This window comes from Rousettus aegyptiacus, unplaced genomic scaffold, assembly GCF_014176215.1.
Source record: "Rousettus aegyptiacus isolate mRouAeg1 unplaced genomic scaffold, mRouAeg1.p scaffold_m13_p_12, whole genome shotgun sequence".
NCBI classification, from domain to species: Eukaryota; Metazoa; Chordata; class Mammalia; order Chiroptera; family Pteropodidae; genus Rousettus; species Rousettus aegyptiacus.
Window position 1 is genome coordinate 19,509,784 of NW_023416287.1, and position 442,186 is coordinate 19,951,969.

Sequence of the window (442,186 nt, forward strand, 5' to 3'; positions counted from 1 at the left end):
TTCACTGGAAACTTACAATGCTGACCAGAGTCCCTAGTTGACCATGAGGCCTTAACCAATACTCATGATCTCCCTTCTCATTGCCCTAATCCTCAGCCCTTCTGCTGGTCTAGGTGGCTGCTTGGTTACCCGAGTGGATGGTACTATGTCAGGAACTCAGTGTTCGTCCTTGTTGTTGACAAGTCATACATTCGTCGCTAGTTACTAGGTCAGCCTTGCAGTCCCCAGTCCTTCAATCTTAACTTCTTCTAGGTCCCCAACTAAACTATTAAGCCATTTGCCTCAGCCTGTGAGGCTAAATATTTGGCCATTTTCCTCTTTTCTCAAAGTGCACGACCAAGTGTGCAGCCTGAAGTCTTACTTGTTGGGAGGGTTTCCTCACACTCCTGTCTTTCAGAGTCACTCCAGGTGGGGCGATAGTGAAATTTCACCGTCTAATTTCAGCTTATGCCAACACATGGAGCTGATACATTAATGAACCAACCTCAGGTTTTGTTCCTTCTTCATCAGCTCATTGTGGGGACTATCTCGTGTGACCCTAGGTTTGAACTGAGGGGAAAGTGTCAGTGTAACACTAAGAGATGACATAGATGATATGGGGGGTGGGGGGTCTGGGTCACCTATTCATGCAGCTTACTTATATCCTCTGGCCCTTCTTGAGCCTAAACTAGATGTACCACTTCTACCTGCTGAGGGATTGCTGTTGGTCTGGCCTGGCCTTATGACTTGGTAGATAACGGTGCCTAGTGCTTGATGGAAAGTTCTGGCCTCATAGTTACTTGATGGACTATGGCCAGGCGCCTCTTCTCTACCAGAGCCCAGTAACATGTCAGGAGCTGTTTTTATAACAGCATATGCTTCTCCGCTGAAGATGGCATGGCCTTGCTCCAGAACTCTAGCGGTCTTCGCTGAGACTCCCTTACTGGGGTTTGTCAGAAACTGCACATGTCATCTTGGTCTATCACAGATATTTCTAGTGCCATGAAGTCCACATGATCACATGGCTCAAGCAACAGTGCTGCTTGAACTGCAGCCTGGAGCTGCTGTACAGTCTTTTATTGCTCTGGTCTTCACTCAAAACTAGTGCAGAAAGGGTGCTCAATAAATATCCCTTTGTGAGTACAAGGTAGCAGTAATAAATGCAAATGCCTGTAGGGGAAGTTTGCCAGAAAAAAAATACAGGAAGCCAATTTAAATTAGAATTTTAAATAAAAGATGAATAATCATTTAGTTTAAGGATGTGCAATGCAATATTTGAAACATACTTACACTAAAATTGTTTGTTGTTTATATGAAAATCAAACTTAACCAGGTGTCTTGTATTTTTATTGGTAAAACTGGCAACCCTACTTTAGGGGCCAAGCATTTAATAGCATAAGACAAGTTAGTGTGATGGGGGTTAGGGAAAATGGTAAATACATTTGTAATCAGCACACATTTGGAGAATAATCAATATTTAAAATGATTTCAAGTAAAAATGAAAATCTTCCAGGTTTGGCAGGAGGCTCATGAATATGCAACCCTTGGCAAAGAGTTTGACTTTCAGGATTCGAATCCTGAATCCACTGCTCATAACTTGTATAACCTGGAGCCTTAGTGTCCTCATCTCTCTGAGGATTAAATCAAATCCTGCATTTAAAGGGTTTAGCAAGGCGCTGGGCCCACTATCCGTGCTAAATAAATGTTAATCTTGAAGATGATTGCTGAGTTGCTATGCAACAGCTCCCTCTAGTGGTCACAAGTCATATGCGCGAGCACTGGTGCAGCCTGGGATCCTGGAGGTCTTCTTGGCTCAGGGTATCTGTCCAGTAACAAGGCTGGCCAGGCATTGGAGGACAGGTCCTCAAGCTCCTTAGATTCTAGTCATTCACATGTCACTTCCATAATTTTTGCTGCATATCAGCCACCATTACCTTTATTTATTAATGATTCTCCTTTAAACTGTACCTCATCTTTAAATAAATTTATTATCATGGGAAATGTTACAATTTTCAGCTAAAAGCCCCAGTATCAACTTTCAGAAATAGAAGATAACCACAAGTAGATACAAGTGAAACTGAAACGTGTTAAGTTTTCCTGGATAATGTGGTGAGAAGAAGATTTGAACACTCCCCCTCCCCCCAGCTGTCTTTCCGATGATGAAATGAAGCTCGAATAATTTGTTTGAAATGCTATTCTGGAAAATAGTTGGCATGAATGATAATAGCTATGTTTCTTGAGCCCTGACTATGTGCCAAACACTGTAATAGGCACAGTATTACTTGCATCAGCTGAGTTAATCCCCACAAAGGCCCTCTGAGGTGAAGGACTGGAGTTCAGAATGTCTGGACAATGGAATGTGAAGGAAGTGATGCATGTCATGTTCCACTTGGGTCTTAATGACATCCTACCTATCTGTCAATCGTCATTGCTCTGTCTTAATGACCATGGAGGTCGTGAGTTCCAGATGGTATATCTCCAAAATGGAACATGGAACGAATGTATGAGTGAAAAATCAATATTTATTGTGTCAGGCCACTGAGGTTTCAGGGCTCCTCTCTTACTGCAGCACAGCCTTATTCTGTTCTAATACCGTGGAAATTTAGATTCCAATATTTTTTTAAAATGAGCAAATTCTGAGATGTTACTATTGATGATAATTAGTAGAAGAAGAAAATAGGGAGTTGGGAATAGGAAAGAGAATGAAAGCAGGTGGCAGAGAAACTGCTGAGGTTTTCTGACGAAGACTTGGGAGAGAGGGAGTCTGAGAGACAGCAGACTCAGGCCCTTGTGAGTAAGGTAGCAGTGGAGGGGGAAGGTGAGAGAGATAAAGCAAGCGAAGTGGCTAAAGTTTGAAATTAACAGAGACGTGAAGCATGTTGTAAGGGCAAGAACTCAGACACATTTCCTCCCTCACATGGGACATTTAAGGCAGGGATGGTTCTGAATGGCTGGTCATTGTGAATGACCTGTCTTCCTCCATTCCTCCTGAGGACACCTGCTAGCTCTGTAAAAACCTAGGCTCTATAGGGCCAGTGCCTGCCCCCTAGTGGTCCAGAGCATTCATGATTATGGGGAGACCTGCAGTCTTTGCTCCCCCTGATGGATAAACCACAGTTCTCTGAAAATCTTTGACACTTGATATGTGTTTTAGATGGAGTCTTTAGTGGCCTCAGAGCATCAAGGGAAAAGCCACCGAACATGACAGGTTCACAGAACCCAGGCTGATTTATTTATTGAATAAATAACCCCAAGATTGCTGCAAGTATTTGATTAATTTTAAGAGTTCTGAAAAAGTTGGTTCTGACAAATATATTTTTGCTATTTTTCTCATTGCTTTTATGTAGGAGAGAATTTTTAAAGGCCTTTAATCTGAGGGGAAAGTGTCAGTATAACACTAAGCAGGTAGATGTCACTAACATCCCTCTAAAGAGTTTTTAAAATGTGAAAAATTTGTCACTGTTTAAAAGTAGTAAATGTGTTCTGATTAAGCTGGACACCTCTCAGGCTGTTTTGTGTATCTAGGGGAGTCTTAGACTAGTTAGGAATTAAAATTGTTAGGGAAGGAGAAAGTCCTATCTGTAGGCTACAGGAAGAAGTCCAGGGGAGCTGGGGGAAAATAGTATCCAGAGATGAGATGGGCAGTGGATGTGTGTCTAGCCAGGAATACTCTTTGGTGCCACGGTCAGGGGGCAGCGGGACAGATGATGATGGTCCCAGGTGTGTGTATGCCTGTTCTTATCCACCTCAATTCCTAGGGGCACTCTTTGAGTTTGACCTAATATCTGCCCAAAAGAACATGAAGGTAACTAATGCTTGGATATTCCCCAAGCCCAATCAGGTCTTGATTGCTGGCTCCCAGTCTGGAAGGTCCTTCTGTACTTCAGGTCACTGAATGGGCAGACATTCACAATGATCATGCAACTGTTTATAGAATTTAACTACTCGTCCTGAGCTCAAAGATCTCCTACATCTGTGAGTGTGGAAGATGCTTCTTCATTTAAATCCTCACCAGAAGATACATGCTGATTTCCTTCAACAAACTTTCTCGCAGTTCTGAACTCTGGGACTGTCTTGCCACCATGCCACGTTGGTTGGTGGCAACAGTGATGGGTCTGGACATGAAAGGTATCTAGCAGAGGATGAGAAACACCACCATGAATCAGCTCATTTTCACAAGTCAGTGGGATCTCCCAAAGAGCAAGGTTTTCTGTGAAGCGTGAGATGTTTCAGTTCATGATTTGCCTTTTTGTCACTCTGTGACCTGTGCAAGTCATTCACAAAAACCTCAAGGCCTCAGAACTCTCATGTGTGAAGTGAAAGGGTTGGATTAGTCCTCTAGATTTCAAACAATGATAGCATATTTATTTTTTATTCGAGGGGACAACCTTTCCCAGCCTGGGTGGCCCTGTTCTTCCTTATTGCATTCAATTTTTCATAAATCTTATCTGAGTTCACAATCTCAACTTCCTTGTATCCTCTTCTCATCTTGGTTCCTTAAAATCAGTCTTCTTCCTTCAAACATTATGACTCTTACCCAGGGCATCAATAATCTTCTCGTATGCAACTCCAGCGACCCTTCTCTATGCCTATCTTTTTCAAGCCTCCCAGCAATGAATACTTTGGGTTAGTGTCCTTTCTCCTACACATCTGCTTTGTCATCATTATTATCCTCTTGCTGTGAAAACAGAAAAGAGACCAATACGACTAGATACAAATAAGCAGAGGAGTGGTACGTGATTTGTGTATTTGTCAGCTTCCTGGACTCTCTTTTGGGGTCTCCCAGGCACTTCCAGGCAGCAAGGCCATATCTAAAGGCATAATATTCCTGCTGGAATCAACTCATCCTCCCACATTTCCAGTTACCTTTGGGCTTCCCAACCTGAGACATGGATAGGAGCCTCACCTGCTTCCTTACCTACACCCTCCTAGGTCCACTCCCTGGACATCTCTCAAATCTATTAATTTTACTTCTTGTGTAGTAACCTGTGAGTCGTCATCTCTGCCTGGTATGTTAAATCTACTCTCAACCTCCTGTCCACCCATCCTAAGGACACTCTGAATCCACACTCATCTGAATATCTGGTTTTGCTAAAGACCATTAAGATCTATATAAGATCTAAACACTGTTCTATGGCTCCAATCACCCATCCAGGGCTCTTTCTAACCTATGAGCCCTCAAGTGGTGGTGAAGAATGACAAGGCCCCTGTGCAGAGAAGGAGTAATTTTATTTGGTGAATGTAACATATGCCTAGTGGGAAAGCAGGGAGAGTGGTTTCCTCAGTGAGAAGGCTGCTCTGGTTCCCAAACAGTGACCATGATGTTATCCAGAATGTGAGCAGCCTTCTGTGAGTCCTCCGGCGCTGGGCAAGAAATGGGCTGAGCAGCAAGAAATGGTTCTGTTGGGAGAAGACTACAATCAGAATGGACACTTCTTGGTATTAGACCACCATCAAAACCACCTTTCAGAGGGAGGGGAGGAGGCTGAAACCCTGGGGCTAGGGGTCTTGTCTCAGCCACTGGGGGAGCCTAGACCTAGGGTCAGGGGGCTCATTGTGTGTACATTCGAGTGTGTGTCTGTGTATCCATAGTCAATTGTATGAGTTTGCAAACGTGTGAGCATGTGTGAGTGTGCTGGTGTGCGAGTGTGTACCTCTGTATGTACTGGACATTTGCGTGTGTATGTGTGTGTTCATGACCATGCGTTTCTATCTGGGACTATGTTGCGGTGCCACCTGTGTATCCCCATGTCTGTCAGCATTTTTGTGGACATCTCTGTGCACATCTGTGTTTGTCTATGTCGCTGTTTGTCTCTGTCTTTGGATAGCACTGTCCCAAGTCCCCTGCTGTCCCCAGGAGAGGAGTCCTGTGGAGTGGGGAGCAGCACTTACCAACTCAGCAGAGGATGGGTCCCTTCCTGGAAGGCTTAGATCTTGATTACGAAATGCGTTCCCTGGATAAGTTGGTCTGGAAAGTGAAAAAAAAAATAACCATTACAGACTTGTGTGATGGTTTCAGTGTGAAAGAGTCTGGGGATACCCCACGTTCCCCTCCGGGCCACGAGATCTGACCAAACTCAGGCAGGGAGGACTTGGTGGGGGCAGCGCCTCTTTCTAAAACCAGCCCAGCTGTTCTTTGTGTCAGGGTGATGCAGGGGTAGGGGTAGAGACAGGGTCTATACCTCAATTTTATCTGGATAATTTAAAGCAAAAAGAAACTCAAAATGGGGAGAGGTAAGGCTAGAGGGTCAGCATGCAGAGACAAAGGTCTTTGGGGGCAATCACTGCTCCTGCAGGGTGGGAGAGAGGTTTTGGAAGCAGGTACTTACTGATAATTTCATCCACCAAGGTGATATCCAACTGGCTGAGAAGTGCATTGACTAGAGGGCACACCTGATGCAGGGGCAGAGAGGGGAGTTAGGCCAAGCAACGTCTGTAAGAAGATCCTGGGAGCAGCCTCATCCCAGGATGGATTCACTTTTCTGTGTCTGAGAGTGTTTGATTCTAAGAAATTCTACAGGTGAATGCTCACACATCCACAATGAGCAGAAGGAGAAGCTAAAGGCATGTGTGTGAAGTGCCCAATTACGCAGCAAGCCAGTATTCATTCTGTGACATGACACCTGCTTCTAAATAGAGTGGACTGCTTTGGGAGGGGTGAATTTCTGGTTAAAGGAGGCACCCAAACATAGGCTGGAAGAATGCTTGTCTGTAGCCATAGTGGGGGTGGACTGGAAGCTTCTCTGAGTAGGGCCATTTCAGCTGGAGTATGGATATACTCAAGGCCTGGTCCAGAGCAGGAAACAATCAATACATTTTGAAGGATGGATAGAAACATGGACAGATGGATCAATGGACAAATCGATATGGATGGAATTTACTTATCAAAGTGAGGGCTCAGAAAAGCTCATCCCGGTGTCCTCTTTCAGCCTACAAAGCTCTAAGACCCAAGGTCCAGGAGCCCCTATTATACCCACTTACCTGCTTCTGCACCAGCTCAGGAAGGATTTTATTGAAGATTATGGTGAGGTCATCAAGAAGTTTTTGAAGAATAAAGCCATGTCTGAAAGAGAAAAGCCATAGGTAAATACAGAGGTCTGGGGTTGGTATGGAGAAGACTTTAGAGGGGCCACTGGGCCCATCACAGTCTCAGCACTAAGTAGCTGAAGCTGGGCCTTGTCCGTCCACACTCACAAGCAGGCAAATACCAAGGGGCCTATCCAAAGGGAGTGACACCCTGCATAGCAGTGCATACAGTAGGTACATATAGAATAGACACACAGTTTATTCAATGAGACTTTGTAGACTCCATAAATGGATTAACATTTAGTGTGTAGTTGCCTTGAGGATTCAATGAAATGATACGTATGGAGCACAATTTATGTGTCCAGTAAATGTTAGCCATGATGGGGATAACTTCTGTATATTATGCCTGACTTCATCTCCCTTGGGACAGTTAACTCAAATAAGTAACCCAGGTAGGTTGCATAGCTATTTTATCCCTTACTGGGACAAAGCCAAACCACACCTATTATCTATGTGGATTCAATCAATAACCCCAATGTAAATCTGTGCTATAGTTATCTGAGTAAGCTGAGACTCAAGTTGGGGAAGTACTGTCCAAGTTCACACAGGAAGCTCTCGACCTCTCCCTATACCACTCTGGTAGATGGGACTTGAACTCAGATTTTTTGTTGCATAATCCAGCATAAAATTGGTCAGCCCAGCTTAAGAAGAGATAATTGACTATTTACTCATCCAGTTACCTATCCTTCCATCCATCCATCCATCCACCCATCCACCCACCCATTCACCCATCTGCCACCCACCCACCCACCAATCCATCTTCCCTCCCTCCTATCCATCTTCCCACCCTTTCATCTTTGCACCCTTCAATCTTCCAGCTTATCCATTCCCTGATTGTTTCATCTTCCCAACCTTCCATCCATCAGCCCATCCTATTCTCTCTGGTCAGGAGAAGCCACCCCTCTGGCCTCACCCATCGAGTAGAGTGATTTGCAGGTTGCCAGGGGAGTGAGTACAGTCACCAACGACCAGGTGGGTCTTCTGCTCATCATCTGTCACAGTAAAGACTTCTGCCGTGATGTTTAGCTTCACAGACACCTTTAACAGACTTCCAAGCAGGGGCCTGAAGAGGAGATAGTCTGCTGCATCTGGCCCCGCCACATTCCAAGGCAGAAGAGGCTTTCCTCCTTGCCAGAAATGCCAGCCTCACCTCATTCCACCTTGCCTACGGCTGTACTTACCTCATTTCCCAATAGGGGAAACCAGAGCTCAAAGAGGTCAAGTGAATTTCTCGAATGACCCCAGGTCACTCAGCATAGCAACAAATGAACTGAACTTGGAAGATCATGTCTGTTAGACTTCAATGCCCCCTTTTAGGCTACCTTTAGTCATCGAGGTCTGCTCTGGTGAGTCATCCGCCCATTTCCCCTTGGGTCCCACTCACGCTTTCAAGTTGAGGACAAAGCCCAGAGGGATGGTAACATAGAGATGATGGCCATCAGGGCTCTGTTCAAGACCAAGTTCCAGCAGCTCGGAATTAGTGATCTTCAGACTGCCCAGGGAGCAACATTGAAGGGAGAAACATTAGCTCTTTCAGCCCCAAACCTAGAAACCACATTTAAACCAACTGTACCCATCCCAGAAGTGGTGCTACCCATGAGGTGGGATGGGAGAGACAGGAAGGGAGTCTTACAGCAAAAATCACATGGGTTCTGAGTTATACATCAGTCTTTCCCAACCTCTGCACCTGGCCACATTCTGACGACACAACCATGGCCCTCTCTTCGACTCAATTCTATGAGGTATTCTGGGATAGAGATTGTGTCTGGATTATTATTTGGATTATGTTTGCATTCTGTCTGTGTTTGAATTCTGCATGCCAGCTCAGAGCCTTACAAAGAAAGGAGCTAGTCTATATTGGTTGACTTTGTGGATTAACGAGCAGATGAGATGAATATGTGAGTGGATACTTGGAAGAGTAAGTGTTTATATGGAAGGAAGGATGGACAAGTGAATAGATGGATTGGTAAGTGGAGGAGTAGATGATGTATGGACAAGTGGAGTAAGTTTTTTACAAATATTTATGGATAGGAATCACTCATCCTGCCATGACTTTCAATGGCAGGTCAATTAACAATGTTTATCATGGAGACTGAGGAGCAGGAAGTCAGGGAGAATGGAGAGAGGATGAAAGCAAGCCTCTTCTCTGAGTCAGCCACTGTGTCAGGTGATTATATCTTTTCCAGTCCTCTCGATGGTTTTTCTCTGTGGGTACCATAATCTTCATTTTAAAAATAGGGAACCTGAATGAGACTGAGAAACACAGAGGGGCTGATTGTCTAGTTCCAAGTCACCCAGCAAGAAGATTGTGCATTTGGAAATTAAATTTAGGTCTACCTGTCTGTTTTCAAGTTAGGGGCAAGCACCTGGGCAGATAGGAACCTTGGAAATACCTTTGATCCAGCCCTATCAAGGACCCAGGCTTTGACAGCTCACTGCATCAAGCTTTCCATTATCACTCCTTGCTTAGAGAGTTCTCACATGTCTCATGGGAAACAACGTATTAGATCATTCTATGGGCATCACATTGGTGATGTAATAGAGGAGAGTAGTTTATACTTTTTTGCTTACCTCAAAGGCCAACTGTGTTCTAAGGGATTCCACAGGTGAGAACAAAATTGCCACTGGGTAGTGGGAAAAACCTTGACTTTGCACTTAAGTAAATTAGAGTTATGTCCCTCCCTCTGCATCACTCTCGTTTTGTGACCACAGGTTCCTTTCTGTGCTTTAGTTTTTTCTTTCTGAAAATGGGCTTATTAAGTTGACTTAAGGGGGTTGTTGTGAGGATTATAGATAATGCTGGGGACTCAGGACATGCTTTAGGACTGGGGGCAATTGTTGATTTAAGAGGACTGACGTTACCTGCCAGACTGTGAGAAAGGTCTCAGACTGAGTCCTGGCCTCATTTTTAGACTACCCCTCTCCTTCCTTCATGGTCAATGCCTGGGGAAGTCAGATCTCCAATGGGAGTTCTCTGGTGGGGACCAAGGCCCTACTTTAGGGTTACTCACTCAACAAAGCTGTTTAGGATAGGAATTGATGAAGTCAGTTTCCCAAGCAGGCCAACCAGGCCAGCAGGATTGCCTTTTCCAGGCTTCAGGGCGTCCAAGAGTGGAAGGTTACTGAGATTGTCCAATAAACCGCCAGAGATCAGGCCATTGCTGAGAGCTGGAAATGGGTAATGAATTTCTCAGAGGTTGTATCTGACAATTCCAGATCTTCTAACCCTTTCCCCTACTCATCCCTGTCCCCCTCCGCCACTGGACGGTTGAACACAGACAGCTGAAGGAGGTTGTCACAGACTCTCACTTACCATTTGTCAAGTTTCCAGCAAGATCTGTGGGACTTGCAGACTTCAGAGCTGGGGGCAAGGACAGGGCTTGCAGCTGGGCCAGCAATCCACAGAAGACAATGAGGCCCCTGATTTGAAACATCTTTTCTCTTGGTGTCTATGGACAGGTGATAGGCCATAAGTAACATGGATATCAGAGAGGTATTCATCTACCACCTTCCCCTGGCCTCCAGAACACCAGAAAGTAAATAGTAATAGCTAACACTACTCAACATTTCCTCTGTGCCAGGAATCAGGCTGAGCACTCCACATTTGGTAACAGATTTCATCTTAACCACACCCTAAGATGTGGGCACTCATCAGCTACATTGCTCAGTTGAAGAAATGGGTGTTTAGTGATTTTAGGTAACTTCCTCTAAGGTCACAAGTACACATGGGAATAAGATTTAAAAGCCAGATCTGTCTGACCAAGAGGTCTCTGTTTAAATTAAGTGACCATTAGATTTATTCTAATTGGGCTTGCTCACGAAGGTTTGAATTATTGTTCCTAGTTCCTGCTCTTCAGACTAAGCAGATGAAAAGGCTCAAACACGCTAGTGGCTAAAGAATTGAACTGCTTTGCCACCATCTCTGTTAAGTCTTTTGGTCCAGGGGCCAGTCTGTGATGGTTTGTGGAAGCCCTTGCAAGTCACGGACTATCAGAGGCCATAGGCACCATCTCATCCAGACCATTGTTGGGAAAATCCTATGTTATTCAAAGTCTACATTGCACAAGGAGAATCGGGACTAGAGAAGGGTAGTGACTTTCTCAAGGTTACACAAAAATTGATGGCAAAGCTGTGGTTAGAGATAAGTCTCTGTCTGAATTTGCCCCTCACCGCCCCCACCCCACACTATCTTTTCTACACCTTTCTCTTCTCCCTCAAGCTGACCTGGATGAACTTCTGGAAGAACCTCTGATATCTGACTGCCTTTTACACCAGTCCCCTCTCAGAAACCACCAACCATAGGCCTATTTGGCAGCTGGAAAAGATGTACAAAGCTGGAGTTGGCACTTACACTTTGGAGACATCTTGCTATTTGGGGAAAAATTCTATCAACTGGCTGATTTGGCCAAAGCACCATCATGATTATGACTGATTGGAATCGAAAGGGCTCTTTGGTCCAAAGAGCCAGTTATGGCTTCCCTGGGGATCGGGCCCTCTGAATCTCTTTTGGAAAACAGACCTTTTATGAATCCAACGGCAGCTAAGAACGCTACTCCCAGAACAAGGCATCAAAATGTATGAAACTGGATGCATTTAGGTTTGGGGCTGATGATCTGAATGCACAGTGCAACCTCAAGTCAAAACTTGTGTCATAGAGATTTCGATTTAGGGTATGAAGAGCATGCCCACAAGAGAACCCCAGTGTGGGACTTCAGCAGTGTTAGACCTGCAGCCACATATGTCTCACCACTATCAAATTCCCTTTTCTGCACTGACACATTTCTATATCGATGTTGCCAGTCTCTTAGGCAAACAGAGTGAATGACCATCCCCACACCCCTGAAAATGGTCAGCCCTGTTTCTCTTGGAAGGCCCCCAATGAGTGATCCTAAGTGTTGTCGCTAGTGCCCACCCCACAACAAGGAGCCTGGCACCCCTGACACCCAGGACGCCAGAGTGGGAGTGGAACAGAAAGGTCTCACCTGGTCTTCTCAGAAGTCCTGGAGGCTGACCTGGTCTCCTCTTCCCTCTCCTGCTTGCTTCTGCCGAGGAGGCAGCCTCTTTTATACTGTGGGAATAAGGAAACGTGTGATCGGATGATGGATTGTGGAGAATTCAGAATTCTGCAATCTGGTGGTGTCTTTCAGGGCTCTCCAAAGTAAATAATTGCCAATCATATTAGTAGGTGGGACAGTTAAGCCATGTGATTGACAAGTTAAACAGAGAAGAACTTGAGATGGAGATGTTACTCAAGACTTCATGGTTTTATGAGTGGGCTCAGGGCACCTATGCTCCGAGGTGGCCTGGAAAATCAAATTTGGAACACTGGGAGAAGCAGCCAGTTGGAGCCCAAAAAGGGACCCCTTTTCCATTTCTGCTCCAAATCGTGTTCCTAAAATGTCAAAAAGAGCAAACTGCCTCTGATTTCCTTATATCTGGAGTCTCCTGTTTTCTGAGCCCCTGCTACACAACAGTCATGTGCTGGGGGCTATCCATTCTCACCAGAACCCTGGGAGGGAGGGAGGGATTACTTCTCTTCCTTTTCAAAGGAGGAAACTGAGGCCCAGCGGGACAAGTGCCCATAGGCACAGAGAGGATATGGCAGAGTTAGAGTTCAGTTCATTAGATAATACCAATAAAAACGGTGCCAACAGCTAATACTTGCTGAGCCCTTGCTGTATGCCAGGCCAGGCATTTTTTTTTTTAACATACAGCATCTCAGGAATCCTCACAGCCCTGTGTGAGGTGGGAATGAGTACCCTCATTTTACAAGGGGGAAACTAAGGCTTGAAGTGTGAGTTGACACATCTAGAGTTGCATGGTAGACATAGGCCCGAGGCAGGTACACTCCAGTCCTTTCTTTGAATCACTTTGTTGCTTTTCCACATCTGTAAATTTCATGATTTCATTTTTATATCCTGGAGAAGTCTTTCCAGGTTCCCAGGGCTAAGCAATGCTATGGCATCCTGGTCTCTACTTGAATTCTTTCTTCTTCTATTCCCCAAATGAAATACATAAGAAATTTTTTCTCACCACTTGGACCTTTACAGATGAAAAAAACTGAGGCATGGAGAGATCAAGGTCTTAGACTGGTGAGAGTAGCTTTTGCCTTGCAGAACCTGACACCTTATAAGCAAGAGAGAGAGAAAGCGGAAATGCACATTTATTGACTACCTATTACATGCCGAATACTCTCTGTATTTGAACTTAATATTGCTGTCCCTCAAACATCAGATCAGGACACCAAGGTTCAGAGAAGGTGACTACTTCCCAGGGACACACAGCTGATGAGGAGTGGAGTCAGAACTCGCCCCTGTGTCTTGTCACTGCTGTAATCAGTAAGCCACACTGCCTTTCCTCATGCCAGGCCTTCTCTGAAACTGCTTGCATATCCTGTGAGAGTCCAGCTGATGCCTCCAAGGATCCAAGGCCGTAGCTTCGAACTCTATCCATTCAAGCACTTTCTAGACTCTTTCCAGAGCTTGCATGTTGTCAGTAATCCTCGAAAGGGTCCCATTTTTTTGTTACCTTGATATAACTCTTACGGATTGGTTCAAGTTGCTACTATTTTGCAGAAAAACAGGTAGATAAATCAGGGGACTGATTCAAGTTCGTGTGGCCAGTTACTGGATGACTAGCAGCCTCTGGTTTGAAGCTGGGAGGCTGCATATGTATTATGACAGAAAGAGGCTAGATTTGGGCACAGATTGCCCTGGTTCAAATCCTGTGACCCTGAGCAAGTCGCTCCAACCCCCTGAACTTCAGTTTTTCTCACCTGTAAAATGGGTGGATAATATCTACCTTGCAGGGCTATGGGGGATCATGTCTGAGGAGCTCGTATAAATCTTAGTTCATAAACTCATGTTTTTATACATTTTTGTTTCCAATATATTTATAGTTTAGTTACCATTTCAAATGCCATTTGCTACATACTAGAAACTTTCCATTTTCCCCTGGAGTTTTATTTTATTCGTGCCATGGTATCTGGAGAAGGCTCTCCTGTCTCTGTTTTGGCTAGAAATACGGAGACATCCACATGCTGTCTGGTCCCAACTGCTGAGCCACTGTGTCTCCCTTCTGCACAAAAGGCTCCTTTGGATTTAACACTTACTTCTTACTCCCTTGTTAGACATCCCAAATTGTTCTGCTGTTTCTTGATTCCTTGGGCCTCAGGCAGGACCATGAAGGGCCACCCCAGCCCACCTACCTGGACCCACCTAGACCCTCTAATTAACCTTCTTTCCCTGGGGTCTTGTCATCTCTCTTGGTTCCGGAAGGGAACCTGGGCACAGATGCCCTCTGTTCTTGAATCCTGCACATCAATTTGGGGGTGTCTGTTCTTCTTCCCACACCAAGTTTTGCCTGGGGAGCAGCAAGGTCATGAGACACTTTTGAGAAACCACCATAACTATGTTGGATCTCATACTCCACCACCCCAACATGAGGACTTTTCTAGTCTTGGGGCAGAAAACCTTGTTTTAGTTCATTACATATATGCTATTCTTGATGTCTCCTATGTCCTGAGTTTCGAAATTGAAAAACCTAGGCTTTAAAAAAATTTTTTAAATTAACCCACCATAAAATTGGATTTTTATCTTTAGATGTGTAGTTCTATGAATTTTAATGCACGTATAATTTTATGTCACCGCAGTAATAATCAGGATATAGAACAGTTCCACCTCCCAAACACTGTCATGCTGCTCTTTTAGAGTCATACCCTCCCCCACCCACCAGCAAACACTGATTCATTCTTTGCCACTATCATTTTGTTAAAGACTCTGGTGTTTGAAACTCGAAAGCCTTCTTTCTGCTTCTGCTGAAGTTGCCCTTCCTTGAAGCCACAGGTTCTTTATGTTCTACTGCCCCAAACAGGGCAAGTGTTGTGGGGCATCAGGAAATGTGGAAGGACAATGTTAACATTTCAAGACAGGGTTTCCTATACTGGTGACATCAATGCCTTCCCAACGTGTTCCTCAGAAACTGTAGGTAGTGCACCTTTCTTCCTACATAATCTGATTGCGATTGTGGTTGAAAACCTTCGTTAGTGTTCTGTGAATCAAGAGATCGTTTTTAAAGGGTGAGTTAATTTTTTCAAGAGGCTCTGACCTCCAGAACCTGGGAGTGGGGCGTTGGCTCTGTTCCCTGAGAGTAAGATCAGGAGCGGGGCTGAGTTTGAGGGGGTCTTCAGATGGCCTTGGAAACCTCCGTGGTTTTGTTGAGGGACAGAGGGCAAAAAGATTCACAAAGAGCTAGGTGCCCCAACTTAGATGAGAAAATATTTGTAAGCAGAGTTTGCTTAAGGCAAGTTCCACTTACCTTGGAGATTAATCTTCTCACATATATTTATAGCTAATAATAGTAAAACATTTTAGTGAGACACTAGTGCTTTATATCATTTCTAACAATCCTGTGGGGACACTGAGGCTCAAGTAAGACAGTCACTTGGTCAAGGTTATCTCAACTAGGAAGAAGTGAAGGCCAGACTGTCATCTGGGGCTGCCTGGCTTCAGTGCTCTTAACTTCAAGATCAAGTTTGCATCACAGAGTCTTTAGTCTAGAAAGTGCCTACTCACGTATTCTACAGCCTTCCCATTCCTGAGAAATCAGACAGCTCTGAGTTCCAAACTCAGCTCAGCCAATGACTCTGGGCAAGATGATCCTGCTCTGCCAGACTCAGCTTTCTCACCTATCAAATGGAGCTGTTGGCACCTATCCCCCAGGGCTACAGAGAGTTTTAAATGGAGAAACAAATATAGCTTGCAGCCCATTACCTGGCACAGAGTCAGAGCTCTGTAACAGAAGGGCATGGAAGTTACAAGGTATAGACAGGCCATGCCTGGAGAAAGCTTCTGAGCATTTGGGGGTGAATTTCTGCTTAAATTACCCCCCGCCCCAGACCCCAGTATCATAATAGAGGTCTGTTGTGCAACAGGCTCCTCCAGAGGAAAACAGGATGAGTCCATGGGTCCAAGAACCTTAAAATGAAAAGAAAACAATAAGAGAAATCTGAGGAGACTCTTTGAGGAAGGAAGTCCCTGAGCCACCCACAGAGGGGTCAGGGGGAAGGCAGACAAAAAAAAAAAAAAAAAGCTGCCTTCACCAATGGACAAGGCAACCTCTCTGGAGTATGAGGCCTCTCGTGTTTGCTCTTTGAGCCATGAGCAGGAAACCCCATAACATCAAGGCTGTGAAGGGGAACCATCTCTGTGAACATGGGCGTTTAGGGTTGCAAATCCCCGGAGAAGCATTTCGGATTAGGGAGTCTGAATTGAAAGATGGGAGACATGAGCCTCTCTTGCCCTATTCTCATCTCTGAGCTGTTGACACATCCTTGTTTGAGCTTTCCAATCTAGCTGAACGCATATTTCATCACTGTCACCTCACTCTGTGTGTGTGTGTGTGTGTGTGTGTGTGTGTGTGTGTGTGTGAGAAGGGAGTGGGGAAAGACTGAAGGTAGAATTTGCAGAGGTCAAGAGCATGGGCTCTAGAGTCTGGCTGCCTGAGTGCAGTCGACTCAGTCATTTCCTCGCTGTGTGACCTTGGGCAAATGGTTTTCTCTCTCTGAGCCTCCATGTCCCCATGGATAAAATAGAATAGCAGTTCCATATGTCACTGAGCTGCTGTGAGAACCTGATAAGATGCTGAATGTGAGCTTCGAGCACCAAATTTGGCACATGCCAAAGGCTGAATATGCGTATGCTACTACTATTAATATGTGCATGTTATTTCCCCTTGATTTCTCAGTAGGCTTTCCCTATCCTTGGGTGGAGGAGGGCGTAAATTCATAGGTAAGAGCTGAATAGTCATTAATCAGATAATTAACAATGAATTAAATGACATTTAATAAGCATACTTCATGGACCTGGCATATGCTAGATATACTGCAAATGAATTTTTGTGTACTCCAACAAACATCCTGTACGGCACATACGTTTTATTTAAATTTTTTTGTTCAAGTATAACATACATAAGAAAAATGCACGTCAGCGAATAGCTCAATGAATTTTCACAAACCGAACAAACCCCATAACTAGCACCTAGATCCAGAAAACAGAACTTTGCCCCCATCAAACCCCTCCTAGTCACTAACCTTCTCCTGAGGGGTAACCAGTATCTAGACCTCTAACAGCATAGATTAGTTTTGAGCTTCATATAAATGGGATATGCAACACAAGCTCTTTTGTGTCGGGCTTTATTAGGTACGTGAGATTCATCTATGTGGTCATGTGCAGTTGTAGGTCATTTTCACTATTGTAGAGCATTCCACTGGTGATGGTCGCACAAGTTCTTCTATGTATCCATTATTTTGATGGGTGTTTAGGAAGTTTTCAGTTTGAAGCCATTATGACCACTGCTGCTCTGAGCAATCCTGTATACATCTTGTGGTGCCTGCATGCATGCATTTCTGTTGTGCATATACCTGGGAGCGGACTTGCTATGTCATAGGGCAGGCATATATTGCTGTGTTTTAGGAGACACTGTTACCTAGTTTTACAAAGTAGTGGCACAACTTCCCTCTCACCAGCAGTGTGAAGGCTCCTATTGCTCCGCATACTGTAAACTTTCTATTCTCACTTGGCAGCTGAGGAAGATCAAGAGGTAAAGTGCCTTCTTCCAGACACAGTTAGTGGGTCGTAAGACCAAGATTCGTCCACTCACTAAACCGTAGATATTGGCTGAGCTCGCACTCTGTGCCAGCCAGACCTACACTGTAGGCTGGGGGATCATTGGTCACCCTGACGCATATGGTCTATATCCTCATGGAACTTCTTGTTGGGCTGCATCACGTCTGAGCTCAGAAATGTTAGGCACCAATGTTTGTGCTTTTCCACTCTGTCACCCTTTCTCTATACTCCCTTGGAGTTCAGAAAAGTGCTGGGCACATAGTAAGTGCTCAATAAATACAGGTTAAATGAATGAAGGACTGGGGAATCTCAACGGGACCCCCCCCCCCCATCCTGGATTGATGAGCACATCTGTGGATGGGCTTCTGGCTACAAAATATAGGAAAAGAGTGTTTTCTCTGGTATTTCGGGGTTGATGAGCAAACCCAGGTATATTTAGTCTCAGGATGGGTCTTTATTAGGCCTGAATTCAGGAACCCAAACTCAGGGCCCAGGCAGAGGGACTTCTGCACCCTTCCGATCTAGAATTATTACAGGGTAGGACAGGACATCCATGGGGCCTATGGTCAAAGTTTTCAGGGCAGTGGAAGCCCCAGTCTGAGAGATACTTAAGGTCCTAAGATTTCTAAGATGTGGAATCTCCTTCTGATCATCAGTAGGCAGCGGGAGGATATTCATGCCTGGTATGGGGATTGCTGGCTGGACTCACAGTTGGTCGAGTTCATGAGCATCAGCCTGTTCTGTAAGGAGAAGAGGCAGCTTCAGTTACTGGTGTGGTCACCTCTTCAACTCCCAGATCCACAGTGCAGGGCCTCTCACCCATCCATGCTGACCAAGAGCCTGTGCTCAGAGCATTTGTGTTACAGCTCTTTTCAAATGATATCTAATTGTTTGTTTCTTGTCTTCCATTCACTAGACTGTGAGCTCCATGAGGGTGGGGACTGTATTTGTTTATCTGTAACTGGAATGAAGTGGTCTCAGGTTTGGGATAGAGCCAGTGCTCCCTAAAGGATTGAGTGGAGATCTTAAGAGAAGGTACAATCTTTGGTAATCTGTAGGTTTGGGTGATTTGGCAGAGCCCGGCCTGCTTGTAGGTATACTCTCTGCTGTCTCAGCTCTCTTGGGGGACAATAAATGGTCATTATAATGTGGTCACCTCTAAGTATTCTCAGACCATGTGCAGATACCCCTCAGCAGGGGGCACCTCTTCTAGCCATTTGCCTATCCTGAGTTCTCTTCCCTGGATAGATGTAGACACTCACCCATCAGGCTTTTCAACAGTTTCACATCCAGCTGCCTGAGAATTTCACTGATCAGAGGACATACCTGGGCCGCCATAACAGAGAGAAGAGTCAGATCAGGGACTGGTAAAAGAAAACTAGTACCTGGAAGCTTAGACTCTACTGGATTTCCACATAGAATCATGGCAACAGTGGCTAAGCTTCTTTGTATTGAGCACCAATTGCATGCTAGGTGCCATGCATAGCACTTCCATGTTATATTTCCCTGAATCTTCATGACATCTCCATGAAATAGGAACTGTAATGGTTCCCATGCTACAGAGGGAGTCTGAGTCACTTGCCTAAGGACACATATCTAGTAGATGTCAAAACTGAAAATTTTCATTGAGATCTTTCAGGTTCTAAAGCCCAAGGTTTTAAACTCTGCTAAACTGCCAGTGTATACACCCTGAACCTCAAACTGAAGAATGCTCAAACTTACCTGACTTTCTACCAGATGTGGGATAACTTTTCCCAGGTTATCTCTAAAATTGTAAAGAAAACGTTTCATCTTTGGTGGGATATCTCTAGAAAGAGAGGTAAATAAACAGAATAGAACAGATAAATACAGGCAATATGCTAGGTGCTATGTATTGAGTATAACTTATATGGTCACTTAATTCTCAGCAAGCCCTATACAAGAAGCATCATTGTCAGCAATAGTCAAAGGGACAATTCAAAGAGGTAATATGACTTGCCCAAGGTCACACAGCTACTAAGTGTTGATTAGATTAGAACTGGGTTAATAGAGCTCCAGGTTCCACAGTGTTTCCCTTGGATTGTCCTCTCCATGAATGTCTGATGTGATCTAGGCTCTCAGTGAACATCTAGTGAGTAAATGAATGGACATCCACTGAGGACTTAGTTGCTTTCAGCATTCTGGAATTACAGAGAGAAATCAGATAAATCTTGCCCCTGAGGAATTCAGTCTGTTGAAATTGACAGACTTGGTTAGCTAGGGTCTAGATCTTATTATTGTCTGTCTTGTTCACTACTGTACCCCTAGTGTGAAGCATGCCATGCCTAGCACATAGTAGGTTCTTAGTAAATATTTGTTGAATGGACAAGTAATGAAGAGGAGCTTTAAAGAAGGGAAGGGTGTGCCAGGCACAAGGATCTGCATTTGCAAAAGCATGGTGGTGTGAAAATGCATGGTGTGTTGATGGATGGGTGGGTCCTTCAGAGAGACTTATAGGGCAAAGGGCTGCAGAGTGGTGCAGGGGAGAGGGTAAGAAGGGCCTTGAGTAACATCTACGAGTTTGCTCTTCATTCAGAGGGCATTGGAGAACCATTGGAAGATTTGGAGCAGGGGCTGGGGGATTCCCATGCTGGAAAGTTACTCCTGCTGCAAGAGTGAAGGAGGTGAGGTCCAATCAGGGAAGCCAGATGAAGCTCCCACAATGGTCCAGGAAGTGAGCCAGGATGATGGCTGTGGGGATGCAGAGAAAGGAGCAAGCAAAGGTTTCCAGAAGTCACTGATGGGAGCCAGTGAAAACGGGCTGCAGGGAGTGAGAAGGAGGAAGTGTATGGTTTCTGGGAGGATGACAGGGCAATCACTGAGAGGGGATGCAGAAGGCGGAGCAGATCCTGGGGAAAGGATGAGATCTTTTGAGGGCTCATCTAGGAGGTGGTGGAAATGTGTGGCCACAGCTAGGGTGGGTCAGGAAGGGGCCCAGCCCCAGGGAGGACAGCTGGAACCTTACTCATTTAAGACTTTTGTGTGAATGCTGCTGCGCTCCGCATGGCAACTGCCTATCACCAGATCTCTCCGGCCGAACTGGTCTTTCTCCAGCCAGAACTCCACAGCGAGGTTCATACATGTATGTGTCTTTGAGATCTTGTTATCGAAGGAGCTCCTGGGGATGAGAGAGAGAGAGAGAGAGAGAGGAGGAGGAGGAGGGAAAAGGGCGGGAAACAGAGAAAGAAGAGAAGGTGGAAACAGCCAACACAAAGAGTGGCTCTTCGTGTGGACGGCAAAGTCCACACTCTGAGTCCCTTCAACGAACCATCCCAGTGGGACTCCAAGTTGCCTGCATGTTAAATCCTGCAGTCAGTGATTAAAGAGAAAACTATTAGCCAGAGTGGCTTCTGAAAATCCTTTAAATAGATCAGATTAGGGACCTTTGGAAATTCAAGTTGAGAGTTCATCATATTTTTAAATATTTTTACTGTTTAGCTGTGGCCTCCCTTTCCTTGGGGACAGGGGACATTAAAGGATAGTTTGACTGGAGAAAGGAAAGGTGATGAGAGTGTTTGTCTTTTTTAAATTAGTGTCGTGAACTCACATAGGTTTAAATGAACAAATGACCTGTCTCCACTAACCAATGATTGCCAACTACATTTCAGCTTAAGGAACCAAGGCTCAGAGATGTGATGTGACTTGCCCAAGGTCACACAGCAAGTGAATTAGAAAATGAAGATTTGAAATCAGGCTGGGGTCAGAACAATCTGGGTTCCTTGGGTTGCCAGATTCTGTCCCAGCTCCTAGTTTCCCACTGAGGAGGAAGAGGCCCTCTTAGACCCTGCTTCTGCATGACTCACAGTCTTATGTCAACATTGAATTCAAGTGAGATGTTTGCCGAGAACCATTCCTTATGGAAACACATCTGGATCCCGCTACAGACCAGCTGGATGTCGGAGACGTTGATGCTACACAGGGAAAGAACACAGGGATGAGAGACCTGAGATGTCAAGGCCTTGTGCTGACAAACAAGGCCAGGCCCTCTATAAAGAGGGCTTGGCAGTATATTGGAGTCAGAGGTTTCACAGATACTCTGAGGGCAAGAGTCACCTGCAGGAGCCCTAGGCTACACGCTGTCTCTGAGTGCCCCTAACAGTTCCACATACTTGATTTGTGTAACCTACAGCCAACAGCAGACCCTGGCCCTGGGCCTGTTCTCACACCAAGTCTCCGCCAGTCAGTAGATGGCCCCACCATCTGCTCAGGTGCCCAGGCCCAAACCCCAGGGCTGTCTTTGATTTCTCTCCATTTCTCATCTCCACATTCAAACCATTGTCACATCATGTTGTCTCTGCTTGCAAAATATACCCTGAGTCTGGCCACTTCCCACCACTTCTGTCACTTTCATCTGGTGCAGGTCACCGTCACTTCCTGCCTGGAGCTGCTCTAGTTTCTCTGGCCTCCCAGCCATGATCTTGGCCTCTCTTTAGACTTTTCTCCATGTGGAAGCCAGAGAGGTCTAACTACCTCTTTACTCAATGTTCTCCATGGTTTCTCACTGCTCTTGGAATAAAATCCTTTAGACATACAGAGTCTGGCTTCACCTGGCACCTTGCTCACCCAGCCACACAGGACTTTTTCTCTCCCTCAAACACAGCAATCTCTTTCCTACCTCAGGGCCTTTCCACTCACTGCCCCTCACACCACTTGCTTCTTCATTCATGTTTCTACTTAAGGATTACCTCTTTGGAAAGGTCCTCCGATCAGCCCCCTCTCTGTCACCCTTTATCTTGCTAAATTTGTCTTCCTGACATGTTTCCACCTGAAATGGGTTATTTACTTTCGTGGTGTATCTTACTAACTAGGATTAAGATCCGAAAAGACAGTGACCATATGTCTGGTTTATAGCTGTATTCCCAAGTCTCAGCCCAGGTCTCGGTACACAGTAGGTGCTTAGTGAATAATTGTAACGATTTCTTAAGGAATGAATGAAGGAAGGTGATTGTGGTTGCACCCATTAAGGGAAACCCTGTTGGTGAGTACTGGTGCTCATTAAAATGGAGAAAATGAGGGATTTGAGTCAGAGAGAAAGGCGCACCGGGGCACAGTAGGCTGGAATAATGGTGGTGTGGTTGAGCAGCTTTGAGATTGGGATGCTAAGGAGGCCTGCATCTGTCAAGAGGAAGGAGTAGAAATGGAGGTGAGCAGGACAGGCCCAGTTCTGCAAGATGCATCATAGCTACTGATGGCTGTGCATCACTACGTGTAGCAGAGAAAGTTCTCAACAACTGTGGGAGGCAGGGACAATTATTATGCCCATTTCACTGATGAGAACTCATGGCTGAAACTTAGAGAGCTCGAATGCTATGCCCAGAGTCACACAGCTATCAAGCAGTAGAGTGGGGCTCAAATGTTTGACTCTAGTCCTGGGTTCCTTCAGTGCCACATTTGTTTATCCAGGCTGTGCTCTGGGTACCCATGTTATAGATGAGGCCAGAGTGGTCTAGAAATTTTCCCACGGTTGGTGGCAGAACCAGGGTTTAAATGTAGAAATTTTTACTCTCAAGCTCTCACTTTTAATTACCCTGCTATGCCACCTCCCCAAATTACTCCTTGCCTTAGCTCCCCCATTCATCCTTGTATTGGGTCTTATATTTCCTCCTTCCAATCTGCCTTCCTTCTCTTTTCCCAGACCTTGTACCTCTATTCCTCAGCTCTGACTTTTGACCCAGAGCTCTATAAGGAATCTCAGGGCCAGGGGTGGATTTTAGGGTTTTACCTGCCTTCTTGTTGCTGCTGGAAGTTCCTGCTGCCGATTAGCCAGCCCACTATCCCTGGGGCCATCTGCCATGAGGCGTTTATACTGTCCAGGAGGCGGATGTTCTGAATTCGGCCTTCTGCATTGTGCTTCATGAGACCCTGGGCAATAACTGGAAATGGACAAGGGACCAGTGACTTTGTACAATGTCATGGAAAAGGTGGGGGTTTGGATTTAGGAAGCCTGTGTCGCAGCTGGTTCACATGCTTCGTGCTTCGTGCTGGGTGCATATCATTCCACTGCCCCCAACACTGAGATCCACATATTTTATGTGGTGAGGCAGTATCAACACCCATCTCATAGAAATCTTGTGAGGAATACTGAGAACATTCATTCAAAGAATATTTATTAAACACCTACTGGCTGTCAAGACAGAAACCAACTTTATGTTTAGTAGGAGAGACATACATTAACTAAATAGTTTCAAAGATAGAGTGAAACTATAAATATGCCCAGAATTCTTAGTAATTCTTGATAAATAATGGTAGTAGCACTTGAGAATTTGTGAGCAGCAGACTCTAGTATTCGACAGCCTGATATCCATCCATCCATCCATCCATCCATCCATCCATCCATCCATCCATCCACTTACCCATTTTACCCGCTCATCCATTCCTTCATTTACCCTCCCATTGATCTACTCATTCATTCATCCTCCCATCCTTCCTTTTATTCATCCATTCTCTCATTCCCATATGGACCTTTTTCTGATTTAGCCACTATCTCCAATTCCTGGTCCAGATGAAGCTGTTGATTATCTGACCCATCATTGCATGGTGACTCTTTCAGTTTCAAAGTTGGCACATAATTCGAGTTGGTCCCATCAGAGTCAAAAGAAGATCTTATGTTTTATGTTTGTGGAGAAGGTTTCTTTCTCTTTCCTTTACTGGAAATGAGCAAGACATCCTGTAGCTTCAATGGCCATTGGCTACTATTTTCTTATCATACTGGAACCAGCAGCCTGACGAGGAAACTATGATGATAGCAGAGCTAAAAAATGGACAAGATCTAGTTTTGGATGGCAACTTTGAGCTGCTAATTGAACCAAACCTGGAGCTTGCCCTATCTATGACTTTCAGTTATGTGGAATAGCTTGAGTTGGGTTTTCTGTTACTTGCAGCTAAGCACCCTAACTGATACACGAGATATGATTGTAGGGATAAACATATTCACAGTGGGAAAAGCTATTAGAAAAAAAGCAAAGTCCAGGTAAGGTCAACAAGGGGGTTTAAGACTTATCGAACACAAATCAGAAGATGAAATTTGGTGAGTTTGAAAATATTCCTGTTCCGTGAGGGACCTACCAACTATGTTGACAGATGACAGTTTGGGATCTATGTCAGCAATGTTTACACTTGACAAGGGACTAATGTCAAAAGTAAATGAACAGCTTCACAAATCAAAAAGGACCAAAAAAAAAAAAAAACCCAAAACCAAACCAAACCAAACAAAATCCAGGAAAACAAATAATAAAATGAACTAAACATAAAAGCAAGGAATTCAAAAAAGTCAAAATAGTTAACAAAATTGATAAGATACTCAAATTTCCCACTAATCAGATAAAGTCAAGCTAAAACGATTAGGTATCTTTCAACTACTTATCAGACTGGAAAAAATTAGAAAGATAATGTTATGTACTGAATTGTGTCCCCGCTTTCCCTGCAGTTAATACACTGAAGACGTAAACCTCCAATGTGATTGTATTTGGAGACAGGGCCTTGAAGAAGGCAATTAAAATTAAATGAGGTAATAAGGGGGGGCTAATCCAATAGGACTGGTGTCCTTATAAGAAGAGACACACAAGAATGCACTCTCTGTGTATACACAGAGGAAAGGCCATGTGAGATACAGCAGGAAAGTGCCCATCTGTAAGCCAGGAAGAGGATTCACCAGAAACCACCCTTATGGGCACCTTGATCTTAGATTTCCAGCCTCTGGAACTGTGAGAAAATGTCTATCTGTTGTTTAAGCCACCCAGTCTGTGGTGTCTTGCTATGGCAGAACAAGTAGACTGATACAGATGGATAGTCTTCAGTGTTGAGAAACATGGAGAGACAGGTATGCTCATTTATTACTGGAGTAAGCGTAGACTGGCACAGCAGTTCTGGAGAGCAATCTGGCAGTCTTTAAATTAAGTTTTTGAGCTTGAATTTGCCTTAGGGCCCAGTCATCCACCTTCTGGGTATATCCCAGAGAAATTCTTCCACAGGTCCTAATGGGGACACATGCAAGGATGTTCATGTTGGTGTAGTTTATAATGACGGGGGGCAGGCGGGGATTACAGAAAACTCAAGTCTCTATCTCTAGGAAAATGGATCCATCTCATGGAATCTCATGGATACATCTGTAAGTTTGGAGCCAGAGATGTCAATAGCATAGTGCCCAGTGAAACCAGTCAAAACAATGAGATCTATATGGCAATACCATTTATGTAAATCAAAACACCACATTTTGATTTACAAGGACAAGGGCATATGTAACCACATGTATTAAACACACTGCAGTGCCTGCCAAGGAAGAGGGGAATGACGGTGAGAATAAAAGAAAAATAACACAAAATCAAATAAAAGGTATTGCCATGATTCATGATGATGATGATGTGCTATGAATTGGTGTATGATCAACTCTACCTCAATTGTCTGTTTCTGAGGTCTAAGAAAAAAGGAAGAAAAGAGCATAAGTGATGGACCCAAGGTCACTCAGCAAGTCAGTGGTGAGGTTCACATGATGTCTTTCTCACCTTCCCTGTGACAGTGGGCAGAGCATGGGCTTAACTTACTTCTTGCCAGGGTGGACTTGCTGTCCATATGGGCCTTAGCCAGGCCAGGCCAGGGCTGCTTGTGCAGTGCCAAGAGCAAGAACAGCAAGCCGAGGAGGACTAGGAGTCTCCAGAGTGGAGGCATCTTGGGTTCTGGGTCGTGTGGGTGTCAAGAAGTTTCAGATGGTACCCAGGCACATGGCTGCAGGTGTGGACTCTGGGATGGATGGACTCATGGTTTTCTGTGGGAAGATGACACCAGAGTTGGCCCCCAGCATGCTGTGGGGAGGTGTTGTGATGAGCTCTGGCAGCTGCTCACATGGTAAAGGCAGTAGGCGGAACCCTGCGGGGAGTGCAGGGCTCCAGTAGGAGGCCTAGTTGCTTGGAGACGTCTGGTAGAACCCACTGTTGTGTCATCCAGCAGGAGTTTTCTCCACTGGGAGAGGCTGGATGTTTGTGACTCTTCAGTGAATAGATGAATGAATGAGTGAATGGGTGAGGACGGCTAATCCCAGGCTCTTTAATTGGACTAGAACCTTCTTAAGGAAAAGATCATCCTCAAAGCCTACCATGATGCTTGTTTTCTAGAAACTAAGTGCTAGTGAATGTTTGTTGGATGGCTAAATAACAATATATGAGTAAGTGAGGATCGCTTATCTCTGAATCCTCCACCAAATTATCAGTTTCTTGAGGGTAGCTGTGAGTCTGATTAATCCTCATGTGTCCAGTGCCTCCCATGTTTACCACATGGTAGTTACTAACAAATGCTTGTTAAATGAAATAAATGAATGAATAATTGGCTGGCTGGATGATGGTTGGTGAATAAGAGTTATAGATGGGGGTCAGAAAGTTTTGAAGCCAAAGAATTAAATTTATCTTGTTGTTTTGGGGTTAGGGGTCAGAGAGAATTCAGTTCGAACTTCCCTGTCCTTACTATCTCAAGAAATGGCACCATAATCCATCTAGCTGCTCCAGCCCCAGCCCTTGGATTCCCCTTGACTTCATTTTCCTCATCTCTCACAACCCATCTTTTAGGAAATCCTGCCAGCATGTCTAATAACTCCTCCTCGGCCACCATCTTGGCCTGAACTATTGTGGGGGTGCCTTATGTCATCTCCTGGCTTTAATTTCCTTGCCCACCTACAATCTCTTCCACACAGCAGCCTGAGCAATCATTTAAAGACATAAATCAGACCATGGCATTCTGCTTAAAACCCTCTGATGTTTCCCATTATACATACAGCAAAAGCCAAACCCTGAGATGCCTCCCTGGCCCTGCAAATTCCTCTGGCATTCTCTCTGACTTCACCTGCTAGCACTCTGTCCCTTGTCCATTGCCTTGCAGCCACACAGGCTCAAGGAGTCTGGGCCACACAATTCAGCTGCTGTGAACTCTGAGGCAAAGGTGCTTGTCACTCTCTGTGCTCTTACCCAGGCTGCAGAGGATGTGCAGAGTCCTTTGAAAATTTCACAGAAGCCCAGGGGCCATCCTTGAGTGCTTGGCTTCTGGTTTCATAAGAGATTCTACCAAAAGAATTAGTTTAGCATGATAGCTTTTCCAATTTGAGGTCCTCTCCCAGGGTTCATGCTTCCCTTAGGGATGTTTGTAGAATATCAATTACTTTGAAATGTACTTTTCTAGTCTTCCTGGTCTTGTGTAATCAATTGGAATTTTGTTGTTTTTGGTCAAGAAAATTAGAGAAGAGGGGGCACTGTTGGGAAAAACAAACCTGTTGTCCTTGGCTCTTTTGAGGTCTGAACTTGGGGGTGGGTTGGATTGCCAGTTTCATCCTCAACACAGGTTGTGACTCTCGGGGCCACTATGTCTAAAGAAATAACACCATGTGGACTTTTGGAGCCTGGTTTCAGGAAGAGACAGCTTGTGGGGAGGTGCCCTGGCTTTACAGCCAGCTTGATGCATGAACACTTAAACAGTGAAGAGTGTGGGCTTCTGAGTTGCACAGACCAGGATGGAATCCTGGATCTCTTTCGGCAGACTCAGTTTCTAGGTTTGTAGAAGGAGGGTGATAATAGTGCAGAGCTCAGGGCTGTAGTGAGGATTAAAAGGAATCACAGGCAGGGCAATGGTCAAAATCTGTGTTACTATAATTGCTATTGTCCTCATCCTCATCTCTCTGAGCTCCAGCTTCCTCACCTGTAAACCAGGGAAGCTGGCAGAGTGAATGCCACCAAGTACGAAGAACCCGAGGATGGTGCCTGGGACACCAGAGGTGCATAGCGAGTCAAGGAGTCACATTTGGAGCACATTCACAAGGGAAAGTATGGGCTGTTTTGGCAATTCCAGCAGGCGGGAGTTACAACCAGGGGTGGGCTGAATGGGTGGGGGTGCTGAATGGTAGCCATGGCCATGGTGGTCCCAAGCTTAGGGGGAGCTTGTAGATATCTGATCAAATGGTGGGCTTTGCCCTTATTCATTCAAGGCACAAAGTAGCTAAAGTCATTGAATGCTGACTAAGTGCCAGGTGCCATGGGCTCTCGGGGTCCAACGGAGAGTGGCCAGGCAGGTTCCTCATCCTCATGAAGCTCATATATTCATGGGGAGACTGATGGTCTTCAACTGTCATATGGTTATGAAGTGTGGCCTTGTGTGAAGAGGAGGTGGGAAGTGTTATACAAGGGCACATTGAAGGGAAACGAGGCCAATGGGGAGGGTGGTAATCAGAGAAAAGCCCTCCCTGAGATGGAGTTTGAGCTGACATTTCAGGGAAAGGCTACAAGTTTGTTGGGTGCCATCCCTGCCCAAAGAGGGCACTGGAGGAATGAGGAATGCCCCTCCATAAACAGTTACCTACAAAATTACCTCCAAGGATAGCAGCGCTGACATTTATTTGGTGGACTTCAGTCACTGGACTAAGTCTGTTTTGTGTGTGATTTCATTCCACCATCATGCCACCTATGAGGGGATGGGGACCCAGAGAAATCCAGTAGCCTGTGGAGCTCCCAGCCTGGATGAGGCCGAGCTGCCATCCCAGCAGGCTCTCTTGCCCTCCCCAGAGTGGTGAGATGCTGTTTCCTTGGGAAGATGGAGCTGCCAGACACCCTAAACCTCATCCATTACCAATCTTTTTTACTATTTCAAATAATTTTCCTTAGAAAAAGCTTCTTTACTTTTGGAGGGTGGAACATTTTGAAAATGTGATGAAAATTTTGGTTTGTTCAGAAAAAATATATACTTAATTAAAAAATGTTGCTCACTGTAGTAGGTCCTCCTAAGGCATGTGCATTGACACAGGTTAAAACCCCTGGTGCCCAGGGTAATTGGCTTTCAAGAAGTTTGCTTGGATAAAAATTTATATATTAACCACTTATTCAACCATCCTTTCCTGTGGGCCAGACATTGTGCTTGGCTCTAGGCAATGAGACACCTCGCTTCCCTAGCAGTTTATAATCTGGTGAGAATATCAGAGCAAGATGAAATAAACAATATGTGAAATAATTACAAATTGTATTAAGGGGAAAAGTGGGGTGAAATTGGGAATAGCAAGGAGGCCACTCTAGACAAGGGCTAAGGAAGGTCTCTCAAGAAGGCGATGTTTGAACTGAGTCCAGGAGGAGGAGATGGAGTTGGCTTTGGGTGTAGATAGAGGGAGGGTGTGCCTGGCAGAGGGAACCGCAAGGTCAAGGGTCTTGAGGTGGGAAAGGGTTCAGCAGGTTGGAGGAATGAAGGAAGATGGGTGTGGCTGGGTCTACTGGGTGAGAAGTCCTCGTGTGCTCCAGACACACCTTGGCTCACATCCACGGCTTCAGGGAAGGGCAGTCCAGTGCAAGGAGGCAAAAGCCTCTGCTGGCCAAACCGAAGGCTGTGCAGGTGTTTGCACACAAATACCTACCTCAGGTGGCTGGGTTACAGGGGTAGCCGCTTCACCCCACTCCCTGGGTTTTAAGGCAGCTCCAGGTCCCCAGCCAAAAGTGGAGGTACTCAAACTCCAGGGGACAGCAGAATGAGTGGAAGCATAAAATGTGGATTCCTGTGCCCCATTTTTGAATCTCAGAGTGGAGTGGGCTGGGTTAGTCCATTCTATGAGCATCACTCTTCTAAGAAATGGGATTCATTGTTTATTTAAGCATTCATTTATCCCATCCTTTGTAGAAATAGTCCTTTGTAAGACTAGAGACTGGAACTTTAACCCATAGACAAATTTCCATAAAAATGGGGGTGGGGTGGGAGGGGAATGGGGTCCCTTTCTGAATGAAATATCCGGTTTGACAAAAGGATGATGACAACACCTGTTCTGGGTCCTGGGGTGTCCTGGAGAGGTGGAAGAGGTATTTTGTGTTCTTGGAAAATAGGAGAAATTCAGCACCAGTATTTTATATCTCCCAAAGTTCTGTGTATTTTTCCACAGTGGTCCTTGATTCTAATAAATATCAACAGGCCAATTTGAGAGAGAATTGAAGGAAGACTTACAGTATATGCTATGGCAATATTGCATAATCCCTTCTTTCTCTTCAACCAAGGGATTGCTGATTCTGAACTGGCTTTTGACTGGAAATTAGGTGAGAGGCTCTGACTCTCCATTTTGGCAATCCAATCCAGGTTTTGGGATTCTAAACTTGGAGATATTCCTGATCAGTAAATATTTAGTAGGTAGACTATCTATTTCCTTTATAGGGAACCTGTGATCAATTAGTAATTGTCAGCCAAATATTTTGATTATTAATTCAACCTTGCTATGCATTACAATGAAATGCTATCTTGTTTCTCCCAGTTATACTCTGTCGCTGGCTCTTTGTTACTCTTATATCTCACCATCCTCACTGAAATCAGGGAGACCCTCTCAACAGCAGCATTTCCAAGCAACAGAAAACATCCCTCATAGAGCTTTTCAAGGTTGCTGATTCTCTCCTCACTAATACATTTCCCAATTTCTTAGCCAAGGGATTGTCCATTGGACTGTCTCAGGAGATGTAATGGTAGGGATGCATGTGTTTGCAAAAGATAAATCCACTCTAAAAGTCCCATTTCCCTAAGCCTTTTGATTTTCTTTTTACATTAAACCTGGAAAGTTCTGGGATCTCAGCCTCGCTAAATGAAGGCCATTGTTGAGTTCAATTTCTAGTAACCAACACAGTAAACCATTAAAGCCATTTTCAGCTCTGAGATCTAATATTAAATTCAGAATCTTTGGTAAATGTACCTAACAATTAATTAAGAATAACTCAATGTTATGTTCTATCTTCCTTGGTCTAACTTATTTAGAATCAATCACTACATGTTCCCATGTCTGCTGATAGTAAGGAACAAAAAATTGCAATTGTTTTGCGTATATAAGTTCTTTTATCTTTATTCTTGTTCCCCTGGAGCATGCTGAGATCTGAACCTAGTTATGGGTCTAGTGGCAACAAAGGATGGTTGGGATGAGTTTTGAGGAAGTTGGGCATCATCTTGCAAAGAAGTTGCCCCAGCTGAAGTTATTACAGAGTTATCAAGGAGTGGAAGGCTGGTGGCACTTTTGTTGGCACTGCACACTCAGGGTGACTCTGAGATTCAAGATTTTAAACTTTCTTTGAATTCACCTACATGTTCCAATTCTAAGTGCCAGAACCCCAATCCTTCTCAATTAAGGTGTTAGCTTTTACAGAAACAACTTATTGAGGCTATGGCTTCAACTTATACTATAATTACGTAACCCCATAACTAAATTTTATTTCTGATTATCTGTGAGATAAGCCTTGCAACTACAAGAAAAAAAAATAATTTTAGGATAACCATAGAAATGCTCTGCTTCTCTGGATGCCATGCAGATTTATCCTTTGCTTTCTGTAAATACTCCAGTTCACTCAGAAGCAGCCACATCATCCCACAGTCCTTGTGGACATCACGAATGCCATAATTGTTAAGTTCAGCAGCCACCAGCTTCCCTAAACCAATTGCTTCAGAAAAACATTTTATTGCAATTCCAGCAAAGGCACTAGTTTGATTACTTGTGATGCCGTGGCATGCCACACATCACTATCATCTCATTTTTCACTGGGAAAAAGGTCTGAGCACTGCATTCGAACCCAAGGATATGACTAAACTAATGCCACCTTTGAGGGTCTGGTTCTTGGAACTGCTCTTGGGACCAAGTACTGTATCAATCGAGGTCTGGTAATAAAAAAAAATAACAACCACCACATATTCATTTTAAGAAATAATTTAACATAAAGAAATAGTTAAATAGTATTAGAGGACTGAAAAGGTCAAAGAATAACACTGAGCTATTACATAGATAGCAGCTATACTGAGTAGCTATCAACTGCAGAGCTGGGGAGCAAAGGAGCTGTAAGAATCTACAAGATTTTAGGAAGGAACTGAGGAGATTGGATTCGGACTTCTGATGAGGAGACACTGCTTCGCTGGTTCTGGCTCCGTAGGATGTTGGAGTCCAGTGCAGTATTCTGAAGGGGCACGGTAAGACTTGTTTGGGGAGTATTAAAAAAAACTTATAAATTCAAACCAACTTTCCTTGAATGGGTGAAGAACAATGGCTGATTGATGCTTAGAGAAATAGCGAACAGGAAAGAAGAGCTTCTTTTCTCATTCTTTGGCCTTAAAATTTCCCTTTAATAACCCCTATTGGCAGACCCTAACAAGGAGCAAACCAGCAAAGATGTTGGGTGGTTTTCAGAGTCCCAGACCTAGCAGCACAAAGCAGAGAACAGAAAGATGAATTTGTAACCAAGAGAAAAAAGCTTGATAACCAACATAATTAATTTAAAAGAGTAAGTGATGTAGGTATGTAAAATGCAAAGAAGAGGGCCAGGAATGAATCAAGGTAGTGACAAGGAGGAAAAAGAGAAGGAGGAGCACGTGGGGAGTAGGCTGGAATAGTCATTCAAAGTGATAATTGCTTTGCTAATAACTTGAGGAATATGAATACTGAATAAGGGGGTTCGCTGGTATTGGCCATGAAGGAGGTCATAGATGACCTAGGGCAAGTTATTTTGAGAAGTTGGGGGAAGACGCCAGATTATCCAAAACCAAGTAGTAGATGATGGTGAGGATGTAGAGACAGTAAATAATATGTCTTTGGAGAATTTTGGTGATAAAGGGCAGAAAAATGGTGTTACCAGGGGCAGATAAGTTTTCTCTAATAAACCACAACTTTGTAGACTGTTCTTGCCTGGAAGCACTTAGATAATGAGATCAACCTCCCACTTAACAGTGAGGAGACTATGGCCCAGAGGGGGAAGCTACTCAAGATCACAGAAACGCTTCAGAAAACATCTCAGACAAGACAGGAAGCTTTATTCTTTAGCTTTTAGGAAACTCTAGGCCAAAAGTGTCCAGGTATTTTTAAAATAAAGGATAAATTAACCCAGGCATTTTCCCCTACCTTCCAAACTTTTATTATCCTGACCAGACTCACCACCATTTCGGACTATTGTTGCCTCTGCCCACGTGCCGCTATGGAAGTAGGCCAATTCACAGTTCTGAGATTCACAAATTCATTGTGGAAAGATTATGGGGAATCAACACATAGATACTGGTGATTTATAGCCTCCATACCCAGATAAATAAGGGATATTTGGGACCAGGGTCTGTAATGAAATTCTAGGCAGAAGCGAAATAATCAACATGAACATCTACATAGATGGTGGCCTCGAGTGTGGTTGGCGTTCTAGAGAAGAGAGCAGGAAGCAGGATCTGATTCTGTGTGAGATAGTTGAGATATTAGTCAACTTTGTACCCTTTTTAAGGAAGCCGCAAGCCAGAGCAGAACTCCTTTACTCTCCCCAATTCCCATCACACTGGTACTGCTGTCCACTATCCATGGTGCTGAATTATATTCCTTTCTATATAGCCGTCCACCACCCATCCCTAAATAACAATTTCTGGACTCCCTCTCATCAATTAAGAGGGATCTTCCTTCTCACCTTGGCCTACTTCATGACACAAGGATGCAAAACATTGCCGGATGCCCTGGTTGATCAAAAGATATATTTCTTGTTTCAATATTGGCAACTCATTTACATTTATAAAACAATTTCTGGGCTGAATCAAACATGTCGGTGGGTCTTCTATGATAGATGGCAGCCTAGATGTATTGGTGAGGATAAAATGAGATGCTCTAGGTCTTTCAAGGTTTTGTAACTAGTAGTAAATTAGCTTTGTTAGAGCTGCACTATTCAATATGGCAGCCACTCGCTACATGTGAATATTGAGCCCTTGAAATACAACTGGTCCAAATTAAAATGTACTGTAAATATAAAATGCACACTGGATATCAAAGACTTAGTACAAAAATATGATATAAAATATTTCACTAATAATTTTTATGTTGATTATATGTTGACATATTTTGGATATATTGGGTAAATAAAATCCTAAAATTAATATAATCTGCTTTTTTCCTTTTAAAAATGTTATTACTAGAAAATTCAAAATTACATGTTTCATGCTATATTTCTTTTGGATAGCATTGATTTAGAATATTACATAACTAAACTCATCAAACCAAGGGCATAGATTCAATTATGTTGTCAACCACTCAATTTTTATGTTGCTGGTGGCTCAATCCATCACATGCATACTTATCCTCAGCAAGCATGTGTACAGTTCACTACAAACTTATCCTTACCCCTCAGAGGAGGATTCCTCTACCCAACTCCTTGTGATACCTACGACCAGACACACAGAGCTTCTTCCCATTGTCCAGAGTACCAAGTTCTTTCCTACTCCTGTATATTTGCACATGCTGTATCCTCTGCTTTTAATGCATTTTCCAAACAAAGAAACTTTTAATCATCCTTTCAGATTCAGTTTAAATCCTGCCCCCTCTTTGAAGTTCTCCTCTTAGAAGTCCCTTGGCAGGGTTGCTTCAGCCAGAGTACCTTGATGCACATAAAGTGACCTATTTGTCTTATCCCTTATTCAGCTGAGGACTTTTGTGGCCAGGAGCCAGGCGTAATTCATCTTTATAATCCTGGCACCTGGGGTAAAACAGGGACTAAGATGAAGTCCTTGCCTTCACAAAGTCTGTATTCGAGTAGGAGGGACAGAAAAGAAACAAGCAGTAGGGATTTAGATGTAATGAAAGTTATAAAGAAAAATGAAGTAGGAAAGAGAGTGGCAGATGTGCCTTTATGGAAAGACCTGAGATGGTGACATTTGAGCAGAGTATTCAGCACAGAATAGCTACAAATGAATACATGATACATGAATAATGGCATCTCCTTTTACAGAATCCCCTCTCCACTTCTTCATCAAATATCATCCTTGTAACAATATCTCTTAAAACTGAGATCTTTCCACACTCCAGCCACATTACCTTCCTTTCCCACCTTAGTCACTGTCTCTCACTTCCTCTAACTTTGTTATCTTTATGGTACCCACCACCTTATGGAATTTAGTTGACTATGTGTTTAGTTCCTAGTTCATCGTTTGTATGCCCAGCTAGGATACAAGCTCTAGGAGAGCAGAGTCATTTTGTCGCTCACGGCTGTATCCCTAGAATCTAGCACATTGTAGATGTTTCACTGAAATTTTATAAATGAGTGAATGACACACTTATAATGACCCTAAAGGCCAAGAGCCATCACTAAGAAATGGAAATATGCTCTGGTCTCCCACGGGATTGGTATTAGTGTGGCTGCTTCACTTCGAGGCTATTTAGATGGTAAGTTGGTACGTGCCTGGCTGCAATATCAGTCTAGAATACAAAACAGATACCTTAGACCATGGGACTGAAGGGGGATCAGAAAGAGCAAAGGAGCTTTCCCTGCTCAAACTGGGGGCAGAATAGGGTCAGAAAATGAGCCAAAGGTTTGGAGACAGGAGGCCAGGATGGAGGCTTTGTCACCGGTTGCCTCTGATCACTTCGTTGACAGTTCTGGGCCTTGATTTTCCTAACTCATAAATTGGGAACAACTACTCCCTTCCAAGCTAATCACTTATGAGCTCTATACTGAAATTAGGCAGTAAAAGAAGTTGGCATTATAGCAGCCAGAATCCCCATTTGCCAGGCCACCCCTCCAAAGTTGTGTCCCAATATTGGCAGAGCAAGGATGTCAGTCAGGCTACCCAACCCACATTTACTTTGGGTAAGGCTTGGAACTGAGCTTTGGGAGCTTCAAGACTCATCCAGATGAACTGCCTCTAGCTTTCCACCTTACAAGTAGTGAGCTGCCTATCAATGGAGGTGTGTGCACAGAAAGATGCTTGCTGGGACAGTCATTTAAAGGAACTTTAGAAAGTCCAGCATCTAGCACTTGATAGGATAAGTGAAAACACAGTAAATGAAGAAAGAGTTTTTTCAACTAAGCAATTCTATTGGTTTTTAGATTCCTGCTGGGGGCCTGAGCTGCCAAGGTTCTGGCAGACATGGAAAATTTGGGTGCTTGGTGGTAGATTACTGGAGACAGTTTTTCTCAGGGCTGAAACCAGGCCAATTTTCTGCTCTTATTGCAACATTATACTATTTAGGAGGAGGGAGAAGGAGGTCTTGGGCAGCTTTTCTCCCCCAGAGAATCTTTCATTTATATCTCAACTTCCCTAAGCGTTGAGGACCAGAACAGAATTGAAACTGACATGTACTTAGCTAGTGGTGGAGCTTCAATGGCTAGTGCAAACAGAGTATTTTACTCTGGGCTTGGCGCACAGGACCCCTTCAGTAAATGGGAGCTGAGTTTATTAGAATAATTATTGTTAGGGACCATTCTTCCTTAGCAGGGAAGGAAGAAAATTTTGGTCTGGGAGAAGTGTCAGGGATGATGTAATGAAAGAGTGAAGAAGGAGTCTGAACTTTCTCCTGCAGTTCCTGTCCCTTTCCACCATCAGCTGTGGATTTAGGTTATAGAGCCATGAATTAATTAAGGGACACATCTGAAAGTCAAGGAAATATGCAAGAGTCAGGAGAAGGACTCTACCAATAAAGCCTGAGTGGAGTAATTAAGACAAGTTCACCTTCTAAGCCAATTTCTAGGGAACAACCAGGTAGAGGGGTTTTGGGGACAGACTACCCTGGTGTCATATGTCAGCTGAGATATTTGGCAGCTATGTGACTTGAATAAGTCACTGACCCTTTCTGAAACTTTATCTTAATCTGGAAAAAAAAGCAGTGGAAAATGGAGATACTATTGTTACTGAGGGTATGAGACTGGAGGATGATATAAGAAAATTTATGTAAGATACTTAGCACAGTGCCTGGGTGCTTAATGAAAGTTAGCTGTTAATTTTATGATTACTTATACTTATTTTACAGATAAGGAAACTGAGTTCTGGAGAGGCTTATTAACTCACCTCTGGTCTCACAGATGCTGTTTTTTGACTTGAAGAATTAAATAATGTCTGTGAAGCACTTTGTCAGTGCCTGGTTGCAAGTGGGAGCTTAATAAATGCTACTTCCTCACTTCCTAACTCTCTCTTTCTAGGAAGATTTCCTTCTAATTCAATTAAAAAGATCCATCCCACCAAGCTCTGACTCAAGACTAAAAAAATGAAGTAATCTGGGTTTGTGAAGTTACTTTAGCTCCCAAATTATTGATTATCATGATTTTCAAGTTTTTCTGTGTGTTTTTCCCAGTAAACTTTTCTGTATGTTTTTCCCAGTAAACTTTGGGATGACTCTAAATGAAGAATGAAAGAGGGTTATAGAGTAAATTAATTTCTCCCAGGTTCTCTTTTCTTCATATCACTTCTTTGCCCAATTGATCCCAAATTGCCAGCGTTTACCATTTGTTTACACAGCACTCCATGACCCAGCCTTGCCCTTCTGCTCTTACTTCTCATGGTTCCTTAAAATTAATCTTTCAGTCTAAATCACCGTGCCCTCGTCACTGTTCCCCCTCCCCACCCTCTCGGTGCCTATTTTGTTTCTCTCTCCTGGAATGACTTCTTCATCTTCTACCACCCTGTTAGGTCCAGCCAACTGGCTTCCTCCAGAGATCCCCTCCTGACTGCTCCAGCCAACTCTGCCTTCTCTTTCCTGCATACTTTCCTGTTTCTATGTTTATCTAATGCTCCAGTAGAACTTATCTCCTCAGTCAGATTGGTCATGCCTTCATTGAAAGAATAATATAATGTCACTCTTCAGTTGGGGGAATGAGAAAGAAGCAGGAAATAGCAGTGTAAAGGTACCTTTGTGTTTCTGACTCTGTCCCTAATCCTTACAGATGAGGGCAAATCTGTCTAATTTCTAGGCAATACCCACTACCTCTGGTTCAAGGGACAGTTAATTATAATATGGCAGCTTATCAAAACTGAGAAACTGTGACCTTTGAAAGTTCTTCTAGAGGCCTCAAACTCCACTGTCTTGAGGGCTAGGCTTGAAATGGACATGAATAAAGTGGATGGGGGGCTAGTTTCATGGAGAAAGGTGAAGGTAATGATGAACTTAAGAATGCTCACACTCTCTGAAAATACACTGTGCAGACCAAACATGTCTGTAGGCAATCTCTAGGCATCTCTGAGCAATGATGCCAAGGAGTACTGTGATCTAAGCAGATTCTGTGTCCTTGTCTTAAGTCGTATTCAATCAGAGCTGAGTTGGCTGATCAAGTCTAAATACATGAAGGTAGGGGCTCTCTGGATGAAGCAGGGAAAGAAAACCTACTTACTCCCCCCCCCACTCCGCCCCCGCTTTCTCTAGAGAGGCCCAGGTTGGAAGCATTCAGGTGTTATGTGGGCTCCTGATTCTACATGTAGGATAACCTGGGACTAAAGAGAGTGGGTACTTTGTTCCAGTCACACAATGAATCTTGCTGAAGTTGCGGTGGATGCCTTTTAGTTATGGCTGCTTCCCATACTCCTATAGACCTGTATAAAAGTGGATAGAGCTGTGCATAGAACTTGCAGCTGTTTCTTCATAAGCACAAAAATTTTTAATGGTGCATTTAACTCAGCCCCCTTGTTATTAGATAAGTTTTTGAAGAAGACCTGAAGGATTTGAAAGATTTTCACCTGGACCCTGTGTGAAGAAACACACAACAGCTGAAAGTTGTGGCTCCAACTACAGGTGGCCCCAGCTTTGTGCAAAAGCAGACCCCACGCAGAGCAGAAGCTGATCTTATGCAAAGATGGTTACTCACTCATTAATCATGTACTTTATCACACAGCTACTATGTGTTATAAGTCCTGGGAATACAGCTCTGAGCAAAAAGAAGCTCTTACTTTAGTGCATCTCAGAATAATCATGTCCAGTGAGAGAGGAAGGAGGAGCCAAGAACAACATCAAGATTTTTGGCTAGAGCAACTGGATAGGTAGAGTTGTTGTTCCTGAACTGGCCTGAGGAATAAGCAGATTGGGGTAAGGATGAGATAAAGAATTGCGTTTTGGATGAGTCTTTTACACTCTGGTAGTCAAATAGCAATCATTATTATAATTACCACATTATTATTGTTGAGGTTGTTGTTATTACTGCTGATTAGGAGCTTGCTGAGGACAGGGAGCTGTGCAAGCACTTACACATATTATTTCATTTAATATGCACAACAGTCTTGTGGAGGTGGATGCTATAATCCCCCATTTAACAGGGGCAGAAGTTGAGGCTCAGAAAGGGGAAGGGACTGGTGGTGCTCACATAGCTGGTGAATAGTCATCCTCTTCCCAGACAAAAGGTCTGAACCCCTGTCTTCAGTGCCTCCTCAGCTCTTGCCTCTACCCCCAGTGAATTTCTCCCAGCAAGTAGATCTCAGGCCATCTGAGCTGGAAGGACTCTTAGTTAAGGAAAGGGCCTCTGCAGAATCAGGAAATGTGGGGAGAGCTCTTACAAACCAACAAACCAGGACAGGTTGGACTTAGGGGTAGTGATCAGAGAGTACTCACATATTTGGCTGTCCTTGTTGGTGAGCTAGACATCAGACTTCAGTGGGCTTATTGATTTGCTGAAGAGTTTCTTTATTGAATGTTATCTGAAGAATGGGGAGAAAGCCCACATATTGGAGTACTTGGGTCAGAGTTGAAAAACATGGGTCCCAAAACCCAATTAAACATTTAAATACCAAAAATTTCCAGACACAACTTTGACCTCTGAGCATGTCCCACACATGGCTCTTGCTTTTCATTTATCTAGCCAAAAAGGCCTGCTTGGTGCTGGACCAAGTTCTAGATACAATCACTTAGCCAATATTTATAGAGGCCTACTATGTGCCAGAGCCATACCAGGGGATGGTGTTGTACTAGTGGGAACAGGCAGAACTCTGCCTTCATGGAGCTGGCATTATATTCTAGTGGGGCTGAGGGAAGAGAGATGATAAGGCAGTGAATCAGAAGATGCAGGATTTAGGTGCAAATAAATGCTGTGAAGGGGTTGATTTCAAAATCTTTAGTAGCCAGTTAAGCATGGGCACCGACCAATCAAAAAGGACATCAGCCATAGCTCTGTAGTCTGGTCCTAGAGCTCCCAGGCTATGCCAGGTGTTAACTCTTTAGATTTTGGTTAGTAAGGAGGCTGGAGTCCTGGGGGAGAAGCTGATGTTAGGATGATGAAGGGGAGCCACCTGGAGAGTCTCTGAGCAGAGGTTATTTCCCGAGGAGCATAGAAAGAAATTTTAATATTTTAACCACTGCGGACATATTGGTACATGCGATTTTGGAATGCCATTTCTGTTTGTGAGGGAAAAATAAAGGCAGAGTAAGGAATTGAGAGTACTAGGTGAGGGTGCTAATTTACACAGAGAGGTCAAGGAAGGTCTTTCTGCAAATGTGAATCTTAGCAGAGACCTGAAGGAAGGGAGGGAGACCTGTTGATAGTTGGGGGACGAGTGTTTTAGGCAGAGGGAAGAGCAAGTGCAAAGGTTCTATGGTGTGCTTAATGTGTTGAGGCTACTGTGGCAGGAGGGAAGTGAGTTAGAGTTGAGTGGTAGGAGAGCTGGGCAGGGGCCAGTCCAGGTAGAGCTGGGTTCTTTCATGATGGGTCTAGGAGGCAGGAAAAAGGAGAGTCTTATGAAATAAAGATTAAATATAGTAGTTGTGTGATGATCAGAACAGCTAATGATTAATGGTGTTAACTGTCCCTGGCACTATGCTAATTAGGACTTAATTGGCATTAGCTCTTGGCCCAGATTTCTAGGAAAGGTCTGTGGGTCTGACAAGGCTGGGTATGACCTCTGGCAGGACAGTCTCACCTTCGGCGATCTGGGGCAAGAGCAGTTGAACAGTGGATGAAGCAAACAGCTCACAGAGGACATTCAGCATCTTGGGTCAGGTACCTGTAGGAGAGCAGGGCAGAGAGGGTAGGTTGTGGGGTCATTCTCTGAGTAGGTTTCCCCAGAGCAAGGTGTGTGGTGGCCAAAAAACTCATGTGGAGCCATTTTATAGATGGAGCTATTGAGGCTCAGAGAGGAGACATAATTTTCATTATAATATAGAGCAAGAAATAGAGGGCCCAAGAGATGGAGTCACCTACCCAAGGCTACATAACCCATATTTATGCCCAAGAGAGCTATACATACAACTTTCCCTGCAGAGGTATAGCCTTCCCAAGTAGAGTTGCTCACTGCCCCTATGAGAGGCTGCATAATGTCTTAGTTACAAGAACAGTCTGAAGTCCTCCACCTCTTACCAGGTGAGGAATTGTGGGATTTAGAGCAAGTTGCCATGATATTGTGTGCAGGACATACTACCTTCAATTTACAGCGAGATATTAGTGGTGATGGCACTGGCTTCAGAGACAGACAGGCCTGGGATGGAATTCCAGCTCTGCCACTTACTTGCTTGGGCAACACAGATTCTTGGAACCTCAGTTTCCCATTTGGAAAATGTGGATGATACATACTCATACTTTCTTCTCAGCCCATTGGAAGCAATGAGCACAGCCCCTTGCACGGTGGAAGTGCTCCATAAATGGTTGTCATTATACTGATGAGTTTTATGACTATGATGATTCTCATCAGCTGATGAGAATCATCATAGTCATAAAAGGACTTATCTTCCTGAGTTGGTAGGAAAGAGTGGGCTCAGCCTCAGGGATATCTCCCTGAAGCCAAAGAGCAAGGGCTAGTCTAGCATATATGGAGACTGTGGTCCAGTTTGTAGTGCCTCTGGGTTTAAACTGTCTGCTTATATAGTGCCATTCCTAAGCTGGGATTGGTCCTTGGGATCTTGACACTCCCTAATGGGTCAAGGACATGCATGCACATGTTGGTGGGACTTCCTGGGCTTTAGCTAAATGACAATGCCCCTATTGGGACCTGAGACTAACAGTTAGATGCTGGTAGGATCCAATCCTCTCTTACAAGACCTGACAGATTCAAGGGGAACTGTAAACCCAGGTAGTACTCACCAATCTCATGTAAAATAAGCCTTTGGTTTAGTATTTTAATCATCAGTTGACCAGAGAGTTAGAGCTTTCAGTGCCCCCACCCTCACCTCTGGGGAGGGGAGAGGGCCTAAAGATTGGACTCAGTCACCAATGGCCAATGATTTAATCAATCATGCCTATGTAATGAAGCCTCTATAAAAACCCAAGGGGACAGGATTTAGAGAGCTTTCAGGCTGGTGGGCACATGGAGATTCAAGGAGAAAGGCTCATACAGAGAGAGCATGGGAGGTCACCATACACCTTGCTCTATGCATCTCTTCCATCTGGCTGTTCCTGAGTTATATCATTTTATAACAAACTGGTAATCTAGTAAAGTAATGTGTTTCTCTGAGTTCTGTGAGCTCCTATAGAAAATTAATTGAGCCTAGGAGGGGATTTTTGGAATCTCTGATTTATAGCCAGTCTGTCAGAAGCACAGGTAACAACCTGGACTTGCAATTAGCATCTGAAGTTGAGGGAAACCTTGTAGGGCAACCTGAGCCCTTAGCCTATCTGAGGCTATCTTCAGATAGATGGTGTCAGAACTGAGTTGAATTGTAGGACACCCAGCTGGTGTCAGAGAGCTGCTTGATGGTGTGGGAAAAAATCCATACGTATTGTAGTTGGTGTTAAAATCATTAGACTATAAGACATCCAGCAGAAAACAGCAGCTAAAAGTTAAATAGCTGAGCAGATATATCAGCTCCTATACTTTGAGATGCTGGGGAAAGACTGGTTGGAGTTCAAGCCCCATGGAGATGGAGTGGCCTTTAGTAGACCCTAGGCTTTCACTGAAGACCCAGAAGACTGTGCTATAGGAGAGAGGGCCATGCCCTATAAATAAAGGCTTCCTCCAAGGAGTAAGAGCAAAACCAAAACAGTTCCGCCCTAATAAAACATACATTTAAGCCTCAGCAGGATCAAAGCAATCCACTTATACTCTATCTTTCAGCTATCTTCCTTTCTCTTTGGAACAAGATAACATCATTCAGAGTCTCTACAATTTTTCAACACGATGACCAGAATAAAAAATTACAAGGAATGCTAAAATAAAAGGATGAATAGATTGAAATTCAAGAAATTAAAATATGCAATATAAAGACCCACAGGCGATTTAAATATTGAGTTGACAACAGGGCCAGCAGCTCACAGAGGATGAGGAGGAGGTCTGAGAACTTCAGCCTCTTGGAACAGTACCTGTGTGAATCCCAGGTAAATAGAGTCAGTTTCATGACCTCTCTGAGAGATTCTCTATGGAGCTGAAGGAGTTTGGGGCAGGGGAAAATTAAAGGACTCATCTGAACTTATTCTTACCCACCTTGATTCCATTTTACAGTTGAGAAACTGAGGCTCGGGGTAAAGTTTTGTTTTTCCTAAGGCCACCCATAGTTAGATGCTAAAACCCAGGTTTTTTGTACCTCAATAAAGTTACTATCAGGATTCAACAAGCGTTTTGAAAATTGCTTAGCCCAGTGCTACAAATGGAAGTTAATTTTGAACTTGAAAATTAATGTTTCTCTTTATCCCTCCATTGGCAGTGCCTTTGCAAGGTTCATAGACTAACAGAGCCTGAAGGAGAAGAGTGTGGCCAAGGGGCATCTTTTGATGCCCAAAGAGTGTTGGCAGTCTACACGAAATCCTTGCAATATCCCAGTCCTATGAGACAAATACTGATACACTTATTTTAAAGTGCAGGAAATAGAAGCTTGGAGAGCTGAGGGCACTTGCCCATTCTTCCTTCTTTCTTTACAGAACCATTTTATTTTTGAGAGCAGAAATGGGCCTAACAAAGAAGCTTCTTTTCTCAACCATATTTGTAACTAGAAATGATCAATGAGATATAAATGGAAGTTGTAGGCTGGGGCTTCTGAAAAAGTTCTTTAAAGTGTACTGACTTGGCTTTTGTTTTTTTTCTCCTGTTTTTTTTTTTTTTTCCTAATTGGATGTCAGACATGATGGTTAGAGCTCAACAGCTATTTTATTAGCATGAAGATGAAAGCCACAACCTAGGGGTAGTAGAGGGAAGAACCATTTGGATCTCCCATACCAGTGTAACAACCTACCTGCTGACTCTCATCATTGTTTAAGCCACTATTTTTCATATTCTGTACTAGAACCAATCCCAATTCGTAACTGGTAACATTTATGAAAAACTTTAGTTTGGCTTGGTATCTGATAAACAGACAGCTCAAAGAGGGTCATTGCATTGTGCCCACCTAGATTTCTCTAGTGTACTGTTGAGATGCCCCGGGTCGCCATCAATTCATTCCTGATGGGCTCTGTAGCGGGGCAGACTTCATCTATGGTGAGTGCTGGGGAAGACGTGGCACTGAGTGATGGACAGCTAGGAAACTGATGAGAAGCCTTTTGTCTTACCATATCCATCCAATAACTCTAAAGCAAACATTCCTGCATAGAAGGCCCCGGGGATTAAGGAGATAGGGACTCACTTAAGCCATGTGATGGACATGTCGATAATATATTTTATTTTATTTTATTTTAAGTTTATTGGGGTAACATTGGTTAATACAATTATGTAATTTTCAGGTGTATATTATAATTTGACATCTGTATATTCTATTGTGGGCTTACCACCTAGAGTACAGTTTCCTTCAGCTACCATATATTTGATCCCCTTTACACACTTTGCCCTCCCCCAACCCTCCTATATTTGACCCCCTTTACCCTGTCTAACTTTTCCCTCCTCCCCTACCCCCTATCCTCTGGTAACCACTAGTCCATTGTCCATGTCCTTGAGTCTCTGTTTGTCCTGTTCAATTGTTGCTTTTAGGTTTATATCCTCCATGTAATACCATGTGATTTTCATCTTTTTCAGTCTGGCTTATTTCACTTAGCATGATTATCTCGAGGTCCATCCAGGTTGTTGCAAATGGTAGTATTTCATCTCTTCTTTTGGCTGAGTAATATTCCATTGTATATATGTACCACAGCTTCTTTAGCTAATCACCTATTGTAGGACACTTCGGTTGCTTCCATGTCCTGGCCACTATGAATAATGCTGCTATGAACATCGATGTGCAAATATCTTTTCAGATATGGGTTTTCAAGTCTTTGTGGTAAGTATCCAGTAGAGTGATTCCTGGATCATATGGTAGATCAATTCTTAGTTTTTTGAGGAACCTCCGTACTGTTTTTCATAGAGATTCTACCAATTTGCAGTCATCCCTTGCTATTTGACACTGGACAGCTCCCATGCCCTTTCTGGGCCTCAGTTTCCCCATCTGTAAGAATAGTATCATCAGCCACCATCAACAGGCAATTTTCACAAATGCTTGTGGACTCCTCATAGCATCCTTATGATATAAAAAATATTATTAGTCCCATTTTACAGATGAGGAAACTAAGACTCAAGAGAGAACAAATTTTCATAAGGACTTAGAACTAGTCTATAGTAAAGTCAGGATCTGAATCTAGTTTTGCCTTATGTCCAAGCTTGTAACCTTGACAGCACATCACAAATTCTTCCTTTTAGAGCAGAGTTGAAGCCTCCTTGGTTTGTCAAAAGGAATAGTTTCCTATTGCACTGAAAAGACTTGTCCCTCCAGGCTCCAAAGACAGATAGTCTCCATCATTTGCAACAAAAGCTGGGACAGCCCCTTCCCCCTAGCCTTAGTTTCAAAAATGTATTAAAATATATATTTCAATATGTATTTAAAGTATGTATTAAAATATGTATTTAAATTACCCATATATATATGAAGGAATATTTTTAAAATACAAAATTGCATAAAGAAAATAATGTCTCTATTTAGAGATAACTTCTGTTAACACTTTGGTTCATTTCTCTCTAGTCTTTGTTCTGTGTGACTAGACGAAGATATAGATGTAGAGCTATGGCCAACCAACGACTCTGTTTGTAGCAAGTCCTCTTGGAGGGACAACTGAGTGATGCACTTCCCTGTCTGCCACATTAAGTCACTTAACAATTCTGGGCAAAAATAAGACATCCCACAGAATCCCAGCATGGGGACTTTGTCATGCTGATTCCCCACCATCCCTAAATGGAGCCTAAGTCCGCTGCTGTCTAATCCTTGATTCTCTGGAAAGTCCTGCCCCTTCCTGCCTCAGGACTTTGGCTCAAACTGTTCCTATGGCCTGCTTGGAAGACAGCAAATGCTCCACATATCTGTGTTAAAAGAATAAGTGAATGAACAAATGACTCATTCTTTGAAGTCTTGCTCTAATCTTACCATTACCAAGAAGCTGTTCCAGATATTTCTGGTAGAAATTGGTCTTTCTCTGACCCCAAAGATGGGCATTTGTCCCCCGGTTCAGTTCTGGGTATGAGGATATCAGCTTCTGCTTCTAATTTGTCAGCTCTTAGCGATCATATCTAAGTTTTTGTGTCTCCCTGGGATTTGTGCTACATGCTTTCCACACTTCATTTAATTATAACCTTTTCAAACCCTGTGAGGGGTTTGATACTCTGACACTCACATTAAAGGCAAATAGGCTGTGCTCAGAGAAGCCGAGCAAAGCCAAGATTCGGAATCCAGAGGCCAACCCCAGAGCCAAGGTCTTAACCACAATTCAGTTCCATCCTGTACCTTTTCTATCTATTGATACATGTTAGAGCCATAATGCCATTCCAAGCTGGGTCATTTGAGAGCAGAGGTTCCTAGCAGATGTTTCACACGACCACCCACTGAAACATCACTGCACGCCTTCGTCAGATGTGGGCAAGGATGCCCAAGAGAAGAGGCTGACTGGCCAGGAAGGGAGGAGGTTCTGGGGGAAAGACAATGCCAGGCTTTAAACCTCTACTCCGGAAGTTTTTTGTTTTTGTTTTGTGTTTGTTTGTTTTTAAATAGACTTTATTTCTTAGAGCAGTTTTAGGTTCACAACAAAATTGAGCAGGGTGTGCAGAGAGTTGTTGCATACCTCTTGCCCCACAAGATGCAAAGCCTCACACATTATCAACATCCCCCATTAGAGAAGGACATTTGTTATAATGATGAACCTATATCGACATGTCATTATCCCCCAAAGTCCATGGTGGACATTACAGTTCACTCTTGGTGTTGTACATTCTGTGGGTTTGGACAGAAGCATAATGGTGTGTATCTACCACCACAGTATCATGCAGAGTGATTTCACTGCCCTAAAAATCCTCCGTGTGCCACCTATTCATCTCTCCCCCCTTCACCCCTCATCCACTGATCTGTTCACTGCCTTATAGTTTTGCCGTTTCCAGACCGTCTCATAGTTGGAATCATATAGTACGAAGCATTCTCAAGTTGGCTTTTTTCACTTAGTAATGTGAATGTAAAGTTCCTCCTTATCTGTTTACGACTTGCTAGCTCATTTCTTTTTAGTGCTGAATAACATTCCATTGTCTGGATATACCACAGTTTTTTTTTTCTATCCACTTACCGAAGGGCATCTTGGTTGCTTCTAAGTTTTGGCAATTACGAATAAAGGTATCACAAATATCCGTGTGCAGGTTTTTGTGTAGAGATATAGTTTCATCATCTTTGGGCTAATACAAAGAAGCACAATTGCTGGATCGTATGGTAATATTCTCTGGAAGTTTCCCTCAGCATTGCGACAGCCAGATCCATAGATACTGTTGTCAGTGGCTCCCATTAGTAGCCACGTCTACAGGCAGAAGGTCAGCTGGATGAGCAAATGCTTGCAGTTCAAAAGGGATAAATGTTGACTTTGCCTGCCAGCCTTGCAGAGGAGCCAAAGAGGATCACTTTATTCCCTCTTCTGGAACCAAAGGAGAGGCCTGGCTCCTTCCTATATCACTCTCCCCCTACCAAGCTGAGGAGAGCAGGATGCAGGCCCCTGAGCCATTAGTCCTGGCCCCAGAGCAAAGGCTGAGGGGCTGAAGTTGGCAAAAGCTCAGCATGAAGGAGCCATGGGAGGCACTTCTCTGGCTGTCCCTCTCTTATGAGCCCCTCTTCCCGAGAAGCTACCCTGTCTTCTTATCTACAGTCCAGCTATCCACCCCAACAACTTCTGACCAGGGTCATCCCTGGTCATACCTTTGTCTCCTTTTAACCTACTCGACACATCACTTGCCAGAGGAAACTTCCAGAAACTGAGATTAGCTGAAATGGTCTCTCTCTTGTTCAGAAACTTTTCATAGTTTCCTACTACCTAGTCCAGTGGTTCTCAAAGTGTAGTCGGATGGGGTGGGGGCATGCTTTCTAGGGGATCTGCAAGATCCAAACAAATTCTGAATTAATATGAATCTATTATTTGCCTCTTCACTCTCATTCTCTCACAAGCGTAGAGCAGAATTTTCTAGACACTTCATGACATGTGATATTGCAACAGATCGAAGGCAGAGCAGATGTGAAAATACAGCTGTCCTCTATTAAGCCAGTCATAATAGAGATTTTTAAAACTGTAAAACAGAGTCACTTTTCTCACTAGTGATTTTTTAGTTATTTTTCATTTTGTTATAGTACAATGAGCTTATTTTTGTTATTTTGTAAGAAAAAAATAAATACATATTTAAAAAATTTTTCAGGGTTAGTTTCTTTTTGTAAAATTAATTAATTTTTTTAATGGTGACATCAGTTAATGAAATTCAATAAGTTTCATCTGTACACTTTGACAGTAAGGCATATATATATTTACACTGTGTGTTCACTTCTCATAGTTAGATTTCTTTCTGTCACCACATATTTAAACCCCTTTATACCATCTACCTCCCCCCTCCTCCCCTGCTCCCTACCCTCTGGTAATCTCTAGTCTATAGTCCATGTCCATGAGTCTGTTTGTCCTGTTTATTAGGGTTATTTTCTTTTATGGCAAATATCGAAGGGTGGAATCCGTATAGAAAAAAACTCTTCGAGATCATCGGTTTTTTGAGAGTGGGCTAAAAACAACAAAAAAATCTAACCCCTGGCTAAGAGAATCACATCTAAACCACCCCAGTGTGGCATTCAAAGCCCTTCCCTGCACTTGACCCTCACACATTTATGCTACAGCAGCATCCAGGGCTTGCAGGACCCTTAGTGACAGTAGGTTAATTCTTACCTTCCGGCCTTTGCTCATCTGGTCACTTTTGCTTGCAATCCCTCCCCTTCTCTCCCTGCCATCCTTTTAATTCCAGCTCCATTTGCACCTTTTCTGGGACACCTTCCTTGACTGCCCCTCACCTCCTGGCTGTGTCAGGACCTCTCCTCTGAATCTTTTTCTCAGCACTCTCTTCCCCCGAGAGTCTGTGTGCCTCCGTGATGGGAAAAAGCCCCTTTCTCAGCCCCTTCCACAGGCGTGGCACATCTCAAGAACACAATTCATGCCACACTGGGTTGGAGAGGTCATGCTTCAGTCACCCCTGAACTGCCCAGCACAGAGCCTGGCTTAGCTAGAGACTCAACCGCCTTCCTGTTCTCTCTTTCTTTCTTTCTTTCTTTCTTTCTTTCTTTCTTTCTTTCTTTCTTTCTTTCTTTCTTTCTTTCTTTCTTTCTTTCTTAATGCATTTTATTTCTTGCATAATAAACATTAACACAGAAACAATGTGTCAACTCCCACAAATAAATTTTTGTTAAATTTCAGCATCCCTTTTCAGTTTTATCCCATTTCAGTTCTTTGTATCGTTGTGATTCCAACTAAGAACAGTTCTAAGATTTGTGTTTTTGTTTAGGTGTAAAACAAGATATTTCCCAATTTAAAAAATGTTCAGAAATAGTCTATTGAGTTGATATAACAACTGGCTCCTCTAATTTGAGAACTTTAGATTTTCCAATGTGATGACATTTATTTTATCCCCATTTAAAGGGCAAATATTTAAAATAAGTCCATGTGCTGGCAAATATTTGGTGAAGTGTACACACATTCATATCATAGTGTAAATAGGAAGATCCGGCTTGGTAAATAATTTTGTGATGTGTTCCTGGGGTCATAAAATGTTCCAAGGCATAGATTTCATAATTCTGATCCTGAGATATTATCCCAAAGGATTGTGCAAACATTGGAAAGATTCAATACTTATTTAACTAGATTAAGCCTTCAAAAGAGCCTGCACTATAATTTGGCATTCAAGTTTCTGGATGACTCAGGATCTACTCAAGTCCTGCCTTCTTTCTTCCCATATATTCCCTTATGGAGGATGTCCCCTTACCCTCTCAAAGTGTCCTCCTCTTCCCTGAGAACACCACCACATCCAGGAAACCCTCACCTCTTTTTGAGGTCTAGGTCAAGTGAGTGAGGAGCTGCTTGGGCAGTGCCAGGCTCACAACAGGAGAATGCTCCCCCACTTCTCCACCTGTCCCCTTTCTCCCTTCCCCTCATCAGTCACCAGCGGGACCAAGTGGCCTTGGCTCTACCCTCTCTATGTCCTGGCTGCACTCACCTAGGAGCCATACATTTGATCCGTAACCCATCACTAATGTCCTTAAGTGCCAGGTATCTGGAGCTGGTTAACAGAGAATAGTGACAAGTCTATATCATGCCCCTCTACCCCCGTATCCCCAATCCTGAGTTGCTAGAATTTTCTTGTTCACCTATCCACTCAGCTGTCCTGGAGAAGGTTTCTGATGGTATACAGTCAAGAAGAGATTAATTAATTTATTCGCTCATTCATGCATTTATTCAACATGGGTTAATGCCTGTAATGTATCTGGTCCTTCTCTGGGCACTGGGGCTGCTGAGAAGAGGAGGGTATCTGACTTCAAGGATTTCACAACCTCCTGGGACAGAGAGGTGAATAAAAAAGGTGAAAACCATAATAATGAGAGCCAACACTTCCTGAGTGCTCTCTCTGTATTGGACAGTACAGCTTAGTTAACTTAGTTAGATCTACAAGTAGGGAAGCTCACTGTCTTTTTTTTTTGTGTGTGTGGAAACATTGAGAAGCAGCCCCCATTTAACTAGGAGGTGACTGATGAGCCAAGTTTTATAGCTGAGGAGGATTTAACCAGCTGGAGAGGGAGAAGGAAAGGTGTTTCAGGTAGATAGAACAGCATGGACAAAGGCTTGCCACTGACTCAAGTTGGTTACTGCCCAAGGAAGCCCTAAATTTTGAGAGCTTTGTTTGTATTTGTGTGTGTGTGTGTGTGTGTGTGTGGAAGGTGAGATTGTTACAAAATGTAGTCAGAAAAGAAAAATTTCACCACTTTTCCTTGGCTAGCAAGGGAAGCATCAGCTCTTAAGGAGGATGACTACAGATTAAATCCAGCTATACCTCTGCTCAGCTATGTGGCCTTGGGCAAGTCACTTCACCTCTGAGCCTCATTTGCCACATCTTCTCCCCAAATCATTCACTGCATCACTCAGTAAAAGAATTCAATGAGTTAATATGTATAAAGGTTTAATACATGCTTTTCAACACTTTCACATTTTGATCTGGATGGCTCTTTGTTGGGAGGAGTTGTCCTGTGTATTATAGGATGGTTAGCAGCACCCCCGGCCTCCCTCCACAAGATAGCAGTAGTATCCCTCACCCAATTTGTGACAACTAAGATATCTCCAGAAATTGCCAAATGTCCCCTGGAGGATAGAATCATTTTAGATTGAGAACCACCAGTAATACAGTGCCTGGAATGTAGTAGAACCTCAATAAATGTTTAGTCTCTCTTTCCCTTCTAAGTCTGGAGGGAGCGTTGACTTCTGTCCTATTGGAGCAGGAAGGGCCTTCAGGGATTAATGTGCAGACATGGAAGAAGTACTCAGAGAGGGTAAGTGAGCATCCTAATGTCACACAGCATGTCATTGGCAGAATGAGTTAGGTAGAAGAGAGACAAAGCAGCCTTAACAAGGAGATGCCAAAACACAATGGTTTAAATAGCCGGTCCATTCTTTTCTGCCAGAGAGCCTGGAGATGAGTGGTTAGGGGCTGCCGCAGCACTCCACTATTCTCAGTGCACAGCTTCCACCTCTGGGTCTCAGGCGATTGTTTCACTCGTTTGCATTTCTTATTGGAGAGAAAAGAGGAGGTTGGGAGGAAGTGGAGAGAACCCCCTTTTTTTTAAAGCACAAAGTGGAATTTGCAGCATCCCTTCTGCTTATATTCTATTGGCTAGACTTTAGTCGTATGGCCACATTTATTGCAAGGAAGGCTGGGAAATATAATCTCTGGCTGGGAGCCATGATGGCCCAGCTAAAACCGGAGGTGGGTAGAGAAGAATGACCACTCAGGGACAGTCTTACCATAAAGACAAGGTGAAGAGCCAAGATTTCCCAAGATCACAGGCCTCGCTCGCTACCATATCAGAGCTTTCACCAAACAGCAAACAAGAGGCAGGAGGTCGTAACAGTAATTTCAGCATGCGAAGGTGACGTTCATCTCGTGTTCACTAGGTGACAGGCTCTGGTTAAATGCTTTTCACTAGTTGGCTCCTTTAATCCTTACAACAGCCTGAAGAGGGAGGTTTTACTGTGAATTCCATTTGACAGGTGAGAAAACTGTGGTTCTGAGTGGTTAAGTAACTTGCCCAAGCTTTCAGGGCTGGAAAGTGGCAGGGGTTGACTCAAGCTCAAATGTGCCCAACTCCTTGGCCTCACTCTGTACCCAGCAGCTCCCCAACATAACCTGAACTGAGGTCCTCACCAGAGAGCTCAGGAGTTGGTCCAAGGCCCCTCCAGACCATCCCAAGGGCTCAAGGGCCCCCTGAAGTGACTTGACCCCCATGAGGCAGCCTTCTTCTTCAGCAGGGAGGTGCTTGGGTGAGTTGGCAGCTGGGTGTAGGCCACTGTGTGGCCTTGGCCTCTCTGAACTTGAGTTTCCTGTGGGGAGAGCTGTGCAAAGTAATGAGGTGGCTGCTTGGCAAAATGGGCAAAAAATTCTTGGGGCCTTTTGATGAGAAAGTCAGATACCCTCCTGGAAAGGAGAAGCTGCTGGGGTCCTGAGGCAAAGGCGTTCATCTGTGTGCAGCCCCGTATTGCATCTCTGCAGAGGCAAACGTGACTGTGGTGAAGGTGCCCTCTTCCCTGAAGGGAAATGGGGAAACTGAGGGCTGCATGTGGAAGAGGAAGAACAGCCTCAGAAGGACTCCATCTGGCCTGAGTAGAAGAAAGCAGGACCTGCTGGGATCTGGGCCAAAGCGCCTGGGAGCCAGGATGCTGCTTCTCTGAGCACAGGATCTCATAGCCCTGGGCTCTGCCACTTGCTCACTGTGGGAATCCGATGAGCCACTTTGCTTCTATGAGCCTGATCTGTCAAATGGGGACAAGAAAGTTGTCTCCTGGTATAGGAGTGTTGTAAGGGATTAATGTTGTATGCTGGCAAAAGCAACCCTTTCTGATGGTAGTGGTCTTAGTGTAAGAAGAGTGATGCTGTCTCAACCACGGCCTGGCACAGCCTGGGGTGAGCTAAGTTCTGGGAAGTGGGTGGAGGGGCCTTGGCCGGAGAGAGGAGCTAGTCTCGACATGGACAGCCGAACACCCTTGGCCTCACCAGGCAGGCAGGGTTTTCGTGCAGCCCGGCAGGTGGGCACGCAGGCACTTATGCTGGCGATGCTTTGGAGAGATGGGAGAGCCCTGGGGGCTGGAGACTATAGGTGTTCTCAGGTATTCTTTGAAGAGATCTTAGCTCGAGGGGAACCATAGCCTGAATTCAGAGGGCATGGAAGGCCAGGCTGGGATATGGTCCAGGCCTCTTACCTTATGTCACTCTGCCCTATACTCATGAATCCAGACAGATCAGGTGTCCCCTGATCCTCCGCAAGGCCTCTCAGAGTCCCTGGAGAATGAAGGAACACATCAGGTAGGGTTGTCCCCAGAATGTGAATTTCTTGTTCCCATTGCCTGCCTGGCCCAGAGCAGGTGCTCACTATATACCTGCTGAATGTGTGAAGGGACGAATCAAGGGTCCTGCCACTGCTGCAGACTGGCTATGTGACCTCAGGTCAGTTTCTTGCCATCTGTGCCACAGTGCCCCCATTTGTAAAACAAGAAGGTGAGCCAGATAGTCACAAATGTCCTTCCCAGCTCCAGATCCAGGTCCCTGCTGCCCTAGTTGCACCCCCCTCTCCAAATCCCAAGTGGAAGGAAAGCAACAGGTCACACGAGAGGATGCAGAAGTGGCTTTTATTGGTGGGGGTACAGGGTGACAAATGTTAAGACTACTGTCTCAACCATGAGGTCATTCTGGTTGGGCTCAGGCTTTCACTCCATGGATGCTGGCATCATCTTCCCAGAGGGAGATGCTACAAGGGAATGCCGTCAAGCCACTGGGAATTAATCTGGAATGAGACCACAGAGGGTTAGGTCATTGACAGCAAAGGGGCCTTTATGAGCATCTGCTCTTCAGCAGACACTGCAGTCCAAACTCTTTCCCACAACATCCTGCAGGTTCTAAGGCCTTGAAGAGGGGACTGGCACCTGTGGTTTGGGGTCTTTCTCTGGCACTTGGCACTGAACCATCCTTATCCCTTCACTCTCCCTCACCTTAGGAACAATAGAAGATATAAAAAGACTGATCAGAGGCCAAGACTGGAGCCAGGGTTCAGGGCTCAGAATGTGATCAGGATCATGGATCAGTCTGAGATCAGGGTCAGGGCCCAATTTGTGACTAATGTCAGGGCTCAGTCAATAACTGGGGTTGAAGCTCAGTCTGTGGCTTGGACCTAAGCTCAGAGCGGGTGTGTGATTAAGGCTCAAGGTTCAGAGTATGACCAGGATCAGGGCTTCATTTGGGTCTAAGGTCAGGCCTCAGTCTAAGACCAAGACCAAGACTTGGTCTGCCGCTAGAAAAACAAGAGAATGCAAGCTTTGCTTTGGCTTCAATGTAGGTCCCCAAAGAGGAGCCTCATCCTTCCTTAGCAGGGGGCACAGAGCCTGGCCCCTCACCAGCGGGGAGAATCTCAGGGGTCCTCCTCTTCTGCCCTCTTCAGATACTGATTTGCTGCTGGACTCCTTGCTGAAGATTGACTGGAGAAACAAAATCAATAGCAGGCTTCAGTCTCCATCAAATAAAAACCAGACCTCAATGGCTGCCACTCTCCTGTGGGTTAGTCTGACAGCCAGAGGACCTCAAGCATGTCACTCTACCTCTCTGAGCCTCAGTTTGTTCATTTGTAAGATGGGTACAATGACAGTATCAACCCCACAAGGTTGTTGTGAGGATCCAATGAGCTGGTGTATGCAGAGCACAGAGTTATTGCCCAAAGAACTGGTCCTGCAGCTATTTTCATAAAAGGGCCACCTCCAGGACCCTGACACATCCACTTACCCCATTTCTATTGCCTCAGCATCCCTAGAAACCCCAGCCATGCCTGGAGACCCAAGGGCCAAAGAAAACCCCCCAGTGGCTGGAGGAGAAGCCCTAGCTTCTTGTAAGAAGGGATAAAGAAGAGAAGGTGTTTATTGGCAATGCCCACTGGATATTTGAATCTTTATGCTTTTTCTTTTAATCCACTCAACAAACTCAAAATGTTTATAATCTTGTTATACCCAGGAGGAAACCAGGGGTCAGAAAGGCAGAGCCACTTGACTGAGGCCACACAGTTGCTAAGTAGCAGAGCTAGGATTTGAACTCAGATCTGGCCCATCTTCTTTCTTATATCATTCTGCCAGGCAGCTTCTGTGGGTTTACAAAAGGATGATAGTATAGAGAGCTCTCAGAGGCCTACAGAATCCCCTCCATTCTGCAGGGATCCTTCTAGACACACTCTCCCAACTTGCTCAGGGTGTTGGGTCCCCTGACCAGAACTGCCTGTGGGGTGGGCACAGAACTGCATGCTTGCCCTGAGAAGGCTGCACAGGGAATGTCTCTACTTTTCCAGGCTGTGACTTACTGATGATTTTCTGAACGAAATCCACATTCAGGTTGGAGGTGATGGCTTCGATCAGTGGGCACACCTAAGGGGGGAGAGAGAGTGGGAGAAGGGCCGGAAGAGGAAAAAGGACAGATCCATTATCAGCTGAGAGGCAGGTTCCAGCTAATGGCCTAATGAGAAGTTTGCATTTCAGAAGGAAAGGAGCCCAGAGCGTATAACCAGGCCTTCCATACTGCCCCCCACCAAGCTTGGCTGTGGGCCCCAAAGAGTGGACAACTCGCCTGCTGCTGCACCAGGGAGGACACAATCTTGCTTGTTGCGCTGAATTCAAGATTTACGAAATTGTTGACCAGTTCACTCCATCTGGAAAAGAGAAGGAACTAATAACACGTGGTCAAGTGTGCAGAGTAGCCAAGCGACAGGAGTGGGGTAAGGGAAGGAGACGGCAAAGCACCTTGAAGGCAGGTAAACAAACTCTAGGGACTCTGCAATGCCTTTTGAAGCACAGAGCCTCCATCCGGGAGAATCATTACTTAGAATCCCATGTCTGACCAGCAGCTCACCCCAATACCTCATGAGAATCTCATCACAACCCCATTCATTTATTAAACAATTACTTACAGAGCAGCAACTGTATTTCAGAGACCAAGCTAGACTGGGGATATGGGGATGAGCAAAACACAAACAGCTCCTAACTTGGTCCCTACACATTAAACAAGTCTTGCTAAGGCTGGCTCCTCCCCAACTTCAGTTCTCAGCATAACTTTCACTTCCTCAGGGCAGCCCGCCCTGACTGCTCACCTAAGGGAGGGCTTTGTATCATAGTTCTCAGTTAAGTGTGCTGCTCTGCCCATGGCTCATCACAATCTGTCATTCTCCTGTATGGAGGGACCGAATGCTTGCCTATCTGCCTTTCCCTCAGGACAAAAATATGCGCAAGAACTGGGTCCTTCTCTATTGGCACCAATAAGTTCTCCGGGGCTCAGAACACTTCCTGCCTGGCATATAGCAGATGCTCAATACATTTTCAGCTGAAAGAATGAACGAAGTAAATATACAATTAAATATATAATGACAACTCGTGGCAAGTACTCTGAAGAGTGTAAGTAGATACTTTTGAGAGAATCGGAGGAACCTTGTATTAGACCATGAAGGATGAAAAATATGTTGAGTTGGAGCGGGGGGTAGGGTGTTTTATATAGCCAGAACAGCCTGTGCACAGGTCTGGAGGTGGGAAGGAGCTAGTCTGAGGCACAGAGCAAAGGCCAGCATGTCTGGAGCAGGGTGAGCGAGGGAAGTGCACAGTGATGTGAGGATGGAGCCAGATCACACAGCCTCGATGGCAGTAAGTAGGGCTTAGGATTCCAACCAAAGTGGAAAGAAAAGCCCTGAGAGGATTTGGAGCAGCACAGTGGAATGCCATTTTACAGATATGGACACTGAGACCCAGAGGCAGTGTCTAGTAGGGCTCAGGCCTCTAAATTTGCATCCTAGCCTTTCCACCTATCCTCAGGCCCTGGGGGCAATTCTTTGGTTTTAGGTGGGGCCTTTAAGCAACCTCTGACCAGATCCCTTGTGGGGGTAGGGTGGATTGTCCTCTGCTCATGGCCCAGCCTTATTTCCTACCAAGGCAAACCTGCCCCTGTCCTCAGCTTCCAGAGCATTTCTCCTCTCCCAGCCACAGCTAGGGTGTCCCTTTCTCTCTCCACCTTCTTCTGGGGGCCAAAGTTACTCTTTTAATCACACAGTTTAAAATGTAGATTGTGTGGATTAATAGGGAACAATGATTTAAATGGAGAGAATTAAGTTTTCGAGATCTCATTTTAGGAATTTTCCAGTGGAGGACAATTTGGGGACCATCTGAAATTAGAGCCCATGGTGGTCATTTACTCCTCGTCCCCCTCCCAACTGGAGGCAGGAAGATAAATGCAATTGATAATGATGATGTTGATGATGATGATGATGATATGATGACTGAGAACATCACATAATGAGGAAAGGGTAATTCTTCAAGAAGCCATAGCAATCCTAAATATGCATGCACCTAACAACAGAGCTTCAAAAAGCAAGAAGCAAAATTCTGAAAGAGCTGAAAGATGAAATAAGCAAATTCACGATTACAGTTGGAGAGGTCAACACTCCTGTCTCAGTAATGGAAAGAACAAGGAGACAGAAAGTCAGTATGGGTATTTTTACTACTGAGAGCTTAGTATGTGCCAGGTTTCATGCTAAACACTTATATTTTTTGGTCAGCTCAGCAGACTATGAGTAGGTATTATTGTCATCTTAAGCTTACAGATGTGAAAACTGAGGCTGAGAGAGATTAAATTGATTACAAAGTTACAAGGTAGTGGCAGAGCTGGTATATGAACCTAGGTCTGTCTGAGGACAGAGCCTAAACTCTTTTCATCACATGTGCCACCTCCCAGATATAGGAATAGTGCTGAAATTAGGGGTCCTCAACTACTCTGAGAGCCCAGCTCTACTGAAATGGATGTGCCTTACCCGCCCAGCAAGGTGAGCTGGATACTGCCTGGGTCACCTTTGCATTCTCTCTGGACCACTGCGTGGTGGCCAGTCTTGACATTGGTTTCAATTCTGACGCCAGTCAGGAGATTCAAGGAAGCCTTCAGGTTGACTACCTGGCCAATGAAAGGCCTGCAGGAAATAAGATTCAGAGTGAAGAGGAGTCTAGAAGGACTTTCACATTGTCCACTCAGGTTCTTCTACCTACGTAGATGCTATCTAGGATATCTATGGATAATGTCAACATTGTCCATATTCTTTACAGGATTAACAAATTTACGTTAAGAACTTCTCCTAGCCACATGGGTTTGGTTTATATGAAATTCTTATATAGTGTCACACTAATAATGAAAATAATAATAGTTAGGATTTATTGAGCACAAATTATGTATTAGGCAGTTTTAAAAGATATTTTACCTGGATTAATCCATTTAATCATTAGCACGAGGGAAATGCCATGAGGGAAGGTACTATCATCTCTATTTTTAGAATGAAAGAAAGTTGATATAGAGAAATTAAGTAACTCTCCCAAAATCTCATAGCTAATGAATGATGAAATTATAAGGCATGTAACTTTTAATGATTATCCACAGGTGCTCATTTTTTAATCTTGCTCTTTTAAAGTAATTAATATACTTTAAAATTATATTTTTCACACATGTTCTTTATTATATAGTATATACTATGATATGGATTTATCCATAATGGTCACTGCTATTTAAGGAGAATCGTGAAAGACAAAATAATGCTGGGGAAAATTTTGCCAAAGAGTTATAAATGTTCATGTTTTCTCAATTTTTGCAAATTTTACAATTAGATAAATGCTATGATTCCAGAAATATATTTAACAGAGAAGTCTTTTGAAAGAGACTTGGTTATGGCCAAAGTTCATCAAATCTTTTTCAAGTTTAGGATTTCAGAGTGGGAAAGGTCTCCTCATTTACAGATTGGGAGACTGGGGTGACAGGCCACACAGCAGCGTGGAAAAGTGCCCGATTCCAATTCGGAGATCCGTTGGCTATGCCGCACCGCCTCCCCCCAATTCCAGATTCTAACGCATACTCACAAGGACTGGGTAACTTTAACAGTGATGGAGAACCTCAGGTTAAGGTTTTCGTGATCAGGAGCCAGTTCAGCTTTGACATCCAGGACGCGGGTATCACTGATTTTCACCCTGTGCAAAAGCGCGAATTCACCCGTGTCACTCCTCGTGACGGCCATTTGCTGAGCACTGCTTTCTGCCAGCACTGTGCTAAGCATTTGGTCTCATCGACCTTGCCTACTTTGGTCTTTACCATAGCCCTCTTCAGAGGTTTGATTGTCTCCATTTTATGGCATGGCATACTAAAAATTAGACAGATGAGGTTTCCCCCAAGATTCTAGGGGAAATAATTGCCTGAGCCAGAATTTGAACCCAGAACTGTTTCACTCCAAAACTCTATGTGTGGAGCCAGTGGATGTGAATTCCAGTTTCCTCTTTCGTAAGGGGATTCAGACTTTTATTCTCAGCTATATTTGAAGAAGAAAGTCTTATTCCTTGGAAAATGGAATTCAGGCAACAGCAAAAAGGTGGCAGTGAGAATGAAGAGAGCCTTCACCTTGACCTTGAAATTACGGAATGTGGAAGCTCAAACCCAAGCTATGTCCAGGTTGGCCTGTCTCTGATATACTCAAGCTATGGTGGACCTGGCCTCAGACCACCTTAGCTATGCGAGAAGAACAATGTTTGTCACCTTTCTGTCTTTAATCTTAAACTTATCCCCCACCCCACACCATGTATTCTCTTTTCTTGGAGCAAAGATCTCTACTATGAAGATCTCTACCAACTCACCCCAAATCCTGGACATTAATTGGAAGGATGCTAGAAAGGCCATTGTTCACCAAGTTTTTAATGTCCTGGAGCTCCTTCTGGGCCAGTTGCCAAACGTTGGAATCCTGAAGTGCAGCCACATTGTCCTTCTGTCTCCTAGGGACGGCTGACAAAAAAGATTGCTGCTTAGTGTTGTATACTACTTATGAAGCAGCTATTATGTGCCAAGTACTAGATAAGATTATTTGCCTATGTTATTTCATTTAATCTTCATAACTCAGTGGGGTAAGTATTGATATTATCCACATTTTACAGATGAAAAAGTAAAGGATGAAATTTTAAGAAATGTGCCTAAAGTTCCTCCATGCTGTTTCTCCATGCTGCCTTCATTCTAATATATTCTCATTATTTATCAACAACACAATCAATCGATTGATCCGGCAATTGACAATGACTGTACACCAGCTTCTAGTAGTGACTTAGGAATCTATTGCTTTAAATGAGATGTCCATGTGAATTTGAAAACTAAGTCAAACAAAATAGGAGATTAAACTAAAATATGGAAAATATAGAATTAAGAAAAAAGAATATTACTCCAATCCATAAACAAAGCAAATGAGAGTCCCAGGATGAGAGCTTTGTGGTAGGCCCAGGAGCAGAAGGACATAATGTCCTAATGGGAGGTCTCCAGAGAAAAGAGGGATTAGATGGAATAGATGACATGACAGGCGTAGAATGGCGCATATGAAAAGAGTTAAGAATATGTGCATAAAATAATTCAAGTGAGAAACAACAGGCAATTACTAACTCAAGGGAAAACAAAAGACCGTATAGGAAAAGATATATAATCATAGTACTGTAACTTGGCTCTGCCATGGATAGTATCTATTTAGTTACAGTGATGCAAACAGAGAATCCTAATTTAAATAAAACTGCGTCTGGTACTATAACTCACTAAGTGAACTTGGCCCAGACACTTCTGTTTCTGAGCTCAGTTTTCTCAGGAGTAAAATTTGAGAGTGGGTCCTTTCTGTATGTTTGAAGGTTGTCTAAACTCTTACAAGATCTGAAAGGCATTCATTTACAGAAGTGACTATGTCCTATAAATGTTTGTCAATGTGCTTTTAATGTTTCCAGAAAATGAAAAGAAAGTCAAAGTTCTTTTAAGAAATCAGAATAAAAAGGAGATATAATTAAATATAAAGGTAGATATACAGCTATCTAGGCCAGGTAGAATTAATTTCCAATGAGTTAATACAAATCTATAAGAAACCTAAACAACCCAACAGAAGAATATGCACAAAATAATTAATTTAAAATACGTAAAAAGCTAAAAAATATGTACAAATGAATGAGTGGTTTCTTTCATCATTAGAGAACCGTAAAGTGAAATGAACTACAATCTTTCATCTCTGAGGCTGACAAAATGTTTAAGCTGTCCATACCAGTGCTGTCAAGAGAGCAGAAAGAAAGGTACTCTTACAGAGTGTTGAAGAAAATATTTTTAGGGATTATTTTTCAACATACAGTGTAATTTAAAATGTACGTACCTTTTGAACTTTTGAAATCTCTTTTAGGAATTTATTCTATGCATATATTGGAAAAAATGTACCATGATTTAATATGTAAAAATGTATTCATTTAAGCATTGCTTATTAATAGAAAAATAATAAGCGAACGAACCAGGTACTGAGCGACCAATCTCTTTTCACAGTAAACCACCCACAAAAGGCAGCCTCTGGTGGCAGCTCCTGGCGGCAGCTCCTGGCGGCAGCTCCTGGTAATGCTGGCATAGTGTTTAGAAGGTGGGCTTCTGGTTGCCACCTGTTATCACTTCTGTTAACTCACCTTCAAGTGTATTGTCAAGGGCATTAAGTCCTCCATCAAGAGTAGGTGTCGCGCGGTTCGCAGAACCACCCAGGTCCTCGGGAACACTCTCGAGAGGAGATGCCGAGGTCCCAGTGAGCAGGCCGCACAAGAGAACAACTTTCCAAAGCTGAAACATCTTATCCTGACACCTGCCTGAACATTCATGGGAGGAATAAGAATGAGAATTAGCCAGAAGGAAAAGGAATCAATGAGTACCTACCACTCTTTAAAAAAGATTTTTTTTAATTGTTAACATTTTCTTTTATTACTTTTTCTCCCTTCCCCCCTTCCCTCTGCTTCCTTCCCCCTGGGAGTACCTACCACTCAACATTTCTTTAAGATAAATGAGCTTATCTCCTGTTTTACAGATGGGCAACCTAGGACAGAAAGCTGGAGCAACTTGCCCAGAGACACACAGCCAGTGAGTGGAGGAGCTGTGATTTGAAAAATTACACTTAACTATAAGTCCATGCTCTTTACACAAAGGTCCTTTCCACATGCTGGCTTCTTTGCCTGAAACATCTGTTGTCTTCTTCTTTTCTTTTTCTTCTTCTTCTTCTTCTTCTTCTTCTTCTTCTTCTTCTTCTTCTTCTTCTTCTTCTTCTTCTTCTTCTTCTTCTTCTTCTTTTTTTTACCAAAGTCACTTCCTGTTGACTCTCTGGCTTTAGTAAAACATCATGCCCTCTTTGAAATCCATTTTAAACTCCTCCCCAGAATCTAGGGGAAGGGCTCCACCCCATATTTTTTCTGCCTTCTTTCTCTGATCAGAGTCCTGGGTACCAATTGCCTGATGAGTGGTCAGCCTCTACCACCAGGCTGTGAACTCCTTAGAGAAGGAACTGTGCCTTATTTCACTGTCAAATCTCCAGCCCCCAAGCAAAGAGCCTGCACTCAGTTCAGTATGACAAGTAAACATTTGCAGAATAAAAGTATGAACAAATAAATGGGCGCCGTGTCATGACCTTGCATTGCTCATCAGTTCAAAACTTCTCTGAACATAATCTCTATCTATCTCTTAAATTTTTATATTCAAAATATTAGCTAATCCAGGCAGTCCCATCACTCTGCCTCCTGCCCTCAATACCTTCTGAAGACCACCTTTTGGGGTGTTGTCAAGGGGAAGCCCACCACTCACAGGTTTGGAGAAGGATGCTCACGAATGCTTGTTTCCCTGGCCGGTCTCCTGGAATTCTTCTGAGTGGTGATGGCCCTTATATTGGCAGATACAGGATGAGAAGCTGCCTGTGGAAGCAACCCCTGGTTCCGGGAGCATCCAAGGAGACTCCAAAGAAAATAACCCCTATCCAGGATGAGCAGAGAGACTTCCAACCCAAAGGTCACCCAGGATGCTTGAGTTGGAATGAATGTATATGGGGAGAACTTTCTGCCAAGACTAAGATTAGGTTCTCACGGAGTGTCCAGCTGCCAAGATGGTGGCCATTGTGGGTGGGGATTAAGGTGAAGAGTAAAAATAAACGAATTAGAGAATTGCTAGTGGGAAAACCTATAGTGATCCTCCATCCTAATTCTGTCATCATTTGGAAGCAAAGCTCAGAGAGGGAAAGCAACAACCCTGAGGTCAACTAGCAAGACATGGACAGAGATGGGGCTAGAACTGTGGCCCATAGAAAGTTAGAACAGCAACCAGGAAGGTCATTCTGCCCAATTCTCTCTGGTATCTGAGTGCTCTCTACAATGTCTCTCATGGTGGAGCCACCCTCAGTTTGAATGTTTGCAGTGATGGGGAGCTCACTGCCGCTTATGCCTACCTGTTCTCACCCTGAGAGTGAACAAAATCTGCCTCTGTATTATTATGTGTGAGTAGCGGTGAGGCCCAGAAAGGTTAAACACCTTGCCTGAGGCTGCACAGCCAGTGTCAAGAGACACACACCATAGCCTCATCCTTGGCATCCCTTGCACACTTGCCCCAACCATGCTACTCAGGCACAGTAGCCAGAGGTGTGTCACTCAGCTGAACCCCAAAGCCCTACCATGCCCTACAGGAGACTGTGTCATCTGCTCACTGCCTCTCCACACTTATCTCCTAACTCTTCTTTCCAGCCCCTACCTGTCTTCTTTCTATTCCAGAAGATTCTGACCTCTTTCTCGCTTTGGGCCTTTGCATAGGCCGTTCTCTCTGCCCATGACTCTTCTCCCCAGCTGCCCCCAGCTCTCGATGTCACCTCTTCAGAACCTCCCTGACTGCCCACATGAGGCGGCCCCTCCTCATTATCTCCAACCTCATCTCCTTGATGGCTTCTTTCACAGCAAATCACAATTTTATTTAAAAAAATTTTTTTCTCTGCCCTCAGCAAATTGTTGCCACTCTGTGCTCCAAAACTTTCCTCACTTGTGGATTTCAGAGACTCTGACCTATCTCTAGAATGTTCCAAGCCTCTCTCCAGGGCATCCTATAAAACCAGCCAGTACCTGTGAAGGTGGTGAGGTCCCCATTACCAGACATATTCAGAAATTGGATTCGATGACTGCTAAGCTCCTGTGGGACTTGAAGTGACTCTGAGCTGTGACTCTGAGCTGTGATTCTAAATTTCCTTGGTCTATTGTTCAAAGACCACTCTTTGATATTTCATGATCCTTCTTCTTGGGTCCCCTTTCTACCTGAGTCTAGCTGCCCTTACATGGATATTTTCCCCTCAGGCTTCGTGTCACTTAATTTTTCTCACCCTCCACCTCCTAAGACCTCACCTTTGCCCTGCCGTGGCCTCCTGGGGTCACAGTGGCTCAGCTGGGTGCTGTTTCTCAGCATGGACCACGCCCAGGACAAAGCCAGCATCTCCCACAGGCACTGGCTGCCTCACACAGCTGAGTTCTGAGGTGACCCTAACTAGAAGCTCTCATTCCCTAGGCATGGGTCTGGGGGAGTGGCACAAAGGCAGTAAGACGAGCAGAGGACCCTGTCCTCTCACATGCAGCTCAAAGGCCCCGCTCTCTGGGGAGCCTTATTCTCAGGCCAACCCAATGCTCTGCAGCTCCACTGGCCCCAGTTCACATGAAGACATGATTTTGCCACACCCTCAAGGGCCCCTATCTGCTAAAGCATTTGGGTGACTCCAAAGCCTGGTCTACACTAAGCTAAATCTCCCAAAGTCTTTCTTCTTCCTGGGTCTTCTGGGTCCTACTCCCATAAGTGTGTATGAAACTCTTACACAAGCATTTATACACTTACACATATGTATATGTACATGTCCACGCATACACATGTGTCCATGCATGCACATAAACAAGACAGCACAAGCTAGACTCATATGAAGACAATAGATACATCTCACTGCCTACAACGAGGAGAACCTTTTACAGAATCACAGAGACCACATTAACACTGTTCTGAATCTGTTTTTTTGTTTTTTTGTTTTTCTTAAAGACTTTAGATACAATTATCTGGCAAAGCCGAACGGAAAATGAAGCCAATACTAAGAAAATAAAAAAATATATCATTTGAGTGCCTGGATCTAGCTGTGCCTGAAGTCATATATTCCCTCGGACTTTTCAGTTCAAATACATGTCTCCCTCCCTTTCTCTGTGAATTGGATTTCTGCCACTGAAACCCACAGCAGTCCTGACTCATGCATTTTGAAGATTCATATCAACATCCTTGAGGGTCACACACTGCACTTGAAAAAAAGAAGAGCTTAGAGCGCATCAATTTAACCTCCTTGCTGGGAAGTTTGGGGAGCCTGTGGCCCAGACAAGGAGAAGGATTCATCCGAGGCCACATGAGTGACCTCGAACCCCACTTATTTTCCTCTTTTACTGCACATCTTTTAGTTTTGCTGGAATTTTCTAATCTGGGTAACAGCCTTAAAAACAAAAATTAAACAGAACTACCTAGGACGCTTATGTAAAATATGAGTGCTTGGAGCAGTGCGAAGAAGCGAAAACGACCCCCAGACTGACCAAAGCCCACGCCACTGCATCCCCGTGTCCAGGCTCTGCTAATAACCTGCTTTGTGACTCTGAGTAAGATGTTTGTTCTCGTACAGGGTTTCAGTTTCCTAACTATAAAACGAAGGGTGCACGCAGAGCAGAGGTTCCCTGCCAGATAAGTGACCCACTGGGGCTCTGAGCGGCAGTAAAGGGCATCTGAGGGATACTTGCTATGTTCTCACAAGCTGCAGCAACCCCATGCTTTTCCTCTGGGCAGGAATCCCACCAGCTCCTGGGGCATGACCCGTCTCTGAGGCCACGAGGGCTGGGGCCACATGGCATCATCCTCAGGGCCTGGTACACAGTACACATGCAATAAATATTTATTATGGCCTTTAGAAGCATTTTTTTTCCTTATTGCTAATTAATTTTAAATGGACACATTTTTAATCCATGCATTTTATAAGCCTGGTTTTGTAATCAGCCTTGGGTGCGTTTCCCGATCTTTTCCTTTGTGGGCTGTGTGACAGCAGGCAACTGCCCTAACCTCTCTGAGCTGTTTTTTGTTTGTTTGTTTGTTTGTTTGTTTGTTTACCATAAACTGAAAATTAGAATTGTCCGTACCTCAGAAGAGCTGCTGTGGGGACTAAAGGAGGACGTATCATATCAGTAGAGAGCCCAGACTAGCTCCTACTGGAGAAGGTGTTTCATGAATAATGGCTACCATTGTCATTACTACTGCAATTGATAGTAGAGAGTGGTGACCTAGCATAGGGTTTAGGAACCCAGGGAGATTGTAAGGATGGCAAGGTCAGTGTGTGCAGTACTCACAAGCACATCAGGCCTGGGTTCAAATCCTGGCTCTGCCACTTGCTAGCTCCATGACCTTTCCCTCTCGGAGACTTAGCTTACTCATTTGTAAAGTGGATACAGTAAGTATACTTGTCTCATAGGACCAGTTGGAAGAATACACAAGTTACCATGAATAAATCCTGGCAAGCACTCTCTAAAGATTTGTTATTCTCATTCTCTCAACAGCATCTCCTGCAGCATCCTCAATGCCATAACAACGTCTTGTTCAATAAAGGTTCCTTGAGTTGTGTTTATTATGATCACACGCTGACCAGGGACCGTGCCCACAGGTGACTTCCTTTGAGGGAGAACGCTGTTGCTCCGCTCCCGCGTCCATTTCTCATACATCTGCCTTTCCCCAGACATTTGGCACTTCTGGTACCTTGTGACCCACTTCTCCTTTCTCTCTCTGACCCCTCCTAGTTCCCAGTGACCCTAAGTCTGTGTAGTGGCTAAGAGCATGGGCTTGGCTGTCCAGGAGGGCTTCTCCCTTCCGCTGTGTGGCCTTGGGTATCCCTGGCCTCTCTTCGTTGTTTCTCTGCTCTGGGAGCTAATGTCAGGCCCAGCCCTTCTCCAGTTTGCTGTGACAGTGTGATGAGATGATGCCAGTCTGGGGCTGACATGAGGCTGGGCTGCCTCAGTGCCCCTTCCTGCCCAGACCCTCTCCAAATCGACCAGGACAAAGATGTGGGAGGCAGGGAGCTTGAAGGGTCCTTGGTGGTGTGTGGGCAGGCTGGTACATTCAGAGGCTCCCGGAGGTTCGGAGGTTCGGGCCAGCTCATCTGAGTCATCCTGGAAAGAGAAGCAGTGACAGCTCCTTCTGCGCATTTTCCCCCTTCCCGCTCTCCAGGGAACAGGCGATCTCTTTGCTCCGAAGGTATTTGCCTTTCAGGGACAAAGGCTCCAGCCATGAGGGTCATGGATGAATTTCTCATTAAAAATCTCCAGTGAGGCATTAAGGATTATCTGTCTCAGGACTGAGATATGCTAATCTCTGCGTGACACCTCAGCATGACTGCTAATCCCCAGTTCTGTCAGCTTCCTGGCCCCACTGATGCAGCTCTTAAGCTCTGAGCTGGTATCTTTTTCTAAACATGGGTCAGATCCTAGGAAGGTCACCCAGCCTCCTGAGATCAGAGGGGGCCAGCGTAGGGGTGGAGGTTGCACAGGGGTGAGGGCAGGGCTGGGCTGAGGCTGGTAGGACTCCCCTACCGCATCCCTTCCCCACACAGTGATAGACACATATATGAGCACCCACCTCCCATCCACCAAATAAAATTTTTTTATTTTATTGTAAAGAAGCTGAAAGAATCGTCACTTTGTTTTTGAAATCAGTCAGGTACAAATAATTCATCCAAATTATAATAGGCCTCAGTTTCTCACAATGGAACTGCCTACTTAGGAGTTCTTGGCAAATTAAAAAGATCAAAGTAACAAGTGTTTTCAAGTATACTGTCATTTTTATGACTGCTGAATATAACAATTAATAAAGTTTTCATAATGTTACAGTCCGAAGACTTTCAATTAGACTTCCAGTAATTTTAATTGCCGTTTTCTGATATTGAAGGTTAACACATTTTTTATTTTAAATTGCAAACATTTTCCTAAGCCCTGGGTTCTGTAGCTCCCCCAGGTCCCAGCCCCTAGAAAATGGGGAGCTAATTCCCATGGACTGACTGATGGACAGGGTGTCTTATCCCCCACACCCCTCCGAGGCTGTTTCATGAAATGTTCTCTGAGCGCTTGGCCCAAGTCTCCCAGAGAAAATTCGACACACAGTTGGAAGGATCTGGGTCCTTTCCTGAGTCCCTTGAAGTCTGGATACCTTATTATTTTCACTTTGGGTCCCCCAGAGCTGGCACAGAGCTGGCCTAGAGTAGGAATCAAATGATGTTTGTGGGAAGGAAGAAGGGAGAGCGGATAGAGAGAGGGAGGGAAGCAAGGAGGGAAAAACGAGAGAGAAGGAGAGAGGGAAGAAGGAAGCGAGGGAGCAGGAGAGAGAGGTCAGTTATTCCCACCAGACCCGAAGATCTCTAAGGGCAGAGACCACATATCTCTGAGGTCCCAGTGCCCAGTGCAGGACCTGGCTTCGCTAGCTGGCATTGACCAACCATCTGTCTGTCTGACTGCCTGACTGACCAAGCTGACTCACTGACTCACTAACTCACTGACTCGCTGACTGAATGGGCAAAGGAACGAAGTCAGCAGCCCCTCACCTTGAACAAGCTGAGTCCCTCCTGGTCTAGCTGAGCTCCTGGCATCGGACCTCTTATCTGTCTTTACCCTGTGCTGTCCCTCCTCCAAATCCCTCTTGCTAAACTCATCCAGACCTCTCATCTGTCCATCTGTCCCTTTGTTCATTCACTCATTCATTCATTTATTCATTTAACAAATATAAATTATTTTGGTTTGGGACTGCTTATCCATTCTATAATAATTTTATTGGGCACCTCCTGGGTCCCAAGCCCTGTGTTAGAGTCAAAGATGAATGGATTTTGGTCTATGTTCCAGATGTGGGCTACCATCCAGGGCAGTAGATGAGCCACTGTGATCAGGAAATCATGGTCTCATCGTTAACTGCTCCAAACAACCGAAGCAGGTACTCTTTTATCCCCATTTGAAAGAAACTGAGGCACAGAGAGGTAAAGTGAATCCCCTAGGGTTACACACCTATTAAGTGGCTGAGTTGGGATTTGAACCTAGGGTGCCTGGTCCCAGAGTCCATGCTCTGAGCCCCTCACATTACACTCATTTATATCCTAATTATTGACATCCCCCTTGCCTGTGTGAGCTCTTTAAGAATAGGAAGCACTCTGATTCATCTCTCCATTTTCCCAGCATCACCCAGCCTAAGGTCTGTGTCAGAGAAAGCACTCCATAATAGTGTGCTGTTTGAAGAAATGTGTGCTCGCCCTTTCTCCTTTGCTAGATTGGGGTTCCTTAAGGTTAAGGATCACGGCTCTGTCATCTTGTGTCTCTAAAGCCAGCCTGGGGCTTGGCTTGTGGTGGGTCCCAGTAAACACTATTTTGAATTAAAGTGAAAAGAGCCAGTTAATTGACAGGCTGACCAGCTGGCTGAATACATAAATGTAGGAGACGAGACACAGAATCCAGCAAGAGAAATCCAGGATCCCATTCATCTATCCTCCCTCCCTCCTTTCTTCCTTCTTGTTTCCCTTCCTTCCATCCATCCCTCAACCTCCCATCCTTCCATCCGTCTACTCATTCCATCATCCGTTCATTCATCATGTCTGTGTGGAGCTTCTGTCCTGGCCCTGTCCCACGCCAGGCTCTGGGCCCTGGAGAGCACTCATGTGTATGTCCACCCTCAACCCCACCAGCAGTAGGCGGAGGCAAAGACGCACAGCGACGATGACTTTCCATAAAGCAGGTTATGTCCTTGAAAATGCCCATATGTTGAAAACCCCATGCGAATGGTCAGAATTTTCTCTCGTGCTGCTTCAGTGTCTGTCCTTGGCACAGAGCCCGGGCCTGATGAAAACCCTTCCTAAACACTGAATGGTTTGAATTGAAGCACTTTGGGACTTGGAAGAGGAAATGATATGACATGATGATGTAGATGAAGGCAGAGAATACAAAAGACAAACATTGGCAGAATTCCCACACTTGGGGTAGCTCTGAGTGTATTTGGCTTGCAGGGGCTTCTGGTAATTCCAGATCTCAATTTGAGTCTCAACCCTGCTGCTTTCTGGCTGTAGGACCTGGGGCAAGTTACAGCACCTCTCTGAGCTGCCATTCCTCATTTGCAACATAGAGGTCATGATGGCCTATGTGCTAAAGTTGGTGTGAGGATTGGATGAGATTTAAGCCTGGAAAGCGGTTAGTCCCACTGCCTGGCATGTAGTAAGTGCTCAGTAAAGATAACTCAGCAGTGCCAGGCCCAGGGGAAGGAATAAGGGTGGTAAACAGTCTATCCTGAAGTGTGTTGGGTTGCTCGTAATGGAAAACACAACCCAAACTGGCTTAAATGTAGAAGGGAGTCCTGGAAGGTCAGGCGTGGCTAAATCCATGTTTCTAAAAAAAATCTTTGGGACTATGTCCCTCTCCAGGACTTGGCTCCGCTCTCTTTTTCAAACTGACTCTCCTAAAGGAGCAGCTGCAGGTACACACTCTCTCTTAAAGACCCTAGCAGGAACAGGGTATCTCATGGTTATATGAGATACATGTTGAGCTCTGAATTAATAACAGCGACTGGGTGAAGGAATACATCGAGTGGTCAATATGAAAACATTGCACCTGCAAAGAAGGCTGAGGTGTAATGGTCAGAAGGATAGAAGGGCAGGCAGGGGAGCATGGCCAAGGGAGGAACTGGGTTCAGAAAGGGAGAAGTGGTGTCTGTGCTGCTGTCAAGTAAGATGAGCTGGACAAAGTTCCCCTGGATTGCTGAGGACCTGGAGAGGGCTGGGTTGTGGGGTGATGGTTGGAACCCAGGTTTTGGAGGGCTGGACATGTCTAAAACAAGCGTGTTGCTCAAAGAGTGACCCGTGGGCCAGCAGCCTCTGCAGGGAGCTTGTTGGAAATGCAGAAACTTGGGCCCCTGGCCCAGACCAATTACACCAGAACGTGCATTTTAACAAGAGCTCCAGATGGTTCTTGTGCATATTCAAGGGTGAGAAGCACAGCTCTGGGGAACTTGGCCGTGAAGGGGAAGAGAGAGGGAAGGAGGGAGCGTGGCATCAACAGAGGGACCTAGGTACTTCCTAAGAAGGAAGAGACTGCAGGGTGTTTAGCTGTGCATTCCTAACAACGAAAAATATTAACTTTCTGCTCACAATGTGAAACTTCATTAATATTTTGCAGGGCTGTCTCCGATTTGCATAAAACAGATTCATATCAAATGTGACCTGAATGTGTTTGCTGCCTGAAGGAATGAACTTCTCGGTGGGGATGTTTCCTGAGAGCCTCTCCCTGAGGATCCTTCAGCAGCTGAGGCATCCCCAGGATCATGTGACACTGGACCAAGGACGCCAAGTGTCCTGGGCCGTGCAGAGACTTCCACGGGAATGCTGAATCTGCTCCACTTCCTTCTTTTTTCACTTCTTTGTCCCCATATCTGGCTCCATGTGACTCTCCTCCAGGTGCACAGGGACCCTCGAGTTTTTTGCAGACACGGTTCTAGCAAAAAAAGGTTGAGAAAGCCAATACTGTCATATGTGTCACCAGGGCTGAGCAGCCCTGTGAGCTGCCATGGTCAGTGTATCTTCCAGCCACAGGCCCACATAACGCGAAGGAGGCCTAGAGAGGACTGAGCTGTGGGGTCGCTTCGTGCAGGGTGTGGGGAGCCCCTGGGGGGCTTGGCGCCCTCCTCTCATTGCAGGTTCCCTGTGCCCCGGCCGTGGCACCTCCAGGATGTGGTCTCTTGTCTGTCACATTGTGAGTTTCCCCCAGGGCAGAGTCATAGAACCAGAAGGCGGCAAGCGTGTCTGGTCATGCACCCCAATTTCTTACAGTACTGGTGGCAGACGTGAAGCCAGAACAGCATGCGGGACTCAGCAGGGACATGGCAGGGCAGTTGCAGGCCAGGACAAGCACCTCTCTTTTCACCGAGGCCCTGGACAGCCCCGCCCCACCTCCTCCTGCTCTCTGCCAGAAGACTTGGGGTTGAATAGCGCCTTGCCTCATTCTAGCTGTGTGGGATGGGGCTAGGCAGCTAACGTCTCTGAGCCTCAGTTTCCTTATCTGCAAAACAGAGATATTAACAGCCACTCCTGGGGTGGTTGTGAAGATAACATGAAAAACTCCATGTAAGTGCTGGACATAGAACAAAAATAAGCAAATAGCGAAAGTCTGCTAACTATTGTAATATGATTGCTATAATTAACCACGTTTTTCAAATGGGGAGACTGAGGCATAGAGAAGTTAAAAATCCTAGTAAGTTGAAGAACTGGAATTTGAGCCGAAGAGTTCTGACTCCCCAGCCCCACACATTTAGTCATAATCACTTCTCTGAGCCTCAGTTTCACCATATTTAAAATAGATCTAATGAGAATTGGCTTTGAAAATTAAACTAGGTCCTAAAAGAGACATGAAAGCCTGCCATAAAAAAACATTGCTTTGTACAAATATGTTGATAGTCGGTGTAAGAAACACGGATTAGCAAGATCATGGCTCCACCTCGTGGTGTAGTCTGGGAACTGCGCCTCCATTACGGTTTCCCCCACCCCGACGCCGCCCGCCTCTTAGCCCTCCCTGCCTGTGAATTCTTGTCAGTCTTTCTAGGTAGGACTGGCGGGTGAGTGCAGTTTTATGCAAAGATGGGGTTAAGGGACTCAGTTTTGTGGGACCAGCATTCCTGCTCATTCCCACCCATCAGCATCGGGAAGGTCCTAGGGTCCCCAGAGTCTCTGAGGCCAGGATTCTGTCTGTAATTCTAAATGTGTATCAATGTTATCTTTTCCTGGCAGATGTTGAAGTGTACCTTACACACCAAAAAAAAAGTGGCTTTGGAGCAAGTTTCTTATACAGGAGAGGGAGACAGAATACAGAGGAGTGGAACCTGGGGATGCAGAGTTAGAGGGTTAGAGGCAATTTTGCTTGTAGCCTCTGAGTCCTGAGTGGTTCAGAGCCAGTCCTGCAGCTGGTTTCACTCATCTTAATGGAATACCATAACCCTATGGGATGGAACAAGTCCTTGGCTTCAGTGGTTCTCAATAATACTTACATCTTAAACTGTAAATCAGACCAACTGGCTGAAAGTGGAGGGATGGTCACTGCCTGCCATTTCCCCATTAGAGCACCAAATCTTTGGTTTGGTTCTTAGAGGCTTTTCTGTGTCAATCAGACCCATGCTGAAATACCTACCCTAGAGAGAGAGTCTATCTTATAAGTTTTGAGCGTGCCCAAACCCAAGCTCTAATGAAGGAACTATTTGTGGTTTGGCTTTGGGAGATTATTGGTGGGTAAATCAAGATGGAGTTGGAGAGTCCACAGTGACTCTCCTGGGTTTCAGCATCCTTGCTGTAATCCTGATAGGGGTCTCATACTGATGCTACAGATGAGAGGACCGCCGAGTCTCTGTAACTGACAGCAAAGAGACATTAGAAGATGCCACCATGAGAAAGACCTGTAGTGGCCGTGGTTTCTCCAGAGACTCCTCCAGTCTCTGGTCTTATCCCCCTCCCATTGCCTTAATACTCATCATTGAGGAAAAGACCTCTAGAGACTGTGCCTATTTTACAGATGGGAGACGAGAGGCCCAGAGAGAGGACAGGACTGGTATAAGGTCACCAGAGAGTTGGTAGCTGAGCTAGGATTTGAACCCATGTCTCAGGATGCCCAGGCTAGTGTTCTTTCTGGTCATCTTCTCTGGCTTTCACTATAATCACAGAGAACTCCCAGGGAAGCAGTAAGAGGGCTCACGAATGAGTCAGGCTCCCCTGGCTACCCAGGGAGACTGGTAGGCTGCCCTTCCTACTTGGCAAGGAGTCCCATCTCCTCTCTTGCCTTCTCCCTGGGACTCAGTCTTGGGAAGAAAGCTATAGGGAAGCAGAGGTGGCCCGAGGCCACCAGAAGTTTGGCTAGTACAGCTCTCCTTTGTCTGCCCCCCACCCACAGAAATACAGGGATTTAGGAAATGGAATGGGAGCACAGTGATTTTTTGAAAACTGCTTTGAGACTTTGAGCATATCCAGATCCACAGTTGCCGTTATTATCCTCATTAATTAGGGGTTGGCTTGGGAGTAAGAAGGGCCCAAAAGGCAGGGCTTCCAAACCTCACCCTCCTGCAGCCCAAGCAGCTCCACTTTCATCTGGTTTTCTCTGGGGCCGCCCAGAAACCCTCACTGATGAGATGGTTCAGTTGAACCCCTCTGGTATGACATGGACCACTGATTTCCAGCCTCCCTCCCACTTCTTCTGGTCACTCGGCAGAACCCCACGTTTAGCTAGGTTTAAATGTCACCCATAATTTCTGTTGTATAGATTAAAGGCATATGCTCTGAAGTCAGGACAGCCGGCTTTTGAATCTTAGCTCCAGGAGACCCCCATTCGCCTCTCTGAGTCTCAGTCTCCTCATTTATAAAGTGGAGTTAGTAACTACTGCTGCGAAGCACTGTCACGATGGCTGAATGAATCGTATGCCAGGAGCTCTTCGGGATGCCAGGCTCCATCCAAGTAATTTCAATCCACCATGGCCATTAAGATTAGTGCAAAGAGCCCTCAACCAAGAGCAGGAGGCCTGGGTTGTCATCAAACGCTGCCCTGTCCACACCAGGCAGTCTTGGCAAGTCACACCCTTCCCGTGCCTCAGTTCCCCCATTTGTGAAATGGGAATCTCACTTCCTGCTTTGCCTCATGATTCCCAGGTGAGAGTCAAATGAGATCACCACCACAACAGCATGCTTTGTGACCCTCAGGTTGGGGGAGGGGTTTGTCCAAGCCTGGGAAGGAGCCCTGGAGTTTGCACCCTGCTCCTAGGCGTGCCCTGGACAGAGGATGGGATCCCTGAGGTTAGATGCTGTGTGGGGGTCGAGGTTCCAGGACTCTCAGCCTTGACAAAGATTTCCAAGCTCGAACTTGGCCCTCCGAACAGCAGAGCTGCCTAAATTCAAAGAAGAGTAGGGAGGGGTGGCCATCTTACTCATCCTGTGTCTTTAAACATGGTAGTTAATAAATGATCATTGGATGAAGGTTGAGATGTGTGGCCCATGCAGGGCAGATCTGGATAGGGACAGGAGCTGGGAGACTTTTCTGGTCCAGAAGACTAGGGAACAAGGTCCTGAAGCAGAACAGTGGCAACGAAATGGTTCAAATGGCCCTAGCGACTTGGAGAAGGTGGCCGTGGCACGTTTGGGTATGAGGAATGAGAGTGGGGAGAGGGAGAACAGGTACAACCTGAGCGAAGGGGCAGGAGGATGTAAAATTCCCCAGGGGGCGGATGAAAGTGCAGGCCGACAGGTGAGATGTCAGCATTTGGGGGAGGGAGAGGGGAGGCAGGGCCTGGGATGGGCAGGGCTTAGAGCCACTCGAGACTGCCTGGGCCAGGCCAGTTTCTGCATTTTCCTTCTTTTGAGTCACCTCCTACTTGGAAAGTAAAGGGCTGGGAGTTGACAGCTAAGCTGACAGTCACAGTTGTCTTGTGCCTCAGTGCAGGGGGAGTGGAACAGAATCTTGGGGTTTGGGGGATCCCTTGGAATAGCCTACAAGTAAGGCAGGCCCCTCTGGGTTCAGGGCTGAGCACCAAATACCTGGGTCCTAAAACTAACTCTGTCTCCTGCTTGCTTAGGTGACCCTTGTTCTCTCCCAGCCTCAGTTTCCCTAACTGCACAACCAGAAGGGTAGATGAAAGCACTGTTCCTCAAAGTCTTTTCCCCCAATCCACCTGTGAAGCTTATTAAATAAACACAGATTCAAGTTCCCTGTCCTGAAGCTACTGAGTCAGACGCTCTCAGGAGCTGGGGCCGGGGTGCGGGTGTGCTGGGAACTGCATTTGACATGCTGTCCTGCGGAGTCTGTGTTCACAGACCCGGGGCACAGTGATGAAGCGGAAAGATCTTCGATGCGGGCTCAGAAGACGTAGTCCCGATGCTGCCATACTGTTCTGGCATGTGGCCCTGGGCTAGTCCCTTTGTCTCTCTGGGCCTCAGTTTCCCTGTCTCCAAATAGGACAAGCAATCCTTAGATCTGCAAGGGGGCAGGGGTCATGCTTCCTGAGCACCTGTTCGGAGCCCAGCACCCTACGCCAGGGTTTTTAGGCCGACTGTGTCCTTGAGTCACAGACACTGATTCTACTCCAGAATCATGTGCAAAGTGGACAATTTAATCCTTTGAGAGCAGGCACGGGTGGCACTGGTGGAGGGCCTGTGTCCAGCAAGTGCGCCTCAGGCTGTCTCAGAAAGAAGGCATAGCTGGGAGCTCGGGGTGGCCCTCTGTGCCTGAGCTCGGACCGCAGGGCATGGTGGTGGGGAACCTCGAGGTCCAGGCCTCCAACTGGGTGGGCACTCTCTCACACAGGGAGATGCCGGGAGGATGAAATAGCAGCGTCTGGCTGACCAGGCCTATCCCAGGGGTCTCCTCTCTTCCCTCAAGGCCTTGACGGAGGCTCCAGCCTTTCCTGCCTTGTCTACCTCAGCATACCTAACACCACAATCGGATCCCTCTCCTCCTCAAGAACCTTCCATAGCTCCCCACTGCCTCCAGGAGAAATTCCACACGCTTCGGCCAGCCTTCCAGACCCCCATCTCCTGTTGCTCAACTGCTCTAATCAGACTTGTCCTTGTTCTTTTCCCCAAACCCTCTCGGCTTTCCTACCTCTGTGCCTCTACTCACTGTGCTGAAGTGAAAGAGAGCAGGTTCTGAAGGAAAAAGTGGGCCGTGTTCCACTTACTTGCTGTGTGAACTTGGACAAGCAAGTCACTTAGCCTCTCCGAGCCTCACATTCTCATCTATGAAGCGAGAATAAAAGCATTTATCCTCCGGAATGGCTGCGAGAAATGCACAAGGTAACGGGTGAGAAATGCCTGCCGCTACCCTTGGGACTTGCTAGGTGTTTGCTTCATGGTGGCTGCTTTCCCATCCATCCTCCTCCCTCTGTCAAACCTGACCTGCATTAGCTGGTTTAAACTCGAAAGGTCACTTCTCCCCTTCATGCTTTGCCTGACCCAAAGATCAATCCAATTACACCAGAAGTCACAAGGTTATCTTTATCCGAGGAGCTCTGGAATGGGGCTGGGGGATCCTACGTGCTCCAAGATTCCCACATGGCTTTGAGGAGACCATGACCAGAAGCATTGGGATAAACAGAGCAGAAAAAGTTTTAGAACGTTTATACTCAAAGAAGAGGCCCTTTGGGGCTGGGATGGCTCTGGTGTGGGGGAGGGAGGGCCACGCAGAGCAGAGCTACTCCTGCAGCTGGAGCAGCGTAGAGTGTGGGAGCCATGCCGGGGAGTGGGGTCCCCTGTTTTCCAGATGACATCATCATCTGGAAACTGGAGACCCTCCCCATGGGTGTTCCACCAAATGGGCTAACGGAATACAGAGATGACCACCACCTCTAGGCTAAGCCAACATGCATGAGAACACACACACACACACACACACACACACACACACACACACACACACTATTCAGTCTTCCTCTTGCTCTGACAATGGCTTGTTACCCCCATAAGACCACCACCACCACCCCAGCCCTCCCCACCACCCCACGACGAGAATAGTACTTTTTCTAGTAGTCAGGCTACAACTGAGACTTTGGGTGTGGGGTTGAAGGTCAGGGTGGTGAAGCTAGGAAAGAGCGAAGTGAACTTCACAGGCGGTAGACACGAGGCTCCATGACATTGTGACAAGACTGTTGAAGTAGCCACTTTAATGAGCCTGGAAGGGCCTTTAAATAAATGAGGCTAACAGAAGTGACACTGTGCAACTTCCAAAATTAAATCATAAAAAGGCCATGTAGCTTCCATTTTGCTCCCTTGGACACTTACTTTTTGAATACAGCATGAAATCAGGCCACATGTAGGTAGGTGTTATGGTTGACAGCCGTTATCACCCACCACGCCATCAAGTCTCTCCCAGCCATGAAAAGCCCGTGGAAGGGCTTGAAGCAGGGAAGGGAGGTGTGTAGTTTAAAAACCCAACCTTCTAATGTGGTGGAAGTAGGAAGAGCGCAGCTGTGACCCCCTGACCTGGGACTTAAGTTCTGGGCTCTCTCGCCAGACGCTGTCCTCTAAGGTGGGACTTTCTCCTCACTAGCCCTTCTCAGGGCAGGCTGGACAGGAAGTCCCGCCCTACTCTTCTCTGAGCCCCCTGAAGGAACTAGGGTTAGGGTGTTACCAAGGAGAGGAGGAGAGACAGAGACCCTGGACTGGAGGTGAGGAAAGGTGAATAATGGTAAAAGCCCCCAGAGGGGACTATGATGCTGTGTTTCCTCCTCAGAAAGGTTTTCCCTGACCATCCAAAGTTCCTCCCCATCCCTGATACGTGTCCCTGTTTATTCCCTTTATCGTCATAGAGACAATCTCAAAATAGTCTCTTTGTTTACTTTTTTACTTATTATTTTCTCAGCCCTTATTATTTAAGATCTGTCTTGTGGACTAGAATTTAAACTTCACGACAGTAAAATTGGTAGGCACTCAATGAATGAATGAATGAATGAATGAATGATGCAGCCAGGAATCCAGTATTGATCCAGACAACACAATAATTTAGCTCCCTGACATTCAAGGGAAAGAAAAAAAACAAAATGTGGAAGGGAAAAAGTCTTTTTAAAATCACAGTGAGGGAAAAAATATTTTAATTGTGTAAAAGGGACTCAAGCAACCCCATTGCTAAGCCCCTTAGAAAGGACTAATTTAAATATCCTCAAACCCATCTTAGGGTGTAATAATAGTAATAAATTATATTTATTATTATATCACAATATGTTATATTAATATTATCCATTTTACAAATGGGGAAACTGAGAATCAGAAGGCTGAGGGCCTCATCAAGTCAACCAAGTGACAGGGAATTTGAGCCCCATCCTCCTAACTCCCAAATTCTTGCTTTTTAACGACTTCCTGTTGCCAAAGTTAAGTGATGTACAAGGCTGTCCTGCTGGCAGGGAACCTCTCTGTAGAATGCTGTCTGATTGTCATTATATGAAGAAACTGGCTATTTCCCTCACTGTCCAGTGGATAGGGTTTCCAGGAGCCTTGGGGTGGGGGTTAGGGGAACAATGTTCTGAGCTGACAACACATGGCCAAGGTCTAGGTTTCACGGAATATACAGTCGCTGGGCTTCTTTTCTAGAAATCAAGGACATGCTCATAAAGAACTGATCTGGGAGCCTCCTTGCTCATTTTCTAGGCTGCTGTAGCATCTGCGCCTCCCCAGCTTGGACCCAAAGGCATGAAGTGCCTGGTATTTCTGCAGAATCTCTATGGCAACAGGAGCCTAGTTCCCTCTTGGCCACATGTCCAGCCTCCAGCTACCCAGGAGGAACGGAAGAGCGTGGAGGATGTTACTTATGCTCACCAGCATGCCTGGCGTTCCTCCCTTTCCTGAGCATAAGATCACACTTCTCTACCCCTTGAGTGCGGGCAGGGTCATGCGACCTGCTTCGACCAACGAAATGTGGCTGGCAGTGATGTGCCTCTCTTCCTAGTAGAAACATTGAAGTGCTGGTGCGTGACTCTGTGCTTTCCTTACTCTGTGGACTGCACAACCTTGGGGCCAAATTCAGCCTTGGACTTCCTCCTGCAATGTGGTGTGGTGAGTGGTTAAGGCAGGGGCCCTGGAGCTAAATCATCAGATTCAAATCCCAGCTCCGTCACTTTGCAGCTGTGTGACCTTGGGTAAAGCACTGCATTTCTCAGTGCCTCAGCTTCCCTATGTGCAAACTAGGGACCATCCTGGTACCTACCTCATGGTGCTCTCATGAGGTTACATGAAATCAATTCCCAATTCTCAGTGCAGGGCTTAGTGAGTGCTCAATAAACATGAACTCTTAGGAGGATGGGGCAGAAAGTTACCCTTTTTTTGCCCCTTTCACCTCTCCCGTGGGACCTGGGATGTACCTGTCTATCCTTCCGGACCTGGGCGAGTCCCACACTGGGAACATAGAAAAGGAGGAGAAGGGCGGAGGGCAGTTGAAAGCTGAGAAAGGAGAGTAAACACTTATCATCATGGCACACGAGAGTCAGGCTATAAGAAATCCCTCTGGCAGTGTGAAGCCTGATGATTTGGAACTTGTAGCTTCTGAGTCTTGGTCCTCCCCATGTGGTTAGGAGTGGTGGGGGAAACTGAGGAAGGAGGGATCAGTCAAGTTGAGTGATGAATGCACAAAGGCAGTGCAAACGGAATTAAAGCCCCCTCCTGCCATCGAAGCGCCCTCAGGTGTCTGACATCTTTCAATCACAAACTGAACCATCCTCCATCCAGGGGTAGCTACAGCTGCCGGGTGCCCTGGTGCAGCCATGGAGGGAAGACACTCCCAGACCCTGAGCGAGGATCCTATGTGGAGACGCGCCCCAACTGCAGGGAAAGTGGAACCTTTTATTGAAAGCATAAAGTGCACAGCATGGAGTCCAGCATGGAGTTCGATAGGCCGCAGTATTCCAGGTGGCCTCCCTCCTCTGGGGGTGGGGGGGGTGGGGGTGGCGCTGACTGTAGGGTGTCTGTGATGGGATTGTTTGTCAATAGGAGCAATGGCTGAATCTTTTCTCAGGGTGAGAGCGGGTGGGCAGAGGGTCAGAAGGTTGGGGAGGGACCTGTCAAAGGAGACCGAAGGGACTTGGGGCCAGGGACCGTGTTGAGCCAAGCCTTTCCAGGGCTGGTTCTGTCTTCTTCTGGATGAAACTGTGTCTCTGCCTCTGTCATTCAGGTACTCAGCACCAGAAGGTCCTTGGAGGGTAGAACAAGAGAACCCAGTTAGCGGGTGGGGTGGCTTCTGGCTGCCTCAGCAGACAGTCACTAGCCTTGGGATCTGGCAAGTCACATTTCTGGGAAGAGGTAATTCTGGACAGCGGCAATGATTTGGATCGAAGGGGCCTGAAGATCGCCCAAGCTTGGCATAAGTGTGTGCAGTAGTATAAATGATGCCACTTTTGGAAAGGAAATGTCAGTTTGGGGAAGAAGCTTATTCGTTCCACTTCTGGAAGTACATTCCAAGGAACTAAATCCTGAATCCAGAAATAGTTTTGTGCACCAACATGTTCACTGCAGTATTTTTTTAAAAATTATAATGAAGATATTGATAGTCAGATGCTTCTAGAATGGTATGTACCAAGGGCTCTACAAGGCAATTTACGCATAGAATCTTATTTTTTCCTAAAAGCAGCCCTATGAGTAGGTACTATGGTTTGCCCCTCAGAAGCTTGCCCTGGAAACTGGAAGAGTCAGGATCTGAACCCAGGTCACGGGGCTCCAGTGCCTTCATTTAACCCCAATGCTCTACAGACTCCCTGATCAAAGCCACGAGTCAAAATAAAAGTCCAGAAAGATTGGAACAAAAAACAGGAAAACATTCTAAGTGGTAATTTCTGGGATGCATATATATCTAGGAGGATAAACAAATATTTGTTTAATCTTTTCTATATTTCTCAAATTTCAGGTACTGAACACATGTTTTTATAATAGAAACAAGACCTCCTGCATTTGAATTTCAAGGCACCTGCTATAATTATAATTAGCATTTACTTTAAGAATATTTATCTGAAGGCCTATCATCTCCCCACTGGCTGGAAGAGCTTTCCAAGGGCCAGGATTACACGTTTTGTTCACTGCTGTATCCCCAGACTCTTGCATGTTGTCTGGTACATGGTAGAGGCTCAATAAAGTTTTTTTCCAATGAACAACATCACACTTCCACTTAGGCAAACCCTTACTGCTCTGAGCCTTAGTATCCCCATCTGTAAGATGGGGCGATGACATCTGTCGTGGGGACTAGATGAGATCGTGGATGAGAAAGGCTTCCTTTAAGGCTTCTTAATAGCTTTGTTTCTTGTTCCCTTGGTCTCATTCTTTAAAGGAAGAGGCTCTTGTTTCCTCACCCTTCCCTTTTTTATTTTCCTCCTCCCAATTCTTCAAGTTAGAGGGGAAAGCAGACAGAACTTTATCTCCTCTTACCTCCAAGACGTCAATATCTGCATTGCTGAAGTCGATGTTAAGGATTTTGGGGAGAGGGACACCAGAGCCCAGCACAGCTGTGGAAAAAATAAAAATAGTCAGTCATAGTCAGCGTGGCCAAGAGGTGTCAGTCAGCCTATGCAAAGCCACCAGCATTTGCAAGAAGACTAGTCATTTCACTTATGCCTCTAGGTCTTTGTTCTTGCAGCTCCTCTCGCCCGGATTGCACTCCATCACCCTCACCTGTCGGCTGAATTCTGAGCCTTCCCCAAGACTGTTTGGATGTCACCTCCTCTATGAGGCTTCCTCCACCCCAGGCCAAGCAACTCTGGGCTCCTGCTGCAACTCCTGAACAACTCCATCACAGAAATCACAAAATATTAACTCTCCATTTCAGCGTCTGTCGCCTCTACTAGATTGCGAGTTTCTTGCAGGCAAGGATGGTGTCCCCAGCACCACCCAGCTCTGCGGCAGGCACAGGAGAGAGCACAGATGTTTGCTGAATGAAGGCATGGAGAGGCGCACATGGGGCTCCAACAAATGACCACCATGGGATGTACTGTTTGCTTTTAGACTGTCAGAGGCTAGGAGGACCTGCTGATTAATGTTCTAGAAAAAAGACAGTAAGACAGAAAGAAGAGAAGAAATGAGGAGAGAGGTAGGAAAGGGTAGGTGGGGGACCCTGGATTGAATGAAATTAAACAGATTTCTTGACCCCAGCAGGAATTTTCAGAGAGCTAAGGACCTTGTGAATGTACCTCAGGGGAACATATTCAGTATTTTCCAAACTTGTTTGTCCACAGAACCCTTTTCTCAGAGTATCTTGTGGAATTCTCCACAGAACCTACTTTGGGAAACATGGATCTAATCCGATCTCGCACTTTTGAGAATGGTAAATTGCATTATAGTGAGATCGAAGGACTTGCTGCCAGTTCACACCACCTGCTAGTGACCCAGCCAGGACGAGTGTCTCCATCTCTCACCTCCTTGGTCAGCCCGGCCCAGCCCAGCTCCTGACATCAACCTCTCCTTCCAGGGAACGGCATGGGCTTTATGACCAGCACTTTTCCTGTGACCCAGATGCCGTCCCCTCTGGTGACAGTTCCCAGGATAAGGGTCTGTTTGACATCAAGAGCTCTCCAAAAGAACCTGGGCTGGTACAGCTGATGCCACCCTCCCTCCTCCTCTTTTCCATGAAGCAAAGAGGTTGGGGCCGAGTAGCATGAGGACTTAGGGACAGAGGTTTTCAATTGAAATTGAGCTGCAGTTGAGGGAGCAGCTGTCCCAGCCTCCGGGTGGCCCCACAGTCCAGCAGGTAGTCTGAGAGAGGTAAAACCATGCTCCATCTACTCTTATAACGCTGGGCAAGAAAACCCTTTAACTGATAATATGGCTGCCTAGGAGGTGGATTCTCGGTTAGAGGATATTGACAAGAGCAACTTTAGCTTTATCTGTACTGATTGAACTTTTTACAATAATAAAGTATGCACATAATCCCTGTATAAGTAAAAATAAGTGCACAATTAAAAACAAGTCAAGAATTTAACAACGTGAACATACTGAACAATACTGAACCACACACCTAAAAATGGTTAAGAAGGTAAATTTTATGTGTATCTTACTACACCTAAAAATAAACACACAAAAGATAAATCAGGAAATATCTTGGACTGTATTGGGGAAAAAATGGAGAAAGGAGAGTTTAGTAGGAAATAGACCCAGGTGTTGAGATTAATTGTCTCGGGAGGTGAGATTTTGTTTTTTAAAATTTATACACATATAATTCTAATGTACTATCAGTATTTGACATAGAAAATCAGAAAAACAATCAGTGAAATAAGAGAAAGATAGAATAAAGGAAAAGTAGCAGGTAAGGAAGTTGTCGGACCCTTTGGGTAACATTTGCATTCAGAGGCTAAAATAAATAAGCTCAGAATGAAGTTCTCAGAAAGACTATTGAGATAGAATGTCTGTGCGTCAAATATGCCCAGCAAACCCGTAGCCACCAGGTTTCCAGGCCATGAACACCCGGAGGAGGCACGGGCACCCGCTCTCACCATTCATTGCAGGCATAAATGCCAAGTCGAAGATCTTCCCGACCAGCACCTCCATGAGGCCAACCTGCAGGGAAAGGACAAAAACTCAACCCCGGGCAGCAGTTTGCTCAGATCCAAAGGACTCTCTGAGGCCTCGCCTTGTGGACCAAGAGGAAGCCGCAGAGCTGCTCTGGGGGAATCTGGGGGCTGGCAGTCAGAGCTCCTGTGGTCCAGAACCACCAAGCCAGACAGCTTCAAGGTGCATCTAGTCCACCTGCTCTCTGTGCAGATGGGGAGCCTGAGGCCCAGGGTGGGGCCAGCGCTGGTCCAAGAGCTCATGGAGACGTAGGCACTAAGGGAGAGGGGAGCAGTTCTTCCCGGAGAGGCACGGAGTACAGGGTTTATGGTGGCACATTCATGGAAGGCCAACACCCAAAGTTCCCATCCTGGCTCAGCCTCCGTGGGCCTCTGAGAGAGAGCCCTCACCTCTCTAACCCTCGGTTTCCTTATCTGAAAAATGGGCCAGAATGCCCAGCTTGCAAGGATGCCTCAGGGATTAGGAGCAGATCATATATGATCCCTCTTGGCTTCTCTAAGTCTTGGCTTCCACATCGGAAAATGGGAGTGACTAATTCTTCCTTCATGGGGTGGTTGTCAAAAGCACAGTAAGTTCTGATATGCAGAAAACCTGCGGTGGCATGGCGGCATATGGCACTCCAGTGACAAGCGCATGAGGACTCACATTTCAGTGCCACCTCTTCCTAGCTTTGTGACCTTGGTCAAGTTCCTTAACTTCTCTGTGTTTGCCTCCCTTATTTGGAAAATGGGCTAATAATTGTACCCAAATCATGAGTTCGTTGTGGGGATTAAACAAAAAAAACTTGTTTTTGTTTGTTTTTTGTTTTTTTTAAAGGCATAAGTTAGTGCCTGGTGCCAATCGCTGTTGCTCCATAAATATTCACTAATTTCATATTAAGCGTTAGCGTCTTTTTCTACTTGGAGTCCAGAGATTCCAGTTCTTGCCCTGGCTCTGCCCCAACCAGCTGCGAGGCATGCCACTCACTGTCCTTCTCTGGGCACCAGTCTGTACAATGAAGGTGCTGATCCCAATTCCACGAGTTATAATTGTTTGGGTTAGAAAAACTCAAAAATGAGCAAGGCAACAGGTATTTGACTTTCTGCACATGTGAAAATCACTCAAGCTTGTCCTAGGAAGCAAGTGTCTATTTCATTGTCAATTTATAAAAGAAAAGAGGGCCATAATTGAAGCCTTAGGGCGGGGGATCCAAGAATAAATGGAGCTGAAACAAGACCAAACCCTAGAAAAACAGGGGTAGAGAAGCAGAATTGAATTAGAAAAGCAGAATTCCAGAAGACAGGGGTGAAAGGGAGTTTAGAAATAAATCCAGACCCGTTTGTTTTACAGATGAAGAAACCAAGGCTTGGAGTGGGTTGGTCTTGCCTAGGTCATAAGGGAGTCAGTGGCAAAGCAGAGAACCCATGATCCAAGAGGAAGGGGTCTCATAGGACATGGCTGCTCCCCCACCCCCCATCTCCCCACCCTGAAGTAAAGGGATTTGGGCCAAGTAACCTCCATGGAGGCAGTCAGTTAAAATGAGATAGAGCCGTAGGCAGAGTTGGAGCTGTGAGTCTGTACTCTGCCCCTCCCTGGCTTTGTCTCTCCGTCTGTGAAATGAGTCCTGCCAGTCTCTCCGCCTGTGAAATGAGTCCTGCCAGTACCAATGCCAATACTTTGGAATCCACAAAGCCCCTGGGCTCCTGCCAGCCTCACGGGGATGCCATTCCAAAATCCCATTCTGGGCCTGAGTTTGGTACTTACATCAAAATTGCCCACGTTTGAGGTTCTGAGGTTGAGACTGGTCCTGCAGATAAAGGAGACAGCCTGTCAGAAGTAGTGGTTGCCTGAGAGTAGCAAAGGGCTTGCAGGTCATTAAGCTATCAGAAGCCTCTCCACCAGCATCCATGTGAGGACCTCTCTTGATCTGCAGGGACTTAATAAGAACAATGCTGGTTCCCACATACAGAACACTGATTATGTAGCAGGTACAATGCCGAAGCTTTATATACCACACACCTAAGGGTCCAATCGTAGCTGCGCCACCAACTAGCCGTGTGTCCTTGGCCAAAGTACTTAACCTCTCTATGCCTCAGTTTCTTCCTCTGCAAAGTGGGTGGCTGCAAGGACTAAATGAAGTAATTCAAGTAAAGCCCTTAGAACCACATCTGGTACATGGTGTTCACGACCATCGTTGCCTTGCTTAATCCTTCCAGCATCTCTGTGGGGGAGCTACCTGAGGCTCCAGGGTAACTTGCCATGGCTACAGAGCTTGAGAGGAAAAGCTCAGGACTTGGACCCTGAGCCTGTGCTCTTGGCTGCTGTGCTATTCTGAGAAGAGAGGCTTAAGGCCTGGGTTCGAGGTTTTGCTCTGCACTGTGAGGGCCTCAGTCTCGCTGCACCCAAATCTCGTCTGCAAACTGACAGCCCTACCTGAGACCAGACTTCCAGTGGGGCCCAGTCACGGGAGCCCATCGGCATTCCGCAGGAGAGAAACAAATGTTTCATTCTTTCCTGACTTCTACACCCACCCCTCCTGCCCCCTGGGCCACTGTATCCACAACACCCAAGCTCTTTCCTGCCCCTCCAAGGTTGACCGCACTGGTCTTGCTGCTGGAAACTCCCAGCTCTTCACATAGCTGGCGCCTTCTCCTCATCCAGCACAGGTCGAACGTCACGCCCTCAGAAACTCCTGGGGCTCTGATTAGTATCATCATGAGTAACTCGCATTGTTTGGCTTGATAAATATTTGCGGTAGCAAGAAAAACTCACAATGAACTAGGCATGTTCTGAAAATTTTATATACAATTTCTCATTTATCTCGAGGTGTGAATAATAACAGTACTTACTGCCATAGGCTGATGTCAAGAACATCACAGTTAGGGCTTAACTTAATGCTTGGCTCATAGAAAGTATCCAATAAACAATATTATTATTATGAGTCCTATGAGATAGGGCCTATTATTCCCATTTTTGGATGAGAGAATTGAGTTTCAGAGAGGCAAGGTCACTTGGCCTACATCACACAATCGGTCAGGGATCACGATGGAATTTGAAACCATGCTGCTTGGCTCCACAGCCCATACCTGTAACCATTCAATACAGCTCTAGGGTTGACAGCCCTGGGTTGGCTCCTAGACCCTCTCTGTACTCACCATGAGGCCCTAAGTAAATAAATCCACCTCTCTGAGCCCTAGTTTTCTCCTCTTCGAGATGGGAGCATAATAGCCCTGCCTCCACAGGACTATCGTGAGACTAAACAAGACTAAACAAGAGGTACCCAGAGCAGAGCCTGGCACAGCATCATCTCCGGCATCGCCAGTATTATTGATGTTGTGACTGTCGGCAGTAGGTTCTTCCTGTTAAGCTCACGGGCTTCACCCATCTTGCCTGGCTCGTGCCAGTGGTCTTGCAGTCACAGCCCATTTTCACCTTTGCAGCCTCCCCGATTTAACCAGCGCTGACAGCCACACCTGGAAATCTCTAAGCCCTCCCTGGTGTCCCTCGGTGAGCCGGCTCCAGACACGGCAGCACCAAAGAGGCCTTTCTGAGGAACAAAAGCCCGAGGCCGCAAACCCCCTTACTTGTCCAGCTTGGTGTCGATCATGAGCTTATCGTTCTCCACGGAAAACATAGCCAAGAGTTCTGTGTCCTGGAGGAAATGATAGAACAGAATGTCACTGCCATTATATATTGGCTATTGCCTGCCAAGGGCTCACTGTCTGCCAGGTGCTGAGCATAATAGCAGGCTATTCCCTGAGGTCCTAGTTAAACTCTTTTACAAGCCAAGACCCCCAATAATGCTAGCAATATAATGGATTCCTTGCTCTGCCCCACCCCTACCACCCACCCCCACCCCAGGGAAGGCGTTAGGACTATTGTTCTCCAGTAAGTCACAGTAAGGGCTGAATTCTCGGAAAAACAACTGTCATAAGAAGCCAATGATTGGCATGGAGTATTTACAAGTTTCTCTGGGCTGTCTCAGAGAGGGTGAAGTGGCCTACACCTTAGGAAATCTGCTTCAAATGAGCCACTGCAGATGGGCTTGGACATCATCGCTGTCAATCATAAATCTGCTTCAAATGAGCCACTGCAGATGGGATTGGGTATCATCGCTGTCAATCATCGCTCCCATCCATGAGAGGGCAGACTCATCTACCTCTCACAAGCAGCAGCTTCATTGTAGGAAAATCCCTCTGCTTCCCTGCCTCCTCCCAAAATGAAATAAAATAAGTTGCTCTTATGAAAAAAAGGAAGCTCCCAACAAATTCAGGTAACATTATTAGTACTAACAATAACAGCAATCATTGGGATGGTGGAGAGGGGGGCTCTGGGAGCATACGGCAGGGACCTGTGTGGCATGGAGATTATTCCATCTATTCATGAGGAAATGGCATTTGAACTGAGGCTTGGAAGATATATATAGGATTTGGCCAGAAGAAGCGGATGTGAGAGTGGTTCAGGCAGTGGGAAGGGCCTGTGCAAAAGCTCTGGGAGCAGGAAAGAGGTTGGCATTAGAGGGAGAAAGAAAAGGCCAGAGAGCAAGTTGGTGAGAGGACCCCAGGAGGCTGCAGCAGGATGGAGCTGGACCAGGCAGGGGGCTGACTCAGCAGCATTCTAGGGGCACTGGGGAGTCATGGCAGGGTTCTGAGCTGGATCAAACAAATGTTTGAGCTATCGATGGAAACATCTCCACACAGTAGCACTAGTCAACAAGGGACTGGATCGGGGGCAGCGGCCTCCACTTGTTGGATGAAAATCAGCCTTTTTAATCTCTAATCTGATAAGAGCTGTCTCACCCCCCCCCCCCGCCCCCCAACACACACACACATTGGGGCATGGCATGCTTCTACCTCCTAGACTAGAGGTGGCTCATTTGGTCTTGAGCCCCAGGAAGAGAAACAGAACCCAAATGTCTGAGTCCAAAGCTCTAACCATGGAGGGAAAAATGGCACTTCATAAAACACATTCCTTTGACAAATATTTACTGAGCACCTAATATGTGCTGGACCCTTGGTTCTAGGGATTCGGCAGTGAAGAAGACAGTTCACTTCTCTCCCCAGCAATAAACCAACAAACGAATGCGTTTTATGTCAGGTTAAGGGTATGAACAAAGTCTAGCAAGGGAAGCAGAGAGAGAGGGAGATGGGAAGGGTAGGGATATTTTAGACGGGTGGTTGAGGATTACCTCTATGAGGAAGGGAGATCTGAGCAGAGACCTCAAGGAAATGAGAGAGTGAGCCATGCAGATATCCAAGGGAAAAGCATTCTAGGCAGAGGGAACAGTATGTGCAAAGACCCCAGTGTGGAACTGTGCCTAGAATGTTAGAGAAGAGATTGAGGAGCTAAAAGGTGACTGGGGGTGATCTGGAAAGACTTTGTGGGCCATTGTGAAGAGATTGGTTTATGATTCAGGATTGAAAGAGAGTCTTTTGAGAAGGAGGCAGGGTAACGTGATTTTAAGGAGATTCTTCTCTATGACATAGTTGTGGAAACTGTTGTATTTGTATTTGTCCCCTGTTAGGTACCAGAGACAAGAGAGTCAGTACCATCTGTGTAGTTTTTTCTTCTCCCAGCTTGTAGTAGAAAGCATGACACATAGTAGATATGCAATAAATATTGGTGATGCGTGACCAAGGCCTACTTTGCCACACACTATGGCATATAATCCATGAGAATAATAATAGCCAAAACTTTTGAAGCCGTTACATTGTGTCATGTACTGCTCTGACCATCTTATTAATGCCTTACACCATTCCAATGTGGTAGAGGAGAAAACGAAGCCCGGAGAGGGGGAATGCCTCGTTCAAGGTCACACAGCTAGAAGACTGGATTTAAATCTGATCACCTGGCCCCAGAGGTGAGCTATATTCACTAAGGTGAGGACTGAGGGGGATTTGAAGAAGTCTGTGGCCTCCAAGAGATCATGGGGTTGTCTGCACCCCCAGACACTCACCACATCGATGAGGCAGATAGTAGTCTCAACGTCATTTGGCTGTGATACCATGATCTCGGAGGTGGCAAACACCTTCACCAGTGCCTTGTCCTTCTGCAGTGTCACTGAAGGTGGATTTGGTACCTGGATCCTGATGGTGAGTGGGCGGGACTCAGGGTACTGCTGGAACACCTGTGAGTGGACACCAGGCTCGAATGAGTAGGGCCCTGGGTATTGGGGGAATCTCACACTGGCTACCTTCAGATCCAGTATCATCACTCGAGTCTTACCAACCACATGCAAATGCTCCAACCCACTGCTGGATTTGAGCAAAGGGCTGCCCTCTGCAAGCCTCTCACATAGGGTTATTGTGAGAATTAAATGTGATGATGTCAGTAAAGCATTGAGCTCAGCGCCTGATGCACGGAAATGCTCAAAACCTAGTACTGAGCGAGATGGGGTCACCTGGACATTCACAGTGTCACTGAATTATTACAACTCCACTGAGTATTTTTTTCTCCATGTTACAGATGAGAAAACTGAGGCTCAGAGGGAAATACCAAAATTGTCCAAGGCCAGCAGGAGAGTTGAGATTCCAGCCCAGGTCTGTGTCACTCAGAAGCTCGGGCCCTTTCTCCCCTCCCACTGCCTCTAGACACCCCACCTGGACTGAGAAAGTCCATGATTCAGGGGGTCTCTGGAGAACCACGGTGGGAGGGATCTGAGCCAGTTTGTTACAAAAGCTTATATGCTAAAGGGACAACTCAGCAAATGACTAGTTTCCCATAACTGCTAAATAACTGCCTTACTGAAAACTTTATTTTAAGGAACATTTTTCTTAAATATGTTAAATGAGCATACATATATGGGGGAAAATATGGAATTAATTTTTAAAAATTCATTTAAATGGAAACTTTTCCATATGTAATGCAACAGCTTGGGTCATGGTCCTAAGAAAACTCTATTTATTTACTTGAACACATCCAAGGTGCAAGTCTTTTGAACAGCTCTCAGTGTACTGGAAAATCTAGCGAATTTATCAAATTGGCTACTCAGTGAATTCACCCTTTAGCAAATTGGCTTTTAACACGTCAGTGATTTGGTGGATTGGCTTTTCACAGAGAGATTTTCAGGATTCTTCCCCAGAGGGCCCTGGTGTCCCAAACACCACTACCCCAATATAGAGTCTCCAAGAATTAACCTGCCTTTCCAGGGACACTGAGAAGTTACCTTGAATCCTCTTCCCACAGCAAGAGGAGATGCAGGTTGCCCGTCCAGCTCTGGTCAACCCTCTCCTAGTGACTCCACCCCAGGCTGGGTCTCCAGGTGACATTCCTCAGTGTCCAGCCTGAATTCCTCTGCTGCAAATCCAGCCCCATCTCGAGGCCTGAGTCTCTCTGCTGTAGCCCTGCTCTGCCACCACCACATTGTGTGGCTTCTCTGAGCCTGTTTCCCATCTGTAAAATGAGCTATCCCTTCTGGATGGGGGGAATGAGTAAAACCAAATGGAAGAGTAGATTCTTAAAATTTTTTCATAAAATGTAAAGCTCAGTGCTTATAAGAAGTGGCCCAATCAATAAAAGGTCCTGTTGGAGGGCTTCACCTGTCTCCTAGAGCTGCCACTGTTTAAGACATTAGATCATGGCGCTCTGCCATTCAGCTTTCAACCACATGAGGGCGATAGTGGCCATTTGTTGAGTTTGGTCGCCTTTCCTGTCTCCTCTGAATTCCACCCAGAAGACAGGACCGGTAGAAAACAGAAGAAAAATGTCTGAAAAGGCTGTAGATTACAGCAATCTTTCACACCTGTATAATGTTTACTACATTAAGAAACTCTTTGCTTCCAGGTGCCTGAGACCTGAGCTGGGACAAGAATTGGGACCAGAAAGGCCTTTATTCCAACTGTACACGGCCACTAATCTGACGAGAGCACATTTTAAAAAAGGAATTTGTTATTATTAACAAGAACGATAATAGTTAATATTGTTAAATGCCTATCCTGTGCCTGGATTCAAATCTCAGGTACACAGCCACCATGTGAGGTGAGCATTGTCACCCCCATTTTCCAGATGAGAAAACTGAGGCTCAGGGAGAAGTTTTTGCCTAAGGTAGTACGGTAGGGACATCAAAGTTGGAATTCGAATTCACGTTTGTCTCCTCCAAAGATCTCGCTCTTTCCCTCGAAGCCATTCTGTACCTGTATGTGCCCTTTGTCAGAATCTCCTTCATCTTTGCATATCTCCTTTATCACTTATACCCTCTTAAATGAACCTGTGGAATAGGAATTAGTTTCTTTTTTAACAGATGAGGAAGCTAAGGCTCAGAGATGTTAAGATGCTTGCCCAAAGACACACAGCAAGGAAGCGGTGAGGTCACAATTAGACCTGTGCAGGCCAGTCCACTGCTAAAACTCAGGAGCTTTCCACCTCAACCTCCTATATCCTTCTATCCCAAGGGTCTGGGCTCCAAGCTTTTGTCACTGCACCCAAAGTAGGAGTCAGAGCACCCCACCCTAGTGCTAGTCACCTTCCTTCCCAACCCAGCTCCTGGGAGGAGGGTGAGGCTGAAGACAAGGGCACACATCCGCCTTACATACCTTGGGAATCAGGGCTCCCAGTGTGGACGTGGTGAGTGGAGGAAGCTCTTCAAACTGCAGGATAAGAAGGTCATGTGAGTCCCTGAGAGGATGGGATCAGGCAGGAGCTGCTAACGCAGTGATGAACTCCTACACACTCTCAGACAACCGGTGGGGGCATTTTCTTCCCCTTAAAGACCCTTTCCAACGGCAGTCACCACATAGATCACAGTAACTGTTGTGTGGTTAAGTGGACAAGGCCAGCCACTTAAATTCCCCGCAGACCCGACTTAGAGGGCAGGAGGCAATACCTGACTCTTTACCCTATAAAAATGTAGTTCTGTATTGAAACAAGGTACGCATTGGCAAGTCCATGTGTGCAACTCAGCCCGTGTGCGCAACTCAGTGTCCACTAAATGAATGATTCTGCCATATCCCTGAACCACCTGTACTATTATTTACTTAACATTTTCTTTATTATTTTTGTTTTTCATATTTTAAAAAAAATTTTGTTTGAAGAAATGATTTAAATTTCCCCGTCTACCTCCCCCTAATATCTTCTTTAAATTGACTTACTTTTTTAAAACCTCAAATACTAAAAAGTGGAAATCCAGTATCACTTGACAGAGATGGCAACTGTAAAACTAAATGCAATGAAAACAGAGCAATGTCATTACATTCTACATGGATATCGTTGTCTGCGGAGGGCCGTGAGCATGAATCCTGTTCTGAGTTAAAAGAGGATACTTAAAAGTGCAAGAGAGGGTTAACTATATACCGGCACCAAATGGAAGCCTTTCTCTTAATGGAATCAAAGATTGACATAATTTGTACAGTGGCTTTTTGGAGAACATCTTGTTCTTCTAAGATACATAGTGAAGCTTATGGAGTGAAATGTCATATCTTCAAAAACTCAAATTGTTCAACAATGGATTGATAGATGATAGATACATACATACATACATACATACATACATACATACATACATAGACAGATTAGTAGATAAATTAACTGGATGGATGGATGGATGGATGGATGGATGGATGGATGGATAGGTGGGTGGGTGTGCAGATGGATGAATAGATAGATATGAAGCAAATAGGGCAAAACACTAACTGGTAAATCTAGGTGAAATATATTTGGACATTAAATGTATTATTTTGCAACTTTTTTGAAGGCTTAAAAATTTTTAAAAGGAAAAGTTTAGAAAGATGACTCTGGAATATAACTAAGAGTATTTTATTCTTATGTTATCTTTTATTTATTTATTATCAATGTTTATCGGGAGAAAAGATTCTAAACATTTATGAAGATACATATAAATGAATATATATTGCACTTTTAAAAGGGGACTGGGATACAATTAAATAGAATTGAATAGGGAGAGACTTTCTCACCACACAATTTGATATAGTTTATCACCATGTCTGTGAATGACCTAGAATCCTCCTAGGCACCATGCTTTGGTAAACACTGACATGATTGATACAAATCCATGAACTGGATAATGAGTCAGGGGTGGACTGTCAATAGTTCTCACTTTAAAGCAATTTCCCCAAGGCCATGGGGTCTGGAGGATCAGTAGGGAGTGTTTGCTGCCCGGCCTGCTCCACCCCCAGATGGGACCATGACTCACCATGCCATCAGTGATGTCAATATCCAGTGCCCCTTGCTTTTGCAGGAGAGCCAGCACCGAGCCCAGGAAGTTGGCAGAAATGGCCAGCTGGGAGTTAGTGTTGTCACCCATTGGAGGCAGTTCTGGCATCCTCTGCCGGGGAGACGTGGCTGGCCGCCCCAGTGGATAGTCAATGAGCTCTCCTCCAGCCTCCCCAACTAGAGTCTGGGGAAGCAGAGAGGAAAAGGGTCACAGGCGTGGGGGGTTAGGGGGAGCGCTGGGAGAGGATTGAAGGAGGTAGGCTGAAGGCTAGGGTGTAGCCCCGAATCTGCTTCCAGGCAGCCTTCCTTGATTAAATCTGCTGGGACTGAGTGACTCATGTATGGCCCCCGGCTCTTCTTCAACTTGCGATGGAATGAAACCTCTTGCAGTTCTCACTTTATGACCACTTAGAATTATAGCCATGGTGTATCACCATATATTTTAAATACATGTATGACATAGAGTCTTTCCTCCCTCAGCCCTGCTGTGAGTTAGCACGTTTGTGTACCTGCATAATACACAGTGGTGTATCTGCTCTCTAAAGACCAGACTCCTCTCCATGGCCTACAAGGCACCGTGTGTAGTCTGTCTCCGAGTTTTCTCCACCTCATCTTGAGCCACTCTGCCCCTCAACCACCCTCCACAGTGCAGCCACCAGGGCTTTGTTAGTCCCTGCCACCGTCTCAGCACTCCCATCATGGCACCTCCCACACACTGTTTCCTCCTCCACACTCTTCTTACTTCCTACTTATCTGGCAGGTCTCAGCTCGTGTTGCCTCCTTCAGGAAGCCCTCCAGGACCTCCTTGGGTACATCATGTCTCCCGCTTAAGGCTCTGATAGCCTGAGACCTTCCTTCATAGTTGTTCATGATTTATAATTGTACATCTGTTATTAATTCTTGGATGGCTTGTCCCATCCCAAGGACTGTGAGCTCTGTCAGGACAGAAATCTTGCCTGTGCACCACTGTACCTCCAGCCCCAGCCCAGAGCCTGGCACACAGCAGGTGACCAACAAATATCTCTTGAATGGTTATGCGTTTATGAGTATAGTGGGTGCGCATGTATATGAATGCACAGCTGTGCTGTGCACATGAGAGTATGGGTGTGCGCCTACAACTCTCTATCTGATGGAGCACGTGGGAAAGCAGCCTTGTTCGTGCAGCTGACGGGGAGCACACATACGTGTGTGTGCCTGTGCACAGTTAGGGGCCAGATTCAGTGGTGTGCTGGAGCCAGCTCACACCAGCTCACAAGACCCAACTCCACGCATCTCTTTCCAACTCTGTGTTCAGTGAGCCATGCTGGTATCTTGAAATTGGCCATGGTGGGAATATTTATACCACAGAAACCAGCAAATGTTACCAATCAGGACTTTTTCTTTTTAATTATGGAGAGCCGATTGTTAATGCTTACCAGCACACTATTGGCCAGATTCATGACTCCAGAGACCAAACCCATAGCAGCAGCTTTAGTAGCTGGAAGTCAGACTGCCTGGGTTCAGATCCCAGGTTTACTTTTGTTAGCTGTGTGTGATCTTAGCATTGGGGCAAGTGGCTTAACATTTATGTGCCTCAGTTTCCTCAATAAGAGTGCCTACTTCATACGACTGCTGTGAGGTCAGATGAGGAATGTGTCTGGTACACAGCGAGCACTTGTAAGTGCTGGCTGTGACTGCATTTCTAACACTGCTCCTAGAAAGTCTTCATCTACTCATAAAAGGTCTTGTTCAAATGCTGCTTCCCAGGCACTCAGCAGAAGCCTGGGGGGCTGTCACTCCTACCCCTCCCTGCCTGTAGGGTGAGGGCCACCTCCCCTTACTCCCAAGCCCAGGCACTCACGTTGAGGTCCAGCTCCAGGAATTCCCCAGTCACAAGTGGGAGGCTGGAGAAGGTGTACTGAACGCTTCCCAATATCCCCAGAGGAATCAGAGCTGCAGGCAAAGATGGGGGTCACAGGGAGATCCCCTCACACTCCAGAGACCTCCCTTCTTTGTATCCCAAAAGGGGTGGGGCAGCAAGGCTCCAGTTCCAGACACCATGGAAAAAGCAAGAGTTCGGGGTTCAGATCCCAGCTCTGCCTCTTCTTTGCTGTGTGATCTTGGGCAAGATGCTGTACCTCTCTGAAACTCAGTTTCCTCCTCTATAAAACAGGCTCTAACATAACTCTCACTTTCACAGAGACTCCAATGGACTACACTGGAGGTGGGAGCCAATGAGATCCTAGATATTGATAAGCTTTGTAAACTGTGAAGTGCTGTGCACCGGGGGAGAAGTTTTAAGGTTTTACAATGTGGTACTTCATTGAATCTGGCCATCTCCCTGACTGCTTATGATGAATAGCCCTACCATCTGGCCATAAATTGTACCTCTCTGGGAAAGTCATCCTCAAACTGCCTGGAGTCCCAGAGAAATGGGGGCACCATGGGAAGAGGGCTGCTCAGTATGGCTGTAGAGGCTGTGCACCGCACAATCCAGAAGCCGCCATTATGTTGTGGACTCTATGAAAGGAAGTCCCTGGGATCCTGCGGTGCAAGAGCTGCACATCCATGGGGTGGGCTAGCCTTCAGGGATGTTCACTGGATCGGGAGGTGGTGGCGGCATGTGGTTCTGAGGACCCGGACAGTCTCTGTGGTGTCTCCAGCTACTGATACTCCAATCCCTCTGTGGGTTGAAGCCGATCCCCTCATTTTAGAGATGAGGAAATGGGGAAGAGTCTCTCCAAGTCCACACACTGTCAGGGCAGAGCCAGAGCTCAAACTCAGCCTCTCGACTCCTAGTCCAGAGCTGTAGCTCCCTGGGTCCAGGTGGGAGCCTCCTCCCTCTGGGACTGGGGTGGGGAGATGTTGAAAGACAAGAGGAAAGGCCAGGTAGACTCTCTCTCAAATCACACAACACTCTAAGGTCTCAAGGGTGGGTCCACCAGCCCCACCATCTTGAGCTCTCCTCTCAAACATTGCTATGTCCCTGGCTTTCCAAAGGCTGGGCCCCAATCAGGTGCTAGTAGATGATGACCAAATGAAGCAAAGCAGAAAGGACTTACAGTCCACGAGACCCAGCTGGTCGTTGACAAGACCCAGCACCACATCCACAATGGGGCAGAGCTGTAGAGGAGAGAAGGCATGAAGTTCTGGTGACCGTGCAAGGGGTTGAGGAGGGGGTACACAACTAACAATGGCAACTAATGTCTACTGACTTGATCTGTGTTTGACACTGTCCTCCCACGGCCCCATGGGGAAGGCTTTGTCATAATCCCCATCTACAGATGGGAACTGAGACTCAGAGAGGTGATACAACTTGTCACATAGCTTGGAAGTGCCCAAGCTGGGACTCAAACTCAGAACTGTGTGATCCCCAAGCTCTACCTCCTTCTCCCTTCACTAATCTGTCCCTGCATGTTCCTCAGGGTCCTTCCCAGACCCTGAGAGCATGCCCCAACCCCTGGCTCCTTTCATCTCTCTGGGTCACCTGCATGCCCACAGGGGTGGGGGTTGGATTTTGGCCCCTCAGTCTTGGGAAAAGTTTATGCTTCTTGCTCCCTGTGGCAAGTAGGTTCTTACCAAGTCAGGGAGGACGTTGGCCAGGACTCGGTTCACTAAGTTGTCCACAAGGTTGGGAAGAAGCCTGAGGAGAGAAGAGCCGGATGATGAGGGCTCAACAGGCTTTTCCACACTTGGGGTTTTAGCTCAGACTCTGTCTGAACAGTGAGAACCCTCTGCTGCTGGTGTGCCTTCGCACTAGACCTGGCTGGACAAGCTACCTAGGCAAATGGCTTGGCTTTTCATTCATTCCTTCACGCATCCATCCATCCATCACTCATTTACTCATTTCACAAACAAATGCTTCTTGAGCTTTACAATGAGTCCGGCCCAGGCCGGGATGTTCCTGAAAACGTCATTCTCCCTGCTCATCTGCCCCTCTATCGGGCTGTTCGCTACAGCTTTGTATGATCTTCTTAAAGGGAAAATGAATGTATTACTTTATCCAAGCACCTAGCACAGTTTCTAGTGCATAGTAGGTGCTCAATAAATGTGGAAAGGAGTGAAGGAGAAACACTGACAATAATTTGCACTTATATGGTCCACAAGAGAAAACGAGGTGCTAAGAAGATCGGGAGATGTCATCCATTCCACAGACAAGAAAACTGAGGTCCAGAGAAATGACCCAGAGCAAGTTCTAAATGCATCACTCAGCTCTAAACTCACTTTCTTAACCAGTTAAGGGGGAAAGAGATTATTGATGCATAGACAAGACACATAGATGGACAGAGTTGTAATGTGAGTACTTGTTTCCTGAGACTCCGCAGTGATGAGAAAATGAGGGAAACATGGTTATCTCAACACAAAAATATCACTGATAGCTTGACCCCACAAGGGTTCCCCACCCAGGTTGTAGCTGACTATCCAATGCTGTGCCAGTTTGACAAAGTGAAGAATTTTTTGAGGTAAAATCCTAATTAGAATGTTTCCAAGCTTATTCTGCATTTTGGTCTCCTTTCTAAAGTGAATCTACACCTCCAGGGGCCTTGTCTTGGTTCTAGTTCTCCTTGGATGAAAATGCACGTGTGTGTGTATGTGTGTGTGTGTGTGTGTGCGCGCGCGCATACGCGTGCATATGTGTTTGTTGGGGGGATCATTTGAAGTTAATATATATATGTTCAAGGCACAGACTGATTTTTCCTTCTGGGAAATTATCCAACAGACTATGGGCCCACAGGTGAAATGTATGTAAAAGGCTATTCATTGTACCCTTATTTGTCAGAGCAGAAGATTAGATAAATTGCAATGTCCAGCGATAGGGGCTTGGGCCAATAAATGGTGGTTCATCCAGACAACGGAATATTATGCAGCTGTAAAAAGTTAAACAACAAGGAAGCTCTCAATGTTCAAATACAGAAAAATCTCCAAATAGAGGAAGTGAAAAAAGAAAAGTGCATAATGATGTTCATAGTATGTGCCCATTTGTGTTAAAAAGAGGGCGGGGAGTGAGAGTCTACGTTCATGTTTGCTTCTTTCGTACAAAGGAACTAGAAGGTAAACTCGGTGGGACGGGGGCAGATGGGAGGCAGGCTCCTCCCATCTGTACTTTTCTGTCTTTTTAGATTTTTAAACCTTGTATTACCAACAATAGTTTTTAGTGAAAATGTGAATTAAAAAACCTGTGCGGTTTCTGTGTGTTTCCCTTCCCTGCCCCTCCTCACTGGAACACCAGGGGCCAATTTTCTCTGCCTCCACCCACCCTGGAGCAGACACAAAGACTCAGAGAAGCTCCCATGAATCAGAAATTCCTGAATTTTTCTGCTCCCAAAGTCTAGATAAGATGAGGGCTGGGGTGCTTGAGCCGAGAGATTGATAAGACAGGGGTGCCCCCAAGGCACTCCTCTGCCCACTGGTACTCACCCTCGAAGCAGCTTGACTTTGATACCCCCCAAGAGGGTGTCACATCGCTCAATGACCAGCCGAGGGTAGCCCGTGCGGTCCATGGTCAGCCGGACCTTGGCTGTGATGTTCACCTCCACAGCAATGTCCAGGAAGCCAATGAGACTGGAGGAGACCATGAGGTCGAGGAGACAAAGTCAGCCGCAGCCTTGAGAGAGATCAGCCTCACTCGGGCCTGCCCGGCATCTCGCATCCCGGGCTTCGCCCTTGCTGTCCCTGCCTCTTGCTATTATGCATCTATTATGCGCCTTGCTCACCTCCGGGGGTCCCACACTGAAAGGTTCCCTGGTCCTTCAAGTTATCTGTGAACAAATCTATGTTCCCCCTCAGTCTATGAGAGCTTCAACGGCTGGGAAGAGGGGTCAATAAATGAACTCTTTGTATAAATTTTGGGTTCCAAGGTGACCACGCAATAACCTAACTTTACAGACATGACCTCAATCCATGGGGAGAAATCAATGCAAAAGTCTGCCTCTGAGGCACTCTGATAAGCACCTGCTAGGTGACAGGCATTATTCAGAGAGGCATCTGCTGGCCTTCCCTCACATGTGGCTGCAGCCGCCTGGAAAAGGAGGTGTCATTATGCCCATGGCAGGTAGACACTTAGGGTCAATGACATTAAGGGATTGGCCTGCGGTCACACAGACTAAAAGAGAGTCAGGATTTGAATCCAGGCCATCACCCGACTCCAGCCTCCCAGGCCTTAAGACCCATCACGCAGGCTGTCCTCACTCCTCATAGGGATTGCAAGATGACCTGAGCCCGAGGTATAAGCCGTGCACGTGCTGGTAAGACGGTAGACCTTACTAGTCCCTGCATTACAGACAAGGAGGCTGGGGTGTAGGGAGGAGAAACAACCTGCACAGGCTCTCCCAGCTAGGACATGGGGCACTGGGTCCCCTCCAGGGCCAAGGGCACGCACCTCTTCCCGTTGATGGCCACACGGGTGTACAAGCTCAGATAGACACCCACGCCAGGCAGGAGCCGCACAGACACCCGAGGAAGGGTCAGCTCCACAATGCGCAGCCTGCAGGGGACCAAGAGTGATGAGAGGGAGACCACCCCCGCTGCTGGCCACTCTCCTCACGGGGAGCCCTCTCTCACTCCATGCCGTCCTCCTGCCCCTAACGAGACCTGAGGCTTGTGGACAGAACTGGGAAAACACAGAGAAGTTAAAGGCAAAAAAATGCCACGAGCCCTACTTCCACTGCCCACTCTTCGGGGTTTGGTTTCCTTTCTTAAACGTTCTATTTGAAGATGCCGTTCCTTCAGCTTGTTCCTGCCCCTCTTTGCCTAGCTCCCTCCTACACATTCTCGGATTTCAGCTGGAGGTCCTCTTCCTCCAGGAAGCTTCCTCTGATCTCCCCTACCACACACATTCTCATTTCCCCACGAACTTTTTACCACTGTTGTAATTAAATGATGTCTCATCTTCCTTACCAATGCCCACATACCCTGCCAGCCTGCAAGCTCCATAAGGACAAGGGATAGGTCTTTTCTTGGCTAACCATGGGCCCTGACTCCAGTGCCAAGACAGTGCCCCAATTATAGTAGGAGTTCTAAATGTTCGTTGAATTAACTAGTGAATATGAGGAGGAGGCTAGGTATAGTTGAAATTATAATATACGTGTATGATTTTAGATCCTTGAGTCTTTCCCGCCTAAACTGTATTACTATGACCATTCTGCAGATGAGGAAATCAAGATTCAGATAGAGGAAAAGAATGGCCCAGAGTCACACATAAACATAAAAGGTTGAGCTGGGACTCAGATTCAGGGCTGTTTAATGACAAGACCCATAACCATACTACTTGGGATTCTCAAGATGCCCAGCCCTGAGGCCAAGCCCTGAAGGGTACAGGGCTCTGAAGACCATCTCTCCTCCAACTCCAGGCCTCTGGGGGTGATCACCTCTGTTTGGACGTTCATCACAAGGGACTTGATAGGGAAAGCCCAGCTCCTCCTTACCCTGTGATGCCCTGTACGGTGCTCAGGATGCCGCCCTCGCCGAGCACGCCCAGGACGCCCCCTCCTCCGAGAAGTCCTCCATCACCAAGGAGACCGCCTCCGCCGAGCAGGCCCCCTTGGCCCGCCAGGATGCCTTCAGATGCCAGCATGCCCCCAGTGCCCAGCAAACCACCTGGGCCCAGCGCCCCAGTGGCTACACCAGGCGGGATCTCTCCTGGCCGCAGCTCTCGCCGGTGAAGTCTGCCCACAGTTGCCCCACCTTCGGCCGACCTATACCGCCCATGGCCCCTGTGGCTGTCATGTACGTTGTCGGCGTTGCGGTAGTTGCCGTTTCGGAGATCCCTGATGCTTCCGTCTGAGTCCAGGATCTCACCATATCGGTATTTGCCCCCCAGCTGAGCAGTGTTCTCATTGGTCTTGATGAGACCATACTTGTAATTACCACCAAGCTGTTTGCCATTCGTATATTTCAAGGGGGGATCTCGGACGTGAAAATCGTTGTAGGGAACACCACCGACACCTCGGGGGAATTCAACGCTTCTGTAGTCATTGTAATGGTGTCTGCCACCACCCAGAAGACCACCACCACCACCCAGGAGACCACCACCACTGCCACCCAGCAAACCACCACCACTGCCACCCAACAGTCCCCCACCGCTGCTACCGCCGCCACCCAACAACCCACCACCACTGCCACCCAATAGTCCCCCACCGCTGCTACTGCCGCCACCCAACAACCCACCACCACTGCCACCCAACAGCCCCCCACCACTGCCACCACCACCCAGGAGCCCCCCACCACTGCTCCCACTGCCACCCAACAAACCTCCTCCAACTCCACCCAACAGGTCACTGCCACCCCCTCCACCTCCACCACCAAGAAGGCCTCCCAGAAGACCACCTCCCCCACCACCTCCACCTCCACTTCCACCAAGCAGACCCCCCAGGAGAGGCCCACCACCATCACCACCAGCTTTACCCATGGGCACCTCTCTCAGGGCTGAGTTGAGAGCATCGCTTTTCTCTAGGGTGCCGGAAATGGCTGCAGAGAAGCAAAGGTGTCGATCAGGGTTTCCTCTCTTTCTTCCATGTCCAGCCCCTAGACACCACCTCAGAGCACTGCTTGGCTCTTTGGGCCACACTTTCCCCATAGGTAAAATGCCCAGGTCCAATGGGAAGACTCCTCCAGAAAGTCCAGCTCTAACGCCCCGGTGAGCTCATTGGCTGCTGGCTTTGACCTTCTTGCACTTTAACTAGATTTTGATGACGTTCAGCCAAACCTGGATAGATTTTCTTCCTCACCCTCAATTCCAAGTGCTCTACACATTGCAGCTTAAAAAACCTACTTCCTCATGCATTATCCTTTCCAACCGATTCCTGGGAAATGGTCAAGGCCAGAATTATTGTCCCCATTTGATGGATAAAGAAATTGAGGCCTGCGACTCTCAGATAGCAAATGATCTCCTTTTCATTCTCATAATAGCCTTGGGTGAAAATTAGGACAGGGAGAGTGTCCTCATTTGCCAAAAGCGAGGTCCCAAGGATTAGAGAGGAATACTTACAGCTCCAACTTTTGAGGGCTATGTACCAGGAGTTGTGTTTATTTTTCAAAAGGTCAGCTCATTTAATTTTCATATCGGTCCTGAGATATGGTGACTGTGATTACACTCATTTTGCAGATGAAGAAACTGAGGCTCAGAGAACTTAAGTCATGGATGTCAGCTCACATAATCAGTATTTGAACCCTAGGAAGGCTGACTCCAGGACCCAAGCTCTTAATCGCTTCTTTCTCCTGCCTTATGCATAAAGTCCCCAGTGTGGTGTCTGGCACATAGTGCTTAGGAAATGGTAGCCAAAAGGAAAGAGGGGTAACTAAGGCCGGGAGAGAAGTCACCCGTTCACTCATTGTAGAATCTGTCAGTGAGGAAGAGGCGCCTTGGGAACTTCAGAGTTGGCTGGACTGCCCTGTCCCCCTCATGCTGCCCTCTAATCCCCCTGTAGGGCTGGACTCACCATTGCTCAGCACGTCTTTAGTAACCCTGAGGATGGTGTTTGTCTCTTGGCGGGTGCCACACACAGCCACCACGGATAGAGTAGCCACACACCAAGCCGTCCACATGCTGGCACTGTTTCCCTGCTAGGAAGACAGTGCATCAGATGGCCGTGGCGGCCATCACCACCCTGGCCAGCAGGTGGAGCTCGGCACGCCTCCCCTGCCTAGAGTCACATCAGGATCCTGAGGCCCAGAGGCTGGGGAACCCTGGTCACACAATGGGGCGGAGTCCAGAATTGCTGATACCACCTTCTGAGTTTTTCAAACTGAAAACTCCATTCATTTAGCCTTCCTTCCTTCCACCCATCCTTCCATCAGTGCATCCACCTGTCAACATATTCATCTAGTCACCCTTCCATACAGCCAGCCAGCAAACACCCTTTCTCACCTTTTTGCAAGAGACAACTAGTTCTACACCATTTGATTAAGGTTAAGGGCTCTGAATCAGAGCTTTCTGGGCAAAAGACTGCCTTTCTGAACCTCTGCTTCCAAATCATAACACATCGTATCGGGTATATAATAGACAAAAGACAGCATCTATTGTTATTGTTTTGGGACTATTATTTCAGGCCTCTAAGAAGTAGATCTTAAGTTACGAAGTAAGGGCCTGAAATTGGAGAGGTGAAGCTGCATTTTGGGATGAGCTGCTTGGTCAGCCTCTGGAAACTTGATTTTGCTGTCTCCATACTCTTGCCCACTTCTTTTTACTCCATCATCCCAGTTTACCCATTCGCCAGCCTCAGAGAATCAGCACCTCCCATCATCTGAGCCAAACTGTGAAACTGTTGACTTCAACTCTCTCCACTATACACCCTCTTCCTTCTTCCCTGCCCCTATTTTTCCTGAAATTCTCCAAGCCCCCATGTTTTTTTCCCTATTCCCAACTGCTCCCAGGAGAGTATCAGAGGTATTCATTTATATAGAATATGAAGGACTAATATGTGTAAGAATTATTTTTTTCTGTCTTTCTCACCTCATCTTAATCCCACTACCCAGAGTTCTGTGTTCAAAGAGGTATCTCCACCTTCAGTTAAAAAGGCGGGCACCGATGAAGGGATTTCTGGTATCGGCAAGCAGCAGGCCTCGGCCTCCCCCTGTCAGCCCCAAAGGGGGAGGGGCTCCTTCTTACCCCTGGGAGATCCCTGCAGCTCAGTCTTGAGAAGTTCCATTCACTGGGCCCTCTGCTTTGGGCTGAGTCGGGTCACAGTTCCCTTATATAGCAGCTGGAGTTCGAGTTTGCACCCAGAGAGGGAAACACCGTATAATTATGAGAGACCGGAATCGGTCATTGAGCCCCAAAACCACAAGTGTTTGTGGTTTGTGGCTAATTCCAAGAGCTGTGTCCAGCCCCAGATGGTGTCACATGAGCTGGGGTTTATCAGTCCCTGGTCTGGACACATTCCTGGAGACCCCAGGTAGGCCCCCAGATGGGTGAACTGAAAACACCCCAATCCATCTGATTTCCAGCTCTAAGGTAGGCACTGCCCACTCCAAGTGACCTGGACAGGCAGGATGTGCCCAGACTGGTCTCAGAATCAGCCTGACCTAGGTTCAAATCCTGCTCACCTCCAACTCACTGCATGACCTTGGGCCACCCACTTCCTTTCTCTGTGCCTCTTGTTATTTCCATCTGTTAGATGAGTATGATACCTGCCTCACGGAACTGAGTTGAGGATTCAGGGAGATGTATATAGATCTGATTCTTCAAATTTGGGGCTGGTGTGAAGAGAACAAACAGCTGGGCTTTCTTTGACCTGCAGGTTTTTCCCCAGTAATTATGAAATGTCCACACATAGCGAAGTTGAATTCATTGTATACTTGACACCTTACACTCGCAAGCTATTTCTACTATTAAAATGGTGTTATACTTGCTTTATCACATATCTGCCCATCAATCTGTCAATCCTTCTTTTAAATATATATCTTTCAAAATAAGTAGCAGGCAACAATACATTTTATTCTATACACTTCAACATGTAAGCTATTATGATTCTTCTCATAAGTTATGAGATAGGGGCTGAGATTGGAGGGAAAAAGCTGCATTTTTGTATACAGTGAATTTACATACAGTGAAATTCACAAATCTTAAGTTTTATTTGTTGAGTTTTGACAACTTTATACAGCCATGTAGCTCACACCTCTATATAAAAATAGAGCATCTCCATCACTCCAGAACATTTTCTTCTGCCCCTTCCTAGTCAATGCCTGCTACCACCCCTCAGAGGCAGCCACTGCCCCTTCCGAGATCCGCTGGAACACAGCCCAGACCTCTTCCTTGGCATTCAAGGTCGATCTGCCTTCCATACTCAGTCCTACTCCTGCCCCTGCCTCCTGCCTCTGGGCCTTTGCACATGCGATCCCTGCCATCTAGAATCCCCTTTTCCAGACTCCATTGGTCAAACTCATGCAGAAATGTCAGCTGCTCTGAGAAGCTTTCTGTGATGACTCCCAACCTTGACTCTTCCTTTGGACCACCAGGGGTTTCTGCAGCCCATACTGAGATGGTGTTGCTCTGGGCAAACCAAGCAAAGCGGGCCTGGACCCCACCCCCAGCCCAGCACAGGCACAGATGCTAGTGTAGCGAGTGAACGGACGCATGAATGCTCTTACTTCCGCTGGATAGAGCTCTCTGAGTCCTCCTTGTTTTTCATCCCCAACCCTAGCCTGGGTCCTACCTCCATGTTTAATTGATGCTACCTCCTCCCTGCCCCCACTAGGTCCACCTGAGAACTCCTTTAGGGTGAGGGGGCATTTCTGTCTCTCCAACAAGGCCTGCTCTCAACTCAGGCTGAGAATAACTGTGTTTTCCTGAACTCTGCAAGGAGATGCTTTCTCTTCCCTGGAGGCAGCGAGGGCTCTGAAGGCAGACACAGTTGACGTCAAATTTGCCACTGTCACCACTAGCTCCTGAACCAGCCCCTCTCAGGGACCCGTTTTCCCCATCTGCAGTGGGCACATTAATGGAACAGACTCTGGAGCTGGGTGCTAGGTTTAAATTATGCTGCCAGTTCTCTCTAATCCTGTTTCTCTGGGTTTGAGATGGTGACCAGAACAACTCAGGCTCAAAAGGATGTTATGACTTAATCATGCAGAGTACTGAGAACAGGGCCCACACACAGTAGGTGCTTCATAGATGGCATTTTTATCCTCATTGTCTTGGGTCTCTGTTGGCTCTTCGTGGCAGCAAGTCTATGAAAGCCATGAGGGGTCTGAAAGAGCCAGAGGGGCAGGGACTCAAAGAGTCATGCACACCTGTGTTCCCACTTCCCATCTGCCCTGTGTGCCCTGGATAATCCCTTCTCCTCCGGCACCTCAGTCTGGACGTCCGAGAGGTGGGCACAATCGCACTTCCCCAGCAGGGTTCCGAGGATTACGTAAGAACCATCAGGAATGTGCCTGGAGCCTCATGCGGACTCAGTAAACAGCAGCCCCCTTTTCGCTCCCCCATTGCTTGGTTCTTAGTGTGCTATAAGTGTTTGTTAAACGAACATATTACCGTTTTAAATTGAAATACAATGCAAAGAAGGCGACTGTGCCTTTTCCCACAGAGAAACAATGCACATTGTAAACTGTAGAGGGCAGTACATACACAAAGGTGGTTACTGTCAGTCACCCACGGCTCTGTGCCCATCCTCAGTCCTGAGACCAGCCAGGCCTTGGTGGCCACGAGGCCAGCCTACCCCCCTGGGCCCCAAGAGGATTAGTGTAACTTTGGCGCCAGGGAGATTGCCTGGGTTTAACATCCAAAAAGCACCTTTGTCTTCAACTGGAGATACCAGGCCCTGGGAGGTGAGTCAATCAAAGGTGAGTCAGCCATGCAGGGGGTCATGTGGGAGAACTCACACAGGGGGCTGCAGACACCAGGAAATAGAAGCAGACCCTCCTCTAATTCCTCCACTCCACCTTGTCTCTCTCGTGAACTGTCAGCCTCCAGGGCTGCAAGCTCAGCGGAGGGGCTCCCAACACATCTTACTTCAGCCTCCTCCCGCCCCCAACCCTAAGTGCGGCAGCTCAGAGCCTGGGCTCTGGAGCCTGGGTTTGAATCCTGACCTTGTCACTTCCTAGCTGTGTGACCTTGGAGAAGTCATTTAACCTCTCTGTTTCTTCAACCATAGAATGAGAGTAAAAACAGTTCCTAGAAAGCGGGGTTGATTCAAGGAGTCGATGACATGAAGTATCTAAAGCACTTTGAATAGTGTCCAGTACTTAGTAAGCATACAATAAATGAAACAAGAGTTACTTTATAGCATAGCAGTGAAAAGCCCAGGCTTTGGAATTAGGGTCAGAAGGATTTGATTCAAATCCGGGCTCTGCCACTTAGGAGCTGTCCAATTCCATTTCTCTGAGCCTCAGTTTTTTCATATGTAAACAGCGTGATAATACCTACTGATTACAGCTGCCGTAAAAATTAAGTGAGCTAAGGGAGTGTTAAACCTCTAATGCAGGGTTCAGTATACGATAAGTGCTCAGTGGAAGTTAGTTGTTCCTGTTATTCTGTGCAGCCACAGGACTCACTGCAGCGATGCAGATACTGTCCCTAACCTTGAAAAGCTCTTGGTCAGGTGGGAGAATAGGACTGAGGCAGTGACAATCCAATGTGGCAAATGTAATAATGGGCCCTGCCTAGGACTTCTGGAGGTTGGAGGCTGCGCGTGCCTTGCGTATTGAGGGATGATAGGAATTTGCCAGGCACACTTAGGGATAGGGAATGCACCGGGAAGAGGAAAGTGCTGTTCAAAGGTCTGATGACCCATCATGTACGTTTACACGTTTCGGGCACTTTTCTTAGTACTTTACAATGATTGTCTCATTGAATCCTCAAACGATCTATGAATGAGTCTGATAATGTTCCCAGGTCACAGATGAAGAGCCCGGGCACAGAGACGATTCTGCTCCTTTTCCATGATCCAGAAGGAGTCAGCTGAGGCCAGGTCATAGGCAGCCTTGAATGCTAACCTGGGACTTTGGGTAATCTCCTGTTGGCAGTGAGAATCCAGCCATTGAGGGACTATCAAAGGTGGTTAAGAGATGGTCAAATGAGGTCAAGGATGGGCTGGAGGAGGATGGGACAGAAAAGAGGAGGGTAGGAAGTCAGGGAGTGGCAGGCGTGATCTTCATGAGAAATAAGGAGGGTGTTCCCAGGTGTGGATGGAGAGGAGGGAACCGATGAAGGTTCCGTGAGAATAATGCAATAGTAACATGAGCTAACAGGTATTTAGGGCTTCTTATGGGTGAGTCACCATCCTGAGTGCTGGTTAACCCCACGAACCTTGTTACTCTCATCCCCACGTTACTGATGAAGAAATCGAGACTCAGATCAAATGACTTGCCAGAGGCCACATGGCTAGTCAGCATCTGGGATAGGATTTGAACAGACAGTTAACTCAAGCCACTCATTTAACCACTATACTGCCCTAAACAGGAGTCAGGAAACACTGGAAGTAAGAAAGGAGTCAGAGATAAACCCTAACATGCCACTCAGTACTGGGCTTGGCATTTAGTAGGTGCCAATATTTGTAAGGTGGAAGAATGGGACGGGGAGAAAGAAAGGGAGGGAGGGAAGGAGGGAAGGAAGAAGGAAAGATGAATAGAAGGGAGGATAAATGGGTGGGTGGATGGATGAATGAATGAGGGGTGGATGGATGGATGGATGGATGGATAGATGGATGGATGGATGGATAGATGGATGGGTGGAAGGAAAGATGGTCACAGAGCCATTCCTATTGGTAGACAAACCTTAAGATGGGCTCCAACTCTCCTGAACCCCCACAAATCCTCTGAGCCAGTTCCCAAAACTTTGTTGACACCTCTTCATTCAGATCCACTGTAAGTGTCATCTTAAAGTCATTCCCCAGAACAAAGGAGGTCCAACCTGGACAGTGGGAGAAGAATCCAGAACTGAAAGGCGAGGTCCCCAGTTTCCCATCACAATTCTACCGCTGTGTGGCCCCTCTCTGATGTCAATCTCCCTATCTGCACTATAAACATTTGGTGTAGCTTTATTCTGAGGTCTGTCCTAAGGTGTGTCCATGGCTAATACGCAGCCCAGTAGGGACCCTTCCAGGGCAAGACTGGGTCTCACTCATCCTTGCTTCCTGGAATACTGGCTCCTTTTCTCCTGAGAAAACTCCTATTCACCTTTCAAAATTCAGCTCAGACATCAGTTCTGAGAAGTATCCCAAAGTCAGAGAAACAGAGACAGACAGACAGAGTATGAGAGAGACAGAGTGAAAGATAGAAGTATTTAGAAAGAGAGAGCAGAGAGGAGAGGAGGGCAAGGGGACACACAGAGCTTGAGGTAGAAATAGAGGAAGGCAGGACAAGACACAGAGGTTGCCCAGGTCAACCAGGTAAGCTTGGACGCAAATCTACAATGACTAGGCTCCGAGTCCCCTTACCTCTTAGGAGCCCTTTCCTGGGGCTGGAGAGGGCACCAGAAGCAGAGGCCAAGGTGGCCAGGCCCCTGTATGACTAGGGAACAGACTGACTAACCAGGAGGTGCTGACATAGAGGAGTAGTTTATTGAAATCTCAGGACTGGCCACCAAGGCCCCGGAGCTCTTCCAAGCAATTCTTGTGGCTAGCCATGCAGTCCCCAGACTGGGGCAAAGCTGCAGGGCTAGGGCATCTGGGCAGGGCTAGATGGATAAAGCACACTTATGCTGTCACTGACACAAGCTAGAGAATGGGAAGGAAACTGAGGCAGAGTAGACAGGTGGACAGGACTCGCAGTCAGCAGGGAGGGGTGGCGGCCATTTCTCAGCCTCAGGATGCCACAGTCAGCACAACAGCATTCTGCGAGGAGCAACAGTTCTTGGTTAGGCTCTCCGAGTTCTTGTACCCAACACCTCTGCCACACCCCCATCCCTGCAGCCATCTCTGTGTCCCCGCTACCTACCAGCGCCCTCAGGTTAGCACTGTGCCTGAAACACAGCAGGTACTCACTAAATGAATGAATGAACACATGAATGAATGACGAACAAATGATATTCAGTGTGGGGGGACGTTACTGACTTTAGGATTTAAGTTAAGAAAACCAAGTTCAAGTGCCATTTCTCCTGTTAGTTTACTGGGTGATCTTGGGGAAGAAATTTGACCTCCTTTACCCTTGGTCCTCATTTGAAAAATGGGTCCAAACCCCCTGCTTTGCCCATGTCCCAGAGCTGTTCCAAGACTCGAAGTTGTGCTGGATTGAAAAGGATTGTGAGGCCATGTCCATATTCAGCAGGAAAAAGTGTCCTGATCTATTACCCATGCCTGCCACAGGCACAGGATGAAGAGGAACAGCGCATGTATTTGCTGCCCCTGGACCAGAGAAACTGTGATTCTGTGAGTGAATCTAAGATTCCAGTCTATAGGCCAGACGTGGTTCTGAATTCATCAGGGAAGAACTCTAGGACGGATTCACAATGTCTGCCACGAGCAAGGAAGGAAGGAGCATATCTCATCTATTTGCCATTTCCAAGTAATTTGTAATTCCCTGAGTGATTTAGAAAATGGCGCAGAGATAAACTAGACGATGAGGCAGAGCACTCCCCTCCTGAGTTTCAAGCAGGAGCCTCCAGAGATAAGCTTAAGGCCCATCTAGACAACACCTGCATGGGAAACTCACCTCTATGATCTCCAGGAGTGCGTTGGCAAAATTGACATTGAGAACCTTAGGCAGGGGAATTCCACCATCCAGGTCCACTGTGAAAAAGGAATGGTTGACAGCAAAGATGTGTGGAGGGCCAGGGTGGCACCTGCCGACCCTACTCCATCACTTTCCTTGAACCAGCCATTTCTCTTCTCGGAGACTCAGTTTCCCTTATTGGCAGACTCCTACTTATCGTATTAAACCCAAACAAAAGCACCCTTTTTCTGTATTGTCATCAGTGGCTCCCCTCAGCAAAGCCTCCTCGAGGTTCTCTGCACACTGCATCATAGCTATTCTAACCATTTCTTATATGGCTAGTTCCCTCTGGACTGTGAGTTTGAGGGTGGGACCCAGGTCAGATAGCTCTCGGGGCCCAGAGTCCAGAGCGATGTAAGTGTTAATCAAAGTTGTTCGAATGGTAACGTTGGTGCCTCGGTTTCTGCATCTTAGAAATGGGGATCAAGTCCTGTCCAGCTTCAGTGTTTCTTTCAGAACAATGGAGAGAGGCAACAGATTTAACAATTCCAGATTCAGACACTCCACGCGTTCAAGAAGACAGCGAAGGCCATGCCTACCATTGAGCTTTGGCACATATGCCGCCCGGACCACGTCACTGAGCCATTCTTCTAGACGAGATGCCTGCAACAGAGCATGGGGGAGGTGGGGGGTGTGGCTTTACAGGGAGCAATGCACCTCTTCCCAGGGAGGGAAACCCAGGAGTCCCGCTGCCCCAGCTTCCCCCATGCCTGAGGACACAACTGCTGGTGGGCTGTCCACCAATGACCCCAAAGGGGACTCTACGATTTAGGACGGCTTCACCCTGGATGCTATGAACTTGGAAGAGCTGCCTTCCTAGAGGAAGGGTCTGTGGGGTGGAGTGGGAAGCCATGCCTGAGAAAGAGGAAAGAAAATGCGCCCAGCTCTAGTATAACTCTGTGAGGTCTGATCTTAGATTCTTATCAGTTTAGGAACCCTTAGAATGTTCTAGAACCTCAGATCATCATGAGATTCTAGAGGCTCAGAACTCTGTGAGGAGTAGGAAACTAAAGGCTCCGTGAGGCTCCGAAATGTTAGAGCTTTCTGAGTAAGGGAACCTTATTAACTTATGTGAAGTTCAAGAATATTGAACCCTTGTGAGATTCTAGACGCTTACAATTTTGTGAGGTTTCAAGACCTTAAAAGATCATGAGATTCACTGTCCCAAGATGATGACTATTTTACACACACACACACACACACACACACACACACCCTTGTCCTGATGTCTGCCCACTCTGCCTTATTGGGGCAGAGTCCAGGCTGAGACCAGCTCGGTCATGTGACCCATGTCTCATCGTGCCTCCTCACCACCACCAAGCTGTTCACCCTCCCAGGAACTTACATCGAAGGAGTGGGAAAAGGAGGAAGCCAGCTTGACACTGAGCCTGGTGGAGAGAAGAGAGATGTTGGGGGCCTCAGCCTCCACCCCACCACCTGCTGAGTGGTGCTCTGTCCCACCCCCATCCCAGCCTGCCCACCCCTAGCTCTCCAGGATCGGGAAGCAGGGTTACAGGTCCGACTCTACCTCTATCCAGCCTTGACTTGGAGACTCGGTTTTTCTCACCTGTAAAGTGGACCTGGAGGGATCTAACCTCCATCTGAGATATCAGGACTACCACCTCCACTCAGCGGCCCTGGAATCTTGGTCTGACTCACAGTTGTTTGACCCTGAGCAAGTAGCTAAACCTCTCTAAGAGGCCTTCTAAGCACTGACCAGAGGGTGTCTCGCATCCAACGAGCTAACTAATGGCAGCTACCCACCAGTGAATCACGGCTGGCCCAAACACAGGTCCAAGGCCAGAGCCTGGACACTGATTTCCATCTCCTGAAGGGCTGAGGTTTGGACTGACACCAGGAAGGGGATATGAACCTGGGCAGTGGGTGAGGTTAGACACGAGGCAGTAATGGAGCCTTGCAGGGGGGCAATAGTAAGTAGCCTGAGGGGCCTGCCTGGGAAACTAAAATGGAGTCAGGTGAGCACTGGGTGCCTATGGATCGGAATGGGCAGATCCTAGAGATCCCTGGGAAAGTGCCCACATCCAGAGGAGAGACAGGTGGCCCACCACAGCGACAGCACTGGGCCTGGAGAATGGGGCCCCGACCACAGACTTGCTTCCAGGGACAACCCACTGTGCCAGCCTAGGCTTTGCAAACTGTAAAGTGCCATGCCTGTGTAAGGAAGGATTGTCATCAACATCATCATCTTGGTTATTATGATTATCAATATGATTATCAATATTAGGATTATCATATTGATAATCATATTGAGCACAAAACAAAGGAAGGGAAGCGGGACCTGGTAGCCCTGAGTAACTGAGCCTTAGTTCTCATGAGCGTAGAGAGATTAGAGAAATAACCAGTCTACATAAATAATAAAGCATTTTACAACATTCAAAGACAAGTATCCCTATGGCTAGCTTCTGGGGCTGATAACTCAGGAGTTTGGATTCCCTATCCTGGCAGCAGATTTATCTCCAGAACTAGGTTTTGAGCTTGTAGAGTGAAAAAAGCCTGCTCTGAATCCTGTTTCTCTGAGCTCCAGATGCCTCATCTGTAGAACGGGCTAACACCGTCCCTCCCCGGCAGCTCCTGGAGGCAAGGAAGATGCTAGTAAAACACCTGCGACTTAGTTGTTACTTAATAAATGGAAGGAGGTTCCTTTTGCTTCCCAATTCTTGTTCGAAACATCTCATTTGAACTATAGACAAAGCCCAGGATCCCATGTTACCGTTCCAGGGACAGAGATAGGTGCAGCTTGGTGGCGGAGGAAGCCAGCTGGGCATTTAAAGTCACAACCTGCAGGGGGAAGGCAGGCAGAGGTTAGACTCAAATTCGGCAGAAGGAGCTTAAGGACAGGTCTGCCTTGGCTGACACGTGAATTTCCACCATCCATTCTCTCTATTAACCCTTACTCAGGCCCTACTGTGTGTTATGGTCCATGTTGGGCTATGAGGAGGTAATCTGAAAGCTTTGATGTTCAAGAACCAGAGTATTAAAACTGAGGGTGATCAGTCTTGTACAAGAAGAAGCCGTGAAACTTCAGGGGCTTGGAGAGACCCTCTATCCAGCCTGCGGTTGGCCAAGAGAAGGGATCCTCAATGAGGTGGCACCAGAGCTGAATCTTGAAAGATGAGGCAGCCAAGGGAAGGCGGGGAGATGGCACTGCAGGTGGTGGAGCTGTGCAAACAGGGGCAGGGAAGCGGGACCTGGTAGCCCTGAGTGACTGAGCCTTAGGGCACAAAGACAGGAAAAGCAGAGCATGGGGCCGGGGGACAGTGCGTGGTGCTAGGCAATGGTGAGCTGGGGCAGAGAGTAAGCAGAGGAGGGACCTATCTCTGCTCAGATATATGTTTGGGAAAACTGGTAGAGGTGAGGTGGAGGAGAGCAGACTGGAGGTAGGGGGCAGGTCAGGAGAAAGCTGGAGGGCCATCCAATCTGAGCACAGAGAGGCTGGGGAGATGGGAAGTCATTCCTGAGATCCTGAGGAAGCTGAGTGAGTAAGACGGGCCTGGTCACATGTTCAATGAGGCAGGAATCTAAGCAGGCACTCGGGTCTCAGCTCAGACGATGGCAATGAAGCAGAGGGACTTCCTGTGCTGTGCCACCCTGAAATCAGGGGGAAGACAACCTCCCAGCAGCCTGGGGAGGGTCAGGCCCACTCGTAACCCGTCAGTGCTGGGCTCCCATCCCTCGGCCACTCACCCCGTTTAGCTCGAAGAGGGCTTCAGGGGTCCCCGTAGGGAGGTAGGACAGCACGTGGATATTAGCTGGGATGGAGACAGTGGCCTTCTTGTTCTGGAGCATGACCGTGGGTGCTTCCTTCACCCGCAGGGAGAGCAGGAGCTGCTGGTCTGGGGGCAGCTTCCCCAGGGCCTGGAGAGAGGTGAGCCAGAGCAGGGGTCATAAGGGCTGCTTAGATGCACCGCTAATAGAATAAATAGGTCAGTGAGTCAACAAACACTCACTGAGCACCGACTGGGCTCCAAGCACCATGCTGAGCACTGAGAACACAGCCTGAACCAGATAGGCCCGGTCTCAGCCCCCATGAGGCTGACAGTCAAGTGGGGAGACACCAATCCACAGAACAAGGGAATCAGACTCTTGTCTCACTCGGAGTCAAAATCCCCCTGAAGGCCACATGCCCTATGTGATCCCTCCTCTGCCCTCCTCTCCATCTCACCTCTATCCCTGGCCACCTCGTTCTCTCCTTTCCAAACTCACCAGCTGCTTCGTTATCCCTTTAACCTGCCAAGTACGTTCTCACCTCAGGGCCTCTGCACTAGTGGTTCCCTCTGCCGAGAAATGTTTTTCCCAAATACCTGCAGGGTTCCCTCCCTCACCTCCTTCATCCTTCTGCTCAAACGCCACCTCCTCAGTGAGGCTTTACAGAACACCCTATTTAAAGTATTACCCCTTGCGCTCCCAATCCGCCTTTGCTGCTCCATTCTCTTCCACCCTCTGACACTGCGCATCTTCTACTTATTTATTTGTTCAATGTCTGTCACCCCTACCAGAATGGCAGCAGCTTGAACACGGAGACTTTTATCTACTTTTCACCTTTTGCCCCTTCTGGATGCTCAGCACCCGGCACAGGGCCTGGTACATAGCAGATGCTTAATAAATATTAATTGACTGAATGAATGAATCACACAATCACGAAATTCTGAGCCTCGTAATCATGACATCAAGAAATTATAGAAATGCTAGAGTCACAGAAATTTGGAGTCACTTGATTGTTGCAATCTGGGGACCAACTCCTCAAGCCCAGACTCCCACAGTTGCAGGGATCACACGGAGTCCACCCTGCTTTGTCTATAGATTCTGAAGCCACAGAACCAGACTTAGAACTGAGGCTATGAGGCTCTGACGCTGCAAGACTAGCAATTAAAGAGCAAGGGCTTCAGCCTCCAGAGACAGGCCCAGGCTCTGAGCTGGAAGGACACGGCTCGGCTTGCTGCGTCCTTGGGTCCCTGCTCCTGCCACCTCTGCCTCCCCCAAGCCCCTATCCATCTTAGAACTCCTGCCCTCAGGAGGTGCTTCTGAATGTCTAGCCCCAGTCTCCTCCCTTGCTGAGATTCCTATGCCCTTTAGCCAAAGGCTCCAAGAAGCAGGGGCCCCAACCACACCCACTAAGGCTGGTTTAAATCGCCACCTTCGTGATTCACAGTTTTTCTGCAGCCCCAAACTCAGCTTCCATCTTCATCCTTTCTGGTAGAAACCCAGCTCTTCCTGGCCTCTTTCCAACCTCTGTCAGAATCCGTTGTTATATGAAGACCTTCTCATAGTCATTTCAATTTCAGTATGAATTCAGATTCTTAAGCTGGAAAGTATCTGGTCCAGCCCAGTTGAGCAGACAGGAAAGCTGAGGCCAAGCCCTTCAATCATGTACTAATGTGTCTACTAGTCAAATCTCCCTGAACCTTCTCCTTTCTTTTTTCTCCCCAATGCCAATACCCTGAGTCTTCTCTCTGGGGACAGAGAAGACCAAGACCAAGATAAAATAAGGCATCTGGAGAGAGGGGATTCAGCAACTTAGAAAAATTTTCTGTCCTTTCTTTGATAGAAAAGGAACGACTATAGGACAAATGCCCAATCTGGGACAGTTAAACCCTAGTCCTTTCTGCTCTGCTATCGGGAAAGGATATAATGTTAGCCATTCACATTTTAGTGTGAAATTAGATTCAACATTCAATTGCAGCTATTTGAAGAACTATATTGAGAACAATTCTACAATCCATTCAGGGTCATTGGAAAAGAGCTACAGAAATCATAGCTCATGAGAGGGTCACTCACCTCCGGGACCAAAGCTGCCAGGTCTTTAGTTGTCAATGGGACATTGCTGGGAACCTGCATCCAAAACCAAATGGGAGGAGGGGGGTGAACACAGAGGCAGGACAAGGACCCCTCAGCACACACAAAGTAGTTTTGTCCACACCTCACCCCACTCCCACCAATTACATACACATCTTTGCAAACACTCATGCTTCTTTCATTGGCTGGTGATTACTGCACACTTACTACATGCCAGGCACATGCTAAGGGCTTTGCATGTCTTTGCTCATTTCACATTTACAACAGCTCAAAGAGGTGAGTGCTATGATTACTCTCATTTTACAGATACGGAAGCTGAGTCTCCTGTCCAAGCTTGTAAGCTGGTAAGTGGTGGCACCTGGATTTGACCTGGGCTGGCAAATTCCAGAACCCACGGCTGATGTCCTTGTCCTGTCCGTATTCTAGTTGTGCTTTTCGATACCGCTCTGCCAGAGCTCACAATCTGAAGGCCAGAGATCTGACCCCTTTCACCCAAACAACATTTTTAAAAGCTATGAAATTGTGTCCAGTATTTAGAAATCAGAAAATTTCATTTAAATTTGCCATTTTTTGGGCTGAAAAATTAGAAAATATACTCACACTGGGCCTATACTCCCTTCCCCTTGGGGAAGCTGAGTGGCATCTGCCTAAGAAATGGGGCACAGGCTCCCCAGTCTACTACAGTCCACTAGACCTTCTTCCCTTATTTTGCTAATGGATAATGGCCCAGCCCCTTGGGGCTCTGCTGTTTGAGACCCCTGAACCACACACGTCCTCTTCTCAGAACAGACTTGTTCACACAGGATAAACATATAGACACACTCTCTCCTTCTCAGAGGATTCCCAGACTTTCACCCAATATAAGGCTGTCACCCGGTGGGGTGGACAGCACCTGACGACAGTAACTGGCCTCTGAGATCCCTCTATGGCCTCGTACTCGCATATGCACACACAAACACACACTCGCTGCTCAGACACACAGTCTCACATTCAGAGTTTCTGCCTAGCTATGACAGCCACCTCTTTCCAGCTAGAAGACACCTGCCTCCCAGCTCAGGAGTCTGTTCCAGGGCTCTCTGGGCCCTACATGCAGGAAGTAAATGATCAACCCCTGTTCCCTTGGGTCTGAGCTGCAGATTGGGGCAGGGGCAGGTGGCTTAGAGCTCACTGCCTTTAGAGAGGGCTAAGACCAAGAAAATGCTTCTGGTTGAGAATTCTGGGGGCTGGGCCTTCCAGACATCGGTGAGGTTTGAAAGTGTCTATAATGGAAGCAGAGAGGTCTCAGAGGCTTCAGAATGAATGTCAAAGTGATCTTTGGTATAGTCCAATCCTAGTTTTCTTTTCTTCAACTCAAGTCTGCTCTTGAGAGAGCAGTAGAAATGTTAGCCATTCACACATTAAGTGTAAAATCTGGCCGTGACTCTAGAAGGGCTCATCTGGTGCAAAGATAGAAAGCTGGCTATATTTCATATAGCAGTTCTGACTCACTGAAAGTAAGTTCCTGGAGTGATATGTTGAGAAGGATTGAAAGTCCCATCTAGATTTAGCCAATTTAGAGAGCCATTATCGATTAGCAATGTGTGCTACAAGGACAAGAGTGGGCATGTGCATGCTACAAACTTGTCCAACTCTGTCCAATTGTAGAGAAAAGGGCTTGTCAAGGCTGATCAGTGATTATGTGACTGGGTCATTGCCAGCATTTCCAGGACACAGCAGGGCGGGGTGCCATACTCACCAGCTCAGGGGTGATGTCTATGTCAAGGGCACCGTTGGTCTGCAGGAGCCCAAATACAGTGTTGAAGAGGTACAGAGGCACAACCACCTGGGATGTGTGGTCCTCTTTGGGAGGCACCTTGACAGGTTTGGGGGGCTTGGGGAAGTCAATGATGTCACCAGCTATGCTCTTCACGATGGGCTGCAGGGGCAGGAGACAGGGCATGGGAGTGTCTTGGGGCTGCTCACCCATGTTGACCCAGCACGTCCTACTTGACCTCTACCACTACCCCACCACAACCCCAATAGTAGGCAGGGACTTGGAAGACACTCACGTTGATGTCCAGCTCTATGTACTGGTTAGAGATGAGAGGCAGTGTGGCCAGAGTGAATTCCACAGACCCAAGAGCCCCAAGGGGAACCAGACCTGCATGGGGAGAAGAGAGGAAAGAAAGACCCCATGAGGCCAGCCTTCAATAATAATAGGTCCTTCTTCCATTTAGTGAGTGCCTAGCACTCTACTAAGTATTTGCTTGGGCTCTACTGTCATCCCCATTTTTCAGATAAAAAACAAAACAAAACTGAGGCTCAGACAGAGGAAGTCACCAGCCCAAGCCAAAGCCAAGATTCCCGTTTTCCAGAGCTGGTATCACTAGCCACATTGCTGCCCTACCTCTCTCATGTAATGTCACAGCATGTGACATATCTACCCCAAGTTTTCTGTCCTTATTCTCGTTATACTTTTTTAGACTTTTCAACGCCCTTCTGTGAACATAAAAGGCATTCATGTCTCCATAATGCTCAGAGAGACTGGCAGCCACTGTAGCTGCGGGCCTTGGGTTCCTTACTTAAGCTCTCTGGGCCTCAGTCACCTTGTCTGTCTAGATAATAATAATATACACATCATGTTTCTGACAGTGCTAGACATACCTCAGGTGCTCAATAAATGGCATGAAGCCCCCAGAAGATACAGACTGGATGGCTGTGAGCGCCCATGCTCTGCTGAGCGGGCCTCAGCCCAGACCTCCCCACTTAGGCCTCCTCAAAGTGGCAACCTCATCAGTCTGAGAAGTAAGTGAAAGGTCCCCCCTGGTGCCCCCCTCCCATTGGGGTAATGGAAGGAGCTTAAGGAGAAGGGGCAGAGAGGAAAGGGTTGGGCCCCAACTTACTCAGCACAGCCCCTAGGAGCTCATTCACCACGCCCAGCACAGAGTCCACCACAGGGCACAGCTGTGTCCAGAGAAGACAGGAGTTACAGGAAAATAAGAGTGGGCTCCAGTCTGGCACAGGGGACAATTGCATTTTCTACAAATGATTTGCTATGTAGTCTAGTGGACCAAGGCCAGGAAGACTGTGGAGACCGATAAGGGACACACACATGGGTGGGAGGCATGCGAGGGGCTGAAGCTTGACGTGTTGGAGGATGGAGTAGGTGGCACAGAGGGCTAGTTACATGAGTCCCCTCAGAAAACCTTGAAGGATGCTGGGAGGACGGGGGTGACACATTTCAGAGGCCAGGCGGGGCGTGTGGACAAGGCCTTCCCCAAACAAGACAAAGGCTCCTCCTGCCATCTTCCTGCATTGAGAGACTCAGCATCTGGACTCCAAAGAGGGGTATCTCCTCCCCTCCACCCAGAGAGTTAGGCTTGAACCCAGGTCATTCACTGCACACACCACCATGTGTTTACTGAAAACCCCTGTGCTGCATGAGCAGGGAGCAAGTGGTTCAGCTTCCTGAATTTTGAGTCTGGAAATCACGGAATCTCCGTCTCACAGCTCACCAGAGCAGGAAACTCAGAGGTGGCCTTGTCCGGGCCTTTCATAGGTACAGCCCCCTGCATTATGCAACTGGAGCCACTGCTGTTCTCAGAAGACAAGAGAAAACTGCCTTCTCGTTTAAACGTGGGGCCTGAAACTCAAGGGCCTCCTGGAGTCAGCATGTCACAGAAATGAGAGGGACTACGTGGGTGGGAGGAACAGCCCCCTCGGCACCGGTGTGTGACCTGCAGGAAGGAGGTACCTTGCGGCCAGGGTGGCTGATTGCATAAGAGAATCCAGAAATCAGATTCTCAAAAGAAACCTCCAATCTCTAAATGCTAGTAATTAACTCTTATTTTTAAAACCTCTTTGAGTCACATAAATCTTATCTTGTAGCCTATTGTCCCAGTGACCCCAGTTAGGGGTCACAATTCAAATGCACCAATCCAGTTGTTGAAATCCACCTGAGATGGGCCGGGTTGGGGTCCTTGCATCCGGGAGCTTCCCTCCTCTTGCTGAGCTTCTTTCCTATTGGCTCCTTCAAGTCCAGGGCAATTTTGCCAACCTCAGGCCCCCACACTCTTGCTACCTCCACAGGTGTCATTCATAAGGACTCACAAGAGAATTAACCTTGCCAGAACTGAGGGTCAGGAGGCCTGACTGCCTAGTGCTGGCTGTGTGATGGCCAGCAAGCCCCTCCCCACCTCCAGCCTCAATGAAATGGGCCTTTGGCCAGACCAGCTTTTCTCAAGTGTGCTCTGGTGGAAGTCAGGATGTCTGGGGCCAACCATGGATGGACAAACATCCTGGAACATAAGTTTAATCATAATGTGTTTCACTTATGAGGTATTAATACACGTGTATGTGATTTTCTGGACATGCATTCCAAGCACAGGGCTTAGCTGAAAATCACTGAGAGACCCAAAGTGAATTCAAAGCTAGTTTAAAGTATAAAGTCAATAATAATACAGGTCATAAAGACAGATCAGGGGGTCACAAAAGAACTTGGGTTTGGGAGCAGGAGACTCCGGTCATGTGAAGCTGTAAATTCAGGATTCAGAGGTCTGGAGAGGAACTGTGCCAGCCCCTCTACAGACTCTCAGGTGGCACCTGGGAGGCCGGCGGGTATGCCAGGATGGGATTACCTGGTGGCCGGTGGGTGTGGAAGGGAAGAACGGCCTAATCCTGCCTGGCGCCCAGATTTACTCAAAGCTGGAGGAGGACAGGCACAGCCCGGCACAGCCCGGGGGGAGGGCGCGCCTGGCCCAAGCTGCCCCACCCCCCACTCACCAGTCCCGGCAGCACCTTGAAGAGTGTCTGTTCCACGACCCCGAAGAGCGGAGCGGGCAGCAGCCTGGGCAGAGTAAGAAGGGTGAGGGTGTGGCCACCACCTAGGGACAGTGCCAACCTAGGTGATAGGCAGGGTGGGCACTGGAGGCTCTGGATATCCTCTGCCTCTGTTCTCTGTGGCGTTGGCTGGAGCTTTGCAGACTGGGTTGAAATCTTGGCTCTGCCTCCCCGTGGGGCCCAGGGAAGGATTTCAGTTTTCCGACCTGTACGGTGTCTGCCTTACAGAGTTATTGCTGCCGAGATTAAATGGGCGTGAATACGTGTTGGGTGGACAGTCTGTGCTTGACAAGTATCTGTTCCCTTCATCTCCTCCAGCATTTGTAGACAGGTGACATATGGGCCGAGAATAGCGCCTGGCTTTGAGTGAGAGTTCAATAAATATTTGTCGAATGAATGAATATTTGCTGCATGAATGAATGAACGAATGAATGAGAGGGTGGTCCGCGAAGAAGAAGTATATGCAGATGGGCTCAGGTCTGTTTGGAGACTTTGGGGGTCCAGAGGGAGGGGTGACAACCACAGACCCACAACCACAGGACACCATCTTGTTGGCCATCCACTCTCTCCAAGGCCCCCTCTAGCCCAGAGGAGCAGGATGGAGATGCTGGGATTTGAGATGTCCAAAGACCCTTCCTGGAATCCCCTTACCCCTTATTAAGGCCCTTCTAAAGACAGGAATGACTCTGGGCCACCCTACTCCTGGGGGCTAACACAAGGCTGCCTGGTTACTCATCACTGCTAAGGGCCACTCAGCAAAGAGAGGGTGGGGGGATTTAGCTAGCAATGTAGAAACTAATGGGGAGACACAAAGCTTGAGGCAGGGGAGGAGGTAGAAGCCCCTGAGGGTGGGTGCTGAGAACTGGGAAAAGCCCTGGATCTGGGTTCAGAAAACAGCCCTGCCTCAATCTGTTTGAACTTGGGCACGTCCCTTGCGCTCTTTGGGCTTCAGTTGTCCTCCTGGAGAGATGATTCAATACAAGTGTGAGCAAGGCCACTGTGTCCTAAATAGCTGGGGGAAGAGACAGATATGAAAGTGCCAGAGCCTTCCAGATCATCAAATATAAGTCCTCATTGTACAGATGGGATACTGAAGCCCAGACAAAAGGGGATTCTCCTGGGGTCACACAAAAATTTAGGAGCAGAGCTGGCTCTCTGACACACTGAGAGCAGGTACCACAGAAGATCCCTGTTCTACGTGGGAAAGAGGACAGCAGGATCTCAAGGGCCAGAGAAGGGAGACGCCCAGGAGTAGGTGGTGCAAGCTGTGGGCTGGACCAAAGTCCGGGTCCTGAGCGAGGTCTCAGTTTGCTGGTCTGTGCAGCACGTAGAACTGGCGGGATGGGCTGGAATTCAGGCTAGGGGAGAGCGAGAGTGGAGGGGAGAAAGGGAGGGAGCCCCAGTAGATGCCAGCGCACCCGCCAGAGGTGAGCCAAGCAGATCGCGATGTGGGAGGGACTCACCCCGAGAGCAGGCTGATGTGGCCCAGGAGCGTGCTGCAGCGCTTGAGGATGAGGATGGGTGTACCCCGCGAGCTCACGCCCAGCGCCACCCTCGATGACACGTTCACCTCAGCTGCCAGCTGCAGGAGACCCCCGAGGGGGCTGCGAGAGGCCATGCTGGGGGAGTAGCCAGGAAGCAGACCCCACCCACCAGGGCCTGCCTTAGTCGCCCTCACCTCGGGGCGGGGCGCGTGGGCCCTGATGAGGGACGAGTTGGGTGCCTTTGCAAGTGGCCTACTCCCCATGCCCTCCTCTCACTCCTTGCTTCCCTGCGGTTCCCCAATTTTGCACATCCCTGTGCCCTCCTCTCCCACCCCCTCTAGCAATGGGGTAGTGGTCTCCAAGGAGCATGAGATGGAAGTTCCTGAGGAGGGATAGTGGCATGGGATCCAGGAAGGGAACGGTGGGGTAGGAATTCCTTGTAGAAGAACTAGGGTGGGAGGAAATAAGGGGGCAATGGGGTAGGCGTGGGGGGACAAAAGGGTAGGGGTCCCCAAGGGGCAGTGGGGTGGGGAGCAGTAGGGTAGAAGTTCCCAGGGGCACACTCACCCAGAGCCGTGCAGGCCCACTTTGGTGTGCAGGCTCACCTGCACCCCAAACCCAGGCAGCAGCTTCAGCGTCACCTTGGGCAGCGTGAGTTCCTCTATCTTCAGCCTGGGATGGGAGTCCAGGGGAGGGCCGCTCACTTCCAGACACCCCCAGCTTCATTCCCCTGGTGCCTGGGCCACCCCAGACCATGCGGGGCCTAGAGCCATTCTTGGGTGTATCCCCCATCCTACCGCTAACCATAAAATCAACTCTGGGCCAGTTTCTTCCCTTCTCTGGGCCTCAGTTTCTGTAAAATGGGGCAATACTAGTACCTACCTCAAAGCAATGTCACAAAACAAATGAGATAATGTAAGTGCTGAAGCTGGTGCAGTGTGTTCTCAACAAACATAGTATCATCATTCCCACTGGAAGCTCAATGAATTCCTGTTGTCCCCACCTTCCCCCATGGCCTCAGTCCTCGTTCGGTCTCTGGCCTGGATCATTATCCCCCCACACCCACTCCCCAGGCTCGTACACACAGAACCCAAGTGGGTTCTCAAATGCAATCTCCACGGTTCATTATTTTCTCTGCCCCTGGACCTTTGCCCTGGTTGTTTCTTCTGTCTGGAATACCATTCCCCTGACTCTGCTTCCAACTTCAGCTAGCTGACATCTCTTGACTCTCCTGATTTCAGCTCGGGCATCCCCTCCTCCAGAAAGCCCTCGTTCCTGCTCCTCTGACTCAGGTAAATGCCCTTCTCTGAGCAGCTCCCATGTGCTGACTGAGCTGCCTCCATCACTGCCCTGAGCTTATAGGATCATCACTGTTGGGCTCTGCCCATACTGGGGGCTCTTTGGGGCAAAGGCAATGTCTGGTTCATGTCTGAGGCCATAGCCTCACTCAGCAGGCAGATTCTACAGCAACCAGTGGGAGGGGGACTGGTCTATTAATACTAGTAATAATAGTTCACATTTATTGAGCGTTTAGTGTGTGCCAGCCTTTATTTTAGCTACTTGACACAGATTAAGTCACTGTCCTAGCGACAACACCATGAGTAACTGCTCGTAGTACAGTCAGTAAAAGCCAAATGATTCAAGTCCTGGCTTCACTGCTAACAGACTGTGTGACCTTGGGCAAATCACATTGCTGCTCCATGCCTGTTTCCCCATCTGTAAAATACATAATATGGCCTGCAGGTGGCAACCAGCCTATGGCTGGAGGTGAATCAGAGGAGGGTCAAATGACAGGCTCCAGACTGAAGGTGGAGGCCAAGAACCAGGGTATGGGGAAAGGTCAATACACAGGAGGAAATGGAGTGCTGTGGGGAAACGGGAGAACAGATGCCCACCTTCCGAAACAGCAAACTGATGTCTAAAAAGGGAACTGGTAAGGGCTGACATTGACGTTGCTCAAGGATCACTATGTGTCACTCTGTGGTTGGTATTGTCAATATCTCTATTTTACAGATGAGGAAACAGGCATGGGGCAGCAATGTGATTTGCCCAAGGTCACACGATCTGTTAGTGGTGGAGCTAGGATTTGAATCATTTGGCTTTCATTGGCTGCACTGCAAGCTCTTTACTTGCGGGGCTGTTGCCAGGACAGTATGACCTGTGATTAAACACCTTGACCCCTACACCAACACCAGTCCCCAGCTGGGTGGGCTTGGGCAAGTCCCTTCACTGCCCAGGGCCTCCATCTCCTCATCTGTTAAATGCAGTTGATAATAATCCTACCTCTAGATTCCATGGGATAATTCATTTATAATCCTTAGCATCGTACCAGGCACACAGAAAACTATGGCTAGATGGTCATTAAATTATACATATTAACAAGTTTGTAATTTCATTCATTCACTCAAAACATTTTTTTTGAGCATCTATTATGTGTCAAGCACTATTTAGAATACTAGGGACATAGTAGTAAAATCGGAGTAGTAGTATAAACCTCTAGGTTTATAATCTAGCAGGAGGGACGAGAAACAAACCAGTAAAATAAATGAGGTACAGGGGAATGACAGTTTCCTAGAGAACTTGCAGGAGGGGAAGGGACAAGGAGGGGCTGGTCATGGCAGGGCTCTTTGGAGCAGACCACCTGAAGGAAAGGAGGGAAGGAGGCTGTGGATACCTGGATTGGTCCAGAGAGACTAGGCAACTTGCCCTGGTCACACAGTGAGAACTGGGATCAACCTTGGAGCTGGAATGCTCAACCACAGGGGCATGCTGCCATTCCTGTCTTGCCTGTCATGCAGGAGACTCATTTTCTGACTTGGGTCCTGAGACTCCCTACCCAGCGCTCCCCACATCACTCCCACTACCTGCCAACAAATTAAAGACAGACAATCTCTCTTCTATTCCCTGAACTAAAGAAAAGACCAGTCTTCTTGTAAGTCAGGGGTCCCCAACCCCTGGGCCTCAGACCAGTACCAATCTGTGGCCTGTTAGAAACAGCAGGAGGTGAGCAGTGGGCAAGTGAGTGAAGCTTCATCTGTATTTGCAACTGCTCCGCAGCGCTAACATCACCGCCTCAGCTCCACCTCAGATCATCAGGCATTAGATTCTCATAGGAGCACCGGTCCCTGGTGCCAAAAAGATTGGGGACTGCTGCTGTAGGGCGCACAGTAGGTAGGCAGTTGAAGGGCCACACTTCGGGGACTCACCCAGAGAGCTCCTCAACGACACCAAACACCCCGCCGTAGCTCAGCAGGCCACCTCCTCCAAGCAAACCCCCAGAGCCCAGGAGGCCCTGGTTCACTGCTGTGACCGTCCCCAGCACATTCTGCAGAATGGGCCCCCCGACCAGCGAATTCTGGATAGCTGCAGAGAGGGTGGGAGAAGATAGATTCATTTTACAGATGGGGAGGCAGAGACTTGCTCAAAGTCACACAGCAAATCAGATTAGGACTGAAAGGGAGGGCAGAAGCAAAGGTGGAAGCAAATGGAGGAGGTGACCTCTGCTCCTCCCGGGCACTCCGGCCTGATTCTGTGCAGACTGTGAGAAGGGCAAGATGGAAAGGGACTGCTTCGTGGAGATCAGAGGTAGAGGTGGCCTTCCTGAAGCATTTTCTATTCATGACCGATCTACTCTACCCATGAGACTGTCACCCTTGGGGCCTGGAGCATCAAATGCCAAGTGGAGTTCCCAAACCCCAGAAATGTGGAGCAGAGACACTGGCCAAGCCAGCACCCTCCCATCGACCTCCAGAACTTACCTGTCCCCATCCCGGAGGCAGACACAGCCCCTCACTACCCAAGCCCATATCACCCAATCTGCCTCTCAGAAGTGAACCAATTCTTTCATTGGAGCCTGCAAGCAAACCTTTAACCACCTGAACTCTCCAAACAGTTGAGATTCACAACCTGTTCTCTCAATGTGTTCCTGAAAGCAGATGCTCTAAGAATATCAACGGGGATGTTTACACTGCAGCAGGACCCCTCACAGACCGCCCACCACGGGCTCACCTTTGCCAAGTTCATCCTTGTCAATCCGAGCGAGAGTGCCCACTGTCTCCAGCAGCCCCTGGCATGGAGTTGCCAGACTCCAGAGGAGAAGCAGAGACCGCACACCCAGCATCGTCGGCGGGACACCTATCAGGGGCACAAGCAGGAAGTCTGAGGCACTCCTCGTGCCCAAGCCATTCCCTTCCTTGTGCTCCATCAGCAGCCCGCAGCTCTCCCTCCAGCCGGTTCAAGTCCAGCTTCATTGCTAGGAAGACCCTCTCCATCCAAATTCCAGCAGTGGCTAACACATGCACAGCATGGTACAATTTCCATGGCTCTCTATAGACTCCAGGGCACTTTCCAAGCCTCTCCCTCATTGGATTTTATTTCAGAGATGAGAAAACTAGGCCAAGAGAGGGGAGGGGACTTGACCAAGGTCACAGAGCTAATCAGTGACAGGGCCAGAATTTGAGCCCCAGTTCATCTGACTTGAAATATCTTGTTTCTTTCTTCCTCTTCCAACTCCATCCTGAATGAAGTTAAAGAAAGGAATGAGATGGGAGGTAAGAGCATGGCTAATTACCCATTTCATAGAGTAGGATTTTTCTTTATGAAGCTCCATAGCTGCCCACTCAATCACATACCCTTCTATCCTCTCATATCACCCCTGCTTAAACCCCAGTCCCCACTGCTCTGGGCATAGAGCCCAGGCTCCTTACCAATGCCCACTAGGACCTGGACTGCCTCTGTCTTAAACATGACAAGCCCTTTCCCACCTCAGGGCCTTTGCACAGGCTATGTCTTCTGTTAAGGAAGGTTCTTCCTCTGGTTCTTTGCCTGACCAACTCCTCATGTTTCAGGTTCTAAATAAATGTCATCTCTTTGGAAAGCCCTCTCTCCTTAACCTCGTCTAAAAGAGACCTTCTGTCGCTTAACAGCATCCAGAATATTTATGTGAAGATGCTTAGCACACTTTGCAGATAAGGAGCTTCACAATTTGCAATTAGGCGTTGTGTTTGTGTCTTTGTTTGCCTTGTAAGCTCCCAGAGGGCAGGGAGGGAGTGTGTTTGGAGCCTCTGGCATGGTTATGTACTGGAGGGTTGCCTGATGAGGGGGTGAGAGGGGATGAGAATCCAGCCCTACTTCACTGGCCCGCAGTTTGCCGTGGTGCTGGCTGTGTCTGCCCGGAGAGGGCACCTCTCCCTCATTTGCACAGAGGTGCGTGTGGGTGCCATGTGAGTCAGCAGCAGTCTCGGTTGTGTCCGTCTGCGTTCCCCAACACTCACTCTAGCGTGGCTCCAGGATCCCCAGGGTTTCTCACAGAAGGAAAGATTCCCATTTGGCTTATGGTAAAATGGATACCACTCTAGCCCTAGGACGATTCTGTCCTTAGCCTACCCACCCCTACTTTTGCCCCTCTCTGAGCCCCAGTTTTCCCATCTGTAAATTGGGCTTTTTCTCCTATTACCCTCCAGGTACCCCCTCAGTGCCCTCTTAGGGTGAACTCTATCTGTGCCCATTATTCAGAAAGGACAGCAGAAGGTCGCAGGGTCAATGGGTGAGGACCTGGATGAGGCCGGGACTGCCTTACCTGCTCCTGCAGCTCCACAAAGGTGGGTGGGGGTTCCTGGCCTCCCGTCAGCTCCTCCACCCTCTCAGGCCTAGGAGCAGCTCTTATATGTCCACGACAGCTCTGGGGACACAAAGGGGACATAGCCGCCAGAAACCCGTCAATGTGTCATGTCAGGAGCAAATTGCGGTTTTCCCTGCGGGCCTGGGCTAAGCCTTCCTTCTGAGGGGAGAAAGCGGGGGAAGTGGGAGGGGGCTGGAGCAGGTGCGCGGCAGCTTCCTCCCCCAAGAACTAGGGGTAGGGGTGGAGCATTCAGCCCACTATGAGGTCTCCCTCTAGGATTCCTTAAGGGCCACCCCACTGACACAGAATCCACCCTGCCTCCCCACCTATCCCAACTAAGGCCCAGGGAGGGAAGGAAGGAGCTTAATGCTGCTGGGTCTTCTAACCTTCTGCCAGCCCCGACCCAGGCTTGGCATGGAGATGGTTCTGGGGACTGGAGAAAGGAATTCTGGGCTGACTTGGGGGAGGGGCACCAACTCTACCTCGACCTCCCAAGTCTCTCTGGGCTCCAGAGCAGACTGTTCTGTCCCCTTCCTGTGGCTGGTGTAGATTATGGTGAAGAGAAATTCATTCATTCATCTATTTATTTATTCTTCAGCGAGCATTTATAGAGCACCTACTGTTTGCTAAGTGCTAAGAGTACAGCTATAAACAGAAGAGACAAATCCCCTGCCTTGAAGGAGATGACCAGTAAAAATATGATGCAATTAAAAATTTTTCTAATAGTTACATTCTTTAAAAGCAAAAAGAAACAAGTGAATTAATTTTAATAGTATAATTTATTTAAATCAATATATCCAAAATATTATTTAACAATTAACCAACATAAAATTATTAATGAAATACTCTATGTATCTTTTTTTCTCATGCTGAGTCTGAAATCCACTGAAAGGACAGCAAATTTGGACTCGCCACATTTCAAGCATTCAGTCTCCTCAATGGCTTTTGGCCATCGTATTAGACAGCACAGCTCTAGCAGAAACAGATAAACACATGATACAGTACATCAGAGGCTGATGACAGAAATAAATGAGTGTGCTGGGGGTGTGCAGTTTTTAACGTGGTGGTCAGGGGAGGCCTCATTGGAGCAGGAGGAGAGGGAGTGGACCAGGTGGACGTCTGGGGAAGAGTAAGGCCAGGCAGAGGGAAGTGCAAAGGCCCTGAGGTGATGTGTCCAGGAACCCTAGGGAGGCCTGTGTGGTGGAGGGCAGTGGGAGACCTGGGACAAGAAATCAATGAGCCTGCAGGTTACTGTACAGACTTACGGACTTTGGCTTTTATCTACAATTCTTCTGCAGGGACTGGCTCATGCATCCCCTCCTCTAAGAAGCCCTCCTGATCCCTAAGCTGGCTGTGATCTCACCACTCCCTTGGATTTCCTCTCCCAGAGTCTGTGACATGCCTGCCTATAACCATGTTTCTGCATCTTTGTGGGTCTGTCTCTTCCATGTGACCCTCAGCCCTTGCCCGATGAGATGGGAAGGAAGGATGGTATTTGCCTCACTTACCGCATAACCTCAGAACCCCCAACAATGCAACATCCATCCTGGCTTTAGAAACTGAGTCAAGTTCTTCAACCACATCATACTTTTTTTAAAAAAAATAAACTTTTTAATTGAAATGTAAAGCACATACAGAGAAGACCAGATCACAAATGTACAGCTCAATGTACTTTCACAAACCCAGTACTCTAGAAGGCCCCTGGTGTCCCCTCCAAGTCACTGCCCACCAAGGGTAGCCATAGTCCTGACCTCTCGCACAGTGGATGGGCCTGGTATGTTCTTGAGGGTCGTAGAAATGGAATGGCACATGTGTGGTGTTCTGTGTGCAGCTTCCCTCACACTCAGTGTCTATGAAATTCACTCACATGTGGGGGGCAATGATTTGTTCTTTGCTGTTTACCACTCTAGCACGTGAGCACACGACAGTTTGTTATCCGTGCTCCTGTCTAGAGGCACCTGGGCTTTCCGGTTGTTGGCTATGATGAATAAAGCTGCTACGAATATTCTTGCCGAGTCTTTCTGTGGACACACGTTTTTGTTTTCACTTCTCTGGGGTAACCAGCCAGAAGCAGGGGTGCTGGATCATAGTAGTGCATACACAGGCTCAACGTTCCCAGATCCTGCTGCGGCTCTTCGAAGCGGGTCTGCCGCTGGGACTCTGCCAGTGGCCTGGAAGGTCGCTGCTGCTCCACGTCCTTGCCAGCACTGGGTATCACCAATATGTTTAAGGTGTTTGTTTGAGGGAGGAGGAAGGAAAATTAGCACTTAGTATTTCTTGAGCACTTACTGCCTACAAGGCACTGGCACGTGTGAATCTGTATAGTCACCACAAAGGCCCATGAAGTTAGCACTGTCATTATCTTATGCTTGGGGAGCCACAACTCTGCAAGGGGAAGCCACTGGTCTAAGGTCGCACCGGGGTCCAGCCAGGCCATCTGACTCTAACACTCGTCATCTTAACCACTGCCCAGCCTAGCCTCTGGGAAGGGAGGAAGATGCTACTTAGTTTCTGACCTGCTTTATCTTCCCCAATTCCTCTAGACCCCACCCCAGAGGGGACTCTGACTCTCACTCTCCAGGCACCTGCAAGTCCCCTCAGACACTGAAGCTAAGTCAGGGATCGGGCCTGCCCATGGGAAAGGATTAATGAAAAAGTGCGTCTTTGCAACCCTGACTCAACAGGTCAAGGATAGAGGGCCTGGGAACTGCCCTAGTTAGCTGCTCTAGCCTCCAGGACAACTGAAGTGCAGCCCTTTTGAGATTCCTGGTGACAATTTTGGGGAGCCAAGGAAGGGATGAGAGCAGGGGAGGGACTTGATGAGGAGAACTATCCTGGACATTAGCTCTCAGAACAAAAACTATAGAGCTGGAATTCCCAGGTTTAAATCCCGACTCTGTTACTCACTATTGAGTGACTTGCCTCACAGAGCTGCAGTTTTCCCATCTGCAAAATGGACTGATCCTAAAGGTGCCTACCCTCACCTGACTGGTCTGGCGGTGAGGACAGGTATCCTGGAAATGGATTTGCAGGCATCAAAGGAGGGGTACCAAGAATACCAGAGAAATTCAGAGATCCCTGGGAGACCTTTCCAAAGCTACCTGAGCTGGGAAGGGAGAAGTAGGGTGGCTGGTGGCTGGTGTGGACACAGGTGCTGGGCACATTGTGTCATCTTCATCTTTCCAGGTGTGGGCTGCTTGGCAGGACCCTGAGGGTCGATAGCTGTGGGCCCAGGATCAAAGACTTGGCTCTGTTCCTTTTCCACTCTATGACCTTGAGCCAGTCACATACTTGTTTGGCCCTCGGTTTCTTTAAAGGAGGATGATGCACCCCACTGCTAAGGGTGGTGTGAAGGAACAAGGAGGAGACGTGGACTCAGTCAGACAGGGTTCAAGTCCTAGCTCTACACAGGTGTGTGTCCTTGGGCAGGTCACTTCATCTCTCAGGGCTACCACTTCTTCATTTAGGCTTGGGAGAATCTTGGAAGATGAGCAGGGCCCACAGGCACAGAACCACCATGATTGCCTCCCCAGGGGGAGGAGTCACAGAGCAGGGCTTCCCTTGCCAGCCCAGCCCCCATGTTCTGCCCAGGGTAAATCTGTGGTAATTGATTCTCATTTTTACAGATTGGAAAAGTGAAGTTCAGAGAGGAGCTATGTTTTGTCCAAGGTCACATAATGTGTCGCTGGTTGCATCAAGGTGAGAACCCCGGACTCCTGACTCTCACAGCTATGTGCCTTGGGCCTGGGGAGGGTGGCGAAGGGGCTTTAGGTGGCCATGAGCGTACTGTGTGAACACCCAAGGGCAGAACAGGGGGAGTGATGTGGGTGGTTCTGACCTGCCTGGGTTGGGCATCAGCCACCCATGGATTACCTAGGCGTCTGTATTTGCCAGGCTTCTCTCAAAGCTGCCATTGTCCCAGAGCCAGGGAAATGATGGGTGATGGAATTAGGCCCAATGGTGAGGGACAAGGGGACGATCCTGGCACCTGGGCCAAGGCAAGGGTGTCCTCCTTCCTCTGCAGGATGGGCTTGAGCCAGGCTATGATAGGACCGACCTGCCAGGGCACCGTGGGCTCTGGGAGCACTGGCCTCCTGACCAGGCCTCTGGCCACACCATACCACCCACAGACACTTTTATGTCCTCAGACACAGATCCCTAATATATATGGCTACCACTCCAGTAATTTCCAGGGCTAGAGTACCAACTGATCATAGAGGCCTCTGATGTACATTTCTTTTTCAAAGTTATGGGTTATTATTATTATTATTATTATTATTACATTTTAATAAATGATACTGATTTCAGGATTGTATAGAATACACTTACTTTAAAATGTATTTTTAACTATATTATGTATAAACATACATTTACTTGTAAAAGGAGTCGATTTAAAGAATAGGATCAGGATCAACTCCAGGAGAGGAGATAGGGCAGATGTGACAAATTTTGAGAGCTGATCCTTATAAGAATGTCGTCTGTGAGACATGGAAACATCCTCAGCTCAGATGACGTATGAGTGAACGGGGGAGCATACAGACACCGGAAACATGAATGGATACTAGAGATCTTTTCACGCACGAACCTCCACAATTGGACAGCATGTCTGCATAGACACCCAGGTTGCCCTGATTCACAGGCTGTTTATACACTGATAGCTGCTCGAAAGTGTACACGCTGGCACGTGATGTTGCACAGTTAACTTCCTACCCTCGATTCCAACGCGCACATGCCTGTGGCTAATATTTATTGAGCATTTACTGTGTGCTGGGCACTGTACCTCGTGACGACCCTGCGGAGTTTGGTACTGTTATCATTCCCGTTTTATGGGTGAGGAAACTGAGGCTCAGAGAGTGAAGTGACTCACCCAGGGCACACAGCAGTGAGGAGGCAGAGCTAGGATTGGGACCAAGGCAGACTGGCTCCAGAATTCCAAACCCATCTCTGCCTCCTGATGTACAAGGTGGTCTTGGGCCAGTTGTCCCACTTCTCTGAGCCTCAGTCTCTGCATCTGTGAATGGGGACAGTCCTCATCTCCCTCAACTGTTGTGAGGATTAAGGGAGGTGACACAGGAAAGGACCCCTGGGAGCACACTGGGCTTTCTACAATCTTCCTACGATAGGGCCATCCTTAAGTTACCAAGATTTGGGGGCAAGTGGCTAAGGTGGGGTGAGAAGAGTTTTGATAGTTGCTAAACTCCTTGGGCCAGGGAGTTGACCTTGTTGTGCCTTAATTTCCTCAGCTATAAAGTGGGAAGGCAAGGTTGCCCTCCCCACACAGGATTATTGTGTGTGTTAAATGAGCTGGTACAAGTAAAGCCCTGAGCATAGCATTTAGCAGGTACTCAATACAGGTTCAAGCTTGCCTCCAAGCTGTGACCAGCTTTTTTCTGACCCCCAAGCTGGTCTTACACCCCAAAACCCACCAAAAGGGAAACAAAAAGTCACACATTAATTTACTACAAATAACGAGGTCGAAACAGTAGTTGTTTGTGGAGGCCTTTTTTCCTTTTTATTGCCAAGACCCCAGCCCAGGCCTGCCCTGCTCACTCCTTGTCAAAGGAATCAGCCAGCGGTGGTAGGGGGCCCAGTCCACCCAGCTCCAGTCAGAGGCTCTTCCATGGGGTGCGGCCAGCTGGTGGCATGCAGGCAGCTGGCAGGCGAATTCTGCTCTGGTCAGCCTAACTTCAAGTCCAGCACCAGGGCATTCTGGCAGGAGGCAAAGGACCAGATGTAAGTGAGGGAGCCACTCAGGCACAGGATGGGATGAACCAGGGTGGTGGCCAGAAAAGGAAGGCAGCATAGTGTTTAAGAACAGGGAATGAACTAGACTCACCGGTGACCCTTCACCTCGCTGAGCCTCAATTTTCTCAACAATCAATTGGAAGCAAGCACCACCTCTACCTCCCAGAGTGGAGAGATTGAACGAGCGAAATGCACATTTAATGCTCTGGCACAAGCCTTGGCATGCGATGTAAGCTAATATTTACTGAGCACTAACTGAATGCATTTAAGTGAATTATCTCAAGAAATCATCACAACAGCTCTTTGAGGTCGATACCAATAGCATCATTCCCATTTTCAATGTAAAAAATAGAGGCATAGAGAAAGATGAAGTAATTTGTCCAAGGTGGCAGGGAAAAAAAGTAGCAGAATTCATGTTTCCCTCTGGGGAGCCCCTGGCCAAGAAGAAGAGGTGTGGGTTTTGAGGGGTGGGATATTGCTCAAGGGATTGGCAGGATTGTACTGATGGCTAGTGCCCTCCCCAACCCAACTCCCTTCAGGCTGAGAGAGGCAGGCTTTTGCTCATCACTCATTGGCCAAAAGTGTTGACTGACATGGCCTTCCCCAGCTCCTTTCCTCACCTCTACTATGTCCAGCTCTGCCAGGTTATAATTCATGTCCAGAAGGTCTGGAAGCGGGAACCCAACTTGGAGCACATCTGGGAAATACAGTAAGAGTCATTTTAGCCTGCCTGCTCTGCAATTGATTAAGGTGTGGCTGCCTGGAGCAGAACAGTGGGGAAAAGAGCAGTGATTGATTCATGATGTCTGCCAGCTGCCCAGGCATAGAGAGTATAGGCCAAATCACCATGTATATATATCCCAGGTCTGGGTCAAGATATGACTCATAGTGTGGGATCAATGGTCCCAAATTGTGGCAGGGGCCTTTATCCTCAGAGAGGTGACATTAAGACCACATTATTCTCAAGGATTCATCAATAACCATTTACTCCCTTTTCAGCTTCTCCCTCCTAAGGTTAGTGAAGGGGCTTTGAGACCACCCAAGTGGCATCCCTTCCTGTTTAGAGCACTTCTTGGCACCAGCAAAATCAAAGCCTGTTTGGCAACCTTACCATTGACAGCTGGGATGTAGGCTTCTTGGAGAAAATCAGTGATAAAGCCAGTCAGTTCCTTCTCCTGCAGGAAGAGAGAAAGAGAGAAAATACCCACATCCCATCATTCAATTCCATTCAATAGATTTTTTTAGCCTTCACTCTAACTGAATCTTGGGACCACAGGAATAAATATTAGAGATATCAAATCATTCAGCTAATATAAAAACTAGGCTTAACCCTGTCTGACTGTAGATTAATGCCCTTGACTTCTGCTTGGTCCCTGTTCGGGTGACATGTGGGTCTTGGGTCATGGCACAAGTATGGGGGAATTCAGGAGATACTGGGTGTTTTGTGGAACCTACTGCTGCTTCTACAGAAAACTCAATGGCTTTAATTCACTACCTCTCTGTACCTCAATTTCCCCATCTGTGAAAATGGAATATAACAGCAACTACTCACAGGGTTTCCATGAGGGTTCAATGAGTTTGAAAAAAGCAAATTACACATAGTAAATGCTCAGTAAGTTTGTTGCTGCTGTTGTTGTTGTTGTTGACACCTATTGTGTCAGGTTCTGTATTGGGCTCTGAGGCTACAGAGACTAATAAAAATGACAGCTGGGTCAACCAAGCCAGCTCAGGCTGCTGCTATACAAGACAATGTTTTAAAATCAATCCAAGGAGATGTCCAGATTCTATTCAGAAAAGGAAACAGGGACTCAAAGAAGCTAAGTTACTTTCCTAAGGTCACACGGCAAGTCAAGAGCCCCAAACCCCACAATGACCTGCACTATTTACTCTACCTCCATTTCAGGGTCCTTTCCAGCAGTCCCAAGAGAGAATAGGCCCAGTCTTACCAGACCACACAGAAGCACTTACATCAAAGGCACCAACTGATGAGGACTTCCGGGACAGGCTCAGTAAACTGTGAGAGGAGGAGACAACAAAAGGATGAGGGCTGTCAGAGCCACTGCTCCTGGCCCTGGAGAAAGAAGATCTCAAACACTCCAACCCCTTCTTGATGCTTTCTAACCAGGTGTGCATAAGTTTTTGCTTGCATGCTACCTTTGATGGGGCACTCGAAATCTTTCATTATAGCCCATTCTGTTCCCCATAGCTCAAATCACCGCCTCCTCTACTGGTCCAGACTCTTCCCTCTGGGACCCCCAGTCTATTGCTCCTTTCCAAGGCTGGGTATGCAGATATTAGTAGCCCAAAAAGTTAGTCCCAGATTCTTGCAGGACAGAGTTAGGATCCCTTACCCAGCTCAATTCCCTGCACAGTCTCCAGTAGGCACTAATCCATGTTGGCACCAGAACAGGCCATATGATGGTCATCTGGTGGCTTTATCTTCCCAACATCTATTCTTATTCCAGTAATGGACCCTCCATTTTCCACTCTTGTTCCAAGGCATTCAGATGAACCCAGAGCCCCCAGTGTGAGTATATGACCCAGGCCTGGCCAAATAGAGCATTCTATCTCTTAAGAGATTGTGAATAACTTACGGTTGGTCATGTGATCCATGGTAGACCAATGAGAAGCAGCCTTAGTAATTTTATTAGAACCATCAGACAAAAGGCCTCTCTTGTTGTTGGGGTCACTTTGCTACCACCTGGGAAGAGGCCGCTTGAGAATCTAGCCAACAAAGTGGACAGCAAGAGCCAACGCAGGATGAAGACAGATCCTTGAGGACTTTATTTGCACACCTAGATCTAGCCATGCCTGAAAGCAAGTCTGCCTCTAGAATTTTAATTATGAGCCGAAAGATTTCCTTTGGAGCTTAAGTCAGTTAACGTTGAAACTGTCTCTCGCAACTGAAATAATCCTGGCCTAATACAAATCAGATCAAAGATTAAGGCAAATGCAAAAACGAGTAACTGAAGGTAAAGCTAGGATGTTGAAGTGGGATAATGAATATAATGTAGGTAGCCAGTGCCTCACATATAGGCAGAGCTCTATAAATGTTAGCCGTTATTAGCATAAGGAAAGGCTTCCCTTCCCTTATGAAGGGGATATCATCCGAGCTGAGTGCTAACTGATAGGTGGCATTTGGACAGCATGGGCAAAAGCCTATTAAATAAAAAGAGGCTCATGAGCACACGATTAGACTCATTGTGCAGGACCCTAATGAAATAGTAGGAGCAGTGTGGGAGAATTTGAGAAAAGGCTTCAATGCCAGGCTAAGATTTGAGAATAGATCATGCGGACAATGGAGTCTGTTGAGGATTCTAGAGCAGGAATAGTAATCAGAGCAGCCTGGTATGTAGGTTATGTTGGATGGATCAGGGAGAAACCCTGGAGCAGGAGAACAAATGCTACTGATAATATCCATGCAGGGGTACAGGGATGCCAGTGTGGGCAGCAGACTCCTACCTGTCCAGAGAGGTAGTCATCTGCAGCCGGTTCTCATGCACTGAGTACTGAATTTTCAGGTTGAAGTGCTGGCATGAGGGAAGTAGGGAGAAGGCAATAGGCACCCCCAATCAGGGCTGGTAAAACCAGAGTCTTTACCATCTTCCCAGTACCTTCACTACTGCCAAGACAACATAGGTCTTCCTCTCTGCCCATCATACCTTCAGAAACTGAACCTAGCAATCTCCTCATGCCCCCAGTCCAGCCTCTTCATCCATCCCTGTACCTGGCCCAGGGCAGCACCCTCAAAAATACCTGGCAGGTCTGTAGATTCCTGCACGCACCATGTTATTGCTCCTGGCCTTTGCACACCCTATAACCTCTGCCTGGAGTACCCTCCATCACCAGTCTCCCCAACTTCAACCCCTTCCCTGGCAGAGGAGGCATCACATCCTCTGAGAAGTCCTCTTTGATTTCCTAAAACTGACTTTGGGTTCCCATAGTTCCCTAGTTAATCTCATTGCTGCCCTTATAGATGCTGATAAAGGTTGGAGGATGGGAGGGAGGGAGAGGAAGCAAAGGAGGGAGGTTAGGGAAAGGAAGGACTAAACTATTGACCCTCAGTTTGTTGATCTTCTAGCCATTCGAAGGTTCAATGTCACAGCCAAGGATCAGACATCAGGTGACAAGGTCTGGGAGGTTAGGACAATTGAGATTAACTAAGAACCCTTCAATCCATTAATTGACTACCAACTAAAATGCCACATTTCAAAAGGTTAGGCCTGAATGGGGAACAAATTCCACTCACAGTTTCCAAGAGAAAGAGGGACACAGGAGTCTTGCCCCGCCGCCGAACAGCAAACATCTCCAGTGTGCCGTGGAGGTGCAGTAGACTCTTGCCTGCCTTCATGGTCACCTTGGAGGGCTTGTTTATCCTGATCTGGGTCACCATGCGCTTCGACTTGGGATAGGCCTCAGCAACCTACAGAAACCAGGAAACTCCCTCAGACTGGTGGCTTCAGTTGAAACCAGAAGTTCATCATGAAATAGGTGATTCTACCTTGGGCACAAGAAGTACGACATGCAAAGGCTGGGATATGTCTATCAGGAAATAAAAGGAACAAAACAGGTAATCTGACTTTTTCTGTATTGGACATAAACATTACAATGCACAAATGCTGAGCTGTTTCTATGCTGGACCCAAAGGATACTCATGGAGAAGGTGGGATGATTCTACATTGGACAAAGGAGATGTGGCATTGAAAAGCTGCCTCCCAAGTCCCTTGTCCTTTGACTGGAAAACAGGGCAGAGCAGGACATAATGATCATGGGTAGTCAAGGCACTCACCTGAGGGATGAAGCCTGCCAATGTATTAGTGGTTTGTGGGGGCAGCTCACCAATCTACAAATGAAAGTCAAGGTTAGGATTACGGAAGCCTTCCCTGACCCCTCCTAACATCACCTTATAGAGATAAGGTGTGCCTTCTGAGGTTCTCTTCATCAAAACACTATCACTATGTAATTAAGTAAATAATAAACTTCTGGGTAGCCCAGAGTGTGGCTCACACATTCCAATGCCCATAGCTCCTAGTACAAGGTCAAATGCTGAGAAAATGTTTTTGGATAAAAAGTGGGGAGATAGATGGGAATGAATGGATGTAATGGGTGAGGTGGGTAAGTGGAATTCATGGATAGATAAATGGATGGGGGAATGGATAAACAGGTGAGTGGGCAAGTGACTGGGTGGCTGGGATGAGTGCGTATGAAGGAAAATGAATGATAGATCAGCAGGTGGATGGGTAGGTAGAATAATGAAAAGAATGATACATGAGATGATAGGTCAATGGGAAGAAGGTAGAATTGTATGATAAATGGGTGAAAGAATGGATGATGGATGGATTAATGGGTGTGATGATGGATGGGAAGGTACATGGATGGATAGTGGGTGCAGGGATGGGAGGATGAATGAATGGATCAATGTGGCTGGCTGGCTGGCTGGCTGGCTGGATGGATGGATGGATGGATGGATGGACGGACGGATGGATGGACGGATGGATGGTAGGATGGATGAGCAGAAGAGTAGAAAGATGGATAATTGAGAGTTAAGGCAGGTATATGAGTGTTTGGGTGATAAATGGAAGATGCATAGCTTCACTCATTCAGTAGTATCAAGTCATGATCTAGATGTCGTGTGGATATGAATGAATGGATGGATGCTAGCTAGAAGGATAGAGCTTAAGGCATGAATACATGGAAGTGAGGTAGAAGGATGGGTGTGTGATGACTGGATAAAAGGAAGGTAAATGGATGACCGATGCACGAGAGTTGTAGGTAGATGAATAAATAGCTGGTTGTATGGACAGGTGAATAGATGGTTGAGTTGGTGGTCACATGAACAGAGAGATGATAGATGATGAGGTAAACTAATAATAGAAACATATATCAATCTCAGCATCTCCCAGTTCTAGTGTTGCCCACAACCCCAGGATAATTCTCAGAATAGACACACCAGGCAGGGACTGTCATCAAAGGGGACAGAGGCAGATGAGGGCAGATGGCCCTGGACAGCTCACCATCTTATCCTGGACATTCAAATCAAGTGACTTCTGCAAAAGGGCAAGCTCTGCTGTGAGGAAGGAGGCTGAGAGCAGCAGCTGTGAGGAGCCTTCAGCATAGTCATCGAGGAACTCGGGGGCCTCCTCCGTCTCAGCAAGCTTGATGGTATTGCCCTTTGGCTGCTGCACCACAGGCTGTGGGACAGTAGAAGAGAGAAACTAGGCCTTGGCCATGAAGGACAGTGGCTGGGGAGTGAGTCTCAGTCTTCCGAACTAACAGCACTCAAACCAGCCCTAAGATAGCAAGTCATCAGATGTTAGAGCCAGAGCAGGCTACAGTGGCTCAATGCTCCCAAGGTGCAGATGGGTAGACTGAGGCCCAAGAAGATAAGGAAGTCAGTCACTAAAACACTGGTGGTTCCTCCTATGACTGCTTAAGTAACCTCAGTTAATCTGACTCTGGCTGGTTGAGCCCACATTTATACAGAATGTTTTCTCTTTCTCAGGTAAGTAGAATATAATATGGGGCCTGTAAGAACCATACCATAGGAAGACTTTGCATGGAGATAACTTTATGAGATTTTTCTTCCTGGAAGATGCATCTCACCTAGTCACCTGGGGCTCTGGAGACCTGCCACCAGCTCACAGTAGGACCCTAGCCAAGCCTTACCTCCTCCAGGCCTCAGAATTCCCATTTATACAATGGTAGAGTGTAACTGTGTGAGCCACTTATTGGGAGAAGCAAACAGCTTTGGGACTTCGCAATTCTAGAAATCAGCTCAGTTCAAGTTGGGAGCAGAAAGAAGGAGCGAGCCCCAATGTCAAGGAATACTCTCGATATGGTCCTATTCTGCAAGGGTTTGAGCCCCAACCCCCGCCCCACTCCCCCACCCAATCCACAACCCTAGACAGCCTCCATCACTCAGGCCAGAGACCCTGAGGCCTCAGGCCCCTGGTGACCACCCCTGGTGCTTACACTGAAATCCACTTGGATATAGTTGGCTGTGGTGGTCGGTATGGATGTCAGGACATACTTAACAGTGCCCATCTGGCCTATAGGCATGGCATCTGTGCAGAGAGAGGTTCCACTCAGAGAGGTGCCAAACCTGGGGCAACCTAGGAAGCTGGCACAAGCTAGCTGCTACCTGACCTTACCCTGGGTGCCAGGAACCCTGGTGCTCTGTTCAACCCAAGGCAAATTACTTAGCATCTCTGGGCTTCAGTAATTTCATCTGTAGAATGGAGGCAATGGTGCCTGACCTGGAAAATCATGCCTCCTCCCATCACTCTGCAGGCACAAAGCTGGAGAGTTCACCAAGGGTTGTCACAGCTCAGTTCTCACCATACACTGGCAGTGTCAGGATTATCAGTTCTGTTTTACTGATGAGCAAACTGGGGCTCGGAGGAGTAGAGTGACTTGTCCTAGACCACGCTGCTGGGCACATGAATCTATATTCTTCATTTCTAGCCATTGGGCTTTCCCCTCTCCCATACTCAGAAGCCCTGTGGACCCCGAGATGATGGAGGCTGTAGATACTCTTGGCAAAGGGAAGAGGTATCACCACCGTTAGGATTGCTATTCGGGGTGCAAGGTGTGGGGATGAGCCCACAATGGGGCTGTCCTTGGAGTCCGGGAGCATGATGAATAGAAAAATGGATGAAGGGGCTGAGAGGCAAGGACCCCAGAGCCCCTCAGGGCTTCGGGCTTCCCATCTGGACAGTGAGGGGATGGACCATGACCTCAAACCTCCTCTAGTCCCAAGGCTGGGATGGGAGCTGGCACTTGAATTGAGAGTAGGGTATCAAAGTCCACCCATCCTAATATCCCCACGTGTGAGCGAGGCATGGCTAGTACTACTCACCATTCATGTTGGCCCACTTCTTGTTCACATACACCAACACTGCATCAATGGCTGGGCACATCTGGAAGCAGAGAAGGCGCTGGGCTGAGGGGGCCCCAGCATGATGACCTCACTCCTCACAGCTGGATAGTACTCCACGGGGAGTCCCAAGAGCCCTGGAGGGACAGGGACTAGAGGGTCAACTGAGGCTATAGTCATATAGAAAGTCAATGGCAGAGCATGGACTAGAATTCAGATCTCTTGACCACAGCTCACAAAATCAGGGAGGACTTATTCCACAGTGACTGAAAATCTGGGCAGGGTTGGGAAGCTATGATGTGCAGGCTGCCATGTCCTCATCAGATACTATCAGTCAATCAGGGTCAGCACCTGAGATAAAATGCACCTGCCAGCCCTTGGTCTAAGCACTCACACAGACAAGGGGTAGAGGCTTGCTCTGGGCACTCACCAGGGCAGGGAGAACTTTGTGCAGGGTGCTGTCCAGGAACTTGTTGATAACATTAGGCAACATGCTGGATGCAGAGGATGGGGACAGAGGCACAGATGGCAGGAGGTTAGGCACAGGACAAACAGGGACATGGGCAAGGAAGTGCAATGGCTCAGGAGGTGGGACGCCGGGCCAGGGTGACAATGTGGACCCAGCCTTCCTCCCCAGCCAGAGGGCCACTCACTTGCTAGGAAGATTAGTCTTTACGCTGCCCAGGATGACCTCACAGCCCTCACTCTTGAACACGGGGAGGCCTGTCTCCTCATCCTGCAGAAGCCGGTTGGTGGCTGTGATGTTCAGGACCACAGTGATCTCCATGTTCTTACCTATGAAGCTAGAGGAGAGGGCAAGTGGGCATCATGGGCATCTCTGCCACTGTGGCCACTGACTTTGTCTCCTCTCTGCCCACATTCTCAGCAGCTCTGGGAGGGTAAAAGTGTGGGAGATCACCCCCATAAGACAGAAAAGGGGATGGGACCTGTCCAAAGTTACAAAACCAGTCTTTTCTCTCCCCTCTTGCTTTGGTGAACTCCTACACATCCTTCAAAACCCTGCTTGGCTGTCATTGTCTCTGATCCCCTTATACTGCCAAAGCTTCCTCTGTCCTAGGTTAATCATTCAGTCTGTGGTTGTCAGTGCTCATGTCTAGTTCCCACCAAAGGTAGGAACCCAGTTTGCCTCATCTCAGACCATAGCATCCAGGTGGTACGAAGTACTCAATAAATGTGTTTGGAAGGGTGAGACAAGGAAGCCGTTCTCCTTCCCTTCTCTCCTAACCTGCCATACTCACCTCTTGCCAGTAATGGTCATGCCGGTGGATACACACTGGAAGATGCCCACCCCAGGTATGAAGCTCAGTGTGATGACAGGAAGCTTCACATCCTTCACCTTCATACTGGGAGGGGACAGACATCCACAGCAATAAGAACCTGGCAGGTGAGACCTCACCAGGCCCTCAACCTGCTCTTCAATCACCTTGCTTGGGAGCCCTTGAGTAAATTCTCTATCCCACCAGGATAAGCTTGCCTTGTGAGACCATCGTGAAACACAAACAGAAGGCTGGACATGAACCATCATGTGTACAGAAAACTCTCATCATATGTAAGTTGGGACACTTGGCTGACTATGTGACCTTGGCCTGCACCCTACCTTGTGGGCTTCGGTTTCCGCATTAGCAAAGTGGGGAAAGTTGCTATGATCAGTGTTTCCCAACAGTGGAACTATTGACATTTTGAACAGGGGGGCTGTCCTAGTCGTCCTGTAGGATGTTCAGCAGCATCCCTGGCTTCTACTCTCTTAAAGGCACCAGATGCAAAGCATGACAACCAAAAATGTCTCCAGACATTGCCAAATGTCTCTTAGAGACAAAATCACCCCTGGTTGAGAACCAACAGTCTAAGATCCAGGATGACAGATCACCTGCTAACCCTGAGCTCTTGGCAGACATTGCTAATTGATCACAGTCCTATTTCCTGCTTGGTCCAGAGAGTGCCTCCCCAGTACATCATTCCAGACAGCCCCTATGAATTAATAACCCCTTAAACCACTTGCCATTGAACCAATTTGCCTCTGTTGTTAGATGATTGTTGATTCCTTTCTAGCTCTGGCTTTTAAGGATTTTTTCATTTAATTGCACGTATATTCAGTGGCTCCTGCTGCAAGCAGGAGTTGAAGTTTGACTTTTCAACCCCACTTCCTCCACCCAATATCCTTGCTCGCAACCAGGCAGGAGTTGCCCCCAGTGGTGACTGAAGCCCAGGGTCACAGAACAAGCCAGCAATAAGGCAGGGAAGAGGCCCCACACCCTGCGCTCCCACCTGACTTATCAGGTCCTGGCACAGCACTTCCCTCCACCCTCCATGATAACCATCACTCCCCTGAACCCCCTCCCCTGCTCACTCTGTGATGCCCTTAATAGGTTTCACTCCTGGTCGTTTCTTGCCCGCCTCAGCTGCCGTCTTCTCCAGGATATGACTCTCATTCATAGCACTCTGGACCTCTGGAAAGGAGCAGGGTCCAGAGAGACACTCAGCTAGGCTCCTCACTGCTTCCCCGCCCTGGGCCAATCTCTCATGCCCCTACTTGGCACCACTGCATGCCCCTGTGCCCCACCCCAAGCTGGGCAATCCAGGGACCTAGAGATGAGTCATGCCCAGCTTCTGCCCTCTTCCAGCCTTATGAGGGAGACAGTCAGGAACAATGACAGCGATGAGTGACAAGAGCCATAATAAGCTCAGGCAGCTGGAGGAACCACATGAAGGGTTTGAGCCAGGAAAAAAAGAGCTGGGGAAGGCTTCCAGGAGGAGGTGACATGTCAGTTGGTCTTTTACGGAGGAATAGGAATTTTCACCAGGAAGTAAAAGGATAAAGGGGGCTACTCTGGGCAGAGGGCACGACAAGTGCAAAGGTGGGGAAAGGGGGAAGAAAGTGGCATGGCGAGGGAAATGTGAGAAATACAGCGTGGCTTGAGTGGGGAGAAACATGAGAGAAAAATTGGAGCAGTTTGCAGGGGTCACGTCACGGAGGCCTTGAACTCCAAGTCACTAACACACCTGGATGATTAGGGAACTCATTGGGAATCTTGTTAAAATGCAGATTCTGTGCCTGAAACCAAGATATTCGGATTCCTCTGGCCTGGAGGCCCCAACCCTGAAGACACTGCCAGAAACGCCTCCATAATGGTCGCGGGTTAATTCCCAGAAAAGAGACAAATACTGAGCTGATAGAACTGTCATAAGCCATTTGCACCTGGATGTGACTTCATTTTTCTTGAACTCTTGAGCTCAAAAGTGAAAAATAAATTTTAAAATCAAGTCTCCCCAAGCAATTTTAATCTCGTATTTCATTTGCTCCTGCCAGGTAAAGACTAGTCACCCTATTTAGCATTTCTATACATTTTATATTTACAGGTGACCAAACAGCAACACAGAGAGGGTAAGTGCATTTCCTGAGGTCACACAGAAAATTATTGGCTGAGCTGGGATTTGGCTTCTGTCTGTCACCCCTACAGCCCACTTGTGGTCACCAACCCCTGCTTCTAGGGCCAAGGAGAGACTCCAATGAAGCAGGATTTCCAGTTGTGACTCCAATTTGTGGGGGGACATGGACAAGTCACCCCATTTTCTCAGGAATAATTATAACACATCGTATTATGAGAATCATGGGATGCAAGGCCGTGCAAACATAAGCAGTCGCTACGTATCTACCACCTACCCCTGTCTAGCTTCCCTGCCTCACACCCAGGCCAGCCAGCTCACCATGGTTCATGATGTCCATGCCCAACCGCAGCAGTGCCCCGGGGTCAGCTCGTGTGTGGGTCAGCAGGCCGCAGAGCACCAGACACAGGATCCGCAGCATGGCTCCACCTGTGCCATGGGGCCTGAGTTGGGTGCGGCCCACCAGGTCCTGTTACCCGTGGAGATCCCCCATGCAATAGAACAGACAGGGCCCCTTTGATGATCTGCGGGTTCCAAGAGCCTGTGAACTCCAGCCAATTCAGCAAACCTCATTACTGCCTTCCAGAGGGGTCAAAGAGTGTTAAGATTAAACACAGAGCCTCTGGAGTCACACCAGGCAGGTCACTTCTCTCTCTAAACCTCAGTTTTCTCATCTATGGGCATCATACATTCTAACCAGTCTGCACTATAGGGTTGGTGGAAGGTTCAGCTGTAGTTTTTCATGAGTTCAAGTGCAGCTCAGTGCCAGGCAATGCTAGAGCTGCAGAGGAAACTCCAACCTGGTCCTGACTCAGGGAACTCCCACTGCAGTATGGGAATGCAGACACCTCCTGGTCCCTCCACCCTGACTCTATAGCCAATGGCATCCCCCACTTCCTCCAGCTCAGTCTCATTTTCAGAAATCTCAACTCACAGTCCCTTAAGGCCCCTTGAGACATCGCCTCACTAATAGGGAAGCTGAGGCACACACCCACAGTCTCACAGCCAGTGAGCAGAGAACTGAGTAAGGACCTCACACCCCAAACTCTTCAAAGTCCCCAGGAAAGCCCCATCCCACCCCTGGACCCCCAGAAATCCCTTCCTTCTACTTACCAAGACTGAAATTCTCCCAACCAGAGGCCAAGTGCTTATTTCAGGTTTGAGCTGTGGCTGAAAGAATCAAGGAGGAGCCGCAGGGCCTGGCCTGTGACACCGGGAGAGAGGGAGTTCCAGCTAAACTCCTGCTGACAGCAGGCTCGGGCCACTAAGGGTTCCCCTGGTCCACAAACAGACATGGGCGCCTACTCTGAGCCCATGCGTGCACGCATGCATTCTTTCATTCATCTTGCATTTACTGAGTGTGCCAGGCAGACTAGGCTATAAGGTAGATATGGTAGAGATGTCCTGCTCCTCCTGAATCGTAAAAAGAAGCAATAATGGGATACTGTGCATGGGGGGTGGAGGAGTAGGAGGTGAGCAGGGAAGGACTCTCTGGAGAAGAAATATTTAGGCTGAGACACAAAGGATGAGAAGCAGCCAGTGTTTAAAAAGCCAGAAGAGACCATTCGAACCTACAATCAATATTTGCTAAATTAAAGTACATATTTCTCGCTTATCCCATTCAGTTTTTAAATATCTCTCTGAGCTTGAATATAATCATTCTTGGTGATTCCTCAAACTTTTAAACACATATGTGTGCTATGGGAATGTGCCGGGAACCTGCACACCCAATACCAAATCTCTTTGAAAATCATCCCCAGAGGGACTGTGAAGTTCAGGGTCAGAGTGACAGAACTGGAAGGGGCTTGGTGATGGTCGTCTCCAGACCCAGCTCCGTCTTCCAGTTGGGAAGCTGAGCCCTAAGACTGAACACCGCCCCTGTCCCCTCAATCCCAGGCCAGAACGGATGTCAGGTGTTAAGGCCACTCCGGGCAGAATTTTTTGCCATCTCAGTATACTAAGCGGCTTGGGGTAATGTGATCAGATGGGTGTTTCTGGGACAAACAGTCAGTGCCAGAGTTTTGTTTCTGATTGTGTTTGTGCTTTTGTCTAAGCCATCCTACCCTCTTAGAATGCCCTCCACCAGCCCATCTATAACCTGTTCATCCCTCAAGTCCTAATTTCAGCCTTTCCCTCCCCTCAACCCCCAACCGCCCCCAACCTTAAAGATCACAGTTTGAACCTGATTGTTTACCCAATCCATCCCACCCCAAGATGAGTGTTTACTGCTACTCCCACCTGCATTCTTTGCTCACACTTTTTCCCCACCTGGAGTCCCTTCCTCTCTTTCTCTAACTGGCAAATGCTCCTAGATGCACAACCTTCCCTCCATCTTCCCATCCCTGCCCCATTGCCCCAACTCAGCTCTGAGCTCCTGAAAATCAGGGCCTCTCTAGTCTCCCCTCAGCCTCAGTGGAGCCCAAGGAGGCCCTCAGATCTGCTGTCCCCTTGATCTTGCTTAAGTCCTACAGTATGAGAAGGTTGCAATGTCCTGTGGCTTCCTGTCATGTTGGGGGCACTGGGCAGTAGTCAGGCCATAGAACCAAGCCATGGCCCTGAGACCTGCTTGCTCTGTGGTCTCAGGCAAGTCCCTTCCCCTCTCTGGGCATCAGTGTTTTTATCTGTAAAATGACAGGGCTAGATACGACACTCTCTGGGGAGAGTTCCATAGGTGGGGCCTGTCCTTACCTTGCCAAGCCCGAGGATGTCCTGCAGATGACTGACCCTTACCTCTGGACCTAGGAACGAGGAAGCCCTTATATTCAGGAGCCTGATTAGCTACTTGGATAATTAAGGGTTTATTAAGGCCCAGATAATTATCTAAAGGACTGAAGAACAGGAGCCCCAAAGCTCACGTGACACTTCAGTCTGTTCCAATGTAAATAGCACAGAGGATGAAGGTGGCTGAGGAGCCCAGGTGGCTGCAGGAGGACACGCACTGGTGGGAGGAATGCAGTCACTGGAGCGGGCATCAGGGCTCACATTGCCCCCTTCCCTAGACCCAGAACCTCCCACAAGCAAACGGGCAGTTGGGATTCTTATCCTGAGAGGGGTCCTGGTACCTACAGGGAGAGACGGGCACTATGCAAGTCAACACCAAAAAGCCAGATCATTCTTGGGGAGAAAAGGGTAGTGGAAGCCACCAAACCAGGGGGATGGGCAGGGAGAGAATGTGGTTATCATCAGAGCAGAAGACCCCTGGAGCAGGGGATGTTGGAGCTGATACCTAAGGGTGAGCAGAGCCAGCTCTGCAAGGCAAGGCGAAGGTGTTTCAGGACGGGGCCAGCAAGTGCAAAGGCCTGCGAGACATTGGCTGGACCATTAGGCCTTGTGACCCCTCTGAGATTCACAAGGGGCATGAGGAGCCAATTGTCCAGTGGGGTAGCCTCAGATGGATGCTCCTAGAGGAGATGCCAGTAAATGCTGGGGGGTGGGAGGGTGGGGCTTTGAAAGGCAATGAAGGCAGGATGACCTCAGGGCCACACAGTAAGTTGGCCACAGAGGTAGGGCTAGAACCCAGGCCTTGGAGTGCCCAGCTTCTGCTCTGCTCTCCATGAGGCCCTTGGGATCACCTCAAGGCTGATGAACAGTCCTGGGAGGGCCGGTGAAGGACTGAGGTTTTCCTCATCCACCCCACAGGGAACCCACAGGTCTAAGGAAGCTATTCTTCCCATTGTGCATTTGGAGCCACTGTGGCAGGAGTATGGGGCAACGGCCTGCCTGATGGCAGTGGGCCAAAGCCAGGGTTAGGACAGGGGGAGAAAAGAACCCAGGTCAGCCCAGCCAGTCTCCATCCTGATCTTGACCTTGAGCTAGAGGAGCCAGTCTACAGATAGCATCACTTTATCCTGCAGATCCGCCCCCGACAGACAGAGGGACAGGCAGGCCTCACCTCCTCCTTCCACAAGCAAATCCACCTGGTATGATTCTGGTCACCGGTCGCCTGGCCCCCACTGCCTCCCTACAGGGCCATGCTGGGTATTGAGGGGGGAGGGGAGGCATCAAGGACATAGGGTTGGCTCACTGGACTGACCGCTTAATAGATGGACTCTATATGATCTTTTTCGAGGTCATTGCTTCCTTTATGGGCTGTGTCTATGTATTAAAATTTTCGTCTCCCATATTTTAAAATACTTAGCCTTGGGCTGAGCTGATATTAAGTCCCAATAAAAGTAGGATTAATGAATTAGTTAACTAAGCAACCAAATGAAATAAAGGCCATGATGTCCTGAGCAAAATCATCAGGTTGGATTTTACAGTCTGCCCCTTTCCACTCTCTCACCACCGCCCCATCTTCTTCCCACCACCAAGACTCTGGGCTGGTTCCAGGCCCCTCAGCCTGTCACACTGAGACTTTACAGATGAACCTGTAACCTATATAGCAGGAGAGGCTAGTGTTATACACTACCAAAGGGTTTGCTTACTGACAGTGCAAATTCAGGGACATTTTACTCCCCAGGAAAACGTAAACAGAATATGAATCTTGTGTATCTGGGCAGGAAGAAACACTATCTCTGGCTAAGAGATTAGCTTAAAATGAGGGGAGAAAAATCACATGGCTTTCTTTGCTAATGTTTGCATCCTCAATCTTCCCTAGGCCATCTTGTTGGGTATGACCCACTGGGTTTGAAGAGCTTTTGGAAGCAAAAGGAATTAGACATATTCAGTGAAGCCATAGTCCCAGGAGGCAGATTCTGCCTCCTTCCAACAGACAAAAAAAACTTGCTCATGACCTGAGTAAACCAAAGGTGGAGAAGCTGCTTGAGAAGTCAGGAAACTCCCTGTCCCTTGAGGCTCACGACCCAAGGACAACCCCCAGGTTGGGGTGCTGGAGATAGAAGAGGGAACTGGACACCTTACGTCTGGATTCTAGGAAGGTTGCAGTCCCAGGGATCTGCTGCCATCCAGCTCGGAGACTCGACACATTTGTCTCCTTGCTGGGCCTTCGTCTCCACATCTGTGAAAGGGGACTCCATACTCTGCATGCCTCACTCACAGGGCTCTTATGAGATTCTAGGAATAAGCAGGGATGTGACAATGTAGAGAGGAAAAGGCATGGGACATGCCTCCAGGTAAGGCACAGTGCCGAAAGTGCCACCATGGCATTTGTAACTTCTAGGTTGTCTATGTTGCTCTCCAGGATTCTCTCAAAATATGAGCTCCCCTGGGCAAGGGGGTGATGGGATCAGCAGATAAGACCACCAGAGATGTAGTCACATCTTCCTCTTCCAGGCAGCTCCAGTGGCTCTAGGGATAGACAGGAACCAGGGACAGCATGTAGGGAATGATTGACCTCAGGTATGCAAAGAGTTCACAGGGCCTGACTGGAAATTGCAGCTCAAGAGAAGGTGTTTAATGCAAGAAAGAACAGGTATGTACGCCTGGAGAAGCAATTTTCTCCCCTCAAGGGGGCAAATGGAGGAAGGGGCTGGGTGAGGGAAGAAGTAGGGAGAGAAGGGGAAAGGGATGGGGTAGGAGGAGGTGAGGCAGGGTAACGCAGGCATACAGTGAAGATTAAAGAGCCCAGTTGGGCCATCCAGCTTGCTAGAGATGATTAAGTGTGGCATTGCTTCAGTCTTCCAAGTGGCTTGAGACACAAGGGTCCTGGCCCTCATGCCAGGCAGCTTGCTGGCCCACTCAGCTCTCCCAGTGGCCCCACCTCAGTGCTCATAGAGAAGTTTGCTGGATACCACCACGTAGCCCTGAAAGGCAAAGAAAACCATGAAGCCACATGACGACCAGTAGGACCTTCAGCTGCCCCATCAGCCTGGCTCTGAGTTCATGCTGTGTCACTCTCGCTGTGTGTCTGAGAACAGTCCTTTGCCTCTCTGGGCTCAGTTTCTTACTCTGTCATAACAGCACCCACCTTGAAAGACTGCTATAAGGATGCAGTGAGACCATGCAGGTAGAGCGCTCAGCATGGGGCCGGCACTTGATGCGTGCTTCCTACATGCTCAGTACTGTCACCGTTTTATGCTTAGGAGTCCAGATCATTGAGTATCTTCTCCAAGTCCAAGTCTCCCTAGCAGAGTCAGGCACCCTTCCCGCCCCCACCACGTCCTCTGCTCTCTACATTGTACTGAAGAAACATCCTGGGGGCCTGCTGATCTTTCTTTCATTCATTCATTCATTCATTCATTCAGCAAATCTTCACCAAGCCTTTATTACGAGCCAAGCCCTGTCCCAGGTGCTAGCGATCCAGCAGAGAACAAGCCAGACCAAGTTCCTACCCAGGTGTAGCTCTTATGTGGTCCAATACGGTAGCCACGAGCTACATGTGGCTAATTACATTTCAATTAATTAAAATTAAATAAAATTTAAAATTCAGCTCCTCAGTTGTACAGGCCACATTTCAAGTGCCCGATAGCCACCCATGCCCAGTGGCCAATAGTGGCAACTGCGTTGGACAGTGCAGAGGTCCATCCTCACAGAAAGTTCTATTGGGCTGTGCTAGTCTAGCGACCTTTGACTTCAGATCCACTTGGCTGGATTTGTGTCAAGGTGGGTCAGCCGCTAACCGTGCTTGTATGGGGGCGTCTTAGGGAAATTCCCACTAATAACCTTGGCTCCTCCACGTGCCTATTATTCCTTCTTAAAGGGGTGGATTGCCCAAGTGCCTTGGGACCATGGTCCTTAAGCGACGAGGGCATCCTCCCCAGAAGGACACCAGTGGGTCCCACTTGGGGTGGGGGTGCAAATAACACACAGATGTTGAGCTCGAGGGACCTCGGCTAAGCTTTCTGTCCTGTGCATGTCTTGTTATGTGAAATAGGAAGAATATATCTTTTTATGTCCTGAATGAAACAGAAAGAAGTTATAGGATCTCACCTTTGGGCAGTGGTCATGATTGAATTTCACTGTGGGCCCACGATTTCTGATCAGGGAAAGTGATTCTAGAAGAGTCAGGGGGCCCCTCCCTCATCCAGCTGAACTTGGTTTGTGTACAAAGCTGGAAGGAACCCCTCTGTCACACTCGCCCAGAAACCAATGTGACCATGCCTGTTCCAGAGCACAGAAGTAAGGGACAACTGAAGGCCCCTGAGTGTGGCCTGTTGTGATATTTGATGAGGACTGAAGGGCGGTGAAACCCGCCCACCAGTGTCTCTTCATATCCTGACTTTTGAATCTCATTGCAATTAAGGATTCATGGAGTAGTCTTGGCAGGAGCAGGGGCTCCCCCAGGCCTGGCTGACCCTAAGACCACATTGTTTGCACTAGAAGGGACACAGGAGAGAAGTGGCTCCCATCTCCCTGATCCCAGCCTCTCTCCAAGGATGGAGGAGTCCCCTCTGGTCACACCCACAGACTCTCACCTCATGGACAAAGATCTCAGCGTTGAGATAGTAGAGGCTGACCACGTTGGGGAGGGCAATCCCCATGCCCAAGAGAGCTGCAGGAGGGAAAGGAGAAACCAAGTTCAGCTGGGAGGCACTGATGGAGCACTACTGGAACATGTCCTGTGCTGAAGTCCTCATGTGCATCGTGATACCAAGTCCCAGACACCCAGGAGGTGGGAGCCCTGGTTATTGCACTCACTTTACAGAAGGGAAAGCTGAGGATTAGGGAGGGGAAAAAACTTTGCTGCAATCATACAGTTGCTCAACAGGTGAGCTAAGGGGCTCACAGGTAGCTGGATTCCAAAGGCCACTCTCTTGACCTTTGAAGCCTGGAGTGGTGTGGGACAGGAGGGCGCAAGAGGGGCCACACTGGGGCTGAGGGCAGAGCTCACCATTGAGATGGTCCAGCAGAGGCTTCTCAAACACAGTGCCTATTTGTGCATGCACTTGATCTGTCTGCAGCCGTGGAACCAGGGAGAAGGGTGACCGTAGGCCCGTCCCAGCGAGGGGCCGAGAGAGATAGGCAGGCCACACAGACGGACACATGGATGGCAGAGGCACAGAGAAAGGAAGGAAGGCACATTATCCCTGACCCACCTTCAAGCAGAGACCATCTACCCCCGGGGCCAGGTCAGTATACTGAGCATTATGCATCCAGGATCCACTCACCTGAGGGGAGGCTGAGAGACTTGCACCTGACTGATACTCACTCACAGTATGACCACCAGGCGACTGGCAGACCACCTGATGTCAAGTGGCTAGCTGCCCTGTTGGCACTGACTGATAGACAGATGGACTGACCTTGGATAGACTGATGGGGCATATTGACTGACAGGCCAACCAACAATGGTGGCCCAGCCACGTGCATGACCAAAGGAGCAGCCAACACTGTTTAATGCTGGCTTGTCCAATTATCAGTGGTCTCAGAGATTTTGGGGGCTGACAAGTCACCAGCCACCAGACAGGCAAGCCGAGGTTGATTGACCATCTGGCCAATGGACAGACAGCCTGGGAAAGACAGATTGTCCAATGGATGGACCGCCGACTGACCACTGTCCCCAAGCACCCCAGGCAGAAGCCTGCTTAGGGTGGCACACATAGATACATGCATGCACAAGCAGGCATGCACACACATACCCCTTTCCCCGGTGCAAGGCCTTCCCCGCCCAGTGAGGGGACCTCTGGAGACCTCAGCCCCATACTCACATCAATGAATCCCACATTGGAAGAATTCACAGTGAGCTTGACATCCCTGAAATGGAAGCAGGAGGATTAGGGATGGGACCTAATGCCCACCACCACCCATACCATACTTGCACCCCAGGCTCCTCTGACAGTCAATGTGCCAGGTGACACCGTGATAGGTGGTGGCGAGCCAATTGCACAGAGAAACACTCTGAGGCTGCTGGGTCCAGGAGGCCTTGCTTACCCCAGCACAGATGTGATCCCCCGAAGCTTCACCTTGGACACGGAGAGCTGGAGGCTGAGGTTCACTGCCTGAGTGTGCGGGGAGAACAGGGTCAAAGGGCACAAAGCCATGTGGGAGCTTTCAGCTGGCCGCCAGTGACCCCAGCCTCCCACTCATCCCCCTACTCATTCAGGTGTTTGTGGAGCACAGGCCAGTAGGGGAGATGAACAATAACCAAGCAGAATTTTTTCAGAGAGTAGTAGGTACCACAAAGGTAGAGTGGAGGCATGGAGAGGGATGATGGGGACCATCTTTCTCAGGGTGGTCTTGGAAGGCTGCCCTGAAGAGGGATGCAACATTTAAGCTGAGACCTGAAAGATGAGGAGAAGCCAACCGCGCCAAGAGCCAGGGGAAGGGTGTCCTAGGCACAAGGTACGACACGTGCAAAAGTCCTGAGGCAGGAATATCCTGGCACACTGAAGGAACAGCTAGGCCGGTATGGATAGGACAGAGCAGGTGAGGAGAGTGCAGCAGAAAGTAAGGTCTCCTTGCAAGTCAGCCACCCTTCCAGAGCCAGCCCTTCCCAGCCCACCTCACTCACCACGTTGAGGGAGAAAAGGGACTGGAAAGCTGAGTTGGATGTCACAGCCAGGACCTCCACAAAGGGCTGCAGCTGCAGTGTGGCATTGTTGGTATGGAGAATGACCAAGGGCGTGGCACTCAGCCGCACCTTGAGCACCACAGGCCTGGGGTTGGGGAACTGGTGGGTCACCTAGGAAAGCAGAGGGGGAGAAAGAGAGGAGGGCACCTGGGGGCAAAGGCTGGGTGGGCTCTCCACTTGTCATTCTTCTGATGCTGATTAGGTCACTGTTTGTCCCTGACTGGTCCACAGAGGTGGGGCCACCCCAATCCCCTACCCATGGGGATGCCCAGTCTGGGGTAATAGGCATGAAGACAGGCACAGCCTGTGCTAGGAGAAAGGGATGCTCAGGGGCTGTGGAAGGTCAAGGAGCCTCCTGGACCAGACTAGGGGTTTGGTCCTCCCCTAGAGGTAATCTCCGAACTCGATCTTGAAGATGGATAAGAGAAAGGAAGCAGAAAGAACACCCCAAACAGAGGGCAGTGCTTGGGCATTTCTCCATAGTGAGGAGAAAATAACATGTCTGCGCAGGAGGGGCTCTCCTGAGATGGAAGGGTGCACATGTAAGAGTAGATGCTGAACCCCGCTTGGGACAGATATGGACCAGCAGAGATCCCACAGCCCAGAGATCCCCCCAACCCCAATCTCAGGTCTCAGCCCCTAGAATGACCAGAAACCTCACCAACCTCAGGAATGAGATGGCCCAGCATGGAGGTGTTCAGCAGGTTGTCATCTGACTTCTGAAATCAGCATCACATGCCATGATAGGTTTTAAGGCAATTGCTCCCCAAGCTAGACCACCCCTTACCTCCCTCAAACCTCTATTTAACCCTTTCAACAGCCACCCTGTGACCTCAAAACTCCAGCCACCCCACCCATTCACAATTTAGCCCCTATAGGGTTTCCCCAGGCCAGGGCCCAGGGTGTGCCTGCCCCGCAGATCCGGCCCTCACCAGCTGCCCTGTGATGTCCATGTTTAGGGTACCAGCCTTCTGCAGCAGCAGGAGGACAGAGTCGAACAGGTCCTGGGAGAGGCCCACAGTTGCCATGGCACTGTCAGTGCCTACGTGCTCTGGCAGCGTGAAACGTGTGGCATTCACAGGCAGGACGATGGGCTTGCCCAGCAGGAAGAGAACAGCCTGTAGGGGAGGGTTGGGAAGGAGACGAGCATGGGGGCCTCAGGAGGGAGGTGGCTCCATCACAGACCCTGGGTTTTGAAATGCTGCCCACCCCAAGATGTCACACATCCAACCTCACACCTGGAATGCCATTCCAGCACCTCTACCACCAACTCCCCTGCTCCTTTAGGAATTTTCCAGAACACCAAGGACTCCAGAGGCAACAAGCCTTCAGCTCTGGGCTGATGAGGAGGCACTTACATTGATATCCAAGGAAATGTAGTCATTAGTGATATTGGGTGCACTGATCATGAAGTAGCGAATCTGGGACTCAGGACCCACAGGGTTGAGGCCTAAATGAAACCAGAATGAAGAAGAAAAGATGTCACACTTAGCATCGTCTGCCAGTGCCTCATCTATGCAGAAAACTCAATTATCTGAGTACCTTGGTTCACCAAACTCAGGCCAACAAACAAACAAACAAACAAACAAACAGGAAAAAGCCCATGAGTAAGCAAACAAGTTGCAAAGCACGTACATCTAAAATCCAGCCACCCCTAATCTGACTCTTAGCTTAGACACAATCCTAACAGTTTTGGTTTCTGTTCCAAGATGATAGAGGACTAGAGACCCCAAATTAGAAAGAAAGAGAAAGGTCACACTAGGCACAAACACCCCCTGACAAAGGCAAGAAGGAACCACAGGAAAAGAAGGGAGTTCACGTTCACTGAGGTTCAGACGTTTGACTTACACTGTCACATTCAGTCCTCACCAGTCCTGTAGGGTTAAGAGCCCATTTTACACACACACACACACACACACACACACACACACACACACACACCACATCATTTGTTGAGTCTAGCTGTGCCCTGGATTGCATACCTGGTCCATCTGACTCCAAAGGTATACTCTCTCCACTTAATCAGCCTCCTACAGGAATTCAAAAGGCACGGGCCCCTGTGCCATTCAGTGCCAGAGCACATCAGTGCCTGCATCCCTAAATGTCTTCAGGGGGCCTTTCAGGGAGACACATCTGAGAGCTCGATACCTATAAGGCAAGTTCCCCCAAGGCTCAGAACATTCGGATTGAGAAGTTGCACAGTGTGACTCTCCAGTGGGAACCGTATCTCCAGACACAGCTAGGCTAGACAACATGCAGGTGAAGCCTCAACCCCACTGTCAGGAAAGCCAATAACTCCTTCCCAAAGGCTCTGCATAACACAGTTTTAGTGTCTCTGTCTGTGTATGTGTTCATTTAGATTTCTTTCTGATTTTCTACTGTCTCTTCTGCATTTAATTTCATTTTCCCTAATATTCGGGGGATTTCTTATGATTGTAAAAGCAATGTAGTATAATCAGTGGTTGTCGAAGACTGGGGAGGTTGGAGCGGGGCAGCTCGAAAGGATTCTAGGGGCTGGTGTAATGTTCTGTGTATCAAGTGTGGTGGTAATTACGTGACTTTATGCACTTTCAAAACTCACAGACAATACCATAGAGGGTGACTTACTCTGTTTTTAAAATGAATAAATAGTTCAAAACTTTAAATGATAGTACGTATTTATTGTGAACATATAGAACATTTTTTAAAGATGGAAGAAATATAATCCAGAATCTCAAATTTATTTCTTTTTCGGTATTTTCTTATACAGAAGTAAACTTCTCCCTCGCTCTCTCAGTAAAACTGGAGTGAAGCTATGTATCTATATATTTTTATGTCCTCTTTTTTATTTAAAGAGTGACATTATACATTGTTTAAGACCACAGGCTTTCAAGAAGACTGTCTTAGTTTCTTCATCTGTAAAAGGGAGCTAATAACACTACAGTAAATATTAGCTTTTATTATATTGTATTTTGACAGGCATATTGCTGGTTAATGCTTCCTTTAAACTATGCTTTTTAATGGCTCCTTTCACTCCATGCTCTATGTATACACGACTCATATAAACAGTCTCCTAGGGTTAGACACTTAGTTTTCCTTTACTCATTTTTTTTTTTAATTCCTCAAAGACATGGGCAAGGGCTGGTTTTTGGTATGAACCTAATTACAAGTCATCATGATGGAGAAAACCCTGCTAAGGAAGACAGGAGAGACTAATGTTTATTGAGTCTATTTTATGCCAGGCACTTAACCTGTGCTGTCTTATAGCAGTCCATGGGAGAAGTGAAATTTTGATTCCCATTTTTGGATTGGAATGGTTAGGCTCAGAGAGATGGGTGACTTCCTCAAGGTCACAAAGCAGATGAGCAACAGCGTCAGAATCACCCTCATGTCCCTTGATTCCAAGTCCAATTTCTTTGACCTCCCGGTGCCTTCTATTAAGGTAATATGGAGATTGAGGCAGTGATGGAAGTGGGTGAAATCAAAGAATGTTCCCCAGACAAGGTGACTGGGCTGTGAAATGTGGGCAGAGCAGTAGGTGGACATGTGAGAAGGAGAAAACCAGAATGAGCTGGTTCATGGGTCCCTCTAGCACCAGGCTGAGGATTTTAGACTCAGAGCCTCTGGTTTCTCATGTATAAACTGGGCATAAAAAATGCTACCTTATAGGACTGTTATAAGAAGTTTGCACAAGAAAACCAAACTTACCTTGATATGACAATATTCTCCGAGGAACCCACCACGGATAAGCGTGGACCCTGCCAGACATCCCTCCTGGCTTAACACCAGCATGCTGGTCCTAAATCCCATCCCTACATCCCCCACACACCTGTCCCAGGCTGGGCAAGAGTTAGATGCAGACCCTGACTCAAAGGTAAAGCCAATTGATCGCAAAGTGCAGCTGCCAACAGCCAACAGCTCTGGATTTTACAAAGTTGATGACTATAACGTGGGAGAAACACTAAAATCCTAGGCAAGACCATTTGACAGGAGAAGCTTCCAAATAGGCTCGTGAAAATAAAACAGAGGAAGCTCTGCGTTATGCTCAGGGCTCAGTGAGAACATATTATCCCCCAATTCAACACAGGATGCATTCTTTGATCAGTCTAGGGGTGGGTGGGTAATTGCCAGGTAGTTCTCAAATATTGATACATATTGAAACTGCCGAAAAGAAATGAAGCTGATCTACTTTCATAGCTTTTAATTTCAAGTTGTAAGACAAAGTTGTGATGGAGCCTTGTTTAGCACGCACTGTGGCCACTGTGCATAGTGGCCGCAAGCACCTGGGACTCCATCTGCCATAGTAGAGTAAGGTATATGGAGCGGTGGGGAGGTGAACAATGGCTGATGGGAGTTAGTGGATGTATAGCCCTGCTCCTGCCTCTTGAGGAGAAGGTTAGGCATGTTCTTTTCTATACCCAAGAGTTCTCCAATGGGAGGGAGCCCCATGAGCCACAGCAGTTACCTGCCCATTAACACATCTTCCTTTCCTTATCACCGCTCCCTCACCCCCCATTTGAGTCACTTATACTAAATTCCTCATCTCAGGGTCTTCTATTTCTGGGGGATTAGCCTATGACACTGACCTTCTGCTAATATACTCCTAGAACTCCCTGGATAATTAGGACTTCTGGATAAAGAGGTAGGACGAGCCTGACAGTGTTGAGGAGAGGGAGCCTTGACTCTGGGTGGTGGGTGGCTCCTGAGAAGGGAAACAGGATTAAGGGCCCTTGGGAGCAGAAGAGCTTGAGTTCTGTCAAGGACATGTTGAGTGGGAGGAGCATGGGGGACTTTCCAGAAGGAGGTGTCCAGGAAGAAATGAACTATAAGAGCCAGAGCCCTGAAGTGGGGAGTGGGGAGAGTCTGGCAAAGAATGTGAGAGATATGGGCGCAAAACCAGGGGAGGAGGGAGTCTCTGAATCTCCAGGTGGAGGAGGAGGCAATTGCAAACTTCATATACTCCTCCTTACACACACATACACACACACCGAACATGGTTCTAGAATATGGAGATTCCCAGATTCCATCAGTAATTTTTCAGTCATCCAACAGTTGATCAGGAGTTGGGTCTTGAAGAGTCTTGGGGGCCTGAGAGGGTCTCAGAGGTCCCTCCACAGCCCTGGGCTCCCAGGTCTTACCAATTAAAGTGCCCAGGTGGACGTTGAGGTCCTGCGCCAGGTTGGAGATGCTCAGGCACAGCTGCGGCAAGACAAAGGAGGTTGGGTCAGGGGCACTCGGGTCTGGAAGCCTCCCTCAGCCTGGACACCAAGGCCTGAGATCCCTCCCTTCCTCTACCACCCAGAGAGCATCTTTGGGCATCTCTTCTGAGCACTGGGGAGTCAGAGGGGGAGTTAATATCCATGGGCATTGAGGAAAGAACAGGGGCTGAGGGACACAGCAGAAGTGGCCACAGTTGGGCCTGGGTGACTAATGCATCGGGTCCCACAGGGCCAGCTGGTGGAATAGTGCTACTTGAGGAAGAGGCAGGCAGCAGTCAGCAAGCCAGGCCAGGGAGACTAGGGTTCTCCTGGGCAGAGTGGCGGCCAGAGAAGCATATTAAGCTGGGGTCACTGTGATGGAGGTGGCAGAGGAGAGACTGCAAGGCTGGGGATGGTCACTGCCCGGTCCAAGCAAGAGCTGGTGAGGCTGGGCCAGGTGAGGCCAGGTGGCAGAGGAGAGGGCCGGGTCAGGTTGTATTGCCTTCCACTCCGGAGCCTCAGAAAGATGAGAGGGCTAAGGCCTGCCTCCAGGGGGTGTGGGGTGGCATGCAGTGGGTTCATTTGGTCTCTACTGCTGCCCCTTAAAGGAGGTGGCAGTGAGGTGAGAAGGGGTAGAGATGAAGAACTAGCTCCATCTTGGCAGCAGGACCCTAACCACTGGACACCATCTCTCACCCAGTCAACCGCAGGCAGCTAATAACAAGAGCTAAAATATAAACAGTAATGGCAGCACCCGGCCCCAACTGTCCTAAACTCTTTGTGGATCTTAATGCGCTCAACCCTCAAGCCAGCCCACCAGGACATTTACTCTCTCTGCATTGCAGATGTAGAATTGGGGGCAGAGGTGAGGTTAGGTGGCCTGTCCAGTTCACAGCTGGAAAGAAGGGGAATCGGAACACAGACCGCATCTGGCTTCAGTGCCCATGTCTTTGTCCACTCTCATTTTGTCATCTCTTCACTAGCCACACAGCCTCTGAAAGCACAGCCACCCTCTAGCATGGAATTAGGGCTGCCCAAAAAGATGAGCCTCCTTCCCCTGTTACCCCCCAAACCTGCCCTTGTTTGGGCCTTCCTGTCAGTGGCCTGGAACAACTTCTTCCCTGCCCTCATGGGAAAATTGGAGGAGTTCTATGAAGGGCCTTCAATAAATAAATAAATAAATAATAGACGACAGAGAGAGAGAGAGAGAGAGAGAGAGAGAGAGAGAGAGAAAGAGAAAGAGAGAGAGATGGATGATAGACAGATAATAAGGCAGTAACCATTCCAATCTCCCCATGCCTGCAAACCCCCATTTATTCACCATGCCTGCTGAGGTAAGAGATGACCTGCTTTCTGAGAGATCTGGCAGGAGGCCCTTTACCTTGTTACGCAGGACAGCTTTGATGTGATGCTGTATCTGGACCAGCAAGGCCGTGCTAAGGAAAAGACATAAGAAGGCTCCTTAGCGCTGAGTCAGTGCATTTGGTCCTGTCTCTCTTGGCAAAGCCACCCATCTGGGTGAGAAGTCTTTTCTCAGGCAAGGGGTCAGTGATTCCCATTTCACACCCTGCCATCAGCTGAACACAATTGTCCCCACAGGTGAGGAAACCGAGCCTCAAACCATAAGTCACTGGCATCAAGGTTTGGAAGTAGCTAAGATGTGATAATGAGGCCAGTCTTGGGGGAGATAGAGTGGGCGTTGTAAAAGCCGGGCTCAGCCACGTCCTCAGCCAGTGGGCTTTGTGGGCCACTCTGATCGCCATGAGGAAGGGGTGCTTCCTGCTTGGACTCCAATTCTCTGTGACACCATTAGTAAAGTCCCTACCTCGCTCTGGGCATCAGTTTTTCCTCTGAACAGTGAGAGATTGGTCTAAGTTGGTGTGTCTCCACAGAGATGCCTATGTTTGCTAAAATGTTGATCCAAGCTATAGCCCAAACCCACGGACTTGCCTCTTGGGGGAGGTAGGAAGATGGCATCTGTGTTTTTAATGCCATCAACCTCGGGGCTTCCATTTCCATGAGCAGCGCCTGCCTGTGAGGGCCGCGAGGGGACGTGAGTTACACGTGATGATCATGGGACATGAGCAGGACTTATAAACAACTCTTCTCTGGAGAAAATACAGTCCAAAATGTTCAACCACCTCACGGTGAGCCCCTACCCATGTGTGGGAAAGAGTAGACAAAATGCAGAGGATTCACAAGCACTGGGTTAGTCAGGCCGTGAGAGTTTGAACCTTGCTCCAGCATTTGTCAGCTGTGTGACTTCAGGCAAATCACTTAACTGCTCTGTGCCTCCATTTTTTCTCCTATGAAATGGAAAAAATAGCTACACCCTCCTGGTAGGATTACTGTTAGACAATGCTCCGAAAGGGCCTAGAATGTAACCAGCTCTCAGCAGGTTCTCTGGAGGCAGGAGCTGCTGTAAGCTTTAGATAGGACATGAGAGGCCACTTCACACAATGAGAGCTTGGTGGGTCCCAGTCCCCTAGACCTCGGACTCCCTATCTCTGCAGGAAGGGACAGCCCTCTGAAGTCCCTAATTAAGGTATAAGCCCACAATCCCTTCCTGAATAGTATGTTAATGGCTAATGTGCATTGTTATATGGCTGGAGGGTGGGACAATAGAGAGGACTTGGGCTCTGGCTGCACACTCACTGTATGACCTCAGGCAAGTTCCTACACCTCTCTGATCCTTAGAGTGCTCAGCTGGATGTGATATTGGGGGTCTTTTAGGCTCATTGTGGCAAATGGATGAAGCCTTGAGCAGGAAGCTCAGAATATAGCACCACAGCCCAGGCACCCACCTGTGATTGCCATCAAGCACAATGGCATTATTGAAGAATGAGGAGCAGGTGGAGATGCTGACAACGGGAGTCCTGATGGAGTCCGGGGCCACATGAGCATCAGCCAGCAGTACCACAGGTAGAACCAGCTCCAGGGGCTCTGGGACTCTGCAGGGACACCAATCCTGAGACACAGCTGCGTCGCCCAGAAGAGCCCATGTCGACCGATTTGAGACCTTGAAAACCCCTGGAGCCCAAGCCTGCCCTCCACTTGACACAGGCAGAATCCCCACTCAGCATGATATGGTCCCACTTGAGCCCCCCAAACTCCACTCAGGGTCACAGACATTACAGTAGTTGGGTGTGAACTCTGGCTCCCCATGCCCTCTTACTGCGAGACCCAAGTCAGTCATTCCCCATACTGAGCCTCAGTTTCCTTTTGATAAAATGGACATAAGATTGATGATACTGATCTCACAGGGCTGTGCTGTTTTCTATGAGGCAGTCACGTGAAAACACCCTGCTTGGAGCCTTTCCCACAGTAAACACTTATAAACTAGGAGTGTCAGGACAGAGGAATTAAAATAAGAGACTTCTCTGAAGGTCCAGCTCATAATTTGAAAATTAAATGCATATAAAGTGACTGAGGCACAGAAATAATTCTAATAGCTATGTTTATTGATCACCTACTATGTGTGTAATTTTAATGAATTAATTTAATGAATCCATGCACTGCAACCCTCATAAACCTGTTGTGAAATTTCATCCCATTTTACAGCAGAGAAGACTGAGAGATGGAGAAGAAAAGTAACTCTGATCGTCCCTGAAAACCTTCTTAACCCCTCCCGACAAGGAGATTCACTCACCGAAAGACCTTGAAAGTAAAATTGGCTGCTGCCAACATGTGTATCCCAAAACCGGCAATGAAGTTCAGGTCCAGGTGGGACACCTGCACATTCAGAATCTGGACCCTGCAGGGTAGGAATGGAGGTGACGGGCTGGCCCCCATTAAACCATGGAATTAACTCTGGGGTGAGTGCCCTGAGCCATATACACACTGTTGATGTTATAAAGGACTTTCTGACAATTGGAGCCATGAGATGAGGAATAGGTAGTGAGTTCTTCATCACAGGGGGCATACAAGCCTTGTATGGACAACAAGCTGGTAGGCAAAAGATGCAGAGAGGATCCCAGCACTGGACTAGAATTGGGTGAGATGATTTCTCGGGTCTTGGAGGGATTTTAGTGTTTGAATGAGGTCTGGAAAGCTGGAAGGTGGGGAAAGAAAGGCTTTGGGACCCACAGAAGGCAGAAATCTCCTCTATAGAATTCTAGTCAACAGCTTTGGCTTGTAGCTCTCCAGCAATGGGAAACTTACTCCCTTAAAAGCTGCCTATTCTGATTGCTAAGCACTTCGCAACCATCATTCCTTTTTTTCTAAACGAAAGTCTTTTTTTTTTTTTTCTGCACAGCAGTGGTAGGGGCAGGAGGAAATTCAAAACACTACAAATAGTATAAATTTTAAAAATCACATCAAAACTCCACAAACACTCTCACTGTTGGCACTTGGGTGACATCCTTCCATAACTCTTCTTAGGACACAGGCTGACCTAGAACCTACTTTTTTTCACTTGACAACCATCCCAGATGTGTTCCCACATCTATAAACAAGGACCCTCGGTGCTGTAATCAAACAACCACGTGCAGTCCGTCGTGTGGCTGGATAACCAATCATTTAGGAACCCTCAGTTGTTAGGAATTGATGTTGTTCCCAGTTCTCCACCATTATCAACCACACTGTGAGCAACATTCCAGCCCTACCTAGGGGCCTCAAACTGGAGTGGGGAGGGCCTCCGAGTCAGCTGCTTTTTTACCCATCTGTATTAAATATTTGAAGTTAGTCTCCATCATTCAAAACTTTATAATGTGTGTGTGTGTGTGTGTGTGTGTGTGTGTGTGTTTTTCTTGTGAATCCAGAGATCTGGCAATAGTAAATCTGTGTCCACATAGATGGGGACAGCTGGCCAAGTCCCTGGAGGTATCTGAGCTTAATGGGGTAAGGGGGATTCTGTGGGGGTAAATTACACAGATTTGTGTCTAAATTCAGTGTCTAGCTTTTGGAGGCAGTAGCCAAGGGTCCTGCCAGCACTGGGAACCCAGGAGCCACAATCTTGGCCGCTGGAGACAGAAATCTACAAATTCAAAGGCACCAGGCCCCCATATCTCTTGGTCTCATCTCCTAAGTCCTCCTGTGACTGCTCATCTAGTGGGTGGGTGTATCTAACCGAGTGAGGGAAGCACTCATTTAGCTGGTGGGGAAACACTCACCTATAGACCAGAGTGTTCATTTAGTGGACTGGAGCATTCTTCCCAGGGGATGAGGGGACTCACCTGGCAAATGGGAACACTCACCTGGTGACAAGAGCACTTTATCTGGAGGGCAGGAGCACTCACCTGGAGGGCTGAAGCACCTCTCCACTCCAGTCCAGGAAATGCGGGACAGTGACCTGCAGGGCCCGCTGGAGAGGGGCTTTCCCGGTTTCAGACACTGTGAGGCCAGAGCAGGGCCAGGTCAGGCTGCCCTCGGGAGCCACCAAGGAAGACCACACCATCTGCCATCTGCTCCACATCCTGAGAGGGGAGGGCTCAGAAACTGGAAGGGGTAGGCTTGTCCATGGACACAGGGGGCCAGTCTGCTCCCCATAAGCCCTCCTTGGGTGCACGCCTCACACCAGAACCGCAAGGCATGCCATCCCTCTCTCACTCTGCCTCTTGAAATCCTACTGTCTACCCCACTCCTCAGAAACAATAACAAACTTGCTTTGCCCTTTTGCAAGATTCTGATAGGATTCCACCTCCTCTGGAGCCTCCCCAAGTCCCCAAGCAGAGCGCCCCACCAGTTGAATGGTGGTGGGGCCTTGGGGATGGAGGCTGAGGACTCTGGAGTCCCTATGATTCTGGGTGCAACCCCCAGCTCTGCTACTCTGCTACTCTGCTACTCACTATCTGTGTGACTGCTCTGTGCCTCAGTTTCCCTACCTATAAATTTGCAATGATTATAATGGTACCCATCACATAGGGTCCTTATAATGGCTCAGTACGCAATAAATGTCAGCTTTCCCTGTTGCTCTTCATTTTTGTGATAATAATGGCTAATATTTCTATAGTTTCTCTTTTGTTCTTCCAGGACTGTCTGAGTGATTTGCTTTTCATCACAACTCTATGACATAGGTACTATATTATGCCCAGTTTATAGATGGAAAAGAACACCTGGAAAGGGAATGTCAAGTCGGAGCTGAAGTCAGATCTTGGCTCCCAAGCCCCTGGACCTCCTCACACACCTGCGCTGCTGGACCAAGGGAGGTGCCGATTAAATGTGAATGGAATTAAAATGAAAAGTGATGGTCCGGAGGAGAGAACCTGAGGAGTCAAGAGGCCCGAACTCTGCTCAGACTCACTGTGGGATCTGAGGAAGTCCCTGTGTGCCTCTAGTCCTCAGTTTCCCCGGATGCAAGCATAAAGGCAGTGGTCTCTATGCTCTTAATGCCCCTCTCCAGCCTGAGCATCTGTGACTGAGCTGAGACCCACACCCAAGCCTCTGGGCTCCATCCACAGTGCACCCCCTACACAGGGCTTAAACTCTGGGGCTTGCAGACAGGAACTGGAAGGGCACTGTTAAGAAGCCACCCAGCCTGACCTTGGAAAGAGGTGCGTGAGGCTTGGGCTTCCTGTCGGATTTCCGCCAAGAGCAAACACAGGCGGGTGCACCCAGAGGGCTCTCGGGACAAAGGAGGTTCACATGGGACAGGCGGAGAGAGAGTGACTAGCGGAGGGCAGTGGCCTCACATCCCTGCCTACAGGCATCTGTGCATGGCACCATGTGCTAGTCACACTCTCACACGGATCACTGACCCCTTTCACTGCCTTTTCATCTGCCCGGATACAAAGTCCTGGAAGGCTGCGGGTGCACCGGGGGGACCCTGCTGCTTCCCTGAGTCACTGTCTCACTGCTTCGTGGCCTGGGCCACTGACAGAACCTTCTACTGTCTGACCTGAGTCCTTCACACTGTAACCTGAGTTTAGTCTTGTCTCAAGGGAGATTGCTTCTGACTTCTCACCACTGACCCAACTTAGGTGGAACCCCAAAAGCCTCTCCGGGGGCAGCCGTGGGGGGGGGCAGCCTTTGTCCCTCTTTGGGCCTAGGTTTCCTCATTGTCCCTTCCCTAGGGGTGGAGCAGACTCACAGGACAGAGGCCTCGCCCAAGATAGGCCCAATGAGAGGCTGGCTCTTTTCACCGTGAGTGCAGCAAGGATCTAATGCCATGCTCCTCCAGACCATGCTAGACACACCCTCTCCAGCATGCAAGTGCACACAGACCCCCCATGCACACACATGTACACCCAGGGTGTGCAGCCACACCTGCACACACACACACACACACACACACACACACACACACACACACACATCCAGGCGCCATGACACTTGCACATGATTGGACACCCACTTGACACTCAAGTACACACGCGGGCATATCTCCATGAACTTTCAAACCCATATAGATACACACAAGCAAAAGTAGCCACTCAAACTGATCCATGCCCACCCCACTTGGTCCCGTGAGCACAATCACGAGGGTACACTTGCATATGGGACAAAACGTATACTCCCATTCATGCATTCACTTAATATTTATTGAGCAGGCACTGTCTGAGATCCAGGGACACAGTGACAGACGAATAAGATCTGCTGGGTCCTTGGCGGGGGGACGGTTGAGTTCACAAATATACACGCACACTTAGGACTGCACACACACATACAGACATGGAATCACATGTATGCACTCATGCAGGACAGCACAGCGGTCACGTCCCTTACCGTAGCTCAGCATGGCTTTGTTTAGTCTGACCACAGTACCCGGCACGGAGGTGCCAACCATGGGCAGCAGGAGTGCCAGCAGCAGGCCCAGCTCACATGCCCGAGCCATGGCGGTCCTGGCCACTGCCACCAAGACCTGTGGGCTGGGGTGGGGACAAGCATCAGGGAACTTGTCCAGAATGCCTCCCCCCGCAGCCTGGAGGTCGCAAGCCCTGAGTAGTGATTCCAGCCCTGTGCCAGGCTCCACATATCACTTTGGGAAGAATCACCTTTTCCTGCCTGCTTCATCAGGAACCAGGGCTCTGGTCTGGAAATGGCTCACAAGGCCCAGAGAAGACATGGCCTTGCCTAAGGCCGTACGGCAAACTAGGGCCAGCGCAGGGGCCAAGCTATGCAGGAGGAAGATGGTGACACTCTCAGATAGGGAGACTAAAGGCAACTTCCTGTCCCAAGAAGAGAGCCCAGACCCACCACCCAAGGCCTGGAGCTGTGTCATCTGATGCTAGGAATCCAGCCCAGTCTGATAGTCCAGCCTGGGGTCCAGCCGTCCCAACCCAGCCAGAGGAGGACCCAGGGTGGCTCCTGTCCTCATCTCATCCTATGCCAGATAAGGAATGTTCCAAAAGTGGGCCTCTTCACTGCCCTCTGGCCCCTCCCAACCCAATCCATCCAAGTGGACAGATCTATGTCCGATTTGGGGAGAGGGAGCTAGGAAGGAATGAAGGGCCACTGCTCAGATGGGCTAACTGAGTCTTGGTGGGCAACACTTTCCCAGAGTCCCACAGCAAGACCAGGGATGGACCCTTCTGCAGAAGATTGTTGAAAGTACTGTGCACATTGAGCAGATGGAGAAGTGGAAGCTCCTCCTTAGAGGAGTGCCAGCCCATGCCCAGTCCTACCTCTGGTGGTTCCTGGAACAGGTAGACTCTCAGCACCAACCTAGCCCTCCACTGCCCCAGTCAGATGCGGAAGCTGCTTTATGAGGTTTCCCTGGTATGTAGGACCCACCTGGGAAGGGACATGGGGATGGACAGGTTTGCTTGTGGTTGCAACTGTTTTCCTTGCAAACATGGCTTATGCCAAAGTGTCTCATCTCCCACGGGGCTGCCACGTAGTAGCCAGGGCCAGCTGCCAACCACTGCAAGACCCTGGGGTTGTGCAGCTTTAGGGCCTGAAAGGCCAGGAGATCTCTGGAAGGAGGGCTGCTCTTAGGAGGGTCCCCTCATCACCCAGACTGTCCTGGCCAGACCCAGGAGGAAGAGGATACCCAAAGTCAGGGGGATGGCTGCAGTAACCTCTCGGGCCTGGCACCTCCAAGCTGGCCCAGAAACGTGACCCTTTTAGGAGGAGCAGGAGGCTATCTGAGCCCCAGTGACTGACTGAGCCCTGATCCTGGTCGCAGACTAAGCCCTGGCCCTTGCCATAGACTGTGTCCTTAACCTCATCAGACATTAAGTCCTAATTCAAAGGGCCACAGACAAGAGGGTGCCAGATGATCCGGTCTTTGCTACGTAACACCCCAGCCTCTCTCCAAATGCACATCCATCTCAAATGGATTTAGCCTGTTATATCTTTCCACACTACAAACTCCAGGGTCCATCTTGGCTATATGAGTTCCAAGAAGCTGTGTGCACATGAAAGAATTTGTATATATGTGTGTGTATGAGTGCATGTTTATGTGTGTATATGGTTGTGTGTGCATAGTCATGCATACATATGCGCATTAGGTCATAAGTACAGGCATCAGAGGAAAGTGTGCGCATGAGTCTGTACGTGAAACGAGCATGTTGACGTATTGGTTTATGGTGTTACATGCTTGTTTACATGACCCTACATGAGTGCAGGTGTGGGGAATTCTGTGTACAGTATGTGTATGTGGGCTCAGTATACTGAGTGCGTCTATGGGTCTGTGCGTGTATGTGTACGTGTGTATAGTGACTGTTTCTTAGTTTTGGGGAGGGGAATATGTATTTTTGTGTGTACACTTAGGCACAGGAAGTGATGGCACAACTGCAGGGAAGGCCCCTCTGTTTATCTTTTCTTATAATTAAATTTATTAGAGTGGCATTGGTTAATAAAATTTACAAGTTTTGAGTGTACAATTCTATAATATGTCATCTGTATATTGTATTGTGTGTTCACCACCCAAAGTTAAATTTCATTCTATCACCATATATTTGACCCCCTTTACCTTGTCGACCATCCCCTACCCCCCTTCCCTCTGGTCACCACTAAACTGTTGTCCAGATCCGTGAGTCTGTTTGTTTGTCTTGTTCTTTTGTTGCTGTCAGATTTATATCCCACATATGAACGAAATCACATGGGTCTCAAACCCTCCATTTCTCTGTGTGGCCCACCTGGGGTACAGACACAAGGGACCTCGGGTCCTTCCCCGACTGCAGAGCCCTCCATGTCTCCCACCAACTCCACATCAGCCCAAATACCAGGCCCAGAGCCCAAGCCCACGCTGTGCTGGGTCCCTGATAGAACCCACAGAGTCAACAGAGTCCATAGACACAACTGAGTTCTCCCTGAAGAGGCCAGAGCTCACATGGACCAGCCCTGCCTCCTAGCCAGTGCTCCCCGCCCTATTCTATAGACAAAAAGGAATGAGAAGAGCCAGCTGCATGCTCCTTAACACCCTACTCCTAGCCTTAACTTGCTTACTAATGCTTAAGACTAGCTTCCCTGGCCCTCGCCATGGTCACAAACAGCAGACTCAGTGTAAAGGGACACAAATATTGACCGAAGCCTCTCTTAGAGTTTGCTTTCTGCGTGAACACTTCCTCTTTTTTGGCATTTCCAGCACAGGGGACTTTGGGGGACAGCCAGTAGACACAAAAGAGTAAGATTCTCATCTGCCTCTCCTCCTTACAGTGATGGCAAGCACTGTTCAGTGGCAGCTGCTCCATGCGAGGTTTTCTGCCAGCCACTTTACCCTCATCCCCAGGGATGGGAGCTGGTTCCGCTCATCCCCGCAGCCAATGCCTGCAACATACCAGGTGCTTAATAAGTATTTGTTGAATGAATGAATTAATGCACAATTGAAAGACCCTTGTAACAATTACAGTGGTAGCATTTCAGGCTTCCCCTTCTCCAAATATTCTTGAGGGTACTGTATAGTCTCCTACTGTTGCTATGATGAATTACCACGAAGTTAGTGACTTAAAACATGAATTACTATCTTATAGTTCTGGAGGTCAAAAGTCTAAAGTGGGTCTCCCTGGGCTAAGATCAGGGTATTGGCAGAGCTTTGCTCCTTTCTAGAGGCTCTGGCAGAGGATCTGTTTCTTTGCCTCCATTCCTTGGCTCATGGCCCCTTCCTCCATCTTGAAAGCCAGCAAGTCCGGCTGAGTGCTCCTCGAGCTGCCGTCTCTCACCTCTTCTTGCTGTCCTCTTCCATTTATAAAGACCTTTGTCATTACACCGGGCCCATCTGGATTATCTAGCATAGTCTCCCATCTCAAGATCATCTGAGTAGCAACCTTAATCCTATCTGCAAGCTTTAATTCCCTTTTGTTATATAACCTAATGCAGGGGTTCCTCAATCCCCAGGCCATGGACTGGTACTGGTCCGCGGCCTGTTAGGAACTGGGCCACACAGCAGGAGGTGAGTGGTGAGCCAGGAAGTAAAGCTTCATCTGTATCTGCAGCCACTCCCCAGCACTAGCATCACCAACTCAGCTCTATCTCAGACCATGAGGCATTAGATTCTCACAGGACCATGGCATCGATTTCCTTCTCTAGAACAGGGTGCCAAAAAAGTTGAGGACCACTGACCTAACATATAGTCACACATTCAGGTTTTAGTACACAGACTTTTTTGGAGGACCATTATTTGGCTCACCACAGGTACTTAGCCTGCAATTTGAGCAACTGCACTAGGAGGCAAGAGTGAATTCATTTCAGCATCACACTCCAGATAGGCTCTCCACAGGCAGGGCTGACCGAAAAAAACATAGCCAGATATTTCCACTGTTATGCTTCTGTTTTTTTCCCCAGTAAAAAGTAGAACTTTATTAAAACAGTAGCATGCATACTTTTTGTGTGTGTGATGCAAAACATCCACCAGTGAGAAGCTCAGCATTATAAAATGCATTTACATACAACCAAGGAAGGTAGCAAGTCTGGGAAGCTTAGATGTTGGATATGGCATAAATATTGGAGCCTCAGCTCACACCCCTGCCCAATCCCTGAGACCCTGGCATGGCCCTTCTCATCTTGAGGCCTCAATTTCCCCAACTTAAAAGTTTGTCAGAATGGGTTCCTCCTAGAAGAAGTTTCAGGGCTGAGCTAGAGACTAGGCAGCCCCCCACACCCCATACCTGCTCTGTGAGGTCACAGTACCTACAACTCTGCTTGACCCGGGCAGATTCCACAGGGCCCCGTCCAGGGAACTCTAGGAGGCAGCAGCAGCAGCCACTTCTTCCTCGACAGCTCGCAGAGCCCCACCACCATTTCCCCATCCTAGAGAAGGAAATCGATGCCACGATCCTCAAGGAGCCCCAGGGACCTGTGTGACCCACCTGACGATGTGGTCCACGTCTATAGGAATCCCAGGCCCAGGAGGTGAGGACAGCAGCTCCTCCTCTGCTCTGCCCTTTATAGTTTACAAAATGCTGCCCCTCTGCCCTCTCCTTGAAGGTGATGGGCATTACTACCTGCACTTTATAGATGCAGCAACAGAGGTCAGAGGGGTTCGACGGTGGCATTCCTAAAGCCTCCCAGCCAAGAAGTGGTAGAGCAGTCACTTTTTCAGCCTGTGTTTATTGAACGCCTATTGTGTGCCAGACACCAGGCAGAGTGCTGGGAGCACAGTGTCACACTTGGATTTGGGGTTAACCGGACCTGGGTCAGTTCCTGATTCACAGGCCGGTGATATTAGGAAACTTCTCTGCAACTCAGTTTCTCAGTCTGTATTGTGGGGACTCTTCCTTGTGAATCATAAAATGCCATTGTGAATCTTGTCAGCCCCAGGGTCATCCAGCGAGGACGGAACATCTGCAGGATAACAGAGGAGTCCTTGTCAAACACGAGTGAGCAAGGAGGGGAGAGGGGAGCCCTGGGGTCTCCGTGGGCAGCAAGGGGCTGAGGCTCAGAGATGTCAGATGGGCAACCAAGGGTCACTGACAAGGGGGAAGGCAGGGGGCAAGGATGCTTGCACCAAGCTCTGAGAGTTTTCCAGGCGTCGGCAAGCACATGTCCCAGAGGCCGGCAGTGACATGACAGTACTATGTTTTCTGCAGATGATGCCTTCCTGTTGCCAATCCGCTTCAACACCCCAGTACCAGGCCTGATTCATTGCATACTGGGATGTATGTGTACGTATATACTGCAGAGCCGCCTTGGCCATCAACCTGGGCCTGGGGAGAGGACCTCGCCTCAGGCCAGGCTGACCTGGGGGGTGGGGTGTCAGATCTGCACTGGTTGCAGGGGAGGGAAGAAGCCACAGGTTGAGCTCTAGAGGTCTCCCCCTCAGAGGTGGGGTGTCTGGGGTGTAATACCAGCTAGGATTTCTTTGGTGGTTGGAGAGAGGTAGTAGGAGGGAGACTTGCAATTTGGAGGATAAGCTACATGCCAGCCCTCTCCTCTGCTCTGCCACCAGCCTGGCCACTGGGCCAGGAGGCTGCTGGTGAAGACATGGGAATGTTTTGATGCAACTCATCCTTACTTCAGGGACATAGTTCTGACCACACCCTGAAGATCAGTTTTCTACTTCTATGTTCATCTACCTACCTTTCCACTTATTCATCCACAAAGTCATTTATCCAAACATCTGTTCACATATCCATATATTGCAATATCCATTAGTTCACCCATCTATCGTACACTGAGTCATCCATCAATTCACTCAGACCTTTATTTGTTAATATTTGCATCCATGCAGTTATCCGCCCATCCATCCTTCTATCCTTCCTCTCATTCTCCCATCTTCTCAGCCATCTTCCTATTCATCCATCTTCCAAACCATTCTCTTACCCATTCTTCTGTCCCTCTATGTATCCTCCCACCTACTCATCTTTCCTCATTTCCTACTTTTTGCCTAGCTCCATGCTTGGCATCACTGGGTACCCAGGATGAACCAGACAAGGACTCTGTCCTTGAGAAGCTCCCAGTGTCTAGGCATGGGCATTAGCACATCCCAGACTTTTGTGCTCCTGTGTCACTATTAAGTATCTATGAACTGCCAAATGCAAGTAGCACTCGCCTACAGGATTCATGCTCACTCCAAGCTGGTACTTACTCATAAATAGAGCAGGGCTGCCCTGGGCTCAGCTAGCAGGTTGAGGAAGTCTCTCAGCTCCAGGGTCTACCCTCAGCTCGAGGACAATCAGCGAATCATTGTAGGCTAAGGGAGCAACTACTCACTGGTCTCCTGTCTTCTCTGCAGCCTGGATCACCTGCTTGGCCTGTTTTTTGAGGACTCAGGCCCACCAAGTTCTATTCAACACCTGCAGGTGAGCAGAGGCAGGTGACGAGAACGTAATGGGGGCTGAGACCATGCAGCTGGTGACTACGGCAGCCTCCTCACTGGTTTGAAACTTCCCATGATCTCCAGACCAGATTAGCTAACCCAAACCTGACTCTTATCAGATCTTCTCACTCCAAAACCTGCTGTGGTTCACCATTGCTCCAGTGCCTCAGCCTGCAGCCCTCTGAATTTCTGTCCCACCCTCTCTTTCTGAGCTGCCCTCGTTTTGATTCCCATTGGGCCAGCAAGGCTAGGGTTCTCACTTTCTCGGCCCACGATTCCTATTCTCACCTCCACATCCTTGCACATGCAGTTTTTCCTGCCCGGAATGCCTGCCCCATCCCTTCTCTTTACCCTTCCTGCCCCTGCAAACTCCTCTGAATTTCTACAGAGCTTTCTACTTCATTCATTCACTTGTAGTTTATGTGCTGAATGTTTCCTTAATGCCTACTCTGGGTTCAGCCTGGCTCCTAGCACTCTAGAGCTCCCAGTTGGGTAGGGAAGGCAACACCAAAACTGGAAGTGTGGGGAGTATGACTCTGGAAGTCGAAGGGGGAGGGGAGGGGACATTTGGGCTGAACCCTGAAAGGTGTATTCACCAGAAGAGAAGACAAGAGGGAACAAACAGTACATAGATGGAGAAAGAGAGTATTAAGGATGAAGCTGACCACTGTGAGTTGATCTCTGATGGTCCCAGGTGCTGGGGTAAGGCTGTGATGCTGTGGGACATCCTGGAGAGGGTGTCACTGTGCAGAGAATGACGTGCCCCTCAGGGTAGGAAAGGGACAAGGGTCTAGCTGTGACTGGCTAGCCTGTGCAAAGCCCTGCTCACCTTGACCACTGCTTGTCTGTCTTCCAGATGCAAACTGCTCTTCCAGAAGCTCATGGAAAAGACAGGTGTCCTGGTCCTCTGTGCTTTTGGTGAGTCTCAGGGCTCTGCCCCCACCCAGAAGGAGGTAGCCCTGGCTCTTGCTCATTCTAGGGCTCTGGCATCGAGTATATGACAGTGAGCAAGACACTGTCCCTCATGAGCCTCAGTTTCCCCACTTGTCTAATAAGTATTGCTGTGATGATTAAATGAAATGATGGCCAAGAAAAAAAATTGAAAGCTAAGAGCTTTACACTTTTACTTTCAAAACTGTAAAGCTCTCCCCAAACCTGTTACAATAATTATTACTCTCTGGATTTCTGTGGGTTCCTTCCAGCTACTACCACCACCTCCCATGTCACAGCTCTGCTATCTCAAGCACAGGAATCTCCTCCCCTCAAATGTTGGTGGGGGAGAGGAGTGGCATGGATAGCCTAGGAAATTAGAAATTCCTAGGAAACTTAACCCAACAAATAAGATTATTTAAAATAATAGCTTTATTAAAGTACAATTCACATACCAGAAAATCACAATTTTAAAGTGTATCATTCAGTCACTCTTAGTATATTTACAAAATTGCACATTCCTCACCAATACCAAATTCTAGTATTTTCAGTACCCCAAAAAGCAACTCTTCAGTTCCTGGCAGTCATTCCTCATTCCCCCTCCCCCGCGAATCTAGGCACCACTAATCTATTTTCTGTCTCCATGCATTTGCCTATTCTGGACATTTCATATAAATAGAATCATACAATATGCAACCCTATGGCTTCTTTCATTTATCATAATATTTTCAAAGTTTACCCATGTTGTAGCATATATCGGCATTTCAATCTTTTTTATAGCTGAAAATATTCCATTGTATGGTTACACTACATTTTGTTTATCCACTCATCAGTTGATAGATATTAGGGTTGTTTCTGCTTTTTGGCCATTATTAACAATGCTGCTCTCAATGTTCCTATAAAATTTTGTGTGAACATGTGCTTTCAATGATCTTGGTGAGGAATTACTGAATCATATGGTAACTCTACGTTTAACCTTCTGAGAAATTGCCAAACTACTTTCCAAAGTAGTTGTACCATTTTAAATTCCCACCAGAAAAATATGAGGGTTTCAATTTCTCCACATTCTCATCAACTCTTGTTATTGTCTGTCTTATTTTAGCCATCCTAATGGGTATAAAGTAGTATCTCATTGTGGTTTTTATTTCATTTCCCTAACGATTAGTAATGGTACACATCTTTTTATGTGCTTATTGGCTACTTGTATATCTTTCTAGGAGAAATATCTTTTCAGATCTTTGGCCATTTTTAAATTGGGTTCTTTCATTATGAAGTTGTAAGCGTTTCTTATAGTCTGGATACAAGTCCCTAATCAGATAATATAATTTGAAAATGTTTTCTCTAATTCTGTCAATTCTCTTTTTAATTTCTTGGTGGTGTCCTTTGCATCACAAAATTTTTAAATTTTGGTGAAGTTTGATTTAACTATGTTTCCTTTTGTCATTTGTGCTTTTGGTGTCATATCTAAGAAACTATTGCCTAACCCAACACAATGAAGATTTACTATCATTATTTCTTCTAAACTGGTTATAGCGTTGATCCTTTCATTTATGTTCATGATCTGTTTTTGAGTTAATTTTTCGATGTGGTATGACATAAGGGTCCAATCTTATTCTTTAGAACATAGATATCCAGTTGTTTCAAAATCATTGATTGAAAAGACTATTCTTTTCCCCATTGAATTCTCTTGGTGCCTCTTTCTGAAAGTCAATTGACCATAAACTTGAGGGTTTATTTTTAGACTTTCAATTTTATTTCATTGATCTATATGTCATCTGTTTGTCAGTACTACCCTAGATTGATTGCTATAGCTTTGTAGTAAGTTTTGAAATCTAAAGTGGGAGTCTTCCAACTTTGTTCTTTTCAAAATTGTTTTGGCTATTATGGAAACTTTGGGCCTCTATACAAATTTTAGAGTCAACTTTTTGTTTCCGGGGGGGGGGGAAGGCCATTGGGAGTTTGATAGAGATTGCACTGATTCATAGATGAATTTGGGAAGTAGTGTTAAGTATTGTTAGGGTGTTAACAATATTGTTTTCTAATCAATGAACATGGGCTGTCTTTCCATTATTGATGGATATCGCTACATCTTAATATCTTCCAATGATGTTTTATAGTTTTCAGAGTGTAAATTTTTACTTCTTTTGTTAAATTTATTTCTAAGTATTTTATTCTTTGACATGTATTATATATGGAATTGTTAATTTCATTTTCAGATTGTTCATTGCTAGTGTTTAGAAATACAATTGATTTTTCTATACTAATCTTGTATCTTGCAACCATGCTGAACAGGTTAATGACTTGAACAGTAGATTTCAGGCACTACGGATATCATAAAATGAAGGGAGACCATCTCTTTTCTTCCCTTTGCCAATTATCCCCAGTAGGATTGGGATAGGAGAAGAAGAAAAGACATAATTTTTTGGTTTATGAGGAATGCTTTGCATTATGGTATCCAATCATGAACTGGATATTACTGTTATTCCATCTTACAGATGAGGAAACTAAGGTATAGAGAGGTTAAGTAAATTATACCTAAGTTGCACAATGTTAGTAATGTTAGTAAAGGGCAAAGCTGGGATTTGAACCCAGATACCTTTAATCTAGAGTCCAAGCTCTTAACCTTTGACCTTAAATGGCTCATTCTTATTCCCCTGGTCCCACAGGATTCTGGATGTTTTCTATGCACTTACCATCCCAAGTGAAAGTCTGGCAGGTGAGTGTGGCTCTCTTCAGGCCCCACTACTGATTGGCCCCACCCCAACCAATCAATGTCACCTCCATAAGCTCCTCTCACTCTCACCACATCTGGATGCTAATTAGTTCCAGACATCCCAGCTCTAAACCTCTGCCTTTGCCCTGACACCCACCTGGAACCCATCTGTCCCACCAAAATGTAACTTTCAAAGACCAGATGTAATAGTCATTCCTACAGGATGCCTCTTCTGTCACTTCCTCCCAGAAGTAACCTGTCTCTCCTTTATCAAGGCTCCCACCTAAAGTGAAATGGTAAGGATGGAGAACACACTTTTATCTCCACTCAAAGCAGTTTATTCTTCTGCTCAAATGGGATAAGACAATTTGCTTTGTGGTTCCTGGACAGGAAAGAAGAGAAAATCAGTGGCCAGAGCTCCCTGTCTGAGGACAGCAAAGAGCCTCTGAAGACCTAGAGAGAAAAGGAATCTGATGCACCTGTCCCTCTTTCTTCCTTTCTCCCCTTATGAATTCCTTCATATCCTTCAAGATCCAGCTAAACCGTCACCTCCTCCAGAAACGCACAGCAGTGGAGGCCACATTCCCCTCTTTCTTCCCACAATTTTCTATAATCCTGAATGTAACTTTCTGTAATTATAACTATTTCTCCAACTAGACTGGCATGCCTTAAAGACAGAGCCAGGCCTGATTCATTCCAGTAATGTCTACCTCAGGGCCAGGCACAGGGTTGCCATTACCAATGTTGGATGTCTGCATGGCCAGATGGGAGTGTGAATGGACAGATAATAGATGGGAGAATGAACGTGATGGATGTAAGGATGGGGGGAAGTAGCTGGAGAGTAGGCAGATAGATGAATGAATGAAAGAATGAATGGATGAGAGAATGGATAGAGGAGAGGACAGATGGACTATACGGGTGGATAAATGAAAGGATGGATGATAGATGGGTGGATGGATGGAAGAGTAAATAAGAAGGTGGATGAATAAGTGAGTTTATGGTTATGAGAGAATAAATGGATGTAGCTCTATTGATTAGACCATCTAAAGGAGATCCCTCGCTTTCCTCAACACCCCACTAGGATGACAGCATAAATAGCCCACTGCAAAGCTTGAGGTAAGAAGAATCTGCTAAATAGTTCTGTTAACACCTAAAAACTAGAGCTATAGCCAAGACCTGGGATGTATTGTCTAATAATGTGGGCTCTGAAGTCAGACCAACCTAGGTTTAAATCCCAGATCCCATACTTCCTGACCTGGCTAAATTTATGAAAGTCACTTTACCTCTTTGGGCCTTTGACTCCTCATTTATGAGATGAGGTATAACACCCACTTTGCTCTGGGTAATTATGGGTATTTAAGAGGTTGTAAACTGTCTTGAATAATTCCTGGACCATAGGTAGTACTCAGCAAATGATAGCTGAGAAGAAAGTTTGACCTGGAGGCAGCATTCTTAATTGCAGACAAAATACTCAGGAATGTTTGGAAGGAATGAGCTGGGTTTAAGGATATTCCAAGCAGGAGGAAGAGCACAAGTAAGGTTTTAGAAATAAGAACCTGCTGAGTAGATCCAGGAATGGATCCAGGAGAGTGCAAAAATGTGAAGCTAGTTCTTTGTTGGCTGATTGGCAAAGTTAGAAGCTGAGGGTGACTGACATTGGCAGCATCACAAATCTGTCTATATTCTCACTCCTTCTTTGTAAGAATGTATCAGGAAAAAGTGCGAGATCACACTGGGGAAATCCAGGACCTTCGAGGTAATATGAACCAGCTCATGGCCAAGCTCCAAGAAATGGAAGCCATGTCAGATGAGGTGAGATGCTGGCCATTCTGACCCCTAAACACCTAACTTCTCTCTCTGTTCGATGCCCTGTTTCCTATATCCCAAGTTTTGGCGGAGCACATCCCCAGGAAATTCCTGGAAAAGAATGAGATAAAGATATATTTATTTTTTTAGAGCTTGCATGTTTGAAAATGTCTTTCTTCTACTCTTACACTTGATTGATAGTTTGGCTGGGTATAGAATTCTAGATAGGAAATAGTTTTCTCTGATAATTTTGAGAGAAGCCCACTATTATATTCTAATTTATACTGTTGCTGTTGAAAAGTCCAATGGGACTTTGGTGCCTTGGATGTGGCCTGTTTTTTTATCCTTAGAAAGTTATAGGATAGCCTTTTTATCCACAGTGTTCTATATTTAACCTGTTTTGGGGGGTTGCTGAACATATGGAGTCTATGGATTGATGTTTTTCAATAGTTTTTGAAAATTCTTAGCTATTATCTCTTCCTCATTATCTATCTACTCTCCAGAGATATGAATTATATCTATGCTAGACCTTTAGATTGTGTTCCACATAAGCGCTATAATATTACCTAGTTTGTTTGTTTCATTCGTTTTCTCTATGTGCTTAAGTTTTGATATATTTTTTTTTCATATTTCTTTAGGTTCACTAATAATCTTGTATTCTGTTCTGTCCAATCTTTTCATTAAGGTCTTAATTTCACATATTGCTTCGTTTATTCTAGAATATACATTCGATTCTTTTTTATAGATTTTAATTCCATTGTGACATTCCAACATTTTTTCCTTTATTTTATTTAACATACTTGTCATAGTTATATTAAAATCCTTAACTGCTAAATCCAGTATCTGGATCATCTATGGTCTCTTCTTGTCTGTTTTTTTTCTTTGAGGTATCAATCATATGGCCATGCCTCTTTGTGTCTAGTAACTTTTTAGTGTTTTCTGAACTGTAGGTGCTCCAGATAATTAAAACTTCTACCAGTGAGAGTTCCTCATTTTCTTTGTAAGGAATACAAAATACACTGATAACTTCTATGTAGACATACATTGAGCTGGCTCAGACCTGGATTGCAATTTTTATAAGATTTAGTCAGAGATTTTCAGCTTAACCCTTTAGCCTTCTGCCCATGCAGCTTCAAATATTTGGTAAATGTCTTGATGGGAAAGACTGACCATATGTTTGGGGCCTCTTGAGTCTCCAATTTTGTCTTCTAGCTCTGCACAAACACAAAATCTCTGACCCCAGTAGCACCCTTCTCTGCCAGGGACAAGCATGGATTCTCAGCCTCTAATTATGTCTATAATTGGTTTCGTGCCCTCAGGTGAAGTACAGCTGTAGCTACTCACTACTTATTTATAACTCCTTCTAGAGTCGCAGTTCTCAAAGTGTGGCGCCCATACCAGCAACATCAGTATTACCCGGAAAAATGTTAAAAATTCAAATTAATGGGTCCCACCCAGACTTACTGAATCATATATATACTTTGAGGATAGGATCCAACTATCTGTATTTCAACAAGCCCTCAAAGTGATTCTGATACGTACTGAGGAGAATCACTGTTCTAAGACTACAATCTTTTGTTTGTTTCGTTTTTTTTTTTTTTTTTTTTTTTTGGCAGGGCCACTAGGGAAGCACTCCTTCAAAGGGACCTTGTTTCCTAAGCATTGTGAGACCGGAAAGTTTTACTCTGTCTTTCAGATGCTTTCAAATAGCCCTTTAGCCTCTTACATAGTCTTGGGTTTCATTTAACATCTTATCGGGGAAATTGGCAAGATCTGAGGCTCCTCAAGTCCTCCATGACTGTTAAAAACTTTGCTTCTTTCTTTTTCACCTGTAACGGCCTTGCATGACTGTTAAAAACTTTGCTTCTTTCTTTTTCACCTGTAATGGCCTAATCTGACCTAATCCCAGATTCTTAGCTCATACCCGGAATCATCAAATGCTCCCATGTATTTTTAAAAATTATATTGTCAGCACATCTCAGAAAGGTTCTCCCCCTCTAGAATTTTAATTCATCTGGTCCTTGTTGCTTCCATAGCTCTGTAATGGCTTTAAAATATGATTTAGTGAACTACCTAGCTTTTCCTGGTTGTTTTTAGTGGGAGCATTGGTCCTCTATAACCTCTACATCTTACCTTATATCTAAAATGTCACGATAAAATGCCTATGGGCTGGCCACCCATGGGCCCCTTTCATTCTGGAAACATGTCTTTTAGTCCCAAGAAACATTCCTTAATCATGTTATTAAATGAGTTGTTTATCCTCCCAGCCCTGGTGGTTCTGTTCTCATTTTAAAACTCCTATTATTTGGATGTCTAATTTCTAAACTAATCCTCTGGGGTTTTTTCTTTCTGTTTTCCTCTATTTGTCTTTTTGTTCTACAGTTGAGAAAATATTCTCAGCTTTATCTATCAAAACTTCCACTGAGTTTTTCATTACTATTAACATATTCTGAATTCCTAAGAATTTTCCTTTTGTTCTATGGGTGTTTCTCTTTTCATGGAATTACATTCTTGTTTCATGAATGCAATATTTTTTCTTACCACTTGGAGCTCAGGCAGGTTATCAATCTCTCTGAGCTTCAGTTTCCACATCAACGAAATAGAGTCATAATCACTGCTCTGTAATGCCTACTACTGCTGCGTAACAAACCTAGTGGTACAAAACAACCATTTTATTATGCTCAGAGATTCTGTAGGTCAGGAATTCAGACAGGACACTGCTCCATGATGTCTGGGGAACACGTGAAGTCTGAGGGTGACTCGACAGCTGGGCCTGGAATCATCTAGGGGTGTCTTCACTCACATATCTGGAAGTTGATACTGGCTGTCAGCTGGGAACTCAGGGCGGTTGACAATAGCACCCGAACGTGGCCTCTCCATGTAGTCTGGGCTTTCTTATAACATGGCAGCTGGCTTCCAAGAGTGAGTGCCCCAGAGAACCAGTCAGTGCCATATCACCTCTTAGGACTTAGCTCAGAAGTCACATAGCATCTCTTCTGCCATAATCACAGGCCCACTCAGACTGGTGGGGAGAGTATTTAAGTGCCCTCTCTCGATTGGAAGAGCGTTAACATCACATTGAAAGAAGAATGTGGAATGGGAGACCTCTTTAAAACGGGGATGATGATAGTACATACCTCCTCGGGTTGCTAAGGGGATAAGAGAAACATATGTGATACTAAGACCTGGCACAAAGTAGTGACTTTACAAGTCTTAGCTCTAATACACACAACATTGGAAGGTGAACATCATTATTGTCCCATCTTACAGACGAGAAAATCGAGACTCAGGGGGGCAGTAACTAGCCTAAAGCCCCTCAGCAGTAAAGGTCTGCCTGATTCCAGGCCCCCTGCCCTTAACTTCTCTAAGACTCTAGTCCCATGTGTGACACCCTGTCATGATGGGTGTGAAAGCACTGAGTAAACTGAATGGGTGGGGTGGGGGCAGCTCTGTGTTACCTGGGATTCTTCACAGTATAGACACTGGGTGGTACTGTGCATGGACCAGCCATGGCTTCCACATACAGCGGTAAGCAATTAAATACAAGAGGGTGTCCTGCGGCCACCTGTCGCCTGGTGTGAACACACCTATGGACCATGGTCTGTAAGAACACATAGCACACAGCTTGTTTTCCATCTTTTCAGCAAAAAATAGCCCAGAAAATAATGAAGATGATACAAGGAGATTACATCGAAAAGCCGGATTTTGCCCTAAAGTCTATAGGTAAGGGCCTCCCACCCCGATCTGCCCACCTCAAGTTTCCTCAGGAACTCTTCACAGGGTAGATTTCAGTTCTGGTCTGTTATACCCTCTGCTGCTGGAAAGTTCATCTTCAGAGCTAATCTCTGCTCCCCAGCTGGTTTTCTTGCTACAATTTTCTGTTTTCTTTAATGGGGTTAAAGCGGAGAAGGGAGGCCCTCCACCACCCTTCCACCCACTCAGCTCCCTCTAAACCTAGAGGTAAGCAGAGCTTTGTTGCCCCAGGTACAGGAGACTAACCACATAAAAAATAATAATAATAGTACAGGCCCAGTGGCAGTTGGGAATATGTGCTTTAGAAAAATAAAGCAGGTGGCTGGGAAAGAGGGGACCTGGGCAGAGGGGTTGAGGGAGAGGACATTTGGGCTGAAACATGGTGAGGAGAGAAAAGCATTCCAGACCCAGGGAACTACTGCGAAAAGTTCCCCCATGGGGATGCGGCAGGAACAAGTGCGGGTGCGTGAGAGGAAGAGAGGCCGGGCCAGCAGGGCGATTGACCCAGCCAGGCAGCATCAGCTGACCCAGGTATCCCCAGACCTGAGGAGATGTGGGGTCAGAGGATGTCAGCTTGACCTCTCCAGGCCAGAGTTCCCTCCTCTGGGAAATGGGTCTGATGATAGCCATAGTAATGATAACAAGGCTGACATAAGTGAGCGCTAACTCTGTGCCAGACACTGCTGGGCAAGTGTTTTGTTACATTAACTCATTTTTCCTCAAAACAACCCTATAAGGTGGATGTGGTCTAACATTACCACTATTATTGTTACTATCATTACTCCCATTTACCAGAGAAGAACACTGAGGTCCAGAGAAAGCCAGTGACTCATCCAAAGCTCTTGCCTAGCACATAGTCAGTCCACAATCAGTGATGCTCTCCTCCACCAGGCAGATACCAGGGCTGCTCTGCTGAGGCCCCCCTCCTCCACCTCCCATGCAGGGGCATCTATCGACTTTGAGCAAACATCGGCCACATACAACCACGACAAGGCTCGCTCCTACTGGAGCTGGATCCGGCTATGGAACTATGCACAGCCCCCGGACGTGATCCTTGAGGCAGGGGGAATGGCGGGACAAGGGGAGACTGGCAGGGATGTAGTCAGGGTTCTGGGGACAGCAGCTGAACGCTGAGGTTGGGGGTGAGAGTGAAATGGGTGGGGCCTGGTGTGGGGTTCAGCATAGGAGCAGGAGGCAGAGATAGGGCAGGGGCAAGGAGCAAAGGAAGGAAGCAGTTGACAAAATGGGGTGGCTGGGGAGGAGTCAGGAGGCAAGGGCAGGAGGCAAGAACAGACAACAAGGACCGCTGGGGGTCTGGGCAGGAGCGGGAGACAGGAACAGCTTGCTTTAGCACTAGAAGGGCTCCCTCCAACTCAGCCCTCAAGACTAAGAGTCAGGGAAACCTCAAGGCCCCAAGCAGGTCTCTGTCCTTACTCTACTGGGCTGAGGCGAAGGCTTATCCTTGCTGCCGGCAGCCAAGGGAACTTTATGGAATTAGTGATTCTCAAGCCAAGCTTTGTAGACAGGAAGGACCTGGCTCATACAGGAGAGCTGAGGTCTAAGGTACCCAGGGTGGGATTAAAAATCTGCTTTCCCCTACCCACCCAGCATAGCCCCCATTTGTACCTGCCCCTTTCAGCCCAACGTGACACCTGGCAATTGCTGGGCCTTCTCGGGTGACCGTGGCCAGGTGACCATCCGACTGGCCCAGAAAGTCTACCTGTCCAACCTGACACTGCAGCACATCCCCAAGACCATCTCACTGTCGGGCAGCCTGGACACCGCCCCCAAGGACTTTGTCATCTATGTGAGCATGCCCCAGCAGGGAGCAGTGCTTACTTTAGGGGACAGCCTCACAGTAGCAGTGTTCTGTACACTGTCGGTACAACTCATGCAGACTAGAGGGGCTAGATGAGGCTTTGGTAAGGCTGGGAATGGCCAGGCTTGGGGTCAGACCTCAGCCTTCAAGGAGATAAACAGCTACTTTATTTCAACCCAAGCTTATCAGAGCCAATTTAGTCTTCAGAGACTACTGAGCCCCATTTTACTGAGAAGAAAACTGAGGTCCAAAGACGGGTCAGGGAAACACCTAAATCCTACAAGTCAATGGCAGAGTTAGAAGTGGACCTTCAGCCTTCTGACTCCCAATCCAGGGTTCTTTCCTATCCATTATTCTGTGCTATGATGGATTTGTCCCGAAAGAGATAGGGAGCTCCCCATTCTGGGAAGTGTGCAAGTCTTGGCTGGAGAGGGATGGCACCCTTTGAAGGCCCTGTCTGTACCTAAAACTTTCTCCTTGATTCTGATTCCACAGGGCATGGAAGGCTCCCCCAGAGAGGAGGTGTTCCTGGGGGCATTTCAATTTCAGCCAGAAAACATCATACAGACATTCCAGCTCCAGGTACCTGAGAACAGCTGCCCATGCTGAGCACCTACTGAATGCACATTGTGTTCAGGGCTTTACCCTGGGAACCCCACTTCATCCCCCAACAGCCCCAAGAGGTGTACAGTTATCACTAACTCATTTGATATATGAGGAAACTGAGGCTCAAAGTAGGGGACCCGCTACCCAGGGCCAAGAGTGGGACCCTGGGAGACCCAGCCAGCCTCTGGGAGTGCTCCATTTCCCTCATCTACCCAGGAGCCCTCCCAGGGGAAGTAGATATTAAGCAGGAGGGGCCTATCAGATCAGGGATGCTGGCTTCAAACTTAGCATCTCCATATTGAGAGGTCCATCATCAGCACCTGGTCCAACCACAGATGGGGAAGCTGAGGCCTGGAGGGAAGGCAGCTGGGGACAGAAACAGGACCGGAGGGGTGGTTGTTTGAGTGGCCCCGAGACTCGGCGGAATGTCTAGGCTTGGAAGTCAGGCTGATACTGGCCCAAATCCTAATTTAACCACAAACTCTGCGTAATCTGGTCCATTCCTTACCGGACCTCAGTTCCCCTTTTTGTAACTTCCTGGGAGGTTGAAACCATGCAGTCTCGCACATCAACTGTGTGCCGGGTGCTGGTAAGTCATCCAGCTCCGAGGTCTCCTTTCATGCTCATAGCAACCCTGGGAAGCAGATATTATCACCCCCATCTTAAAGAGGGGGAAACTAAAGCTTAAAGAGGGGCGGTGGTTGGCCCAGGGTCCCACAGCACATAAATTCAAGGGTCCCAAAACTGGGACGCTTTCACAATCACAGTACGTCTGTCCTTCTGGCCTCGGCACCTTCCATCCCAGTGCCTGAGCATCCAGCTGCTGTGTGGCCTCGGGACTGGCCGTTCATTTCCTTCTCTGAGCCTCAGTTTCCCCTCCTATGAAATGGGTTCCTTCTACTCCCAAATGGCCTTCCAGACAGGCAGAGTAGGGGCCTAGGGGTCAGCTATCCCATGTCTGTGCCTCTCTTCCAGAATCAGCCTATACGGAATTTTGGAGCAGTCAAGGTGAAGATATCGAGCAACTGGGGGAACCCACGCTTCACCTGTTTGTACCGCGTGCGGGTGCATGGCTCTGTGACCCCACCCAGAGAGCAGCCTAACTGAGCCCCTACCTTGAGAGAGATTAAAGTTTATTCTTCATGTCCCAGCTTAAGTCTGTGTGTCTTTGGTCCCAAAGAGTGAGGGTGGGCTAGCATTTAACGTCTGAGGCCACAGTTAGCAATTATGGATCATGTGCTGGGTACCCGTGGGCCCTCACAACAGCCCCATGAGGCCTCATTTCACAGATGGGACAGTAAAGGCTTTAAGCAACAAAGTGACTTGCCGGAGGTCACAGTCAGCAAATGGCAGCACCAAGATTCAAACTCAGGCAGTCTGATACCTGTACATAAGATGACTCCTTGGCTTCAAGCCGAGCTCTGCGCCTGATCCAGGTGTGACCCTGGGGAAGACCCAGCCCTCTCAGGGCCTCAGTCTCCCCATCTGCACCATGGGGACATATTTTTCTGAAATTTTTATGTAGATAAATCAGTCTTTTCCTTTATGGCTCCTAAGTTGTAAACATTGCAGGAAGAACCTGCATAGTTCCAAGATTATAGCAATATACTCCTATATTTTCTTCTAATTTTATGATAAGACGGATGATAGATTGATGATTGATTGATTGATTGATTGATTGATAGATGATATAGATATAGATAGATGATAGATAGATAGATGATAGATAGATATAGATGGATAGATTATGTTCTTTAGTGCACACACAAAATTTTGAAGTATTAAAGCTCTTTAATGCTTCTGGAATTTATTTTTGTGTATGGTGTGAGGTAGGGATCTAGCTTAAATTTTGCTAAATTACCTAAAGGCCATAATACGGTATCATTATTGAATAGTCCATCTTTCCTCCGTAGCTTGGAAACAGAGTCAACGCACAGCATTCGGTCTCTTTTCCACTTCTTTGAGCCCCCTGTCTCGCCCTGTACCGACACCACACTCTGGGTTACTCTGGTTTCAGAATATGTGCTATAGTGATTGCCTCCGCCCCTCTTTATTTCTGTTTCTCATACACTTGTCTTCCAAAAAAACTTTAGAATCAGCTTATTGCGCTGCATTTTTTTAACAGCTGGACTAGCACCGGTTTCATGGATTTGTGTACGGAGAATAAATTTCTTGGCCATGTCGGCCTTTCTCTTCCTGCACCATGGGATCTTCTCTCCGTGTCTTCAAGTTTTTCTTCAACACCTTTAGTAAAGCGCCATTGCTTTTTTCATATGAAGTCTGCACTTCCCTTGTCAGATTTAATACTGGATATTTTATCAGCTTTAGAGCAATTGTAAATAGGGTCTTTACCCTCAGTTTCATTTTCTGTGGTTAGAGCTGCTGTGGAGGGAACTCTTGCTATTTGACACTCATGTGGCATTTCACCCCTCCACGGTGCCCAACCTCTTGAGGGTTTGGTATTCTAGAAAGACACTCATATCTTCCACAAGCATTCTATAATGCATAAATGTGGTCCCACCTATCACCTCATCTCCTCCTCACTACGGGGATGAAGCGTCCCCACAGATGAGGTAACCGAGGCCCTGAGAGATGGAGGGGATACCTAAGGCCACACAACAGGTCATGGTGGAGCTGCAACACCAACCAAGACCTTCCAGGCCCCACAGTGCATGCTCTTCCCACCACCCTCCCCCACAGTAATTTCTGATTCCAATAGGTTTGGGTGGACCGACTGTGGAACCATGACTGGAGGGCGGGATTCCTGGGTTCTGCCCCAGCTGCACCCTGGGGTGCAGAATGATTGCCTGCTCCCACCACAGGACCACTGACACCATCATGCAGACCACGCAGTGAAGGCAGAGCCAGTAGGCGCTCAGTCCACAGGGAGTCTTGCTCTTCGTGCTGAGTATCCACTACATATGGTTCGGCCCCCTCAGAGGTTATCAGGTTCTCTTTACTCACCACAGGTCCCCCTTCATCTGCCCCATATGTGTACCTTCCACACCCCACAGCCTCTGTCCTCCAAGGTCAATAGGCCCTGGGTTAGGTACTACCTGGGTTAGGTACTTGAATAGGGGACAGACCCCCAGAGGAAACCAGTCCAACCCAAGGCCCATGTCGGAAATCTATTCAGCCCAGCAGGGCCTGCTCTAGCCCAGGAGGGGCTCATTCCTGGGGCAGCATCCTGCAGGAGAACCAAGGTTACCCCTAAGCTTTGCTCCTCCACTCCCATTCCAGGTCCACAATGCACAAGGCTGGCAGCCTGCCCACCATTCGGCCCACCCATTGGACTGGAGCAGAAGAATAGGCAGGCAGCCAGCCAGGGTGAGAATCAGCAATCTGTGGTGACCAAAACAGAGCCGGAGGTACGGAGTGCCAAACCACCCCCAAGGTCCCCCAGAGTGGCGCCTCCGATAAGCCTAGCTGGAGCCCAAGGATTTGAGCTAATCCGCTAATCCCTGGACACCAGGCCAGGTAGGGCCGGGGCAGGAGGGCGGAGCCTCAGTCCCTCTGAGACTCAGAGACCCCTGGACCAGTGAGGAGACAGAGCTTTGGGCCCCACTCCTGCCCTGTGCTCCCTCACTATGCGACCTATAGGGAGTTGCCCTCTTAGCCTCAGTTTCCTCATATGCACCCAAGAGATGCTAGTCCTCACCTCTTCCTAGCCAGAGGTAGACTGGGGCCCCCAGGATTCTGGTGTGAAAGGCCCTTGTCACTGTGATAATGGGTATGAACCCCTCACATATAAAGTGAAGGAAGGATCACGTTCTTTATTTCCTCAGATCAAATCTGGCGCTGAGCCCCCATGCACGCAGCCCAGTGGGAAGTACCACAGTGATCATTTCTCAAGTTATTGTCACCCTCCCAGGGCTTTCTAGGAAGGAGGAGCCAAGGTTCTGATCATGGTGCAGCACTGTCACAGTAGGGCACCTAGACACCCCATCAATCCCTCTTTTCGATCATGGAGTCCAAGGGTTTATGGGCCTGGAAGGTTGGCCCAGACTCCAGTGCCCACAGAAGCTCGCTCTACCCCTCCCTGGTCTGTGGACACAGAAGCTGCTCCTGCCCTCAACAGCAGCAAAGAAACACCTGCTCTGTTTACTTCCCAAGCATTGGCCTTGGAGCAGTTCCCTGGGGCTGGATTCCAGGAGGGGTCTGACCTGGGGAAGGAGAAGCTAGGCCAACTTCCTGCCCAGGGTCAGTGAGCTTCTGTCTCCCAACACAAGTCCACTGAGCCCCTCAGCTTTGGCGGTGGGTCTAGAGTGGGAAAGAGGAGGAGGGGGAAGCCTGGTCTACCTCCAGGGCTCAGAATGGCATTGCTCCCCAGTGACACCCCCTCTTCTTACCCACCTGCTTGTCTACCATCAATACCACCAACCAGCCATGTGGCCATATCTGCCCTTTCCAATGAGCAGATATCCCAGGTGGCCCAGGAGGCTCTAAGGCCCTAGGCTTTGCAAGAGAGATGAGCAATAAAAATGATAAATAACTAGCATCCTTCACAGAGGGCTCACCCTGCTGGGCCTGGGGCTGGGTGTTTGCTGCAGATCCTATCTATTCTCCCTACAGCCCTGTGAGGGAGGCGCAAGTGGGGGAAGTTGCCTGTGAGCAGCTCACACAACGAGCTGCAGAGCTGAAATTCAAGGTGGCTGGCTAGCTCTGGAGTCCCTGCTGGTGGCCTGTCTGGGAAAGGAAGGGCTGGTAGGGATAGGAGTTTGTGGCTGTGGGTCCACAGGGAGTGTGAGGCAGAAAGCCTCAGGACCCCTGCACGCTGCTCTAGCTGGGTCTTTCCTGCAGGCTCTATGACAAGCTGCAGGAACAACCCCACGCCATGTAGCAGCGCAGAGCTGAGCCAGAGCAGGAGGCCGAAGTGGATGCCGCCCAAGGAAGGACTTTCTAACAGTTCAACTCTGCAGGGACTGAGCCCCCTGTCTCAGGAGATGTGCAAGCTCGGGTGGGGTGGGGTTACTTGAGCTCAAAATTCTGTGGATTTGCTAACCTGGTTTTAGATGTGGTTCCTTCCTACTCCTCCCTGAGGGGTTCTCGGCTCTGGGCTGTCTATCGAGTGCCACCCATTGGGGCAATGACATTTATTTGAATCATCAGCAGGGGCTGCCTCCCATTCTAGATGAGATCTGAAGAGACTTAAGCACTAGCCCATGGTCACTTAGCCAGCACAGGGCAGAACCAGGAAGCACCCAAGACTACTGTGGGAAAGAGGAACCAGGCGCAAATCCTGCTCTGGGCTTCCATACTGGGTGACCCTGGGCAAGCCATTTCTCCTGTCTGAGACTCTACTCTCTTCTGTAAAATGGGGAACAGACCGCCTACCTCTCTGGGCATTCAATGGGGATTTCAGTGCACAGGGCCTCAGGTGCAAAACCAGCGAGTTAAGCGAGAGGCCTCCCCTCCGCACACTTCCGCTCTGCACATGGGCACAGCCCACCACCTCCACCTCCTGAAAATCCCTCCCCGGCCGCACCCTCTACACGGTGCCCCACCATCACCCATAGCAGCCTCCTGCAGTCTGACTGACCATGTCACTCCCCAGCTCCACGCCCAGCAATGGCTCCCAACTCACTAGGAGTGAACTCTAGACTCTTTTGATAATGGGCAAGGCCCCACCTGCCTGGCCGACCTCCTCACCTCTGCTGCTCTCTGGCTCACTCGTACCAGCCACCTTGCTGCTCCTTGAATACTGGCCTCACGTTCATGGCAGGCCATTGTCTCAGTCACACTCCCACCTGGAACTCTCTTCCCCACAAACATTCACCCAGCTGGGTCCTCTGCCCTGCAAGTCTCTGTTCAGATGTCACCTCCTCAGACAGTCCCTATCTGATCGCACCCTATCTATTGTGTGTGAGCAACTCTCTGTCACCTCCCGTCCTATTGTCTTCCCCACACTGTTTATTAGCTTTGATATGACATTACTTGGTCATTTTTCCTGTTCTTTCTTGTTTACTGCACGTGAGGTACCCGAGGGCAGGCACCATGTTGGTCTTATCCCCACTGTGTCCCCCAGAGCTTCTCACAGAGCCTGTCATACACCCGGCGCTCCATAAACACAAGCTGGATGAGTAGACAGCACGCAGGAGGGTTGCTGACACCAGGACTGCCTGGCAGTGCGGACGGCACAGGCTCCGACTCCTGGAATCAGGGGACAAACAAGGACGATTATTTGCAACAGGGCACTGATGTAGTGCGAGGCCCACTAAGAGTGGGCAGGGCCGGCTTAACCTGTCCTGCCCCAGGGCCCGAGGGCTCACAACTTGGACATCCTCACCAAGTCTGGGGTCAGGGTCACAGGAGCAGCATTCTCTGGAGATCGTGGTTGCTCAAATGGGAAGGAGGAGGACAAGGGTTGGAAAGTGGGAAGCCTGGGGCCCAGGCAATCCCTCTCTGGCCTCGGTTACCCTGTCTATACAGTAGACAGGCTGTCTCTTGTCCTTTGGCCTCATCTGGTTGACGAGAGGTAGGAAAAGCCTTCGGAGAGGCAGAATGCTGCCATTTCTCATCCGGGAGAACTGAGGCACCATGGGCCAGGGATCTAAGAGAGAGAGCCCCAAGCTCCTGCATGCGGGCAGGCTGAGAGTTGGCAGGTGCCCATGTCATGGGCGTTTCCCTGGACATTCTCCACAGTGGCGCCACCAGCTTGACACCCAGGATATTGGACAGAAGGATCCTGGCAGCAGGCAGCCTGCAAGGGTCAGGGATTGTTGCAGGCTGGGTGCAGCTGCCTTTCCCGGCTACTGATAGCTTCCTCCCTACAAGTCCCTGCTTCTCTAACCACCATCTCTCTTGCTCCATCAACCCTCCCAGAACCATCATCACCCCGTGTCTGAAGGTCTCCCTGTCAACATTTCCTGTCCTCACACCTGTCAAGAAAGGCTGGGTATTACCCAAGCCAGTGTCTTCTCAAGCCAGGGAGTAGAGAGCAGAACAAGAGAGGAGGCATGAGGAACCCCAAGCTCCAGAGTACAACCAACTCTGCCTGTTAAGAAACATCAATCCCTTGAGAATCTCATTCCACGAGGGGACGCTCCCTCCCCAGCAGGAATGCCCTAACTGCCTGGTCTCTATTCTAGGATGTATCATCCATGCAATATCAGCTTTCCAAGAGGAAAAAATTCACCGAATGTACCCATCAATTGTGAGACACATCCAAGTTTCTTAAACTCTTTTTAAAAAATTTAACACAACTTTAAAATTATATCTGAGAATTGAGGAAATCTGATATTTAAAAAGCTCTAGGGGGTCTACGACCATGCTACCTTGAATAAGCCCAATCCCGTCTGATCTTGGAAGCTAAGCAGGGTCTGGCCTGGTTAGTACTTGGATGGGAGACCACCTAGGAAGACCAGGTGCTGTAGGCGTAAAAATTAAAAAATTAAAAAATAAGGGATTGTAAGCTGACAAGGTCCTTGCAACCAAGGGTTGCTTTGCCTAAAAAAAAAAAAAGCTCTAGGTGGTGGGGGGTGGGGGTGGGGTATTAAGGAAAAGAAGCCCAGAGTGACCCAGAGCTCCTCTCCTGCACACCTCAGAGGCTCCCACAGCCAGCTCCTGGCCATCAGTATTTGCTACCCCGCCCCCGTCGCCTCCCCAAACCCCTGGATGTCCCAGGACCACCCCTGCCTCCACAGTCCATCCCCACTAAGACAGCCAAAGGAAGCTTTTCAAGACGCCAGTGAGACTGTGTGGCACTTTTTAGTGAAATGCCCTAGGAATTCCCAAGAGAAAAAACCCCATGGGACTGGCACCTCTGGGCCTCCCCCACAGCTCCTCCCTCCCTCTGTCACTCCTGTGAGCCACAATGGCCTCTTTGCTGCTCTCTAAAAATGCCAGTTCATTCCTACCTTGGGGCTTTTCCCTGGATGTTCCCTCTGCTGGAAGATCCCATCCCTAACCCCCCAAAAAGACCTAGGGGCATTCATAGCACCTGTGACTACAGGCTGGGCTGCCTCCAGCAACGAACTCATGAGGGATGTATGCATGTTCTGGGGGGCAGGTGACCTATTGTTCTGGATCTGCCCCTTGCTCCCAAAGCACAGTCGCTGGTGGTGTTGTCCCCTCCGGGAGCACCCACCAGCCATCACATCCTCTTGGGCCCCTTGGCTGCCTGGAAGGGCCCCACTTGAGATTCAGGCCCTCGGAGCAAGGCAACCCTCAGCCTACCTCCCAGGTTCCCCTCATTGCCCCACCCCTTGACCTTTGCCCTTACGGTGTTTCTTGATTAATACCATCCCTTATTCCCCACACTTGCCAATCCAAGACCTCCTCTCCCAGACCCTACTCAGGACCCACCCAGCATGGAATCCAGGGCAAAGCCCTGATTCCCAGAGCCAGTCAGGTCCACTACCCCTTCCCAGCATCTCTGCCAAAGGCTTGGAGGGTCACAGACAGAGTCTGCAGTTCTCCTGAGGAAGGACACTCCAAAATCCAGCTAGGGCCAGTGAATAAGAACACACAGCCCCAGAGAGGGAAAATCAAGGTGAAGTCAACCTCAGAAGATCTCCCAGTGGAGGTAAACTTTGAACTAATAGTCACGAATATTTATTGGACAAATAGTTATCCAGCCCCTGCAGTGTGCTAAGCACTGTGCCAGGCACGGCAACCATGAACAAAACAGATCTTGTTCTGCCCTGAGGGAAGAGGGCACAGCGATAAGTAAATATGCAAGGAAATGCTGTGATGAGAATAAAGCAGGGCAGGGCTTAGAGACACCAGGTGTGTCAGGCATTGGGGGGATGTTTGAGCAGGGCATACAGGAGGGGCCCTTTAATGTGGGGGAAGAGTGGACAGCCAACACAAAGGTACTGACTGGCTCTGGGCTTAAGGGCTTTCTCCTCCGGAAAGCCATCTCGGATCACTTCTCCTGGTCCCCACTGTGTCTACACATTGTCCCATAAGCTTCACCTGCCTCCCCCTGGGTGCCCAATGCTCATGCTCAATAGGATAAACTGATGAGAAGATGTATCCACACAACAGAGTGATGCGTCCCCAATGGGCTGGGTGTTCCTGATTCTGATGTCCCTAGTGCCCAGGACAGCGCTTGGCATATAGCAGGTGCTCAGTAAGTGGTGCCAGAAATATGGAAAGTCAATGATGCCTTCTCTCTGAGGACAAGACTGTCCCCACAATCCCCTTGGTGCCATCGTGCTCTTGATAGAGGGACATCTGCCCTTAGTCTGCTAGTGGGGTCATGACCCCTCAAGCCCAGCCTGGCCCAGGAAAACTGCTCCCCTGGAGATAAATGGTGGCTCTTTTCTGATTGTTAGTAGTGCATTGGCAAGGGGCAAACAGGCATGTGCCTTCCTGCTCCTCTCAAGAGCAGCATGGCAATGGCCCCAGATTCTGCAGAGGTCACCTGGGGAGGGGCTAAAGGCAGCCATCATGGGCGAGGTCTACAAGTAATTGCAGCGACTGGCCATTTGCATATCACATAAGAATCTGCCTGTGAAGATTCAATGCCAAGGTTATAGGTTGTGTGAATGTGAGTGTATTAGGGAATCAATGAGTATAAGTGTGAGTGTAAGTGAATGTGAGGGCCTTTAGAACTGCGAGGCAGTATATCTCTATTATTTAAAGCCACTGATTTGTGGTTCGTTGTTACGGAAGCTCTAGAACATGGATGATATTGGGGTATAGCACGCAAATGTATTTTGGCTTCAATAATCGCAGCTCCTGGGTGCCCCCTGACTCCCTACTCCAAGAACCAAGACTTGGAGAGCTCAGGTCATAGATTCTCAACTGCAGAGAGAATACAATAGCCCTAGGGAGGAGGCACAGTGACGCAGGAGACTCTCTGCAAGAGGGTAAAGGAAAGCCTGTGCTTTCAGGCTGTGAAATGTGAAAGGGAGAACCAATGGAGAGAGAAATGAGAAGCCACACATTTACCTCTCAGGCCTGAGAGGGCTGGGTGGGAGGGGCCATGGGAACACAGGAATTAGAGAGACGCCTAAGAAACCAGGCCTGCGGCCAACCTCCTGCCACTTAAGCAAGTCCCCACCTAGCGTGGCACTGTGGACAGCATGGTACAGCAGCAGTGGCCGCTCTGCCTCTGCGTAGGCCACAGACTGTGTGTCCAGAGTCTCCACGTGCCCTGGAATGGAAGGTGGAGCTGCCAAGAGGGCTGGGGCCTAGCAGAGGCCTGGACAGGTGCCTCTGGGTCAGAGAAGGACAATGAGCCCAGATGATGAGGAACTCCAAAGCCAGATACTGGCAGAGGCAGGCTGGGGTACCACTCGCCACATTTCCGAGGCTCCCTTATACGAGGGCCAGAACAGATTGTAAACACGGAGTTCCATGCTGGTGAAGGACAGACACACAGCAGGGGCAGGAGAAAAACAGCCCCTACCCCCTCCAGATGGCTGCTGGCCTCCTCTTGCTGGGAAGCTGAACCAAGTTTCACAACATCCCAGTGGCAGACCCAACCGCATCGCCATGGGGCCTGAGAAGCCCCTGCTCTGGGCTCCGGCCTGTCTCCAGCCAGATAGCTATGCCGGCTGTCCTGCAGGAGGGACTGTCCTTTCTGCACCCATCCAGGGCTTTGCCAGGGGGACATGACCTGATCAGAGATACAACCTGGTACCTAAGGGGGCAAAGGACACAGCTGAATCTCATGGCCTGTGGACTCCAATATCTGTGAATGTTTATTCAGACCTCTGGTAAAGATCAAGTTCATCAAATAGGCAGAATGTGGACAGCCAGGGAAAGGTCAATATGCCCTGGGCATGGCAGGGATATGCCGAGGACAGACAGGACCCCATGGGTCTGGTCACCCTGCTGGAGGACAGAAGGATCTGGGGCCATTGCCATGGAGGGCACCTGAGCTGGGAGCCCTCCTTCGCAGAGAACAGAAGGGCATCCTTCAGAGGGCTGAAGACCTGTTCCAGGGAGGAGGCGAAGGCATGGGCATTGCTGACCCCTGAAGGATGTACCTGGATGTCTGAACAGGACTGAGGGGCCAGACTGGGCCATGGAGGCTGATCAGGGCCGCTGGAAGGAAAGGGAGGACTGGAGCCTCGGGGAGGTGGACACGCTGGCCAGGAACCTGGAGCCCGAGGCTGATGTGGAGAACAAGGAGGAGGGGGAGATGGTGAAAGTGGGCATGCTGGCCATGGTGTCAAGCATGGTCTCCTTGTCAGGATCCGCGTCCTTCCGGATGTTGCGGGTCACCAGGTTGGCAAACCAGCCCTTCTGGTCTAGGGCCTTGTGCATCTTGAAATCAGGTTGGTAGGCGGGCGCCAGTTCATTGAATTGCAGGCTTTGGTAGATTTGAGGTGAGATCTGTGGGGGAACAGAGCAGAGGAATGTGAGGGCAGGAAGGAGGCCACCAGGACCAAGAGCAGGCTCACAGGAAGGGTGGGCTCTGGGGTCTTCCCATGCCAAAGAAGTCTTTAGAGTACTATGGTTGTCACTAATGAGCACAGCCTGTGGGCCTGCAAGCCACTGTGCCTTTAGGCCCATCACCCAGCCCTTCTCTTGGTACTGGCGACAACCCCGTGAGGTTGGTCCTAGACTGTCCCCATCTTAGAATGAGGCCTCAGGCTGGACCCCGAGTGGGGCTCAGCTGCTCCCAGACACGTTCTCACATCTCCCATTAGCATTAGCCAAACTGTGCTTTGAGGCCCATCTTCAGAGGAGGGTACGGAGGCCAACTGGTCCCTTTTCACACCGACCTCTCCCCAGCCTGGGACAGAGGAGTTACCTCACTTATTCTGAGTCCCCACCACAGAGGCAAGGAGCTAGGTAATGAGGAGGGAAAGACTAGGAGAGGCTGAGATCTGCCTAAGAGGCAGGATGGGGCTCAAAGCAGGTCTTTCTCAAGCCCTTCCTCCTTTCACTCCCCAAGGAGAGCCCCACCCCCCCCGCCTCTGACTGTGTGCCTGGCACCATGACACCTGTGTCTGCTCAGGAGCAAACCACAGTACAGAAAGGCGAGCAGTAAACACGCTACCAAACCAATAGCCACAGACTCTGAGAAATGCTCCGAAGGCTGTCAGTGGGTGCCAGGCCCACAGAGGACCTCCTCCCATAGATCCAGTGAGGTTTGTCCTCAAGGACACGACCTGTGTCCATGGCTTCAGCCAGGGCCTTGGCAGACAAACCAACCGGACCAGCTTCATTCTGGAACTGTGGCTCGGAATCCTGTTAAAGGACGAATGTTCCCTTCACCCCCACTGGAGGACCCCGTGGACATGAGGGTGCTACTGATGGAGCCTCCAGCTCCAGCCGCACCTGGAACTTCATCCAGCCGTACTGCACGTTGGTGGACCAGAGGAGTCCAGGACTCCGTGACCGCTCCCTGGGCTTGTACGCTGATCCAAGAATTTTGCTCACCTGCAGGAGTTAGGGGCAAGAGTCAAGGCTTGGGCTGAGAGCTGGGGGCCCCTCAACTGCCTATGTCCATCACCTAGCCTCACCTGCTTTCCGTTGGACTCCCATTTGTACCAGCTGTTCTCAATTTCTTCTAGGGCGCGCTCTCCAGCCCATGGGGACATCAGGCTTATCTTCTGCAGCTTGGCCCAAGCTTCAGCCTCCGTGTTCTCCTTCCCTTTCAGGAGAGCCATGAGTGCCACCTGCTCCCGCCTCTGGTACACCAAGGCCTCAGCAAAATCCCGCTCCTCCCTAATGTGAAGGGTTTTCCTTCATAAGATGCCCTCCACACCACAAGAAAACCCTCCCAGGTACCTCAAGAGGGCTTCTCCCCACTGGGCTTGATTCTCACCAACCTTCACATCCATCCACTAAGGTCAAACTGCCCAGGGCCCATCATCATCATCGGTAAATCTAAGATTAAACCAGCCCCCAACAAGTCCTGTGACCCTTCCCATGACTCTGTGTTCTCCTCCCTGGAGGCCTGACACCCCATCCTGACCTCCCTTTCTGGAATAAACATTCTCTCCCTCCAGGGAAACCCTGTCTCTGTCTTGTTTGAGATCCCTTGTTTGATATAAAGATGTATGCCTTGACAGGAGCATAGGAGCCACAAGGATTCTGTGGGTGCTGGGCAAACTCCTACTGACATGTCAAAACTCAACTCTAAAATCTCTTCTATGAAGCCTTCCTTGCTTGATCTACCCAATCAGGTGATTGTCCTCTGCCATCCCTGTTCTTAGTAGTCCCATCACTTATCACATAAAACAGATCCAGGAGGTTTCTGTTTGTCTCCCCAGGTAGCCAGGAGTTTGCTATTCATCTCACCAAGTAAGCACGGCTGGTGTCTGGATTGTTTTGAATCTCTAGAACCTAGCACAGGGCCCGGCAATCAGCAAGACCTCAATAAATAATTTTTTGGATGACCCAAAATTTTCTGAGACTTGGTCAAGAATAAGAGTAAAACATGGGTGCAGGAGGAAGCTGTAGAGGAAAGAATAAGTAGCAAGCAGCCTGCCTTCCTCATGGCTTGGAGAAAAGATACAATGTCTGTTCAGGACCAGAGTCCTGGACACTCTGGCCACTTAGAAATGGCCCCTGGAGGGAAGCCAGCCCTGGCAAATCTGAACCTGGCTCTGGGACAGGGTCCTATCTAAGGACTTGAGTTTTTATATTTTCCTCTGGTTTGTACTGCTCAGTCTTTCAGCTGAACTGGCTAGAACAGAGCCTCAGGCTCTTAGACCACAACTGCCAATCACAGAGTCATGTTGCCTGCAGGTCACAAGCCTTTGGCCTTCCAGGGCCCCCTGAATGTGCCCAGCACCACCCAACCCAGGTGAGGCTACCTAGGACCTGGGGAGGCATTTCCCCCCTTCCTCAGGCCAGAGGAGACCAAGTGAGCTATGATGACTCACTGCAGCTCTTTATAGGCCTTCTGGGAACCGTCTGTGGAGTCATCCTCTTTCTTTAAGCCTTTTTTAAATTCATGATCACCGAACATCTCGGCATCCTGCAGCTTTTTCCAAACACTCAGGCCAAATGTCCCTGTGATTTAACCAGACTCAGCTCAGTAACAAGGACTGTCTTAGCCTCCTCCTCTGAGCCCTCTGCCCTTACCTTCTACCCTCAAAAGTCATCCAGCAACCCCATACCTTTGGCCCACACTTCATGATGTCTACCATACGGCAGGCATTATGCTGTCTACCTGACAAATGTCTGGAGGAATCAGACATTAGCCCTAGGATATACTTGGAGTTCAAGCCTAAAGCATCCTGCCCCACATGCAGGCTGAGATGGAGCGAGTACTACGGCAATAACTGAGTAATCCTCAGTTGGGCTTCAAAAACTTCACGTATAAAATGGCAATGGCACAAAATGATCGGGCATCCATCAGACATGAGGTTAGGGGTGGGGCCAGGGAAGAATGAGGCTGGAGTAGAAAGTAGGTAGTGAGAATAGAGAAATATGAGTCCTGCTTCTGGGAGGAGTACAGTAAGTAGTATGCCATTTGCCTGCTGCAGAATTTTTAAAAATTAAGAAAAATAAAACAGACATGTTACAAAATCATATCTTTAAAAATCGTTAGAGAGCTGAAGAATCAAAGACAACCAAATGAACTAAAATTACAGAAAGGGAGATAGATGTCTTCTTCTCCGGGAGCATTTTCAAGTCTGGACACAGGCTGAGTGAGAATGAAGGTCAGCTGAGACAGAAAAAAAAAACTACCGGAAAGAAGAGACACCAACACAGCTTCTGACAGCCATTCTGGTTGGCATGATGGATTAAGTCTAGTGGAGTTGCAAAGGCAGAGGTAGCTCTTTTTCCCACCAGACATTTGCTGAGTAGTAGGGGAGCTGAGGGTCTAAGGGTTGGACTAGAAAGGCAGAAAGAGATTATTGGGAGACAGAGTCCCACTAGAGGAAGAAGCCTATAATAAACACAACAGGCTTCACCCTTGAGACAACTGAAGACAGAAGTAAACTGGGTCTATCTAAAGCTGCAGTCCAGTCCTAGCTCAGTTTCTGATTACATTGAGATGAGTAGCCATATACACAGAAAAGAGCAAACGTGCTGGGGGAAAAGCATATCAACTATAGTCTCTGGTTCTTTTATACAAAGTCCAGATAAATATTATGTTAACATTTTTTTTGTTTTTGTTTTTGGATTTTATATTTGCTTTTTAAAAAAGTTTTTTTATGCATATGTCATGTGAAAAGACAGGAAAATATATCCAATAATCCAAATATATCCAAAAGAAAAAATAGGCATTAGAATCAGACTCACAGATAATTCAGACATTTGAGTTAGTAGATAAACACTTTAAAATAACTATTGTAAATAATGTTAGATAAAATAAAGAAAAATATTTTTTAAATGGAAGAAAAAGGGAGAGGTTCAAAAGTGAATTAGAATCTATAGAAAAGGACCAAATAGGTATTCTAGAACTAAAAAATACAATATCTAAAATTAAGATTTAATTGGATGGGTTTAAGATTAGGCTGCATACAGAAGAAGACAGGATTAATAAACTGGAAAGCATGTCAGTAGAAAATATCCTAACTGGAATGCACAAATTAAAGAAACAAATGGAAAGAACAGAATAGGGCATGAGAGTCGAGAGTGGAGTCGAATGTTCTAGAGTACAAGTAATTGGAACCCCACAATGAGAGGAGGAAGAGAATAGGCAAAAGAAATGCTGAAGAGATAGTATCTGAGAATTTTTCAAAACTGATGAAAGATACCAACCCACTGATGAAAGATACCAACTCCGAGCAGATGAATACAAATAAAACTACACTTAGGCATATCATAGTTGAAAGCCAAAATCGATCAGAAGGAAAATTACCTTCAAAGTATCAATTTACAAGGGGGCTTTTCAAGAAAAAATATAGAAGCCAAAAGACAATGGAATGGTCTTTTTTTTAAGTACTGAAAGAAACTAAACTGCCAGCTGAGAAGTCTATGTCCAGTAAAATAGTCTTAACCTCTTAAGGCCAAATAGAAATGTTTTCAGAAAAATAAAAAGTTAAAGAATGCATCACTAGCAAATCAACTCTATAAGAAATAATAAAGGAAGTTCTTTGGATTAAAGAAAAATGATTGCAGATAGAACCCTAGCACTTCAGGGAAGAATGAAGAGCATCAGAAATGGGAAATGTGTGAGTAAATATAAAATCAATTATTTACAGTTATATTAATAACTATGCCTCATTGGAAGTCATAACACATGTAGAAGTAAAATATATGCTAGCAATAGCATGAACAGCAGGAAGGGAAATGTAAGATTCTTGCATAGGAAGTGGTATCAGGTCAAGAGTGCATATTATAATCTATAGGGTAACCACTCAAAGAATAATATAAAACACACAATTAAAAACTAACAGAGAAATAAAACAGGATAATTGTTTAAATACTTGATTAATCCAAAAGAAGACAGAAAAAGAAGAATAAAGGAACAAAGAACAGATGGGATAAACAGAAAACAAACGTCATATAATAGACTTAAATCATATAAGCAATGTCATTAATATCTAAATGGACTAAACATCCAATTAAAAGGCAAAGATTGTCAGACAGAATGAAAAATAAAGCTCAATATAAATAATCAAGAATATTTATATTTTATAGTCTATAAATATTTATAGACTATAAAATGAGGAGAAAAGAGACCAATGGTTACTTTTGGTCTTGACAGAGTAGAAGGAGGATGAATCCTCCATAGGATTCATGAGATGAGGAGAAATCAGATGAATTTTTAATGAACTTTTAACAACCTCATATGATATGACAGATTACAATTCAGAAGATTCGAGCCACAGAGCAAGTCTGCAGCTACTACCAGCACATTGAAAGGCTGTTCAGCAGTAATTACTGAGACTCAATATATATACCCATAATTTAACAGTCCCATAACTCTCATGCTCTATTCTGTGTGTGTGTGTATGTATGTGTATATATATATATATATATATATATATATATATATATATATATATAACAGAAATACACACACTGGTTCACCAAAAAAAATCTGTGTAAGAATGTTCATAGCAGCATTGTATTTGACAGGCAAAACTATCCAGAAACAACCCAGTACCTACCAACAGTAGTACAGATGAATAAATTATGGCACATCAACAACCAAATGTATTCAGCGATGAGAACAAAGAAATTACTACATTCAACAAATGACTGAATTGAACAAACACAATAATTTTAAGAGAAAGTAGCCAGATAACAAAGAAAAACCCATCACATGATTCCATTTATACATAGTTGAAAACCAGACAAACGTAATCTCTGGATTTAGAAATCAGGATAGTGGTTACTTTTAGAGAAGGGTAAGTAGAGATGGTTGGGTGGGGGAATGAGGAGAGCCCCAAGGGCTGGTAGTGTTCTGTTTCTTGATATAATGGTGACTATATGGGTATATCTTTACTTCGTGAAAATTCACGAAGTTGAATCCTTTTGGCCTGTGCATTTTTCTTTACCTATGTTATAATGTAAGAATTAGGTTTATTTTTAAAAACAGAAAGGAATATACCTTATCAGATATATGATTTGCAAAATTATACAAAGGCAAATAATAACATTGGGTGAGTGGGTAGATCAGTGGACAGATAGTTGATGGATAAATGGACAGATTGCCAAATGGACAATTGGATAGACTCACATCCTGTAATACTATTTGAACAAAGACAGCTGCTGTGGCCTGAAATCCCCACCCCATAAGACATAAGGTTTATGCCTGCTTATATTTCAACACAGAGCCAGGAAGGGCCACAGTGCATGGCTGAGCTTCAGCAGAGTCCCATACCAATGGCATCACCGGAGAGTTTCCAAGCCTTGACGTCCCAGTCCTGACCAGCACTGATCACCAGCTGAAAGCTGTCCACATAAAGGATGTCAACCACACTCTCCAAATGGCCCTTCCAGGTAATCAGAAGTGTGGGGGGAGCCAGGGAAATGGTCTGTCCAGCCACAACCTACAAGGGAGAGTATAGGAGAATTACTCAAACCAAAACCATTATATAGGCTCATCAGAGGGCACCTAGGACTGAAGGAAGCAGAACCCTCTGGAAGGACCTTGGGCCAGGGGCCAGGGTTCTAGTTCTGGACACATTCCCACATTAACTTTCTGGCGACCTGAGGTAAGTTCCAGCACTTCTCTGGCCCTCACTGGCCCTTTTGGTAAAATCATAGAAAGCATTTGCATATTGCTATATTATTTGAAGTCTTTATGTGGACATAAGATTTCACTTTTCTTGGGTACATATTTAGGAGCGGGATTGCTGGGTCATATGGTAACTCTATGCTTAACTCTTTGAGAAATTGCCAAACTGTTTTCCTAAGTGGCTGCACCATTTTACATTCTCACCAACAGTGTATGAGAGTTGTAATTTGCCCACATCTTAACCAACACTTGGTATTATCTGTAGCCATCCTAATGATATCTCATTATGGTTTTGATATGCATTTCCCTGATGGCCAATGATGTTCAGGATCTTTTCATATACTTAAGAAAAATATACATCATCTTTGAAGAAATGTCTATTTGGATCCTTTGTACATTTTTAATTGAGCGATTTGTCTTTTTTATCATTGACTTATGAGTCTTTCATATATTCTGGATATTAGTCTCTTATCAGATATATGATTTTCAAATATTATCTCCCATTCTGTAGGTTACCTTTTCACTTTCTTGATGGTATACTTTACAAGACAAAAATTTTTAATTTTGATGAAGTTTAATTTATCTATTTTTTTATTTTGTTGCTTGTTTTTGGTTACATACCTAAGAAACATTGCCTAACCCAAAGTCATGAAGATATCTCCCTATGCTTTCAAGAACTTCATAATTTTAGCTCTTACACTTGGCCTATGATCCTTTACAGTTAATTTTTGTTTATGTCATAAAATACATTTTTGTGTTGTGAGTTTATTCTTTTGATGTGGATATTTAATCTTCCCAGCTTCATTTGGTTAAAAAGACTGCCTTTGATTGTTTTGGCAACCTTGTTGAAAATCAATTGGCCAGAAATGTGAGGTTTCATTTTTCCACTCTTAATTCTATCCCATTGACCTATATGTCTATCTATTAATGCTAGTACTACACTACCTTTACCATAGCTTTGTAGTTAGTTTTAAAATTGAGAAATATGAGTCTTCCAATTATATATATATACATATATATGTGTGTGTGTGTATGTGTGTGTGTATGTGTGTGTGTGTATGTATGTGTGTGTGTGTGTGTGTGTATGTATGTGTGTGTGTGTATATATATATATATATATATATATATATATATATATATATATATCTATTCTAAGTCCCTTAAGTCCCTTGCATTTCCATATGAATTTTAGGATTAGCTTGTCAATTTCTGTCAAAAAAAAAAAAAGGCAGTTGGGATTTTGATATAGATTTCATTGAATCAATTTGAAAAATACTGATATATTAACAAGGTTAAAACTTCCAATCCAGGCATGTGGGATATGTTTTCATTTACTTAACTTTTCTTTAATTTCTTTCAATGATGTTTTATAGTTTTCAGAGTACAGGTATTACACTACTTTTGTAAATTTATTTCTAAATGTTTTATTCTTTTTGATGCTATTGTAAATAAAATTGTTTTCTTAATTTTATTTTCAGATTGTTCATTGCTAATGTATAGAAAAATACTGATTTTTGTATATTGATCCTGTCCATGCAATTTTGGTGAATTCATTTGTTAGTACACATAGTTTTTTAGTGGATTCTTTAGAATTTTCTATGTACAAGGTCAGGTTATCTAAAAATAGAGATAGTTTTCCTTCTTCCTTTCTAGTCTGGATTCCTTTTATCTCATTTTCTTGCCTAACTGTCCTTTATCATAATGTTAGTAGAAGTGGCAAGTGCAGACATCCTCATCTTGTTACTGACCTTAGAAGGAAAGAATTTAATCTTTCACCATTATGTATAATATTAGCTGTGAGTTTTTCATAGATAACTTTTATCAAGTTGAGGAAATTTTATTCTATTCCTTGTTAATTGAGTGTTTTTATCAGACAGGGGTGCTGGATTTTATCAAATGCTTTTTCTGCATCTATTGAGATGATCATGTGTCTTTTGTTCTTTATTCAATTAATATAGTATATTACATTAGTTGATTTTTAACATTAAACCAAGCTTTCATTCCTAGGATAAGTCACACTTGATCACAGTATATAATCTTTTTCATGTTTTGCTGAATTTAATTTGCTAGTATTTTGTTGGGAATATTTATATCTATATTCATAAGGGATACTGGTCTGTAGTTTCTGTTTTTGAGATGTCTTTGTCTGGTTTTGGTATCAGAAAACTCTTTTGGAAGATTTTTTTAAAGAATTGGTGTTAATTCTTCTTTAAATATTTGGTAGAATTCACAAGTAAAACCATCTGTATCTGGGCTTTGTCAGATTTTCTATTTCATCAGGTTTTCTATTTCTTCTTGAGCTGTTTTGATAGTTGATATATTTCTAAGAATTTGTCTATTTTCTATTATTTTTTATAGTGAAAAATTAAAAACTGTTCTAATGTCCAACAATAGGTAACAAGTTCAATAAAAGATTGTACCTCTATAAAGTGAAATATTATTTAATCATTAGAAAGTCTAATTTTTAAGAATATTTGATGATGTAGGAAATTCTAATTATACAGACCATAATCCTATTTGTTTAAAATATATCATTATAAAACTAAAAGCAGATGGTCGGGAGCACAGATTCTGGAACCAGAAAGACTTAGGTTTACTCCCAGATCCAACACTGGCAGTCATGTGAACTCAGACACATCCCTGGAGGGGATGTATGTGAGCTCTTCGGTTTCATCTTCCTCATCTGAAAAAAAAAAAAAATCTCCTTCACAGAGTCATTACAGAGACTCAGTGAAAGGATACATAAAAGCAAGCACTTACACAATCCCTGAAACATAGCAAGCAGTAAATAAATGACCCTTGTTATTATAATGATTGTATTAACATTATAAATTCTTCATATACTGAATCCATGGGTGACCAATTGCTAACATATATTAATGCAGTGAAATGCTCTTCTTTCTAAAACTAGACTAGACATAATATATTTGTGCAGAAATTCGACAATTCACCTAAGATTGCAAGGTGGCTATCAAAATTGCAAATGAACAGACTCTTCGACCTAGCAATCCCACTTCCAGGAATTTATCCTACAGACATTTTTTCACCCATGTAAGATGACATATTCATCATCCACTTTTCTTTAAGAACTAAAGATTGAAAATAACTTCAATTTTCCTTCGAAGGGACTTATATCAATAATATATCCTATGGCTTACTACACAACGACAAAAAAATAACATACTGATACGCAAAGATCTCTAAGATACATTATGGAGTAAGAAAAGCATGGTGAGTACCACTGTGTATAATCTTCTGCTTTCATGTAAAAATAAGGGGGAAATGACTTTGTACATGTGTTTGCATAACTAAATACTGGAAAAATAACCAAAAATCAATAGAAGTGGTTCTTTCAGGCAACAAGAACTGTTTGGGGGGAGAACAAGAGTAGGACGAAGGCTCCTCACTGTAAGCCTTTTCACGTCGCCTGATTTTTAAAATTTTCACTGATGTGTAATATTCATATAGAAAAGTGTACACCTCATAAATGTGCTACTGAATAAATGTTTTATAAACTGAACATGACTGTATGTTCAGACTCAGATAATGACAGAGCATTGTCAGCCTCTCAGAAGTCCCTCATACGACTCCTTCCAGCCACTCCACTCCCCCCACAAAGATAATCATTTCTAACAGGTTTGTTTTGTCTGTAATTTACATAAATGAAACATACAGTATATACTCTCTTATATCGGACTTCTTTCACTTAAATTGTTTGAAAAACTACCCATTTGGTAGCATTTAGTTGTAAACCATTCATCTCCAATGCCAGGTATTATTTTGTTGAGTATATATACCATGATTTATTCTTCTGATTTACAGTGATGGGCAACTGGGTTGTTTCAAATGTGAAATTATTACAAATAATAAACCTATCAACATTCTTATTCCTATTTCTTAGAGCGTAGATTTTTCTTAGGTATAAACCTAGGACTGGAATTGCTAGGGTACAGAGCAGGCACGTCCAGCTCTGGCAGCCAACGCCAAACAGTTCCCCAGTGTGATTATACCAGTTTACATTCCTATCAGCAGTGGAAATCCCAATTGATCTGTATCCTTGCAAACACTGGTACTGCCTGCCTGTCTTTTAGTTTTGGTCCTTCTAGTGGGTATGTAGTGGTACCAGATTGTGGCTCTAATTTGCATTTTTCCTAGAGAACTAATGAAATGGTTCTCAATTTCATTAGTCATCAGGAAAATATTAAGTGATTTTTGAACTATGTGAATGTATTACCTAAAGAAAACACAGAAATCTTTTTATTATTTTTAAAAAGAATGCATGACTCCAGGGCCCTCGCTGCAAAAATCAAAGCCTGTGGAAGGTGTGTGTGTGTGTGTGTGTGTGCGCGCGCGCACACGTGTGTGTGTGTACATGTGCGTGTGTATGCATGTGGGCGTATCTGGTGTGTGCATACTTGTGTTTTACTGGTTAATGACTTCTGACTCACCAGAACTTTTCCACTTCAACCAGACAATCTTGAACAAGAAACATGATAGACTCAGAATCTCAGTATGAGAACCATGGTCCCAGCTCATTAGTGGAGCTCAAAGGGACTTTTTAAAGCAACCATCCAGTACTCTTCCTACCTCCTTCTTCTCCAAGGGGATGTAGTGTGGGCTGTTGATCTGGATCGGTTCAGGAATTGAGAACTGGAGCTTATTTGTTCCACTGGGTTGAGATAACCGCCCTTCAGTAGATATGCAGTAATGCTTGATGTCCCAGACCTAGACACGAAGTGTGGGTTAGTGGCCCAGCACTACTTCACTTCAACACCGACTCACTCTGTGGACCCCTCCTAGATCACCCCTCTTTATTTTAAGGGGACAATTCTTATACACACCTCTGATATACCCAGATGCTCAGGGCCAGAAGGAGCCCAAGGAATCGTCTAGGTCGGACCCCTTAGCCAGCATGCAGAGAGGGAGAGACTGGCCCAAGGACAAGATACTCTTGCCTCATATCTCACCACAAGGCACAAAAGCAGTTCCTGAGACAACTGATCACAAATTACATGCATGGCTGGGGGATGAGGGAGTTGTAGGGAGACAGTGATGGAGCACAGGATTCACTGGGAAAAAGGTCTTTTGAACTGAATCGTCACTCATTTCACTGGGCACCCAGAGCAGCAGAGGACTTCTAAGGTAACCCACCCTACTGCCCACTGTTCCACAAATGAAACCATACACTAGCTCTTCCTCACCTTGATGTATCCTTTACAATCCCCAGTGATAAGGATCTGGTCATTTTCATCAGTGGCCATGGCACCCACAACCACATCCCTGTTGTCTTTGATGTATGTGGAGAACTTCCCCAGCAGGCCTCCATTCCCGTGGATGGACCAGGCATAGATGTAGCCGTCAGCGCAGCTGCTCAGTAGGGCAGCCGTGTATGGCAGGCGGGGCCTGCTCTCCAGGAAGATTATCTGTGCAGGAGAGGTGGGCCCTCTCAGCTGGTTGCCGTCACACAATGAGTGCTAAGGGGTCCACCCAGGTTAAGTCCCCACACTGACCTTGTCTCCCAATTTCCTAGATGCCCAGTGAGAATGGTGATGGGATACCACCTTTCCTACCTGATGACCAGAAACATTTTACGAGACTATGAGCTTCTTACAGGCAGGATTTGTCTTTTTTGTTGTTGTTATTCACAACTTTGTCCTCAGCAACTACAATGGTGCCTGACACATGGTATGCAATCAATGAATGGTTGTTGAATGGAGACATACAAGTTTGATTTGTCCTGAGGCTCAAACAAGATTTTCTTAAGACCTATAACTCGACTCACAGTGATTTTGGAGGACGAAATCTTTCCCCTTCATATATATCTACAGTGAAATGTCCCTAGTTTCCAACCAATCGCCAAGAAATCATTTTAACCAAATTCTTCTGCAAGTCTTGTTTGGACCCTGCCCTTTGCTAATTCTCCGCTCTGCTCCATCTTACCTTACCTGTCAATCCTGTGGCTCATGTGGGGATTGCAGTGGGGAGTTACTCTGTGTGGTGAGCCTGTGAAGAGAGCTTCTCACCTGGCGCCCACCGCGTGTGAGGCAGAGAAAGCACAGTTGGGGGGCATGAGCAGATCAGGCTACAGCAGGGGAAACTGGAGGCTTTCCCACTCATGCTAAGTCAGAAATTAGTGTGCTAGCTATGTATACCCAAAATATGTCACTGCCACCACCCAAAAAAAAAAAAAAAAAAAAAAAAAAAAAGAATCTCGATTATCCTTATTGTCACAGAGACTCTAAACAAAATGCTCAACTTGCTTCCCCTTGGCCCAGGTGCCAGGATCGCAAAACCAGTTGTCCCTAAATTAAAGATAAGAGACAAGAATTTCCCCAGTTTTGCAAGTGTATTGGTACACTGCATAAAATGTGGACAGCACAGACAGATGAGAAAAAAACAAATCTCCCACAGGATCCCAATACCCGGAAATAATCGCCGTTAAGATTTTACACGTTTCCTTCCCGTGATTTTCTAATTGCATTGTCTATAAAGCCTCTTATCACCTCTTTTAAAACTACAAAATAAACATGCAAGAATAGGCAAATATTCGATAGAGAACGTCCAGTAGAGGAACAAAAGAGAAGGTCCAGAAAGAGATTATAGAAGACTATAATATATAATAATGACAGAATTCCAAGCCAGTGCAGAAAAGATAAGCTGTTCAATAAATGGTATTGAACAACTGGCTGCCGGTTTTAAAAAATTAGATTCGTATATCACACCATATACAACGAGGTTACTTAGATGAAACAAAACCTGACTAAAAATATACAAAATTATAAATATCTAGAAGAAAATATAACAAAACATTCTGTGATCATGGGATAACGAACATCTTTCTTTATCATCACAAAGAAACATAACAAAAATGACTACATAAAATTAAAGCCTCACTGTGATACCATGAGGGCAGATGAGGTGAAAACATTACAATACACGACAGGAAAAGGTTTCACTTCCACGGCATATAAAGAGCTCCAAGAACTCAATACAATAATAGAACTGAAAAAGGATATGAATAGACATTTATTTCGTTGAAGAAATTCAAATGTCTAACAAATATACGAAAGCTCACTATCACAAGTAAGCGAAGAAATACGCCCCAAAGGCTATTTTCTACCTACTGGAATGGCAGAAATTAAGAAGAAACTAATGTACACCTCCTCCGTGAAGCCATCCCTGACCACCCCATTAAAACAGCAGCACCCTCTCCATCTTCCATGCCGTACTCCCTACCCTGTTGCCGGTTTTCTTGTTCCCCACCGTAGGTGCTCACCCTGTGACCCACCATTTATTTAACTAGCTACTTAATTGCGTGCCTCACTTAACGAGAATGTCAGCTCCATGAGGGCACAGGGTTGTCTCTTTTATTCACTGCTGTCTCCCCAGTGCCTGAAATGAGGTAAATGCTCAATGGATAACTGTCTGTGCCCTGACAATGAAATCACCAACCCAAAAAGTGGGGCTTTGAGTTATCTACTTCAGTCAGAGTCACAGATTGAAAGGGATGGGGTCTGTTGGGCAATTCTGCTTCTAGGAATCCATCCCTTTGATATACTCACATAAGTGCACAGAAATATATGTGCAAGGATGTCCAATGCAGTGAGGCTCATAAAAGTTAAAAACTGGAACTAACCTACCTGTCTGTCAACGCAAGCTTGACTTAATAGTTTATGATACATCTAAACTACAAGGTGCTATGCAGTTATTTAAAAGAATAAAATTTAACAAAAGAATAAGCTGAATCTAAATTAATGATGTGAAAAAATATCCATGAGACATAGTTAAAAAGAAAAATAGCAAGTGGCAGGACATAGCTATAATTTAGCATAATTTTACAGTATTATACTAAAAGTAAAAAGGACAAAGGCTAAACCAATCTGTTAGCAGTGACTGTGACCACTATTGTTGGGATGGGATGGGACTGGGGAGGAGGACGCTTAGGGGATCTTTATTTTTTGCTTTACACACACTTCTTCTTTTTTTAAAAAAAATAATAAACTAGCATTATTTTAAAATAAAAAACTTAAAAATATTCTAAGGCATTTTTAAGAGAAGAAAGCACATTCAGAGCCTGGAAGAGAGGATGGCCAGCCACTGGCAGCTCTCAGGTCCAGCCCACAGGACCCAGCTCTTCGGGGTGCTGCTCCCGTGGTCTTGAGACCCTGGTCCCCTGGGCGAGGGGGGCAACCCTGTCACACCTAACACAACTATGATTTGGATTTTCACTGTGTTCCTAGGAGGGACTTAGGAAACCCATACAGTCTCTAAATTACCCTACCTTTGCAGATTAAAGCTGGAATGGGCCTTAGGGGTCACCCAGTCGGGTTGGGGGATGGGGGACGGTGACAGCACAGTGGGGAGTATCCAGGGCCCGAAAGGGGAAAACATAGGAGAAGTGAGAGCAGAGGTGACCCAGTTCTCCTCACGCATCACACAAGGCACCCTAGCAGGGCACAGGAAGGCATTTAACAGTGGATTCTGGAAATGTCACTTCTCCTTCCTCCCAGTCCAGCCCCCCGACCAAGAGGCAACACTGCTCAGCTTCCTAGACAATCCCCGCACAACCCAGAAGCTGCCCCCAGACACTGTAGTCCCGAAGCCAGAATCCTGAGCAGCACCATCATCACCATGCCTCTCTAAGGCCCTGAAGGGAACCAGGCTGCCCCGCCCCAGACCCCCCAAGCTCAAAAGCACTGCATTTTCCAACCCTGTTCCACTGTTTAGCCCTGGCTCACACCCCAGACCCTGCCTGAGCATGGCTGACCTTCTCCACCGACGTATTAAACTTCAGGAGCATCTCCTTCTGTAATTCCCCTTGTCTTCTTTCGGCCTCCTGGAGGAATGACTTTCTGCCATAGGACATACTCAACAGCTTGGAGCTGCCAGCACTGAGAGTTTTCTGGAAAGCAAAATGGACCTCCCAGGTCATCATCAGGGGGTCTCCCTGCCCTATGGGGGCACAGAGACCAGAGGCAGATGTTGAAAGAGTGGCCACCCCAACCCCACCTAGTAGATACACCACCCTGTAAAAGGTTTAGCTGAGTTTCAAATGGACCTTGGGGCTAAAGACACATGGAAGCTCTAAGGGCAGAGAGACCTGAGTCTGTCTTTGGAAAAGATCCTTCCTTTGTCCTAGAAGTGACACCATTGCTAAAGGTGAGGATAAAAGGGTATATATACCCATTGATCTAAGAGATTTGAATGCAGTGGTGTAACCCCAATACTTCAGAGATGGTGTGAGTGCCTTATAGAAATATCCCGCATCTGCACCTTACAGCAGACCTGCATCCTAGCAGGTCATGTGAGATCCAGTTCTAGATTGCCCTGTGCCTGACAGGCATTCTGTGTTTGGGTAAGGTGGAATTTCTCATTCAAGCCTCAGCTCCCAGGAATAAGAATCGGACTTCAATTGTGGAGACAATATGACTGACTCCCAAGCTCCACACAAGAGATCGCCATCCTCTCTGTAGGGTCGGAGGCCAAACCACCCCTGGTGAGTAGGGAGAAATAGCTCCCCTGCTCTTTCTCCCTAACCCCTGCCCCTACTCCCCTCCCCCAAAAATAAGATCATCGGTCAAGCCTGGGAGGGTTAATCACAGGGCAGAAACCAAGGCTCGGAGGAGGAGGGAAGTGTTTTGCCTGCACCTGGGAGTCTGGCCTTCTGGGAGGCAGGTGGCCCCAAGGCTCATCTCTGCCAAGGCAATATGAGCTGGAGGACTGAGAGAGCAACCCAGGATCTAACCTCTGGTTGTACGTTCTCTGGATTTGTAGACATCGATTTTGGTATTGGCTGTGTTCTGGGAAGGGACCATGCCCAGGCTTGATGGCAGCAGAGTGGGTTAGACACCAGGGGCCTAATCAGGGAGGTGTCCTGCCCAGCCCAAAAAGCTCAAGATAGGTGAGTTGACAGAGCTAAAGGTGTTCTGGAGAAAGCACCTCTGAATAAGAAAGCAAACACATCAGAGGCAAACTCAGGTGGCTATAGAGTGAGGGCAGCTGCCTGGTTCGGTTCTGGCTCCCACCTTGACAGACGCAGGCCCATCTGGCTCCTTGTCTCTGTGGTATCTCATCGCTGGGGGTGCTGATGTCAGGTTCTGCCTCAGGTGGGTGTTGGTCGCAGTCTTGATGCTGGGGCCCAGGGACCACTTGGAGGTTCTATGTACCCACTTCTTCTCCTCACAGGGCTTGCTGGGCCTGTGGCTCTCTGGGGAGCAGTCGTCTCTTTCTTGCACCTACGCCATGGAGAGAGCAGCCCCTGGGGCACGGCAATGTCCCAGAGAAGCATGCAGGGTCTCCCGGCCCAATGCCAATAGCACAGGGCCTTCCAGGTGCCCAGGGCATGCCTCCCAGAAACTGAGCACCCTTTCTGAACCAGAGCCTTCGACCCTCTCCCTGGGCCTGTCATTAATGCTCTCCGCACCCACACACAGGAAACTGCTTCCCTGAGGGACTCAGTCTCCCCGTTTCTAAAATGGACAGTGGTTTCCAAATTTTTAAGGTTGTTTTTAATCTTAAGGAAAACTCCAAAGTACAAAATAGATTTAAAAAAAAAAAAAATGCTTCTCTGGGAGAAGGCTCTGCAGTAGCCTCCAAGCTTCTCTCCCCAACATGTTTGGAAATTACTGGATGAGGTGACTTCAAAGGCCCTTTCAGTTTTAATCTACCAAGATGTAATTCAGAGACTCTATGAGTTTCCTAAGTCTCTGCCATGAGCCTAGTGAGCCTAGGGTGATAATGTGTAGTAGTGATGGGTAAGATGTGGTCCACCTTCAAGGAGAGAATACTCTACTGGAGAGAACAAGACTAGCACTCCCAGGCCCTAGAGTCAGACCGTCTGGGTTTGATCTATCACTTCTTGGCTGTTTGACCTTAGGCAAGATGCCTAACCTCTCTGTGCCTCAGTTTGTCAAATGAGAATAATTATAGAAACTACCACCTACCTACCTAGGTCTCAAGCTCCTCCAGAACAAGTGACCAATGTCCCTCTACTTCTCAAGCTGTTCCCTACCTCCCAGGCCCCACGTGATTCTGGCCCACAACTGAGAGAAAGATGGAAGGGAAGCATGATCCTGTTGACCATACCCTCTTAGGGAGCAAGGGCAAGGGGCTTTCAGAGGCGTTGAATTTGAGGATGGGCTTAAACATGTTAGCGTCCCAGAAGATGATGTCCCCGTTGTAAGAAGAAGTCCCAAGGAACTGGTTCTGGTACTTGACCATGCTCAGGACATCCTCCATGTGGAAGGTCTGCCAGTGGTAGCACAGGAGCACCGCGTTGGTCTTGTGGAACCTGCACACATGGCCAGAGGCAGGAGGACTGAGAGCTCAGCCTGGTTGCCCACATTGGGAGAACACTGACTCACAGGGAGACACACTCAGGTGCTGGAACAGGGCTGATGCTCTGCCCCACTGAGCTCGTTTACTAAGCACCTATAATGTGCCTACTATAAAAGCCCTGTCCTAGGGCTTTATAGAAACTAATCTAACAGAATCAGGCACCTGAGTAAGAATTCAGGTTTAGAGGAGAAGGCATGGCCTTAGAAAGGCCTTCCAAAGAGGAAGGGGCCTTGCACATGCTCTTCCCTCTGCCTGGAATGTTCCTCCTGTCCCAAGCCTTTCGCTGCTTCACTGAGACCCTTCCTATTCATGCTTCAAATCCCATTCTATCCATGAAATCCTCAGATGAGTTTTTCTGACCATACCTGAGACTAAACCAAATTTCTGTCTCCCCTCCATAGAAACCTACACTCCATAGAATTTATCATTATAAATGAAGTTATTTGATTAGCATCTGCATCCCCCCTAGAAGCTCCAGGAGGCTAGAGAGAGACTGGTTTATGCTCAAACCCAGCACCTGGCTAGAACATATTAGTCTCAAGGAGTGACGAATAAATGGATGGATGAGCAGATGAAGTATTGGGCATCACCCACCCCTAATTTTCTGCGTGATGTTCCAACCACCAGCAAAGATGGGAGGAACCCATCTAAAGTAGAGAGGGTAGTCAGATGCCCTCACCTACCCACACGCACCCTTGCTACGCACATGAATTGAGTGATTCTCTTACTCCACCCGGTCACGTAGAACACTTTGTTCATGTGGACAATCCCACTAATCTGTTAAAGGTAAAAGAAAACAGAACACTAAGGCACCTCGGAGAAAATGGCACCGGGTCCTGAACGTCTTCCTAATGTAACAAGTAAGAAGTCAAAGCTCTCCATGTGACAGGAATTCCCTAGAGGTGATACCCTATATTTCCCAGAGAACTCTCACATCTTATTATCTCATTTAATGGATTTGGAAGTAGCAGCTTGGCAAGTATCCATGTCCATTTTATAGGGGATAACTGGAAAACAGACAAGTGACTTGGCTAAAGTCGAATGACTGAGTGATCAGATCTGGGTCAGTACTCAAACCCCTGGCTTTTTTGGCCAGCTGCTCCTTCTGAATTGGTTAAAGGACTGTGTCATAGGGAGTATTGATGAGCTAAAGTCCCAAAGTAGAGCTGCTGGCTTTGCTCTATGCCACACCCACAGACTGTCCCTATAACCCTGTTAGGCATTTCTTAAATAGGGGTAAGTATAGGTGGCTCCTAATCACCCGACGCCAGTGCTTGAAATGCTATCCCAAGTTCTCATATGTGGGGTAAGAAGTGATAATGAACTAAAAGCAAGAGTAGCTAACATTTGTCAAATACTCTTTAAGGACAGGTGCCACTACCTATCTATACACAGGGACACAAAGGCTTAGGGAGGCATGGAGCTAGGCAGTCTCTGAGCACAGCCTTTCAGGGAGGCATAAAGAACAGTGGGCCCTAGGGTCACAGGAGCTGTGCTTTGCTTCTCAAGAGCCCCCCTGGCCCCAGCTGATGGACCAGACTGACCTCCAGCTTGTCCGGGTTGGGGAAAGTCAGCAGGCATTCGCCAGTGCTGTAGTTCCACATCTTTATGGTGCCGTCACGCAGACCCGTAAGCAGGCACCGCTCAGATTCATCCAGAGACATGGCGGTCAGCTCCACGTGCCGGTCACCAGTCACAGAGAACTCCATCATCCTCTTGCCTGTCTCGATCTCCCACACACTCACCACGCCTCTCATGCAGCCACTCACCACCTGCAGGGGAGCACATGGCTGGGACTCATGCATAGGAGAGTGCCCCCACTCCCAGAGGCGGTCCCCATCTGTCATGGCTGTGGCTAGCTCAGCCACACCTCCATACACTGGGAAGACAGGCATTCAGGAACCCCTGCCACAGGATTAGCCACTCTTGAAAACAGTTCTTCTTCTACTCTGTAGCACAAGGCAATGCAACATGGCACAACTCTTTTAGAAGGAGCTGGTGTGGTAAACTCTTCTTTAATTCAGAAGTGGCATTTATCAGGATCTAAGCAGAGAAAATAATCTCTAACTCAGAAAAAAAAAACAAAACATTTATTAACTAATCTTTACTCATGGAGGAAAAAACACACAAAATATACTAATTGCCCCCTAAAAAGGGGAGGGAGTGTCAAGAGCCAAGGTGGTCACTCCACTCAATGTGACATTTGCTGCTTTTACAAGGATTACGGTGCAACAGTAGCAGGTGAGGCTGTTTCACACCAACCCTCCTGCTGAGGACATCAAAAAAAAAAAAGCAGGAGGGTGTAGGTGTTAAAATTGCTTGCAACCGAAGAGCCCTCAGGTGGGCAGGATGGTAGTGCCAGGAACCACAGTGAGAGGGAAGTGCTGAGAGGTGAGCCCTGGCTTCCCGTGGACCAAGGCCACCTCCACAGGAGATACAGCCAGTCCTGCCCAGAGCCCGGTACAGAAAAGGGGTCTCAGTGGAAGTGGGCAGAAGCCTGAGGGCCCTTTCTGTCCCCATACCTCAAAAATCAAGTGCCCACATCAATGTGCCCAGTTGCCCTGCCCAGCCCAGAGGTCTCTACTCAGGACTAGGATGCTGCCCGCGGCCTGAGCCTCCCTCCCGTCCCATAGTGGACAAAGCTGAAGTAGGGCTTCCCCGGAAAACAATGCCCAGGAACAGTATCCTCACCCCAGGAACCTGCAGAGCAGCCCACCCCCAGTGCTCTATCTCACACCCTGTCTAAAGAAGCCCCGGTATCCAGAACCAACCGAGGCAGCTGCCAGGGGTGCACAGGCTCAGAGGAGCGAGACATCTGCTGACCGAGTGGTAGGCTCCAGTTTCATCTCGGGCTAGCCCCTGGGCAGGACTACTCGTCCACACGCTGCTGCCCCCACCACCATCACAGCTGCGAGAGTTCCACACCACCCTTCCACCTGAGCTGACTGCCCCTTAAATCTGGACACACCAGGAGGTCTGGGTCCTTCCCCATGTCGCCCGGCACTCCTGCCAGCCCCAGGGACCAGCTCCAACCCACTCACCTGCTTAAAAATCTTGCTGTAGTGGACAGCACACGGGGGTGTGCCATAAGTCGTGCTCCTTTCCCCAGTTTTCTCGGGCCCCTGGGTCTCCATGTACCCTTTAAGGATCCCAATCTGTAGTAAGGAGAGAGGCAGACAGCTGGACAGTCCAAAGGACTCTGCCCTCAGTGACTGGCCCCAGGCAGAAACTTCCAATAAACTGAGACGTCAACACACTCTGACTGTGTGCTGGCCTAGCGTGGCCCCTCGGCTCCTCAGCATGCCTGCTGAGACCTTTTACCCCTATTTAATGGCTCCCCACTTCCTGAGATCGGGACTCCCAAACCCAACTGTTCCTAGAACCCCAAAGTCCAAGGTCCCTCTTGTAACTTCTGAGAAGCACAAAGCCTCGATCTTGTGTCCCCTCTTCCAGGAAGCCTTCCCTGACTACCCCACCCCCGAATAGGCTAAGGATCCTTTCCTTGTGCTCTATGAAGCACCTAGCATACGTCTACGTCATAATACATTGCATTTTCTACTGAAATTATCTGTTTTCCTCTCCACCGTAGGTTCCTGAAGGGATGGGACAGTGTCCAATTAATATATTCTCTGCTCCTAACAAAGAGCAAGGAGTTGATAATGTTTGATGACCAGAAATAAACTTCAAAGATCTATTTAATTCAACAAACATTGGCATTCATCAGAGATTAATACGAAACCCCCCTCCTCAAGAAATCTGCCATCTTGGGGAGGCCAGCCGAGGGCACAGGCTGACATATGTGTCCCCTGCCAGTGTGGCCACCCTCCACAGGCAGCCACGACACCACCTCCTTCCTGCGTAGCACTCACTGAATAGGTACTGCAGATGAGGGTGTTGTCATTCTTGTGGAAATAGGCGCTGGTGATGGGGAAGTTTCCCAAGGCAAAAAGCTTCCCGCAGAAGGACTGGAGGCATATGTAGTCCTGCATGTCCCACACGCGGATGTTCTGAGAGGCAGAAAACAGGCGAAGAGGCTGAGAGTGGGGTGCGGCTAGCACCAGAGGCCTTGGGGTGTGAGCAGGGCCAGGGGCACACGGCACGAGCACTTCCAAAGAACACTCACTGCGCTAAGTGTCTGCCATGGTTCATGACCCTACGACAGAGATGTTCTCACATTCAGATGAGAAAACAAGGCCTGGCTCTCTTCCCCTCACCCCCAGCCTTCCGCCAGGGCCTCTACCCTGCTCAAGCAGTGGGCGCTCAATGGTGGAGGACCAAGCAAGGCAGCACGTGACCCTATAGACCCTCACAGCTCCCACTCCAGCCTCCTCAAGCAAAGCCAGGTAAGATACAGAGAGCACTAGGAATGGATCTACCTTATGATTCAGTAATCTCACTACTGGGTACTTACCCCAAAGACTTGAAAACCCATATCTAAAAAGATATTTGCACACTGATGTTCATAACATTATTCACAGTGGCCCAGACATGGAAGCAACCAAAGTGTCCTACGATAGATGACTGGCTAAGGAAACTACAGTATATATACACAATGGAATATTACTCAGCCATAAGAAGAGATGAAATACTGCCATTTGCGACAACATGGATGGACCTCGAGACAATCATGCTAAGCAAAATAAGCCAGACTGGAAAAGTAGAAAATCACATTATATCACTTATGTATGGGATATAAACCTAAAAGCAACAAATGAACAAGACAAACAGAGCCTCATGGACATGGACAATGGAGTAGTGGTTACCAGAGGGTAGAAGGTAGGGGAGGAGGGGAGAGGTAGACAGGGTAAAGGGAGTCAAATATAGGGGAGTAGGGGGAGAGTGAAGTTCCTCAAAGGCCCACCAAGCCCCCTCAAGTGCATTCCATGTTGAGGAATTGTCCCTAGAAAGGCCTCAAGAAAGCCCTTCCACGATGCTCATGACTCAGAGACATGGGCAGCCAGATGGAAAAGCATGATCTTGGAGTCCACACCCTGGCTCTGCCCGTCGCTGACCATGAGAACTTCAGCAAGCTCCTCCCTGCCCCTTCCCCGCTCCAGCCTTGATTCTTCAGCAGAGGCCATGATGCCCAGGGCTGCCAGGAAAATTCCAGACGATAGCAAGTGTGAAGATATGTTGGGAAGGGTAGCCTGGGTGACCAGAAGGGTGTCTGCCAATTCCCAATTACCGACTCCAAATTTGTCCCCTAAAGGAGGGCACCTGGAACCGATGGCTGCATCCGCACACTGGCCAGAGCAGCCCAGTGCCCTGAACCAAGAGTTGTAGAAGAGCAAAGTGACTGGGGCCCTGAGTTGGGGATCCCTGGACATTGAGGAAAGTCCCAGTTAGTTCCTGACAGCCAAGACAGTCGGGAAGGGGTCACTAGGAGAGTGAGAGGTACCCGTTGGGTCTAAGGGGAGGGCGAGGGCAGGGGAAGAGCTCACATGTACTGTATACCTACTATGTGCCAGACGTGACACTGCTCTTTTACCCCAGGTCTCCTCTAAACCACTCTACTCATTCTGTGGATGAGGAGACTGAGACTCAGAAAAGAGAAAGGCCTTGCCCAGGGCCACAAAGCAAGCAGCGAGGCTGGGCACCCGTGAAGCCAGCTCTGCTGGACCGGGCCGCTCATTGTGACTCCACATGGGCCGCTTCCCTCTAGGCCTTAGGCCAGGTGTGAGACCATGGAAAGGGAGGTCACATCGTTCCCCTGGGCCTCAGGCTTTTCCAGTTGCCGGCTCCCTGGCTGGCCAAGCTATGTCATCATTCCAAGGCCCACATCTCTGCCATGAAACAGGAACTGGTGTCCCCACGAGGCAGCACCTTGTCCTTGGAGATGCTGAAGAGGATGCTGCTGCACTTGCTGTTCACCAGGATGTGCGTCACCGAGGTCTGATGACCCTTCATCAGCCACACAGGCTTTTTTGAGAAGAAGGGGTTCCACAGGCGGATGACAGGGTCATAGCCACCAGTCACTAGAATCGAAAAATAAATATCAGCCACCGAGGACCCACACTAGGACCTTCTCCTGAGGCCAGGCCTCAGACCCCAGCCAAGCCTGGCAGATGGCAGGGTGGGCTATGCTACCATCCATTCCTCTGCTGCTCCCACCCAGGCCCCTCCACCACCATGCCAAGCAGAGCATTTGTCACCATGCCACCCCAGGTGCCCATGAGTGGGGACCAGAGTGGCAAGAGAGGAGGCCAGAAAGAGGCTAGAAGCTGCAGGGCTTTCTCCTCGGCCCTGACGCTCCCCACGTTCCCAGCAGCCCTCACCCCAGTTCTGCCAGGCCAGCTGCTTCTGCGTGACATGAAGATTACTTACCCAGGAAATTCTTGTCTGGGCAGTAATCAAAGCAAAGAATCCCTTTTCTTAAATTCAGCACTGAAAACCTACAACAGCAAAGAGGGATGGCTGCGGGCTGGGAGTGGTGTCATCAGGGGAGCCTCTGAGCCTGGGGAGGGGAGGAGCTACAGACAGGGCTGCGGGGAGGCTGGAAGACTCACTACCTCTTCACTCAAGGAGAAGAGCAGCCCCAGAAACCCGGCCAGGGGCTCACCCTGCAGCTGAATCAGGACCTTGGGTCTCAGCCCCAAACCACCACCTCCTGGAGGAGGCGGCCACCTCTCGCCATAGGTAAGAGCAGCCTAATGCAGGGGCAACTACTTACAGTTGTAATACATTTGCCTCATTCCAAGGGCAAATCTCACTTGATCTTCATCTCAACTTTAGTGGGATAGGTGTCCCCCCCTCCCTGCCCCCAACCCACAACACAAATAAAACAACAAATTTTTTTTAAAAGGAAGGATTTCCAGGGCCAGAAGGAAGAGAAAAAAGCTCCTGGGCACCATGCCCCTTCTCCATGCTGGTCAGTCACAGTTTTAAGTGCTGTCTTGTACATCACCTGGACCCCTCACACAACCCTGAAGAGTTTCATCAGCCTGTGCCATGATAAGGACATGGAAAGGAGAAGTTAAGGAGCTTGCCCAAGGCCACATGGCTGGCAAGGTAAGGGATCAGGATTCAGAGCCAGGTTGGGCAGGAGGCTCAGCTCCAGGGAAGGAAGAGGTGTGGCAGGGCTGGATGGGGCTCAGAAGAGCCAGGGTAACCAGGGCAGGGTTTCTGGGAAGGTCAAGCCCAACAGCCCTCATAGGCCCAAGAGCCCTGGAAGCTCAGTGCCTTTGCACATTCTGTTCTCTATTATCCACACATTCTGCCCTGCCAGCTCCTTCTACTCAAAAGTCTCCCTTCAAAATTCACCCTCTTTTGGGTATCTAACCAAAAAATTTAAAAACATTTATTCATAAAGATATATGTATCCCTACATTCACTGCAGCATTATTCACAATAGGCAACACCTGGAAACAATCTAAGTGCCTTTCAATGGATGAATGGATAAAGATGTGGTACATACATTTAATGGACTACTACTTGGTCATAAGAAAAGGTGAAATACTCCCATTTGCGACAACATGGATAAATCTTGAGAATATCGTGCTAAGCAAAATAAGTCAAATGGAAAAGGACAAGAACCATATGATTTCATTCATTTGTGGGATATAAAACAACAGACAAACAAAACAAAAAACAAAACTCACAGACACAGACAACAGTACGGTGGTTACCAGAGGGGAAGAGGAGTGGGAGAGGTTAAAGAGGGTAAAGGGGGTCAAGTACACGACATGGTGGTGGAAGGAGACCTGACTTGGGCGGCGAGCACGCAGTGCAGTATCCAGATGGTGCATCCTAGAATTGTACACCTGAAATTTATATAATCTCACTAACCAATGTAACCCCAATAAGTTTAATTTTTTTTTTAATTTCAATTCAAAGGCCCCCATTGTAGGCATCTCAGCCCTCTAATGCAGCCTACCCCGCCCCCCACACACACACTGAACTTGCCTCTGTACTGACTCGTCCACCCCTCCCTGGGGGCCTACACCTGTTACCCCGGTGTCCTCCTGGAGGCTCCCTCTCCTGCACTGCCATTATCCGGCCAGACCCCGAATCCCACGTCCCGCCACGGCACTGGCCTCAGCACCCAGCTTCATCTCCGTCAGCTGCCTAGCAGGCCGCTTAACCTCCAGTCTTGCTCTCTCCCAATCTGCTCTTCCCTCCATAGCCAGGATTCCTTGACAAATCAAAATTTCAGGAAGACCTATCGAATACATAAATTTCATTTATTGTCAGATCAGATACGCCCTTCTCCCTGCAAATATATGCAGAGAAATTTTCTGGAGGAACGGTCACAAAATGTTACCAGAAATTATTTCTGGCTGATTCACTTATTCATTCGACAAAGAGTTACTGGCTCCTGTGCCCTGCCAGGATCACCAGAGCGTGGACATGACTCCTGGCCTTCAGGGAGCTTTCCTTCCAGAGGGAAGCAGCGTGAGCAAGTAAATGAACAGAGATGGGGAGAAGGACGTCTACAGATCATGGCAAGTCCTGCAGGGTAGTCAACAGGTGGCTTTGACAGGACAGCTGAAAGCGGCCAGGTCTGCGGATGGCTTCGGTGCACAAAAGGGCCTGGAAGGACAGAAGGGACACAGCAAAGAAGGCCACTGCAAGCCGTTCACGTGGTAGACGAGGGTGGTTTCAACCAGGTGGTGGTGGCAGAAGTGAGAAAAGAGCGGGGAGGCTGGGGAGATGCTGTAAGTCAGTCCACACCCTCAGCACAGGACCCTTTCACCTAGACCCTGGCTCCTCCATCAGATTCACTGCCGGTTCCAATCACTTGCAGCCCTCAGCTCAGCTGGCTGCTGGGAAACCAGACTCTCCAGCCCGCACTGCCTTGGAGGCGGAGGCCAACTCCAGAGGCGGAGTTTGGGTCAGCAATGCCACGCCCCAGCTGCAGAGACCACGCCCTAAGAGGCCACAGCCAAAAACCGGGAAACCAGCAAGCAGTCAAAGGTGCCATCTACCGTCCAGTATGTGCGCTGCATTCAGACAGGAAGAAAAGGCGTATGTGCACGCATGTGTATTCTCCAACCTACCCCCAGAATGTCTCAGATCCCTTCATCTCCAACCGACTGGCCAGCTCCAGGCCACCATCATATGTTCCCTAAATTATGACAATGGCATTCTCAGCGATGTCCCCATCTTCACTGCTGCCTACATAATTCTACTTGCCACAGAGCAGCCAGTCGGTCAGTCCTGCACGTCAGACCTCAACATTCCTCTGCTCGAAATCATCCTAGAACCCTGTTTATATCTAATTCCAAATAATTGTAAAAAGGCATTTTTGAAGCACTTGGAGAAAGATTAACTTAGACTATGTACTAATGATATTAAAGTAGTATACTATTTTCTCTATAATTTTTCATAATAAAAATGTTTTAAAACAAAAACTTTTTTTTTAAAGAAAGAGCATACCAGGCAGAGAGGAGCAGTGCAAAGGCCCTGGGGCAGGAGCATGCCTGCAGCACAAAGGCGCCAGTGCGGCTGCCGCAGGAAGGCGAAAGGTGTGATCAGAAAGGCAGCAGGGCCAGACTGCAGAGGGCCTCACGGCCACAGGGAGGTGATCACACTGATAGCCACCTGCTGTGATACCCAACGAAACCAGAAGCTGAATGAAACACATATCACAGGTATGAGGTAGTACTACCACCAGAGCAGAACCTCAGCCAATCAGCTCCAAGCGAAAGCCCACCATGCCCCACTAGAAGCACCAAAGGTCCCCAAGGTGAACCCATCCCTGGCAGGGATGGCCACATGCTACTGAAGTGAAGCCAGACCTCTGAGGCACTGTCACCGCTCACCTCCTTCCCAGCCCCACCGCCTTAGCCTGATGAAAGGTGCTTCTTACTTGGGGTTCTTGGGAGTTTTGGATGGCAACATTGTCAACACCAAAGAGGAGTCGTCAATGACTGAACAGGAGGCCACCATATTCATCTGGGGAATGAACTTGACCTGTTGACACCAGTTGGAATGGAGAGCCTGGAAAGAGAGCAGCAATGGTAGCAGACTCGACCCAATGACAGACTTTCAGAACCAGCCCCCAGAATGTGGCAGGCATTGGGGCTGGAGGGACCTAGAGATCATTAAGTCCAATGCCCTTCTAGTGATCACAGCTCTGACAAAGTGATATGGCCTGCAGCCCTAGCCCAGGTCTTGTGACTAGGGGTGTGCAGCCATCACTTGCCAGGCTCAAAAGCACTCAAGCCTGCTCTCATATGAATTCTTATTTATAACTTAGAGGACAGGCAATCAGGACCATACTAATATTACCTGTTGCTCTATCCTACAGTAGGAGAAGGGATAGATTAGAGTGTGTGTAGCCCACGGTCCGTTACCCACAGGAGCCCCACCACAGAATAACCTATGCTTACTGTCCCCACCACTGCCCTCCATATTTGTCAGGACATGGTGTGGAGTACATGAGAACGTTATCTGGTGCAACTTGGGCAACAAAGGCTGAGATCTACAAGTGAAGGGGGTGGCCCGGCTGGACAGCCTCTGAATTCTCTGGCTCTAGGACTGTGATCAGACCTCGTGCTTGGCCTCCCAATCCAGTGATTTTCCTCCCTGGGACAAGACTGGAGGAAGTGAGTTGGAGGGGTCATCAGGCACTGAGCTAGGTTTTACATGCACTGTCTCACTGAGTATCACAGAGAAGGCTCCAATCCGAGGCACTGAATGGAACCTGGGACACTTAGCAACCTACAGGGAAACCAAGCCCAAGAAAAGATTTCCATGGAACACACAAAAAAAGAAGTACTAGTGTGTGACTCTTCCCGAGAGGCTCCCAGGGCCCGAACAACCCCACCTGCTCAAAAAAGAAGCATGTAGGAGCATGCCGGACCACCTGACTCAGACTTCCCTGAGTGTCAGATTCATTCATTTGTTCAACAAATGTCCGGGAAGCCCACCAAGGCCCAGGCACAAGAGATAGAACAGAAAATAGGAAATGCTAAGTGCCTGTCCTCAAGGAGCTGTCAATCTCATGAGAGTGACAGGACAAGGAACCAATGGATAGAAAATACAAAAGTGTCAATATTGGTGACAGTACAAAGGTATGATATTGTGATTTATAATAAGAAATATATGTTTGATCTTCGTCCCCAATTCTGTCACGGAGCTCCTAAAATCCTGGAAAATTTCCTATGCAATAAGAGCTATAATGGTGTCTTCATATTCATAACAAGCCCTTCTCACCCACAACCGAGTTCATGTTAAGGAGGTGACTTTTGAAAAGCACCTAAGGATGGGGGCTGGTCACCAGGGGAGCCAGCCATGTAACTGGAGAACTGAAACTTTCAGTCCAGGAATAGGAGAGGAGCTGGAAGTTAAATTCGGTCACCAATGAGTTCATCAATCAGGCCCATGTAATGAGGCCTCCATAAAAAGTTCAGAGAGCATCCAGGTTGATGAACACATGGAGATTAGGGCAGAGACACAGAAGCTCCAAGTGCCTTCCCACATACCTTGCCCTGTGCATCTCTTCCGTCTGGCTGTTCCTTTTTATAATATAATCCATAATCTAGTAAGTAAAATGTTTCTGAGTTCTGTGAGCTGCTCTAGTAAATCAATCAAACCCAAGGAGGGATGGGATGGTGAGAACCTCCCTTCTATAGCCGTTGGTCAGAAGCACAAGTAAAAACCTGGACGTATGACTGGTATCTGAAGTGAGAAATAGTCTTGTGGAACTGTCCCTTAACCTGTAGGAACTGACACTGAGTTGAACGGTTCATGCTGGAGAATTCCAGGGTAGTACAGGAGAAGAAACACATTGTTGGTGTCAGAATCCCATAAGAATCACAGGGTGAAGGGATAAAGGCAGAGGCAGGCAGCAGGGCTGTTCCGGGTGGGGTTAGGGACTTGGAGGAAGCAGAGAGGAGGGCATCCAGGTACCTGGAGGAGGAGCATGGCAGCCTGAAGGAACGGCATGTGTTAAGGCCCTGAGGCGAAAAAGGACCTAGTGTGTTTCAGAGAGAAGCTACTGGAGGATTGTGAGCAAAAGAGTGACATGACTATATTTTCACCTCGTAATTCCTCTGGCTGCAGAATGGAGAAAGCTTTGAAGGGAGAAAGGACATAGGGAAACAGCTGGTAGCCATCCAGGAGAGAGGTGGTGTCGGCAGGGACCAGGGCTGAACAATGAAAGCAGTGAGAGAGCCACACCTGAGATACGGAGAGAGCTGGGAGATCAACGGCTGCTTCCACCCGGTTCCCAGGGACGAAGCCCCAAGGCCTGAGACTGAACCCAGGGGCGAATCCGCTCTCGCATTTATTTTTTAGGGGGTCTATGTACAGACAATTACTACGTAACAGGCCAAGGAAAGCTATAATTTACCTTCAGCCGGTAACTTCTGTGCAAAGGGGACTTCTCATTTAAGAGCTTCCGCGTGGAAACAATGATCCAGGTATCTGACAGAGAAGAAAACCGAAGTCCATGTCACCAGTTCTCCCCCTTTGCCAGATGAGCAAAACCTCAGGAGACACCTTGAGTTGGTTCGCAACTCTCATGCATCTCAAAAGGCTTTTCCATCCAAATACTAGTTCAAGCCTCATGTGTCCTGATGAGATGAGTGGGGTGAACACAGCAACAAGAAAACAGACCTAGCCGATTAACGCCACTGCTCAAAGTTCTCGTATCAGCTCATGGCAGAGCTGGAACCAGATTTCCAGGCCCCTCACCCTCGCCAGCTGCTACAATCTAGACCAGCTGATTCTCCACCGGGGACCTCCAACTTTGCTGCAGTGGTGAATGCACTGGGACCCTAGGCTCCATTCATTATGAAAATAATCATTTGGGAGTTTGCTGTCACGTGTCAAATTACATGACCCCTTGTCCAGGGAACACAAGTTCCAAAGAAAATTTCATACATGCATCATAAAACAAGCATGTCAGAGTCAATGGCACTGGGCACATCCTTGCCCTTATGGAGCTTAGAGTCTCCTGGCCGCTGACACCTCCCATGACAGGCGGCTGAGGGGCCTCCGAGGGAAGCACTCTCAGGCCCCTGATGAAGCACAGACAGGTGGAGCCAGGGGACAAGCAGGATTCTACCTGCAAAGCAGGGTTTAAGGAGGTAGCCTGAGAAACTGCCAGGTAAAATGGAGAATAGAGAGGGGAGATCTGGGGTCTTATGTCAAGCATTTTACTGCTGCAAAGTCACCAGCCACAACTTGGAGGAAGCTTGAAAAGGAAGTCCCAGGCGGTGCAGTGTTACTCACGTCACTAAAGTGGGGAGGGCTCTGCATGGGCACAGGAGCGGGGAAGCTAAGTTCTGGGCTGGGCTGTTAGCATGTCAGCCTGCCTGCTGCGCCCACTAGGCTGGGAGGCCGGGTAAGCAGTCACTTGTCACTTAAGTGCCTTACACTGTGAGCTCTCCTTTCATCTTATAGCAAAGACATGAACTGAGCATGCTCATTCCTATTTGAATGAGGGAACCAAGGCGCACAGAGGTTAAACAACTAGCCTGACGTCACACAGAGCGAGTCTTTCCAACTCTTCCCAAGTCAACACGCTGCTGAGCCCACCTTTATGTTTGTCCCCAGCCTTCGGTCAGTACGTGGCATGGAAGGACTCCAGTCCAACCCCAGCTTCTTCTGCTACTTCTCCAACTTCTGACCCACCACTCAGCTCACGGACCACCACAACCTCCCTACCGTGCCAATTCCTAGGGTGGCACAGAGTGACCAGGACAGGCACCAGAGGCAGAAGCTGATGAGGCAAGGACTCAGCCGGGCACCAGCCCACTGCTATGTCCAGGGCAGGATCCATTTTCTATCCGGCCAGTGAGAGATGCTGCCCCAACAAGCTTGTCAGGAGGTGTCACCACGGCCTAGGAGCCCCCGGAGTGTCCTCCTCAGAAACAGACTGGAAGCCTAAGGAGCTGCTCTGGAATCCTGGATGGAGGGGTCAGTATTTCTGTGGGCTGGGGCCCCTGTTTGCCTCGGCTTCCTCTAGATGCATTGGGACAGACTGGAGGCCCAACACTGCATTGATGGTTTGATCTTGAACACAGGCCACATCAGATGACTGACTCCCCAACTGCCCTAGGCCCTAGGAACTCAGGATCTAATGCCCCGTGCCAGAGCATCCCCAAACAGCATCCTTCAGCATTTAGTCAGTTTGGCAGACAGACAGCCCAGTAAGTGATTCAAATGCAGACTCTGGGGCAGGCTGCTTGCCTCAGATCTCAGCTGCCGCTTAGCCACTGTGGGCCCTATGCAAATGCTTCACCCTTCTAAACCTCTGCTCCTCTTCTCTTAATGGGCTGTGACAACAGCAGCTCCCTACTAGCAATGGGTGGGGTTTGTAGGAGGTCATGCACCCAAAGTGCTCAGCACATGTCACTGTGCTTATTCATGTTTGTGTGGAGCCAGACTCCACAGAGCCCACTTTCGGGGCAGCCTCTACGCCAACCCTACCCACCCAAAGACAGCTCATAGATGAGGAGAGCAGAACCCTCCTCACAACCATAGAGGGAGTTAGCATCATCATTCCAAGGCCCAGAGAAGGTGAGTGACTTCCCCAGGGTCACACAGTTGGCAGAAGTTTAGTCTCCCTGAGGTGAGGATGATCCTGAAGCCCCATCCTCCCTGGCCCTTACCTACACGACTACCCACCTTCAGAGAGATTGCTGTCTCCTCAGTCCCCTTTTGTCTCCTGCTGTCACCCCCATCTCCCCACAGGCTGAGCATGTGGCTACTCTCCTGCCTGAACTTCTGAATAGAGCCAGCCCTCCCAGGAGCTCTTAAGCAAAGGGGTGGGGAGAGGGAAGAGCACCCCAGGGCAGAGTCATTTCCCCCACTTCCCCAGCATCTTAGCTACCCCATTTGGAGGTCCTGGGGAGGATTCGGGGGTTGAACAACCCGTTGACCACATTTTCAGAGGTGAAGACGATGACATTGCCTTTGGTGTCCCCAAAGCAGAACACACCCCTGAGATAGTCGGACCTGGAAAAGACAGAGACAGAAGAGGCCATGGAGTCAGCTGGGCACACCCAGGTACAGTCCTCCACTTCTTCCCCCCCGGCCTCTGACACCTCCATCTGCCTGCGGAGGGAGGGCAGTTCCCACACTGCTTTTCGGCCTTGCCTGCAACAGCTGACAAACGTGGGCCCAGCCACCCAGGTCAAGACCACTGGTAAACCAGGCCCAAAAGAAATCAATATTTTTTAAAAACGAAATAAACAAATTTTTGGTCCTCCAGCTGCTCTTTGTCAAGTCACCCTACTGATGGACCATGACATTCCCAGAGTCCTCAGCCATGACAGGACAAGCCTCTGCCGGGGTTTGAGAACTGACTAGGCTGGGAAGGGAGAGGAAGAGGGGCCGACAATGACTCTGAGGGCTGAGTGACTGTGAGAGGTGACCCCAATAGAGAAGCAGCTCGAGGGGGAGGGGACACAGTCACACAGGGTGGGAATCCAGGGCTGCCTTCAGAGAGAGGCTTTCTGGGTGTCCTGACCCCACCAAGTGATGTGGCCACTGCCACAACCTTCACTGATCTCCCATGACACTCACCAGTAGTCCATGACCAGGACACAGCTGTCCAGGTCAATGAAGGTGAAGGCCCGGACACATTTATGGTTACCAATATCAAAGAACTCTGGGAAGAGACAGAAGGAGAGGCAATCCATGCTCACAGCCGGCTCAAGGACAGATCTCTCCAAGTGCAAATAAATGCATGACTCCCAAAGGCCGAGAGCAGGCCAGGGCAGCCGCCAGGGGCTCACCTATCTTCTGGTCAGTAGATGCAATGGCAACCAGGTTCATGTTGTGGAGACACACCATGTCGATGACCCACATCTGCTGGTTGTGGAGAGGCGGAATCTGGTTAAGCTGACCAGAGGAAAAGCAGAGAAGACCTGGAGGCTCACCCAGGAGAGCACACCAGGAACACAGGGTTCCCGTGAACCCTCTGCTTCTACTCAAGGCCCTGGCAAAGACCTAGTATGAAACACAATGCAACCTCGAGCTACTGATAGAGCCTTGGATAAAATCCCTAACCTCTCCCTCTGAGTCTCAGTTTCCACATCTGTAAAATGGACCTAAAGAACCAATTACTTCACAACCCCTTTTTAGAGCACTTTGCCAAGCTCATCACAGTTTTAAATGTGCATTGATGGTGATCCCAGGATCCATTTCCAAGACACGTTTATGGATATGTTTGCAGGTACTCACAGGGAAGTACACACAAGGGCAGGTGCTGCTCACGGCTGTGACGGCAACAGGCCAGAGCCCACCTGGGAAGGACGGCTTACCTGGGGACACCGCCCAGGCATTAACAGTGAAGGAGCTATGTACTTACCCATGAAGAAAAGTTGCCAAGATCCATTGTTAAGTGAAAAAGCAGGGTGAAAAGCAGCATTATAATGTGCTGCCATTTGTATATTTAAAAAGAAAGTTGGGATGTATGTACAGGCTATCCATGGAAGAGTACCCCAAAAGTAGCTACAGTAGTTGCCTCCAGGGAGAGGAATTAGGGTCTGGGGAAGAGAGACTGACTTTCTCCTGTCTGTACTTCTATATGCCTGAGTTTCCCCCCTGCCCAGTTTTACTGCAATATAATTGACATATAACATTGTATTCATTTTATTTGTTTTGCTGGAATCTTGTTTATCATCTGCTGGTGTCACATCCTGCTGGGTTGTGAGGAATGAATGGAATCGTGACAGCTAAAGCCGCTGGGGTGCTGCCCAGCACTCGGTAGGAGCTTGGCGAGAATGGGCGCCCTTCCGTGCTATGGTGCCAGCCTCATCCAAAATTTTACACAGACAGAATTTGAAATGGCCCTCCAGGAGGGGGATGCCATGAGCAAAGGCATATCCACAGAAATAAGCAGCTATGTCCAGGGAAAGAGGAGGCTTGGGTGGGCGAAGGTGGGAGATGACTTAGGGATGGCTAACTTGTATTTTATTCCCTGAACAGTGCCACAGGTTTGATCTAAAAAAATAAGGGATGGGAGGTTTTAGGGGGATATTTAGAAGGTATGGTGAAGGCAGGGGCAGGGAGCAGACTGTTCCATGAGAACTCAGAGCGGAGGCCTGCACTAATGGCTGGGGCAGTGAAGACAATGGACCAGGGTCTCCCCTGAGGCCCCGCTCTCACTCAGAGCTGGGTCTAACTCACACACAAGGGAGATTACAGTAACACCCATCACCCCCATGTTCAGAAGAGAAACCTAGAGCCCTAGGGAGTTTCAGTGACTTGCCCAAGATTGCATAGCTAGTAGGTGAAGCCCTGACGCAGCCCCAAACTCCAGGGCTTTCCATCTGCATGACTGTGGGTGTGCAGCAGATGGTCAAGGATGGTGCCTGGAGCTCACTATTGACATCTACTTGTCAAAGCAGCCCCTCAAGGAAGAATGCCCAGGTCTTCTGGGCCTTCTGGGGGAGCCTCCATCCATCCTCCTCAGCCCTCCTGGGCTTTGGCCCTTGAGGGGCACTGAGGTGACCATGTAGCAGCCACAACCAAGAGCTCAGGCTATAATATGTACCCCTGCCCAGTAAATACAGAGAGAAAGAGGGTGGCATGTGCCAGAAACATGGCCTCAGGAACATGTGTGAACCTCTCTTGGTCCTGGGCTACTGAGTGCACCCAGGAGAGTCACCAGACCTCCCCAGACTGTAGTTTCCTCCCGACGCAACTGGGGTGGGGAACGGAACGAAGGGACCATGCGGAACCCTCCGCTCCAAGGCATGACGCCTGATGCAACCACGAAACACTCTGCTGTTACAAAGTGCTGGTAAAAGCCTTCATTGCTGGCAGCATCTCGAAAAACCTTTCTTCTCTGAAGAGCTCTGCCTTCCTCATTTGCTGGAGGATTCTGGATTAGTCTGGCAACGCAAGTACACAGCGGATATGCCTGAGTGTTTTATCACTCATTGCACTTGGCCAGGAACTGATGGCACAAAGACAGTAATGATGTCCCCTGTTCTTGGGTACGAGCTGTGTGCCCTGCTGTACTCCAAGCACCATGCATGTATTATGCCCTGTGAGGGGGTACTATTACTACTCCATGTGACAGATAAGGAAACTGAGGCATAGAGTTCTGTAGTAACTTGTCCAAAGTCACAGAGCTGGAAGGTGGCACAGTTGGGATTCTAAGCCGGGAGGCCAGGCTCCAGCGTCCATGCTCACAACCACTGTGATTTCCCACCTGGTGCAGGCAAAGGATTTGAATCAGCAGGAGTTGGTGATGGAGTGGGTGTGACAAGGAAAGGAAGAGAGGCTGATCTCTATCCAGCACGGGAACCTTGGTGGACGAAGATGCCATTCACTAAGATGAGGGCGCAGGGGAAGTAAGCCTGGCAGGGATGCCTACAGTGACATCCAGTTAGAACAAACTGGGTTTGAGGTGTCTGTGGAATGGACATCGAGGTGGAATCCTGCTTACAGAGGAGAAATGTGAGGCTCACGGTCCTATGGTAAAGCCAGAACCTCAACCCTGGGGCTGTGACTGCACATGCAAGCTGACAGACCCCAGAGGGAGACTGCTTGGGTCCCTGGTGCAAAGGCAGAGGCTCTCTGACCCATCCCATGTACGCTCCACATGTGGATCCCACTCACCTTAAAGGAGTCGACCAGCACGAAGGACTCTGACCAGAACTGCAGGATCCCATCCTTGGTGACAGTGAGGAAATGCCCAAACTTCTTGAAACGCTGGATTAAAAACTCCACTTTTATGACCTCACATCCGTGATTCCTGTGGGACGCAATGAGAGAAGGGCCCAAACAAAAACAGAACAAAGACGCAGAGGAGGGAGGACAGAGCAAGCAGGAGGGGCTTTGCTCACATGCATGCAGGCGTGCACAGACACAGACACACGCCACTGAGAAACTCTAGCAGGCTCTGTGAGACGTGAGACTCTGCCCCTTTTCCAAGTGGACTGCTGCCATTTTCAACAGCAGCGAAAAAGAAGAGACCCAAGTATGATGCTGGTATGAGACAGGGCTGCTAAAGCAGCAAGCTTGTTCTGTGAAATAGCCAGTCAGCTTCCTCATGATGGGATGGGTCAGATGAGACAGAGAACAGAGGTCTTCTGCAAACCTTTTATTGGAAAAATGGCCCACAGAAGGCAAGCGAAGTGGGACTTGTGACTGGAAACTGTGAAATGACACTGACCCCAACAACGGCTCTAGTGCTCCAGGGTAGAAAGGGGAACAGGGTCCAAGAATGAGAGAAAAGGAGATAAGGAGGCGATGAGAAATCAGGGTCCCATGCACATGACTCTTCATCTCCAAGGACACGCATGCCCTGAGCACAGCAAACAGTTCCTAGGGCAGGCCTGGCCTTGCGGGCAGCTGCATCCAGTCTTCCCAGCAAGCTTCAACGCTACCTTCCAGCATTGGGGCTTCTTTCCTGCCCCAAAGTTGGCTAAGCCAGCTATCTGGCAATTAAAGGGCACCAGTATTTTGACTTCCTGACAGAGCACACTCTCCCATCTGATGTGCCCACACCTCTGGGCCCCAACAGGGCAGGTAATTAATGTTACTTCACCTTACAGGGAACAGGGGCATAAACATTTGCTTTGAGTTATGTCCTGGTTACCAGCAGAGCTGGAACTGGAACCTTGATCCCTACTCCAGCCAGAGCTCTGTCTAAATGATGTCACCTGTGGCTTAAGAATCACCCAGTTACTGCGAAATTCTACTGCATTACAATCTCTAAAGAAGAGAGACGTGTATCTGGACGCAGCTGTCCTCTCTCTCCTGCCCTCACCCCACAGCCCTCTCCAGATCCTGATGAATATTCTCAGTCACCCCTTGTCGTCACCTCCAATTCTGCCTGTCAGGACCAAGAGACTGTGAGGAATAGACATGACAGGTGAGAGCTGTGAACGAGGCGAGCCCTAGAAACTGTGACCTCATGAGGTCTTGGTTTCCTCATCTACATGACGACAGCACCTCCACCTCCTAGGACTGCAGTGGGATCAAGGAGATGATGCATTTGGTGAGCTGGATGCAGGCTCAGTACAGGCCAGTGAACCTTTAAAAGCTACCCTTTCATGAAAGTTATTCAATGTTATTTGGCTATTTTCTCCACCAAGCTGGAAATGTTCTCTGGGTTTGTACGTTGAGCAAATAAATAGGAGAATATAAGGGTAAGCTTCTTGACATTTTGGGTTCAGGCCCTTTAAGCACTCTTGGGAATCTAAATGTCCCAAGGAAATAGACCAGCGAAGGCTTGGCTACATCAAGCAAAGTTTCCTTGTCAAAATTTATGATTATAAAATCTTTCGTCATTTATATTTATTGGTTATTCCTCAATTAAATTTTGACGAATTTTTTTTTTTAAGTTACCCTTTCACAGTTTTCATTTAAACCATCTTCTCTATCAAACTCCAGGCTTCTGAGGGCAGGGACTGCCTTTTAGTTTGTGGTGCTTCCCATGAAATGCTGTGTGTGTGATCCCCTAAGGGCAGACCCACCATAGCCCTTCCTAACCAGGCCACAAATGTCAGGCACAATACCTAGTACCACAGGACCTTACTCCTGGCCCTGGCCGCCTGCAGCAGGCAGTTGGTGCTCAAGCCCAAAGTGAGCTCCAGTAAGGGAGTCAGGGGCCTATGGGCTGCCCAGCTCCACAGGCCATGGCCAGCAGGCCCGAACCACTGGGATGCTCCTCATTCTTAGAGTGTTTTGAGTGGTGGGGGCAAATAGGGTTATGGCACCGAGAGAGGGTGAAGAGAACATCCAGAGGGCTTAGGGGATTGGAGCCGCAAAGAAGAGCAAGCAGGCAGGGTCAAGAAGTCAAGGCAGGGATAGAGCTGTGTGCTCCAGGAATGGTGGAGAGGCCCACTCCTGAGGCCTGGGATGGGCTCAAAGATCAGTTTCCTGCAATGGCTCTTACTCCCTGTCATCTCAAGGGAAAGCCCTGTCCCTGTGCATGAAACTGCCAGACCCACTCAGAACTGGCCACAAGAGGAAGCAGGAGGAGCAATGTCATGGGAGTAGAGACTGGGAGGGGCGCACAGAGCAACCCCACCACCTCTGTTTGAGTTCTCCAAGCCTCGGTTTCCTCATCTGTAAAATGGGGACAAATCACCTACCTAATGATCACACCCACCTACAGAGGCTGAGAGGAGTCAAAGGACAACAAGCACCAGGTCTGGTACTGGACCTTGGTGGCCCCCACAAAGAGGGGCTCAGGGATGTTGGAAGGGGTGTTGCAGCAGGGCCAGAGCAGCCTTGTTCAGACACACCCCTTTGGTCCAGGGGGAGGCTCCTTACAGGGGGATGATCCTCATGGGCAGGTGGAAGCGCAGGTGGTACTGGCTCTTCATCATTAACTCCTTTCCTCGGAACTCACGAATCATGTGGTCCACAAAGTTCTGCTGCCTCCAGAAGAAACAAAACACAAGGAGGGAAGGCATTGGGCCAGCAGTCTGAGCACTGGGCTTTGGGAACCCAAGCCTGGCTTCCAGTGTCCTCCCCACTCTCTTCCAGCCCCTTCCAAGGAGCTCCGGGAGCCAGCCCCCCGAGGCTGCCAAAGGAAGCAGCCAAGCAACAGAGCTGTTCTCAGATCTGGATTGGGTGAAGGGCCTACTGCCAAGTGTATATGAAGACAGCGCAGCAGCACCTCCTGCCTTAAGGCATTAGCTTCCCGCCCTATGCATTTCTGTCATGTTAGATACATCTTTACATCGTTTCTACATCTGCTGTCTCATCCGAATCTCTTTATTCACCCCACTTTATGAATAATAAGACTGTGCCCATATACATATTGATATGTTGCCCCAGCTCAAATATCGAGTTAACGGCAGGAGAGGATCCATATGCCAGCCCAGCAGGGCAACTATAGACTCTACTGATCAGCTTCATGAAAAGATGGCCAAGGCCAAAATGGGCCACCAGGTGAAGCTATAACAAAAAATAGGGAGTTATTAAGAAAGATCATTGTGTCAATGGCAGAGAATGATGGAAGTATGTTTATTATAGAATATTAAGTGAAATAAAAGGAAAAAAACCCCAAACAGAATGTATGATAGGTATGAGAGAGCAGTTGATACACGGGCTCTTGAAGCAAACTCCCCAGGTCTGAGACAGGCTCACCTGCTAACTAGTTCTATAACCCTAGGCAAGGTTCTTAACTTTTCTGTGCCTCAATTTCCCAATCTGTCAAGTGGAGGTAAACAACAGCACCCACCCATGGGATTCCTATGAGGCTTAAGTAAAATAATGCATTAAGTGCTTAGCACGATGCCGGTGTAAATGCTAGTTATCACTGTCATCATCACGACATCAGTGTGGCAGGCTATTTTTTTTGTATTTATCTGTATTGTGAATTCTTAAATGCTGAACAGTATATGCTCTTTGTAGAACATTTAGAATCAGGAAAAAAGACATTGTTATGAATACATTCTAAAACCTGACATTTTTGGATTTAATAGCCCAGATTTGCCTTTTCCTGAATGACCATAAAGGGCCATGAGATGGTTGTAGCACTGGCTGGAAACCCCTATGCTGGATTGGAGGCTGGTATGCAGAACAGCCACATGGCAGGTGGCATGGGGCGGGGGGGTCGCTGCTCACTGCTGGGCACTCGGTCCATCTCATGCAGGGGCCACTGACATTTGCCATACATGCTCCTGAACTCCAGGAGGGGAATAAGCTGCAATGATCCCACAAAATATCTCAGAAGGGCTCCCTAAAGACTCTGAGGGCTCCTTCTACCCAGCATGTACCCCAGAATCCATAGAAGGCTTTCTGATGTTGTGACTGCCCCCATCTTCAACCTTCCATATGACCAGCTCCACTGACCAGCCCAGGCCTGTACCCTCCAGCCTCCCTCCAGCTACCTGAGGCAGCAGGGGCGCCCTCCTCACCCAGGTGATGAAGCCATTGCACTCTATGTCCACCTTCAAGAACATTACTTCTAACATCTCGTCTGATATATCAATCAGAATCTTCTTCATGGACTTAACGAAAGTCTTCATGTCCAGGGCTTCAGAAAAGAAAGAACATCATCCACTTCGTCACGACTTATTCAGCCCCGCTCCCGGCCAGTGTTCTATGGTGTGTGGGCGCTGAGCGGGGGAACACACAGAAGAGCAGGTTGCCTTGCTATCTTTCTCATCATCTATTCAACATTCAACCACTCCACAAATACTTTTGGCATGCCTTCCACTTACAAGCACTGTGTCGGCCCCACAGTAGTGGTGGGAAGTGAGGTTTGCTAAAAAAAAGATCGGATTCCATTTCTGAACAAATAAGACAGACTAGGCACCGAGACAAAGAAAACTGATGAGAACTTAAAAAAAAAAAAAAGTAAATAATGCAACAGAGACATAAATTCAAACATATAAAGGGAGAGGTGAAGGACATCTTTTAAAGGCAATTCAAATACAAACTTTGGCAGGAGGGAAAGATGAGAAGGGGAGGGAAGGGAAGAAAAAGGCAAGGATAAAACATTCTCTCCGTGCTGGGTTTGTGGTTCTAAGGGACTCTGTCTACAAATGGGCCAATAATCCTGTCTAGATTTTTTTTTTTTTTAATAATAAAGTGCTTCTAAAACCCCCTCCAAGTATTTGGAGCCCTCACCACGGCCTGAAGGCCATGCGTTATCTGGTTCCTCTCATTCTCATCTCACATCACTGTGCCCAGCCATGAAGTCCCCGCATGGTTGCTCACAACGCTGAGCTCGCTCCCACTGAGGGCCTTAACATCGTCTGGTTCCCCGCACAGGAAGGCCTTCCTGGGGACTATCAGACGAGTCCACCCACCCCCACACCTGACTCCACCGTCCTCTGACATTCCTCATCACTGCTCCAGCCTGTGAGCTCTGGGTGTGCAAGGCTGAGTCTGTCCCTTCCAGACTGGGTCCCCCCGAGTGTTTCTGTCAGCTTTAAGGTGTGATGGCGATGATGATACCGGGTGCCAGTCTCATCTGTGTGTATTCATACTGATTACCTAATGAGAAGGGGCTTGCGAGGTAACTGTAGCACTGTGAGGTGAGGTTGTATGTCCAACGTCACATGTCTGCGAAGTGGTGGCGCCCGAAGCTGATTCCAGCAACTTCGCCCCGGAGGTCCTGCTTTTACTCCACACTAGGTTCCTCATAAAACACCCAGCACGGTGCTACAGCCACGATTATTGTTATTTATTGCCAGATTAAGGAACAAATGAAAGCCTGAACAAAACACATTCTGCTTAAAGAAGGACCCGTCTCGCTTATCTTAAGCTATAGCCAAGAGGCTTATGCATTTTGTGTGGCACTTCATGGTCTTTCCATGTATAAAGTATAACATGAACATCCGTGAGCACGAGACCTTCCCCTCGGGAGAGAGCTGGGAGTCAAAGGGCCTTCGGCAAGCATTTAATGGACAAACTCCTCGTGAGGATGCTCTAGGAATCAAGTCCTTTCACAGTTGTTTAAGAAGCCGTATATATTGTTCACTGTCATTTTATTTTAACATACTTCTTACAAACAGTTTATCAAAAGCTTGTTTGAGAAAAGTGAGAGAATAGACACAAAGGTATTTTGGAAAGGAAATGCACACTGGGGGAGCCAGGTAGGATACCCAGCCATCGCCTCTGAATGAAAGTGCTCGCACCACATGGTTAATTAAGCTCTCAAAGCGTGAATGTGAAAATATCACTTCCCTGGGGAGGAGGTCACTACTAGGATTAGGCAGGAGGGAACTTTCTGGGGGGCTCCCTGACTTCTGCCAGCCCACTCCACTAAGCCACCAGTGACCTCAAACCACACCTGACAGTGCCTCACCTTGTCTTGGGGCCTCTGCCCTATGAGCAAACCCACTGGCCACTCCTGCCTCCCTGGGCAGCTCCATCTCCTTCGGGCTGTTTCTTGGCATCTGCCTCTTTCGGTCACTGTCCCTTGCTTTACCACACACTCTCTTGAGTGATCTCATCTCTTTACCTATCTCTGCCTCTCAGGAGAGAACTTCTCTCCCATGTCCCTGACTCTATTTCTAAGTGTCCCCCTGGCCCTACCAATTCATGCTTAAAATCCAATTTATCTTTATCCCAAAACTGGCTCCCCTTTTGCCATTTCTGCTAATGGTGTCACCTCCCCTAGTCACCCGGGCTGAAGATGAAGATGTGAGGAGGGGTTTCAATGCCCACCCTCCTAAATCCTCACAGACTCTTATGATCCTAGAATGGAGGCACTGTCCTCCCCATCTTACAGATGAGGACATAGAGGCACTGACAGGTTTGGGGATCTGCCCAAGGACACACGGCGGCACAGCAGTGATTTGAAACCGGAAGCCTTCCCTCCTCTCTGTTATAATCTCTTCCCAATGTAGAACCTGCACAGAGAGCCTGGGCTCTTACCATCCCCAGCCTTCCAAGTCCACCTAATCTCCTCACCACGATGACACTGTTCTCAAACAGGTCTACACATGTCACCTCCTCACATGCCCCAATGCTGGAGTTCAAGGGTCCTCCTGACCTGAGTCACTCCCCATGGGCTCCTGGCTCCCCACCCTGCTCCTAGGACACCCTCGACTCTCTCTAGCGCAGAAGCACCCCTGTACCTCTTCTATAATACCATTTCCTGCCTGGAACTGCCCTCCTCCCCATCTCCTGGGAAAAGCCTGCTTCACCTTTCCAGGCAGGTTTCTAACCATTTACACGTCTATTCCCAAGGGCCCCCACCACCTCCCACCCCCACTCCCACCCCTTTCTCTTCCTTTCTCATTCTTTCTTTGTAATGCCTTAGAGGTAGGATTATGGACTATTTGCCTCTGTATTTGTACCTATTTGTAAGCATTTAAAAAAATAAATACTATATTGAAAATATTTAAGGAAAGAAATGTTATTTCCTAGCCTCCCCTCTGCCCTCCAGGGAGAAATAAGCGCAGGCTCCAGGATGCTCTGTGAGAGGGTAAACCTGCCTTCTTAGAACTGTCACAGAGATCGCCGCCACTGTGCTGCATGGCCGCACACCTTTCTTCATTTACTTTGGTATCTGGGGTGCTCCGTGTGGTGTGGGGTGCCCAGACCACTCCATTTGGGCCCGTTGTTGATGTACGCAAGCAAAGCCTCAGGCTCCTCACACACAAGCTCACGAAAATGAAAACAACTCTGCGCGGCCCCTCAGCTCAGTGCTACTCACTCAACCCCCTGAGAAGCCTGCAGGCCCCCAGGGGTGGTAGGGCCATGGGCACATGGACGGTTTCAAGACCTCCCAGAGAAAGGTGAGTGCTCTTCTTGAAGAATCACAGACCCAGCTGAAAGATCACTTGGTTTAGCTGACATAAATAAATAAATAAGCTGGGGGAGAATCCTGGCCTCTCCCTTTTCCAGGGAGGCACAAATGGTCAGGGTTCCCAATAAATGGTATCAAGCCTGTGCTCAGAATCCACCTTTTAAAAAGACTTTGAAAGAGAAAAAAGATCCTATCTTTCTTTACCCTACATCAGCTAAGGGTGAATTTCCTCCATATAAAACCATGGCCATAGCAGCGATATTCACAGTGGCCAGGACATGGAAGCAACCAAAGTGTCCGACAATAGATGACTGGATTAAGAAGCTGTGGTACTTATATACAATGGAATATTACTCAGCCATAAGGAGAGAGGAAATACTGCCATTTATGACAACATGGATGGAACTTGAGATAATCATGCTAAGCAAAATAAGCCAGACTGAAAAAGTCTGGACTGTGGCAAGACTTTGCCTCTAACCAATATGGCAAAGGTGATAGGATGTACAGGACTGTGTGTATGTACATGATTACATGACTGTATTATAAAATTGCAGCACCCCTCTTGGTGGAGTTTCTATCTCCCTAGTTGGCTTGAGCCTTGAAATCAGCCACAGTAGAGAATCCCACATGGCCAGGAACTGTGGGCAGCTCTAGGAGCTGAAGGCACCTCTAGCCAACAGCCAGGAAGAGATAGAAAACCTCAGTCCTGCAGCTGCAAGAAACTGTATTCTGCCAACAACCTGAATGAGCTCAGAAGTAAATTCTTTCCCAGGCAGGCCCCAGATAACACCCAATTGACACCTTGATTGCATCCTTTTGAGACCCTAAGCAGAGGAGCCAGCTAAGTTGCACCTAGACCCTCGACCCACTAAAACTGTGAGATAATAAACATGTTAGTTTAAGCCAGTAAGTTTGTGAAATATTGTTATGCAACAATAGATAATAAGGCATACATACAAAACTGTTTGAAAGAAAATATACCAATATGCTGACAGTGGTTATGTTTGGGTGTTTGAATTATAGGTATTTTTTTTTCTAGGTCCAAAATAGCTTCCAATATGCTTACAATACTTATAAAACAATAAAAAGTTTTAAAGGAGAAACTAACGCAAAAATGCTCAAGTCTGAATCCACCACATAACCCTGATATTGGGTCCCACCCTGTGCAAAAGCCAAGAGACTGCGCCCCAATGCAGCTTTACCTTCATTCGCATTCACGTTGTCCTTAAACATTTTCTCTATCTTGGCCAGGTGTAGCTCGGTAAACAGCTGAGACTCGTGTCGGAAGTCAGGCGTCTGGCTAAGGATGACAGATGCTGTCGAGGATCTAAGAGCCTCCTTGCTCATTTGGAATCTACCTGGGGTGGACACCTGGAACAAATATGACTACAAGAACCAGGGACTGAGAGGGCTGGTTTCCTGGGCCAAACATTTATAAGCACACCTTATTGAAAGAGAGACAGGGGCAGGACAGAGTATGAAGTGTTATGGTGTGTTACTAACTGATGCAAACAAGTTAAGTCTTAACCACTTTCAGACCCAGGAAGACCAAGAAAGATCTAGATCTAGACCATCGTTCTCTTACAGATGCCACGACTGAGGCTCAGCAACGTTAGCGGACACAGCCAAGGTCCCACCTCACACATAACAGGAACTGAATATGTGAGATGCTTCAGTTCAGTAACTATATTCTTTCAAATATTCAGTGGTCAGAATTCAAGACCACAAGGAATCCAGCTCCATCTTTCCTAAACAATTTAATGTGGTCCTGACATGCCTAAACATCTCCCTGAATCAGATCAGATCATCTGCACACACACCAAAGCTCATGCAGACCCCTCTGCCAGGGGCTTGGGGCTTCCTCCTCCTCCTCCTGACCTCCTCACATCCCCCCAAAAACCTTTCCCACTCCTCCATCCCTCAACAATCAACAATACTTACTCTCTTTAGCACTGACATGTGACTCATTCTGACACTTGGCACAATTCTTCAGGTCACTAAAGACTCAGATCATCCGAGGCTGCCTCCCGCAAAAGACTGCTAGTGTGGACCGTGGGATAACCACTAAGTGCTGCTCACCGAGATGCACTGCTTTGGGGCTTGGGCAGTCAAGAAAACTTTGGTGGAGGTCAGACTGCTCACTCTCCCCATCTCAGCCCCACCAAACAAGCAAACATGCTTATGTCCTGTGAATCTGCATCTATTCATTCACGGTCTACACAAAATTTTTGAGTGCCAGGCACTGTGAAGACACAAATGAACACAGTACAGATCTGCCTTCATGGGACCCAGAGGATGACCAAGTTAATGCTCTTACCAGCCATGCAGGTCCTCAGATTAGAAATCTCAGGACCTGTTTTGGCTCTTCCTTCTTCCTCCTATGCATTCTTACTCTCTTATTCTTGCTATGATCTATCCCCTACATCTAAACTCTCCTCTCTCACCTCCCTGCCCCGCCCTGAACCCTGGCCTTTTGCTAAGACAAATACAATGGCCTACCTTAACTAGGACCAGAGTATGGCCTTCCCTCCCAATCCACCTTCCAACACTAACACCAATCATCTTTCTGAAAGGCAAATCTAATAGGCTCTGACACTTTCCAGGCTACTCCCACCACCTCCAACTCCTGAGTATGGCATTAAGAGCCCTTTGAAAGGTAACCCTGACGTGTCTTTCTAGTTTTGGTGCACACACCATGGTCCAGGCACACCAACTGCCCTCCACCATCCCCAGACACAGCAAGCATTCCCCTGTTATTCACATTGTTTCCTCTATGTACTACAGACCATCCCACCCAGAGGTAAACTCCTACCTATTCTTCAAAGTCTGGCTCAAATGGCATCTCCTCCAAGGACTTTTCAGGTGAGAGTTATCACTGCCACCTCCCAAATTCTTTGTTCATATCTGACATGCATGTGTGATACCTGTGTGTCTGTCCTTACACATAAACAGCAAGGTGTGATAGAAACATACAATTGTAGAGTCCCAAAGCTCTAAGTCAGTATTCTGCCTGGCTCCTTACTTCCAAGCTAATTTAGTTGGGGCTTATCATATCACTTCTCTGAGCCAGAAGTGTCTTCATCTGTAAAAGAGATCCACAGTATTCACTTTGCAGGGTTGTGGTAAGACTTAAATGACATCTGAACACACATGAAGCCCCAGCAAACTGCAGGTACATTATAAATATTGGCTCCTGTTCTTACTCTCCATCTCATAGTGAGCTCTTTGAAGGCAATGGCATATTTATCTTAATCTTAACTTAATTTATACTAATTATCTCTATATTTCCCAGCCCCGAGCACATAATAGACATTAAATACTTATCGGGCTTCATAGTAATTTGTACAGCCTGTCCCACCATTATCACCACATGGCAACAAAATTAAGTATAATCCATGTAGAGATGGAAAATGGGTAGCCTGAGATTGGCTGCATTTGCCCCATGCAGTGCTTTAGAAGGAAAAACCAGCCTGCCTCAGCACGCACTTCAGTTACCTACCTGGCCTTGTAAATATCTGAGTTTGTAACCCCTGGTGCAAAGACTGATAACCAATACAGAATTCTATGCTGATGAGTGATGTTTGGGTGGTTCTGGAACATCCCCATGCATCATTAAATGATGGCTTTCTTACCTTTCGAGGTTGAGGGCTTTCTCTCAAGTCCTCAGAAGACATTGTTCTTGACCTAGAATAGGGAATCAGTCACTTTCACTTGTCTTTGTAAGGACCACGTGGGAAGCTGACTTAGCTGGGTCACAGGAGGGTGGAAGTCAGGGTCAAGAGAGGGGGTTGGCTGCCCTATGCCCAAGGACACCCCAGCAGGTATTTGATGAGCACGCTTTTTTCCATCAGGGCTTCTCCAGCATGGAGCATTTCCCAAGCACACACCTGTGAGCCTTCTTTCCCATGATGGAAAGAAGTTCTTACTGAAGCACTGGGGCTTCTCAAATTACTGTGCTCTTAGATTAATGCCAGAGGCTTCCTAAAGGGGGTCACCCTTTGTACAGAATCAGAATGGGCTTAGGAGGCCACGAGGTTGTCCAACTCTAGTTCACAGATTAGGTAAATAAGGTCCAAGGTGGGCACACAGAGATAGGGCAGGGCAGGCCCCTTAATTTCCACAACATACATCACCACCACCTCACCCATCCGCCCCTCCGATGCCCTTGGAGTAAGAACTTCTTTGGGAAAGATGACTTGGAAGCAAAGGATCAGGGAAGAGTGTGTGAAGTCCGTTCATGGAGCTCTGCTCCGAGATCTAAAGGGTCAGTGGCACCTCCACAGAAGATGGAAGACAGTTTTGTTAGGATTATTGGAGAGTCAATCCATCTCATCAGCAAGTCCCACCAGCAAGATTCTAGAGGGCATTCTAGGATGTCAAGGGATGGCCAGGAAGAGTCAAGCCCCACACATGCTCAATGGACAGAGTACATGAGCCACCTTGGCTAGACAGGTGAGGGGAGAGGAGGAATCGTGGGAGGGAAAAAAGAAAAATGGAAGCAGAATGTAAAATCTTCTCACCAGAAAATCTGAACAGGATGAAGGGCAATTATAAAAATTCATCAGCATAAGACAGAGAAAGGAGGTGGAGGAAGATTGAAGACCGGCCAATGGTGTCCTAACCTGACAGTGTCTTAGTGACAGCTCAGATGTAAGGAAGAAAGAAGAGCCAAAGGAAGGGCAATCTGGAAGCCAAGAACCAGGGTAGCTGAAAGAAATGCCAGAGGTCTCCGGCCATGCCACCCTGAACAAGCCTGATGTCTGATCTCGGAAGCTAAGCAGGATCGGGCCTGGTTAGTACTTGGATGGGAAACCACCTAGGAAGATCAGGTGCTGTAGGCGTTAAAAAAAAAAAAAAAAAAAAAAAAGCCAGAATAAAAGAGGGAAAGTGGCTTAATGCATGTGATGCTGAGCTGTCCAATTACAAATAAAATAAACCAACACCTGAAAACATGGGGACTGGCTACATTTAGGGAATAGAAAGAGGCAAAAACACAAAAGACAGGATGAGGCAGCGAGGAGGATGGGATGCTTCAGGACAGGCCAAGATGATAAAAGGCCACTGAACATGGCCATAAAGGTCACCGCCAATGAAAAAAAGCTACAGACGTGGACTTACGTCAATTTCTGTTAATAATACACGAATGTGTATATTGGCACATGCATAGAGAGCCTGGAAAAATATACTCCAAATATAATGGCCATTCTCTCTGGCAGGTGATTGCAAAGGATTTCTAAATCATGTATTTCTCTATCTTCCTTTTTTTTTTTTTTTAACTCAAAAGAGGTACATGGCAATCTTTATAATTTATTTCGGTAGAGTGGATGTAGTGATGGGTATCGATTTAAATTACTCAACTGTGAAAGACCATTGTACAAGAGTAGTTGCTGCAGCACCATTCACAGCAAAAAATAAACAGAATTGCTATCAGAAAAAGAACAGCTGAATAGATCAGTACACCTGTACTCAGAACATTACCCACACTCAAAAGGATGAATCTGAATCTGACCTCCAGCAGATGACTAGGGAGAGATTTCCATGAGATTCTACTAAGAAGATGCAGAAGAATGCGCGATGTCAATTTTTATTTAAAAAATGACAAATAGGTATGTTTATACACATAACATTGCATACATACACATTAGTACATACAGCTACCCTTATTACAGGACCAACGCAAGAGAACATAGCTCGACATAGCAAGTCTTATTTTAAATGTTCATAAAACATTATTAAATATTCTATTCTACTTTGACAAATATACTTTTGTACAAACCTGAGAGACCAGTTTCAAAGTTGAATTTTTGTAACTCCTCAGCTCAGTGCCAGAATTAGAAGGGGAGCTGGTCTCTAAGCCCTCTGCCAACCCCACACCCTCTGCGCTTCTCAAGGCGCTTGTGGACAGCAGCGTATGCATGGACAGCCCAGCCCACACACCCACACTGCACCTTTCCCTCACCTCCATTGCTCCATGGCCACAAGCCTAGGGATGGCTGCCTCAAAAATGACTCACAAAGACCTGGAATTGGGATCAAAGCCCTTTGGGCAGAAATTCCAGTACACAGAGCAGTGGGGGAAGGGAGCCTCTGGGTGGCCAGGCTTCTTAGCTCCTTGGATTCCTTACCTGGTGGAGACATGGCAAGAAGAGGGGCAGAGGGACACCCCAAAGCTCAGGGCCCAGGGCAGGGGGCTTTCTTGCTCAAGTTTAAGGGAGGTACTATAGTATCAGCATGTACAAAATAAGTACAGAGAAAATCAGCACACACTAGGATAAGGGTTATTAAGAGTTGGAGGCTAATGTGGTGAAAAAGGTGAGCAAAGAATCAAGGAATACAAAATCTCTACTAACCTAAGGCACGTGCATCGTCACATTTATATACGGCAGGAAAGCATGGGTATGTATAAAGAAAACGAGTGTTTTCTTTTGCTTTAAAGTCTTGACAATTGAAGTCAGTATCACCAGTGAGGGAGCAAACAGCCACTGCGTGCTTCCTCGTGCGTGCACTCAGGACCCGTCACTTTGGGAGTATCACTGACAAACACGTGCAACCAGAACCAAATCAGCAGGAACCAGATAAACCCAAACCACAGGGCAGTCTACAAAATAACTGGGTTTGACTCCAAAAGTCTGTGTTGTGAAATACAAAAGCTAAAGAACTGTTCAATTATAGATGACTAAAGGGGGCCAACAACTAAAGACAATGCATGATTCTGAACTGGATCTCAGACTGGGGGGAAAAGCCCTAAGGGTCATGCCTAGGACTATCACTGACATCTGAACACACACTCTGCATTCTCAGATAATACTGAAGTAACTTTTCCCTGTGTTTGACTACTGTACTGCAGTGATGAGAATGTCTTTATTCCTAAGAAACATGTAGTTAAGTATTTAAGAGTAAATGGGCACAATGTAATTTATTCTCAAATGGTTCAACATACACAATGATAAAGCAAATGCGGCAAAATGATCACAATTAGTCAATCTTGGAAAAGGGGAATTCTTTATAATATTCTTATAACTATTAGAAAATTTTAATTACAGAAGATTTTATGAGAAATATGTCTGTAACCAGAAGAGGGGAACTCTGGGTATGATCATGGACTGAGGCGACAAGCAAAAAAAATATTGATGGAAATACCCAACAGATGACAAGAGTAAGAAGCAAAGAGAAGTGCTAGTGCTCCAAAATTGAAGGGAAGTAAAACTGAGATGTAGAAATTCGTTAAGAATTAGAAGAATAAGATCAGGGGAGTTACGCCCACTGGCCTCAGATCGATTCTCTACAGTTAACCTGCTCTGGGGCGGGAGAAGGCAGGCACCCTACAAACCTGGCAACAGGAGTGGCGCTTGGAACAGTCCCTAGAAGAGCACGCTGGCAGGGGTCAGGCGGAGAATAACCGGTTTGCTGAACAGTGAGTTTTGTAAGTATTTGTAGGGGCAGATGACATAAGGCCGAACGCAAGTAAGCTATCCTGGAAATGGGTAAGAGATGCTCTACTGTTCAGTCCTTGATCTCAGACAAAATGAATGCTAGGGTCCAGGTGTCCAGTCTTTTAGAGATGATTTTATCCCCAAAACTTCACTTACCCTAGCCCAGTTTGCTCTCCCCAGCTAATCTCGCTGGTCATATCTGACAGAGGCTTATTCGTTTTCAACTTCTGTTTGGAGTAAAACATCTTGGCAGCTGTCCGAGTCCTAAGTAGCTCCTCTATGAAGTCAGTTGTGGAACTCTGGGGACTTCCACCTAACTGCAGAGTCAACTGACACATGAGAACTGGGAAATGAGACAGAATTCCACATGTAGAACACAAAACGGAATATCAGAATCCATGCTACAAACCATAACAACGCAGCCATTTTTTTTTTCATCCAATTTGAGACATTGTATTTATTCGTGAAATTGAACTTCACAGCAGTGACAGGAGCTACAGTTCACATAGCCAGGACAAGTAGGATTACAAAATGACCCATAGGACAAATACAGCACAGTATGCCCCTCTCTCATGGAAACGGTGGAATACGGCAGGGAGCCTTATGATAACGCAGGATTCACCAACACCAGAAGGCCAAATGGCCCCCATAGTCAAAACAAGGAAAGGCACAGCAGCTCTCTTAACATGCCCTCTGCATGAGCTCCAATTCTTTGAAAAGAGGAAGGCTATAAGAGCATTGTTTGTGAGATGGGAGTCTTACAAATCCAGAAGTCAGAGCAGCCCTAGACTTGGTGCAGCACTGTTCAATCTTGGTCCATGGCACGAACAGCAGGATGAGGTGGTCAAAGGTTAAATCTCTTGGGGAATTTCAACCAGGGACATGTTGCCAATTTAAAGCTAAATTACATTTCATGATGAACTTGCAGTTGATGAAATGCTAACTGATCAACACATAAGATACTCTCTCCAGACATATACTACAAAGAGAACACTAACATACAGAAAATATTTCGGCTCCTATTCATCAGTAATGGACAGGAAAGATTTTGTCACATAGTAGACTATTAAAAGCAAAACGGGTCAATGAAACGTTATAAAAGACGCAGGTCTTTCAAATCAGAGTTTTATTAAGCTAGGTATTGACAAACCAGAAGAATTAAAAAAGAATGACAGCACTACATTGGCCTGTTTCCCACATTTGGGGGGGGGGGGGTGCGGTTCAGTGCTTTCATTCTCCAATCCAACGTTATTGTTTCTACTAACTCCTGCATTTACCAATACTTTTATGTGGCCCTAAAATATGCTATGTTGTCACAATAAATGTATTTTTCCTTCCCTGGGACGAAACATTAAAAAAAAAATGGGGGAGGGGAATATTAAGATGCGTTCTATCCGGTAAGGATTTAAAAAATTCTCATCTAGAAAGAGTGAAAATATCATCAATAACTCAGGCTAAAAAAAAAAAAAAAAAAAAAAAGTAGAGAAGGGAGGGCATTTAGAAGGAAAAAATCTCCTAGATAGACCTGTGCACAAAAATAATTCTGGAAAAAATTTCCAAGTCCCACTGGAGGCTAATCCAGGCATCACTTGCCAATCCTGGGGGAGTCTGATCCCTGAGGGCAGATGTGATGCTGCCAGAAGGGGCAACTGAGGAGCCAGGGCTGCAGTGACACAGGCGGTTAACAGCTCCAGGAAAGGCACCTCCACTCCACTGAACAGCGATGCCAGTTTTACCGCTGTGGGTTTTAAAACATCAAACTTGTATCCTAATATACAACTACATGTGTCAATTATTCCTCAGTGAAGTTTTAAAAAAACTTTGTATCCTTCACGGCTTTTACATAAATTTGTCAAAAAATTTAAGACGCAACTTGATAACCGAGAACAGAGGGTTTTTCTTTTTCAAACATGAACAAATAAGACAGATTTCAAAATATCGAGTCAAGAAAAAGGTAAACTGTCAATGTGGCTACTTACCCATTTCCTCCCCAAAATAAGAAAGAAAAAAAAGCACTTCTTAAATATTAGAGGGAAAATATTAGGTTAGAGTTAAAAATTCTTAGGTAATTTTTTTAATTCATTCAACACTGAATTATTATTTCTTCTCTCAGCCTTTCCAATTAATAGGGAGGGAGGTACACACAAACAGGAACAAGCTGGAATAGCCTACAACTACCTGTAAAAAACAAATAGTTTATTCCATTTTTCCAAGCAGGGTTTAAAATATCAAAGTAAAAACAGTAGTCATATAATTACACATTTAACTCACATTATTTTGTAGAAAAATATATAAAATACCCCCAAAATGGCACTATCAGGTTAGTAACCTTTAGAATGCTAAAATCCAGGTGACTGAGGTATGCTGGACCTTAAAATCACTAGAACTACTTAAAATACATAAATGGGCCCCATTATGAGATATAAATAGCAATATGATAAAACAACTGTGAGGCGAGCAAGGAAAGAAACCTGAATGTCACTCAAGCTTAGACTAGGATAAACCATGAAAGACATGGGTACAATACATCTAGATTCTTGAACTAAAATGTCATTTGGGGATGAATGTTAGTAAATCTCTCCCTGCAGCTTGTAGCCTGTAGAAAAAAAGCCAAACACATTTGTTGAAATATTTGTTATTTGTGTCAAAGCCTCTACTTTTAAAAGTCAAAACTTTTATTAAAACACAAAAACTATACACATCACAATTTCATTGTGAGAATTTTTTCAAACTCTCTCATGTAAAATGTAGTTGATGCTGAGAAACATTGTGCTTTTCTTATTGGGCACTCCCCAACTCTTTCCTGATCCAGTATCCTACTGGCTTTTATGACCTAAGTAACTTTTTCTGGCCCAGAAGGGACCTGGGAGGAAACCAGCCTCACTCATCTCCTTGGACCAATGAAGAGCCGTACTCTGCAGATCGGGGAAGCGGGGCCTGGAAGAGGACCTAGTCTCAACTCCCGGTCCTTGGCCTCCTGACCACAGACATGGGTCTTCTTTGTTCATTTTGGTAAAGATCAGAGAAGGGCTCTAGCCACATGATCCCTTTATATATTGTCTATCCAACTTGTATGCTTGACCTTGGACTTTTAATAGTCTACACTGCAATTTGTGAATCATCCATTACGGCCAAATCTTAGAAACATCTGTTCCCAGTGGAAACTAATTACAGCAATAAAGCCAGCTTTGTTGAGACTTTCCCTCATGGACTGAAACTCACCTACCAGCTTCCCAAATCTTTCCACCACTAAAACAGGAAGTTAAAGATATCAGTAAATAGATTACTCTTCCTCCTCTTCCTCATACCTGCATCCAGCCTAGCCTCACCAACGATTCTTGCCGATTATGAAAATCTTTCAAAGGAAACCAGGAAAAAATTTTTACTTTTTAAGGTACGGCATCTCACAGAATTCCAAACTGCTCAGAGATCACTTTGCGATCCTAAATCTCTGGACACAAAGGTCCAGGCTTTGGTGGCTAACCTGGTTTGCTTTCGAATGGTCACAGGCCAGATTTGCCTATCCCCACCCGTAGAAACAGACCTTCACAAGTTAAAGCTGCATAACATGAAGTCATCTGGGTTAATGATTCTAACTAGTCAAGTTCAACGTAAAAGTACATAAGCCCTCTGTGTGGTTTCTTGTGGACAAGGAATCTGCATGCTCAGTTATATCCTCACACATGAAAACTCTAAGAAAAAAGCAGAAGTGTCAGAAATAAATATAAACTCATCTGGTTTTAATATTTAATAAGTGGAATGTGTAATTTTAAATCAACAGTAACAGCGCTAGACCAGCAAAATGACTGGTCATTCACACACAATGACCACAGGCTCAGATTCAGCTTGGTTCAAAGCCATTATTTCCACTCTGTTGACAGCAGTCAGATTTGGGTCACCCATGTACTAGCAAGCTAATCTGATTAGGCTGATTAGGCTGATCAGGTTTATGCCTAAGGTTTTGTTTGCGGACTATGGTAAACATCACAAAAGGAGCTCCTCATACCAAATCTTGGAAAATGACTCTTAAAGAAAAACCTCTCCAATCTTTTTACTTACAGCAAAAAGAAAACTGCTTCCTTTCCAACACCATGTTACATTCTTGAAGGAAATACAATTTTTTAAATCACTGAATCTGATTATTAAATCACCGAATCTTCATTTAAAAGAAAACAGTGAAATGTGTTTAGACCTTGATTTCACTTGGGGAAAAATGGTGAAAATCATAGTCTGAACACTGAAAGGAGCTGGGGTCTAAAATATTACCAAGCTGGGAGGGGGCGCGGGGGGGATGAGCAGAGGGGAGGACATTATTTTCTTATTTTACAAAATACTCAAAGCCTACCTATCTTAAGGAATGTCCTCCTAAACTTTTAATATACAAAAACTCTGCCTTAAGATTTTCTTATCTAGAAACATAATTTCGGACTGATCTGAAGAAGCCATGTTAGAAGCCACTGCCTAACATCATGGTTGCTTTGTCAGTTCATTCTGATCCCAACAAGCACCCAGTGAGGGAAGCACTTCAGCCAAAGCCATCACCAATTTTGCAGGTCAGAAATAAAAAATAAAAAAAAAAAAACAAAAAACAGGCTGATTAGCTCAAGAGTCCCAAAGCTAGAAGGGACCTGCAAGGACTAATTTACCCTAGCCAGAATTAGACCTAAAACTTGCTAAGTCTAGGTCTGAGGACTACATCAAGCCCAGGACACCTGAGGTACACAATAAATGAAGACTTTCCATCTCCTGACTTGGAATTTCTAGGGATGGACTTTCAAAATACATTATGTCAATCAAGTTCCCCAGGTGATTCTGAAGCCCATCAGTTTGAGGACCAACAGCATGAGTGAATTCTAAATCCATACCCAGCCAGAAAACCTATTTGTTGACCTTGCCTCCACACAACACAGGACCTGCCACACAAACCAAGCAGCTTATTCAAGTGTACCACACCAGTGACCTAACCTGAGTTAGTCATATCAACATTATATGCCTCGGCCTAAAGAGCCAGCTCAATGGGCTTAGATCACAGGTACACACAGTCATCAGCTTCACTCCTTCCCAGGTAACTTCTCAGTTGACATTCCTTAACAGTATCTTCGCAAACTCCATGCATTCCCGGAGGTTATCTTCTTGTAGTTTAGCAACATGTATGATGTCAAATGCCTTCCGAAGGTACAAAACATTTCAGAAAAGGTATCATACCATTAACTTCTAGAGGAAATAATGTTGAGTGTAAACCTAGTCAAAATCAAGTTGGGTTTACAGATCATCTATAATTTTGGTAAGTACTCTAAAGAAAATACAGAAAACTGCCTTCTGCCCATTTAACTTTATTTCATATTGAAAATGGCAGTAAGGCTTTTGAATTCATTTCTTATGGTGACAATTTCAGGTTCATTTTATAGATCAAGACAGTGTTCACTGCCTTTGAAACATTCTTACAATAAAAAACAGACCAAAAGAAAGTATATTGCCATGGTCCTGCTGTGTATCTCAGGAGGAAACAGGCTAAAAAGGGTTCACAGCAGCTACGTCAAGCCTTGGACTTCTACAAGACCTCTTACAGTAATATAAGAACATAAAACAGCAGGAAGCTAAGAAATGTAATATGAAGAATACAGAACAAAGAGAACAGGCTTAGAAATAAATATATTTGAAAAAAATAGTTGAGGATTTTTAAAAGATCAGTCCTAATTTAAGAAAGAAACATCGATACCTTATCATTTGAACCTAAAAGAAAATACCCAAGGCAAGACAAATTTCAGAAGACATGACACTCTTGAAATACAGAATTTTATTTAGAAACTGTTTAAAGTAGAAAAAAACCCTGTCAAGAAAGACTAGGTGGAAAATGGTTCCCAATAAAATGGAATTTTAGGGCAACAAAAGTCTAAAAGGCCACAAAAGAGAAATAGCACCACTGTTATTTGAACAATGGCTAGTTACTTGCATTTTTGGCATTGTTAATCACTGAATCTGGGTTTTCCTCTGAATTCCACACAGAGCATGCACTACACAACAATTATCATAAAATACCGGCTTTCTACACACATTTTAGGACAAGCTACCACCGGAAACAAATCAATACAAATACATCAGGGGCTGAACAATCTCAGTAGTGGGTGACACACATTTTGCAGAATTCTGCCAAACAAAGGAACTGAATAGGCTGTGGGCAAAGCAAATGAGGGAGTGTTAAGGAATGAAATATTTTAAATATTAATAATTAATTCAGACATGGCACTGTATTTTCTGCAAAAGAAAATTAACATTTAGTAACACACTAACGAATTTTATCTCCAAAGAGATTAGTGCACTGGCAAAGTATTCCGATAACAGTGGAAGGCTGTGGACAGCAGGTACCAAAAACACCCAGCCTTGCAGATCCCACGGTAGCGATGGCCTTCACTGATCACTCCCTTTGCCAGAGGTCCAGAAAGAACTTGCAGCATGATCACCTGCCTGCTGAACTTCCACTCTAAGCAGCAAACTTTAAGGAGCCAAAGAGGAGTCCCCAGTGGGCAAGGGGAACAGAGAAGAGAAATATGTTAAATGTAAACTTAAAAGACAGTAAAATGGGACACAACCCCCATTCAAATCCCAGAGATGTGGGCAAGTCCCAAAAAAGTAGTTGTTAGATTTAAAGACTGAACACACCTCATTTCCCAAAAAACCATAATACATAGAAATTTCAGGGGTAACTGGAAAAATGGTCAGAGAAATGCTCAATGAAAATCGAGCTATTCAACTCAAAACATCTCAGGATTAAAATATACCCTCTTATTCGTTCAGGCAACAACGCCTCTTGCTTCCTAGCAGAGATGCAACTGATCAAAGACACCACATGGCTTTACAGAGCAACATTTTAAACTTCCCTTCTGGGCCAAGGTTAGGCCTGTGAAGATTCAAGCTGCCCTGCAAGACCTGTGAACAGCAGGTTTCAAAGGTTCCAAGGTCTGGCCCTTCCTTCCCAGACACAAGGTTGAACACACAAAATCCCCTGTCAGGTTACATTTTATATTTTGAAATATGGAAGCATATTTTAAATACTCTTAAGGCATTTATTTATTTAAACGTTCTCTGCCAAGATTTCACATTAGCTTAAAATTCAAATCAGTCTTTACATTTTCTCTGAGGTCTCCACCTCAGCATATCACATAAAAACATCTTCTCCAGTAATCAGTGTTACCAGTATCCATTCGGTGAGCCCCATGGTCAGCCTCTTTGTTCCCTAGGTGAACCGACTAGATGTTAATACTGCTCTGCTACAAGGTAAAAGCTCCTAACAAACTTATTGGAAAAGGAGTGAAACTTCTGCAAAGTGCACTTTAAGAAGAGGTACTTTTTGCTTATGAAAAGAAACCAGTGAGTCTTCTAAGAATAATAAAAGGGAGTATTTTACAGTTAAGCACATGATTTGGAGTGAAAAATTCCAACGTTCCTCTGCTGGTCCAGGCTGTTAATACTCTTCTTGTTCCTCCTGTGGGCCCCCTTCGTCAGGTATCACAAAGCCTTCCTAAAATGGGAAAATGAGAAGAGAAGCTGTTACTCAACACCGAATGATCAGATTCTACTGTGGGTTCGCTTTCCTCATATTTAAACTCTATCAAGTCAATGGTTCTTCTTGTCTCTACCATACACTTGGCATTATTACTTAGCCAATGGAATCATATCTCACTAAAGGAAAAAACTGAATACAATCAAATTTACCCTCAAACTTCTGGGATGACAGATCTGTACACGTTCTCTTGATTATGGTGATGATTTCACATGTCAAGTTGTACTTAAATATGCATAGTTCATTATACCTCAAGTTGTTTTTAAAAGAAAAGTTACCCTCAAAAACTCCTGAATCACCATAAAGTTCAATACCATAGCATCTCCTCTCGATAAATTATCTATACAGCCAGCTTTTCTTTTGGCTGTACTTAGAAACCATGAATGCTACTTAGGAGTGTTGTGGGTGTTTTATTTATACATGAAAATCTGTGCAAAAATAGCTGTAACCAACTCAGCGGCAGGGGAAAACAGCGGATTCATGGCTCCCATCTCGCACTCGCTCCTGGGCACTCTGCTGTGTACCAATGGCAACACTAACATTAAAGTTAGACTTCCCTTTCAACCACTATCTTATTTATTTATTTATTTTTAACAATCTCTACAGCTGAATTTACTTAAGATATGACCCTACTAAAATAATACTCAGTCTAGACCAAGGGCCCCTATATCTTCATCATCTTCACTTTCATTATCTGGCACAGAGCAAGCCTGAAAAAAGGATTTATTTAACAAATTATTAACTTTTTAGTCATTTGTCTTAATCTCCCAAATTCACTTATGTATAGGGAACGGTGTTAATAGTATCTTTTATTTGTAGACTGCCACACATACTATAAATCACTTAGACATATACTGTAGTTTGATCCTACACACCTTGCTAAGGCATGTAGAAAAATTTTAAGTAAATATATCCATTAAATAGTGAACAGAGCAAGGTATCAAATTCTAAATCTAAGGGAAATCGGTCTTCCCTGATCAGCTAATGTCATGATGAACTGAGCAGATTCAGTTGTGAGAAACACGTGGATCCCAAAAAACTTGACCACGAAGCACTTTGAGGGAACGGTAACCATGCCCACTCTTGGGAAGGAGAAGCAAAGGTACTCTATGACGGCTGTAGGCAGCAGATATCAAAAGGGGGACATGTGCCTGGTTCTCCAGAGCATGCCAGGGGCCCAGATGAAATGAGGTATCAACACAGGCTGAGGGTTCCAAGCTACAGGAGGGTGGAGTGGGGATGGTGGGGTTAAGAGCATTTTGTGGCACTCATCACCTATCAGTGGTCACAAACCACAGAAGCAGGGCAAGCCAGCCACCTCCTTGTCCTATTCTGGCCTTAAGACAAAGGCCAAAGCTCGCCAGAGGTGCCCTTGGCTGATTTTGAGGGATCAAAGATGAAGTCCTTTGATGAATGCTACACTGGAACACGACAAGCATCAGCACTGAGTTTACCGAAACCCTCCAGATAAAATTCATTTTCTCTTAGGTAGCAAAATGGCAAGAAAATATCCTCATGTCAACACGTACATCTGTGGCATAGAGAATGTCCACAATCCTCTGCAATACAGGGTTGTTTTCGCCCTCATTCTCCTGGCAAATCAATTCAATGTTCCTTAGTTTTCCAAAGTAGAAGTCTCTCTCTTTCTCCAAGTCTTCAACGGTAAGTTTCAATACGTTGACCTGCACAAGACATTAAAAAGCGTGAGACATCTGGCATTCGTGTACCCAGTATCAAAACAAACTTCTAACCCAAAGGATAGGTGGTCTTTCATCGAACTCTCTCACATGGACAAAAACCCACTTTAATGTCAATTTTCTTCAGCCCAGAAAAATAATATGGGCTTGTTCATGGCCAGCTTAACTATAATAATTCCCAGGAAAGGACAAACTATACCATGAAACATGCAGGAACTTCTCAGGGACTGAGAAAAGATTTAGGAGAAAAAACCATGGAAGCCTGAGACAAATATAGAAGAAGCAAAGTCCAGCCCAATAGGATGACTAACAGTTATGAATAAAGTTTTTACCAAGGCAATGGTCAATCGAGTTCAGGTCTTTCTACATGTGGAGGTCAGTGGAAAGAGAGGGTCTAGTCCAGGGGAGCAAGGTAAAAACAGCAGGATGGGAAGACTCGCTAAAGATAACTAATACTAGACAAAGACAGCAAGGACAAGGGAGGCCTGGCCATGGAAAACTCAATGATTCTTTCCCTCCACCACTCCCCTTACCCATATATTGGGGATCAGGGGCAAGCCATGACTCAAAAGAAAAGCATCATCTGAAGAGATGGTCCTCGTACCTATCTCCCTCCCAAAAAAGTCTGAAAAGGGAGGGAAGCCAGCAGAGGCAGACAGAAGACCCCACCACATTCCACTGCCAAGCTCCTTCCATTGAGCATCCTGTCCCCTCACCAGACATGCTATAGGAGCCTTCAGGAGCTCCACTGAAGGGCTCTAATTTCTATAAAGAGGCAATAAAAAAAATCAATCTTGGTGCTTAAGCTAGGACTCTTATCTAGCCAAGAGTAATAAAAATAACAATTCTCTCAATTAGTCCATTGTGAATCTTCATTCAAGTGTACTCAAATCTATGAATTCCCTTTAACTTTTATTCAATGCAAATTATAAGACATGCCATGCAGCATAAAATCCTCATGAGACTCAGAGACTAGGGCCCATGTGGAAAGCCAAGCCAGGACTAATCAAAGGTGCAGCAGCTAAGAACAATTTGTGTAGCAGGAAATTCTAAGAGCCAGAAATTTAGTCTGAACTTCTTAAAGTATAGCGGCAAAAACTGAAGCGAACTGCTCATCTAGTCTCCCCAGAGCCTGATGAAGAAGCCAGACATAACCAAAGATCAAATCCCATCCCAAGTGGAAGGAAACCCTCCCTTCATAACATGCAATCAAGAAGCAACCAATAAAAACTCAGCAAAGTGAGAGTAGAGGGAATATACCTCAACATAATAAAGGCCATACATGACAAACCTACAGCTAACATCATACTCAATGGGGAAAAGCTAAAAGCATCTTCCTTAAGATCATTAACAAGACAAGAATACCCACTTTCACCACTCCTCTCCAACACTGTTCTTAAAGTCTTAGCCACAGCAATAAGACAAGAAAGAGAAATAACAAGTATCTGAATTGGGAAGGAAGGAAGTAAAATTCTCATTTTTTGTGGATGACATGATATTACATATAAAGAACCCTAAAGATTCCACCAAAAAACTGTTAGAACTGATCAATGAACTCAGGAAAGTAGCAGGATACAAAATTAATATTCAGAAGTCAGTGGCATTTTTATACACCAATGATGAACTTTTGGAAAGGTTAGTACTTGGATGGGAAACTACTAAGGAAGACCAGGTGCTATAGGCATTAAAAATAAAAATACATATAAAAAAAGAAAAGAAAAAGAAAATAATCCCATTTACAATTGTATCTAAAACTATAAAATACCTGGGAATCAAATCACCCAAGGAGGTAAAAGACCTGTTCTCAGAAAATTATGTCATTGAAAAAAGAAACTGAAGAAGATACAAATAAATGGAGGCATATACCGTGCTCGTGGACAGGAAGAATCGACATTGTTAAAATGGCCATACTACCCAAAGCAATCTACAGATTCAATGCAATCCCTAGCAAAATACCAACAGCATTTTTCAGAGAGCTAGAACAGATAATCCTAAAATTTATATGGAACCATAAAAGGCCCCGAATAGCCACGGCAATCTTGACAAAGAACAAAAAATTGGAGGTATCACACTCCCTGACATCAAACTATACAAGGCAATAGCAATCAAAACAGCATGGTACTGGCATAAAAACAGATACATTGATCAATGGAAAAGAATAGAGAGCGCCAAAATAAATCCATGCCTATGTGCTCACCTAACATACGAAAAAGGAGGCAAGAATATACAATGGGGTAAAGACAGTTGCTTCAATAAATGGTGCTGGGAAAATTGGACAAATACATGTGAAAAAAAAGATGGACTACCTTCTTACACTGTATACAAGAACAGAATCAAAATGGATTAAACACTTAAATGTTAAGACAGAAACCATAAAACTTCTAGAAGAAAATGTAGGCACTATCATCTCTGACAGTCATTTCTTTTTGAATATATCGCCTCAGGCAAGGTAAACAAAAGAAAAAATAAACAAATGGGACTATATCGAACTAAAAAGTTTTCATACAGCAAAGGAAACCATCGACAAAACAAAAAGATAACTGACTGAATAGAAGATATTCACTTATGATACATCTGTTAAGAAGTTAATATCCAAAATACATAAAGAACTCACACAACTCAACAACAAAAACCCAATTTAAAAATGGGCAGAAGACCTGAACAAGTATTTCTCTAAAGAAGAAATACGGATGGGCCATAAACATATAAAAAGATGTTCAAGGTCGCTAATCATTAGAGAGATGAAAATTAAAAGCATGATATTGATGATAACCATTCTAACCATTTGTTAGAATGGTTATCATCAATAAATCAAAGAATGAGTGTTGACGAGGATGTGGAGAAAAGGGAACTCTGACACACTGTTGGTGGGACTGCAAATTGGTACAGCCACTATAGAAACGGTTTGGAGGTTTCTCAAAAAATTAAACATGGATGTACCTTCTGACCCAGCGATTGCACATCTGGGTATTTAGCCAAAGAAAACCAAAACAATAATTCGTAGAGATCTGTGCATCCCTATGTTCATAGCAGCACAATTTACAATAGCCAAAATATGAAAGCAACCTAAATGCCTATCAACAGATGATTGGATAAAGAAGTTATGGTTCATATATACAATGGAATATTACTCAGCGATTAAAAAAAATGAAATCCTACCATTTGCAACGACATGGATGGACATAGAGGTTGTTATGCTGAATGAAATAAGACAAATAGAGAAAGATAAATACTACATGATTTCACTTACATGCAAAATCTAAGGAACAAAAAGAACAAACTAATCAAAAACAGACTCACAAATCTAGAGGACAGTCTGGTAACGGCCAGAGGGGAGGGGATTCAAGGGCTAAGAGAAAGGACTGAAAGGTTAAAGTACAAATTAGTAGTTAATAAGATGGTCATGGGGCATGGGGAGCACGGCATAGGGAATGCAGTGGGCATCAATGTAATGGCTAGGTGGAGAGCCAGAGGAGAGAAAAAGCAATTAGGGAAATCGTTTTATAAACTATATAAATGACTAACCAATGTATTACTATATACTTGAATCTAATTTAAAAAAATAAATAAAATAAAATAAAATAAAATAAAATAAAATAAAATAAAATAAAATAAAATAAAATAAAAGCAGCAGCAACATTCAGAGATGAGGAGCTGGTGACTGGACCTGCTGCACAATTCTGTAGAACACTTAACATCAATATTCATCATCAGAGACCTGGACAGACCAAACCAGAATCAAGGTTCTAGACACCCTTCCATTATTCTTTTCCCAAACACAGAAATCATGTTTAAAATTGAAAATTTCAATAGTTACTACCATCACCTAGTAGCCAGAAAAATTAAATCATCCATTTTTCCCCATTCTCACAACCCCTGCTTTAACTGCTGCTGGTTGGTTGCCTTTACTTTAACTATCAGTTAGCCCTACAGTGAAGAAAAGGGGATAGAAGGGGAAGAGTTGATCAACCCCAACAGCAGGAAGCTGCCTTGGATCTTTGGCTCCAAGATCCAAGAACCTAAGAGGCCTTCTAAACACATTAGTGACTGAGGAGGAAAGGGAAGCCAAAACAGCTTTAAAAGGTACCCTACTTTGGCATCCACCTATATACTCATATTTCACTAATGCTTCCCTCCTAACCTATTAAAACCTTCTCTGGCCTACAGACTATCCAGGGCACCAGAATCCAATCTTTGGGCCCCACCTACAAGGCCAAATCAGCATTCTTCCTTGATATCAATCAATAACTATATAGCCATAAGAAACTCTCAATAAGTATTAAGTCATTGGCTTTCACTTCACATTACTCCCAGTGCTTATTTAGATTATTAAAAATCTGTGGCTATCACATGTCACTCTTAGAACCTTCTCTTGTAGTAAAGTGATACCTATAACCAACGAATGCTTAGAACCTGCACTGGTCAGTCTGGTGGCTGAGCCAAACGTGGCTATCTGAGCCTTTAAAATGTGGCCCTTAAAATGAGATGGGCTGTAAACATTAAATACACACTGGATTTTGATGACCTAGTACAGTCTTCAAATGTAAAACATTTTACTGACAATTATTTGTATTAATTATACGTTATGATGATAATATTTTGGATATATTGGATAATGTATTATTAGAGTTAATTTGATCTATTTTTTTAACTTTTTATAACGTGGCTACTGAAAAACTTCAAATTATACATATGTCTCACCTTTCTGGTTGACATTCTATTTCTATTGAATGTTGCTGCTTTGGACTAAAATCAACTAAAGTAAATTTCTCCAGGATGACTGAAGAGTGTGGAATCACTGAAGATCTCCCTGGAACATGAACACTACAAGGTAATTTGTATAGAATTCACTCTTCTTGCCTTACTCTAACAAGACCATCTGGCTCTTATTTCCCATGCTGGTTGTGTCCTCCAGACCTTCACGCCTTTGTCAAGGGTCACGAATTCAAATGTTTTCAGGGGCCAGAAAGATCATGTAATGAGCCAAAGGAGTCAGTAACAGGGTATGGAAAAGACTCTGGTAAACTGAAGAGAACCTTAAGTCCTTCATATTAAAAAAAAAAAAAAAATCAAATTAAAAATTAAAACCCCGTGCAGGCCAAAGTACTTCTGAAGCAGGGCTGAACCAGCTGGGTATGAGCTGGGCTCAGCCCCCAGCTCAAGTACTTAACCACTCCGAGCCACACTGTCTTACCTGTAAAACCCCAAGGCCTCATGCAAAAGTGAAATTAAAGTGCTTAACAGTGTCATGACATATGTACTCCAAAAATGTTAGCTATTTTTGTTAATATTCACATATTCCATATAATTATTAATACTTGTGTATGTATTTCACATGAAAAATAATCCTATGAACTTTTAAAAAACACTTCTAGACCTATCTCTATCAAGACAATGGACAGGAACCCTAATAACCACAACTGTCTTTTATCCACTGCCACTACCCCTTTTATCCCAACACCATTCCAGGCACTTGACATAACAGCTCATGTAAACTGCTCAGTTACCATGAGTGAAGTATAGTAGCCCCACTTCAAATGAGACAGTAAGTTCAGAGAGTTGTTAACTGACCTACCCTGAATAGAAATACGTGGCAGAACCAGGACAATTCTCACACATATGCAACCCAAAGTGTGTTCTCTATCACACAGGACATTAGCTGAGCCAAGACCAAGGTCCCATAGAATCCACTACAACTTCTCCTGGAGGGTACAATATAACCTCTGCACTGGCCACCTACCCTCACCATTAACAACTCTATTTTTCTGAGATTGCTTCCTGAGTACTTGCAGGCCTGGAAACCAACAGTTACAGGAAAGACTCCTTATTCTCCAGGACTTAAATGACAAAACCCAGAGGGTGCTCAAGGCAGCCGCAGCAATGGGGATGGTGACCCAGTCTCAAGGCACCTAGGACTGTGGGTCACAAAAAGGTGGGAGAATGAAAATAAAACGAAAATCTTTGGGCAGTCTCTTCTGTCCTGATCTAGAAGGAAGGCGTGGGTCACAAGAGATTGTGGATTAAAGTGAGGCCATGTCACCCAGGTTTTAGGCCTTGGCCTTTAGAAAAGTAAAAGTGTTCAATCCCAAACTCACTGGAATCATGGCATCCCCAATTTTAAAACTGGGGTTAACCAAGAGAATCACCCAAAAGCAAACAAATAAACAAAACAACTAGAAGGATTAGTGAAAAAATGTCTAAAGGTCTAAAATTTATTCTGATCCAGAAATTCCTGACGAGTACCTTCAGGATAATAACTGATCCTGAAGACCTTTCACATTGCTGACTTATTAAGAACAGAAGAGCAAAAGGCTTTTCATATCAGTTCCACCCTCAACCTGAATCTCTAGTGACCCAAGATTTCAGCAGGGAAACTGTGAAATCATTTTTTAATTATTCAGAAAACTCTTCACCTTTTGTCAGAGCCAAAATTCAAGAGATACTCTGAATCCCAGAGAATGCTCACAGCATTCCAGACATTCAACAGAATCCTCCTACTGCATAGGTGGGTTTCCAAACTCAGACACTGGTTTGTTACACTAACAGGTGGGTTTCCAAACTCAGACGCTGGTTTGTTACACTAACAGATCTCAGAAATGCCTGACCCCTCTCTTCCGCTTCACCTGCATGCTCACGCTGCCCACGCAGCACCCAACGTGCTCACACATGTTTTAACAAGGACTGTTTCAGCAAGCAGACAAAGCAGGTCTCCCTACAAGAACACAGACAAAACTCCCCTGGTCAGTGCAGCAAGTGTCCTTTCCCCTGAGGTGACTCGCATCTTGGACACAGGAAGGGCCTACCTGTTGCATCAGTTCAGCTGCTTCGTCATCCCCATTGCCCACACCAGGATTCTTTCGCACCACACCCGGGCCAGCCTTAGGGGTTGCAGTAGTTCTGTGTGTTGCAATGGGCCTCTGTGGAGCTGAAAGAAGAGCAGAAGTCTTAAAAGGATTAATTTCGAGACAAAAAAAGAATCCAATAGACAATAAGAAAAGGCTGTGACCAACTGCCCTCCACTGTAATGCAGTGAAGGAACCCAATGTGGAGAGTCCAGCATGCATGACAACACCCCCAAGTGTGCCCAAAGTGGTTTTTTGTCCTGGCAGCAAAGTTAAGTATCAATTTCAGCCACAATTTCTTATGCCAGAAGTTAAGTCTTTTTGCTTCTGGGGTGAACAGAACTATCATCTGAAAGAGGCACATACAGTTGATCTACCAACCAAATCTACCAGCAAGGCAGCTTCATGGCACAAAGATAAACTTTACACCAGGGGTGAACTCACAGTCCCAGTTGCCAGGTACCCACAGTTCCCTGCCTGCAAAGTCTGACACCTCCTAGCTCAGAACCTCATGCTCCTTGGATTGTGAAGGGTAGGATGTTAGAGACTACTCTTACAACTAATTACTTCAAAACCCATATCTTGCTCACCTTTTAAAGTATTTAGAAGGATTAGGAGAGAAAAGCAGCACACTGACTAGGATTTACAGGCTTTTCTCAGTAGCAATAGCAGAAAGACAATGAAAAAGTAGTAAAGGGGCCAATCTATCTACAAGTTAAAATAATCATGACTGGGCTACCTCGAGGCAAATGTATCATTCATGATTTTAATCATTCATCTTGTAAAGCTTATATATTATGCCAGGTTTAGAAATATCTGATCTTCCTGACACCCCAAATTATTCAATAACTGTAAACCCTGTTACCTACAAAAACAAGCATTTCCTCGGGATGATCTCTAGTATCATGTCTAGTATGTTTACCTCTAGTATGTTTATCCCAAAGACTAAATGCTTAATGCAAGTCTCTGCTTGCCTGCTAGCCACATATGAAATGTGAAATGCACAGGGTGATCTAGGCAGTTCTCTATTCTAAATAGCTAAGGAATGAAAGTCCTCAATATTGGGGAAACTGGAACCTTCATATACTCTGATGGGAATGCAAAATGGTGCAGCCACTTTAGAAAACGGTATGCAATATGATCCAAGAACTCTGCTCCTAGAGTATATACTCTTGGATATATAACCAAAAGAAATGAAAACACATGTCCTCACAGAAACATAGGAATGTTCATAGCAGCATTATTTATAACAGCTAAAAAGTGGAAACAACACAAATGATCAACTAATAAATAAATAAAATGTAGTATAGTCAGTCATACAATAGAATATTTAGCCATAAAAAGGAATGAACTAATGATGCATGCTACGACATGGATAAAAGTTGAAAACACTAAATGAAAAAAAAGCCAGACACAAAAGACCACATCTTCCATGATCTAATTCATATGAAATGCTCAGACTAGGTAAACCTATAAGACAGAAAGTGGGTTGGTGGTTGCCTAGGGCTGGCGGCAAGCAGAGTTTGGGGAAAATGGGACATAACTGCTTTGGGTACATATCCAGTTTCTTTTTGGCATAACAAAAATATTCTAAAATCAACTGTGGTGATAGTTTAACATATCTGTGAATATATTAAAAAACCACTGAACTGTGTACACTTTAAATGGGTAAATGGTATGGCGTGAGAGTCGTATCTCAATAAAGATGCAACAATTAAGAAGTACTCAATGTCCTCTTTACCTACCAAACACATCAGCTTCTCAAGGTACTATGGGACCTTAACTAATGTTCTTGCCACCTTCTGCGCAAAAAGAAGTTAGCATCTGTAGAACATCCACCCTGCCCCAAAGTATAGGTATATTCTAGGAATATACTACTGTAAACACATTTTTAGAAACCTACCCAGCCAAAATCTTTTAGAAGGTCTCTAAAAACAGCCTCCCTGCCTCCCAAATTCTGCTGGTAGCACAGCAAGCCAAAGCCACATAGTAGCTGAAGTTCTGAGAAGGGCAGGGAAGCTGTAAGTAAGCACAGGAAGCTGGTCTGCAGACAGAATGATGATGTAGAGAGCCAAGAGCAGTCCCTGAGAAATCCGAAAAGCTCTTTCAATTCCTGGGAGCTTAAGTCTGGTTGAAACTTTCCCATCCTAGGGTTCTGTGAAACACCCTTCTGTCCTAACTAAAGGTCTTGTTTATGTGAGCTAACATGAGGGGCTTCTATTCCACACAACTAAAGAGTGCTGGCAAAACTGCACACAATAGCTCATTCATGCCTCAAAAATAACTCTGGGACAAGTACTGAAACTTCCATTTTACAGAGGAAGAAACTGTGGAGCTGAGGTGAAGTGGCTTACACAGGGCTACAGAATCTTAAAGGACAAACACCGATCTTGCCTGATGACACACTCCATGCTCCTGCCACACGGCTGGGATTAGCCTCCTTAAGTTATCTAAGCCTACGGCTACTCGAAAAGTTCTGGCTGAATGAATGAATGAATGAATGCATGCCTGGAATATTATTATTTGGAAATGATGTTTGTTTTGTTTTTTTACCTGCACTGCTAGAGCTGAGAGGTTTCTTCGGTTTGTTCAGAGCTGGAGCAACAAGGGAGGGAGCCACTGCAGTTTCTTGACCTTGTCTGGCAGCTACCGGGTCATAGTCTTTTCCATCATAGTTTGCATCAAAAAACTTCTTGAACCACTGAACGAATTCAAAATTGTCCTGAAACTTTCCTTTTACTAATTTGTCCACAGGAATTATCTGCAGAGAAAGATCAAGATTGTTTAGCCCAAAGCAAGAGGTTTTTGGCAAGCTACAAATGTGTCCATGCATCGAATCATTATAAAGCTCTGCCAAGAGGAGAAAAAAATAATTTAGAGGCAAGAATTAGTGCTAAGTAAGCCCCTGGAAGTTTATATAGCAAGTTTCATTCAGTTTGCCTTCCACAGAGTACCTCCACCTGCCAAACCCCCTCCAAATTCAACAAAAGGAATCAGAAATGTAAAAGAACAAGTATTGTATGTAAGTCCCATATGCACTTCCAAACGCATCCTAAGATTTCATTCCACTATAAAGAGTAAACCTCCCATGTAACTTGCATGGCCACAGCATCTGTCACAAAGTATAAAATCTAAAGTACAAAATAACTATAGGTATCCATAAGGAATTGTGTTAAAGAAAAAATTCTGTCTTAAAAATAAGTCAGTTAACCCATGTCGCCATAAAAAATAAATAAAAATTTTTTTTAAAAAGTAATTTTTTAAATTTAAAGAGAGAGAGAGAGAGAGAGAGAGAGAGAGAGAGAGAGAGAGAGAAATAATAGGTCAAGGTGCAGAATCTGTCCCAGGACAGATTTCTTCAAAATGGTTATGTTTTTCAAGTAATTCCAATGCTATTAAAACACACTTTATGGACTTTGTAAGTTTTTTTTACCATACAATACTGCATTATCAAGTATTCAACTTGTTAAACTGTTGGCCAGAGCTTAACTGTCTTTTAACTCTTCAAGGATTCCAGTTGCAATGCTATTTTTGTAAAAGAGAATATACATATTAATCTGAACTATATCCGCCACTTTAAGTAAACAGAGTTTTTAAAAATTACTTTGTATGACAGTGAAACATTTACAAATAAAATGTTATATCTGGAACTCATTTGAAAATAACCCAGGAATACAAGCAGACAAGAGAAAGGGTATAGGTATAGCTGCAACAAAACCAGCCATGAGTTGGTAATTGTTGAGGCCCATGGGAGATCACTGCACTATACGCTCTACTTTTGTATACTTTGAAATTTTTCCTTACTCAAAAAATGAAATTCCATAAAAAGAGAAAAATTATTGTATATAAAAAACTACACCGAGTTCTTAAATCTATGCGTGGTAACTAAAAGAAATTCTTACAGTATGAATGGATATTTGGGGTACCTACTTATACACTGTACAACACTGTACAAAGACAAAACTAAAATAAAGACTGATTTCAAAGTAAATAAAAACTAGACACACCAGCAATATAATTAGGGGGAGAGTATTTTAAAAATACTGAAAAAAAAGTTTGCACCAAAAAAATGGCTTAAAAATGGCTTCTAATTATGAGCGTTGAGGGGGAAGGCTGCTTAATTTTGCAATACGGTTATGCATCGCTTAACAATAGTGCTGTGTTCTGAGAAATGCATCGTTAGGCTATTCTGTCACTGTACAAACATCAGAGTGCACTTACACAAATCTAGATGGTATAGCCTACTGCTCCTAAACGATAAGCCTGTGCAGCATGTTACTGTACAGAACAGATTAAATCAAGCATGAGGGAAAATGATACAATCAAGGGACAAGTTAGACACAAGATATGAGACTGTTGCTGGCATGACATGGCACACTGTTTTATAACAAACATTTTTCTTATTAGAAAGAGTACACTCTAAACAATGATGAAAAGTATAGTAGATACAGAAACCAGTAACGTGCTCATTTTTTATTAAGTTTTATGTACTGTACATAACTGTATGCACTATGTACTATAATTTTATACAACTGGCAGAGCAGATTTATTTACACCAGAATCACTACAAACAATGCGTTGGCTACGACATTACGATGGCTAAGACGTAAGTTAGTGACAGTTTTTCAGCTCTGTTAAAATTTTACAGGACCACACTGTTATGTAGTATGTGACTGTAACCTATTACCTAGTAAAACAGGGATATTTGTCCTAACGAAGCCTGGTGGACCTCCAAATAACCTTGGGGGCAAGCAGGAACTTCTCAACAACCACCAGAGATATTCCTTTTACCTTAATCTTTTATAAAGCAACTATTTCTACAATCCTCTCTATTTAGAACTATTTATTCTACCATATGGTACGCTAATACCATAGGTTAAAATTTTTTTTTTCTAAGATGTCTGTCTTCCTGAGCTTTTCACATCTGTAAATAAACTTAACTATGTTCATAACAGCACTGTGTACAATAGCCAAGATATGGATGTAACTTAGGTGTCCATCAACAGATGAATGGATAAAGATGATGTGGTAAATGTATACAACGGAAGTAAATCCAGAGATTAAAGGAGTTAGAGCTCAGATTAATAGGGATTAAATGGTTAACATTTTTTTTTAATCACAGGTACAGATTTATAGGTCGATTCCTCCAGAGTGACTAACTTAATGATGAAGAAAGAAGACAACAAGGGAATTGGGAGTAGGAGGATAGAGGGAAACTTTGCTCCCAATAAATTCTATGGTAGCTGGAGAAAAGATAATTATATAAACTGGGAAAAGAAAAAAAAAAAGTCCAAAGTCGTGGGCCAGCATCTGTATCCTTAGTAACAATCACTAGATAAGAAACAACCTAAATGAAAGAATAAAATGTACTTACTTTGTCGACACCCATCCTCTTAAAACCTGCTTGTAGTATTTTAAAGTTCTGGATATATTCATGTTCTAGCTTAGCTTGGAATTTCACTTTCTTCAAAGCAATGGAGCCAGGGAACAGCATGTCCATAAACTGACAATAGGCAGCCCCTGAATAAACAAAACAGAACAATAAAATACACACTAGTCATTAAATGCAATTATTAAAGAAGCAGGGTGAACTTTTACCCAAACCCACTTAACTCATGTACAATTTTAAAAAGTTGTAAAGTCGACCTACAAAACCCAAAAGCTTCATTAACACTTGATTTTGAAGTCACCTTTAATCTATAACAAGACTGGTTTTACCTCCAGTTCTATAACACACTTGTAACTTGGGAGCCTATGAGAAAGAGGAAAAAAGGACTGTTTCTATGAAATTTTTAAATTATTCTTTATTAGAAACCAGCATAACAATAAAATGACTATCACAGAAAAAAATGAATGCCCAGAATAAAGGGAAACAGGTGACATTTTCTGATTTTTCGCAAGGACATACCCTCCTCCCTACCAGCAGGAGCAGGGATTTCCCAAGTATTTCAAAGATTCATGCTCTGACCGAGGTTAAAAATTTGTTTTTCTAAGATAACTGTCTTCCTGAGCTTTTCACAGCTGTAAATAAACTTAACGATGTTCATTACAGCACTGTTTACAATAGCCAAGATATGGATGCAACCTAAGTGTCCATGAACAGATGAATGGATAAAGATGATGTGGTACATGCATACAATAGACTATTACTCAACCATAAAAAGGAATGAAATCCTGCTATGTGTAACAACATGAATGGACTTGAGTATTATGTTAAACAAAATAAGTCAGAGAAAGACAAACACCATATGATTTCACTTACATGTGGAATCTAAAAAAATAACACAAAAGAATAAACAAAACAGAAACGAACTTATAGATACAGAGAACAAACTGATGGTTGCCAGAAGGGAAGCGGGTAGAGGCTTGGGAAGAAAAGGAGAAAAGGATTAAGAAGTACAAACTTCTACTTATAAAATAACTCATAGGGGTTTAATATACAGGGACTAGGCAATAACGTCTTAACTAAGTACAGTAGGTACTTAAAATGGTTATTAGAATTCTCATGATGAACACTTTGAGGTATATAATGTTGAGTCACTATGTTGTACTCCCGAAACTAATATTCTATGTCGACTATAATTAAAAACAAATTGAGCAATAAATAAATGTAACATATCGTTTTATAAATAAAGTTGGCTGAGAGACATTTTTGTGTTCCTCCATTTCAATTTATTTTGTTTCAAAGGCCACTATAAGAAATTATTGCATGTATTTCATCCTATTTGCTCCTTCTCCACTTGCCCATTTTTCTCCATCACCACCCTAAGAAGTATTTTCTTGAAGCTTAAAATTTCCAGGAATGTTATTTTTCTAATGCCTACCAAACTGCACTCCACTTTTCCAACACAGGGCAGGTTTCACTGTGCATTTACCCTCCGTCCAGGAATAATTCACCAAAGGAACAACCCAGGGAGAGGCAAGAAATCCAATGACTAGGTAATAGGTATTCTACAGAACTAGAGACCACAATAGCATGTATATTCAATTTACTTTAAATCATGCAAAACTGGTTGCTTGCCAGTTCTAGCATAAAGAGAGCCATTATCATTATTTTTGGAAAGAATATGCAATGAGAGCAGAAGCATTTCAGTGACTAGAGTGACATTCTTAGTACAAAAGAGCACCAGAAAGTGAAAGCCTAGTTTTTGAAGTGACTGATTTACTCATCCAAGAAAAATATACTCAGGGCATTCTATGTACCAGGCACAATATTAGTAATATTTAAATTTTAAAAACCAGGGACACTAACAGTGTCCTAAATTCTAGAGGACAATGACTCTGTCTTCAACAAACTAATAACATGAAGAGATAACTGTTATATTTTAAGAGACTTAAAAGTCATAATTTACCAAGTGCAATGTATATATAGATCTCATTTGGATCCTGACATATACAAATCAACTTTTAAAAAAACCACGATAAAAGATAATTAAACATCTATACCCATAACACTACTTTATGCATAAAAAAAAATTCTGAAACAACAAAATAATGTGTGCTTACTGATTTTCTCAAGGTATCCATGGGACTTCCAGACCAAGTCAACCAAAACCACTTAAAAGCAGCAGTCATATGCTTCTCAGGAAAGCCTGCTTCAATAACTATCAGTTTTTATCTTAAGAGCTAAAGAAATCCTAGAGCCTTAAAAAACCAAGGACCATAAAGTATGGCCCAAAGACCACAGAGACCAAAGAACAAGCTTAGGACTAGACTCCGGGTATCCTGATTCTCTGTCTTCGGCTCTTTTCCATAACATTATTATACACCCTCTAAAAATACCTTACAGTTGAGTAAAGAAGCCATGCTGCTACACTCTAACTGGCTGAAACAGAGTTAATTTAAATGTATATAAAGAAAAACATTAAGACCTCTGTAAAAATGGACAAAGCAATTGAACTGTTCACAAAATGTAAATGGTTAATAAACACATGGGAGGCCAGCCTAAGGAAGTAATTTTTTTTAAAATGGGTCCAAGATGCAAGCGAAACGGGATATCATAACCATATTCACAGGAGTAAAAAAGGAAGCAACCTACATCTCCAACTGTAGGAGAAATCAATTTACATAAATTTTTTGCATACCATCTGCCTGAAAGAATATTATGCAGGCACTCAAAACACATTTTTTACTTTTTTAGGAAAAGCTCAAGATTTAATATTAAAAGAAAAAAATACAAAACTATTTAATATTAAAAGAAAAAGATACAAAATATCTAAAAATATCTATCTTGATATATATGCATAGAAAAAGACTAGAAAAAAATAATGTATTGGGTTAAACCATGTGAAATTATAATTTTAGAGATCAAAAATGATTGAATAGTGGTCATCCCTGGAAGGTGATAGCACATGCATTCTATTTTTTAAATAATTATATACTACAGTGAATATTAGTTTTGTAATCTGAACACCAAAAAGAGGTGAATGTTTAAAAGAAAAGTATATCAACTGTTTTATCTAAAAGGGCTGAAAACTCCTGGCCTGTAAATGTCTCAACTGGGTACAGAACAGGTAAAAGGGACCTTCCTTCCAGGCTCTGCCTTAATAACAAAGGCTGGTGACCCAAACAGAGCTAGAAGAGGACCCCTCTTAAATGGCTGCTATCCCGACAATATGCGACAGAACAGGTCCACATAATCTGTGGCTGAAGGATGCAGACAGACTCAGGGTAGGACCAGCTGTGTCATGGCATCAACTACCAAGTTGATGCCACAGTCCCACCCTACTAGAATATATGCTGCAAGCAAGAGAACACAAAACAAGGGTACAATGCAGCCCTTGTTCCAAAAACTTGAAATATCACAAGTGTGCTGGGCTCTCAATCCTTTCAGGTTAAGGGTCCCTTGGAGACTTAGATAAAAACATGGCCAACACTCTTCACAGAATAGATGCTCCCCTTATCAGAAAACTCCAGATTAAGAATTCTGTTATTTTAACTCAAACACACAGAAAACACTCCTAGTATTAAAGTATTAAGGCTTTATGGAGTAGGTGAAGCTCAAGTCATCTTAAAGGATGAATAAAATTTGGAAATAGAGGGCCATGAGGAGCCACTAATGAAGACGTTAAAAATCATCCTCAAGATGTTTAATATGGGAAAATAATCCTATTTTAATCTTAAAAGTAGAAAACAAAACTTCACGTGTTTGTATATGCTACTGCAATAATCTGTAATATCAATAGTCTGTCCATTAACAAGGGACTGATCCAAGGAAACTTGGGTACTACATGGCCATAAAACAAAAGAAAGTAGCAGCCAATATTCTGATATGGAACACTCCCCAGAATATACAGTGTGATTCAACATGCTATTATTTGTGTAAAAAGGGGGAAAAGAGCACACATGCATGCACACACTGTGCTTCAGTTGTCTATCTGTAAAATGGGAGTGACAGTCCTTACCTTCCAGGTTTTATTCGTAAAGCACTTTGAAAAGTGCCTGGCCTATCGTAAGCACTCAATATCTAAAGTCTCAATTAGGAAAAAATACAGCTAAAAAGTAATAACTATTACCAACTTATGACATTAAAAGGGATTGTCACTTATAATTAGAAGAAAGTAAGTTTGTCTTTTGTTTTGCTTTAATTAAGGCAAAGGAAAATCAAGGAGATGCTTGAAGACTTAAGCAAAAGAGTCTGAAGCAATACTTCCTTCAGCACAGGAATGACTCATTGAAAATGGTCTCAGAAAGGCTGCAGTATAATGCGGTATGAAAAAGAAGAGGGAGATGAGGAAACCTAAATGGAACCTAGTGCTCAGGGGGCCACTGTGACAGCAGTGCGCAAACTGAGAAGGGGCTGGATCCAAAACACCCTTCAGAAGATATACAAAACTTTGTGAATTAGCTTCAAAAGATGCTTCACAGGCCAGTGACAATGAAAGAAGGGTGAAATCACAGCCCCTTATAGATGTCTGGAAAAGGGAGTCAACTTGAAGAGAAAAAGTGGGGGAGGCCTGGTTCGGAGTTTGGTCATACACCCTCAGAGTAGCATGAGCAAAACTGACAAGCTGTTGTTTCACAGAAACTAAAGGCTGGCAGCGCCCCACAATAAGCTGAGGAAAAATGAAATCTAGCATTTGCCTGGGAGCATCTGAACATCTCCCCTATGCTATGCACCACAGGAACTAAATGGAGGCGGCCAAGCTGGCAGGGAGAAGGCAAGAGAAGGGGCAGATAAGAACATTCAGAGATGGCCAGCTGACACGTCCAAAGCACCGCGCTGGGCCCTTAAAGTGCTGAAGGGCCTGAATATGGAATGCAACAGAGGAATGGCTGACCAAAGGCAACCAGCATTCCCTTTTTGACACAAGAAATCCCTCATCAAAATCCTTCTCTGTGATCAGGTTTGTTTTCTTGATGACCAGCTCTCCAAAACAGGGAGACTACAGAAGGTAATGAATCTTGAAACGACCTGCCCACTCTTATCCCTGCAAGTTATCCTCACGCTATCTCACTACAAGAGCCAAGCAAAGGCCCCTTTCACTGTTTAGGGGGTGGAAGAGTCCACAATACTGACAAAATCAGCCATTTCACAGGCAGCCAGCACATTAACAGTATAGGATCTCAGAATTAGTAGTGTAGGATCTTTGCCCTCTCAAGGGAAAAATCTATTCCCACCTTTTAAAGCTTGTATTTGGTAGAAAATTCTGCTTGACCCTCTTTCTCATGAGAGGCAAGAACAGGAGGCACAAGTCACCAGAGTTAAAGGCTGTAGGGATTCTGCTTGGGGCTCAGTAGACACAAGTGAGGAGCCTCACTTTCTCTATGGCTCCAAAACCCTGGCAACAGGCCTTCTTCAGGGACACAGTGTCTGCAGCTCATCCTGTCTGGTCTCATACTGGAAGCCGAGACTTGGTTTTCTAAACATTAATGTGAAATAATGCAATCATCTTCATACTCTGAAAGAAGCCCTATGCAGCTTTCAAAAAGAGAAGCTATTATGAATGAATAAAAGTTTGTTTACAAATCACAGTTAAGTCTCCAGAACTTACCACTTTCTACTGGGGAAAAGCACTTTTATCTAAGATAAAGTAGCAGCCAAAAGGCAAAGTTAAAATTCTCCACACATTTTTAATAATAGTATTATTATATGTAATTTCCATTTAACTCTCTTCCAAAAACTTCTTTTAAAAAAATGTAACATGTATACAGCAGAAAGAATGTGGGCCGTGTGGTCAGAGAAATCTAGGTTCAAAACCAGGCTCTGTAATGCACAGGGAGTCCCTTATCTGGAATCTGGTAAAGAAACCATATCTGACATGTTTTTACAGGTGCATCTCACAAGAGCTCAACAAGTATGCCAGGTCCTACTACCCCGGATTTACCGATGAGGAACTAGAATATTAAGGGACTCATCCAGAGTCATATGGCTCAGAGCAAATTGAAACTTCATCATGACTACCAAGACAGCTTCCTGTCCGAATGAGATAAATCTGGAGCCAGATCAGCACATGTACAACTTTACCTACACACTGAAAGAGATCTCGTTCTCCAATTAACTAAGTAAAACATACTTTGGACTATATTTACAGGAAGAGGTAAATTTTAGGCAGAAATTGATGGTGAAAAAGCAACCTCCAACGAAAACTAGGATGAGCTCATCTCCACATTAGTCATAAATCACAGGGCAAACAAGTCCTTTAAAAGCCTCAAACAAAAGGGGATGTGGTGATGAAACTGAGGAAATAGAAAATGAGGGGAAAGCAGCCCAGATCTAAGGCTAACAACCTATGCCTCTGACCAACAAAGTAGCTCATGTTTAATCAGCATGACTCTTGGACACCACTGTTTCACTGAACAACTTCACATGGAGCCTTCACCTAACCAATCTGTAAAACTGAGAGTAAGCCTCCCAAGGGAAATAACAAGACGAGTAAATGAAACCAAGACTACAACACAGCTACAAAACAATGAAGTACAGAAGCTGAATTCATTTTTTAAAAATCGTTTACATGAGAGCAATAATTTTCAATTGATCCAAAGGGTACTAATCGTAAAGGAAAAGTCTGGAAAGTGAGTAGGGTACAGGGTTGAAGAGCACGAGCTCCTGATTTTAATGAAAGTTCCAGTCTCAGTTCTGTCCTTGGTTGTATAACTCTGGACTTGTTACTCAATTTCTCTAAGTCCATTTCCTCATCTGTAAAATGGGGTTAATAAACATCCTTACCTCATGGAGGTACAGTGAGAATTAAATGAAGAGATAGTTGAAAAGCATTTATATAATCCTAGCAAATAAGTGTTCGATTAAATGATTACTGTCGTCATTACTAGGATTAGCTCAGGGTCCTAATTCTCTATCCCATGAACGAGATAAGAATTTAAATAGCAGGATATATGTCGCATCTTTCTTCTGGCACATTCTTGTCTTCGCTTCCTATCTTGTGGTAAATCCAGTTTTCAATAACCCTGACACATTCCTTATGTCAGAACAGTCAGGGGTTTGTCAGCAGAGCTCTCAAAAAGTGAGACAGAAAAGTCTCTCAGAGGAAGTAGAAACTGAAAACATCTTTATGAAAAATAATCACCAAGAACCTGAAGTTTATACTCTTTGAACTAGTTAATTCCTTTTCTAGGAATCACTGAAAAAATAAGCAGAGATAAGATTTATGTAAAAAGATACTCAACCTAGCAATATTCACAATGGAAAAAAACCCACCAAAATGTATAAAAATTGGGATATTAAACAATTCCAGCATATCCATAAAGGAATAGTATATAGTCATTAAAAATAAGTATTTCCAAGATAGTGAACAACCCTAACAAATATCTGCAACATAATGTTAAACTGAAAAAGTTAGTATATACAAATATGAACATACATAGAAAAGTAGAAAACACCTAATAGTAGCTTTCTCTAAATGATGGAACTACTAGCATTTTTTTCTTCTTTCTAGGCTTCTAAATATTATACAATTAGTACATACAGAAACAGAACATGTTTTTGTTCATTTTAAATTATTACACCTCTGCCAAATTTTTATTAAAGAGAAATTCGATATAATTGTGGCTGAAATGGCATTTGCGTGGCTTTGGTCTTGTGCTACCTGGAATAAGATGTCACTGATAAACCAATAGAAAACTAGGATAATTATCAATATCGCCCTCAAATGAAACATTTTAAACCTAGATGCAAAAGAGCAGAGAAGCAGATGTTAGGCCAAAGCCATAGGCCTCAGAATGCAGCCTCTACAGTGGGAGATGGGGGACCACAGGCCAGAAGCATGCTCTTTTTAAGCATAGTTCCTTTCAAAAGTGGAACCAGGGTAGGGCTGTGAAGAAATGAAGCAGCCCTAACATAGAACCTGAACCTGTGGCTTTCGCAGTCAAATACAGATTGAGACCTTCCTGAAGGACCTGCATGCAGACCTTCCTGGAAAAATGGTCTAGTGGATTTCTCTTACCTGAGCACAACTGTTCTATCTTTGTCAAATTCAACTGCAGAGACTCATTGATCCAGGCCAGCATGTCATGTCGACTTAGATTATCACTGGTAACTGACGTTGAATATACGTTCACTGCCATCTTCTATAGCATGAGGAAAGAGAAGGGTTTGTGTTATTAAGCATGCAAGGGAGAGCAAGCATTTCCTGGAGAGTCACCCATAGCAAACCAATGGAAACTCTCAATATTTAAGCCTCACCTTCTTTCTCAAGAGGCCAAATCAGAGACACTTTTCCAGTCATGAAATTTACTGGATTTCCACACATAAACGTGACCTGAAATGAACTCCCCAACACAAGCCAGCCTAAAATTTAGGCCCCATTTTAATGTGATTGGTATAAAATTTTAAGCTATAAGATGCTAAGGGATAATTAAATGCTTTATAAAGGGAGGCTGATGCACAAACAAGAATGTTCTTTAAACAAACATCAGGCCAAGTTTATCTATTAACATCAAAATTTTTACAGCAGTTTTCAAATGGCGGGCTTTTTATTAATTCCTCTTTATAGTTTCCACTATTTTCCAAATTTTCTTTAATGACTATATCTACTTTTATTAAAAAAAAAAAGTAAATAAGCTTTTAATAACTTAGGTACTACAAAGGTAGTAGCCAATGACCTTATAGCAAAGAGTCCCTGGTACTAAATCTCCGCTGAACCACCTGGGAGCCTAAGCACCAAGAGCTTCATAGACACTTGTCATATAACCTTGACAACTCTCTGCAAGGTTCATTTCATTTCATATATGAAGAAAAAGAGTTTCAACACAGAGCCCTGGGAATTGGCAGCCAAGCCCGACTAGCCCCACCAACCACATTCTTTCCCCTCACCCTTCTGCCAGGTTTTCGAATTCAAAACAACACACAGAAATACATTAACTTAAAATGCTCTTAAATGTGGATGCCATTGTCATCCTCATTCAAGTCTATAAATGTTTTCTGAGCACTGTTCTAGGGACAGAGAAACAGGTAAGCAGAAGAGACCAGTTGCCTGTCAGCAGAGTTCACTTATTAGCAGTGGAAGTTTGACGATGACCAAATACACAAACAAAAGTCATTTCATATAGACCACTGAGCCAAAAGGAGTGGTGGGAATATGGTCAGGGAAAGCCTTAGTTGATGTTTGAGCTTAAGAATAAGAAGGAAACAGCCACAGGTAGATCGGAAAGAAGGGTGGCTATAGCCCAATCAGCAAGAGAGTAAGCAGGAACAGAAATGGGAAAGGAAGTGAAGAAGCCAGATCATGTTAGGACTCTGCAGACTAGGGTAAGGAGTTTGGATTGTACTTTCACTGTTGCGGGGCAGAATCACTCTCATTTAAATTTCAAAAAGACCACCCTGACTTCTGGTAGAGAACAGGGAAGGAAAGACTCAAGAAATATGAAATAAGGATAGGCAAATCTATACCTAAATGAAATCCCTGGGCAATTGCTACTAAGACACACAATGATAAAATACTGGATTTCACAGTGACCTTGACACTTATAATTTTCATTTCATGAAACACCAATATTACCAATGGTGGAAAAGAAGAGTAAATTTGGAACCACCATGAGACCCCATGTTCTCTGTGGCATTCCATTTTCTCCACCTAGTGACTAGTATACAAGCTGTTCTTCCCACACCCATCTCTTGCACTAGGCTGCTACATGAGTCACACAATTACAGAATGTGAGGGCTGGAAGAGATGGCGATCTATGCATTAAAATCCCTTTTTATGAGCAGGGATGACTGAGGTCTGAAGAGGTCAATGACTTATCAGGTCTGTGCCCTCACATCCCACATTCACTCACACAGCCCTTGGCACGGTGCCTTGCATATAGTGGACGCTCAAAAAATGCCACCTGTTTTCAGCTTGGCAGCTCAGTGTCAATGAAAGAAAAATGTATTTACATAAACTTTTCACAAAGCAAACCATCAATACTCTTACATTCTTAACCCGCATAATAAAATTACTGCACAAGAAGCCAACACACACAATTCAGCTCCTGACTCTACTGGGAAATTAATCCCCACGTTCTCACAGCACTTCAAACCTCTAAGAGAGGAGATACTACCAGAAAAAGTGATGTGACCCTGGATAAACACTTCGCCTTTATGGATTACAAATGGCTCACCTGGAAAAAGGTGAACAATATCTTCCTACAAGATGGTGGTGAGGATGAAGAATTTAAGTGAAAACACTTCAGTGAAAAGTACATCATGCCCTAAGCTTCCCTATGTGCCAGAAACTGTGCTAGGCACCTTAATACACAACAATGAAGGACACACTGGCATGAAACATGCTAAGTTTGGACCTCAGGGAAGCAGTGCAATATAGGGGTTCAGAACCTGGACTGGAGTCACAGATGTAGGTTCGACCACTTGCTGGACAGCAAATAGCATATCACTTCACCTCCAAGAATCTAAGTCCCCTCATCTGCAAAATAAAGACCTCTCTTAGAGACTATGTGATATTAAACAGCATAATGTCACATTAAGTCCTTAACACAACGCCTGACACAAAGCAAGTTGTTCAATTAGCAAATTATTATTATTCCTCTTCTTAGAGACACCCCATTAGACAGGTGGATGCCAGGTCTTATGCACCTTCCTTCAATGGGCCTCAGGATCCTCCTCATCCCCTAAATGAGGCAGAGGCCAAGCTCTGCCCTGTAGCACCCCAGGACAGCTGTGAAGTTGGGACTGGAAAAGCACACTGTTCACATCACCCTACTAAATTGTCTTCCTAATAGTTATATGAAGTTACCTTGTCATTGCACCCATTCTATTTCCTATCCCCTCACCACAATGTAGATTCCTGGAGAGAAGACCTTTGCCCTCCTACTCCTGGGTGTATAGCAAGCGCTTAACACAGTGCCAAGCACCCAGTACGTGCCAAATGAAAATGAGATTGATTCCATTGAGCTAGCCTGCTTTTTGTCACGCACCGCGTGATAACTTTCTGTACGTACTATTATAATTGTCCTCGTTTCACAAATGAGGAAACTAAGGCGCAGGAAGATTAAAGCACATGTCCAAGGTCGCACAGCAGGGAATAAAACCCAGTTCTGAATTAAAACCTCAACTCTTAACCATCAAGCGACACCGCCTCCTACAGAAGGGGTCCCCCCAGTTCCCAGCAGGACTCACTTCAACCATGCACACCTCCTACCTGGGTCGGCCACCCCAGAACCTCCTACCACCACGGTTCGGGTTCCAAACCTCGCCTACGGCCCAGAAGTCCCCACGCGCCGTGGGGCAGCCCCTACTTCCGGCTCGAAGCCCCGCCCCCCCCCGTAGAGAGAAGCGCGCGCCCCCCAGCCCGCGCGCGCTGGGTCACAGCCCCGCCCTTCCCCCACCCGGCCCGAACCGTATAGCCGTGGGGAGCGGCGCCCGCACCGCTCGCAGGACCGGTTGGTGCCTACCCGGCCCGAGGCCCACTCGGCCACCCCCCGGCCGCTGTCCCGTGCCCTCTAGACGGCTCACCGGCTCTCAGCGGAACCGCGTCCACTGCCCGTGCCCGGCTCCGGTTCCGTCTTCGTCTCGTTCAAACCGCCCGACTCCGCCCGCCCACGCGATGACCTCACGCGTACCCCCCCTTACGCGCCGACGTAAAGACTAGTCATCGCCCTCCGGCTCCTTTTATAGAGACTCAGCGCGCGCCAGGGGCGGAGCCTGCCCTTTGATCGACAGCTGAGGGGCCCCAGAGGCGGGACGCCGACTGCCAGGGCGATGTGGCCACGTGGTATGCCGCAGCCAATGAGGCCCCTCCTCGGGCCGGGTGTGCCTCCACCTGGAAGGAGGGTTCTAGTTACAAATTCTCCATCCTAATAGCCAAAAATAATTGGTTTTACAATGAATTTCCACAAAAATGGGTTATTGGATAATGAAGATACTTGATAGGGGCTTTGAGTAAGAACTTAAGTCACCTCAGAGACACATTCTGTGAATACTGTCGATAACGACCCTGTAATATCATTCGTTTATTTTCTTGTTAGTACCTTACGAAGTTATCTTGTTTATTTGCTACTTAGGAGATTCGCTTTTATTGTCTGTCTCCTTTCCCGTTAATTCCACGGAAGCAAGGATCTTCTCAATCGGGTTCAGGCTATGCCCCAGAGCCTGATACATAGGTTCTTAGACACCCGCTGAAAGAATGAAGTGCGCCGACCCTACAGAAGAGGAAACTGAGGCTCAGAGAAGTCAATTGGCTCAGCATCAGAGGCTGATGCAAGTTTCAAGCTAGTTTCCTGGCCTAGATATCATTTATTCACATGTTCAACAAATATTTGTTTTCCCTGGTCAATTAGGTCCTGGGGATTTGATGGTGAGCAAAAACCAGACATAACCTCCGAGTTCTTAAAGTTTCCAATCTGTCAGGGGAGGCAGAGGATATACCTAATGACACAAATTACTGTTTAATTACAAAACAGACTAAGTGCTAGGAAGGAGCAGTACGTGGTAAGGGTGATGGCACCCACATGACATGGAATAGGGTCCTGGACACCCCTTCTGGGCCAGGTTTCACCCAGTTAGTTGCTGAACACTGGGGAGATGTTCAGGGAGGAACCATGTGGGGAGCTGGGGCAGGAGCTGTTTACCAGTCTAGAGGCATTTGAGTATTTTAAACACCAGTATTGTTGTTCGTCTCTCTGGTATGTAGCAAAGACTCTTGTAACCCACTAAATGATTATAGCAATAGTAGTAATATTAGCATTATAGTGAATTGATACAAAACACAGATAATTGAATATCCATGCTTCATATCAACCTGTTACCCTCATTTTACACACAAAAACATTAAATTTCCAACAGGCTAAGCAAATTCCTAAGCAGCAAAGCCAGTAGGTCTGGATTTAAATCCTGACTCTGCTAGTAGAATTAAGTGAAATGTGTGTGAAGTTCTTAGACTACTCCCTAGCACATTAGCATGTGCTCAAGAAATGTTAGTGATTTGAGCCCCTTTGAATTAATGTTGATATTTAATTATTGTCAGCATTACCTAAAGGCCATTTTGGTTGGGTGGTCAGACATTAGTGTGAGAGATGAGATAAATGGAAAAAGCCAAGTCAAGAGCCTCAAGTGCCAGAATAAAAGCTTTGACCCAGTTCTGGAGACACAAGGAATCACCAGTTTCTGAGCAAGGACCTCCAAAATAAAACTCTTCTACCCTTGTGGGAGACAAGTCCCAAAGAAGTGAGAGAGGGGCATATGATCTAATCAAAGTACATTCTCCTCCCAGAGAAGGGGGCTAACCAAGGTTATCTGGGTCATATTAAACTTTGATTGCAAAAGGTCTGAGGGTAAAAAGAAAAAAGGGATTTCCACCCAATAGAAAAAATAGCTTTGGAAACCAGTAATATGCATCTGTGAGTGATTGTTTTATTATGTAAAGTAATACAATTATCAGATAGACATCATGAGTCTCCTACAAAAACAAAACGAAAAACTATGACTTCAAGGCCTGAGTTTTCCAAATGTATGACAAGTTTATTAAACTCAAAATTGTTGTTAAAAAAAAAAAAAGTGTTGTTGCGAGGTCTCAGCTGCCATGAAGACCTCACAAGCTTGTGAATGAGACAACCACAAAAGTAAGAAATTATAATACAGAGAGCTTTGTGCTGAGAAAATTCTTCTGTTTGTCCACAGGGAAGGAGGACCCAGGATTTGGGAATGGCTCCTCACCCTGTTTTAGAATGAGGGCAAAAGGCAAAGCAATCTTCCTGGAAGAGGTGAGAACCAGAGGACTAGCCTGGCAAGGGCAAGAGGGCTGTTCCCAGCAGAGAGCAACATATGCGAAGACTCAGAGTAAAGTCACCAACTCCAGTAACGCCAACCACTGTTTTCTTTCTGCAATGCTCAGAATGAACCAAAGCTCAGAAGGCACAGGTAGGTTATTAGGCCTGAAGTACCAGGATTTATATATACTGTTCTGTTGAAATATTTCACAATTAAGTTTTAAATATCAAAAATAAGCAAGTGCAATGTGTGATTCTGGAATAGATACTGGTCTATTTATTAATTATATTTATTCTTTATTTTTCTTCCTCTACAAAGGCATTAGAACAATTGGCAAAATCTAAATAAGGTCTATAAACTAGATAGGTAAATGAATGAATGTTCATTACCTGATTGTGATAAATGCACTGTAGTTATGTAAGAGAATGTTCCAATCTTTAGGAAATACACAGTGAAGTATTTACGGGTAAAGAGACATCGTGTCTGCAACTTACTCTCAAATGGTTTAGAAAAAATACAAAGAAGATGACCCAAAAAATGTGGCAAGATGTTAACATTTGAGGAATTTGGGTGATGGGTATTTAGGAATTCTTTGTACTATTTTTCCAACTTTTCTCTAAGTCTGAAATTATTTTTAGATAAAAAAATTAAGAAATCAATAAAGTTAAACAGAAAGAAGTAAAGAAGAAAGGAAAGAAGGCAAAAAAGAGGAGAGGAGGGAAGGTAAGCTGGAAGAAAGGAAGAAGGAAGCAAGAAAGGTAGGCAAATTGTACCTCAGACTGCAAAAATCCCCAGGTAATTTCAAGCTCCAACAAAATAAAAAACAAAAATACACACGAAAAATATTTTTTAAATAAATAAATGCAGGTAAGACCAAGGAGAAACAATATCAGACTTTGGCTTCACAGAACAGATTCCAACTCACAATTCCTTTGCCGCTAGCTCTGTAGCCTTGGGTGTTATGAGAGCTCTGTCTCAATTCTCTTACCTATAATCAGGGTAATCACAGCCTTATTCCAAGGTTGCTAGGAGGGTTCTATAACAAAGCAGCTGCTTTTCAGCACTCACTACCCTCAGGCACTCTTCCGTGCTCTTCATTATTCATAGCTGAATCATTTGATTCACATATCAGCCTTAAGAGGTTTCTATTATCCCTGTTTTACAGTTAGGTAAACTGAGGCAGAGGCTCTCGAGAACACCCAAGATCACAAGCCAGGAAGGGTGAACCCAGGATGGGCACCAAGTATGGCGGCAGTGGCGGCAGAGAGGAATCGAAGAAAAAACATAGGCCTGGTACAGAATAGTTGGCAGGAAATATGGAGGAACTGAGATCAAGAGGAAGACTCTGTCTTTTTGGTGCCAATCCCCCACCAAACAGCCATGCAGCTGCACCCCCAGGCAAGACCCTGTTCACCCTCATCACTCCCCCTAACAAGGAAAAAGGGGCTCAGTGATGGACAGAACTTCAACACCAGATACTGCTGTTACTACAACCTAGCTCTTATGCAACACCTGGGGGAATACTGCCATCCTTTCTTTTTAAGACTTTATTATTAATACATTAATAAATATTGGATATTACCATCACTACTACCGGCATCCAATTATTAACACTGTGCTGATTAATGGCTTGCGTTATCAGAATGCCATCCAATACATGTGAGGGCTTGCTGCATGCAGGAAAAGCACTGTTCCCAGATCATGCCCTTGAACACTCACCAGCAGCCCTAGGAAGTAGGTTAAGATTTATCATCCCCACCTTTTAGAAATTTAAAATCAAATCCCTCCAAGGGTCAGCTGCCCAAAGTAGCCCCTGCCAACATCCCAGACCCTAGATACAGCCCCCGACAACTGCAAAGTTACTTTTGAAAAGGCTAACATGTGACGCAAACTCCAACGCCTTCCCCAGAACAGAATGCTCATCACATTCTCCCTTGGCCACTGAGCCTGGGATCACTCAGGTCCGAACCTGGCCATCTTGAGAAAACACTAAAAACTGCCCCTACGGCCCCTCCAAGGCCTCCCCTAGCCTGCCCCACAATCTGGCCAAACACCCAAGGGCGCCTCACCTGGAAAGCTAGTCCATCTCCTTTTTTGGGGTTTCGAGGCCGGGATTGTTTATTTTGCTTCATCCTGTCCTGGCATTTGGTGCAGCACTGTACACAAGATGGCTTGACAGGGTAGCCAAGGCCCCTGGGATCTCAACACCTCAGGGAAGAGTACCAGCCCAGCTTGCTAATTGCCAACTCTCACCATGGCAACTCACACCTGGGCTGTTCTAGCCCAGCGGCAACATAATTGGTTTCTCATTCTCCAGTCCATCTCTGGGCCAGACCATTTAGGAATGCAACACTAAGGCATACAACTATAAGCATGGAGGTAGCTAGGATTATAACCCATTTTAGTTATTAAGAAACAAGAGGCTCAGAGGTGCCAAGTCCAACAGATGCTAAATTGATACATTACACATGCATCCCTGTTCATACATCTTTATCCCTCCACATGCACCAGATGACCAATATTAACCTCTGGAGAGGTATTTAAGTCTTCGTGGACTTTTTCCTTAACCAAAGGCTAGAGGTATTGAGACATGAGGACTATGGCATGATGGGCTCTGGACTTAGGACACCTGGCTGGATGGCCCCAGGTGAACTTTAAGATGGAACTACTGAAAGGAGTTGCAACGTTAAGCTTCCAAGAGCAACAGGTAAAAGCTCCGCCCAAAAAGCTGAAGCCAAGAGCAGCTATGTTAGAATCATGAGTCCCCTCCCAGAATGTTGCAGAACTGCAACCTGACTATTTGGGAGCAGTGGAAAAAGGTGCCGGCCATCCCACGAAGTCATAAGGAACTGGGAGCATCTGCCCGAGTTCTCCAGTCATCTAATCATGTTGATCAGCTACCCAAGAGCCGTAAGAAATTGTCGAAAGATGGCTGTTCCAGATATTAAGACTTTAAATGAACTCAAACACTCCAGTTATTTGCTTTGAAAGCCAAGGTTTAGAAACCAATTCGCTAGCCCAGTGTGATCCCTGGACCAGCAGTATGAAATTCTGTCTCCACTCCACACTCAAATGAATCGGAAACTCAAGGTCGGGCCCAGAAATCTCCACTTTTAACAAGCCTCCAGGGGGATGTGGATACGCTGGAGTTTGGAGACCAAGACACTAACTTTGTGTGTTTGGGAGTCACCATGGCATTCCTTTACTGTGCTTGCTGAATGACTAAATGACATACTTCAACTGCCCACCACCTTTCTTCTTTAGCCAGGCCCTCCCATGCCCCCCCATCTGACCTGCAAAAAAAACAAAAGGGACACCAGACCATTATAGAGAAATACTGATTTTAATTCAACATAAGGTAAACTCTAGGCATCTGTCATCTTTCAGCCTAAAAATTAGCAAAACGGTTGAAACAAGGCACGATTTTTCCCCATACTTGTTACGTGGCTCCGGTTACAAAAAAAAAAAATTTTATGAAAATGATAAACATAAAAATAGAAGTCTGAGATTTAAAAAAAAAGTGTATAAAAAAACTCCCATAAAACCTGTCAACATTATTTCTTATTCTACGAAATAGCACCAGTAAGAAGAGTTAAAAGGTGTTAAAAACCATTACGACAGCATTTCTGAAATGCAGCTTGTCCGACCTCCCGTTATTCCTAACAACGATTTATCATGGAATAAAAAAGGACTTTAAAATCTCTGGAAGGTCGAGCTTTTATTGCAGTTTTCCCCCTGCAATCTCTTAGATGAGGGGAAAGTGAGAGGAATGTGCTTCTGCCCCTGACTGTCACTGCTTCCAAGTTTAGAGAAAGGCTGAGAAATTGGAGTGTCATACTTTTAACCTGGGGATCTGTGCCTATGAAGTCTGGCAGGTATGTTTGGGGGAGAGGGGTGTCCTTCTAAGTGTCCCCCTTAATTCCCCTCACATGGGGAAGAGGGAGATAGTGAGAAGCCATATCTGCCTCCATAATATATGGCTGCTTATAACCCAGCCCACCCCTTTCCTGAGCTTCCCCGGAGGGTTCTATTGCAGTCACTGGGAGAGATTTAGCTAAGGGTGGCCCTGCCCTTGGGTTTGTAGGAAAAGAAAGCCCTGAATGTGATGATGATGTCATCCCTGCTGAAATCATCATCGGTGTGGAAAATACTCTGAATGGGCCAACAGCACATCCCAGTCCTTTGTACTGAGCCCAGAGGAATGTGCCTGGTAAAATTCAAGACATAGATAGTCCCTATTTTGCTAGCCCTAGAAAAAATTATCCTTGGGCCCAGAAAATGTCCCTTAGCTACTGTCTACCACTGCACACTCCTGGAAACAAGGAGCTGCAGATGTTTAAAAAAATTAAAAGTCTTGCAATAACTGTCTCGGGTGATTTTTCAGCATTAACCTGAGTAATTGGAGAGCTGTCGGCACTGTGGTTTTGGTATCTTAGCCATTGTTTCTCTGAGCGGTAAACCCAGGAGGGGGAAAAAAAGCCATCTTTACTATCTACTTCAAGTTTTAAAGTTTTAGGAGAAGATAAAATGAGCACCATATTTGGCTGCTCCGAGCAGCCAGGCTGAATTGTGCACAAGGAGGTGGCACCTCGGGCTCCCCCTGCCAGGAGGGGGTCAGGCGGCTCTGCTCCCACCAAGGTACATGGGGTGACCTCACACAGCTGAGCTGAGGAAGGACAGAGCCTGGGATGCACCTCCTGGGTCCCAGCTCTGTCCTCCACACCCCAGTGCCCCAGCCGCCTGGGGGACTATTTATTCACAGGCAAAGTAGTCCTTCAGGGGGGCGAAGAGGTGTCGGATGACAGGCACACTCCAGGACCTCCCGAGCAGCTTCTGGCGGGCACCACGGCCCATGTTGGACACATCCGTGTAGTGTACGGGAAAGCCGAAGATCCTGGGGGGCACCAGAGTAAAAAGACAGGGAGTCAGAAGTGCCACCTCCAGCGTGCTTAGTGCCTCTGGGAGATCCTCACCATGGGCAATGCAACATCGCTCTCTGTGCACTTTGTCCTATCCCTTCCATCAGGCCCACTGAAGCCTTCACATGAGCCCTCTCTTGACCCCCAGGTCAGGTCAACCAGTTCTTCAGAACACAAATGACAGTCATGAGAGTATGGCTCCTCCATGAGGGTCCCTGTTATGTGCATCCCCAGCATTAGCAATGTGCTCTTGGCACATAGTGGGTGCTCAGTGGACCCTTCTCGAATGAATGAACAAATAAATGAGTCCCAAGAGAGATAGTCGGAGGACAGATGTGTATCTATCTTCAAACACAAGATGAAAGAAATTAGGCAGTTTCCTTAATAAGGAATAAGGACTCTCAAAAACAAACCTTATTCTCAATCATCAGATGCTCAGGTAATTTACTGTGTGAGGAGACAGTGAAGTATTCTGAATTCTGCAAACTCGGTTGCTGGACCAAGGGCCAAGCTGGTCTTAATGGCAGATGGCAACCAAAAATACCATGAGCCTCCTCTGTGGGATTTTCCCAGGCCTAGAGGCCTGGTAAGAGGTTACAGATACACCAGACCTCATACTTATCCAGGTTTACCAACTACCACTAAAAATCACACCAATGGGTCAATGATTGAATGGAGTGTTAGAAAATATGCCAAAGATGCAACACCTCTGATTTCTGTCTTAACTTGGCTATATAATAACGGCTATCTGCACCAAACCTCATATCGCCAGTCCAGCCCAGTGTATTAGGCTTGGGTCTTAAAATACAGTCAACCCATGAACAACGCAGGGGGTTATGGGCGCGCCGAGCCCCCATGTAGATGAAAATCCAAACATAACTTTTGACTCCCCAAAACATAATTACTAATAGATTATTCTTGACCAGAAGGCTTACCTGAACCTTTAATTTGTATATATTTTATGGTAATAAATGATAAAATGAGACTGGTATCTTATTTTGTTTTATTCATTTATGGAATACCTAACTTTTTCTAAATTTTTTTGATATTTCTAAGCTACATGGAACATCTCTGAGTTTTTTAAAATTGTCGCAAATCTCCGGATATTTTGCCAATATATTTATTGAAGAAAAAAAAAAAACACGTAGAAGTAACCCATGCAGTTCAAACTTGACAGAATAATCTACAGCACAGATGGGCAAGGTTACCCATCAATTTCCTTCTACTAACCAGAACCTACTTTTATACTAAGAAAGCTATTATTTAGTAAAGAATAAAACTGGTTGTAGAACTGAAATATCTGGAATAAAGGTACTTTTTTATCAAATCCTTCAAGACACAGCCAAAAATGTAAAGAGGGATATTCATAGCCCTTCTTACATTTCTACTAAAAAAAATTATCAACAAAATAAACATGAAAAACAAAGGGAATGAGAAAAAAATTGAAACCAGAATAGGAGAACTGAAATGTAAGAGCTGGTTAAGCTACCAACTTAGCCAAACAAATGAAAGAGGGAGAAGGCAGATTGTGCTTAAGTATGAATCAGCTACAGAAGAGCAACTTGGCAGAAGGAACCTTCTGAGAAAGAGCAATGGCATGTCAATGGGGTTTTCTTTAGTCGGTTCCTCTTACATCTGAGTGTCTCAGCAAGTTGGGGCAGGCAGATACCAGGGCAGTGCAGCCAACACGGGCAGTTGGTGCTGTCTAATAACCTCATATTTCAGATTCCTTATCACCACCACCCTTCCGCCATTTCTGCCAGGCAATATGGACTAACTCTGAAAAGGCATTACCCCCAGCCCCACTAACATAGAAGGTCTGTGGGTCCACGTCGAATGAAGGCAAGCAAGCCCACTTGCACTGCTGGCCTGAACCACACGTTCCCCTTTCTGTCTGTATCGTTTCCCTCTCCACATGCAGCCTCGCTCACCTTTCTAGCTCAGTGCACCACAAAACATCTTCTTTGCCATTCATGACAACAGGGAAAAGTTGGTTTTTCCCCTGTCTGATCGAGTTCGACTTGGTGGTTATTGTCTGTACTTTCTTTAACTGGAGAACAAAATGACATCATGGAGTGAGCACAGAATGAAGGGTTCTGGGGAGAGTCAAGGCTCAGAAGCACCTGGGGAAGGTGGAGGAGGGAGGGCAGGTGAAGGAGGGGCAGGTGGCAGGGCTGGGCTCTGAGAGGGAATGAGGAGAGAGGGAATAAGGAGAGTCAGAAGGATAAGAACATTTTGTGCTTCCCGTAAACACCAAGGAGTTAATGAACAAGAAAGACCAGCCTCAGAGACAACAAGAGATAAACAAAAAAGTGACAATGAATGAGAACACATGGGTGCCAAGAGAACACCAGAGTTACTGATCAAACAATATGAAGCAAAACGTAAAAATCCACCCAGATTATAAAGAATGGTCAACCAAACCAGGATTTTGATGGTGTTTAGCTCAATATAAACATTAAGAATTAAGTTTATGTATGGAAATCTTAATGTAACTATCTATAACTTGTCAGCAAATTTTCTTTTTCCTACCGAAGCATTAATTACTCATCTCTTACTGGGAGGACCAGCTGAAATTATGTCTATCTCTATGGTGGGTATGTTCACAATTAGAAAGTCTAGCTGCCTTGTCTCATAGTGATTATTTATTTATCAAGAACCTCTCCTACTCTGCACCTGACCGGACAGAACAACAATGTGGGGAAAGAGGCCCAGCACCAGGGAGTCACGTGGGGGAAGGGACAGGAACAAACTGGACACCAAGGTCAAGTCTCAGCTTTGGACGTCACCAAGTGCTATTCCCGCAGACCGTTTGTGAGCACATCTTACCTTTGCTGTCCTATTGAACTCCAAGCAGTCCTGCAGCTCGAGTTTATCATTCTTTGATGCTATCACGGGCCTGGGAACAGCCAAAACCCATTACTTTCTACCATGTGTCAAGAGGCCTTGGCTAGGCACCTCCCAAGGTGGGAGTGAGGGCCTAAGGCTGCAAAATGTGCTCTTGCAAAGGACTTGCTACAAATACATGATAAAAATGTTACTGGCATGAACCAGTGTGCCAAAGCCAGGGACAGACTAGCCCCTTCAGGGGGCAGCCCAATGTCCAGTAATGAATGCTCCCCCTTTCCAAATTTTAATATGAGTTAAAGCCAGGCTCCCACTGAGGAGAACACAGAATAAAGAAAGCGCACTGGAAGACAAGTCAGGAGACCCTCCAGTCCCACTCCCACTGCTAACTGGCTCAGTGATGTGACTTTGAGCAAATCATACCATCTCCCTGGGGCCTTGTGTCTCAGGAACTTAGATTAGATTTTTGTGGGTCTACCTGCTACAATGAGCACATCAAACCCATGATCTACTAGCTTACAGCTGGGGGATGGAGCCTCTGGAGGCTTTAAGGACTAAAATTGGGTGCTAGTGGGAAGGACAGAAGGTGGCTCACAAAACTCTAATATCATTGTAATTTTCACCATTGAAACCTGCAAAGGCAGAGAGAAGCAAACAGGTGCCCAGCAGGGGAATAGAACTTTAGAACCAAAGTGGTTGAGCGATGCCAGAGCAGAAACCAGCAAGAACTCTGAATGCACAGAGCTGATCAAGACCTCGGCAGTTCCTGTGTAAGGACCTTCGAGGTCACAAAGAAACCAAACATAAGAACGAAAAAGGGGGCCATTGAATCACGCAAAACATACTCCTAGATTCCACAGGACTCTTGACTTCACCTTCTAAGTTTCCCAGTGCCACCCTATACCCAATCCCACCTCTTCCATGAAACCAAGGGAGCTGAGGTACCTGGGAGAAAGTACACAGAACAGCCCTCACCTTATGTTGATTCTAGGACTGACATCTAAACAAACAAAGGTTTTTCGCCTACAGGCTAGACTTGGGTCTGTGACCCCTGGTTGTTGTTTTGAGAGTCATCATTCTAGAAGTCTGCAGAGCCAGTTCTGTTCTTGTCATAGCTCGGGCAAAAAACTTTGTGGCATCTTTGCTGACTCATTTGTCATCTAATACCACACATCCAATGCATCAGCAAATCCTATAAGTCCTAATCCCCTCACATTATCTAGAATCTGACCCCTCTTTCCAGGTTCCACAAGACCCTGGAGTTACAAGCCACTAGGATGCATTGTATGTAGGGAATGGAACCTTCTGGGGCGCCATAATAAGCAGCTAGCCTTCCTCCTCAGAATGACCTTCTGAATTTCTCCCCATGTTTGCCCTCATCCCGATATTGTCTATTCTACCAGAAACTACCACGAATGCATGCCACAACTCATCAGCTTAAAACCTCCTGTGAATTCCTGTGCCAAAGTAAATCTAAGTGGTACCATGACCTGCAGGACCCACATAATTTGGCTCATACTTCTTTCTCAGTTCTCTGCCATTCTTTCAGCACTCCATAAGCAAGGAACACTGTTTTCTGAACGGGTCTGGGAATGTCCAGACACCCTTGTCACCCTCCTTTACCCTCTTCCTTTGCCTGGAATGCTCTTCTCTCAAATAACTATAAGGCTCCACCCCTATATTCAGGGCCTTGCTATAATAAGAAGCCTTCCCCTCCCCTCCTTATTAACTCTTCCAAAGCCCCACTCTAACCATGACTAACTGACAAAGCCAAATAAATATGCACGATACCCAAAAGAAATCCTCCAAGTTACTCCAGCACCCTTCTCACCTGCCCACATTTTGTCAAATGCCAAAGAGCTATTATGCTTCCAACAATTCCTTCTAAAAGATAATTCTTTTAAAGTTTAACTCATTTGCAAATCTGGGATGTCCCATTACCATCACATTTTGAATGTTAAATAGCATACCACAAAATCCTGAGACCACATATAGAAGATAATTAATCTTCAGCAACTTGCTTTGTGGTTTTCAACAGCAACGGACTAGTGAAAAGTTGGGGGAAATCTCTTGGTTAAGAAAACCCAAGGGAGATAGGCTTTGGGCTACCAATTATCATCTCTGCTCTGCCAACTGGTTGATCACCAGGACTGTTCGGGTGTCACCTCATCTCAGGGGTAGAGAAAAAGGTGAATCTAACAATCTCTTTCTGTTTCCCAGTGGCACGGGCAACTGGGAGAAGACATGGAGTATAGGGCATCAGCATTCCTGGCCGGGAGACAGTACCCTGTCTGCTCCAGCACATGACCCTGTAAGAACCAGGCCCATGGGCAGAGCAGGAACAAGTCGGAGTAGACTGAGGAATCCTGGCCAGAGACCCCAGGTAGTTGCTGTATGTCCTAACAGGTGTCAACCCATAGCACCAGGGGTTGGACTGAAGCCCAGGGTGGGGCCATTTCTCAGCAGTCAGCCCCTTCAAGAAGATTCGAGCATGGCTCTGTCTCACGAGAGTTGAGGATCAGGGCTCACACCATTAGCTGAATTTCACTTGGTCATTCATTACCTGTCCCTCTCAGAGCCCCTTGTTACCTGTTCATCCCAGGGAGGTTACCCCAGAAGTATCGGGCCCTGTGAGCAGCAGACACTTTGATGGCATCAATCATCACTGGATTACACTGCAAGGAGAGAAAAGGACAGCTGCTGAGAGCCCATGAAAGAATTCAGGTGGCGGTCGGAGTGGGGCTTGACCTGGGCAGGTGAGAGGGCTACTTCCTGGCTGTGGAGGAGGTATGGTTACTGCCAGCCAGGGGACAGACCAATTTGCCTAGAGGACAAAGTTAGTGCCCCCATTCTTAATGGTGGGGAAAGAAATCAGATCAGATCTATAGGTTCTAAGAAGGTATACCCTGGGGCACACCAGATTATTATGAAATGTGTTCTGTATAGGTAGTAAAAGAAGCTCAAAACCAAAATCTGGCAAGTTGAGCTCTGGTGTGGAAATGAAATGTTGGCAAGATATGCCCTATGTCACCCACCTGCCAGATTCACAAACATTGAGGTAACTAACCAGCCAGTTCTATAACCCCTCTAGCAGAACTTAAGCTATAAAGTTTTGGGGAAAATTAAATGGGTTAAATGTATAAAAAGTATTTACTACGATGCTTGATGCATATTAAGCAATGGATAATTAACATGTCTGAGGTCCCTAAAACAGTTCTCATAACAAGGAGAAAAAACTCTCTAGAGCAAAAGAAAAGCTTGCTTGGTCAAATCTCATGAGGCCTCTAAAAGTAGATGATGGTCTCATCATCTGACTTCAGTAGGTTTGTGGTGAGGTTGGAGATCTAATACTTTTCATGTGCGAAAGAGAACCAACCCACTTGACTCCATTACTCTCAGATCTAGCCACGTTTTCTGTGAAGAACCCGGAAATCACTCCCAATGTTGGAAACACCCACCACCCCCATTGCCAGTGGGGCCTTCCCCACCCATGCAGTCTTAACAATCAGAACCCTAAGTCCCCTTACCTCTAAGAACCGAGAGATGTCCCTCTTATCACCGACCTTCATGGCTACCACATTCTCAAACATCCAGAAGAAGGGCCGGTCATCACCTTCCTTGGGGCGTGAGTAATTCAGCAGGTGGTAGAACTCGAAGAAGAGCCGGCCTGTGCCCTCTGAGTCCACAAAAGAAGATGGATGGCCAGGGTCAAACCCTTCAAAGCCCACCCCACAATATTAAAACCAATGGGCTTCCAGTGATCACCTAAGGCTGACTCTCTACAGTCCCTCTGTCTGTAGTGGTCTGGACTAAGGACTCGAACATCAAGCAGCGCAATATTTTTAAGTATCTGTGGGGACTGAGGATTCACAATGGACAGAGCCAACAGGTACGGCTGGCTAACCGAAAGCAAACAGCTCCTTCTCAGGCCACTCCTCCTAGACCAGCACTCAGATGACATAGGGTCTCTCTTGGAATCACCATAAGAAAAGGGGTGGATGCTCACCATACAGGCCTTTCCTGGCAGGATTCACATTTGAGAGATCATTGCATGGGCTTCCACCAATCACCAAGTCAAAGGGGCCCCATTCTTCAATCTGCGAGAGAAAAGTCACTCTCAGGGGAGGGACAGCCGTGAGGATGGAGGGACTGACAGCCTGAGTTCCAGGTAACTGTCAAGAAAACCTGCCTGGGTCTACGGCCATGCCACCCTAAACATGCCCAATCTCATCTGATCTCAGAAGCTAAGCAGGGTTGGGCCTACTTAGTACTTGGATGGGAGACCACCTAGGAATACCAGGTGCTATAAGCATAAAAAGAAAAGAAAACCTGCCTGATATGATCACAGGTTCTCTTCTCCCAGAGCACTGGGCATGGGAAACAACATGGCTGTGAGGATGTGTGGGGCTTAGGGAGTGGGGGGGAGGTGCCAAGCCCCCAGGGGTGCAGGCTGCCCTCACATTTTTCTTCGTGATGTTCCTGACGTCATTCACATATTTGATATTGCCCTCGTGCTTAACAGTTCCAACCGCGATGGACTCTTCACACACTTCAGAAGCGACATACTTCTCCACTTTGATGCCCAATTCTTTGAGAACCAAGTACCCTGGATGGTGGGGGAAGGGTCAGAGAGATAAAAAAAAATGCATCAAGGGTCATCCTGCCCAGGCCCCTCTACTCTAGTGATTCTATGCCCTGAACTCGGACCAGACCCAGCAAGGACATGGCAGCTCTCAAGTGAACCTCTCTGTACATAGCACAGAAACTGCACACTGGCCAAGCTAGGATCTCCAGCGTGGAGTTTTGTGAACAAAATATATATATATAAACTTGTACAGCCCATTAGTGGGATCTATTAAAATTGACAGTTCCACGGCCAATGCCCCAGCATCTACCACCTCAAGCAGAGTCAAACACAGACACACAAACAGGAATTTTCACCAAAACCATGTTTAGAAAATAACCTCAAGTTCTGGGGGCAATGGCCAAGACTCCATCCCACACTGTAGGTTACTCGTGCCAACATGAACAGGACTTTAGGACTCAACAGAGTGGAGAAAACGAGCAGTTAGCCATGACCTAGGGGTCGTTAAAAGCTTCCAATGTTTTAGGCAGATGGACACTGGTATACAAACGTAAGTACAAGTGACACTAAGTGCACAGCAGCTCATTTACACTGCTTCCTACTCCAGTAAAATGAAGATGTTCCTAATAACACATTGCAGGGCAATTTTGAGGATTAAATGAGTTTAATCAGGCAAAACTCCCAAGAGCGACACACATGTTGGCTACACTTATTTTCATACATAAAGAAACCTGGGGGGACAGGAGGGAAGAATGGAGATATTAGTAGGAGGTGTTGTCTATTAATCTCTAATATATTTTATGCTTATGAAATAAAAAATAATTTTCCAAGATACCTGCACATAAAAAAGAATAAAATGCAACAGCTGAAATATACATGCCTTTTAAAAGGACCAAAAGAGGGCCAGGAGGTTTGAGGAGAGAAACAAGAAGCCAGTGGTTTTCTCAGAACAGGTGACAAAGAGGTCATTCCAGGGGTCTTGCTTGGCATTGTGGACAGACACCTGGAGCAGGTGAGCATCCTGAGATGACCTCCAAACTCACCTGTGGCAATTCCATCAAACAGGGACAAGACTCGAATGGGCCGCCTTCGGGCTGCGGGAATCGCAGGGTATAACTTGGGGGCTTCCTGCCAGGTTAAAGGTTACAGAGATCAGGGAGGTCATGGAAGTCAAGGAAGTCATGGAGGTAAAGGTTCAGGGGAAAGATTCAACTTCTGGGGGAGGGGTGAGCTGACCTTCCTCTGATGGACTCAGTCAAACCCTGCGTTCTACCATTTCTCAGCTAAGGATCACCTCAGCTTTGACACAAATGGCCATTCTACACTTAGACATGGAACACAGATGAGACTTTGAAAAAGATGCACACACACAAAGAGACACATAGCCCTAAACGAGAAAGACCTGGGACCTTCCTCACAAATCTCTAGAATGGAGCCTAGGAAAATCTACTCCCACTAAAATTTAAAAGTCAGTCACAGGCTTCTCTTCCCCTTTCCATTCTATTAACTCAGAAGACTTGGTTGGATCTATAACCATTTCTTCATCAAGCCCTTGAAAATTCATAAGAAGAAGTCTAGAAGGAAGAGAAGAAAGACCACTGGAGAAGCCTGAGGACTGTACACGGGACATGTCAGCGGATCACTCAAGCCTGAGGCGCTTAGTCGCTCATTTGTATAATGGATCTATCCATGAACGCTTGCCAACAGACTTGCGGAGCGTTTCAGACCCCTGGTGCTCTAGGGTGGGTGGTGCTGGGCAAAGGAGCCTGTGGCTTACATATTCGAGCCCCATGTCGCTGGTGAAGAAGGCCTGCAGGCGCACGTTCCAGTCCTTCCGGCGCCGCAGGACACCGTGACAGCGCTGCGGGAGGCACATGTAGCAGCTCCAGGGCTCCTGCAGCTTTGCATCTGCGGCTGTGCCTGTGCCCACCAGCACCTCCAGGCACTCCACGCAGAAGCACCTGCACAGGGAGCGAGGGGGAGAGATGCCTTAGTCACCAGGCGCCTCTCCAAAGTAGCACGTCCTCTTTCTCCAGGGAGATGGCAACGCACTATCTAACACCTCCTCGGAGTCCCGGCTGCTCCTCCTTATGGGCCAGAAGGCCCTGAGGTGTGATTTGGGCTACACTAACCTCCTTCCTTAGATACCTGTGCACCTTCAGTCCCCAGGCCCTGCACAGAAAAAAAGCGTTCCAACCCCCAGAAGCAGCCAATCTCCAGGGAGTCTTCCCCACCCCACTCCCTGTCCTCAAGGCCCCCAGACATTCCTGTTTTAAGTACATCCCTCTTCTACTGCAAGACCTGAGAAACACAACCTCTGCAAGGGGTCTGAATCTAGGCTCTGTCCCCAGGTCAAATTTGGTGCAAGTCCTGTGCCTGAGATCCCCTTGGGCTGTAGGAATCCCAGGTACAACTTGGGAGGCTTGGGGCCCCACTGGGTCTCAGCCAGAGAGCCCGGTGCTCACCGGCAGCAGCTTGTGTTGCTACAGAGCAGCAGCTCACGGCCCTCACAGCACACGGTGCAGTAGGACTGATAGCCATCGTCGTCGTACATGTAAAACAGCTCAAGGAACCGGTCCTGGTGGCCAGAGAGAAACGCCCGTGAAATCGGAGACCAGGGACCGCCGGGCCCCACTTGCTCGCTGGCTGAGGCCCTAGAGGACGCAGCCACAGAACAGGTTACCAGTGGCTTGGTGTCCTTTACAGACAACTGGCGGGGGTTCTGCATGCCACTGCAGATGGCCTCCTCTGCGGCAGCACGGGCTCTCAGAATGGAGGGTGGGGCAGTTGGGCTGGAGAGGGCTTCACTAGAATCTAATCTTCCCTAATGCCTACACGCTTTTCTCTAGAAAGACCTGGGAAGTCGTGGAGGGAAGGGACAAGAAAGTCTAGGCTGGGGATAGGACTTACCCGACACGTCTGGCAGAGCCCGCCCTCAAAGAGAGGATGGAAGGACACAGGGTTTTTCCTACCACAGGACAAACAGCTGTCTGTAAGAAAGACACAGACATAGTTTGTGGCAATTATAGCCCCAACACCAGCTGCCCAAGTCCCTGGGTATAATCTTGAACATGTACTCCATGCTAACAATATACCGAGGACTCCTCTTCCTTTGTTCTTTTCAACAATGCTTCCAAGTTGCCATCCCCATTCCAGAGGTGGGGAAAGGCTAGCACATTGGTCCCAAGTAGAAGGTCCAGCAAGGCAGGCAATGGGAAGACATGGGGCACGATGCTGAGCAAGGGCCCCTCCAGCACAAGGACAGACTCAGAGGGCCTAGTGCAAAAATCTTTGAGACCCTTTAAAGACTAGGACTTTGGGGGATTCGTGGTGATGCCAGTTTGCTTGCTGTCACATCATAAAAGGGCTTGTCCATGACCACACTCTACACACAGCCATGGCTACAATTTCAGAACCCAGGTCTCTATTAGGCAACCCTGACCTCCTTTTAGGTCAGCAGGTCAGGACTGATTCACACCACTGACCAGGTGGGCAGAGCCTTTAAAACGCAATCCCCAGCCAGGAAGCAGGCAGATGGGTGAAAGAGTCTTGGGGGATAAGAAGATTATGGGTCAAGATCCCCAGGATTATCAGAGGCTGTTCCAAACCCAAGCTCTCCCCAGAATTCTCTGGGGCAGGAACTGTGTCGTTTTTATACTCAACACTGAGTAACCACTCAGTAAATATTTGTTGACTAAAGAACCAGGCCGAGGAAGCAAGGGAGAGTCTATCCTTCCTCACACATTCTGAATCCCATTAGATATGTTCTGGGCAGAGTTTAGATTCCAATGGGAATTCCCAGCCAAGGTAAACAGACCAGAGTTTGCTTGTGTGAGTAACAGTAGCAAAGTGTGTCTGCCTTTCACCTCAAAGCCAGTTCTAGTTATTGTTTGGGAAGGCTCGTGATGCCATAGATCATGGTTTCAGGTTCTGGGTTCTCCTAGCCAAAGGGTCCTAGCTTCCACTCTGCCTTCCACCCCGCCTCCCTGCTCACTTAGATTAGGGGCAGAATCTGTCTCAGTAAAAATCAGGCAACTCATTTTATAGAATGTAACCATGTATCATTTTACAAAATGTATGTACACCTCCAAGATCCAAGCACAGAGCTCTGGGTTAAACCCCAACCGGGTGGACAAACAGTAAAGGCCCGGGGAATTAGCCAGGACAAGAAGTGAGGACAGCGAAGGAGAGAACATTACCTTCTAGATTACTCTTGTTGTTGGTAACGTCCAAAGCCATTTGCTCTGTTAAGAAAAAAGGTGTGAGATGGGGTCAGGGAGCCTCTTACTGATCAATTAAGCCCAATTAAGCCATAGCCCTTTGCCTAGTGGTCCTTACTACCTGTCCTCTGCTGGTAACAGGTGATAATGGTCCCACCATCTCCTCACCCTCCACAATCACCTCGACTCTGGTCCTCCTCCCCTCGGTCTTTGCCATTGTTATAGCAATTAGTCTTGAGGCGCTTGGGTGGAGGGCAGTAGTCAGTGGAAGTGGCCGAGTCATCAGCTGTGCGTCTTCGAGTCTTGCTCTCTGTGAAAGGGATAGAGATGGCAGCCTTGGCTGGTAGGTGGGTGGAGGTACAGGGAGAACATGGCCCTGGGACAGGACCATGCTATGCCTGGGTGCCAGCTGCAACATGGGTCCACACTAAGGGTCATTCGGCCCCACTATGAGACATAACTTAGAATCCCTCACATGTCTAACACGTTTATAGGGTTTTAAACAGCTTTAGGCGTTTAGACCCAGAACAAAGGCTAGTCCACAGCTGCAGCTCTGAAACATCTGTCTGCGATGCCCATCACAGTAGCCAATAGCCACTTGTAGCCACTGAGCACTTAAAATGTGACTTGTGTGACTCAGGCCCTGCGTTTTACATTTAATTTAATATAAATTTAAAAACTACTAATTGATCCAATTAACCAGTTCATTTGGAACTTGTTCATGTGAAAATTTGGAACTTAGACATTTGTGAAAATATAGATCAAGTTATTTCCAATGAAAATTTAGTGTCCTAATTAAGATGATTTTAAAAACAGTACTAAAAGGAAATGTAAAATATCTTAATTTTTAAACTGACTGTTGGAAATACTAGATTAAATGTTGGAAATACTAGATTAAATAAAATGTATGGTTAATATTACTTGTACCGTTTCTTTTATGCTTCTCAATGTAGCTACTAAAAAATTTTACAATTATATTATTTAGGCTATTGTTTATATTTCTATAAATTCTCCTTATTTTTAGTCAATCGATAGTATGTAATCTATAAAAGACTTGGTTAAATTTGACTCTGCCCCTAGGAAAGAAAATTATGCAGCCATTAAAAATCGTAAGGACCCTTTAGTGACAAAATGACATTTGATAGTGCTTACATGATTTAATATTGAGCAAGAGAAAGCAGGAGTCCAACTAGTGTACAGAAAAAGTTGAAAAGATGTGCACACCCAACAAGGTTAACCTAGATGGAGGGCTTGTGAGGGTTGAGAGTGAAGGGGTGGGTGAGAGTTCAAGTTGAGATTTCTTTTCTAGTGAACACTGTATATGCAAAGAAAATGAAAGAAAGTGCAGAGGAAATTGTACATAGCCAAAAGATGGGAAGGGAATACCGTATTTCCTTGATTCTAAGTTCCCACTGCCTGCACGATGCACCTTCGACTTATTAACCTCTTTTTGGGGGGGAAGAGGGATAAAACAAAACAGAAAACATTATGTTAAATGTACGAATTATAAGATAAATTCTGGATTTCAGGCATCCTGGACTTCCAGAAACATAATGTTTCAATGCGAAACTACACATATCTTACAATGAAGGAAATATGGTATTGGTCAAAATATTAGGATGGGTGATGCCCCTTTCTGAATGGTTTTGGCTTTTTTTGTTTTAAAACACTTTCCAAGTTTTCTCCAACAAGCAGAGCTTAACTATTTTTTCCTTTTAAAAGGATGCTAGTCAAGATTCTATCTTGATCTCCTGTTTACTCAAGTTTTCAGAACAGAATCAATCCCAAAGTATATGTACTTGACCTATAGCAGGAAAATGACTAGGGAAGTCAAAAAAGGCTGGGCTGTTTGTTTTCCCATAGCCCTGGGGTTCACAAGGTGAAAGAGTGGGTGAGTCTCTAGGACCAATTGGTTGCTGGAAAGCTGGGGTGGGGTACAGGGCAGCAGGGGTGGCTCCATCTCCCAAGGGTGCTCCCACCAGCAATAGCAATGGTGCTGCCACAGGGACCCTTTCCCACCTGGTTGCTTGTTGTTGGGTTTGAGGCCCTCGATCCCAGTGGGCCTGAAGCCCCCATGGGCCCACTCCAACATGGGCTTCAGCTGGTCCTCCAATGAGTCTCCGGGACTGCTGGGGAAGGTCTTGCCAGCCCGCACCCTGGCTTTCTGGTGAGATAAAGGCGAGTCTGTGATGAGCAGGAGGGGTAGGTGCTCACCAAGCCATACTCAAGGATTCCCCCAGCTTGGGCCTGCATTCCCCTTCACACTGGGCCCTTTCATAGGGAGGCAGCTGTCCTGGGCTATGTTATGTGACAGGGAGGAGGGGCCTGCACAGGGAGACAGGCAGGAGGCCATGAGGGAAAAATGAAGTCTTTCCATGTGGATACCAGATATGACCTCTTCTCTGTAGAGAACTTGAATGGTCAGCTCCCTCTCAGAGGGCAGAGAATCAGAAATAGCCCTGCCACTTTTAAATATAGGAGAAGTAACACCTCTGAAAAAGCTCCAGATCTCTTGTTTTATTTTCCTGAAGATGGCAAGGTGTCAAGTGTTAAGTCCTCTTTCAGAAGCGCCATGAGGATTTACATGTCTAATTAAGCACAGAGACTGGCTCATAGTGCTGGACAAAGGCCACCGATCTTTTCAGTTCCAAGTGAAGGTGGAGGAAAGGACAGAGCCTGATGGATCCCACAGAGAAGAAGAGAAGGCAGCTGGCCTCAGCTGCTGCCCAATCTTGGCCCTGAACCACCACTACTTAAAGAAAGGAGGTTTTGGCAGCTTTGGAAAGGCATATCCGCTGCTGTGAATACTGTCCTCCACTTCCCAGTGCTCCACTTCCTCATTCAGTTTGCAATACCAACCACTACCAGGTAGAAGCTGGGGAAGTATTTGAAGTCACTGAGAAATCTCAAATCGCTTCCTCCTTCCCTCCCCGGTCTGGCCCATCAGGCCAACATGTTTGTAGTCATCTCCTGCCTGGTCTCCCTGTCCCCTCCGAGCCATCCTAGGCCACAATGTGGCCTGAGCTGGCTTTCTATTACGACTCCTGCTTGAACCCTGCTCTCAGGGCCAGGCCCTCACCACCCACCATGTTACCTCCAGAGCATGGTACATGGCCTTCCTGTAAGAGACCAGCTTATTGAAGGTTGCCAGGTTAAAGTGTTGGCTAAACAACCCCAGAGCCACCAGCTTATCTGCAGAGACCTAAAAGAGAAAGACATCATCAACATCCACCTACAGCCTGGACTGGGGTGTCTTGTATTTCTCACAGGGTTAATCCCCGGGGATCAATTTCACAGATTCAAAAAAAAAAAAGATAAAGAAAAAAGGAGAAAATAGAAATGGTACACACTCCTGATGTGCCTTATGGCCAGAAGCATGGTGGATGACACCCCAGGGTGAGGGGGTTACATTGCTGCTCTGAATGGGTAAAATTAGATGCGCCTGTATTTGCACATATTTTAAGAGCAAATGATCCCTGGTATGGGCCCCTTTGGCTCAGTCTTGCAATTTGCTGTGCATGCTCCAAAAATTAGGTGTTTGGCGCATGTTCTTCCCTCCTTCATGAAGGTGACAAATAGTTGTATTACTTTACTATTTAGTCTTTCATTTATTAAGCTAATTTCATGTACTGTTTAGAGAACAGTGCTTGGCACAGAATAAGCACTTTTTAGTAATTGTGATTTGTTGATATCTGCTTTCCATTCAGGCTAAAGATCCATGTTCTACAAGTCTCATCTCCCAAGTCCCCAAGCTGTGCATTAACTAACTGGGCTGCCAGCGGGAAGAGCTGAAACTGGGTATTCGAGGATGCTGATCAGAACTGAATGACACATATGACGTTTCATTCTCCAGAACAGGTGCTCACACTCATGCTAAACTCCATTTTGCACCTTTAAGACTGATCTCCCACAAGGGGGTGCAGCCACCATTGTAAGAAGACACTGGGGCTCAGCAGTCGTGCACTAAAATGCAGGTGCCATTTCCAAAACCACACTGCTCCAATGCAACATGCGAGCTACACACCAGACCCCACACTGCAGTACTCTCCATAATGCTGACGGCCCCACACGGCATCTAATCAGCATCAGACCTAGTGTTGCAAAGTGCACTTTATGTTTTACTGGGCCAGAGCAATGACAAACAATCCGTGTTTTTCATTTCGCAGAAGTCATAGCTCACATCCCTGCAATTAGGTGCTTCGGCGAAGAGCACAGGCCTAGACACTTGTCCTTCTGCTCCCTCTGCTGGCCAATGCTGGCATCAACATACAGAGAGACCAAGTCATTATTCCTGCCCTTAGGGAACTTCAATGTGTTTATGGCCCCAAGAAAGCCCAATTTATGAGAAAATCAGAATCTCAACTCCAGGCCAAATCCCACCGATGTAGTCGATGGTATTTCATTCCCACCTCTGCCTTCATCCTGGCCCAACTCGCTGTGTGTACTCACCTAACCTCGGTGCATGCTGAGGGTTGGATGAACATTTCATTGAGACCATCACAGGAAAAAGTATCACCTGCACCATTCTAATCAAAATCTGGCATCTCAGAATGTGCCTTCAAACAGGAGATAAGAACCAAAACAGCCTAATTCATGTCCAACACTGTTCTTACCTGACGCTCTCATGAAGAAAGATGAACTTAAAATGATTAATATCAACAATCAAGAAACCCTGAAATAAACAACTCTGTGAAGAATGTTTTCATAACTCACCAGGTGACTCTAGACCCATCTGTAGGCCCAGTCAGAGGTAACTCTTCCCCTCACCTCCCCACAGCTAAATGAGGCTCAGAGACAGAGTCCACCTTCCTGTTTCTTTCAAGTTCTACATTAAACATTTTTGAGGGTGCTGGACCAGCTTACTGCTCCCTCACCCCTCAAAATCCATACTAGTGACTCTGCCCCAGAGAAATAAAACCAACAGAGTCCAAGTAGTCATGGACCCAGAAGACTTTTTAGCTCTTTGTCTCCTGTAAAAGTAGACTGAGCTCTGGGCCCCAAAAGAATCTATGTGTCTGTTTAAGCAGGTTAACAAGGAAAGTTTTTGTCCTTCCTCCTAGACACAGAGTCACACACAGCCTCATCCATCTGGAGAAAGCAAGTCACAAGCCGTTATCTTAAAAGGTAACTACAAAAGGAAGGGACAGAAAATGGTGCCAGTCCTCGGGCCCATGAGAGCCTGGCCTTACCCCGGACTCACCTCAGAGAATTTGCCATCACCAAACCACTGGACCCACCGCATGCCAGACATAGCCTGGCGCTTGGAGGTGGCCTTCCAAGACACCACCATAGCAGGCCACCAGGAAAAGCCCTTGATCTTTCCCCACACGAGGTCACCTATTCCAAACTCTTTCCCATCCTGGAAAATAAACCACATGAAGAAATCCCAATGAGACAGACCACCCACGTGGAGGAAAACTCCTGCCCACCCACTGACCCTCCCAGTGGCAACTGCCTCAGAGTCCCTCTCAGGGCTTCCTGCAGATGCCCGGCAGAACTCCTTGGGAAATGATCCATCTGCCTCCAACATTTTATGTTTAAAAAACTACAAATAAGAATAAGGGACAATGGATGGGTAGGATGGCTTATTTGAAAAGAACATGGGGTTTATTATATTAGATCTATAACATTTAATCCGACATCTAAGAATAAAAGATGTCAACTAAAAACTCACAAGAAATAAGATCAAAGTAAAATAATGACAGTCTCCTGAATAGTCCCATCACAGACCATCAGATGGGCTATTATAAAGCCATTAAAATGGAAAAAAAAAATTTGGCCATTATGTAAACTTGTCATAAAATGTGAGTTGCCCATGAAAATAATCAAGTTAGTAAAATATATCTATAGTATGATCTATTCTGAAGTACCATACATAGTATATATAGATAAATATATATATACATATATATATATGCGTGTGTGTGTATGTATGTACTACATACATATGCAGCAATGTTTGAGTGAAAACAAGCTCAACTCAACAAAACATTAGATTAATTATACAATAGAATACATTATAGACATGAAGCTGAGGCAACTCTAGTTTCTAATAAGTGAAAGCCAACTGACAATTGTATTCATACTATGATGAACAGAATCATGTATTATGTATGAAAAATATATATATTTCTAGTTACAAATACGTAATATTCGGAAAATCAAATGTTGGACTTATGTCTGGGAAACAAGTAGGGTAAAGGATCATGTTACACATGAAAAATATACTTTTGAGAATGAGTTAAAACAGTCCTCTGAAAGTGACAAAAATTGTACCTAACAGTCCCCTCTGGGTAAGTTTGCTTTTCCCTATATTCAGCCCTTCCTAGTGGTACCTGATACTCGGTGCCGTCTGTGTCTCTGCCCTCTGCATCCACCTGTGAGGAGTCCAAGCTCTCCTGCTGGCTATCCTGGGCCAGGTGGGTGTAAGGGGTACTGCTGCTCTGGGGTACCACGTTGTCATCTGTGAGGTCGATAGTGAGGTAGGGGCTGCCAGGGGATGGCCATGGACTACTTGCTGATGATGTTGCCCGCCGCCTCAGGGACTGTGAACAGAAGGACACAATAGCTTAGGCCACAGCAAACCGGGCGGATGATCAGAGACCAATGGCACCCTCCCCTCCCCCCCAACCACCACCATTGCTTCCCAGGCAAGCAAAAAGCAGATATAAGTTAAGGAGTAAAGAGACCACCAAGGATGGCTTTCTGGGACCGAATACGCCTTAAGCGATGGGAGAAAGCCACCTGCATCAAAGCAGAGACAGTCAAGGACAAAGGCATAATGATGAGTGATGCCAAGAGACTCAAAGCTCAGCGAGGACCACCAGTTTCCTAAGTGCTTACTGCGCGCCCAACCTTGCACAGCAGTGGACAGTTGCCATAAGCCCTGGGGCTGCCTCGAGACAATAAGTGGGGATACTAGGAAGACAAGACAGATCTGGAAGTCAGTGGTTTCAAGCTTATTTCCGAGGGGCAAGAACTCAATTGACAGGTAATTCTTGCATTTCCTGCCACAGTTCCATTCAGGATCAGGCCAGAAGAGAAGTCAGCAGGCTTAAAAGAAGCTTACCCAGCACCCAGGAGAGAAAGGAAAGGTAAGACCCTGAAAAGGAGAAGAGTGTGAAGAACAGAAGCAGGTTAGGGTTATACACTGGCCACTTTCCATGGTATAGTGAGAGGAAGATCTTCCAATTAGAGATGGGGATGCAGGGGTCTGAGCATCCGGGGAACCAACCCTGGTAACTGTGAACTCCATGGGGGACTCATCCACGTGATTGCGGCCCTGCCGGCCTCGGGTGGAACGAAGGGAGGGCCTGTACCTCTCTCGGCAGGAGGCACGGTTGCTATTTCGGGTTCGGACCTGGAAGCAAGAGAGGGTAAGCACACGAGGCCTTTGGTGACTGCAGGCACGAGGTCTCAGGCAGGAGTCTGAGAGGACAGGTCAATAAAAGTGCATGAGGTGATTAAGTAGAGGAAGGGGGTCCCTGGACTGGTAACTGCCCACCAAAAACTCCCTAGTTTGTGCAATAAGGGGTCAGGGTGGTGAGCAGGGCTGTCGGACAATCCACAGCAGATCCCACACCTGTCACAGCTGAAACTGGCACCTGCAAATTGAACTGAAAAATAAAATCCAAGTTTACTCTAAACTATTTTTTTTTTCCAAAAAGCATTAGAACGATTATTGCATTCTTCAGCAAAGTACTGAATCCTCAAGACAGATGAGAAGCCCTTAGGCTTTTTTCTTTAAGTGGCATGAGCTTTAATGTTGTACACCTGTGTTCAAATCCTACACGTAAGAGTTAAATGTTGAACCTTGGGTACGTTACTGGAATCTTCTCTCATCTGTAAAAAAAGAAGACGGTATACATCATATCCTAGCAGAATGTGGTTATAAACTGCACCTGCAACGGTCACAAGCGTTAGTCAGCTCTCCAGCAGACTAGGTGACCATGAGCAATAACTAAATAAAATGCCTTCCCATTTCCGGATCACTAACAAAGTCACAGAATCTACCCAAAGAAGTGACTCCCATAGGTAACTGGCACTGAGCCACCCATCTCCCAATTCTATCACCCTGGAGCACTTCTAAGACTGTTCTTAAAAAAATAAATAAAAGTTTAAAAATTGCCATGTGAAAGACAGCTTTCACAATGATAGTTCATGAGCCTTGCTGTCATTTTTCCAATTTCAAAACAGCTGCTCACCTCTCTCTTCAAAATTCCCCTCAGGGAAATCCAAGACATGATTTTTTTATACAGGCCTATGAGTAGTTGGAGGTGCCTTGGTTCAGGGGTGGGGACTTACACCTGGGCTTTCTGACCGAGTCCTGGTTTCACGAAAGAGTCTTGGCATCACTGGAGTGTCAGAGCCATCTCCATCATCCCCTTCGCCATCTCCATCACCCGTCAGGTCCTTTATAAATGAAACATTAAGAGCTTCAGGATGTCACAAAGACATATAACCAAAATAGTTTAGAAATGAACAGCCAGTCATATGGAAAACAATCTTAATATTGGTCTAAAAGACCTAAAAATATTTAACTACCTTATTTTACAATAGCTTGCACCATGAATCATGAATTTGAGACATGATTGCAAGATAAAATCCCAGTGGAATCAGAAAACCAAGAAATGGTATGAATGCAATATGCATCATGAAGGTTTCTTTTGTATCTACACCTTAGACTGATTTGACTATGCCTGGCAGGGAAAGCTGCTCAATTTTCACAATTAATAGCATCTGAGAGAACCTGTAGGGTCAAAGGAGATGCTTCTTGATACAATGACCAGGAAGAAATGACACCAATTCTGTGTCAAGTCACAAAGACCCCCTTATTGCACATCCCATATAGCACACCACACCACAACCCAACAAAAACTGAGCACAAAAACCAGAGCAGCAGTGAACGGCCCGAGGTCTGGCCGGAGTGTTAAGAACTTGACCTTTCACTTGCCAACCATGTGGCCTTGAGTCTATTCCTCTCTTTAAAATTGGAACAATAGTACACTTCCATTAGAACACAACAGGGCTACAGTGAGAATCAAAGCTTACATCACCCAAGGCTGGGCACAGAGGAGATGCTCAGATTTCATTACTGTTACTGGTAACTATCTAACCAGAATAGGTGTCCTGAGCCTCTGATACGGCACACTGTCCCCATCATCTGGTGCCCACTGGTTGGTTGCCCTCCAGCAGAACAGAAATTGTGAGGTCTAGCTTTCATTTGTCTGTGACCCTAATCCATGATTTTGTCCCCAGTGAGTGACATTGGTTCTTTGAAAAAAGCAACCAAACTGACAAAACTCTAGAATGATTAATAAGAAAAAAAGAATGCATAAATAATGTCAGAAATAAAAAATAACATGGAAAAACTGTAACTTGGGGAAAAAAACTGATCAAGCAGAAACCTTAATATTACAACACATATTAAAAGATATTACAGTGGTTGCGGGAAAAAAAAATTCCCTAAAACAAGCTAAGCGAGTTCTTTCCAGTGTGCATCAGAACAAGAGTATTACAAGAAATAAAATCACACATCCATTTTATTCATGAATAGATCCTAAAAAGCACATCAAATTCAAAACATACCATGACCAAGTTGGACTCACTCCAGGAATAAAAGGACAGCTTGCTACATTAGAAATTTAATTAATTGATCATTGAGAAAATAATTTCAAAAAATATGCAAAAAGCATCTAGTAAAAAGTTCTTTATTTAGTAAAATAAGTTTTTATGATTTCAAAATAGTTGGTATATAACAGCAACACATGCCATCCTAAGCGAGGTTGTTCGAAGCCCTCTGTGTGCCTAGCGATATTCAAATTCATCCTTCAACATGTATTTATTGGGCACCAGTGTAGATGGGACTCACGTTCCCCATTTAACGAAAGCTGAAGAGAATTCTCCTGAACCCTGAAAAGGGGAGAGTAGAGCCCATACCTGAGTATAACTTAGCAGGCTGGAGACCTCTCTCTTGGATAATCGTGAGCTTGATCTGCGGCCTGTGAAGGAGAAGAGAACCAGAGTCTGTGCTTTGTAGGGACAGCCGCCAGGTCTGTCCTTTGCTGATGGTCTCCTCTCTGGCCTAAAGCCTGGGATCTCAGTAAGCCCGCTGGCATCCTCAGGGGTTAACTCCTTGCCCCTCAGTAACTATCGTCACCCTCGATGTACTCACATAAGGTAATAGTGCGCAGGGCCAGGCACATATTAGGACCCCAAAACAACGCTGAAGGTTCTTATGTCAGAAGGCATCAGATTCCTTCCAGAACTGTACTGCCCAATTCAGTGGCCACTAACGATACTTAAATGAACAAGCCAGTGCCTGCCACATCAGCCATATTTCAAGTGCTCACATATGGCTAGTGGCTATTGCAGTGAATGATGCAAAAATGGAACAAACGCTAACCCTCGAAGAAAGTTCTATTGGACAGCACAATTGAAGGAGTGCTCAACTACAGGATGGGACAATACGGGGTCTCTTTAACCAGCTGTGTCAGTAAGTCTCAGGAGGAGGATCCCAGGTGATCTGACCTGGGAATTGTGGAGGGGAAGAGAGGCTGGGAAAGGAAGCAATCCTCCACCCCTCCAGCCTGAGTGTTTCCGCATAATCACAGTCTCCGTTGTGAGGGGATGGGGTCCAAGACTCCACAGCCTATGCTATGACCACCCCCATTGTGACTGGAAGAGGACAGGGATCATCATCATCTGAGTGCCAGCTGAGGTGAGTGAGAGGAAAGGAGGGACGGTCAGGGCCTGTGACAGGGATGAGAAATGGGCTTTGCTCTGCCTATAACCTCTCACCTCCCTGGCGGAGAGTGGCGGAGGCTGTCAGGGACCAGATGCTCTCCCCATAGTCTGCCTGCAGCCTGCTCGGAGGGAGGCTCATGTCCCAGCTGTGGTCCCCAGTGACTGCCACACCCCTCCTCCCCACAGGCCCGGCCACCTCTGATCTCCGGGGTGCTGATAGCCTCCAGGATAGGGGGCGAGGGCGCGTCCTTGGAGTCGGAAGATTGGTCGCTGCAGCCCCCATTGGTGATGATGATGGAGTCTTCCCTCCCGCTGGCGTCCTCCTCTCTGTTGAGTTGTCTGGTGTCTCCCTTCATTGTTTCCTGCAGGAGGGCCAGAATGAATGGGGTAGCGGGGAAGCAAGGGCTTGAGGCAGGCAGCATACCCCCAAACTTCCCACCAATGGCTCTATGTCCTCAAGCCAAGAGAAGCCCCGGGACATATTCTTGGGGTGATACCCCTGCCCAAGGACCCCGCCCAGACTGCCCCCCATAGCCTGCCCCCTCACCAAACTCGGAAGCTCAGGACTTGGTTCCATGTGGCCAGGCGGCCCGAAGGCTCAGATGCCAGCACCCAGGACAGAGGAGGGGGCTGGGCTGTGGTCTGAGGCTCAGGCTGCTCTGTGCAATTAGCCGGCCACTTCAAACAATGCCATTTAGGAACCGCCTGCCCCGGCCTGCCTGCCGCCAGCCTTGGTCCCCTCTGCCCCTGGCCCCCTCTCTCTGCCCAGCCTCCTCAGGGCCTCAGGAAGCCAGTGCATTATTTTCCCTCCTGACCCCTTTGTTTGCTCTCTCCCTTCCCCTCAATCTCCAGGTCCTCTTCCCACTGCCCCCTCCTCCCCCACAGAACAGCTTCTCTCCTCTCCATGGCAGCATAAGCCCCGCCCAACCCAAACCTCAGGGACTCATTGGTCTGCTGGCCTGTCGCTCACTCCCCTCCTCCCTCACCAGCTGGGGCTCAGAGTCCCAAGTTCCCAAGAAGGGAAAGGATGGAGGAGGCACAGGCAAAGGACTGGGGCAGTTAATAGGGGGCATGCTGCCCATCTACTCCAACCTCATCCCACTCTGGGCCTGTCTCCCCACTGCTGCCCCTCCAATAAACTGCATCATCACTGGGTTATTCAGGTAAGAGCAGCTCAGGCCAGGTCTTCACCCATAGGTAGAAGGGCTTTGTGAACTTCAACCTGGCCCACTGCCGACAACATTCGTTGACTGCAAGAACCTGCACCTTTCTCTCATTTACTCCTGATGTCATTGTGGACCCATTTCATAGAAAAGGAAAACTGACAGACATGACTAGTGGTCAAGGCCAAAAATCCCATCGAAGAGGTGGGGCCAAGGCAAAATTAGAGCCTAGGTACAGAGTGAGGCCCGCAGACTCCTATTTCTTAAGTTTCCCCCAAACAGCTCCAGAGGTATTTGGTGCCTTACTCTAATGGCCTGGAACCCAGCTTAGGAAAAACTTCCCCCAGCAAACAGCTGCCTACGGGCAGTAAACCCTCCTGGCCCTTGCATTCCATCTTGGGGGCTTACCACAGCGATGGATGCACCCACAGTGCCAGATGACCCATAGGGCCAGATGATAGGGCCAGATGACTCGCAGAGCCAGATGACCCAACACTAGCCTCTCAGGGTACCTTCTAGAAGCATCATCTAGGCTATGGAGCTGCAGTGGTGACGCTGGTGTCATGCCCACCAGAGGGCGCTGTAGGACTCAGCGTGAAGTGGCCTACAGCGCCCCCAGGTGGATTTCCAATGTCACGCGGTGAGGAGGTCCCAGTTCTACCTTCTGCAACAGTCCACCCCCAGGTGTGGCAGTAGGGCAACTAAACTTCTGCTATACCCTTATGGCCCAAGGACCAGCACCCTTGGAATCGCCTAGGAGCTGGTTAGAACTGAAGAATCTCGGCACCGTCCTATATCTACTAACTCACTATAGACAGTTTTCCAAGATCACTGGTTGATTAATATTCAAGTTAAAGACACTGTTCCAGTTATAAACGTATACACTGATATATAGCACAAGATAGTATTTACTCCATTGGGTCCAGATGTTGTGCAGATTCACAGTTCCTGGTCTCTCTTTTCTCAACACATTAAGGAATCTCACCGGCCCTTGGGGAAAGAAGTACCTGTCCCAGCCTGATCTGCCCCTTATACTCCTAAGACTAACCTGGAAGTAGAACAGGCTGGCTGGTTGACCTATGGCCAGTCCCTGTAAGGCCAAGCAGCCGGAATCCCAGAAAAACTCTTAAAGAGTGTAGTTCAAAGTAATATTTCCTGCATTTCATCCCAGGTCAAACCAGTGAACAAAGTAACCTAGGCAGCCTGGCAAGAGATAGGAGGCTGGGCCATGGGGTGCAAGACACTAGGAGGGGTCCATGGGGAGCAGCTCTGGGGAGGTGAGAGGGAGAGATATGGTTTCTAGCCAGGAGCTGGTAGATCAGATGCTGAATCAAGGGGCATGACTTCCCTCTCATCTGGGAGACACAGTGTTCTCTCAGACAGCCCCTAACTGGGTCAGGTACTAGACAGGCCCAGATAGAACCTGCAGCCCAGAACCAACAATGATTAACTACCTAAGGCCTCCCCCTAGGGTCTCAGCACTGCCAACTTGTGCTGCCAGCCCGCCTGACGGACATGTGTGCTGAGCACCTTCCCAAAGCCAAATCTCGACATTCAGAAAACCTCTCCCACCCCTAGAACCAGAACTCATGGGCCCTGGAGGAAGTTTCAGGGATGAAAACCAACCAGCTCTAAGTAACACCAGCTACCTGGGTGTCCTGGGGTGAGCAAGGCAGGTAAAATACTCCTTCCATGGCTTAATTCAATATAATTTCATAAAAAATTCCTTCTCTGCAGTTTTTTTCACTCTGGGTTTGCAATGACATTAACTATCCTGGCTACTTTGCTGCCAGAACACACACCAGTATCTAGAACGTGCACCCATGATTGAAAGATGCTGAGCTCAGGTCCTCTCCCCTGTCCCCATTCTACAAAGCCAGCTTCCAGGTGTGTACCACTGCCGTTTTCATAGCCTGGAAGCCCTCTCATGTCCCTACGGCATGCCTCCTTATTACTCAGAGATAAAATACCTCATCTCGAAAGCCAGGAAAGGCTTCTCCCACAGGCCTCTGTGCTTAACGAAAGTGACAATCTGGCCATCCCCAAGTAAATGTACAAATCTTCTCACCTGATGATAGTCTTTTTTTTTTTTCAGTGTTTACTACTTTATGCTAGGCACTCTTCTGTGCTTTATCTGTATTCACTCATCTATTCCTTAAATGTGGTACATACTCTTGTCCCTATTTTACAGATGGGTAAACTGAGGTACAGATATGTTAAACAACATAATACATACTTGATCAATGTGACCTGAAGTGCGAGACCAGACAAGTTAAACAGAAACACACAAATTTAACTACATACTCTTGGCAACAAGAAGAAATTAGCACCAGAGCTTGGTGTGTAATGATACAAATCTCCCTCACCTCATCCCACGTATCTCAGTTTGGCTTCTGGTGATTCAAGATTGTCATTTCCAGGATAATGTGGCCCTCAACACAAGCCAACTGCTGCTATACATAGTATGATCATTCCAGCTAAAGGATAAACTGACACCTTCCTATGGGATTTTTCCAGAGTGGCTGGCAGACTAGCTCCTGCACTACGCCTTGTCACTCCGCTGTTGTAGTTAACAATTCTGGGCCCCTACTATAAGCTAAAGGCAGTACAAACCTCTCTTAACCCCCACCACATCCAGAGGCAGGTCTTGTTATCAATCTGCTCTCAACAGGCTCAGATGAATTAAGTCGCCCAACAAAGTGGCAGCACCAAGACTCATGCCCAGGCAGTCCAGGGCATGCGCTCTGCATGAGACAAGGCCAATGAGAATTAAAGTGGTAACAACACATCCTCCATCACAGGGGCTACAGGAGTTTTTTGGCTAAAGGACATACCAGTTGAGTGTTTTTACCTTCACAGGAAGTAATGATCTAACCTCCTGATGTGGGGTGAACTCTGACCCTTTCCCAGAGTCTGGGGTCCAGCACGTGACTTAGGGGTGGGCAGCAGTGTGGGGTGGGTTCACCCTCCACGGTTCTCCCTGCAAGGCTCTGCCTCATTAGTGCGGGGTGCTTATGTCTGGACTGAACCAGGTCAGACGTGTCCAAATGCAATGTGGCAGACAGAAGGGTGGGTGGCACCCAATTAGACTCAGGGAGGAGGCCCAGGAACTGCCCCCCACACCTAGCCATAAAACTGAGAAGTGATGTCATTCATTTCCTCCAGGCTGGCACCAGCAGCAGAGCTATTTCACAGCACCTTGTAAATGTTAATTGCATTAATTAAACTCACAATGCTAGAAGAGGGGATGAAGGGAATGATGGGGGGGGGGGGGCCACTTGGGCATCATCCCTGCCCCACTATCAGTCCTCCAGGGCTTAAAGATTCAGTGAAATGAAAAGGAAGGTTGAAAAATCCCCCTCAAACCCGCATTTAAAATGCCTTCTCTACAGCCTTGTGGAAAGGAAATCTAGACTTCTGATTCCTCTCCTGGAATGGCTCAAGTCTTTTTTAGTTATTCCAAACTGTCTAAGATTCCAAAAGAACAGCTAAGATGGAACAATTACTACTCACCAAAAAAAAAGCTACTCTTATGATCCCCCCATTTTGCAGATGAGTAACCTGAAGCTCAGAGGAAGCAGATCAGCAGACCTCCTATCCGGGCTCCCACAGCAACTAAGTGAATGGAGATTTGGGCCTAATCCAGGAGACAGATCTTAAATACATATTAAGAACATGTGGTAAATACAGTTATAAAAGTTAAGCCCAGGGAGGGACACTTCACCCAGGTGAGTAAAGAGGCGGGGAGGCGCCCTGGCAGCCAGACGGTATGTACAAAGGAGGTAAGAGGGCCAGAAATGAGCAGTCCTCCTATCTGGTAGCTGTGTACAAGGTCCCAGTTCATTGCCTTTGCCTGATAACGAATCTCTACAAAATTCCAGAAAAGATCAGATTCAGGGGACAGCAGGAAAGCAAAGGCCCTCGGTGTTTTTCTCAAACACCAGCTTTATCATCTGTGAAATGAAGTGACTTCACCTAATTCCCTGGGCGGTTGGTACTAAGGATTCCAACGTGGATGACAGAACCCAGAGACATAGAAATTACATTCTCATGAGCCATCCTGCCAGACAATTCCCAGCTATGCCTCACACAAAGCGAAGCATCCCTTCACCCCCAATGATTCAGAAGGCGTTTGAGAATTGCTCAGTGCCTCTAGGTCATGGCTACATGCTCCATAGTCTTTGTAAAGACCGAGGCTTGGCATTTTTATCAGAATTGTCAAAAAAAATTAATCTCGGTAGAGGTCAAATTAGACAAGTATAAAAAGTTAGCTATGAGGATGTTTCTTGTAGCATTGCTCATAATAGCAAAATACTAACAAACACCTATGTTTGTCAATGGGCTGAGATAAATTGATAAATTACCTTTTATTTTTTTCAAAAGCTAAGAATATACAGAAAGATCTGAACAGATATGGCAACACATATTGAAGTTTGGAGTCAAACTTTCTACCCCATATAAACAAAATGGAAGCAACTAGCCCCACTTCCCCTACAATTTATTTGTGAAACCCCTGAAAGGGTATGCAAGTGGAGAAAGAAGCCAAGATTAACTCAGAATGATGGGTAAAGGAACATAAAGAGTAGGATTCTGGGAGCTGCCATGCCCGCTCCTGTTTTCTATGGCAATGAGCCCCTTAGTAAAACCAGAGTCAAAGAGCCCTCTACCCTCTCCCAAGGAGGTAAGGGAAGAAAAAAGACCAATATTCTGAAAAGCTACTGCCTTGGCCTCATCCCTCGCAGTGGGGTGCACTACACCCATTGCTACAATGTCTTAAACCTCAACCCATCTATATCCCAACACAGTGGGGACATTAATTTAACCTTTAAGATGGCAATCTGACAGTATGATCCAAAATGCCAAGTGTCCATATCCTGTTACACAGGATTCTACTGCTAGGAATAGACCCAACCCGAAGCTCCCATCAAGACCTATGTGCAAGGATGGTCACTGCTGTCCCGTTTGTCATAGCAAAAGCTGCAATAAACAACCACCAAGAGGAGAATGGCCAAATTAAATGCAGCTAAACTGAAGAATACTACTGAGAGGCCAAGAATGAGGTAACTATCATTAGATGAAGCCGTGTTAAATGAAAAGAAAGTCTGTATAACAATATAATCCCATTTGTTCATTTGTTAGCATATGCATTAATAAACCATGTTCCTCCAGTGTTCTTTCTCTGACTGTAAAAAGTCAGGTCTCTCAGGAAGATAGCTTTTGGGGGAACTGACATATGTCCATGTTACTTTTAGAGTCAAAAAGCAGATTTTAAAATACTGCCGGCCAAGAAACATTTCTTCCTTTGTTTAGTCAACCTAGAATTATTTTGTATATGGTATGAAGTAGGAATCTCATTTTTCTCCACAAGGAAAGCCAGATATCTATAATAACTACTATCTCAACTCTTTTATAAAATTCTCCTACATAGAGGATATTTCTGGGCTCATTTTTCCTTGTTATTTATCCCATGCCACCCTTTTTCCATCATCATAGCTTTATAAATAAATGCTCATACCTGCTAGGGCAAGCCTGCTGACCTTATAAAAAGTTTCGTCGATTCTCTCCTTAAAGGTCTTCAACATCCCCGAGTTTGTGTTTTCTTTCTAATCCCTCTTCTGGTCCCTAGATTTCTATGTGCTCTGCACCCAAATAAATTTAGACAGCATTTCAAGTTGTTTTAGTATGGGAGGAGTTATAGATAATCTCTACCATAATTAGAAAATAAGAAAAAAAAATGTATTTTTTTAAAAAAAAGACAATTTTCATAATACAAAGGAAAAATTAGATGCGGGGGTGAGGTAAGTGGGAAAAGGTGGCCAAAAGGTACAAACTTCCAGCTCTAAGATAAGTAAGTCCTGTTGAGATAACAAAGTCTGGTGACCACAGTTAATACTGTACTGAACATTTCAAAGGTGCTAAGAGTAGAGCTTAAAAGTTCTCATCACAAGAAAAAAAAACATAACTATGTGAAGTTAAAATAAAGGGAATTACATACTAAAATTGGCTTAAAAGCCCATCTCACATAAACCACTTTTTAAAAAACTAGCCAGTTACCTGGTGGTAGGGTTTCAGGTCTGCCCATCTCAACACAGTGGTACAGCAGGCTTCAGACAAAGCAGCCGGCAGTGGCAGGTACTCCAGAGCATCTTAACCCAACATATCTGTGCATCCTGCCAGTTCTGCGGGTCCAAGCCAGGTGGAGACAAAGGTCTCAAAAAGAAATTTAACAGCATTTAAATCCAGATTCCACTCCTTGCTAGCTTTGTGGCCTTAGGTAATGCTGACAATCATATTTAAAATTGAGCAGTTACTCTATACTGTGCTTACGGCTCAACACATAACACCCTTGAACAGATCAGGACACTGGGAAAGGCCACTCTTAACCATTCATCAGAAAGGAGTTTCTGCTGTGCTTCAGGAACCAAGCTCAGTACTGAGAATCAAAGGCAGACAAAGGCCAGACAGCCCCTTGTCCTCATGGAGCAGCCAGTTGGTTAGGACAGGGCTATATGAAAAAAAAAAGAAAGCTAAGAGACAGCTAAGATAATAATAAAAAGATTGATTCACCCCAAAATTTACACTGATTTTACACTAGATACCCTTTTGCCAAGAGCTCACGAGGACAAGATTTTTACCCATACCTCTATGTACATTTGCTTAGAATTTTCCAAATTCTATTATCCAGTTGCACACTTTCTCCCCACGTTACCCAGGACAGCCCGGAAAAATCTCTGCCAACAGCACCTGCCTGTTCAGGCATCCAGCCTAGTTAATACTCCATTTATCACCGTGTCCCAGGTTGAGCCGGGGTCCTTCTGTTCACTCTCAACATCTCCTGTGGGTTCCAAGGCTGTAGCTACAGGACACTCAGGCAGAGCAATGCCCACTTTGCTGCTTTAGTCAAGTCACAGCACATAGTCATGGAGCCAGAATGCCAAGGGCCCAGCACTGTGCTGGCTGCTGGAAACACCGACCAAGAGGCATCGTCCCTTCTCCAGGAGCTGGAGTCCAGTGGGAGCCTAGGTCCAGCCCCAGTGGTGGCCCACTTGCAACAGGAAGCAAATGCAACTGGAAACAAATGCTGCTTAGGAAGAGGCCCGATTAACCTCAGAAGGTGGGGCTGCAGGGAGGGATGGAAAAGAAATAGTTAGGTATCCCCCAGTTCCCTTCCTTAGCCTGTTCTAGAGGCAACCACCTCCTCCACCCAGTCTACAACACCTAACACCCGGCAGAGGGGAGGGACTGATAGCCAGACTGAGACCTCCCCAGTCAGGCCTGTACCTCCCAGGCAAAGCACTGGAATAATCCTCTGCTCTGGAGAATAAGACAGATCCGATATATATAGGATTTCCTTCAGATTTTAGAAGACCCAAAGACAAGTTTAAGTTACTGTCCTATAAAGAAACACTTCAAGTCCCACAGACAATTTTGGTCCCTCTCAAATACGAAGATAAAGTTCAAAATGTAAATATTAAAAATGAAAACAGTGAAAAAAATGAAAACAGTGAAAAAAAACTATATTCAGAAATAAGTATTGGAGGGAGCACTAAACACTAGAATTAATATTCTCAGGGAAATAAAAACAAGATGAAGACACCATTACAAATGGAATTTGTAGGACAAGAAGTCTTTAAAACACAAAAGGAAAAAGTTCAAATACAGGGTTGGAAGCTGAGGATATCACCTAGAAAACAGAACGTGTTAAGGACAAATGGTCAAAGAAAATTCTACCAGGCCAGGAGACTCAACATCTGATTAAGTTATAGAATGAGAGCAAGAAAAAACACATGGGGGGTGATGATCCAAGGAAATGTATTCCTTTGACCTTAGGATAGGAGCTCCCAGGCAAGTTGGGCCCTCCTCCCCCTGTACCCCGCTCCCACACACCTGGTCAGCATCAACCTGTCCCCCAAAAGGAAATTTATTGGTTAAGAACTTTTTCTCACTGACAACTGTTATTTCTCTTCCACCCTGCTCTCAGTCATTTTTGTAAGTACATTTCTAATTTCCTGCTCATAATCTTTTCTATGATAACCACTCTCCCACAAATTTCAAAGACTGTAAAGACCATTTTCTGGAAAATTTAATTTTGATCCCTGAGACACAAAACTAAAAAGAACAGAGGGGTAAGTGAGGTGGGGTAGGGAGATAGATGGACAAGCAGGAGTTTGCAGGAGGGCAAAGGCCACATAGACCACAATGAATGAATGAAAATCTCTGAGGGTAAATTGACATAAGCAACTTGGTCAGGCAAGCTGATCAAAGAACAAGAGCAGAGGCCAGTGGTTGCAGATTCCAAAGAATCTCTTCCCCAAACTTTCCTCCATCTGCTTGTGAAGCCAACCCCAAGATGACTACAGTGTCCTCTAGAGCAGGGGTTCCCAACCCCAGGGCCACGGACTGGTACTGATCCATGGCCTGTTAGAAACCAGGCTGCACAGCCAGGAGGTGAGCAGCAGGCAAGTGAAGCTTCATCTATATTTGCCACGGCTCCCCAGCGCCAGCATCATAGCCTCAGCTCCACCTCAGATCAGGCATTAGATTCTCACAGGAACACCGGTCCCTGGTGCCAAAATGGTTGGGGACTGCTACTCGAAAGACTTCACATCCTTTCCTCACCACTGTCTTTTCCTTGGGTTCTCATCCCTTTTCTTAGGTAGGGCTCACCATTCTGTCTACATTTTTCTCCATTCCTAGAAGAAATCGAGAGGCCCCAAAATGAGAGCAAACATGGATTGCCTTGGGACTGTGAAATTACAAGTGATAACTAGTTTCCTCTTGGCATCTGAAGATGGTAAATTTGACTTTCATTTGTAGCAAATGATATATGTCATTTTTTTTTTTAATATTCCAATTCCCTATAGAAAACAGAGGGTCCAGTCCTCCTCATTCCTCACTTATTTCCTGGAAAACTCAGGAAAGCTAACAGGGATTTCTCTCAGGAAGTAAATTATAACCATTTGCCAATATTTTAGTGTTTACGCCTAACATACAACATTTATTGAACCCTCACTGTGTTTTTTAATCCTTAGCAACTCAACTGATTTAAACCTCAACATCCTCTGGGACTGGCCAACAATGCATCCCTATTTTACAGATAGAACAACTGAGGCTCAGGTGGCCAGCTTATATGTGGGTGTGAGCAGGAATATTGATCCAGATTTGATTTCAAAGCCCAAACCCCTTTAGCCTATTGCCTCAGATAAATAACACGACCAGACAAATAACAGTCTTTTAACAATATTTAGGGCACCCACCTAATTTATTGTGAATGAGCAACTAAGGCTTGATTAGCTAAAAAGCCCCTGGATTCCATTTAGTCCTCCTAGCAACACTATTGGGTAGGTGTGTTCTTGTACCCATTTTACAAATGGGGGAACAAGAATCTCAAGAAAGGTGTAAAGGTTCTATCTATGGCTTTAAAGAACAGGATGCAGCAGCCCTATGGGCAAGCTCCCTCTGTATTTACCAGGCCACTTGAGTCATGACCAGACACATCCTTACACCTGCACTGGGCTTTTCACCTGCTGGAGGGACAACTGTTCTGAGATGTGAAAGTATTCTGAAAAGCACTAACCACCAAGGTGCCAAGTAAGTGACTAGATCTCAGAATCTCAGTTCCATCAGCTGCTAAAAGGGCCCACTGAGAACAGCCCCCACAAGAAGAGAGACAAGTCCACCTATCGCTTTACAAAGATTGTGGCCTGCAAAATGAGGAATTCTGCACTCCTCCGGCAACGCTGGTCTAAGAAACTGAAAATCACCCTGAATTCATTTTTTTAAAAATCATTCAACACAAAGGCATACCTGAGCTTAGGTCCTGTACCTATCAAAGGCTGGGAGGAGGGGGCACTTGCCACAGGTTAGGACCCAGGAGTTTCAGATTTAGCAAGGACCATCTCAGATAAAATTGGCAAAGGTGTCTGAGCCTGGAGGCGGGACAGCTGGCATGAGAGCTGGTCTGAGACAAAGGACTCGATCCCAGGGTAAGTTTTCCGGGAAGGAGAACTTGCCCAACCCCACCCCCATCGGAAGCAGGTTCCTGGGGCTGCAATAATGAGGAGCAACAGGCATTTTTGGGTCAGGCCCCACGTGGTTAGAGGAAGTGAAGAAAGGGAAGCAGACTCCCCCCCAAGCCTCCCAAGCCTGGCTCCTCCCCTTAGCCCCCTGCAGCTCCCAGATGCTCTTCCCTCCCGCTGCCCCAATCCTTCCAACATTTGCAAGGGGTGGGGGTTATGCTTATGGCTTCAAGGAGCAGAATGCAGCCAGCCCCAGCTCCAGTCCTGGCCCCTTTGTCTCAGCCCTCTCCACCCCAAAGGGGAAAGGCATCCTGCCTAGCTCTGAAATTAGGATGCAAGGTAGGCCCCAAGGTTGGGGGTGAATAGTAAAAGTGGCCCAACCCATAAAAGAAAATCATGGCTCCTTTTAAAAAGGAACAAAGGCACTCCTTCCTGCCAACTCCCAAATCCAGGACAATGATTTGGAAAAACTTTCATAGCCGAGAGGAATTGTACCTTGCTGGAGGAAGGCAGGAAAGGAGGGGCTGGCAGGGGTACTTCCCTTCATCCCCAAGTCTCATTAATGGCTACCCTGAAAGGAAGGGCTACTGGTTGGTTAATTAATACAGATGTCAACATTCACCACCTCTATGTCCAGCGCTATCCCATGAGTCCTTACTTGAGCTTCATGTGATAGGGCTATCACACATCTAGATACCTGAGGATCAAGGGTTAGAGGTTAAATCATACACAAACTGGTTTCATTCTTACACAATCTGGGAGCATTAAGATTGTTCCCATTTCTCAGATGGGATAAGTAAGACACAGAAGGTAATGGACTTAAGAGGGACAAATTTAAACACAGGCCAAAAACCCATTCATCCCCCTAAATAAAGAGGGAAGCCTGCTTAGTCCAGGTGCCAGATAATGCCGCCAATGACGGCAAACTTTTATTGAGAGATTACTGTATGCCATCCCTATAAAATAGGTACCATGAACTCAGCTCTGGGAAAATCAAGTCTTCACCTGGAGAGTCCAATGGCCTTTATGCAAGCAACGGCAGGCCTCCCTGGAGGACAGAGGCATGTCAGCTTCCTGGGCCCTTTAAGTGAGGGCCCCAGCAGGGATCTGCCTCCCCAAAACAATTACTACCAGTTAGCCAAAACCCACGACACCCAGAAATCAGGAGTTCAAAGTTTATACTCTGTCTTTAATTCTATTTAGTTCATGCATTCCTCTGGGCTTGGCGGGGTGGGTAGGGAAGCACAATGGTCCAGCCCTCCTGCCCGTCAGTCCAGGGGTAAAGGAAGGAGGCAGGCTGGAAGCACGGGCCTGGGGCTGGGCCCAGAACTCCTGCGGCCCTCCCCCGCCACAGGTGAGTGACTCCAGCAGGAAGAGCTGGGCCCAAGAGCAGCTCCTCGTTGCTAACTTGCTAAGTCCGCCCGCTGTCTTCTTTCCCGGCTTCCACTTTTTCCCGGTGAAGAGAGATTCGACAGCCACCCTGCCTCGCCAATCACACGGGCAAGGAAGCCTGTTTCGCAGGAGGTGGTGCTAGCAGTTCTGAGGCCTCACCTTGCGAGTTTGAGAAGTGGGACCAGCCTCACCCCGGAAGAGGGGAAAATGGAAAGTGAGCCCCCAGGGCAGGCAGAGTGGCGGGGCAGGGAGGCGCCGCCCCCGAGCCTGCTCCTCCTGGCCAGGTGTGCACTGAGAGAGGGCAGCCCCTCCCGAGGGCATCCCGGCAGCTCCACTGCGCCTCGCACCTAGGTAGGTGGTGGTTCATCTAAGGAGGACCCCAAGAGCCCGCCTCTCTGGCGCACGCCCCCGATACGAGCGCACACCCCGCCCGGCCCACCTGCTCGCCCGTACCCACACCCACTAGTTCTTTTTTGTCCGGAGAGAAAAAAACAGTTCTCTCAGCTGAACTCCCAGGTCCAAATCAGAAGGGACAGACGCCGGATGCCCACCTCCTTGGCAGAACTCTCTCTTCCATTCCGCCTCCCTGCCGAGGAGGCTCCCTCTCAAATCGAGGGCAGGTAAGGGCACCCCTCCCCATGAGCTCCCCTTATATTCCAGTCGTCTCTAGACCCTAGGAAGGCCGTCCGGTGTTCCTCCCTGGGGACGAACCTCTCCTGCTTGGGTCCTTGAAGTACAGTAAGGGTAGCCCTCTCACTAATATTTCTGCAAGACATATGCCCGCTCCCCCCCCCCCCCGCTTTTATCCTTCTTACACGTTTTCTCCAGGTAGGGTCAAAGGACCTCTCTTCTCCTAGCGTGCCTGGTCTCCAGCCGGATGGGAGCCGCCTCCCCAGGAGGTGCCCAGGACAGGGTAGGGTCCCTCCTTGCAGTCCCGGCACTGCTCGGCTGTCCCCCTCCCCCACCAGACCTGCCCCCCGCACCCCGCCCCGCAAAGCCCCATGACCCGCGAGCCTCCCCTGGACCACCAGGCGCTCACCTGCCGAGAGCCTGGCTCGGGCTCGGCTCCGCGGTAGAGCCGCGGGTCCGGACAGGCTGGCGGGAGGCCGGCGCGCGGCCGTGCAGGGCGCTCGGCTCGCGAATCTCCGCAGCCGATCGCCGAGCTACGTTTACTTGGGCCACTTAACCCCCGCGCTGCCGGCCGGGCGCGGCCACCCGCTCGTCGGCCTGCCAGTGGGCCGGTGGCGTTGGTCAAGAGTGGTTCGGAGCGTCCACGCGGGCTGCAGCCACGGGACAGTCGGGACAGCTGCTGCGAGGAATCCGCGCGGGCCGGACCGGGCAGCGGTAGACGGTGGGCAGGGGGCGGTGCCGAGTCCCCTTGTAGCCTGGGCTCCGCATTCGCTCCGCCCCCGCCCGGGGGCGCCCCCGCCACAGCCACTCAGAGCCCGGCCCCGGGCGCGGGGGGAGCGCGGGGAGGGGACGAGGGAAATTTGAAATCATTCCGGAGCCTCCCCGCTGCCCCTCCTCCACAGGCGCCGCCTCTAGTACCCTCAGGCTTGTTAAATCACCCACCGGCATACCAAGCCCTAACGGGGAGCTCGCGGGCGTCCCCTAAGACCCTGCAATCCTCCTGGGGTCCCTTTTCCCCGACCCTCACCTGGAACACATAAACACCCGTCTGGATGAGGGGGCTCAGAGAGGGAAGTGTCGCTAGTGGCGTCACACAGCAGCTGAGTCTCCCTTGTACCCACACCTCCAGCTGCAAAGTCACCTGGGTGCTGCAGTGCCACCGCCAGTCAGCCAGCGGGCTCTGGACCCTCGAGCTAGTCCTTTCTTCCTCCCACCGTGCTCGGCCTTTGTCAGCCATCTTGAGGGAAAAGGCAGTCAGGTACCCTGGCTGCCTGGGTTCTTGGAGACTGCCGGCATCACCAACAGAAGCAGCTTTACTGTTAGCAGCTCTCGACTGCCTCTACCCTTAAACAGACACTGAACTATTGGAAAACCACTTCCTAACATTTATCTTACCTCGTGTTTATATGTTTGTTTATCTGCTTATTGTATTTTTCCACACATCAGACTGTCAAGGCAGGGCCTCACTGTGTCTTATCACACAGTAGACGCTCAATAAATGTGTTAAATGAATGAAAGAGCAAATAAATAATGACATGACGGCGTATAAGGTCTTATGGCCGGCTCCTGCCTGCCTTTCCAGGCATCTCCTGTCCCCTACCCTCCCTCGTGTCACTCTAATCTTCTCAACTCTGCAGTTCCTCAAACACATCAAGCATGTTCCTGGACATTCTCTGCCCAGATCTCTGCATGTCAACATCTTACCATTCTCTCCCAACAAAAACTGCACTCTTCTGGAGAGACTTTTCCTGACCACCCCATTTGAACAGTCTCCTTTGGCCATCACTCCTATCCTATTTCATTCTCTTTGTGTCACTTATAACTATTTTAATAGTTTTGCATAATTCTTTATTTACATCTTTCTTTTTTTTTTCTCGTTATATACACATATTATAAATTCTATTCCATGCAGGCAGGAATTACACCTGTCTGTCTCGTTCCAAGCTGTATATCCAATACCTACAGAAGGAATTCAATACAAGTTTGTTGAATGAATAAGCACAGGTTTCCTGCTTCACAGGCTCCAGCCCTCTGAGTAAAACCACAGCTTTCTCCCTTCATTCCTTGCCAGATATTTGCAAATAAGTAAATGGCAAATGCTCTGGAAGCTACAAAACGTTCCTAAACTCATTGGATCTTGTTCTACCTGGAACTTGAAGAAAGACTAAGGAGATATGAAAGTGAAATGGGCTCAGCGACAGGAGAGCCTCATGTGAATGAGCTGCAGGAACTCCTTAGCCTCTGGCATAAACATCCAAAATTAGGTTCCAATCAGTTGGTACAGGAAGAAGAGGATCTCTCAAGAGGGCCTGTGGCTTGTCCCTGCTATCTTGGGTATGTCTTTAGAAGAAAGAAAATATACATGAGCCGGTGGGCCTGCAAAGGATGTCTGTGTACCGCCAAGAATGCCTAGGAGGCCTAGTTAAGATTCCAAAGGGTTGAGTTTTCTGGGACATGGCAGACATTTCTGGAGACAGTAGACCACCTAACTCCAGAAGGTGAAATTAAGGAGTCTGAATGAACAAGTGACCTCACCCCTGTCATTTGGAAAAGATGGTGAATGCTAGGAGAATGGGTAAAAGATAAATGGCCTGATGTCTTTCCAGGTCACAGAACTTCATAGTTTGCAAAGTTCATTAGTCATATTCAGCACCTCATCTGAGCCTCACAGCCACTCCCAAGAGGAGTCAGAGCAAGGAGAACTGGGAGCCCCATTTCAGAGGAGGTGACTAAGACCCAGAGAAGAGAGGAACTTGTGCAAAATAAGTTAGCGTGGCCTTAACTGAGCACTTGCTATGTGGCAAGCACCTCTCTAGGAATTCAGACAAAAAGGTCCAGACCTTTTGAGTTGTTTGGGAAGTGTCAGACAATAAATATAAATAAACAAATAAGAGAATGTCTGGTATAGACAAACGTGGATAGAAGATAAAGTGGAGACTGGAGCGATGCAGCCTGGCCCAGGTCAGGATCCAGCTTGGCATGTGGGAAAGACCGCCGGGAGGCCAGTATAGCCAGAGCAGAGGGAGTAGGGAGGGGAGAAATAATGATAGGAGTGGGAGACAGGATCTAATAAGCCATGGTGGGGACTTGAGATGTTATCATTTGGACCATGATCTGACTCAGATGTTTAAAACAGATTCAAGTGGGGAGGTGAACAGGGAAGAGGTTAGTGCCTAATCTGGAAGACTGAGTATGGTGGCCTGGACCATGGTGGGGACAGAGGAAATGGAGATAAGTTACTAGATTTGGGACAGATTGTACAGGTTGAGCCAAGTGGTGCTATTGGCTCCAAGGGGTAAAGGGAGGAGTGGCATTAAGGATGACTTCTGGCATCAAGGATGATTTAGCCTGAGCACCTGGACAAAGGGAGGTACATTGACTTAAATGAGGAAGGCTTGTGGAATTGGATTTTGAGGGGAGCTCAGAAGGTCTGCTTTGGGGGTGTGAATGTGGTGTCACATCATGGGTTAAGCTGACACACACGTCCCCTGCCTCTGACCAGTACTCCTCTCACTGCCTGGCACATGCCATATACCTCTCCTACACCATACCCTGTCCCCCCAGCATGCATTCTCAGAGAGGATGACCTAATGTCTTAGAGGGGGACTCTGTGGTTTGAAACCCACCTCCAAGATCCCATGAATCTAATAAATCACCTGGTCTCTCTGAGCCTCAGTTTCCCCAGCCTTAGAAAGAGAATTCTTCATAGGATTGCTGCTGGGGCCACTGAATGAATTTAAATGAAAACATTGATGCTGTATTAACCAGTTGGGCAGACAAGGCTCTAGACCCCCAAGAGATATTTTTTATGAAAAATTTTGCTTTTCTGGAATGAAAAATAAATTTAAACTAAAAAAAAAAAAGGTTTTGATTTTATTCTCACACCCCCAAGATTTTGCTTCTTATTGTTTAAAAAAAAAAAAAGTCACTACACACACACACACACACACACACACACACATAAAACACAACAAAGGCAGTGGAGAACATGAAAAGTTAGAGAACTTTTCTTTCTAGGTAGATTTCAAATCTTCCTCTGGTTGCATACAGGTACAACAATGTTTACTTAAAAATTGACTGTGTTATCACAATCATTACAATCATGATGGTAATCAGTGTTTCCAAAAGAAACAACAAAAATTTTGTGATTAAAGGTCATTTGTTTCATCATCCAAAAAAAAAAAAATAGATAAGAGAATGTCCTTGCTCTTAGGAAATAAACACTAAAGTATTTAGCAGTAAAGAGACACAGTGTCACCAATTTGCCCAAAATGGTTCAGAAACAATAATACCCACATATATAAGAGAGAGAGAATGAAAAGCAAATGGCGCAAAATGTATACAAATGAGAATCTAGTTAAAAAAACATTCATGCGTTCCTTGTACTAGTCTTAAAACTCTTCCATAAATTAGAGATTATATCTAATAAAAGGTGCCCCCCAAAAGTAATGTTAAAAAGAAATACTACCTGTACATATATGTACCCTTGATGTTGTTATGCTAATCAATACATTGATGGACTTACACCTGTGTTGTGGTTAAATATTACATTTGTATTGAATTCTACCATCATCTTTGCAGCTCTTAGAACAGCTACAGGTTTTTAATAATATATACGAAGTGCTTAGCACAGTGCCTGATACATAATAGGTACTTCATATATGGTAGTTATTTTTATGAGTAAATTTCTTAATCTCTCTGTGCCTCAATTTCTTCACCTGTAAAATGGAGATAATAACAGTACCTACTTTATAGGATTGTTGTGAGAATTATGTGAGTTAATACATGTAAGGCATTTTGAACACTGCCTGGCACATGGAAGACACTATAAAAGTGCTTGCTAAATTAAAAACATATATTGTTATTAATGAACACACGCGGCTGTGCTCTCCTGGCTGTTCCAGCTCTTGGCAGGTGCCAAGATGAGTGCTCTCCCTGCTCCCACCTTTACATAACCCTGTCCCTTAGGCTCCTGACTGCTAAGGCAAGCCCGATTCACCTCTAGATCTACAAGCAGTAACTAGTATCATGAGCTCCACTTTACAGTCAAAGAAAATGAGGCTCTCTGCAAGGCGAAGCCAGAGCTGGTTGGTGGCAAAGCTGAGACTAGACCCCCAGGTTGAACCCCATCCCATCCCCCACTCAGTATGCTATGCTAAGAAGGTTGAGCCTCAGTCATCTCCCCGTCTCATTGGAATAATAATAATTGTAATGCCTGCTTCCTGGAATGACTGCAGGATTCACAGAGCCCAAGTATGTGAAAGAACCTCATTGTAAAGTACTCAGTCTTAACTGCAGTGTCAAAAGAGGCCATGTTCATTTGCAAAGTGGGTTCTTCACCTTTCGTTTTCAACAGGAACACCCAGACTTCTTTCTGGCCCAGAACGCCCAGAGAAGGAATTCTTTTCTGCTTTTTTAAACCCAAAAATGGACCATTGAAATATTTGCTTTAAATATATCTCTCTAGTCAAGTACACAGAGTCTGTCCAGGCATTATTCATCAATCATTATTAAATAAGCATTTTAGTGGTAGCTGCCAAGAGAATACTGTGTGCCAGGCACTGAGCTGAGTAATTTTCAGGTATTATGCATTGATTCTAATAGCAGCTTAATGAAGTAGGAAAGATGGTTATTTCCATTGTACACATGCAGAAACTGAGGCCCACGGATGCAGAGTAATTGTCAGAAGTCATGCTGCCAGGAAGTATGCTGAGAGCCAGGATTAAATACCAAGCTGTGGTCTTAACCACTTTTCTGCCCTATAAAAAGGCTTAGCATGAAACCTGATAAGTTCTCATTATTATTATTATTATTATTATTGATAAGTTCTCATTAAATATAAGCTATTATTAGTATTATCATCACTAAATAGGAGGCCTTATAAGTAGGAAACTAAGGCCCAGAAAGGAGCAGTAGCTTGCCCGAGGTCACACAGCAAATCACTGGAGGGCAGGAATTTGGACCATAAATTTCCCTGTATCCTAGAGCACTTTGCTCATTGTACAGTCCCACTGACTTTCCTTTACTTGGGCAGGAAACTCTGCCCTATCTTATGAGGCAGGGAAACTCTGTCCTGAGGCTTTCTTTGCTCCCGGCAGCTCCCATTTCTTCCTTCTTGACATCCTCAAAAAAGAAGAAGAAGAAGAAGAGTTTCCCTCACCCACCCACCCAAAAAAAAGGGAAGTCTCTGGGGTGGGGATGGGTTGAGATAGAAAATAGGGTACCTTTCTTCCTTGTGCTGGCACCCCACTCTCTTCTCCCTCTGCAAAAAACATCATAAAAATTCTTTCCTCGCTGCCCTCACTAAAGAGGCTGCCTTGGTGGAGGAGGGGTGTAGATTTTATTAAATTTATTTAACTCTATGCCAGGCACTGCGGTAGGGACTAGGTATAAAGCAGAGAACAAAAACAGACTCAATCCTGGTTCTGCCCTCCTGGAATTTTTAATCAAATAAGGGAAACAGACATTAATTAAATTTATCTCACGAAGAATTGTAAGATTGCAATTGTATTAAATGCTAAGAAGACAGGGTATAATAAGAGGAAGGATTGGTTAAATCATGGGGCCTGAGAAAACTTCCCCAAGAAAGTGATGGGCAAGCAGAGATCTAAGGGGACACAGCAGTTAAACAGGCTGAGGAGTGAGGGGAAATGTGTTCTGGGCAGTGGGAACAGCACTTGCTAAGGTCCTGCGACACAAAGAGCACTGCCCACACAAGGACCTGAGGGGAGGCCCATGTGACTGGGGCACGCAGCTGGGAAGGGAGACGGAATTTGGAGAAAGAGCCAGGGCCCAGGTCATGCAGACCATAAGTAATGGAGTCCTTAGAGAGTTTTCAGCAGGCAGATTAGTAAGGTGATCAGACAGGAGTAAAGCTTTTTGCCCAGTGTCTGGCACAATGGTAGGTAGTAGAAGGCAGGAAAGCCCTCCCTTCATTCTGCAACAGGCTTTGTGTTTGCAATAACATTTTATCCCTATTTCTCCAGACATTAAATGAATGAAGGCGTGAGTTATTATTGTTATTATTAGTAGTAATAATAATATTACTCCAAATTTGCTTTTCCTGAATTGCTCAAAAAAGATAATTTTTAAAAGGTAGAAAACTTGATTAAGGAAACAGCCTTTCTACCCATTGCCCTGAAACACACCCCTCTGGTATGGCCCTTGTGAGAGGAGGTCCCGCCACAGAATAGAGTCTGTGACATCTTTGTGGCTTGGAGCCCATTCTGAGCTTCAAAGACAGATAGCATGCCTTACTCTTCAGAGAATGCCCAATGGCCCCTCCAAATTTGGTGATGATCAGGAAATGAGGTAACATTTATTTGATTTCACCCATACTCTATAGGTTTCTATTTTTAGGAAGCTATTTGAAAAAGTCTCTCTTTTATCACTTGTTACCTGGGCTGGCAACCTCACCTGTCCTAGGCTTTACTTTCTCCATCTTTAAAATGGGATCCAGTGAGGTTCGAAAGGGACGATGCGTGTCTCCACGTGCGTCCTCATACACAAGGGCACAGATTTCAACCTAGAGGCCTCCCTGAAGTAATGTTAACTGTGACAGTGGTGGTGATGGTGACAGGGGAAATACTGGCACCCAGTAACCTGCTTCATCCACTGTCAAATGAGGCGGATGGTATAGTGTGGAATGGGGCCCAAAACCTAAGTTTCATCCTTGACTCCTTTTTCTCATGCCTCCACATCGGAGCCATCAGCTAACAGCTCTTCCTCCAAAATCGAATCCCCCTGCCCTTCCGTTACCACCACCCTGGTGCCAGACACCACCTTCTTCACTTTACTAGAGTACTACTGCACCAGCCTCCTTTCCGGGCTCCTGGTTTCCGCCCTTGCCCCCTAGGGTCTCCTCTTCTAGTACAGCCAGCAGGGTCTTTGCAATCCTTAAATCAGACTATGCCCCATCGTTGTTCAAAGCCTTCCCCTGAATCCTCATTTCACTCGGAGCAAAAGCCAAAGTCCTTCCAATGGCCCACAATGGCCCTCATGATCTTGACCCAATGCCCCCTACCATCTTCAGCTTCCACCACACTATCCCCTTTGCTTCTCCTTGAACACACCAAGCACACTCTGATCTTAGGGCCTTTGCAATTACTTTCCCCTCTGCCTGGAATTCTTCCTGAAGAATGCATTATTTCTTCCCTTCTTTCAGGTCTTTGCTCAAATGTGTACTTTATTAAAGATGCCTCCCTCACTTCTCTATCAGAATAACAAACCTCTATTTTTATCCTCCAGCACACCTCATCCCTTTCCGCTATCCTCATCCAATGTGCTCTGTACTTACTTACTATTGTCTGTCTGACTAGAACGTAAGCTCCGTGAGGTACAGCTTATTAATCTGTTTTGACTACCGCTATGTTTTGTTCATTGCGTACCTAGAATAAAGCCTACCTCATAAAAGGTGCTCAATAAGTATTTGTTGGTGAATCAGGGAACATGGGTTGGGAACTTACTTATAGTGCTTATTTTCTCTAAAACTTGGATTCCTCCCTTAAAAAGGGAGCTCCCATTTTTTTTCCTCATTTGTGCTATATGAAAAGTTACATGGTACACGAAAATGCTTGTTTATAGAGTACTGCCTAGATGTCAATGACGAAGAGACCCTGTGGCTTAGGGCACTGGCTTCTGACACCTGTGTGACCTTACTTAGGCAGGTCAGTCAAGTTCCCTGGCCCTACTAATATAATATTTACTTTAGAAGTTTCCTGAAGGTTAAATAAGAAGCCATGTGAGAAGTGCTTGACACAACGCCTAATATGTGGTAATAATAACCACGATTGTTGCGAAGGGACTGGGAAAGAAGGATTCTATTTCCTGGATTTGCCGTGGATCTGGATTCTGCCTCCTCACAGAGGCAATGGGGCCCCCTTATGCAGACTTGTCCTTATGTTCTCTGGGCTGGCCTTCTCCCTCCAAGCTTCAGAAACTCCATATACACAGCATGCTGCTGATCACTCTGCCTGTAGGCTGGGCATAAGAAAGTGATTACAGCAGTCCCCTCCTTATTCCCGGGGATACATTCCGAGACCCCCATTGGATGCCTTAGACTTCCAATAGTACTTAACCCCAGATATATTATGTTTTTTTCCTATACATACATACCTACGATAAAGTTTAATTTATAAATTAGGCACAGTAAGAGATTAGCCACAATAATTAAGAATAAAGTAGAACAATTATAACAATATATGGTAATAAAAATTATGTGAACGTAGTCTCTCTCTCTCTCTCTCTCTCTCTCTCTCTCTAAATATTTTATTGTTCTGTACTCACTCTTCTTTTTGAGATGATGTGAGATGATAAAATGCCAAACCTACTCCTGAATCTGTGTAGCCATCCCTTATTTGCAGTAAATGGCTTGATGTCACTCTTTCCAGGGAATTCCTTGCTGAAGTCCTTGTATAGGCTTAATGCTTTCTGGAGGAACACATTGCCATTGATAGAAATACATTTTCTGTTCATGTCTCCCACCCACAAATTTAATGCCTTTTCCATCTTAACTAAGCACTTATCATGAACTGTGGCCATAATTTTTGCAGTTTGGGGTATGATAGCAAAACTAACAAATTCTTTGTTCCTTCTTCACAATTCATGGATAGAAGATATGTTCTTATCTTACATCTTAGCAACCCCAGCATACAACTTTTTTTCTTTCCTTAGTAAGTCAAGAACTTTCACCTTTTCACTTTTATTTATTTTTTTTAATTTTCCACCTTTTCACTTTTAAAGGAAGCACTTTATGGCTTCCCTTTGGCATACCTGAATTGCCAGCGTCACTATTTTTGTGCTTCGGGGCCATTATTAAGTAAAACAAGGGTTACTTGTACACAAGCACCGCGATACCACTACAGTCCCAGACGGCTGCTAAGTGAGTAATGGACAGGTAGGGTCTACAGCGTGGAGATGTTGGACAAAGGGATGATTCACGCCCTTGGCAGGATGGGAATGGTGAGAGATTCATCACACTCTACAGAATGGTGCGTAGTTTAAAACTTATGAATTGTTTATTTCTGGAATTTTGCATTTTCATGACCACAGCTGACCATGAGTAACTGAAAGTGAAGAAAGCAAACCTGTGAATGAGTAGGGACCTGGGGAGTAATGAGAGGAGGCAGGGCGACGTGCCCAAGACCCGAGGGGCTTTGCTCTTTATGGTTCCGTTCTTTTGTCCGGGGCCTGACAACTCGGCCTGCTTAACTTCCATTTGTCTATTCACACCTGGCTTCTCCTCAACCCCCAGGGGTTTACCCCATTGAACTTGCTTACAACCCCTCCCCCCACCTCCACTCTCCTTCCTAGCATTTATCCCTTTGTAATGTCTTTGAGGGACTTCAAATATAGTGTGTCTCCCCTATTAGATTGTAAGCAGCATGCAGGAGGAAAAGTAGTCTGTCTTCTCCCTGCTGTGTGCTCAGAACCTAGCTAGGGGCCTGGGGACACAGTAGGCGCTCAATAAATATCTGCTACCTGAATGAATGGTTTCCTCCATCTTTCCGATAATAAAAATGGCCTTGAAGTTCTCCAGGTAACTCCTCCAAGGTTACACCCCTGGTTCTGTTCGCAGCACCCAGCAGTGATTTGCATTGCAGTCCTAATAATCAGGACCAGACCAGGCATTCACTTTATAATTGTCCTGAAGAGAAAAACAAAGCGGACAATAGAGATCCAAGCCCTCATTTTCTTAGGCAAAGGAGCCCTACCTTGAATTTGAAATAAGGAGTGAGATTCCCAAAAGGTGGAGGCATCATCACCCCCACCCTCAAAACTAAGAACTACCAAAGGGTCCTTTAAAAAGCAAATTTCTAGAGGAGACAGTTTAAGTGTCCATTGGAGTTTAGGTCAAGGATCTTTAATAGCCTTAAACTTTACTCCAGGAATTACGTTTCTCAAATTTGTCTCAAGGAAAAATCTCGAGGCTTGGAAGGATGTTTTTAAACACAAGCAAGTTCATCACTGTATCCTATATAAAAGTCAAAGAATTAGAACTGTCCTTGAAATCCAACAATAGAGGATTGTTTATATTAACTTACATGAATAAGGATAAAACACTAAAAATGGAATTGACTCCTCCCCGCCCCAGCCTCCAGGTTGCTCAGAGCCAATTTGAAAACTAATCAGTAATCTCGCCGCTACTCCATATGTTGGTGAGTTTGCAACCTTTCTGGTACCGATTTACTTTTTTTTTTTTTTAATCTACTTTACGTGTCTCATTTCCTCTGCCTTTAACAGCCTCCCAACAGGGGAGTTTTTATCTGGTTCACTGCTTTTTCCCAGTACCCAGCACGATGCCGTAGTAGGTGTTCAATAAAGACAAGTTGCATGAACGGACAAAGGTACCACAAGGCTGACTTCAAATCTTCCTGGGCAATTTTGCAACTCCCAAATAAAAGGTACTGACCTAACGATTCCATTCTAAGATCCATTCTTCATTCATAAGATGATCTGTATATGTAGGAAAGTTCTCTCTAGCATTGTTTGTAATAGTGAAAACCCTAAGTGTCAATCAATAGGAGCCTGGTTAAATTGAATAGGACTCATACATACAATGAAACACTATGGCCCTGTTAAAAGAACTAGCAAGTCTGTAAGTGCTAATAGGGAGAGAACTCCAAGACAGACTGCTAAGTGAAAAGGCAAGATGCTGTAAATAGTGTAAACAGTGTATGTATGAGTCCATGGTTCAAATAATAATAATAATTATAATTTTTATTATTATTAATAACAACAACATGGAGAAAGAAAAGAGATTTAATAGGCCATTCCAGAGTGACCCGGAGGGCACACTTGGGAGGTGCATTCAGTCCTGCTCCTAACACGAAGGACCTTGGGTAGCACCTCTCCAAGCCCCATCTCCCTTCCTACAAAGAAACAAGGATAAGAATTAAGACCTCCTGGTGGGATTACTGAGAGGATTAAGGGAGAAAATGCATGTAAATGGCCAGCACCTTTTCCAGAGTGAGTACTCAAAGCTATATTAGTTAAAATAGAAAATCGTTTCCCTTATAACAGGATGGGAACAAAGATCATTTACCTTTTTCTTTAAACCTCTTTAAAAGTTTATTTTACAAATAAATCCAAATTTACAAAAGAGTTGCAAGAATAAGATAAAGAATACTTGTATACTCTTTACCCAGAGCCACCAACTTGTTAACATGTGCCATATTTGCACTACTCCCCATTCTTTTCTTAAACCACTTTCTCCCGCTTTACCTTAAATACTTTCAGCATTTATTTCTTAATAACAAAGACATTCTCTTACATAACCAAGTACGATTATCAAATTCAGGAATTAAACATTGATACAATATTCTTGTCTAATCAATAGTTATGTTCAGATTTCATGAATTGTTCCATTAATGCCTTTTTTTAATTGTGGTTAAAAAAACCCATATAACATTAAATTTACCATATTAATCATTTCTAAGTGTACAGTTCAATAAAGTGTATTCACATCGGTGCCAATATCTTTTATAGCAACCGTTTACCTCCATCCAGGATCACACATTGCATTTAGTTAATTTGTTTTTGTTTTGTTTGTTTGTTTGTTTTTAGTTTATTTTAATCTGGAGAAACTTCCCTAGCCTTCTTTCGTTAACTACTTTCATGATATAAGTGTTTTGAAGAATTTGGGCCAACCGTAATTTTGGATTTTTGTTATGTGCTTTTATACTAAAGGAGCTAACATTGAAGGTGAGGCAAATTCTATGGACATTTTCATGTTCATAAACAGAAACATGAAAATGTCCATAGAATTTTTTTTTCAGTTTTTGGTCAAAGCGGACCTTGAGTTTCCTTCTGTATCTAGACTGTTTCGATGTCAATCTCCTGGTTGTGAGACTGTACTATAGCTTCGCAAATGGGATCTGCGCATTGAGAGAAGCAGAGGAAAGGGTACAGGGATCTCTCGGTACGATTTTTTATAATCGTATGTGAATCTACAACTATCTCGAAATAAAGAGTTTAATCTAAAAAAAAAAAAATGTTCTTTGGCATTTCAGAGCATGAAGGGCCAACCTTTCTCCTAGGGAGAACCTGGCCCCTTGGTGAAATTCCCAGCGGGAACCCTCATGCCTGAGAAAGGACTTAATGAACTCCTTTCACTTGCAGGGGTTGGGGGAGGAGGGCCTCCTTTGCTTTCCACAGGAACATTTTAAAGTGAATGAAGGGAGCCAGGTCCCTCATTAGGGCTGAAATGGGAGCTGCTGGGGGCGGGGGTTCTCTAGAAGGGAGGCCTGGCCCCACGTCTGCATTTCCTGCTACAAACTTATCACATTAACAGTAATCACTGCTCCTTCCTTCATCCGAGTGAATTGTGAAGAACGTTGGAAAGACAATTTTCGTCCATTGTCTTTGATAATTGCCAAGTTCTTAGTAAAACTGAACATTTGTAAGGCCTACATAAGACACCACAGAGATTAGAGATGAGCATTATTATATTCTCGTTCAGTAGAATATTATGATGCAGTTTAAGATGATGTTTTTGTAGTATTTATAATTGAAGCCAAAAATGGCGTCGTCTGAGATTTTGAAGACTTCTTTTAGAGGACTTGGACTTCTTGTGGATGTGGGTCTTTGGAGAGCAAGGACGATCTGCCTGGTTCCTATTCAGGCTAGATGCTTATTTCTGGTTGTTCTTAGAGGTCAGCTATGGTCCAGCCTCTCTCTACCTCGAAAATTTGTCCATCTTTGTGATATTTTGAACCTCAGAACTCTAAACATAATATCTCTTGACCCTTCTAGGATATTTTCCCAAAGAAATAATCACATACGAAAAAGGAATTATGGACAGGGATGCTTTTTGCCGTGTTCCGTTTATAAGATTGAAAATTTGGAATAATAATAAGAGTTTATTGAGCACTACCATGAGCCAGTCACTGTGCTAAGTATTTTACAAGCATTATCTCATTTCATCTTTTCAAGTAGGTTCTACTATTGTCTCTATTTTTACAATTGAAAAGAGAAATGAAGACACAGAAGGGTTAATAATTTTCACAAGACAACATAATTAGTAAATGGGGGAGGCAAATATGTAAAAGACAGCAAAAACCCAATATGATAAACTTTAAAATAGAAATAATATGAGCAACAATAGGAAGGCAATGCAAAGCATGAACATTATACACACTGTGTATTTGGGTGCTTAAAATAAAGCCCAATACGTGGTAGGTATTTAAAAATGATTATTATTTGTATTTCAAACTCAAATGTATCCAGGAATCACCTGGAGTTCTCGTTAAAAATGCAGTATCAGCAGGTCTAGGGTAGGCCTGAGAGTCCGCATTTGTAATAAGCTCCCAGATAATGTCCTTGCTCCTGGTCCATGGACACCACTTTGAAGATCAGAGTTTAATATCTCGGGATAGCCCTGAATATGTAAAAACACAACAAATCACAGAAACCCCAATGACTTGTCATGTGGAAAAGACTAGAACACAATACAATTACTGTCTCTTTGCAGTGTTAGGCTGTACTTTCAAGTGTATTTCTTCCTTTTTCTCTTGCTTCTGTCACATAGGCTAATTAAATTCCACAAATATTTATTAAGTGCCTCAGCATCCGTCACTGTAGGAGCAGAAATAAAGGAAGTCCGGTGGTTTCCTCGAGGATGTTAAAAAACAGTTAAAATAATTTAAAGAAACACTTGATGTGGGTGCATTTCATTATATATAAATTATACCTCAACAAATTTGACTTAACATTTAAAGATATGAATAAATATAATTCCCTAACAGGAATTTTTTTAAAAAGGTTAAAAATATTTTAAAATAAAAATTCCTGGACCGTGAGTCAGGGGGTCTGAGTTCAGTCTCTGTCAGTAACCCGGTTTACTCCCTTCCAGGTACCTCGGACTTGGACAAGTGCCCTGTACACATTCTCAAAGCACTTTGTACTTCTTGGCATCAGTTAATTTCACACACACATGAATTTAACATGTGTGTCTGCCTTCCTGACTAACTTCACTTCTACCAGGACAGGCAATGTATCTGGTTTAATCATGGTGGTGTCCCAATGTCTGTCATGGCATTTGCCCAACAGTAGGCACTCAATATTATCCTTCGAATAAATGCATGAATGAAATAATGACTAAAGGGGAAGAGCTTGGCCTCTGGGTAGAAGACATTTTATCCTTGGCCTTCAATAAGGGATCTTTAGGTAAGGGTAGAGAAGAAAGCCTGGTGGGGAAAGACAGCCAGCCCTCCCCACACTCCCCCACCCCAGGTTTGGAGGCACCCCCTTCATACCCTCAGGCTGGGCACAGGGGTAAGTGAAGCCCTCCTTGGGCTTGGGGGTCAGGTCCTAGATTACAGGGAGCACGCTTCTGATTTCCCATCTGTCCAATGGGCATCAGGGTAATACCTGGGGAATTCAAGGGGTCCTTGGAAAGAGAGCATAGAGGTTAAAGTGTTTCAGGGACTGCAGCAATTATCACTGTCCCAATAATCTTCCCTCACAGTCCTGACCACTACCTTCCCTGTCATTATCACAGTCCTTGCATTTCCTTGGGTCAGTTTCCTCTACTCCAGAGGTTCGCAAAGCGTGGTCCCTGGGAAGTTGTTGGAAATGCAAATCATCAGGCCCCACCTCAAGCCTTTCTAATGATACTCTGCGGGTGGGGCCCGGCAATGGCTTTGAATCTAGTCCCCGGAGAGGTGCTGATGTAAACCCAAGTTTGAGACCTACTACTCTGCCCTGATGTAAGCTCTCCCAGGAACGCTCGCCTTGGTTGTTCATTTCTCTATCCCCAAGGCCTGGTATCTAGTAGGCATGCAATAAATATCCGCTGAATGCGTAATAATGGTGATAATGATAGCAGCTAGCCATTGACTGAGGACTTCCTGTGTGCCAGGCTATGTTCTAAACGTTTCAGGATTAGCCACCCCGGGGGTCATTTTAAAGACAGCGAAACTGAAGCTCCGAAAGGCCAAGCTGCGCCCAGGAGTCACCTAGCGGGAGAACCTATAGGGAATTCGGAGTTTGCTGGGCTCCCCAGGGACTTCCACTGGGCGCAGAGGCCGCATGTGTCCGCGGCTCCGCCAGCTCGCCCCGCCCTGCGGTCGGGGACCCCCGTGTGTCGGCAAGGGGACCCCCGTGTGTCGGCGAGGGGACCCCGCCCCGACGCCCCACAGTCCGCGCGCGTCCGCGGCTCCGCGAGGGCGCCCCGCCCCGCGCTCGGGCCGGCCGGGGGAGGAGCGCCGCGGCGGAGGCGGCCGAGGCCGGCCCGTGGCGAAAGTGCGGCTGCGGAAGCGCGGGGAGGCGGACAGAGGCTGAGGAGGAAGCGCGGGGAGGCAGTGGGAGCTGCAGGGCCCGCGGAGCCAGGAGGACGCCATGGGCCGCCTGCACTGCATGCAGGACCCGGTGCCCGAGGCTGTGGGTGGCGACATGCAGCAGCTGAACCAGCTGGGCGCGCAGGTGGGCCCGGCGGTCAGGTGCTGGGTGCTCGGGGATTGCGGGGCAGGGCCGGAGGTGGTGCCGGGAGGGCTGAAGCGGAGCCTGGGGGTTAGGCCGAGGGCCGCCCTGAGGGATCAGACTGAACATTCAGGGTGCGTTATCGCGTTAGGAAGATTCTGGGAGGAGCTCGGGGGAATTGGGGTCTGAAACGAGTTGGGGGGGGTGGCAAGGGGTGTCGGGAGGCCTAAGGGCAAGCTGAGGGGCCTCAGAGGCGTTTGGTGGACCCAGAGGTGGGACTGGGGGACTTCTGAGAACAAGTTTGAGGGGTCGCAGAAGGGAAACTGAGGGGCGTCTTGATGACCCTCAAGGGAGTTTGGGGAACTGAAGTAAAAGGGCATTGAGAGCCTGAGGGAGTTTGAGAGGGTCAAGGAGGGACTGACACGTGTAGTAGGGAAGCCAAGGGTTCTTGGGGAGACTGAGGAGGGTCTTAGCACTCTGAGGGGTCGAAGGGAGCCTGGAGTGGGAGCTGGTAAGCTGGAGGTCGGATGTGGGAGTCGGTAATAGGCCAGAAAGGGGTTATGTGGGTCTGAGGACAGGGCCTGGGGCGACGCTGGTGATGACATTCTCTTCCCGCCTTCCCAGTTAAGCGAAATACCTAGTAGTCCCCAAAGAAAGAAACCATATATTCCCTACACTGTGTAGGGCCCGGCCTTGATGGCAGTAAAGCTGGCAAAGCCTGTTTGTTCCTTTACAGGGCGCTGGTGCCAGCCAGTCAACCTTGGAGGCTTCCTGCTCCTGTGCTGGTTGGGATGCCTCTTTCATGCCACCAAGACAGCCAAGATAAAGTGACACTTCTCAGCACCACTGCAAAGGTGCATTTCTGTTACTGGTTGTCACTTCCCAAGAGGGTGGGGCTTTTTCTTCCATCTCACTATCCCCCACAACTTACTGTTTTCTCAAAAAGTAATGGTGACAGTAATTATATTGCCAGTCAGGTTCTCAGGCTGCTGTGTCCAGTAGAAATAAATTGCAAATCACATATCTAACTTTACATTTTTCTAGCAGCCACATTTAAAAATCAAAGCGAAAGAAGTTAATTTTAATATTTCTTCTCTAAGCCACTATATCAAAATATTTCAATTTATAATTCATATAAAATATTATTGGGATATTTTACTTTTGGTACTAAGTTCTGATTCTAGTATGTATTTTACATTTATACATATCTCAAATTAGACTAGCCTTTTTCAAGGGCTCAGTAGTTACATGTGGCTAGTGGCCACTATACTGGACAGCACAGTTTTAAGTGCTTTTATGTATATTAACTCTTTGAGCCCTTGCGACCACCCTACAAGGTCGGTATTATTATCCCCATTTTGCAGGTGAGGAAACTGAATTACAAAGTGGTTAAATAAAAATAACTATCATTTATTGAGCATGTACCATGTGTCAGGCACTATTTTAAGTGCTTTATGTATAACCGCTAGATGTTAGGCACTATTTATTCCTATTTTACAGGTAAGAAAAATGGTTGAGAGAAATAAGTAGACCTGTTTAAAGTCAGACAGGCCTGAAGTAGTGGAGCCAGGAATACGAGACCGGATGTCTGACTTCATTCATATCCTGCAGCATTAAACACACTAGAACAGAGCTTTGTAGATGATCTCCCAAACCAGGTAGCTTAGTTTTTACCTGTTTGTGTCAGCATTTTCTGGAAGACTTCCATTTAGGGAATAAGGAAGACTACTGTAAAAATCTTTAAACATACACCAAAACTAATATAACATTGTGTGCCTACTATAATAAAAAAGGCTTTAAATTACTGTATTGTAGGTTAGTCCTTAAGGTTACCTCCAACTTGGAAGTCATAGAAAATATAAACCATTTTCTTTAAGATCAGAGCTTGACTCATTTTCTGACTTGAAACATAGTCTAAACCTCTACCTTTGTTTTTAATACAGAAAACTTTTTCCTGGTAAGCAACTTACCAGAATCCTTTGGGTTATTTTCTCCCCTATTGCTATGTGATCAAACTTCTCCAGGTACCCACTATTAGCTGAATTTATTTTGAGATCTGAGGCCTAGACCTCAAAGAGAAAAAAAAAAAGAATCATCATATTAACATAGGCATCACCATTTATTGCTCATTCAGTGGATATTTTTCTGCATGCCGGCTATACACCAACTAGCCGCTGAACCCAGTGATGTTTACAAAGATGTAATGGACATAGCCTGTTGTGCTAGGGAAGTCGTGACCCACTAGGGCAGGTCAGAAAATGGAGATGAAATACAGTACTCAGTGCATCTGAATGCGCTCTCTGATGTCCTAGGTAATGTGGAACCTTGGAAATGGGTGGATTTGTAAAATAGTCACTTAGAATGGTTATGAGAAGAAATGATAAAACTATAAAGAAAAAAAAGAAAAAATGGTCTACACCTAGCTATAAATGAAAGCAACATACATACATTAGACATTTCAAACAGTATTCAAAGGTATAAAATTAAAACTTTTTTCTTGTCCCCAGAAATCATTTTAATATTTTCTTGTGTATCTATAGGGAAAAAAGTCTGTATATGCCATCATATTTAGATATCTTATAAAAAATTTTTGTACATAAAAGGGATTGCATGACATTCCTTGAAATGGAGCTACCATAATTTATTTAAACAGTCCCCTATTAATAGATACTTATATTGCTTTCAGTTTTTTTGTTTTTGTGAACAATGCCATCAGCTAACTGCTTTGTGTAAATGTGTCTAAGTTTACCTTTCTAAACATGCCTGGCGGGTATACTTGCAGTGAAATTACTAGGTCAAGGGGTAGGATCATTTAAAAATTAGATGCAGATTGCTAAATTGCCCTCCAGAAATATTGCCCCAGTCTATCCTCTCATCAACAATGGGAGCATTTCTTTCTTTCTACTTCCACCAGTGCTTCTGTCATCAGATTTTTATTTTTAAAGACCTGATAAATGAAAAAACAACCAAAAAAACCTGGTATCTCCTTGTTTTACCGATTTGCATTTCTCTAGGATGTGACCTTGAGCATCTTTTTATGTTTACTGATAAGAATAGTTAAGATTTTGATTTTTCAAATAGAGGCTGGTGAGCTTCCCAGGGAGAGACATCTGTGCAGGTACAAAAGCAAAGAATGGGAGAAAGCGTTCAAGGAAGATTCATTCAATTAAAACTTTCCTTGTAATAATTAAGGTGTTGTGACCATACAAAGCCATACAAGGAACCTTCTCTACTAAGACTTGTTTCTGTTCCTTATCAAGATTAAAAATTCTGAGTGCCCCCAGGTGAGGTTCCAAAAGGGAGCTTCAGAAGAATCTGGGTAGGTCCCTTTTTTGTTGGGAGTGTCCTGGTATCTTGGCCTGGGCTTCGAAGGACTAAGGAGGGCTTGGAGTGGAGATAGGGATGTGGGTGTGTAGCAGCCTAAGGACCAGATTAGCTTGAGGCCCCTCTTAAGAGGTGAGGTGGGGGATGAGACCTCACAAGGAGGTTGAGTCTGAATGTTAGGCTGGGGCCTGGAAATGGAAAAGCAGTTGGACGGCTGTCCAATTTTTTAGAAGGTGCTGGGTGGCATAGGAAATGCAGTTGGCCAAAGATGTGACAGTTCCAAGATTTCCAGCAAAATGATGATGATGATGATGATGATGATGATAATGATAAAACTAACAAATAGTTTGAAGATACATTCTCAAGCCAGTCCTGAATATTCTTGTTTTTACTATTAGAATCAGCAGTTAGGTAAGGTTAATACCCACTATCATAAATACTGCAGAAAGGCAACCCCTGGATCAGCATTGGTTAAAATATTTCCTGGGAATATTAAAGTTTTGAGAAAGCAGACACTTCTATGCCATTGGCTGATAGGAGTGTAAATCTGTACAACTTCTTTATAAGGCAGTTTGTCAAGATTTTTTCAGAATTCAAAATGCATATATCCTTTGCCCTAAGATATATTTTAAGAATTTATCTTATAGACATATGTCACAAAGAAAGATAGGGAAAGGTATTCATTGCAGGATTTGTGCATTGCATGCACAAATACATTGCAGGATTGTTTACTAACACCAACAAAACAGACACACTAGTGGCCATCTCCAGGAAGCTAAATTATGTTAACTATATAGTAGAATGTCATGCAGTTGTGAAAAGAGCTGGGTAGACTTATATCTGCTCACTTGAATTTAAAAAGGCAAGGTGCAGAGAGTGGGTTCAGTATAAAATAATGGGAAAGCAAGAGAGGCGTTAGTAACTGGGGAGTGAGACTGAGGTAGGAGGCAGGGGGAAAGAGACATTTTATTTTATAATCTTTTATGCAGTTGGATCTTTTCAAAATCTTGCACATATATTAGTTTTATATGTTCAAAGACTAATTTTAAAACAATACATTTTTGAATAAAATAATACAGAGCCGTGCCAGAGGTTTGTGTGGAGTTCAGTGGGACATAGCAAAAGGGGCAGGTGCATTTGGCAATCATGTCACATGTACAACTTTAGAGCCTTTGAGCTAAAGTATCTGCATGTAATATGTTTTTTAATGTATTGCTTCACGAAGGTGGATCAAATGGTATAATTATGGCCATGATAATTGCTAACATTTGTTTATCCTCTAGCCTGGAGGCTTTGCATATGCTACCTTTAGTATGTTTGGGATGCTATGTATATTACTTTTGTTTTCCCTATGGGGACTGAGACACAGAGAGGCTAAATGACTTCTCTTGGGTTGTCAGTAGCAAAAAACACCGATTCACATCTGGGTCTTTTAAACTCTTGTGTCTTAGCTTTCCCCACTGTGCCACACTCTGTCCATTGGGAGGGAACAAGGGAAAGTAATGTCTCAATCTGCTTGGGCCACCATAACAACGCCATAGACTAGGTGGCTTTAACAACAGAAATTTATTTCTCACAATTCTGGAGGCTGGTAAATCCAAGATCAAGGTGCCAACAGATTTAGCTCCTGGTGAGACCTCTCTTCCTGGCTTGCAGATGGCTGCTTTCTCATGCATCCTCACCTGACATGTGTCTCACACAGAGAGAGCTCTGTCATCTCTTCCTCTTCCAAGGGCATCAGCCATTTGGGATTAGGGTCCCACTTTTGACCTCATTTAACCTTTGTTACCTCTTCATAGGCTCTGTCTCCAAATACAGTAATAAATTCAATATAGGAATTTTGGGGGACATAAGCATCCAATCCTTTACAATACCAATAAAGAGAAGATTTACATGCACAAAAGAATAAGAGGCCATTCTAAGACAATATATAATTAAGTGTTAAACATTACCATTTTATTATATATATTAAATATTATAATAAAACAATAAAGTATGCACACATAACATGTGTATTATGGGTGGAAAAAAAAACAGAAAAATATGGACAGACAAAACAGAAGAAATTAAAAATCACCCAAAATCTCACCACACAAAAGTAACTGCTTTTAAAAAGCTAGATAGAGAAAAAGTTTATATGGTATGTTACCATTTATGTGTGTGTGTGGGGGGGGGGGAGAAATTACATATTTGGATTGGCTTATGTTTGAATGATATGTGGAAGTATAAACAAAAGAAGTAACTGCTTACTATTAATATTCCAGTGTTCCAGTGAATTTCCCTTTCAGGCCATGTGTGTATTTCCTCGTGTCTGTTTAGACCCTTGAGATGTATGTGTGCACATGTGTATCGCTGAAGTATCCAAATAAAACATACAAGTTTTTCAGACAATATACTGACATAAATATATTGACATTGGTGGGGGGGTATTGTGACTATTTTTAACTTTAAGATGATCAAAACAAGTATCAACACTGGTGTGGTTTTTTTTTTCTCTCTCTCTCTTAAGGGTCTATAGTTGGATGGGATATGGGAACACTGACCAGGAATAGGATTTTACTGATGTTCTGTGTTCTATTCACAGCAGTTCTCAGCCCTGACAGAAGTGCTTTTTCACTTCCTAACTGAGCCAAAAGAGGTAAAGTATTTTGTGATAAGGAGAGTTCCTGAGTGTGGGTCTGTAGTCCTGAGATGCTTAGAAAGTGAAGGCATGGTTTGTGCTGTTCTCTCTCTGCAGGTGGAAAGGTTCCTGGCTCAGCTCTCTGAATTTGCCACCACTAATCAGATCAGTCTTGGCCCCCTCAGAAGCATCGTAAAAAGCCTCCTTCTGGTTCCAAATGGTGAGTAGCCTCTCTCAGCAGCTGAGGTCAGAGACATTACCTGAACATTGCTTCAGTCCACAGAGTCTACAAGCGTGCTCTGGGCACTGAGCCAGAGCATTCAGTAGTGAACCAGACATGGGTGGGTCTCAGTCTAGGGAGGGAACCAGGTAAACAGATAACCCTGGTGTAGTATAATAGAGGTACAGTTCAAAGTACAGCCTGCATCCTGGCTTCAATCCCCAATCTGTTATCTGGTCCTCTACACAATAAGCACAGAAATGGAGAGTAAGCGTTTAGAAATTTTTGTAGCAATTTGATAAAGTATCTTGAATCTAATCATTTTTTAATTGGGGCTTGTATTGTTTTTTAATGTGGTAAAATATCTGTAACATAAACTTTTTTTTAACCATTTGGGGCTGGTATTTTATATGTGTTTTTTCATTTTTATTTCTAGGAATTAATTTTAATTGTGTTTTCAAAACATATTGGAATGGACTGAAAATTAAAAAGATAGGTAGGTCTTGTGCCACAGACGTTCAAGAAGCAGAGTGCCTAGAGTAGTCAGGAAGTTTCTAGCCAGGGGGGAGGTGATCACAAAGGTTTAGCTCTAGGGATGTCCATCACAGCACTGTTTATGATAGAGAAAAATCAGAAACAGTCAAATTACGCTGCAGCTGGTGATTGGTGTAAGGAGCTATTGTCCATTTTTTTCTGGGGGACATACTGGCGGTCAAGAATTCACAGTTTTGAGTGAGTTAGACGTCGTCGTAAGTCCCAGTCTGTCACTCGATAAGTAGTTTTACTTTGGCCAGGTACCCATCTCCCCCCACCACTAGCAACAATCCCTCCTTAGCATGTTTACCCCCATCTAAGCTTGTGTGTGTGTGTGGGGGGGCACTTTTGAAGATAAATAATGTAAATAAAATGCCTAGCACAGTACCTCAGTAAAAGGTTGCTCGTTTTTTTTTTTTTTCAAACTATGTTGTAATTTAAAAAGATGCTGTTGAGGAAAATGTAATGATTTGGAAAACCTTTCACAATATATTGTTCAATAAAAATAGTAGTTTATAAAGCTTTCTACCAAAGTCCATTTTTGTAAAAAAAAAAAAAAAAAAAAAAGAGAGAGAGAGAGAAAAGAAAAGAAAGCAATAGAAAGAAAAAGAAAGGAAGGAAGGAAGGAAGGAAGGAAGGAAGGAAGGAAGGAAGGAAGGCAGACAGACATAGAAGGAAGGAAGGAAGGAAGGAAGGAAGGAAGGAAGGAAGGAAGGAAGGAAGGAAGGAAGGAAGGAAGGAAGGAAAGGAAGGAAGGAAGGAAGGAAGGAAGGAAGGAAGGAAGGAAGGAAGGAAGGAAGGAAGGAAACTGGCTATATCTGCGTAGTAGAACTGCAGGTTGTTTTAATTGTTTATTTTTGGCTATGTATTGTCTAAAAAGTTGCTAGAATTAATTTGGCAATTTAATTAAAAGTTAATTTTATTTGAAGAGAGGGGCAACATTTGAGCCCAGTCTTAAAGAATGAATACATGTCGACTAGGCCGAGTGGAGATAAAACACCATCTCTGGTTTGTACATTTTAAAAATCAGTACTAAGCTAACCTTCCCAAGATTTCAGTCCAACAGTTCACTAAAAGTTGGGGTACTGTCAGGTGCCTTCACATATCCTAATTCATACCCTCTCCTTGCCCAGTCTTGTCCTCCAGAGGTTCTGGGGGTTTGAATCATCCCCGAGGTTTCCAGCTGTGAAATTTGTGATCCTGTTTGTGTGATTCTTGTATTCTTTGCCCTCATGGCAGGTTAAGGGCAATTTGTAGTCTTTTTAACACAGGAATAAATTTTCATTGAGAACATAAAACACTATAGAGCTCTGTAGGGTCAAAAGTGAAAATTCCCTTTTACTGTCATCCCACTCTTGTCTCAAGATAATCACAATAATTTTGGTGTATGTCCTTTTATATTTTTACATATACTGACAGATATACACATGCATTCATGTAGGGTTTTTTTTTTCACATGTGTTAGTAAACCATAGAATTGCTCTGCAGCTTGCATTTTTTTGTACCTAGTACATCATGGAGCTCTCTCCATGTCAACTTCATTTTTCTGATGGCTGTAGTGTATCTTGGACTGAAAGTATCTTTTAGTTAACCCATTTCCTATTGCTGGCCATTTTAGTTGTTCTAACTTTTCATTCTTAGAAACGGTGCTGCACTTGCGACAACATGGAACGGCCTGAAGGGAATTACGTTGAGTGAAATAAGTCAGACAGAGAAAGAATCTCATAACCTCACTTATATGTAGACTCTAAAGAACAAAATAAACAAACAAAACAGAAACAGACTCATAAAAGAAAATGATGATTGCCAGAAGGGAAGGAGGGGTGGGGAGGCTGGATGAAAAAGATGAAGGGATTAAGAAGTACAAATTGGTAGTTACAGAATATATTCATGGGGATGTTAAAAAAGAAAAAACAAAAACAAACAAACAAAAAACTTGCCGCAGTAAACATCCCTAGCACATTAGTGTACTCACTGTAGGTGAGCATTTCTGTGGGAAAGGTGCTCTGGGTACAGAACCAGCAGTCTTTATTCTCATTGTCTAGCCTACACCTGCGGGTATGGGTTCGTCTGCAGGTGGAGATCCATCTTCCCAGCAGCTGTCATGGACACTAATTTTCAGGAGACCTCTGTCTGGTGTCCCTGCCTCCATTCTTTCTTATCTTTCGCATCTCTGCTCCCCACTCCAGTCCATCCAGTCAGTCTGCCTCGAGCTCTTCCCAACCCCTGAGCCCCAGCCCCTGTGCCGCCTCTTTCAGAAAGCCTTCCTAAACCACTTCAGTCCACAGTGACCTTCCTTCCTCTCGCCGACTGAGATATGTTGTTTTTTTTTATCTGCCGCTCTCAATTTGAACCATAATCATTTACTTTTCTATTGTTCATACTGCTTTGTGCGTGTCTATCTCATGGCTCTGACAGATAGCTAGTTTCTTGAAGTCTTGTGCGACATTCCAGAGCTACAGTTACAAGTAAACTAAAGGCATAGAGCGGGTGCTTAGTACATGCTGGGTGAAATGGACTGAATTTGTGAGATCCTGTGACTCTCCCAGGAGATGCTGGATGTATATTTATCAAGCAGAATTGATTATCACTGTTTGTAGAAGATTGTTTTCTATAGACGCAGAGAATACTGAGAATTTCTAGCATACCAATCCAGACATGCGCTTTGCAGGTTTACTGGATTTGACCGTTGGTCACAATACCTAATGTAGTTATTTGATCTTGGACAAATCAGCCTCTTGGAGCCTCAGTTTCTTATCTGAAAAATGGACTAATAGCAGTTAATGTAGTGGCATAGGAATAAATGAGTATATATGTAAAGCACTTAATACAGTACTTGCTAAACTTGAGCTTTACGTGTTGATAATTCACTTAGTTTCAGCCCCATACCTCAGTATCATATTATGAGATAAAACTTTCTTTCACCTAATGGAGAGGATCTGAATTCACCTCTTGACCATTTAATGCCCCAGAGCTTTTCAAGCTTTTTGAATTTTAGAACTGAAGTCTCAGATTTGCTGTTCAGTTAGCTCTCAACATTTTGTTTATTTTACTCTTCTTTTTGTTCTTATACAGTCTGACTTTTTTCCTGCAGAGTTTTCCTGCTTGGATTCTCCATTTCTTCCAATGTCTCCTAACATCTGATATTGTAGTTTGTAAGTCTCTTGACTGCTTCCTCATCCCTTGGCCTTGTGTGTCATTTTTTTTTCCCCCCCCAGGCCCAGAGGCTGCCATCCCAGAGCAAGTGGGTTGGCCCTCCATGCCTTGTTGTGGCAGTAACATCTCCATCTCTCTTCTCTCATTCAGATTCCACTTTGCCCTTCTACAGTGCACCTTGGAACCTGCCGCTTCTCCCAACAATTTTCTTTGCGTAATGAAGTCTGTACTACTTAATTTGGCATTCAGGGTCTTTCCCAATCTAATCTGAAATGTAAGATCCTCATTCTCTTCCACTTCCCTCATCCTGGTCCTGCCTCTGCAGTAAGACCTCATTGTAAAAGCATAGCTTATTAGAACTGAAGAGGCCTCAAGAACCCTCCAGGTCAGTCTTCTCCAAATTGGCATCTTCATTCAGAAAAGGCTTCAGTGGCCAGACAGGTCTGAAAATACTGTCTTCCTGCCTCCCCAGCCTTGGAATCTTGGAGATTCACATACATTAACATATCTTTGTCTCTGAAAAATCCTACTGTAAAGAAACCTGCTTAACCAGTATCTGAAACAGTTAATCATGGAACTTTTTTTTTTTTTTTTTGGCAGGGGGAGGGTCAAGTAAAAGCTTTGGAAAGTGCTGATCTAGTCTAATCTTTGTCTTGCAGATAAAGAAGCAGACCCCTAACAGAAGGGGAGTAACTTGCTTTAAATCTTAGAGAGGAAAAGCCTGAGCTAGAACCTCCCTAAATCCTAGTGGATTTCTTATGGCATTCTTTTACTATTTAGTATATAATTCTTAAAAACACTTGACTTCAACAATTATCAACCCATGGCCAAATTGTTTCTTCTGTACCCCACCCACTTCTCTTCTCTGCTTTCCAAACTGCATTATTTTCAAACAAATCTAAATCTCGTAGACATCATATCATAATGAATGAATTCCTGAATACTTACTTACGTATCTCTAAAAGGTAAAGGAATGTTTCAAACCTTTATCAAATCATAATGCCATTATCATATCTAAAATTAAAATATGCAGCCAGTGTTCAGATTTTCCCCTTATCTTACACATTTTGTTTATAGTCGACCCTTACATTGCATTTGGTTACTGGGTGGTCCTTGTATGCTTACTTGTCACAATGGCTAATTAACAGCTCTGAAACCTTGAGCCAAGTTACTTAACCTCTCTAAGAATTATTTTTTTTTAGGGAGAAAGAGGAGCTTATACTAAGTAGCTCATACATTGTTATAAGAATGGAGAAAGATAATAAATATAAAGTGCTCAATAAATGGTAGCAGTAGCACACCTAATATTATGATTGCCATTATCATTATGAGTAGTTTCCGGGACAGGATTACAGATAACTTGGCTATAGGGCCACTTGTTAGGCCTGTTTTTATTTTAATACTTAGCAAGATGTCTGTCGTTGTGGGTGCTCACTAATTAATTGCTTTTTAAAAAAAAATGATAATTCCCCTTCCCCACTCCCAAAAGTATTCTTTCTGGCTGGGCAAAACAAAAACAAAAATCAAAAACAGAAAAACAGCATTGAACATTAGTTATAAATGGTATTTAATCAACTGTAGAACTATGTTACCCAAGATTTCCAGGCTTACTCCTTTTTATTACTTTTCTCTATGGCACTTTTCACCTTATAATACTCCACATGGTTTACTTATGTTTTACATTATTGTTTTGGTCTGTCTCTTCCCAATAGGATATAAGCCTCATGAGGGCAGAGGTTGTTGCCCGTTGGGTTCATTGATGTTTCCCAGCACAGTGCAGGCACATGGCAGGGGCACAGTAAATCCACATACAGTGACCATGACCTCTGTTCCTCACTGAGCCTTGCAGGGGTGAATTCAACTGGTCAGCCACCAGGGTCAGGAATCACTGAATGAATGTAGGCTACCATCCTCTCCCATCTTCCTCCTCCAGGAGTTTTCACCAAGGCTTAGTTCTGTTCCTTGGACTTCCCTTTTTACACTGAATAAGTTTATGTGGGTTTGGGGCTAGAAGAACAATGTTTGCTTATTTTCTTCCTGTTTCCTGACAAAACTGAAATCCTCTCCTCTACATGTACTTGTGTTTTCCTCCATACTGTTTATGAAGGGTTTGCCTTCATAAACCATCCCAGATAGTTGTCTGTCTGTATTTAAAGAAGGAGATTCTCAAATTTCACCTAACGATGTTCTGGCGATGCCATCTATGGGATGCACACAGTTTTATGTTTGGTATAGGGTCTGGGTTGCAGGCCTGTCTTGTGCTTAGGACAAAGGAATCACCAAAGGAGAAAGCTGAAAAGGAAGTTAAGAGCTATAGTCAACAATACTGTATTATAAATTTCAAAATTGCTAAGAGACTAGATGTTAAATGTTCTCATCACAAAAAAGAAATGGTAATTATGGGATGTGATAGAGGTGTTAGCTAATGTTATGGTAATCATATCGTAATATATAAGTGTATCAAATCAACACCTTAAACTTAATGTTATGTGTCAATTATATCTCGATTAAAAAAAAAAATGAATGGATGGAAGGAAGGAATCAAGGGCCTGAGGCCTAGCGTGACGCAAATATACTTTTAAGTATGGTTCCTTCCTGCCTAAGGTAATGGCAGGATGGAGAGCTTGCCCTTTGGTCCCTGCGGTTGGGAGCCTTTGTTGTCAGTCACTGTCGAGGCATTCATTGCCTGGTATTGCTTCACTGGAACAAAATCTCAGAATGACTTGATGTAGAAAGAGCTTGGGTTTTGGGACCCCCTGGCCTATAAGCTACTTGTCTCTGCTACTTGCCAGCTGTTGTGGCCCTGGACAATTCATTTAAATTGCCCCCCCTTTTTATTTTTTTGGTAAATAACATTTTTTTAATTATAGAAAAGCACGAGAAAGGAAACAAAATGGCTCACAGTTTTACCACCTTCACATAAAAAAAAAAAAAAAAAAAACCTACACGCAGCTAGAAAATTTTTAAATGACAGAAAGGAAGAGAAGTCCCACCCAGTCCCTTTTCCCAAAGATGTCTACTCTTAAGTTTTTGTGGATATGTTCAGAAGAAATGTGTCTTACATCTGCCTACTTAGCTATTGGATAAGGATATAATTAAAGCTACAAATAAGAATGTATATAGTATACCCTCTTTATTATGTAAAAGAAATCATACTGTGCTGACTTTTTACCTTTCCTTTTTCTTCGTTTAATTATATTTTGCACATCGAGAGCTACCTCATTCTTTTTAAAGCCTGCGTGGTATTCCATTGTATGGATTCTTTAAGCATGTTTTTATTGAGTGTCAACCGACAGTGTCAGACTCTTTTCTAGGAGCTTGGGCCACAGGGGTATTCAAAACAGATCAAATCCTTCCTCTCATGGAACTGATATTGTTGTGGGAAAATTGACAATAAACATATAACATAAACTTGTGTAGTTATCAATGCAATACAGAAAAGTACAGCAGTGTGTGAGTACAAGTGAAGGGCAGCAGCACTTGAAATAGAGTAGTCACAGAGCCTTTTAGAGGTAAGATTCAAGGGGAGGTGAAGGAAGTGTTGGAATGAGCCCTGCGCCTATTTGAGAGAGTTCTCAGCAGGGGGAACTGCAAGGGCAAATGCCTGAAGCTAGGAGCTTGCAGACGGTATTATAGGAAAAGTTGAATTAGCAAGGGAGAGAGCTTAAGGGTTCTAGAGGAGACCAGATCATGCAGGGCATTGTACGAGCTTTGGATTTTACTGTAAGCACAACCAGAACTAGTAGAGGATTTTGAACAGAGAGACATGGTGTGACTTAAGCTTTAACAAAATCGCCGTGACATCTAGGCTGCTGTGTGGATGCACCGAAAGCAGCCTGCTATCCCGACTTTTTATCTCCACTACCGACATTACTGAAGAGCTTCCCACGTGTATCTCAGTGTACTTTTGGGGTCATATCTGTTGGGCAAATTCTTGACAGCACAATTGTTGGCTGTGTGCCTTTTCCAAATTTTCTCCTCCCAAAGCTTGATCTTTAGTTTTCTGGTAAATTAAAGGTTTCAGTAATAATACCCACTTCAGGGTGCTTTGGGATCATCAAGCAAAGTGTTGGGTTTGAGCCGGATATACACAAAGGAGTGTATGTGTGATAGTTGTGAGTTAATTGGATTGGCTAGGAAGTGGCCCTCTTCTCAGAGGGCCTTTATGACCAAGGTTTCCCGGGGTCTTGCCTTTTTTTATTTCCCTGTGGCTTCCTTGCTCCGTCTGATTTTGGAGATAAAAGATTTCCTCTCTTTGTTTACTTAGTTTATTTTGCAGGGGACAACAGCCTTTAGGATTGTTTTTCTGGAGTGAGGTGGGGGTAGGGACTTAGGTTTACGGTTTAACTTAAGGGCCCTCCTTGGAGTTGGTGATGGATGTCTTCTTATTGTTTAATTAGTCATCATCTAGAAGACTAAGAAGTGGAAAATTTTTTAAGTGGTTAACAAATTATGACTCTAGGCTGTAGCCTGCAGGTTAAACATTGAGAAGACCCGATTTCTGGCAATGCTTTATTATTCTCAGGAGTTGGAGCTTACAGGCAGAACAAAGCAGCCCCCGTAGGGGTATATGTTCCAGGGCTTCTGAGAGGAAGGTTCTATGGCCCTCTTGAAAGTGACCTGTGTAGTGTAAAGGCCAAACTGTTTAGTCCATCTGGGTGTACCTCCTGAAAGCTGATTTTCTAGGGCAGCACTGTCCACTAGACCTTTCTATGTAGATGGAAATGGGCTATAATCTGCACTGTCTGGTACCATGACCACTCGGCACATGTGGCTATTGAGCACTCGAAATAGCAAGTGCGACTGAAGACCAGAATTTTAAATTTTATTTAATTTTGATTAATTTAAATAACCACACGTTTAGTGGTTGTGTATTGCACAATGCAGTTTTAGACTGTTGCCCCTGAGCCCAGCCTGACATTGAGCTTCCCCGACTTTGCTCCAGGAATCGGTGGCCTTATCAGATCAGTTGCCCCCATCCCCAAGTTCACAAAGTTTTTTCTTTTGTCTCTTAACGGCTTCCATAATTTTGGGAAGGGCAGTTACCCACTTGCATTGTACAACAAACAAAACAGGCTGTCTTGTTCGCCACTTGTCTCGGTGTGCTTTTCCCTCCAGCTGGGTTGAGATCTTCCGGAGCTGTCTGAGTCTTTGCATATTTCTTTTGTCACCTATGTCCTGTAGGTTGTGCCTATTAAATATTTACTGTCAATCGAGTAATCGATTTGCCCGTTTCAACTATTTTTTTTCCCCTGTTTCTCAGGTGCCTTAAAGAAGAGTCTCACAGCCGAGCAGGTCCAGGCTGATTTCATAACTCTGGGTAGGTCATCACCAAGGTTGCTCAGGGTGACAGGCCTTGTGACTCTTTATTATATTAATGTCTCCTTATATTCTCTTATAGGTCTTAGTGAAGAGAAAGCCACTTACTTTTCTGAAAAGGTACCATGATTCCTCTTAATCGAGGTTAAGATTGCTTGCTTTTATTTCACGAAAAGAAACAAATGGAATTTGCCAACTGAGGGAAAACCATCAATCATCTTATGTCATTTCCACAGCTTAATGTTTTTTCATTCGGTTTCATGCAAATGACATAAATCCAACTTTTAAATAGCACTATTTCGTGTGTCTCTAATTTTTGTGCGTTTTTTAGTGTATCCCTCTGATTTGACTGAATATGAATGTCATGCCGTTGTTCCAACCTAGATTAAGTCTTGGACTGAAAAGAAACATACTGTCTTCTTCCTTTCTATATTCCCCCATCCCCCGGATCTGTGTATATAGACCCAACCCTCGGTTCTACATTCTTCCTACTGTCTGTATAAATAACTGAACATGGTTGTGTTGGGGGTGGAACAAAGAGGGGGGATTTTCCCATCGTTATGACTGGCTTTTTGCTTTTGTTGCAGTGGAAGCAGAATGCCCCCACGCTTGCTCGATGGGCCATAGGTCAGACTCTGATGATTAACCAGCTTATAGATATGGAGTGGAAATTTGGAGGTAACTAGTTAGAGCCAGTCCCAGGTCCTTTGGATGATGTAGGGTTGGGTTGCAGAGGCTTTTAGATAACTTCAATGGGAAGAGTTGTCCTTGGTCCTCAAAGACCACTGGGGCCAGCAGCTGCTTCTCTAAATTGCCATCCCCATTCAGCAGCTGTTGCTATCCACAGCTCTCGATGAGTCGACTTCCTGAAAAGCACATTTTGCTGTCCTCATACTCACCCGCACATGGCTTCTGCTGCACAGCCTGCAAGATTGGGGTCTTTAGAGTAGGTCCTCACCCTTACTAGTTTTCTCTTTTGTGTCATAGTGACATCTGGGAGCAGCGAACTGGAAAAAGTGGGAAGTATTTTTTTACAAGTAAGTCTTCTGACCTTCGAAAATGGGTAGATTTTTTTGACTTGATTAAGAGTTACTAAATCTATATTGGGTTTCTTTAAATATCCATTTAAATGGATGTTCTACTGAAGTGCCTTATATAGCTCAGAGCAATGTGGTCAGCCAAAGACAGGTCACTAACATGCTTGCTTTCAAATTGATAAGATCCAGGTATTCTTAAAAGTTTGATTGTTCCTGTAATCGTGGGTAATCGTTAGAAGTTTTGGTGGTGGACAGTCAAGACTGCTTCTGTATAACTCTCAAGATAGAAACAGTGCTTTGATATTTAAATGAAAGTTCAGGTTTCAAGAATTTCTTTGCCCTAGTAGTTCTCATCTTAATTTAAAGTTTTTAATTCTTTTTTTTTTTCCCCATCAGTTAAAGTTGGTGGTTAAGAAAGGAAATCAAATTGAAAATTTGTATATTGGTGAGTCCAAATCCCCATTTGAACCTTTCTACTTCTACTTCTTCTTTGTTCTACTTCTTCTTCTTTGTTCTACTTTTTCTACTTCTACTGTGTTCTCTTCACTCAGTGGGCATAACAGAAAAAAGTCATTATTGAGCTGTGTTATAACCACTGCCTTTCCTCTCGTAAAAGATGGTGCAAGGATCATTAATAAGCCATTGGCAGGTTGGCGACCCCACAGTAGAAGAGCCTTTCTGAAAAAGGGAAGATGTGGGGGTGGGGTTGGGGGTGGGGGTGGTGGGCAGATGGCAAAGATTGAAGAGCAAGAAGGTCTTGCTGTAGAAGTCACATTGAACATCCTGAATAATGGCCTTTCATCTCTGTGCAGTGGAGTTAGGTCGTTTTAAACATCTCTCCTTTTCTATGGAGCAGAGAGCTTTCCTCTGTTCAAGGCTCTCAGGTTGGTTGGTTTTTTGTTTTTGTTTTTGTTTTTTTAATCAGTTACCCATCAAGAGCTGCCTGAATGTACTGAGTCGAAAAAGAAAAAAAAAAAAAAACCTCAGGGTAGAAATTAATTTTCTTGGATGATTCTTTGGAGTTGGAAACATTTACCTGAAGCTGAATTTTCTCCCCCCAGAATTAACCTTGCCTCAGTTCTACAGCTTCCTGCACGAGATGGAGCGAGTCAGAACCAGCATGGAGTGCTTGAGCTGATTTCTGCTCCCCTGCACCTCCAAATCACCCCCCTTCCCTGCCTCCTCCTCTTCCTTGGGTGACTGCTCTGAGAGGCACCTCACTCCGGCCTGTGGGGCATTGATTTGGCCCTGCTTGTTTCTTGGGAGCCAGGTGCAAAGGTTTCTGAAAAACAACAGGATTAAGTACTTAAAGAGCCCTACACAATTACCCTGTAAACGCTTTGTTAAGGGAACCTCCACCACCTATCTCCCAGGACACTTGTTAGATATTCAAACAGGCTACTGCATCTCAGATTCAGGGAAGGAAATAAGTTGAGTCACCTCCCCATCAAAGTTCCAAAGTAAACAAATGGTGCCATCACGCAATATACACCCCAACACCCTCCCCCACAAAAAACAAGGGCTTGTTTATGGCTGAGGAAGAGGCAGACTATGAATGACACACATGGGGAGCTTACAAGGAGATTTCTGCACTGTGTGGTTGTGGTGGTGGTGCATTGCTAATCAGTTTTTAATGGTGCATCTGTATAAACATATGCTTGCTCTACTCTGAAAAGAACTGAGGCAAAGCTCTATTTCCAGTTTTTCCCTGTTATATTGTAATGAGGCAGTCCTTTTGAGGCTGTTTTAGCTTGTTTGGGTTCAAGCTGACCACCTCTGTTGGTTAGATGATGAATTAAAAAGTTCTGAAGAAAAGGTCTACATCCAGTTGTCTTTGTATATGGATTAAAGTGTCATCTGCCTTGCAAAGAGCTAATGCTTTGATCTTAAAAAATTATCTTCCTGGTTTTCCTGAAGGCATTGAGACTTCAGTGAAATTAGCTATAGTCTGAAGTTGGAATTTGTAAGAGCGGTTCAGGGGAAACTCAGGTTAAAAACATGAAAAGCAGAGCATATCAGTGCTCTGTATTCAAATGACCTTAACCCCCAGATAGCACGGGACTTCTCCTCCTCCTACCTCTCCCTTCCTGCTTAGAAATTTTTTAAATTTTTAAATAGATAATATGTACCCATGATTTAAAAGATACAGTGCAAAATAATTCCTTCTTACCCCCATTTCCCAGTTACTTAGTTCTCTTCCCCGGAGGCGACCACGGTTACTAGTTTGTTCTGTGTTCTTCTGGAGATAGTTTATGCTTTTACAAATATATATGCATAGAGTTTGACCCCCCCTCCCCCGCCCCCATTCAAATAGTACCGTACCGCACACACGGCATCCTGCACTTCGCTTTTTTCCACTTGGAGGTCATTTCATATCAGAACAGAAAGAGCAGCCTCATTCTTTGTACCAAATGTACCATCTTTTCAAATGGATGATTTATTTAACCATTTTTTCTACTGATGGGTGTTTAGGTTGTTTTCATTCTTTTATCAGCAATGCTGAAATTGAATGTTTTTGTATGTATGTCATTTTGCATGTATGGAAGAACATTTGTAAGGTAACTATATGAGTGTAGAAATGCTGGGTCAAAGAATATGTTCATTTATCAAAGAGTATTAAAAGGAATAAAGCAAAAAGCCCCTCTGTGCTCTTTCTCGGTTACGAAGTTCCCCTCCTGCCCTCCTCCAACAGGTGACCCTTGCTGTTAGTTTCTTAGGTACCTTTCCAGAGGGTTGTTACCCCATATATAAGCAGTAGGAATTAAAATTTGTACTCTTTTTTTGTTGTTTACACAGATGATTATATACTATACACAACTATTTTTAATATATCTCGGAGATCTTTTCATATCAGTACATAGAGTCTGCATCTCTTTCTCTGGTTGTAGCATATTCTGATATGTGGATAACCAGTCATAACCAGCATTTGCAATTTTGGTAAATAGTGCCAGTATTAGGGTTCTCCAGAGAACCTGCACACGTGTATGTTTTGAGAGAGATTCATTTTAAAGGATTAGTTCACGTGATTGTGGAGGCTTGGTAAGTCCAAAATCTAGGGGAGAAGCTGGCTGGATAGAGACCCGGGAGGAGTCGCAGATACAGTCCAAAGGCAGTCTGCTGCGGGAAACAGGGGAGTTGTTGGTCTTTGTTCTACTAAGACCTTCAACTGACTAGATGAGGTCCACCCACATTATGGAGGGGAATCTGCTTTACTCCGATTTAAAAGTCCATCAATTTAAATGTTAATCTCATCCAAAAAACACTTTTACAAAAATATCTAGAATAATATTTGACCAATATCTGGGTATAGTGGCCCACCGGAATTAATACACAAAGTTAATCATCACAGTGCCATTATATAGAGGTTGTTCCAATTTATGCAAGTTTACTGTCCACAATACCAAAAAAGAGCAAATTGTTGCCTTTGGACAGCATCCAAGGCTGTCCACGAGGTTTCCAAGAACCTCAGTGCTTGAGACCATTATTAGACCATTAGAATCTAGTGTAAAAAAAAATCACAGAATGTCAGAACAGGAAGCCACCTAAACACAATCTAGTTAAGTCCACTCATATTACAGATGGGGAGATGGAGGCCTAGAGTAATGAAATTGTGGTAAGTGGCTGTGGTCTGTGCTGCCCTGTGAGCCATGGGGTCCTGAGAGACCTGAAGGGGATTCAGCCCAGCAAACCATCATCCAGTGCTGGTCCCAGTCAGGGATCTCTGTACAAGTTGCACCCAGCTGGCCACTGGACAGATTCTGACCAAGGCGCTCCTTGTACTGCCCAGTTCATGCCTACCTGCCCCACCTGGATCACAGTGGCTTTTTGATGCCACTCCACCTCCCGCCCCCACCACCAATCACCTTCACAGCTCCTACAATCCAGCCTGTTTCCTGCATGAACATTCATTCTTATGGGCAAATCTCATGTCAGCCAACAGATCCAAACATAGCTCTGCAGAGTGTCCAGGGTAAAGTTCAAACTTAGTACACCAAGCCCCACAGCCTGGCCCTCATACATTTTTAACCACTCCATCTCCACTGCTCCCTGGAAAGTGTCCTGTACTGGAGCATCTGGTCAACCAGACTGCTGACAGCCACCATGCCATGAGGCCATCTGCTACTTCTTGGGCCTACAACACTTCCCCACACTTCAGGTGTCCAGGACACTTCTAAGGGCCTACCTGACAACTCCACACCCTAATAAACACCCCTTAGGTCTCCTTCATTCCTCTGCTGCAGGGGCCAGGAGTACAGGCTCTGGAGTCAAACCACTCAGGTTCCAATTCTGGTCCCCATGCTTAGTAACTGCATGGCCTCAGGCAAGACTCTAACCTCAGATTTCCCATCCTGTAAACTGGGTATAGTTCTTGCCTCAAAGGGTTATTTATTGGGCACATTCCTTAGCACAATACCTATTCAACCAAAGGTGAGCTCTTCTTTATCGAACTTTTATAATTGTTTCCAGGATTCTCCTCCCTACTAACCTGTAGGTTTCTTGATAAGATACTTGTTTTTCAGCTTAGTAACCCCAACACTTGGTATCAGTCAGTTCCACTCCCCCCTCACACCTGGTAATAGACCCTATTGCTAGTTGAAATGAAGCTGTGGTAGATCCTCCATGGCAGGACTGTTAACAAACTTGCCTGGCTTTAGAAGAAGAAATCTGGGGTAGTTCGTTTGATTGTTGGTGGATTTTAACATAGATATTTAGTGTAAGGCAGCCAGGATGGGCACCCATCCTCCAAGGGCTACCTTTAAGAGTAATGGAACACTTGCTCCCAGATTCACAGACATTCTTGGAGCGCCTCCTATGGGCAAGGCTTCCCTGAGCCCTGTGGGAGTAGGGCATTAAACTTTGTACACAGATAATTAACAATTTGTCTTTTCAGGACCCTGTTTTTATCAAAAGGAGATAGTGTCCTCACTCCCATTTGCTATAGTTCAGATCCCATTGTGAACTACAGGAACTATTCCAGCCCCTTTGTTGCATTGGAATGTTGTCACAAATATAATCTATTGAATAAGGAGCATTGATCAGGACCTACCCGCCCCGTAGACTGTTAGGGATTTTGCAGCATTGCTGGGGGATTTGAGCAGGTTTTCTTATTGTTAGCACTTCATCTTTGCATCAACTCAGAATAGTTCCTATTCTGCTTAGAAATCTGCTGTCTATTAGCCTAGTCTTTGGCTGCAGGTTATTATTTTATATCTTATTTACTTTGGGGGGATAGTGTTCCTTAAGATGGCAATGGTCAGGCCAAGAGAAGATCAACCAGAAATACTTGTATTCTTTCCCTGGAGGAAAAAAGACTGTCCTGTTTGGGGCTGGGGAAAACATTCACTGTTCAGTTCTGATTCTGTTGTTTCCTTTTACTCTAGCAATATTTCTTTTAAGGAAAAAAAAAAAAAAAAACAGGTGATGACAAGGAAAATTCCCAAATAGTCCAAGTGGTTAGCTGCTTCCCAGTGGGACGAGGTAGCTGCCTCACACACAGCATTTGCTGCAGTGTAAAAATGGACTTTTCAAAAGGGAGATAACCCAATGAATGACAAATATTTTCCTGAGCGTATTTGGTCTTTTCTGGACTGTATTTTTTTTTTTACATGTGTCATATTTTAAAAAGGTATTTCAGAATTTCTGCAAAAAGTGCTACAGATAATGTCTGATGGATAATATCTTGTATTTGGACAGCAGTGTGCTTTTTTTTTTTTTTTTTTTTTTGAGGGGAGTCAAGTTTATTAAGGCACAATTTATATATGGTGAAATTCACCCTTTTTAAATGTACAGTTCGATGAGTTATGATAAACGTCAACCACCATGTAACCACCACCACAATCAAGTTATAAAATATATCCATCACCCCAAAAAGTTCCCTCATGAGCCTTTATAGTCCTCTCCCCTCACCCCCAGTCCTGGCAACCAGTGACCCGATTCCTGTCTCCACAGTTTACCTTTTCCAGAATGTTGTGCAAATGGAATCGTTCAGTTTATAGCCTTTTGTGCCTCACTTCCTCTACTGAGCATGATGTTTTTCAGATTCATCTATGTTATTGACATGTCAGTAGTTTTTCCTTTTTAAGCCTAGCTTGTATTCCATAGCGTGGATACATCCCAGTTGTGTGTTTGTTGTTTGTTTTTGTTTTTTTATCTGTTTACTGGTCACCAATGGACAAGGTTGTTTCCTGCTTTGGTAATTATGAATAAAGAACAGCACTAAAGTTTCCGGCATTTATTTCTTCACATACATCATCTTGTTTTGAAACTCAGGGCACCCTGAGAGTTGGGTGTTGTTGTACCAGTGTCTGAGAAAAAGGACACACCAAGGGTTACACTTGCATGAGGACACATGGCAGTAATTATGTCCTAGAAAGGGTTTTGTTTGTTTGTAACTGAGATATAATCCACATTCCATGAAATTTCAATTAGAAAGGTCTTAACGGAACCTACATAAATTAGAAAGTATTACAAAATCAAACCCCCACTGAAACATTTCCAAGAATATTTTATTTTTTACCCTATGGTAAAGCAGGAGGAATCTTAAAATATAATCTCTCGATTCAAATGGGATTTATAATGGGTAAACCTATGATGATAAAATATACTAGTCCAAAATAAACTAAAATTTATATTAGCAAATAATTGAAAACCATCTCGTATCGGGCAATAGGGCATTAGTTACATATATATTATGGTATAGGTATCTAACAATAGCATGCAGCTATTGAAACTAATATTGAAGAAGATGGTAATATGAAAGGATCATGGTCGTGATGTAAAAGCAAAAAAAAAAAAAAACAGCTTACAAGATAGTAAGATTAAAGTGAATCTACTCTTGTAAAAAATATTTACAGAGAAATTAAGTGGATAAAATGGATATACAAGAAATTGTTATCAGAGGTTATTTCTCAGCCATGGAATTACATATTTTTAATTTTTTCTTTTGCTTATCTGTAGCATCCAAATTTTTCAATATACGTATAAATTAATGTGCTCTATTTATAGCGATAATATGTGAAAGGTGCACAATAAAACATTCAAACAGAATTGAAAAAAAAAGTAAAAACAAATCCTTTCCCTGTCCACCCCCCCCCCCCCACCAGATTGCTAAGAACATCTTTTTGTAAAAAACATTTTCCAGCCAAAACAACTAAACTTCCTCCACACCAGCTTCCTGAATTACTTCTAGATGCCTTGTCTCTAATGAGGCTCTGATGATTCCCTAGGGCTGATCTGGGCCCATACCTGGGCACCTTTAATTCCTCCAGTAGGTGGTCCCACTTCTGTCTCAAGGCCCCTCTGGAGCCAGCTCCTTACCATTTCTTTTGATTGCTGCTCCCATCTTGACAATACTTTAGATTCAGAACAGCTTTAGTCATATCACTACTTTCATAAAATCCATAAGGAAAGGAGACAAAGAGGAAAAAAAGAAAAGGAAAAGGGGTGGGAGGAGGCAAGGGAAGAAGGAAAAGAAGAAAGAAAAAGAAAAGAGAAAGAAAAGAAAGAGAAAGAAAGAAGCTTTAGTTCTTTCCTTCCCAGAGCTTGCATTACCTGCTGTAATGCTTCCTGCTAATATGGTAGAATGTGAGCTTTGAAGTCAGATCTGGGTTCAAATCCCCCCCTTACCATCTGTGTTCACAGATGCACTCATTTGGTGAGAATGTTGACCACTTGCTGTGCACCAGCTCCAGAGCTAAGCTGTGTATGACCTTGAACTTTCCTTCACTTCTCTGCACCAATGAGGTTCACCTGTAAAGTGGAGGAAGAGTCTACCTCACAGGGTAATTGTGAGGATTGAATGAGGTGGTCTCTGTAGGGTACCAAGCTCAGTGCCTGCTTCAGGGTGGTGCATCCTCGCCACTATCACCTATCTTTGGGTTGTTGGTCCTAAGCCACAGTATTTGAAGAAAAAGGGAAATAAAACAAAATTAGTAGGTAGCTACCTCCCACCTCTGAAGTTTTCGCCTCAGGACTAAATGAATGGCTAGACCAGTGATTCTCAAAGTGCGGTCTCTAGAACAACAGCACCAGCATTACCTGGGAACTTGTTAGAAATGCAAATTTTGGGGGCCCCACTCTAGACCTACTGAGTCGGGAACTCTGGGAGTGAGACCCAGTGATCTGTGTTAACTAGCCCTTAGAGAATAATTTTTGAGGCATGCTCCAATTTGAGAACACCTGGGCTTCATACACCATCCCTTGCCTTTGAGAGACTCCTATATACATCTTTAATACATACAAAATATGACCAGCCGAGTGGGGGCCCCTACCAAAATTATACCTCTAAAAGAGATTCCTCTAGATCGTGCAGCCTTGAAATCAACCCGAAGTTGGGGCACCCCCTGAAACATCCCAGCTTTCCTCAGGAGCACCTTTTGACTCAGTCACTCTTGAATTTAGTGAAGAGTTTCATTTGTACTCTCTGATTTTTTTTTTCATCTTGCTGTATGAAACAGGGCAGTTTGGGGACTTCGTGGGGTGCTTTGTCCAGGTGGCAGAGGAAAGAGGAAATAGATTCTGCCCTTCATCCCTGGTACATTCAGTTCAACCAATAGTTCTCTGAGCTGCTTACTCTGTGTATGGCAGCCCGCATTTTAAATGTTCTACCCCTTGTCTCTTTGAGAACCCTCATACTGATTGGATCTTTTTCATGGGTTTTTGGTTGGGAAGTAACAGTTTCTGTGACTGTGTGCAGCCACGGTGCCAGGCTGGTGGGGGCACAATGCATTAGGAACTCGACCTCTCATCCTCAAGGAACTTGAAATCAACTTCAGGAAACTCGAACAACACACAGGAAATCATAAATCCCTGTGGACAGGCTGTGAGAGGTAGATGAGGAGGACGCCGGGTTACAGTGCCTGGCAAGGAGAGGTGCCAAGTGGTCAGGGAGGCCTTGCTATAGGCATAGGCTGTGCCAGAGTCAGGGAGTGGACACTTTGCCCTGACAAGCCCCAAGAGTGGGACTCTCAGGGCAAAGCTTCCCTTTCGAATGGCCCATGTGTTGAGGGAGATCAAGAAGCTGCCTCTGGCCTCTTTGGAGAGACTCGTTTACCTTCTGTTGACTAAATAAAGGCTTAGAGGGGCTTATGGAATAAGGCAGCTTTCACATCAAAGGGCTCTTACAAAACAGCCTGGTGATGAGTTAAGTACAAATGAATCAGAAACAGATGGACTCAATTTCCTAGAAAATACCCCTGGGCTTCAACAAGGAGAGGGAAAGTACTCAGCCAATGGCATTGCGGGTTTTTGCTGATCCTAAAATATGCTCAGCAATTTTGCTTGAAACAGAGCCGAGATGTTGGGACTCTGACAAGCTCCAAGTCATTAGGAACTCCAAGCTGGAACCCTGCCAGCACATCAGCTGATTCCCAGCAGCTCCCTCACCAGCTCCTGTCAGTGGCCCTGATGGAGACCCGGTTGACTTGGTCCTGCTCTGGGTTTGTGAGGGCCAGCTAGAAGTGCTAGTGAGACTGTCCTCTTTTCTGCGTTGGCTCCCTGGCTATAAAACGCAGGAGTTCGTCAAGATGATCTCTAAAGGCCTTCTAGCACAGGTGTTCCAGGAGTAATAATAACAATAGTAATTGCCAACATTTACTGAGTCCTTGTGTTAAGTGCTGTGTTAAGTGCCTTATATACATTGGCTCATTTTACTGCTTTTAGCAACCTTGAGTTAGAACTATAATCATCGCCATTGTACAGATGAAGGAACTGAGGCTCAGAGAAGTCAAAGAGCTTGCCCCAAGGCTGACAGCTGGTATACATTAGAATCTGGATTTTAACCAAGCGGTAAGGCATCTCTTGGTAATTTTTAGCTTGTCAATTCCTGAATTTCAATTCTTGTGGCAACCTTCTTGTCCTTGGGTTGCTACTGAATAGTCCCCTCTCTAACTGTCCTGACTGAGGCTCTCCATTCTCTAAAAAGTCTTTTGCATCCGGCCGAAGTAACCTGAAAACACAACTTACCCTCATTTACCCTCTGCTCCCCGAGATTCCTACATGCCTGTGTTAGATGCTGGGAATGCACAGCCTTACTCTCAGGGAGGTGGACAGTGACTTCAGGGCAGTGTGACAGATGCCCACTGGAGGAGGTGTGAGGGGCACACTGTAGGAGCCCAGATGGAATGTGTCTGACTGACTGGGACGAGGCGCCAGCAGGAGCAAGGCAAGCAGGCAAGATGGGGTGATGGTGCCCCTGGGGGGAACAGCATTGCCTTGCAGGGAGGTGGGAAGGGGCATGGTGTTTGTGGAAGAACTAGACATAGATTAAGATGATGAAGGCAGGCCAAGGTGAGTGTTGGGGGAAACTGCAGAAGAGGCGGCCAGGAAGATAGAGGCCAGATTGTGCCAGGCGAGCCTTAGTAATCACGGACAGGCTTTAAGCAGGAGAGCGACAGGAGCATCTGTGCCCTGCCTTCTGGTCTTGCCCTCCTCCTAGCTGTTTCCCGGCTTGAGTGGGAGTGAAGGCCTCAAGGGCTGAGGATGAGTCCAGCACAGCCCATAATAAGCACTCAGTCAAGGTCACCAACGGTGCTGTTGACAGCAGTTGGGTGGCCTTGACTCTGAATATCCACCTTCCACAAGATGATCCAGGTCCTCTGACTTGGAGCAGCTAGAATAGTCTAGAAAATAAGCATCTGGGCAGTGATTCTAAACCCTGGCTACACTGCAGGATCACTTGGGGAATGTTTGAAAAACACTAGTTGTAGGATCTCAGGTAGCAGAGGGGACTAGCATCTGTTTTTAGAAGCTCCTCAGGTAGTGTCGTGGCATGGCCAGGGTTTGGAATCGCTGACAGCCTGTGGCGTGCATCAGAGCCTCCCTGAGCACGCATCTCACCCCAGCCCAGACCTGTGAAATCGACATGGGGTGGAATGGGGAGGGATCAGGGCGTCTGCGCTTTTAACGGATACCCTGGGTGACTTTGATGTACATGTAATATTAAGAACCCTTGATCCTATCATTTGGATATATTTGCCTTGGCTTCTAACGTAGCCTGAATCCTGGTGGGTGCTTGGTAAATGCTGATTACACATTGATCAGAAGGGTGACCCAGACGCAGCTTGAAACCTTTCTCACAAAGCAGCGAGTGTTTGATGACGCTCTGCCACTCTTGGAGGCGCAGAGAATAGAAATAACAGCAGTTTGTGGAGTGTCTTGCAGAAATGTTCTCATACACCTTCCACAGACCGAGCTGTCAGTGTACTTACCTGGGTGGGTGGTGCAGAGTAACCCTGTATCTGGGCTCCAAACTCCTGGGCTCCACCCTCCAGTGCTCTTCTGAGCCTCTCTTCCATGAACATCAAATAAGAACGATGAATGAAGAAGACATGCTCAATCATTTAACTGGTCGACTTGGTGGTGTGCCCAGAGGATAGAGGGATTCAGTGCCAGCCTGAGGAGTTCTGATCATACACAATGCGAAGTCATTCAGTTTTCATATAACAAATATTCACTGAGGGTCTGCTTTGCACCAGGCATGTTCTAGGCTTTGGGGATGCCCTATCAACAAAACCAACCTCATGGGCTTACTCTACACGTGGAGACAGTAGGTAGGTAAAGAAATACATAATTAACTTGTAACGTCAGTTAGGATAGGAACTGTTTTCACGCAAGGATAGGTAATGGGTGAGGGGGACTTCTTATGGTGGTCAGAGAAGTCTCTCTGAGGCGGTGACAAGGAACCTAGTCCTGCAGGATGATAAGAAGCCTGATGTGTAATGAATGGAAAGCAGACAGGTGTGGCATGTGCAAAGGCCCCGAGGCATGCTTGGTGTGTCTGAGAAACAAGGAGGCCAGCCAGAGTGTCTGGAGAAGGTCAGCAGGAGGGAGTGTAATGAGGGCAGAGGTTAGCAGGGTCCAGACATGCAGGAATTCAGTTCTTCAGCAGGAGAACAACCTGCATTTTATCTCCTAGGCAAAAGAGTATATCAGGGTTTGAGGGACGGAGGGAATAAACGGTAGGGAATATCATCTACATTTCAGGGCCATGGGCTTCAGGTTGGAACTCATATGTGACCAGAGGCAAGTCACTTTCCCTCTGTGGACCTCCGTTTTCCTTTGTGAAAGAATTGGCCCAGTGACCTATGCCTAGCGAGGTGTCCTGGGACCCTCTAGCTATCCGTACATAAACTGAAGATAAAGTGTCCACCACTGGCATGGCTGTGACAGTGAAAACCTTTTGGAAGCCTTGTCGCTGACATTTGTTCATAATTGAGTGAAGTCGTTGCTCTTCTTGACTCTGCTGTTGTCCCCAGGGCAGGCAACCAGTAAATACTGATTTACCGAGGCTGAGCCGGCCTTATTTCACGGTGGTCTCATCCGTCTTTATCCCAGAAGAAAAGTGTCAAGTGGCTGGGGGAGAGGCAGGAGGGAGGGGGCGGCAGGCGATGTGCTTATGTAGCTGGCTGGGGACAGTGGCTGGGGTGCTAGGAAGGTGTCATATTTTATGAATGATTTCCTGACAGGTAGAGAGGCTGACTCAGCTGGCAGCCTCCCGTGGGCTGGTGTGTGGGGCCTGCTTTTCCGGAGTCGAATACTAATCTGCCTGGGGCAGCTGGCTCAGGGAAGGAAGGGGCTCCAGCCTGGTGGGGAGGGCAGCTGTGCATCTTTGGCGGTTTTTCTCCCCCAGAGCTTTTCTCAGCTTGGCCAGGGTGGGCTGTAGGGGAGCGTGCGGGACCCATCCAGCCTCTCTCCTTCGTCTCTTTCTTTTCCTTCTCCCTGCTACTCCCCACCATGCTCCTCCTCAGAGGCGTGCTGTCAGCAGCTTTCAGCTCCACTGCACCTCACGGCCTCGTGGCCTCATGCCGACACTGCCTTCAGCAGACCTGTGTCTGTGGGAGGGGGTGAAGGCTGCTTTCCAAGAACCCCTGCCGCACCCCCTCCTCCCCCACTGCCTCTGCAGCCAGGAGGCTCTTGGGGAGCGGGGCTGAGCTCTCAGGAACCAGGGAGGCAGAAGTGAGAAGGGATTCTGCCTTCTCCATCCATGCACTGGCCCCTGGGCTCTCTCTCCCCAGGGAATTCCTGCTGCCTCTGTCATCTCCCTCAGGCCAGAGAAACCATTCCACAGGGAAGTCCTGTGCTGTGGCCAGCGTGGGAGGATTTTCAAGCCTGTCTCCAAGCCTGGGCAGAAGATGTGCGTCTCTTAGCTTGGGTGTATTTGCCATCAGAGAGGCAGAGGGGAAGGGAACCTATGGAATGAATGCCTGACTACCTGTTAGGCACTGGGAAGGCCTGTCCTTCTCCCCAGGAGAAGCTTTCCACCGTGTAGAGGTTATTTCATCGAGTTCTTACTGTCATGTTAGAAGCAGTTATTATTTCCCTCATTTTATAGGTGAGGAAACAGGCTCAGAGAAAGGAATTCATCAGCCCAAAGTTACATAGCGGGTAAGGAGGAGAGTGAGGTTTCAGTCTGCCCAGCCCTGAAGCCATTCCTTACACTTCATCCCCTGCCTGTTGGAGAGGAAGCCTATGGTGAATTTGGAGCAAGAGCCCCTCTTACTACGTGCCAGAAGAAACGTGGGGTGGGGGTGTCGAGAGCTTGAGTCTACCTGCTGCATGATCTTGGGCAAACTGTGCTCTTTCTCTGCTTTTTCATTACCCTATCTTTACTAGGAAAGGTTTAAACTAGCTGCTTCTGAGATCTCCACTAGCGCCAATGTTTTCCTTCTGAAATCACCTCACCGAGGCCCAGAGCTTTGAAGGGAGCTGGACGCTGGCTTGCCTGAGAGTCCTGACTGGCTGTCACTACCAGAACACCTTCCTGTGGGTCTTCCACTTGCCCTCCAAGGCTCGCTCAGCTCAGAACAGGAGAGGTGCTGCTGGTAAATGAAAGCCAAGCCCTAAGCCCAGCTTTGCCCGGAAGGGTCTGTGTGACCTTGGGAAAGTCACTGGCCTGCCCAGGCCTCAGAAAACATGTCCATGACCCACGTTCTGCCTGTCCTAAGGGCTCAGGGGGAGATGAGGATGCTAAGTGTTCTGGGACACCCAGTTTCCTCCATCTCAGGTGTTGATTAGATTGGGCCTACTGTAATTATCAACACTTGGAAGCAATTTACAGGCAACTGCAAGTGATTGGAGCAGGGGGAGGAGGCAGTCTCTGGGGGGCCTAGAAAATCTAATTGTTGAGGAGCATCTGGGTCAAGTTCTTCTCCTTCCAGTCTTATCTGAAGGCCAAGTCTGGCCTGCCCCCTTGTCCTGGTCTTTGTGCCATACCCCTGGGAAGAGGCCCCATCCTGCTAGCTGAGAGGGGCCTGAAGTAGCAAGGGTGGCTGGTGATGCCGGAAATAAGATGGAACGAGCTGGCAAGTTCAAACACACCAGGTTCCTAGAAGCCCCTGTCAGTGTTACCATGGAACCAGCATGCCGGCTTCCTCCTTCCAGACCTACCCTCACTGCCTAGGGGCCTGTGGGCAAGTCACTCACCTCTCCATGCCTGTTTCCCAGTCTCTGAAATGGGAGCAATGCTGACTCTGGGGCTGTTGGAGGAATTCATGAAGCCACAGTGAGCCAGTCAGTGACCACCATCATTGCTATGGTGGCTTAGTGTCGTTGGCTTTACACCTCACCCAGCCCACTTCTTGTATTATGTTAGACACTGCCGCCTGTGAAGGCGACCATCCCCTTTGTCCCCTGACAGTACCCAGATGGGACATCCATCTGAGCACCTGTACTGTATCTTGCTTCTTTACACATCTAGAGCTGTCCACCCCACAGCTGACGCCCTAACTTATCATCGAGAGGATCTTTCGAAAATCTTAGCAGGTGGACTAAGTGAGGCAGGGCTCCTCTCCCTGCTTCAAAACCCCAGTGTACTACTCTGCGCTGCCTCTACCCTCTGCTCAGGTTCCTCTTGGGAGCCTGGGGGAGATGTGGTCATTTCAGAAACCCTGTAGCAGCAGGAGAAGTGGAGTGCCGCCCAGACTGCATGAGAAGGAGCCAGGATGCAGATCATGCACTTCCTCTTCTACTTACACCTGCCACATCCTGGGCTGGTGGTTTCTGTTTCTCTGTGAGAGCTGATAAACTGGCCCAGAAGGAGGCCCAGAGCCACTCCTCATTGCGCCTCCCCAAGCTTAGCTTTCTAGAAGGCCCCAAACCTAGGAGGTCTTGATATGTGGTTGCTGGATACATGCTCAGGGGTGAGGTTTTCTTCCCCGGGCCCAGATGTCATAAATAGGAGGGCCAGCTAAGTAATATCCTTGAAATTACCAAAGACACCCTGAAATGCAGCTCTGCAAGCTTCTGCCATTGATGTTTGAGCTAGTACAGCACTTGAGACAGATATAAACTAGAGATGAAGCCAATGTAAGGAGCTGGGTTCAGAGCTCTTTGTGGGCAAGAGATGCTCTCAGCAGAGCCAAATCCAGCATTTCTAATCAGTGGGTTGTACTGAGGGCCAGAAAAGGCTGTGGGTTTGAGATGCAACTGCTGTAGATTTGACTCTGCCTGTTGGGTTACATTCGGGGAGCCATGTGGCCTAGGGCAGTGTTAGTTGAGCTACATGCTGTCTGAGGCGCTACCATTTTCCAGGCACTGGAGACACCTGGATCCAATTAAATAGTGCTTACTGAGCACCTGCTACACGCCATGCACTGGGCCCCTGAAATAGACGTGATGCGGCCCCTGCCCTGGGAAACCACAGGCTGGACACGTCACTCGCACTAGTGATTCAGAAGCATTTGAACAAAGGACCAGGTGTCCTGGGCGGGGACACGTAGGAAAGGAGCATCTAACTGCCTGCAGGGCCATATGCGAGTCCCCTGGTTCCATGCCTCAGTTTCCCCATCTGTCAGGCAGGCCTGCACGGTCCAGGCCCTGCTTCTCCTCTCGCCTCGGGTCTTGCCAGCCTCCACATCACTCCCTCTGCTGCTCTGGCCTCCCGTGGCCTCCCAGGCCTACTCCTCCTCTGTCAGGTCTCAGCATGGGTGTCATCTCCTGAGAGGCCTTCCCTTCCATTCTCCACTGTTCTTTATGACACTCGACATCAGGTACAACAGTAGGTGTATATGTTACTCCTTTTGTTGTCTTTCCCTAGCTCAGAGCTTGGCACTGAATAAATGATTATTGAATGAATGAGTGAATGAATGAACAGGTGTGCCAGATCCCACGGGGCCTTGCTCACCACACCAAGTGCTGCTCCTGGAGGTTGGGAAGGCTGAAAGAATTATATTTATTTGTTTGTTTGTTTGTTTGTTTAAAAGCCTACAGCACCTAGTATGCCCAGGTGGTCTCCCATCCAAGTACGAACCAGTCCTGACCCTGCTTAGCTTCCGAGATCAGACGAGATCGGGCGTGTTCAGGGTGGCATGGCCATAGACTAGGGCTGGAAGAATTTTAAATGAGACCACACCACCAGGACCAGAATTGTGTTGTCAAAAGACCTTCCTGTCATCCACGAGGGGTGAGGAGAGAGGAAGGCAGGAGAGCAGACTAGAGCCTGTCACAGCCTCTTTCTTCTTTCCCTTCTTCCCATCCACGTCTCGCCCCTTCGAGAATGCAGTTTTGTCAGCTCAAAAGCCTGTTCCTCGTGAACTGTCACTATAAACAGCCAGGAAGCCAGGAAAAAGATTCTTTTTTATTCTTTTCTCCTCCTTGAATAGCTAAATGAAAAGCATTTTATATGTAGGCAGGTTACATCTAAGTCTCTTTCCGATAAAGAAGGGACAAGTGCAGCATGCCTGAGCCGGGAAGGGCACGCCGGTCCTCCAGACTGGGAACCGAAGCCCAGAGAGAAGCATCCCAGTACCCAGAGTGTCCCCGTGCATCTCGGGGCTTGCGCTGATGCACAATGTGATTTAAAAGCGAATGCAGTGTATGTCCTCACATCAGAGCAGCCCGGCCTTGCCCGGCAGGGAAGGCGCTACAGGGAGCAGGAGGAAAACCTAGAAACGTACGTGTCTTGTGGGAGATTGGGTCCTGTGAGGAGAGGGCCCCACTTCCTGTCGCTGGGTTGGGGGTCAGACTGATTGTCAGGACAAGCTGCAGGTCCTCGCGGTTCACTAGCATTAGGCCAGCCCCTGCTCTGCTCTGAGTGTCACCGTCCTGGCCATGCCATGGTTGGGCTTTTAGCAGAGGATATAAGCTAGGAAGGAACCCGTTGACTGATGACATCTTCTAGGTCCCTCGAGTGGAGGTGAGGAACACTTGCCTGGACTCCTTGAGGTGGAGACACTGTGGTCTGTGTGGGTAGGGAGCAGACTGGCCCACCTGGAGGGCCCCGAACCGAAGTAGCCAGAGGATACACAGACAGGGGCCCCAGGGAAAAGAATAAGTGGCAGGCTCACAGGAAATGAGATGGAGAGATTGCATTAGAAACATGCAAATAGGTGAAAGTGCAGAGAGCCCAGGAGGCAGCAGAAGAGGTGAGAGGCTTGAGCTCACTCTCAACGCCTGAGGTCAAAGCCCGAGGTCAGGGCTCAATCCATTTACTGTGGGACCCCAGGTCCTCTCATTTCTGCCAATGCCTTTTTATGGCCTTGGCTGCGGAGGGCCTCGGTTTCCCCACCCGTTCATAGGAATAATAAGAAGCCCACAAAAAACATTGTGCGAGTCAAGTTCCAAATTCTAACGAACGAAATTCTGACCAAGGAGCTTTGAGAGATGAAGAACTGGACAGAAGTGAGCCCAGCAGAACAATATACGAATTTAATAAGAGTTAGAATTGTCTTTTTTTTTTTTTTTTTTTTTTTTGGTAAGGGGCATTGTGAGAATGGGCAGCAAGGATGTGAAACATGTAGATATTGTCTATAACAGAAGCTTCAAGAGAGAAGAAGTAAAAGACTGGCAGGTCCTTTGAGAAGGACTAGGTAAAGTCATCTGTTTTTGTCATTTAAATCCAGGTGCTCCGGGCTAACCTGACGGTGGCCCTGACCTAAAGGCGCCTCCTAGTGGTTGGTTCTAAAAGTACTGAACGTTTTCCACTTGTTCCCACTCCCTCCCCCTGTTTGAAATAATGCTCTGTACTTTTTTTCCTGAGTAGCAAACTAATAAACCAAAATACAACATATTCTCTGTAGGAAAAATTCCTAGAAGAAAAGGGCTGGATTTGTGGACATGAACATTGTCCACGTAGGGAGGTTGCATCTAAGCCTCTTTCCAAAAAATTTGCACCAATTTGCACTTCCTTTGTGGCTTTTTAAAACATAAATGCCAAGATGAGGCTGGATGGATCCCTTCCCCGCACTGTCCTTTCCATAAAACGAAAGGGCTGGGTTAAAACAAAACAAAACAAAACAAAACAAAACAAAACAATACGACAGGGAGCCAGTCTTCTCTAAAGAGCATGGACCCAGCTTTGCACTTATAGCGGGGGGCGTGGTCAGACCCATCTCCTGCAGAGCTGACCAAGGCTGGAAGAGACACCTGCTGGGAAAGGCTTGCCAGGCAGTGACCTGCCCAAGGTCACACAGCTAGTAGGTCTCAGCCAGCTTCGCTCCCCAAACCTATCTGATCCCCAAACCCTTGCTGCCCCCACTTCCTCAGTGCCCTCTCCAGCTTCTTCAGTCATTCCACCAACAAGCAGCTCCGAGTGGCTACCGTGGCCAGGGACTCCTCTTTGTGTTGGGGACACCACAATGAGCAAAAGCAAATGTGTCCCTTTGTAGCTGAAGAATCTCACAGATAAATGTGAAATTGCAAATGGAGCCAGATGGCCGGGGCAAGAGGTACAGATGAGTGCAGGGTGGTGGTAGGGGTGTGTGTGTGCCTGCAGTTGGCCAAGCACAGCGTCCGTATCCTGAGAGTACAGGTGACCGTGGGGGTGGCCGACTGAAAGATGGAGCAGAAATATCACTGTGTGTTTCTGAAGCTGCTAAGTCTCCCTGTTCCTCACGGGCCCTACTTGGGCCTCTGGGCCCACAGGATCTGTGGTGGCTGGGGTTCCCCAGATGTGGGGAGTGTGTGGCCGTTGAGCCCACCTCCGGCAGCTAGGCCTGAAGCCGGCCACTTCCTCCCTTTGCTCTCCCTGTGGTTGGCTGGTGGGGCTGAGACATCTTGGGCTGGCGATGAGGGGAATGAGAGGGGGGCAAGTGCACTGTCCCGGGAGAGGCTGCGGGCCTCCTAACTCCCAGCTTGTCCCTGGTTCTGAGAGCCCAGCTTAGCCTCTTCCTGTCATTTGTCCCAGCCCTGGTCCTATCAGGAGAAAATCTTTCCAGAACTTCTCCCCACCTCCCTCCCTTCTCCTTCTCTCCATCCTACCCCCAAGCTGTGAGGTGGGACAGAGAGATACCTGTCCCACACTACAGAGGGGTCTTGCGGCTGGGCGGTGGTGTGGGGCTTCTTATGGACACTCCTTTTCAGCCTTGTTGTTTTTTGCTGTTTCCATTCATCTCCTTCTCAAATCCTTCTGGGTCTCCCAGGCCCAATGCCCAGGCTCCATGGGTCTCCCCACATCTCAGAACTCATTTCCCTCCCAACAATATGTGCTAGGCTAGCTCTATAGCACTCGTTCTGGTTAGATTGGGGGTACAGAAGGGTGGGACATGCCCAGCTCTCTGGAGCTCGTGGTCCAGTGGGAAGACAGCAGGACAAGTCCGTGAGAGAAGCAGTTTTCTGGAACCGTGTGTGCAAAATACTATGGACTTGGGGGAAGAAGGGGAGGGAGGAGAGGTAGTCAGAGGAGGAAGAGTCCATGGCTATCTCCCCTGGACTTGCAAGGACAAGGCCTCATGTGATGAAAATTTAGAGAAGAGGAAAGGGAAAGAGAGCAAAAGGCAGAGACACACACTGTGGTTAACATTCCCCCCGCAGAACTGAAGCTATTTAATTTGAAGGACTATTCTTTATTCTGAGATGATGGCCTTCCTAATTTTTGGTGTTTTAATGTCCTTTCCAAAGGATATTTTTATGTATGTGGTAAAAAAAACATGTGACAAGAAATCTGCCCTCGTAACAAAATCTTAAGTGTGCGGTACAGTATTGTTAAGTAAATGTACAATTTTTTCTGTATAACTGAAACTCTATACCTATTAAACTACAACTCTCTCTTTCCGCCTCTCTCCAGCCCCTTGCAACAACCATTTTACTTCCTGTTTCTATGAGTTTGACTAGTTTAGACACTTCATACAAGAGAATTCATTCAGTATTGTCCTTCTGCCTTTTTTTTTTATTTAGCATAATGTACTCAAGTTTCACCCATGTTTTAGCATATGGCAGAATTTCCTTTTTCATGGCTGAATAACATTCCTTTTTATGTATATACCACATTTTCTTTATCCATTCATCCATCGATGGACATGTAGGTTGTTTCCGCCTCTTGGCTTCCGTGAACAATGCTGCAGTGAGCAGGGGAGTGTGGCTGTCTCTGTGAGATCCTCAGATCCTAATTTCAGTTCTTTTAGATAAATACCTAGAAGTGGGAATGCTGGATCATATGGGAGTTCTATTTTTCAATTTTTGTTTCTGAGGAAACTTCATACCATTTTCCCTAACAGCTATACACCAACAACAGTGCACCAGGGTTCTCTTTCCTCCATACTCTCCAATGCTTGCTAAGTGTTGTCTTTTTGATAATAGCCTTTCTAACACATGTGAGGTGATTTGCCATGGTTTTGATTTGCATTTCTCTGATGATTGAGTCTGTTAAGCCGACTTTTCATGTACTCGTTGGCTACTTCTATGTCTTCTTTGGAGAAATGTCTTTTCAGGTTCTTCGATGATGTTTTAAATCAGGTTATTTCTTTTTTGTTTTTTGCTGTTGAGTGGTAGGAGTTCCTTAAATATTTTGCAGATTGATCCCTTATCGGATATGATTCGTAAACATTTTCTCCCATTCTGTAGGTGGTGTTTTTGTTTCGTTGGCCGATTTACTTATTTTTTGCTGTGCAGCAGCTTTTTAGTTTGATGTGGTCCCACTTGTCTGTTTTGCTTCTGTTGCCTGTGCTTTTGGTGCCATTCCTAAGAAATCATTGCCAAGACCAGGGTTGTGAAGCTTTTCTCATACGTTTTCTTCTAGGAGTTTTATAGTTTCAAGTGTTGTTTTTAAGTATTTGATCCATTTTGAACTGATACTTGTGTACGGTATGAAGCAAGGGTCCAATTTCATTCTTTTGCATGTGCATATCCAGTTTTCCCGGCACCATTTGTCATTTGGTTTTAAGGGCCTTCCTTGGCAGAATAACACATTTGCAGTCCTTTGCAGGTTCCCCAGAGTTTCTTTAGCAACGTTATTTATCTGTAAAATCCTATGACCTCGAGTCTCATAATTTTGTTACAGTGACGAATTATATTTGTAAACTGGGATGTGTGGTCCAGTACACACGTGGCTTTGTGAGAGGGGTGGGTCTGGCAGGGATGTTCCAGGAAGTCTGGGCCGTAGGGCCCACGTGCTCACAGGACACATCACAAGCAAACTGTGCGCACTTTGGAGTCTGAGGTCCTACAGAGGAGGCGCTCAGTTGACATTTACTCACTTCCATGCAGTCAGGGGTGCCGAGATCAGAGCGGTGAAGTCTTTTCCTCACATCACCAAGCACCTCGGGCAGCAGCGGGCCCGGCCTGGGCTCTCCCAGTTCTCAGGCCGGCACCGTTTTGATGGCCCTGTTACCGGCATGCATCTCTCTGCCTCCTCCAAATAAAACCTTCCTCCCGTTGCTGCCCAGAGTGGTTGAGAAACCAGACTGCATTATTAGTGGGGCTTATTCCATCTTCGTGTCTCCCCAAGCCGCCAGCCTGGCACCTGGCACCTGGCACATGGAAAGAACATGGTAATGTCTGAAGGAAGAGACAACTAGTGATTTCAACGGAGAGGTGGCTCCGTGTAAGAGACAGAAATTAGAAAATTTAGATTCTGCTTACTGCTGTATGTCAGGTTGGCTGTTTGACATTGGACAGGTCCCTTCCTGTCTCTAGGCTTTAATTATCTCATCTGTTAGCAACAATAACAATAGATAACATGTAATAACTGCCTCCTAAGTGCCAGGCACTGCTCTCAGCACCTTTATAGGTATAAACCCATTTACTCTTCCCAGTCGCTCCCAGACTTTATTAATGCCTCTAGTACACAGATGAGGAAACAGAAGCCCAGAGAGGTTAAGTATCCTGTCCAAGGTCACACAACTAGTTAGGCAGCAGGGATTCAAAGTCAGACAGGCTGGCCCCAGAGACCACCTAATCATCATATGACGCCGAGCATCTAGAAGATTTATTTTTCTCTTGTTCTGATGCAAAAAAAATGTTACAATGATTCTATGAGATACAGAAAGTGGCAGCCGTTTCGATTCTAGGCCCTCGGCAAGATGTTTCTGGTTGAGTTCCTGTAGGCTTTGTTCAATAGCAGCCATGCAGATCTCTTCCTAGAAGGAAGGCAACTGTTGAGACAGGATGACTTGGGAGGAATTTGGGCAGAGTGGGGGCGGGGAAGGAAAGCAGGAAAAAGGGCAAGGCCTGTCTCCCCGGCTCACTGCCCCCCCACGACCCCTTCAGTGTTCCCTGCAGCTCTGCCGTGGCCGGCCGCCCTCAACAGGGTCCATCCAGGTCACCTTTGGCCCCTATCTGGGCGTTGCTCTGGGCAGCCAATTTCACCTGCTCTGAAGCATTCCAAGTGGCGCCAGAGTTAGCCTCTAAAGACAGCAATCAATCATGTCCCTGCTTAAAGCTTGGAATAAAACCCAAGGTGACCCCTGCCCACCTCTCCGAGTGCATCTCACATCTCCTCCCCTCTGCTCACCATGCTGTAGCCCTGCACAGTTCCAACCAGTGGCCACTAGCCATATGGGGCTGCTGAGCACTTGAAATGAGGCCAGTCTGAGTTGAGATGCGCTTGTTCCTATAAAATACACACTGATCTCAAAGCCGTAGCACCAAAGAAGAAGGTTTAAAATATCTCGTTAATAATTTTACATTGCTTATATGCTGAAATGATAATATTTTAGATATATCGGATGAAATAAGGAAATAAGGCGTAGTATTAAAATTGATCTCACCTGTGTCTTTTTACTTTTTTATCATGGCTCCTAGAAAATTGTTAATCCCATGTGTGGCTTGCATCCTATTCCCCTTGGACAGTGCGGTTCCAGGCACGCTGGCTTTCCTTCCGTTCCTGCGCCACCAAGCCCTTCCCAGCCTCAGGCGGGACCTCATATCTCTCTTCCCACAGCTCTTCTCACCATCCCCCTTCAGCTTCCCCCTGTAGCCGCATCTCCCATAGTACATCACCAAGAACCCTAGCGGCCATTTGCATCTTTCTGCCCTTTCTTCCCCAGTGGAGTGGAGGCCCCCACCCCCACAAAGGCTCCGCTCTTGGAGTGCTGGCTCTAGGCTGAAAGGGAAGGGCGCACAGTCAGAGAGGCCCTGGCAGAGGGAAGAATGGGGACTGGCCCATATTCCTCAGCCTGAATCCATGGGAAGGGATCTTAAGCCAGAAGGCTCCACTTGCTTCTGGCCAGGGCTTAGCTGAAGCAGGAATAGTGATCAATGGCTCTGAGCAGAAGAACACTCAGGCTCTAAGAGAGGGGCTTTGGGTTTAGCTGTGTCTGGAAAGCCAGGGGTGTGGCACTCCCCCCGCCCGACCCCCCAGACTTCATTGTGAGAGTGGATTTGGCAGCCTGGGTCAGTTGCTATGTGTGCCAGGACCTCGGGGAATGCCAGTGCAGCCAAGGTGGACTTGGACTTCGCTGAAGCACACCAGGGTGTGCCCTACCGCTCACCACGTGGTAACCTTGGCAAATCATTCAGCTCCACTCTAGAAGACGATCGGCTCCCTGCCTAGGGTTGGTGAGGACCAGAGGGCAGGCTATGCGTCCAGCATCAATGGGGCATGGCTCTGGGACACATAGGTGCCCAAGCTATCCATCCCTAGATCCTTGTGGCCAGCAGCCCCTCCTCGCTGTCAGCTACCTCTGCAGGACACTGGCCGCAATGGGGAAAGAAGGAATACAAGGCCCCCCGTTCCTGAGTAAGAGGTCCCTGCTGCAGGAGGACTATGAAATCATCTCCTTGTTCTCCGGTTTTACTCTGAGCACCCCAACTTTGGCAGAATCTGGAGGAGAAGGAGGAGATACTGCCATTTATGTGAAAATGGCCTGTGGGTTTCAATTGACTGCAAGCTCAGAGTGAGCCGTTGAGTGACCTGACTGCTAAAAGAGCCCAGGAGGAGAGCAGAAGCTTCCAGGACCGGGAGGGGCACCTGGGATCTCCACCGGAAGGAAGTGAGGGCACTGTTCCTGGAACCCTCCCAACTCCACACTGGCTCTGGACAGCAGGGGGTCCATTCTCTGGGTGAGAACAAGGTGGGGCCGCAGCAGGTACTGGCCAAAGGCAGGGGTGAATTCCTGCTGGACCACAGTAACCACGAAGGGTGAATGCTGGGTTCTGTCCTTCTCCAAATGCTGGTCCTGAATGGACCTGGACAGCTTTTCTAAGATGGAAGCCAGCACTCCTGAGCCTTCACCTCTTAGATTAGGAGAAACTTGGAACGTTGAGGTTGGGAGAACAGGTGGACCAGATGCTCCAGTCCCACATGGGAAAGCCGAGAACCCGCCCGAGGCCCATGGTGAGAGGGTGGCAAAGGCCAGCTCTCTTCTAAGCCTCTTGCTACACTCAGAAGTTCCAAAAGAAATGCAAGGAACACAGAAGATGGCTTCTGTCATACAGTAGATCACGAATGTTCTGATCTCAGCTCTCAAGAGGATCATCGCCCAGTGTCCCCAGCCAGGAAATTTGCAGCCTGCAATTGATCCTTCTAGCAGCTCTGGCCTCTGAGAGGGCAATGTCCCCTTACTGGTTCTTCCTTGGGCAGAGATGGCTTTTGAATCCCTTGCCGGATGCCTTTGGCCTCCAGTGCCCTGGCCAGCATCCCTAAGCTGTGGCCAGGGCTGGGCTGGCCAGTGGGTCCTGTGGAGGGTGAGATGAACTTGGACAGGGGCAGCCCCCTACTCTGCTTTTTTGTTTTATGTGTAATTATAGAACCAATTCACATTTATTGTAAAATCTGGAAATTACAGAAAGGTAGAAAGGAAAAAATGAAAATCATCTGTCATCCTACTGCCCGGAGGTAATTGTAGTTGCTATTTTGTTGTATTTCTCTTCAGTCTTATTTTTCTATAAGGATCATACATATGTATATATGTATATTTTTAATTGTAATCATACTCTATAGCTGACTTTTCCCTCCAAATTACATTATATTGTGAATACTTTCTCACAGCATTAAAATTTTCTTTAAAGTTATTTAATGGTTATATCATATTCTATTAATTATTTAGCCATTCTCTCTACATTTTTTTCATTCTCCTATTTTGACTCTCTCTCTCTCTTTTTTTTTACCAAGGGAATTTGGCAGTTTTAAAAATTTCAGTTAACAATGTAAGTCCAGCTTTTTGGCTACAGAGATGGAGTAGTTCTGGGGTTCCCTGTCTGCCATCTATACTGAGAGGGACCCCTCAGTTTGACATCTAGGATAACAGCAAAGGTTGGGCATTTGGAAAAAAATACAAAAACAAACAAACAAAAAACCAAAAAAGCCACCACCACTGGGGAGGCTTAGGAAAGGAATTTCTCTTTGTACTCACAGCTCTTGCTGGGCCCATTGGAGCACTGTTTAGTGTCACCAGAATGGCGTGGCCATCCTCCTGGGTGGCATCCTGGGATGTGAGCTGGTGAAAAGGGTCAGGCAAGTTTCCAGTTCACATTTTGCCTTAGCCATGAGAATGATCTTGGGCAAGTCCTTTCATTGCTGTTTCCTGGGCTATGAAATGGACCTTACACAATGCCGTACATAATGCCACTCTGAGCCAGTATTGCAAGGGAGCAAAGGCTTGGTGGGGCCTGGGCGTGAGAGCCATGCAGCCCTTCCCAGCTCGGAGGTGCTCCGATGTGTCCCCAGCCTCAGGGGTATCCCCTGAATGGCTGGCCCTCTGGTGGCCTCCCAGTTGTCCAGACTGGATGACCCCAGAGCCTCCCCAGGGCCCTGATTTAGTCCATGGGAAGGCACTAATAGGGTTTCCTGCTCGCCTAGATCCCTGCTCAGCAGCCCGGAACCAGGCCCGGGTATGGCTCATGGAGGACCCCTAGGTCTGCTGTGTCCCCAACCTTTCCAGAGACATTCCCTGTTGTACTCAGGGCTCAGGGCCATGCAAGTAGAGTTTTTGGAGGTCCAGGGCTAGACACGACTGGAATATATACTTCAGGAGGGCAGGAGTCTTGTGTTTCTCATTTATTTGGCAGCCTCACTGCCCAATACTGGGCCGGCCCACAGAAAACTCTCAGTAACTACTAGCAGACCCAGGCAAGTGGTAGCCACTGCTTGCCTCAGTTTCCCTGGCCATTCTGCCCTGCTTGGCTGTGAACTCCATGAGAACAGAGATGAGCCTGGTTTACTTGAGTCCTCGATGCCCAGCAAAGAGACTGGCATGTGGAGAGGGTCCACGAACGTGTAAACAGAGAACAGAAGGATTGAGGAGTTAAGTCATGTCCCAAGAGAGTCAGAGCTCACAATGCAGGCCTTCTCTTCTCCACAGCCCCTCTCCACAGTGGGTCTCTTCTTTCCCTTTGAGAGGTTTTGAGTGGTCTCTTCCTCTGTCCCTCCTTGGGTGCAACTGGTGACCAGGAACCTCTGAGCATCCCTAACTGTTCGACTTTGAACAAGTTGCTTGACCTCTCTGAGCCTCCACCGCCTCTTCTGTAGAATGGGGCTGATATGACACATTCAAAGGGTTTTGTGAGGGTTGGTGCAAGATTGCCTAGCACGGTCATCATCTGGCATATGGTGGGCGCTCATGTAGAAATAGCCCCGCTCTTTGGCAGTGACCTGGCTCTCTGTCCGTGGCATGAACTCTCTGATGAGCTGGCTGACCAGTTGACTGATGGAAGGGTATGGGATAATCTCGGGCTGGGGGAAGAGGCAGTGGAGAGTTATGGATCCCCCGAGATCCTGGCAGCTGTCCCTGGCACCTTGCCCTGGGCTTTGTCATTCAGTGTCCTCTTTCCTGCTGGGAAGGCACAAACTGTAGCTGGGAGCCCGGCTCCTCTGGAGAGCTGCTCTCCTGTCTGTCTCCCCTGCAACGGGACAAGGAGCTGGCTGTACTGCCCCTGAGAGCTGTCACCAAAGGCAAGGCCAGCAGCTGCGTAACGGAGGCTCCCAGCCCTCTCAGCCTGCCACTTAATTTTCTGGGTCTCTAGACTTTAAGATGGAGGAAATACAGTTGGACTGAAGATTTACAGGTGTAATGAGAGAAGCAAATGAGACGGCGTATATGACAGCACTTTGGCCACTGTCACACGTGCTCCCGAGGTTATAATACAGTAACTATATTAACATTACGAGGAGCGGGCCCACAGAGGTAAGGGACATGCACACAGCCCCTTGCAGCTGGGAGAGGCTGCCTGGCACAGCTTCCGTGTCCTCGTTTGCAAAACAAGGGCAGCCACCTTCCCTGGTTGCTGAGAGGAGTCACTGAGGCCGTAGACTTGAGGGGCCTGGCGAAGTCCAGCCTTGGAGATAGTGACTGTTTCAAGTGCCTCTGCTTTCAGGCCCTCATTTGACTGTCTGTAATATGAAGATGATGATCCCACCCGTCTCTCAGGTCATCAGGAGAGCTCAAGAAAATCAACTATGTAATCCACCTAGCATGAGTGCCTGGCACGTACAAAGTGCTCGTTCAGATCGTATTATCATTTTTTTGCTGGTAGTAGCTAAGCCAGCCAGGACGAGAACCTCCACCTGACCGCTGCCTAAGGTGTCTCCTCCTGGCTCATGAGAGAGGCTTGTACAGATGGGAGCACAGTGACCTCCATCAAGCTCACCAGTCCAGAACTGCACTCCCAGCGTCTTTGGAGCACGCGGGCCAGTGGAGGCGTTGGTGGGAGGGCTCTGCAGCAGCTGCCACCGGGAAGCCTGGGTGGGGGCTGGGCCTTGGGATCTTGGCTGTGCACCAGAAGGCCAAGCAGGCAGCGAAGCTTGGTCTTCTGAACGTGGCCCTGTACCCACCTCCCAGCTGCTCCCACGTCATCACCATCTACTTTTCTGCTCACACAATCTCAGCGCTCCAGGGGAACCCCCGAAACACAGCAAATAGCTTCATCATGTTGTTTGTTTGTTTGTTTCCAGCTGTAAAAGTAATTCCTATTCACTGCAGAGAAAAATATGGGAAGATGCAGAAAAATATACATTAAGAGCACCCCAAATCCATATCTTCCATAGAGAGATAGGTTATCTTTATAAAAATTGAATCCTTTGATACTTGTTTTTAAAAATTGGCATGAGTATAATTTATTTTTAAACTTTTTGATTATAAAATATGACATATACAGAAAGGCCACATAAATTGATTGTTCCACTTAATGTATAAGGCAAACACCCTTGGGACCTCCAACCAGGTGGAGAACTCTGACTGTCACCCCAGAAGCCTTCAGCTTGCCCCATCTCCCTACTTCCCCCTCAAAATGTTACCATTAACCAGGATTTTAATATAATCACTTTCTCTCTTGTTATCAACCAATTGTGCATCTCAAGATGCTATAATTTTGTCTTCTTTTTTAAAAAAAATCTTTTAAGTCCCTTTTAATCTGCAAGTTTATTTAAAACTTTTTTTTAAAACTTGGCAGTATATCTTGGACCTCGTTCATGTTAGTAAATGTGACTCATTTTAAATCTTTTTTAATGACTTAATTGTTTCACCTCTGGATTGAACAAAACTGACCTGTTCCCCTACTAATGGACACTTAGGTCAGTCTCACGCTTCTGCTGTTACAAATAATACTGTGATGGAAATCTTTACACATATGTCCTTGTGTACATGAGTGGTTTCTAGATTAATTTCTAGAAGCAGAGTCATGGGTCCAAAGAATAAGTTCTTTAAAAAAAAAAAAAGTAGCAGGTGGTACATGCTGTTGAGTTACTTGCCATGTCTTCTCACAAGACTTTTAGGATCAAGTGGTTCCTGGCCAAAAAATAAAAGCAGAATCAGCCCATTCCCCAATGGATTCAGATGAAAACTGGTAATAAAATCAGGTACAAGTTTAAAAGGAGACACTGGGGAAGAACCAAGCTGGGTCTGTAAGAAATCACGCATGAGACGGCACACACATTTCTGCTGTATCTATGTTGCTTGGATCTTAACAAAGTACTGAGCAGATCTCTACTATCTGGACAGTTGGGCATGTTTTATTGAGAAATTATTGGAAAAAGGATTTTCTTCTTTCTGCACTAGGCTGGTTCAGTAATAAATATGTGAAGCTTTTTTTTTTTTTTAAAGTAACAACTTTATTGAGATATAATTTGCCATGCAAGATACTCATTTAATAGTTTTTAGTATATTCCAAGTTGTGCAACCATCACCACTATAAATTTTAGAATATTTTTATCATCCCCTAAAGAATCTCATACCCATTTCCCCCCATTTCCCTCCCCCAGCATAGACAACCACTGCTATAAAAGACATAAATATATATGTCTGCTTTCTGTCCCTATAGATTTGCCTATTCTGGACATTTCATGTAAGTGAGATCATACAGTATGTGGCCTTTTGTGACTGACTTCTTGCATTTTGCATACTACTGTCAAGGGTTATTCATGTCATAGCATGTATCAGTAGTTAATTCCTTTTCATTGCTGAATAACATTCCATTGTATGGTTATACTACATTTTATTTATCCATTCATCAGTTGATGGACATTTGGGTTGTTTCTACTTTTTGGTCATTATACGTATGTTTTTATTTCTTTTGGATATATACTTCTTAGGTGTGGAATTAATGACTCATATGGTAATTCTCTTTAACCTTTTGAGGAACTGCCAGACTGTTATGTAAACCTGCCATACCATTTTACATTCCTACCAGTAGGGTGTGAGGGTTCTGCTTTCTCCACATCTTTGTCAATATTTATTATTATCTGCCTTTCTTATTATAGCCATTTAGTGGGTACAAAGTAGTATCTTGTGGTTATGATTTGCATTTCTCTGATGGTTAATGGTTTTCAGCATCTTTTCATGAGTCTATGGATCATTTGTGTACCTTCATATATATGTGTGTGTGTATGTGTATGTATGTATATATATATGTGTGTGTGTGTGTATATATATATTTATGTCTATTCAGATCATTTGCCCTTTTTTAAATTGGGTTGTCTTTTATCATTGAGTTGTAAGAGTACTTTATATACTCTGGTTAAAATTCCTTATTAGATACATGATTTGCAAATATTTCCTCCCATCCCATGGAGTATCCGTTTGCTTTCTTAATGATGTCCTTTGCAGCACGGAAGTTTTTTATTTTGATGCTATCCAATTTATCTAACTTTTTTCTTTTGTTGCTGTGCTTTTGGTGTCATATTTAAGAAACTAATTCTAGTGGCTACTCTTAATTTATGGAGCTTTATGCCTGTCTTTTCCTTGATGAGTTTTATCGTTGTAACTATTATATTTAGGTCTATGATCCATTTTGAGTTAATTTTTGTGTAGGGTCTGAGGAGGGTGTCCAGCTTCCTTCTTCTTCCATGTGGATAGCCAGTTGTTCCTCCATCATTTGTTGAAGAGGCTGTCCTTTCCCTATTGAATTCTCTTGGCACCCTCGTTGAGAATCATTGACCATAAATCTGAGGGTTTATTTTTAGACTCTCAATTTTATTCCACTAATTTGTAGGTCTATCCTTATGTTCAATATCACACTGTTCTGATTACTGTAGCTTTGTAAAAAGTTTTGAAATTGAAAATATGAGTCTCCGATATTGTTCTTCTTTTTTCAATATTGTTTTGGCTATTTGGGGTCACTTGAATTTTCATATGAATTTTAAGATCAGCTTGTCAATTTCTGCAAAGAAGCAGGTTGGGATTTTAATGGGGATTGTGCTGAATCAGAAGATCAATTTGGGGAGTCTTGGCATCTCAATATTAGGTCTTTGGATCCATAAACATGGGATGTTTTTCTATTTATTTAGGTCTTCTTAAATTTCTTTCAACAATATTTTGTAGTTTTCAGAGTATCAGTTTAATACTTTTCTGGTTAAATCTATTCCTAAGCATTTTATTCATTTTGATGTTAGCATAAATGGAATTATTTTCTTAATTATATTTCTGAAGTGTTCATTGCAAGTCTGTACAGATATAGTTGACTTTTGTATATTCATCTTGTATCTTGCAATGTTGTTGAACTCATTTATTAGTTCTAATATAGAGAGGTGGAATTTTGTAGGATTATCCATATACAAGATCAAGTCATCTGCAAAAAGAGATAGTTTCACTTCTTACTTTGCAATATGGATGCCTTTTTTTCTTTGCCTAAGTGCCCTAGCTGGAACCTCTGGTACAATTTGAATAGAAATGTCAAGAGCAGATATCCTTGTTCCTGATTTCCGAGGGAAAGCACCCAGTATTTCATCATTAAATATGATACCTGCTGTAGGAAGGCTTGCTTTAGGATTCTCTGAAAGGATAACTGGTTACAGCCTCACTACTAGCTGCATATGAGAAAAACCTCAGTCCACTCGTTTGTTGCCAACAGGTAGCCCCAGGTTTTAGAGGTTAGAAACCCACAGCCAGGAAAGGGAAGTGCTGCATGCCTCATCATACAGCTAGTTGCTCAGCTGCCTGCCTCCCAGTCGCTGGGGAGCGAGTCTCCTGGACACTTAGCCTTCCCTCCCTTGGTGGGGATGCCTTGAGACCCAAGAGCAAGCCCCTTGCGTAGAGGGAGTTCTGGGATGTTTTCTCGGCTCGGCTGCTGACTTGCTCTCTGATTTTGGGCAAGTCACTTCCCTCCAGGCCTCGGTTTTTCCAACTGTGCAGTGGGAGGGATGGTCCATGCTGAAGTCTTCCAATTCTATGACCACCCATCCTTAAACCTACAGCACCTTCTACCACTGCCCAGAGTGGCCACCAGAGGGCGCCCTAGACCAGTATTTGGCTCAGCTTGTGCGTGGCGGCCCTTGGGGAGCTGAGAGGCAGGCCGTGTTTTCCAATAGCTACTAGTTTTATTTGCATGGGCTTCACTGTGGCTGGTCCTACTCAGGCCCTCTGGTTGAGTCCTGCTCTCCAAGGAGGAAGGACAGAGACATTGCCCCCAATGGCAACGACCTTGCACTCATCCCCACCTGCTTTGGGTTGTCTGCCTACGGCCAGGTATCCCAGCATCAGAGCCAACAGCCCTGAGTTTCTCAGCCTTGAAAGGCTTCCAGTGTCTCTAGGCCTCTTATAGACTCTGTATTCCTTGCCCACTGCAGTGTCCATACCCTGGTAAGTGTCTGGTGTCCTGGAAGGGGTATATTACAACCCGTTTTCAACACGAATGGATTCTCACCAAGGGGTTCTGGGCAGTGTAGTCTCTGAAACCGCAGCAACCCAGATCCCTGGGCACCTGGAGTGACAGACCATTAGAACCATAGAAGCAGGCACCATGGACATTAGGGACCACTTGGCACTTCTCAAAGCAGAGTATCCGATCCTTCGTGAAGGGCTCTGTAATCTCCATCCAAGCTCCCCCCAGGCTGATTTTACCCTTCAAATAAAAGCAAAATCTTTGCTTTGCAAATAAAACTCCAAGACAAAGCAGCATCTCTCAGCCCCTTACTTACAGGGACGCCAGAGTACTCCTCACCAACGCCTACTGATTTTGCCCTGAATTCTCATTTTTTTACTTACGGTTTTCTCTCCCCTTCAAGGCTGGGTTCCCTTGAAGGCAAAGTGAGTCTCACATTCTCCTCAGTTCCCTCCATGATGGCTGGTTCAGGACTTGGAGTCCAGTAGAAGGTCAGCCAATGTCACCACGGAAACCCCAATCCCAGCTTCTCTTCCCACTCAAGGGTCCCAGGGCCGCCTCTGCCTCTTGCTTAGCTGTATGCCTCTAGGACCAGTCACGCCTCTGAGCACCCACGTTGTTTTTCCTCTTTGCTGTTCTACCTCCGTCAGAAGGTTGCCAGAGTCAGGGAGGGTGTGAGATCCCTTGTGTGAAGGGTGACATGCCCTCCCTGTGTCGGTGTAATTGTCCTCAGAATGCAGGGCTGCAGCCACAGAGGTCACTCAGAAGAGAGGTGCGCAGCAGGCCACACCTACCGGAGCCACTGAGTTGTCAAATTACAAAGGCCAACATTTCCTAGCGTAGTCTATGGACCAGACACTGTGTCGACCTCACCTGGATTATCTCTCTTGGTCTCCGCAGTGACCCTCCGAGAGGACGGCATTACCATCCCCAACTTTGCAGATGGGGAAGCTGAGGTACAGAGCGATTAAGCTACCTTGCAGAGGTTGCACAACTGGCAAACAGTGGGGCTGGAGCTTGGACCCAGGTGTCTGGTCCCTGGAGCCCGTGCTCTTAGCCACTGAGCCCTTCGAGCTGACACAGGACTGGGATGGGAAGCTCTGGGGTCTTTCTGTCTACTGTACAGGAGTCTCCTAGTCAGAGAGCATTCGTTCTAATCTTTCCTGAGGCCAGAAGGGGTGCCGTCTCTCTGTCTGTCTCTCGCATAACAGGGCGTCTGGGGCCAAGCAGGACACTGACTAACTTGGGTGCTGTTACAGCAGGGAAATTAGGTGATCCCTAAAGCCCCTGCAGATCTCTGAATCTACAGTTCTAAAGATATCTTGGGGCTGCGTCTTCACAGTTGGCTCTGTTTTGGTTAGACTCATTGTCCAACTTTGGGGTCTTAGAAGTAGGGATGAGAGGGAGTACCTCGAAGGCTCAAAATGATGCCCACCCTCCAGCCTAGATGCTGGGCACCAACAGGCCCCTCCTCCCCAACACTCAGGCCCTTATCAGGAAAGCAGTTTGGGTTGGTGGGGAGGGGGAAGTCCTAGGCCCCAGACTCCAACAAGGTGGGTGAGAGAGATAGGGAAGTGGGGAGGGGGCCTTCGCACTCTGCTGGAAGGGCTGAGGATGGAAGGCGTACCCAGAGCCAGCACAGTAGGAGGCTTCCGCCAAGCACTGTCCTTGCTGGCCTGGCCCCTCGACATGGTTCCAGTGCTGCTCCTGCCTCCCATCCTTGCCAAGCAAGACGCCCGCACCTTTAATTAGCAAGCAGCAGCCTCTCCCGATTCATCACAGTCACTGTTTAATTAGCCGCACACAAGGCGCCCCTACCCCCAGATCTGGGTTGAGCAGCCTGCCTCTTTCACGGGTGCTGCCACCACCTCATGGTCACCCCCCCCCCCATACTTATTCTGCTCCCTGGATTGGGGGATGGGGCAGGCATGCCTGGCTGAAACCTCAAGGAGATTCTGGGCACTGGTGCTTGCATTCAAGGCATCCAGCAAACATTATCAGGGCTTCTGGTCTGCACCAAGCTGTCACTGGGCAGAACCCGTGCTGGACAGGGGTGGCTGTCCTCGGTCCTGTCTGACTGTTCAGGAGTGGCTTTTCCCTTTGGGAGGTTCTGGGATCCATCTCCAACTGGTCCCAGGGTGTTGGGAAAAGACAGTAATGATTCTCCATGTTGCTCCCACCCCACATCCAGAAAGGAATGGCCATTTCTTCCTTTTCTTCTCAGTCCCAGAGCACAGCAGGGTCCTCCAAGAAGGCTGCATCCTCTGGGGTGGAGAAGGCCCATCCCCTGGCCCCGCCTCTCCAGCAGCCAGACCCAGAGGCCCATGCTCAGGCTATAGGCAAAGGGCGGTGGCGGGGCTTTCAGCCTGTCTGGGCCTACAGGGCTGTGGGAAGTCAGGGACTCAGGAGTGAGCCTACCGTCTGTGGCTGAACCAGTCGCCCTCTTTTTCCCTGAAGCAGGGTGGGGCTGGTGGCCCTGGGAGGGGCGCTCCACGCCCTTCTGGGCAGAACCAGGCAGCCACTGCCCGGGGCAGCCGGCTGGAGGCAGGAGGCTCAGGTTCCACCTGCCTTACACTCAGTTCCATCCTGCGGCTTCAGGCAAATCAGCTGCACTGGGGCCTCCGTGTTCTGGCCACAGAAGGATGCTGACGCCCCTGCTCTGACATGGACTAAGGTAGTGGAAGGACCAGCATTTATTCTGGTACCAGAGGAAGGTGCTAGAGCCCGTCCACTCTGGCACTGCCCATCTGCGTGGCCCTGGCCAGCCACCAAACTGCTGTACCTCAGTTTCTGCACAATTAGTAGCTACCTCACGGGTTGTTGTGAGGATTAAATGATTTACAGTATTTAATGCCCTCAGAAAAGTGCCTGGCAGAGGGGGTCCTCGGTAATCAATGGCTGTTTTTGCCATTTTCCCCCTCCTTTTACCCATCAATATATATATTTTTTTGCCAGGTATAAGAGAGAGCTGGTGGTAAGAGGCAAACTTCCTGCTTTCCCGAGTTTTCTTTCCAGTCGGGAAGGCAGCTGAAAACAAGGAAATGGATAAAGAAAAAACACAATTTCATCTGAAGAAAGTCTGAAGTTTAGTTAATGGTGATGCACCAGCATTAATTGCTTAGTTTTGCCAAAAGGACTACAGTTAGGTCGCAGGCCGGCATTAGGGAAATTGGGTAAACAATATACAGGAACCCTCTGTCCTGTCTTTGCAACTTTTCTGTGAATCTAAAATTATTCCCCCAAAAATGTTTATTTAAAAATACAAATTCAGGTAATGGTACAAACCATGAAGAAAATAAACGGGCAAGAGACGGAAAGAAGAGAGCGTGGGGGTCGTTTTAGACACGGCAGTCTGAGAGGGCCTCTCTGAGGAGGTGACACTGAGAGAAACTGAGCGATGGGAAGGAGCCAACCTTGAGCAGGTCAGGGAGGGCCAGCCAGGAGGAGGGAACAGCAGGTGCAAAGGCCTGGAGGCAGGAGTTGGCCGGGGAGGCTGAGGTCCTCGGTCAGGGTGGGAGGGGGCTCAGTGAGTAGAGATGAGCTCAGAAGCAGGCAGCTCTCCTTCAACATCCTTTGCTTTTTCAAAGGACAGGAAGGAGGAGGCGGACTCTGGGCTGGCGACCGTGTATAGTACTTTCCACGAATTAGTACCTCGTCTCAGTCTTCACAGTTCCCCTGAGGGAGGTACCAGCATCTCGTTTATGGGTAAGATGGTGGAGCAGCGGCAATCAGCCCCCGTCGCCTTGTAAGCGACAAGCCTGTGCTCCGGAGAGACCTCGTGGCCCCTGAGGCTTGGTGGGACCTTGGTGGGAGACAGGGAGTGAGCTAAAAGGCAGGGCCTGGGTGTGACTACAGAGAGGTGGCCCAAGCTGGGAATAGGGTCGCCCAAGAAATCAGGGTCTCTGGCTGGCAGGAAACCATGTGTTAGGCTGGGGGAGCATCTCTGTGCAAGTTATGAGATCAACTTTGGTAAAACTACACATATGTCACACAAAATTCTGAAGGTACAAAATGACACTCAGGGACAAGTTAGGGGCCCTACCACTCATCTCCCCACCCCCACCCCTCTGATTGCCCCCCTGACAGAGATGTCCTCTGGGACCCATTTCTTGTGCATCCTTCTGGTCTAGATGGCCAGCGCCTTGGCCACGTCACCAGTAAACAATCAGCGGGCCCCAAGGCACCACCTGCTGGCAAGTCCTGGGTGTGTGGTTGTCTCTTAATCTACCAACGCTAGCAGTATGTATATCAAGCTCTCTGTTTTAAATCGGAGTAAACTGAGGCACAGACAGGTTAAGTCACTCACCCAAGGCCACACAGCTAACATGGGCTTTGGTCTCAGGGACTCTCTAGCAGCATTGTATAGATGAGGAAACAGAGGCACAGAGAGGTCGAGTAACAGCCCCCGGTGACCCAGCAAGGAGGTTGAAGAACTTAAGTGTGGCCCTCTCACTCCAGAACCCACACCCCTGACCACCGCACTGTACTGGGAGAAAGGACTCCACATCCGGAGTCAGCCAGAGCCAGGAGTGAGGCCCACCACTGCCTAGCTACATGGCCTGGGGTGAATCATTGTTTCGCCTGTGATCTGGGTGCCCAGCCGGGACGGAGAAGAAGCCTGCCTCTCAGACAGCTTGACAATGAGCCAGAGCCGTGGGAGAGGCCTCTGGTGCAGAGCGGTGCTCGGGACCGGCCCTCCCCAGTGACCACTTCCTGTGATGAGCAAGAGGAAGGGTGCTGCTAGGTGGGTGTTTCAGGGGCCCGGAGCTCGGCATTGGGCCTTCCTTCCCTGCAACTGTGCCTCCAGAGCATGTGAGGGGCCTCCCGGAAGAGGGAGGGGTGGAGCCCCCTCCCCTGCCTCCACCTCCTACTCAGCGCACAGCCATATTGCTGACCCAGGAATTCTGCAGAGTCAGAAGAGGGAAAAGGAATTTCCAAAGGTGATGGGCCCAGTCCCTCATGCCCACCCTCAGGCTGAGTGCCAGGACCCTGCAAGGCAGGTGGGCAGGTGGGGCAGGGCGCAGGGAAGCGGGCCACGGTCAGGAGTAGGCAGGAATGACACAGAGATTAGCAGCCCAGCCCAGGTGCTGGCTCAGGCTGGGTTCCTGGGAGGGTCTTCACATGGGCAACGTCACCTCGGGGTGGTGGGCTGGCCTTCAGCTCCGCAGGCTCAGAAAACTGATTTACGTACCTGCCGCCTCCTCCTTCCCCAAAGATGATCAGATAATTGGGGCCGAAACAGCCGGATTCTCCGGGACATGGAGACAAACCCAAATGCCAGTTCTTTCAACTACGGCGTGGGCCAGACCACGTTAGCTGCTCCTCCCACTCCCTTCACACCCCAGGCCCCGAGAACTTGGATTAGTGCTGAGAACGGGGTCTGGGGGCTACGTATGGAACGGAGTCTTGGGGCATTATCTGTTGGTGGTCTCTGCCAGGCTGCAGCAGAATAGGGCAGTGGAGTGCGGAGCGCTGGGGCAGGGGAGGAAAACCAGGCTTGCGTTTGAATCCCAGCTCTGCTATGTCCCTGGGCATGTTAACGCACCACCATGATCCTCAGTTTCCCCATCTGTAAAATGGGGTCGTCATCAGAATTGAGATCTCATCTTAAAGATAGGGCTTCTGACACATCGCATCACACATAAGGGGTACCAGTCACTCTTCTCGATTGACTAGCTGATTAATCTCACTTTCCAAACCCCCCAGGGCCTAGAGACAAACTTTGGAACTTATCCTGTGTTCACACAGCTGTCTGGGAGATGTGCTTTGATTGCCAAATGTTAGACTTGCTGAAACATTTACAGGGAGATGGGAGAGAGTATATGCAAGTGGCGCTGGTCCTACTAATGGGACCTGGTGGTCACGGGGCCTCTGCAGGTGCCAGGAGACTCCCGATCCTGCACGCACCTCCCTTGCTGAGGCCGGTCTGGCTCAACCCTCAAAGGCTTCTTTTTGGCATCTCCTTTTTCTAGGAGGCTCCTGGAAGACATTGCCTTCTGTCCTGACAATGTTCTGGGTGTTTCATCTGGTCTGTGGGAGCCGGAGGCGGCTGCCGGGGGTGGAAGGGAGCCGGGCCAGTCCTCACTGGATGTCCCCGAGGGGTCCTTCCCGCTCCGATCCTCTCTGACCCCTGGAGCGGGGCCGAGAGCACATTGCACGGGCTGGCACTTTCCCGTGGGCTCGTGTGAAAGTGCTGAAAAACGGGAAGGAGCTTTTTTCAAAGGCAGAAATGATGATTTTTAGAAAACCTTTTGTCTTTTCTGTGAGGCAGAAACTACAAGCTAGAAATGACCCTGACCACCAGTGTTTTTCCAGGAAGATGTTAAATTGGTATTGGGCAGAAAAGGGTGTTCATGGTCAAATAAATTTGGGAAACACCAACTTAAACATCTGACAGGGTTCTTCTCTGCAGGGTTTCTCAGAGCCTTGTGCATGTGTGAAGTTCTAAGAGGCAGCAGCTCCACGGACACCAGCAGCCAGCCCTATCTGATGTGTCCTTTCCAATTGTCCTGGACCACCTCATGAGTTTAGAGGGCTATAGAACCCACTTCATGAAATGCCAAAACAGAGATTGAACACTTCCCCCTCCTCTACATACCACAGCTGGAGGAATCTTGGGGACTCTGGGGGAAGATGGGGTTTAAATACATTTTTAGGATTCAGAGGATACTGTAGCCTTTATTTTAAAGCTAAGACTTTAATTCATATTTTACCTGTACTAACGCATTTAATCTTCACAACCACCCTGTAGAGCAGCGATCCCCAATTTTTGTGGTGCCAGGGATTGGTGCTCCTATGAAATCTAACACCTGATGATCTGAGACGGAGCTGAGGCAGTGATGCTAGCTCTGGGGAGCAGCTGCAAATACAGATAAAGCTTCACTCGCTCACACACTGCTCGCCTCCTGCTGTGTGGCCCAGTTCCTAACAGGCCGCCAACTGGTACCCTTATGTGGCCTGGGGGTTGGGGACCCTTGCTATAAAGTAAGCACTGTTGCCCTCTCCATTTTCCAAAGGGTAAACTGAGGCACGGAGCGATAGTTCTTGCCCAAGGTTCACAGCTGGTTACCCGCGCTGAGATTCGAACCCAGGCTGCCTGAGCGAGGGGCTGCACTCATGGGGCCGCACGGCCTGCCTTCACCGTGGAGGTGTGCAAAGCTGGCCCGCTCGGCAGCCACACGCTTAAGCTCCTGCCTGAGGGCGAAGCTTCGTGCAAGAGGCTGGTCTCATGTGTTCTCAGGAGGGCCTGTGGCTTCCATTTTTGACAGTCCTCCAACTCTGAGTCCAGGGCCTGAGGGTGCCCGCTGCGTGAGTCCTGCTGTCCGCAGCCTCCTCACCAGCAGCCTGGTCCCTCCAAGAGGCTGCGTTATGGTCTCATTTCACCCTCACCCAGGTAGTCTCCATTCCACAGGAGAGGCTCAAAAGGGAACCAAGTTTCAGACTAGGGAAGTAACTTGCCCACGATCACACAGTGAGGAGATGGTGAAGCCGATATTTGAACTCGGGCAGTTGGACTCCAGAACTGGGTGTTCAACACATGGGTGCCCTTGGTGATGAAGCTGTGGGTTTCTTGGGCCAGGGCAGTGGGACAGCTGTTGGGCCACACACCCCACCAGGGCCCTGCTCTCTTCTGACTAGCTGTCGCCCCTACAGACCCACTGCGGTTGCCTGACCCCCACTCCCCGCCCTGACAGATATGCTCTTGAGCTGCCTGCTAATCTCCCCAGGCCTCCCCTTCCCAGCCTCACATAGGCCAACAGTAAGTAGCATAAAAACAATCAGATAGGTCACCACCACTGAAGACCCAAGGAACATTTGTCACGGTGGCCTCTCAGCTACTCGGGGCTTTATCTCTACCTCCCGGAGTGGAGCCTCAGTTGTTTTCTCCTTCTGGGGTGTGGACTTTTTGTTCTGGGTGTTTCTTCTTCCCCTTTGGCTCACCGGTTCCTAGAGAGTAGTTCGCCATCTGTATGTTTGTAGGCAGTAATCGGGCACCATGCTGGGCCCGTTTCTGCAGCAGCTATGGGGTCCTCACTCGCCTATGGGTGGGCAGGACTCGAGGGTGCTTCCAGATGTCCTTGGAGGCAGGGGTGCACACATGCACGTGCAGGATCTACCGTCAATGGTCAAACTGGACCTGAGTTCAAATCCTATTCCTAACAACGTAAGGAATAAAGACACAACCAATTTTTAAAATGGGCAAAGACTAGACATTTCTCCAAAGACAATACACAAATGGCCGGTAAGCTCATGAAAAGATGCCAAATCAAAGTTACAATGAGATTCCACTTCATACCCACTAGGATGGCTCTAATTAAAACGACATAATAAATGCTGGTTGAGGCTATGGAGAAATTGGAACCCTCATGCATGGTTGGTGGGAATATAAAATGGTGCAATCGTTTTTGAAAAACAGTCTGGCAATTCCTTCAAAGGTTAAACATAGAATTACCGTGTGATTCGGCAAGTCCACTCCTAGGTACATACCCAAGAGAAGTGAAAACACATGTCCACACAAAAATTACACAGATGTTAACAGCAGCGTTATTTGTAATAGCCAAGAGTGGAAATAACCTTAATATTTTTTAACTGACAAATTGATAGATATAATGTGGAATATTATTTGGCCATAAAAAGGAACAAAATACCGATACATGCTACAACGCGGATAAAACTTGAAGACGTATTAAGCGAAAGAAGCCAGACGCAAAGACCCCGTATCATATGACTCCATTCGTACGGAGTGTCCAGAAGAGGCAAATCTGTAGAGACCGAAGGTGGTTGCTTAGGGCTGAGAGGGAGGTTCAGGGAAATGGGGAGGGGCTGCTAATGGGTAAGGTCCTTCTGTGATGATAATGTTCAAAAGTAGTGGCGATGTTTGCACAACTCTGTGAATATGTTAAAAACCTTTGGAATGGACACTCAATGAGCAAATTGTATGATATATGAATCATATCTCCATAAAGCTGCTATAAAAATTAGGAAATACAGATAAGCAGAAAGCAAAAAAGAAAAAAATCGCGAGGTCTATAATTCTATCACCTAGAGACAACCGCTGTTACATTTTAATGATACTCTCCCCGATTATACTGTTGCCCTATTAAATTTTCATTTAATAATATATTATAAACATCTTTCCATGCCAATAAATATACCTCTACATAAAAAACCAAATCCTAGTTCACCACTCACTGGCTGTGGACCTTGGGTAAGCCACCTTGCCTCTTGGTCTGTCCATTTGTGGGCAGGGGTGGGGGGCGGGGTAACCCAAGCACCCACCTTCAGAAGAAGCCATGAGGATAAGAAGAAGGAGGTCAAACAGTTGTTTGGTACAGACCCCGGGCCGAGGAAGACACTCTGAAATTATTGGAGGACCTGTTCTGATGACAGCGTTGAGAGTTCCAACCAAGGTCAGTTCATTTCTGTACTGTTCTCAATGTTTCAAACACACCATGATCTCATAGTTAAAAAGTAAGTGGGTGAGGGGGAGCTGCCCGGAACAGACCCTGGGAGAGCCCTTGAGGTGGTTGCGAACTTCGGTGGAAAGAAACCACCCTTCCCGAGCACCTACTGTGTGCCTGGCACGGGCTCATGTCGTCTTCTCTCGATGACCATTATCGACCTTGTATGACAAAGAGTCTCTGGAGTCAGGCTTGGGGTAGTGCAGGCACTCGCCCTTTGCAAACAGGCTGAGGGTGGAGCTGGGGCTCTTTTCCAGGTTTGCCGGTTGAAAACCACTGTTCTTGCCACTTCTCTGGACTCCAAGGAAGGGATAGCTTTGAAAAGGCTTGTGTCCTGTCCAAGGGAAGGATTGTGTTGTTATTCCCCAGACCTGGACGGGGTGTCTGAGAGGGGAAGTCACTGTGTTCGTGTGGGGGCTGAGCCCTCCGCTGGGCTGTGGGGCCATGGCAGATGCTGAATGCCATATCTGCATCCCGGGCTGGGCAGGCTGGCGGGGTGGGAGCCAGGCTGAGCCAGGACACCATGTCATCCTTAGTAAGGGTTAGTGCACTGGCTCCGTACTCAACAGTTGGGATCTCCCCTCTGCTGGTGACTTGGGCAGTTACCTCGCTGTGTGAGCTGTCTGTAATAGGCGGTGTGAGAATTTAAAGAGTATTTTGAGTGGCTCAGCACAACTCCTGATATGGGATAAGCTCTGCTATTACCAGGGTGAGTCAGGTGGGTGGAGCAGGGAGCCCAGCAGGAATGTCCCGGGAGAGGGGTCGCTGCCCACTCTGATTTTTGCATGCTTCTCTCCAGGCCCAGGAGATGGGCAGCTGGTTCAGGCGGAGGGCTGGAGATGAGTCACCCATGGTTTTCATACTCATTTATCAGGAGAGAAGAGGGAGGGGGGACACCTCCACCAAGAAGTCTGCCCCCACGTCCTATGCCAGGCTAGATTCCTCCGGTCCCCTTTTCGGGCAGCTGCTCTGCATGCCTTGAACACAGATCCCGACTCGCCTGGCCCAAGGCTCCTCCCCTTCCTCCTGCCCCCTCCTCCCTCCCTTTGGTCACCCTTAGTACCAACTCCAGGCTACCTAGTGGGAGGCTACCTGGGCTGCCTTTAGAGTCCTGTGAACCTTGGTATGAATCCCAGCCCCACCTCTGGCCAGCTCTGTGACCTTGGGCAGGTGACTCCGCCTCTTTGAGCACTGGCATCTTCTCTGCAGCCGCAGTTTCAGTCTGAGTCTAACTCTGCTTACTCATTGTGGCCCTCTGAGAAAGTTACTCAGCCTCCCTAGCGTCGGTCTCCTCATCTGCAAAATAAGGACGACAGCTGCACCTCAGAGATTTGAGAATTAATTGAGAAAACACAAGAAAAACACTCAGAACAGTGCAGGAGAACATAGCAAGTATTCATTATAGGCCGGCGTGGTTACTATGATCCTGGCCTTTTAGGGTTGCTGCAGTACACAGGGTCTTGCCCCAGAGGCCCCACATCCAAATGCCACGTCCTTAGCTTCACACACGCCCAGGCATATTGGCTCTTAGGGTCCTTATCCTGGTCTCTGCCCCTCCCGCCATCAGGCCTTTAGATTGGACACTCTGCTTTGCACGCTCCCCTCCCAACCCATTGACAAAGTAGGTGCTGATGTCTGGTGAACAAATCAAATGAAAGACCAAATGCATGAGAATAAGGCCACAAGGCTTCACCTTTTGCAGAAAAATGCAGGGTTCATTCGTTCACTCATTCATTCACTTGTTCAACTAATACCTTCTGAGTACCTACTGTTCTAGGCACTGGGGATACTGAAGTGAGCAAAACAGAAAATCTTGGCCCTAGTAGAGCTGACAAGTGGGGAGACAGACTCCAAAGGCAATGAATACCGACATATAGAGAATGTCAGGTAGTGATAGATGCTTGGGAAAAGTGTACAGTGGGCGAGGAGGAATGGTTGTCATTGAGACAGGGTGACCAGGGGAGGCCCCATGGAGAAAGGGACATTTCAACAAAACTCAAAGGAGGTGAGATGGTTCATTCACTTAGTCATTCATTCATTCCTCCAGGCAGTCAGCCAGTGTCAGTAAACATTTCCTTGGGCCTTTTCTGTGGCGTTGGCAGGGTGTGGGGAGGTAGACTTGCCCATAGTGGATCATGGGCAGGTGTCTCTCGGCAGTGGGGCAAAAACACATCCCGCTCACCCTGGAGGAAACATCAGAAGCTGGGCACCAACCCTCGCAATTGCCCAGTTCCTAAGATATAGGACTTTCAGTCAGTGCTAAACCAGAAAGTTCTGGGCGCACCAGGATGAGTAGTCACCCTCACAGAGAATGCCCTCGGTGCCAACGGGCTGAGGAAGGGTCAGCAAAGGCTTCCACTTCTCTGAGGATCGGATATTTATGAGGGTGTAATGGGGAGACCGTGTGCCCTTGCCGGGTAAGCAAGCAGGGCAGAGGCCCCAAGGCCCCAGTGCAAGAGCGTGTGTGTGAGTGTGTGTGCGCGCGCGCACATGTGTGTGTGTGGTGCAGGCCAGTGTGGGGATAAGGCCATCTTCTCGAAGTGATGAGGCGGAAAGGGATGACAGCCTTGGGCGTCCGTGAAGGGGCTGCATATACTGTGGGCGGCCGGCCTCCAAGCAGGTGAGCGGCCTGACGGCAGCTGCGTTTTAGAAGGAGCAATGCTTCGCTGTGCGAGGTTCTTCCCTGAATCAGAGGACGGAGAGGGGAGCAACACCATGTCCTCATTCCTTCTTTTCTTCATTCCACCGGGCATTGAGCACCTTCCAAGTCCCCAGCCCTGGCCGAGATATCGGTACTTGGTCAGCAAGACAGAGCAAGAGAGAGAGAGAGAGAGCAAATAGTAGAGACTCTAAATGAAGGGCGTATGGGCGTTCGTTGTACTATTTTCTGCAGGTTTAGACATTTTCAAAATAAAATGGTGGGGAATAAATAAAAATAAATTCTGGGCCTCCTGTGAAGCATCTGGTGAGGGTGGAGATAAGGCAGGGTTCTTTCCTCCAGCAGCTCAGGGTCCCGTGAGGAAGCTGGGTGTGTAAACACATTCTCTGAAGACGTGGGTGCTCAGTGTGCGCGAGGTCCCTGAGGCAGGCCCGGGAGGCTGGGGAAGTTTCGCCATGGAGATGGAGAGAAAAACGGAAGGACATTCAGACAGAGGGACAGCAGAGGCCAAAGCACAGAGGCTGGAGGTACTGGGAAGCCGGGGCAGCAGAGTGTTCTGCATGGCTCAGTGGAGGGATCTTGGTGGTCTGGGATCTGTAGATCGGAGGGCTTGGAGAAGGAAAGCATGGCCTCATAGAGCTTGCCTCCTGGAATTGGTCTCTGAAAATAAAAGTGAGACTGGCTTACTGTTGCAAAATTGGAGAAGACAGGAAATTATTTTCAAAAAGGAAATACAGCTCCTAGGTTAGCCTATAACCAGAGATAACCATGGTGAAGCGTTTGATAGATTTCTTCCTAAGATCTTCATATATATACACACACATATACATATGTGTGTGTGTATCCTAACTTAGATTAATAAAATAGTGTGTATCTTGCTGTTTTTTGCTTAAAATTACATAGACCCATTTCCCAGGGCCATTAAATAGTCTCTGAAACCTGATTTCTAAGCCCTCTGGATGACTCCAGCCAGTGGTGGACTCGTGGCTAAAGTGGCCATTCTCGTGGCTGGGCACTGAGGCTGTTTCCACTTGTTCGCTGTAACAAAGACACATGATAAACATCCTCATACACACATAATTCCATGTTTCTTTCTGATCAATTCCCGGACATGAGATTCTTGGAAGCCCTGCTGGGTACAGAGCTGGCTGGGTAACGGAGAGAGGGGATGGGCTTCCCAGGACCAAATGTCCCCACCTGAGGACAGCCTGGGGCCCAGCTGTAGGACCGACTTGCACTTTCTGAATACCTCACGCTGTCTTCGACCTCCAGGCCAGTTTGTCCGGTGTTACAGTCCCCACTCCCCAACCCTCTCTCCCCTCTAACATCCTCATCTTTCCAGACTCCAGCACAACCTTCTCCAGGGTTCTTTTCCAGAGCCCCCATGCTGGGGGCCCCCCACTTCTACCCCCTCTGCAGCTGTGCCTGGGCCACCTCCATCAGAGCCGCTACCTTGCTGGGTTATCAGTGCTGTTTCTTTGTCTGGTTTTCTTTGTCCCCTGAGGACAAGGTCTAGGCTGGATTCATCTTTGAATTTCCAGCACCAGGGGCTGAGCTGGCTCATTTCAGTTTCAGTAAATGTTTGTCGAGCAAAGGAGTAAAGAGTTGGTTAAATGAGCGAACAAATGAAACAAAGTCCAGGAGGAAAGGCTGAAGCTCACACACGGGGCTCCAGGTGAGCATCCAGTCCGAGGAGACACAGTTGGGTGCGGAGCAGGATCCCTGATCCAAGAGCAGGGAGCAGGGAAGGCAAAGGTTCCGTGAGGGGAGCCTGGGACCAGGGACCCCAGGGCAGTGCAGTGAAGGAGGGCCTAGCTGGGGGGCTGATCTGAGGTCTCAGAGGAAGGGAGCACACGTGGCAATGCAGACAACACATTCCAGAAGAGGGAAAAGTGTGACAGGCTCTAGAGCCCACCCCGGGGTTCCAATCCAGACTCCACTGCTATGAACTGTGTGACCCTGACTGGTGACTTAGCTTCTCTGTGCCTCAGTTTTTCCATCCATGAAGTGGGGCTAATTAATCTTTGTACTTCATTCATTCATTCATTCATTCATTCTTCTTCTTCTTCTTCTTCTTATTATTATTATTATTTCACTTAACAAGCACTTGCTGAGTGTCTGTCCTGGGCCCAGGACAAGAGAGGAGCTGACCACCACAGTGACACATGCAGCAAGCCCTGTGGTGGAGATCAAACCCAGGTTCGCTGGTTTATGATGTCCTGCAGTGCACGTCCTGGGGCTGTTTTGAGGACGAGATGGGGCGTTGGCACACAGGACACTCTCACGAAGCAGTAGCTGCCACCACCGTCCTTCTGCGGTAGCTGCCACCACCGTCCTTCTGCGGCGTCATCCTCACCGGGTGGCCTTCAGTTGTAGTCTCAGGCCTGCACTGCCCAACCCCAAAGTCCTGGAGAATGTCCCTAACCCTTCTGATTTTCAGGTTCCCGTAGGGCCACCGAGTCTCCTGGTTTGCCTGGGAATGAGATTTTTCTCAGAATGTGGGGCTCTCAGCACTAAAACTGGACTGTAGCAGGCAAACGAGGATGGTTGGTCATGCTAGTTTCCTCGTCTGCAACATGGGGAACAGCCTGCTTCCCAGGCCTGTTGTGCAGAGCAGAAGTGAGCAAACGGAAAGGCAGGAAACCATGGGGAAAGAATTCTAGATCTGGATCCATGAATATTAAAGAATTCTGTGTGCCATGGAAATCCAGGCATGAAACAAGAATGAGCCAGTTGGATGTACTGCTATGGAAGAAGCTCTGTGATATACATATTTTTAGTGAAAAAGGAAAGATACAGAACATTTAGTGTGGTATGCTTCCGCTAGCGTCAGAAGAGAGATGTGAACAGACACGTGCATGCTCATGCGTGCATGGACTCTCTGGGGAAGAAACTGGGTGTCTGGGAGGAAAGGTGAAAACAAGGCTTGCTTTTCATTCTATATCCTTTTGCACTGTTGGGATTATTTTAACTCTTTGTTTTCATTATCTGGCAGGAAAACCTCTCCAACCCCTCTGAACAAATTAAAAGGCCAAAATGACAGAGTAGGAAATGTACCTAGCTCAGGGGCCAGCACCCAGGAAGTGCTCCATGAATGGCTTTCTCCCCTCTCCTACCTACAAGCTAGTTGACCCCTGGGCTGGGAGAACAGGGGGCACAGGTGGACTTCTTTGTCCACTGATGCTGTTTATCAGGCTCAGGTACAAGTGCAGTTCTGGGAAGACACCTGCAGGCTCCCTTTGCAGGCCTGGAGGTTCCCGGGGTCCCTCACCCACTCCTCTGCCTGCATGTCCAAGCTTGCCCTCTGCCAGGCTCTGAGGGCCTGCCCTGCCTCTCAGAATGGTAGTGAGTCCACCTCACAGAGTAAGTGGTTTCACATACCTCCAGACTCGAGAATCTGTGTATGCTGCTGCTGCCGCCGCCAAAGCCACTCCTCTCTGCCTCTGGCCTTGGAGAGAAGGAGCCACAGCTGGCTGAGAAGGAGGCCCCAGGCGCAGCTTGAATCTACAAGGAGGCCTGACCTCACAGACCCTGGCTCCCGTGAGCTCCCAGCCCAGCCCTGCCTCGAGCTCCCCGCCATGTGGCCAGGCTCTTGCCTCTTTATTTTTAGCATCACACACATATTTCAGGAAAATATTCTCATTGTAAAATCTCAAACATTAACAAAACGTCGCGAAGAAAAGCCCAAGTAATTCCCCTGTACTTCTTGAACCGCATTCCACTCAAACGTGCTTGTCAGCTATTGGGTATCTTTTTGAACATTTTACTGTTACGTGTATATCTATTCCTATATCTATATCTGTATCTATACCTCTATCTATACTTATACCTATACCTATATCTATATCCATATCATTTATATAATTATAACTACATATTAGATGTGTGTGTAGAATTTAAGTGTGTTTCTCATTTAGATGGTAACATTCTGTCTGATGCCTTATTTTTCGCCGAATGTGTCATGGACATTGTGTCAGTACATGTACAACCACCTCCTTCCGTAATGTGAGCTGGCCCGACGTTTCTTGGTCCAATCCCCTCCTGATGAACATTTAAATTGTTTCCATTGTTTCCCTTCCACAAATAGCCTTGGGCAAGCCTCATAGTGCTCTCCAGTAGGATAGAGACCTGGCTAACCCACTGACACTATGGAAAGTGATGGGTGCTGAATTTGTGATGGGCACTAACAAATTTCGCTCCGGAAAGCCTGAGCTAAGCTGTGCTCCCCACAAGGGCATGGACCGCTTGTTTCTCTTCACATTGCCAACACTGAGCTGTCTAGTGTGTCATATTTTTTGCATTAGGCCATCTTTCCCCAGCATAATCCTTACTCCCCCTACCTCCCATCCCTCCATTGGGTTAGCTTTGAAATCCAGGCCACAAGAAATTTTCTAGCCATTTTGGCTTAACTTTCTGGTGAGTGGCCTCCTGCCTGGGTGACTTCAAGAGAAAGAGGTAACCCTCCCAGTTTCCAGATGTCTCCACCATCTAAAGGCCACGCCTCCTGAAATTCCTCCATGAGGTGGGTAGTTTGGCAAAAACCCTGTCCCCTCTGGGAGCCCTTTTACCTAAGGCTTCCCACCACACAGGCAGCATGGGGCAAAGAAGGGTGGTGGGCTCAGGAGGTGGAAAGCGCAGGGGACCAAGAAAAATAGAACCATAATAACAGCCTATTTCTTACAAAGTGCCTCTGGTGCACCTGGCACCCCACCAAGCCTGAGGCACACACCCTGCAATGGGTGCTATAATTACCCTTACCCTGAAGGTGAGGAATGGAGGATCAGAGGGAAGAGGAGTCAGGATTTGAACTCAGGCCTATACAGCCCCAGACCTGGGCCCAGTAACCATAAGAAGCTGAGGCTTGAGTTAGAAGGTCGTGTTGACTCCCTAAAGAGCCTGAGATAAATGAAAGCTGGAGAGGTGTGTGCGCATTGGTGAGGAGCAGAGATCTGGAGAGATGAGTGGAATTGGAGGAGAAAGGGAAAGGCCTTCCAGGTGGGTGGAACAGCCTAAACGAAAGTCTAGGGTGGGCGTGAACCTGGTATGTTGGTGGTGGAGAAGCCGGATCTGGGTCATGGTGCAATGTGCAGAGCTGGAAGCTGTGGGCTGTGATGCCAGGTGGGAGATTAGGTCACGACTAGTTAGCATCTTCGTTATTATCTACGGTCAACAACATCTCCATCTGTAATTTCTCTGGCCTTCCACACATGTGAGCTTATTCTTCCAACAACTCCAGGAGATGGACTCCATAATGTCCATTTCACAGATGAGGAAACTGACTAGGCTGGGAGCTCCATGGGGGAGGTGTCAGGGCTGCTTCCTCACTTGTGTATGCATCGTACCTAGCACTGAGGCTGCCCTACAGGAAAATGGAAAGAAGGAAGGAAGGAAGGAAGGAAGGAAGGAAGGAAGGAAGGAAGGAAGGAAGGAAGGAAGGAAAGAAGATGGATGAATGATGGATGGATGTCTCTTCGCTTCCATTTCTTAGTATCTAAAATGAGAATAATACTAGAGACTCCCTCACAGAGTCTTTTGAGGATGAAGTGAAAAAACCCCAGGACAGAAACCTGGTATAGAGGGAAAAGTTCAATAATAAAAATCCTGAAGAGTGTGTCCTGCAGCCTTATCACAGGCCAAGCACTCTTCAGAGCAGGGGTCCCCAGTCCCTGAGCTCTGGACTAGTAATCCCTGGCCTGTTAGGAATCAGACTGCACAGCAGGAGGTGAGTCGCAGGCAAGCCAGTGAAGCTTCATGTGTATTTGCAGCCGCTCCCCAGCGCTAGCATCAAGGCCTCGGCTCCACCTCAGTTCATCAGGCATTAGATTCTCATAGGAGCACCGGTCCCTGGTGCCAAAAAGGTTGGGGACTGCTGCTTTAAAGGACCTCATTTTTATTTTCTCATTAATGGCGACCAACATGCACGATCATTGTCACTCGCACTATTGCGATTCCTGCAGATGGCTGCTGCTGGCTGTGGCATGCCCCTCTCCATTCATCCTGATCCAAGTCACTTTAACCCAGAGACCTGACAGTCCCCAGGGCTGACATTAGCTGCAGAGCTGGCCCAGAACCCTCCTGAATTTGCATCCAGAGTTATTTCTTTTACTTTCCAAAAACTCCACATTCTGCCGGACAGCTAGATCCAACAGAGCTACTCCAGGATCTGGGAAACAGCAGGCTCCTTGGGTCTGGGCTGGCCCAGAGCCTCAGTTTCCCCATCTGTAAGATAGAAGTGGTCACAGTCACACTGGATAATTCCCAAGGGCATTTCTGTTTGTCTTGGTCCCCCTGCCCCTCTGGCTTCTAGTCTCAGAAACATGTTAAAGGGAGTGGTAGACTTTGTCTCAGGAGGACAGGGCACCCCTGGGCCAATGGGTCAGCTGCAAGTTCAAGTTCTGCTCCTGACACATTCTAGTTGCAGCTCAAGTGACATACAGTACTTCATACTGTGACCCCTCCTCCCCTTTCCCTACTTGGGCAAATCAGCTCACTCCTCCGAGCCTCTCAGTCTCCTCCCTGCCTGGCCTAGCACTACCTGTTTGAGGTTAGTAGAAGATGCTGGATGGGAAGGAGCTTTGTAGGTGAAAACTCTCAGCCCATTGGGAAGATTACTGCCATATTTGTAAGTGTGAGGTCTCGATGCCATCAAGACTGCATGGCCCCTACTCAGAAGGCTGTCCTGGAGCCCAGACTGCTCTCCCTATATCAGTGGTTGAGGAGCAGACAGCCTTCTCTCAGAGGTCCTCATATCTGGTGGCACCCCGAGGCTCGGCTCGCTTTCAAGGAACACTTCCCCTCTAATTTAAAATGCTTGTCCCCATTCAGGGCCCTGGTCAATGTCTAGATGACTGAGGTCTAGGGAGGGAACCCGGCAGCCTGAACCCTAGGCAAGCCAAGTGCTCGCACTCTCTTAGCCCCTAGTCCTGCCTCTTCTCCTCCCTTTCCGCCTCTAACCTGATGACCCAGGGGGGCCTTGCCTCACCCATAGCCAGTTTTCCACACCCCTCGTGCCCCTGCCATTTCCACCCTGGCCACCATGGAAATTTGGAACTCAAGTATTCAGCAGATCTCTCCTGCTGAGTACCCTCAGGTGCCCCCTGCCAAGTGTCAGCCTGAGCAGAGCCCTAGAGGCAGCAGGGGCCAAAGTGGGTGGAAAGGGATGTCTCTGTGCTCTGTGGTCTGCTAGAGTGGCCTCCCACTGCTCTTGAACCCTGTGTCTTGCCTGAGCTGTAACCCCACACTCCTACCCACTCGACATTGTCCCAGGCCTAGCTCATGCCTGCTCCCCCTCCCCTCTGCCTGGACAGCCCCTCCCCCACCTCAGTCCTGATATCTCTTTACTCAGTGAGGCCTCACTCAGGCCCTTCTTCCCATGCCGCCTCCAGTCTGCTTGAGGCGACCCTTTCTTGTGTCCCCTCCATGGAGTGAGCTCCTCGTGTCATAGCACTGTGACCTCCGAAGGGGCCCCTGAGCCCATGGAAGGCAGAGGCACACCTGCTTCTCTGCTAGGATTCTGCTCAGTGTCTGGCAGCAACAGAGGCTCCCAACACGCCTGCTGAACGCCTGAACAAATGGACGTCGCTCGCTGCGCTCCGCGTGGCCACCCTGGATGGTTGGAAGTGCGTGTGACCTCAAACTCAGCCAGACTGAGCTATATTTAGATGCCAGGGCCAGGGCGAGTTTCTGGGGCTGAGAAGGTGGCGAGGCCCACACAGGGGCCCCAGGGGGACCTTCTCATCTAGGGGCCCAGTCCCTGTGTGAGAGGCCACAGCTTATACCAGTCACTATTGGCTCTCGCTGCCCCAAAAAAGGACAAGTAAGATTCTTTTGGAACAAAGGAGGCCTCTCTGGTTGTTTTTGTATGTGGTGTGTATGTTTGTAGCTAGAAAAAATAAGTTCCAGGCTGGTTGGTCAGCTCCAAGGGTGGGCCAGAGGTGGGGGGTAGAAGGGAAATTGAGGGTCTCCTGGCCCTCTGCTGGAGCTGCTGGCCTGTCTGCTCTTGCTGCCTGCATGCTTTCCTCCCCTCCGTACCTCGGGTGGGCACCGTGCCAGGCCAGGGTGCGGCCACCCGGCGTGTGAGGAGGGGCTGCCCTGGCCCTGGCTGCTCGTTCCCCTGCTCTCCAGGGCGGGCAGGAGGCAGGATGGATGTTCGCAATAATTACCCAGCTGCAGCTTCCCCAGAGCTGCCGCCATAGCAACGGTGCCGAGTGCCCCAGCAGAGCGGCCAAGTGGCAGGAGGGGGTGTGGGCGCTCTGGGCAGGTCGGGGAGGGGGTGGCACGAGCCCCAGGCGCAGCTCCACCGGCTCTCTTTGTCAGCTCCCTCACCCACTCACCCCCTCCCCAGAGGCCAGGGGGTGGGGGCTTTGTCTGGGCACAGGGAGGTTGGCACGGCCCAGGGGAGGCTCCAGCAGACACCCCATTCCCGCTGCCAGGGCCCGTGGGGCAAGGGGGAGCAGGTGTCAGGAGGGCCAGGGGCACCCAGAGTCCCCGTGGCTCAGGGCTCAACTTGGGGCATGCTGGTGCCCCGCTCAGCTGCTTGCCGCACACTCCGGGACCCGTGATGCTGCCTTCCCTCTCCAGAGAGCTGCATGTGGTCGCCGGGTGCTCTTCCAGAGGGTGTTTATGATTCCACTCGCCCGGCCCTCCTGAGGTCCTCTTGGAGCCAGGCATGAGAGTAGCCTTGGGCAGGACTGGCTATGGGTGGGAGGGTTGCCTGTCGCAGAGGCCTGGGCCCAGTTCCCAGACCCTGCCCTCATGACACCCATTCCCCGTGCACTCTATAGTAGAGACCTCGTTAGCCTACCCCCTGTAAAATTCAATGTGTCGAAGGGGATTGTGTTTATCTCTGTTTCGTAGATGGGGAAACTGAGGCTGTAGAGGTCACGTGACCTGTCTAAGGTCACATAGCTAAAAATGTGGAGCCTCAACTCAGTTCAGTTTTGTCACTGCCCTGCCATTGATGTGGTGTTCGGCATGCCTATTCCCGTCCCTCTGTCATCTGGAAGTGTGGCTGAATGGTTAGCTAAGTGCAGGCTCTGTGGCCTGAGGGGAAGTGAGTCAACCTCTCCCAGCCTCAGTTTGTTCCTCTGTAAATGGGGATATAATTGAACCTTCCCTTACAGGGTTGTCAACAGGATTAAAGAAAACAGTGCACGTGCAGCACCTGGCATGTGGGAAGTGTTAGCTGTTGTTATTGTTGGAGTTATGATTATTTTTGTTGTTGTTACAATATGAGTAAGGCCCCTTTTGCCTCTGGCCTGCCCGGGCTCCCAGGCAGCTTTCTGAAGATGAGGCCTCTCTGGCAGGCGCTAGTCAAGATGGGCAAGCTGGGGATGGGGAGTTCACACGCGGGTGAAGAGGCCGGTGTTAATCACCTAACCCTACGTGTGTGTCTGGGGTGTGGGCTGTGAGAGTGAGGGAGAAGACAAACACGGGGCCGAGATGCAACTGGGGCCGAGCAGAGTGAGACCCCATTTACACAGAGTGACCAAGGAGAGCCTCTTGAGGGGGCTGGCCTGGAAAGGTCGGGAGAAGGGCGTTCTAGAACGTGGCATTGCTCGAGGAACCAAAGGGAGGCCAGAGTTCTACAGCACAGAGGGGAACAGAGAGGGACAGAGAGACGAGTGGGCGAAGTCTCCTAGGACTGGATCTCCAGGGCTTTGTGGGCATGGAGGAGTTTTTAGATGTGATTCTAAAAGCTGTGGAAAGTTAGTAAGTGGCTTTGGGTAGAGAAGGAGGTCGATATGTACTTGTTGAATGAATGTATGAATGAATGAATGAGTGATTAAGTGAGTGGAAGTTTTATTCTGCATTGGCCAACCACAGAGCCCTTCTCCCTCCACCTTTTCCCCTCCCCCACCACCCCAGTCCTCCCTGGCTGGTTCAGTTCAGTCATTTATCAGCTGCTGCTATGGGAGCCCACATCGTATGGTGGAAGATCAACAGGTAATGGAAAAATTCCAAATCAGCTGTTTGGCCAACGTGGAGAAATGTCCTGAGGAAGGAGAGCTGACACTGGTCCGGGCACTGCCTGAGACGGGTATTGAAGGATCGATAGGAGTTCACCAGGCTGCCAAGGCAGACACAGCACCTGCACAGGCTCAGAGACGGGAAATAGCACAGCATGGTGGGGGATTTTTTTTTTTTTAGTTGTGTCATAGGGCTAGTCATAAATAAGAATAGCTGCCTTTATTGAGCGCTGACTGTATGCCCAGCCCAGTGCTACAGGCATGATCTCCTTGGAATCACGCAATGTCAGCTGTGCTCCCTTTGCAGCAGAGGCCTCTTTCACCTTTATGAATGAGGAATTGAAGTTCAGATAAGTTAAGTAACTTGCCCAAGGTCACACAGCAACCATAGAGCCCCTGCTCTCAAATCCCTGGGGATGGGGTTGGACAGACAGTCTGGGTTGGGTCATGAAAGGCCCTAAAGGCCAAGCTTAGGTGTCAAGACCGAATCCGGGGGTTGCTGGAGGGCCATAGTTAAGTTTTGAGTGAGAGAGGGAGAGGGTAGAGCTGAGTTTAAGAAAGAAGACTCTGTGACCTCTGTGGAGGATAGACGGAATGGCCAAGTCCAGCTGGGAGGCTACCACAGCAGTCCAGGTAAAGGATGATTAGGGCTTGACTCCAAGGGGGTGCCTGGGGACGGAGAGAAAGGGATGCCTTTGCGAGGGCTTAAAAGGCAGACATGAAGCCGGAGGAAGCAGAGAGCAGCCACTGCGTGGAGGCATGGATCATGATTAGAGTTCAAGTCGGATGAATGTAACAGGAAGTTGATGCTCTTTCTCCCCTCTGGCCCGTAATTATTTCACTGATTTGTTAAAGACTTGGCCTTTTCTCCCTCGTGAGATTACCGGTGTATTAAAAAAAAGCAGCTGGGCAAGGCAATTCTTAACCCAAAATGATGGTGACCGATGGTGGCATTTCAGGCACAATGACACCACTGAGTTTTGTCCAGAGTCTCTAAGATCCCAACAAGCCAAGGGCAGACGGCATCACTCTTGGTGGCAGTGTGTGTGCACGTGGGAGCTGGCATTTATGAGGGGGTCTGAGCAGGGGTCAGGCTGCCCTGGGTCCATTCCAGAACTTGCTGGGATGCAGAAATTGGAGAGGCTTATGGAAGCCTGGCAGAGACATTTCTTGCCTCCCTCTTTAGACTTCCTGAGGCTGAGCCAGTGAACTGAGGCCTCTGGCCTGCCTGCCCGCTGCTCTGGGAATATTGTAGCCAGCAGGCCAGGCAGGTAGTGGGTGGCTCAAGCTGCAGGTGCTGTGTCACCTGAGCCCGGGTCATGGCTGCTCCGTGGGGAGGAGGGAGCCATGTTCCCACACAGCCTGGCAGCTGGCCCTCTTCCTCACTGCCATGGAGAAACCATGGCCCAGAACCTGGGATGAGGGGTTGCATCGTCAACCCTGACCCTTACCCCCTTCCCTTTCCAGGCATTTGGTGCCATCAGGAATTGGAATATGATGTCTATCTGGAACCCACCAGTCCTGGGTTTAAATCCTGCCTTTACTTCTCAACACTTAGGTGGCCTTGGATGAGCCACCATTTTCTCAGAGCCTTAGTTTCCACACTGTAAAGGGGGGTTGGTATAGGATAGAATGAGATGTGAATGTCAAAGCTGGTCCAGTTCCTGCAGAGTCGTCAGGAAGTGTGGGCTCCTGTCCTCCCCTCCCTTTCCCTGTCAGTGCAACTGGGAGAGGAGATGGGCCAGAAAACAAAATAAAACAAAATTGCTTGAAGCTTGATGAATCTGTGAACAATTGCTTGTAAGATGCCCTGCTTGAGCCGGATGTGCTGTCAGCTTGGCGTCCAGATGGGCACCCCAGAGCAGGGCACGCCTGGCCAGCCTCAGTGCACAGATGGCAAAAGCACAGGAGGCCAAACCTAGGTCTCTGGAGCTAGAGCCAGGACTGTAGTGGGGCAGGCGATGGAGGTAGCCGGGGGCTCCATCAGCCTCCAGACCCTCTTTTCTTCCTGGTGGGCCTCAGCTGCCTAGGTCAGCCTCTACCACTGTTGACTTTGGTGCTAAGTCATTGCCAGCCTTCGAGAGCCCTTCTCCATTCATGACCTTGTCCCTCTGTGACAAGGGAGAGAACAGATATCCTAGGAGTGGACACCAGCTTCGATGTGGCTAGGTCCTCTCCAGCGCACCCCAGGGTCCTTGAAGGATGGGGCAGACCCTTCTGGCCTCCCCACTCTGGGATTTTTCTCCTTCCAGATCTTTTACAAGGCAGCCTGTGCGGCTTAGACCACCACCATCCCTGTCCCACAAACAGTACAGCGTGTGTAGCTTCATTCACTTTAAACCTCATTTGAAGCATGTCAAGCCAGTGCTCAGAGCCCTCCAAAGTGTCTTATCATCCCTGCAGTAATCCAGTGCCTGACAGCCCTGCGTGGCTCTGACTGGCTGCCTCTCCCTCTGGAGCACTCTGTACCACACTTTGCTGTCCCTCAAACACCCCAAGCAGGATCCTGCCTCACGATTTTGCATTTATTGTTCCCTCTGCCTACAATGTTCTTCCTCAACATCCCACAGGGCAAACTCCTATACTTCCTTGAAGCTTCTGCTCTAATGACTCCTTCTCAGAGGACCCCCTCGCTGACCGTCGAAAGGCACCTCTCCTCTCACTTGTTACCTCTGTACTTTGCTTTAGTTTTCTTCCTGGCGTTTATATGATATGTATTTCAGTTCACATGTAACCATCTGCCTCTCCATACCTTGCCTCTCAAGAATATGAGCTCCACAAAGGTGGGGGCTGTGTCTTGTTCATGGCAAAATCCTGGAGTTTAGGACAGTGCCTGGCACAAAGAAAGCACCCAGTACAATCATCGAATGAATGAATGAATGAATGAGCACATGAACAAGTAAATGAATTCATCATTCAGCAAACATGAGCATATCCTGCAGGCAAAATCTTGCTATGGATACAGAGCCTGGGAACCCACACCTCGGCCTTGAGGAGAATACCTCTGGACAGATGATCCAAGGACACAGAGCAGAGACCAGAAGGGAAGCTGTGAGAAACCGGACAGGCCTGGTTTCTAATCTGAGCTCATTCTCCATTTCCTAGCTGTGTGGTTTGGGGCTCAGCCCTTGCAATCTCTGAGCCCTACAGTCCCATTTGTAAACTGGAGCTAAAAATACCAACCGAGAGGCCCCAGCCTCTCCGCATCTCTGTCCCGGCTGTCACCTGGGTGCATATATAATCCATTTTCCACAAGGCAGCCAAGGGGCCTTCTTTTCGTTTTTCTTTTCTTCTTTTTTCTTTTGCTCCCAAAAGAGAGTTTATTTATTTTTTGAATAGGTAACAAATTTGCACCGCTCAAAATTCAAAAGGTGCTAGAAAAAATGTAAGAAGAAAGTGCCCTCCCACCCAGTCCCAGCAAGCCAGAACTCCTCCCCAGAGGCACGCACTGTTTCCGCTATTTTCATCTATCATGCCAGAGATAATTTTATGCATTTACAAGCCAATGCATACCTTTATCTCCTTTTTTTTTTTTTTTTTTAAAGTAGACAGCAGCATACTGTGCACGTGGTTCTGCCACGGGCTTGTTTCACTTGACAATCTATCTAATCTGGAGAATTTTCAGGGGGGTCTTTTAAAAATACACCTTATAATTGGTCCTTCTCCTGCAAACTAGCCCTCTGGTGGGTCCCCAGCATTCTCAGTAAAATTCAAAGTTCTGCAGGGTCCATCGTGATCCGGCCACTGCTGGCATTTCTTACCTCACTTCCCACCTCTCTCGAGCCGGCTCACTCCCCTGCAGCCATGATGGGCTCTTCAATGCTCCTCCAATACAGCAAGCACGGTCCCACCCCGGGGCCTTTGCACTTGCTGTTTCCTCTGTCCTCTTCCTTCGGAAATCCTCTGAGTGCCCTCTCTTTTTTTCAGGTCTCTACTCAACTATCGCCTGCCGAGAGGGGCTCTCCCTGATTATCCTCACTAACATATCCGCCCTCCCACCTGCCTCTTTATTCTTCTTGATAGTATTTATTACCATTTGTGATGGCATATATTTAGCTGTTCATTGTCTGACCCTTCCACCAGATTGAGTCCCATGGAAGTGCGCCCTGGATCTGTCTTGGTCACACTCCACTCCAACACCAGGTTTTAACAGATACTTCATAAATGCATGTTGTCTGAGGAAATAAACAAATCCGCAGTGTACAGATGAGGAAACCGAAGCACAGAGGCGGGGAATTCTCTGCTCAAAGTCAGGGTGGGATCATTTCAATTCAACCATCTCACTCGTCTGAGCCTCTCCTCCCGTTTTTAGTTGTGTGGTCTGGGGCTGTGCTCTCGCCCACTCAGAGCCCCGTAGCCCTCACCTCCCATCCCAAGGACTGTGAGGAAAATGAAATGAGTCTCCATGGCGCTTTCCTGGGGTACACAGCTTTGCTCACACACTGCAGTGGGTCACTGTGTCACTGCCCTTGGCCTTCCACCAGGAGCCCCACCCAGGCTGGCCCATTATGGTCATCTAATGTGATGAGAAGGTTCCTGGCCATTAACAGTATTTTTAAACAACAATCTCAAAGAAATATTTTTTAAATCCTGCATCGTGCTAGGGAACAGCTCTGAATTATTAACTATCCGGCAGTCCTGCTATATTTCTTGACAGAGTTTATTCCGACACACACAATTTTCCTCCTGGTAATTTATGAAAAAGCGTGTTCTCTTCTTCAGGAAATCACACCCCGTTTTCCTCAGCATCACCTCCCTCCCCACCCCCACCCCCAGCCCAGCTGGAATGTTTGTTTACCGGGTAAACTCAACAAACTTTTATCTTAAAATGTGTCTGCTCACTTGCCTGATGTCGAAGGACATTTCCCAGGGAGACACTGCAACCATGTTTTCAGAAATGCCCAGCCTGGGGCTCCTTGGGAATTCAATAAAACCCTGTCAATTAGGATGAATTAATCATCGGAGGAGTTTTGCTCGCATCCCCCAGCAATGCCCCTTTTCTGTCTGCCTCACACCATGATGCCTGGCGGGGCCACCACATCTCTGCTTCACAGGTAGATGGTCAGAGTTTTGAGCCTCAGCGGAATCTTGTTTTCTGAAATCAAGCTACTCTGTCTCCCTCTGCATTGCCCACCCTTGTCCCAGGCTTGGCTGTCAAGGGTGCAGATAGAGTTAAATGAACCTGGGTTTAGAGGTCCTAGTCTTAGTAGCGTCACAGACTTGGCTGAGTGACTTTGGGTAAGTCATCAAACTTCTCTGACCCAGTTTTTTTTTTTTTTTCTGATCCATCTTTCTCATCCATAAAACGGAATGATGATTTGAATTCTAATATGATGAGGAGGTTCCTGGCCATTAACAGTATGTTTAAACAACCACCCATCAAATATATACAGTGCCCTGTTCTGGGCATGGGAGATCCAAGCCAGTCCCCACATTTATGGAGCTCAGTCCAGGTGGAGGGTCAGACTAGCTAAACACACAAGTGAACTAAAGAAATGTTGGATGCTGTTAAGAGTTCTGGAGAACACAAAGCTGGAGATGGAAATGGAAAGTGCTGGAGGTGGGGCCGTTCTCAGTAGAAGGTCTAGGACCGAGGTGAGATGGGGGGACAGGGGGGACAGTGCACGTCTGGTAGGGCAGGGCTGCGGTTTCTACTCCCCCACGCCCACCAGGGAAGATTTTTGCCAGCCCCCACCCCTCTGTCTGGAGAGTTTTGGTTGTCACAGCTGGGGGTGGGGTGCTGCTGGCATCTAGTGGGCAGAGCCCAGGGCTGCTGCTGCTGACATCCTAAGGTGCACAGGACAGCCCCACAAAAAGAGTCGCCAGGCTCTGATTGTCACCAGTCAAAGTGGGAAGACCCTCTGCAGGCCGTTGCAAGGCCTTTGGCTTTTACTCCAAGTGATCTGGAAGACATAGGAGAGTTTTAGCAGAGGGTGGACGTGGCCTGCCTGGGTGAAAAATGGGCTGTACCAGGGAGAAGGATGGCAGATGTCCCCTTAGGTGCCTGTCCAAGGCCTAGTCAGCCACTCCCTGAACCCCTGTTTCCTGCTGTGAGCAGGCACCAGGTGCTGTGTACATAGCAGGAACAAGGCAGACCAGGGCCTGCCATCACTGAGCATATGTGCCCTTCAGAAGAAGCCACTGCTCTGCTCAGCGTTCACAGACCTGCCTGACCTCTCTCTGTCCTCTCTGGCTCTGTGCTCTCCTTACTCTCTCCCAGGTCCGGTGGACACGCCAGGTGTGCTGCCCCCCGCCGCCCCCCGTGTAGGTCTATGCAGTGTTCTTTCCTCTACCTGGATATACACCCTCCCTTTCATGACCTATGTCAAGTGTCACCTTACTCAGGCTCCCCAGGCCCCCAACCACCCTGTTTAAACAGTTGTTGCCTCATCTTTTCCCTTCTGTCTACTTCTGCTTCCATCCAGCCATCCCTCATCCTCCCATCCATCTCTCCATGTATTCATCTGTTCATTCACTCATTTAACAGATACTCAGTGAGTTCCAACTATGTGCCAGATCCTGTGCTGGGTGCAGGGGACCCAGTATAGAATGAGACAGATAGGACCCTGGTCCATGCAAGTCTAATTCACTAGGAGGACAGAGGATATTAGTCAGATGAGCACATGCCTGAAGCAGTAAGAAGAGCTATGAAAGAAAGGTCCAAGGGCCATGAGAGCATATAATGGGAGTGCCTTGTGCAAATCAAGGAGGGCTTCCATGAGGAAGTGGCCACTGAGCTGTGATCTGAAGGGGAGCTGGAGGTGAGGGAGTAAAGTGTGGGTGAATTGATCCTGGGGCTGCAGGGGGTAGTAGAGGAAGAGTGTCCCAAGCCTTTGAAGTGGGTGGCAGTATGGCGCAGGTGGGGAACTGTGAGGAGGCCACTCAGGAGCACAGAGAGATTGGGAGTTAAGTGCGCAGGAGATGAGGTTTAGCAATAACTGGAGGCTCGATTGTGTGAGGCCTGTGGACCAGAGTAAGAAGGGCCAGGGGGAGATTTGAGAGAAGGGAAAGAGGGGGCTAATTGACACCCTACCTTCTGTTCTCAGAGAATGATCTAAAGTGGGGTACAGGAAGCAGCAGAGAATCCAGTGAGAGGAGTGTTTTTGGTCATCTAAGCTAAAGGGTAGTGGCCTTAGCCAGGAGGTAGCAGGGGAGACAGAGAGAAAGTTAGAGGTGAAATTGATGGCTCTGAGGTTGGAGTGGAGGCGAAGCTAAGAACAAGTCAAGAGCCCATTGAGTTTCCCTTCCCAAGTGGAGCCAGGCAGGACCCTTATTGGGCACTGAGGAGTCCAGTGGCCCAGGATTCCCTTTCTTTATCCATCCATCCATCCATCCATCCATCCATCCATCCATCCATCCTTCCTTCTATTCTGCGTTCCTCAGTACCTATCATATTGACACCTGAGTGTTGATAACCAGGAACCAAAAGATTCAGGATTCCACCAGCTGTCACTGGGAATCAGAAGTCCAGTTTCAGTTTGAAGATCTTAGCAATGCCGGAAGGGCCCAGAGAGGTCACGGAGGACAGATACTGTTGCTCCAGGAACACTGAGGCCCAAGAGAGGCTCAGGTCCCATCCAAGGTTACATGGCCAGGAAGTAAGAGAATCAGGCTTAGAACCAGAGGGCTCCCACGCCTCCCGCTGCAGCTCCTTTCGCGGGTCTCCTGGAAGCCCTGCCAGAGACCTGTCAGTCCCCAAGGAGGCCCTGTAGCTGAGAGGGGAGCAGCCTTCTGGGGCCCACAGGATCCTCCTCGCAGACCTCCTTGTACCACACCCCACTTACCCAACAGCTGCAGGAGGGGCCTGATTCAGAAAATGCTTCTGTGTCACCAGGGGGGCCCCTGGGATGCTGATTCATGGCTCACAAGAGCTGCCTATTAAACATGCGGAGCTGGGCTGTGGCCTGTGTCTGTCTCTTTAAGGAGGGCTTGGGCCTCCCTGCTGTAGCCAGTGTTCCCTGAGGAACAGGAACTGGGCAGGACTGGTGTCTCCTCTGGCAGAGAACTATTGACTCTGACCTGTTAAGGCAGCTTAGGGCCAAGCCCACTGGCCTCTGGGTGGGACAGGGAGGAACCCTGGCTCGGAAGGGGCCTTCCTGTTTTCAGGTTTATGCTCCCAGGAAGGGAGAAAGCCTGGTTCCAAGACCAGGCAGCCAGACTCCAAAGCCTGGATCTGTGGAACCTAGGAGGTCCTGAGTGCAGGTGACCAACTGTCTAGTTTGCCTGAGTCTGAACAGGAGAAACCAGTGAGCACTCTATCAAGGCCAAAGTCATTCCCATGCTGGTAGCTCTGTGGGGTGCAAAACCTCTGGGTCCCAGGAGCTGCCCCACCTGCAGCATAGAGGTGCCCTAATCTCTGTGAACTTCATTTCCTCAGCTGTAACATGAGGGCATGGCCACTGCCCTGGCCCCCTCAGGCCAGTAGGAGGATCCAGGCTGCCAGAATGACTTTGATCCTTCATTTGAATCAATCTCTGTGCACTAGGGTCAGATGTCCTCAGGGACCTCTGGGCTGGCCAATGTGGGGAAGGGGATCCATTGCCTCACTCAAAACAGAGCCTGGCACAGAAGAGATGCTCGGTGCATAGTGAATGAATGAATGCAGGCACAAATGAATGAATGAATGAATGAATGAATGAAAAGTGAAACGTGTGTCTATGCCTCCTCTGTGCACAGAGCTGGAGAAACAGAACCAGACCCATCTCTGACATCGAGGTAGTCATCCTCAAGGGGAAGGGAGACAGAAAAGGAGTTGGTACCCAGAGTGGCTCCCTTTTGAGCTTCTGGATTATACTACTTAGCAGCCAGGGGAATTTGGGAAGGTCTGTGCCTCAATATTCTCCATCCGAAAACAGCTTCAACATTGGCATCTTCTTCACAGGTTGTTGAAAGAAGTAAATAAGCTAATGCACAGAGAACTCAGCACCTGCACAACAGTCATTCGTATTGCAATTGTTATGTGAGGGAAGCAGATGGGAGGAGAGGAGAGAAGTTGCCAGGAGAAAGGGACAGTGGCGTGGGGAGAGCCGAGAACCTGTAAGGGTGACCTTGGGGAGAGCGCCTGGTCTCTGTATCCAGGCCATTGCAGAAGGTGTTGGAAGCAGCTCTCAGGCCTCCGGGGTCTGCTGGTCTGTGTGTTTGCACAGAGCCTTCAGGAAGCCGAGTTCCTGGACTTGGGCAGGGTTGGGGCAGGGAGGAAGGAGGGAAGCAGGGGAGGCCCTCTTCGGCTCAAGACCCTCTGCCCTGCCTACAGCTGGGCTGAAAGGAGTTAGACCCAAGGACAAATCATGTGATTGGCCACTGTGCTAAGCAGCCTCCAGCCCTTTTACGGGACCACACTGCAGTTTATGTGGATCCACGGCAGCTTGAGGTTCACCGGCTGCCTGACAAGCCAGGGTGGGGCAACCATTTTCTGCCCCAGAGCCACCTCTGTCCTGACCTTGTCCCACACAGAGCTCCTTCAGCTCTGCCAGGGAGGCACTTTTATCCTGTACGGGCATATGAGGACTAAACTCGGGGGCCAGTGGATCACCTGCATTGCCCAGTGAACGGACAGAGCAGAGAGGCCAGGACTCAGGCAGCCAGTCTCCGCCTGCTGCCTCAGGAGCCCCACAGGACCCATGGGGGCAGGGACGGATGACAGGGCTTCTCTCCAGGGGAGGCACAGAGGCAGTGGATATTATCAGAGCCTACCACCCATGCCAGCTGGCCCACTGCCCTCAGGCTCCAGTGCCCAAGGCTGCCAGTATCTGCCCTGCTCCAGGGTTCCCGGGAGTCTCGTGGGCAGGGCCATTCATCGTGCAAAGGCCAAGGTGGCTCCAGCTGACTCCCCTTCATCTGGTCCAGGAGCGGAAGCCTGGGGACAGGGCCCACAGTGAACTGGCCAGGCGAGAAGCCTGCGGCCTGCCACTGCACTAGATGGACAAGGGTCCTGAGCCACTTCTGGGCACTGCTCACTCACTCGGTAGCGTTTGCCATAATTATCCAGCCATCCCCTTCAAGTGTACGGCAACCATAGCAACAGACAGATGTTCTGTCCCAGCCACAGTCCACAGTGAGCCAGGAGCCAAGCACGAAATTTAACCCCTTTCTAGCTCAGGCAGGCAAGGGCAAGCCTGGACTGTGGGCCCAGAGGCCCAGAGGCCCTAGGCCAGACACCTGACCTCTCTGGATCCTGTTGGGTAGGACTGGTGACTTCTGAGGACCCATTCATCTCTGACACTCATCCTCCTGTTTGTCTCCTTCCCCCACTTTCACCTACTTCTTTCTTCTCCCCAGAGCTGAAAGATAGTGAGAGGTAGACGTTCTATCTGAAAGGCTGGGTAGGGACCGGCTGAGCCCTGAGCGCTAGTTATGGTGCAGGCTGAAGAGTACTGGACACAGTCAGGTGAGCTGAGCTGGGCTACTGTTCTGCCTCTGGTTTTCTGTGTGACCTTGGGCAAGTGACTCACCCTCTCTGAACCTCAATTGCTGCCTATGTATAATGAGGGGGTAGACTCTCATGCTCTCATTCCGCAAATATTTATTGATCATATACTGTGTGCCAGACCCTGTGGGATGCCCTGAAGAGACTGCAGAGGACAAGATACATGGGTAGCTCACACCCCAGGGGAGGAGTAGGGACACTGACAACCGACAGGTAAATAACACATAGGTTGTCATTTTAATTAAGTGCCATGAAAGCCCTAAAAGTACTCTCTGATGGAGAGTAAGAGGTGATGGGTGCTGACCTTCTTTAGACGGGTGGTCAGAGAAGGCCTCTGAGGAAGGTGGCATTTGAGCTGAGGCCCGTGGCTGAGCAGGAACCAGACACACAGCACTGGAGCAGGAGGGTCCCTTCCTGGTAGAGGACCAGCAAAGGGAAAAGCCCTGTAGGGGGAATGAGTGAGCATGGCACACCTCGTCTGGGAGCAGCAAGGAAGCTGCCAGGGTATGAGCACAGAGGCTGGAGGAGGGGAAAAAGCTAGAGTCCGGGCACAGACAGTCCCACAGTGCCTCCTGAGCCCACCTGTCTCAGGAAGGTTCTCAGCAGGGCCACCTGGTCCGACTTCTGCATGGTCTCTAATCCCTTGGCTGTGATTGGGCCTCTAAATGATGATGGCTCAATTCAAGGGGGCAAGAGATAATGGCTCCAGGCACTCCTCGGTGGGCCCCTTGCTCCCTCAGTCACTCACTCACTGGGCTTTGCCCTGGAGGCCACTAGGCTGAGCCAATATCTGGAGGCTCCTGACCAAGTAGGGCCCCATCTGGGTTAGCTATTAATGAGTAGAGCATGGTGAGCCCCAGAGGCTGGCAGGGAGGGCCCCAGCTGGGGAGGGAAGCCCCGGTTCCCTAGGCCCACATCCCAGCAGGCCCGACTCCAGTCCCCTCTCTGCTACTTCCTTGTTTCGTGGCCTTTGACAAGTCATTTAACTTTCCCGAGCCTAAGAAAAAGGCTTAGGAAGACTTCTCCCTCTGGCCCCAACCCACCCACTTTGCCTCTGATTCAGTCACCTCTGCTCACCTGCTGCTGTTTTATAGCACCCCAACCTCAGCGCTGTTTCAGGACTTTCATAATTCACTGCTTCTTCCACCAGGAGCATTCTTCTTCAGAGTCGGTCTTCATTGCCTTGAGTCTCTGCTCAATGCCACCTCCTCAGACAGGCCTCCTGGACCACCCCAGTCAATTTAGAGCCTCCTCCTCACTTTGTTTCTCTTCACTGTGCTTTATGCACTTATAATACCGCTAACTAGCATCCCTTTAGTCTACACATATTTTCTTGGTGCCCGGCACTGTCCTAGGTGCTGGGATAGAGCAGAGAATAGAACAGACAACCTCTGCCTGCCCTTCTTTACCAGGGGGCACATTCTAGTGGATAAGACAGACAAAGACAGAGAAATGAGGAATTCGGGGATTTCGGAGGGGGATGGGCCTCATGGAGACAGTGACAGTGAAGCAGGGACCCGAAGAAGCAGAGAGACAGAGTTCAGGAATCTGCGGGAAAGCAAGGCAGGGGCACTAGAATGTACCTCCTCCAGGCGAAGATAAAGAGTGTCTTCATTATTGCTCCATTCTTGGCACCCAGCACATAGTAGGTGCTTAATAAAGTCTGGTGTTGTCGCAGTGGGTAGTTGGAGGACTGCAGACCACTGCAGAGCCTCTTGCATGGGGCCCTCAGGAAGCACATCCAACGTCACGGGGGTCTACTGGCTAGAGTATGAGGGAGCCAGCTGGTGAGCCCTCCCCAGGAGGAGCCTGGCGAGGGCTGGCTGGGGAGGAAGAGGTAGGGGTAGTGGCTGGGGCTGGTCTTTGGGGGTCTTCATGCCATGCAGGGAATTGAGACATTATGCTGGGGGCCTTGGGCACCTGTAGAAGAGCTTGGAGGAATAGACAATATGATTAGATCCAGGCTTTTAAAACCCTTCTGGTGTCCATCGAGGAGAATACAGTGGATGTGAGTGGGGCTAGGGGACAGATGACGGAAGGCACAGAGACAGTGAGAAGTCGGAAAGGGCCCTGGGAGACCAGGAAGGCCTGGAGCAGGCCCCAGTGTGGCCGGGCGGAATCGGGCCATGTTTATCATAAGCGGAGCCTGGGCTCCCACATCCAGCGTCCATACAGTGCTCTTCCCACTCACTCATCCTCCAAGTGCATCTGAGCCCCTGACTGCTGGCCAGGCCCTATTCTAGGCCCAGGAGAGGCAGCAGGAACACATGAACTTAGGACAGAAATCCCCGCCCTCCTGGGAGGGACCAACTATAAACATGATAAGTAATTAAACTATCTGGTATGTGAGAGTGTTGTAAGTGCTAAGGGGAAAGAAGGAAAATGGGGAAGGGGACAGGCAGTGTCAAGTGGCAGACCGATAAGGCACCAGGAAAGGCGTCCTCAGAAGGAGACTTCTACGTGTGTGTGTGCTGCTAGGAGAAGAACATTCTAGGAAGCAAACACCCTGAGGCAGGAGCTGGAGTGGGGCGAACCTCGAACCTCGGGAGGAGGAGGGAGGCAGGAGGGGGAGTATGCAGAGTTTCGAAGGTCTTTATAAGGACTAGGGCTTCTCTGAGCAGCGGGGGACCACTGCAGGGTAGTGAGCACACAAGGCTATGTCCGACTCTCCTTGGAATAGGGTCCCTCTGGCTGCTGCGTGGAGAATAGACTGCAGACAGCAGGGGCAGAAGCCTGGAGAACAGGGAGGCAGCTGGGATAAAGATCCAGGCGAAAGATGATGTAGGCTGGTCCAGGGGGAGGCTGAGGGGATGGTGAGGAGTGCTGGAAACTGAGATGTATTTAGAAGTTAGAGCCTGCAGGATTTGCTGATGCTTCCCATGTGGAATATGAGAGAGAGAATGAATCACAGAGAGGGAGGAGTTCGGGATGGCAGCAGTGTTTTGGCATGGGCCATGGGAAGATGGGGTTGTCATTCACCAGGATAGGGAAGGTTGAAGGTGGAAAGGGTTATTGTGCAAATATCAGGAGATCAGGCTGGAATAAAATAAACTGGAGAGGCCATGAGGGGCTGTGGAGTAGGACAGTGGACACAAGGCTTTGGAGCTCAGGGGAGATGTCAGTGTGGGGTCACCCGCAGAAAAACCATTTTTAAAGTCAGCCAGGGAGGAGGGTGGATGGAAAGACACAGAGAACCAGGGACTGAGCCCAGGGCGGGGCAGGGGAGGGGGGGCAACCCTGAGAGGTGGGGTGAGATGGCAGAAGAAGCAGAAGGGGTAGCCAGAGAAGTAGGAGGAAAACCAAGAGGTTGTGACAGCCAGCAAGGAAGGTGATGAAGGAGCGGGGAGAGGTAACTACATCAAATGCTGCTGATGAGGGCTAAGAGACGGCTTTGGGTTTAGCAACGTGGAGGTCTTCGGTTTCCTGGGAGAGGGAGATGAAAACCTTGAGGGGAACAAATTCAGGGAAGGGTGGGGTCAGGAGGAGGAGAGACATGCTTGCTTTCGAGGAGTTCCTGTGCAGGGGAGGAGAGAAACAGGACAGAGAAACAGGGAGGGAGTGTGGGCTCAGCGAAGCATTCTTTTAAGAGGAGAGAAAAATCCGCAGTTTGTATGTCGTTAGGGTTGATCAGTCAGACAGGAAAACACTGATGAGGTGTAAGAGTTGGGGAGAGTTGCTAGAGCGATGTCTTACAGAAGACAGAGGAAGGGGGTCATTGAATCACCCTCACATCCCTAGGAGATGAGTGATATTGGTATTTCCGCTTTACAGAGGTGGAAACTGCAGCCCAGAGAGGTTGGTTTTCCTGCCCCAGGTTACACAGCTGGGCAGTGATGGAGAATCACAATAACTGTGCCATGTCCTTCAAGTGCCTGTGCTGTTCTCCTGTTTGACAGATAAGGCCCAGAGAGGTTCAGTTACTAGTCTCAGTTCACAGAGCAGGTTAATGGCCAAGATAGGAAGTTTATTTGACAGGATGTTGGGGCCAAGAGGCAGTATGACGTGTCTGGAGTGACTCCTGTTCTCGGCGAGGTCTCCTGGGGACTTCGGGTGCCACTGCCTGGGCTGGAAACTGGCAGAGGAGTAGGTTTTCCGAAGATGTCGAGCTCAGTCTGAAATGTACATAAATGTTCCTGTGTGTGAAATGGGGCTGGATAGACTTGACTTCACTGAGTAATTGTGACTCAAAAGAGTTGATGTAGGTAAAGCCCTCAGAGCAGGGCCCAGCACCCAGCAAATGCCACATAGGTTGTCTGTTCTCATTATTCTGAGTTGGCCTGTTCGGATGCGCAGTAGGACTTCCGAATACACACCGGCACTCAGCTCATGGGTGAGCCAGGCAGGACAAGAGGGCCGATGAACACGGGGTCTTTCCTGGAGGAGCCTGAGCTGTGAGTTTAGTCCCTGGATTTGAAGGCTTAGCCTTCAAGGGACCCCAGGACACCTTAAGAAACCCCAAGTGTGGGGCCTCTGGAGGACAGGAAAGATCCTAGGAAAGATACTTCTCTTCTCGAAGCCTGAGGTCTTCATCTGTATATGGGTGTCCTGATTTTCATTTCATGGAGATATGATGACTGTAAGATGTGCTGAGAGAGCCCTGGGACTGAGAGTCAGGAGGGCGGGGCACATGACCTGCTCTGCCCTAATTTGCTGTGTGACCTTGGGCAAGCAGCCTAACCTCTCTGGGCTTTATTTATAAAACATGGATGATGTAAAGACCCGTGTAGACTGATGACTTCATCATTAGAGTTTCCGGGTTTAATAGGTGGTGAGTCTCTAGCTATACCTGAAAAGTTTTCAGCTTTGGAGGTCTGCTTGTCATCAGGGCAGGACAGGGGCTGGAGCAAGTAGAATGCAGGACTACTTGGGTCTGAAGAGTCCCATCTTGGGGCAGCCGTGCCTCAGGCACACTCTGAAGTGTCTGGGGTGGCATCTTAGGTGGCCCATGTTTCCTTGATCTAGGACAGGGAAGCTGCGGGTCCTATTTTTTAAGTGTCCCCATTTTAGATGAGGAAACTGAGGCTCAGAGGAAACATAACTTACCTACCTTCAGAACCCTCCTCTTGCCCAAACCCCAGGCTACCCTGAGGAGCTGGCTCTCAGGTGTAAACCTCAGACCCTCCAGGGCATGTCAGCCCCTGCCCTTGGTTGCCTCTTTCGGCCCCAGTGTGTGCCATCTCCCGCCTGCCAGGCCCTGTCCTGGGTAGGGAGGACACTAAGAGTACTCAGATGGAGTCCTAGCTTCCTCTAACGGAAAAGACACGTGTGAACAGAAACAAAGAGAAGTTGAGAAGGACTGGGACACCAGGAAGGAGAGATTTATTCTGACTTAAGGATCGGGGAAGGCTTCCTGGAGGAGGAAGCACCCAAGATGGATCTGAAACATGAACAGTAACTGTTACCATCTTTTGAGCAACACCTTTGGGTGTTAGGGCGTGGTCTTATCATACCTTCCCAGTCCCTAGTGAGGTAGGCGCTACCCTTAGCCCATTTTACAGATGAGAAGACTAAGGACCAGAGAGCTGGAGTGACGTATCCAGGGTCACATGGTTCGTGAGAGAGGCCTGAGGCTATTCCCAAGACTCACCCCGCCCAGGCTGAGGAGGCAGGGGAAGACCCACTACCCTGACAGCGCCAGCCCAGGAGGCCCAGGTCTTCCTCTGGCTGAGTGTCCCCAGCACCCAGTTTCACTTCCCAAAACACAGACCTATTTTGGATCCTGCTGACTTCCTTTCTCACCCATGGCCGTTCGGGCTCAGAGGACCGGGCAACCGTAGAATGGACCTGGTGCCCCTGGGCCTTTCCCAATGCCCCTCTTACACCACCACCCTGGAGCCTTCTCCCTGCCTGGCTTGCCCTAGTCCCTTGGGGAGGGCACTGACCGCAGAGGGGTGGGGGCTGACAGGACCTGTTCCACTCCCCCCATGGGCCAGCTCAGAGATCCTGCTCCAAGCCCATGCTCAGCCAGAACCGGTCAGGGTGGGAGGCAGGGGTCAGGGTCCAAATCCACAGCCTTGTGACCTCAAGTAAGTCCCTCTCTGAGCCTCAGTGTCCTTCTCTGTGGCAGGAGTCTAAGGCAGGCTTCCATCCAGTGGCTAGAACCACACAAGAGTGAATCAAATTTAACAGCTCTGTGCCAGGCACTGTTCTGGGCACTGGAGATTCAAAGATTCTTGCCTTCAGGGAGCTAAAGTCTAAGGTGGGAGTGGGGGGGGGGCTGAAGGAGCTGAGAATAAACAATATGAACAGGCCAACTAAATAGTATATTAGATGCAAATTGTGGAGAAGACGAAGCTGAGAAAGGGATGCATGCTTGATAGGAGAAGAGATTTGCCGTTTTAAATAGGGTGGTCGTGGGAGACGTCCTGAGAAGGCAACGTCTGATCACTTGAAGGTGATGGAGCGGCAGACATCTGGGGGAGGGCATTCCAGGCAGAGGGAACGGTATGTGCAAATGCCTTGGGGCAAGGAGGAGAGTGTGCAGCAGCAGCCTAGGGAGGGTGAGAGACTAGAGCCAGAGGGCCAGAGCAGGGGCTGAAGTCAGGACTTTACTCTGAGGGAGGTGGGGAGCCACAGGAGGCTTCAGAGCAGGGGAGAGACGTGGTCTGGCTTGTGTTTTAGTGTTTTCCCTCCGGCTGCCGGATGGAGGGTATACTGTGGTGGGGAGATGGGGGGTGGGGGGTTGAGGGGTGGGGGGCAGGAAGAGAGGCTGGTGCAACCATCCTGCTGGTGACCAGGGGCAGCAGCCGGATGGTGAGAAGTGGTCATATTCCTGTCATATCGTGAAGGTGGAGCCAAAGGGATTTGCTGAAGGATCAGGTGCAGGGAGTGAGAGAAAGGAATGGGGCGGCAAGGATGACTCCCAGGTTTTTGGCTAGAGCAATAGAATGGATACAGTGTATGTTTGCTGAGATGGGAAGGCAATAGGAGAGCAGACTTGGGGCTGGAAATCAGGAGCTCAGGCTTGGACACATTCTGCTGAAGTGCCCTCAGCCCTCTGAGTGGTGAGGTGGAGTCGGCGGATGGGCAAGCAGGTCTGGAAGTCCGAGAGCAGGCTGGGTACCATGTCGGCCCCTCTCCCAGGCAGGTCTCCCTTGTCCTATCCCATCCTTCTGTAGGTAAGTCAGTCCCTGGCCACCAGATGGGTCCCTTAAGAAGCGAAGCCAGATGGTAGATAGAGCTTTCCAGTCCAATGACTTCTCAGTATTCTAGCCTAGAGTCCAAACTCCGTGCCTGGCCTGGCCTGGCCTTAGCTCACCTCTCTAGCCTCTTCTCCCTTCATCCTGCTGGCCTTAGTTTATACTTTGTGCCAGCCTCCAGGACCTTTGTACTTACTCTGCTGGGTTTTGGTCTGTCCCTTACCTGCTTGGTGGCCCTGGATATGGATTATCATTTTTCTGTTTCTCTATCTGTAAAAGGGGGAGCTCAGACTCCCTGAACCCTAACCCTGGTCCTTAAGTTTCCACATTTGGGGACTTTGCGAGCCATGAAGAAGCTGCCCTTCTTTGCTCTGCTCATGCCTGGAGAGGCCTTGGTCAAGATGCTTTATGTTCCCCACTCTCGTGGGTCTTGCTTTCTTTCCAGGGTCTGTTGCAGGTGCTGACTACTGCAGGAGGAGAAGCATGGTCTCTGGGTTTACATTCCTGGAGGAGAGTAAAGATATGAACAGACCTGCGTGGCCTAGGGCAAGTCCCTTTCCTGCTCTGAGCCTCAGTTTCCTCACCAATGGAATGGTGCTTGTGCTTATTATAAGATCTGGCAACCACAGAGCAGTGTGCCTGGGACTCACCGAGAGCCCGCCCTGGGCCTGGACTGGGTGCCCTGACTGAGGGGATGAGAGACTCAGCTACGGCCTCGAAGAGGTTGTCCAGTGGACACCAGACAAATGGTATGATTACCAAGCAGGACACACACAGGAGCCCACCCCAAGAGAGATGAGGGCTCTAGCTGCACCTTCCACCACCACCCACTGCCCCATTCTCCTCAGCCTGCAAGGCCCAGCCCAAGACTTCCCTCCAGGAGTCCACTCCCCAGACCAACACATCTTTCTGCATCCTTTGGCCCTGGCGCCTTCAGAGAGAAGCAATCACCACAGTAGGCTCTGGGTATGAGCACCCTCTTCTGTGGTTCACAAGCTGGACAAGTCATTTGCCTAGGCCTTGATTTTCATATCTGTAAAATCAGATAACGTTGGAGTCTGCTTCCTAGGGTGGTTATGAGGACTCAGTGGGTTATAAAGTACCAGAGGGCTCAAAAAATGGTCAGAATGATTAGTGAAGCCATTCTATACATTTTTCTCCAGTGGACCAAGGGGCAAGAAGCCCGAGATGATACTTCCCAGCCCCAGTCCCTTGTAGAAAGGAATGAATCACTTCCTCCTGCCAGGCCAGCTCCACAGTTCATGCGTACTAGAAATTGTCCCAGACTATTCCTGCTCTCAGTGCTTTGTTCTTTTTATGTGTTAACTCAGATTTTCTTCATCTTACAGATGAGGAAACTGAGGCACAGAGCAGTATAGTGACCTATCCAAAGTCATACAGCTGGTGAGTGATAGAACTGGGGTTCAAACCCAGGCAACCTTGTACTGTGCCAATACCCACACTCTTAGGGTGCTTCTTGCCAGCATCATCCACTCCCAGATGTCACCTTGTGGTGTTATTTATCATCCAAAGCCACGAGGTCATCCCAGGATCAAACCCAGGGATCCTCCTCCTCAGCCCAGCAGAAGAAATGGCTGCAAGTTCAAGAACCACGATTCTCAACCTCGCTTTGCTGCCGACTGGCCAGGAAAACCTTGGGCCACTCCCTTCTCCCTCTGTGCCTCAATCTCCATCTCCGTCAAATAGAAAATAAAAATCCCTACCAGCCTTGTTAACCTTGGGGTACTGCCCCAGCCCTGTCACGTATTTGTAGTATGACCTTCCTCCAGCCAGCATGGCTCTTGGGGCTGCTTCCCTCATCTACAACATGGAGCTGATGGTAACTGCCTTCCTTGAGCTCTCAGGATCGCTGGGAGAGCTCCTACAAGAGCCTGGATGTGGGTGTGAGCGTCAAACAGCTTACACTGTCAGGGGCTTCCAATACACACCCAGCCCATCCTCTGATGGTTGGGCATGTCAATAGCTCATCTCCCGACAGAGAATGCAGAAGTCATCTATCCTTCTATTCAATAGCTATTTTTTGAGCATCCACTCTGTTCCAGGCCCTGTGCTGAGCATCAGGGACACAGCAGGAACCAAGACAGATCTAGTCCCTGTTCTCACAGTCTGAGGGAGAACAGGTATGAATAAGAAAACCACAAAACTGCGAAATGCACAGGTGGTTAAGTATTACAAAGGGGCACGGGGGAGTACCCCAGGATAGGGAGTACCCTGGGAGAGTACACTCCATGAGTGAGTCATGGACGGGAATGATCTTTGGGAGGGTTTTCAGGAAGTGATAATTGAGCTGAGAGCTGTTGGATGAGTTGGAGTTAATTATATGAACTTGTGGCAAGAGGGGAGGGTTTGAGCAAAGGCCCTGGGGTGGGAGTAAGTGACATGTCCAGAGTCCCATGGCTTGTAACATGGGCCCGGGACCATTCCGAAGACCCTGGCTAATTCCAAGAAGCAAAGGAAGTTCAGTGAACATGAAACCAATGGCTGGCGGGGAGGCAGGGGAGCAAGGGTGAGACTGCGCTGGGTCAGTCACAGGTTTCACAGTTTCAAGAGAGAAGGGATCTTGGAAACTGTCCAAACTGTTCATGGTGTGGATGGGGAAACTGAGACTCAGTTGGGTAAGGGACAGGGCCAAGGCCAAAGCAGTTCGAGGGCAGACCCAGAGTTAGAACTCAGGCTTCTTAACATCTTGCCCAAGGCTCTTTCTGCATTAGAGTGGCCCAAGAGAAGGCGGAGAAAACCAAACATTAATTTAGCACCTACTATCTGACCCAGTGTTCTATGCGCACATGTGCACGCACACACATGTACATATACACACGCCTACTTTACCACTGTGTCTCTTGGCCTTATGCTGGGCCTGTGGCCCTGGGAATTCCTTCCAAAAAAGAGAGGAAAAAGAACCTAAGGAGGTCATTTGATCCAGCCCCCTGCCACCAGCTTTGAGGCCTTATCCTACCATCTTATTTGAAATTCTCTGTGAGGGATAGAAATTATAACCCCCATTGTATAGATATGTCAACCAAGGGAAGGATAAATTAAGGTACTGACCTAAAGTCCCACAGTAATCATGAGCCAAAGCTGTCTTGATTCCTAGTTTAGTGCTCTTTCCAAGATCATGTACAGACCATGTGTGAGCCCTCTGGCCAGGAGGAAGTTCTTCCTGCTGTCTAACTGAAATTGCTCCTGCTTTTCCATATTGACTTCCCCTTGTTTGGGTGCCCGAAGATGTGGACAAGCGCTGTGATCCTCCTCATGGCAGGTAACTATCATCCTGGAGTATACTGAGCTGGGGGTAGGAGACCCAGGGGCTTGCCCCTCCACCATGAATCTCAATGCAGGCTGTAGTTTTGCTTATTGAGGTGGGGCAGGTAGCCATGCCATTTGCCATTGGGGCCTTTCCCCTAAGGTAAGTTTCTGGGAAACATCTGGGAAGAATTTCGTGGGGAAGAAGCCCATCTTCCTCCCCAAGGAAACAAACTCTCCCGAGGATGCAGCTGCCCAGGGGCTGAGCTCTCTGCCAGTGACTGACCGAGGCCCAAGGCCTCAGATCCACCCTTGTGCCCAGAGGGGGCCTTGCTTTTCCTCTACATACATGACTGTTCAACTTGCTTGTCAGAAACCACTCAACAAAATCCAATTTATAGAGCCAGTATGAAATGGAGAAAAATTTCTCTAAACAAAAATGTCTTTTTTCAAATCAGAGAGGAAAAAGGCTTGACGGCTGAGTATCCAGTTGAGCAGGCACTGTACGGAGGCCCAGATTCAAACCCCACGGAGGTAATACCAGCCTGCACCTAGCATTTAGTTGGTACCTTTCTCCAGAGAGGCCCATAACTCCCCAAAGAAATCAGGGTTCAGTGTGCCCACTATTTCCTGAGAAAGCTGAGGTCATAGAGATGCTGGTGGCCATTTATTGAGGACCTACTATGTGCTGGACTGTGCTAAGTGCTTCTACATGAACTACTTCACTTGAACCCTTGCAGCAACACCATGAGGTAGAAGCTATTGTTATCAACACCTTACAGATGAGGAAATTGGAAATCAGAGCAGTTAAGTCATTTGGTCAAGGTCACAGAGCTGGTGAGAGGGAGCGCAAGACGCAAACACAGGCAGTCTGGCTCCAGAGCTCTCACTCTTACCATTTTGCTACAGAAGACACCTGCATCTAGAGGAGTCCTGAGGGGTAGAAGGGAGAGGCACAGAGGTCTAGGAGGGAGCACACTGAGGGAGGGGGCAGGAGGCTGGACCCCAGCTCCAGTTCTGCTGTCTGGATGAGTCCTTATCCCTCTCTAAACCTCCATCTCTCCCTTCCTGAAAGATGATTACAAGCTCGTGCATAGGTTCACAGTGCCCATTAGTGAATTAAAGGCTCTGAGAATTACTGAAGTAAAAAATAAAAACAAAAACCAGTGCGCAGTGAACTTGAAGAGTTGACCAGCAAAAATAGTTACCTAATGGCTCAAGAAGCCTCAAGGCAGTATGACCTTGAGTTCAGCCCACATAGGTATGTTAGTTGACAACTATTAACAGGCCCTTTGGGAGACTAGAAGTGAATAAGGCATGACCCTGTCTCTGAGAAGCTCCTCATAAGGGGGGAAGGGAGCCAAGCAGAAGACAATAACCATACCATGTGGTCATTGCTCTGAAGGTCGGCTGGGGAGCATGAGGTGCCAAGGGGAAGAGACATCTCACCCTGCCTAGGGGTCAAGGGAAGCATGGCAGAGAGGGTGATAGTCAAATGAGGTTTTGAAGGATGAGTAGGAGTTCTCCAGGAAGAAAATTGGAGTAAAACAGCAGTCCCAGTGAGGGGAATAGCATATATAAGTTATAGTTATGTAGAGTTTGCTGTTCAGAAGAATAGGGAATTCAGTGTGTCTGTCACAGAGGGGAGTAGCTCAGACAGCACAGTGAAAAGCGGAATTATAAGATTTTATTCTGGGAAATAATAGAGGTCATAATTGAGAGAAGAGACCCTTTGGGTTGGGGTGAAGGGGAAAACCTACAAGCCAGGAGTCCAGTGAGGAGGTTGGTATAGCTGTCTGGGCCAGACCAGAAGAGGCCCATATTGCATTGAACAGATAATACATCTGACAAGGATCTTTGGGTTGCAAGAAATCCAGCGCTAAAAGCCCTGAGTGAGAATAAGAAGAACCTTCAGGCACAACTGATTCCAGGGGCTCAGGTGGTGTTGTCAGAAATTTGGCCACCATCACAGTGGTCAAAGGGATAGGATGCTTTCGGTGGCCAGGGTTTGGGTCAGACCTGTTCAGACTACATGCTCTGAATATGAGGAAGGGGCAGTTTCTCAAAGGAATTCCAGATAACCAGAAGAATGATGCCAGGCAGGTGAAAGCAACAGCTGGCCACTGAGGACGGTGAGGGCTACCACTTTTATTGGAAGATGGGCCGTTACCCTGCCCAGGCCTCTGAGGCTGAAGCATGTAACTGAGGGCCTATGTGGGTGGGGACAGGCTTCATGGAGGAAAGGGGCCTAGGAGTGAGACATGAGTAGTGAGTAGTATCTGGGTAGATGGAGTGGGCATTTGGTGGGCGGGATCTGTGAGAACAGAGGTACAAAAGGTGAGAATGAGAGGATGCGAGCCAGTGAGCCTGCCAGGCCCAGAGAGCTGGTGAAGGGGAGTAGAGGGTGGTGAGGCTGCAACTGGACCTTAGAGGTCTTTGTATGCCAGGCTCCCTCTGGTCTAACTGGCCATCCTCTTAAAATATACAGGCTTCATTGCTCAACAATTTCCTGTGGCTCCATGGCCCACCCAGTGATGTCCAAAGTCTGGCCAGGCATTCAAGGCACCAGAGGCCTACTGGCCCCTTGTAGGGGGCCCCTCTGCTCTCCTAAGCAGGCACGTCCACCATACTCCAAACACCATTTTCTTTTCCACCTTTAAGATTTTACTCCAGCTGTTTCCCTGCCCTAAAACACACTCTCTCTTCAGTATTTTCACCCATCCTCTGAAGGCTAGTCAAAGGCCTTGGCTCCAGGAAGCCTTCAGTGGAATGGGCCTCCTCTCACTTTTAAAGTCCCAGAGCTTTCTGCTTAAGGTTTCTTAAACATGCCCCTTAACTCAGCCAGCCTGATGGGAACAGGGTGGCAGTAACATGTACCTGGACTTTGAAACCGGTCAGACCTGGGTTCAAATTCTTCCTCAGCCACTCACTATCTGTGCGACTTGAGCACATCATTTAACCTCTCTCTTTGATGGCATTTTCTAATCTATGAAACATGAACAAGACTTCATTGAGCCTTAAATGTGGTTATATGTACAAATTTCCTGGCACACAGTTGGTCCTACTGCAGCTCTATTTTTGTGGTTGTTCAAATTACAAATTATGTGCATCTCACTCACCCTCTAGGAGGTCAGGCCAGGCAGGGAACACACCTGTTTTTTGTTTTGTTTTGTTTGTTTGTTTTTTCCCAGTCTCCTAGTGCCTGGCACATAGTAGGGGATTTGTAGGGGCCGATCTATCAGTTTTCCTGAGCTATGCAGTCCCACTCTCCCTACCCTACCTCTCTTGGGTGAGGTTGAGAGTAGGCCCCGATGGCCCACACCTGCTCCCTGAGGCTGACCCGGCAAGCTGCTAGGTGCCAGTATCCAGCATCAATAAATTACTGGCGAGTTCAGATGACGGGACAGATCCAGTGTCAGCTTCCTCTGTGTCCTGCAGGAAGGCTCAGGTCCTTGGGATACCCCTCCATAAGTCTCCCCAACTAAGGGCTCTATTAGAATAAGAGTTGCTCACAGGACACCTACTGTGTGCCAGACCCCACCTGGGCACTTTGTATCACATTTGGTTGACATCTAACAATGATTCTGCAAAGTTGGTACCAGCTCTATTTTACAGAAGAGGAAACTGAGGCTCAATTTTGCAAAAGACAAAATTAATAACAGAATGAAAAGCCTCCTTTCTTTTCAATTCGACATAAATCTTCCTGGATCTCATTGCAGTTTTTGTTTATCATGCATGCACATGCACGCACATACACACTTAGGCTATATACCCAGTAAATTTATTCATTTTTCAACAAATATGTATTGGACACCTACTATGTGCCAGGCGATTCTGGATGTTAAAGATACTGTAGCCAAGAAGACAGAATCCCCGCCTTTTGGGAACATACATTCCAGTGTATGAGATGAACAGAAACAAGGAAACAAACAAACACTTATTAAAATGGAAGGTGGTGTTGAGTCTGTGGAGGTGAATAAGGTAGAGAAGAGATAGAGTCACTGAGGGATTATTTTTGAAAGGGCAGTCAAGGAAGGCTCCTCTGGGGAGGTGACATTTGAATGAAATCCTCATCTCTTATGCTTTAGTTCCTCCTGGAAAAGGGAGATCCTGGCCTCAAGGAGTTCGCAAACTCTGTGAGGTGGGCAGAATATCTTCCCACGCAGCTGTGGTTCCACAGACATCATGGCATGGGCCATTGCAGGGATGGAGATACTTTCTTCTCCCCTTTGTCTTGCCCTGAGTGCCTCCACCCAAGGAACCCTTAGTTAAGGCTTCTCAGAGATGCTCATCTAAGCCCCCATCATGTGTTCTCAAGCATCTTTTTGTTCTCTAATTCTCAACCCATTTGTAATGATCTTTTAAAAGTCATCTGGTCCTTGAGCTTCACGAGGGCAGCTGCCAGGCCCATCTTGTTTACAGCTGTATCTCCAACACCAGGTATGGCATCTGACACACAGAGGATACTCCTAATATTTATCGAGTGCTTGTCCTCGTAACAGCCCAATGAGTTAGGAAAAACTATTATCCCCATTTACCAGTGTTGAAAGCTGAGGTTTAGAGAAATCAAGGTGCGCATATAAGGTTACTCAATGGCAGAGCCTGTCGGGAAGAGCACACTAAATGCTAATAGACTGATTGGGGAAGGCAGAGGAGTGCGATGGAAAATGCTGTAGACTTCAGTCTGAGATATTCATTTTGAGAATTTGCCCATTCACCCATCCATCCGTCCGTCCATCCATCCATCCATTCATGTGCTCATTTATTCAATAATTATTAAGCCTCAGCCCCTGTGCTGTGCACTGGTAGGGACAAGCAACCAGAAAATTATGATATTGTATGGTCAGAGCTGGGATGGGAAAGGCCCAGGGGTCTGTGAGCAACCACAGAAGCCCCTGAACCAAACTGAAGGGTCAAGAATCCTTTCTGTGTGAGGTGGACCAGGTTGGCATGGCTGGGCAGACTTCAAGGGGAGATGCTTTGATACGGCAATGGAGTGTCAATGGCTGTACGAGCCCCTGATGGAGGTGGCACCAGCATCTGGCAGTGGAAAATATCCTTCTCCAAGGCCCCAGGGCCTCCTCCCAAACTTTGTTGGACAGGCCTCCACGGGGGCCTGAGTTACTCTGCCCTTCCCCAGGCCTGCAACTCTGTCCCAGCACAGGCCAGGTTGGGGCCATCTCACCTCTGAGTTGCAAGCATTCCTACTTATCTGGGCCCAGAGTCAGAGTTCAGTGAAAAGCAGGTGATTTGGGCCAAACCAGACAAAGGCCAGGTACCTGCTCTGCCTGTGGCCCTGAGCCTCTTCCCTTCTGTGGGACTCAGTTTACCCATCTGTAATAGGCAATTTTGACCATACACTCTTTGCAGACTCTTCATCATTTATGTCTTATGACCCAGTATATTACCGTCAGTATTATACCAATATGAGCTCTGGGGGTCTGGACTCCCCATGCTTCAATCCCAGCCTCCCTTGGACATCTGGACTAAAGGTTAAAACAAAATCCAGGGGCTCTACTGACCTATGAATAACAAGGCAACCTACAATGTTCTTTCAGCAAGTGTCTGGAGTGCGAAGAAAGGAAGAACAGATGCCCTCTAGGATCATGATTGCCCACCCTACCCCCAAGCTGGGCAGTGTGAGAAATTTACCTCCTACCCAGCAAACTCTGGGGCAGGACCTCTGCTAAAGGATGCCACTGACATAAACAGGCTAGAGATCCAGGGATCTGTTTCCACAGAAGTGGGGATGGGCCATTCTCACTCTTTGGCTCAGCCATCTCTACTTGGGGCAAGATGCTGAGATGTGCCTGGTGTAGAGTGAGCTGACACATGGGAGTTAAAACCAAGGCCTCTGGCCTCTAACCCCTTTGACCACAGAGCTCTGGGCCACTAGTTGCCCTCCACTCCTCACTTCTTGGTCACTCCCATTTAAAACTCACCAATGGCTTCCTATCACATCCAGAATGCAATCCAAAGTTTTTCCCATGGTCTCCTGCCTTCCAACCCCTCCTCACTGACTCACCCTAGCCAAACTGGCCTTCTTTAAGTTTCTGGAAGTTGCTAATCTCTTTCCTACCTCAGGGCCTTTGCACATGCTGCTGCCTCTACCTGGAATGTTCTTCTCTCAGAACATAGCATAGCTGACTCCTTTTAAGTCACTGCTCAAATCTACCTCCTCAGAAGGGTCTTTCCTGATCTCCCTAAGACAAGCAGTCCCTCTTGTCCATGCTTTGCTTTCACAGCTCCCTATTTCCATCATGGCCCTTTTCCCAAGCTGTAATTACTGAGAGTTGATTTTTTCAATGGCCTTCTACCCTGCCCATTGGTGAGCTCCAAGGGGGCAAAGACATTAGGGATCCCATGGCTGTGAATGATATCTCCAGCACCTGGTGCATAATGGTGGCTCAAGAAATACTTGCTGAATGAATGAAACATGAAAAGATTCAACAACGTTCATCCTCCTCCTTGAATATTTTGCAGCCTCTATGAAGGTCAATATGGCATTTACTGGGCACCTGTTGTATGCCAGGCTCTCTCTCACACATTTTATTTTGATGAGGCTTTACATCCATGACATTCTGTCCATTACATAGATGATGAAGTTGGTGTTCAACGACCTGCCTGAGGTCACTCAGCAAAGGGTGGACTGATGGGTTCATTCATTTCGGAGGCATCCAATGGGCATGAAGGGCATGAAGAATGCCATGGCAAATAGTAGTCAGGGTTTAATCCGAAGTCTGTTGACTCTACCCAAAGCCTGTTCTCTTCACTATATCATACCTTCTGCCACACTAGAACTCAGTCCAATATTGACAACCGGGGTTTTAGATTCTGAAAGGCATTCTAAGACCCAGATTGTGTGGAGAGGTGGTTATGGATCATGGACAGAGAGACCTGGGCTCAAATGGGGGCCCCACTATCTAGGCACCAGAGCACCCTTGCTAAAATGATTATTAGCATTGCTGGGTTAGAGCACCATTATTCTCAAAAAGGGAGTCAGTTGTAGGGGTATCAAAGGAGTGTATTGAAAAAGGCAGGGCATGGGCTTCCCAATCATGCAGGAACCCCTGCACCCCTGGAGCTGGGTGGCCTTGGGGTAGTACCTTCCCCTCTTAGAGCCCCAGTAGTACTCTCTGAAAAATGGGCCTGCCAGCATGGAACCAGAAAGAACTCTTAGGAAGATAAAGAGGAAAAATGACTGCGGAGTTGTTGGTGTATATAAAGTAACATGGAAATGTAAATTATCTAAAAATAAGTCTATGTGAAATGCAGAGAGAGGTGGGACTTAGACGATCTCTTGGATTCTTTCAGCAGTTATTGGCACCTACTGTGTGCCAGGTGCTATGCTAGGGCCTAGGGTATAGGGATGAGTCAGACACGGACCCTGAGCCCCCTGTCTACCCATGGAGGGGAGCCAGACACATACAGTGTGGGGATCCCTCCCAGCAGGATGACAGGGGGAAGACTTCTTGTGTGATGTGGTAGCAAGAGCCAGGCAGACCTGAACGGAAACCCTCTCCTCCACCTTGCATGACCTTGAACAGGTCAGGCCATCTCTCCAAGCCTCGGGCCTTTATCTATAGTACAAGCCAGTTCCCTCTGCCTCTCAGAGTTGCCAGGACATGGAACACTATAGGTACCAGGATGGGGGACTTTGACACGGCTGTAGCCAGTAGTTCATAGGCAGAAAATGGTCCTGCACGGACTGAAATCTGGGCCTCAGGCTTGGGTGGTGACTTGCCTACAGAAGAAGTCTAGTGACTGTGGCTGGACCCCAGGGAACAGCAGGGGAGAGAAGCACTGCAATTCTTCAGGGCCTGTTAGGAAAGGAGGGCAGAAATTCTAGGGAGTTGGCCGGTGCCTTTATTCATGTTAGTAATTTCATTAAGGGGTGGGGGCTGGCTCTACCCAAGCTCAGCCCTGCCCAGAGAGGAGGCGGATGGCAGGCTACCTGAGTTTACTCAGCAGGAGATTCTGGGCCAAGGTGTACCCACGAAGAGAAGGTATCTCTGGCTGAATTCGTGAGTGTGTTGAGTGTTGCCTGAAGCCTTGGTAGGGTTGGCCTGAGTGAGGCTATGCGCCAATGTTGACGACTTCCCTGTGGCCTGGGGCTGTCCCAGAACGTTGGGACTGGCAGAAGCAAGGCCAGCCAAACTTCGGGGAATTTGGGGTGAGGCTGAAGGGAGGAAGTTGGGGGGCCCTGAAGGGTGGCGGTTTGGGGTTTCCCAAGGGAACGCTGCTCTTCTGGGGCCAAGCTCACACTAGAGAGGTCAGGCCAGTTGCCGGGAGCGAAGGGGCCCTGCTCTGTACCGCCAGCGCCGGGCTAAAATTGGGCGGGGCCGCCCAGAGAGGCAGGGACGCTGGTGGCCGGGCGGGGTCGGTGCCCTATTCCCACCGAGACCGCCAGGTCCGGGCAGAGCGCGGCCTGCGAGGCTCGGGCCAGGCCCGGCCAGAGGAAACTCGGTCCCTAGGCTGAACACTGCGCGCCTGCGGCTCCTGCCCTCCCCACTGCTGCGGGCGCGGCAG

The 442,186-nt window shown here is 46.7% G+C and overlaps 12 protein-coding genes and 5 pseudogenes across 25 annotated transcripts; 6 read left to right on the top strand and 11 right to left on the bottom strand.

The window, feature by feature from the left end:
• Nucleotides 1–5,871: 5,871 nt before the first annotated feature.
• Nucleotides 5,872–10,499, bottom strand: BPIFA1 (BPI fold containing family A member 1). Its single transcript, XM_016162217.2, has 7 exons — nt 10,379–10,499; nt 10,077–10,233; nt 8,450–8,557; nt 7,979–8,128; nt 6,961–7,042; nt 6,309–6,372; nt 5,872–5,947 (listed from the first exon to the last, which is right to left on the bottom strand). Exons 1-7 carry the CDS (start codon nt 10,497–10,499, stop codon nt 5,907–5,909), a joined length of 723 nt encoding a protein of 240 aa, XP_016017703.2. The 3' UTR covers nt 5,872–5,906.
• A 7,896-nt stretch (nt 10,500–18,395) lies between these two features.
• BPIFA3 (BPI fold containing family A member 3) lies at nt 18,396–26,372 on the bottom strand. Its single transcript, XM_016162214.2, has 7 exons — nt 26,249–26,372; nt 23,431–23,581; nt 21,512–21,619; nt 20,674–20,823; nt 19,413–19,497; nt 18,953–19,016; nt 18,396–18,430 (listed from the first exon to the last, which is right to left on the bottom strand). The coding sequence occupies exons 1-7, from the start codon at nt 26,370–26,372 to the stop codon at nt 18,396–18,398; spliced, it is 717 nt and encodes a 238-aa protein (XP_016017700.2).
• A 28,176-nt stretch (nt 26,373–54,548) lies between these two features.
• On the bottom strand, nt 54,549–63,542 carry BPIFA2 (BPI fold containing family A member 2). The gene is made up of 9 exons (XM_036229854.1): nt 63,510–63,542; nt 62,354–62,527; nt 60,527–60,671; nt 59,762–59,869; nt 58,675–58,827; nt 56,451–56,532; nt 56,188–56,251; nt 55,623–55,665; nt 54,549–54,633 (listed from the first exon to the last, which is right to left on the bottom strand). Exons 2-9 carry the CDS (start codon nt 62,508–62,510, stop codon nt 54,549–54,551), a joined length of 837 nt encoding a protein of 278 aa, XP_036085747.1. The 5' UTR covers nt 62,511–62,527; nt 63,510–63,542.
• Nucleotides 63,543–81,351: 17,809 nt separating this feature from the next.
• On the bottom strand, nt 81,352–105,600 carry BPIFB4 (BPI fold containing family B member 4). Its single transcript, XM_016162211.2, has 18 exons — nt 105,542–105,600; nt 104,883–104,985; nt 104,373–104,493; nt 103,339–103,401; nt 102,360–102,879; nt 101,315–101,419; nt 100,354–100,497; nt 98,515–98,578; nt 97,998–98,058; nt 96,797–96,888; nt 94,937–95,140; nt 93,321–93,374; nt 90,746–90,916; nt 88,374–88,441; nt 86,554–86,596; nt 84,735–84,798; nt 82,678–82,754; nt 81,352–81,453 (listed from the first exon to the last, which is right to left on the bottom strand). The coding sequence occupies exons 2-18, from the start codon at nt 104,907–104,909 to the stop codon at nt 81,430–81,432; spliced, it is 1,902 nt and encodes a 633-aa protein (XP_016017697.2). The 5' UTR covers nt 104,910–104,985; nt 105,542–105,600; the 3' UTR covers nt 81,352–81,429.
• A 5,468-nt stretch (nt 105,601–111,068) lies between these two features.
• BPIFB3 (BPI fold containing family B member 3) lies at nt 111,069–128,381 on the bottom strand. Its single transcript, XM_016162212.2, has 15 exons — nt 128,208–128,381; nt 127,406–127,562; nt 124,767–124,871; nt 124,179–124,319; nt 122,659–122,722; nt 120,780–120,840; nt 119,946–120,037; nt 119,633–119,812; nt 117,880–117,933; nt 115,789–115,959; nt 114,815–114,882; nt 113,429–113,471; nt 112,623–112,686; nt 112,024–112,100; nt 111,069–111,206 (listed from the first exon to the last, which is right to left on the bottom strand). Exons 1-15 carry the CDS (start codon nt 128,317–128,319, stop codon nt 111,177–111,179), a joined length of 1,419 nt encoding a protein of 472 aa, XP_016017698.2. The 5' UTR covers nt 128,320–128,381; the 3' UTR covers nt 111,069–111,176.
• A 7,114-nt stretch (nt 128,382–135,495) lies between these two features.
• On the bottom strand, nt 135,496–147,266 carry BPIFB6 (BPI fold containing family B member 6). The gene is made up of 15 exons (XM_016162216.2): nt 147,167–147,266; nt 145,809–145,908; nt 144,700–144,804; nt 144,094–144,243; nt 143,871–143,934; nt 143,423–143,483; nt 142,537–142,628; nt 141,579–141,755; nt 140,354–140,407; nt 139,814–139,987; nt 139,027–139,094; nt 137,533–137,578; nt 136,676–136,739; nt 136,185–136,261; nt 135,496–135,528 (listed from the first exon to the last, which is right to left on the bottom strand). The coding sequence occupies exons 1-15, from the start codon at nt 147,264–147,266 to the stop codon at nt 135,496–135,498; spliced, it is 1,365 nt and encodes a 454-aa protein (XP_016017702.2).
• A 5,220-nt stretch (nt 147,267–152,486) lies between these two features.
• BPIFB2 (BPI fold containing family B member 2) lies at nt 152,487–169,199 on the bottom strand. Its single transcript, XM_016162213.2, has 15 exons — nt 169,091–169,199; nt 166,666–166,759; nt 165,078–165,182; nt 164,233–164,379; nt 162,810–162,864; nt 161,369–161,429; nt 157,610–157,701; nt 157,184–157,369; nt 156,917–156,970; nt 156,188–156,362; nt 155,612–155,675; nt 155,389–155,434; nt 154,575–154,638; nt 154,159–154,235; nt 152,487–152,547 (listed from the first exon to the last, which is right to left on the bottom strand). The coding sequence occupies exons 1-15, from the start codon at nt 169,197–169,199 to the stop codon at nt 152,506–152,508; spliced, it is 1,371 nt and encodes a 456-aa protein (XP_016017699.2). The 3' UTR covers nt 152,487–152,505.
• Nucleotides 169,200–173,573: 4,374 nt separating this feature from the next.
• Nucleotides 173,574–188,299, top strand: SUN5 (Sad1 and UNC84 domain containing 5). The gene is made up of 13 exons (XM_016162218.2): nt 173,574–173,659; nt 174,068–174,126; nt 174,337–174,411; nt 175,482–175,548; nt 176,422–176,483; nt 179,162–179,211; nt 180,290–180,324; nt 180,912–181,020; nt 184,659–184,737; nt 185,711–185,826; nt 186,407–186,574; nt 187,082–187,168; nt 188,168–188,299. Exons 1-13 carry the CDS (start codon nt 173,574–173,576, stop codon nt 188,297–188,299), a joined length of 1,125 nt encoding a protein of 374 aa, XP_016017704.2.
• A 6,150-nt stretch (nt 188,300–194,449) lies between these two features.
• Nucleotides 194,450–194,568, top strand: LOC118610598 (annotated as a pseudogene).
• A 3,257-nt stretch (nt 194,569–197,825) lies between these two features.
• EFCAB8 (EF-hand calcium binding domain 8) lies at nt 197,826–247,470 on the bottom strand. The gene is made up of 26 exons (XM_036229522.1): nt 246,345–247,470; nt 243,915–244,083; nt 239,366–239,484; nt 237,771–237,874; nt 235,107–235,242; nt 232,271–232,376; nt 232,059–232,143; nt 231,364–231,488; nt 228,877–228,950; nt 226,390–226,520; nt 222,906–222,973; nt 222,405–222,556; nt 220,451–220,588; nt 219,623–219,736; nt 218,126–218,353; nt 217,288–217,358; nt 216,330–216,534; nt 215,270–215,479; nt 214,012–214,146; nt 210,446–210,667; nt 209,832–209,969; nt 204,888–205,056; nt 200,986–201,115; nt 199,618–199,822; nt 199,433–199,534; nt 197,826–198,481 (listed from the first exon to the last, which is right to left on the bottom strand). Exons 1-26 carry the CDS (start codon nt 246,384–246,386, stop codon nt 198,182–198,184), a joined length of 3,678 nt encoding a protein of 1,225 aa, XP_036085415.1. The 5' UTR covers nt 246,387–247,470; the 3' UTR covers nt 197,826–198,181.
• On the top strand, nt 247,438–247,553 carry LOC118610628 (annotated as a pseudogene).
• Nucleotides 247,554–255,921: 8,368 nt separating this feature from the next.
• Nucleotides 255,922–283,284, bottom strand: MAPRE1 (microtubule associated protein RP/EB family member 1). Of its 2 annotated transcripts, none has more exons than XM_016162241.2 (7): nt 283,154–283,284; nt 279,648–279,771; nt 271,619–271,764; nt 268,798–269,005; nt 266,206–266,327; nt 259,235–259,387; nt 255,922–257,663 (listed from the first exon to the last, which is right to left on the bottom strand). In XM_016162241.2, exons 2-7 carry the CDS (start codon nt 279,766–279,768, stop codon nt 257,607–257,609), a joined length of 807 nt encoding a protein of 268 aa, XP_016017727.1. In that variant the 5' UTR covers nt 279,769–279,771; nt 283,154–283,284; the 3' UTR covers nt 255,922–257,606. The 2 variants fall into 2 exon arrangements, with proteins under 2 accessions (XP_016017727.1, XP_016017728.1); XM_016162242.2 differs by lacking the exon at nt 283,154–283,284 and adding an exon at nt 282,840–282,858.
• Nucleotides 283,285–288,730: 5,446 nt separating this feature from the next.
• DNMT3B (DNA methyltransferase 3 beta) lies at nt 288,731–327,089 on the bottom strand. Of its 11 annotated transcripts, none has more exons than XM_036229524.1 (23): nt 326,337–326,658; nt 319,941–321,006; nt 312,920–313,085; nt 311,917–311,978; nt 310,282–310,389; nt 309,212–309,337; nt 308,313–308,522; nt 307,178–307,336; nt 305,072–305,179; nt 303,997–304,141; nt 302,159–302,287; nt 301,957–302,001; nt 300,668–300,747; nt 300,223–300,335; nt 299,535–299,718; nt 298,801–298,885; nt 297,633–297,778; nt 297,179–297,269; nt 296,700–296,848; nt 295,762–295,847; nt 293,155–293,224; nt 292,257–292,375; nt 288,731–290,300 (listed from the first exon to the last, which is right to left on the bottom strand). In XM_036229524.1, exons 3-23 carry the CDS (start codon nt 313,077–313,079, stop codon nt 290,159–290,161), a joined length of 2,517 nt encoding a protein of 838 aa, XP_036085417.1. In that variant the 5' UTR covers nt 313,080–313,085; nt 319,941–321,006; nt 326,337–326,658; the 3' UTR covers nt 288,731–290,158. The 11 variants fall into 11 exon arrangements, with proteins under 11 accessions (XP_036085417.1, XP_036085423.1, XP_036085418.1 ...); XM_036229530.1 differs by lacking the exons at nt 319,941–321,006; nt 326,337–326,658 and adding exons at nt 303,364–303,423; nt 313,271–313,510; XM_036229525.1 differs by lacking the exons at nt 319,941–321,006; nt 326,337–326,658 and adding an exon at nt 327,069–327,089.
• Nucleotides 297,366–297,484, top strand: LOC118610468 (annotated as a pseudogene).
• A 15,058-nt stretch (nt 327,090–342,147) lies between the features above and the next one.
• Nucleotides 342,148–363,979, top strand: COMMD7 (COMM domain containing 7). Of its 3 annotated transcripts, none has more exons than XM_016162262.2 (9): nt 342,148–342,349; nt 348,255–348,308; nt 348,408–348,510; nt 357,464–357,520; nt 357,602–357,639; nt 358,107–358,197; nt 358,507–358,556; nt 358,953–359,001; nt 359,482–359,611. In XM_016162262.2, exons 1-9 carry the CDS (start codon nt 342,266–342,268, stop codon nt 359,553–359,555), a joined length of 600 nt encoding a protein of 199 aa, XP_016017748.1. In that variant the 5' UTR covers nt 342,148–342,265; the 3' UTR covers nt 359,556–359,611. The 3 variants fall into 3 exon arrangements, with proteins under 3 accessions (XP_016017748.1, XP_016017749.1, XP_016017747.1); XM_016162263.2 differs by lacking the exon at nt 359,482–359,611 and adding an exon at nt 359,618–363,979 and having other exon boundaries at nt 342,150–342,349; nt 348,258–348,308; XM_016162261.2 differs by lacking the exon at nt 359,482–359,611 and adding an exon at nt 359,618–363,979 and having other exon boundaries at nt 342,153–342,349.
• Nucleotides 363,980–374,753: 10,774 nt separating this feature from the next.
• LOC118610217 lies at nt 374,754–374,872 on the bottom strand (annotated as a pseudogene).
• Nucleotides 374,873–383,834: 8,962 nt separating this feature from the next.
• Nucleotides 383,835–388,052, top strand: LOC107519505 (annotated as a pseudogene).
• The last annotated feature ends 54,134 nt before the right edge of the window (nt 388,053–442,186 follow it).

Excerpts from the sequence above, each read along its gene's own strand:
- BPIFA1 (XM_016162217.2), bottom strand. The coding sequence starts at position 10,499 with ATGTTTCAAATCAGGGGCCTCATTGTCTTCTGTGGATTGCTGGCCCAG. Across the intron at positions 10,234-10,378 it reads TGCTGGAAACTTGACAAATG|CTCTCAGCAATGGCCTGATC; the intron begins GTAAGTGAGAGT and ends ACCCATTTCCAG. Across the intron at positions 6,373-6,960 it reads CTGAGCTGGTGCAGAAGCAG|GTGTGCCCTCTAGTCAATGC; the intron begins GTAAGTGGGTAT and ends CCCCTGCATCAG.
- BPIFA3 (XM_016162214.2), bottom strand. The coding sequence starts at position 26,372 with ATGCCTCCACTCTGGAGACTCCTAGTCCTCCTCGGCTTGCTGTTCTTG. Across the intron at positions 19,498-20,673 it reads CACACAAAAGTCTTAAATGA|AGATATCCCACCAAAGATGA; the intron begins GTAAGGTTCCAG and ends CTCTCTTTCTAG. Across the intron at positions 18,431-18,952 it reads ACTGTTGAAAAGCCTGATGG|AACAGGCTGATGCTCATGAA; the intron begins GTGAGTGTCTAC and ends TTCTCCTTACAG.
- BPIFA2 (XM_036229854.1), bottom strand. The coding sequence starts at position 62,510 with ATGTTTCAGCTTTGGAAAGTTGTTCTCTTGTGCGGCCTGCTCACTGGG. Across the intron at positions 55,666-56,187 it reads TTTCGTTCAGAAAATCATCA|GCATGGCTGGGGTTTCTAGG; the intron begins GTAAGTCACAGC and ends TTGGGTCTCCAG. Across the intron at positions 54,634-55,622 it reads GCTGAGGCAATAGAAATGGG|ATTAATTCCCAGTGGCTTGA; the intron begins GTAAGTGGATGT and ends GTCTCATTCCAG.
- BPIFB4 (XM_016162211.2), bottom strand. The coding sequence starts at position 104,909 with ATGATTTGGAAGCAGAGGTTCAGAAAG. Across the intron at positions 90,917-93,320 it reads TGGGAGCCCTGATTCCCAAG|GTGTTCCAGCAGTACCCTGA; the intron begins GTATGTAAGGCG and ends GTCCACTCACAG. Across the intron at positions 88,442-90,745 it reads CTATCTGCCTCATCGATGTG|GACACAGAACTCTTGGCTAT; the intron begins GTGAGTGTCTGG and ends CATTTCCTCCAG.
- BPIFB3 (XM_016162212.2), bottom strand. The coding sequence starts at position 128,319 with ATGCTGGGTGTGCGGTCTCTGCTTCTCCTCTGGAGTCTGGCAACTCCA. Across the intron at positions 119,813-119,945 it reads ACATAGAGCTGGACATCAAC|CCCATCGTGAAGAGCATAGC; the intron begins GTGAGTGTCTTC and ends CTGCCCCTGCAG. Across the intron at positions 115,960-117,879 it reads TGGCAGCTTTGGTCCCGGAG|GCCCTGGGGAAGCTGCCCCC; the intron begins GTGAGTGACCCT and ends ACCTCTCTCCAG.
- BPIFB6 (XM_016162216.2), bottom strand. The coding sequence starts at position 147,266 with ATGCTGCGGATCCTGTGTCTGGTGCTCTGCGGCCTGCTGACCCACACA. Across the intron at positions 142,629-143,422 it reads GAAGTGGGCCAACATGAATG|ATGCCATGCCTATAGGCCAG; the intron begins GTGAGTAGTACT and ends CTCTCTGCACAG. Across the intron at positions 140,408-141,578 it reads TGAATGTCCAGGATAAGATG|ATTGGTGAGCTGCCCCCACA; the intron begins GTGAGCTGTCCA and ends TTTCATTTGTAG.
- BPIFB2 (XM_016162213.2), bottom strand. The coding sequence starts at position 169,199 with ATGGCTCGGGCATGTGAGCTGGGCCTGCTGCTGGCACTCCTGCTGCCC. Across the intron at positions 165,183-166,665 it reads GAGGTGCTTCAGCCCTCCAG|GGTCCAGATTCTGAATGTGC; the intron begins GTGAGTGCTCCT and ends CCTACCCTGCAG. Across the intron at positions 156,971-157,183 it reads TGGACATCACAGGGCAGCTG|AAGTCAGATGACAACCTGCT; the intron begins GTGAGGGCCGGA and ends TGCTGATTTCAG.
- SUN5 (XM_016162218.2), top strand. The coding sequence starts at position 173,574 with ATGCCACGATCCTCAAGGAGCCCCAGGGACCTGTGTGACCCACCTGAC. Across the intron at positions 181,021-184,658 it reads TGGAAGCCATGTCAGATGAG|CAAAAAATAGCCCAGAAAAT; the intron begins GTGAGATGCTGG and ends CCATCTTTTCAG. Across the intron at positions 187,169-188,167 it reads TACAGACATTCCAGCTCCAG|AATCAGCCTATACGGAATTT; the intron begins GTACCTGAGAAC and ends CCTCTCTTCCAG.
- EFCAB8 (XM_036229522.1), bottom strand. The coding sequence starts at position 246,386 with ATGTCTTCTGAGGACTTGAGAGAAAGCCCTCAACCTCGAAAG. Across the intron at positions 201,116-204,887 it reads ACTCTCCGGTGATGCCATTG|GGACATTTGGCCTGAGTGTT; the intron begins GTATGGGACTCT and ends GTTAAATCACAG. Across the intron at positions 198,482-199,432 it reads ACGGCTGGATGAAGTTCCAG|ATCTCACCTCAAATCTACCA; the intron begins GTGCGGCTGGAG and ends GTTCCCCCACAG.
- MAPRE1 (XM_016162241.2), bottom strand. The coding sequence starts at position 279,768 with ATGGCAGTGAACGTATATTCAACGTCAGTTACCAGTGATAATCTAAGT. Across the intron at positions 269,006-271,618 it reads AGAGGATGGGTGTCGACAAA|ATAATTCCTGTGGACAAATT; the intron begins GTAAGTACATTT and ends CTTTCTCTGCAG. Across the intron at positions 257,664-259,234 it reads ACATTCTCTATGCCACAGAT|GAAGGCTTTGTGATACCTGA; the intron begins GTACGTGTTGAC and ends TTCCCATTTTAG.
- DNMT3B (XM_036229530.1), bottom strand. The coding sequence starts at position 313,300 with ATGGAACCAAGTCCTGAGCTTCCGAGTTTG. Across the intron at positions 305,180-307,177 it reads GTGATGGCAAATTCTCTGAG|GTCTCTGCAGATAAGCTGGT; the intron begins GTGAGTCCGGGG and ends TTTCTCTTTTAG. Across the intron at positions 290,301-292,256 it reads TGGTGCACTGAGCTAGAAAG|GATCTTCGGCTTTCCCGTAC; the intron begins GTGAGCGAGGCT and ends GGTGCCCCCCAG.
- COMMD7 (XM_016162261.2), top strand. The coding sequence starts at position 342,266 with ATGGGCCGCCTGCACTGCATGCAGGACCCGGTGCCCGAGGCTGTGGGT. Across the intron at positions 357,640-358,106 it reads CCACTTACTTTTCTGAAAAG|TGGAAGCAGAATGCCCCCAC; the intron begins GTACCATGATTC and ends CTTTTGTTGCAG. Across the intron at positions 358,557-358,952 it reads TGGGAAGTATTTTTTTACAA|TTAAAGTTGGTGGTTAAGAA; the intron begins GTAAGTCTTCTG and ends TTTCCCCATCAG.